General features: G+C 40.1%; 18 protein-coding genes and 2 long non-coding RNA genes across 86 annotated transcripts; 9 read left to right on the top strand and 11 right to left on the bottom strand.

The window, feature by feature from the left end:
- Positions 1 to 20,767: 20,767 nt before the first annotated feature.
- LOC124300210 (uncharacterized) lies at positions 20,768 to 76,824 on the bottom strand. 5 transcript variants are annotated; one of them, XR_006907179.1, is made up of 4 exons: positions 76,717 to 76,824; positions 25,839 to 26,027; positions 21,622 to 21,723; positions 20,768 to 21,147 (listed from the first exon to the last, which is right to left on the bottom strand). It is a non-coding gene; the product is annotated as an uncharacterized LOC124300210 (long non-coding RNA). The 5 variants fall into 5 exon arrangements; XR_006907180.1 differs by lacking the exon at positions 76,717 to 76,824 and adding an exon at positions 68,265 to 68,553; XR_006907178.1 differs by lacking the exon at positions 76,717 to 76,824 and adding an exon at positions 63,168 to 63,289.
- On the top strand, positions 46,368 to 67,926 carry LOC124300197 (tyrosine kinase receptor Cad96Ca). 2 transcript variants are annotated; one of them, XM_046753970.1, is made up of 8 exons: positions 46,368 to 48,016; positions 60,654 to 60,904; positions 62,205 to 62,320; positions 62,692 to 63,085; positions 63,191 to 63,370; positions 64,809 to 65,159; positions 65,292 to 65,597; positions 66,626 to 67,926. In XM_046753970.1, exons 1-8 carry the CDS (start codon positions 47,965 to 47,967, stop codon positions 66,860 to 66,862), a joined length of 1,887 nt encoding a protein of 628 aa, XP_046609926.1. In that variant the 5' UTR covers positions 46,368 to 47,964; the 3' UTR covers positions 66,863 to 67,926. The 2 variants fall into 2 exon arrangements, with proteins under 2 accessions (XP_046609926.1, XP_046609925.1); XM_046753969.1 differs by having other exon boundaries at positions 46,369 to 48,016; positions 62,659 to 63,085.
- LOC124300206 (geranylgeranyl pyrophosphate synthase) lies at positions 68,600 to 76,370 on the top strand. Of its 2 annotated transcripts, XM_046754014.1 has the most exons (8): positions 68,600 to 69,030; positions 71,075 to 71,229; positions 71,566 to 71,676; positions 72,373 to 72,517; positions 72,816 to 72,936; positions 73,085 to 73,224; positions 74,041 to 74,143; positions 74,274 to 76,370. In XM_046754014.1, the coding sequence occupies exons 1-8, from the start codon at positions 68,971 to 68,973 to the stop codon at positions 74,471 to 74,473; spliced, it is 1,035 nt and encodes a 344-aa protein (XP_046609970.1). In that variant the 5' UTR covers positions 68,600 to 68,970; the 3' UTR covers positions 74,474 to 76,370. The 2 variants fall into 2 exon arrangements, with proteins under 2 accessions (XP_046609970.1, XP_046609971.1); XM_046754015.1 differs by lacking the exon at positions 71,566 to 71,676 and having other exon boundaries at positions 68,610 to 69,030.
- A 3,373-nt stretch (positions 76,825 to 80,197) lies between the features above and the next one.
- Positions 80,198 to 153,388, bottom strand: LOC124300201 (facilitated trehalose transporter Tret1-like). 22 transcript variants are annotated; one of them, XM_046753999.1, is made up of 6 exons: positions 153,079 to 153,388; positions 85,431 to 85,553; positions 83,498 to 83,569; positions 82,192 to 82,331; positions 81,415 to 81,563; positions 80,198 to 80,728 (listed from the first exon to the last, which is right to left on the bottom strand). In XM_046753999.1, the coding sequence occupies exons 1-6, from the start codon at positions 153,090 to 153,092 to the stop codon at positions 80,654 to 80,656; spliced, it is 573 nt and encodes a 190-aa protein (XP_046609955.1). In that variant the 5' UTR covers positions 153,093 to 153,388; the 3' UTR covers positions 80,198 to 80,653. The 22 variants fall into 22 exon arrangements, 20 of the variants coding, with proteins under 20 accessions (XP_046609955.1, XP_046609953.1, XP_046609954.1 ...); XM_046753997.1 differs by having other exon boundaries at positions 85,493 to 85,553; XM_046753998.1 differs by having other exon boundaries at positions 80,198 to 80,725; positions 85,493 to 85,553.
- Positions 119,524 to 122,314, bottom strand: LOC124300202 (facilitated trehalose transporter Tret1-like). Its single transcript, XM_046754004.1, has 2 exons — positions 122,152 to 122,314; positions 119,524 to 122,088 (listed from the first exon to the last, which is right to left on the bottom strand). The coding sequence occupies exons 1-2, from the start codon at positions 122,198 to 122,200 to the stop codon at positions 120,782 to 120,784; spliced, it is 1,356 nt and encodes a 451-aa protein (XP_046609960.1). The 5' UTR covers positions 122,201 to 122,314; the 3' UTR covers positions 119,524 to 120,781.
- LOC124300200 (facilitated trehalose transporter Tret1-like) lies at positions 123,958 to 126,138 on the bottom strand. Its single transcript, XM_046753981.1, has 2 exons — positions 125,886 to 126,138; positions 123,958 to 125,806 (listed from the first exon to the last, which is right to left on the bottom strand). The coding sequence occupies exons 1-2, from the start codon at positions 125,953 to 125,955 to the stop codon at positions 124,494 to 124,496; spliced, it is 1,383 nt and encodes a 460-aa protein (XP_046609937.1). The 5' UTR covers positions 125,956 to 126,138; the 3' UTR covers positions 123,958 to 124,493.
- LOC124300199 (facilitated trehalose transporter Tret1-like) lies at positions 129,185 to 134,710 on the bottom strand. Of its 7 annotated transcripts, XM_046753980.1 has the most exons (7): positions 134,352 to 134,710; positions 133,168 to 133,468; positions 132,692 to 132,839; positions 132,332 to 132,604; positions 131,900 to 132,166; positions 131,500 to 131,804; positions 129,185 to 131,292 (listed from the first exon to the last, which is right to left on the bottom strand). In XM_046753980.1, exons 5-7 carry the CDS (start codon positions 131,967 to 131,969, stop codon positions 130,492 to 130,494), a joined length of 1,176 nt encoding a protein of 391 aa, XP_046609936.1. In that variant the 5' UTR covers positions 131,970 to 132,166; positions 132,332 to 132,604; positions 132,692 to 132,839; positions 133,168 to 133,468; positions 134,352 to 134,710; the 3' UTR covers positions 129,185 to 130,491. The 7 variants fall into 7 exon arrangements, with proteins under 7 accessions (XP_046609936.1, XP_046609928.1, XP_046609930.1 ...); XM_046753972.1 differs by having other exon boundaries at positions 129,185 to 131,804; XM_046753974.1 differs by having other exon boundaries at positions 129,185 to 131,804; positions 132,692 to 132,775.
- Positions 153,389 to 154,641: 1,253 nt separating the features above from the next.
- LOC124300208 (uncharacterized) lies at positions 154,642 to 160,486 on the bottom strand. Its single transcript, XM_046754023.1, has 6 exons — positions 160,063 to 160,486; positions 157,723 to 158,221; positions 157,188 to 157,543; positions 156,622 to 156,869; positions 156,355 to 156,529; positions 154,642 to 156,263 (listed from the first exon to the last, which is right to left on the bottom strand). The coding sequence occupies exons 1-6, from the start codon at positions 160,089 to 160,091 to the stop codon at positions 156,020 to 156,022; spliced, it is 1,551 nt and encodes a 516-aa protein (XP_046609979.1). The 5' UTR covers positions 160,092 to 160,486; the 3' UTR covers positions 154,642 to 156,019.
- Positions 160,487 to 162,351: 1,865 nt separating this feature from the next.
- On the top strand, positions 162,352 to 166,153 carry LOC124300207 (GTP-binding protein SAR1b). 7 transcript variants are annotated; one of them, XM_046754016.1, is made up of 6 exons: positions 162,352 to 162,503; positions 162,953 to 163,035; positions 164,039 to 164,164; positions 164,664 to 164,729; positions 164,877 to 165,112; positions 165,572 to 166,153. In XM_046754016.1, exons 2-6 carry the CDS (start codon positions 162,993 to 162,995, stop codon positions 165,686 to 165,688), a joined length of 588 nt encoding a protein of 195 aa, XP_046609972.1. In that variant the 5' UTR covers positions 162,352 to 162,503; positions 162,953 to 162,992; the 3' UTR covers positions 165,689 to 166,153. The 7 variants fall into 7 exon arrangements, with proteins under 7 accessions (XP_046609972.1, XP_046609976.1, XP_046609974.1 ...); XM_046754020.1 differs by lacking the exon at positions 164,039 to 164,164 and adding an exon at positions 164,215 to 164,334 and having other exon boundaries at positions 162,353 to 162,503; XM_046754018.1 differs by having other exon boundaries at positions 162,382 to 162,499.
- Positions 166,154 to 167,688: 1,535 nt separating this feature from the next.
- LOC124300203 (3-hydroxyisobutyryl-CoA hydrolase, mitochondrial) lies at positions 167,689 to 171,851 on the bottom strand. 4 transcript variants are annotated; one of them, XM_046754007.1, is made up of 9 exons: positions 171,690 to 171,851; positions 171,342 to 171,562; positions 171,006 to 171,096; positions 170,105 to 170,172; positions 169,788 to 170,029; positions 169,304 to 169,545; positions 169,017 to 169,236; positions 168,716 to 168,903; positions 167,689 to 168,632 (listed from the first exon to the last, which is right to left on the bottom strand). In XM_046754007.1, exons 3-9 carry the CDS (start codon positions 171,094 to 171,096, stop codon positions 168,502 to 168,504), a joined length of 1,182 nt encoding a protein of 393 aa, XP_046609963.1. In that variant the 5' UTR covers positions 171,342 to 171,562; positions 171,690 to 171,851; the 3' UTR covers positions 167,689 to 168,501. The 4 variants fall into 4 exon arrangements, with proteins under 4 accessions (XP_046609963.1, XP_046609961.1, XP_046609962.1 ...); XM_046754005.1 differs by lacking the exon at positions 171,342 to 171,562 and having other exon boundaries at positions 171,690 to 171,786; XM_046754006.1 differs by lacking the exons at positions 171,342 to 171,562; positions 171,690 to 171,851 and adding an exon at positions 171,175 to 171,333.
- Positions 171,852 to 172,092: 241 nt separating this feature from the next.
- On the top strand, positions 172,093 to 175,701 carry LOC124300198 (bifunctional purine biosynthesis protein ATIC). Its single transcript, XM_046753971.1, has 7 exons — positions 172,093 to 172,263; positions 172,661 to 172,864; positions 173,225 to 173,513; positions 173,807 to 174,298; positions 174,421 to 174,810; positions 174,929 to 175,193; positions 175,293 to 175,701. Exons 1-7 carry the CDS (start codon positions 172,248 to 172,250, stop codon positions 175,410 to 175,412), a joined length of 1,776 nt encoding a protein of 591 aa, XP_046609927.1. The 5' UTR covers positions 172,093 to 172,247; the 3' UTR covers positions 175,413 to 175,701.
- Positions 175,702 to 176,282: 581 nt separating this feature from the next.
- LOC124300205 (methylthioribose-1-phosphate isomerase) lies at positions 176,283 to 181,844 on the top strand. 4 transcript variants are annotated; one of them, XM_046754009.1, is made up of 6 exons: positions 176,283 to 176,473; positions 176,555 to 176,675; positions 177,342 to 177,577; positions 178,581 to 178,789; positions 179,253 to 179,461; positions 179,605 to 181,844. In XM_046754009.1, the coding sequence occupies exons 1-6, from the start codon at positions 176,448 to 176,450 to the stop codon at positions 179,890 to 179,892; spliced, it is 1,089 nt and encodes a 362-aa protein (XP_046609965.1). In that variant the 5' UTR covers positions 176,283 to 176,447; the 3' UTR covers positions 179,893 to 181,844. The 4 variants fall into 4 exon arrangements, with proteins under 4 accessions (XP_046609965.1, XP_046609967.1, XP_046609966.1 ...); XM_046754011.1 differs by lacking the exon at positions 176,555 to 176,675 and having other exon boundaries at positions 176,283 to 176,477; XM_046754010.1 differs by having other exon boundaries at positions 176,286 to 176,675.
- A 1,895-nt stretch (positions 181,845 to 183,739) lies between these two features.
- On the top strand, positions 183,740 to 257,353 carry LOC124301702 (tropomodulin). Of its 11 annotated transcripts, none has more exons than XM_046757081.1 (11): positions 183,740 to 184,194; positions 238,124 to 238,276; positions 238,838 to 239,005; positions 239,323 to 239,449; positions 239,785 to 240,005; positions 240,224 to 240,378; positions 240,508 to 240,604; positions 240,841 to 240,988; positions 243,409 to 243,538; positions 249,258 to 249,313; positions 255,306 to 257,353. In XM_046757081.1, exons 1-10 carry the CDS (start codon positions 184,042 to 184,044, stop codon positions 249,298 to 249,300), a joined length of 1,395 nt encoding a protein of 464 aa, XP_046613037.1. In that variant the 5' UTR covers positions 183,740 to 184,041; the 3' UTR covers positions 249,301 to 249,313; positions 255,306 to 257,353. The 11 variants fall into 11 exon arrangements, 9 of the variants coding, with proteins under 9 accessions (XP_046613037.1, XP_046613045.1, XP_046613043.1 ...); XR_006907542.1 differs by lacking the exon at positions 243,409 to 243,538 and adding an exon at positions 242,800 to 242,836 and having other exon boundaries at positions 183,741 to 184,194; XR_006907541.1 differs by lacking the exon at positions 243,409 to 243,538 and adding an exon at positions 244,792 to 244,870 and having other exon boundaries at positions 183,742 to 184,194.
- Positions 257,354 to 296,110: 38,757 nt separating this feature from the next.
- LOC124299504 (uncharacterized) lies at positions 296,111 to 302,666 on the bottom strand. Its single transcript, XM_046752758.1, has 5 exons — positions 302,659 to 302,666; positions 298,430 to 298,643; positions 297,230 to 297,960; positions 296,872 to 297,028; positions 296,111 to 296,659 (listed from the first exon to the last, which is right to left on the bottom strand). The coding sequence occupies exons 2-5, from the start codon at positions 298,629 to 298,631 to the stop codon at positions 296,523 to 296,525; spliced, it is 1,227 nt and encodes a 408-aa protein (XP_046608714.1). The 5' UTR covers positions 298,632 to 298,643; positions 302,659 to 302,666; the 3' UTR covers positions 296,111 to 296,522.
- Positions 302,667 to 332,883: 30,217 nt separating this feature from the next.
- On the top strand, positions 332,884 to 557,549 carry LOC124299502 (fasciclin-1). 8 transcript variants are annotated; one of them, XM_046752748.1, is made up of 15 exons: positions 332,884 to 333,354; positions 462,401 to 462,536; positions 490,121 to 490,317; positions 508,884 to 509,014; positions 512,879 to 512,975; positions 516,124 to 516,301; positions 517,050 to 517,210; positions 523,920 to 523,928; positions 528,867 to 528,872; positions 530,012 to 530,257; positions 531,641 to 531,670; positions 540,424 to 540,638; positions 544,346 to 544,508; positions 545,193 to 545,337; positions 550,731 to 557,549. In XM_046752748.1, the coding sequence occupies exons 1-15, from the start codon at positions 333,247 to 333,249 to the stop codon at positions 550,919 to 550,921; spliced, it is 2,013 nt and encodes a 670-aa protein (XP_046608704.1). In that variant the 5' UTR covers positions 332,884 to 333,246; the 3' UTR covers positions 550,922 to 557,549. The 8 variants fall into 8 exon arrangements, with proteins under 8 accessions (XP_046608704.1, XP_046608702.1, XP_046608705.1 ...); XM_046752746.1 differs by having other exon boundaries at positions 540,415 to 540,638; XM_046752753.1 differs by lacking the exon at positions 332,884 to 333,354 and adding an exon at positions 369,590 to 369,631 and having other exon boundaries at positions 540,415 to 540,638.
- Positions 478,249 to 485,526, bottom strand: LOC124299503 (origin recognition complex subunit 3). Of its 3 annotated transcripts, XM_046752754.1 has the most exons (14): positions 485,301 to 485,526; positions 484,021 to 484,152; positions 483,781 to 483,892; positions 483,514 to 483,668; positions 483,110 to 483,264; positions 482,436 to 482,544; positions 482,115 to 482,279; positions 481,432 to 481,623; positions 481,225 to 481,341; positions 480,093 to 480,380; positions 479,129 to 479,362; positions 478,939 to 479,058; positions 478,544 to 478,611; positions 478,249 to 478,433 (listed from the first exon to the last, which is right to left on the bottom strand). In XM_046752754.1, exons 1-14 carry the CDS (start codon positions 485,322 to 485,324, stop codon positions 478,328 to 478,330), a joined length of 1,977 nt encoding a protein of 658 aa, XP_046608710.1. In that variant the 5' UTR covers positions 485,325 to 485,526; the 3' UTR covers positions 478,249 to 478,327. The 3 variants fall into 3 exon arrangements, with proteins under 3 accessions (XP_046608710.1, XP_046608711.1, XP_046608713.1); XM_046752755.1 differs by lacking the exon at positions 481,225 to 481,341; XM_046752757.1 differs by lacking the exons at positions 484,021 to 484,152; positions 485,301 to 485,526 and having other exon boundaries at positions 483,777 to 483,892.
- LOC124299505 (uncharacterized) lies at positions 514,385 to 515,397 on the bottom strand. Its single transcript, XM_046752759.1, has 3 exons — positions 515,273 to 515,397; positions 514,903 to 515,162; positions 514,385 to 514,602 (listed from the first exon to the last, which is right to left on the bottom strand). Exons 2-3 carry the CDS (start codon positions 515,146 to 515,148, stop codon positions 514,453 to 514,455), a joined length of 396 nt encoding a protein of 131 aa, XP_046608715.1. The 5' UTR covers positions 515,149 to 515,162; positions 515,273 to 515,397; the 3' UTR covers positions 514,385 to 514,452.
- A 1,235-nt stretch (positions 557,550 to 558,784) lies between the features above and the next one.
- On the top strand, positions 558,785 to 567,489 carry LOC124300349 (PHD finger protein 14). Of its 2 annotated transcripts, none has more exons than XM_046754324.1 (14): positions 558,785 to 559,014; positions 560,089 to 560,253; positions 560,338 to 560,583; positions 560,800 to 561,011; positions 561,348 to 561,502; positions 561,617 to 561,891; positions 562,035 to 562,490; positions 562,583 to 562,871; positions 563,012 to 563,240; positions 563,367 to 563,551; positions 563,798 to 563,936; positions 564,120 to 564,406; positions 564,693 to 564,801; positions 564,898 to 567,489. In XM_046754324.1, the coding sequence occupies exons 1-14, from the start codon at positions 558,972 to 558,974 to the stop codon at positions 564,916 to 564,918; spliced, it is 2,811 nt and encodes a 936-aa protein (XP_046610280.1). In that variant the 5' UTR covers positions 558,785 to 558,971; the 3' UTR covers positions 564,919 to 567,489. The 2 variants fall into 2 exon arrangements, with proteins under 2 accessions (XP_046610280.1, XP_046610281.1); XM_046754325.1 differs by lacking the exon at positions 558,785 to 559,014 and adding an exon at positions 559,598 to 559,901.
- On the bottom strand, positions 565,466 to 568,558 carry LOC124300350 (methionyl-tRNA formyltransferase, mitochondrial). 2 transcript variants are annotated; one of them, XM_046754327.1, is made up of 6 exons: positions 568,176 to 568,558; positions 567,713 to 567,913; positions 567,372 to 567,494; positions 566,979 to 567,157; positions 566,634 to 566,828; positions 565,466 to 566,416 (listed from the first exon to the last, which is right to left on the bottom strand). In XM_046754327.1, the coding sequence occupies exons 1-6, from the start codon at positions 568,418 to 568,420 to the stop codon at positions 566,244 to 566,246; spliced, it is 1,116 nt and encodes a 371-aa protein (XP_046610283.1). In that variant the 5' UTR covers positions 568,421 to 568,558; the 3' UTR covers positions 565,466 to 566,243. The 2 variants fall into 2 exon arrangements, with proteins under 2 accessions (XP_046610283.1, XP_046610284.1); XM_046754328.1 differs by having other exon boundaries at positions 566,277 to 566,416; positions 566,683 to 566,828.
- Positions 568,559 to 570,091: 1,533 nt separating this feature from the next.
- Positions 570,092 to 571,165, top strand: LOC124299892 (uncharacterized). Its single transcript, XR_006907095.1, has 3 exons — positions 570,092 to 570,152; positions 570,761 to 570,869; positions 570,992 to 571,165. It is a non-coding gene; the product is annotated as an uncharacterized LOC124299892 (long non-coding RNA).
- Positions 571,166 to 576,481: the final 5,316 nt, after the last annotated feature.

Below are 576,481 nucleotides of genomic sequence, written 5' to 3'. Positions count from 1 at the left end.
CACTTTGATGACTACTAATTACATTATACAATCCAGGTTGTAAATATTCTTTTTTGAAGGTTTAATTGTAGACCCGAAAAAATTGCAAAACAGGTATTAATTACGTTATGCAACTTTGTCAGACGATTTATCGAAATGCAGATACCAGTATTATGAACATGCGGTGCCAGTAAAAACGCAGAAATTGTAGTTAAAAGAACGATTATACACGTATACCTATCCTAAAATAGAGGCTTCATTGGTAATTTTACAGGATCGTGATATTGATCGCGGATCGCACAAATGTACAAATGCATCACGAAAAATGTAGATTTATATTTTTAGGGCCAAAATGACAGAGGTATAAACACCTGAAATTGATATTCCAAGCAAAAGTGAAAAAACAAGTCTCCCCAGGATCGTAAATCCTAATTCAAGGACTTCAGTGATTTACAGACAACACTGCAAGTCTAATTGCAGGCGTAACTTTGCTTTTAAGTACATCTGCATATGAGCAAAAAGCACGAAACACATCACGATAGGTATGCAGTGAAAAAGTAGTTATCCGGCTGCTGGCTGCCAAGATCATGTATCGCACGCGAAGCGAACCTCAAACGAACTTGAACCGGCAAGAAAAACCAAGTAATACATGACCATGTGAAGCGATAAATTTGGAATTGAACGTGACTCCGTAAGCGTCCGCACATAAAGTATTATGCAAGAAATATACGAATTGCTGTAATTGTTGACACGAAGTCATTGCGATGCCCGCTGATAGAAACAGCTGAAAATCTCATTAGTTGAGTTTAGAAATGCTCGTGCTAGCGATCACGTTAGCAAACATCTTATCACCATGGTGACGTTAGAATCATCTTATCATAGCGGTTGTTAGTGACAGACCTCACCGCCGGGTACTGCATGTACCAAAATTTCCTTTTGTACTAGCAACAGGTCTCACATTCACCCTTCTCGATAGACTCAAAACAATAATAGTGGGTTCGGGGTCGATTTAACGATTAATAATATGGCCACCAGATATGAAACTGCACTTCAGGGTTTATTGGACAAGCTTTACATTCAATCAATCAGTAATTATTCAACTCTTGTGTCAACTTGGGTAACCTTCTAACGGTTCTAATCTCACCCGAAATCATCGATCAGTACTTGTACTATTTTAACCGGGGGCTGCAAGCCGCGCCGGTTTCCCGACACCGAAACCACCCCAGGGTAGCTCAGATACCCCGGCAAGGCCAGCCCACGCGGTTACACGAACTTTGTGTGATCTGTTATTTATTTTCAAGTGTTCTTGATCCGCGGACTGTAGTAACCACGTTGGTTTCCCAACGTGTCAACCACCTAGGGTCAAACCTCACCCATGAGGCCCCGGGAAAACCAGCGCGAGAATCCCCAACCGGCTTCACCCAGTTCTGCTTTCGCATCTAATTACCCGATCACAAGTACATTAAAAACACGATCCAACGTCATTTAATAATCAAATCGATCACTATGAGCCTCGATTCGTCGAGTTGATAGCTCCACGTTCACACAGTTCACTGTATCACTCTCGCACATATAACGAGCTACAACAAGACAAGACTCACGTGTCATCCCTTCCGAATTTCGATTAATACTGATCTGGTTTTGGATTCTTCTTCATATTCTCGTCTCGCTTGCTCTCGCGAGGATTTTGGGAACTTTGGACTGTATTGCCTTGTTGACGACTCGCTGTAGTGTACGTGAGATTAGCGTACTTGGATTCATTCACACATACATCGTAATATTATAATACATTCTGTCCCTTCACTAATCTCTAGCTGATCTGTAGCGGTCGTTCACCCCCTCGCCTTGCCATACATCTCTGTTATTACATATGGTTTCAAGTAATGCTCGTCCAAACTGTATTGCTATTGTGTACACTTCTTAATTTTTTTTACACATTCTCAGGTTGAGATCGCGTTAAACATCGGATTATAACTTAACACTCACATGGAACAATAAGGGTCTGTGGCAACGGCCGATTACGAAATTATAGGTCATAAAGCACCAGTTTCAGCTGTTGATTTCTGTCTATGCATTGGTATTCGTCGCCCACAGCGTTTATGTGAGAAATTACTTTTTCTCAAATCTGAATAAGGTTGACAAACGGACGATTCAACTTTGAAAAACTCAAGTGTTTATCGTTATTCATGACTTCAGAAATAATGTTTGAAATCGATTTATTCAAATTCCACGTGAACGTAATTTTGCGAGACGAATCGCTTAAGCGCAATCCCAATACACTGCGAGCAGCATATAAAAAGTTACAGCCGGAAAACGACGTATTTTATTCGTCATTTCTCTCCTGTTGATCCAAGGCTCTTTTCGCTGCGTTTTCTGAGTTCTTGGGGTCCAGTTAGTCAGAAAAAAGTCATACAAATCGAATCTGCGACCAAAAATTTGCGACTCAAAAAATGAAGAAAAAAGTAAAGCCCTTATATTTTTGGCAAAAATTTTCGCGATTTTCAAAAGTGAACGATGCGCATGAGCCCAACGGATTGTTTATACGGTGTATCTTCAGTTCTGTTTAGACCAGTGACACAAAAACTTAGAAAGTCAATTTCAAAGTGCTGCAAGCAAACGTCGAGCCGTGAGATTACCTGTTATTATATCAACCGCCAACGAAGAAGGAGCTGCATAAATGCGAAATACAAAGAGTGAAATAGTGTAACGCAATCTTTGTAAGTATAAAAATCTACCATTCAAGCCTGCAGACTTGGTGAACATAAATAACAAAACTACAAGTGAAGAATCAGGTTCGAGTCGGCGCATGATGCGTCAAAAATGTGACAAATACGCTGTTTCAATGAATCATTGCCGAATACTTGTTCACGGTAAATTTCCGTATGCTCAATTCATGGTCTATGATAATAATCGCATCATTTTTTCAGCCCGCAAGGTCGTCCCGAGAAAACAAACGCTCCATGCGTGGGCCTGCATTGCGGAAGCGTGCTGTTATCCGTTAGCTAATTCCTTCCGGAGCTAAAGTAAAAATAACAGCAAGAGGTTAATGCTCCTTTCAACCCAACAAGCATAACTGCCATTACCATCGCTTTGCGTACATTATAATATGACAAGGTGTCGTTCGCAAAGTGGCTCGGGGTCTATGATACGATTACTTTATACAGCGGGTGCAAAAAAGCTTGCGGCTTTCGAAGCGAGTAAATTAAATGCCAGTACTTGACAGCACTGTAATCGACCTACACAGCTGTACTGGGAATTGTCTTCCGTAGTATAAAACTGCACTGCGGAAGAAAAAAATTTTAATCTAGCTCCGTGAATTTCGCAACACGGAGAACAAATTCCTTCCAGTCAGTTAAGGAGGAGACGCTGACGCTTTTAAAAATAGAAGTATCAAGTTAGCCCACGCAATTTGTCAATTAACAAATACACGCGCATGCCAAGATGCCGGATAATCGCGGATATCCTGGTGTAGGTCTGCGGTGCGAAATATAGTGTGTGGTTAAAGAGCTTCAGTTGAAAGGCTGATGCGAAATATTGGTCTGAATAAAATTATCGTTTTCTGCGAAAACTCGGTGACAAAAAATTCTACGGCCATGTCTCAGCGTTCGAACAGCAACGTTTTTCGCTTTAGACTTTCACGAAGTTGCCACTAAGTAGCTGCAGACGACGGAAAAGTACAAGTCAAGCAAATCAATTGAAATTCTAACACGCGCAGTATCTTGCGTCTGGCGTATCCGACATCTGGTCAATTGAGTTTAATAAAGTGTCCAGCTCTCTAGATATTGTCAGACGACGAACCAATAACCACCAATTGCTCCTAATAATCGAGTCTTTGTGACGTATTGTACATGGTGGTTTGGTTCTGAGGTTAAAAGTTAAATTGTTACGAAATCGATCAAACTGCGATGCAATCGTCACACCGTTTTTTAATTTACAATTCAGTGTACAGAATAGTGAAAAAGAAAAATATAGAGTAAAAAAGAATACTTGAGAGATTCTTGGAAATAACAATTTAAGCCTATCATCGCTAATTGTTGAGAGAAATGAAATTCCATAACTGTCCTTGCGATGGGTATCAGCTATTTTGTAATTACAAACAGTTTCTCGAAAATGTACTTTCAGTACGGAACAAGATTTTATTATATGCCTAGTGGTGATTAACCCTTGATTGCCACACCTATCTTTTGCCTACGTCGTTGTCATCCTGGGGTCTCGGCGACCCCGTGCAGATTTTTTTCCATGGGTAATGTTAAAATTGACATATTTCAGTTTTTTTTTTTTTTTGAATCGATCGAGAGTCGATTAAGGAACAGCCCTATAACGAAAAATAATTGATAGAACGAAAATATTCTGAAAAATGGGAGTTTAAAAAAAAGAAGAAAGTCCAAAAACGACAGAAAAATATCGATTTCACACTTCGAAAAAGAAAAAAAAATTCATATCTTCAGTGCTAGTAGCACGATTTCAAAAATTCCTTCGGCATTTTGAGGGGCATATTTCAAAGGATGGAAAAACAATTTGGTGACACGGTATTTCAATATCATCAACAAAGCTGCCAGTGATCAGTATGACAAATTTTCTACTTATCACTTTTCGGGCAATTTGCACGATAGTGTAGAATATTTTATATTTGCGCCTAAAACTTTGGCTTTAACCTATGTTTTGTCGTGTAGGACGTTTACTGCCAGTTCTCTGAGAAATTCATTTACACGTGAATGCGTAAAAACATTCAACATTTTCATAAATTAAATACAGGCTGGAAGGAAAAAGACATCTCACAAATATCCATGTGTAATATAAAAACTACCTGTAAAACCCTCGCTCGCTAAAGCTCACTCCGGGTCGAATGCCTAGTGCAGCTGGTTTTTGTGCTCGTGCGCTCGCTTACTCGTTGTCAGTGTTTTACCAGATGATACGAAATTAATGAGATACCTCACGCCCTCACTGCTCACTGCACTGCGCAAGAACTACGGAGCGCTGGTCCTGGAGGGCGAAATTAACCAGGTAAGGGACTTGGAGCGCAGGAACTACGGAGCGCTCGTCCTGGAAGTCCGGTTTCTCCAGGTAGAGGACCTGGAGCGCAGAAGCTACGGAGCGCGAGTCCTGGAAGTCGAGATGCACCAGGTGGAGGACTTGGACAGCCATAACTACAGAAAATTAGTCCTGAAGGTTAAAGGACACGAGGTCAAGGACCTGGACAGCTAGAACTACGGAGTGCTTGTCCCTGAAGTCGAGTTTCGCCAGGTCGAGGACTTGAAGCGCAGTAACTACAGAGCGCTGTTCCAGGAAGTTGAAATTCATCAGGTAAAGGACCTTGAGCGCAGGAACTACGGAGCGCTTGTCCTGGAAGTCGAGTTTCACCAGGTAGCCGACCTGGAGCGTAGGAACTACGGAGCGCTTCTCCTGGAAGTCGAAATGCATCAGGAAGCGGACCCGGAGCGTAGGATCCAGGAGGTAGAAAACCCAGTACCCGAAATCTGCAGATCGCGATTTTCATCCGTCCGCTCTACTCCGCGGTTGTTTCCAGACTGAGGAATTCGGCTAGCTGATTACTATAGATCGATGACGTCAAGAGAAAAAAAATTTTGGGTTACGTCATTTCCTGAACACCCAAACTTTGGTTTCGAACTTTAATACTATCTATGATGATGTATGATGTATGATGTATGATGTATGGTGATATGATATGATGTGTAATTATTTAGTCTTCAGATTTCAGACAAGAAGGTATTCGAAATCTGCGGAGCGCGATTTTCATACGTCCGCTCCACTGCGCGGTTGTTTTCGGATTGAGGAATTCGGCTAGCTGATTTTCGTCGCCGACGATTACTATAGATCGCTGACGTCAGAGAGAAAAAAATTTGGTGATGTCACTTTCTGAACATCCGAACATCCAAAATTTGGTTTCGAACTTTGATACTATGTATGATGTGTGATAATTTACTAGTTTCATTTTTCAGTCAATACAACAATCCATTTATGTTATCACTAATGCAAACTTGAAGTATCAAAGCCAAGACCGAAGCAACGCTTCTACATCCACGCAGCTGCGCGTTTTACTCCAAGTTTGCATGTCATGACTGTAAAATATGTTATTAATATTTGTATGACTTATTGTGTACAAATATTTACTTGGTAGATCTCTCGCTGGAATCTAGCGATAAAGAAGCTGGTCAATACAGAATTTTAACCACGACGCGTCAATCTCGATTTTTATAATTTTTTCAATCAATGAAACAAACGAAAAATCATAAAATCCCGAACAAATATTATATTGAACAAATATATAATATTATAAACATAAAATGGATTGAATTACAATGAATACTTACCCTAAAAAACGTTGCGTCGTTGTCACACTGGGGTCTTGGAGACCCCAGACCCACTTCACACTTGTTACTCAGTGGTTCGACGATAACTGATCGTATCAATTCGTGTCAATATTGAGGAGACCCCAAACTTTTGTACGTCACAGTCTCAAGCTCATCCCCTTTCCATTATTCAAGGGCCAGACCGTGCAAATTACTCTGAGGTCAACAAAAATTCATCAATTTTCGAATATTTGTGTAACAATTATGAAATTTTGTGCAATGCACATTCACCACAGAAGATGATTAGATAGCAAATAACAAGCCAAGTACTAATGACTGTATATTCAGCAACTAAAATATCTCATTCAAAAATATGTACTGGATAAATTAAATCTATGACAAATACAAAGAATCGTCAATTGCAGTGTATGTTGTAGTGGGAAAAATAGTGATTATGACAGTCTGCGTCACTGTGACGCATTGTTTGCGCCCTAAAGGAGATTATTACGCTTTATAGATGCGGTAAAATCACATCAATTTTGAACCCCGAGAGCCAATGCATACCGCATTCTTATTGGGTTAGCTTAGCTGTTCAAGATAAGATATGGTGATGCATTAATCGTTCATAAATTGGCGTGTGAGCTTAACTGCGGGCACGAGCCATCATTCGAGAACAAAACAACCCCTTATGCACTGTAAGGTATCAATAACTTTGGGGCCTTCAATAATATCACTTACTTGTGGTTCATCGTGTAGTGATGTTTGCCCGAACAGTGTAAAATGCCAAGTAAGGCAATTATTCTAATTATTCTAGACTAAGAGAAAAAATTTGTCCACCTAAAGTGCAATTCGTTCTTCATCGCTTATATTTTGTATGGATATAGAAATCATGTGACTATTATACGTCTGGTAAAAAACTTTCATCATATGGGTTAATATTAATAAAATTTATTTGACCTTGCAGGAACGTATAGTTTGCGAATATTACGTTACATGGAGTGTCGAATAAAATTAAGCTGGCGATGGATTAATTCAGACTATAAAACACGTGTCCTGAATTGTCCAATTAAAATAACCAGCCCCTCATCTACCATACTTAAAGGATAAACGTATGTTCGTTACGCAATTGTTTTGCCACGTTATTACAAGCGACTGTGAGAAATACATTTTTCAATTGTGGAATCGAATTCTCGTTACTACTACGCGTCTAATGAGTATTTGGATTGGCATAACGACCATAATTCTGGCGTCACTCCATTGCCTTTAATGTTTATGAAACGGAGGCCAAGTTTTCGAGTAAATAATTGTGAAATACATGTGAGGGGAAACCTTGGAGAAAGAATTCAAAAAGTGATCGTTGATGTAAAAATAAAAGCAATAAAATCTGTACGTGGTTTCGATAACGATTCATATTGTCGAATGTGGCGAAATATTTTTTAATAATTTGACTGTGAAATATCCGAGGAAAATCACTTCTCCCATCTATATCCGTTAGGATGTTGTATAAGGTTTTCATTTTTTTAACCGGCGTTTCGCTTTTCGAACTTTGCTGGTGTAAATGAATAAATCGATTGAATGGCACGTCTCATAAATCTAGTTTGATTATTCTAACCAGTGAAATATTTATGTCCGGTCTTAAATTCGACCGAATAATCATCAACAATCAATATCGTTTGATTTTCAGAATTATATAATCGTAACGTCTGACGTGGATTGCTATATATTTACGTATTCATAAGATAGTAGGTGAAATATAGTTCAGCTCACATGCCTCCCTACATGTGCATATAGCATTACATGTTACGCGAATGGCGCCACTCACACACGTGTGATTTGTCGTTGACAGTGGATAACAAATTGTTTTCTGATGAAACTTTATCGCGAAAACGCGTCATTATTATTGTTTCGCGGTCGTAAACCTGCCGCCACAGCTAGTCCGTTGATTTATATCAAGTCGGGATCCATTTACGCACACGTATGCCATAATTTACGATCATGACTAGATATATGCAGGGCATTCGGAACGGCAATTGCCAATTTTTACAATAAATCAGTTTTTTCGCTGTATCACGTTGTCGAATCGTATTCGCCTATAGTACGTAAACTTAATTAAACACAATTAGCGATATTGATGACTGTATATTTTTCGCACTCGAGTACTGTCGTTAACAAATATCCAATATTCATTTATCAAAGGAGCGATTCATTTCCGTTCAAATCTGATACAGCTATAATAATCTACACTACCACGAATTAAAACATCTGAATAGATAATGGGACCTGAGTTTCGTGTAATGAATGATCAGCTGTCCTCTCATTGTATTTTTGTACAATAATAGATGGTTCTACGGTTTGCGATAAATTCAAGTGTATTCGTTTTATCAGCTCACATTTTACCGTGCGTCTATAATTAGAAACGTACAATATTAGATAAGTAAAGCAGAGAGAAAAATATTTATGCACGTTCTACAAGTCGGGTTCAGCGTAAATCAACCTCTACAGTTTTATATTCGCTACACGTTAAAACGGCAACGAACTTTAACTACGGCGTAATAAAGATTCGAAAAAAAAAAAAAACTTACATCGAAGTTATACAGTCGACGCTCATCGTCATCCTCGATATATGCACAATATATCATATTATCTAAACGTTTTTCAAAGGTACCCACGGATGTGAAGCGAATTCTGATCTATATGCCTACGTGTCATGATCATAAAAAATATGCTTTTTCTTATAAAATCTGCAAGCGAAACATAGAGAGGCAATAGAAATACTGTTCAACTTTTTCATTCTTTATACATATAGCGCAAGATTAATGCCAATCGCACACACGCACACCTTTCTCGTATACATACACGTAATACGCAAAATATTCACGAACGCGTTTAGTCCCTGTCACTGCTCCCTGATCCTCGATATTTCATTTGCATTAATATTATAACCCGTACAAATTTGCATAGATATATTAAATATGCGCGCGGATTTTAGTCAGTTTCGAGGATATAATATAAGATTAAATATGGAGGTATTTCTTCACGTCGGATTGTTATTGATGTTATTCTTTTTTCGTGCCATCTTCGGTTCTTTTTCACCAACGTGGATGAACATGGAAATGAACTTTGCAGTTTTTTTTTTACAGTTCATGTCTCGTACGTTGAGTTATAATTTCTGAGCAGATCTCCACAGTGTTTGCAAGTTTTCGAGACATCAAACTCGTGTGGGTTTCTCTTTTTTGATCAAAACAACTTTTCTCATCAAATTTTGCTCACTAACAATAAGTCATCGGGAACATATTTGAATATAAATATGTTTCAACGATAAAATAGCAGATCTACTCTTATTCTTTACAGAGACAAAATTTTGTTTTGTTCAAATATCGTTTTTTCCCTGTCCTTCGTACAATTCTGCTTGAATTGGTATAATATCGGCTTGCAATTGGGGTGGTTTTTTTCCAGCGAACATAGTTAGCAATACCTTATATTGTCAATGTGAAAAATTTGGGCTTGTGGCTATGTAGCTCGATATCTCTGTTTAAAAAAAAAAAATAGCACAGAGAAAATGTGTGAAAAAATAAAGAAAATACGATTTTCAAGTCCTGGGAGTTAAAAGTGGTCTTTTCCGTACTGCGCGCATGCGCTGTAACGAACAAATCTGACATTACGCGACGCCAATCTCAATTTCGTGGTTCGCAAAAATACACCTAACACACTCTTGTTACATAAAGAATCATCTCCGACAAGGAAGCAACGGTCTTTTCGCTTCGCGTATTAGCAATATTCGTCTTTGGCTTGTACGGATGCTGACCCGCGACTGATACCGCAAAGTTAGGCGCGGCCCGAAAAGATTGAGTTCACCTCCTTGATACGCAACACACTATTTTCAACCTATAAGTGGTGGTAATTGACGTCAGGATTTTTTTTTTTTTTTTTTTTTTGACAACGAGTAATAAATCATTAACTACGAAAGACTCCGAGTGCTCAGACGCGTTTTTTTAAATGTGGCGCTACTTTTTTTCAACAGAGATATCGAGCTCGATATTCACGCGCCTAAACTTTGCGTTCCGACATCGGTATTGCATTCTAAACACGTTATAGAACCCGCAGTATCAAAAATAGATTTCATACAGGACACCGTAATTCAGACTCTTACCGATATAAGTATGACGATGCCTGACATGTAACGAGAATGGCAATGTAGAGCTCTGTATCTAGAATATCAATAATCGTTAATGAGGTTATTACGGAAGACTCCGCAGGATTCTTATAATAGAATATATGCGATCGGCCGATTGCGACGCGTGCAAAATATAAATCAAGCTGCAATTTCACCCTGACCGTCAAGTACGCGGGCGGCATTAAAGATTTTCGCAACAACCGAAAGCTAAACATGGTGCTACTGTGCGATATTTTTAGATCAGAAAATATGCTTCCAAAAGTTCCGACGCCATGTATTCTCGTTGCGCAACTTGCATGCATGGGCTAGGAACTATTTTTAGCCAACCGATGGGTCAAAGATAACCACCGAGGAATCGCGATTCACCTATACATGCGTCGCGATTCGTTTCGGTGTGTTCTAAAACTGACCTCTGTATAAAAAAGCAGCGTGCTTGCGAATTCTGCGCCGTAGACATCGAATGCACAGAACGATAAAATTGATCAGTAATTGAATTTCAAAATTCTCGTCTCCACCAGACACCATTTGCATCGGACGTTATTCAAAATTTGTATCGAGTCGTATGTGATTTCGATAATTCAAAGTATAAGTGCCATGCTGTATTCTCAGTCGTGTAAGAAGTAGCGTAAGACTATTTAAATTTGACAAAACTTTACGAATTAGACTCGTCTTTGTTGAAAACGATAACAATAATGAAAACTCTTTGAGACTTTTGTGATAACGACTAGACTTTTGCAGTTCAAATTCACGTTCATTCAATTTCGGTTATCATCAAACGGTTTCAAGATATCGCAAGACTTATTCACGACGTAGCTGTGCGGGCGAAAGTAAATCATTCTACCGTACGTAACCCGGAAAAAATAAAAAGAACCGCACCTACAACTAGGGAAAAAAAATGTAGGACAATGAGCACAGTCACTGGAAGAGAGTGTGCCGATTGATCTACGTACACTAAAGCCATACGAAGCACAAGGTGATTCTACGGATAATGTATGACTGTGTAAGTCGGAATTTCACCAGAGTTCCCATTTAGGTTGTAGTCGCATGCGGGTTCAAAGAGGGCCATTCGCCGTTTCAACATTCACAAAACTGTGGTCTAAATTTAATCGCATCGGTGGTAAGAATTAATTATAAGTATTAATAATTTCGACGTGTACGATAGCGGTGGTTAGAAAATCTCGTCTTTGAACTTGACATTGAGACCAGCGAAATTCCCCAGGAGATATACCACCAACCGGCGTTTCACAATCCCGGATGGTCCTTTCACTTCGATCTTTTAGAACGAACCATTCTCAAAGGGAAGGTACCGACTCGTCCCAAAACTATAATCTCGATCAGGAACGAAATTTACATTACGTGCAGTGACGGTAAAAACAATGTTACGTTATCATGTTCAACCTTGCTGTAATGTAATAATTAAATGTAGTCGTTACATTTCAAGGAATCGTTCGATGTGCAGCAGGACCTTGTCTCATTGCTGCGCGAGGACAACTCGGGTCAAACTAATAAAACGCATCACTATGTACCTAATCGGTCTAAGATGTGCATTGTGCGTACCAAACTGAGCGTTCGTTTTAAATAACTTTGCAATATTTTCCGTTCAAAAACATGCGTGAACATTTTTTTGCAGGAAAGAACGAGAATTGCGAAACGTATTTTTTCAACTTGTTAAAATAGTAGCGTGATGCCGATACAGGCGATTGCATGTTGCATGTTATTGACGCTTTAGGTTGCGTTACAATAATGTTGCAGCTGAAGAAATTATTGCACAAAAAATTACGGTATCGATTAATCTTTCTCAAGGTTTACGAGTTCCTGAAACTGTATCATTTAAACCATCTCTACGTAGGACAGTTTTTGATTTTCATAAAATATGATCAATTCATCAAAAATAATTGTATTCAAATTGCCGAGGAAAATCTGTTGCAATTATTTGGCTCTTTAAAACTCACGATTGTCTTGCAATACAGCCGACTGAATTCTGCCTACTGATTATGCGTAAGTCTTCGAGCAATGATTTTTCATGCATGAATATTTTCCTCAAGCTTCGATTACTTCTCCAAAAGATAGTTTCCGCGTCGTTAAACGATCAATAATTTTTTTACAAAGAACTTTGACCGGTAAAATATTCTCAGCTTCACTCGCAGCGCGTATCATCGGCAGTAACGTTACGTTTTAACGGCATTTCGATGAAAATCTCTTCAGCTCCAGAGCGGAAGGGGATTACAAAATGATAGTGGTAAAGAAAATTGTATGCGTTACGTTTGTATAAAGATTTCTGCATCCGGTCATAACCGCCTATAAGACGATATCGGTAAGAAGTGATATATGCGATAAATTTCCGTCAAGTCTGAACGTTTCGGGGAACAATTATCACAGCTTCTCCCACACGAGGCTGGTTCTTTCCGGCTAAACCATCGCATATCGGAAGAGCGGGCGACGTGTAAGGTTTACAGGTACACGTCTCCTCACGTTTCCACGTGGGCGGGGTAGAGGCTATAACCTTGTGTTGAGCCGAATAGAATATAATTAAGATTCGTAGACAGGATTTCGCTTACATCTGTGACAGGAAAACTTTTTGTTCTGATACTTCATTTTATTATTTACGGCGGTGTGCTTGAGAATTTTTGGTTAGTCGTACGTTTTTTCGACCGCTTGTCTTCCTCGTTTTTGAATTATTTTTATTAATTTTTTTTTTTCAATTTAAAACACCAAACTGCGACGCTACGAATATGATCATGCAACTGTAGCTACAAGTGCTAAATAATAAAACGATGTACATTGGATAGATCCTGAGGACGTAACAATTGTGTAAACTGTTTTATTCGTGTAAATTCGTAAGAATTCTCCGAGACTTTAAAACGATCGTACCGGGTTTGATACAACGTAAATTTTACAAATAATCTCATGAAACAGGTTCCCGGCGTTTCACATGCTGAATTCAAAGCTACTCCAATGTAACAGACACTACGGGCGAACGTTAAAAATTCGTCGTCATGATTACAGGTGGCTATTATTTATCTGTACCTTCATGCTACGTAGCTCTATTTTTGTTTTCTCTGTATAATTAGAGACGAGCCCAATCAATAACAAAATTAACAGATGTCAACATTCTAAGAAAAATGTAGAATATAATTAGTCTAGTGAGATTTAATGGTATGCGATTACGAAGCGATTAGGAAGTTATTTTTTCATTTTGTTTTTACTTTGATCTTTCAACTGCCCAAGTATAGAACAATTGCATCGTTAGCGTCAGAATCGTTGATAGCGTTGAAGGGTTAGACTACTCGACGACGACGATTCGAATTAAAAGCGAATTTCCAATAGGCATTAAATAAATGCATAAATCTTCGATAGGTATTAGATAAACGCATGAATAAAGTGGCGCAATTAATCAAATTCTTCTTGGTAACAGTTTCTTTCAATCTTCTGATAGCGATTATTTATACGTATGAATACAGAACTTTCTTAACCCATACGAGGTCAATTGACGCATAAGGTTGTATATTTACGGTGGAATTGAACTTGGTAATGGAAAATCGGTGGAATTGTTGCTCCATTGTGGGACTTAAGAACCGATATACTTACTAATTCTCGGACCTATCTTACACGTGGCAACTCCAATGAGGAGTGTTTTTAAATCTTTCTACGATATAAAGTGAGGTAAGTAAATGGGAGTTGAATCGGTTGCGTTGAAAGAGAATTGAATAAATTTTCAACAAATATTGTTTATTTGATTTCGGAGAGTAATAAATAATTTATAAATAATAAAAATAGTTTTAACCGATGGATGAATTAATTATTATAATGTGTCTAGCCACAGCTATTACGCGTTACATATTTATACCTAATACTGGCCTTTGACTAGTGATTTGAAATGTTATTCGAAAATGGTTTTAAACGTTGATAATATAAATTGATACGATAAATGCAAGTGTACAGCTAGAGGATGTGGCAACTTATCGCACGCATAGAACAATAAAAATTTCATCATGTCTCACGATTCATGACGAACTAATTTTTTCACGAAGTAAACAAAATTCAAAGTTCACGCACAGATGCGTTTAAAGTTGCGGTAATGTGAACAAAATTATCGCCCAAGATGTTGGCACGTGCGTAGAAATTTTATGGATAAATTAAAGTTTCTATTATAACAATAACAAGTTGCGGATTGAATTTAAATTATCGAACGATAGACTTAGCTTATAGACATGGCAAGGATTAAAAAAAAAGTAATAACAATACATTGGTGAAAATAATAGACATAAGATATAGTCAATACACGTGATATTATACGAGGCATGAAAAAACATTTGGATTCACTAGTACATGTCGATGTGAAATGAAACTTATCACTACTAATGACAGTTACAATTTTCTTTTTTTCGTCTACGTTGCAGTTATTATTCAGATCTGGAAACGTTCCCTATCCTCCAGTTCCCATGTACAACTATAGATGCGATTCTTTGGCGAATATATGAATTCGAATTGGCAGTTTTGTCATCAGCGAAGTGCGGTGCATGGGTATACGCAATCCCTCGGATGAAACAGCACGAGATACGAATCTCCACGGCCTTCTCTCCACTTCCCTCCTCCTCCTTTCTTTTCTATTGCGGCGTCACCGTCATTGGTTGATCAAATTTGGCGCATAGCATTCGCAACAGATGCAAGAATCAGAGTGCTAAGCGGATTACTAAGCGTCCACGACGATCTCACGATCTCTAATCATAACACTTTGACCGTTCGTCAAATACCCCGATCGATCACCGAAGCGTTGCTGAAGCGTACAAGGCAGTGTCGATTGTTTATTCACTTATCTTCTTCTTCTACGATGCGTTTCGGCGAAAAAGTCAAAGAGCTACAGCTACAAAGCCGACGCTTGTCGTTATTTCTCTTCCCCGTTTCGTTCTCGGGACAAAGACTTGGATTCAGGCTCTTCATTTTCTGCTCCAAAGCGTGGGCTTTCGTCCCTGAGGCGGCGATGATCTCCCGAAGGATCCGCTGCCTTTGGAGCTGTTGCTTCCGGAGCTGGAAACGCTCTCCGATCTCCTTATCGGCTTCCTTGTTGGATCCAGAAGGCGGTCCAACACCTGACGGATAGTGCTGTGCTTGCGATTGAACGGGTTGGTGTACATTTCGATCTTGCGGTTAGCTCCTCGTGGCGTCGAAGTTCAGGGTCTCGACTGATCAAAGTCGCGTTGCAAAAACGGAAACAGCACTCGTCAACACTTTCACTGGATTCAAAAGAACAAGTTATTTTTATTCTTCTTCGTCCAACTTTATTCCAAGATTTGCGTAGTTGCGCTTCAACGAAAATACTTTAGTCGTCGATGCGTTGTGAGAATGAGCGAACTTTCAAACTTTGTAAGCTAGACCGTAACTCGGCGAGTCTTCGCTCTGGCGGCTCTCTCTGCGGAATGACTGGCGGCCAGCCACGCGTCTGCTTATAAAGGCCCGCCGGTCGCCTCGCGACCTTTGCTTACGTATTGCTAGCATCGCAAAGCCCCGCGAGTTTAGCCGCGCTTCTCCGCTACTCGCTGAAGCTCTCCTTGCCGAGAGGCGGGGCTGCTTGACGCGATATGTACGACACGATCTGCGTGTGCGACTCATCGTCACTCGGTTTGTGAGGGGATTTTCTTGCGGCAATAACCCGATTCGAGACAGAACCGACGGCACAAGATTTCTTGCGTTGATGCCGATTGAATGGGAGATGTGAGAAATGAGATGAAATCGGAAACCAGTTTATTCAGCACAAGATTCATTGTGCAAATCTCGATTGAAAATTGAAAAGTTCACACCGATCTAAGACTGCAATTTACAAACGTGATGATGTTATCTTGTGCAAATTTTGCACAAGTTTTGTTGGGTCCAAAAATTGTAGACAAGATTCCAGTATAGGTACTAGAAATTTGATAGATTTCAAACCATGCGAGTGAATATAAAACAGTATCAAAAGCTCTGATTCGCACGAGATATATTTTGTCAATTTCGATAAGACAAAAGAGATACTGCGAACGTTATAACGAATGGGATGAAATCGATAACTAGTTTGTTGCAAGAAATTTGAGAATGGATGAAAATTGAACGGGTTCAAAATACTGTCCCGCGGCGTAACAAGTATGAAATAAATTTGAGGTTTCTGATTCACCGATTGAACGGAAGAAACAAGGCAGGCTCAAAGCCAATGTCAGGCGAAAGAATGATTGCGCAACTCTCGTCGATTACGTAAAATTCTTTCATTTTACCGCGCTCACAATCCAAGGGGGATCAGTAGGGTTCTTTTCTAGCAATTCTTTCCCAATTGAACGTGTAAAATAGGTGCATAAACGATAGTGTCACGACCCGAGTCTGGCGCAGCGTGCACGTCGTATGACGTCCGTCTCGATTGCCTCGAGCCAACAATTAACGGCGTGGTACGCAAAGCGTGACAAAGCGCTTCATCACCTGTCGACCATACGTCAAACGCATTTGTTTCACGCCTCAAAAACTAGTATATTTGATCGCTAATTGCTTCGGGTAAACAAACAAGATGACGATGTGTGACGCGATTCACGTACAACGGCTACGTAACACGATCTTGCCGATCTAACCGTTGGCCAGAGGATCAACATCGTCCGATCGAGCAGTTCTAAATCCATGATTTATCGATCCCGGTGAGGTCTCTGATATAGATAGTCCAGATTAACGGATGGATCGAGCTTATCGACTGCCACTTTTGGGTACCGCCTCCCGCGTTCTGCGCCTTATTGGATCGTATTTATAGATTTAACATCGCGAAAAATATCCGATCAATCGGTATCATATCTTTGTCAGTTCGGAAACTCCGATACTAATCGTAAGCAATTGTGTCACGACTGACGATTCAAACATATTTTTCATTATTCGGTTTACAATATACATGAAACAATAATACACCACAAGGTGATCGTTCAGTCCGTAATACGATGAAATATTGACCTGCATCATCGATGTATGGTAGATAAAATTTCGATACGAAATTAATTTGCTATAAGAACTTTCAACTTCTAAGCTTTCGATGTTTGAAAATTGATTAAACTTACTTTTGAACAATGCATCGTGCTTATAGTCCAGAACGGTGGCGTCTCGAATTTCTCAAATTCAGAAATCTCATATTCATCGTCCAAATTTCAATAATCAATCGCAACCGAATCATGTTCGGTCGTAAACACAATGGTCTCGAAAGAAATCAAAACTGACAAACCTCTAGACCTGGGTGAGAAACGTCAGGATCAGGGGAAAAAGTCTAACCGATCTGCGTTGACTTTGCGATTCTTCTAGGTGTGCAACGTACATTCTTATCAAGCGTAACTTGTACATTAGACGACGAATGATCACGAGTGATGGTTATAAACGATCGCGCGCAGTTTACAGCTTCCTACGCGACGCCTGTTGCAAAGGCGCAAGCACGCGGGTGTTTTTATCCTCCCGTAATTACGGCCTTGCTCGAAGGGCTATACATTCACTTTTCACCTGTTGTTCCCCGACGAGTCGTCGAACAGCCTTGGGGCTTTCTTCACTTTATTATTATAATCACCTGCGGTGAACCTTCGACGGATTCAGTGACCAATCGGTACTGTAGCTGGGTCAATATGTGCCCGGTGTTCAGCGGTTACTGTTCAGGGTCCTTGTTCCGAGACATAAAAATTTTCATGTTTTTTAATCGATCTTTATGACGCGCAGCGACGGTGCCGCGGTAAAATTCCTACGGGGTTCCAGTCGAGCTTGCTTGCACAATGTCCACCTTGGAGCGGCAGCTTTTTTGAAACATCAACCGAGCGACGCGCAGCAGGTTCCGCGACTTACCACTTTTTTCTCCATTTCGGATGCTGGGTAGTCAATTTACGAACACACAGTTCGGTGCCGAATCTGAAAAATATACACAATCCTATATTTCGATACGAAGTGACGGTGACGAATTTCTCACCTTAAACAACATTTATTCCGTCACTATTCCAGCGACGATCGTTACTCGAGATTAGAAAAGTAACTGTCACTTTTGCCCGACCACTGACCAGTACGGCATGGTTAGAGATTGTCGGTGGGGTTACATTAGTCACCGACTGATATTGGTCGACGACCGCAGAATTCATTTCAGTGATACTTGGAATGTGTTGGAAATACCGCAGCTACGATACAACGATAGTTGAAAAATTTAATAATTCCATCGCGGGCCTCGTACTATGGCTTGCGAAACTTTCCAGGGAGCGAAAGATCGCGGATGACAAGGAACGAAAAAAGTTCGAGTGACAACAGGTTCGCGATCGGCTCGATATAATATGCAAAAAAGTCAACTCGACATTTACACTGAAACTGGATTTCAGATTTAACCACACTAACAATTCAATTTGTAACCGTGTTGTTTTTCTCGGGAACCTTTCTTCGACCTCCTCGTATGTATTTCTAGCTCATGTGCAATACGCACCAGTTCAACATTTCCGCGTATATATAATTCGCACCAAGTCGCACCTCCTAGAGTCAAGGCAGGACATTCTCCGAGGTTAAAAATTTGCGTAACTATGTAGAGTATGTACTGCACCATATTATCCGAAAAAACGGACGTCAATAATTTTACAGGTTTCATTTATTTTCATACGTAATCACAGTAATTTTCTTTTAAGTCAATCGACTAACTGCAAAGCCCTAGTACTTACATGTGCATATTATACATATAATAAATGAGGGCGAAGGAGACGGTTGTAAAAAACTAAGAAGAAAAAAACAGCCGATAAAAATGATAATTGGATTGAAAAGGATCGCTATCTCTTGAGGTGCCCACTTGCTAATGGAATATTACGCGCGCTGGGTTCTCGATCAAGGCTAATCGCTCCGATCGGTGAATTACCTGTTTCGATTGTATTATTAACTTATTATACGGATATAATTATATCAGAAATTGTGCCTGCTAAATTCCGGACGATCTGTGACCGTGACAAAGATTTTTATCGTACATTCATATCAGGTTATGTTTAAAAGTTAACATTCCAGGATGAGAGAAAATCAAAACAATTCAATTTTACGCAGCGTGCAAATATTCGATTCGTCAATAGTCGCGTATTTCACAATCTGTTCAAGTATTTAGTTTACTTCCGTTGTGATTCTTGTTTTTCGACCCACTTTTTCTTTTTTTTTTTAACCATACACATTATTTATTTATTTTTTTTTTCTCTTCGTCAGTTATGTGCCAACAACCGTTTTTGCGGTTAGAACTATGACCAGACTTCGACTTTTAGCCAGCAGGAATCAACCGTGTTGGAAAGGATAAGAACAGCTCTTCTTCTTCGAACCAAAATCCCAAAGAAACGTATCATCTTTTAATGGTCGCAGGTGAAAGTGTATCACATTTCGTTGGTACGAGATTTGATCACGGATGTTCGTTGAGGTTTCATAAAATAAAACAAAATAATCATTACCATGCGGGAGTTGGAAGATCGTCTGCACATCAGCATGGCATACTTCATGTACGTATAGAAATGATCAGGCCACGCCAAAGAATCCATGAAAAAGGATAGACGTCTAAAAATAGCGTGCTTGAATTTTCCAAGCCTCAACCTAGTGTATTATCAAATTGCAGTTGCGCCTGTGGCTTTAAATCATATTCCTGTTGGAATCCTTGGAGAAGCTGTCACGTCATCTTGCAATGTGACAAAGATGATGAATACATGTTTATATCTGCCGATTCGTCATTATTGGCGTTAATTTGATCATGAAAAAATGAAACAGGCCTGCAAAATTTTTGCTAAAAATGCTAAATGAGTTAGTAGGTATATTTCCGACATATATATATATATACATATATATATATAGCATCGCCGATTTTTTTCATCTCTTCGAGATTGCGAGATATTTCAATCGAATTTATCTTCTATATTATCTGCCAAACCGCTTCATAAAGTACGGTAAAGATTATTTATGTTACGTGTGGTGACTTACAGAAAAACTTGCAGTTCTTTTTTATTTTATTATGCCTGCAAATAACCATAAAAAATATATATATATAACCCGAAAATTTCATATCTATCACGTTTATCAAGGTATACGTATTTTTCCCATTTTTAATGCTTCATCCAAGATAATTTCAATGCGATGAAGGTATTTTCATCAGAATCAAATGAGAAGCCCGGACTCTTAACCCTTAGCGTTATTGCAATAGATACGCGTGCCATTATAATACGTCAGATTATGATAATACGGGTCAGAAGGTGCAATTTTCGTAAAAATGCAATTTTTTAATGGAAGTATCTCTAAATCCTAATGTGATAAAAAAAAAAGAAACGGACAGCGCTATCGTATTCAATGCATCAAAATACGTTGGAACCACACTAACTCATTTGTTTAGCATTTTCTAGAAAAAAATTCTGCAGGTCTGTCTAACGAAAGGAAGTTTCCACTGTTCATGTTACGTGGGTATAAGGTTGATTAAAGGAGACGCACGTGTGTGACATATTTAGTTGTGACTATGTGCGAATGAGAGATCTTGGAAATACCGGGAACGAATCTCAACGGAGTGTGTATTTATTTATCGCATTCGTGTATACGTCATACAAATACGGTAATTCAGCACCTATGCGGTCGGTAGGTGTAAGGGACCGTCTTCCTAGGAACAGAGTCACTGCAGAGTCACGCTGCGATAGTGCCTTCGGGAACAACGCCGTCAACGTCTTTCTGTAAATATTAATTTTCAACGCGATTAAATTTTTCAAGGCAAACATCTGATATCACGCGACGCTACGCGTCTGTAAAACACTTGAGTACATCCACTGCGTATCTCCGTCTTTGTCTAAGGTCGGAAATTTCTGGCGAGATGTATTTGCTTTAAGATGTACGTACAAAAGTTTCCGTTACAGTATCGGATCTGGAGGAGGATTTTTTATTCGGCCCAGCTGAAAAATAAACGCCAACGACTTGGGCACTTGTATCCACACACCTATATATATATATGTATACTCGGTATAAAAAAATGGATATTTGTGGTGGTACGATGATGAAAAATTTCCAACGTTTGCCAGATACGACGTTTTGCAACTTATCCACACCGCAAATATCGTTCTAATGTGTTTACACGAGAGATGTATTTATACCTTTGATAGATACGTAATATACGTTGTTTGATTAGAGCTCAATTAGCTCTGTACTCACCTGTTCGAATCCCGGGATCTCTACTCCGGTACATTTAGCTGGTTCTGTGGCAAAATGGGTCTCGTTTTGAATAACCGGGCGATGGAAAGTGGCGTCATAAATCTATGTATGAGAAAGAATTCAGTTGCTTTTGGTTTCACGCAATCAAGTTTGAAGTTAATTTTAATCCGTGATACTAAGTTTACTCCGAGGTGGAAAAAATAATTTTTGATTCATGAAGTATTAATCGGTTCAAGTATTTGTATTTGTATAGTGGTTGACCTACTGATGCTCATTCTCACGTTGATGGGGCCATAGATTTAAACAAATCAATAGAAAACTCATCAGTCCAAATAAAATTGAATTAGAACTAAGTCTCGGTTAAATAAAGTGGACTGAATAATAAGTTTCCAGTCGTTTTGAAACCATGAGTTTTTCAAATTACCAGAAAGACAGTGAAGGTTGGAATTCGGAAAAATTTATCGGGCATTGAAATTCGAGAAAATGTCTGATTTTTTCGTAATCATCACCGGTAGGTATTTGTTTCAAAATAAGTTTTAGAGATTTCGCAAGGTCTTGCAAGGTTTTTTTTACTGGAGTAATTATTATTTGGCAAATATCACAAAAAAATTGACAAGAATTTAGATAAATACGCTTTGTGTGTAAATAATGTATTCAGAATAAACCATTTGAGGTTATTTCTGGCGTGAGAGAAAAAAAATATTCTAATTCGATTTCGGCAGTAAAAATTGCGGCTAAACTTTTCCTCGACGTATCGACGAAGGAGAAAATTCAGTATAGAAATCGTCGCCAAGTTTCTCAATCGACTGATAAGGAAAAACCGATTTCATCGTTCAATGCTTTTCTAGAAGAAGTTAATTGGATGCCGAGCACGTGACCGAATGGCGTAATGCGAGGGGAAAAAAAAAATTGTGATAGAAAATCAATTCACAAATGGAATCGGTGTCAAATCATTTACGACGCAAATTAATGCAGATTATACCCCAATTGATGGAATTCGACAATAGAAAAGCTAACTTATTTACGTCGTTCGATTACTATAAGAGTTGAAAAGCCACGGCTGAATTTCTTTCAAAGAAATCCCGGGGGCGTTGAAATGCGACACGCTATAGTTAATTACACCCGTGCCACTTCCCTTGCCTCTAATACGCGTTTGGTCATCGGTACATCGACATAGGCACGTCCCTAGAGTCAAATTTACTGCGCATTATGTTCGGCGGCAAAAGACGGGCCTTTGCTTCTAGAATCGTCTCTCGTTCTGCCTCCGTCCTAATCATACGGTAACGAACGGAGTTATGAATTACTATTCGCGTCGGGTCAATCAGACGTTCATTAATATCCTCTTCTTTCTTAATTAAATTGTCTGTGCCAAGTTCCAGCGCGTTTTATTCCCGTGATGCAGCAATGTCAATGATCTTTGCATTACGCGTAACGTGAATTTAATCGACGAGCAGCCGAGGATCTTTCCGCAAAATGCTAAATAAATAAACAAAATAAACGGTTCAACTACCGACAGAGGCAACAGTGGTTTGACCGTCCGTAAGACAAGTGCACCTTTACTATCTCGAGTGCGATGATCGGTGTGATACTAACGTCGGAGGATTTACCCGCAGGATCCATCATCCGATTTCAATGTCGGCGTTTGTTTGGCCATTGATCACATCTTTCTTTTACCACTCGTCAAACTTTTTGTCGAAAGGAAGTTACTCGACGGTGTCTTATGTAACGATTCATCAGCGGCACGGGCAGTATCCTGACATGTTTTGGTCGAAGGTGTACGTGAAAGAACGAGATGGAACAGTCTGGAACACCTGATACACCGTCGTCTCTATAATACGTTGCGTCAGACGACATTGACCAGTGCAGCTCGAGCTCAAACGAGTTGGTCAAGTTATGACGAAAATTGTCACGGTTCTAAGTTCAATACAACCGCAAAGTTCCCCAATGGTGACTGTAATACAAATCGAGGATAGACGGAACGGCAGAACGCTTCTTCGATTTCACTTGATTCCCGTGAAATCCAATCTTACTAGTTTTCAACTTGAATAAGAGAAAAAAATTCGAATATCTTGTATTCGTATTGGTGAATTGGAGGGGCGTGTTGAAACGAAAATATTTCGTGTTTCAAGTATGATTAATCTTCTGAAGCGTACATTGTTAATGATAATGCATTGCCCTTTGTTATTTCAAAATGTAACACACGTGGTGCAGGCCTTCGAAAAATGAACGTATTCATTTTAATATGTATACAGTGATACACGTTCATATTAAAATATAGGTACAGTAGTGTTGGATTTTGATTGAGAAAATAACTTTACTGTGAAATTTTGCAGGACTGTGTAATTCGAAATCTTACTGATAAAGCGAAAGTCAACAGGAACGATTTCAGTCTAGACAGCGTGGTGCTCTAATGATCGCTTTGCATGTTTCCTGGACTATGAGAAAAAGTAACGCGAGGTAGAAAAAAAATATTTTGATTTTATTTTCGATCAGCAGGCGTTTCACAGCCATGAAGAAATATCGGATGTATAGTCAGGGCAAAAAAGTGTTTGAAAGATTGCCTGATGACACGAAGATTTCAAAAGTTTACTGGAACTGATAATGTTGCATCTAATGAAATTAATTAACAAATCGATCCTATCTGACACCGTACCAGGTATTTTTTTCACTTTCAATGAATTCCCCACAATTACCTGAGTCAAATTGTTGACGAAATAATAACCCACCTATTTCATGCTGAATCATAAGTTTCTCATCTACAATTTGTTGGGATTGTACATATTGGATTTTTGTTTACCAACTGCGCAGCTCAATAAAAATATCTGACTCAGTTGATTTATGGTGAATCTGGTGGGGAATTAAAACGAGATATTATTCATTAGAAGTGAACGGACAGATTTTTCAACGAAAAAATAGCAGAATCATGTGGCTTCTTAGAAATTGTTCATCATGTTACGATTTTTATGAAGCGGAAATCATGTCGTTACAAAATATATATATATTTTTTTTTTTGGATCAAGAGGACGTCTTTTCAAAGCAACAAATAAAATTATATTTAGTTCAACTATTCCAACCTTTGTTTCATGTTTGTATTTCAATAACTTTTTTCCCAGATTGTACGTCTCACGGATCCTCATAAAGTTTCAAGACTCGAGTCTTCCAACGTTGGGTATATGTGCAGTTCCTCAGCTTACTGTGAATGTTGATATTCTTTTTTTTACTTCCAATCGTTATACCTCGACGAAGTGGAGGCGCATATATCGTCAATGTGACTGGAATTACCATCCGACAGACTACAACGACAAGCTAAGCGATATAGGATAGATTAGATATGCAATTAAAAATTTTATCTTTCCATCCAATTTCTGTCGCAAATACATGCGTCAAATGACAATTTCCACGTGTAATTCTGTTATGGGAAAACTGCTTGAATATACGTAAGTTTCCGAAGTGGAAAAAATTCAGAACGCCCGCGCGCTTGGTTGACCCATCAATGTTGCAACGACACGTTGAAGCATTCAAAGCTTATCAACTATAATGATTCTCAATCACGGGACAATGCGCCTTGTACACAACATGCGTCCATGTGCTGGACGGCCGGCTGCCAGGGCTGCGGTTATTTAATAAAATGGTTCTGTAATTCGAACCGTCTATTGGCTCCGGAGATTCTACTCGGCTGAAGATGCAGGCTCTGTCAATTCAACAAATATATTCAAATTGATATTACCGGTTGCAATTTTCATGTCATACAAATGATTGTACGATTTGATCACCGTGACTGGATTTTATCTCGTAATTTTACCATACACGGCTTACGTATAACTTGTAGCGCGCCAGAAAATACTAGAGTTGCACAATAAAACAATTGTTTCGAGGCCGGATTCCGGTAAAATTTTTCGGTGCAACGAAACTGTTTTGAAAACCAGCAAGCAAAGCAGATTTAAAAGCAATCCGGGCAAACACGTAACTTGCAATTAGTACTTTCTTTACCTCTTTCGTACAACGCCGCAAGGCAAATTGAGAAATTGTATTGTGGAGTTGTAATTTTCTACCGCATTATTTCATCCCGATTATGAAATTTACGGAATGAACGTAAACCTTTCGCTGATATCCCAATTTTTGTTCTTCATGCGACTAATTATAATGTTCTTCTAACATAATATTAAATATTAGCTTTTCTTGATATTGTACAGATGTAGACTAAGTTATCGGCTCACCTGCGGGTTTTACGCTATGACTGGCCACTTGGGTTTGCAATTTGTCGTTCTGCACATTAACCAGTTCGACTGGTGAACAGGACTCGTGGGAACTTGCTGATTATGAGAAAATACTTCTTAACCACCCCTTGCAAGGGGAGGTTGACCAATTTCCACCAATTCCGGCATCGATACTCCCGCTCGAGTCGTCTGCAAAAAAATGCAATAGTTTCAAAGACGGAAACAGTGTCGAAAAGGTCGTCAAAGCGACATCACCTACGCAATGTAACAAAAATACAAATCCATTACGGCGGTAACAAATATATAAACTTACAAGCCCGTCACGACGGCAATACAAATCAATATAAAATAAATTCACCAGTTATAACACCATAAAAGTACATCCGAATATCCATACAAACATCGTCTTTTATATTCATTGAACCCCGTTCAAAAACGGTGTCGGCGGACAGCGAAGGGGAATTTCTAATCCAAACTAAACGCCCCGAACAAACATAGCTGAAATGTTATAGCAGTCACTTCGGAGAAGAAAATAAGATAAAATTTACGACAAATGAGAATTGTTTCTCGCAACGTTTGTGTGTAACGATAAATTCAGCAATTAATAGGTGTACTTGTATTCTGCGAAGTGTACTAACGTCACGGTGGTGACAGAAGAAATGGATAGAAAAAAAAAAAAATGGAAAGAAAGAAGGACGACGTCGGGTACAAAGAAACGCACATCCGACATGACGAGCACAAACACTTTACTTCCAAGGTGATAAAAGTATCTTGAAGGGAAGACTGTCAGTCGATGGTTACGTCCTTCTCGGCCATTGGTCCATGTTGCGTTTCACGCAAAGCCAAGATCAAGAGTTCATCTTACTGTAAAAGACTTGGATGAAACCGGTCTTCAGGGAATCCCCTGGTTACTTAGTTCCTCTCGCATTGAACAGGTTGTCATAGACAAAGTTGCTGTCTCGGCCGTAGTGAAGGCGTGCATTAAAAGAAATATAAAGAGCCAAGTGAAAAAAGCCGTTCCTGCACTGACAGCATGGCATATATTTGTCATTTTATACATAAAATTATCATCATACTTACACCTCACGCATACTATTCGCCATTGTTAACCACCTTCGTATCTCTGACTTGACGCAAACGATTTACGGTTAAACGAGCGGGGAATAACAGAGATAGAATCAAGCATAACCGAATGTAAATAACAGACAAGCGTTTGAAGGAACTGTTGTGAAACTCATGGGCAAATCTACAAGGTTAGGCACGACATATTACATACATTGTCGATGCAACGATGAATAAGTAGTTTCCTACAGTTCCTGCTGCACTTCTTTTTGCTTTCATGTAATTAGCTCAAGGTGTCAAGTCGAACGGCAAAGCGCGATTTAATGACTATTCCAGGTGTTAGCAAGTCGCCTGAATGTCAGTCAGTATCGAGAAAGGATTTTCACATACGGATCAAGCCTGAAGTTTCACGATTATTTAATTGCCTGCATCGTGTCACGTGATTATAAAGCGCAATGGGATGTGGTGATAAAAAATTATTTCAATACTTGGGTAATCGGCGCTAAATACGAAAGCTCGTCAACGCAGGCTGATGAAGAATTGACATTTCTCCAAGAAGCCCATCATTTTCTGCTCTTTCGCATGTAATGTTCCATAAGACCGCAAAACTTCTCAATCCTGCTACTGTTTCCCGTGTTACTGGCCTTGTATCTTCTTCAGCATTGAAGGCTATCCTCTCAACTAGACCTTTTGCTTGAATGGTCAGCGATATCCGTCACGTCGTACGTATAAGTATGTGTAATTTTTCTCGGTGACCTGACTCGGGGTCAATGATAGCGACGAGAGTATAAGAACTTGTAGCCACGGTTCAATAACAGCCAACCGACGCGAAAGATTTGGTAATGAGTGGTGAGAAAATGTGTGCATCAAGGAGGTATTATCGCAATCAATCTAATAACAAGACATTAGGTGTAATGACACCTTCAATGACCGTTTAACTTTGTTGTTTTTACGCCGTGATTTGTTATTCGCCACGTATTTGTAACGCGTGCTTCGCTCACTTTCGCGGGTATTTTTCACTCCGCAGATATGACTGGAATTGAAGAAAGAAAAACAACAGATCATTCATCGGCTTGGAATTGGGAATCGCGAGATTCGCTGGTCATTCGCAAGTCGACCAGTCACTCAAATACCCAGCATGAGTGATATAAAAAAAAAACCATTGGAAATTCAGAGAAGCAATCCTAGGTGTAAAAATTGCGAGTGATTATTGAATACTAATTATTACTCGCCATTTAAATTGCAGTGAGGATTAAGTAGTCATTTTTAAGTCAATTTTAAATAATGTGAATCCTCTGTTATCCCTGATAAATGTATTAATAGAATTTAATGACAAAAATACGCTTTGGCCGTTCATTGTGAGGCAATATTAAACAAGGCAAAAATGACAGATTATGTGTACACATCCTTCAGACTCTTCGTTAGTACGGGATTCAAGTAATGAATAAACACAGCGCATGAGTATATAACGCTTATAAATGTATCGTATATAAAGATTAAAGATACATATTTTTCCAGCCTGAAAGAAAATGCTCTCCGCGTGTGATGATAATTCTTAACCGCTCTGATGGAAATGTTCAAAAATAATAATATCTGTTGTAGAATATCCTCTCATCAATCCGTGAACTAATTATAATTTTATCAAAGTGTTACACGGACATTACTGGACGCAATACAAGAGAGAGGTTCACCTTTGATCGCGATTCATTGTCGAAACCTTGGACTTGAACATTGATACGATATCAAAACGGATGACACAGAAACTCATCAATTCGTAGCACTATTCAAGGCCGTTGATTACAGAACTAAGTATTTGATATACTTTTTCCAACACATGCCCAGAAAGTTAGATTTTTGAAACCAGCAGAGCGTGCGTAAAGTGCTCCGATTCTGAACAGTGCGGTAAAACAACGCTGGCGCATGTGCTTGGCTGAAATTTTCAATTTTCCACACTAGGGCTTTCTTGACGCATACGCACTTTCCGGTGACTTAATTTCACGCGCTTCCAGTGATATCATTGGGCTGAGTTCAACCCGAAGTTTGCGCAATTAGATTAGTTTTCAGAAAACCGTACTTGTGCCTCGGGACTTCTCGTTTGCCCTTGATCTACTTCTTTTAAATTGTTAGATTATTTGTTTTCTGTGCAAGTCAAACTTCCCTTTACAGGTGTGGAAAAAAATAGCGTACGTCACACGTGCGGATAGAGGATATAGCTGACATGCTGCAAGCTTCATACTCGTCGGAAATTACCCACTTTTCATACTGGTAACACGGTATATTAATAAGTAATATGCACGCCATATTGTATCGAATGACGAGGTGTTACATGAGAACGGCCTCATGTCAACTCCGCATGATTCAGCCGACATGATTAATTCAAGGCTTACATTAAGTGCAGCACATTTGATGCAGTCGTGATTCCCCGAAGTAAAGAATACTTTTCAATTTTGCAACGTAAAGTTCGGATCACTGGACTTCTTTAGTTTTCAGATAACAACAACAGACCTTGTAGCAATCGGTATTTTCTTAAGTGGTTTTTCCGGGTAGAATCCTTATATGCCGCAATGCTGCAGATATTGGAATCAATGAATAATCATATTTCGTGTTTTTTCAAGTCCAAGCTGCGAACCGCATTTCTGCATCTACGTAGTACGGAAAATATATAATTACAGTAATAAGTGAAAATAAAAAGGCTCGGTGTTTGGTATCTACATCGTCAATTGTATAAATATGTTATATAATTAGATAATGTGTATTAAATTATTTGTTACGGCGCACGGTGTGTGGCATTAGGTTTGAAATGAACGAATGAAGCTTATCTTTGTGGGAATGAAGCTAATTGAGTGGATTACACGACGTCGAATATATCATTTAATCTATACCTACACGTGAGCATAACGCTGTGATGAACAGTTAGTAAAATCACTTACCTAATATCCTGTTTTCTTTTCGTCTAAAAATAAACTGTACGATAAGACGATAAGCCAAGTATTTCATGAGGAATAACAACAGCTTCGGTGTGATTTCAAATCCAGAAATTCATCGACACAGAAGCGTTGCAACTTTTCTATACTAAAAATCACCGATGAAGAGCGATCAGCGATAAGTTCTGACCTGACTTACGTACTTGTACTCTTTTATGCGTTCGGAATACGCTAATCTTTATAATCCGTTGTTTATATGTTCTTTCGTTTACTATAAACATAGACAAAAAAAAATGTTTACGAAGAAAATAAAATTAAGCTTATCGTGCAATTATGTTATTGACGAACAGATATTGAAAATGAAAGACTTAATGGCAGTAAGATCGATAAGATCATTCGATCATGCAACACACGATCTATGTTTATGTTCGCGTACTTGTATTTTTGTGTGAAAACTTGGCATGTTGAAACGATTCGACCTCAACGAAACATCATTTATACTTACAGTAAATTCGGAAAAAATAATTACCAACTTCCGGCCAGTGGATAAAAACAGAAATCTTTTAATTTCCGTCGATTGCAATGTGATGTATGATATATATGAAGTTCACGCCAATGAAAAATGAATCATGTAAAAGCAATAAAAAGCTCAGTTCCGATCGTATGATTCCTATATGAATGACAGAAAGTTATGCCTCTAGAAGATACGTACATGTTGATGTATTGAGCCTTCGCCATTTTCTATGGTAATAATCGGAAATTAATTAACTGTGTAATAATCGTGTTTCCCTTTTGCGATTGTTATGCATCATTTATTGCAAGCCAACGTCGTCCTCTGGAGCAATGAGAAAAAAACCAAACGGCGAATTTATCGATAAGGAATGCTGAGAAACTGGTTCAACACCATTTTTAATTGTAATTCATTGATTATACGCTACGACAGAGTTAATGGCAAAAAAAGATATGGGTCGTTTCATAGTATGCACGATGACGCAATGTGATCATCTTTACGGAATATACAGAATTTATCGGCCAAGGCGATATGACAAAGCATGAAGTCGCAGAAGCGGAAAGCGGCCATTTCGGTCCACGCGCATTCTCAGAACCCTAATTCGATCGAGTTAATTAACATACGTCGTACAGATACGTGTACAAAACGCAAGACATTAATTAATGCTGCTACCCGTAGTCGGTCAGCAACGGTATTGACAGGCAATTAAATGAGAGCAAGTGCTCCGAAGTGTCAAAGGTGTGCGAAAAGCAAAGTCGTAAAGTTAAGCTAGAACAAAGGCAGCCATCCTTATTTGGGCAAATAAATAATATGACACCCACTCCGATAACTCTTGAAAATGAACTGATTCGGCCAGCTGTAAATTCATGGTGATGGTCGCATGTGTATCTTTCGTTATACACACATTTCAAGGTATGACGCAGGCGACAGAAATTAAAAATTAAAAATACGAACGTGTCAAAATGTATTGAAATTATATCGGGAAGTTGAGGAGAAAAATATAAAGAAAAAGGTCGGGTTGTATCTGCATATTCTCGCGGAATGATTAATTCACAAACGATGATCGTTCGATTCTTTATATGTATCTATACAAATGCAACGTGCATCGTATATCGATGAAACGATGAATAATTACTCCGTAATAATGAAAACGCATGTAATTATCGCAGACTTTTCCCCGACGCGGCATGATACGCAACTATTTTTTACGATCATTCGCAAATTGCACCTATGTCAAGCAGTGTAATATAATGATGTGTAGAAAATTATCATACTTATTATCTTCTTTCATACTCCGCAGCCTGGAATGCAACGTTAATAATCAAAACGCGAATTAATTCTCCAACACAGTTTCCAATGAATTCATAATTCATCACATGCAACGAGTTGTTTTATTTATTTATGTTTTTTGATTTTTTTTTTTTTGATTTTCACAAATTTATTTTCATTCACTGTGCAATGTTACATAGTCTCACGATTTACAAGAAATCACAACCGGTCGATCAAACAATCAGAATATAATAAACTTATACTTACATACTTACACGCCCATGCAAATAGTGGCTAAATTACAAGCTGCGAGTTTCCACTAGCAGTGCTTGTAAATTTCGTTCTTAACTTTCTCTGGATGAATTATACCTCGATTATTTAGCTATTCAAGAGTCGATGCTCTTCAGACGTTGCCAAAAGGTCAGCGAATAGTTTTCACGTGCGAAAATATATGAAGAAAAATAATTCACGACTGCTTTCGTATTTTTTTTTTTTTTTTTTAACTCGCTGGCCTACAGCTTGGAGCTGTGAACTCACCGAAAATTCGTAGGGTTAATAACAGGTACCGAATAGAAGGCTGGGATCCACCGAAGATTCAATCATAATAATCTCGCATCCGTTATAAAAATTCATAAGGCATGCGCAATGATGTCGGATATATGAGTATATGTTCGTCCAAAGTTTACGTAATTTAACAGGTATAAATTGTTTAATCTTGCAGAAAATTGGAAATTCTAGATTAAAATTTTCTTTCGATTAACGAAGTTTTTCAAAACAGGCAGTTTTCGTTTACTCTGAATCTTTTTATACTTGTATTGAGAATCTAGACATGGCGCAGGCAAATCAAGATCCACCATCACCGATCGCGCCATCAAGTTCATTGATTTTACAAGGACAAATTTATTATGGCTGCAAAAAATGTATTAAAAATCCAATAGGGTAATACCTCTATTGATATCAATTATTGTTTGATGCTCGTCAATTTACAGTGAAGATTTTTTGTTGTTTCCCGAATGGATAATCCGCAGTTACGTGGCTAAGTGTATAAACGATGGGTAATGAATTTTTTACCCATTACAATTTTTTAGATCCATCTTTGTGAACTTTTATTGCCTCTCCAAGCTAATAATTCAGTCCCAGCACTAACAAGAAATAATATAATTGATAAAAATAAATATGATGGATTTACTGAAATCGGTTATTTCATTGAAATAGCTGCATAGTGTCGGTGTATACCGATCAATTTGTTTTTATCAGCGATCGATTTTCAAACAAATCAGTCATGCTTGTAAATTTCCAGCAGCGAATGTGGTAATTTTATTGGTTGAAATAAATTTAACATTTCAACTATAGTAGCGAACGTAAAATTTAAGAAAATCTGTCCAAAACTGATTGCGATCAAAAAGAATCAAAGTAAATTCTTCACGTATTTCAATCAGTTGAACGAGAAAAATCACTTAACCCGAATGAATATATACACGTTTCGGTTCTGATTCGATCGAATTTTACTCATCAACATAGTTCCGATACGATTCATTTCGTTTTTACACGTGAGATGTAATATTCACCTCGAATCAAGAGGAAAAAACCAACTGAATTTGTATAGTAACTCTAGATTTGTTGTTCGATCTTGAATCGTATATTTCATTCACCTCGGCGCTGAAATTTTTCTCAAATGAATCAGGAATGTTAGACGTTTAAGTTAATCAATACTCGATACACGATATCACCTGCGGCGTTAGCATTGAACGAGCTAGGGACCGGAAGAAATATAATATTTGATAGCATGATCGGAACACACCGTAAAAAATATCTCTACAATTTGCAAAGATCCTCGAAAGTAGTTCCTGCCAGACGGTAATCGCACCCTTACATGTCTGCGGCTGCAAGGTCAGCCTTCCGAAGGCCGCGGAAAAGAAAATATTCCTCGGGAGATATAATTCCACATCCTCCACTTAACTCTGCCGCCGCGCGAGTTGCAGAAATAAGAAAAATGGACGAAAATTAAAGTGAAACAAATAAAGTGCAGAACATGAAAGCGTTCTGCAGCATAACGGCGACTTGACCTCACACTAACAACAGATCGCAGGCCTGAATACATTCGAGTACAAAGGCTCGACATTCACTTTAACGAATTCGATATGACCTGGCAGTTATTCGGATTTAATTTGCGTGATAGTCACGATGTAGAAATGTTGGAAAATGGAATTTAAACAATCAAAACGTAGAAAAGTAAGGTATTAAAAGCCGAAGTACAGAAACGTCGGAATTCTACCGATTCTTTTTTGGATTGCTATACATTCTTATTCACTTTGACGTTTCTATATTTCGGCTCTCTAAACTTTTAAAACGTTTCGAAATTTTTACTTTTTTATAATACGATTTGATACATTCAGAACACACACAATTCTTCCACATTTTTATCGCCACCTGATCAAACGTAGATATATATTATGCGAGCTTGATCGTTAAATTTTTGTGCAAGGCTGATATTCACTAGGTAGTTGCATTAACGAATTTTGAAAAATTTATACGCTTCCTGTATTTCTTAGATCAACTGAATCGTTATATTCCTTTGTAAAATATGAAATTGGATATAAGATACGAAATTGTCAAACGTCTGAAGCCCCGACAAGTTTGAAGTTTTTCAGAAACTTTGAAGATAAAGTAGCGAAAATTTGATTGGTGTTATATCAGAAATCTAGTTTCGGTAGAATTTCGTCTCTTTCATAGAATATAAGTTACTGTTTTACATTTTTTTCAGACTTCTCCGAGACGTGAAAACTGTCGGACTGTATCTCGATGTGTTTTGTTTCTATGAATATTATTAGAAAACGCGAAAAGGTCGATCATTTTTCTAAGGAAATATCCCACCAGAATGGGTTGCGATTGGCAAGTACGTACAGACCTATGTATGATTATCTTTAAAGTCAAACGCTTGTTTTTTACTGGAATGAGAAAAGAATGTTCTGAAATATTGATAAGAGAATTCGCAGTTGGGGTAAATTATAAGCATCGTGGTTTAATTTTCAACTTAATTAAAAAATGTGTACACCTGTTTCAAAAGTATTTAATACAAGGAACACAAAATTTAACAGTCCTCCGTGTGCCGTAACTTAATGTCCAAGTAATGTTCTATCATCGATAAGTGCGTGTATAATATGCGGTGTAACAATAGAAAGAACATATATTACGGTGCCGTAGCGCGTTGACTTTGACCGTGGAACGTGTCTGAGCCACTCGAGAAAAAATAAATTATCAAGAATCAGTTGAGTGAAAATAAGTAATAAAAGAAGCAAATCCGGCCGCGCTCTCTGACGCAAATGAACGTCCGAAACAGGAAGAAAAGGAAAAAATGAGTAGAAACTAGACGACGTAGTGGCTGGAAAAAAACTGTTTGGAGAGATTTGCGAAGCACACGTGTCGGTCAGGTGAGAGCGTTTATTAAAAGAAACCTCGGCGACACGAATATACGCAGATACTCTTGAGCCACGAATCCACTCCAAACGTACAGCCAATGGGTTTGTTTCTGGCTCCTCCCGGTTCTCCACCAACTGCTGACACTGCAAATAATCGCAGGAACACTCATCTCGCGGGTTTTACTCCTCCTAGAATTTCTTCGAATCAGTTCAAGGCCGATTTTCTGATTCCCGCGAATTCCCGTATTTCAATGGCGAATAAACTGCGCCTTGAATTTCTCGACGTTGTTGTTACGACGTCACGGAAGCGTGATCGTTGATTGTAAGTGTACGGTAGTTTGGAAGAAACGAGAAACGGGGTGATAAATCTCCAGCTATGTTATTAGTGCCGGTGATAATTAACACGAATGAAACAACGTCACTACTGTATTATAAAACGGAAACGAATTTTAGTAAATTCGAATAATACAAGCGTAAGGTATCAAAAATTTTGGACAAAGTTTCACGGTCAACATTGACCATGATTAAACGTCGCTAATTCTTATCCGATTCTAATGCTTTTGGACCTTTTTTCATCACTACAGAGGTCCTCAAAGATTGCTTGAAAAAAGTCTGACAAGAAGTTATTTCCAGAATAGTTTGATATCGATTTTTGTGAATAATGTGCAACATATGTTCGTCGACAATTATATTTGCCTTTTGTTGAAAAACGTTAAAATTGATTGAAAAACCGCGGGGTTTCATCATTCTGAACGTTCTAATTATAAAACCTTTGTTCATATTGTCGACACCTTAGCTTGTATTATTTGATTCCCTCGGATTCTTAATTATTACATAGCAGAAATGTCGTTCCATTAGCGTTCAATGTCAGTGACGCAAATAACATTGCTGTATATTTTTTAAACGGTGTATTTTTATCTGTTCCTAACTTTTTCTTTAGACGGTCCAGTCAACTTATTCTTAAGCTCGTGTTCTAATTCATATAATCGAGTTTAAAAATTACTTATTACTTATACCAGACCTTGTTAAATATTTCCACATGTATTGATTTAGAAATTGTAGTAGCGCTTCCAAACCACCCAAGAGGGGTTCATGTTATGGGATATTGCTTGGCACTGCTCTCACGCACTTAGCATGGTGTTCTGGCCAGGCCGTCGAAGGACTATAAAATCTGCAAGCCTAAATCCGCGATGCTCGGTCGTTTCTCAGGTCACTTGAAGAGCATTCCTCAGGTCTTTGGCTCCGTTATTTGGTATTTTTCTCATTGAAACTTATTTTTTACGGGTTAGAAAATGATGAAAATAAATCCAGCTTTCGTATTTCATGATGAAATTTCAATGTAACAGCTGCAGTTAACAAATTCATTCGAAAGTATCTTGCCGTTTTTAACCACGTATGAAATACAACGAGTATCGAGGACTTTCACTTACATCTCGAGAAATCACCGTTTAATTGCGTACCTGAGTATTAAAAAAAAATTAATCTTTTCAAATTTAAAATGAATCATGTCACTCAGAATTAGATTGGCGTGTGAAACGCGGGACCATATTGATTAATCTGCGTGTGTTGAGATGGTTAAAGTACGCGAGGCTTCGATCACGCACTTGAATCAATCGGAAAGTTCACTTTTCGTTATATCAATAAGAATTCCCGATTTCCAATCAGCGTCCGCAAACTCCGGCGCTTTCTTCCGTTTGCTTACGCGATTCCAAATCGAGACGGTAAAAAAGTGGTAGTTCAATAAAATCGAGCGACCGGAAAATGTTGGAAATTTTTATTATCTTTTTTATTATTCTTTTTTCCGTGTCGTTTTCTTTCCAATAGGCACATTATGAATACTTATACCACGTTTCAAACGATCTTAAAGAGCATGTGTGTATAATTTTACAACATATACATATGTATATATATATTTTTATACATACATATACATATATATATAAAATGCATATGGCGCCGCGTATTTATCAGAGGAAAAATTTATGGAAATAAACGAGATGTCGGGCAGTGAATAAAATTGTATAAATATAGACTGTACATATGCACTGCGTAATACGTTGCCTGCAGATAGCGTTTAATGCTCAATTAGTCCGTGCCTGGAAACATGCGAGATAAGTAGAATAGGGCAGATGGGTCAACGGCTATTTAATATAGCGAAAATATCTTCGATTTAGCAACCCTGCCATTCTTTGCACACGTGTCAGTGTCGCGGACACGTTAATCGTTGATGTGTTGCGTTTGTTTTTCATCATTGCATAATTTTTCTTCGTCGCATTTTTTAGTAAATAATCACATACTTTGCGACGTGTAACCAACCACCCGGCATCCCATTACAAACTGGCCTAATCACGCAGCATTATCGCGTGCGCTGCATCGTCGAGAATTAATTATAACGCTCTAATTCTCAGACACATATAATTTATACACGAAGTGTGTAACAAGTGTTGCGTGGTCAAACCTCAAGAATTATAATTCCTTACCCCAGAAGTCCCGGGTCAAAACGCTGACAACACACTTTCGTATCTTCGAGCTAAATACAAATTTCGCCACATTTAACCCCGGAGTGACTAATTACTTTTGTCAGTTTCTTAATTTTCATGCAATAATTGGGTTAACTTGTAAAATGTCTGATGTGGTTAATTATCAAATTCATTGCACGTTATTTTGCATTTTAGAGAAACTGTTTCGAGCAATACTTAGAGTAAAACGAATTTCAATGTATTCGACGCATATTTTTTTACTAAAAACCGGAATAGCATAGAACATTGAACTTAACGGTTATGAATAATTATCGACAAAAGTAAACAAAGCTGTGCTTTAGCTGATAAAATTACGATCAGTTCAACTTTGATCATGTATTCTGTCTCCAATAAATTGTATCAAGGCTAGATAAAATCGAATGATTCGCAAGATCAAGTCTGTTATATATATGGAGCTCGTACATAATTGTGGCTAGCAATGATATTGTGAAAATTAATTGTACAGCGGAACGAATCGTTGATTATGGCATACTTGAAAAAAACATAGTATATATAGCAGCGCCAAAAAATATACACAGCCTTGACACCGTGTGAAAAAATGACTTGCAATAGTTACTCTGGTGGTTCGTTGAACGTTTACCCGAAAACGCGGTGTAATGATACGAAGGAAAGCTTATTTTTTTTTTTTTTTAATAATATACATGTGGCATAAGCAAGTATTGTGTCTTCTACACCTGAATTGCAGCAGGATTTCTCGTTTTACAAAACAAGAAAAAAGTCACGAGTTTGAGTTGGAGTATTTGAAGGAGGTCGTGAAATTGCGGTGTCGGTTCAATTTTAATAAGTGACTCGTGCCAATGGTTTTGAATGGATACTTGTTTTTCACGTTATTCATGAACGTTGTAGCTGAAGGCAAAACAAGATAATCCATTCTTTAATTTTGTCATTCTAAATATTTTGTGCCAAGTCAGAGCTCTAAGCATTCGTATTACAAATTACCATGATCGTGAAAGTTTCACGAAGATTTCACGCACATTTTTCATATTAAAATTAGCAATAAATTGAAGTCAATTTTTTATTTATTAAGTAGGTATGTACCCAATTCCAATCTGAAAATTGCAATTTCTAAATGGGTGAAACTTGATCCATGTGGAATTTTAGAGAGCCGTCTAACACACAAGGATCATCTGTATAAGAAACCAAAATCGGGCGAGTCCGTATCAGCTGCGTAAAAAATTTGTACTTGAAAACACTACGTATGAAAAAAGTGAAATTTCTCGCCTATGTTTTTCGCGCTCTGACTTGCTGATAAATCGTGACACGGTAATTTCGCAAAGGTATCCATCAACTTTTGTTACGCATGCGTACCTGCCACAAATAGGAATAATACATACGAAAGCGATGCAAAGCTCACAAGAAAATCGGTGAATAGATTTTCCCCAAAAAAGTATACGACATCAAACACCCAAATTGATAATGTGACAAAAAAAACGCGAAACAAACTTTGTACAAAGTACGTAGCTGATGTAGATTTGCGGCGCAAATTAATAACATTACTGCAAGAAAAATTACGTAAGAACATCGATCTCTCTCTATCTCTTCCGCGGCATTTTTAAATCAAATTTTTTTCCACATTTATTTTTATATTGACGATCCGCACTTACGCGCGTTTAATACGCGCCGCATGCACGATTCTACGCGCAGCAGTCACTACTGAGTTAATGTATAGAAACATGCTCGATAAGTATGCAGATTCACGCATTGCCGCTCTGACATATGTCGCACGTGTAATTATCGTCGCAGCTAGATTAAAAACTGGCAGGGGCTGCATAACCGCAATTCGGAATGAACTCATCGCAGTTTTGTAATCTAGCACAGTGACGTACGAGTAAAAGAAATTTTTGAAATAAAATACGCTACATATTTCTGTCGTGGATGAGGTTATTTTCGGTCGAACAAGAATGTATAATTAATAAAGCAGAAAGACCCGGGCATATAGATACCCGTAATTATTCGCACGATCTCAGCCGTTTTACAAGTTGGATTATATAACTGAGGTACCGGTTTGTGCTAGATCGTTTTAACGCAATTTGGCAAACTCGTGACAAGGTTCAGAATGAATCTAGAATGCGGAACTGCGGGAATACCCATGAAAATAATATCGAGGTTACTAGTAGTTAGGTAGGTACTTACGGTTGCTGCTATGTGAAACATTTTTTTCAGAACGATAGGTGCACGCGGTTTTTGTGACTGAATAATGCATCGTTTTATTGTAAGTTGACTAGGAGCCGTAGGACAGGAGTCAACTTTTACAAATGTCAGAGATACATATATGGAAATGATGTTGTGATTAGTATATTTTTAATTTTTGTTTCTTTTCAGTTTTTACGTCAGTTAAACCCAATTTCATTATTACAACTGCGATCATCGCGTCTGCTCTCTCGATCATCGATATTTTGATCGAACTCCCCGCAGTCTGCGAACCTTGAAGTTTTTCCCAATTCAGATAGAGCAACGATATCACTCACTTTGGCTTGACATATTGCAGAGTTTGGCGAATATCGAATTTCTTAAAAGTATGGGTTTAAACAAGGCATTGGCAGCGAAATGACCGTTAGGCAACCTAATCGCAGTTACATAGATACATGATATAACGAAAAATGACACCCTCCTGATGCCGGAGATATCGGTTAACCGTGTACAACGCAACTGTCAATCGGGCCGAAACGTGAACAAATTTCACTTCGTTCAATTTTTTGGCCTTCATATCCAAGAATTACCCTTCTATCATCATCCTGAGGTCAACAATCACCACTTACATTGCAAAATGTATACTAAGATAATGAGATCGGAGGTCGACGAATTAAAAACTTTGTACACAGAATGATAAACGGTATTGATCAGTGTTTGAGGTCTAGTATACTACGCATACATAACAGTATACACTTGAATTAAGGTCACTAGATTCAAAAGTTTATTATACATACCTAGACGCCATTTTGATTAAATACAGTTATAACGGGAAAAAAAAATTAAAAGAAAGAATTTTTCATAAAAATTTGTCAAGGTCATTCAATTTTTTAATACTTTTATCAACGCGGTTTAGCCTCCACTCTGAAAATATCCACCTTTACGTGTCATTTTATTTTCATTTGTTTTATTCGAATTTCATTGACTGTGTAACTGAAAAAAAAAACGAGGATAATACACAATTTAACGGAAAATGCCACTACAGCTTAACGTTTATCAACAATCACGCTGCTATAGTTAAAAAAAAAAGTGACTGTACATGTACTTTCTTAGCTCTATATGCATAGCTCTGAGTAAATGTGTATATACGTGCCTAGTTAGATGTGTATTCCTTGGGGATCGATGTGGAAAAAACTGGAGCAAAGTGATGTTTGGTATTACTGACAATTAGTATGGTCTGAATCTATCTAGCATAAGCATGGGTGAGTGGACCTCCTAATACGAATCGGCGAGAATGCCTGCCTTGAAACTCCACGTGACCTTGACTTCACAAACGTAAATTGAGTCAAGGGCTGTGCGAGATTGATTTCTCTAAAATTCTCAAGAGGATTCGATAAGCCGCGATTAAATTATAAAATTATTAAATGTTAACGAATATCATATAATAAGTTTTAAAAATTTGATACACGATGATAAATCTATTGTGTTTTTGATTTCCATTCTATAATATTATCGCACGAAAATCTTTCATGTCCGATCGAAACTTTTCAACTGCGTGGGTCATTGTTTCAATCTCAATAGAAAATAATTAAAAAAATACACACGAAAGCCCCGTCTGCTGATTTTTTTTTTAACAATGTTCATCGTTCGAAAAGGGTTCGAGTCATTTTGTGAGGCGGTATGTATTTGTTCGACATAAAAAGCGTGCAAATCTTCAAATCATAGTAAATACAGTCATTCAAGCGTACATTTAAATTCTCTAATTACATAATGGCGTGCGGATAAAGGATAATTTTTATTCTGAATTCGACCGAGTTCAAAGTTAATTCAATAGACCCGGTTGCCTATCCGCTATGCATCGAAGCCTGGGAACCGTACTGTGAACTAGGAACGTTCCCCTAAATTGCCACGTAAATTTTGGTGTAACGATATAAGATAATGATACGGTTCTTGATATTGTATTACAGCTTAGGCTTGTAACAATTAGAGTAGAATTCTTGTGCAAGCCATTATAACAAGTTAAAAGTTGTGAGAACAAGGACGCACAAGTGTACGTAATGTACGTATAGTTTGAGAATAACAATCATGGACGATTGGCTGCTCAAATTTCTTGAACACTATTCCAGTTACCGATTCATATTTTCCTATGTACTTGCCAAACATTTCGAGCCTCGTGTTATTGGTTATAAAGATCGTGGTTTGAATCTGGTGCTCATTTTTCAAAAAGTATTTCATTTTTTTTTTTTTTTTTTCTACGGTTAAAACATTACCATTCTGAAATTACCAAACATGATCGAAACTTGTCTTCACGCACCTAGTAATCGTTATACTGTACAACAAATACAGGATATTTTCACTTAAATTTCGGCTCAACTACCTAAAGATACGATTGCTTGCCACTACCGATCTCCACCTTACCGAGAATTGATACAGAAATTCAGGCGAGTTCGTTCGTTTGATTAAATTTTTTTTACCAAACAAATACTCTTTTGTCTGTGATCAAAAAAATATTTGTTCACCGTAACTTGATTTTCGGGAATTACAAAATATTTGATTTCCCACCTAATAAAATTAGATCAGGTGAATCAAATTTCAACGGACAATCATGGAGTTGTCATTCTTATCTCGCCTAGATCATTGGATCGCAGAGCTTCGTCGCTAGTTTCTCTGCTACAACGGCAATGGTAATTTACCGACAGAGAAAATGATTTCAATGATCTTGTACTGGCGTTGGATAAACGGACGGGCGATCAATTCTGTTAACCAACAATCGGCTGCATTACTCTTCGGCTAATTGAATGCCGATGACGAGTATAACGTGTAAGTGGAGTTGATCACGTCAGAAGAAAGTTATAGGTAATCATATAAGTTGTGACGTGGTATTTCGTACCCCGTCACTTTGTTTAATTATCGCATTCCCCTAGGTGCAGATATCGCTAAAAATAACAAAAGCACGTCTGAGGCCAATACTCCAAAAATGAACGACTAATTATCTTTAAGTTGATTTCCCTTTACTAAGCTAATTGTATGCTATTTTCTAATTCTGTAATGCTCTTCGAGAACCATCCGCGAGACCTTCACGTCAAGATACCAGGACACTGCCTGACAGGGGTTACGTACCAGCTCAACATCAACACCACCGACTACAGACGAACGAATACCGCTGAAACCACTCCCGATGGATGCCTATCTAGTTGTCGAAAAGGGTCGTGCGTGATGCACAACAGCACCTCCAACTATTTGAGACTTATCGGCCAGGAGCCGAACCACGAACGAATGCTTCTACCGCTCGGATGCATCGTCAGGCGGCGTACAGGGCTGTGCGTCAAAAACACAACGAAGCCTCCCGTCGACGATACTTATCAGCCTGGAGCTGAACCGACCCTAACATCTACTAAGTCGTTGACTATCCAATAAAAGACGGTTTTCTCTTAACGAACCGTCTTATCGAAGGACTGCGGCGTGGAATAGGCTAATGATATGCTGACCACGTGGATCTGGTGGATCTAGTGTGGGGATCCGGGTTGAGGGCCATCACCACCAGATCGTTCCGGCATGAGGGCTTCGATGAGCGAGGGCCGGGATGCAGCGCCGACGAAATAGCTACAACGGGGAGTACCAGTAAAGCAAGGAGTGAGTTACAGTCTGTCGCAAGTCCAGGAGACCGGTGACGTAACATTGCCGCACGCCTCAATATCGCAATACCTGAGCAGTACGACCCCACCCCCTTCTCACCAACGATACCGCATAGCTGCAGGAAAACATCTCTAACCACCTTCCGACGTCCTGATACCTCGATACCTGTCGTCGAGGGAAAAGAAAAACAAGCGGCGAGGGATTATCGCCGCCTATCCGTGGACCAGGCCACGCGACCTGCTGGTCCAATTAGAATACCGCAAATTTTGGGAAGAATCACGTGACAGCAGCTCGACGAAAATCAGGATCATCGCTCATCTCGTCACTCTACGTTCAGTTCCTGAATTGCAAAGACGTGCCTTTGTCATATCTAGTATCATTACCGCTATCACTGTGATTAGTTTCTCGCTATCGTATCGCATTCTCTCGCACCTGTTATATCTTCTTTTACGTAAGTGAGGTTCCTTTTCTATTTTGTGAAGCCACGAGATTACTTGCAATATATCGTACCTTTACCTTTATCTCTTTCTCTCTTTACCTTGCAGTTGGTCTGCTTGAGCCAATTGGGCTCGTATCTTTTCTCTTTACCTTGCAGTTGGTCTGCTTGAGCCACCTGGGCTCGTACCTTATTACCTCTTATCTTGTCCCTTTCTCTGTCTTATTGCAAGTAACTTCGCGACTGGTTGATTATTACTTACGCATTGTAGTGACTATCGCTTTATCTTATTATCTTTCTCTTTTAGAATATTTGAATGTCTAATATCGCTGTCTAGCAGCGCGTTCCGTTAAAGGATCAATTTTTATCTTAGCTATTGAGCATTGCTATTTTGTTATATCTTCTCTGATTAGTTTCTATCTGTCTCTTTACCTATTATCGTTGATTATCGTATCTTAGTGAGAGTACCGCGGAAGCGATCTTATATCGCTACGCGGTCCCGCTCGTCGTTCATTTGACATTGGAGTATTGTGCCATATCGCATAACACCTTTTTTTGTAACTGTTTTCTTCGCTAATATCGCTGATCGTAGTTGTCCGTAGTCTATTGGGTTTGCCGTACGTTGCATATTAATTACCTTGAATATTGTTTGCCTTATCTTGAATTACCTTTTATCGTACCGATTATTATCTTTCTTTCTCTCGCACTTACCGCAAACCAGAGACTACGTAGTATCTTTTATTCTCTATATTTTATGATAATTTTCTATTTGACCTGTCGCTTGAATTTACCTTGTAATTCATAATTCCCTGTCTGCCTATTCCTGATCATTCTGGTAATGTGATAACTATTTCAATTGTTGTATTTCGCATGTGTTATAATCGCTTCTCACATTTTATGATTTATTTGCTTACCGCTTAATTTAAGTACAGTGTATCTCTTCTGTTCTGCCTATCTATCGTAAAACCGTGTTAATCATTACCTTTTAGTATCGCGAGCTTACGCATATTTCCCGCTTATTTGGAAAACGTTCCGTTAATTGTTAACTCTCTCGCTTAACCTTTCTCTGGCTGTAATTATTGTTAATTATCGCATTTATCGTAATTGTATCGCAAACTCTTCAGCTACTTGCTTGTCAGTAAACGTATCGCTTCTTGTTTAATATATTTGATATTATTCCTGCTCACCTGTTTCTTATTTTATCTATTGGATTCGACTCCGCCCCTCTACCATTATCTTGTCTCTCTGAGCGAACTGTGCAAAACCGTCGTAGAACCTGACCTTACCTTTATCTATTACCTTTATCTTTATCGTTGTCTTTTTCTCTAATTATCTATTTTTGACGCATGTGCGTCTGGCGCCCAACAATTGTATCTTTTTCCCTTAGTATCTCTCTCTATCTAATTATTTAGGTTAGCGACTGCGCCGTAGGGTAACCAATTATCGTTATATCGTTTTACCCTCAAGAAAATATTGGTTACAACCTGCACAGGTCTAATTACGATCGGTGATAAAGAAAGTAGGTGCGTGACGTACTCTTAGAATTTATTACCTATGAAATTCAATATTAAATGTTTATTGTTGTAGTTATTAAAAATGAGCTTTCTCGGGATAAGATTCGGTAAAAATTTCGAAGCCATCATAGACACGCTGAAGTAGCAAGCTGTTGGTATGCATTTAGACGGTCGCATACTTGAGCTCATTTCAAATGAATCTCTGATTGGAATGCGTCGTGAGTGCGTTCTGTTTTTCCCATCTTTGCACACATTGTTATAAAACTTGTCCTATACAAGGTTGAAAAATCTATGATCACCGTTCTCAGTCATTCCAATTCGCTTTATCGTGAATTTGTAAAAAGTTGGTTGAAAAAGATCGTGACAAATGTTTTTCCATCAAGAGCGAGTTTTCCTAACTTGCGTGTTCAGGTCGATAAGCAAGCGTCTCGTCTCATTGGAAAAATTAAAGTAAAAGAAAGGAAAAATCAAATGCAAGTAACAAAGAGAAACGTTCTTGTGGTGTTGCGTAATCGAGAAAAAAAAATTTCAAAATGTAGAGCTGCTGGTTGTACTGCAGCTGCAACAAATATTGTCCCATCATTTTTGCAAATATTCAGGAATGTATTTACAGACAGGCATACAGACTTCTAGCGTGAGTTATAACAGACCTTAAAAATTTATAAATTTGGAGTATTTTGCATATATGGCGCCTCCCTAGATCAAAGAACGAATTGTTTGTATCTAAATCTAGCTAAAGCTGAGACTTCACTTGTCCAAATTCATCCCTTGGAGAAACAAGACAGGCATCTTGCGGTAAAAGCTCAAGCTTTTCACATTTCGGTTACTCAACGTCGCGTATAAATGTTTCCAAAACAATATCTTGCTACAAAATATAACGAATAGAGAGAAAAAAAGCGATAAAAACGAAAACGGAAAAGCTCGCAATCTTGCGGAAGTCTGCCTTATCTACGCGACTTTCGTTGTGGTTTCATTGGTCGGCGACCGACGGGGGAACCCGCAAAGATACCGGAACACCGCCCGAGCGGAAAGTGAACGTCTACACCAGGCCCACCAGGCCGAGGAGCTCGGGTCCAACGGCAACAGCCGTCGACGGTTTAGTCGCTGTCAGACACCGGCCTCGTGCGCTGGTTGTGTCGACGCAGAGAATCGTTGGAAATAAGGAAAGGGGGGGAAAGAAGAAGAAAGAACAAAGCTGGGACCGACGGCGCGTCGGGTCGAGGAAAAGCTTGTCGAGATACATATTGAGAACCCGCGGGACGCCATCGGGCCCTCGATCCATCGGCGTAGCGCGATAAACGCGGAGACATCGACGCCCGCAAAGGCCCCAAAGTGCCTCGCCAATGCTCGCGCAAGAGTTCGGGGACCACGCCGAATGGCCTTGCAGCGTATCAAAGTTCGATAGAACAAACACCGTGGAGTTGTTGTGCAAAGTGTGAAGTAAAGAAGGAATAAAAGGGATTAATTCAATTTTACGCGTTCCATCCGATCTTCCACGTGAGTTTCTACAAGCTCACTTGCACCGCAAAATTTTTGTACCTTGTACGCGCTTTCACACCAGTTTCTATTATAGGACATTATCGCTTTACTTTGACGTCCACCAACCAGAACTACCAATTACTCCAAAGTTCTTGGGTAAACACAGCGCGAGTGTGCGTCGTACGCGGTGTATACGAAATATTTTGGAGAAACGGATGAAACTATAATTGTACGTGTGTGCGTGATTCGCAGTTTGCGCAGAGCTAATGTGTATGTAGAATTATAGCTGCGCGTGTTCGGTGTTGGTTTAGAAAGTATACCTTCGACTGCTGCATACACAGTGAATCTCAACGTCGCGATATAAACTCGATCTAAAACGATTTACAACGTACCGCGGTGCGATCGCAGTCCCAAAATTCGTTTATCTTGTAAATCAAATTTTCTAAACTAAATAAATATACGGAAACCGGATTTTTTCGCTTTTTTCACTTGGTTTCGTTAACGTGCTTGCAGTAATCTGTGAATGCGAGAAATCGGCACGGTCTTTAAAGACGAGACACCGAACAGTGAAGTGAATATCATATCGGGATACACGGTTCTGGGATATATGGTTACTCCAAACCGAGGAGTGGATTTAAAATTCAATTTTAATCACATACGAACCGTGAATCGAGATGTGACAAAAGAGCTGTAACACATTCCACTGCGACATCAAATTAGATGTAATCCATTTGATGAACTAGTCAAAACGTAGAAATTTTTCACGCGTACGATGTAGAAAATATTTTACAAGTCTTCGGAAAAACCGTCGAACTGCAGAATTAAATCATAGATAATATAAAAGAGTGTGTTAAGATCTGACACAAAAACGTGAATCGAATGGTCGATAAGAACGAAAATCAAAATATATCAAAATCAAATCGTTCAGTGTGTGTTGTTTAAATTGTTGTTTAAAATGCTATTTGCGAATATAATAAATATCCGATATAACTCAGGCAGTGTTGGGTGATACTGACGATTGGTTAATGAAGCGATACAGGCGTTAATCGCGTGTGAATTCATCGGAGTGCGACGGGAAAAAATTGTGCGCCCAGGAATATAGGTCGAAGGGAAAATTATACCCTGAAAAAACACGCACACCCAGCATTAATTGCATTGGTTACGCGCTGCAGGATTTATCAGCGAATTATCAGCCCATGCAGCGAAATGTTCGTTATATGCGCGATCATCGCTGCAGCGGCCTTCTTCACAGAAGCCGGTAAGTTGCTACACATATATATGATAATGAAAAAACGTCCCAGCATACGGACTTGTCGAGAATAACGATTGATCGCTATTAGCGCGATACACAAATACCATGTGTCGGTTGAAAAACAGACTGTAAATTTCATTACTCATACCCTCATACTGCGACACAAGTATGTCACGGTTTTCAGTATAGCAAGTCATTTTCAAGTACAGGTACTGCACTGTTGAAAATTTACAGGGAAACTAAAAGTGTACGACAGTTTGAGTATCGAAGATGCGATGTAATTCGTACAAACTTCACTTGAACTTGTGAGAAGCGATACTCGCAAAAATTCAGCACCAAGTTCCATTCTTTTCTATTTATCATTGGGTATCTTTATGGACCTGTAATTAATGGTCAACATTTTACAAATATTAGGCGTATACACAGTAATATGCGAACCGCATTAGAGTCCAAAGAAAATCTCTCTCTCACACAACATTGCGCTTATGTTCGTTATAAACGTAATCGGGCATCGAAACGATCGTAATTGAATACCAAACTTGCGCGATAACGGAAAAATGTCGTGAAAAAAACAGCAGCGAATTTGACTCGACGACGAATTGACTTGATACCAGTAAACGAGCAACGTATAATCAGGTCACCAGACACCGCGTGCAGTCTGCAAGATGATGCAGTAGGTACTCAACGTGCACCTTAAGCTGCCTTTCACGTCGCATGATGCGCATCGCATTTCTGCGGCCAGAGTCCCAATTCGGGTAGCTAAATGATGCGAATTACTTTTTTCACGAAAGTTTTGCCTCGTTTGAATATACGTAGCTTATTATACATGCTTTAACGATTTTATAACCACTTTAAGCGTGGAGAGAAATTGGTTCACCGGGTGTTTTTCAAGACTGACCGAAAGATTTTTACACGAGATTTCGATCTGATTGCTGCGGGCTATTGCTTCGATGCAATAATTTCAGAGAAAGGTGTTAACACTGATCCTTTTAGCGCAATTTCGCAAGACATCTTTAAGGCCGCTAATATTATAGAATATGTGAATTTTTTGCAAATGTGCAGGGAAAATGTAAGGATTCAGCCACGCGTGGTGTGATAATTATTTTATGGAGTATCCAATTTCTCAGAGTAACGTAAAAAAGTTTTAAATGAATCGAGATTTATAAGACATACCGAAACTCGCCCGAGTTTATCGAATTAATGAGTATTGGAATGATCGTGACGATGTTATATCAGCTTTCAGTGAAACAACTTTGTTGCCGTTAAGTTCCAGATTCGTCGTTCCATAATTTGCTTTCAATTTTCAGGGCCTCACGATGCTTCAGAAAAATCTCTTTATTTTAGTAAATAGCCAGAATACATAATTTCGATAAAAACTTTGCTGATGAGAGCATTCGATTTAGAAATTGGCCAAGAAATTCAAGTATGTTGAAATAAATTGCGATTAATTTGTAAAACGGTGTTTTTCGGAAATCTCTCTTTGCCCCGTACATGCGATGAGTAGATACTTGTTTTCCGAAGAGCCGGAGTCTCCAACAATTGGAACCGCATCATTGGTGATGAACTAGGACTCGTCTTTATACAACAGCGAAGTGATTTTGGTGAAAGTAGGTAATTCAGCTATATGTATTCAGCTGTCATCGACTGATAACCGATAAACTAAAATGACATTCAGTTAGCCTGAAACTTATTTCTATACGTCGCTAAATTCTATGTTTTACTTAAAAAATTATCATCATGATCAAAATCTGTGGGCTTTTTCATTTTTCAACTATGGTTCTTTGGTGGTATAATATTCGTATGACGATAAATCTCGGGAAAACCATGAAGTTCCAGTATCGGCTTTATACTACCGCAGCTTGTTCAGTGCTGAGTCACGTATGGACTTGTGAAATGTTTGACCGCTAGAGTCAATATGGCGTTCATACGCGACCCAAAAATTGCGCAACTTCAAATGACACGATCGGTGGTTTAAACTCAAAATACGTCAGTCATAAAGCGTTACTTAAATATGAGGCTCTACCAAGTCATTGTACGCATTCCAAGAATCAGAACTACGTTATACGAAATATGATAACTGAAAAATGAATGAAAAAAATTTTCTCAAATACTTGCTCGAACGTATTAAATGAGAAAAATTACTCCAGGGATTATTATTCCAAACTCTAAAAGCGTGCTAGAACAATAGTTGCGATGAGAAGGCGATGGCTGACAGAAGTGTTCATTAGAAATCGAAGCTATTTTTGGTGTGGAGAATTATTATAGAAAAACAAAACGTGCATCATGTTGGTTGTGAAAAACACATTAATTGTCCTTAATAACTGAACCGTAATCTCGAAATCTGTTATTACACTCTACACTGCAATTCAACAGTCCTATAGCTATTCAGTAAAGTTACGTTGAGGGTTCAATGAACGTCACTCAGAAAATTATTTAGACTTTTGACAGCCAGAATTGTGTCACCACAAGTGAACATTTTTAGAATAACATAAAATTCATCAAACGTTGCGGCGACGCAACCAAAAAAATTAGTGGAATTAATTTCTACGCGAAATAAATATATTCTAGTCTCGTCTGCGAAAAACTTTACTATATATATATATATATATTAGATACACGTTGCGGAATCATTTTGCAAAGATTACAAAATGATTTTCCAATTCTTGAGCTTAGCAAAACATCATTTCAAAATAATGTATACTACATAAATTCAATCATTGACATAAGTGAGCATGCCATTGTTAATATTTATAGGCTCATTTAAAATAATCACAAATTACTGTAATAATAGATAAAAAGATTTAACCGAAGACCAAAATATCTAGTATTTTTTCAGCGGTTTATCCTACAATTTTATTGTTCCTGTCTTTTAGTTCTACGTTATCAATTGGTTAAAAAAAATTAGTGTAAATCAGCTCTGGGATGAAAGATTCTAGGGTCTCAAAAGTCACAGAAAAAAACTTGGGCCGAGCCCTTTTGAATTTTGACAAACTTTTGACTGACTTTTCTAAATCTCTAGAATTACGTTTTGACCACCGATGATTAAGTCAGATTTAACCACGTTTCATTCACCGAATATGTGAAAAACTAGACAATTATTTCCATAATAAGACGAATTAAGTATTATTTCATAAAATATACGAAATCGGAATCACAATTTCGTATGCATGAGTATTTTTTATCCAGTAAACTCTTTTCACTATCTCAGAGCGACTATTTGATTGATTTTAACATAATGTCTGAACGATTATTCTACATGAAATCTTCAACTTTATATTGTTTGAATATACAAAAACAATAAAATAAATACACGCGTACACCATAAGTTCTGCGTAACTAATTTATACTCGCATGCTAATCGTCCTGGAATTATATATATTCATTTCAAGACCTAGAAATCTACGGTCAAAGTGAAAATATAATCACGGGGAAAGAAGACAGGGAAAACACGACGTATATCGAAGAGAGCAAGTGCAACTGCTTTACGGTAGCTGCGCTATGCCGAAGAGATACAGAGATACGCGTGGAAGACACATCGGAAGATCGAAAGCAGAAAGTATTTAGAAAATTCATAAAATATTTAGACGAGTAGAAAAGAGGGCAGACGGAAAACTCTGAACGCAAACGCTGCTGCGCGTACATCTTCAAACGGTCTTTATAACGCGCAGGCTTCCAGAGCTGATTGAACGATTAAAATACTCGTTGGATACGATAATAAAACAGCGTATTCGTGCGTTAATCGACGTGCATCGTAGCAATGAGAATAATATGACTAATAGTAAACTAAAACGGGTTTGCATCGTACGGTTGAGCATCGACATATGGTTGATAGGCACCGTAAGAATTCTCACCTTCATGGGTATACCGAATTTGTAATTTGAGTAAAATTATCAAGTTCTTTGAAAATGCCCATTAGTGAAATTCAAGCTCGACGTAAAATTTCTGCCAAATAAGACTGATTCTTGCGACTGAAATATCGCGAGCAATAAGCAAGTATTCAAGTATTCATAAAATACAAGAACCAAATATTGCCTTGACTTGAAGCAGACAAAATTTGCCACGGTCAAGTTCTTCAGAGGAATAAATTCACCATAGCAATTTCCTATTTCTTGTTTAAGTCATACGGTCGGTTTTAAAAACGGATGTTTCAGAGTATACGAGTAACTTTAGACCTATCTAAAACGGCCGCGTGTTTTTGTTTCTTGTTTTTTTTCTTTTTCTGGGAGGTTACAAACTCAGTCATCTCGACGTATCTGTGGACCGAGTCTGAGCTCAGAACTTTCACTTAGAAAAGGCCAGCCACGCTTCTCAAATATTCAGAACCTAAGGCGACTTCACTTTCATGCTCGCTGCATGATTCTCGATTTAAGGATGTGGTTACAACTCTTTTATCCGCATCCGATCGTCAAACTTCGATTTTCGTTTCCCAACACTATAATTAATCGGTTGACCCGTAATCATGAAAAACAATTTGTCGACTTGATCGGTAAAACTAGTCAAATATGTCGATGGAAATTTTTCGAATCCAACAGATCCTCTTTTGTTCGTATACCTAACGGAATTCAAATATCGATACGGAAACCGAGCTGAAAACTCAACGGCTTCTAAATATTGGTTGTGAATTCATAAGAAACCACTGGAATGGCAAATTTATCGGTAAAAGAAATGCAGCATTCTGGAGCCCGATTAACAGTATAAAATGAGCCAACGGAGGCGGCTGATTGAGTCACGATGGGAATGAGCCAAGCTGTATTCGGAATTCGTATACAGCAAGTCGTAGGATATGAGTGGGAAACAAAATTGGCGAGTGCAGCTTTCCGGTCGATGAGCACAAGTCGACTTTTTTTTTGCTGTAAATTCACCCCACAAAGTGGAGTGGACCACTATAAGACGTTGTTACAGGTACTCGAAATCCCAAAAAATCTGAAACAATGATTCAGATGCAATTAGTCATAGATGCTCCGTTTTTTCACTGTCCAGGAGTCAATGGATTTGCTTGAAGTCAATGGATCTGCGATTGATATATAGCGTGAGAATATACAAGTAAATTGCCTGTAGTTTGCCGAACTTAGTTGCGAATGACTTGATTAGTTCGGATATTTTACACCTCGTGTAAAGAAAAATAAAACAACACGTTATACGTGACGTCACGATTAAGTAATGACGCGTGATCGCCCACCTGCAAAGCGGGCCCGAGAAATTTCTCAACAGGTTGGATATTTTCAAGCTTACATATTTTCGTTGTAGATCCTGTTTCCCCCTTGGCTGGGCGTTTTTTCATATCATGTTACGACTTATTACGCAATCCCCGGATGCGATAGCTTTACCACGGAAATCCATGCCTGTAATACATATCTATAACGTATAATGCGTGCGTTTGCAGGCGGATGTTTGGTTTAAGATCGGCCTGCGGCGTTTCAGAACTAATGGATATTATAAAACAGCACCGATGTTTTTCGACAACGTTATAGAATGAAAACTGAACGATCATTATGAGAAACGGTCGTGATAGTAAATTGTATAAATATGCTGTCCAAAGCTCCGATCTGCGTTGCACGAGGTCCAACGTTGTGGAATAAATCTGACGCGTCGATTCTCAAACTAACTTGACGGAGTGCGAATTAACAACGAAATCTCACAAATCAGCCAACAGAGAGCCTTTTCGTTAGCTTTCTAGTCTGGTAGAGATTTTATAGGTATACGTTCCTGTTCCTTTCGCCATACCCACGTTAACGTTGTATAAACATAACCGCTATTTATAGAGTGATCTTCGAATCGTTTATGTAGTCCAAACGATCGGTCAAACTATTTTACCATTGTATTCTGAACAATGAATAACGTACTGTTATAAAATTTATACTGTAAAACTCATTGCAGCGTCGGGTATCCGTTTTAATCTTTCAGAGGCAAAGACCGCGTCTGAAGGTGCAGACAAAAAAAAAAAAAAAAACCGGAGCGGAAAAAAGGGGTGAATGAAAAATACAAAATGGTGAATAATGGAACGAGTTTTAATTTGTTAGCCAACGACGGAGGCAGATGGAAAGAGAAAGAGAGAGAGAGAGAGAAAGAGAGAGTGAGAACTGAATTAGGAAGAAACCCGACACAGTTATACTTTACCACGCACCATTTTACATATATATGCGTCTTCTGGTATCCATGAATATCTACCAGGAAGAAACTTGAAGGCCGTTATAATTTAGTTGTTAGATACATTCTAAAAAGTGTATACCTTTAATAAGTTATATTGTACTGTATCAAAGTGAGTATAGGCATGGATTGGTTGATATTTATATTCGACACCTTTCACTGACAAGCATAGGTATGTATCACTTATAGTTCATACGAACTGTCGACAAAGAAACGTGACAAAAGAACCGTTAACCGAAAACTGAGTAGCCCGCAGTGGCATGCAAATGACATAAGGCTGCTACCGTAAGAGTTCGGGATACAAAGAAAAAAATTGCAAAAGAAAAGAAACGTTTTCATACAAAAGCGGATACGTTTTGTGAAACGATGTATGAATCCGGAACGATATGTATCGATGAGGAAAGATTTTTCATTCACCTGCATTGTAAGCGTAGAATTTTTAGACTGCAGTTTGCAGCGTTCAACGAACTGATGTTCAACTTTCTTAATTGTGCAACAATATATAAGGATTTGAAAGCGGTTCTAAATTTTTCATGATACCGTTGCAAATGCAATTCTACTTGTACATAATGCCTATTTACGCAAAAGTTACAAAATTTAATCAATTATGTTTTCTGATTTATTACGGAAAATTCAAACTCATTGAACTTATTTTCGGTGTGCATTCGTCAATGTACGTGCACAACACACATGTTCAAAATACAAGTCCAGGATATGATGCAAAATATGAAAAAATGTAGCATCGTGATACAGCTTTTGAAATTTATCACTTACAGGTGTGCGTCTGACGTACATACAACACATACAAGCGCATCCTAGGGGATATACATATATTTTTGTCGGATAAAACTTTCACTGCAGGAGCGAAACGCATTATACTTCATTATTATATACATCCGTAATGCATAAGGAAAAAAATTATATTTACATTAATTCTGTGTACTTGTAATTTAAAGCAACGCTGTTAAGATATTCGAGGTCATTGAGGATGTGTATGCAAACGTAGAATTACTCTTCCAATAAATTCTCTTATAAATATTATAAAATCAAATTAACCGTATTTCCTTTCAGGTAATCATTCTTTCACTCAGGTCCGTGAAAATTTGTTTAAAAAATTAAGGCTTCCGCTAATTTCATGTGCTGTGAAATAAATCAACGTAATATTTGAAGTTGTAACGGGTGGTAAGTCTACAAAACATGCGAACTATGAATACGAAGTCAGGGTTTCAAAAGTGAAACCGAAGTTGCCTGAATGAAATTTTCTTGAAAAAATCGACCCTGGAAGTGGAAACATTTAAAAAACTGAAAATTTAAATGATCATAAAAACTTGAGAGATTACATATTATTTTGAGTCTCATTTACTTTTTTTCTTTTAAATGGATTCTCTTTGAATCACCTGAAACCAATTCTTTTATCATGCCAATATTTTTTTCACTAAACTGCAAACTTGGTAGCAATGACCTATGATGATGCGATACGAAACGTTTTTGTTCTTAAGAATCATAAGACGAGAGAAAAAAGATTCATCCCTGGCACTTTGGAAAGAATGCATTTGTGAAAAAATATACACGATCGTAACACATTAAACCTGTGAAAATGATGTTATTTTTAATATTTGTTCAGATTAAATTTTTTTTTTAAATTCAGAATAATGAAATAGTTCTGCAAAATTGTGAACAAAACATGAATATTCAAGTTGAAATTTTTCCACTTGAAAATTTGTTTGATGTTGCGGAATCAGCTTTAATTATTATACTTAGCTCGATTGACTTGAGTTAGAGATTTGGATCTACGATTATTTCATACATAATAGATTAGAATTAATCGGTCTTAACCCAGCCGTTAACGTACGTGGAGAAAAAGAGTGAGGTATAATTTCATCGTAACAGGGCGTGAAATCGTTCGTTGTCTGTCGATGGAATTTGATGTTCAAACATATTCCCCGTCCACAAGTGAAATACAATAATTTTCTATACTTTCAAGTATGAAAAATCGAAGTTAATAACGACGAGAAATCACAAATGCCATGAGAAATTCACGTTTCCATACAAATTTTCCGCGGTATTCCAGATTTTCCCAACAGCCATCCACCGTGTAATCCCACACCGGCAAACACGCGAAGTCATTGGCATCCGTACAACCGCTGTATCAACGTACAGTATTTAATCGTTGAAAAGATCCGGTATCCCAGGGAAATCGTCGGCTGTAATATCGGGTGGTCGTTCGCATAGCGCAAGGTTCAATTAGCAGCACCGCCGAAAAGAGAAAGTCTCAAAGAGAGTTCTCGGAATCGCGTAAGGCTCGGCCTCGGAGGAATCGTTCGACTCTAAGGTGCAGCGGAAGACCGATCCTCGTGTAGATATACCAAGACTTGCCGGTTCCATCCGATACACCGTGACATATGTGTATAATGCGTTCCCAGGTACGAACGCAGCTGCGATCCGGAATGCAGTGACATTGTGTAACCAAAGAACTCTGCCGTCACACATCCTGCATGTCGGACTGCACGGAGGCGAAGAAAATTGCGTCGAAACGATACATGGTCATTCGTGTTGGTCGCCTTGCAGCTAACGGTGCAGCCAACGTAATTTTTCATAATTCTTACGTCAGCACAGCGGCATTGTTCTAGCTCCGCTTAGAGTAAATTTAACCGATCGACGACCTTGTTGAATCGGGACGTTGATGGTGCAGAATTTTTCTAAAAATTGCTATTCAGTGTACGATGTGGAATAAGTCAGTGAATTGTACTGTTCGAATAAGCCCGTCTAACCCAAATATAATTTGACCAATTTAGTAAAAATAGGTAAACGCTTGACCTTAGATGCATCGTTCACGAGTTTCACCTTCGCTAGATCTCGTTCTTCCTTCTTCGACGACGGCGAAAAAAATGACACGTGTCTAATTTGAGCAAATATGGAGTGAGCTTTTCGAAAAACCAAAAGTTTATGAAATATACGCTTTATAATCAAATCCTAACATTCGTCGTTATTGCTAAAAAAGAAAAGTATCGTACGAACAAACAAGGTCGAACCTATGAAAACGTATAAATTAATAGGAAACTGACTGAAAATGACTGCAAGATCCAATCTATATGTATTTTGATGCGTTGAATTTAAATGTTCATTGACATTAAAGTCATATAGATCTAGTCTTTGGTACAGACCGCTTTTTTGTGTGCCTGTATAATTAGTTGACGTCTGTGATGATGAATTTGCATCGTTCAGTTTACTCGCAAAAGTACAAAACTATTGCAATGCGTGAGGAACACAAACGGTGGACCAATTGCACGGAAAAAATCGACACATGATAACAAGGAGCAGATATATACTCCGTGGAGTTAAAAACCGGCAGAAGTTTCCTAGTGCTAAATGGCATCACTTAGCTCCACGGTTGTTTGGTCGCACTTTCATCGTCCCACTTTCTCTGTAAGATGCCCGGTAAAGTTGGCGCACGACGAGAACGACAGTCGTATTCATGTCAATGAAAATTTTCTTTACGAGCAAGCGTATAGGTAACGCGACGCATCACTCTGCAACGATACGGAAGCGCATTTTTTATGCGTTTCTTAATTTCTTTCTTTCACCACCAAATCAACTCGGTATTGTGATGCTCGCGTTTTAAATAACGCTCAGTATTTAATTCTTGGCGAGCGTAATCGAATATAAATTTTGTAGCATAGCTCGTGGTGTAAAAACTGAACCGAAATTGAGTATGGGATTGAGGCTTGTTCCTCTGGAAGTGCATGAATTTTATTCAAAAAATAATCAGGTGACGACTACGAATGCCCGCTCAATCAATCTTATCAAAACAGTCTGTGGATACTTTTGTACAGTTGCATCACTCGCTCAGCAAAAATGGCTTATCTTTAAGACCAAAGACAATTTTACAGATTTTTATAACCGCGTAAGTCAATTTGGATATGAACCGTTCGGCAAGAACTTTTGCTTTCCACTTTCTAGCACTAACACAAATTCAAATTATTGTTCAAAGGATACGAGCAGAGTCTTAAACTAGCAAAGGCGAGGATTCCGGTTCAATTGCATTGTTACAATGCGACAAGCAACAGGTACCTTGTAGTTTGCATCCCAACCACCCACGTTTGCGTAACGGATGCTCGAAACGAAAACAGTCGCACACGTTACGATGTTGCTATATTGATTATAGCGCAATTTTTCTTACATTTCACTCGATTTTATAAGAAAAACGTAGATTAATGTTATGTAGATACTAAATTACTGAACCGTTGTATGGACTTGTGAATCTATAAACTGAGAGAGATATTGTTTATAACTTTATACGATGCCCAAAAGTCGATGCTCTCTGAAACGTCTTCTGCAGTGTCATTTCGCAAGAAGTTTTGCATTTCTATAGGCGGGTTCATCGATTCCTGGATGATTTAGTGATAACGTACGACTGAAAAGTGTATTTGAACCCGAACGGTGAAATATCAGTACCGAGAATTCACTGAAAAATGTATGCACACACAATTCCATTTGTGATCAGTTTAAATGGATGTACAAAAAGTACGTGGCAAGTAAAAAGGTGCGCGGTAGTAGGATGCACGTTTCGAACTTAAAGGAGTCTTAAAATTCACAATACGACGAATTTTTTTCGTTATTATCATTTTTTTCTCTCTCTTTGCCAATGGTCTGAATCACGTATAACAATGTCAGGTAACAGGCAGCCGTACAGGCATGTTCAACTCCGTTGTATCATATATTACGAGCACATTTATCATGTGGCAAGTATATAATAACAGTGATCTAGCCGTTCGATACTTACATAGTAGAAGACGTGAGTCTAGGACGGTTTTCATGTCCTAGATACTAGAATTCATTACCATATTATGGGTTGCGGTCCGACTATATGCTTACCGCTGATGTGCATCGAGACTACAGCGAGCATCGCGTAAGAAAACACACTCAACGTATTTACATAGATTTAGATTGAGGCGAAGTTCAATGGCTTTGGTAAAAGGTAGCCTAGTTTTTTCGTTGGTGTGACAGAAAAATTGCGTCCGCGGTAATTGTAAGTCTAAATTACAGCATTCTATCGCATGAGGCCCAATTAGTATCGTCGGACGAAAACCGTTCAGTTCTAAGCATACGGGTGTGAATTCCGACCGTAGAAGACATCGCCTAGATTTCGCGTTCGATCATTATCTCACGCTGCAAAAGACTTCTACGGAATAATTTTTGGTGTCAATCTGACATTATCCGACGTTTCTGAATTCTGAATTGACCAGATCAAAAATTGTCCACACCAGCCGATTTTGGGCAGTTGTAACACCGCCAATTTTATACAGTGCATGGATGAACATTGGCAATGACGGCAGGTTACACCAACATGTAACCATGCGATCGGTAAACCATTATTATGAAACCGTGCAACGGGTACGTCAGTAAAAATTATAACAATAGTCGAAGGAGGAAGCGACAAGACTAAGGTCACACTCTACTTGACGAACTGGACTAAAAATCTTACGACATGCATATCAAGGTCATTCTCCTATACAGTGTACGTCTACCTTCATCTTCGTAAACAGCTCTCTCTTAAATTATCACTGATGGTAATAACATTCGGCAAGAACTGTTAAACGTTAAACGTACCGTGGCCTCATCGCGTGAAATAGAAGTTGCTTTCCGGGAACGTTTTTTTAACCGACGCAGCACTGAAAGGTAGCAATGAAAATTTGCTCAGAATCAGAAGATGTGATGGCTTTTAGTATACATATAATCGGGCATTGGATTCAGGGCAAGGTGATGAACAATTGAAAACCCCGATGTAATCCACTATTTCTGGATTACTGTATTTATAAGAAAACTGTTCCATAGACAGGAAAATCGTTGGCATTGACACATTTTTACTACGCTTTTGCGCGAGAAATAAGCACCTAACATGCTGTTTAAAGGTTTCACTGACTAGATAAAGCCGGATTTTCGAACACAATGAAACTGGGTAAAAGATAATAACTTGATAAAAATTTCTGTCCGGTAATATTGAATATACGAGTCGTGATCAAATATTGCTAGTCAATTTTACCATTGAAATTTTCAAGAGTGTACGATAGCAGAGCCGTTGCCAACTTAAAAAAAAAACGGATTTTGAGAACGCTATCTTTGACTCCCAAAATGTGATATAGATGTATTAAGATTCTCGATAGACGCAGCCAATGTTGATTAGCAATAAATTGAAAATTACGAAACTACACAAATCGTGTTGCCCCCTGTTTGTACCCTGTGGCTAGGTGAGGACCGTGATGAGTCACAAATCGAAATAGACGCTTTGATTTGACTGATCTAGTTCAAGACTCCAATACAGTACCTAATAATTCTTTATAGCCAGTTTAATACAACGGTTTATGAACTCCTTGTAAGGTACATACGGTATATTATAGTGAAATTGTGTATAGTATCAGTCATTTTTCACATTGCAGCTGCTTCATTGTCTTTGCGTAGCAAATTTATTAACTACTTTTTTCAAATTGATTTACAGGCTGCCAGTACAGTGACAACACTCCTCCAGTGACGAACGTCTACCGGGATTGGGTTGTCGCCGACAACGCAACCATTGGAACTGTCGTGACGGTCGTTAGGGCTGAAGACAATGAACAAACAAAGTTGACTTACGGATTGGAACCAGTGGGACACACCTTGAATTGGGAAAACGCTCCGCAACGGCCCTTGCCTTTTTACATCGACAACAGCACTGGGACCGTCTTCACCAATGAGTCCCTCCTAGGCAGAGTGAGTTTCGATTATTGAAGGCATATTTTTGAATCAGTAGCTCGAAGGAAACACGCGAAGACAAGTTTCGATTTACTTATTGACTGATTATCAACTAAATCTTCAAAGGTTAAGTAAACAGAAAATTGCCAAGTCTGGAACCGGCCGATAATATTGTAAATATATTTGAACTAATTGAGGAAAACCGTGAACCTTTTTCTAACGATAATATACGCCATATATGTATGATAATAACTATTCAAAGAACGGTTATAATATGTTGACTGGTGTGTAGATTAATTTCCACTCTACGCGCAGATGCATATAAATTTATTTAGGCATTTGATCGTTCCATACTCCTGACCAAACGAGTTTTAGCTCCGTTATAACAAAACAATCATGGAAATACAATCATCAACCTGTAATTTGCGCGAAGGTGGAAGAAATGTGTAAGCATTTTGATAGACCGATATATGTACGACAGATTTAAACTACTCGAAGTTACGCGTGCACCACAAATTGTCCCTGTTCATTACGAAGTTCAAACTGTGTATTTATCTGAGTTTAAATTTGGAATTTGATAAATTGTTCACACCGGGGCACGAGCACCCTATTCGTCCCTGGCTAGTCGCTAAGTCCGGCTGCTAGCTTCAGATTCAACCCGTTCTAAGCTATTATTTATTGGAAATGTATTTTCTAATGGGACTCAGTACCTCGAAGCTATAGTGATTAAGTTTCAGTGTCCCGGCCACCAGACGGTATACGAGTCTGTTCACTGTAAAACCAGATTCTCTTATACCTCGCAAGCACGCGTGTGTATAAAGACTGATGTACGAGACTGAAGAGTATCTCGATGTTTTTACCTGACCAATTGAACCCGAGCAGGCCAAGTGGCACATAGAAAACCAATACTATGAGTATTACATCCTTAGACAGGATTCGATATTCAACAATCGTAGACACCATTGCATCCCTATCGCACTCGGCAATAAACAAAATTATTTTTAAAAAAAGACAGGCATGCGACTTGACAGACCGCCAACATTGTCGTACTATATTATACGGAAAACGTTTACTCGGGTCTCGATCCATTCAAGTATGTGGTCGAACATCACTAGTTGACAATTTCATGCAGGTAGAACGCATCTTGAATGTGGAATAATACTTTTCATCACATAGTTTAAGATTGCAGTCCGACGTTGCTGTACCAACCGCCGTGGCCGTGGTTCGCTTCCCAGAATCTAACGCATCTCTTGCTTGATTAAGCTTCGTCGATTACTATAGCGTTAAACGTTTTACGTTTTTTGTTTCTTATTTCCAGGGAGGTGAGAGCCTGTCTCTGTACGTGACTGTCTCGGATGGTAAGCTCGAAGTAAAGACTGAAGTCTACGCACGCATCCTGAACTCTTCGGCACGGAATGGAGGCCACTCCAGCAGGTGAATAAAGCATCCAATTGTAAAGTGTACTATAAATTGCGCTCATTCGCATTATCATCATCAGTATGCGTACATGTAAAGGTTATTTCGGTTCGTATTGATACGTCATGCCGAACGATGTTTGTTATCAGAGTAGAGTCAGGCGGAGATTCCGTTCCTAATGGGATCGGGATTTCCCCGGCAGAAAAATAGAAACGAAACGTTTCGAACTCGAGGAATACCAAATAAAATGCACAACTGGTAGCTCTTTTCGTCTAATACGTCTGTGAACTCTTTTCCGCGATTTCGTCATCCGATTCACGAATTGCTAATTCATGTACAATCGTTTTCGGTGACAGTCGATCCCCTTATCCTCAACCTTCTGGAGATAGATTCAGACCACCATTTGGTTTTGTGCCGTACCATGGATCCCCGCAACCGCCGGATATATTTGCAATGACGAACAGGCCTCCGCCTCCCCTGCCACCACCCGCGACATCTCCGCGAACAACGATACTACATCCGCAGCCATCTAGGACAAAAAAACCTGAGGTTTTAGCGTCGTCCACGAGCCCGCCAACCAGCAAGTCGGTGGCATCAAATGAAATTCTTGGAACCGCGTTATCGAATAATAACGTGAACACCAGCGAACAAAACGGGCCCCAAGATCTCGCCATGACGATCGTCCCTGTGGCTGCTGTGTGCGCACTTGTTCTTGGACTGGGAATGGGCGCTTGGTCACTTAGGCACAAATTTTGCAGTAGCAAGAAATCGAAAGAGGAAATGGTGAGTCGGTGTTCGATAAGTGAAACTCCAACTCTTGAAATTATACTAGAAAATGGGATATTTCTCAATGTTTCTCTCTGACCTTGTCTTTTCGATGGTTTTCAGAAGGAGTCAGCTTCCGCTACGGTATCAAATCTATCCGACAATCCATCCCTTGTCTTCAGCGGTTGGGGTCGTCCAAAAGCACGCAGCAACACGTACGAAGGTCCGGACAAAGAGAACCCCTCGGGAGTACAGAGTAAAGTTGCCCCGGATGATTGGGAGTTTCCTAGACATCGGCTCAAGGTGCGTAAAACAGCTTTCTGGACTCGTTATTGGGTCAGGTGAAGAACACTTGGATCAAACGTTAGACCCATCTCGATGATTGGACGACGCTCGTTTAAATTATGCATCCGGAGTTCCAACCGTTTCCCATTGCTTGAACGGAACTCGAATGGTTTAGGACACACGAGTCTATTTTTTATGATGATTTATCGAACATAGGACACTGTTTTCCCATGTACTCGTAAAGCAGAAATATTATATTAGTGGCAACTTTGGAGTCAACTCTTCTTCAAGTAAATCTCGTCGAACAGACACATCGTAAGGTGTTAATTATCGTCGGTGCAAAACATTATATATAATATTGGTTACGACGCAAGATGGGATTTTTATTGGAATTTAACAACATAATTGCTTTTTGGTTATATCATTGAAATTCCTCAAATTGAGTTCATAGTTTCTTCAAGTATAACGTCAATCGGTAGGCTTAAAAAAATATTCCGTAACACTTTTTAAGTATGAGGAAATTTAAAGGAAACGAAATATTATTTTGGGCTGTGATTTATATAACACTAATGTTATACCCAGGTCTGAATGTGACTGATAATGCTGATATCGAAATTAGTAAATTTCCGAAATTTAACATGAACGACTAAAGCGCCGTTATTATACCATTGAAATCCAGAAAACGTTGCATCAAACTTTAACAAATAATTTTAAGAACATCTTAGAAATGTCAAGGGCAGCAGGCTGCTCATCAAGTTAACTTTATGTGTTTCTAGCGACTAATTTCTTAGCCGATGGGTTTTTTTTTAAAAACAACAAAGTCAGCTTACTTCTGCTTATTATTCATTATCACGTCGGAAAAATAGCGAACGGTTTTAAAAACATTAAAAGGCTTGTTAATTATTTCGGATGGCACATCATTACAGACAATTGAATGGTAAAGTAAATTTCAAAACCAATTGTAAGTGTAAATAGTGAATTCACAACTATCACTTAGTGGGAAGTGCCTTCGCGTTAGACATGACTGATCGCGGATAAGTATTTCAAATGATTCTTTAAAATAAGTTTAATAATCGGTAGCCATATAACCGTTGAAATCTTGGTACGTAGAAGTAGTACCTTGGCATTAGTAAATAACAGTTTATAAACAGCAGCACCGTAATTGAAAAAAATCTTTGTCAAATTTTAATTTCCGTAACGGAGCTGCGCGGAATAAAATATATTTACCAAGTTGCAACGATTTTCAAACCACGCCTGATCTCCGAGATACGTCTCGTTGTAGAGATTGATCGAATGCACTTTTTACAGAGTTTTAAACAATGATGACGTACCATGAAATTAAACCACATTACGATGACAAAACCTGATCTTATTAACAAAGGACCATTGAATGGTACACAAATACAACACAATATTCAAAATACGACTATATTATTCCAACTTTTTCGTTATACAGATATTCAACATTCTTGGCGAAGGCTGCTTTGGACAGGTTTGGAAATGTGAGGCCCAAGATATCGACGGCAAGCCGGGGCCCAGCATAGTTGCTGTTAAAACCTTGAAGGAAAATGCAACGGAGCGAGAGAGATTGGACCTTGCCCAAGAGCTCAAAGTTATGAAATCATTGGAGACACACCCGAACGTCGTGAGGCTGTTGGGATGCTGCACGGAACGCGAGCCAATGTTTGTTATCCTCGAGTACGTCAGCGGAGGGAAATTACAAAGCTTTTTGAGAGCCTCTAGAGAGGAGAGAAATCACGGAGGTCCCGGTCTAACTTCGCGGGATCTCACTGGATTCGTTTATCAGGTTAGTAAAGCTCGCGAAGGAAAACAGACGGGATCACTTCTTACGATAAGATGTTATCTTTGTGTTATCGAAGCAGCCAAATGGATGTTCATCCTCGGAGCTGTTAATCTTTAAAATTTCACTACGTTCCAGATTGCTCGAGGAATGGAGTACCTCGCAACGAGAGGAGTCATACACAGGGACCTGGCGGCTAGGAATATTTTGATAGACGAAAATAGGGCGTGCAAAGTCGCGGATTTCGGATTCGCCCGAGACGTGGCGGCGAATCAAATATACGAAAGGAAGTCGGAAGGTCGACTACCGATCAGATGGATGGCGCCCGAGAGCCTATACGATAATATATTTTCCGTCAAGTCCGATATATGGAGTTTTGGCGTTTTGATATGGGAGATTGTCACCCTAGGATCTACGCCATATCCCGGGCTGGCAGCTGCTGAGGTACGAAAATTAAACCAAGCAAATATAATCAATGACGAAATAGTAGCACATAATAATCAAGCTTTCAAGGTCTGTAGGCATATAAAACGGTTGTAGGTACTAATTTTTGATTACGGTGTTTGAAAAAATATGACAAAGACATTCCGACGGCTTCGCCGATGTTCATGGTGCGGTTCACATGCATGGATATTTCTTGCATCTTTACCAGGCGCAATAACGGTTTCGTAACCCGTTAGGAATTAAAACACAACTTCATTGTGACAACAAACGTTATTATTGGTCATACATGCATGCATCTATAATGTATACTTGCGAAAATAAGGTAGTACAGACAATTCCAGAGAGTAATGACTGTGTATATGACATAGAAATTGATACGCAGCAACAATTTTATCGGAGTCGGAGTTTGTATGACGAACATTATGTAACATAGGTATAAGTTGTGATGCATGAGTTTTTGCACAATTTTTTTTAAATTAAAAAACGGTATAATGTATTGAATACATTTTCCTATTCACGTTTCATGAGTAATTATGAATTGCACAACTTCGGGTACAGAAATATTAATCAAAATCATCGTAGAGTTATTAATTTATTGCTATAAAATACCGATTTTTGTATGTGTTTCAAGTTTTTAGTGCGGCAAAAAATTTTTTAAAAAAGATCCGTTCAAAACATGAGAATAATCCAGAACTGCTTCAGGTATTTCAATATGACGAGAAATGTTCCTACTGATGAGAAATAATTTACCTGTAGCAGTTTAAGAATATTTAAAAAAAAAATATATGTACATATATTTCGAAACATTCGGTGTTATATGTGGGAAATTAAAATTTTTTCGTAAATCGTGGGATTGCTGGAAACGTCTCCGTTAGTTCAGATAAAAATCAGAAAAATTTTGATGCGGGTGTAATACTTCGGTGGGAAAGTAATTGACTTTGAGTTTAACGGAATATTGTCGTGCAATAAAATCAAGAAATTTTGAAAAGGTTGTCAATCATTAAACGAACTTTCAAATTGCCTTTCAGGTAATGAAGAGGATCAAGGAAGGATATAGACTGGATCGTCCTGAGCACTGCAAAAGAGAACTCTACAATATAATGTATTATTGCTGGGACAAGGACCCAGCCTGCAGACCTTCGTTCACCGAGCTAGTCAATCTTGCGGAAGGTCTACTGCTCGATGAAACCGATTATATCGAGCTCGATAGATTTCCCGACCACTCGTACTACAACGTCCTCAGTCTCAGTGGCGAAAAATTATAACAATAAATATAGCCGTCAACGATCATATTACAGGAGCTAGAACTGAGCCTGAGGAATGATATTTTTAAGACTGTCAGAATTCGAAGTATCACACGTTCGTTTCAGATTTCCGATTGACGCGCGGGTAAGTATCCGACAATGCAGATGATCAACGATAAAATTTTTATTTCATTTGTCTAATCGAATAAACGATTGGAATAAGAGGATAGTAACGAAAGACTTGAAGTAATAGGACCGTCGGCAATAAAATATTTATGGAGACATTGAACGTTATATTATTATCATTATGTTTGTAATTTTATCAAAAATTTGCGTATTTTTTTTTTTCGTATACGATATGAGTTTATTTCTCAATTTATAAAAATTCACGTCAAATTTCTCGACAACTGTTGAATGTGAGGTTTAATTGATAATTAGAATTTTGTTGTAATTCAAATGAAGGTCTCCAAATTTTCAACTTGAACGTACCTCAAAATCAAACAAGTATACGTACTGTGACAAACTTTTTTTTCCACATTATATGCGGAAATGTATAACTAGCGTCAATGATAAGATATACTCTTGTAAATAATTTAAAAAATTAAAAGCATAATCATAACTAAAAGAAAAGAAAAATCGTAATAGGTCTTTGATATCGTATTCAACAGATAATCATACTTCGGTTTGTACTTATGTCAAATTCAGAGCAAACCTTAATTAATATTCGGGGAAAAAATAACAGAAATATTGATTTTAAAAAACAGAACGGCAAAAATGGAATATAATCTGAAAGAAGAAAGAACGATTCGATCCATTGATGGAAAGGCAAATAAATAGTGGTTTGATATTACTATTTCATGAATATCAAGCCTCGTTTGATAGTAAAACATCTTTTAACACGAAAATTAAATAAGCTTCGTTCAATTTTCAACCATATTAAAGTACGCCAAATAAAAATTAATCTGTTCGAATGAAAAGCCACAAAAAAAAGTCGCACCATTCTCTTCCAACGTGTAAATATGTACGTCAGTGTATAACAATAAGTTATTTCTAATGTAATGTAATGTATTATAATAATGGATAATAAATACCAATAAGTTTTTCATTATAATCGGATTTTACAAAATTGTCTTTATCTTCTGTCGTCTCAATTTATCGTGTTTTGTTTTCAAACATGTCGTAAATTCAACTACAATAACCGGTCACCTGAGAGTACGAGCGGAAGATTATTCTGTGAACTAAGAATAAACCAAACACCCTGCACCATTATATAATGTATCAATGTATACAAAAATAACGCATGAAATAGCGAATTTCGCTTATAATGACTGGATTTTCAATTTTCATAATTTCGCGGAAAGTGACACACAGGTATACGCATATTTGGCACAAAATATCGCTAGGCAACAGAAACGTGACTTACCGCAGGCATCTGAACCGTCAAACATCCTTCGTTTCGAGGATCGAGAGCCTCGAATAGGTCAGAGTAAAGAAGTTGCGAGAAAAAAATCGTGGGTGAGATTCGGCTGCCGTAAACAGTGGAAAGTAGCACTTTATTTACAAAGGTTCAAATTTATCGTAATATAAACACAGCGGCGAAGAGGAGGCGATGACAAACTTACGCATCTTGGCGGCATAGAACGGCGTCGGCGCACCGCGTCTCGACATCTGCGCGCGCAGCCGCGGCTCACTTCACACCGTGAGAGTCTCGGCAGGCAGGCGTGGTAGTCGACCGAGTCGGCCATCGGCGTCGCCGTATCGTCCGAGTAAAAAAGGAGCGAATCACAGGAGTCCGGGGTTTCGATCGAGGGAATAACAGGCCGCATTCCGTCCACCGAGGTGTCGTGGGACCGTTTCGCGCGATAGTTGATCGCCTTTTTTGCACTTACCGCCAAGCATGGCCGCCCCCGTATCGACGACGCTGCACTCGCAGACGTATTAAGTACGGGCCGTACACGCGCACGAAGCTCTTTGGAGCAGACGACGCGTCGGACGGCAGCCCGCTATTGTCAACTGTTAACTGCGGGCGGTTTTCAACGAGGGAACAGCGGGGGTCTCTTGACGATATTTAAACCCGTCTCGACGACGCGACGACCGGATTCATCTCCGATTTAACCGAGGGCCGAAACATGGACACGGACAAGAGCAGCGTGCCGTATTCTCACAGCGGAGACAAGCAGCAGGATGAGGTTAGTTTGACACCGATATTCTTTTCTGCTTTATTATCCATCGATTGTCATTTCTGACGTTTGTTTCGCCGCTGTGTATTTCAAACAATCGAACTGTAATACCTGCTTCGCGCGCCATATTATCGCTAGTAATAAACAATCGATGTTTATTAAACTGCCGAGTATAATGTCTCTTGATATACGTATCTTTATTGGTTGCGATAAGTTATATACGGTATGGATGGTATCTTCTAATCGCACGGTGATTATCGTGCTGACTGACCGTCGCGAACGAATTTGGCGCTACTTTGATTTCACTCAAATGTCAGCTTTGAGTTGTCAATTGTCCGTAGCTACTGAGAACCTGCTCACTTCCTGTATCGTATGTTGAGTTTCCGGTACTTGAAAACATGCGTTAGATCTATAAATTTTCATTCTTCCACACGTTTCATTATTAATATTGCCGTTAATCGAAAAACGCATCGTTTCACACGCGTATAATGTATCTTTTTTGCAAGCCTATATCTCGGTAAATTGTTTAAAATTGCTTCAAAGTTTTATAAATGTCGAAATACCGATATTAGACGCATAACTTATAGACAGGCATTTGTATAATTTCAAGAAAAATATAATCTCTGATATATGTATATTAGGAACAGATGTTCTTGACAGATGGAAAGAGGCGGAAATTACAATAAATAAAAAAAAGACCGAACATCAGCTGGACGCAAAATAAGCAGGAAATAGTGGAGAAATGAGAAGAGGCATAGACTACATTGTATACATGTATTATAGATGTAAATACTTATTTCAGAAACTGTATTTAGCTACACAAACTCAGAGGCGTTGGAACGTTTTTTGATCCCGCCAACGTAATCGGAATGTCGGAAAAGTTTGGTGTTTGAAAAACATCTTTCTGCTCTAATCTTCTTACAGAAAGCGATAGCAAAGTGGAAAATCAACACTGTTTATTAATGTAAAAGGTAACCGGAAAGAAAGTACAGACTGACAAAACCATTTGTCAACGGGATGGAAATATTATAATCTTAACAGTCCTTGTCAATTAAATGTATAATCGCCTCGTTTCGAGTACCTGCATTGCATACAAATATATTGTATTCCAAAAAACAAGAGATTTATATTCCGGAGTCAATGAATCATCTGCTAAGGACTCTGATATTGAAATCTGTGAAACTTTTCTCGTATTGAAGACATTATTTTTCAAGTCCAAGCGTACGCGGTAACGCCGCGTTGCATTTATCCTGCGGCCTTTTGCTATCACTGTTTACAAATTGAGATAAAAATCTTCACGTCAAGGGTGCAGGCCCTGCGTATCAAAGAGAGCCGACACGAGGTGGTGCTGGATAATGTTAAGAGACGGGCTTACAGATATCAGCTGCAACTCCTCTTCGCCGACCGCGGGTAGGCAGAAATTTTGTTACACAGAGACACAAATATTCATATCTGGCAGTACTTTTTACGCTGTGTCACCGACAGATAGGCGAAAAAAAAAGTTTCACTCACTTTTCCTCGAAATATGTTTAATGAGAATTTAATGGTATGCATGCTGTCTTAATTATCTGTGTCGCAAGCTTGTCGACTCATCATTACACGGATTATAACGGCTGTTTATTGACTATTCAGTTCAACTTAGCGTATTTGGTGATTTCAAGTTCGTAAATACATTCACAGACGCAGAAGTGAGTTTATGTATTTACGGACACAACCGACGTTTTCGTTGATGGCTACTCTTTCACGATTTTTATTAAAAAAAAAAAAAAAACTATTCGAAAAATTCATAACCGACGAACGAAAGTTGGAGTCGCTGGGAACACGTACATAATTAAACCTTGAAAATACTAATCCTGAATAAAATAATTCGAATCATGTTTTTCGCTAATTTCGCCTAGGCGATTATAGATTGATTTGAAAATCGAAAGAAAAATTATTTCTCTTTCTCATCATCTCTCTGTGCCTATTTTGTGAAATAACGTCCGATCGAAATTCCGAAATTTGTAATCGTACATTTCGTGGAGAGAAATCGTGAAATGTTCTCGAATTGCAGAAGCTGCTGGAACCATTCACGTACATTCTCCAGGTACCGGGAAAACAGATAAGAGCAAAGTTGGCTCACGCATTTAATTATTGGCTGAAAATACCTGAGGACAAACTCCACGCCGTCGGCGACATAACCCAGATGCTCCACAACTCTAGTCTATTGTGAGTACCAGCCAATGTTTGATTATCAAAAAGCACCCTACGAAGCGAAGTAAAAATGGATCGCTATCCAACCGACTCGAAGCTTCTATATTTTGAGATGCAAAAGAAATTTCGCTTCATGCAACAAAAATCAAATTGTTTCAACTTTTACGCGGAAGCTTTTGGCAGCTGAACAACGTTTTTCAATTTTGTTTGTTCATTTATTTCGACTATCTTACAACAATCTCGTGTTGTGCTTTATAGGTAAAATCGATGATTTGCTTTCCGCTTATAATTAGACTGCAATATTTATATTTACAAAAAATTTTTAAACACCATATAATTGCTAAACCGCAGGCAACCGCCAAGTTACCGTGGTCGCAACGAAGAATTGCTTGCTTTACGTAAATCCGACGTTGATACGTTTCCGCAGTTCGTCTTCTCGATTGGGCAAAAGCGTTTGATTTGGTACCTAAACACATGTTATTCCATCATTTTTGTACAGCAATCGTACCCACATTTCTATATCGTTAATTATACATGAGGTTGTAGTTCGTAACGTTATTGTAATGATGCATTTCTAGAAAAACTCCTCATTTCGTGGCATTGAAATTGCCTGGAATTTGCAGTAAACCGTGGTACACTACTAACAAACTCACATTTTGCAAATTCAGGTATCTCAAAGTTGTTCTGAAGCTGTAAAATAATAAATTTTATTTCACCGTTTTGTAACGTCCACGTTACTAACTTGAGCCTGATTATTATATTCGCTTCGATCGAATTCGTAATATCATTCCTTTATTTTCTGATTACATGCGGCTTTTTTGTACTGTATTATAATTGCTGATGGATACAAATAACTTGAATATTGCGTTGCATGTCATCATTTTGTGCTTCTTATTTTAGCTCGCTGCGATTAAATACTTTCAGCTGCAAGCAGTTTGTTTAGGTTCATCCATGACAAACTTATTTAACACTACAGAAGATTTTCACAACATAGATCACTAAAAAAAACTATCTCGCTGTAACTGTACTTACTGAATATCTGTGAGAAATAATGTCCATTGTTGCCTGAGCACTGTGCATTCGATTACAGCTTTCAGTTATGAATCGTTATTTAGACGATGATTATTATGAGTATAAGACGTCGCGGTTTTTTCTTAGGATAGACGACATTCAAGACAACTCCATACTGAGACGTGGAATTCCCGTAGCCCACTCTATTTACGGCGTAGCCAGCACCATCAACGCGGCCAACTACGTGCTCTTCATAGCACTTGAAAAAGTTCTGGCCCTGAACCATCCGGAGGTAAATACAAAGTCGATTCCTGCATCGGCGAAAGAATAAATTCCGACACTGATTACAAGAATTTCTATTCCTAGTTCCTTTTGCCCTTTCGCTTGCGATTCCTCTCGCGAAAAAATGAAATTAATTCGCATTGGTCTGTAACCCTTAACCATCGTATTGTATACATACGTCGAACGCTTTGATCTTTGAATCGATCGATTCATCTTCGGATGCTTGCGAATTTGAACAAAGACGATGTTCTGCTCACTTTGCGGATGTCGAACTGTGGGGTGGAAAGTAATGAATTACGTATCGCCAGGCTACCGAGGTCTACACACAGCAGTTGCTCGAATTGCACAGAGGACAGGGGATGGAGATTTACTGGCGAGACAACTACATTTGCCCATCGGAAGAAGAGTACAGGGAAATGACGATAAGAAGTAAGTTGAGACTGTAAAATGAAATCGCGATCGCAGCTTTTTTACACGTTAATAACTGGACTCACTCAGTCGCGTGAAAACTTGTAGAAGAGACGAAATCCTCTATTCGCTAGACTCACTACGTCTCGTTTTTCAAATCGCAAAACAGAAACTGGGGGTCTCTTCAATCTAGCCGTACGACTGATGCAATTATTTTCCGATTGCAAAGAGGACTTCACGCCGCTGGCAGGGATATTAGGATTGTATTTCCAAGTCAGGGATGACTACTGCAATTTGTGCTTGCAGGAGGTAAGGGTATTTTCGATTTCGATCAAATCTCTGTCACGGTAATCGATCTCGCTTTAAATTTTCAACCGAGAAAATATTTTTCAATCAATTTTTTGCTATACGCGCATCCGTCGTGTAGTTGGCTCTACTGTAAACATTTAACCGCTCGCTTCGAGCCTCTCCAATGTTTATTATTCTGTTTGATCATCTTTTCAATACCGCATTACTTACAACTGATAAGATAAATATTTATAACTGATATTTCACCAATCTCAGTCCGTGGATGATTGATGATAAAACCTGGTGGGAACTACTCTTTACTTTTTTCACCCAGGTTCCCTAACGCTATAGCGGATTGATGGGTTAGAAACTTTGATCATGCAGCTTGCGAGATAGTAGCAACCGTCTTTTGTAACTTTTTGCTGTAATCTAGTCTCGTATTTTTTTATTTTTTTATTTATAAAGACACTATCTTTTTTTTGAAAAAACGTGTTCAGATTTGAGTCCATGGATACGAGAAGATTGTAAAGTGACTTTATAATTATTCATAAAGCTTTATTCAGGCAATTGCACTCTAAACGAATAAATATATTTATTCTTTCAACCTTTATATTTATCAGTGTGCAACACCGCGCAATTCGATCTTCCAAAACACTATTTTTTGACTTACAGTCAATTGAAACCTCTAAATCCCATTTAAAGGATTTGAAAATAGTTGGCTTCCAGTTGACAAGTATTCTCTGTAATTTGCTTATATTTAAAAAAATATCTCTGGTACGTTCCGAGCGTTTAAATAGCAAAATTGAAATACAAAAACTCAATTACCTTGTTTTGAAGTATACGGAGAACAAAAGTTTCTGCGAGGATCTGTCGGAGGGAAAGTTTAGCTTTCCAATAATTCACGCGATACGAACTCACCCCGAGGACCGGCAAATCATGAGTATCCTTTACTTAAGAGTGTTCGATGGTGATAAGAAATTTCTCTTCATCTATATCCCGTTCAAAACTAATTGTTCAACGTTACCCGAGCCAAGTAGAATACACCATTTTTCTTAACAAAAGCTGTGCAGACATTCTTCGGCATCGAACAACGGACGTCGAGGTGAAACGCTATTGCGTAACGCTTCTAGAAAAGTTTGGATCATTCGGTCACACGAGAGGAGTTTTGGGGGATCTTGACCTGAAAGCGAGGGCCGAGGTCGAAAGGCTCGGTGGCAATCCTCTTCTCATCAAAATTCTCGACGAACTTCTAACGTGGCAGAGAACATGATGCGCGTTTTCTTTGCCCGCAACCTTCAATGGTTGTCTTAAAACAATTCAAACCAAAATTCACACACGTAAATGCTTGAACTTATGTCGCAACAAGAGGTAAAGATTCTTCGCTCAAAAAGTCTTGTACACGGACGTGGTGAAAACTCAACGCAAATTTTTACTACTGTCGTAGTATAAGGCACGCCTAATCTTTGGATAGAATAGTTTGTTCAGACAATAATTGTCCGCTCACCTTGATTGAAAATTGGACAACTTGCGAACGAAGTCTGCCAAGGATTCGAAAATAAGGCCGAAGCAAATAGTTTTTATTCGCACGCTAATTACATATTTGAAATCTTCCGTCTACGATTTTTCCAGAAAATACTTAATTCATTGAAAATAGCATTTTTTGTTCAACCAAATAGAGCCTGAAAGGGTAGAAAACGAATTCGATCTTCAACCGGCGATTAGTCCGAAATTTTCACGTTTCCTGGATGAAAAGTATTTGAATGATTGAAGTGCAGTTATCGTGTTGAGCGTACTTATAGCTATGGCCATAGAGAGATAAGGTATTTGGCGTTAATTTTCTTAAATCTCCGTTCGATAAGAGAGTAATTCATCACGAATTAGTACTCGTTATATCCCAACTTCATTTGAATCACTTTTGCAGTTGAACTGCTCGTTTCGTACGTTGAATCCTAATTTTTGAAATCAATTCCTTGAAACCGACGTACTATCCTTCCCAGTCTTTGTTACAGATCTCGATTTTGAGCATATTTCGAACGATATTTACGCGTTTTAATTGTCAACTAGGTCAAATTTGTGTACTTGATTAGAAGATATTAAGTAATAGGTACGTTTTACATTTATTTTGATATCAGTGCTTACGATGATACATTTATTTCACTAATGACGAAACTTTGAAACCATCTGCTCCTCGGAATGTAACAGACAACCGAGGTGAATCACTTTTCTTCTCATCAAGTGTATAGTGAAGCATAGGTATACATATAGTAATATACAAAAAATCTAATCCTATCAATAGGAATAAAGTAATTATAGTAAATAATAAAAACTGATTATAAACACCCGTATGCAACGTGTTGCATGTATACGGTTAGCCTAATTCACGAAAACTATAATAATAGTGATAATAATAGTCATAGTATTGAGGAAAATCGACGATGATCTGTTGCACTTCGAAATCCACGTTTTCCTTTCATTAGAAATTTCAAGAAGTTGACTGGATTTACGCATCTTTGGAGAAGATTAATTAGGTGTGTACTCCGAAGGTTGAGCCAATTATTAACCCATTTCAAAAAAAATTCTCATGTTACAGCCAAAAAGCTGCCATGAGCGGAAAAATTTCAAAAATCTGACGATTTTAAGCTTGTCTTACATCGCGATGTATTCTGAACTTTCAAAAATCTTACGATTTAGAAATCATCCCCATATGTCTTTATTCACGCCTGTCAAATCGTAATTGGTACCACCCGCTAGTCGGTTGAATCGTAACTGTAGAATTTACCCAATCCAATTTCGTATGAATGAAAGTTTCTTAAAAATTATTTTGCTGTATCGTTTCGTACGATAAAACGATTAGATTTCTTCTTTCGTACTGAAATCTTTCAAGTGTCTGAGAAAAGAAAATATCGTTCGTGAAGAAAATATGACTTCTGATTCAACGAGACTTGTAAAATGTATAACATTTCGAAACCAACGTTTTAACTTGAAAGCACAGACTATAAAGAAGTCGCGATTAGTACGAACTCTGTGAAAAATTCCAGGTAAAACTTTGAGCGTTTGTATGTCAGACTTAAATTGGTCACTCGTGATGTATTTTTTTTTTTTTCTATTCACAATTGACAGAAAATTTAATCAGGAATTTTATGGTTATTGTAAAATTATTGCATATTCGCATCAAAAAAAAAAAAAAATATATCGGTCAAAATGTAATAAAAATTGTGAAAATTGTAGCGAATATTACTTTTTTTGTTTTCGAACACCAATATATCCCTGACAAAGAAGTCATCGATCTCCCAATTGCGGTCATTGGAAAGCTTAAGGAGTTGGACTTTAAGATTATCCGATCGGTTTTTTTTTTTGTCTCGTTTCAAACAAATACATTGTTTAAACGATATCAAAGTTCGTCGTGTTTGATTCAGATTTTATTATCATTGTAAAAAAAATAAGAAAAACAATTCCAATTACTCATTTTCGAAATTTTATAAAATATATTCGATATAACAAAATTTTTCTTACCCATTCTTTCCGAAAGTTGCCAACGAATACCAGGTTTTGTAGCGTCGCGTACGGACCGGGTGAAATACACCCGGCATGAAATTTCACATGCGCACTGCTCCGAAACCACGAATCGACTAACGCCGCCGTTTCGGCGACGGATAGTCGGTGTCCCAAAGATCCCCCACCCCCCCTTTCCCCCTCCCGACGGACCGACTACCCTTCGCCGTTGTAAGAGTGATACTACTATCGAAAATATGGATAGGTATGCGTAACCCAGTCCGTACCTTGGGAGTTGAGCGTCATCTGAATGGTAAAAATATTCCTATATGCAAAAAACCGACTCGCGGCTTGCTTTCGACCACTGTGGCAATTTTCTCTGACGATATTGATCAGAAACTAGTCAAGTACATTTTACAAATGCACCAACGAATGTTTGGCCTTACCCTTGCGGATATTCGAAAATTGGCAATGTCGGTATAGTGACGGATGAGGAATGAATAATGGTGTAACGTGTTGCGCGAATGTAAACAGAACTATTTATCCCTATCGTAACAATATTTGTAAGACGTGGACGGCTTAGGAACTTAAAGTAAATTGGTACTATATTGCTGGTAGTATAGTTCAAGTGTACGGAACAGGTTACATTAACAGCGATCTTTTCTGTGCTTGGCTGAAGCATTTTATTGATACTGTTTTCCGTACGCGTAGCAAGGTAAAAAAAATTCCGCTACAGAACGGAATTCCGTATGTCTCGTTGCAACTGCGAGACACCGATTTTGCTACAACCTCCCAACGAATTGCAGGAAATTTAGAAGCAAAATATTCTTGTTCAGACTGCCACGCTTTTTAGCATTGTTATAAATTTAGACTTGTACACCCTATGCAAGTAGACGTATTTAAATATGTAATATAGTTCTGAATCGTTGGATTATTATATATAATGTATAATTCCAAGGCGTCGGTTATTTCGTGTAATTATATAACGTTGATAACAACGAGTCACGTTTAACGATTAGCAATGAATTTGTAGTCAATTGTGTTTTTAGCACACACACACACATATATAATGCGTATACTCAATTCCTCAGAATATACGGTCTAACCGATACCGCAACTTTTATATTATCACGAATTATCCCTTATTTTGAATTTGAATGATGAGGCTGTTGTAAACCATATCCAATATGTTCGGTCTGCTGAGTGGATCCTATTGTTTGTACTCTAATCTGGAGTTTTTTTTTCTTCGCACAGTTATACGAATATTAAATGAAATTATATAATTTTTGAATAATTTTATTATCAACTGTAATACATGTACAATAATATGATAACTTGGTACTTTACAACAACAATAATAATAATAATAATAATAGTAATAAGGGAATTTGTGTAGCGGTTTCATGTGTACTTTGTTTTATATGTATATATATACATATATATATATGTATATATAATAATATGTATACATATAATATATTACAGTATCAGTATTCAAAGTATAATTATCAATACACAAGGTTATACGTATAAAAGTTGACGTGTAATTCATTCTCTTACATCCCCATATTTGCAAAATTATGCACGACAAATTCGACACATTTTGTGTATGTTTCATTCACTTTGCCGTTTCGTTGAACGGACCCATTCACCCTGCAGACAACGAGAAGCCAAAAAGTATCTGTTTTAGCGAGCTGTTTTACGTCGTAAAATAATGAAACATCCGATTCCTCATTCAGGCATTATTTTACGCTTTCCAAAACGTCGCGGGCTGATAAAGCGTAAATCCCCGTTACTGGATTGAGTAGGAATCTGTCACGTAACAATTTCCAACTTCTAAGTTAATCTTTGGCGAATATCACCTCGAGAATAATTATTCCTTCAGCATTTGGCTTCGTGCTTTCTTTAATATTAAAACTCTTTGTGAACTTTTGTTTTGTATTATTCTCCTAAAGTTACAATGATCGAAGAGTAGGTTTGTTTCTTAAATTAGAGCGTTAGTCGCAAATTCTTATCGAACTCTATCTGTATATTTTCATTACAGAGGAAAAAGTATGGATTCTAGATAAACTTCTATGATTGGTGCGTAATGTTTAGTTTTCAACGATTTTTCTGATTCTTTTATCCGACGAATTCTCGATTAATCCACTTTTCAGGGAATCACCTGATTAAAAAAAAAAATCGCTTGAAAACAATTGATTCGTGTATAGAAGAATTTTAGAGACTTTCGAGAAAGTTTCAGCAAATCGTACAAAAATAATTAATTCTATTCTAACACCTAATACATATATCCAATACTTATATCGGTGTTTGAAAAGATGAATTAAGACTCTAATTGAATTTTTCTGAAAATCTTGAAAATTCCTCTATAGCCTAAAAGTTTTGAAGAATTGAAATATCCTTCACATTTCCATATAAAAGAAAAATATTGGTACATTTGCAGAGTTTTATTTCCAGGATATTAGTCAATGAAACAGAGATTCGGAGAATTTGATCCGTAATTTCACACTTCTAGAAGATTTTCTCGGGTAAAATTTCTTGACAATTCGGTTAGAGATATTGAAATTGAGAAATGAGATTAGTTTACGAAAAATAAAAAAAAACGCATCTATAAAAATACTATCTTGCCAAACTCATTGAAACAACACTTTTAGCCGGTGCGAATAATTCACCAGTGTAGAGTTTAAGGAGTTTGTACATTTGACTATCAATACTTGTCTGATAATTTTAGTAGAAGACAGTCGCAGTTCAAGTATCCATGAAACTATTACATTTATAAACTACAGTGCTTCCCTCAGTATATAAATAATATAGGCTAAAATTCTGAACAAGAGCTTTGATATCGATTATTCATTTTAAACCGCCATAAAACAGTGAAAATTTAAGTAGGGTCGTTCAATTTTATTCTGTGCGATGAATCGCCTTGCTCTCAATATTATTCTCTAGTCCCGCTATGATAATTTTTTTCCGTGATATTATTGTTGTTCAATATTCAATTCTTTAAGATTGCACCGATATTGATTTCGATCAAAAAATAGCTTTACCGAATTGACTATCGAGTTAGAAGTAATCTAGTTCAACGATGTTGTGAAAAATAGTTTGTCAAACAAAATTAGTTATCGTGGAGTGAAATTTAACGATTCTGAGAACTTTTTCTTTTAAACGGGCTGGCATGCAAAATCGTAATCCAAGCTCTTGTTTAGAATTTAGGTCTCTTTTTTTTCCATTTCTAGTATTACGTCCCAGCCGCTAATTACTCCCACACCCTTTCTGTACCGTAACTTCTCGACGCGGCGTGCAATTAACATAAGAGAGTTTCAAATGCTCATAGCATAGCTTAAAGATCCATATCGATTCAGATACGGTTGCAACTTCAACTTCAACCCATAAAATAGACCACATGTAATTAGATTGGATCAGACCGCATTGAGAATGTAATAATTTGACGAAGACTCGACGTGTAACCATCTCGTAATAAATTACCAAAAAAGTACTGATTTTCAAACGTACAACCTCCTTAAGGATCAACACCAGCACCTGACAAAACTACTGCGCAGTAATTACCACTTCCATTCCACCTGTATTCGTAAAGGTCGTTCTCAGTACGTGTGACTAAAAATTTTCCTCGCTCTCGCGAGTCGTAGAAACAAACCCTTTGGCCCATTTTTTTTTTTTTTTTGCATAGAAATTCATCCCGCGCCGGTGTCGGCTCGACTTTCTCTCACCCTTACGCGCACCCCTCTCAACGTACAATAATGTACAAACATACATGCCTCGAGGCGAATTATCACGTCTAGGTGCTCCACTCGACGTCTCGGCTCCGCTTCCTTCAAAGGCTCGAGCCTCCTCGTCGTCGAGATCTCGTACCGGACTATGAAAGTGTGGCTATCTGACACGTCCTCTGCTCGGGTTCGCTGTCCTCGTCTGATTCGCTGGCCCAGGAGGGCTGCCGCTCCTGTCACATCTCCCCGTCACTCTCGACCATCCGATTGGTCGAACCGGGGACTCCGTCGTCCAGCACCTCCGTCACCTTCTCGATCGCGAAATTCAAGTTAGATTATTAAACTATCGGGGGGTGAAACGAGGGAAAACGCTTATCGATGTCTCACTATCAGCTATACACCAGGATTCGAACTGGGCAACAGATTTTGAGTGGAATGTCCAAGTACTACGAAAGAACAATAAGTTTTGCGAACGTAAGTTTGAGGCTTTTGTAGAAGGCGTGAGATGGTTCTTTTGTTAAGAAACTGATTAAAACTAAGTAATAATTACAGGATATTTATCTTTATACCAAATAATGCAAAAGCTTCAATTTGGTGATTTAAATGCCTACATTGGACTGCAACCTATGATAATCCTGAGTCTTTGAAATTTATTATAGAATTATTCTTCTATTGGGTTCGTCTTGATGAAGTCAGCCGTGACTTTATGCAATAAAAACCCCTGATTATTTTTTACAGCATTTGAGCACCGTGGATAAAAATTGTCTTGATCCGTCTTCGACAAATTCATCATTATTTTGTCATAATTTATAAAAAAAAAACAAATTCTTGGGTACAACGGACCTTGACCAAAAAATGATAAAAACGAATTCCTTTCAGCAAATTTTTAAGGCAGTCCATCGTGTCCCCGTTCCGCCGATGTATCAAATAGTATCTCCCGGAAACGCGTTATTGGATTCTTCTCCTTAGCGAACTCATAAAACGGCATTATACTTACCAGGACATCTTCGAACCGATCGTAGCTTTCTGGCCGCGTATTGAGCAGACTCTCCCCCACGCAATCTGCACCCCCGCTGAGCTGACTTCCACGCCGCGATAAGGCGCTGGATAGTATGTGGAGTAACGAGAGTACAGCTAGCAAAGCAGCTAGAACCAAGCCAATCACAATCGGTATCTGGAGTTCCAGTCAACGTTCAGTGTGGGCGGAGTAAATCACCCTTTATATATAAATAGCATTTACATGTAGAAATAGGTCTTCACCTGGAAATTTGGAAAACTTGGAATAGTCAGAGTTTTTTGTTTTGTAAAAAAAAGTTAGGAAATCGTAATGACTTTTACGGCGTACCAAATGTCAAAGTTTCAGTGAAATGCTCAGCATATCTGTATAGGTATAAACCTGTTGCGTGATTTAATTGTAAACGAAAAATTTAAATACAATTGACAAGTTCAAGGACTTTGAAATAAATAATGTATTACTGTTATAACGACTGATTAAACTTTTTCATTCGTCAGTTTGATTTTACAAAGTCCAAAAAGTATGTGGGAAATCTGGAAACTTTAAAGAATTTTACAATATAAGTAAATGGCGACCCTGATTCCGTCGTCATAATTCCATCACGTTTTCTGTTCATTATCAATATATTACCTGCAGTTGAATGTGCAGCATTTGGAGTTATAAAGCTCTCATTTATATCTTATAGGGAGCGACTCAAATCTCCTTTGCAATTGAGATCAATCATTTTTTATACCTTATAATTTAGAAACGGAAGCGTACCAGCAACAAATGATAACCATAGCCTGTGCGGTTTCCATGCCAAAATGCAGGATAGCGGTAGATAGAAAATGGCTCTCCGCCATCCCCCGGTTATGGCAAGAACTCCGGACCAGCAACCCCAGCAGAGAGAATCGTCATTTCTATAAAAAAAAAAAAAAAAAAAAAACGAAAATCAACAAATTTCAGACCATTCGCCACTTTATTTTAAAGATTGATGAGCAAGAAGCGCAGTTTTCACCAAGTAAACTTAGATAATGGTACTCGCTGCACACCTTAAAGTCTTGTTTAGTGTAACATTAATCAGATATGATGTGAAAATTACACAATTTGTAATGTATAATACAACCGACTGTTCGTAATTGAATTGAAACTTGCGAGTCAGTCAGGTTTAATGGGTGTCACAAATTGTAGATTCTGGTAACATGAGACGTCTGGCAGCTGATTACCTCACCTTGACGAAGATTCACTCAAATCAGTCACTTTGGTTTCCGAGGCCGGTTGTCGGGTGTATTTAAGTTGAACTTAGTTCCTCGACTATGTATACAGTCGAGTTGTTCGCGCGTAAATTCTACCGTATTAATTCCACCGTACAAAGTTCACCTACGTACACGAGAAGTTAGTCGCGAGTGCGTAAGACCAGAAGTAGTTTAAGCTCCGGGGGCTTGTATACCCATTCGGACAAAACAGCCCCCAGCCTCTGTCCCTGCCTATTGAAAAGCCCCCCTTTATCGGCCCTCGCGAATTTTTCCCGGTTTAGTTACGTAAGACGCGTCGCTATAAGCCGACAAAGGGATAAACTCTCCCTAATTTGCCGCCTCTCTCTCTCTCTCTCTCTCTCTCTCTCTCTCTCTCTCTCTCGATCTCCGAGTAAACTGTATTTTGGTATCCAATCAACGCTAACCCGTTTTCCCGATGGGATCGGGAAACGCAGTGATTACGTCTGATTGGCTAATTGCGGGCTTTCGCCCGTTCCGATATCCGCCTGCTTCAATGGGCCCGATTTCCCGATGAAAATTGGAATTGCCGGTATGCTAAACCGTACCGCGAACTTGCCGAATACTCCCGAATTTTTCCCGCCCCTAAACCAGAAAACGTCGCACCGATTCATCTCCGTCTGTCAGTGAACGAAGACTTATTACACCCAATTACAGTTACAAAATGTTCACAAGGAAGGAACAAACTCGCCGATAAACACTCCGCATGTGTCTCAGGTGAACAAGAAACTTCAACTTGCTGCCGCAGTTTCCCAGCGGTATAAATCTTCTTACCCGTTCCTTACATCGTGCGATTTCAGTAATGTACTTGCCTGATGCAAACTTGGATGAATAGCGACACCGCCCACGTGATTTCCATGAAAAAAATCACCACCGATGCCGCGCTGAAAGAAGAACGAAATTTTAATATTGTAACGCGGGAGTGAAATTTAACGAAATTTTAATCGTGGAACACGTTAATTACCGTTCAACGGTCTACCTGTTATCAAAAGAAATATTTTCTTTGCCCTGAATAGAAATCCGTTTACGCGACCTGGCGAAAAACTCAAACTCCGTTTGAAAATGCCCGTAAAAATTTTTTCGAGGCGCACAAACCAAACAATCAAACTCAACGTAAATTGTTCGCTGAGAATGTGAATCAATATCTTGCTGTAGAAACTGTGAAAGCTGTGCAAGAAATTATGAAAGTGTATTTTTAAATGGATAATTTTATATCTTTTCGGTACGAACGATGCAATTATGAAGCAAGGCATTATTTTCGGGTAACATGAAACAGCTTTGGTGATACGAGTGGATCCTCAATTTTTCTCACAACACATTTTGGGAAAGACAATTTCTTCTAATTCAACGTTTTTAGGTATATACATTACTTATACATTTTCGAATTTACCGATACGAGAAGTTTTGAATAATTGAAGAGTTTTGATTTGTTTTTAACTTTTGCCTAATTTACTCGTGACACAGCTTTACCAACGAGTACGGTAAAAGAAATGTATGATTTTGTAATCTTCTGAGAAAATTCGTGCAGAAGTAACTGTGTTTCCGCAAGATCGCGTCGTTGGACTCGAAGATTTTTGGCTGAAGGTATCGGATATCTGTAGCAGATGTTATTGACATACTTGTATCTTGTATAGAAAGAAAATATAATCGCATGGATAGAAAAGCTAAAAATTGTACTTCGTATATCGCCCACTTTAATCCACTCGAAGAAACACGTAACCGATACTCAATTCCGATATGTATACAGCGAGACAATATTATGATCCAATGAAACCGTATCACGCAGTTCAATATTTCATTTATAAAAATGTGCCAGCATTTATGAACCGTCGAAGTATAAATATTAAATTATATATACAACTTCCCACGCAATCCGAGCTCCAGGGAATTATCCGCCGAAAATTGGCATCACTTTTTGCTTACTACCATGGCATACGAAGGTTTTCGAATAAATTTGCTTTCATTCATTCATCACCTTTGTTTTTGGTTTCATCATTTGGTATATCGATAAAAAAAAAAAAAAACGAGTCTCTGCTTTTGATGTTAGCTTTAATAATTTGATTTGATTGAATGATAATATAATTAATTTAATGATTAGTGATCTGCAGATTCTCTCTTAGTGCGTGAATTCTTATTTTGGAAAAAATCGGCAACAGTGTCGTAAAATTTCCGTAAGTCATGATTTAATTTTCTTATTTATAACTAAAAATAAGACGAGAAGGGTAGTAAGGAAAGAATTGAGCCAAATCGGAGGTGGATGGATCTGGTGTAACCCCTAGTGTCAGAATAATTTATACACCATTCACCACGTCGTGTTTCCCATGCAGCCTTATATAACGAGGCTTAAAATCGCATCTGAGGAAATTAATCTCGTTAAATTACGCGCACATTTCTAGCTGTCAGTATATACGAAGTGAATTTATTTGCGAACCGCGCAAAATTTATCACATTTTCCCAATCATTTACCCGCAAGGTTTCAGGATCGTGATTCACGCGAGGTCTGTCACAATTTGGAATAATAGTTGACTCGTAATTTGAAATTATTCTCAACGTTGTACGTAGAATATATCAAAATTATACCCCCGCGTATTTCGAATATTGATATTTTCATTTTTGCTGATTGACTGGAGTAATTTCGTGGTTAGAATTCGGGTTAATTTATCGTCTGATAGCGTTGAACTGTGAGCTTAAATTGCGCGAGTGACGGTGCAGAGAGTTTTCGTTTGAAATGATAAAAATACGTACAAATTTCTGTAATAAACTTTTATTTGCACTCGGCTGAAATAGATTACGTGAAATTCTCTCACGTGACATAAAATCCCATCACGTGCTGATGATAGGCAACATCCACTCCAACACCGCAGACAACTGAAACAGACAGATTGAAAAATAGAAATAATTAAACAGGGCTAAATCACGTTTAGAATACGGTTTCTAAAGTTTTTAAATGATTGCTGTCTGTATTTGAAACCATGTATTCGTATAGTAGTGGCAGGCTCTATATATTCTATCTAAACTATTGTCACCCTCGTGCTTTAATAGAAATATACGCTATTGTTATTTAAATAAATAACAACACACATTTATTTGCGTTCATCGTGTAAGATCAAGTAAGGATTTTGATACCTACACAGTGAAAAGATATTATTTAGTTTCGATATGTCCAGAATTTTTGAGTCTTGTCATTTTGTCGTTCAGTTTTAGTATTCAACGTTGAATACCGTGCGACGAAGCGATTTTTAAACATATTCTAACGAAATTGTTAACCTTCCAGCAATTGATTGAAGATATATGAAAAATAATTTAAGACGAAAACGAACACGGAGACCACAATTTTAGTTAGCAATTAACCTGTCGCACCTCATGTATAAAAAGTTAAATCACGCTTTTACAATTCAGTCTTAATTCAATCTGCGTCAAAGCCGGTTAACTTCGAAATTTCCTTAACAAGATCAAGATTGGTTTATCGATACGTAATTCGAGTTTGTCAACAATCGTTCGGAACTCGATTAATCTAGGAGAGAGAATTAGAAACTCGCATCTCGGCTTCTACGAGCATGGCAATAGGGTCGCGACACGGACAAATGAACTTCCCTCGGTTGTCAATTACCCAGCGTACACCTAACGATACATGCGAATGGTTACGAAAACGCTCACGTTTGATTTCCGGGTCTGCACACTTGTCAGAGAATTCACGTGTCCAGGAGGGCAAATGACTTATCACTGCAGGAAGCAGAGCTGGCTGAGCATTTTTCCTGCTGAGTTTGGTAATCCGTCTCTTTCGAAAATCGGATCAGATGTCTGAGCATTGTACTCTGAAGCCCCGAAGGTATAAAACGATATCTACTCGAATCAGATCAGCGTTTAACCAGTTCTAGAATTTAAGCGACCTCACTTTTCTCGAGGAAATCGACTTGGATCCTTGTTCTCCTGTCACATCATCAGACTGTAACCAGTATTCCGCAAATTGCGTTGGTGCAACACCTTCGGCTGAGGTGTAAATCAGGTCCTAACTCACAGTTCAGGGCTTGGCGCAATTACGTCAGCGTCCAGAGCTTGACCTAAGTAACCTTGTTACACTCGTGATGAATTTGTTGCTGAAAGTTTACCGCGAGGCGAGATAAAGTGTTAGCAAATAACTTTGAACCCGACGCGAATCTCTGCAAAGGCACAACTGTATCTTGGAATAATTGTAACAGTTTGTCCGGAAAGCAGCGGTTTTTTCGTTACTATAAATTCTTCTTGAATTGACGAAACCTTCTTGTTATGTGACGTGCGATGCTTGCTCGGAGCTTTTTGCATCGGGAGGCTAGAAAAACTTTGTCGGCCGTATTACTGCAGCGGGAGAAATGTTACTATGTATGCTAAACCTTTTCACCGAATTGAAGAGGTTGGTTGGCCAAATATCGATACTTTTTACCAATCTTATTACAAGATGCTCTTACGTTTAGTATGTATGAAATTGTTTTGCATTCGCAAGCTATGAATACCTCTTTAAACATACAAAAGTAGAATACACTGGAATTACAAACAATAGTTTAGATACATAGATGCTTCATTTAAAGTGGTTCAAAATGGCTGAAAATTTGGTAGACTCTTTCGCTTTCAGTCTACGATGGGTCATTTCATTAGGAAGATTATTTTCTTTAAAGTCACTCTAATAGATTTTCATTCTTTTCTAGGACTTAATTCAATATTGCCATTTGTCGATCATAATTAGTATCGGTGCAGTGTTGTAAGATCAAACGTTCAACAATATCGACATGATGAAAAAACGAGTCTTGGCACGAACGTGCAGAAAATCGTTTCTCGAATAAAACGAGCCATCAATGAGTAAAATCAAACGAATTTAGACTATTTTATATAGACTATATTTTGAACGATTTCTAGGTGATTTGAAATAAAGCACCAAAATTGAAGCTCTTACTTATAGTCGCAGTATTTTCTGTTTTTGCACATGAAGAGGTATAGGCTTGCGAATATAATAATTTGATGATGAGTGAATGCAGGATTATCTCGTAACAAAATTAATAAAGAGTATCAATTTTCCTCCGTAACCAACGCTCCTATTTAATGGAACACTCGACCGGTCACGCATTTGTTCGGCAATTTCTAACCGACCTCCACATCTCGCGCGAATACTTTATCTCAATGATAGGCTGAGCACGTATAAACAGGACCAAACAACGTGCCAAATTGTCATGTACTATATACGAAGCTGGTTGCCGGGGTGAAAAAGGAAGAAGCCTCGACGCCGCGGAGCGGTCGCGTTTTCGTTACTTACTCGACTCTACTCTACTTCACTCCCCGTGACTGGTATATAAAAGCGTGTGACGTTGCTGCGAGCCACTCTCTCTTACACCAGGAAATGTTTTATTCAAGAAACAAAATCGCGAAAGTTTAATAAAAGAGAAAATCACCCTTGCCGCGAGCTTATGCGGGGGGGATGAAACCAAAAAGACGTACGAGGTTCGAGCTCTCGGGGAAATGCGATGTACAGACGTCATGTATTCGTATTATACCGACGTATGTAGAAGGGAACGAATATGACGGAGAAGGATAACGTGTACGAAACTCTTGCGTGTCGAACTTTTCAAGTTTAAAAACCGAAATCCTCCGCGAAGCCCTCGAAGCTTTTTTTCTAAATTACATGTCCATTGCAAAATATGTACAAATTTCATTTCATATTCATTTCTCGTTGTATGGTACATATATTATGGGCCAGCTGTCATACCCAGAGGGAAATTATACGGCTTCGTAACTACATATAAAATTCTAAAAGTTATTACGGAAGCTGAAGGTTCCAACAGGTGATTAGAAAGTGGTAATAAGCAACGTTGAGCGAACTGTCGTTACTTTTCTCAGTGCTTCTGGTGCACGTGATCCTGCTGTGGGGTTCATTGTTATGTACATACATATACATGTAACGGGTAAATGAAAAAGAAAGAAAAAAAAATAAAATAAAAAGGGAGCCGTGTAAACCAGACACGAACCGAGCATAAAGTTTTGAAGCACACGACACGGGTGGACTTGAAACTTTTCATGGAGTTGTTGGTTGAATATTTTTTAATCGAAAGTCGCATGAGTTTCACGTGCCACACACTGAAACACGACGATAGTATAAAGTCACAGGTTTGTTGATAGACTACATGTGTGTATATGCTACTCAAATTTTCATCAACAGATATTGACAATAGCTGGAGGAGAACTTGCTGAGTTTTATAATGCGTGAGTGCCCTGCAGATTCATCCCTTGCGTATGAGAAGAGAGTGAAGACCCAAGTTTTATCCAAAAAATAAAACAAAAACAAACATTTCATATTTTTTCTTTTGCATTTAAATTCAGATCCGAAATCATTTCAAAACAGAAATAGCATAAAATATGACGCGTGATTTTTACAGTCCATTGCGTTAAGGTGGAAATAAAGAGAACGTGTTCGTTTTTAGGGATGGTTTGGCTTTTCTGTTTCGCGGCTAGCAGGGATTTGGTACAGCTCCTTTTCACACAATAATCTTGTCGGTATTAATATCAGAGCGTTTTAATCAAGGTTGATCAATTATGCAGTTTTATATTAACAAAGCTTCCAGTGTACCGCCTAATAATGATGTAAAAAGGCTTGGAGAATCATGTTGAAAATTTTTATCGTCGACTTTTAGACGAAATCGCGACTTCTAATGATCAATTCTCTTGTGCTCGGTATCGTCATTATATAAATGTACCAAGAAGTGCCAATTGATTTAGCACGTTGCGTTGATGCCGTTCAACTTCTAAAAGCTAAAATTGGTGTAGCTAGTACCGTTTGATGACACGTGCGCGTATAAAATGATGAAAATGAAGTTACGGATTGTGGCTTACGCGGTCATACCGATCCCACCTTTTATAATAACAGAAAATTATTTTACTCATTTTCCAACCCTCTGCAGAAGAGAATTGGGGAGAGGGTCGATTTTCTCGTACAATTAACGCGTCACCGAAAAAAGCTCATCGAAAATACGGTGAGTGTGAATTATCTCTTTTTTCAAACCATAACGAGGGTTGATTAACGTCGAAAATTCACGTATTATTAAAATTTTGAAGTATGAATAATTACACGGGCAGCAAAGACGTGCACGCTAAGAAAAATCTCATTTGTTTGTACAGTTACTAGAAGATTCTTGTAAAATGACCACAATCAAAAAAACTGCAAACACGTACTAGATTTTCTGGTTTTGTACTCCGAACTGTATATATTTTTCGCTCACGAAAAAAAACCATAACTTTAAATCTCTTTCATAAATAATAAAAATAATCGTGTTGCAAGAGAATTCTTGCCAATCGTGGTTCAATGATGTAATCTCAAAATATACATCGTATCGTAACTTTGATCTCGTTTAAACGTAATCGCGTCCTCCGATCAAGCAATACTCAATTCAGATTTCCGGGACCCTTCGCAGTATAACCTTTGACCATTATGTAGCAGAGCGCTTGATGTCTGCAGATAGGAATTTAATCGAATCCTTCGAAGTGCGCACGACGATGTCTTCGAAATCTCCGTTGATAAAGAAGGTGAAATGATAAACGAATTCCAAGTGTTGGCTTCGATTTCTTGCTACTCTGCAGTTTCTCAAGTAAACAGAACAAATCTGTACACTCAGAGAAATTTTCCGCTCTGATTGCTGTACAGAGTCCTCAACTATTTCCATTTTTCAGCGTATAAGCCCAAAAAATACATAATACACTTCTGGGATACAAGATAAAAATGAGTTTGTTCGTAACCGTAACCACAAAATCCAGTACGTGTTACTATTCTTTTTAACGATGATCTCTCGTGCTGCATTTTCTTACAATCATTGTGATTATTTAATACTGGTGCAAAAACAAAATTTATTACAACGCGTCGTTTATTTAGGTAAAAAAATTTAGCGAACTGAACAAACCCAATAATAATACAGCTATATCCGAAAAATTTAGTGTCAACAACCGCAATCACTCTAAACAATTATTAATTAATTGTACCACATTTTAGTTATGTCATATAACGGTTTAATGACTATTATACAACAAACGATAGTGTTCGCAGTGCAAACGCCTCTTCGAGAAGTGTCCAACTTGTCCGGGCTGCAGCCACGGGCTTGAAATAAGATTCTCGGCATTTATTTACCGACGGGAAATCCGGAATGGCATTTGCTCGTTGTCAGCGAGTATTGTTCCGTCGGATTAGCAATTAGCCCGCCTCTCCAGAACCCTCGGGAGCAGGAGCGGCCAGCGAGCTTGAATTTACTGATTTCCTGCTACCCGAAGACGACGCCGCGAACACGTCGCTGCATTAATTGATCGCCGTTTGTTCTGGACTCCATCTCCATATCTACATATGCTTGAGATAATCCCTAGCTCAATTGTAAGCACGTATAATACACGGAGTAGGATTATTTCGGAGCTTGGCGGGAGTCATTTCACAAGCATATCCTGCCACCTGCCCTGAGATTCTCCTTGCGGAAAGTTCTTATAATGGTACATGGTACAGTCTATTTACCGTTTCAAGTCAAAGCAATTATCATCGACGAATCGTGGTTTTTTCAATTAGGATTTGTCGCTTTGACCCTTCATTCAAAAATCCAATCAGAATATAATCATTTCCAGGTGTAACGATTGGGGATATTAACGACATGAAGTGTGGTCTTGGAAACCCGAGACATGTTTACTTTTTTATCAAAAGCATATGTTTTTTTTTTAAATCAATCAGATGGAATGATAATGAGAACACAACTATTTAAACTTAGTATTGAATCTTTTCATTAACGTGGTTTTTTTTCTATAACACCATACATACCAAGGTGGTATAAATCCAAAATTTTCACTCCGAATGATCATCGTCTGTCGAAATTGATGAAAATGTCCGTCCGTTCGTACGATTCGACGTGTAAAATAACATTAATACTTGATACCTACATCTGTCAGTCTGTTACAAAACTGCGACAGCTCGGAGTATATTCTCGGCACACTAAGGAGGTATTCCAGAGATGAAATATTCATTGGCTGTCACCCGAGGAGGAAGGTGTGCCCGGTCACATCTCGAAGACGGTTCAAGCAATCGGATATTGACCAAGAACCAGCGCAATATGAAGATACACGTACTTGCGAACATAGTTAAGTTATATATATCATATACGCTTCTTGCATACGTATGTGTGTAAGTACATGCCGGAGCAGAGGAGGAAACAGCCTCGAGCGGAAACGAGCTCAGGGGGATTTACCGAGGTAAGGAAGCTAGAGGAAGAACATTCCTCACCGCAAACTGGAACCCGTGTAATTTGTTGCGCTTAAATGGTTCTTGGCGAATGGTCAAGTTATCATACAAATCTTTTTGGCTGTGTAGGAGCTCGAGAATGGAGTAATCATTGGATCCGTGGTTATATTACTCGCAATGCCGGAATTGACCATCAGACTTGGCAATTTTATCGGTAATTCAAACCATCGGGATATACCTTCGGAATTTAGCAATGCTTAATGAATTTTAACTCCGGTTCGCCCTTTGACTTCTGAACAAGTATAAAGGAGTATGAGAAATGTGGGAGAAATGAATGGTTGGAATCAATAAATCCATCCAATGCATTCACCCTTGAACCCTCAACTCTCTCTATCTCTCTCCGTCCCTCTCTGCAAGCATATCGCCAGTGGATTACGGTTTGATTGCCAGTAAGTGTGCTTGAAATGATCCCCCACTGATCTTCGTTGACCGAATATTATTCGCCTGCGGGGGCGAGTCGCAGTCAAGATCGATCAATATCCCCTTCAATATAGGAATGAATGTTTGATCGACGATCGGCGTGATATTGTAATTGGATGCAGGGCAGCAAGAGCATTGTTTTAAAATATATCTTTCCCACTTGCACCAATTTGTGCCAACAAGTAATTAGTTCGAGGTAGCGGCTTAGCAAGTTTCTCTGTTAAGGATCAAGTATTTATTCGCTGTGCAGCTCATGTTCGCCGGTAAACGCCAACGGTTACTCAAATCCTGTTATCTAGCCGTGGTATAATTTAATGCAAGGTAATTTATCATTGTCCCGTAGCTTATGATTTGCTCACTGATGCGGGAGAGCCGTCTACCAGGTGGGATGTGACATTCTGCCAAAGTGTAACGCCTTTCATCCCTTCGCGGATGAATAATTTTCAAATTAAGGGACGGTAACGAATCGCGCGTTTAACCCAAACATACACACAATGTCGGTACTTTGTTCACTCTTTCCATGAATTCCCGCCGTGACAATGATTGAAAATCACGGAAAAGCGAATAACGGTTACTAATCAAGGTCTAATGTTGTTGTTTAATTCCAGGCAGTCGAAACGAGTCACGCTTGCTGTGAATATATTTTCGAGGGCTTAACTGGAAAACAGCGAAGTGGAGAACTTTGACGATACCTTATCCCAAGCTGTGTCCGTTCTCTTGGTTTCAGATTCGCTTTGGCCGAACATCGCTCCGAGGTTTCGCTCGTTTATTGTGTTGCACATAGACCGCTGAACTCGATCAAGTAGTCCCAGCTGAATTTTCACTCGTCTTGCACTTAACTAGATTAAACCGTTGTGCAGTAGCTCTAACGTACCCCCGTATCGATCAACGACACCGCTTGGGCGATTCAAACTTATGCAGGACACTCTCGTTAACGTTAACAGAAGAAACAAAATGAGCAGCTCACGGTTCAAAAAATTGATCGGCTATATGGTGATAAAAAATTTAAAACTGTCAAAGTCGTTTCACTAGATGTCAGTATGCGAAATTTAGATTAAAATACAGCATAAAGGTATGCCCTTCTAACTCAACGATTTACGAGCGAAATTTACGACCCCAATTTCGCTAAGGAAAAGAAGAAGCAGAAGAAGAAGAAGAAGAAGAGAAGAAGAAACTTCTTGAGACGATATAATCTAATTAAATCAGAGACACCCTCTAGCGACGTTTCACACAAGTGTTAACTGATTGTATCGCACTTGAAGAGGAAATTGCCGAATGTCAGTTCAAAACGTTATAATTGTCGCGAACTCCGGTGGCTTTCGGTACGTTTCAGAGCGTCGCGCGTCGCCTGATGTTTACTACGAGTGGAAGGGAACCTCTTTGAGGGATTCTGAGTTCCTCCGACTAATTGTATTGCGCTTCAACGCGCAGTGGAATGAAAAACCACGCCAATTAAAATAGTGGAAGCAGAAGCTAATTAATCACGAAGAAAACGCAGACTAACCGACACGAGAACCAGCTTATTTTTATGAAGTTACTCTTCTTTTCTCTTCCCGCAGAATTAAATATGGTAAAAGTAAACTGTAGAGAATTTTTGCAGAAACTCATAGCCTCTGTGAAGCGAACTTTAAGCCACTTCGAGTGACACCTTGTGTACCGAGTGCTCTCGTGCCCCACTGAGAAAGCTTTCTCGAATACCCGCCGTAAATCGGAAAGAAAAAACCAAGGCATTTTCCCCCCTCCATTCGGAATAAGTGCCAAGGAGACGTAAGATTGGATACTTCACTCTTGGCTGGAAATAAAAGCCTCTCTTTCTGATGGAGGAAAACTCTGATGAAATTCAGGATTCCTCTTCTTTTTTCCTTTGTCTTTTGTACACCTTGTCCGGAATTCAATCAGATTCACATATTTCTTCTAAACATCCACGTACAATCATTACATTCCATTGTCAAATAAGTTCGCAAGAGTTTGTTACAGGCTCTTTGGCACCGTAATTTATACTTTCGCAGGTAAGAAATTGTCAATCACAATTAATTCGAGCAAATAATACCGGTCTAACTTTTGCTTGGTGTCTCTGGTGGATATGGGGTGAAGTTTACTTTGCACAACTCATTCCATTTCTCAAAATTTTTCCTGCAGTTATTTTTCTTTCCACTTTCGCAAGAGTCAACGCGTTGCATCGCGCCCATTCGCGTCTCAAATATCGGGGTAACGTATCCCAGTTTTAAATTTGGACCCCCAAAGAATCGTATACTTCAACGTTTCATCTAACAAATTGATTTTATCGAAGCAAAAGTATAAAAGCCTGGTTGCGACAGGTTAAGAATAGAATCCGAATTGGTGTTGAAAATATGTGGACACATACGATGCAACCCGCACGCCATCTCATTGATTAATGTTGTCTTTGTGGCTCTGACAAGGAGCTTTTTCGAGTAAACGATATTTCACAATAATAATACCATTATTTTATGACTAACGTCGCAATGTCTGCAATATATCGAAGTAAAGGTAAATCTATGAATATAGAATGAGCTGTACCTTACACTGATGTGAAAGATTGCGTGTGGCGTATGAAGTGCAAATGCCTTCAAAAATACGTCACGTATCGCATAGAAATAGAAATTGAGGCAGAATTTTGATTGCAATAAAGCGACGAAAGAAATATCTTGGAGTGTTCATTTTATCTTACTACGCTTGAAAGCAGACCGCGCCATGCCACCATCTGTTACCTAGGCGCCGCATCCTGTCCGAGCAAATATCCGTAAGGAAGAAAAAAACTAGATTCAGAACTTTTCACTTTCTACGCGACAAGAGTGAAAAACACTCGTTTCAATCCGATTTCCCTCCGGCTGGTTTTCACTGAAGTAGTCAATACTGAATTACGTGTAACTATCATTCACGTACACGAGTAGACGTTGTCAATGTTGTCTCAAAGAGATTCTCACCAACTCCCTCCGGATATACGGACGGCAGTGAATTAATTTCAGAACCACTGGAGAAATTCAATTTCCTCACTCGTATGCCTCTGAAGATTTTTCCCTATTCCGACTCTGGGGACAAAAGATACTGGCGCTGGCACGTCGCAGTCGAGTGGCATCTTTGGATTAGTTATTTATAACATTCGTGAACACTGTCATTCAACTCTCACGTTCAAGATTACACGGAGAAGATTTCCTAGAATAATTATCTTCGCCCTTTGCATATTCACTCGAAACCGAGATTGAGGCGTTTAAAGCGTGAAAAAAATACCACAGAACGAAATGAAGAGGGAGTATTGAAAATACACGGGAAAAAGTCGTTGAATAATTTTGAATTGAAAATTCGACCTCTTGAATTTTCGGACCGGCCGAAGGAGAAAGAAATAAGAAGACGTTAGAAACTTAGTTTTGAATTGGGATCGGAATTGAGTTCATGAAATCGTCATTGACAATTTGGCAAACATTCGCCGAGCGAACGTCGTTGCCACGATTACAGACTGCTATTCGGTAAATTTAATATTGGTATCGTCGAGTTTTGATCGGATCAACATGAAGTTCTGACGTGAAAACCACGGTTGAAGGATGAAGAAGTTTGATGAATCACTGACGTTTGATATACGAACACCGGTCCGTTTTGATCCTACGGAATATACTTTCGCGTATAAGCCGAATATATCGATGCGAGGTTTTACTCATTCACAGAGTATAAAGAAGCTTTGGACTAAATTCATTTCACTCTTCGTCAAAAACAAAAAAAAAAAAAAAATACTTACGTACTCCGAAATTTTTTACCTCACATCAATGTTTCCCTAACTTTTTGTCAAGTGTAATGCGAGGACAGCTAAATTTATCAGGTTTGCAAAACTTTTTCCTCATACTGCGAACTCACTCGACGTTCGGATTTTCGCCTTCATATATAATGTAAGGTGAACGCCGAGGTGCAGGTAGATAGCCGGGACTAATACTTCAACGTCAGATTTTAGCCACATTCTTCTTCCACGCCCGGCACGTCTATGTACATCACAACAGGTATATCGGAGTATAAATTCGAGATAAGGCGCGCGGAAGCTCGGGATTTGGAGCAGCGCACATTAGCTTGGAGTAGAAAATTTTCTATCGAATCCGTGACGTAAACCGCGCATTGTGTCATGAGGAGCCGGAGACGTGACGGGGTGGTTCGTTTTGGGTAAAGAGGAATCTTAATACCCCGCAGCGTACACATCAAGGTACGTATTTTCGGGGCAGGAATATCTGACTGAAGAGTCCTGGAACGGGGAGCGAGAAATAGAACGGAGAGAATGGACCAACAATGCGAGCTGCTTTCAGCGTTCCTTTTTCCCTTGGTTCTGCTGTTTTATGATTATGCTGTCTCTAGCCTTAAAAGCGAGTGCCTCGCCCAATGGGCTCTGCACGTCTTACAAACCAAACTAACTTCGAGCTCGTTCCCTACGCGATTCAGCTGTTAGCAAAGTCGTGTAATAAATTTCACCGCCCGACTTGTTTCCTTTCTCCCTTTCTCTCTCTCTCTCTTTCTCTCTCTCTCGTTTTCCGCTTTCTGCACGTATTTTTTTGGGTCTTTTTAGCTTTTGCTTCCATTTTGACTCACGGCCAAGTATTATTCACCAAAACTTCATAATTTATCATACTACTGAATAAAAACTAAATCATACGGTCGCGTATTTCAAAAATTATTTTATTCAAATGAAATTACGTGTATGTCATGACGGGACAGAGATTTTTTAAAACGTCACAGTAGTATTCCTGCACAACTGAAGATAAAGTAAGACGTGTACTAATTTAATGTCAAGAATTCTAATCCTTCACTAATTTGATGTATCCGGAGAAAAAAATTCTTGGCGAACAGTTTGGAAAGGCTCTGACCTCTTACCAACTCTCTTGATTTTCTAGTCTACTAATTACAGGTGTAACTTTTCCCCTTTCGAAAGCCACCTTTACGCGGGAAAAGTTAGCGGCTGACTTAATCAGCGCTAGTATATTTGCGATGCTCGGATTAACCGATGCGGCAATATAACCGCGAAAACCTGCCGGGGATGAACGAAGAGTGAAAAATCGGGTAGGGCTGGAAGGCAGGAGAGAGGATCGATCAGATTAAATCGAAGGACTCGCCGGCGGTTACTCATTCCCGGAGGCTGAGATTCTCGCTGTTGTAGTCACGGAACAAGGAGCAGCGGGATGATCCGTGATAATAGCCAATGCCGCAAAACACGCTCGGCCAGCCAGCCAGCCAGCCAGCCATAACCGGTAGTGAAAAAGGGGCGGTTTATAGATGGCTCGCAGCTCGGTCAAAGACAGACGACAATCAGCGTCCTCCCCTCTTTCCGAAGTCGGTGGGAGATCCATACAAAGATCTATCCGACAAAAAAGAAAAAGCAGATCTCGGCTGGTTCGCTGCCATGGCGACTCGAGCAGTCTCATCCGAGTTCCTCTCACCCCTGGTATAAACGAGTCATCGCAGCGTGACGTTGCTTTTCCCCCTCATTTTGCCTCTATTTTCCAGCCCCTAGAGCGCCCGTTATACCCTGCAGTCTTCTGACAACGTACAACCCTGTAGGTGGACGGCTATTGTGTATCGCATGCCAGCCTGACAACATTTATTTATATACGACGAGGTATAATACTATCGCCGTCCAAGGATCGCAATGGTCACAATTTTACGTGGCGACCTAATTGCTTCCAATTCTTACTTACGGATTAGAAATTCGAATTTCACCGAATGCTGAAAGTATTTCGCATTCAAACTATCCACTTTACACGCTGATTTCCACTATGTTATATTGTTACAAAGGGTGAAATCACCCGTCTTACCCCCTTTTCTAATGAACCAGTAGTTATCATAGATGAAAGAAGTTTGTAAACGTTTTATGTCGTAAAATGAGTAAGGTGGCTGCGTCAACCAGCATTCTTGTAAAAACAGTCTTGTTTCAGACTTTAAACGAATAACACCGCATTTAACAATAAACATAATTTTCGCAACATTTTCATTTTTCGCCATTTATTTGCCACACAAGCTCAAGTACCCACATTTTATTACGTAACTCCAACGAAAGTTACAATATTTTCATCCACGTTACTCGAATACTTACATCGAGTTTAATGTTTCGGCTGTATTCCACGATCGGACCGAGAAACACACCGCTGATTAAATCATATCTCTGAACGAGACACGCATGGCTGCGTCGCAACACCGCGTTGGAAGTGCAGTAAATCATCCGGTAACTCTTCCCTCTGACTTATCTCCGGGGGAAATTCAACATCTCGAGGATCGTTAGTTCGATTAATTTTGCGAGATGAAGTCGTAAAACGAAAAAAACAAAGAAGAAAAAAACTGATGAGAACTGCGAGTAAAGAAAAGAAGATGTGGGAGGCAAATGGGGACAAGTTGAGACGGCCGAAATGTCTGGATTGGTTACATGTTTTCAGTTACGCACTGCCGATAGAGTCGGGGAAAAAAGTATCTGTGAGAGTTGAAGGAACGGCAGCAATCGTGTCTTTTGAAGATCTCTCGTTTGAAGTTCCGATCTCTAGAAAATGCTTTTACAATCCGTTTTATAACCTGCTATAAGAATAAGAATCGTTTCTCCAAACTCAGACGGTAGGCAACGGTCGTAGGTACATGAAATTGTCGATTAAACAAGAAATCAAATGGCAAGTTGCCAATGTCGAATCATTTTATTTGTCATCATTCGCGAGTCTCTTACTTCAAACGACTTGAAAACTTACATGAAATGGTTTAAGTTCTCGTGAAATTATCCGGGTAAAAATATAAACTCTGTCTCTTAACCAGCGTCGAACCGATCGGTTATTTGAGGGTTAAAACCCAGCCCTAAGGTTTACCCCGAAAAAATAAGGAATAAAACACCTGAGGGTAAAAATTCAATGCATATTATCGGCTGTTAATGGTGAATAATTTCTAATTAATTTAAGCGTAAATATTGACGTTGTAATATAGAAATTTTCGGGTATAAATTTTGTCCTGTGAACGGCTAAATTAAAGTGTAAAAAAAGTACGTGCCCAATTTTTTTCACAGTACCGCAACGTACCACAGAACGAAGAAAATCGGTGATGCATGCCTCAAATTTTTTCCTTGTACCCAAGTTTGAACAGCTTAGTGGTATTTACTGAGCGAAAATGTAACAGCAATTTTATTTCGATTCGGATTTTTTCCATTTGTTATCAAACATCTTATCAGAAGAAGCTTGAAGGTTCGAATTTTACCGTTGATCAATCTGCCGACCGGAAATGGAATTGTCCGACTCCTTTAAGACCTTACCAACGTTCGTCTGTCCATGTACGACTCGGGCCTTAATATAAGTCTACCCCCAGCAGTTTGATTCATTGTCTTCCGGTCCTTTCGCAGCTTTCCGCTCTCTCTCACGGGCTCCTTAATTGATTTGTATATGTGACTATAAATCAGTGTAAATGTACAAATTTCCTTACACATGATCTGTCACTTGTTTACCGGGTTTTCCCAATCCCAAAGTAATTATTTCGCATTTACCAAATCGTCGCTTGCGAACAACGTCTGAAGTAATACGATGAAAAATTTTTGGTATCCATTTTTTAGCAACTCTTCACCAGCACAAAGGAAATCCTTGGGTTTAGTTCATCGTTCACCGATGACAATAATAATGTTTTCGGAAACCCAAGCTGGCGGGAAGACTTCCCGAAAAATGACGTCATCTTCAAGCAACTATTTCCGTCTCGTCAACTTCAAACAAGTTACGTATAGGCTTCTTTGAATGCGAGGCTAAGCCTCTGCTAAGAAGACAGCGGTTCCCCAAATTTTCGCATTTTATGAAAAGACGGACAGTTTAATAATCACCCCGTGTTACACGCTTCAAAAAATGTCCGTGACACCTTGATTAATAGTCTTTAGAACCTCCCTATCCCGGGGGATAAACTCAATTAGGTTGTAATTCATTATTATTCGACTCTTCCCATTTGCGTACAAATCGAGGTCACGGGTTGACACAGGTCAGAGATATATCCGACCGCTTTTGCCAGAGAACGAGAGAACGGTAACTTGACCTCTAGATTGAAAACTACGAGATGTCTCTTCCCACAGGCTTCCGAACTATGCCTGGATTTGCTCGAGTTCGAATCGGATTGAATGGAATTAAATTGAATCCGTCCGTTTGACGAGCTGCAGATCGTAGAACAGGAACCCCGAATAGGAGGAATTAGTCGGAATACATGCTTTGGATGAGGGTGAACGATGTGTCTTGAAATACGAGGATCAGCGACGATCGAACTCGCTGCACTGCAGAAACGCGAAACGTCGAAGCAGATCCTGCCGATGCGTTAGGACAATCTTCTGTTTCCGATGTTTAAATTCACACATTTTCTCCGCGGCTCGAGGTTGATAAGATAAACGGAGAGAGGTAAACCGTGCAAACAACTTTAATGGGAACGGGATTTGATTACAGTCTGGTAAACTTAGTTACACCGCGTCTAGGCGTTGCCCTATAAAAACTTTTATTCCTCGCCGTTTTCATCTTCAGCAATAACTATAATCCAGCTTTTCTACACTTCCAACTTTTGTACGTGCAGTACCTACAATTTTCCTGTGCCGTTCTCTTCGACGTTAGCTATCCTTGCTTGTCCCCTGTGTCCTGCGTCTCATCTTCATAGGAAATCAACCCTCTGTTCGAATAGGCTCCGAATAAGGGCTTTGCAGTCTAAAAGAACAAAGCTTTCAGTATCGCGCCGAGCCTTGAATAGCTCCTGATATCGGACAAGGGTCGCAGCGGAAGTCCGGCAATTCGAAGGGGGAGAGGAAGATCGTATGCTCTATACTTTTGGCCTTATGATATTTCCCCGAGTCACTCGTCGTCGCTGAGTTTAAGACAGAGATGAACGAAAGACTGCCTGTATTCGTCTCAATCATGTTAGTTAATGCAAAACTGGTTCATCTCAACTTGGTATTGCAAAATTTAATCATAGTCCGGCTACGTGGTGTACTTGCAAAGAAAACTTTTCACCAAATAACTGTGCAGTGGCACGACTATCAGCGTTAGGTAATTGTATACCGCTCCATAGGATAAATTACCTATTCAGAACCCCAAATTGCATGCTATTCACCAGCTTATACGTTTATTTCGGAAAGCCGGAGAAAAACATTCGGGTAGATATAAGGTCAAGCTTAGGTTAGGGTATGATATCTGCAAGCTATTGAGATTCCTTGAAAACCCGGAAAAGCGTTGTATTTGATGATTGGATTCTTCCGGAAACCGCACGAGGGGAACACAGTGGGTTCTTGTCTCAAATAGGCAGTCGAAAAGGAGCTGAATTTTATGCATAGAATCGTGGTTGACGGAATTAGAGCAGACTGAAAAATTCTCGGAAAAACGAATTCCTGTCATTTTTATCAGATTTTGATAAAATTTACGGAATACGTGTGTGGTTTTGCAAATAGACTCGTTGCCGAATTTCAAAGATTCACTCTCTTCCAATTCATCTATAACTGATTTGAGAATCTTTCCTGCTTTATTCCTCATTGATTAATAGGTAATTTTGATATTTGTTTTAGTCTGTGGAAATATTTTAGGTAAGAGATCTACGATAGTTAAATTTTTTCGAACCCTTAAAAAGCAGGAGTCGTTTCTCAGACGTTTTTCCGGATTAAAGGTAAATAACGAAACGAAGAACAATGAAGTTAATTCGAAACAACGTATCATGATGCCGGTTGAAATTGGCTCGCATATCAATATTCCTAGATTCTGTAGCAGCCCTCGGAATATATAACTCATTTGCACCCATACCCGTGCGTATATATCTCCGAATATAAAATGCCTACCGTATAAATTACGGTGAAACCCGGACAGCCGAGTTCCAGGCTTGGGGTTCGTAATTCAGTGGATTGAAATTCAAATTAGAAACAATGAGAGACGGAGATGTATGCTGTACGCTACGAGGTCACTAATAAAGAGTTAATTTTTTCGCGTCCGTATAAAAACAACAGGACACACCAATAAAAGCTCGAGTCCGCCTCGGCCATTCATGCAATGCCAAACAGCACTAACGGATCTAAAAAATTTCGCGGCCCTTTTTTTTTTGTTCTGTTCAAAGTTCACGGCTGGAGAATTTACCGTGCGGAAGTGAAGCAAAGTTGGCGAAAGTTTCTACAGGCTTCGCGCACCGCGGCACTAATACCGCTAATTATGCCGCGGAGGACGCGACAAAGTCTAGAGGACCTTGTTTCCCTAATCTCACGGACCAAGTCATGCCGATGTACGTTCCGGGTACACGTAGTGCGTGTCATACCCGTGCGTACACATGGGACGGAATATCGACACGCGAAGATACAGCAAAGCCCTGTGGACGGTTCGCAGGGACCGAATTTTACCATCCTTGAAATAACCGCCGACCTCAAGTTCCCTTTTTATATACTTACCTCGTTCCCGGTAATAATCCAAGTATTTCTCATCTCGTGGCAGATGCTCAGTCGCCCCCTTGGGGTGAACCGTGGAACCGGAGACGAAGACGTCGAACTGGCTTCGCGGCGAATAAACCGCTTCTTTTAACGCTCCGGAAAAGTCCCAATTTTTCCACAGGCTTAACAATATTCACTTCTGGCTTTCCGCTTTCGCCTTGTTTCGTGAGTATATAAGTGTACATATGTATACATACCCACGCGGCGCTCAACTTTCAGGGGGTTGCGATTCTGTTTTTATAGACATTCTCTCACCTCGCGGTTTTCCGGTTCCAAGCCACCCGTCTCGACGCTGCTGTGCAGACGCGTCGAACGAATTAGCACCGAGCGAAGTAAAAGTTAACTCGAAAACAACGAGAGTGATCCAGATAACTGATATCTTCGGTCAATCGCTTTTATCCGACGGACGAAATGCCATCCCTATATTCAATGTTTTCCCAGCTGATAAAAGTCCCGCCCGAGAAAAACGTGACGTACAGTCCAAACACGGTCCGTGTTGGTGATTTTAGGACGAGCCATGCACGGAGTTCCGTAAATTGGCTGAAAGGTCGATCTGAACGAGTGATTACGAGGGGCTTGTAAAGAATTTCACGCAGTTTACCTCGCTTCGAAATTCCGCGGTATTACAAACGACTTGAACACTAATAAAAGTTTCTAGTGATGGTTACTACACAGTCCACAGCTATTTTCATTTTTCTTAGAATTTTAGGTTGTAACCAAAAAATCTAGTACCTACATCTTACACCATTTTGTTCGGCTAGTGAAATTTCGTGCTTCACGCAATGTCATAACGAAGTCTAATATCCCTGCAACTATACAGTAATTGACACGATGAATAGTTCGCAAAATAATCGAATGCTAATCTCCCATTGACGAGCTTTCATTCTCGTTTCCGCACAAATGTTAGGGCAAAATATTTCTCACGCTTCATTCGTGTTCTCAAGGTACAATGACTTGAAAGCTACTCAGCGTCACGCCATACATCAATCACCGACCATCACCAAACATTTTCCGATAGAGCAGTTTACGGTGTGCATTTCTGCTCTGTTACCCGAAAAATCTACCGTCATTGGATGAAATATGTCTCTTACTTTGAATAAGTTTCTTGTGGTAGTTCTGATAGTCGTAGAAATATGCTACCTATTCTTTTTCTTCATTTCGTGGCTAATGGTAAAAGCCGTTGGTGAATTTAATACTTCCGCTATTATTTGGCAGAGTAGGAATGCGATCCGCGAACGGAAGTCAGGGGAAGTGAAAATCTCGGTGGAACGGGCTGAACTGATTCTTATAAGACTTCACACCGTCGGAGGTGAATTGAATAGGCCTTTCAGCGTCAATGGCAGGATTAAAAATCTACGGACCGAGGACATTTCGGTTTACGATGCGAACTCTGTGTCTCCCTTGGGCAGAACTGGCGCGACAGAATCGTACCGAAGACCCCGGACTTCCAAGAAGGCAAATGAAAATTGAATACAGCCCTTCCGCATACTTTTTCCCGATCTCCAAATTTTCTTATTCCTTTCCGTCGCAGTCAGAAATCGGCTGATACCCTTCCGGAAAATCTCGTTATAAATCTCTTCAGCGATCACAATTCGTCCGCACGGTTTCACCTGAGTTACACATTTACTTCCCACTCGTAATCCAATCAATGGACGAGTGCTGCCATCCCTTCGACAATAATATTCACTCGTAAGGAAAAAGTAATACACACAGTGCTCGTATTAAGAGCAGCATTATTTCCTGCTCGCTGCTCTCCAATCAATTTCGATGATAGGTCGGATGCTTTTCTCCTAACTCAGTTCTCCGGTTCACGATGCCTGTCGTGGTTCAGTCACCCTCCACGATGTGATGGATGAAGCTCTCCGAATATTCGGTAGGCATGCGGTCATGCCTCGTTTAATTTTCCATCAACAAGCATGCCTTCCAGCATCATCCGAATGCCTTAAAGCCGGGCTGCATTGATGTGTTGTTATAACGTGAGGGTGTAACGCAGAAGAGATGGAAATCACATGTAGACATCCGTCAAGCTCAACGATGCAAACTCGACGCATTTCTTTTACTTCGATTTTCTCCCTGTACTTTATCCTGGTCCGCCGTAAACTTCCATCGTTTTATATTCTCTTCGTACCACGTGACCAGAATCACTCGGTGCAAGGGCGTTAATTTAGCAAAACGCCTTCGGCGCGTCCTGACATTTACGAATATCTTCTTTCGGCCTTTTTCATTTCTCTCGATCTAAAATGCCTCTGTCAAAAAAAGAGATCAGGATTTTCTCTCTTCACGGGATGAAAGCCTTCCCTCCTCGCAATTTAAAAGAAGATATCGACTATGATTCGGTGTCGATTTAACACTCATATGCGACGCTGAATTTCCCGATATTGACTACAAAGATTGTTCGATAGTTGTCCACACCGGTCAATTTCGGCAATTTTAACTCTACAATTATATACCGTGTAGGCACATCAAATTGAAACAGCAACAGCGGTGATTTGTTAATTGGACCTGATGATGACACGGTGAATCGCTAGTCAGGTTCGGCGTTCGATTTCTCATTACTAACTTTTTGCCTTTACCGTAGGTGTAACGGGGCATGTAAATTCCTCGTCATATTTCACCTGTTCAAACTCCATGAGCGATAGCTGAGCTTTTTGTCGGGTATCGAAGGATTCCTTGGGCCAAGATTGATTATGCAAACACGAATCTGATACGTCGAATCGGACGACACGGGGTGAGGGTTAAATCTCACCTCCGGAGGGTTAGATTACGATAACGATTTTGGTTCTAAGACAGAGTATCCGCATCACCGTCATCAAAAGCTATATTATTTTTACCAGATATACGTAAACCTCATTTCCAAAATTTCTGCAGTGATGCATCGGTCTTGAATTAAGAATATACAATAAAATCAAATAAGTAAATAGTGGCTGATCTCGGTAGGGAAGGTTACACCAATCGTTTTGTATTCCGATGATTCAACCGAGCTTAACACACTATACGAAGCTGATTTCGTTGTCTTTTCGAATCGAGACATACCGACCGGATTCTCTATTCGACCCCTTCACTCGGCGGAAATTTTCGACTTGCCTTCCGTAGCCGTTTCTTCACTTCCTCTAGGGTTTTTCTTATCCCGAGTCGTTTTCATTCCGCACTGTGGATGTCACGTTCCGTCGATGTGACGGGCGTGGCCCATCTCGATCATTTGTGATTCGATTCGACTCCCCTGCTCCTTCGGCGGAGTAAGTCGGGAATCTGCGAGACAAAAATTCGCTACCACAGCATTGTTTCGCGTAGTTTGATTCGTACGTGATTCGAACTGGAGGTCCGAATTTCACTTTTGGTTATCTCGGCAGCTGCGTAGATGTTTTGACTATGAATTTTTTCACAGTTGTGTTTTTTTGTGCGACAAGGTGTTCGACTATCCACAAAAAATTCAACCCACCAATCGACTTTCATACATTATTCACGATTGTCGCCAGCTCGCAAAACGAGCTGATTTTCATCGCCTCCGGCGTAACACGATCAATTCTTCGTACGCACCAATTATCAATTCGAATTAACGTTGGACTATTCGAGTTGTTTGAAGCCGTCTGCCGTGTCAAAGCGTATTATGATAAAGTTTGCGGAGCATTGTTGTAAACCGACGTATGCATGCGTATGGAACACACGCTATGCCATACATTCACACAGCTGTTCCAACGCGTCGGTAAATCAACCTGTTCGGAACAGACTAGGGATCGCGATGAAAGGCCTTTGCTTAATGGATCAAAAATTCACTGGTGCTTCTATCTCCTCTATGAGACGTGTCATGAAAATGAAATTATATATATAGAAAAAGAAAAAACATTCCCTCTACCCGCGTCAAAATTTTCGTGTCGGTTACCGTGGTTGGATTCGTGACTATGCTACACGTTCTACCTCGAGGTCTCTCCTGCCTACTCGAGCCAGAAATTGCGGCTCAGCAATCATTCCCTTCACCCTTTTTTGCGTGTTCAAAATATGTTACAATACCCTTTGCCAGCAGCAGTGTTATTCACGTTTGAGTGATATTTTAGTTTGCGTTATTCGAATATCCTCAATTTCATCTCTATTGCTGTACTTGCTAGAAATTTTCTTATTATTCGTGTTCACTATGTTGTAATAAAAACCATATCTATACCGTATTTGAACGGTTGATATTTTGTCGCACTTGGTAAGTTCTCGAAACTTTTAATCATTTGAATTCAAATAAAAATGATAAAAGTTAATCTCTTTACTCTCTTACTTTTTCACCAAACCCAGAGCCTCGTGCTTGTCTACCTGTCTAGTTATAACAATTCAAAAGTCTCCCAGCATTCGTACTCGCATTTACGTCACGTATGTTCATGAACCGTGACTTTCGAAACACCACCTCTGACGCACATGTGCCAGTCGACACGTTTGCTGGGTTTGAAACCATGACGTGGATCCCTCAAAGTTTATTTGACTATAAATTATTTCGTTCCGTCTGTAGGTGAGGGCAGGTCGCAAATGTGATATACCTGTGTGCAATTTGCAATTCATCGCAAACTTACAGCTTCTAATTTACGGAAGGGTTAAAAATACGATTAGCATAGAAAAGCTGACTCTATCGTGACTCACAAACGATCACCGACAGTTATTTCGTGCTTGCGGTTACATCTTATACCAGGTTATTTCCATGATGGGCCCCATAGGGACGTCTAATTATAGGCAAATCAGGGTACAGGAGCGACATTAACAAAAGAGCAGTGGAACTGTTTAGAGTCGACATGTATACCCTAGTTTGCCTATGATTAGAAGTTCCTGCGAGGAGTTGCGGGGAAATAAACCGGTATAACATGATGAAAAATGGATGAAACGGGAGTGTTTTAGCGGATACTTCACGGGTCATTTGGTACGTCGTGACCTCGGAAAATGGCTGTTATAATCTGTTGAGGAAATGAATAAGGCAGCTTAAGGAAATTGCTACTGTGACCATTACTACCGAGTCCCGGAGTTGTTACTCTAATCTCCGTGCTAATAAGATGTATGGTGTGAAATTCGAACCTGTGGTCCTGCTAGATACCGCTAATGAGTATTTTCACTTAGCCAGAGTTTGTTCAGTTAATTAGAGTAACGGTGTAGCTAATCCTACTAAACGTCGAGCAATTATTTTGATAAAAAATATTAAGCCACTCATTATTTCATGACTGCCATAAGAATTTAGTTAATTTTATTCTTTATTCTTCATATATATGATCTGGAAAAGAGATTAATTTACAAAATTCTTTGTTTCAAAAATACATTTCTCTCAATTGGCCTGAAATGCGGCCAAGAACCGTAGAACGAAATAGTGTTCGGAGATCGACGAAACTCTTTCCCGCTTGTGCACACACATTACATCCGTACATATAACTTCCGAAAGTAATAGTTATAGCTATTTGCCGCACCCTAAGCAAATTTAACCGGATCTGCCCTGAGGGCGCAACCTTTCCAGGAAAGTAGCCGGGTCGAAAGGTGAAGAGGATGTTGGTTGCCACGGGCAAAAGGCTCGTAATTCTGATCTGATCATGAGCTACATATCGTAGGTTGTCAATTAGAAGGGAGACGTTCTGGGCCAAAGCTTGCAGCAGCTAGAACTTTCAATTAGTGCCGAATAAGCAGAAGTTAGATCCGATTGAAGTTGGCTAATTGTGGTGGTTGTCAAGCACGATTTAAAGGCTTATTTAATCCGTCACAACTGTTACAAATAGTAACGGTTTCAATTTATTTTTCACTTCAATTGTTTTTTTCATTCGCAATATAATAATTTCGCAAAGTTCTCGGCATGTTAGCTTAGTTTCAACCAGATGCCCGGTATCACAGTTTTTTGTTCAGCTAATTAACACAATCAAGCCACTCACCCCGTTAAGCACGTTCTTAAGAACTTTTTATACTTCTCTGCGCGTTAACGGCCTGCTGCATGCAAGGGTAACCGTGTAGACATACGTGAGCTCGAAATACGTGCTGGAAGTGTTGTAGGTACTCCCTTATTTTTTCACCGCTGGAAGCCGGTGTTAAATCCAACCATACCATCGCACAGGAGCGCAAAATTAAGTTTGGACAATCTACAGTCACTCTTTCATACTTAAAATTCATTCGCCTTGCTCTGGACTCGGTAGGTTTTTTTTTTTGTTCTCTCATCAAAGGGTGGCGAAATTTTTCCAATCGCGCAGAGTAAGTAATATCCGAAAGTTTGTCACGCGCAGTTCTCTTCCCGTACAAATTTCGATCAATAGTTTCGTCCAATGCAAATTACTGCAGCTAAAACGAGACACCGACCGGAAAACCCGGGGAATCAAATCCTGTTGTTTCAACTTCTTTTTTCTTTTATTTGTTTTTTTTTTGACTGTTTTTTTTCACAGTTATTCGAAATACGACCAACGTCAAATCATGCAAGCTTCCACTTACTTCGACTTGTGAATCCTTTCCATCCGCGCTTGCAACAAAATTTGAAACGCTTTTGCACTTGAAATTCTCAGTCGAGGTTATTACGCCAGTGTCTGCAAGTGTTGTCGGTTATGTTATTAAAGGGGTTCCAATCCCTAAATGTTACAAACGGGATAACTTCTCAGTGTTATCGCGACTTCCTCTTGAGTTGAATGGAATGAAAATTCGCCGACGGTTGTTTCTCTCATGCAGGATTCACGGATAGCAGTTTTCTCCCACGCAGCGATTCGTCCAATTTACGCACAGATTCGTTCAGCGTAACTGCACCAAAAGATAAATGCAAAACGAGCGGCTGCTACGCGCTCGTCAATTACCTCCGTGATTAAAGTCCACACAATTTATCAATACAATTTATATTCGATCGCGAGTGCCGTAATGTAATACTTGATATGTGGCAGTTTTTAAGTGGCAATTGGTCTGATCATACAAATTAAGTACGGAAAAAAATTGTCTTCCTCAAGGTTGCGACTAATTGGAGAACCAAAAACAAAAACTACGATTATTAGGTGAATGTGATATACGTGTTTCTGATTTGGGGAAAAAGGTAGGGGAACATGGATAGAGAAATAAACAATCCTTGAAAAATTGATTGGTAAAAACTTACATCGGCGATGCTTGTCCCTCGGAAAGGTATAAATATTTTGAAGCACCTCACCTGAAGTGTGGGCCTTAATCTTATACACGCACTCACAAAGGGGGAGAACGGTCCAATTTGTGACATCTTTATCTATCCCACAGGACTCCGATTCCCATCTCACTTTGCATCCCCCTGCTTCGTTCCATATGCATCTATACATTCTCATAAAGCATGCACGAACACTACAGTTTGCGGTGCGTTCGCAAAGGGCTGGGCCAAGTCGAGCTTTGCCGAGTTATTTATCGTCCGCCTTTGTACATCCCAACCCACAACTCTCGTTCTATATCATGACTAGATAACAAGCGTGTATTGCGGGAACTGCTGACGAGACAGCGGACTTTCCACAGCTTGCTAAAAATCTTTGATCAATCCATTCAGTTATGATTCAGCAAAGATATAGTCAAGACTTTTCGCCGAGTCTTTTTGCGTCCTCGTTTAAGGTGACGAGTTTCCTCGCTGGAAAGCTTTCTCATTCGCGCCAACGGTGGACTTGCAGCTCGATTCCCAAAGGTCGTGAAATCGCCCCACCGTCATTTTGTCAAAGTTACCAAAGTACCGTCTGAGTTGGTTCTCTCGCCTCAGCTGGAGCTTCATTTTGTGCTTGCGAAAAGCAGGAAAGCCACGATTTTGCGAAAGAACTTGAACTCACATGGTGCTATAATGGTGAGCCGAAGGTGCGGAAAGTGGTTTTAGTCAGTAGAGTGTGGAGTGGCGTACGTTCCACGGATTCGAAAGTCATTTCACTCCGTAATGCGATGGACGGAATTTATCTCAAAGTTTGAAAAGAATTCACGGTTACCCACGCAAAGGGATAAAATCCGGCTGCTGCACAGTGGCAGATATTCTCATCCGGAAAGACAAACCACTAGTCAGATACGATTCGGTTTACGTCTCGTATCGCTCCACGATAGCGGATTTAAGACATCTAAATAAAGGTACAGACGTGCGAGAAATTCAAATTGCTAGAGAAATGTGAGAGAAGTGCAATAGATGAGAATGGAGGAAGCTGCGGTCCTGCACCAGAATGAGATAACGTTATATCAAGTCTTGGTTTGAAATTCCGAGCACATTCTCGTTGCCGCAGCAACCTCGTATTCCGCGAAGCGTTCTATCAACGGACGTTGGTGCTTCACTTTGTTCATGGACAGCGTCGTTTTCCATTTGTTACCTTTTTGCCAGCAGCCCGCGGTCCCAGCGGCCACTTCCTGACCGCGTTTCCTCCTTTTACCGAGAGCCGTATCCCTTATATACACGCCAATTTTAGCGAGCGAATAACGTGCAGGTCTTAAAGTCGCGCGAAAACAAAGTTTTCCCAGATTTCGTAACGAATACTCGTCTTGTTTTCGCTTTTCTTTCACGCTGTGAGTTTTCTGTATCCGCACATTATACCGTCACTTTGTCCAATTTTTAATTTTGATTATACTCATGTCGTCCAAGTGGAACGGCTGCACAGCGTCATTTTCCAAAGGCAAATATGCCGAGTGGTAGCCTCGGGTAATCAAGACGCTACATCGTTCGAAGCTCCAGGCCTGAAATTAATGCTACTTCCAATTTAGTAAGCTCGAGAGACGTCCGCGAAATTATGCGTGTAAAACTTTATTTTCAACTTTCTCCGTTGGACGAGCTAATCAAATTATAATGTATAATGGTGCCGGCATTTACACGATCAACGGTGTGTATTAGAAAACGAGAATAATCTCTGGAGCTTGAAATTATACGAATATAGAATTGAGGCGCAGCGCAATGTTCGTGATCGCAGATTTGACCGCGGTTGCCTGATTTGATTGTAGCTTAAAGCACGGAAAGCGTAGCCGCTTCGGTTTGAACTTAATGGTTCTATTAACTCCCTCTAATGGGGTAACCCTATCAGAAGACAGCTTGCGCTGATCTTTCGCAAAGACGAAGAGAAATTCTCGATTCAAGAGAGAGAACGAATAGGGGGAAGAAAATGAAGATTCTGTTGAAACTTCAAGCTCGTTCGAAACAAGGCTGGAAAGTTTTTCGATTTAATATACTCTCCTTCTTCCTCCAGGGCAAACCAAAACGTAACCAAAGAAGACGGGGCTGCTTTCGTAAGTATGCGGGCTTTCAGTGAGCTCCACGATTCGCTGCAGGCTGAACGAATTTCGGATCTCTCCGATCGAAGATGTCGATTGGATCCGGCGTGCACACGTGCGGCCATTCCTTCTCTGCGTGAAATAAAGAACAGTGCGTGTGACTCTCAATCCATGACACTTCGCGGTTGGCACGCGTGTGCGTTGAATAAAAGTTACGCCTACGAATTTTCACTTTTCTCTGTTACTGAAAATTTTGAAATTCTCCATCGGTAGCGACGACGGCTGTTGAACAAACTGAACGGTGGGATTGTTTCTGGGTTTCGGGGTCGTTTAAAAGGATTGCGGATATTCGATACCTCATCGTAAACGTCGGTATGAAAACCGATTTGTGCGAAACGTACGCTGCTGGAAAAGTTCCGAATCGTCGAGTCCGAGGGTAATAAAAATGCAAAAACGTTATCGCGCCTTTCTCGCATAAAATTCAGATTTCGACGAGGGTGGAACAGTGGACCGCAAATCGATTGAACGGCAGGTATACGTACGGCTGTCGAAACTAAATTTTTCGATCAAGTCAAATCCTCCCACGTAGCGACCATTCATGATGTATTCGATGATGACGGCTTCCGGCAAAAGACCTGGAACACGCTCAAATAGGTGGTCGACCTCGGAAGCGAGCAGAGCAGGGTGCTTTGGAAAATTTCAATCTCGTTGCTTAAGTTCGGCGGTGGGAAAATATTCTTGTACAATCGTGTGAAACCAGAATAAACGTTATATTACTCAATTAACAGAAAAAAGCAAAAGAAACAAAAAAAAAAACACACACACACACTCAATTCTTAATCCGAATGAGCTAAACATGTTTTTACATGCACATAAACCGAGGATTGTGTTACATACGATACCCGTAAATTCGATTACGTGTGAAACGAAATCAGAGAAGAACTACACGTGGATATTATCCAGCGTCAATTAACCCGATTTGGATCGAATCGCGTTTGCATTGGGCAAAGAGTGGAAAAAGCAAAAGAAGAGGGTGGATATTATCTGTTCGTTTGAAGATGGCTAGTAAAATATTTTAGTGGTATTCCATCCACGTGAAGGGGAGGTTATTTCAACACGCGGTATTTACAGGGGCCATGGAAGGCTGCAGGAAAGAGTTTATCACATACCTTATCTTCGAATCCGTGAAGATGTTGACACAACTTGTATACTTTGTTTTGAAAGCTTGAAAGGGTCGCGCCCTCCGTTTCGAATTCCCAGCTCTTAGGAAGGTCGTGCTCAAGTAGCAGGGGAGACTGCGACGTTTTTCCGATCCATTTCGAGGGAATACATCTCTTAGAGATTAAAAAAAAGTATAGAGAAATAAATTACGCAACGGATTAGGAGAATCTCGGTCTGAAATGGCTTTTCGACGTCCAACTGATCAAAGGACTTGCAACGTATCTCGCTGCCTTTGGAGTAACCGATTAAACCGAAATTAACAAGGGCTGCGCGAACTTCTGGCACCCAAGCATAAGCACCAGCAGTCCGCCGACTGTATGATCAAAGGGCTCGACGAATCATCATCCACACGTCAATGTGACCCGATGAAATATCTGAGGCGTAAGTCCTCTCGATGATTCACCGCGAAGTATAAACAAACGGTAACAGTAATGATGGTAAACAATGTAATGCGAATATTCACCTTGCTTATGTGATGCATGGGGGGTAATATTTTCATGGAAATTCCATTTATCTGACGAATCTGCTTTATTAATTTGACGAAGGTATTCTCTGTAATCTGGAAAGTCAGTTCAACAACCACGTGAGTCATTAGCAGGGGATAAAAGTGTGTCGTAAAAATGTATAGAAAATGATCAAGAATCATCTGTTCATTCAGATGTCGTCAATTACCTCAACGATGTGGAAGAACGTATTTTTGTACACCAGGAGCAGGCCGGTGATTGGTTCGTCGACGTAATCCGCAGTCAGAGAGTCAATTATTTTTGTATGTGCGTCGACGAGATCGTTAGGCTGGATTTCATGGCGCCCGACTACTATTATCCTTTGCAGAAACGTTGTCTGGAAATTCGAAGCACGTGTCAATTGTGTAGGGAACCGGCTTTGTCCACGGTTCGCCGTAGATTGGCATTTCCTACCTTCTTCTTATGGCCCTCAATGAAACGACAGATAACGGACAATGAGGATTCAAACAACAACTTTTGCAATAAAGATTCGTCGAATCGCGTACGAATGTTATCCTGCGTCATGTGCGCGATGTTTCGATTGAAAAATTACCGAGTGATAAAATATTTAAGAAAATTCATGACAGTATTTCAGATGATGTTGGTACTTGTATGATTTTACTTCCGTTCTTATCGGCGCCTTAAAAGAAATTAATATATTACCGTTAAATACACAAATCAAGATTAACCCGTTCACTTTATAATGAATATATTCACTCAAAATGTCTTTATTTCAGGAACAAAACACTCTTTGGACGATTATGAGATGTTTTGAACATGTTTCAGAAATTGAGTTATTTTTTTAACATTTGCGTTTTTCTCGCATTGTGAGAACTATTCTACAAAATATTTAGCGACAATCGATTTGTCAAAAAATGTTACCCCTATGTCGTACACTTGACAATTGTTTAATATGCATTACATCTCGAGAAAATAGTAAAAAATGAAAATCAAGATTGACTATAGTGTACAGAAAAAAAAAAAAAAAAAAGAATGAGTTAAAAAAATTCACAAAGACTATATAATCAAAAGCTTGAGGATTTTTCACTTCTATTAGAATTAACTGACGGCACGGAATGTGTACGTATTGATTAAACGTTACGTCGCGTAGCCTGTTGAACAAATAATACATAAAGTACTGTTATATAATTGAGATAAGAATTGTCGTTGATGCTTTTAATTACAAACTCCAGAGATTAAGTGTAATACCGTGCAAAATCGCATTACGGTCGTATCTCATTCGTATCGTATATTTATATTGGCTCACCCGATGAGCTGCTGATAAGTTTTCGCGCAAGTATTGAAGTACAGATTTTCTTGAAATCTCATCCATTTTAACCAATCAAAACCTCGATGATTTCATTAACTATTGGACAGTTTCATAAAATGCTACGAATTTTTAATGCTGTCTGAAATTAACGATGAAATTATCATATGAATATCCGTTAACCTCGCAATGTCGTTGACAAAACTTGAACGTGTACTCATTGAACAACGCCAATGAAGAGCTTTGAATGCTCCATCTTTTGTTCAATCGAGCAGCATTCCATTTCCATGATAGCAGGCATGCCGATATTTTCCGTATTCCAGAGGCCTAACAGAATTCTCAAACTAGCTTTAGGTAAGATTAAGCTTCTAGGCTCGTAGACTCCTTAGCTACAGTCTTATAATTCCGGACGGAAAGTCGTTGATTACTGAACGATGAGTCACGTGTCAAATTAACTCGAACTTGCGTCTCGGATCAACTCATGCGATATAGTTTTGAGAAGTTGCCATATTTTTCAAGTACCGATCATTGCACACGCGTTATAGGTTCGAAGATGTTTTACTCACACACTCGCGTGGAAGTTAGACTAGGATGAGACTGAAGATAGTAATTTTACCGTATCGAAACGCTGAAACAAAAATTACTGTATTGCACCTTTAGAATAACTCTAAGAGTTAAATTTAAAAAATCCGATTCTGTTCATGTTTTATTAACGGTTACCCAAAGAAACCCGTAATAATCTTGTGGGAATTGGATTTCAGTGAAATATTCTGAACTTTTTATGTGTTGTAGATCGTGGCACTCCGGAAAAAGTCTCCATGGCCACAACCCCCCTCTATGAATAGCTTGGACCCTAGAAAAATGCTCATCCTATATACAGTATTCCTTTGTGCAGGAAAAACTAGGAAAGAAATAATTATTTCTAATAAATAAATAGCCACTTTAAATGTATGGACTCGCCCCCTCCTCCAACCTTTATGATATTACCTGTAGATGACGTCATCTTAGAGAGTATAAAAAACGTCACCGCGTTTCAGATAAATTGCGACTCAGATTTTATCCCATAGCCTTGAAGTGGCCATGTTCGATTATGTGCCTAAGTTTTAAGCCACTGACCATAGTGGCTTAGGTGCTGGCACTCGTGGCTGCGAAGCGAAAGAATTTGGGTCCAAATCCCTAGCCTGTCAATCAAGTCCTGAAGGGCAACTTGCAGAAATTTAAGAAGGGTCACGCCGTTCAGTCGCCGAATTGTTGGTTGGTGCTTTGGACTCGGGTCCGGCTACACCTGGCCAAGGTTTTCGGCGGTTTCCTTTGTTTCTCGTGCAAATGCGGGGCTTTCTACAGCAACTGCCAAAAACCCGTGCTATAATCCTTACTTCCTCCCTTCTATTACGAATATAATTGTGATTAATGAATAATCATTATCATTATTGTTATTAAGTTTCGTTTATTAGTAATTATTATTTTTTTTTTCATAGTTTTTCTTGCACGAAGGAATACTGGATACAGGATGAACATTTTTCTAGCGCCAAAACTATCCATAGCGGAGGGTCGTGCACGTGGAGACTTTTTTTTAGAATGCCAAGATCTACAATGTATAAAAAATTCAGACGATTTCACGGAAACCCAATTCCCATAAGATTATTGCGGGGTTCTCTCGGGTAATCCTCTAAAGCTGCAAATAACGAGTCTTTGTAAAGATGCAGCATTACAATAAGGTTTCAAACTTCAGCCCGAAAGACTAGGCGTGTTGAAGCCACTTTGAAATGAGTTAGACACGAATACATGGTATTACGTAAAAAAAAAAAAAAAAAAAACCTTTTGCCGAGAGTTGGGTTTTTTCGGACAAAGATTTCTGTCTGCGGGAAAAACTAATACCTCTTATTTTCTATCTGCTTTAATTCTTTTCGTTGTAATTATTGGCTTCGCTACAATCTCAATGAACATTCTCACTATCCGAACAAAGATGAACGTATGATGAGGAAAGTAAGAATGAGGAGGATAGAAGAAAAAGAAAAGAAACCTTGGTTTTCTTGGTAATGGTTTCTTCCAAGAGAGAGACGTGGATGAAAAAAAATTAACGACCTATAAGATGAACTCCTGACTCCGACGCGTAAAAAAGTATCGCATTGTCTCAGACGACGACAAAGCACGCATTCAAGTGGTCGCATCGATAAGGACCCAATGAAGAGCAAAATAAACTCGACTGACGAAAATATAGGCGACTAATCAATCGGGTACTTGTTTCTTTTCAAAAGGTCTTTCGAAGCATATTTCAATGTCACCTGTCTCGACTACGAAACGTTAAACATATTTTCAGACGGGCTGGAATTATATTTTCCTTCCTGCGTTCACAGGTATTGATTAGGTACCTATCTATTACCGGTGTACCAGGATTAGGAAATTATTCATAGAAAAAATTCGAATTCAGACAGACTTAAAATAGTTTGATGCGAAAACTTTTTTACATTTCCGATTCGAAATTGAGAATTATTGAGAAAAAGGAGATGTCACAACGTCCCATAAAAGCTGTCGTTTCAATATTTCAACGAATTATATGTAATAAATTTTTGGCCAACCGCTTCTACATGTAAAAGCGAACAAAAAGTAAAGACGGGTGTAACGTTAATACTGTATAATTGTCCGAGATCGGGTTATAAAAAAAAACAGAATTTTTTTTTCGTCATTTTATCGAATCTGTATTTTTCAGCTGATGTAGATATTCGTTTATCGACGTGTCGGTAATTTTTTAAAATCATCAATTTTTGTAATCGACTTCGTTTCAAACATCGATTATATTGTCATCGATTATTTTCTGAACCTTGCAATTCCATAAATTTCCTGGCAACTTCGAGCGTTACCGTTGGAATCTGTGATTATGTTGGTATGATTATAGTATAATTATGTCGACCAATGACAATACACATGTATTGAAACGTATAATTTTTTTTTTTTTTGAAAAACTTCAAAAAAAAAAATTATACGTTTCAACAAATGAAAATTGCCTCGTGATTAATATTAATATTGATGATGCATATCCGCATTTCAATATTAGACGATCCGCATTTCAATATTAGACGGTCATTGACTGTCTTACGAGCTTCGCACCAAGAAGCGTAAGATTCCACAATGTAAACACACTTACAGACATTCTTACAAGTTGTGTCTCGAAGAGGAAGAACACTTTCTATATTCACAAATACACATGTATAGCTGACATAACATAGAAGTAGACTTCCATATTATGACACGATGAAGTTAGTTGCACCAGCGTATTATCATTGGTCGATTGATCATACCAACATAATCGTAGACTGTAATCTACCCAACGTAGCCGAAGTCAAGGTGAGTGAAAATTGATAAAAAATTTACAGTGTACTAACATTAACAATGGATTTCCTATTGCGTATCTGACTCTGTCCTCAACTTATCACAATTCTACCGTAGCTTCCACGATAAATTTGACTCCATCTCATTCTGTTGATTGAAAAATCGATAGTAATGGGCACCCGACACGATTACTCTGGATTGAAGATCAACTGTGATTACAAGGTTCAAGCGAGGCTATGAGCACTAAGATTTCTCGAGATTTCAAGACGGCAAAATCCCGGTTCATAATCTCTTGCCGTCTCTTGTGTGGCTGGTTTTTTGCTATCTGGTCGGTTGCGAGCGTGGGCAAGAGACGAGCTTAGATCACCACCAACAGGCGAACTTCAATTTCGACGTGTTGTTTTGATGAGGGGATGCGTACTGAGATTTCTTGAGATTGCAAGACTGCAAAATCCCAGTTCGCAGTCTCTTTTTGTCTCTGCAATCTCACTAAGAGATTTCCCAGTGCACAGCCTCTCGAGTTCACATGAATGGAAAAGAGCGCGAGGGATCGGCATACATGACGTATCAGTGCAAAAAGCTCATACACTAGTAACTTAGAAATCAATATTTTTAATAAGATTTATAAACAGACACTGTCTGGAGTGAGAGAATTTAAGGTACGTACGAGATCTCTCTGTATTTACGCAACTAGTGGATCAGCTAGAATAATATTTAGAGTTATAGCTTACAGGAAGCTAATAAAACAACAATCCAGAACAGAAACGATTCGCATTGCATCCATTCTCAACATACGTCAAGACGCTATCGTCAGTGTTGGAGAGTGTCTAGAAACAAGTAGCTAAAATGCAGCAGAATCTTGTTACCTATCTGTATCTAGATACTTTCCGAATCTGGTATTTTGCTGCTGTAATGAGATACTTTTTTTTTGTACTTGTATCTAAGCCAGTAGATACATGCAAACATATATAACGTTCGTTTGATCGCTTTCAAGCCAACTATGAGACAATCATTAATCTTTTTTGGATCTTTTTAGTCAATCCATTTAGCGAATTAATTTTTGTCTTATCCTCCATACAAGTTGAATCTGGTAGAACTGGCAAAAGGGTCGTTCGTAAAAAAATACCTCGATTTTTACCGTGCTCTGTGATAAAATGCGTTTTGTCTTATTTACATTGCAATGCCTGTTTTTAGAAACGAAAAAAAATTAAAAAATATGTTTTTCACTTGAACAGACACCTTCGAGATTGTTCGAAATATTATATAATCTATACCATTATGTGAAAACCTATACAGAATAATTGGCATAGTGGACATAGGTTATTGATTGGCGTTGAATTATTTTTCTCAAAAGTCTGAGCATGAAACCGCTATCCGTATACACATAGAACCGTCGATAAGTGAACACAGAGTGACGCTAAAGGTTGATCTGATGTGATTCCAAACTAAGACTTTGGAGAAAGTGTAAAACAACATTTTTTTCACTTATAACTATTCTGCTAGACTTACTCGATTCAAGTGATATAAATTATTAGAAAAAATTATTCTCCCAAAAGGATTGATTCAAAAGTGTGAAAGATCATAGAGAGAATACATTCAAATGGTATAAAAATGCTATCATTTATAAGTGACATCTGACAATGAGTGGGTCCCGAAGAAAAACTCCGAACTGACAGAGAATGCTCTATATTAAAAAACAAATGAAGTACAGTTAACTGTATAAACCGTGATTGTGTTTTTTTTTTTCAGGGAAAAGAAAAAATGCGACCCGATTTCCTAAGGTTTCTCACATTAATCCAACATGAGTCCGAACTTTTAATTTAACAAGACTGTTAATCACATCATCTAATCAAAACTGTATTCCTCAAAGCTCATCACTGTGTCAATCGTATTCATGGCGTATCGGTGCTAGGGTCATGCATTCAATTCTTCAGCTTATTGATAACAGACCCGTCTATCATCCATGCAAAATACACATAACGTATTGTTTCGTGCAGACCAATTGACAAGTCTGGCAACTGGAGACCACAATACCAAAATAGATATTCAAATTCAAACTGAGATATGTTTACGAGTATACCAATAACGAACCCACATCTTCCACTATATTTTTATCACCGAGAAACATTATAATCTTCAAAATTCTGCCTCCCCGCTTCTTTTTAATACAATGAGAAATTCAAATTTTCAATCCTCCATCACTTGATTTCTGCCTCTCAAGCAAAAGGATACCACTGTAATCACGAGGTATATCGAATGATTTTGAATTTCCAAATTTTAATATCGATACTATACACTTTCCCGTAAAAACGTGAGTTGCATAATGTTTACAATATGCTGGTAATATTATCATATGCACCTTGAAGTTCCATTATGGATATATGTTTCATTGTTTTTCACTTAATTCCTGGCATTTTATTTCCCCCGTTGTATTTTTTATGAATATATTATATTTTTTCAGTGGCACATAAGTTCGTCTTATATCACGTCATTTTGTATTTCCATCAAAGTCTTTCCTTTCGTTTCCGACACTAGGAACCAACCAAATATTGAAGATATCACCATAAACACAGCGTGAATCCAGTAGACGTAACTTTCATGTATCAACTCGAGCAGCCATTGGTAACCGTATATTCCAATGAATGAAAAAACACCCGACGACACAGATGAAAGACAAGCGGCCAGAGTCCGTATATTTGATGCAAAAACCTCACTGACCATGATGTTGGGAATGTAGCTGACGCCTAGGTTGAACCAGATTTTGAACAACACCACAGATAATATCGGTAGCCATTGCAACGTGGCCGGATCGTGTCCAATGCTGAGAAAGTAAAAGTGTGTTCCAAGAGAGGTCATGGAAACGCAAATACCAGCACTCGAGACTGCCCACATTGTTCTTCGACCAGATTTTTCTACGAAGTACATCGCGGTCCACCCTGCTATGAGTCCAACACTGTTTACTATGACGGGAACCGTGGAAGGTGAAATCGCAGTTACCGATCCTCTGGTCATAATAATTTCCATGTAAGCGGACAAGGGAACCAAACCGCTGCATTTTGAGAACATGATCAGCGCCATCAATATGAGTCCATTATTTCTGTTTCGGGAGAAGTTGAATTCTCGGACTCGATCGACGAACGACACTGATTTCTCAATGGTGACAAAGTTCTTGATGGACTCCACCTCGAGGTGGACATCTGCCTTTGAGTTGTACCTCAGAATCGAGTTTTTGGCATCGTCCAATCTGCCCCTGCTCACCAGATAATACGGCGATTCAGGTAACCACAAGAATATAGCGATGAAGTATATGTTTGGAACGAGGGCTATACAGGCGAAAACCCTCATCGAAATGTAAGGACCCATCGCGTTTGCCACCACTATACCCAGGACCACTCCGGTGGATGCCATAGTCACCATGGCACCTCGAATGTTCGGGCTACTAATGTCTCCGAGGTAAAGCGAGGTGCTCATGTACGAAATTTCGCCAGTCGCCCCGCTGATGAATTTAGCCACGTAAATCCAGCCTGCGGAGTTCGCCGCGATGACGAGGATCCACGAGAGAAGTATAGTGAAACCGTTTCCGATGATTGTTCTTCTGTTGCCGAAGTATTCGATGCAAATTGCACCGAGGATTGCACCTGATATTTCGCCCAGGGTGCTGATCGACGCTATCCAGGAAATATCATTCGTGGTCACGGGAAATGGGGAATTTCCGGACGCAAATTGAGCCAGGTACGGTGAGGTCCAGCCAGCCCATAGTCCGCTCAAAAATAGCGTTGTCATCGCTAAGTAAAATTGGAAACAAACGGTAAGTAAATAATTCACGGAATATGATCATCGGTCGTTACCTGCGAAACCGCCTATCCATTGCAGCCAAAACACGTCTGCGGCGAACATTTCGCGCACACCGAAAACGTATTCCCAAAATTATACCCCGTAAATCAACAAATCTCGTATTACTTTAGTGACAATTATGCCGAACTCGGATCGAAGTCATGCCTTCAAGCATCGCAGAACCACTATTCTGCGTTTATCTATAAACTGCGAATGCCGCCTATCACTACCTGATTTTAGCTTGATGTGGAGTGGGAGTTTGTGTACATAACAATGTCGTCACAGCACTGACACACGGACCTTACTTCAATGTACACCGACGTATGAGATCTGATAGTTCTACTTCAGTTCTACTTCTACTCAGTTTTACTTCACTTTGTTATGACTATTTATCATGTGTTAGATGAACGGTTCAGCCAACGCATTAATTGCAACCCATTTTTTACACACTTCTGTAGAATCACATACATACACGACATACTGGATTTGTTTATACCGCAGTGACAAAAATCGTTATGGGAAACGAACTATTAAGCATTTAGACTTGAAACTTTTTTAGAAGTTCTTAAATGCTATCTTAAATGGTTACTTTTTGAAATTATACATGTTATATAACAAAATATCAAACTGCCAGATGACACCACAGACCCGTTTTTTTCTAGTTAGGTGCTTGAAGTTATCGATGAAAAGACGTGGGGTCGTTCGTATCCCAGGGTATCGAACAGGGATCAATGGAAAGTAAAGAAATCATTTTATACTAAACTTCGTAAGTTGTCACTTTATGAATAGTAAATATTTCCGTGAGACATTTCACAGACAATGTGCAACTCAGCGCGAGATATCAACACTGGCTGACAACCACGGTTTAAAATTACCGAGCTTTACAATCGAAAGCTTACAAGAATACATGCCTTAACGTTAAATTGAACAGCTTTACAGATACAAATATACCAGGTTTTCAAAAAGAATTTACTTTTTCTTTTTATTCAATCACTATACTTCTGAAAGTATTCTTCATTTTACAAACGGTTGAGGAAAAAAAGTTTGAAACATTGAGCGTACGAATTTACAGAACGATATTTTTTAATTGACATATTCACTCTGAATCTTCTTTGTCCTTTGACAACGACCAAACAATTGACACGTGTCTAATCTGAGAAAATATGGAGTGAGTTTTCGAAAAACTTAAAAGTTTATGAAATATACGCTTTATAATCAAATCTAACATTCGTCGTAATTACTAAAAAAAAGTATTGTATAAATAAACGAGGTCAAAGCTGTGAAAACCTGCAAACTAATTTGTCACAATTGCGAAAGGTAATATATGGAAACCGAATGATGAAACGAGGTGAAAGCGAGGCGGAATTCTAAATGGATGTTCATGATAGGTTTTTTATATTTATATATTTTATTCATGCACATAATATATGCATTTGTATACAAAACAATTAGAATAATTTTATAAAATTATTATACCTTGTTATATTACAATGGCGATGAAGAAAATTTGATCGACGAAATTATTCGATATTTAATTTAAATTATTGTAATAGAAAACGGGTATTCTGTTACAATTGCACGATTTTGTTGGGTGCCTGGCGTAATCAATGCGTCTTGAAATCTTTACCTTCGTTTCGGAGAGGTATTTTTGGAGAGATCTCCGAAGGGTGTTCAAAACTTAACGCATCAGTACAGAAACTGAGAAAAAAAAATGTTGCGCGTACCAAGAGATTATTTAGGAAAAAATTGTAGTAGTTTCGCAAGAAAATAGTTCAGCCCCCGCGATCTGGCAGACTGCTTTGCCGTAAGTAAATACAAACCTCATTCTTTCATTGCAAACACATCATAAGTCGTGTCTTACCACTGATTATGAGAATTTTATTCACTGGAAAACTTTTTTTTTTAATGTACGAAACATTAGATGTGTACTGAATTATGTGGCGGCAGACAAAATTGAACTACATTATACGCAATTTATCATGAATTAATTTTCCATTCAATAACAGCATGTTTGTAGTATTCGATAAACAGGCGAAATCAATGGTCCAGCTAGTAGCAATTTTAAACCGTGATTGTGACACATAGATTGTTTTTCTGGCCCTATGATGTAATTCTAATTTTTTTCACGTAAATTTGTAGCTCTTCAACCAAAGTAATGGGATGTTTGTCTTGACAATCTCTCTATAAGTTAAGATAGGTAAACTGATTGCAACTCTCCTTATCTACGCGCACTGTCTACCTCATTGGACCGTTGTGTAAGTTCTGTTGCCAAAACCCAATATAACCGTTAGATGTTGAATCACAAAACGTAGATATACTCTCGATTGCCACAATATGATTGAAATGCTTAAAGATGTCACTTCTTCATCATACTATTTTGAATTTCTATTAGCGTCATCCGTTTCGTGTCTGGTATTACCAACATACCAAAAATAGTAGATACGAGCATCAAGATTGCATATATCCAGTAAACGTAACCTTCGTCGACGAAATCTGAGAGCAGCTGGTACATTTCGATTGAAACAAAACCAAAAATAGCCGCAGATAAACAAGATATTAGAGCAGCTAGACCTCGAATGTTCGCTACAAAAAGCTCACCGACCAGAATATGCGGAATGCTAAGAAGTCCCAAGTTGTAGCAAACCGCAAACAACTTCATGGAGAATATCGGTAACCATTGTAAAGAGCGTGAATCGAACCCATCAGTTAGAAGGTAAAAGTGAGCTCCCAGCACCGCCATGGATACAAAAAGTCCACAGCTTGAGGAGACCCATATCGTTCTCCGTCCAAATTTGTCGGAGAAATTCATCATTGAAAATCCAGCGAGAACTCCGACTCCGGTCGTTATAATTACCATGGTGGCAGGTGAAATGACGGTGACCATGCCTCTCGTCACGATGATCTCCGAGTAAGCCGTGAAAATGTTCACCCCAGAGGATTGAGCGAAGAAGTTCAATGCTATTATCATCAATCCAGATTTCTTGTTCCGAAGAATATTGAACTCTCGGAGACGACTGAAAAAAGTCGCTTTATTTGACGAGGCGACGAATCGCTTAATAGAATCCACCTCGACTGAGATATCTGCTTTTGGGTTGTATTTCAGTATGGCCTTCTCCGCGTCCATCACTTTGTTTCTGCTCATGAGATGATATGGAGATTGAGGTAACAATGCGAAAGTGATAGTGAAAACGGCGGTTGGTACGAGACTAATACATGAAAAGATTCTCATCGATACGTTGGCGCCCATTGTATTACCGGCAAGAAGTCCCAATGTTAAACCATTCGTCGTCATGGCTATCATAGTACCTCTCAAATTTGGACTCGAAATTTCACCGAGATAAAGCGGAAAGCTGATGCCAACCAACTCGGCTCCTGCCCCAGAAATGAACCTGGCTACGTAAATCCAGGTCACAGAATTCGCTGCGATTATGAGGATCCAGGAGAAGAGCAGTCCACAGCCAGTGCTGATCATCGTCGTCTTACCGCCGAAGTATTGGTTACAAAGAAAGCCGAGGACCGCTCCTAGCGGACGTCCCAATTGATAAATCAACACGATCCAAGAGCACTCGACTGCAGAGGCGGGAAATGGCGACTCGCCGGATGAAAATTGAGCTAGGTACGGTGAGGCCCAACCGATTGTCAAGCCAATCACGAACATCATTGTCATAGCTACGGAATATGTACAAATAAAATGTAAATGAGTAAACGAAGAGGAAAAATTGAATATCTCAAATGTCTGGTCACTTACCTGCAAGACCTCCGATCCATTGTAGCCACAAAATGCCGGTTAGTGACGATTGACTAAAACCGAAAACCATACTGTGAAAATCCGAATGTAGAGTTTAGAAATCGGCCCGGGATCGATTACTGGTACAAATTAGAAATGAGATCTCAATGGATCAGCGTCCAGTTTGTAACTGATCCGGACCCTGCTACCACGAGACATATTACGAAGAAGCATAATCAGACTGATTCTCTACTAACGTATTCCGTTCGGTTATGTCGGACTGCATGACGAGACGACGTTGCTATATAAACTACGTGCGTAACTTCAGTAATATGGCTTATCTACTAAATTTGTCGATAATACCAAGTCACTTCGCATTCGCGCGATGCATTTTTGCCCTTTAAAAAACGACATTGACTAACATTTCTTATCTGCCAAAGGCATTGAATACTTCTGTGCGTCACTATAATATCAATCGTAGTTAAATATAATAGAGCTACTGCATTGTATTAAAAACTATGTTCGAATGGAATACGTGTGGTTTATTTTTCGAAAAATTTTCCAAATTGGTATATCGTAAACTCAAACGTATCAACTTTATTCCTATGTACTCTCAAACTGCATCCGTACGATCAACGGTTCGATGTATGATATACCTCTTTGTTACGTCGCCGCGTCTGTACTCGGCCACCGAGGCAAACTTTCGGCTAAAGTACACAAAATTCAAAAAACGCACCATGTGTGATTTTCTCGATTTCAATTCAAAATTGTAATAACGTCACTTTTTCAATCGCATAAATTATTTTGCTATATCAGTAAAGGACCTTCGGAGGATTATTGAAGTGTACATGTTTTGGATTTAAATATCATAATTCAACACTATGGCCGGTAATTTCGCGGAAATGAAATAATCACAATTGCCACGGTCACCGGTAACATTATGTGCATTAGCATACGTCACGTGCCGTACATCGATTTCTCATCGAAGTACAACGTGTCTATAGCGGTAAATGAATATAAAAGAACTCAGTCTATCAACCAGCAGCATTTTGAAATCTTGATTAATATATTTGATTAACTTCCTACGTATGTCATGATAATAGGTTTGAAATCCTACTAATAACACTTAAGATTCGGTCTGCTGTCTTCATCGTCTTTGATTTACCGTAATCTAACTTGATAAAGAAATCATCTATAATGCCACATGCCACGTATTTGTTAAGAAATCATTCATTTAGATGCATAAAATAATCACAATTTTCAATCTCAGCACTTTTATTAGGAAAGTTGCGAAAAACGTAAAAAAAAAAAAAAAAAATAGGTCGTAAAAAACGATTATTTACGATGTCTAATGATCACAATATTTTGCACCGCAACACGTCCAACGGGAATTTTTGCAAGCAATGTTACGTTGATTCGTTTGTCACCTTGTACTTCCTTAACTTAAGCAATGTCATGTTAGCTTGGAACATCTTTCCGAGTTGGACCGAAATTTGCTGCCACTATCCCGATCTACGTGTAAAATCTTATTAACAGGCATGCGTATCCCAGCCGTATCGAGGACACTGCACCTTACAAGGTAGCATTCGTTGTAAAGTTCCTGAGAGGCAGCGTAATTGTTAAATCGCGAACCACGATCATATGCTCGGTGACCGTAAAAAGATAAGAATCCGAAAGTTACTTTTGCGTCATGACATTTTGAATCTCCGTGAGTGTTTTTCCCTTCATCTCTGGCAACAGCATTAGACCAAAAATTGCAGATAAGGCCGTCAATATTCCGTACATCCAACAGATGTAACTTTCAGGAATGATCTCTAGAAGATATTGGTAAATTTGGACTGAGGTGAAACTGAAGATAGCTGCAGACACACATGAGATGGCCGCAGCTAGATTTCGGATGTTTGCTGAGAAGAGCTCGCTGAGTAGAATGGCTGGAATACAACTGAGTCCCATGTTGTAACAGATCGTGAATAAAATCATAGAGATTATCGGTATCCATTGCAATGGGCTGGGGTCGATTCCGTCATTGAGGAGGAAAAAGTGTGTGCCCAACGCTGCCATAGCTACAGAAATTCAACAGCTCGAGAAAACCCACATCTTTCTTCGTCCCAATTTTTCGGTCAAATACACCAACGCCAATCCAGCCACGATTCCGAGGCCGTTTGCTATAATAGGCACAGTAGCAGGTAAAATGACGGTCACCATGCCTCTAGTCACGATGGTCTCCATGTAAGCCGCTAAGGGGTTCAGTCCACAGGATTGTGCAAAAAAGACTGATATTATTATCATCACACCAGACTTCCTGTTTTGGACGATATTGAACTCTCGAAGACGATTGGCGAAGGTCACGGTATTTGTTGTTCCCACAAATTGCTTGATAGATTCCACCTCAACAGTGATATCTGCCTTTGGATTGTATTTCAGTATCGACTTTTCAGCGTCCTCCATTTTGCTCTTACTTGTGAGGTAATAAGGAGATTGAGGTATCAATATGAAAATAAGAACATAAGAGATAGTTGGCACGATACTTATAAATGCGAAGGTTCTCATCGACAGGCCCATCGTATTACCGGCAAGAATTCCCAGAGATAAGCCGTTTCCCGTCATGGCTATCAAAGCTCCTCGAATATTCGAGCTTGAAATTTCGCCAAGATACAGCGGAAAGCTGATGCTGCTCAACTCGGCTGCTGGCCCACAAATAAATCTGGCCACGAAAATCCAACTTACAGAATTTGCCGCGATGATGAGGATCCAGGCAAAGAGCAGATCACAGCCAGTACCGATTATCGTAGTTTTGCTACCGAATATTGGTTACAAACAAAACCAAGGACCGCTCCTGGTAACCGTCCCAAGAAATAAATCGACGCGATCCAAGAAACCTCATCCACTGAGGCGGGAAATGGGGAAAGCTCAGTCGAAAATTGAGCCAAGTAACGCGAGGCCCAACCGATTACCAAGCCAACCGCAAACATCATCATCATCGCTGCGTAATACACGAATACGATATAAATGCCAGAGAAAAAACTGGAAAGAATCAAGCCTTAAATGTTTCTAATTCGCTTTCACTCACCAGCGAAGCCTCCGACCCATTGCAACCAGAAAGTGCCGTTAGGTAATAATTGACTCAGGCTTAAAACCATACTGTGAAAATTGAAGACTAGAGATTCAAAATTACGCTGATACACAATGTGGTATATGAGACTGGTTTCTTGACTGCAACTGCAGATGTATTTTCCAGAGGTGCGGACCAACTGATTACGTATTAATGTATTATCGTATATCCGGTTGTATCGTAGAAAAATCTGCGGGTTCGCGTACTTATCATTTATCATCAAGATTAATGCATCTGCAACGGGCTGTTACGTGATACACGTATATAGCATTTACATTACACCTTATCTATGTAATTTGACAAGAGTACCAAGTTCATCTAAATTTGGGCACTGTATAGGTATCAGCATATCTTTTAGCCATTTACCGATATGTCTTATCACACAGAGGTATCAGATATATTTATATGCACTGTTTGATCAACCTGCAAACTGTATCAAAGCAAAGTTGTAATAAAATACGAAAATTAAATGCAAAAATCTAAGCCGCATTGCCATGAGTGGTTCAAATTGAAGCCGTTGATTACATTTTTTGAGAAACAGGAAAACTGATACAAGGCTGCAACGCCTAGTTCGAAACTTTTAAAGAATATATTTGGAGCAAAAACTACTCTGTGTATTATTTCCTCGTGTTATTACTCTGCTGCTTTATTCTTATGCCTGCGACTTCAATAATATACAACTCCGGAAGCTTCAGCTTATCCTGCTGTCAGCAGCATGCTATGATTTAGCATATTTTCTGTAATATTGTAGGAATCATTTTAATACATGTCATGTCCAATTACATAAACTTGGTACTTCTCGCAATCTTTTGGGAATTTCTGAGCAGCCCACGATAAAAGTTTACACTCATGAGTTTATCTTCATCGTATAATCAAACGTCGTTTTATGTTAACACAATGTTAACAGCAGGATAAGTCCTGCAGATTAAGCAGATTACGAAACGGATTTATACTTTCAACAAATTCGTACGTAACAACTCGTCGGATTTTTAAAAAAAAGACGGAAACGGAAAAGTCAAGTGACATTGACAATAGGTATGTGATAAAACGAATTGAACAATTTAAATTGTTAAACTTACATTCGTATGCACAACATTTACATACCTATATTCAAATGACTTGGCCGCTTGTGTATCTTCATGATGATATACTTCGAAGTTTATCCATATTGCTTGGATATAGATTCGGTGAGAAGAATTTGCACTTTTCATTTATTATATTCCATCTTACATAACCTTTGGTAAAAACACCATCTGAAATATATTCAATCTACATAGTAAAAAAATCATCTATTTATATGTTATCATGTCTAACGATCACAATTCTCACTGTAACACGTTCATCGAAAAGCTTCACAAGCGATGAGATCTCAATTTTTTTTCGTTCACCTCATAGCTTCATAACGTAAACTATAGTTTGAAGTACTTGGTGAAATTGATTAAAACGGCCAGTTGCTGAGTGAATGAACACAGAGAAATGACTAATGAGGGCAGAATCATTGCAATCCATCACGCTTTACTTCTCTGTCATGAAATCTTGAATCTCCTTGAGCGTTTTTCCTTTCATCTCTGGGACTAAAAAGAGTCCAAAGATTGCGGATACAGCCATAAAGATTGCATACATCCAGTAGATGTAACTTTCATCGATAAGTTCTAGCAGGTACTGGTAACTGTTAACCGAGGTGAATGCAAAGACAGCCGCAAATGCACAGGAGATGGAGGCGGCTAAAGTTCGGATGTTTGCTCCGAAAAGCTCGCTGAGAAGAATGGCTGGAATGCAATTAAGTCCCATGTTGAAACAGATCGTGAATAAAATCATAGAGATTATCGGTATCCATTGCAAATGTTTGGGATCTAGTCCATCGTTCAAAAGGTAAAAGTGTGTGCCCAGCGCTGTCATAGCTAGGCAAACTCCGCAGCTCGAATAGACCCACATCCTCCTTCTCCCGACTGCATCAGCCAAATACATCATAAGCAATCCAGCTACGATTCCTAATCCGTTTGCTAAAATGGGCACAATGGAAGGTGTGACGACGGTGACCATACCTCTCGTCACGATGGTCTCCATGTAAGTCGCTATGGGGTTTAGTCCACAGAATTGTGCGAACAAGTCCAAGATGATAACTGTCAATCCAGCCTTCCGGTTTCGAGGGATGTTAAACTCGCGTAATCGATCGATGAAGGTCACGGCACTTGTTGTGGCCACAAACTGCTTGATGGTTTCGACTTCAACGGAGATATTTGCTTTTGGGTTGTATTTTAATATCGACTTTTCCGCATCCTGCATTTTGCTCTTACTTGTCAGATAGTACGGAGACTGAGGTATCGATATGAAAATTAGAACGAATGAGATTGTTGGCACGAGGCTTATACACGCGAAGATTCTCATCGAGATGTAAGCACCCATTATGTTACCGGTCAGAATCCCCAAGGATAAACCATTCAGCGTCATAGCTATTAATGCACCGCGGATATTCGAGCTTGAAATATCTCCAAGGTATAAAGGAAAACTGATGCTAGCTACCTCGATGGCCACCCCACAAATGAACCTTGCCACATAAAGCCAGGCTACAGAATTTGCTGCGATAACTAGAATCCAGGACAGCATTAGTCCACAGCCGTTTCCGATCATTGTAGTTTTGCTGCCCAAGTATTGGTTGCCAATAAAACCGAGGGCCGCTCCTGGCAACCGTCCGAGCTGGAAGATCGACGCGATCCAAGAAACCTCGTCGACTGAGGCAGGAAATGGAGAATCTTCAGTCGAAAATTGAGCCAAGTAAGGCGAAGCCCACCCGATTGTCAAGCCAACTACGAACATCATTATCATGGCTGCGGGACACCGAAATTGAGTATCAATGTTGCATGAATTGTGCAAAGGCGGTGAAAAATTACATTCAATAATATGTCAACCCACTGCCACATACCTGCGAAACCTCCGATCCATTGCAGCCACAACGTATCGTTGGGAAACGGAGAAGTCAAACGGAAGATCATTCTCTCAAAATTGATGACTGTGATTTTCAAAACCGTCACTAATTTCGACAGGCCCACGTCTTGCTTTCAAAATTGCCACAAGACCAGATGTTACTAATTTTGACTAATCTGCGCTCTGCCTGCACCTCACTAGCGGACTGAGCGCATTCGCTGCTGTGTTGAGAGACCGATAAGTACTGCAGATTAGGTGAGAGAGTCTGAAAATATCTAGGCGCAATTACTCGGGCCGAGTGCATAGGCTAATACGATCCATCACATCACGTGGGCATAAAAATTTGATATATACAGCTTATCTGCTCAAGTTGACTAGACATACATGTATCATATATATATATACATATATACATATATATATATCATACCGCTCAAATCCTGCTGCTCACAGCAATGTATGTTCTGCACATCGCAACGACTTTGGACAAATGACGTTCACGAATATATCTTATCGCGATGCTGGATTTCACCGTGCGTATTCGAATTCGCAGCATCTAGTGGCACATGTTCTTTCCAGTGCTACCACTTGAACCCACGTATATATTTTCTTCTATAATCAATGCTGCTTGCATTGTAACGTGTGCTGACTGTTCTCGAAGCAATGGTTTACGAGCACGCAACGTTAGTGCGGATGTCTCTGCCTGGTTGGATAAAATTAATTAATAAATAGCACATCCTAAAAAAGGTCGAAACCAGAGCCAGTATTGCCGACCCGAAAACACCCTGACCTTTTTGTAAGTTTCGCAGACTCGGGAATATCCAGAGCTGCCTTCCTGCTCAGATTTGGGTTAAGAAACCGTAGCTGATAACACCTGATTCAATCAATTACAACAGCTGAACTACAGACCAAAACGACTGCCGTGGCAGCCTACCGGGCTACGTTTTGTAAAAAAGTTGGTTTGTAATGTTGGGAGTTTCACAAAATCAAATTATAAAGTGAATAAAATAAAAAAAAAAAAAAATTAAACTCAAAGAGTACAGTATTTATCGGTTCTGTTCACAATTTACCCTACTCCATGAATGACTAGTAATCTTAACAATTCTTGATCTTCGAAATCCCCCGCTATCGTGGATTCTATAAATCTTTCGAACTTTATCATTTGAATTTAAGGGCTATTCTTGAAAATTCCAAGTGAAGCTAAATTTGTGAACGGGCTCTAAATAAGCGTCACCACATACGCGGTAAGAGAGCTAGGCGCTCTACCTGAGATCTGTTGAGGAGGCCTTATGGAGCACCTCTATTTATACCGCCCGAGGTCCTCTCGAGACTTTTCATTGACTCCTGTCCTTTCGATAGTCGATGGTCATCTCCGTCTGGTCACTTGGACTGTCTTCGGAAATGATCGGTAATCGTCGTGTCCGTGGACTTTCATTTACCCTTGACCATTGCCGGAGTTCGTCGGGTCGTCTGTATGTCACTGTCAGCTGGTACCGTGCGAATCCAATCCAGTTGACCGTTTTAATCGTTAAGTTGTTTTGACGCTGCGGCCTCAGAGCTCGAATCACTGAAGAGCCACAAATTAACGTTTACAGTAATCGATACCCGCGACGATTGAAATATCAGGTGTCAAATGAATAGATAATTTTGTAAAGCGCTAGGCTTGTTGCTAGGCTGATTTTTCGCAATCGGCAACTTACTCGATTTTTCGCAAAGCTTACAGCTACCTCTCTTACTGTCAATTTTTGTAAACAGCTGGAACGGGGTGCTGTTGAAGCAGTGTCACTATCAGAATTTTAATTTTTCATCGAGCAGTAAATTGGTAGAAGACGTAGATGATTGCGCAGCTTCTTCTTTTTCTTTTTCGGCAACCTTGAATTTGCAAAAGTGAAGGGCAAAAATAAAACAAGGCATCGGTAAATACTAAAGCTGTAGCTCAGCTATCGAATTGTGGTGGTTCGGAATTTCCTGTTACGAAATCCCAATCCTCGACCAGTTATCAAAAAATACTAAACTGCAAATTGAAGTGACATGAACAAAGGTCTGAAGCTGAAATTGAGTCTGAAAAGTAGCACCGATCGCCACATTTTAGAAAAATCTATACTTCTGTATGTAGAGTGCAGTGTTGGGCATTATCCAATTACTTTTTGTAATTAATGTTGAAAAAAAATCAATGACAAATTACGAAAGTAAAATCACAGTAAAAATTTAAAATTGATAGGTTGGAAATTGAAGGCACTAGTTGTTTGCCCGTCTTGAAAAACATCGTTTTATTTCACTAGCCACTTCACCGCCATTTGGTTTTAACATAATAAAAGAAAATAAAAATCCCTTCTACTTCAAGAATTATGTTAACATGTATGAGAAACAGAATAAAAAAATTTTAATTCATTTTTCTTAATTAAATTGATTAGATAAACCTTGATTTCGTGTACGCAAAATAATAATACCTCTTAACGGTGAATTGTAATCTGTTCGATCGCCGTCCGACCTGTGCGTCCTAAGAGTAAGGCAGAGAGTGGAAGCTGGCTATAAGGCAGCAGTGCAATTAGAGTTCTACGCCCTCTGGAGTATCAGTGACATAACTAATGTTGAATGTACCGCTAAAATTGAAATCTCAGATCTAGAATTCGCGATCCAATGAAATAGCGAATCAATATTAACAATAAAAATATTTCTCATATTATTTGGGTCCCATTTTACTGCACTGTACAGACATTTCGAATATTTATTTAGAGATGTAAGTATATAACATATTACAGTGTTAGTTCAAAATTGTTTAATTAAAACGGCAGTTAGTGAAATTACAGACCGGGCTTGCACCAATACACTCATGATCAGAATATATTTTACGCAGTCAGCCTGGCTGCCTGGCTGTGAGTTTATAGAATGCTAATATACTAGCCTGAAGTTGGCGTTTATAAATAGCAAGAAGTTTTTATATCTTTACATTATTCACATGTGTAATGATGGAGCCAAAATATCAACTTAATAAAAGTTTATCATTTCATGTGTAATATTTCATGCCTTGAAAGAGGCCCACCAAGTTTCACGTACTAATTTAACTTGTTTGTCTGGGTTTTTGTCAATATGTGAGTTATTATGTTTTTTATTCATACTTAATTATCATTAGTAGGCGGACAAGTTTAAGGTCAGTGTTACCCCAGTGCGGCAGCAGTGTGATTCCAGGGAGATGTGGAAGCTAACGGTTCAGTTTCGATCCTGCCTTTATTGTGAATTAACAGACGTGTACTTGACAGTAGTACATGATTTGAATCTTTTTTTGTATGAGCTGATTGTATGTATACGTTTTTTGTCAAAGAAGGTATTTTTGTGGGTAATGACTATATTGTTAACGTACTTGGCGAAAGGTTTTGGCACCAGAGATGCGTTTTAGGGAGATGCAAAGTTCACGTCAAGATTTGAGCCCGTATGGTGGCTTACCGGCGATGTAAAGGTCTACCACTGCTTAAGTATATCAATTTCAAATTTATAATCATCTTACAAGACACAACATGAGACAGTTTCAACATTAAATGATCTCTGAAATAATTTAAGAATATAGTGATAGTATACAATACGCGGACCCTGCGAAGGCTATTGTTAGCTCGTTATCCCACCTTCGAATTTACATGTTTTGAATCTCGTGCAAGGTCTTACCCTTCGTTTCAGGCAATATGAAGCCAAAAATAAAAGCTAGAAACATGATAACGGCATACATGTAGAATACGCAAGCTTCGCCGAAGGCATCCAGCAAAGGTTGATAACTTTTCGTCGAGGCAAAGGCGACGAGCCCCGCGAAAACATTGCCCAAACATGCTGTCAAGCTTTTCAAATTCGGCGCGATAAGCTCGCTCAGAAATATACTCGGCATGGGAATGAGGCCGATGAATAGAAACACCCGGAAGCTGATCATGCAAACTATCGGCACCCACTGCTGACCGTAGGAATTATAGCCGTTGGCCAAAAGGGTAAAATTTACTCCAGTTAAAGCCATGGATACGCAAGCTCCGCAGCTCGAAGTTATCCACATTGGCTTCCGTCCATATCTATCGACCAAAGACATCGACACCCATCCGCCCACGGAATCAAGGACGTTGGCCACGATCACAACCGTCGCAGGAGAAATCGCGGTCACCTTGCTTGTTTTCAGAATAATTTCCATGTAGTAAATAACGGAGTTGAGACCACTGAAATGCATAAAGAAGTACAGTAGCATAATCATCATTCCAGCCTTCCTGTTTCGAGGTGTTGTCAATTCCCTCAGTCGGTCTCCGACCGTTACCGAATTCGATTCGGAGGTAAATGTCTGTAAGAACTCCAGCTCCTCTTTGACGACCACCTTCGGGTGGTACCGGCTTATTGACCTCTCCGCTTCGTCCAATTTGCCCATCCTGACAAAGTAGTGAGGAGATTCGGGGACGCATAGGAAGATGGCGATGTAAACGATTGTCGGCGCCAAAGCTATGTAGCCGAACGTGGTTTTTGGTAGATAGGTGCCCAAGATGTTGCCTATCAACGAGCCCAGAGGAAACCCGCTCACGGCGAAGGACACCAAAGCGCCGCGGGTCGCTGAGCTGCTCACTTCGCCGAGGTAGACGGGAAAACTGACGAACGCGATCCCTATGCCCAGCCCGTGGGCGAAGCTGGTCCCGTAGAGCCATTTTGCCGAGTCAGCCAGGATGAGGCAAACCCAAGCCAGCAGCAGAGGGCATCCCGCGATAAGCATCGCCCTCTTACCTCCGAGGTAATGGATGCCGATTGAGCCAAAAATCGCACCCACCAGACGCGCCGGACTAGACAACGACGCCACCCAGGAGGCCTCGTCCATGGTGAGGAAGAGTGACGGGTTCGGGGAGGTGATCACGGCCAGAAATGGGGACAACATCCCGATCAGCATGCCGATCACACCCATCATCAGCATCGCTGCGAAACGAATATTCGGTAATACGACGCGATAACTGAGGAATGCCGTGTTTGATTACTTCCACTTACATCCTATTCCTCCGATCCACTGGTACCACAATATTTCCGTCGGTCGCGACAGCCATTTCGTCTTCCGCAGGCGTCGGAACATCGAAAACTACGTGCTCTTTGTAACGATCCTCTAATGTCGCTGCGGTCTATCTGTCAGTTGAATTAGTACAGATCGCGGTTCCAATGATTTTACATTCGGTAGGGCTCCGAACCAATAATCCTGCTCGAATAAAATATGGTTGTAAAGTATAATAAGATACTAAAATCAAGGTACTCCGTACGCGAGACCAGTTTTAACGCAAGCATGGAACCTAGAAGATATCGATCAGCGCGCAGCGGCTTTAGTCTCTAAGATTATACTCTAAAAATCATAAGTAACAAGATGAAAATCTCCGTCAGCGCTGTTGCCTACAGCAATCAGTTCAAAGTTATAATTGACCGTAATTGATACGACTCACAAGTATGTATGATCCATATACTTTAAATTTTTTCTTCACTTGGTGCTAAAAACATATGCGGAATTTTTCAAGTAGCTGATCAGATTATGGAACGAGTTAATGACAATTCGATATACCCTCGTTCGTCACAATTGCGTGGTTCACTCATCACAATGTTCTATTCGATCGTATCCCATCACATTTCCGATTGTAGCTGCAGACACACCAATGGGAAAGTATTTCAGTGTTTAGAAGCGAAGTAATAAATTTCTATAAATTAACCTCACGAGAAATATTGACACTTCAATCTTCGGTCAAGCTTGACATTTACGATTGTATCAACGGCACGTTTCCCATCAGGATAAATTACAACAAGTAATAAATAGAGGATTTTTTAGTAGCCACCGTCCCGTATGAGGTTCAAAGCTGTATTGAACTAACGCTCAAGGAAACCAACGTGATGATAAGCCGGTGGACAAATTTTCCCTTCCCTGGTGCAATTCATTCTGCGGTAGGTCTGTCTATGCACTCGGCTGTAAATTGCCAGTGCGATTATACGAATGCATAATTTAATATTCCTAGATAGACAACATTGAACAATACTATCTTAATAGATGGATGACTTAATTTCACGGAGAAAAAAGAACTAAAGTAAGCCAGGTATATTTCAGATGATTGCAGTCATATATTTGCATTGGCAATATTTCTTCAGCCATAATCGTATCCCTCTCCTTGGGATATCTTTTTTCTGACTGATCAAGCATGTCCGGAGATGGCCAAGTGTTTTGTGCCTCGAAACGAAGCGGGAGATATCATTCATTTGATGTCAGGGACGACGATGACTTAAATACGAGGTAACACGGATAACTGCGACGTCAAGTTGAAATTTAACGTTCTGCAGTTCAAAGTCTAGACAACTATACGTATAAGCAAGGAAATTTCAAAGCTTTGCTCGACCATTTATCGATGACGGCAAATCAATTTACAGTCGACTTGTACGCTATTATTTGTAAATTGACAACTTGGCGGACATTCGTGATCATATGGTTGACACGAAGTCAATTATTTCCTTCAAATACACTCTATAGTGCATCAGGATCCGATAGTTGACTTCATGTTCTGCCGCCAATAAGTCAAATGCAAGTCAACCGTGTGTTACTACGACTATCTGACCATCGCCAACGTTCATAAATATATTTTATCGCGGTGAGGAATTTTTCCATTTGTTCATGAATTTATATTATTCCGGTACTATTATTTCAACCCGCGTCTTTATATTCTTCTATAATTAATGCTGCCCGACTGCGTTGCACTTTTATGAGTTGTAAACTGGCTTTCGCTGAGGTCTCCATGCCCGTATCATTTGCCAGCCAAACTATAGTTTGTAATAATTATCGGTACCTGTGACGATTGATAAATCTGATGTGAAATAAACAAACAATGTTACAAATAGCTAGGCATATCGCTATGCTGATTTTTCTCAATTTTACTCGGCCTCACGCAAGGCTCACGGCTATCTCACTTACCGTCAGCTAATAGATTCCGAGTAAAGTCTGGCAACGTGATGGGAAAAATTGATTCGATGATTTAACTCGCGTAATGCGCACTGTGCCGTTTTTTCACGATATTTTTCAATGTAAATATAGTTTTCTCACGCATTAAATAAATTCTTATTAATTATAAGTATATCTTACGATAGTAAACATTTCAAAGAGCGAATTGGTAAAGTACGTAGTCACAGTTACCCATACAGTTATGTATATTGCGATTTTCGTCTAAAGGGCGGCGTTACGCTCATACCGCGAATAACGAAAGGTTAAGAAAATCTATACGGTCGAATACACAGAGTCCCGAAAAGCCAATGTTCCGAGATGCAGAATTTCACAGGGCATACGGCTCGAGTTCCTGAAGACATCGATTTCGCCGGAAAACTCTCAGTTTAGGCACTTTCTACCTAAAGTACTGTTCATAAAATAGTAAAAACCCCGGGGGTTCGGAATTTGGGAAAATCACTCGTTTGGTAACCACACGCACACACACACATACACACTGTCAGGGACACCGATAGGCACACACACTTCCTATTCAAAAGTTTGAACAACCGAAACTGTGCTGCTACGAGACTTTTTTATTCGGAACTCTGTAAAATTGTCACTTGAAACTTTCGAGGCCTGGAATACTGATTTCAGAAATTTAGAATTCTCGAAATTGATTCGATTCACAAGTTAGCCGTGACTCAATTCAATCTATACTGATCAATGCTCACCTTACTGCGACTACCGAGCAACTTCAGCCTTTCCGAATTGCAAATATTTACGCTGAGTGCAAAAATGAAACCGGAAAAAAAACAAACGAAAACTGTCGACATAGTTGCATAAGCGAAGACGTGTAACTAAACGCCCAGTGCCGTGCGACAGCTCACGTGAGAACGTCTATTTCTCTCCGGGCGAAAAAGACCTACAGCTTTGTAATTTCGTTATCGAGACGACAATCGATTATCGGTTGTCTGTAATGAGTATTCGATGATTATAATTGTATCAAGCCACGGTGAACTATAGAGGGGCGAAATCTTTCGATACTCAAAGGATTCCATTTTTTTCGTTGTTATGTAGTGCTGCAATTACCGAGAACCCGCTGCTTCCGGTTTGTAGGCACCTTTCTGTGAGATTCTGTGTGTGTGTGTGTGTGTGTGTGTGTGTAGCTCACACCGTACTACATCAGCGGGTGTGAAATGTCACATTAGTGCAGAGTGTGCCCCGCTACAGTTTCTCTCTATACATGTATAAGGATCAACCCCGTTACAGATGCACCAATGAGTAAAATAGTGAAATGGTAACACGCTACATTATATAAACAGAACACATTTACCCAGTATTTTTTGTTGAACGTAAAGAATAACGAAATATTTCGTTGTACTTTTAAATAATTTCAAAATAAATTCGTACTTCCCAAAAGTCTTACGCGAATTCTCGATGCACTTTGCCTTTAAATTCGTTTATCGACAAAAGAGTTTTGCGATCGGAAGGAACTCTGTCGGAAGTTCTACTTGGTTTTCCTCTGCTCTGGTGAATCTTATTCGCCACAAAATCATGTGACTGGTTCCACCTGTGGAAGTTTTAGATGAGTTATAATCCTCACGGTCCCACTTGCGGGCACGTAAGCAATTTGCTTATATATCCCTGCCTAGTGTCGCTTTAGAACTGGTCGCGTTACACGACCGATAAATATTTGAAGATTACACAACTTTCTCTAAACTTCGGATAACTAGTGTATTCCTACGCTCACGTATTTCGACGCTTGTCTTACTGATATTTGAATATTGGAGCTGCAGGGAAAGTTTTTATTCGTTTTAACCCTAAATTGGAATGTATGATTATGGTAATTCACATAACTTGTGCAACTTGCGGGATTTTCTTACTCAGTAAAAAAATGAGATACATTGCGGAAATGAAATTTAAGTTTTCGACTCGCTTTACTTTCATTTGATATAAGAGCAGAAAAGCTATCATGTAACAATACTCAAGATTAAATAATTTTGAAGAACAATATCCACCTCAATTGGTCTCACAGTTCTCTCTTTAACATACACTCGTTCAGTAATTGAAATAAATTATAAATACCTTATAGATTATCAGGAATTGACTGTGATAACTTGCAGTTAGTAAAATTTGTCCACGAGCCGCGTGTATTATAGAATATATATAATATAATAATTGGCCGTTGCGGTTCCAACCGAAAATATTTTTAAGTATTTCTTCTGGCGAAACTTTAAGACATAGTATCTTTATGCTTTGGCGGATTCTTTTGTACAGCTCATAGAGGCCTTGAAAACTCTTTAACATAACTTTCCTCTATCTGTAAGAGTTTATTGCAGCTATTTTCAGAAAAAAATCAAAATTGATTCAGTGGTTCTGGAGTTATAAGGGGAAGATAACGACAGGCAGAGAGACGTTGGGTTTCGTACATATATGTAAGGTAGTTAAAAAAGATAAGATACATCGGTTACATTTAATGACTCAACCCGCTACGGTTGCTTTCTAGTGAACTGAAGTTCTACTACTTTTTGAATTTATCAATTTAAAGTTCAGAAATAATCATATTCACAAATCACTGCATAACACAGATTCAACATTCAATGATGACTGATTCATCGTAACTGCTGAATTCGAACGCAAACAATATTAGAATTAAATGAAACTGAGATTCATATAATGCGTTACAATACGCAGATTTTTTGCGGAGGCTATTTTCAGCTTGTAATGTTATTTTTGTATTTACATGTTCTGAATCTCCTGCAAGGTCTTGCCCTTTGTTTCAGGCAACGTCATGCCAAAAATAGAGGCTAAAAGCATGATAACAGCATACAAGTAGAACACGAAAGCTTCGCCGAAGGCATCCACCAAAGGTTGATAACTTTTCGTTGAGGCAAAGGCGACGAGCCCCGCAACAATATTGGCTAAACATACCACCACGCCCTTCACATTCGGTGCGACAAGCTCGCTCATAAATATACTAGGAAGAGAGAAGACACCCACGAATAGGAACACCCGGAAGCTGATCATACAAACAATCGGCACCCACTGCTGTTCGTAAGAATTATAGCCATTGGCCAAAAGAGTAAAATTTACTCCAGTTAAAAGCATGGATACGCAAGCTCCGCAAGCCGAGATTATCCACATTGGCTTCCGTCCGTAACTATCGGCCAAAGACATCGACACCCATCCGCCCACGGAATCAAGGACGTTGGCCACGATCACAACCGTCGCGGGAGTTATCGCAGTCACCTTGCTTGTTTTCAAAATAATTTCCATGTAGTAAATAATGGAATTGAGACCACTGAAGTGCATGAAGAAGTACAGTATCAGAATTATTACTCCAGCCTTCCTGTTTCGTGGTGTTAACAATTCCCGCAGTCGGTCCCCGGCCGTTATCGAATTCGATTCGGAGGTGAATTTCTGCAAGGACTGCAGCTCCTCCTCGACGACCACCTTCGGGTGGTACCGGCTTATCGACCTCTCGGCTTGGTCCAATTTGCCCATCCTGACAAAGTAGTGAGGAGATTCGGGGACGCATAGGAAGATGGCGATGTAAACGATTGTCGGCGCCAAAGCTATGTAGCCGAACGTGGTTTTTGATAGATAGGTGCCCAAGATGTTGCCTATCAACGAGCCCAGAGGAAACCCGGTCACGGCGAATGACACCAAAGCGCCGCGGGTCGCTGAACTGCTCACTTCGCCGAGGTAGACCGGAAAACTGACGAACGCCATCCCTATGCCCAGCCCGTTGGCGAAGCTGGTCCCGTAGAGCCATTTTGCCGAGTCAGCCAGGATGAGGCAAACCCAAGCCAGCAGCAGAGGGCATCCCGCGATAAGCATCGCCCTCTTACCCCCGAAGTAGTGGACGCCGATTGAGCCAAAAATCGCACCCACCAGACGCGCCGGACTAGAAAACGACGCCACCCAGGAGGCCTCGTCCAGGGTGAGGAAGAGTGACGGGTTCGGGGAGGTCATCTGGGCCAGAAGCGGCGAAAGCATCCCGATTAACATCCCGATCACACCCAGCATCAGCATCGCTGTGAAACGAATATTCGGTGATACGACGGAATAGCTGAGGAACTGACGAGTTTGATCACTTCCACTTACATCCTATTCCTCCGATCCACTGGAACCACAATATTTCCGTCGTCCATGACAGAAACTCTTTTTTCCACAGATACAGAAACATCGAAAACTACGTTGTCCTTTGTAACGATCCTCTAACGTTGCTGCGGTCTATCTGTCAGTTCAGCTAGCGGAGATCGCAGTTCCAATGATTCTACACTCTGCGGTTTTCTGAACCGATAATCCTGCTTGAATAAAACATGGTTGTAAAGTTTAGTATGATAAAATAGTAAAATCAGGGTACTCCGCATACGAGACCAGCTCTAATGCAAGCATGGAAACAAGAAGACATCGATCAACGCGCAGTTGTTTTAGTCTTTGATGCTAGATTTCGAAAAGAACCTTTCTTTTCCTTCACAATACTGTGAAAATTGGTATTCTGACGCAAAGTATTAAATTTATATTAATCAACCTTACGAGAAATGTTGTGAATTCAATCTTCCATCAAGCTCGTCATTTGCGGTGTGAAGAAAACTGACAAGATGTATTATACTGGGGTTTCTTCTGTAGCCAGGGTTCTGTATGAAGTTTGATACCGTACTGAACTAATAACGCGCCAAGAAATTAAGGTGATCTGGAATCGGTAAATACGTTTCTCATTCACCTGTGCAAAGCTGCTCTTCTGTGCGCCTGTCTGTACACTCGCAAGTAACGTAAATTTTTATTAGGATCGTATTTATACATAATTTCATTTATGCAATATTAGATACGGATCAGGTGTCCCCTTTTGCCTCTATTTCGTACGCAATGTAATCGTTTGTGCGACCGAATTATTCTTATACAACAAATAGAAAAATTCGAGAAGGAATGAGTAATCAAGTCGCTAGTCGTTCCAATAAAAACACCGTAACTGCGCGGACAAATTGACAAGGAACAACAATTTGCTAAGGCTTAAAAAAACCCTCACGAAGTAGAGGGCAAATCCTGAGCAAGCCAATGAATAAAAGTGAATTTATCGACCAATATCAGGTAAAATCCAAGTGCATGAAAGGGTGAAAAAACCATCACAAGTCAGAGACTTTGTTTCTAACTTAATCTATCGTGGTTGGAATGACCATTCGCCTGACTATATCAACTAAGAGAGCTCTCTTACCTATCGTAGGGTACAAGCTCTGCAATATTGTCGCAATACACGGTGTGTGCTGTGATGCCGGGACCTTCCTGCTGGGTTACGTTACCGGACACAGGAGGATTCCCGGATAGCAAAAGCCCTGATCATTACAGGACCTTAACGTCTCGAGTACAAGGACAGCTATTGGGCCTTGGACGACTATGGACAACACGCGACAACACTGGTGCTGTGTTGTAATCGATGCACCACCAGGAGACAGCCTTACCGTGTTTCGCTCTCACAACCAATTACAGACACACGGTAATAAACTAACACAGAACTATAATTGCATACGTGACGACATAGCCGATAACCAGAATTGATAGATTGTAACAGAATCAGAAATTATCCAGAAAGTTGGAACAGACGCTCAAGACACGACCGTTCTCTGTGAAATCTCGTTTCTGTCTGCCCTGAGTCGAGTGTTTTCAGAGGCCCTGTCCAACAACCCCCATACAGAGTGCTGGATAATCACATGTCCTCCCGAGTGCATCCAAGGAGGCAGCCCAGGCTTTCCCCTGAAGATCGCTACTCAGGCCGCTTTCTCTAAATTATGGCTCGTGGACGAGCGCTGGGCGTGTTTACCCTTCAGGCCTTACTTCGCGTAAACTTGTTGCCGTGTTTGTCTTGTCAGTCACTTGAATAATATCCATATTTTGTTTATCGAATTGCTCGGAGTTCCGAGTGGCAGTATACTGTAATTTTGCATGTCCAAAAACTCACGTCGAATTACCTTGTAAAATTTTTTATCGACTTCGTCTGTGAAATGAAATGCTGATATCGTAAATACATCGTGCCAATTTTTACAATTACCCGAAAAAGTTCGTGTATTGAAGCGTATCATAGATAGAGCAAAGGGGGTCTGAAGCACCTGACAGACCAAAACCAACCACGAGCTCATTCTCCAGAGATACACTCAACCCCGTAATTCTTCGATTATTATTCCACGGTTTTACGTGTGCAGCAACAGTGAGTACGACATGAATAAGAGATCATACACGGCAGTTTGGTTTTACGGTTATTGAACATGTACATTTTACGACCGTTTGAAAAGATGGGCATCGCTTCGAGCCAACCTCGTTGGCGCCGAAAATGCTTTTTGCGTTGTACACCATTTATCGGGACAAATTTTCCCTAAGCGAATGAAGCTACTCGATTATACAATTTTCAATGCACTCGACGCAGCTTTGAAGCCACTTTGCATCTCGTTTTCAAACGATGCTTGTGCTTGGTACGACTTTGGAATTGGTGGAAAATTTGAATTTCGTACAGCAGAGCGAACAGAAACGCCAGAGGACATGAAATTCGTGGAATCGTAGAATTTTTGACGATGGTACTATTTGCATGGCATTCCTATTAGCTGATACTACGATTTCAAATAAACATGCGCCGCGAGTACTTTCGTTTAACTGAATTCGACTGTTCATAAAGCTTGTTTTTGGACGATAAAATCAATTAGGTTCTACGATTCTCCGGATATTTTCTTGACATACTTTCATCAAGTTACCTAAAGCATGATTGAGTTTGCGACAGTGTAAATATTACATGTATAAAAATTACCGAATAACGGAATTGAGAAACAGTCGAGCTGACAGTAGCGGAGGAAGTACTTGTGTAAGGACACGCTAGTTATTAAACTAATTGGTCTACTCTACAGACAAAACAGATAAGGACGGTGTCGTATTTGTCAGATAAGTGCACACAACGTCATGCATATGAATTACGCAACCCGTATTTCCATGTCCGATTACGCGACTGTTGCAATTATGTTGCTGCAGATAAATATAAAGTGGGTACAACAGAGTAAACAGTAATCTCAATATGTGTTTTAACGCGACTTGGAACTGAAGTTTTCAACCGATGTGATGAACCACGGCATCATTACGTTCGGCAGATCTTAGGATTTGCATCAACCTCTGGAAGTATGATCTTGCGATGATGTCAAAAAATAGTTACACATTGCTAGCGTCCGAATTGTTTGTAAGGAGCGCAAATGGCTGACAGTCGTTTTCTTGTTAGTTGATAACTGCGAAGCGATTACGCTCATTGAACAGTGAACACTACAGGTTTCCATTTTTTTTCTACATCGGTTGATGCATTTTACATAATATTGACGTCAGTTTCTCACCTGCGGCAATTTATAACAATGATAATTCGGCGACGGAATAACGGTAAACACGTGCAGTCACATTGTTTGTCAAAATTTGGTAATTGCGGACAAAAGTTTGACATTTCGTGGGTGATGTAGACTTCGAGCTGGTCAGCGTCAGCTTTTCACTCGATGTCGCAGTTATTCGTATCACCTCACGCAGTCGTAATATTTTCTCTTCGTTCTGGGGAAAAAACTTAGTTCTCGGCTGTCGTTCGGGCGTGCTTCGTCAATGTAAGGCCAGTGCTCACTATTTGGTTCCTTTCTGCCAATCCATTCGTACCTCATTTTTCAAATCGCCGAAAGATCTACTATGTAATGCAAATTTAATCGATTCTATAGGTTAACACCTGCAGCGGATTGGAACAAAATTTACGGCTGGTGAGTTGATTTCGTCTCAGAAGAGTAAAGTTAGAACCAATGACATCGTATGTTCTACTCTTGAGCATTTTAACCATGAATGTACCTATCACAGTTCACGTTACAGCGATAGCCTCAAATTTGTGGCTAGATAAACAACGGTTCAAATTTTAAACACTTGCAATTATTATCGATAGATTAGAAGCTACCTGGCCTGCAGTTTTATGTTGCGACTTTCGATGAAGCGATAGCAAAATAATCCACGTATCTAGATGTTAATATTAAGAGCTTACATTTTAGCAGGCGTATTTTTATCCCAAAATGGAACTTTTCGACCTGTTTTTTTTTTTTTTTCAACACCCTAGCTGTGCACATTCGAATAAAAGGAGTACCGATTATGGAAATCTGCATTTTGTGACAAACAATACCTGGAACCGTAGAAACAAGTTTGTGTACTTTGTTGAAAAATAAAAACGTCAATTGCACAGTCGGCTTATGTAGTTAGTCGAAAAAGATGCGACGTTGTACGATCATAAGAATGAAAAACAAGTGTTCAATCGTGATCTTACGTCGATGATGTATCTATGGATAGTTTTTATCGGTCGCGTTAAATGTGATGTGTTTCGATTAATACGAATGTCTACGATCACGAAAAATTATGAAAGGCGAATGTGATAGGGTTCAAGGCACATCTAAATTCAATTATTACGTGTGCAGAACGCAACGAGTTACTCCGTAGTATAATATACATAATATGTATAAGCAACTGCGTGCTCTTCATGCGTGACCTTGGTTAATTTATGCGATAGCGCAGACCGGTGTTTATCATAACACGTATCGATTGTCACAGAGAAGATTACGCCGCCACTTTAGGGATGATGTCAAAACTCATTATACCGTCGTTCCATGGACATCTGTACCGCTAACATCGACCAACGTATCAAAAAAAACTTGGTGGCAATCTTTCCCGTATGGTATGGCACCGGAATATCAATTTTTTACGATAGCTCTCTGGAGTGAACATTTCCCATCAACTACGTTTTGTCTAGCGCGTAAAGTGCGAGTCTTACTAGATATTAAGATGAACCGACTGAAACTATAATACTTTGAATATCAGAGACATATGTTTGAATTTGGAATATATAACTTATCGCAAAGGATTTTTATTTGTTTATTAATAATCGTTGATTGTAATTGTAACACGAACCAAACCCAATTATTTCCTCAATGTCCATTTGTTACACGATATCTATGTTTTCAGTTGTACAACGCGAAATATACTTTAGTTCGAAAAGTAGTAAAATCTCGAGTGAAGATTGACTTGCGGGATTTCTTAAGACGTGATTCGCAACCCTCATTGTGTTCGCTTGAAATAGACAACTTAGCGTGTAACATAATTTTACACGACTGCGTTAAAATTTTTCAACGACAAAACAAGATTGTTTCTTAAAAAAAATTAACATATCTGCAGCGATTTCCCCTTAAATTCTTTTATTTACAATCGTTATTGCCCGCAGCTTAAACATCTCTAGCAACGTTTCACTTTAACTGTCAATGATAGTGGAGGGTACCTTTCCTAACTCACGAAAGTGAAATCCCTGTAGTAAAGTAAACTGCATCAATGAAATCAGAAGAAAACATATCAGTCATAAATAACTAACAATGAGCGATAAAGATAAATTTTTTCAAAAAGTGTTACAAGCGACTTCGGTCTTCCCTACGCCTAACGAGTCTGAACTTACTCGCTGAAAGGCATTCATGAAATTTAACTGTCACATAGATTCTTGCGCAAACTAAGCGAATGCCATGAGGATAGCATAGAGAAAATCGACTTTAATCGAAAAATTTATGTTCTGCGGGAGGAAACCGACGAGCGGTTGGTGAAATTCTCAAGAGCTTGAACTTTCGCGATGGCGTATATAACCAATATCGCTCAGACCCGTAAATCAAGGCACTTTATCGGTGCTCAGGGTTATGGCTACGCATCATCCACATCATATCGCAATGCGTACAAAACCATCAGCTAAAATCATACAGGAAGATGATAGTAACGCTTTGGCAAATTTCGAAGATCAGATTTCACGTTGTGGGAAGCTTAGGCGGATAATCAACGCTGGATCTCCGATTTCCACGAACCCCGCGGAACGCAGGTGAGTACATAATTGGACCAATTTATCGTCGACTCAATTTTATACCGATTTTCTTGTACTTTTGAAAACGCGTAACGCTGCGCCTGAATGGATATTGCCCAACGAACCGTATCGACCACTTCCTGTAGGACTTTTTTCGTACTCAGGGCGTAAACGTGGATGAAAAAGTTTTTAGAAAATCAAGAGGAAAAAGACCTGTTTAGTCAACTTTGAAAGACTTATGGAAACTACGTCGGTCAAGTCGTGAATTCAACAATTCTTTGATTCGTTTTTCAATGATAAGCAATCATCATAAACAACTAGAATCGAGAAGCGGTAAATAACTGCTGTTCTACTCTATTGATATTTGAGCCCTTATCCATTTCCATCTATATCTTACAATTAAGAAATATTACATCATTGATGATGAATACTAAACCTGGAACAGAATTTGTACACTGCAAACATCACTGTAGAGATTATTTTTTTTGGCGGGGTGGGGGGGCATTTAAATATAATGTTCTTAGTCAAGAAAAAGAAATACCATCGAAAAAAGAACACCCATATTCCGAGAGAATTGATCAGCGGATCAAAAAAATGGCATTTCTGCTTCGTAATGCATGATCAAAGCGGAAATCAAAGTTAAAACCGAATCATATATCGATTCAATGTACCAGCAATGCGACACTTAATACCGAGGTCCGCAGTAACGCGCAATTCACCCGACATAGTATCCTCAACAGTGTCGTTTATGTGACTTATATATGTACATACATGTTTATATTATGTTTAAACAGGAACATTTGACACATCGAAGAGATATCGTATGCGTTTGGAATTGCTCGAATTAATAAAGTGGCATTTCTCTTTTTCCTATTTTTTTTTACGATGACGCGCGCCTCCTTCTACGAAACATCGATGCGTCCTAGCCATGAAAGTTTTGATGTGCCCCAAGTCGATACATCTGCTGTTCCATGAATATTTCATCCCTTTCGATACATATGTGCGTGGCGGAAAATGTCGGTCGAAGGAAACGTTTCATACCTGGTACCATAATCCCGGTATCACGTGAGAAGGCCACCCTAGAGGCGTAAACCTTCATCTTCCATCCGCGGGGAAAGTTCAACTATCCGAAAATTTTTCTACCCTCTGTCTAAAGAAATTTTCTACAACATTTTTCATTCGCTTTCACCAACTTCTTCGCATCCCTTACTTCCGGCTCATGGCAACAGAGGAACGGAGTGAAATATATCGGGGAAAATCCCAAATACACGACGCAGACACGTGTATTAATTATTATGACAGAAGCAATACGACGATAGTATCGAAGGAAGTAGCGGTGACCCAGTTGGCGAATAAAACAACTCTGCACATCCTTTTTCCCAAAGGTCGGTACAGTCGTCGAGACTGAGACGGAGAAAGGGGTCGTGGCCAGAGGCCAGTATTCATGCGAATCCTGCTCTGTTTCGCTCGTTGGCTTTTACGTTTTATCGGAAATGCCACGTGCCGCTGGTTGTCCGTATAAGAACGCTAGGCCATGAATCGTATCACCGCGCAATACGCGGCACCTTTCCGTACATGTATCTACGCGACAATAAATACGACCCGCTTTGAATTATTCGAAACTTGTTTGGAATTTTCGCCGTGAAGACGGTAGACAAGCGCCGAGAGGCAGGGGCGTTTGATTTACTTCGCGTCACACGCGATCTTTCGTTGTAAGAAACGCCAAGTTTCAACAACAAAAAAAATCTTCACGTGGTTTTGAAAGTTGCCATAAATACATTACTTACGCGCCGAGTGTTAGGCACAGTTCTCACGAGTTGCCATTCGTAATACTTTCCTCCTCAGGCTTTGAATTCATGCAAGATTTATGCGTTTATGCTTGACTCCAACTATCGTCAATTCGTAAAAATGTGTAGGGGGAGGTATTCGTCAAAATGAATCGTGTGACACACAATTTTTTAACGCAAGCTCGTCAAGTTCAATGTTTTTGTACGTTCCGATACACCCACTCATTTCAGGACCAGTTTCACCTCTTTTTTAACCTGCTGTATTCTTTTTGTTTGTAGCAAAAGGGTTGCTAATGACGCAAATTCACCGTCGTGCCTTTACGCCCCATCGCCGAAGAGATTTTTTATTTTATTCAATGCCGACACGGTATTTATCTTTCAATGTATATTTGTATATACCTGTGTATTAAACGAAATGAAGCTGAATCTGTTACGAGATGCTTGAAGCTACACACCAAGGGCTCCGCGAGATTTAAATTCTGATCTACTTTTGGCTGCAACTGTATCAAGCGACTGACTGCAAAGCTTGTCTCAGTCCATTGGCAGAAAAGTTCTATAATTATTCACAAGTACAAGGCAATTCAATTTCTTGTTTCCTCGTTAATTGGAAAGACGCGATACGTTGACGCAATCCTGAGTTGACTAAATTAAGACGTTTGAAATTGTTTTTACAATCTAATCAACATGGTGTAATAATTAACATGCGCAACGGTATCGAGTGCACGTGATTATTACTTCTTAAGTACGCTTTTCGTACATTTTTGAATATCCTGCGAGGGCGCGACTCGCCCAGTTAAACTTTGTAATATTAAAAATGATGGATCTGAAAAGCCTTCTTTCCATCCTTCCTTCCTTCCTTCCTTGGTTACCAACACCTCCCCCTCGTTAAGCTTCATCGTAAGCGGGGTACGTGGACCGCATATTATCAACGATTTCATTTCTATGAGGAAAGATTTAGGCGACTCACGTGACGTACATACATAAAAATATCAAACCTTGATTCACGCGCGGTTCTTCCAAAGTTCTTTTTTTTTTTTTCATCGCTCATTCCGAAAGTTCTGAATGAAAATCGTGACCTGTATTCCAAGACCAGAATATTCGGTATTTAATATTTATTCACTTCGCGTTGAGCGGACTTTCACCTGAAACTCCGATAAATCCAATAATCACGCATCTGGTTTCGCAAATCCCCGAGTTGAGCCCATTTTACGGTTATGTACTCGCTGTCTTCCGAACGTGTTGAATGCAATTTGGCACGAACGAGAGGCGTTCAACGCACCATGATCCCGCACTTGTACACCCTGGTCTCTCGACGTCGAAGTTGGAAACGCAAATTACCCGGAGCAGCTCAGAAGTTTGAAACTTGATTACGAATGGCTGGTTTGCGAAGTTGAGCTTCACCCACCCTTTGGGGCCAAGACCGAGAAGGGAAGTCATGTTTATCAAGTAAGCAGACGTGTATATTGTCATCAACGAATCCCAACTTCACGTCATATTCTCAGGTCTCGGTGAATCGGTGATTCGATCGACCGGAAATTCGTCGTGTAACAATTTTGATAACAATTCTTTAACCGCGAGCTCACTTTCCCTCTGCCGAATGATTATACATGTACTGACTTGCAGGATTGACCAATTCAAACCTTTGCTGACAACTTCCACGAACATCCTTCGCTGTAGCTGATCGAAGCTTATGTTCCGACGGTGTTTACTCTCGCGTTAAACTTTGTTGATATTCTCCAATAAGCGCTGCAAATCTACGACGTATCTCGCTCCAAAGGTCAGCAATGAATTCGGGATCGAGGAAACGTACGAGTTATTGTTCGTAAAATATTAAGATGTGTATAATTTATACGCCAAGTAAAGAGGTGCCTGTAATCCTCAATTGGATTGGCTGGCGCTAATTAACGGCATATTATTATACATGGTGTGTAAAGGATTGACGTCAATCGCAATTGCAATTACAAGTTTGAAGTAAAACATCGCATTGAAGTCTAGAGGAGCATCGTGTTTGTTCTTGATTCGATTGAGTTCAAACGCGGATTTATAATCGGAAAAAGGTATTCCGATTGCGAATTGTAAAACCCTCGCTACGCTGTGCGTGTTAATATATTTCAGACTAATTGAAGATACGGACGAAACAGTGATTTGTATTTGTCTTTGATTGCGACAAGCATGTGATACCCTATTAGAATAGAGTCACATACCTACGCGACGGAGTCCTGAGCTTTCTACCACGACGTGGAAATCGAACAGCTATACATACATGCCTATAACAATATAATTATTTCAGCCAGTCAGCACTTTGTGATCCGCGCCTGTTTGCCTGACGTTTAACTCAAAACGAATTATGGGTAAATCGTCGATGTACGAAACGGGTTCTTTTCGCCGCACCCTGCAATTAGTGGATCACGCCCACACATTACACGTAAATCCTTGCGATTTTCAAATTATCAATGAGCTGCGCAATGCGCGCGAATTGTAATTTTCCTGGGGTGGAGCAAGAAAAGCGCAAGGGTGACAATAACGACGCGAACCAGGTGCTCCGAACAATTTCCGACACTTACCGACCGCCGTGCATATCCCCAAAATCCTCGTTACCGGCGTCAATCTGCTTTCGGGTGGTCTGCTGTACCCCGTCATCTTCGAAGCATCACCCAGAAGTTCGAAGTCCTTCTCATCGGTCACCATTAAAAATTAACCAATCCCCCTGACTCGGCGGGCAAAGCTCTAGCTACGAAACCAAGTTTTCACTACGAGATAACACCGCAATTTTGTTTTCTCTCTTGATTTACGTTATTTTTCCAGGAATAGTTGAGATTGGGGAAGGTTCACGTCAAGCTGTTAACGCACCGCGAGTTCGCGCGCGACTGATCTTCGGTCGTGAGGTTTGGAGCTTTCTCAACACCTCGCGCCGAAAGCTTGCGTCGGCGCTTTCCCCGAAGTTTCTTGACTTCGTTCGTTTTTCAGATGTCTCGCTGAAAATCGCTTCATTCGGATTTAATTTCACCTAACAAATGTTAGTTTTGAATTTTCACCACCCTTGCGTTTGCACAATTTGATCATATGATTTCCACTTTGAGAAAACATATATTCTCTCAAGATACGGATAATGTAAGCTATCGGCAGTGTTTTTCGGCAATCCATCAGCTTGTATGTAATGAATATCTGGAATTATGTTCAAGAGATGGGAAATATAATTGCGTTGCATCGCCGAAACGAGGAAATACGCGGTTGGTCGCATATACGATTTTTTATTCCGAAGATATTCACAACGTGTGGTTTACAAAAATATACTGTATACATTTATATCAGGTAAGTGATTTGATTGCATGTTACAATAAAAATTTCAAATAAGCGATTTTCTTTCCAATTTGAAATTTTCGAAAATTTTAAAAGTTCGCTGTGAGCAACTTCACCCTTTCCAAAATACGGTTAAAAGATATCTCACGATCCATTTGTTGATCTTGAAAAGATATCCTTATATCCAATTTGAGAGAATTCTTCTTCATGCAAAGAATTGCATACGCTGCGGCGTTTTTTTTTTCTTTCTAATTAGTATTCGTTTTTAAAAGTAACAAAAATTTGAAAGGCACTACATGAGAGATTACTGGAAGCTCCTACAGAAAGCGAGCTTCGGGTAAACTTGTGTTACTGCAATTTTCAAAACTTCCGCGGTCCCTGTGTAATCGGTTACAATTGGGAAAGTTTTCTCAGCCCTGTGCTGTCTGACAATCGTCTCTCTGGATATCCCCCCCATCAACGTTAATTATATTTATTATAAATTCAGCTTGACAGATTATTAATTACGATAATATTTGTGATATGAGCGTACCTTTCGTATAGGCAAATTATTTACCTATAACATACATTGATTGATTTCAATATCATTAAGATACCAGGCAATCGTTCACACCAATTGCGATTTTCTTTCCAATGTGCTTTGCGTCTACACCGAAGTTGTTCATGTTCTATAATTAAAATTACTTACATCAAAACTGTGAATTCCACCAGTGGATTTGAAACACTATTCACCGGTCGTAGAACATCATTTTATATTTTAATATATTGTTGAATTTTTTGCCTCTTCTAATGCCTGAGAACAAGTTCATACGTTGCTCTTCAACAAGATCTTCGTTTGAAATAAATCTGACAAGTTCCGAAGAGAAAGAATTTTCTTATCGAAAGTTATCAAGTACCGAGGAAATGTTTCTCTGAAAAAGTAGAACATTGCGTACGTTTTTCATATCAATGAAAGCCCCAAATTGAGGAATGCGCGATATCCTGATACACTGAACTCGAACATCCCCAACTCCATGTGCTTTTCGGCCATTAGTAACGACAATCAATCAATCGAGCTGACATGTATACGTACAAAAAGCTCTACAACCCAGTAAACTTACATATACATACACACATGCATACGTACATAGACATTCCATACGTATATCCGGACCATTAATGCCGATGCTTGCGGCACCGATTCGTTGACAAAGAGCACACATATATAACGGCAATGTTTGTCTCCATCTTTTATCCACTCCAACCTTTTTATCTTTACTCTTTCTCTCTCTCCGCCCCTGTAGCTCCTCGTAATATACGGAAAACGGACATACAGATCCGCCTAAAATACACTTGCGTACAACACACAAATACAGAGCGTTCTATTTTCGCCAAGGCTACAGGCAGACCATGTATACGTATAGGAGCTTGCGATAGTCAGATACACAAAAAGCAGAGAAGCATCCCGAGCAATTCAAGTTGGCTTATTATCAGATTCGTTAAATTGCAAGTGCTGTTTTCATAAATTTGCTCACTCCAATATTTCTATCACACATCTGTCGTGGAGCAACGGAAATGCAAATTTTACAGCTATTCGTGTGCAACACTGAGAATGCTCGATTGAGGCTGATTTTCCATCGTCACTCATCGGTTTGGAATTTTTTTTTTCCACGACTGGAAAAGTTTCCACCAGGTGTATATACATGCATTTGCAAATAAGCTGTCCAGATCCGATCGGACTAACGGTATAAAGAAATTTCATCCGTAAAGCCTATCGAGAAACTGCCTATCTACGCGAGTGCAAGATAACACAGGGCATTTTGCAGGGTACTTATCATTTCGCCTTGATGCGAACGACCGCAGCTGTTATCAATGCACTTAACCTAAGCCTGCGGTATCTGCAATAAATCAAGAAGAAGTAGATACATCTTATCTACGTCTCGTGTTCCTATGCCAAATCGATCACGTCATCTTATCAGACACTGCGAGGTGTCTGGTAAACCCGATAATCGGCTGTTGTATCTACCCGATTAGCTAGGAATAAATTTTGGTCCCTTTCGTTCAACGTCACCCCGTCGACGACCTTATTTCACGATCGTCGTCGGTAATTAAACACATATATTTGTACGAATTCAACAAATTCTTAATCAATTTCGTGCTTTTGTACGATAGGCGTAACGCTGTCGATAAATTGTTCACCGCACGCTATAACAACGCTCGAAAATCTCATCTCGCGTCATTATTCTCTACTTTATTTCTTATCTTCTTAATGTTTCGCGAGTTGAATTCCCAGCCAGCGCTCGTCACGTTCATCCTCGATTTTTGCCTCACTATCCGCTTCCCTTGAATTTCGAGGCATGTTCTCTCAGCAGCTCGATTCGCAAGGGGTGAGATCGGCATTATTTCACGAGGGATCGGACTTAACGAGTTCCGACTTCTTCTCGGCTGGCTGAAGGACGTTGCCAACGATCTGGAACAAAAATTATCCGGCCGTCAACGTCAGATCGACGTGAGAAAGTGCAAACTTCGCCTGGAGTGAAAATTTGATCCACCGATTATACCTGCGCTGGCTACTCGGAAGCCTCGTTATGTCAATCGGAGCCAACTTGACGTTCTTAGGCCACACAGTCGGACAAACCGGGGCTTGCCAAGCGGAATGAACTTGCGGTATGTGGAAGAGGCCAACTCGGCGAGCCGAAGTCGTTTTGAAACCAGAATTAACGCTCCTAGCCGATCCTGGAAATTACGGTGACGAGGAAACGTCGTAAAGTTTACTCAAAGTTCTTTCAAAATATTTCTATCGAAGGTAATCGGTGTATTTTACTCACTTTGCCCCAGCGAAGATTCGAGCGACAATCTCATCGATGTCAGAGGCGTTGATTTCAGCGTAGAAAAGCTCTCCTTAGTGCTCGTCGCAAACGGTACCGGACTGACGATTATTTTTTCAGTAAAAACGGTCCCGAGTGCATTTCTGGGCAACTGTGGCGTGTAAAGACGGTTCGCCGAAACACCATCAGGAGCAGTCTCTCTCATATTTCCTTGTCTCCGAGCGGATATTGGCGTGATGCTTCCTTTACTGGAATGGAATTTGATATCAGTACAATGATATGATTGAAAGTGGCGCTAAATTCCGTGGACTTAAGAGCCGTGGAACGGAAAGATAAAGTTTGTTGACTTGAGAAAAGCTTCTCGTGTTTATCCAGTCTGTACGTGTAATGAGTGATCGAAGCAAATGTCAGACCTTGGGGTTGTTGTATTGCATCAAGAGTTTCTTTCTTACGTCACAGATTCTCAAAATTCTAACTATACGACGTGAAATTAGCTACGAAAAATAAAGTGAAGGGGAAAAATAGTTTGGTTGTGGATTACTTTCGTTTTGAATCAGTCCACCTACCCGACGGAGAATCTTGTCGCAGATTTTTCGGCGTGGGAACTGTTTTTCCGAACTTCCGGTAGACATCCAGACACTTCAAGAGCATCGCTAAATTCCCCCCTCTCGTCCTTGTGTAATTTTGAGTTCCGATGGGTTTGGCCGACGAACTCGTTCGCAGTTCTGTGATTCCCGGGAGGATTTCTACCGCTGTAAGTTGGCGCCGGAGTTATTCTCAGCACAGCGTCCAAGTTCTGACTTAACGATTCGTCGACTTCGTTGTTCGCCAATAGTTCGGCACAAACAAAGTCTAGAATCCTATCAAGAACTTCGTTCCGCGTCTCTTCCCGGTTGCGACCATCCGAAGCACCTTCCTCAGCCTGTTTTAACGGTATCGCGCACGCATTAGAATAGGATTTACTCAAACAGTATCCATACCGCATGAAAGCTTTCGAAAGGAATCAGCCCAAGAGGCCAAAAAAATGACAAAAACTGTGGATCCTAATTTATCGCGGATAAGATTAACATTATAAACCTGCAACGCTGATTGCTGACTCACATTTTCCGGCACTTTGTGCTCCTCGATTATTTCTTCGACCGTCGAGGGACCGTCTTTTTCTTTCACGTCAACGGGAGCCGAGTCGTCGCTGTTAGCATCGACTATCTGACGCTTCTGCAACCCCTTGCCGACAATTCGCAGGTGAGGGAGTTGAGTTCTCCACTGTATACATTCGCTCCGCAAGCTCTCTGATGCAACTTGGTTATCCTCGTCGTACAAAGTTCTCTCCACAGCATCCCACTGCTCGATTACTTTCTTCGTCGCAACTTCTTCCATCTCTTCCGGCCAAGATATCGACGTGCCGCTGCTTCGACGATCCCAGCTCCAAGAATCATCCTCTGCTTTTGCCCACGGATGATGCGACATATTCGCAGCGCTTTTGGCAAACGGTTTTTGCGCATCAACCGTGGGACAATGATTCTTGAAACCATTTTCCTTTGATTTCTGTACTGTCATGTCCGTGGGGAGTTCGGGGTGCTTGAATTTCTCTGTCAGTGGTCTGGTCGAAAAATTGATACTTTTATTCAAACTTGACATCACTTTAATCATTTTGACTTTAAGATTGTGTATAGCTGTTCAATGATAAACTGAATCTTTTCGCGATTGGGATGATCGTCAAATATGTCTAGACTCTCAATGAACATGAAATGATCTGAACAAAACTTGGAATGTGTAGCTTTGATCATATACGAGTATATATCACCCAGTCCAATCCTAGCTCCAATATCAATCTTATTCCTCTCAGCAAGTATTTAAAAACAGGTGTTCTTAATTTGCCAGTGACGGAAGACATCGTAATATGGTAAATAATTATTTTCAATCAATGAATCCAATTTCAGTTTTATAGCTGCAGTTTCTACACATCTGTGAAATTAGCTCATAGGATTTCAATGGTATTCACATATTTGTTCCAAAACACCGCTATTCGTTCACTATCGGAGTTTGGTCACACTTGTCCCTGACATAAAGCCAGCAGTGACTTGAGAAAAGAAAATATAAATGACACACTCATGCCGATAATTGCTCGATCATTTTTGATATTTGCAACTTACGATACTGCGACGAAAAGTTACGAATGTGCAGATATATGTACGGTACGTGAAAAGACTTGTAATTTCCATACAGATTGATTCAGATTTCAGTACCAGATAATCGTATATAAAAAGTGTAAGGCCGATAATCGATCACTTTACGAAATTTCAAACTTTGAATTTTGAACTTTGAACTTCGAACGCTATTTCAGTCTTAGAAAGTAATGCAAAAAGCGCACTTTCAATGTGTATAATATACATTGTATGCACGAGACTACACAAGGTTTAATTTTCATGATTGTGTAAATCCATACACAGTCTATGACCTTCTGCACGTGCTATTAGAGCGCGGGAAATGCCGTGCTCAATGCAAACAAATGTGTGTACAGCTAGTCTCATTGGCTGAAAAGTTTTACAGTCACGCAAATCGCGTGGCGCCAACAAAACGTACGCTGATATTTCTCGTCTACACGTTCGATCGCTCGATTTTCCGCAGACATATTCATTAACTGCCGACTATGAGTTTGAACTTTTACACGGGACTGGAAAACGATATGATTATTTTACAATTATTAATGCAACGTACATAAATGTTGGACTTTCATTTCGCAATCGTCTTATGCATAATAATGTCAATTACAGCTGTTACGCACGTAAATACATACAAGCATGTAATCTTCAGTGCACTATACTCGTCACATACATCTTGATCACCTCAAACTGAGTATTAAATTCGAACGGTATTTGAAACCGACCTACTCATGGTATGGACAGAATTTACGGTTGAAGCATGATACCGACAGCTGCTGAATTAAAGAGTCAAGCAAATTTAAACAACCCGCAGCATTGACTCGAAGAGCACTGCGAACATTCTCGACCTCAATTACGGTAGCACGATATAAAAGTAAGATCTAGGGCTCTCGGGTATGTAAATCGCAAATACTCCCCATTAAAATCCTTGGGTGGGTAGAAGAGTCGTAGCATAAAGCTCAGGGTGAAACGACATGCGGTATAATTATACATTACCACTTATAGTTGATCGTAAGTCGAGGTGTAAATTCGTATTGGCAATATGTTATGCACGTTGATACGTGAATTTGACACGGGTCAGGGGTTAAAAGCTTTTCTTGCAAATACACACCTGTGCACAAATACAATTAGTAGATGCGACGATCAGAACGACAACTTTGGCGAAAGAGATATTTGGTGGCATACAGTGATTTTAATAGTTGGTACAATATTCGACTTCGTATAATAGGTGGCTTACAAACAGCGAGAGGAGTGGATCAAAGTGAATCATGCTACGTACACGCTTCTTTTTGATGTCTTCCTATGCATTTCATGCTTCTTCGTCGAGAAACGTCAACGCCGAGGCAGGTGTTCACAAGCGTCATAAGAATTATTGATTATTACATTAGCGGCCAGTTTTATACTTTTGCATGTGATGCGACGAGAACTTGAATTGAACATCTTACTATTCTAACGTATAAACAGACTTTTCTAATCTAATGTTCTAAACGCGATTGTCTTTGATTTTGCAGAAAATGAACCGCCTGCTCTAGCAAATGCGTAAATTCTCTTGTGCTTGTTTTCGGCTCATTGCGCCTGCTTCAAAATGGCCGCGCTCTGAACAGTGACCAGCACACTAGTTGTATATGGGACATTCCGGCTGAAATCGATCCACTTTTGACCTCATGTTTTCGGACTCAGTTATGAATTTTTTTTCGAAATCCTATTGGCCCACAAGAAGACCCGAAATTTTTTTCAGAATTTTTTAATCAAACGATCTTGAGTTTTATTTTATTTTTTTTTTAAATCACAGTTTTTAAAAAATGACATTTTTCAAAAGGACGTAGCGCGAAGACGTGAAGTCGTGCAATAAAATTTTATGGAAATAAAAATACATTACAAATGAATGCACTTGTTTATGAGAAAAAGTTTTGGACAAATTAATTACGTGGCATACTTGACGAAAAATTGTTTTTTTTTTTCATGCAACTTTGAATCGCAGGAGTATTTTGTTTTTAGAAAATTTCATCCTCAGACCTCACATTTTTGCGCTACGTACTCTTGAAGAATGTCATTTTTTAAAAAAGACGATTTTGTAAAAAAATCATAACTTGAAACCGTTTGATTCAAAATATATGAAAAATTCGAGTCTTCTTGTGGGCTAATCGAATTTCGGAAAAAAATTGCCAACTAAATTCGAAAACGTGAGGTCAAAAGTGCGGCGAGTTAAGCGGGAATGCCCCATATGTTGCTCCGTGGCTGTATTGTGCAATTTCCAGATGACGTTCATACCACGCAGTCGACTTAAGGAATCGGTCTGATCGAGGTGGCGCTGAAATTTAAAATAATGGTCGTAGACAGACTTTTTTCAACACCCTGATTGGCGGGAAAATTTTAAAAGTTCGCTGTGAGCAACTTCACCCTTTCCAAAATACTGTTAAAAGATATCTCACGATCCATTTGTTGATCTTGAAAAGATATCCAATTTGAGAGAATTCTTCTTCATGCAAGGTATTGCATACGCTGCAGCGTTGTTTTTTTTTTTCTTTCTAATAAGTATTCGTTTTTAAAAGTAACAAAAATTTGAAAGGCACTACATGAGAGATTACTGGAAGCTCCTACAGAAAGCGAGCTTCGGGTAAACTTGTGTTACTGCAATTTTCAAAACTTCCGCGGTCCCTGTGTAATCGGTTACAGTTGGGAAAGTTTTCTCAGCCTTGTGCTGTCTGACAATCGTCTCTCTGGATATCCCCGCTATCAACGTTAATTATATTTATTATAAATTCAGCTTGACAGATTATTAATTACGATAATATTTGCGATATGAGCGTACCTTTCGTATAGGCAAATTATTTACCTATAACATACATTGATTGATTTCAATATCATTAAGATACCAGGCAATCACTCACACCAATTTCCTACATCTTTGTTGAGCCAAGTTTAATTATCAATGACGCCAGATTTTTTTTCTTTTGCTTGTGTTTTATAATTATGTTAAGATTAAATTATTAATGAACTGCCATCTATGATCACATTATCGATCCCGCTATCTACGCTTACTGGTGAAATCAACGTTTTTTGCAATGTTATTGTAGCGATTACGAAAAATTCGTTAAGAATGAATTTGGAATTCCGAAGATTCTGGGAGCATATGTGTCTCCCCATGTCAATTTGAGTCAGGCTGTCATACACTATGGGAAAAATTCATTTATAATCCGATATGGAATTGTTCGATAAAGTACGCTAATGTTTCTCAGATTCCTACCTCACAATCACTGTGCGGAGTAAATCATTCCCTACGTTCGGTGAGCGAAGTAGTTCTTCGCACACTTGAGACCGTATCAACCTGCGTCTTAACGCGTAGGTACATACGTAGATAGACATTGCCAGTAAATCAAAATACATAATTACACAGTATATGCGTAATATTGAATTAAATTACAGGTGTTACGTAGCATATTCTTATTCGCGAATAAAACTTTCTGTAATTTAAGTGCAGATCCCTTAACGTGGTAACTGAATCTCTGATACAGCATTGTGGTTAATTTATTCGTTCGGTATCGCAGTTCAAATATCCCGCCGTTTGTGGAACGGTGACTTGACAACATGGCCGCCGGAAGTGGACGTCACCTAGTGCCAACTGCCAACTGATTTGGCTCCCCCCTGAGCTGTAGACGTTTCGTTGAAAGAAAGTGATTATTCACTGTTTTCTAGTGGTTCCGCACATTTTTCTCGTAGGTATGTGAAGTTTTATTGTTCAAGATAAGTTAACTACGTCTGCGTTCAATGTCAAACGAGATTTGATGCATCTTTAATTGTTGTCAAAAGCAACTGCGCGACGAATAAGCTTGTTATTTTTGGACCACGTCTTGTGGGCCAGCCTAGTATTCTTTTGTACATTTCGGTACTTTATTCTACCTCTTTCTTGGACAGCAGTTCATTCCATATAATAGTTAATTTCAGTAGCCATCCATTCCTATTTTATCGCAATTATTCTTCACCAATCTGCATCCCGTAATCTACTTTAAAAACGGTCACGTTGATCTTTCGAGTGAATGATTACACGGAATTTCGATTGACATACGCACACACTTCTCTTTTCACAAGGCTAAGCTCGTACGTACGCTGCTATCTTATTAAGAACTTTATACAATTTTCACTAGTCATCATGTGTCTTATTTTTGCAGAGTCATTTAGCAATTAGCACGCATAAACGCCACACACAAAATGTTCATTTTGGATTGGTTGACGGGGGTTCTTGGTTACCTTGGTAAGCATATTTACTACTAATATATTTTACAGATTCCCGTTAACGCTAAACTTATTTGTGCTCAAGCGCAAATTTGCAAATATATGAAAAATACCATCTCCATGTGGACAAAGTTTACCTGTAAATAATGAGATGCCAACAATACTTGCAATATACCCTCAATTAATTTTGTAACCGAAATTATAAACACCTAACCTGAATGTTCTAAAGAGCCATACCCCGATCCATTTTGTGTCATTTTTAAAAAAAAAGTTAACCAGACATTCCGCCCCAACGTCATTGATCGAGAGATATTCTTTTGCCATTGTCTATTCTGAACGAAAAAGAAATTAAAAATAAATCGATATTGCTGTTGCCGTTGGTCAAAAACTTGATGAAATCTTGAAGGATATTGCAGAATACAAACGAAGAATATTATTCAGGAAGGTGAATATTATTACTTTTCATCACTTTGTATGTTGTTCCATTGTGTTTGTGGCTTTTACCCAATATGAGATTTCAATATCGTATCAAGGACCGTCCAGTGGCTGCTTATCAAACCAGCATATTATTAAAAAAACTCGTTTACCTTGGCTTGGATGTAAATTCTTTGTAATAAATTGCACTGAAAACGGCCTTGTAAATGAATTTATTAATACATTTTTCTTATGTATCATCATTATGTGGGAATAGTGCCAAAAACTCATCTTGTGTACGCAAGAGTAGGTTCCCAGGAATTAGGCAGCTCTATCGCCATCGGACTTGAGCTGCAAGCAGAATGCAAGCAGAAATGATCTATAACTCAAATTCAAGCTATTCGTTTCTTCTATCATCTTCTGATCTATCTCTATGTTAAGAGTCACAAAAATAATGGAATTATGAAGATTTTTTAGATGAGGGCCGCTGTTAATGAAACTAGTTACTTTGTCACTTATAATCATCCGATGAAATAATGATTTTAATTTGATTGAATCATGAACCATGAGTGATAAGCCAAACAAAAAGAAAGACCTGCGTTTCGCAGGTTTTTCTGTTCCTGTCTGTCGCGGGAGATTTGCCTTTCTTGGGCTGCCCAACTCTGGCCGGCGTTCACTGCTAAATGCTGTGCTAAACGAATGTCTAATCGATCCAGTAGAAGCCACGTTACAACGTAAGTCAGTCAAAAACAAATGCATGACGTTTGTCTGTTTAAATTCACAGGGCTGTGGAAGAAAAGTGGGAAGCTACTGTTCCTTGGCTTGGACAATGCCGGCAAAACGACGTTACTTCACATGCTCAAGGATGACCGGCTCGCCCAACACGTGCCGACGTTGCACCCAAGTAACTAACCCTACAACTAACCCAGCGATTTAATTTGTAGTCGTACAGTATATTAATGTCATCGAAATACTCAAACCGCGTCTGCTTTGCATAGGAAATATTTGTCTCAAGTAACGAAATGTTTTTTATCCACCTGCAAAGAGACTTGTATAAATTGGAGTTGATTTTCTGCGTGTAAAGTACGACAAGTATATTATTCAAGAAAAATAAAGCTAGAAACTTTGTCATACATTTACGCAATGATTAACGAGTTCACGCTGAGTTTACACAACTTGTTAATATGTTACGTAATCAATATACAGTATTAATCGACGATTCTCTGTTTTCAGCCTCCGAAGAATTATCCATTGGTAACATGAGATTTACAACTTTCGATCTTGGTGGGCATACTCAAGGTAAAGCAACGAAGCCTTTGTGTCACTGAAGTTTTTAAAATTTCACTAATAAACAAAAATTAGTTTTTGTTGATGCAGCTCTAATTCTATTCAAACACCACAAGACATGAGAATCTGCTTATACAATTCACCCAATATCTGTTGCAGCACGTAGAGTATGGAAAGATTACTTTCCTGCTGTTGACGCGATAGTTTTCTTGGTCGATGCCAGCGACAGGTCGCGGTTACCTGAATCCAGAGCTGAACTCGATGCGCTCCTAACTGATGAGCAGCTCAGTACTTGCCCCGTTCTTGTATTAGGTAATAAAATTGACAAGCCTGGCGCTGCCTCGGAAGACGAGCTTAGAAACTTCTTCAATCTTTACGGTCAAACTACAGGAAAGGTGAGTAACATTGTCGCAGAATTGTTGCAACAAACAAACTTTTGCTAGTATTCTTTTATGACATGATTTTCGACTCAAAATTAATAAATGATGGCATTAGGTAACATACTTTATTCGACGAACATGTCAATCACACATCAACATTGGATTTCTTGCAAAGTAGAAACTCATATTTTCCATAGATCAGGTATCAAACTTACAAACAAATGTAACATGATAAACATCTTGGAAGGGCATTTTTTTATATTTTCAAATTTTACCCCGTCTTAATCAAGCACAGATCCTATTTTTTTTACGGTAAAGTCTTACAATATTCGTGAATGCAATAATAAAAATTATATTTCTACAAACCGACGTGGGACAAACTGGTCCTCGAGAATAGAGTTTATATTAATATAAATACCCCGATAAGACCAACATTTCTCATTTACGTGATACATAATGAATTAATATTATCAGGGAAAGGTAGCACGCAGTGATATTCCCGGACGTCCGCTGGAGCTTTATATGTGTTCAGTGCTGAAGAGACAAGGATATGGGGAAGGTTTCCGCTGGCTAGCCCAGTACATTGACTGAGCATGTGAAAACGAAATGTAATATCACTGACTCCCAAAAACTTCCTCTCTTTTTTACTCGAATGGTTGTCTTTGTCCTGCGATTTATATTCACCGAAACGCGTCACGATGAAACATAATGTTACGGTATAAAGAAATAATTTTCAGCCCTTCTATAACTGATAAAAAATAGTGACTAGTAATATCTGATAATTACCTAACTCACTGTTAACAATCTTATAGTGATGGGTTACATCCAGGTAAACCATTTAGATGTAATCCACCTAATAATAATTGCCCATTGAATATTTTCGGAAATACTTTGTAAATCTTTTGAACATGCATGTAGAATGTTATGAGTTAAATTTTGATCGGAGATTTATTATCTGAAGAATTTGGCAATCTCCGCTTTGGATGAATTCCCAAGTGCAATAATCTCATAACATTCTTTCACATTCAACCAAATATCCTTTGGTAATAGGAGACATGAAACAAAACAGTATTCAAAGAATATTCATAGTTCGCCTATTGTTTTCGAAGAGTCATTCTATGAATATTCTATACTTATTTTGTGTCAGCAGGCAAGGAATATCTTCCGCTTGATTGAGACATCACTTCTGGTATAATAGAACAAACCGTTTGTCACCCTGCCCTAAAAACTTTCTGAATCCTACAGACCTCCCAACGTTCTATCCTACAGATTTACATATTTCAGTGCTATGGGATACTGTAACGCTCGTACAAAGCGATATAAACCATTTTGATAAATAAAATACGGAAAAAAAAAAAATCAAGTGTCTATTTAAGAATCGTAGATTTCTTATGAATTATTTTGTTCTGTTGCATGGTCCTTGCAAAAGTCAAAGTTAACATCATTTCTAGGAACATTAAATTAAATTAAAACAGAATCAATCATTAATCAACTTCACCGCCGAGTTTCCAAAGTTTGGCATATTTTACTTGTGTTTACTATAATTCCAGTATTCAGAATGCAATACGTGTAAAATTTTTGAACTAGTATGCGCATTACTCATGCATAACCAGTTCAGCAGCATCGAAAAATTTTCGTGGAAACTCTGTGAAGTGTATCATAATCGGACGTTAGATAATTTTGTAGTTGTAATAATGGAAACATAGGAAATATTCAATTTACTCAACCTTCTTAAGTCTCTCATAGAGAAAATAAATTTATAATTAGCAGTTTTTAATATAATAAGACAGTCACATCATTTGTCCCCAAACATCTACTTTAGTACAAGAAATGCTCTTTTCGGTTCCTCAATAATATGGGTAGACGGATGCTGTAGTTATGTCTATAAATGCCAAACACTACTGAATTATGGCAATTAATTCCATTATAACCTAGCAATGTATTTCCAAATCCAATTTGTAATGTGATAAATTATGCGAATTGAAAAACAGCTTGCAGCACTTAATGCCAGGCACAGAGTCACCTTGACTACTTCGGAAAGCCCGCTCGGAGAGATCCTGATGGTAAGGTAGTGATGAATGCATCAGGAAAAGTGCCGAAGAAACGAGAAATACACACTCTAATTTACTATTCTGCCAACTGTATTCCGATCGTTTAGACTTCAGCGATAAAACCTTGCACAATTGCATCGAGTTTATTTTATGTCATAATATTTTCGATGCATGTAATTAGGTGATTAATTTTTTCAGTACATGTATAGGTATAAAACTATAGTAATCGTATGGCCTTATGAATAAAAATGTACCAATTGCTAAAAGTGAAAATTGATAGTTGAGGATCAAAAGGTTAAATTTTTGAAATGATAACACAATGTGGTAACTAGTAATGCTTTTGAAATTATCGATTGTACTATAGTTATCGAAATTTGCCTGCCTCAAATCTTCACTTTCGAATTCCACTTATTATGTACTACGCGCAGTTTTATCATTAATACCGCTTTCTTTCAACGATAATGTATAGTTAGCAATTCATGAAACTCAGCCTTCAATCAATTCTTTAGTACCGTTTGTTATCATTTTTTCTCCAGATTGAATAATTTATTTTCGTTTTTCTATCGGACCCGGTGTAATCTTGATGTAACCCTGATGTAAATAATTTGTCATTATTCTATGCATACATACGTAGCTTGCACAGTGCCAGGCGAGATCACTGTGTTGTGATTGTATTGTCAATTTCGTTAGAGTTCCATTGGTAGCATTAAAAATGCAACGTAACACACCGTGATCTCCGATATGTAGATAGAGGAATGAATGAACTTAATTATTTTCTACTTAATTGTAGAAATTGAAATTATTATCAGAAACAATCGCTTACTTGTAACCAATTCACATGTCTATAATTTGAATGTATTATCATTTTGTTCAGTTCCAATTTTTTATTTCTTGGTAACATGGTTTAACAATGGATATATGAAAAATACGCATTCAGACTCGATCTGAGTGTAAATTTAAATGCTATTACTAGTAATATTAATTGAAATTGTTCTGTTCGTTGGTTTTTACATGAAAAATAAAACAGTTCGCTGAATTTTTATATAATGTTTTAATGAATTATTAGTAATGTGAGTACTTGGAACAGTCATCAGAAACCAGGTTGTTCAAATTACGTCTCCTAAAATTATACAACATACTTTTTTTTTATCGGTAATGCTATAAGCTATATATATAAGCTTTATATATGTGTAAGCTTTTCAGGAATCACCACATCCATTTCAATGGTAGCAACAAACAGTATTGACTAACAATAAAGTTTCACATTCAACGTTTCACAACTTATAAAATTATAAAAATGGCAATGTTTTCGAGCCACGTGTTTATGGATACACTTTCCCCAGTAGCGTATTATCAAAGTTTCAATTCCTCTTCGTCAGGTAGTTTTGCAAATCGTGCTTCTATTGCCTTTTGTGAAATTTCACTCAATTGTGCTGGTTTCCACATTGGTTTCTTGTCTTTATCAACTAAAAGAGCTCTAACACCTATAAAACAAAACTTTTATTCACATAACTCTAGTATCCACGTTACCATGTAACAACAATTTAATCAAACTGCAGCCAATCACCTTCGTAATAGTCACCATCCTTTGTTAGAGCTGCGGATACTAGCCTAAACTCCATCTCTAAGCATTCTTTCAGTGAGAGTTGAGATCCTTTTTCTATAGCCTGAAGTGTGACTGTAAGTGACGTAGGAGACATTTGTTTCAATAACTTAATTGCGTTGACTGCCCAATCAGATCCATCTGATTCAAGCCTGGAAGTATAAATTTATTACAAATCAAAACAACAATTATTAGGAGGTGGTATTAAGAATACATTTCACTGTATACTTAGTACTAGAATTTAATTATTTTCATCGATATTCACCTTTGTATTATTTCCTGCACGTTTGGAGCGGAGAAACATTTATCTATTTGTTTTAAATATGGCTGCAAACTAAATTCAGGATTGAAATTGTCTGGTTGATACTTTTTTATGATTTCACTAATATTGTTGCCATTTGATTCTAGTAATTCATTTGTTAAATCTCCAAGTCTTTCAGATGGAACGTAGTGAGTCGCTATGCCTGCCGCAAGAACATCAGTACCTAGACCATCAGTAAAATAATTTAGTCCAATTACGAGAAAAAAAGAAATAAATTAGCAATGTCTCACCTTTGAGACGATGGCCAGTTAGGCCCAAGTAACATCCTAGCTTTCCACTCAATCTGGGAAGGAAGAAAGTACCACCCACATCTGGTACCAAACCTATGGCGGTTTCAGGCATTGCAAACAACGTGTTTTCGGTGGCTATTCTGTATTTGCCATGTACAGACAAGCCAACGCCACCTCCCATGGTTATACCATTTATTAAAGCTATGTATGGTCGTTTGTAAGTCCCAATAAGGTGGTTCAGTCTGTAAAAAGATGTATTTCAATTTTACAGTGAGCTTTTCTCTGCACGGGAAATACAATCCTTGTTTAGATCATCGAGTATTCTTATCTTGTACCCTGTGTACTTATATTATGTTATTTACTAATGAATTCTTACTATTTGATTTCTTACAAGATAACTTTAGTATTTGCAGTTTGCTCCGATGCTGGAAATATGTCATAGAATTGTCAAAAAGCAGACAATGCTAATTTCAGTAGTACTTACGTGTACTCAGCACGAAAGAATTCTTGTCCGACTTTCTTACCACCAGAGTTATTTAAAGCTAAGGCGAGTGTTTTAACATCACCACCAGCACAGAAAGCCTTCTCACCAGTTGCTTTTACAATTACTAAGTTTTTTGATGCTTCCCATTCCTTCAGAGCTGGATATATTTTACGCACCATTGACAAGTTCAGGGCATTCAAAACCTTCGGGCGATTCAGAGTTAGAATACCGCTGTCCTTGATCTAAAGATATAAAACGGTATAGAATTGGCATATGTTTTCATTTTTCAATACATAGTTTCAAATTATCAAGCTCACATTTTCTATGAGAACGTCATTTTCATTGAGAGAATCAGATGGTATTTCTCCTTTTTCCGCAAGTGTTGCTGGAATTCAAGTTGCTCGTTTGGTAACAGGTGGTGGATGAAGGCCCTGAGTGTTAGTTGTTTATACCAAAGGTTACTTATATTTGGTATATGTAGTGAATTAGTAACATACAGAGTATTAGAATTGTGACTGGCAAAACTTGTATTATTGCAAATGTTTGAACCATATTTATAGACTGCATATTTGCATTATTACAAAAACAAAATTGACGATATTGATGATATCACGAATTTTGAAGATTTTCTATAATTGAAAGTTATTTTTCTGTTCACAATCATGCAATAAGAATTGCCTATGAATGGAAAAGTTTTAATGTTTTCTAAAGTTTTGAGGCAACCGTAAATTTGTCTTCCAGATGTAATGTTTTACAAAAAAAAGAATGAAGTTCTAAATGTGGTGAACTATTACACTATATTTATGCGGTTTCTCAACAAATTCTTTAATTTATGGATTTTATACATATATTGGAGCTTCAATAGCCACCCTATTGTTCTAGATCTGCCTTGAATTGAATTTGCATTACATGTTTATATAATAACAGCTCGGATTCTTTGAAATAAAGAAAAATTACGATCAGAAAATTCCAAACTATCGTGTTCCCGCAATAAGTAAAAATGATTGTTTTGTTTGAATAAATATCGCAATAATTCAATTGGATTGTTCAAAAAATAGTTGCACATATATTTCCATGACCTGATTGCAGAGTCTCATTTCTTATAATTTGAAGTGACAATCTCGTATTACTTAATGGTTGAACAGTTAGTTTCATCCACCGTATGACACTTGACACGTGAATGATTGTTGCAAAAATTTTAGCGGTATCCATTCATACCTGAACTGTGAATTGACATAATCCTTGCGTTGAACCAACCCGCGCTCCTAGTCGCGGTAGTTTTACTCAACCGAAAGGTTATGTTGGACATCTAAAATGAAATGAAGATAAGTATTTGTCTAAAATAGACTGGCGGGTGAGGTGGATTTTTAGGTCAACGAAACATTACCATTGTGTCAGTTTCCTATTTATCTACTACGATTGTGTTCCGAATATAAGTAAATAGAAAACTTGTTTCCAGGCAGAATTCTTTATCCAAGAATTCACCAAATATTACTATAGGAATGGATGGAATTCGAGTAAAACTGGTTTAGCAATACTCGCAAAGTTATGTAACTTTTCTTTGTTCGGCGTTCCCGATAAGATTTCAGTTCGACAAACACCGCTCCATCCAATTTACGATTGGCATAATCATTATTCCCGCTGGAAATTCATTTCGGGATTGGTAATTGTGTTCGTACTACTGCCACACGGCCGCGATTGCATGACACGCGTTGACACGCGTGTCCGCGTGTGCGCACAAGGCGCGTGCGTGGTGAAAAGCGTTGAGACGTTGACTGAAGAATATGTTGAGAGTTCGGAAGTTTTTCTTTTATGAACTTGGAGCATATCTTTCAGTGATATCCATTGTCCCATTGAAAAAAGCGGGGATTGACCTGCCGCAAAAACTGAATGACAACTTACCGACATCGACGATTATAACAGATCAGTACGGGTACACCTTATGTTGTCAACGAGATTCAAAATGTTCAAAATGAAACGTTCTATGTTTCTATGATTGACTGTTAAATACCTTTAAGGACAAACGGAAAGGTCGCTATGTTATTCTATTGGTTGTATGAAAGCACATTATTTACGATGACGTAATATTCGTGTTACAAATATGAGCGCTCCCAGCATAATGGGATATTTGAATAAATGTCTTATAACCGGCCTGGCAAATATATTTTTGTTCCAGAGATGTTTATAAAATGCACAGCGCTTCAATGTCCGATAACTTTTGACCCTGGACCCCCGCAGACCGTGAGATAAGTCCTTTGACGCACTCGGTTGAACGAGCTAAATAACAATTGGCGGGATTGAGGCTATAAATGCAGGGATCCGCTTCAGGGTCATACACTTGTTGCCTATCGAACCATACATACGGCACGCGTGTCTGACTCCATTGAAATCAATCTCGTACCCGTTCAAGCATATTTCGGTTGTGTTTTCGAAGACTGAAGACTCCTAACTACCGTAAATATGAGTGGAAAGCTTGGTGAGAATCATTCTGCTACACATTTCAATTAACTTTATTTATATTTACCAGCATTCTTATTGCTCAAAATTCTTTGTGGAACTTACACCGGTTCCCGAGATGTGGGTTAACTTTACCTTTGTATCGGCACATGCATTTTCCCTTTACGAAGATACGAACTTAGAATATATGTAATATATTTTATTCCGCAGCCCGCAAACTCACTGTTGTATTTATGTATTTGGTAATGTACTGGATATCCTCCCCTTCAAACTAATAATTGATATGGATAAATTATGATGATAGTTGTTTCTTTTATTTTCTTGCATCCACATCAGTTTATTATCGTTTATTGCGATTGTGCCTGAGGTAAAACGTAGGCACCAAACTGTTATTAATATTGTGTATTTTGTTGCAGCTTTGTTGAGTGTGTCTGATAAGACGGACTTATTACCTTTTGGTAAAAAACTATGTGACTTGGGCTTTGTACTAGTCGCATCCGGAGGTACCGCCAAATCTCTGAGAGACACTGGCCTACCAGTTAAAGATGTATCAGACATCACGGGAGCTCCTGAAATGCTTGGCGGACGAGTTAAAACTCTTCATCCCGCGGTTCATGCAGGTACGATTTAATAATCTTTAGATTATTAACAATGATAACGTGTGGTAAATGATTCACAAATTTAGCCTGAATGAATGTTACTGAATTCAATATGCTTCACCAATAGTCATTGAATTTAATGGTCATTAATCTATGTGTTTTTTCCAATCTCTTTGGCTTTGATATGTTCTATATAGTCACTTTATTATTTAATTGTAATGTCGAACACCAAGATGTACGAATCATGCAAAGGATGGTGCCTTTCCGATTACAATATCTCATGAATGAACAGAGTTATATAATCATTTAGGTTAAACTGAACCCAGTGAAAATTTTGTACGTGCTTTTTAATATTATCATTTTATTACTATGCATTTATAGGTATTTTGTCTCGCTTGAGTGATTCAGATCAAGCTGATCTGAAAAAGCAAAATTATGAGATGATAAACATTGTAGTATGCAATCTTTATCCATTTATGAAGACCATAACTAAGCCTGACGTCATTGTTGCTGATGCTGTAGAAAATATTGATATCGGTGGTGTGACTTTGCTAAGGGCTGCCGCTAAAAATCATGCAAGAGTCACCGTTATCTGTGACCCTGTTGATTATAATAAGGTTATCAAAGAATTGGAAAGCTCCTCTGACAGAGATACTTCTCTTGTTACTAGGTATTCAAGCTTTCATTTTTATATCTTATTGGGTTTTAATTGTGTTGTTATTTACTTGCTTTAAACTTCAGAATGCCCTAGACTTATGCTTATATTATGCTGTATCATATATTTTTGTACTTAGTAATTAGTCGATCACGTGAAAAACGATCACAGCACAAGTCTTACCAGTCATTGATATTCATTATTTAAGTTTTACCACTTTTAACTTGAAATTTTACCAGCTAAAGGTGTTAAAGGTTGTTTAACGTCCAATAGCATGACCCTAACATATATTTATTTTGAAATTGCAGACAGTCCTTGGCTCTCAAGGCATTCACCCACACAGCTGAGTATGATAATACCATTTCTGATTACTTCCGTAAAGAGTACAGTGCAGGAAAATCTCAGCTTACACTTCGCTATGGCATGAATCCCCACCAAAAACCAGCGCAGCTTTTCACTACTCTAGAAAAGCTTCCGTTGACAGTTGTTAATGGTTCACCCGGATTCATAAATCTTTGCGATGCCTTAAATGGTTATCAGTTGGTCAAAGAACTTAAAGCTGCGCTCAATTTACCGGCTGCAACTTCATTCAAACATGTTAGCCCAGCTGGTGCAGCAGTCGGTGTCTCACTAGATGCCGACCAAGCAAAATTATGCCAAGTCGAAGATTTGTTGGATAAATTGACTCCGCTAGCTTGTGCGTATGCTAGAGCTAGAGGAGCGGATAGAATGTCTAGCTTTGGAGATTTTGTTGCCTTGTCAGACCCTTGTGATGTCATTACTGCCAGGATTATTTCACGGTAAGAATTAGCAGTATTCACATAGTTTTCATGATCAGATTTCAATGTAGAATTTCAATCTTAATTGGAATTTGTAAGTGAAATTTAGTTCCAGGTTATTTAATCATTATTTTCCATTGCAGCGAAGTATCTGATGGCATTATTGCTCCTGGTTATACACCAGAGGCACTTGAACTGTTGAAAAAAAAGAAAAATGGCGGCTACTGTGTTCTACAAATAGATCCAGACTACACACCAGCTCCTGTGGAACGCAAAATTCTCTATGGTCTTACCATGGAACAGAAGCGTAACGATGCGGTCATTGACAAAAATCTATTTACCAACATCGTAACACAGCAAAAAGATTTACCAGAAGGAGCCATCCGAGATTTGATTGTAGCAACCATAGCTCTCAAATACACTCAAAGTAATTCTGTATGCTATGCACGAGACGGACAGATAATTGGTATTGGCGCTGGACAGCAATCTAGAATACATTGCACAAGACTCGCGGGTGACAAGGCTGATAACTGGTAAGTTGTTGATTTACATTGGGTATGTCGCAGTGAACTGAAACGACCTTAGTTAACTGTCCCACAAAAAGAAATTTGCATTTGTTTGACTTTTAAGTTGAAAACATTTCATTTTAAGGTGGCTTCGTCAGCACCCTAAGGTTACGGGAATGAAATTTAAAAAGGGGGTAAAAAGGGCAGAAATTTCAAATGCCATAGATAACTACGTAAATGGATCAATTGGAAAAGATATGGACCGAGAAAGTTGGGCTGCTGTTTACGCAGTGGTTCCAGAACAGTTCACTGAAAAGGAACGATCAGATTGGGCTAAAAAATTGGATGGTGTTGCTCTTAGTAGCGATGCCTTCTTTCCTTTCAGGGATAACGTTGACCGAGCCAGATTGGTTAGTAGAGAATTGAAAATTCTCAGTTATCTGCTTTCATTTCTAATCGTTACCGTATTGTAACGAACTATTTTTATTGCTAAATTTATTTTATTACAGAGCGGTGTTCGATACATTGCTAGTCCAGCTGGTTCCACCAATGATGAAGTTGTGATTAAGGCTTGTGACGATCACAAAATCACTATGGCACACACCAAACTTCGTCTATTCCACCATTGAATTGTTTAGTCCAATTCGGTTTATCCCCACTTAGGGAAAGTTGCTGGATTTGGGTGATATGTAGTGTACGTTATCGATCTGAGTATTTCGAATATTCCTGTTATTTCTAGATAAATGTATTTTTATGCATTACTGTTATCACTATTAATTTGGTAGTTTTATACAAATTTTGCCATATTATGTTATACGTATGATATATAAATTTAATGATTTTAGGCTCCTTGGTATTTTTCAACAAGACTTGTATTTCTAAAGATGTTCAATATATTACTTTTTCTAAATAACCTAATTTTATACGTACATTATTTGTTCACTTCTGTATAATTACACAATATTGAAAGATACGTTAAGCTGTACGTAAGATTTAAATTTTCACGTTATAATTCTACACCTAACAGAATATTAGGGCAGTTGGTTATATGCCCCAGTTTTGAAATGTTATGAAACCGCTTCATTCAGAACCAATGATTCATTTTCAATGTTGGCTAAATTCGGATCATTCGGTTTTCAGTAGTGTTCCATTATCTCCCATGTTCCATTATGAATTAATTTAATGGGAAAATAGGCAAAACTGATCTCTTGTCTCATGATCAGTCGCTTAGTCTGTCGAATTTATTCCATGTGAGCTGAAGGGAAATCATATTTTCATACAAATAAACCTCACAGAAATTCAACCATCATTGTTAGACGATCAAAACAAAAATCGATTTTAGCGTTGAGAAAATGCGTTCGGAATTCAGATTCTACTGTCTTAAAACTTCAAACTTCGTATCCAACATAAAGTTGAAACGAAGGGAGCTTCGGTATCGGCTTGCCGCGACAGCTGCTGCAAGCTTCGCGAAGCTCACGCACTGAAGTTATCGTTGTATTGCCGCATTCGTCTCAGCGTTGACAGAAATCAGACAGTAATCACGTGTTTATCTAACGAAGTCTGGTTAAGTTAGGTCTGTCTATCTACGAATAGTTGGGTCCTTATCTGTGCACGTGAACCGCGCCGCGAGTTTATTAGCTCTATTCCGCTGAAAAATACCGTAGATGCAGTTATTACGGAATAATAATTTGTATGTGAGTTCGATCGCCAAACGTATTACGCTTCAGTCCTAACCTAACATTTCACAATATTTTCCCGGGATGACGCTTAGAGCAATAAAATGGGAAGACGGAAAGCTGGAGATTTTGGATCAAATTTTACTCCCGGTAATCTCAAAGTACGTCGCTGTCAAGGGTGTCGAAGACGGCTGGAAGGTTATCAACAAAATGCAGGTAACGCACGTACTGACGTCGCGTTTATTTGTTGTCAAACGTGTCCGCCGATCAATTGCATAACGCAGATTATACGCCGGAGTTATCCTCAGTTCTGTCGGCACATGTTTCAATATTAAAAGAGTAATCTTTGCTCTGTATTTACAATAATAACCGATTTCTTCCATCCGTTAATCCCTGCTTTATATCACGAACCACCGAAACTTTCCATGTATCATATTTATCAGCTTCGACATGATTGTCTCACCAATGTATTCCGGTCATGATTGAGCAGTTAAACATGTTGGTTTTGGCCTATTCAGCAAATGATTTTGAAGGTTTTTATACACATCGAATACATCCAAAGATACTATTATAAACACATTAAGAGGACCACGACTTTTAAGACTTTTTATCAGATTATAATACGTGGATAATATTCTAAGCCTAGACTTGAGTTCCATTAGTCTTGTATTAGTTTGGTAGTCGCATTATTATTTATTTAATTTTTTAAATCGACTTGTTAAAGTATTTTCCATCATCACAGTATTTTTGCTCAGACAAACTTAGCTCAAGAATGTAAAAACTAGTAATAGTCTTAGCTCTAACTGTACACATAAAATTTAGCATGTGTTGTAGCGTGATGATCATGGATTGAGCAGAGGTTTATATATAATATTTTTTCAGGTGCGGGGAGCACCTGCAATTGCTATCGTTGGATGCCTTAGTTTGGCTGTGGAGATTCAGCCTGAGGTTTTCACAGATAAAAAGAGTCTCCGTCAAGAAATTGAGGGAAAACTGAATTACTTGGTATCTGCAAGACCGACTGCAGTGAACATGAAAATAGCTGCCGAAGATCTGATCACACTTTCCAATCAACTTAGCAAGGATGATTCTGTGTCTCCTGCAGACATGAAAGAGAGGTATGGAATTTTTCATTTTTATCTGCTTGATTGAATACAAATTTATAGACAAGCTTGCCGATTGCACCTTAACTAATTAAAAACTAGGTTCGTCAATGCTTTTTACCGAATCACTTGCTGTAATGGTTGAATTATGGCTGAAACATAGATTTAAGGAATTGATGCTGATTATGAATCGTTTGTGTCGATTGGTGATTGCTAATTGCAGATTAATTAACTTTTCACCTGGATGTCAATAAAGATAAGTTATCAGACCGTGGCAACCAATCCTTTTACTTTATCTTTCAAAAGTTGATTCAACCCAGGCAAACTTTGTTACGCATGTCATCTTACTCTTTCAATTTTCTTGGTTAACAAACTCGACTTTGACACCGCAGATAAAATTTTGATAATCCTGCACTTTGGACCGTATTCAAATTTACAAACATTTCAACTTCGTCTTTGATAATCTGGCATTCTTTGAGTTTTTTGGTCAATACATGTTAATCCCTTGTTTCGCAATAATTAAACAAGAATGAATAGGAAAAAAGGAATTGTTTTTCTATTTGGTATTACTGTAGGTTTGTTAGAGAAATTCCAAATTGATTATTCCATCAAATTTTGAACATCACTAGGTGTTTATTTTCATTAAATGTTAGAAATTGACCATGCCAAATGCTCTGCGCGAAGAATTAAATTGGCTAATCATAGTTCGTCACTCTTTATCTAACAAAGCTGACTCCTATCTTGCTTAGTTATAAAATTGTTTGGTTTTCAAAGACGTGCTGTTTTGTGATGTTTGGATGAAATTCAGGCAGTATTGTTTGAAAGTAGAAGTTTTAGTTAACTCGCACAATTTTAATTTTCGACACACATGATTATTGTTATAATAATGACGTAGCGGCGCCATTGTTGCCATTCTAGTGACATACAAAATTCAAAACATATGTGTGTGTGTGTCTCTTTTATACACATGGCGAATGTAAAAGGCAAAAAGAAACAAAAAAAAATGAACATTGAATAGGTTCCTAAAAGCAATAGACGCGATGTTGGAAAAGGACATTGCTGACAACAAAGCAATTGGACGTCATGGAGCGCAAGCAATTCTGAACAACGGGGCAGGAGATAGTTTGGTGAGGGTTCTCACCCATTGTAATACTGGCAGCCTTGCCACTGCGGGATACGGCACAGCCTTAGGTGTTATTAGAACATTGCATGCAGATAAAAAACTCGGTAAGGCCTTCTTATTTACTCATATCTTCTTATTTACTCTTGAATCATAAAGAATATTTACTTGTACGATTAATCAACTAGAAACCACTTTTCTTTAGCGACTAATATCACCATTACTTTACTGAGAAACCAGGTATTCACATTATTTTATAATAAAATACATTTGTTTCATCTACGATTCGATTATTGTATTGCTTTATGTTGATGGTCTTACGTATTCGTTTCGATTCGAACCCCTGATACTATTGCTACTAAAGAAGCTTATTTTTCATGTCTTATCTTATTTATCGTTCAAGTATACTTGACTCGTCTTTTCTGTGTGCATATCACAGTGTACTCAACAAAGGTAAGTGCTTGAATTGCGATGTAGAAAATTTTATTTTTATTGTTTTCTTAACACATCCCAATGCGCGTGACTTAAACAAATCACTGTTATTATTACCGAGTTCTTTGTTTGTTACAGAACAAGTTTATTGCACCGAAACGAGGCCGTATAATCAAGGTGCACGACTGACTGCTTACGAGTTAGTTCACGAGAAAATGCCTGCTACTTTGATATGCGACGACATGGTGGCGGCATTGATGAAGTCCAGAACTATATCTGCAGTTATTGTCGGTGCCGATAGAGTTGCGGCGAACGGCGATACAGCGAATAAAATAGGAACTTATCAAGTAAAATAAAAAATTCTCCGACGTTTTTTTAATCCTGTGATTCTATCTGGCTTATTCTTTTTTTTCTTCAGCTAATTACACCGGCTCTTAATACAAATCCTTCGATGCCTAGTCAGTTCGAGAACCATGGTAATTTTTTTCAGATCGCAGTTGTCGCAAATTACCACAGTGTGCCATTTTATGTCGCCGCTCCTTTCACCTCCATCGACTTTACCATTCCCAACGGCGATCGTATCATCATTGAAGAAAGACCGGAAAGAGAGATGACGCACATAAACGATCAGCGAGTTGCTGCTGCGGGTATACAATGCTGGAATCCGGCGTTTGACGTAACACCAGCTGCATTGATCACAGGCATAGTTACAGAGAAAGGTGTATACTCGCCCGAAGAATTGAAGGGGCTTAACGTATCGGAGAAACTACAGGACTAATAGGCTGTCGAATGATTCATCCTATTTGCTGATGCAACATGCGCTTATACAATTGATTATCATTGAATAACAACTTCCGTCATTATCAGAATTCCGCTGTGCTTATATGCTTAAAATGCATCCAATGTGTTCATCGCACAGATTACATAATCTATGAATATGGTGCAGGGGTTTGATATCCGAATAAAATATCACGTTGTCAATTGAAAGTATTGGCGAGTTTTGCGATACACAGCTTTTGAAACATTCAGCTTACAGAAACCAAAAGCCTACAGCTATAAATTTTGAAGTTCAATAATTGATAGCCACTAGAGTATTTCGCAATAAAAAAATTTTGGATTTCGCTCGCACTCGCACCCTGAAAAGCTTGTCTTCGACAAAATCTGGAATCGCTGCCGAAAACGTATTTGGTGATAAAAGTCATGAAACTTACATTTCTGTGCCATTTCAACAAGCGCATTTTTCTAGTTACAAAATGTTATTGTACAAAATGATAATGTACCGAATGATGGCAAATTGAAAATCGTTCAAGTGCGAGTGAGATCAAAATTTTTTTAATTCTGAAACACTAACTGGCGCTAACAGTATGTAATACGTCTCGCAAATGCCAAACTATACAAAAACGCACGAATGTAATATTACTGAGATTTCAGGCGAGCCGATAAAACGCTGACGCTTGAAAAATGTTTGCACAAATAACATTTTGGTGAGATACTCTCACGTACGAATATATTTCTTGTTTGCCTGATCATGCCAGGCACGTTTCTTCTATTTAAAATAACGTTTTGATACTTTATTTACATCATGCAGCTAAGTGGGAGATGGTAGTTGGATTATTGTCCAGATATCTCCTTGCCAAAAGAGAACAGTAATCATATCAGATCATTTGCTGTTGTTAAATACGTAATGAAATTTTCCAGATATATCACTGCTTACGTGAATCGCGTATCTCTTTAATTAGACAGACTCCTATTGATGAAAATATTTTATTTTACTTGACATATTCTACTGGATCAAAATTTGGAAAGCGAATTTTGTTGACGGTAATCAATTATACCGTTGTTTTTGCAAATCCATTTTCTACATTTAATGGTAAGGAAAATATGGTAGGAAGCTCTTCAGCGTGAAATGGAATTCTTGGCCTTCATGACGTTAAATGAAGGGAAATGTTGGCACGAGTAAATATCGTTGAACATCTCGTCAAAAAATTAGGGCCCTCATCAGACTTGCTTCACCCGTTCGTAGCTTATTTCAGGATAAGGAAAATTTTCGACCATGTCTATTGACTACGACTTTGTCATTACGACTTTGTTCCCCGTGCTGATGCTAGTTTTCAAATATGCTAGAAATAAACAGAGGAAGGTATGGAATCTCGTAATGAATCGGTTACTGCGCGCATTTATCTATTTGGATATGATCAAGTGTCGGGGGTCTTATTCGGTATGCTCAAATTAGTATAATATTCACATCAAAAGTGACAAATGTGTTCCAGTGATTTAAACTCAAGTTTGCGAATTGCTTTATTTCTTGCACTTACTGTGCAGTCCAATTTTTTCATATCGATTTTAGTTGAAAGAGAAAAAAAAATGAAGTCGTGGAGTCACTAGATATTTTCTACTAATGTGCCTTTTAGAAAGAATTGTTCCCCCTACAATATTGTCCCTGCTTGCTCATTTTTGAAACCATAATTGTAAATCTTGATCCGGAATGAGACTGGTTTTACTGTATACAAAATGTAATATTGTGTACATTTTCAGCGCTGTGACACAAAACATGGAACAGGATCGTTCCGACTGTGTGTAATTGTACTTTACATACGTACTGTACTTGCATAATACACCTACGATATTTAAGTAATTTATTAGATGTATAATCTAACGCGCTTCTACACTTTGTTCATTGTCATATTTTTGTAATTGTATTATAATAGATTGATCGTAATTGCGCTACGAGTTACTTTTTTTACTTACTAAGAAAAGACACTTTCACTAATTAAAGGAACACACTAAAAAAAATTCCTCCGTCTTGCTGATTTATTTTCTTTTATGCAATTAGTGCGGGAAGATGAGTAATATAAAAATCGCTACTTCCAATTTACAGAGATTCTTCACTCTCGGTTATTTTATGTAGGTACTAGCTGGCACGGCAAACGTTGTCCGGTCCGTTCCGGTAGATGCGCCATAATGTGTTGACATTATGTTAAACAATTTAACAATCGCCATTTATCGGACCTTAGCATGGCTATGAACCATCGACTTAACGATATAAATATATTGTATGAATATGACTTCAATCAGTAAAATCGTTCAGTACTTACACGATCGCTAACAGACGCACCAAAGAATTATATACATAAAGATAATGCATAGCTGCCCGGAAAAAAATGCGGAAACTGAAGGTTTGAGGCCGGTCAAAGTGATTGAGATTTTCCTGTTAACACTACAGATGACAGTTTTTTCAAACTCATATACGAGATTAGACCTTATCTGGAATTTTACCTAATACTCGAGACACATGATTGGTCTAAACCAGAAATCGAATCCCATTCGTACACTTATAAAATAATGAAGTTGAAATCTTTCCTCTCTTTTTTTGCTGCAAAAATTAATCAACCGAAGCTCACACATTTATTTTTTTTCTAACGATGTATACGTGAATTTCTCCGTTAGGACGTGCGCGACAAAAATTCGAATTTTTGATTCCATCAAAATTTTTATGGGTTATTACACCTAACGAGAGGATCTTCCACGATTTTTTTCATGTCATTTGGTAAATTTTCCAAGAAGTTGTGAATTTATGAAGAAAAAAGTTCAAAAATTCATATCTGAAAAACACATGAACGAAAAAAAAATCGAAAAAAATCGTGCAAGCTCCTCTCATTATGTGTAATCACCCATGAAAATTTTGATGGGTTCAGAAATTCGAATTTTCATCGCCGTACGTTCTGAAGGAGAAAGCCACATACAGACGCTGCAAGTGAATTTATCCAACATTGTTACTCAGTGTCAAGATTTTTCTGAGTCTTTTTTTTATGCATTTGCAGTACATTTTTAATACAAAGATTAATTAAAAATACATTTTTCTTCTACTCTTGGGCAGTAAAATTTTTGCTTAAACCACTACCATCATTTTGTTACATTTTGGATTGTTCGTGTCAATCTTGCTTTACTTGAGACGAATGGTTTCCTCAAAATTCAGTACAAAATAACGGCGCAAAGCAGTTTTAGCCTCTGAATTCAATAAATGAGTGAAATATTCATTCGTTCGCGTAATTGTAGAAAGAAAATGAAACTCAGTCTTTTGTTCCTTCCGAATACATTCGGACATGTCCAAATTCATTTGTATTTTCACAATTCGTTAAAGTTGACTCGCCCAGTTTTAATTTTAATATTACGAATGAAGTACCAAATCACAGTCTAAGAATTTTCAACCTCAGTATAATCAGATCGAATGTCAATTCCCTCTTTCTTCGATTGTAGATACGGTTTGTGCAACTGATGCATTTTGACACAGAAGTCTGTGAAAACTGTCGAAACTGTCGAAAGCGCGCAATTCGAAATATCAAATTTTGCTATGCTGCAATATTTCTCGAGTGTCACAGGATGAATTGACACAATTCGACGAGTGGCAATTGGTTTTTCGAAGGAATCTCCTGCCGATTCGACGAGAGAAAACGAGACCGATCAGAGAGAGAGAGAGAGAGAGAGAGCGAGAGAGTCTGGAAACGAGAGTCAGTCCCGGGTCGCGTAAAGCGGCAAGGAACGCGTGTACAGCAGCCGTAACTTAAGGGAAAACTGAAATCTATTTTCGCTGTGAAGACGGCTTGGAGGGCCAGTGGAAGCAGTTTGGTTTAGTTCAGCCAGTCGCGTCGTTCGGTGCAGAGTCGCGTCCCGGAATTTTAGGGAATACCGCTCGCATCGCTCTCGAGCCTCGAGTTTGCATCAGCGATAATTTCTCGCCTTATTCGCCGGCTATTTTCCGGGATTTCCCCTTTTCCATCAGCTTCCCCGACTCATCCCAACTCCTTATAGCCGCTCCTCTTTTCGTCACCCGGTGTTTGGCGCTCTCGCCGCTGTTACCACGGGTAAAAGCCTGAAATTTTCGACCCTGGAGGGTGATACGAACGAAAATTCACCGGGCAACACAAAAATGGAAGTTATGGACGCCCTGACCCCCGTCATTTCGACGCCTTCGACGCCGGCCGTCGAGGTCACCGAGGAGGATGGACCCACCGTCGAGGAATCGTACGAAGTTACAACCACCCGCCGAAAGACGGTTCGCACAAGCTACAAAATTCAGGAAGTAAGTCGGTCGTCGGAGCACGATAATGATGGTATAATCTGAAATACGAGATCTGGGTGCGTGGCAGAGACAAACAGGGTCAAGTTGTCTTCGAATTTTTACCGTATTCCGTACCGTCGTCGTGACGATTCAAATCTATCTAATTGCAAAACCCTATTATTCACGAGAATATTACCGATAATCCTACTCCAATGACGTATAATAAGCGCGGGAAGTCGTTCCATGGGTACGTACGTTATACCACCGACCTTACACGTGTTTCTGATGTTAATTTATTTATTATAACCGTTGGAATAATTTGACGGATAATCGTGGAATAATAGATGATTCAAACTGTAACAAGGAACAATTCTTGTTGACACGTGTAATATTAGTACATTTCGCGATGATTTTGGTAATCGATGTATTTTTTCATCGGATTTTACAATTGGCGAAAGAAAGTTTTCGTAATCTTTTTTTTTTCATCATACGAAAACCAGTGTTCTTACAATCTTTCGTCAATTGACACAATAACAAAAACGTTTTATTTATTACGGGAACAATGAACGATCCTGTTCCCTGCATCAATTGCTGTATATAATACAATTGGTCATTAAAGATGTTTGAAAATCATAACGAAACTTAATTCTCAAGCCGAATGATGTTAGTTTAGTAAAAATAATTTATATGTTTCGGATGAACGGCGTTTATAGACGGACATAGAATCAGATCTGAAATTTATAATGCCAATACGGAGTAATTTTTGCAGTCAATTTTGACCCGTTTAGAATTACCTCTGCGCCTAGATCTTCGATCTCACGCATGTGTTTACAACGCGTTTCCGTTCTTCGGGGTTTGATTTGGCGCATTTCCGGTCCGCGTTTAAACATTAGGTAACGCAGGTATATTTACACCGATGCCTTTGAATTTCGAGGGCGTCAAATTTAAATTTTCCCGCGTTAATGTGGCACGTGCGATTTTCGAGTCGCGGGAAGTTTCCCGCATGTTTTCTCCGCAACCTATAGAAATCCATAACAATATTTCTATCAGTCTGTAATTGCCTCTCGACAATTTGCAGCTGAGTAGAATTTTGGCTCGCATTGAAGGGCGATAAAGAGAAATAAGAAACGATCACTTTCCAGCTAAGCCGAAACGTGACCGCTGTTTTTTCACTCTTTGGAGAATAAATGTTAACCCCACGTCATCGAAGAATGCGAGATAGAGAATTGAAGTACAGGATATATTTGCCTCCTCGCACTTGCCTCCTCCTATCTATCGCTCTCGATTACCGAAGATTTTGCGTCATTCTCCTCGCCAGACGATTTTAGAGCTGGCTGTTGGCAACGGGCTGATTTTCGTTGAGGAAAAACACGCCAACATCACCGACACTTTTCGCAAACGAACAAAACGACTTCGAAGCGTAGAGTTAATTTTTTCTTTCCGGTTCGTCTTGCTCCGAAGTAAATAATTCATTTACTTTGTCTTTAAGTTGTAGCGACTCGTCTGCGACTTTAATTGCAGGGTTTTTCCGACTGCCTGCAGTCATCCATTGCAGCAGCTGTTCCATGCATCTGCATACATCCGATAAGACAAAAGCTGTACTTGTACCATCGCGTTTATACAGCGCTGACCTAATTTGCTGAACTTTTGTTTCGTAGGAGATCCCCGATTCATCCTGACTGAAAATAGTTTTCACTCCACTTCACGGCAATCATTTATTTAGATCTGCATCCTATGACGAAAAAAAATATTGTGCAATTCAAACGAGACAAGCGTTAAAGCCGGACCACGCCCTCTTTTTTGTAAGCTAAAGTTGTTGCGATCAAAACTCGAAACGCGTATTGGATGGACGTCAATTTTCCAGGCACCTTTTTTTTGTCTTTTGCGTTTCACCATATTTTCTGGGGATTTCGCCGTGAAGCGCCGATATATAACATACGTGTACATATATCTACTCGATTATGTTATTCGCGGCCGAAGATGAAAGGATTACCCAATGCGTGTCGAGTGCAGTTCAAACTGCAACGAGTACAACATCAATACCGTGAAAATTTGAAGATTGTCCTTCCGTTGTCCTTGAAGACATATTTATAGCCGAGTCTGTTCCACCGAAGTGGATTCTGACTGACTGACCGATTATATTAATTCTCGAGTAGATATCTGCCTCGTGCATTCAGCCCCGACAGCCGTTGAATCCATTCCAATTAAATCAACTCCCGGCAACTTGCTGGCCGTTAGAATTACCTGTCGAAATAAACACACGCCGTTATCGTGCGACGGAAATAGTCCAACAATCGCCAGTTTCCTGTTCTTGTAATTCTAGCTGACGATCAGGAGGCGAGAAATGAGAAAAACGAAGCAAAACTTACTCACCTTGCTTCACTTTACATGAGTTTCGCGGGTACGGAATCAGTTTTTCGCCACCTCGGTTTACTCCGCGGTCTTGTTAAATTAGGGCCAACTATTTTGCAAGTTCTCATCGTCGTCAACGGCTCGAGATGAGCAGTTCTCTGGTTCGAGTAGGCAACAGCTGTGTTTTGATGCTCTAGATTAACTTTTACTTTCATATACTCCTCGCTAAAGATAAAACGCGTGTAGGTACGTGACCGAACTTCTTTCAGGCAACTCCTGTTAACTAACTGGAAACATTTTTGCGGATAACGATGGCAGAGTTGATACCACTTCATCGTGAAATTGTTCGCAGATGTTGTTATTTTTTTGTCTTTGTGGACGGCTGGTTGTATAGATTTGCAGTAATTGGGAGGTTTCCAAGAATTTTTTTCTTCCCCCCTTCATTTCTATCTGCATTCGCTATGTCGTATAATCTGCACTTTGCTGCGTCTAAACTGCTTTTTTGACGTTGAAACTGAAAGTCCAATACGCCCGTGAGAACCCACGCTAATATTTCCAAAGAGGAAACTGTTTTCTCTTTTTAGCAATGATTTCGTTATCACGTTTCGAAAACAGTCTTCTTTACCGTTATGATAATTTACGAGACCTGGTCGAAAGAATGATTCGTTGCATAAGCATATGAAAGCTCGGGAATTAATACCTGACCGTGTTGTTGAAAAACAATGATCGCTGCGTGACTTTTTAGCTTATACGAAATAATGTACACAATTTGTTGCGTTCTTACAAGACATTGGATATGATACTTGAAATTATACTGTACAGTAGGAAGCGTATAGATGTATAAATAAGTAATTCGTAAATATCGATCCAAGGCATTGGAATACGATTGGTAATCGATATTTGAAGATAGGATAAATATCCGCAGCTTTTCCAGAGCGTGTCATGGCTGATGCTTCGTTTTCCGTTGACTCAAACAACGCCGTGTGTGTTTATCCGTCGAGACTCAGGGAGTTTGTAGAACTCGGAGTTTTCGCGGGTTTCCAAGCTCTAAGCTAAAGTGAAGCCAGTGTAGTAGCACAGTGGCCAGTGGTCGCTGACACGCTAGAAATACCCATCGACGTCTGTTTTGTAATCGCACCAGCGTCACCACCAATATTTTACGATCACGGTTCCAAATTCGTTTTCAATCCCGTGTTGATTCACTCCTCGTCGATTCTGTTCTAAAAAAGCGAAAGCCCGACAGCTTGCGGAAAGCTCTCCGTGTCTTCCTATAATTCCTACAATTATAACAGGGATATAACGATCGGGAGTTACGCTATGTATTGCGTTAATCACGATTTGAGCTGAATTTTCGGCAACGAATTCGTCGAAATCGATATGAGGGACAGGTTTATATATCTTCCTAAAAAATCTGTAATCTCATTTTTATAATCGGTTGATGAAGCTTCCTTGAATTATTTGCAAGGAAGGAAAGGACGCAAGGCGAACCGCGTGGTTGACTAAAAATTATTCGCCGCGTTTTTGGGAGCGAGTTAAAATTGTTCCACCCCTTTAATCCTACGCCGATGGCCTCCCCCGCAACTCGGGCGTCGCGACGCTGATCGCTTATGCGAAGAAGCGACGCCGGTGGCTGGGAAAAGCGAACATGTCGTCATTCGCACCAGTTGGTCAAGCCGTGGAGGCTTTTTAATGCCTCGCTGATCTTTTTTCGCAGCAGTGTGTTCGATAATAGTCGCATCACCGCGGGATTTCGCAGCCTCTTCTTCTCCCCTTTTGTTCCTCGAATCATAAACAATGGAATCCCTGCTTTTTATATCTCTCGATAATTATCCTCGATTTCTCACACCCGTGCAGGCATTGTATAATAGTCTAGGTTCAGAAATATTTCCTCATTTGCGATAAAACTGTTTTTGCGTCGTTGAATCGCGAGTATCTCATTATAATCTTGCGAAGCGCGAGACAGTAGAAAAACTCCGTCATAGTCAGACCGCAGACTATACAGGGCAGTGGTTATATCTTATGTTTCTATCGCGTCTTGTTTTTGAGATATTTGAGGTGTCACAATTATAATTATTAGCGAACCGGATCTAAAAAATAGTACGTGTTAAAAAAAATACGTATATATTCTTATTAGGCGATAAGTATAAGTAAATAAACAGGATATTTTGAAGAAAGTACTCGACTCCTTTTTTTTTGTAACGTAGTGTTATCTTCAATCTACTGAAATTGGAGATTGTTCTCAGGAAATCAATGATTTAAACGTTTTATTTTGTATTGAAATGACAAGAATCTGTTGAACTCATGCAATGTTATTGCGATTTGTGCAAAGTTGTTCTAGGTTACGCACTTCTGTTTGTTGTCGCCGAAAATTTAGTACAGTGGGAATAACCGTATAAAATTGCATTGAAAAAAATGTCTTTTGCATATTATTAGGATCATTTCGAATTTTTGCTCAATGGTTTTTGAATAACGGCAGGCGTTAAAGTGCTTTACAATTTTTGCAAAACAGTACGTTTCATTCTGATTGTTGTACAGAGAAAATCGTCTACTGTGATTCTCTTTATTTAAGTGAACCATGAATGCGGGATTCGATGAATTAGAAAGTGCCGCCGTATGAAGAAAAAGTTGCATGATGGAATAGAGTTCTTTGTGGCTTAGTGCAGTATATACTGGGATCGAAGCTTTCTTCATCGCGTGGTTTTTACGAGCCATCAAGAAAAGAAATGAATCGGAACATATATAACGACAGCATTGATGCAAGCCTGCAAGACGTACAAAGATTGCGTTAAACTTTAAAGTCTATTTTTCACGATTCGCAGAATATAGCGAAGAATCAGGTAGAAGCGAGTCGGTGTCGTGATAAATGATTTTTGAAAAATGGCAAATTTGTCTTTTAAGTTTTAATACGGATCATATGAGATTTCTTTGAATCGAAAATACACCTCTTCCGTGACATTCGGAAAAATTATTTCACCAAGTCAGGAAAATTTTTCCCTAGAATTGTCGTTTACAGATGAGAAAGGCTGATGCGCTTGCAGAATAATGTCCGAGAGTTAAGACTTGGGTTTTTCCTCGAATCACGGTGACAGATGTAACGTCAACATTAAAGTAGTTAAGGTTCTTCGGCATCCCCGCAAGGTTTCAGATGGCACCGGAAAAGCGGATCCTTTGTGCCGTCGAAATTGTGCGAAATGGCTTCCTCGCGGTTCTCGTGCCAAGCGCTACAGAACAAATTGTTCTATTTTAATGTCCCGCAACTGGCGTTATACGTACGGTCATTTTTCTTTTATTTTATTTTAATACTCCTCTCCTTGTTCGAAATCTGGAGACCGAGCTACAGAGCAATACGACAGCTGAACTACCCGACAATTCATCGAGCCGTCTGCTTTGATCTATTTAATTTATAAAAATTTATTCGGTGTACATTTAAATTAGGTATAAGTGCATGCAAATGAGCGTCGATCATGGAATATCTCACCCTGCACTGGATTAATACACCACCGAATATTATTATATATCCGTGTTGCATACGATAATGAATTTCTTACTCGAAGCTAAACCTGTGGGACGAAGTCTATTTTATACATGCTGTTCGAGTGATCGATTGAACGATTTATCCCAGTTTTCTGCTATCATTTATCGTCGTTAACATTTTTGTGAGATAATGAAGTTTCGTACATTAATTTTTTGCCAAAAGCGATCCTGTAAAAAGTGAGGTGAAAGGAAAGATAATTATTTTACAGAGTGAAAAGAGGGTTGAATAAGTGTGAATATCAGAATTCGGTGCATTTAACTTTTCAATTTAACTTAGGGGCGGAATTGACGTTCGGTTTAACGTCAGAGGTGCTTTATAATAAATGCTTTAAAAATTTCCAGTCACTCGTAACCGCTTCTCGAGTGACGTCGGTGAGACGTACAGCCTGTAACGAGGATATCGTCAAGAGGCTATTACTCTGCTATTTTCGGTTCAAATTTGTTTTTTCCCCTACGTAAAAGTATTATATCGACGGTGCGAAAGAGGATTTATAACTCGGAAAATCCATTCCTCAAATTCAATTATAAACAGGAGCGAGCAGTGTTTTCGAAATTTTCTGTGTTACAAACAAGATAAGAGTGGCATAAATTTCTGACTTACACTGTATTTTCGTTGATACTCTTCCAGAATTACGTCAACTAATTAATTTTTATCGGGTGGAATTGTGCAATTGTATAACGCGTATCAACAATATGGTTACAGATTTTTTTTTAGGTTCCCAATTTCGTCAATTAGGTTCATCGTTAAACGACTAAGCTTATTTTCAAACTCTTTGCAATATGACATGACAATGACCAGCTGCATTATGCGGCAACATTTCCCTCGGAAAAGAAATACGCCTCGGCGTTAAAACAGGGTTTCACATCCGAAGTCATGTTATATTTATCCATCGTTCTACGAGTGAGGCTGAAAAGCATGCAAAGTTGTCGTTACGAGCAAGTCCATCACCGAGGAACTGGCGTAACTTTCGTGTTCCAGCATCTCGTTGGGTGTCTCCTCATCTGCGTTGGCGATGACGAGACTATAACGTCATCGAAGACGCCGGGACACGTGATATTTCCCAGCCATTGTTTCTCGCAGGCGAAGGAATGCGTTCTGGATGAGATTCAAGTCTGTCAAACAGCTAGGGAACGGCCAACGGCCAATATGCCACCCGCGCGTAGTTATATTCTTTGTCAGGGTTACTTCCAAAACTGCGAAACGTGCCTTGCGAAACGTATCTATATAGATTTGCAACAACATGTCGTCCTTCGGGGTGGGAAAAAATTATAGCCCGCCGAATTACTTCGTCCTTGAGCGAATATCGCCGATAAATTTTAGGCCCGAAGACATCCGAAGTTCAAATAGGTATTTTTATCAGACTTTTCAAGATTAATATCACGCCGGCGTACAATGTAATCCTTGGGAAAAACAATTCGCAGGTTGCACGGTCGGTCCAATTTGATCCTAACTAATACATCTCGCTTTGAAGAGCTCGACGGCTTCACGTTCTATAACTGATACCTCCTACAACCGTTGACGTATTTACATTTTTCAACTACACGACGGTGTTATACCTGAAGACCCGCGACGTCGGCCTGGCGCCGATGTGTGAGCCGCGGTAACGAGCTAACGACTGAAAACGTCTAAAACTAGATTTCACGTGTTAAAGGAACTTGAAATGCTCTACTCTGTGCCCGATGCAATTCCCGAATCTTCTATTTCCGGTTTGCAACCACTCCTTTACCGCTTTACATGTGTGCAGTGACGTCCCACCTCCGCGTGACGTTCGCCAAATTAAGTTGATCTACGTCGGTCTCGACGCCTCTGTTTTCCATCTCGAAATAGAGAGTGTTTGTTTGTTAATAAAGTCTGTCAGGGTTGCACCGTCATTCGCGTAATCGCAGTGGCGATGCATGCTTATGAAAATTTGAAAAAGATCATTCGGAAACAAAGATTCTTTTCAGTTCGTGTCACTATCTGAATATGATTTTACCCATTGTCACGGTACCCAAAAATTATTACGGAATTTTGAAAATATTCTATGCTGCAGATTGTGGACAAGCATGTAGCGGAATGTTCAATCGATATTCACTTCGAAACTTCCCGATTAAATGTATCTTAGGAACGAGTGGAAATCACTTTGGTACCCACCCAGATTGATCGTGCAGCAGATCCATGTCGCGACCACGTGTAAACACGCGACGTGGTCTCTAGGTTGTTTATTGTAGTGACGCAACACCACGGTAGAGCTTCGAAAACGGAAATCGATCATCCACGTATGTATGTTGTGTGGAGGTGTGGATTGGAGATACAAAAATAATTTTTAATAACAAACACTGCAGTGATAGTTTCTCGTTACGTGATAACGGTTTTTATCTGTAAAATGACAATAATTTGATTGCAATTTTGTGTGTTTCATTGAAAATATTCTTAGGTTACAAATAAATGAGATTCCGCAGTCATCACAATTGTGATTTATATCAGTTGTTACAGCTAGAAGTGAATCTGCAACACGATTAATTATATTTTTCGTGTGATATAAATTTTTCCCACTCGTGATCAGATATAAATATAAAATACATGTGCATTGAATTTTGGGCGATACAATCTTACCAAGTCCACCCATTCAGTCTTCGGACCGTCGAATTTTCCATTCGGTACGGATGCGAAAGTTTTCAGCCTTTGTCATCATGCTAATCGACGTTTCGTTCCTTGGAATTTTGCCACTGCTTGCAAAGCGGCTGTAAAAATCAAGTGCAAAACTGTGGTACAGGGAGGGCGGGGGGGTTGAAGAATTTACAGCAGTGTGAGAAGGTAGACGAAAATATACAACTCGAATACTACAGAGACTTATGTGTAATCGATGCAACGTTACTTTCAAATACCCAATAGTGAGTAGAAAAAATGCAATGATTTCAATTTTCTACTTGATTAATTGGTTCCGCCGATTCCTCTTATACGAACCTCGGCACGTGTAGAGTAATGAAAAATATTCATCCAAAGGCAAAAGTTGTACACGGAACCGCCGGTTAATGCACGTGCGTAATGATATAAATTTGCGGTTGAATAACGCGGCGATGCTCTCTCTCATCCCTTTATAAACCTCGTCTGAAGCAATTCAGGCCCGCAAATACAGCCTATAAGAGATCTCTGAAAGCGAAAGTCAAGTAAACAGTTCCCGCTGCGAATCAAGTTATGCAACTCGCACAAACTCCGCTTAGATCACGAGTGTCGCTTGGTTAATCCTGCGGTAACGCGTTGAAAGCATTATGGAATATTGCGGCCTAGAACTTCGCTTCGCGTGCTTTTAACCATTTTCTTACTCTTCTTCTTGCACAGGACTGCGAGCGTGCTTTCACACGCGTCCTTTCATTTTATACAAGTATTAGTCGTTTGCCCTTGGCTGCAGTCTTCGCGAACAAAGCTCTGAAATTGTTTACTTTTGGTTGTACACAATGCGACTCGTTTGAAAAACATGGTTTTAAAAAAATTCATCATTTCGTCTGTCAGCGTTGTTTGTCTACTGGTGACAATTTCTTGACTTCCCGACTTGCCAAATTTTACGATGCTCCGATATTTTAGATCGTTTGGTCGCCAATTATTCAGTGTTCACTTGAATAGTTCCACGATTGATTGATCGCATGTCAGAGATTTATGATTTCCACTCGAACCTGATGATATGATACTGAAAATTGCTACTCTGCACTTTCTCAGATCTAGGCATCGTTTATTGCACAAACAGTTAATTGGAATCAAAACAGGGTTTGATCCGATGTACCATATACTTCAAAACTTCTTTCACTGCGTCATGGAATCCAACGTTTGCATTCATTCTCTGATACCTCTATTTTCAGCACATATTCAGAAGTTTGAGACGAAATTAAAGTCGTTACCGGTATAAAGTGACGCTGAGTTGGCGAAGCGTCGAGAAGGTCTGCGGTGCAGTTATAGAGGGCTAGAGGTAAGGACGACTATCTCCGTGTATAGAAATCATCCATAAAATAAAGTGAAACTGTAAAATGGCGTAGCTCTATCAAAAGCTCCAAGAAACGCCAATCATATCGAACCCTGATTGCTAAGCGTCAATCAGATTTTACCTTTATTGCTTACAAGCGATCTGTTGAACCACTATTTCTCCCTTTTTGGTCGACACTTGTTCAGTTCAATACCCGCATGAGATACTTCTCCTTACCTCTACCCTCCGTAAGTGCAGTGCAGCAACGACCAGTTAGCACAAAGCGGTTCCCTAGTTTTCCCGGCCAATTACCAGCCGCGCTACGCGACCTCCTGGTTTCTGGTTTCCCTGGTTTCCTAGCTGGTCTGATGTTTCCTGGCTCGCGGCCTCGCCGTCTCAATTAGAGCCTCTTGTCGCTCGGTAGTACGAACACGATGTACGTATAACCATACCGTCACGGTGCACCGCTGCAGACGATCGCCATGTGCCTCGATCTGCGCCGAAATACCGAAATAGACCACATTGCGCGTTTACCGTTTTCAGTTCATAAGGAGCCGGCCCGTTTCTAACTCTCTGCCCCGTACATGCTTACGCCTTGAAGCTTGACGGGTTTTTCGCCCGCCGGAGGTGCAAAAGACTTTGGTGGAAGCTACATCTCTGCATATTCGGGAATCCTTGTCGTCTTTCAGTAGAGTTCACCTCAAAACGCGGAATTTTCTACTTCACTGGTTGTCTTCTCTGCGGATGCGTGTCGTCAGACCCGTCATCGCTTCTCTACCGTCTCAAATTTGGCGAAGAGCTCAAATACCGTCGTGCGGATCCGGCAGCAATGCCAATTTGACGTTCCTCGTTTTATTCGAAGCATACGGAACACCGGAATTCGTGTTTTGACAATATCGCTTGGAAGCTGATCAGGAGATTCTGCAGCTCACGGGAGACGGGACATGAATTGAAACCGACATATGACGAGCTGCTAGAGGCCTCTAAGATCTGGTTTCGTCCATCGTAAAGGAAATGGAAAAGCACCGATCGCGAGTTAGACGCGAGCTGGGTTTCCGATGCACGAGCAGCTCCGCTTCTCTGATCCTTCTATTTCCGGTTCGTAAACACCTCCGGAAATAAGCGGCTGGGACGATCGGCGGTTGAAAATTTCCGGTTAGATGTCAAGTAGGGCGATCGACGAGAGAGTGATTTAGCGATATTCTCTATTCAACGGCGACTAGCCGAGATTCAAACTCCATGAACTCGCGGAGTCGCAAGTTTCATGCAAAGAGTGATTGGCGGTAATTGCTTGAACAATGCCCTGATCCACTTTCGGAGTTACTTGAAAGGAAGCATTAGAAATCTTGAGATTGTTGTTTGATGTATGTTTCATTCGCACAGCGTTTAGAGCGGTGAAAATTTATAGCGAAATGGTTACGTGCGCTGCTAGTCGTGACATATTCGGACAGGGAGAAGATGGTTTAATAAACGTCCTAGAATATCGTCTCAAAAGTGTCATAAGAGAATAGCATTTCCTGAAAGAAAACGTAACTTTATTATATCGTATTTCTGAATTGCGTATCAAGAAAAAAAAAAAAAATCCTGCAAATAAAAGCAACGAAGTAAAAATAAATTCATGCAGGCCGCCGCTTTTTGCTTCAATATGTTATCAGGGGACGAAGAGGATCGACTTTTTTTCCTCCGTTACCGTGTAAATAACACGAAGCCGTGAACTCGCAGCGCGGAGAATGACGAGACCTTCCCAATTTTTTACTTCATCTTAACTCGACCGACGTCAGGATGGAAAAAGACGAGATGATAGCGCCGGCAAATCTCTTTTCCACGGTATCCATCATTCTTGGTAGAGGCGTATATTTATAGCCGATCCGTACATCGCCGTCTCCTATACATGCATAGTTACAGTCTTACGGATTGTATTCACGGGTGCTCACCGCGTGTCCGCATACGTTTGCACACCGTCAGGAATAGTGATAGTAGTAGGCTTTGAGATAGTCGTGACGTCATTCATTAGCACCTTCGTCGTTTCTAAACCGATAAACGTTTGATTCCGATCGTGAGATTGTCCGGTGATCCTTGTTTCCACGAGTGAAATGTCGGTGAGATTATTTTAGGGGTTTGGTAGGTTTTTGAAAAAATTTTCCACCGCGACTAGAGAAAGCCTGAGGAACAAACGTCGAGTTCGTCGTTCGGCCAAAAATTTCAGCAGACACAAACAAGTGCTAATACCGTCGATAAATGATGCAGAACAGCTGTCTACAGCTTTATACATTTCTATATGCATATTGTGCTAATAGTTACTCTGCTCTTGGCACAAACTGCGACTCTTTCTTCTGTGAGATATTTTTTACATTTGTCCAGAAGGTGGAAAACCATAAATTTTGCAATGTTTTAGCTTGCAGCGTTATATCAGGCCAATCTGTCACCTGATAAAATTCAATCAATTACTACAAAATTACCGATGGTGATGGCGTTATTTCATAGCTATATAACGTTTTGAAAGAATATCCAGTTACTTGTGTAACACACGTAATACACGATGGTATCATAAATCAAGTCATTATACGGAGAGAAGTGATTTGCTAAGTCAACTAATATTCATTTGACTGACTGTCAGCCAAATTAGAGAGAAAAGAATGATTTATGAGTTGAAAAAATTTCACCGAATTTGAAAGAATGATGAAAATCAATTGTTGTAATCGCCATTGATTTGAATGAACTAAAAAATACAACATAAATTCTAAAAACTCCTTTCTTATTCTGTGCAAATCAATATGATCCTGGAAAATAGGTCGGGACGCGTATATACATGTAATATGTGGGATGGATAGTTGAAAACCATAAATTGGATCAAGATCATATTATCACAGGAATGTGGGTCACGGTATTGAGAAAGTAATATTTTTTTCATCAAATTTCGATCGTTTTACAGCGTGAAATTTATTATTGACCGCTGTTTCCGTGGGTAGAATATTATCTAGGTCGTACGGCTAGCGAATTTTTAACCGCATAAATACTCGACGAAACCACGTGATTCTTAAGTGAAAAGAACCCGCTGGTACGTTGGTGAGAAAATTCTGCCGGCTATTAATAATTTACTTAAACATTATAGGCATCGTGTATATCCGGTTGAATCCTGCGGTGGTCTTTGTTCGAATAACGATCGATCGCAAAAAGGCGGGAAAGAAAATGAAAAGATGAAACAACTTGCAAACATATTTAAATGAAATTTTCGCGTGCAGACTTTCGAACAAGCATTGAATGAAATTAATTTCGAAGAGATTTGAAAATTTTAGAAATAAAAAAATGCTGTTCACAAAAATTCGCTTGGACTACGATAATTTTTATGATCCAAAGGCCGAGTTCACTGCTCGTCAAAAACGCACGTGCGCTTGCAAATGTGGGTGAGACTTAAAGCACATACGTATGGATTTGCGGAGGTGAGATTGTCTGAGTACTTGCTGACACTAAAATAAAAAGCTCTAGCTAATTCCGGGATATAGAGGCAGGTATATTTATAATCATGCCTTTGCTTCATGCTTAATACTCGAGGAAGACGAAGGACCGTCACTTTTGACTGCCCTCCTACATTCATTCCCCTTGCCGATTTTGAGACGTAGCGAAAGCACGCGGCTTAGGAAGTTGCGTAATTGCATGTTCATTCATAAATTAGTCGAAAGTCTTGCTACGCGGTACAAAAAGGAACACATAGTGCGGGAAATGAGGCTCGTCAACGGGGAACGAAGAAGGCAGGGGAATAAATGCTCATTTTTCAATTTTAGAAACTGTTACGTCGTCGGTTTCTTTAACAGCCTTTCACTTCTTTTTATCATTCTGTACCGCGCTCATGTTCCGACGTCGGTTAAAGCTCCGCGCACTTTAAGCCGCGATCATTTCGAGAGCCTTGCATTTTCAATGTCGTCGATCAATCAATGCCGAAATATTACTTCCCATTTTCTGTATTACTGCGACACCTGGCTGATTTATATTGCGAGAAAAAATATATTCAAGACACTCGTTGCGTCTCTGATGAATTATCATCCAGGTGTGACAAGATCGATCGGTAAGATCTTTTAGTTAATCCTCTGAAATCAGCGGAAACTGCACGAGAACTTTCAAGTCTCAATAAATTATTGAAATGGTTAAAATCATTCGAAGTCGTTTGATCGTCTTTCAAATCTAGATAATCTTTTTAAACCCCCGACGACGTTAAAATGATGTTAAGTTCGATCGTTTAGATCACGTTTAGTTTCACGTTGTTTTACGGTGAAATATTCTAAAAATCGTGAATTATTTTAAACTCGAGATCTTTGCGGTAATTTCAACAATCTTACTTCTATTCATTCTCGGGTTTTGAGTCCTTCCTTCGGAACACGAAATTCCCCAGAAACTACGCAAGTCAGACGTAAGCGAGCACGTTGCGAGTCGTAGTTAGTTCCGGCTGAAATCACGGCGTCCGCGTGGATTTGCAAATTAATGAAATAGCCGAGGTTTCGCGTGTAAAAATAAATCAGCCGTAATCCTCGAAGATGTCGGAGATTTCGAAGACAATTAGCGAGCTGCAGACGAACAACAATTAACGGAATCCCCGCCGGTCAGATAACGATTCCACCTCTCGTTCTAGGCTGAGCCGCATCTCGACATGGCTGGAATTTGTTATTGGGCAAAGATCGGAGGTCGATTGGGGAAGGTCCGTGTTGGAAATACCTCGGACCGTGGTGAAAAGGGAAGAGTGACCGAAAACGTGATAAATAGTCCGCTCGCAATGAGACTAAACGAAGGAAAGCGCAACACTACCGCTTTCAAAAATACACGGGAGACGCTTTCCGCCGCGGAAAAGCTTATGTCAGACCCTATTCCAACCATAACTTTACGACTCCGACAGCCGAATATATATATTTATATGTATATACATATATATACATATATATGTGTCTGGAAAGTCAAGTCTGACGCTCGGCCATTCGTTTATCAATGTAACCCTAGGATCGTTGGATGTATTCGAAACGGAATGTGCTTTGTATAGTCTGCAGACTTTGTCTAATTGCTGAAAATGAGTGTTGGCACGATTACTACGGGATTTATGTTCAAAAATTGGCTGCTGGATAAATCGGTAAGGAAAAAGACCGACCGGGAAATTGGAAAACCCGATCGACAATTCAGCATGGTTATTTATTTATTGCGTGTTTTAATTTCCGCACACGCTTGATGCGAAGAAAGTCCAGGAACTGGATCGTAATTATTACTGTAGAAATATGTAAATGTACGCAACGCATCTGTTGCTCTGTTAATGTTTTCACGATTATGGATGAGTGAAAATAAACTGTTACCCTGTTTCGCGGGTTCAGGTTCGGCTTGGCTCAGCGTCTTTATACGGAGAAACTAATATTGCGTATCAAACTGTTGATCGCGTGTCGTGATAACTGCTGTTTCGATGTTTATGTAAACTCGACCTTCAGCTTGGAAGATTTTCCACATATTTTGCGAATAAATTATCGGCAGTGTAATTCAGATAAGCTATCGCAAGAGTGGAAGAAAACATTGAAACGTCCAATTTATTCGGCCAGAAATACGAATGCTGTAAACACCTTTGATGCGATTACCGATTACAGGACGGACTGTAATTTTGAGGGATGGTTAAAAACTGAAACCGCTTGTTTCCGTCTGTCTGACCGTTATCTTGGCAAAACATCAATTCTGAAAACGCTGTATTTTTTTTTATTACGTTTTTTTGTTTCGGTCTCTTTTCCTTTGTCACTTATATTTAATGACAAAGTGTTATTATCTGGTTTTTCATTGTCCGCAAAAATCCGGCGAGAAACGTTTTCCTGTCGCGTAAATCTCTGAGCTTAATTTTACCTATCGGAACAGGTATCGCGGTGTGTTGTTCAAACATCTATAACGATAAGTCACGCAAATCAAGATTGCGTGTTATTTGCTAAGCAAAACACAGTATTGAGCAACGCGAAAAAAAAAAACTTGTAAAAATCCACGTTTATTATTGAAAACTCTCCAACTTTTGCCTTCAGAAGCCGGTCTGCCAGTCTGGTTAGATTTTAGAATACGCAATTTTGCGAACTTCTTATCGATAATCTTACCTTCTTCCATAGAATGATATAGTATTCATGCTTTTAATTGACGTTTCTGTAAAAAGCTTGACAGTTATCATGATAAAATTTTGTGTCACGTATATATTCGTAACAAACAAAAATCTCAAAAATTAAATGACGTACGTAAAATGTAATGCTGAAAGGCCCCTATCATTATTTCTTCAAACTTATTCGAGTGGAACTATTTTCGATGATATATTGTTTTCTGTAATGTTTTGAGTCGAATGTATTCTTGGAACTACGAAGCAAACAAACTGACGTGAAAATTTCCTTCCTTGTGAATTAAATCAACGATCAAAGCGTTGAACCGTCGGGAAATTTTAACGTGACTGGATATTCGCGCGATAGGTAATATTTTGGCAAATACTTGTACAAATTTGATTATGACGAGAGAATTATAGAAATCAATTACGAGTCAGATATTGCTAGAAAATGCCCTTGAGTCGAGTGCGCTGCGCGGCATGTAACGTGACGGCTTGTTACAATTTATTATATCAAACATTCGCTTGGCTACCGCGCTGCAATTGGCATGATGCGTTAACGGTGGTAGTTGGCGCGAAGCTTGGCCGACCCAATTCCCACATATAACGCGAATTTTAATATTTCGTCAAGCAAACGAAGATCAACGGAAGAACGGTAAAGTTTTCATCGGCGCTTCACGGCTTCACCTTCGCCTATCGGCATTAAATTCATTCAATTTTCACGTGCTAAAAGCCGAATATATATGTAGCAGAACATTCCGAGTCTCGTCGTAATAAAATTGATTTCCCCAGCGTGGGACCGAAATTAGCACGCGTTCAAGGTTTCCTCTCGGATTTGTTTTCCGCTGTCAAGCTTAATATCGTCGCGAAATTCCTATTTTTCCTCAGATTTGTTTTTTCATTCTTTTTTCTTCTCTCCCAAATTTCGCGCCAATCAAACGCGTCGTTCGTTACGTAAAGTGCGGGTACTTGAACCAATTCTCAAGGACTCGAAACCTCGCAATACGTACGAGGCGAGCTGGTGGTTTCACCGTGACGCAATGCTTAAACAAAGTCGAGCTTGCAAGCGCTGTGACTAGTTCGAAAAGACAGCGGCCCATCTCTCGCTTTTTCAACCTGAGCTTTATACCCACATGCGACGGAAAATAACGTGTAGGAATTTTCTTATTCCCCGCTTTTTTTTTTTTATTATGAAACCGGAGTTAATTTTATCTCGGCAAAGGTCAAAACGTTGCGATTGTCCGCCTGGCCAATACTGCAAATAGAACATGATAGTCGTTTCAAAGACAACGACGTTGCCGCAGGAATCACTGCGGGACAATGAAATTCGCATTTTACTGCAAGTGCGGCAGATGTTTTTGGCGCAATTCGAAAACTTACGTTTCTCAAGCCCACATAAAAGCTCTCAGCGATAAATAGTCGTCGATTGACGGGATATTTCTTGCCAAAACAATCCGACTTTCTAACTAAAAGCTCCCACTGCAGCACACGGCTCCATCTTTCGCGCTTTATCGGAAACTTGTGAACGAAACACTTCCTGCAAGCTCGCACTCTATTTTAGACGAGCTTTTGCGGCATGCTGCCACCTATCGACCACTGGGAAAACTAATTCCCGTATATAAAATAATCCGCGACGATATGGGTGTTCGTCTTTTATCCCAGAGACTCGTAGCTTGTATTCCGCATCTTGTCAGTAGCCTCCGTTTTTCATTTTCACCGAGGTTTTCACGTATTTCATTAATTTTAAGTTCTCAATTCATAGATTTCACGCTACGGGGATTTTGACTATCGTCATTTCCTTGAATCGAGTGAAATTGAAAAAGGACAAGGAATGAATTCACAAATTGGGTTCTCGGATAGACGGAAAATTCTTGACAACGGACCTCCACCACTCGCTAAATCAAATAAATTCTACAGGATGATTCGTAGATCAACGTTCGTTTGAATTGATCAATGCTCGTTAATTGTATAAACTTTTTGATGACTCAATTTAGAAATGATGTCGAAAAAAAATATTAAATTATTACAAACATGAAACTAATTTCATCTTGACCTAATGCTTACTTCATTTGTAGTAATATTAATGAGTAGAAGAGAGGCTCGTCAATTAGTTTATGATCTACATTCTGAATTTTCAATTTCTTCAGAATAACACCTCTGATATACTTATTATTATGATACTGCTGTGAAAATAAACGTACTATTTGTAAGAAAATCGTGTGTTTAATGATTTGCAATGAAGCTTGCAGGCAATACTGTTCAGTGAAAAACAAATTCGGCGTAAAAAGCAGGCGTAAACACAGGGGTGCAATAGCAGAGCTTGTAGATCTTTTGGCTTCTGCAGAGGAATAATAGCACAGCTTTTACACAGATGTGCAATAACTTATACGTCCGTATAAAGATCCTAGGCAATTTGTAACTATCGTGGATAAAAAATGAAGCATTATTATACGGTCACTGACTTCGGGATTGGAAGCAGGGCTTCGAACAATCCCTGTTAAATCCTGATGGATTGAAATGCGACAAAACCTGCAGCTGGCAGCTGGTGAACCAACACCGGCCAAAATCGGGCAATTCTGTCATCGTTGTCAAATTTTCGAGCAGATTAATTCAATCGGAGCCAGAGACAAAGTGGAACCTGTACATGGTCCCGAGTATATATTTTCCTCCAAACAAAGAAGACTGATGTCTCGGATTTGCGCATGTGCGATATTCTTCACCGCGTACTCTCATTGGCGCTATTTCATGCCCCGAAATGCCGTCGCAGACTTATATTATACCCATGCGGTCTATTTCTCACTAGTAAATCTTTTCTTGGAAGATGAGAGTTGAACGATCGTTGCAGTTCGTCGCTTAACCGTTCCACCGCAGCTGTCTTTTCCCATCTTTCGCTAATCCTCGCGATGCTGCGGACTTTGAGCTTTCCCGCATTAAGCACTCGTGGCACGTCCGATCATTTTCCAAACTCGTCACACGAGACGACGAGATTGCAGATTTTCCGCCTCGATAAATCGCATCGCAGATTTCCTTCCAATCAGTTTTCCTGTCCGATTCATTGGACCGATTTCATGCACTCGAGGTTATTTCATATTTATCGTTAGAATATAGGTATACTTATAGTCCGTTATGATCTGGACTAACTTTGCAGGCGATGAAATACTCAGTGAACATCAATCATTTGAAAATTTGTCGAAGTTACGCTCTAGGTACAAAGCGTGACAAAAGTTGACTCCGAAAACGGGATGTGCTTGCACGGTTGCAAATTATAGCGTTGCAATTGGGTTAGTTGAGAAAGCGTGCGATAATGCATCCAGTGTGATTCTTACTCTAGTTAATATTACAGATCACAGTCGCTCAAGGTGTACGAACTCCTTAATAGTCTACCGAGTCTTGCACTGCTGAAATGCAAAAAATTAAATTGCAACTCTCGCGAAGTTGCCGTTCAGTTCAAGCCTCAAAGAGTTTAACGGTCACTCTTGAATCTTTCCGATTCTCGTCTTGGAAATATTTCCACCGTTGCCGAAAACGAGTGTATTATCTAATTAAATTTAAGTTGACTTTCACTTCAGACTATTGAAGTTAAATGTGCCTACTCTCGCTCCTTTCACTCTTTCGCTCATGATTTTATTCTCATAACGTAGGTATTCGTGTAAATGTAAATTTACCTAGATGGGAATTTTATACGGATATTGTGCGAGTTCTCGCTTTCCATCTTTTCCATTCTATTTTTTTTTTTTTTTTTTTTTAATAAACAACCTTACAGAGTATTTTCGAACAAATTTACTCAGGTACATTGGAAATATATTATTGTCCAGCTGAGATACAAGAAATCATTTGCTGTACAGTTGCAGGCATGAGAATATTACGCGTAGATTTGATTGGACTGCTCGGCTTCGTCCAAAAATAAATTCGAGTGCACCAAAACCCAAACAATAATAACTGAGTTCGAAGTACTAACTCGATATCTGATTTATCACCGAGGGGAGGCTTCAATCTCGAAATAGCGCGGTTCTCCAGCTGCACGTATGTACGTACATACGTTGTCCTAAATCGTCTATAGTTTTGCTCGAACTCGTTTCGTCGTGCAATCCGCCTTTTCGATTTCGCTTTACGGGTCTTGCACTTCGTGTTTTGTTGCCCGAAGTTTCAGACGGTGGTCACTTAAGCACGGCTGTTTATCTTCGTAAAGAGCCAGTCGTAAATTCACGTTCCGCAAATCCGTTCCGCTGGTGGGTGGAAAGCCTTGCCTATTCCTCGCGCGGGGCGAATTATATTTAGTGAGGAGACGAAACAAACCCACCGGCAGTCCCGATCAGTGATAGGAAAAATTGTAATTATTCAATTAAATTACAAGTTACATTTATATTTTGTTATCGGAGAAGCATAAAATATGAATTACCAAAATTAAAATAAATTACCAATTAGAAATGGTATTCGCACATAATTATTCACGGAATACAATGTACAAATGTAATTTGTATTTGATTTTTTTTTACAATCACAAAAGGTAAACGTAAATTATCTTAATTGCGAAATACAACGTAATTCGCATCACAGTTTCTTTCTGATCGCAATAAACGAATGCAATTTGGATTTTATGTACAAGGTACTTTAAATTAAAAATTTACCCAATTGGTATTATGATTTTATTTTCGTTCTTACGACAAAATACAAAGCAATTGATCTGTCTGTTTATAAATCAAATCGAAAACGTCTCAAACTTTCCACTTCCTTCCGACATAACTGCAGCCCTCTTCCGTCTTTCGCTCTGCTTCGAGCGAATAGTTTTCTTACAAAATTGCCTCGTATCTTCATTAATTTATAGAAAAGTTTTCGCCAGCAGGTGCCAAAGTATAATTTCTTTCTCTGTCCGATGTTTCCCCGAAATACGAGCATCGCAGCCGGTGCAGCAGTCGCCGTTAGAGTCACTCCGTGGGGACTTTATGCTTATTCCGTAACCGTGAGACACACATGACTGATGCAAACGTTCTCCTCGGAGTTTATCTTACTGCAGAATGTCAATTTCCTTCCAGACCAACCGGCCGTTAACAATGCCGAAGCGAAAGCTCCTGATCTTTCTTTATCGCTGTTCTCATCCTATGAAACAGGAATGACGCAGGAATTATCACACCGCCAATTGCCAGGCACACTCTGCGTTCACAAAACTGACGAGCGTCATAATTATAACTGTAGAAGAGCGTGTAATGGCGTCAATTAGTTGTGCGATAAATTCCTCCTGCTTATAACGCTTATACACATATATTATAGATATATATATATGTATATTATACATATATATATATATATATATATGTATACACCTTGTCGAAAAATAATGGCACCGAGATGATGTTTATACATCCTGCGGCTTGCGGAGTCTCTGATGCGTGTACGTGTAGAGGTATTCACCCAACTCTAGTCCCACAGACTAGACGGACGGTTTGTTTCGTAAGTAGAGAGTGAAAATTGGACGTTTCATTTCCCTGATGCTGATGGAGGATTACAGACATTCATTTCTTACCATTTATACTATCGTTTGAAATCTCCCGAGGCTGCATTCGTATCTTAAATGTGTATAAAATTCACAACCTTGTATTCGAATTTTGTAGTTCATCAGATCATTCTATAATAATTACTATAATGAATAATCTACATTTTTAAGGAGTGCGTGAATTTCTTATACACATCAGCTAAACTACGCATGTATCACACGGGACAGTAGCTACGTACTTCGTTTCAAATTACAATGAGGGAGTTATTATACCTCGATGTATTAAATCTCTCCAATCAAATTCAATGGGTTCATAAAAATATTCATATCAGTTTTGTAATATATATATATATACCTAAATTCAACCGTGGCGTATTTTTCTATCAAATTTGTAAATAAAAGACACAGTCTGAAGAATCTTGTGCCTTTTGAAACTTCGTAAACCTTGGTGAAAAACATTCGAATTGTGATCGACGAGAGGAAACGATGAAAAATAAAACTCTTTAATCATTCGAGTTGTTTGGAGCCGTGATCGCAGTCTTTGTTGATCCTGTGGTAAGTGATTGGACACAAACCTCTTCGCTGCGATTCATCGAGGGTCCAAATATATATTTCGAGTGTGCGAATTTATAGGCATTAACACGTCTCGTTTGTACGTATTTTTTATTCCCGTAGTTGTATTAACCTTCGTAGAAGCGAAAAAATAGTAACAAACAGCTATGCTCGTGCGATATTTTCTTGAATTTTTTATTCGCAGCGATAACGTCACTCTCGCGCATGTAAATTCAACCGCTGATTCGAATATGTAAAATAATCCGAATCTGATGTTAAGACTGAGATTTCAAAATTCTCGGACTAATTACCTGCTACAAGAACTGTTTTTTTTTTCTCACAAGTGATTCCGCTGATAAAACAGTAAACACTTACACCATGTACAAAAAATTATTAGATAAGACAACTCACGGTCATCGTATCTTATCAGTGTATGAACCTTGCAACAATTGAGTAATAAAACGGTTGATCGATAAGCGCGTATAATCTTGTTCAATCTAGCTGCACCTTGTTCAGCCGAGACGAGCGAATACAGCGTTGGATAATTATCCATTAAACACCTGTAAAGGTTAATTCTCAAGTGAATTAGAAAAGGGACGCATAATCCAAACACTGCCGAGTGATTTTCTATAATTCGTTAGTGCGGCTAAGCATTCATTTATTTGTTGTACTCGCGACGACGTGGACACATCACATGTTGTGATTACGTCGTCCAAGTCGCCAATGGACAAATGCCAGCTTTCGCCCTGTACCGGTTTTAGAGTAAAACAGTCAACGCAGCGAAACTACACTGCGTTCATGGGAAAAACGAACAGGCGCTTGACTAAATTTCGTCCAGTTTGGTCAGATTCCACTTAACGCTCTTTTACCCTCTCTTCATCCAGCTGGCCAGGCCCGGCTGTAGGAGGGCAGGGATCCAGCTCGCATAAACTTTGCACCGAGTCTTTGAGCAGAAACTAAACCTAAACTTTGAGCAGAGACAATGCTGTCGATATGAAAATATTGAAGCGTGAGCTCCTAAAAATGGCTGATCCTTTGGATGATAACTTCAATAAGGACGTAATCGGTGAGGAAGCAAATCAACGTAACAAAATTGTACTCAGATTGCCTCCTTATCATTGCGAACTTGATCCCGTTGAAAAGTTATAGCCGTTGATGAAAGCGTATGTAGAATAACTTAGAAATCAACATTACTCGAAGAAGTTAATGAGATGGTAACAGTCGAGCATTGAGGTAATTCTGTAAGGCGCGTTACACGAGAGAAAGGAGGAAGATCGTGGAAAGTTGATGAAACAGCAGATAGAATGATTGACGAGATGCGACCATCCATAATTAACGTTGACGAGAATCATCAAATTATTTTTGAATTTATTGAACAAATTTTATCAGTGTACAACATAATAAAGGACAAGCATTTAGAGAATGAACAGTGTTCCATATTAAACTGCTGTTCAATTGAGTATAACTTTATTGAAAACACTTAAAAAAGGGTGAAAATATTAAATACCGATGAATAAGCAAATTATTTTCGTTTTGATTTGTACAAAATGTATAAATACGGGAAAAAATCATATAGGCCTGTGTTAGACGATTTACAGAAGTGAAAACATGCGAGTGCGATTTATAAATTATTCTATCGATTCCAGTCACAGAGTGTGGATTTTACACCAAGACGTACAATAACGAAGCATACGATACTGATTAGCGCGCCTCATTAATTCCACTTCAACCCCACTCCGTCCGAACTTGGGCGAGGGCTGGTCGTTTTATCCGTGAACGCGGTATAGGATCACAGAATACGAGTTACAAACTTCGGACGCGGTCTTTAAGTGCTCACAGCAAGTTAGAATCTATTTTCACGGTGCGGTGTAACTCGTAATATCATAGCTGAAATAGCCCAACTCTTCCCTGTGGCATCAGGGTTCGGCTTGTAACAACTTTGAGATATCGAGTACATACCCGCATCCACTTGCCGGCATTTGTGTCGACTTCAAAAACGTTCAAATAGTACTTGATTGGACAGCGCATGTAAAAAGGGTTGGCTAGGGCACAAATGTGTTGGACAATATTATAATTCAACATTCATCGTTGCAGCCTTCGACCATTTAAAAAAAATCGGAATCTAAAATTATTGTAGTTTCAGGAGTACCGGTTTGTTTTCCAATATCAATTTTTAGTAGCCAGATGATTCAAAAGTCATTTTACCCCATTATATGATGATGAATAGCAGTCCTCCACCGAAGCCTTTCACTCGGCTGACGAATTGAAAGTAAAATTGATTTCCGTGTCTACAATAACTCGCGCTTTTTTATCTTGATATTCTAAATATACACTGAAGAAAAACTGACTTCACTCAGTAGACAGTTTTCTGTAAGCATCCTAATGACACTTGGATAAAAGCGCATAACGCAACAATTTTTTGCGCTTGTTTAATCCATTGAACCTGTTGCTCAAAATAATTAAACTTGTGAAAAAAAAATTATTGTCCAAGTTTTGAAGCAACACCGTGTTATGATTACTCGATACTTTTCTTCTCCAAGTAACCTAAAATCAAAAGTCGGTTATTCAACTACGCAACGGATGAAATGTCGCTAGCGTTATGTAAACCAGTAAATACGGTTACGCGTCGAGTATTATAACATTTTTGAATAGTAGAAAGAGACATTAATACCGAGAGACCCGAGGGCGTTCGTTTACTAGAGATAATTTGTTAGCGGACCGAAGCTGTGCCATCTGTTGTTAATTTGTCTTGAAAGTTTGAAAATTCCACCCAGCTGACTATACGTTAGACTCAATCGGGACAATTTTTTCCTCTTTCAATATTTCTCCCGTCCAGTTGGTGCGCCGTCTGTAAATTAATCAGATACAAGGAAGGGACATTTGTGCAACCGAATACCCATCGCGAGCAGAGTTGATATATTATATGCGTGTGACACCGATCGGCCGAAGCGACGAGGATGTGTAAGTACCTAGTAAAGTGAACTCGGGCGCATTTAGGCATCTATACCAGTGTGCAAAGTGTTGTTGGTCGCACTACGTGCTGACAGCAGCGACGAATGATGTATTTATCTCTGTCCAGTCATTAGCAACCATGAGATCCGGGGCTCAAGAAGCTCGCCAACTTCAAAGACGTCCCCCTATTTTTATCCACCATTTTACCGAAGAGATCGTCACACATACACTAGAAAATGGGTGAATTTACGCGGTTGCGATAATTTATCGAAAGGTTTGACACGCGCTCCAGAGGGAAAAGGTTCGCCCGTTCACAGCTGTGGCTCTCATTCACACCTCATTGTCCGGAGACGAGACTCAATCAAGCATTTCCCCGCAGTTCGTTTCCCCGCTTGTAAAACATGCCGTGCTTAGATAGAAGCCCTCCGGACTTTTGGCCAGCTATTCTTTGATCCGCGTGCAAAAGAGACACGACTGCAGCCGCGGGTAGGAGACTCTACGAGCGCATGAACATTAGTGAACGTCTCGACGATTTTTGAGCGAGCTTTGCGGTGTAGCGACGGATTCGTTGTTATAATTAACCCCGAATGTGCTTTCTTACATATGTCCAGTGAGTGTAGCCACTTCTTGTCGTGGTTCAGCTTCGTTCCGCGGGCGTATCTGTTTGATGACATTAGTCATTCACTGCCGCTGTCAGAGGTTGGAGAGTCTTCGTTTATCTCGGAATCTTGGATGGATCGGCGAAATAATGTGGAACGGTGTGAAATCAGGTGGTAGGTTGCGAGGCGTGGGTGACGGGCGCCGGGCTTCGAGAGAGGGCTGCTCATTTCCTGGTCCAAACCGATTCCAACGTCGTTCGACCGAATAGTTTGGCGAACCTGGACGCGGCTAGGCACTATAAACGAATACACCGGCGTTAATTGGTGTTCAACTTGCAGGCACTACGCGATCATTGCTGAACGCGAGTAGATGCGGAAGGGATGCGAATGAACTCATGAGCGAATAGATATTTCCTTGACTTCAAGACGAGGGATATTAGAGTAATGGTCCGAGGCTAATTGTCATATCTTGATGAATAACGTTGGCCGAACCTGCTAAGTTTTATCAGGCAGCGGTTTCGTCAATGCTCCAGTTATTCTTCACACTTCTCGGATATTGCCAAGAGTGAAACAGCGAGTAAGAAAACTGTTTACTCGTTGCAGTTTCCGAGGCAAACGACCAGATAATTCCGGCCGGTAAATACTTGACGAATTACACGTGTTCAGGGCAGTACGATTGAATGGTCTGTCTTTAATCGCATCGATAATCCAGACAGTCTAATATTTCTAAAGTACACGATCCATTTTCTGCTCCGATATAACCGATATTCACAGTCCAGCTGTCAACGGGTTACAAATATCGCGTCGGTCCATAAATCAGAGTAAAAATTTTCTGAATCAATTCTGGTGGGCGTCGACTGACCGTCCCATGAATCAGCCGCGTTCCGGCGTCTTCTTCGTCCGCCCGAGGCAGGCATGGGAAAATGGAATGCGTGCATCTGATGTACGTTGTGCAGAATGCGAGTGTTACATGTCAAGGCGTTCCGTAGATGCTCGGCCAAGTCTTAGACGACGTCGGCCTGACGTCGCGGAGCAGCGACTAGCGACTAGCGACTAGCGACTAGCTTTCCATCGCTATCCTAATTATATTTATTTCCCCGTATTTCTGGAATTGGAAGCGAGGCCCGCAGCTCTGCTGATCCGCTTGGAGAGCGCCGCCCTCAGTCGCGCGTGGTCCTCCTCGGCTTGCGCATAACTTCCACGTTCTTGCATCCGGCCGTTTCTCCCCGCGTTTTCCACCTTCCACCACTTTTCAATCCCGACAGCTTCACCGTTTTCCAGGATTCTTCCACCGGGTCTCGAGTTAGTCTGTGAGCTTGTGCCGCGGCTTGACTTTCCACGGCGATGTTACCGCTGACCTTTGACCAATCGAGTATTTCTGCCTCCGTGTTCCATGGCGTCTTCACTTTTCTGAAACACTTTCTCTGCGGTTGTCAGAAGACCGTTTGACACCAAGAAAGAAAAGAAATTCACGGTCGTATACCGGGCTGGTTGAGGAGATTGTAGATTACTGCTAAGCCTCAAGAAGACTTCTGCAAATATCGTTCGAGAGCTGCGTAGTGACCGTTGAACCTGTAACAACTTGTCGACATTTGTTACGGTTGTAAAAAGTCCACAGTGAAAAAGCGCACAGTGTGGTTAAAAGTTGGTTTGTTCAAAGGCTCGGCTGTTCTCGTACATTTCAAAGTGTGACTCGTTGTTGTAGTGATACGAAAGGAATAGGGAAAATCGTTCAAACCATCACTGTCGCAATCATGGCCACCACCGAAGTCTTCCAAGACTGGGACTCGCCGCACGAAAATTTATCGAGCAAAACAACGCGAATGAGCACCACGAGAACGACGACGAAAACAACGACGAGAAGAGAGGTGAGCTTGATGCAACAACATTTGCGTTGCCAAACAGAGTATCGAGTGAAGTAACGAGTGCTGGGCCAACAAATTATGTTATTGTTTCGGAACTTGCGTCACGGAAAGACGTCATCCTTGTAATTTTTGGCCTGGAAATTCTTCTAAATTCAAACTTCTCGGCTTGACTTGATCAGTTTTAGTCGTTGTTAAGCCTGCTCCTGATCCATTTCATGTTTGCCACAAGCGGAAGCGAATGTCGGAATATGAAATTGTTGTTTGGCCTTTCGTTACGAAGCAGAACCAGGCAGCTTGAAGCGATTCCAAACAAACTCGCCCCTGCGTTAAGTGCTATAATCAATGCGTCAGGAAGGCTCCAGCTGGTTTAGCACAAGTTTAAGTACAGCTTTAATATTCCAGAATCATTCGAACACGCGGCTTGACTTTGTATTACTCAAAAATCCGATCACAGTGCGACGTTGTTGCTTGTTAAGTTTTTCAAAACGTCATCCACACTCCCTAACTGGCAAAGATTCGGCGCATAAAACATGGGCCAACATCGACACTGTAATATGATCTAGTGCCGTTCTCGACGAGTAAAAGTCTTATTCGTTTGGTAGATAAAAGCACTGAGCTTAGTCGATAATTTCCCAAAAATATCCCTTCGGTACTTACAGGCCCAGTCCAGGTAACAATTCAGGGATTTTTTGTTTTTCTAAACGTCATGCAGACATGCGGTCGTGACCAGACACGTGGGTGTTGTAAACTAGGTCAGGTCAGGTTAGTTTAATAAGGTAATGTCAGGCGGTACGATTTTTCCGATAAATAGAAGCTAAAAGCTGAGACATTGCCATTGGCAAACGTGCTGCAAACACGGGGCAAGTGGATTTTCATCGTGCAGAACGGATACAACAAAGAATTCTACCAACCAGATTCTAAAATAATATGTTGATTCACACGTCTTCGCGGCAGCTATGCCGCGTCTGGTGGCCTCTAAGCCTCTCCCTGGCTGCTGTGTATTTCCACAGATATGATTCCACATCTTTTCTCGTCGTTGATCTTTGGCACGTGCAGGATGAGCTCGTCGCTGATACCACATTCGATAAAATTTGTCCCGATCGCTCAATCTATAAGATTAACCATATCTTAAAATACCGAAGAATTTTTCAGCTTGCTAACTTGTAACAATTGTTCTTAATTTTTATGTTTCAGGTACGTATTGACAACAATCCTGCTACTATCGTCTACGAATGTGAGTTTCTCACGTCCAACTCTTCATTTTTCATTCGTCGAATCGTGCGCGATTTTTTGGATCGCCGAAGGTGCGTCGACAGCTTTATTATTGAATTTTGACAGCCGCGCTCAGCGCGTTTTACATTTTATTTGATATCTCTGAAATTTCGAACGCAGTAAAAATCAAAAACATTCTGGTTTCTTCTCATTAGTTGGTATTCAGGCATCGCGGGGATAGGGATTTCAACATTGCACGATGTAAAAATGTTATTCTCGCAGGAAAAACGGTTTATTTATGTTCCCCACAAGATTTCACTTTGCAGAATGCGCAAATTCACGTCTGGCTTACACGTTTCGCAAGTCTACATCGATGATCCCCTTGATACATCTTGCCGTCTAATCTTTGGTCCCAACTACAATTTTGCTAAACACGTATAAAAGGCATGAAACGAGGAATAAAATCGAAACGACGGAAATATAAACCCGCGAGTCAGTATCCACTTTTCCGCGCCATTAAACGGCTGCCTCGCATCGAAAATTGTTTCGATACCTATACGACGGCATTGAGCTCCCACGATCGCGTCAAATTCACATCTTGAAACGTTCGTCGTACGTTTACCCTGGCAGATGTTGGTGATTTTATATTGCTAAAATCTTACACAGCTATAATCTTGCGCAGCCGTGTTCGAGATGACGAGTCGTACCTACACCGAGCACTCGATTTTCCATGCAATATTTACCCGATGCGCCTATAACCATCCCCATGACAGTCCCGCCTATAATCGGCACGCCGGTTTATTTTCAGAATCCAAGGAGCTTTCGTACGCAAACGTCCTTTGGCTTCGCGATATTTTAATACCCAGTACGTATACGCGATACTAAGCAAGCCGTATGATGACGAACCTTGTCATCGTTGTTAAATAAATACAGAAGAGACGGGATGTACCAGGACGGAATTCGTCCATTAGCTTTTCGTATCAAACAGCGTTACACTTCTGTCGCATCAAAAACGTGTACTTATCGCACGTGATATATTGTCGTGGAAATATTCAATCAATCGAGCATATGTTATTTTAATATAACGAACGATCGTGTTTTTCACGTTCTAAAATCGAAGAACAAGAATTCGTAGGCTTTCCGTTGTATACGTGAAAAAAGTCTTGGCGCGGGGACTAAATGAGCTGTTAAACTCGATTTGGTTTATAATCTATTCCTTATTTTTATCATCTGCGTTGAAAAATATTCTCCACGCTTAATTACTCCGGTATTTTTTCGACGTGACTGATAACTTGGCTGGTCACACATATAATTTGACCCTCGTCTTATTACACTTGCACGCGTTTGTCTCAGCGACGATTTCCTCTATTCCTCCCAATCACCTACCTAGCCGAATCGGAGATTGTTATTTAAAATCACGAGCGCCGACTGCACGACTGCATTAAACGCTTGCATAGCTACGCGGATTCCGATCGTTCAGCTGTCATCGAGTCCTTTCGGGAACCGCATACCTGCGAGATTTCCATTATGAGATATCGGCTATGAATAGCTTGCATAAAGCAGTCGTGAGAATGCGCACCTCGCCGACGATTCGCTAGGACGGTTGCCAGGCCCATCTTTCCGCAAGGTCGGCTATACCTACCGACCATGCCCAAGCCTCGCGATAAATAGAGATTCAAATCGTAAATGCACGCCGTCGTCGGTGCAGCAAGTGTCAAGCTCACCGGGAAACGCGGCCATGGGTGATCGTTTTTTGGTGGTGCTTAAAATTAGTTTCCCAATCCTATATATTCCAGCACCACAGAGCGAATATCGTCAAACTGCAGCATCGGTTAAACTGCCTGTAGAGAATCGAAGGCTTACTTACCTTTTTTTTTTTTAATCGAATGAAAGAGAGATCGGTATTAGATTCGAAGGACAGCGATCGCTCAGTCTTAACGAGATCGAAAGACACTTTGATTGAGAAAATTTGTAAACCCGGCAACAACCCTGCGAGCGTAATCAAATCGAATCAGAAGTCAGGCTGAACCTTTGCATCAAAGCGTTGAGGTATACTTTTTTTTATACACCAACTCATTCGAAAGCACAAAGCTCACAATCAGCGATTAAATTCTCGTTGAGAGAATCGTAATAATAATAGTTTGAGAATTTTCGAGAACGATTTTATGCTCGTCGCTGCACTGACGAATGTGAATCGTTATGAATTATGGCGACCCTCCAGCGTTTCGTTTTCGCGACAGGCGTCGCAATGCTCAATTAATTACAGTGTTTCTGCCAGGGTTAATATTTCTCTCTTTGATATTCAGCATAGCGCGCAGTGAAAATGGCTTACAGTGTACACCAGGCAATCCTGCGTCACACGGAAACTAATCGAATCAGCCACTTATATTAGTTATATTAGTGGGATCTGAGATAATGCAGCTTGGTGTGTCGAAATTGTAGAACATATAATGCAGCTGCTTTGAATGAATGAAATCTTACAAATCGTAACAATGATTTACACCGCAATGACACGGTTCACTCATCGCTCAATAAACAATGCGTGTTACCTAAGATTTGTAATATGTTGTAAAGTGTGTATATGACCTCAATTTTCGCTTATTTGCGATTTTTCAGATTCTCAGGATTTTGGCAATTCGCGTTATTACATTTAACATTACTCAATTAAAATTACAACTCTCCTGATGATGAGCTGTCTTAGCCGAAAGTCAGTCGGCGACAAGAAACTAGAAAATCCGATTCTCGAAAGTATTTTTATTGCAAGAAAAATACGGTTTTAAAGAGTCATTTTCAGTAAAACTAATTTTCGAATTAAATTCGTAGAATTAGGTACATTTGCAGTGAAATTTTGGTCATGTTTGCTAACGGTACAAATGCAAGAATCGCGATTTTTATGCGAAGAGAATATCGTGTGCCGAAATCGCAATTTCAACTGCCAGAAAAAGTTGCTATCATTTTAGAAATTCTTGATGTTACGAAGTAACGCTTTGAGTGAACATTTATTTTTGGAGTAGAAATTATCTGCTTTACCGTGTGCTTGCAGTATTCAACTGATTTAGATTCCGCAAATATGTTCAGTAATACGTTTACAACGATTTTTCGAGGTACAGGTATAAACGTAGCTCTATCCTAATGGATTTACGGTGTAGTCGCGGTAGTAAAGTGGCGAACTTGGCGGGATATCGAGCCAAGCCGGAAATTTAGATGAAGCTCAAAATTCGAACAATAACTGAGACTTCCCAAGTGTCTCAAAGCGTTTTTCTTAATTATTATGAATAATAAAATACCACTCTGCCGGATGTTGAAAAACTTTTCCATAAATCAAATCAGTCGACAAATACCTCTCGTATACTTACTCTCAGACGTGAAATCGTTTCAACTCTCTTGGCACGTGTAACGTGCCGAATTACGCAACGTGCAGGGTTGACAGGTACTTGGGTCACAAAAATCCCAGCCGGAAAACGGCCCGATTACCGTTTGTCTCCTCGCCTGCTCGAGCAAGTGGATAAACCTCTCGGGTGCCTGACCGAGCAGGGATTCTTCCACTTGGCGTCAAGTGGCGTAACCGTCCGTCGTCAGACGCTGAAGTCGCCCGCCACGATAGATCGAGTCGCGTTTCTTCTTCGCGAAGCTTCACGATCCTCTGAAGCTCGCAATTAGGGATCGATCGAGTGCACATGCCGTGCGAAAAAGCGCAAAATTTAAGGAATTATAACAGAACCAAGGTTTCATAGCCTTGACTAAAGTCGATCGACTTAAACTTGAGCGGATGTATTTATTTGTTTGTGCTGAAGGATTCGGACGTAAGAATGAATTACTGGTTGAATTGGTTAAGTCGATCAAAACTATGGCCCCCATATAGCACGAAAAGTATTAGAAAATTGAATTTTATTGAAATTTTAGCTATTATAAAGATGTATATATATTAGATACATTTATTGATGTCCTCTATAGATCGATCGTATCGGGTTTAACCAAGTTTATAGATCATAATTTGTAGAGCTTACAATCCTCATATGACGGTGCTTACCGTGTTTTATTCATTGAATTACCAGCTAGAAAAAAATCATGTTGCACGATTTTTTAAGAACTCAGTTATCATGGTGATGATAGATAGAATGAAGGATAGAAATTTTCTGCAATCGGAGCCGGAAAACGGCTTGGGCGATCTTAAGTTGCTAATAACCAGATTTTGTTAGTTGATATTGTGGATTTATTGTTCAATGAAACTTTAGTTGATTAACTGCATTGAGATCTCTTGGTCTTAGTACTTTTTTACCAAACTATACCTGCAATATATCCTTTATTGAAAGAATCTCTTCTTAAAATAGAACAAGCAGGAAAACTAAATAGCCTGAAGAGATCACTCTCGAAACCTCACGTTGTTTTCGCAAATACGTCTTCGCTCGTAACTCCACAAATAACAATTTTACTTCACGGTATTTGCTCGAAGTCTAATCAGTTCCAAATTAAATAACGCAAAACTAAATGACTAAAGTTCATCTGGATGGCTTCATCCTCTTTTCGAGTTATTTTCGGGTGAACAGAATTTTCGTCGTGGCTGGTAAATCAGGAATGACTCAACCAATGATGTCCAAAATCTATTAAGTTGTGGTTTATAAAAACGGCGACGATTCAGACTAAAATTAACAAAATCCGTTGATACCTTTTCGAGATTATGTAGCTGGATGAAAAACCAATCGAGCAACGTATTTGATTATTGTAATTTTCCCTCTTGCCTGAAAACAAAGAAGCAGGTAGTTAAATAAATATAAAACGCCTTTAAATTGAACCAAAAAGTTGTCCACGTTCCCCGACGGATAAATTTTAAGTCGCAACACATTCGCTCGGTTGGATGAAGTTCATCCGTTGCACGTCGTTTCTCCTCGGCTGATGTGCAAAGCTTCTTGCCAAAAATGAATATTTGAAGTTTCCTGTATCTCCGCATAATTGAAAACCTCGGTATGCGAGACGTGTCGTATATTCCGAAGGCGATACTGTCGCTTCGGATTAATACAGGCGTCTCTTTTGCGATCCGACTAAATGCACTCGTGCACTCCTGCCAGAATCGTCGAAGTACATTCTTGGATCGTCGAGTGAGGCGTTCGTAGTAGCAAAAGCGACGTTTAAAATCGTACGAAAATTATTTCCCTTGAATTCAAAGCGTCACGGCTGATGAGTAGATAAGCGCCAAGGTTTTCGCCGCGGTATCCGTACGTGAAATAACGACTTCCGAGAAGCCGAGAAGTCGAGCTTCACCAAGTTCACAGCGGATGACAACATCCTGCACGCAAAAATTGAAAGGCAACAGCTGTTCTTGGTTATTTTTCGCGGTTTCTTCCACACATTATTTCTGTACGAATTCTGGCTCGGAAAAATTGTCGCCTGACGTCAGGACGTTGACAACTGTGCATTGTGAATTCCTTTTGTACGATGCTAGTGGCAATATTATACAGACATATGCGTATATTCACGCCATTCGGACGGATGCAAATACGCCTGCACATTGAATGAACGTATTTTCGCCCGCTTATCTAGCGTTGCCACGGTGGTTGCCAAAACTTAATTTCGCTGTATATATGTGTATTTCGGACGAGAAATAACGATACTTGATCATGAACGCATCCGACAACAAAAAGCTGCCCAGGGTATAGATTATGGCATCGTCAAGTATATTTATCTTCTATTCTTTATTCTAGGATTTATTCGTCTGAGAGGATTCCATTAAAATTATTTTCGGATTTCTTGATCTTCAGCTTGCATTTAACATCAAAAAACTTGGAACCAAAGTTTATTCCGTAACAGGTGGTTCTATGATAACGTAGGAGTACGTTATATACCTGTTGAATGACTAATACGTATATTTGCAATGAATAATTGCACTAGCCATTCTAAAGTGAAAGCTTGTTTTAGGTACTTAATTAATTCAATTAATGCCTTCAGCTGCCGAGAGAAATGAAATTGATATTTCAATTTCATATTAACATCATACTGGCCATAACGTAATTTTATAATTAGAAAATTAACTGAATCGTACGACAGTTATTGTCTGTTAACTGTATTCTAACCAGATGTGCATGGAAGTAGGAACTTCTTTAAAAAAGAATTCAGTCGATCTTTCTTTTTGTATCACGATAAAATCATAAAATGCGAAGGAGAAGCGTTTCGCACGTGCAGTTTTTTCGGTACTTGTATTCAGCGTTGACAATAAAAAATAAGAGTTATATTTCCGATTACAAACGTAAACTACGATGTGGAACAGTTTATTTATTGCGTCAATTGGCAAGACGTGATTGTTTCAATTGTGTGAAATTGGGGTTTTTCACGTGGAAATAAAATTAGATAGAATCACAGAATGTAAGTAACCTTGTGTTACACAAATTTCGTTCGCATCATCGTCACACAAAATTCCATTTGGGATTAAAAAAAAGATCTATGAATTTAGGCAAAAATGGCTTTGTTCGTTATTCCATTCATTCGTTTATTTGCTTACTCGTTAATGTCGATGCTCTATTCGAAGCGTCTGTTACCCTGCATGATTCATACGATTTATACTCACGTATTTAGATTGTGACCGAGGATTTAAGATACTTTTTATTTAAGATGTTGCAAGATGTGTTTGATGCTGATTTATTGGCTTGCCTTTTTCCCCACTCCTGCCTTTCGTACACAGAATATCTGATGAATTTCGTGAAAGTCTCAACTCATAGTTAAAGGATGTGCCAAAAATATTTTACACCCTCAATTTTTCGCGCCCTCACATTTTTGTATACGGTGTAATTAGACCGATTTAAACAAATTAGAAAGCCTCGCGTTTAGGAAACCTACGTATGAGATACAGGATTAATTTTCCCTTTTGGCAGTTGAAGAAATTTAGTGTCACACTGACTTAAGGAGATAAATATCCTTCAATCTCTGTGCGCAAATAGCGAAACGAAGCATTGAAAATTCTCGGCTTTAATTAGTCACGGCAAATCTTTAAAATAGCTAGGATTCCCCGTAATGAAATATCGTGTAAAAATAAACCCGTGATATGTCGGACAACGTCGGGCATCGGAGTCTTGGACGTGAACTCGTCAATCTATACTTAATACACATTTTAGCTTGGTTAAAAATAATCACCGCATTTCGACTCCATTCGAACGGGTTTGCAGTGAAAAAAGGAAGAACGAGCACGCCGTAAGACTTTGAAGTGATCAGAGGAACAAAAGGCGGAAATTCAGTCTATTACGAGACCTACTGTTGTCGGTAGTCCGCAGATAGGCGATAAAAATTATCAAACGGTTGCGTCATTCTGTGTTTTTTAAGGAAAACTGATGCTCCGCGTTTCGCGGTTAAATTTTGCGTTTCTGCAACACGTGTAACGCTAATGGAAATTATAATTACAGGTGAAAAAAAACCCGTCTCTAATCGCAATAAATTGGGCTCAAAAAGCCAATTAGCGACGCAAGGCGTATATAAGAGAATCTCGAGGGCGCCTACTTGTGTACATGAATTGCCATCTGTGCTCGAACAGTGACAGTGACATAACGAACCTACGCCCACGTCGTTTTACTCAACAGCGATTCCGATCCGTAAAAACTCGCGATTTATTTATTCAACCTCACCTGAAAGATATTTTTGAACATTTTTGGAGGCTTTGTTCAACACGGTCAGACTAGAAAAATTTTGAACTATGCCGAATTGATTGGTTCGGTTTATAATAATATTAACGAATCCATAATTTTATATGTGTCTGAATGACGAGAGCTTTGTATTAAATTTCAGCGTAGTCAATTATGTCTTGTAGTTTTGTATTCGCCTTGATACGAGTGTTCAGCTTTATACAACTCAAATTGTATTACCACATTGCAGAAGTTTTGACATCTGATACTGCGAAAATTTTTTACCTCGCGCTGCTCTCAAATTAATCAGACATAACAAAACACGTGGTATTAAAGTTATAATGTTACCAGCTCGTTATTCAATCATTGTGATTAATGTAGTTACTAATTTCACCGGGTTTCACAGAAAAAAATATTAAGCACATCGGTACATACCTGAAATTTGCAATCGGTTTCAAAACTGTTGACGTTTAAAGATTTAAACCAAATCAACGCTGAGAGCTATATATAAAAATGGGTAGCCGAGGGGTCGGTTTATATTTTTCGCCATAAGTAGATTTTGTAGACAGACTAACACACGCCTTAAAAACTTATGGGTTTCGAGCGCTTCTGCACGCAGGCCGTCGACAATGAATAAAGTCTATATTTTTATTACTTGCGTGATTTGTTATGTAAGGTTTGCCGCATTTTTTACGATGAAACAAAAGAGAGCATAGAAACGGATCGATCAGTTGCATCATCTTCAAGGCATCCAACTCAGGGATCGAGAAGAGATCGCTTTCGTGGAATTAGATCTTTGGAAGTCGGGATTGACACGTCATTTGCTCCAGTCTACTGGAAAATTGATTTATACGTCAGTTTGACTTACGATTGGGATATCTAAATGTTTCTAAATCCAAGTTTCTCTTCACCATGAAAATCGGAACATTTACTTGATATACTAAGAAAAGAATCCGTTAAATTGTGCAGTTTCAAGCCACATTTTTAGAATATAGTGCCCACTGTCATACGGATGGTTAGAAATGAGAAATTATAAGAGTAGATGAATAAAGCTTTCCGTGGCAATTCGTTCTTCCTAAATCACACAATTATCCATGCAAATCGTGATGTTCGAGGGAAAAAATAGACAGAAGTGAGTCAGCCACACGCGTCTGCAAGCCAGAAAGTCGAGCCAGTTGAGCTTTCGTTACGATATCATTGTGGCGGTTTTATCGCCGTTGAAAAATTTGACGGCAACAGTTTGATTTTGGAATTTGGGTTAACCGATCACAGGAATCGACGTCGTTTATTGCTCCGCATCGCTGGTTACAATATTTGCATAAACGATGAGTTTGCCTCGTGCAGAACGAAACTATCCCTCTACCGAGAGTTTTGTTTGACTTTGCGAACGAGGCGTTAAATTTCTCACACACATTGTTTCATTTTTCCAGCACATCAAGCCGCGGCCTGTTACTGCTCAAAAATCCGAGCCCACTTCTCTGTTTGATAATAAACAACTCGGTGGTATTAAACAACTTGAGCACACCGGGTAAATATTGGAAAAATCGTGAAAGATAGCTTGACGGTGAACAAATCGGGCCTCTTTGCGATGGACATAGACGCCTTTTACAATTAGACCGACACGCGGCTTTATCGTAGATTCCTACAAAATGTCCGGTCTGCAGTTTCCGCAAGGCCTTTCGGATCCATTTCGATTGTCCAGAGTTTCTCGATCAATTCTAGTAGATTTTTACAGAAATTTTGACGGTCCCCTTGTATTTGAAAAACCCGAGTATAGAATTCTACTTTTGGCTCGTGCTTGCTCCGCATGACAGGCTAAAATACGACATTAGTAACATTTTTGAAAAAAATTTACCCATCTCGATCCTTGTTCCGTCATCGATCAGCGTCGGTTTGAGAATAAGAGAATGATGAAAGCTCTTTATGCCCTGAAAATTTGTCAAGTTGTTTTTGGATCGTTTAACAGAGCCGACTAAACATATATATATATATATATATATGTTTTTTTTTTTATCCCTCACATAACTGCAAACGACAAAAGATCTTTTTTTTACGTTACAGGCATTTGACGGTTTGAATTTTTTCTTTCTATTTCCTTTCTTCTGGTCTTGCTGTGAAATCGTCGCATCGCGCATCGCTTCTAGCAAAAGCGAATCTATTTCTAAGAGATGATATTTATAGTTTTAATTTCTTACGAGTGGTTCGACGACGTATAATATGTATTATATACCTATTCGTGAAACGTCTACTCGTATATGATATACTATACGGTATAGATACAAGCATACGTATACATTGGCGGAGAGGAGGATCTCAACGTTGAATCGCGTTATATTCTCGCGGCTTATAAATAGAACCAGCAATTGCCTGGATTACACGTGTTCGTTCCACTGTGCGACCGAAGCTACTGCGGCTGCGATTGACAGCTGTGATTATTTGTCTCTCTGCCATGCCGTTTCAAACTCACAGCCCATGCATGCATAAAGTTACGCGCCCGAACGTCATGCCCGTAACAACGTCTCGCCATTGCACTGCTGTCGTATAGTTACTTACCGCTGGTAGTTAGAGAATTACCTGAGTCAATGACCTTTGGCGTACCTTTTATACTCGAGATCTCTTACGCTTTGTCGTCAGAATTATTTTTTTCTACTCATTTTTGCCAGAACTGTGAAAAATTACGATTACATGATTTTTTAATAATTGTGCATACCGCAAAGTGTAATCGAGAACTGATTTTTATACGAAATTTATCTGATAATGTGACGAAGTTACCTATAGATTGGATGCCGGCGAATTTTGAAAGAAAAATAAAAAATACGTCGGAAAATCGTTTGATTCTTTCATCGAATCTTGATGCGCAGGATCCGGGAAGTGCACACGACGAAAGATGCTCTCGGAATAGTGTGGCTCGATCTCGCAAGTTATACACAGGTGTATAGCTATGTAATATGTAAAAATGCTGAACAAACATTTCGTAAGTGGTTTTTTCTGACTCACGTTTTCTCTGACAATAAATAAGATGCTTTGCTCAGCCGCATGCATCTGTGCAGAAATATAGGAGGACAAGTTTTCTTGCATTACATATAATTTGTAATATACGATCTTGCATTCCGATACAGTTTTTTCTTTTCTTTTTTTTTTTTTTTTATTTCACTATTTACCGACGGCTGTTGAGAAAACAAAAGATAGATGTTTGTAAATTACCGCGTTTGCCACAAACTCTGGTAATTTATCGCTGCTAATCGTGTGATTAACAAAACAGCTGCGGCGGAGAAAAATTTATTACAAAGTCTGAATCTGATCAAGGCGGCGATATGTTAAATTTTGAAACTTGTTCCTCCTTATCTTAACAGTTTCTTTTTTAATCAACGGTGGTTTTTGCTATCACACGATATCAAACTCCAAGCCGTTCATTTCGACCTAACGAGTACCTAATTACATGTAATCGAGAGGCCGTATCCTGACTTGATGGAAAAAAATCTGTCAGCGAATTAGCGGAAGGTTAGCAACAGCCGTAACAGAACGAGCCAATTCAAACCCGTCCGTCAACCGTCGACGTTTATTTCTTGTTTCAAACCTTGTTACGAAAGTAAAGAGAAACACGAAACCTTTTCCGCTTACAATTACAGGAGAGACCAAGCGTCCGCGCTTCGTGCTCCTGAACAATGCTTGCACGTGAGCAGAATTTTCGTGTTACTTTATACCGTCCGTACCTTTGCACGCTACTGTTGACTGGAAAATTACTTTACGCATACTGGAGAAAATTCATTATTCTGAACATCGACTCGTGGGATGCGTTGATCGCAGACAAAGGGAATGAGAGAGAGAGAGAGAGAGATCAGAAATACGCCAATCGCACTTGGAAGTGAAAGACATCGCAATGGGTTTAACTAACGCTAAATGATCGACACACGGAATCTACATCGCGTTTTTATCCACCAATTAAAAATAACTCCAATTTGAGCAAAAACCTGACATGCGATTTCGCTGATCAATCAAATTGCAGGTCCACCGAGAGCTTTGAAATTAATTGGCTCGCATTGCTTTAACATGTACTTTAAAACTTTTCTGTGCATTCATGCGCGCTGAGGTCATTGGTTTCCGAATTTACAAATTCTTGTGTAAACAGTTAGACGTTGTTACGTTAATTAGTTTGACGTCATGGTCAGTCGTTAATCAGACGTGTAGGTAGTTCTTTGCCAGTTTCAGGAATTGCTTGAAACATCGTTTTGACAAAATTTCCGATAAGCTTTAAACGTTTACTGATAACGTTGCAGTCACTCTGTACATTTCGTAACAGCTGCGATCCAGCTTTTCAGATCATGGCATATCTGTGTAATTTACCAATACACTCTGCATTAATTTTTACTGCGAAATGTACTTTATCCAAGTCAAGGGTTCGTCCCAGTCAAAGATTATCGCAACTCACAATCTGGAATTAACTATCGGCGAGAGAAAACTCCGGATATAAGCAAGTTGGAAACTTTCCTGCGGTCAGAACGGAATTAAACCACATGCGACGGGCACGTTGCTGCGTTAGGAAAGGTCAGTGTGAGTCTGCGTCTTACCAGAGCTCGTATTGGCGTCGATATAGGCAGTGGAGCGTGCTATTCAGCCGATTGTCTTGTCGTTAGTCAGGTCAGAATCCAATTGTCCGAATTCAATATACGCTTACAATTAGCTCGACTGATTTCACGCGGCTATACGCGTAGTAAATATTAGATTTGGCGATTGACGAATAACATATCATCAATATTCATCGTATAAATATTGACGAGTGAAAAAGATAAAAATAATGCCAGATATTTTTAAACGGAATGCCTATCAATCGTGGAACGCATTTGAATCGAGAAGTAACGTCACTCTGTGAATTGATGAGACCTGGCACGAATTTCATATCGCACGACTGCAGCTCAAAGCTCAACTGCACGACGCATTTTACTTCGAGTCAAAAGTGGAACGCTCTGGTTGTAAACTTCCCAGACATCAGTCCGACTCGGCTTCGATTTCCCGGTCCAGATGTGCGCTTTCTATGTAAAACTTGATTTTCTAGAGATAGGATAAACTTGTCTGGGAATTGCGAAAGCCTCCTCTGACGAAAACTCACACCCACGTGCTGAGGAGAATCGGCTTTTGCATGTCATTCACTTCGTTTACGTGTTTTAAGTTGGTTTATAAACGGTCTGGGAGCTAATACGCCTGCACTTATCCTGATGCGATTGAATTTCCTCACACCGCATAATACACAACGTATAATATGCCCCAATTGCAATTCTCTGCATGGTGCTTGAAACATCGGGAGCAGCGAGTAGTCGATCGAATGAATAGAATTAGAAAGTTATGTACTCATCGGTAACGCAGCCTGCAGCTTCGCTTGGAAACGGAAATGCGAAGGAAAAAATTAGAATGTAATTAGACACGAAATGGCATTTGTTTACTCTGAAAACGACAATCTCTCCGCGTGATCAATGCACCGTAGTGCTTGCGATGTGGGTTTCAGTGTTAATGGAAGCTTCGGAATGTGTTTGTATACCTCATTGACTTGCATGCGAGTAAACTGCTGGTTTACTTACTTCAGAGGCACTGCTGTCTTTTTGTACAAACCATATTTTTCATCGTATCTGTGAAGATTACTTCCGTCAATGACATCATCAACTGATAGAAATCATAAAATTAAGGTGAAACGCTCGATGACTTTGACTTTGCGGAAAGAGAGGAAAAGCGTGGTTTCAAATCAAGTTGGCGAAGCATAAATAACTTCGCGTAGACAATGGAATCACCGTTTAGCAGACATTTTTTATTTACTTAACTGCGATTCTGATCAGATACTAAAAATTCCCGTGTACTCCACAATCCGTATTTTTATACTTGTATTTTTCACAATTCAATGAACTTCGTGCGAAACAGAGAAGAATACAAAGCACGGAATTCAAGGAGGAATAAAATGATCATCTGCCGTTTGAATTACGAATTTCTTTGTCTCAGATTGTTCAGAAGCTTGTAGAAACGGTGTCGGTATAAATATTCGTCAGAATTCCAATTTAAAACTCTTGCAAATGAATTTTCAATTTATGTCTGACACGCTATAATGATAAAGATTTGAGGTGAACTTTGGCGTGCAATTCACAAGCGCTCAATTAGATATATGCATGAAAAAATTCCTTTGTATTAAACGAAACGAGCTTAACTTGTCTATAATCTGTAATCCACGAGGGATTTAGAACGGACAAATAATAAACTGGCTACGTTTACTTCTGTTTTTATTTTCCCATGCACGCTCGAACGCTTAAGAGGGAAATTAATGTTCAATGGAATCGCTTTCGTCGGTAGTCGCGTTGAGAGAACGACGTTTTCACCTCTTTTTGTCTCATCCGTGAGAACTGGGACCCAGAATGAATGAACCCTGAACAATTAAAAGAAAAAGCGTGTGTAAGACTCGAAGACCAGGATCGTTCACTGGCCTGGGGAAGAGTGAAAATTTCCCAAGTGAGCTACGGGATTTCGGGCTAACGCGACGCCACGGGTTTTACGAGCCGCGACATAAATTCGGGAACATGGAACCCCGAAGGAACCTTGAACCCTGAGTGCATCGGACGAATTTATCCCGAGACGATGCGGCGCATGTAATTGGGGGATTCGTTTCATATGCGCAACGCGTATCAACCTCAACGCCTACGCCATTAATATCCTGTAAAGTAACAAAATAAAAAAAAAAGAAAAAAGAAAAGGAAAGAAAAGAAGAAAGAAAGAAAAAAAAAGGAATATTTCGGCCGACTCCGAGAGAAACCTGCGCCTGCTGTTATCCTCTTGGCAAAATGCCCGCTGGGCTGCGCACACCTTTGTTGCTCGTAAAACTTTCCATCCTTCTCTGGAGGCGAGGTCTTGAGACGTTGTGCACTTTCCGCAAGGTAATAGCTAGATGAAAACATCTCGCTTGCTTGTAACTCGGAGACGTTTCATCGCCACTGTCATTACGGACTTATACCCACGCAACTTGGATCATTGTACGTAGACGATGGCTACTTGATCATCGGGCATCCCGATGCCCTTTGTCAATGAATCCCGCGATATCGTTCAACCACGCGATCGTATCGCGATCCCTTAAAGTGTACGGCCGATTTTATGCCACGCATGAGCTATTATTCCGTCATAGATTTTTTTCAAGGCATTCCACATTACACACAATGGTTGCCGTTAATCCGCGGGCCGAAAGTGATATCATCCTGGCAAAATGGCGTCATCACTCCCCACGCTAATTTCATTAGAGTCTATTCACAGCGTAATTGACCCGAATGACCTTCATCCTACGAAGCCGCAGTGCGCCGCTGCTTCCAAGGCAAATTCCAATCCCGGTATCTTGAAAGAAACGATCAGCTTTCCTAGACTCTGATTTTTCCTGGGGTACTATTTGCCTCGTTAACACTTCCAGGATGCGGCTTAACGCACCTCCGGGACGCGGTCACCCTCCTTCTTCACACTGTCAAAATGCACGTGGATTGAGAGATAAGTGTTACACAGTGCGTGAGTCCGCATCGTAGTCCCTGTCATTCTCTCTTTGCCATCGTCTCTCTCGCTCCCCTCGCCTTCCAGCGTAACACAACTCTGTTGTTTAGTGCCATTCACTCCGGAGGTTTCCTCCTGGTCAGTTCCGTTCCTTTGTCAGGGTAGCACTGCTCGGTCTTCCTTCGTAAGGTTTCGAACTCCCAAGTAGCGTGCAGACACGTGTCTTCGAAGCTTGTAGAAGCTCCGATAAAGTGCAACGAAATATTGGATACAGCTATCATTTTTGGTGAGCATTTTATCATTCGTTACTAACTACTAATAAGTGTGTAGTACGTTGAAAGAACCGAGGCCTCTTACCTCTGGATTTTATTTCCTACGAGGATAAAATCCATTTCATTGTCATTTCGCAACTCTTAGAGATAAGAATAAGGGTAAAATTTCATTCTGTGCATCGATCTCGTCGCTCAATACAAACTGTGCGAACTTCTCCAATCGATATACATGCGTGCATGCGGTGTCTAGCTTAGTGTTTATGGCATCCGCTAATGAAGAGTAAATTATTTACGACCGAACCGGCAGATGGAAGCGTCGATGTAATTACGTCGTCGCAGAAAGGTTTTACCACATTTAAAAGATGGAAGGATACAGTAGGATTGACTGATTCTGATAATTCACACCTGACAAATTACAATAAAATTGGAAATTACGATAAGTATGACTCTTCAACTCTTTCACGCTGGACCAGTGATTTGAGGTTTCCTTTCACAGCATGAAAATAGAAACTGTAAACATGTTAGAAAATACAAACCTTAGATACAAGAATTGCGCAATCGGCTGCATGCAGTACCTCGATCGCTGACCTCTTGGTACTCTGATCGTTGGTACGTGACTTTTCAATAATCGGGCAAATATCGCTGTTATATATATACCGTTCATTGTATAACATTTACGAATGAAAATAGAAACTGAATGATAACTAGAGCTAGTATAGCAGTTATAATACAGTATATACGTGCAGACTGCACTATATTACACGTATAACTGGGTTAACTCCCAGCCGGTTAGTGCAGACATTCACGGAAACATTTTGGTGTTTAAGAAAGGACATTAAATAACGCTTACTAAATTTATTTGTGGAACTATTAACGCTTCGTCGCTTTTTGTATCCGTGTACCAGAATCTATGGATTGCCACGCGAACTGTAGTAATGATCTCTTCGACTCCAAACCTGGCGATTTACTGTTGTTTTGAGAAAAGACATTAACTAATGCTCGGTACATTTGCTTCTGGAACTATTAAAGCTTCGTTGGGGTCGCCAAGATAAGCTCACAAGCTGCAGGAATGATCTCTTTGACTCCAAACGTGGTGACTTGTTGTTTTGCAGCAGAAATCATTTGCAACTACTAGGAAAATTGCACGGTTTAAGAAATGACAATAACTATTTCACACCGAGTCTGAAAAACTTTGAGAGATCCGGTTGTGAGACTATTTCACATATTTTTCTATCATGATGAAGGAAAATATGCATTATCCGTGCATGAAACACCAGGGATTGAATCGTAGATTGAAATGTTGATAGTAATTTGATAATCTATTGGCTGTATCCTCATGTATGATTCGATCCATAAAATTCAGGAATACGTCTGCCTTCTGTTGATGATTGCGACCATTGACCCGTGTCTTTACGATTCGTAAAGAAAGCCCCGACATGCCGGCGTCGCAAAGGAGTAAAGCATGTGCGAAAATGAGTCGAAAGTGACGTCAAACTTTTGAGTTGGTTAAGATCGTGAATTCCCTTATATAGTTTCTTTGATAAAAATCTCTGCGACAACTTTTCCTCCACACTCGCAAACACCATGTGGTGGAGAAAGAAGAAAATGCGTCTGCCTTTCATTGATGTTATGCAACGAAATCGAAGTGGAAACTGCGTGCATCGCAGTCTGTACAAGTACTATTTATTTTACATACACGCATACGTCACGTCACTCAGCTGACCCACCTGTCAACTGGTCGACGCAACGAAGACCTAAAGCGGTCCCTAAGCGGCCCAAATAAACCTGTCAAGGCCCCAAGGCGAAATTCGGTCGATCGAAAGCCCGGAGAACCGGGGAAGCAGCCCGAGAATAAAGTGATACCGTTTCCTGGCACGAACAGTCGACCATCGTTGCAGAGACGGAATATAACGGGATCGATTCGTAATAACCGTGAAAATAAAATTGTTACAGGCACGCACTGCGGGAGCCCAATGATTGCTGTCCCACGGGACTGCGAACTCTTTTTCATTCGCCAATTCTAATCATGATCGTTGGTCTCATCAACATTCGTCACTCGTTCACGCTTTTTTATTCCTCGGTATGAAATTTAACCAATCTTGTTCCAGCTGGGCAGTAATACGAATTTTGAAGCATATCGTGGGATTATTATGATGGTAGCAGATTTGGACGTGTGTCAGTTTTGGAGTTAGTCTGGATCGATGAACGGTTTTTAGTGAGTTGACGTGTTCTTGATAGACAAATTATTGCTCCATAAATTAACCGCACGGGAAATCGTTTCAAGCTGATAACTTGCAAGGTTCAAATTTCACTCGCTGATTATAGTCGATAATTGGTTAGCGTAATCTTTCTGTACGATAATGATTACCAGAGAAGCATATTCTCGGTTTTTTTAAATCCATTTGAAATTTTACAAGCTGCTCGCATGATTCGCATTGAAAAATTCAAAATTGAGTCAAAGTTTCAAACCTAGCATGCAGGAGACGCTTAACATATCCATCGAACGTATAATTTTACGAGACACAAGATATGAAAAACATAAAAAGTGGCAAGAAACGATATCGAAGGAATCCATAACTCGACATCAATGCGAAGGCTGAAGGTCCGCCACACCAAGTTTATTATCACTTCTAGTGTGGGAGTTGAGTAAATAAAAAATTATCGCTTCATCAACAAAGCAAAGTTTCCGTGTTGTAGCAGCAGCATCTATTTACGTAGCCAGCCACCCTTGCCACTTGACGCTGATCCAACCATATCGGTTGGGAAGCGAATCTGGTTTGCCCACGCGGCAAATAATTACTCGTGATTGAGTAGCCTTACCTGCATTCGTAATTATCATTTCACGGCTGAAAAGTGAAAGGACGAGCAGTGATGCTGGAGCTGTAAAGGTCAGCCTGTGCTTCGACACTTCGGTAGAGTGCCGCTTGGGTATTATTCTTTTTTTATATTACTATTACTATTGACAAACGGCGTTTCGCAATCAACAGATTGTAGCTTCTTAGCTATCTCTTGTCAAATCCAAAATTTCACAATCGCAGTCACCTGCATCACTCACGTGTAAATATTGGGGGAGGGATCCTCCGATTATTCCAGCCACAATCGAACTAATTGGATTCTCTTATTGCGGCAATCGGAACAAGCATGTAACGATCGATAAAAGTGCCTCTCATACTCGCATCGTGATAAAGTTTTCATTCGCAAATGTTTAGGTCTCATTTGGTTCTTCTATGAGAGAATGACCGTCCGATTTGTTAACCACCCGTCGAGTAACCGAAAAAAGTGCGACATATGTACAGGAATTAGTTCTTCTTCAGCTCATTCGTCTCAATGTTCTCGTGCCGTTATTGCAATGTCGAGAAACTACAGTTATAAGGGGATAACTCGACCGGTGGTCCAAGCATGTTGAAGTAAATTGCAGGCAATGAAGCGTACGATTTCCGGAGAAGCTGTGCACACAGAGTTCTTGTTTCATCTTTTGCTTTCCAGAATTCAGTGGGTCCTTGTAACCTGCTGGTACATAACTCGAGATTCACTATACCAAGGAGCGAATATTGGGTTGTCACGAGATACGTGATATCAAGGTACGGTTTTGCTCGTAGAGATCGCGTACATCGAAGACTGTGAAACAGTAATTACGTACGGCGATAGCTCGGTATTTAATTACACAAGTATAGCCGGTATTATACATAAATTACAATGTTGCGGGATTCGTGATCCTGGGTCGCAGACACTAGCTCGATATTGATCGAAAATTATCCATGCAACGATGCAGCCAGTGAAAAACACTGGTCGCCACTTGTTGCCACGCTTATTGTTAGTTTAGGGTCCGTTTATCATTTACACGTTAATCGCGAATGAAACACAGCCTTCGGCACTTATGCTTGGTGTAAAGTCAACGTAGCTTACGTATAGTACACACGTACTATAATTGTGGTGAAAAAAGATGACTGCAGTATAACTGTTCAGTATTTTTTGAGACTAATTAACAAGCGTGCTGATTATCGTCAGCTAAGTTGGCAGGTGAGCAGCTTCCACACGTGTGTTTTACTGTACGGTAGATAGAAAGTTGGACAAATATGGCATCGGTCGAAGTCTGGTAACTCGTGATGTCCACATCTTGATCTCTGCTGAACCGTGCAGCGTCGCGTTAACTCACGACCGGAGAACCATGATGACATGTTTTTTTGATCTTGGCTGTTGATCGTAATGCGACTGACATTAAATCTCGAATTTGTGATGGTGGCAGCTGCAGGAGATGGAAACGTGCGATTGAAAAATCGCCGTATTTCTCTCACTTACTTGCACATCGACGGTCATTACAAACGTTGAAATTGAAGATCGATCATTGTGTTTTTGACTATTTTTCAAGCATTCGCAGCTGCCGAATGGTCTGATATTATACCGTTGATCTAGCGAAGTTCCAGCAGATTTATTCGATCATCCAGTTTGTCTCCGGTCTTCCGTTCCAAAGTTAATCTTCCAAGCCGAGCAGCTGGGCAGAAGATGATCGTCTTTTAAAAATGAATGAAGCTGATCTAAATATATCTGACAGGTATAACGCTGCGGTTGATATTTTAAAAAGAAAGAAAATTCTCCGTCTAATCTTTCTAGTCAGACTTTACGGTTTGACGTGTCTCCCCCATCAAACAAACGGTCGAGCCCGACGACTTTTTTCTTCCGTTAAATGGCCATTGAAATGCTTTAAATCCTAACGAAATCTTTCTCGATTCTTTGATTTTATATTGTCATTCTCCGACGCCTTTTGCACACTGCGCTTAAATGCTCGGCGAAGATTGAACTCCGAAACATGTGTTAGCCGTCTGCGTATTATAAACTATTTCAGACGCTGCGACGTCCTACGGACTTTGTTGTGATATTCTCGATGAATTTTCACAACTTTCATCCAAACTTCCTTCGGAAGACGTCTTTCAATATATATAAGGTTCATTATACACGGATCGCGACAGAAATTCTTATCGGCAATACATTGCACTTGATTTTCTTGAACCCAGGACTTCCGGGATTAAGTGGGATGAACACCGTACTCGTTGAGCAATAAGGATCGTGCAATGCCTTGATGATTCAGAAACTGCGTACGGTAGTTTATTTCTCCAATTTATTTTCGTGAACGTTGCTCATCGTTTTCGTATTTACGATACTATTCCTGAGCAATTTTAACGTAAACATTGTATCTAGACTCTAGCTTCACCAAATGTTTCCCTAACTCTCCATGCACTGTAGGATGTTGATGATGTTGGCACAGAACAGGGCATCATGCAGAAACTACACTAGTAGGCATTCGTCACCCGGTAGATGGGATTATCGACAGGCGTACTTGGGCACGAGCCATTGCCGAAACGTGAAGCAGCAGGATTTTATCGCCTCGTTAATTTTACCCCAAATTACACAATTTCACGTCAGCGTGATCGATAGCTCCACAAAGTGAAATGACAGGGGAAAAAATGACGACCTTTGAATTTGGCTTTCAACTTTGAATAAAAAGTATCGAAATAGTGGATCATCTTCCTCTTTTTTATTTACGCGTGGCTGCATTTGATGATTTCTTGTTCTTCTTTCGCGTCTCTTTCACCTGATTTCCATATCAAACTAGATTATCACCGCGAGTGTTATACTAGGATGAATCTCTTACGTCATGCTAGCTGTCATTTACTTAAAACCCCGTTATAATTAGATGTCGCGAGTATAAATCCGCACCTCGACGCGCGAAGGTGTGACAGAAATTCATTGTCTACCGCACAGTGGACACCGGGTTGGGGTAACATGTGTGATCATTAGACGAACCACGACGCCATTCGTATACCGAGATTGCATCGGTCACAATCCAGGAAAAATTCGTTCAATCTTTCAACCTCGACTCGACATCGTGTTTCTTCGATGTCTCGATTCGTTCTCGAAATTAAATTTGATCCATTAAAAAACGACGGTCTACACCACAGTCATCTCAATGCTCCGTCGACTTCGATCCTTCCGATGATCCTTAACCAATCGAGACGCTCCAAGCCAGCCTGCTTTCGAGTTCTCCCCGGTTACTCAAGTCATCGGGACATCGGATGCGTATGGAATGGCCGGCGAGATGCAGTGCTGCAAATCCGTTTTCGCGTAGGCATATATGCGATTATAGGTATGCATGTATGTGACGTTTGCGATGCTGTAGGTCACGGGCAACTCGCCGCCCGTTTGCACGGGCAAGTTGGTTAGCGGGAAGGCTAGTGGCCGCGGTACCGTCGACTATAAATAATCGAACCACGGGGATGTCCAAGTATAGACCGTTGGGAGGGTGCCAGCCAGCCAGCCTCCGAGGAGGCCCGGTCTATTCTCGGCCCTGTCGCCGCCACCGCCACCACCTCGCGAACCGCCAAAACCGCCCGAACCATCGAAACCATCGGAGCCACCCCGGAGCCGCGTTTAAAAACCAGCCGCGACGATCGCGGACGATGATGCCGAATGATGCCGAATGATTTCATCCCCCTTTCCCGACCGTATTGCCGATGGGTCACGGCTCGCGAGAGTCGGGGTGACCTTGAAAATACTACGATCACCTTGTTGCCACTGCGGCTGGAGGGGTGAACCGGTTCGACAGATATCAACTGATTGTGAAACGTTATTCACATTCCATGAATCATCGTGTAGGAGGGAATGATTGTACCTAAGATTGCTGATTGTTGGTTTAGCTTTGCGATAGATATTGCCCAGGTCGATTCTGGGAATTGGGAACATTTGTTGGGTGTAATGGATCAATTGAAACTGTTGTACTGGGCGGTTTATTCGGCGAAATGAATTTAGATTCGTTATGCTTGAAGATCGATTGGAGATGTCTATAATGATGAAATCCACTAGATAATTACTGCATCTATCGATATGCTGCTTATCTGCAAAGTACTTACCAAATGTATTCAATTCGGGACGCCTGATGAATTATAGATTACTCATCTTTCGTTTTATTACCCTCGAATAATGAAGTTTTATCCAAACACGATCATTCAAACAGTCATTACTACTAGTATTGTTACAGTGATGGAATTCAAAATACCGTTTCCAGTATTTTAGGCGTATCTGTTTGTGTTTAATCAACATGCGATAAATTGTGCGGAGGACCTGCTTTGTCAACACCGTAAACTATATATTATATTTTCTTTCGCTTTTATCGATCTCCTGTTTTATTTATAAATAGCCGATTGATTATTTGCATTAGTTTTATTAGACTTTATCTCTACCTTGTTGTCATTATTTCGAAAAAAGAGAACAATGAAAATAAAAATGAAAAGCATATTCAGCTCAAGATGACCGTCACATTTCGTTTATCACATACGCAGATTTTACGGTATATAATGCATGTGGTTTGATTTCAAGTATCCTCAATTAGGCCCGAACGCGTTTGAGTTCGATTCTATCTTTATCTGTGTCAACGATACTTTATCAGTTTGAGTAATCCATAGTAACATCAGCAGTACTCTGGATATAAACCTGACATAATAACGTAACCGCGATGATCTGATACGTTGATTTTTCATAACGAAGTTCACGTTTACTCCCTCAATACGAAAATTTACAATGAAGTTTTGTAATTACTCGATGTAGTCGTGAACAGCTACACACGTTTGAATGTGATACTCTTTGTTTCCGATTTCTCAGGTGATCATTCGACTTTTAGAGCACTTCGTCGATTCGACTTATTGTGGTTCTCAGTAACAATCGGTTGCCTAATAGTTATCACGATAACGTCAGCATAGTCGCATAACTCGTCCCACAGCTATAGGATATTGATAAACAACATTCCATTTCATGTATTAATCAGCTGCAGGATTTAAATGTATGGAGATGTAAACGTGCCGGAGATGAATTTAAAAATAGCAAACCACTGTCGAGCACGTATCGCGCGCTTCGCGGTTCTGCAACCTGCTGTCAAATCGGCTGGCAGCCACTCTACGTACATACATACAAACATACATACATATTGTTCTACAGCATCGAGCTGAACGATAATAAATCCTACATGTTGATATTTACAGACTTTTAGATTGATTATGACGACGAAAAAAGCCGACGTGCATTTTCTGACCGCGTTTCATTCGTTCCGTCATACATACATTATCGTAATATACACCATTTCACGCTGAGGTGGATACATTTTGATTGCACATTCATATTTTTCGTAATTTTCTTCAACAATAACTTGCATGTATAACGAATCCTCTTCTATATGTTTTGATAATACGTTTTCCGTGGTGCATCAAATTTTGATGATTCAAAAGCATTACGAGAGGTTTATTCAATTTGAAAACACGATTCTTCTTAATTTTCTCTCGACTTTTATTTCAACATTTATTGGTAGGTGTATGTATAATTAATAACTTTACAGCGTTGTAAGATTCTGATATGAAACGGTTACAATAAAATCAGTTAACGATTTCCCAGTAAAAAACTAGAGAAATTATTTGTCTGCAATCGAAAATGCGGTGCACTGATGCGTGTGGTCTAGGTCACGGCTTAATGAATGCAAAGTCAAGTTAATTTACTGTGTATTTTAAGCAAATTGTTATGCTTACAATGCCGTTCTAACGTAACTGGCAACTGCCCATAATTACCGCCCCTGTTTTGTTTTAGAAAATTGTACCCTATAATTTCTGACAATCCGATCGTCCCCAATTTTGTCCTAAAATCGTTGTATTCCATTTCCTACACATGTAACTGGATTAATTCGAACCTCAGCTATCACGTTCGAAGTCTAATCCGTGGCAAACGCCTATAGTGTCATTAATTTGAAAAATTGCGAATTATGGGTATAATGACACGTACGATTGCTCCAAAAAGCGGCATTATAAGTACCATATCATATATGGTGGGAATCATCCAGGAGCGGCCGGCAGTCAATAATTGCGCGGAACAAGATGCGCAGTGAACGCCGCCTATAGTCTGCTCATCTTATCGCCTGTAGCATTCATCGTGAAAGTGTCGGCGTAAAATTATTGGCCCCGTTACGGGGCTGGTGAATTTTTGATAAAAAAAAAAATCCCCAAAAAATCCGAAAATACCTCCCCCCCCAAGGCAGAACTGATTAGCCGGATATTTTATCGCGATTTTATCTTACCGATCGCGCATACATCGTTCCGCGACATTTCTTAGCTCGGTTGAAGTATAGTCGTCAAAGGGCGCTGCCGTAATCGCTCAAGTTGGACTACTCTCTAGGCGCTAGTGCTTGTCTGCCTGTGTGTTTCGTTTTTTGTGTGTGCACGCAATCGCTGCAAAGGTGCTAGTAGCGTGTGCGCTAAAAAGTGGGTGAGGTTATTCGATCCTGAGTTGGTTTTTTTAAGGACACATCGACGCACCGATGAGCGTACGTAGTATCGGTTTTATCGCCGTATTTTCCATCGTTCCGATAATAAGATATCGCTAGCGCGAAGTTGCGCTGACTCGTTAATAACGTTCGAAATATACGTATTATTGTGCACGGGTATATTCGCCCGCCTACGTTTGGCAGCCGAATTGTCAATGAAAATCTGACGCGGGCTGCGCTGTTGAATATAATTAAGGTCAAAGGGTATTGGCCCGCTTGGATTAGTGCCGAATTTATTTAACCATCGGTTTGATTTATTGGCATCGTCTGCTGCTTCAGTCGATCCCCGAGGAGGACATCGAGCGAACGTCAGACGATGGAAAAGCGGTTTAACGAAAAATGGGTTAATTCATAATAAATAAAAATCAAAAAAGATCATTCGCCTGTTTATTCACATTTTGTACAATCGATAAATAGTCGTCACCTCCGTTCAAAAGATATTCTCAGTTCTCATATTTTTGACACAAGCGATGATTTTTGGATATAAAATATCTGTTATTCGTGCAACGATTCCTTTTTACTCACTTTTCAATCCATAGCTGTGCCTCTCGCTCTGGTTTTATCTGATTTTACGTTATTTTATTATTTTACCAAAAAAGATAACTTTAATGTGATCGTTTGATTTTACAGACGTCCGCGTCGACAAAAACAACCACCATGACAACGGCAGCTAAGCTGTACGGCAAAGACCTCAGCGAATATGACGATGTGGATGTGGACGATCTGCTGTCACAGCTTTCGCCCGAGGAAATAAACATACTTGCAAAGGAAGTCGATCCAGATGTGAGTAAAACTGTTTCGTATTGTAGATAGACTCACAACAATGGGCCAAAAACCAAAAGCACCGCTTTGGGTGTCAAATGATTTATCAAAGGATAAACCTTGATACAAACAAACGACAGGTCTTATAATTCTTAGGGATTCTTAAAACTCGGTAAAAGTATGTTGAAATAAATCTGATAGAAGCTAGAAGAAAGTGTGAAAATCCGAAGGATTTCTTATCTAGAAATTGATGATCAATAATCCTACTAGTTGTGTCTTGGACTAAAATTTTTTCAGCAAATAATGTGCATTGTTATAAATAGGAAGACGTCGCTTCTCATAATTATTTTTATGTATCAGTAAACAGGCATTATTAGTCAAGTATTATGAATGTACAGATGTTTTTCGAAGTCTAGTTTATTATTTCTTACTGTAATAGTTGTCCTCATTTTACACAGCAATGGATTTAAAACGTTGTTTAATGCTTGTGAAATAGCTACTATGTATATTCTACTATGGAAGAAGTTCAGGTTGTTAATTGAGCGAAATGAAGCGATATATTTATGTGTGCTTGTTTTATAGGATAGTTTCATGCCTCCGTCGCAACGTTGCAGTTATGAATGTGATAAAGATCCAACAGGGCCGTTAAACCGCAAGAAGCTCATCGATCACATCAACAAACAGGCTTTAGAGACACCTGATATCCCAGAGTTGAAGCCATATGTGCCCGGAACTGTTCGTGGGAAGAAAGTAAATGTTATTTAATTATTTTTATACTCGAGGGTGAGCATCACACTCCCTAAAGCTTGCACACGGCCTTTCAAGGACTTTGTATAAGGCATCATGTGCATGAAAATTGGTTTCATACGAGCGATTCACGATATAATACTTTTGTGCAATAGCCTGATATAGATATCTTTAACATACATTACAAACTCTCATTCAACCTCACGATTTTCACATCATTATCGTAAAACCTTGTACGTAGATTATGTATCAATCGACGTACATTGTTCGCAAATTTTATATGTACAAATATTAATGTATCGAATTTTTACAATTTGTAGTGGATTCCACCACCGCAAGATAATCAAAAAGAAAAGGAAGCAGATGAACAAATTGCAATAGATCTTGGAGATGAATATGAACAGGCTCTTTCCGCCGCATCTCAAGAAGAGATCATCGATCTCGCTGGTAAGAAACTTTTGTAACATTTTATTGAGTAATGGTAATGTAGGCTGGAAAATTCAGTGTAAGGTCTCTTTTCAACCTTTATAACTGTTTGGCGGCACTATTCAACTATTCAATGTGATTTAAGTGAATTCTCTGTGTTGATATCAGTCGTTCTACTTTTGAAACATGTCTAAAACGTCTCTCACTTGGCCATAACCTTTATTTTGCTAAAGCAAATGGGATCAGTTTGCGTACATTCAGATTGAGAGAGGTCACAATCCAGTTATGACAGTAAATTATTTAGTTTGACTTGAGTAAAGTTTCAAAAAGTAAGTTACTTATTTTTTTAATTCCAGCCATCCTCGGTTTTCACTCGATGATGAACCAGGACCAGTACCATGCCTCCCTACTAAACTCTGGCCAACCTGTCGGACTGGGGTGGGACGGTATTACGAAGGCAAGCCAACCCAAAGTATTTCCCATGGAACCTCCAAACAACACAGACGTTGATGCAACGATTAAACAAGTTCATGACGATGATCACATGTTGGCGGATCTGAATTGGAATAATATTAAGGTTCGTCTCTTTAACTTCGTTTTGTTGCCAGTTCTTCTATCCGATATGGATTGCAGAACCCTATCGATAATTTTTCTTATTGAATATTTTATCAAATACTGCAAGTAGTATTGGTAGTCAAATATTGTTTACTCTTTGTTCATACTCCAGTAGCCAGAGTTCAAAATGATGAACAGACTCTGTGACAATGGAACGATAAAAAAAAATGTTTCCCACAGAACATCTCAGACGAAAAGTTCATTCAGTTGTTCGAAGCATTGGAGATCAACACACACCTCGAAGCCTTGAGTTTGACAAACGTCGGGCTAACCGACAAGACTGCACTCAGATTAGCTGACGCCATCGAAAAGAATTCGACCCTCAGAGTACTCAAGTAAGTTTTCGTCACATTCTGCTGCGAACTGATATCAATCATCAATCAAGTAAAAATTGAACATTGAACAGTTACAAAACTCCGTTACATTTGACAGATATTAACCATAAAATGTTTGTCTTATTGCAGTGTTGAAACAAATTTCATCAGTCCGTCTGTGATAGTAAGGCTCATCAAGGCTCTTCTTAAAACAAAATCCATCGAAGAGTTCAGATGCTCAAACCAGGTAAATATTGATTAAAGTGATTCATGAGATATCTAATAATGTTCAGATATATTGTACTCAAAATAGATACATCTGAACCCAATTTAACGAACTGACAGTCACTGTGGAATATTAAAGTATAATCTCAATACATTGTTTGTTTAGCGAAACCACCTGCTGTAACGCTGTTATTAAAGAAAAAGGGAATCTGGTTCTATAAGTTCTTTATTAATTGCTACTCATTTGTTTCCTTGCAGAGATCACAAGTACTGGGCAACAAAATTGAGATGGAAATAACGCAGTTGGTTGAGCAGAATCCGATGCTCCTCCGGCTCGGTCTTCACCTTGAATTTAATGATGCCAGGCACAGAGTCGCCGCTCACCTACAGCGCAACATTGATAGGAGTAAGTACTCCGCTTTTCACTAAACGATTGCATAATACGCAATTTCTATTTCTTTCTTAATTTACTGGTTCATTACAAGGTAAGGTACTGGATGTTAATGAGAATTTTTTCAAACAACCAATTTTTACAAACGTTGTATACAATTTTTCAAAGTTATTATTACCCTCACCCTTTTACTTAGAATTGCCTCTCCAGTCAATCCGGTAATTCTTCGACTCTGAAATCCTATATTTTACTTTGTAATAAACCTCATTTCACAGGTTTGCAGAAAACGATATTCTTCATTTTGGGTTATTAAGGATTTTGCATGGTTTTAGCCTTGCTGTACATTTTTTCAGGCAATTATTTTGTTAGAGCTGTTCAAGAGGCCACAAGTCAGTCAAACCATTGAATTGAAACTGTTGGAGTCCTCGAGGTCAAATAAACCAACAACGCCACTGTTGTGTTACAATTACAGCTTATTATGTATTCGTGATTCTTTCTGAAATGAATCTTTTGTACAACTGAATGATTCTGACTCATATACACCTATTTCATGAAACATGTTCAATTGAAAACACACTCCTTATTTTTGTACAAAAGACTTATTTTCTAGTATTGGCAGATGAATTCAACGTATTTCAGCCCGGACAGAGCGCAGCAGAGAACTAAATTGATGAACGCCACTGAAATTATTTACATACATTATTTGCAGCTATTGGAATACCAGACTTGATACAGAATTCAACAGATCTTGATGGGTATAATGATTTTGTGCGGATCCAGCAGCTCTAAGAGTATTATAGAAACTGCAACATCATACAAGCAACAATTTCATGAATTTGAATATGTATTTGTAATTTTAACAGCTTTTATTAAGTTCAATTTACTAAATTTTTATTTCAACTTCTCGCTTAGATGGATGCAACTGTATGAGAGACTACGGAGTTTATACGACCAAAAGCTTCTAAGCCTTCTAGTTTTGCTTCATAGTTACAAGTAGTCGCATTAATAGTCATTCATCGTCCGATCATCCTGCAATAGTCACTCATTTTTATTTCGTAGCCATCATTATATCGAGGTATTTATGAGACCCTGAAGTAGCCCTGCTCGTCAGTTATACCATGTTGTTCGCTATTCTTGTAGTTAATCACCTCATCCTCATAACAGATCCAAATCCGCTCAAACATGAATTGTAAAACGTTTGTTGGGTGGTGATTATTGTCATTTTATTATCATCGTTATTTTTCTGAATGAATGTTTTGTGTCTGATAGGGTAATGAGTAAACCAAAATTGTGAATTCTTCACATGTTCATTTTATATTATTCAAAAACTGACAGTACCATTCTCTTCAATGAAATCAAAATTTATATATTGTATATTATATTTATATTTTCTTGTTATATCAGGGTGTCAGTACAACTTGAAAATCTCGGAATTTTATGCTGCTTTCTTTCTCATATTAAAATCTCAAAAATTTGTAAAGAAAATGTTTGGAAATTTGAAGCAGTTTCGATAAGTTTTATACGCAATTGTTTCGAAAAGATTGTGTATCTTTTTCAACTTTTTCTCATCAAATATTTCTTCGTCAGTAAAACTGGTAGGAAAATTGTATTTTCCATTAAGAATGAAGGCTGCTCAGTAAGAAGAGAATAAAGAATTTTATTCTCTGTATTTAACTATTATAAACATCGGACACTCTGTTCAGAAAATTGATCGAGTAAACATTTTATAAGTTGGCTTCGTTACTCTGTACATACTACCGTATCAAAGATCGAATGAGTTCATTCATAAAATACACGTACTCAGATTTTATGTTTTCTATTTTCAGCAAAGCACATAAGGGAAGAATAGAGTAGTTTAAATCGGTACGCCATCAAATTTTATTTGTTTCTTTTATTTATTTAATTCAATAATAATAACAACAATAATAATAATAATATTGCTGTAGTAGAAAAGCTTTAAGAGATGTACAGATCGAAAGTAGAGCTATCAATAATTCTATATAATCACCTATTTTAACTTGCTTATGTAGAAATGCTTTAGAATTTACAGGCCTTGGTTGAAAGTCTGCGGGTCGATTTTCAAGGTATTTTTGACATTCTTTGGCATATTTTTGCCCGGGTTTGTCAGGTTGAACTGTATTACCTGTTTATGTGTTTAATGCTCGTGCTTGTCATTTTTATATTTATGCGAGAACCCACCAGTCTCCCTTGACTGTTGTATATATGTAGCAATTATGTTTTCCGACTGCCCCGTTACTGTCAGAAAATTCAAATTCAAACCTCAGTAAGGAAATCTATCCAATTCCCGAATATCTCATACGGTTATTATTTCGTTATGTTTTCAGAACCATAAATATACCTAAATGAGATCGTTTGGTTATCATATTATACTTTATTTAATTAATTTGATAATTTCGTATTATTTGTGTGGCCAGTTTGTCGTGTCGAATACTGGGAACACGCTACGATGGTAGCAATTGGCTCAGGTTATTACACATACACCATTCTTCCGGCTGACTTCCTTAAGAAACGAAAACAGAACTTGGCGCTTGCAGAGCGCAATGAGTAAGCCATTTGAAATGTCGTTTTGATATGTGTTTCAAAGTTAACTCTCCACTCGTTGAAAGAATGCCCCCTTTTTCGTTGAAAGAACAAAAAATAAAAAAGAAAATGAAAACCTTGAAAAGTGACGTTGAATAACAGAGAATGTTTCAAAACCATCAAGCACCGTTCGTACGTGAATAATTCTCCCCCAGATATTATCTTACCCTCTGCGTAATTTGTTCGATTTTCTTAAAGATGCATGCATCTTAAGTTAAAGGATCAATTTGAAGAATTATAGCTTTCCGATATCGGATCTCACTCGGAATTTATATGCGCAAATTCTGACAGGAAATTCTTAGAAAGCGATTATCACGAACATAAATTTGATTTTGAATTAGGTGTATCGAAGAGCGCGCATTCAGGGTCAAGGAAATTTCGTCTAGAATATTTCTGGCGTATATTTATTGATGTGGACGTTGGATCATGTATTTTTATTTATTTATTTATTTTTTTTCATAGAATGTCCTGACGTTAACTGCGCGTTTTAACATTGAATCCTCCGCAGTACACACAAGAACACTTTTTCTCTAGGCACAGAAATTGTTGCCAACTCTATTACTATCCAAGACCGAGACACTTCAAGGCGGCTGTCAGACAACCAACACCTGGTTAATATTTCAGTGTTTCGACATTACATGTACATCGAAACTTTCGGGACAAGATTTCATTTACATTTTTTACATTTTCAGCCACTCGTTAAGCGACAGTCTTCTCGAGTTTGGTAACGCTACATTTTTGTCTTCGTTACTTTTTCTCTCTCACTTTTTATGTAACAGTAATGTGGCGATACTAACAAGAAAACAACCGATTTCTTTATTTTTTTCTACTCGTGTTTTATTACTGTTAGTACATTTTTCCTCTTTTTATCTTTCGCTTACCGCATAACTATTTTTTGTCATTCTATTTTGAATTACCATACAGTACTTTTTACATACGTTTAACTTATTTTTGTATCCTAAGATATATTTTTTAGGTCCAGCAATAATTGACACGTCGTTTGGTACTTATATTTGCAGTCGGATAAGCAAATCGACCCAAGGAAACGTCGGAACTTGATATAAAGAGAAAAGAATATCAATGAAATATGTTTGAAAGAATTACAGCCACCAGATTCGCATCTATTCACATACCTTCATCACCGCATACTGCATTGAACACCTGTATACAAAGTTCCTGCTGAATATTATTCATGACACATAATTCTTTTCCAACAGTACGGAAAGACCTTACGCTGCGGCTACAGTTCAGATTCTTTAACATGAACCACAGGAAACCTGATCTAATTCAGTAAAGGTAGTTACACCAAGACGTGGTATACCATAGTCCGACAGAGTGTGCCCAACGATTTGGGAATCATTAATGCGCTGCTTCGCTAACATTGCTTAGATCATAGATATGCGTAGAGATATATTTATAACATGTAGGTACGGCTATATTGAAGTAAAATTGTTCGTTAAGGAACGAATGCCTTCTCAGGCATGCAATCGTTGGCATGATTGTCCAAGGTATTTCTATTTGCCTATACCTACAATTCTTTATCTCCGTTCGTAGAACATGTTAGGCAATGACCTTTACACTTAATTGATTTCATTTTTTGACATCGCGTACCGGTTAAATAACTACGGGATAACATTTGCACATTGCTAATTGTCATGTACTTAAATTTGAGCATGATTTTCACCACATTCTTCTGTAAGGAAATATTCCATACCGTTAATTATTGAATAATTATTATTAAAGTGAGTTTTTATTAGAATCTTATGCAAAAAGTAAATTTCGTTTTGTGGAAAATTCGAAAAATTCAAGTGAATTCGGTAACGAATGAATTCTTCCAACGATTCTGAATTGATTGATGAACAAAAAACATTCATATGTGCACGAATCGAGCAAAGTAAAATGTAATATCGTTAAATGAAATTTGTGATTAGAAGAACTAAAATTAAATAGATTCTGTAAATTTCTGCATTTTATATCCGTGGACAATCTGTAGAACCAATAACAATAAACTGTCAACACGCTCGATGCGGCCACCGAATTTTTTCATTTTAAATCCAACAAATTTTTCGTGTTATTTGTCGCGTACAAAATTATTTTTACGTAGCGCAACGATGATATTCCTCGTGCAAACACGCCTTCGCCTGATTCGGTCGCAGAATTATAAACTTTCCATTACGGTTTACAACGAATATAATGACAGTCGCCTTTTCGCAAACCTTGAATACATTACACAGACCCCACAAAATACCTCAATTTCATTAATTTGGTAAATAACAATCGGTCACAAAGGATCAAGATCCAAAGTATAACTATTTTGAAAATTATACGAGTGTAGATGACACCGAATATTTTGCAAGCTGATGAACTCATTTTTTTACATCATACAAACAGAGAGTAAAACACATACGATATGATCGATTATTGTATTTAGGGATAAGTGCAGCAACTTTACAATATAAAACTTGAAATTTTGTTTCACTCGTTGTATGGAAAATTCCGCAGGTATTGGGTATCTAAATTGTTTGTTATTTCCAATTGATGGATGTTTAAAAAAAAGATGCATATCAAATTATGTTTCAAAATTTTAGCGAAACAATCTATCGCAACATGTTCGCTGGAAGTCGGCAAATCATCTGGAATACAATCTATAGTGAAATAAATTGACTTTCAATCAAGATTGAGGGATTTTAACGAATTCTCGTCATCGCTTACCTGCCGGGTAAAAAGGCAAATGTACCTGGTTTATCAACTTACATTGTTCCGAATGAATGAAAAACGTGAAAGTAAAGAAGAGTAAGCAAACTGCCGGAGTGAATAATAAATGGTTTTAATACGAAGAATTCTTACCGTGATTGAAATTTCATGGTCCATTCGCTCGCGAGAATCGCACTGTATAAGGCAATCGGGCGTTAAGGCTGCATTAGTTTATTCACAATATATGCAGCTACGCCTATATATCTCGGGAGTAAAGTTGTAAATTATAGAGTTACGGATGCATATGGAACCAGGATTCGTGTAGTCGAGGTAATTGCATCGCGGCATGAAACGCTGCCATTCCGCGTATTATTTAACGCTAATGTAGGCAGGGTGTGTTTCCTGATTGAGTCTTGAATGCCGATTTCCACGCCAAGCGTTCCAGAATCGCGTGAGACGCTCTGATATTTAGATCAGCTGCCAAGGAGTAAACTTGACGTATCATAGATGGATGTCAGGATGTTTTGGCAGGTGTGATTACGGGCCGGGAGGATTACGTCAGAGACAATGGGAAATCGAAGAAATTGAATTTTCTCATCCAACCCTTCGTCGTGGGGCGCGGTTGAATTTCCGAATTTGAAAAGATCGGAAAGCGCCTAATTACGAATTTTTTGGTGCCGAAACTTGAAAGAAATCAAACTTTTACGAAACAACAAAATTTCGAATAGTTGGAAACTCGACGGCTCAAAGTTCTGATGGAGAAAAATTCGGAAAAATAATGTTTCGGTAGAGTAGTGTTCGGAAAATTAGAATTTACTCGCACAGCGTAGTTTACGCAATGAGCGGGTGTAAGAAATCAGAGAAACCGAAAATCGCAATGACCGGAATTACGAACGTAAGATTATCGAAAATCCAAAACAAAGAAAGATCAAAGTGGCGAAATTTCATCAAGCCAGAAATTCACGAAACTGAAAATTTTCGAGCCTTCGCAATTTCGATGTTTTAAAATTTTTTAATTCTTCCATATTCGCACTTCCGGAACTTTGATTTGTCGAAGTTATGCCATTTTGGCATTTTGTTCTTTCGGAACTGTGAGCCGTGGGATTTCGGAACATTTGAAACTTTGTTGTTCCATCAAAGTTTGATTTCTTTACTTCAAGTTTCGCCATCAAAATGTTTGGAATTTGGCGCTTTCGGAACTTTTCAAATTCGGAATTTCAATGCCGCCCCTTCGTCGTCCGTATTAAACTCATTTTCGTCGCTTATAACAGGAATGATAGTGGTTATTTTTTTTCTTTTTTTTTTTTTCTTGGTTAATTCCAAGCCCTTTTTTTTCTTATACCAAGCCAAGTTATTATCGTAAAAATGAGATTTCTTTAATCTACTTTATTACGCGGTTCAAGATTGTATTTCAGATTAAAGTATAAGGACGGAATGAAAATTTGCAAATTTTATTGGTACGAATTTTTAGTACCTCATAATAACTTTCGACTGATTAAAATTTCGTTTACCAGGCGCCATTGCGGAGAATGTTTATAATTTTATGCGGTTTGATTACTTATCGTTTTAAGACTTGGTGGGCCAATGACAGTCTGTAAATATTCTTGAGTATATTAAAATGAGAAAAGAAAAAACAGAAAAAAAGGAAGCAAATGAATACCTAATGTGATTAGAGGACAATTTCACATAGCACATACCAATTTCGCCGAACGTAACCTAATGCAGCTATGCGTTCAATGTGCCATATGTATATAATTATACGTTTGTGTACATATACCTACATATAAATACATATATATATATATATATATATATATATGTGTGTGTGTGTGTGTCTGTATATTTATTCACTAACTGATGTGTTTTTCACGTTTCAGAGTGTTGTGTTGTTTTCCGTTTGTTTTTTCTGATACCCTGTATTAACGTGTTCATTGTACGTTTCGTGGGTGTTATTGATTTATAATTGATATCGATCACACATCTAGTAACAGATGATCGGTACATTTGTTTTCTTAATTTGTGATCAATGATTTGATTTTTTTCTAAACTTTTTAGACTATAGCGGTTTTTGTAATGTAATGAACGGATTCGTTCTTTTCAATTTTATCGTTCGAATTGACGTTCAACTGACGCATAAATTTTATCTAAATTCTGTAATCCACAAATCTGTGAATAGCATACCGTACATTTTTTACGGTAAAAAAAAAGTCAACAGATGAAAATATTTGCTGTTAAATGTATTTAAAATATTTGTTTAATATGCTTAATCTCGTGGCGTCACAACTCCTACAATTAATAAGTACTAATGATAATGTTTTATTGTTGATTTTTATCACTAACAGCAACAGCATCGATATGTTGAATTTATTGCTCCGCATTAAAAGCTCGCTGACCGTGTGAATCGTGCGCTATTCTCCCCTCTCTCTCTCTCTCTCTCTCTCTCTCCCTCTGCAAACGTTCTCTGCAAAATATTAAAAATATCGAATTAATTATCTATTTGATTTATCCTATATTTGCGTTTGGATATCAATTATTTACATTGTCAATTGCAGTAGTGAAATTTTTAGTGTAATTTCATTGCAAATGCAGACGTATAACTAATGAGATTGCAACTTACGAGTCCATGATGTTTGGATTTATCTTCAATTATGGTTTTTTCTTTTTCAATTAGTGAAGTTATGTTTCTTCATCTCTAATCCAGTTTCACTAATTTTTCGTCATCATTTATTTTTGACCAGTACCGAAGGTCGCGTATAAAAGGTAGAAACTGGACCTGAAAAAGAGTTGTGTTAAACTCTGGATAAATGAAATTCGCGACGCGTACGAATCGGATAAATATTCACGTTGTGCGGAGAACTCGGAGCGAAAGGGAAGGAAGCGCAAACAAAGTTTTCCCCGATTAGCATGTTGTAGATTAATATTTGTAAAAAAATTTTAAGTTTGCGAGATGAATGCAGATGATGACGTGGGGGGTGGGTATTTGTTGCAGTACGGCAGTCCCGGGTCGGGGCAGCGACATCCTAGTGCGATGAGGCGTTCGCCTAGGTATTGTACAATCAATACTCTTTATCCTATCCTTTAACTAAGAGACAAATGAAAAAAAAAAACAATTTTCATCTTACATGCACAGTGACGCACTTTATACGTAAATTTATATACTTCAACGTTGATCTTTCCTTTCCTTTGAATGTATAATAATTCACATGTCGAGGCGAAATCCGCTTCATTTAAAGTCAACGTGTAACTTCACCGAATGAAATTGCACGCGTTGCTTTTACAACGCGAGAATCTCTCTTCATTTGGATACGAAGATCATAGTTGACGAGATTTTCGGGGAGGATCGACCTTATTGAGACAAACCGTATTTTTAGAGACTTTCGGTCTCACGGTTTATTTTTCGAGAAATGACTTTCATTTTTTAATATTTCATTTACATTTTTGTCGTGACAAAGATGTCGCGAATGACGAATTAAGGATGCTACAATAAGGTAGAGACACTTCCCGCGATCACTTTGACGAGTTGTAATTTCACAGTCATCACTTACAATCATTTTATTTCAATTACCAAGCTAGAAGTTCAGATTCTTCGTCAATTTCGTTTAAACGTTGATGCAATTTGTTCGATAATCTAACATTCTTTTTTCATACGAACAAATGTACATGCGCAACTGTTGCGATGGGCAGTATACGTTTGAAACTAGTTTTTTCATCCAGTCATTTTTGGAATATAGTATTGGATTCGAAAGATCTTGGCTTCACTTGGTTCACCCGCTCTTCATTCTTGTTAAATAATCACTTATTTCAATTTTCCATAACCATTTCCATGTATTTTCACGATGTGGAATAACTCTGCGTCGCCATTGCATGTTTTGGATATTTATTCGCAAATAACCTCTTTTTTTTTAATAGTTTTGCAATTTTTTTTTCTTCACCCACAAGTTACTTTTAAAGAATTTAGTTGTAGTTACATAACTGATTATACCATGCATCAAAGGGAATATTATTAGAAAAAATTATTCGTCTTGTTCCTCCACTACGTTTGTAAGTAATCATAAAAATTCCCATTGACACAACTTTAATGTATTGATGTTTTCACATGGAACCGTGTTTGTTTATCATGACGTTCGTAATTATAAATGACGCTCTTTCAAATATCAGCGGTAAGGTGAATCGACGTTCAATGAAATATATCCTTCGCACCTAGAAGAAATGAAACTGAAAAAAATCATTATCATTCTAAATATTCATTAAACTCGTACAAGTATTAAATTCACAAACATTGATCAAGTCGAAAATCAATAATTATCTGAAAAACTAAATACAACGGTTCTCTAACAATTACATATATGTCATTTCGGGAATGTTTTTCTCCTAAGGTGTGAACAGCATTTTTGCAAGCTCTGGCCCCAACAAACTTTATATTTACAGTTCTTTCTCTTTGCCTTTAGTTAATTTTTTCCCATTCTTCGGTACAACCGGAAATCGTGTCAGATCATTGCCGTTCCTTGTAAATTTAAATTTAGTTTGTGTACGCCCCTGGTTCAAAGATAAAGAAGTAAAAAAATATAAAATGAAACAGCGATTGCCGCTGGCACCTGTTATTTGAACACGTAATGCTTGTACGCTAAGTTACTCTAACGGCATCGGGGTTCCGAGCTATCTTGGAAATATGCATATCATGCCCATGCCACGGATCCGGCTAGTCTTTCAGGTTAATTTCAACGTTCAGTAACAAGGTTCATGCCTCACCTTTTTATCGCTACTACTCATCGGTTACTTGCCGCAATTTTATAACCCCTCATATTGTAGTCTTGCCGGCTAATGCAGCAATATCGAGGCGCAGTCAAGATTATCGGTCGGATCGATGAACCTCTACGTAATTCATTCCCGTATCAATAATCTGCCTTTTCTTCCCTTTTAATTCAGAAATTGAATAAAGATCTTTACCTAGGCTACAAGATTAATCAGAAAATTTTTCCTACAGTCAGTTAGGTCAGGCTGAAGATAAAAAATTTTCGTATGTTTCTAACATCAATAATTCGTTGTTTTAGAAAATTTAACGAATAGAAAATGACGTACAGTTAAACAGAATGCGAATGTACGTGTGTGAATTTTGTTTTTCTAAAACTTGTAGCTAGTATCACACTACGTAATATGACAAACTAACGCAGCATTTATTAATCGAGCAAATTCAACCGGTGTTTTAACCTAGAATCATAACGTTCCTTGCTTGCTTTCATTCAACTAATTGCAAATTTAAGTTGCGCGAGGTTTGATCCGTGCGGGTGCAAAGGCAATTATTGAACAATGCCAGAGCATTAGGAAGGGTCGCGTATTATTCCCAGCTATTCGGTTCACCCAGGGTGGCAGGGTTTCTGGTCCGATAATACCAACTGTTGATTACCAGACACGTAAATGAGCGTTTCGGATGACGGTGGTTTGCTATGGTTTCCCCAACCGGATCAACCGTATGCCTATAGATAACACCGTTTATCCATCATCGCCAGCCTGTCATCTACAGGGTGTTTGAAAATCCACACCTTACGAATCACCCGCAATGAATTTCCACGAGATGGTTTTCACACCGCTCGAAGCTTCATCAAATTATTACCGTACCTTACGACGTTTTGAATCGGGAAACACGTACAGGGTTTCATTCAAATCTTTACAAGACTACGTTAAAAATTTGAGCGGCTTGAAATATTATTCACGTATCTCGTGTTATTTAGTTTATGTATAAATAGGAACGTGCAATCGTCGAAATTGATTTGACTTAGACTTCGCTTGAATGAAATCCTCTGGATTCGTTTCCGAAAATTTTCAGCGCTGTACATACATAAATTTAATTTATTCGAGTACTAAAATAACTTCTACCCGATTATCGAGAACAATTTTCACCGACGGAAGTACGATCTCTGCACTTAAATCCGTCACGGTTTCGGTGCTACGAGAACTCCGAATTGAATGCAATTTATAACCATGAGGTGAGATACAAAGGTGCGCTTTTTTAGGAAAACAAATATCTGCGAATTAGGTCGAAGCGGACGCGTCGCGAGTTTGGCAATTTCCCGACACCCCGTGTGTTATGTGTGCGATGCCTGTGCTCAATCCAAACTCTGCGAGAGAAAACTAAGCTGCGAATAGGAAATGACAAGATTCGTATTCAGCTACGCGGATCGTTTTTGGCCTTTTCCAGAAATCGAATATTCATTCGGACGTGAAACTGAGTTGGATTCGAATCGCTTTAGCCTAATCGCGGATATATATAATACGATACTTGACTCGCGTGTCTCGCCGGATTCTGGATTCTTGTATAAATTTGTCGCGGGTTTGGAAAATACGTGGTATCTGTTCGTGCGTGGAAATTGGCGAACTCTTGCAATTAAGCCTTTAACCTTCGCTTTCTAATCTTTGCCTTACTTCCCGAAGTAGGTACACAAAGATTTAATTTGCAATCTACCGTCCCTTTCCTTCTCCTCCTTGCAGCTCGCCTCGAGGCCGACGCTATTTCGATGAAAACTTTGGCAACTCAGCTTCCAACAAGTTGTAAGTTGAACGGCGGCAGTATCCGGTAGATTTAACGTAGACTCCTTAATCCGAGTTCCGACCTGAGAGTTTCGGGACTTGGTTATGCGTAAAACGCACCCTCTCATACACGCGGTGTATATGGTTAAGGAATTTTCCTCCTAATTTCCCGTCTTCCGATAGTAAATTAACACTAATTTCGTTATAAAATAATTTACAAATTTTATAGGGAAAGTCGTCTTGGCCACCTTTGAAGACCTTTCTAATCATGGTACAACTGCGGTGTACGGGAAAAAATTATTCCTCAAGCTGCTGGTTAATGAATTATAGATTGAAATTTCATTCATTTATCCGTGATCAATTTGCAATAAGATCTTTTGAAATGGAACGGTCTGAAAACAAGCAGCTTGATAACGCGAGTTGATTGCGCAATCAGTCTTTCCTCGATTTTTGAAACACAGTGCTCTTTAAAAAAGTTCGTTCACCAAAAATAGACACGTTCTATTAATTTATTTACGATAAAGCTAGTACATTGAATAAACAAATCGATATATTGTCAAGCTGCTTACGAATGGTAATATTGAATTAAGCACTCGGATAAAAGAAAATCTGTTTGAAAATTGAAATCGAACAAATCTGTTTAATTTTTATAACAGTTTTGCTGCGATTAGAAATAATTAGCATCGATATTTAAATTTTTCTTTACAACACCGCTGTTTCCTATTTTTATATTTTTGAAGGGAGCTTCTTAGCTTACGAATGAAACAAGTTGATTAAACACGTAATGTCCGAGTATCTCCTAACGAAATTAATAACAAGTATCGATTTTTAGAAACCAACCTCCTTAATGCCGTTTCTTTCCCTCCGCCTTGGATAATTCAAAGGGTTTTACGGCGATGACAATAAATATCGAGCAGCTTTCTCACACTTATGCGAGTTACGTAATTGCGTTAGAATTCTGACGAGGCGTGAGGTCACCGGGGATTTCGAGCTTTCACATAGAATGTCGCGTTCTGGTCTCCTTAACCTGCGCAGACCCGGTTGAACCGTGACGTGATAATGCGCTGTTGTGACAGGGCATTGCCTAGGGCTGCATAATATGTTTACCCCTTTGCGGGAAAATATATACATGTATATATATGTATATATATAGCAGCGTCTATCTACTTCGCGTATAATTACAGCGGTTCTTGGGATCTATCCACCTGGGACCATTGTTGAATAATAATCGTTGTCTTCATCTCTAACGATGTGTCGCACTTTGTTGATCCTCCTTTCCTTACATGTCATACCATTTGCACCTAATTTTACCCAAATTTTAGGTACAGTAATTTTCACGCAGATATACACTAATCGTAATATTATCAGTTGTTTTTTTTTTCGAGTTCAATCGTTATCGACAATAGCGAGGCTTGAGGTACGATTGCACTAAATCTCGGACTTACTTCGGAAAAAATATTCAATCGGAGCGATACGTTGCATATTTGCAATGCGTTATTGAAGTATGGGGGCTTTTAATTTGTCAAAATTCAATTATAAACGTAATATCGATTACAAACTAAATCTAACGTTGACTCTCCAGAGCTTGCAAGCTTGTAACTTTCGAGTCTGTCTGTTTTTTTTTTCTCTTTTTTCTATTACACGAAGAGTACTTTATACCGAGAGTGGTATTTTTGATTCGATGATAACGGTGACGTGCCGATTAGAAGAGATATTCATTCTTCAATCTTCTCTCTCAGTGTAGGTTCGAGTCTGTAAATTACACCCACACACCTGTAAATAATAGCGACGTAATCTGTTAGGTTGATAATGTTTTTGATCCTTGTCTTCGTGACTTCGTCTGCAATAATATTAACGTCGCAAATTTTCCGGAGCAGTTTTTTTCGTATCCAGAATTCACGTGCATGTAGTTTACGATCGTTGGTAGAAAGTCGCGAACGTTTCGCGAACTGTTATCACAGAGTTGCGGAATAATTCTCAAGTCTGGCTAACTCCGCATCTGTTCGACAAACCCCACAACGTCAATCAACATCCTTCCTACTCCGCGACTGAATTTCTGAATCAATTATACCTACGTCGGTTCGTCTTGTTGCGCAGACAAACTTCGCTAGCGTAAACGGTGCTAAATTATATTCCTTCCTCGACGTCTGCTGCAACATACCTTTGCATATGGAGCAAACATTATTCCGTATGATTCATGCTTGAACGGAGCACATCGCGATTTTTCAATTAACGGCTAACCACGTATGATAATAATTGTTTTCATATAAATAATATCTCATCACACCTTCACATACTGCGGTAGAATCTTGTTTTGACGAGAACGAGGTTCCGCTGTAATTCGATTAAATTTCTTCGACAGTTGAGTAACGTATATGTTTATTTGTTATAGATTTAGACTCACACTCACATATCATTCATCCTCTTTGCTCACCGCAACCACGTCCAAACATTTTAGTATAGGATATAGGTGTAAGTATTTACGAGTTTTCTTTTCTCTTTTATTTCTCAGACCGTTTACGCCGCACAGGGAGGGCTTCTCGTAACTACACTATAGGCTGGGCAATGCACTAGGAACATGAAGGAAAATCTTCGCCATCATCCGCTGTCTTGGTATTCTTATATCGCAGTTCGACCGCTTCAAACTTTGTCGAAAAACGAAACGAAAGAGAAAAAAGGGAAAAGCTTGCCTCGAAGAACCATGGTGTAAAAATTTGATGTTATATCGAGCAACTCACAGCTGATGTGGTTTCCACAATTTCACGAAAGATATTCGGTATTTCGAGGCTGTGGTTGGAGAGACCGAGTCGTTACTGCGAGAAACCATCGTTGTCTTGTGAAAAGTGAAAAATTTGAGAACAAGGGCGAAAAAGGAACCGAGGCTTAATCTTCCGAAGATCGCAAAGATCGGTGCATCGGGTTCTTCGAGACCAAAGAGATGCGGATTATGTCCTACCGAAGAATGGCGTCATACGCCCAGAAGACCTAATGCCTAGTTGGAATGGAAACGGCGTCGGCGAAGAAATAAAAGAAAAAAAAAAAAAACAAAAACAAATCGTAGTCTTTTCATAGAATCTTGAATATTTAATAATCCTGCAATTCGCTTCCGGAAAATTAGGATGCAGTACGCAATCGTAATTTGTCTTGCTTAATCGTCCAGTATTTCTGGTGTCTGCCATCAAGCTTACGTCGTTTTAATTATTTATTTTTAATTTTTAATCTTTTCCTTTGAAGAGAGAGAGAGAGAGAGAAAGCGAAAGAAAGAGCGGGAGGGATAGAGAGTGAGGGTTTGTGTGTGTGTGTGTGTGTGTGAAAGAGAGAGTGAAAGCGAGAGATAGACTTGAGAGAGAGAGAGGGAGAGATAGAGAAGTTCTCCTTGGTCGTGTATGGCGTCAAAATATAAGCGCAACTTTTGACTGCAGTGTCGCTTTTTTTTTCTTTTTAGCTGTAGCTTTAAAACGTATACGTCATTTTTTTTTTTTTCTCAATTCTTAAGCCATTTTAAATTTTCGGCAGTACACTGCCAGTTTTTTGAAACCACGCGTTCTAAAAAGCGAGGAGACGGAGTGGAAATTATAAGTGGATATTTATATATGACAGTTCGCGGCTTCGCCTGTCGTATTGGATTTGTCAAAGCTCACTAATTCGTGCAGCGCATGGGTCGAGCTCTCGTCATGATGCGGCGATCCGGGAATAGCGATTCAGTCCGTGGCTGGAAACGAATTTATTCCTTTTCTTTTTTATATGTACAGATGTTGCCTCGTTCAGCGTAAAATTCGAAAGTGGGCGTTTGCCTCGGCCTATGCGGCAGCGTGTTAACGGTTTTCATTTTCTTTTTTTCTTTTTTCTTTTCTTCCTCACCTTTAAAGAATCAAATTGACCAACGGAATGATGATAGAGCGCATAATTCGCGGTTCAGGATAGGGATAATTTGAATGATCTTGTGTGCGAACGGAATTACGATTAGGTGTCTCAAAGTATAGTGTCCTGTATTTTTTATTTCAAGAAAAAATAAAATTAAAACAAACAATTTGCCCACGTATATTCTGACCGGAAATGCAACGCCCGAGGATGTCGTCGCTCTTGAATGACTTATATATTTTAAATTTATGAAATGAGAAGGAACAAACACAACAAGGAAAAAAAATTATACATGATATATATAATATAAAAAAAAAAAAAAAAAAAGAATTTAAATATGATAATAAAAAATTTTAATCCCCGCACTTACTATTATTGTAGAAATGTATTTTTTATTTATAATAAACGATAATATTTTTAATTTTAATGATAACGTCCATTATGATGTTGTCGAATACGAAAATGATAACGACGATGATGGAGTTGGTGATGGTTGTACTGAATCACCGTGATAAAAATCGTTAATTTTTAAATAAGTAATTAGAGAAAGAAGTGGAAAACAAACGATGCAACTTAACCTACTGTAATGTTCCCGTTGAAAACGAGGCGAACCATCACGATGTAATAAATTTAGGTCGATTGTATGTATACATAAATATTTGAAAATATATATCATATGGATAACGATGATGAATAATATATTACAACTCTTATGATTTTACTCCTAATAGACTTAGGTCGATACGCGCGGCTAATCGAACGAGTGGCCAATGCTTTTTCTTACGTTATTTTACTACGCTTCGTTTTTTCACCTTGAAATAATTCGAGTTATTTATATAATTATAATCCACACTACAAGCGACGAAAAATCGGCTTACGTACGAACTCGCCGAATTGAAAGATGAGCTAAAAAATAATCACGGCCTTTGGCCACTCGGTCAATCCTTTATCTATCGTTACGATTAATATATTACATACTTATATTTTACCTACTAATATAACGAATAACTATTTTAATTAATTAATTATTATTTTAGAATTGGTACGAATTATCAGTCTGTACATATTGTGTTTATTGTGGTTTCAATTATATATTAAAAAAGGAAAAAAGAAAACACATTTGTCACGTTGAAATTTCTTTGGAGGCTTGCTGAGGAATTCAACGAGGGGTCCACGTCGGGATGGTTAAAAAATTGTTGTTATTATTGTTGTTGTTGTTGTTTTTGTTGTTGTTTTTATTATTACGATTACTACTACCGCTACTGTCACTCACTATTACTACCACTATTACCCATACTTTTATGACGATAAACATTGTTGAGACGTGAACCCCTAGGGGCAAGTGAAACAAGAATAAAATAAGCGAGAAAGAAAAATGATTGGGAAAATGAGTTTAATGAAAAAAACAAAACCATTAAAATATAAAATTAATGGAAAGATATAGCGCTAAGTGGGCTCGGAGGATAACGGCAACTATGGTGTATAACGTCGTCCGGTTTATACATATAATATGTTTACGTGGCATCCATAGTAGCTTGGAGTAATAATAATGATGATGATGATGATGATAATAATAATAATTGATAATTGATAATTATTTGAAGTATAACGAATTACTCTGTAATCTTTTGCGTTTATTGAATTCGTTCGCAGTCACGTATCTTATAAATGTCTCATTTTTCTTGTATATGTATTATTTCTACTCAATCGCACGATCGAAACCTTGCTAGCCTTATCTTGTAACAAAAAATTTAATAAAACTATAAAACCACTCGTTCGATCGATAGCATAAAAATTAATTCCGCTTTAAAATCCCAACTTCAATCGTTCCCGAATCTTTGGAAAAAATTTTAGTTTCGCGCAGTAAATGTTGCTGATAGTCCAGAGTGGAATACATAAAAAAGAAACAAAGAATTCAAATCGTCAGCGGGTAGTTTAAATCAATGGATACCAATGAAAAATTTGTTGAAATTCATTTAGATTCGCGTCCAATTTTAACGTCGTCGTGGCGAACTTTAAAGAGTATAGAGATTTTGAATACCAAGAATCTTGAGCGTTTGTATCATACAATCGAAATTTCGATTTCGGTAGTCTGAAAATTCGATATCCTCTATCCGGCGTTAAAACGTAAAGGAATTAAGCGTATTGCAAATAATCATTACCGTTGTAAATGAGTTTCAAGATCCGAGTATACATATAGTTACTATTAAAAAAAAAAAAAAATTACACTCGATCAAAGTTCCGAATGATATTACTATCTTAACGAACGACTTTGTCAATTCATCTTTTCGCAACTTTTTCAATCAACCCAATTTAATCAACTCGTGACGGGTAATTTCTTTTTTATAGTGTACGTGCATGTAACTCGGGAACGATCGATAATGACTACCAACATTCGTTCCTCTATTTTCCACCCTGCACTCTAATTGAGGATCAAAGAAAGAATACCTTCGCTAATTGCTAATTGCGGCGGGCATGCATGGGAGAAAGCATTTTAAAACGTCGATGAATAGCGAGCCAATATTTAGAAATATGAAACGCTTTTTTCGAATTATATACACGCTGCGCTTTCGAACTCTGTAAGAACAACTTGAGCTCTTGTGTTGAATATTTTCCGGCAGTCTGCACGGTTGCGTTGAAACGTTCGGTTCCGGTTTTTCTATCCATCTCGTAGAAGTTGCGCACGATGCATCTTCAAACAGATCGCACTGGATGCTCATGCGGAAACTGTCGGTTCACTCGCATCTACGGGCCACTGCTATGAGCGGATTGCTCTTGATGTTATTCCGTCTTCGGATAAGCTAGGCATGAGTGAATAATATACAACAAAGAACGTTCTCCTACGTCGAAAGAGATAAGCTCAGCGCTTCGCCAACCGGCGCACAACACAGGGTTATACAAAAGCTGGGTGACTAATTAACAGTTTTATTATTATTTCACAGGCAGCAAGATGCTGCGCCTTTCGTGCTATGCCAGAGGGAAATGAGGAACAACAAGGACAGAGTAAAAAACAAGCCCCTTGAAGTTTCTCTGAGTACTCATCGAGCAAGAGATTCGTACAAAATCTATCCGATTTACGGTTGCGGACGCATTGGATGTACAGTCGAGTCAAAGAAAGTTTTTAAACAGAGGTCTTGAACATTTCTACACCCAAGCCGAACAGTCGTATAAGGAGAAATTTAAAATATGCACTGATTTTGAAAAATGTGAATACTTCATCATCTTAACAACATTAAAGAAATTTTATTGTTCCATCAACTTTTTTAATCGAAAAAGTCCGTATTTTTCGTTCGACTCCGATGAATTGTACAGTTCGTTTTATTCGTGAATAAAATCTCGACAAATCGTTAGAGTTATATTTTGAATCACAACAATATATTCCTTATGCTGAATCATAAATTTATTATCTGTAATTATAACGATTGTATGTATAGAACTTTTTTTGCCAGCTGTAGACGAGCTCAGGGAAAAATCGGTCTCAGAAGTTTTGTAGAATATTTGCAACTTGTGAATCGAATGAGTTATTTTTCATCAGATTTAGAAAAATTGCATAGATTTTTCGGTGCAAGAATGAAAATAATATGATTTGTTGTTGACATTAACAGTGTTTTCAAAGTTTTTGCGAACTATCGGCATTTTTTTTTCTTGTAGTTGAGATTCAAATGAACAATTAGTTTCAATCGTACTGTTCAAACCTTCGTTTTGTCACGTTTTCTTTACAACGAAGTTTGCCACCCGACTGTACGTCCTATACATCCTTAAATTCCTTGTGAAAATTCTTCCAAATATTTCAATCCGTCAGGAATGGCCGATCGATACTTGACGCGGTGTTAAATATACAAACTTGAGGCAGGCGTGTAAAATTCATGCTTCATTTGGGGCGTACTCAAAGCTTTGCCCGGCCAGGGTAGTCGGCCATGTTCAGGTCGGAAGGATGTGCTTGTAATCATAAATTCATCCCTTCCGGCTGCCTTCGTATATCCGTGTATACAGACTTCCAACACACTTGCATCACATCGCGGTGTTTGCTCGCCCAAAGAACTGCTAGCCGTCGTACAAGTTACTCATTTCTCACGATTTACTTTCGCCAAATTTGATTTCTCGGCCCGGGGTATCCTTGGGTATCCAATCCTTGGGCGGTCAGCTCGGTACGATTGATACTATATAAAGGATTCACGAAAATCGAGGGTTGATAGTACGAACGAATGTTTTGTCGTTTGAATGGTTAATTCGCTGATATTATAAGAACTGAACACGAGCTGTCGAAAATGACTAAAAATCCGAAAACCGAGTCACGTCGTGTGTCGAAGAAATTCTGGGGTGATTGTATCGAACGCGTATACGAAATGCGACAGATGGAGTGTTCGTTCATGTAAACTCATAAAGAATTTTTTTTCGAATTCAGTAATCTTGACTTGCTGCTTTTTCATTATTTTATACAATCGAACGAGATATTTCTTCGCACGCAATATCGAGATTTTTCGAATAGCAACGAATCCGCGTCGTGTAATTTAGCACCCACATGAAACGACGATGCATTTGTGAATTAGGGATAATGTTAGGTACCCGCGGAGGGACGTGCGACTGTAATCCGATTTGGAAGTACAAAGGGCGTGTTGACACCGCTCCTTGGTCCTTTCAACCCTTCCTTAGCCCCTCGCTAATAAACCCCGCCCGACCTTTGACCTCGTCGAATTTCATTTAACCGAATTATCGAAATTTTCACTAGAAATAACAAGCTGGGGCGTGTAATTACACTCATTTGCCGGGTGTCAAACGTGTTTAGAAATGATTAATCACTCTCCGAGATGATGTGCGGTTAATGTGCTGCGCAAACGCGCGTAACGTGCACGTTTCTGGTCACTCGGATTGCGAAAGATTCGCTGAATATTTTAATATTTATTTTATCACGCCGATTATCATTTGAAAAAAAAAATGCGCAAATAAAAAAAAACAAAAAAAAAAAAACAGTTTTTATATTCTGTCACGCTTTTTATCTGAGCATGAGCCGTGTGTGAACCGACATCGAATCCTGGCGTTTGGTATAAGATTGAAAGGTGCGGAAGCTCCGCTGGGAAATATCTGAACCTTACCTCGAGCTGGATATCAACGATCTTTATCAAGCGATGTCGCGAGTTTGAATTTTCTTGAATGGTGCGGGTTACACGCCTTGCCAAAATACTTCAATATTTCTTTTAACGCGTTCGGGTATTTGAAATTTCACCGGCTGGTAGAGCGAAGGGAGGGAAAAAAAAATTCTTCTGAAATTAGATATATTGATCTTTCATTCGGTGAGTCTTGGCGAGATTCAATATCGTGCGGTATGTGCGGGCTGGTTTTTTTTTTCTGTAGAATCTTTATGGTTTCAAACCTGACTGCATATCGATTGTGTATGATTGATTTCATAGCGTAAACGTAATCTGTGAAAATCCTCCAAGTGTTCAACTCTTGGGCCTTACTTATATTCATGAGAAACTCGTCGATTCGTGTCACGCTTTTGAATCGAACCTTAGTATTCGAATTCTGAGCACTTCCTATGGTCGGAAAAAGTATGATTCAATGTGTTTTTTTTTTTCGTGTAGAATAGTTTGATCGTTCCGAATATGAAATCTATGTTAAAGTCCACCCTCGGGAAAAAAAAAAATGTTTTCACACCAAGTCCTTCATACGAGAAGGGCCAAAAAATAAATTCTTTCTATTTAATTGTGTGAAAGGGTATAGATTTTTTGGAGCATACCCAAAAATATTGAGAGTGGGATGAACATGGAATCACAATTGATTCGGTACGCAAATATTCCAGATATATCTGATATATTCGTTGTACCTACTCGTGTATAATTAATCGTTTTTTATTAATAAGTTTTCGAATATAATGCTACATAATGTTTCCTTTTTAACACAAAAGAGAAGAATAAAACATTTTTCCTTTCGGTCGTTTGCAGGATCGAAAAGTACGAAAAAGATGTGTTTCTTTCACGTCTTCGGGATCTTCCTCACAACGGATTTCACACTCCGAGAGATCAAGTTTTACTACACAAGAAGCACATTGGATGATATTTATTGATATTGTCTAATATCGCCGTCTCTTTTCGATATACAATACGCAACACGCCAAAGGCGGTAATACGCGTGTTGTTCGCTTTCGTCGGAATTCACCACCTGATCTGATTTTATATTTCACCCCCGTAGGTTCGTTAAGACTTTACACGGATCAGGCCGTTGTTTCTGCCAAGATTTAATTACGGCTCTGACGAAGCAATACCCGGCATACCTTGTAGGAGCCGTAATTAGCGTCCAGCTGTAAACAGCGAAAGTTTTTTAGTATATAAGTGAACTTTTTCGTGCCCGGTGAGGATGAAAAACCTGGCTTAACAAAGTGCGGCAGCAAATAAAGACCGAAGTCAGTTACTAAATCGCACTTTTTCTTTTCTTTCTTCTAGCTTTTTCGTCCCGTAATTAACAACTTAGGATACGCGAGTGGTAATCAGCGTTCACGAAACGATCAATATATTCGTTCATCACGCAAACAATCTGATCGTTTTCTCGCAATTCCGACGTCAGTCGGACAAAGCTTATTATCCGACTTCCGTCCAACGTGCGAAATTTTTTTTAGCGATTCGTCTGCAAACAGTGCAAGAAGAAAAAAAAACAATTTGCAGAGTTGTATTAAATCCACGCCAGGTTACGCGAACCAATTATCTTCAGGCCCTTTGAAGACGCCGTATAATAATTTAAACTTTTCTTTATTTTTTCATTGTTTAATTAATCTCGACCCCCTTTGATTCATTCGTACAATAAGACTCGCTTTAAGTTTCGCGAGGGCAAAAAGTTGAGACTTTGAAATGTTGTATTCAAAGACGTTATACTGCAACATCTCAGCCTCAGCGGGGAGAAGTCAGCTGCTCAAAGCGCTGAAATATTTTCTCAGTTTATACTTGTTTTGAATTTTACAAGGAAAAAATGGTGCGGAGAAACTTCTGTATATATGTACATGTATATATATTATATATATATATATATATTGTATAATTTTGATACTTCCAGAGATTCAGCGGTATTCAGAACTCCCCGCCTCCCTTGCAGCGTTTTCGCAACTTTTATACAACTTGCGACTTTCTTTTGCGATATACCCATCGCCACCGCCTTTTCGTAAGCCTGAGCTATTTTATTTCTAAAATAAATTCACGTACGTACATCGCCTGCAAATCCACACGTTTTGATTCTCTTCTATTTTCACATCTGAATTAACGAGTAGAGAAATTTGTGATTCTCCTACCAAAGTAACTTTATCGCAATAAAATCAAAATTCTACCGATACGCAATTTTGTTTGCAATTTCACGTGTATAAAACATAATTCAATGCCAGACTTAAATCGTTGATCATGTTTAAATTACGCAGTGCAACTTCCGCCGGAGACGGATCATTGTCCTATATTACATCAAGGAGATAAATGAGGAAAGAATTACAACAGATGCACGGACGTGCAGCTGATATACGGTCAGCTTTGCTTCGCCAATCGAGAAACTAGATCCGTGTTGCACGTCTAACACGGTTCGTAACTGAATCGAGGATCGAAAGAGACAAAAGCCAATATCGCGCGGATCGGCGAAGTTTCAGTCTCGGAGCTCAAGAAGCGGAACAAGTGCACGAATATAGATACGTATCATGCATAAAATATAAAATGTCAAATACAGAGAGGGAATATTTCGAGCTCTTTTGGGAGTTGAAACTTTCGGCGAAAAATCGGCACACTATATTTCTCTGCACGCAATTTCGGACAAAATTTCAGGTAACTCTATGTCCTGAAAATAAAAAAGCCAGCGTCCAGCCACAGAAACCGATGAACGGAGGACGGGAAGAAGTTTCAATTTCCTAATTGCACGTGATAATAATATTAGTGGAGATAACGATGAACGAGCGAGAGCTTGAAAAATGGGTGAGAAAATAAATGGCATCTTCGAGAATTACACAGCGGGAGAGAAAATTCTGGGGAGTCTCTTGGATGAGAAGAGATGAGTATATTTTAGGAGGTTTTGTGCGCAGCTTCTGCGGCGTCCCATCCAATTTCCCAACGAAATCGAGAACCGGGTCAAGCAAAATTCGGCGGTTGTCGCCGTGTCCGCTCTCACAATCGTTTCCATCCCGAGCAATCTTGCCTCTATAAATCCACGCAGCGTGGACCAGAGCAGAAGTCGGGATTCATGCCGGGGGATCAAATATAAAAGGGAAATGAAGGGACTCGTTGACCCGACACAGCCGGAAAGTATCCTGGAACCGTATGATTTGCGGGAAATCGCCTCTGAGGTCGTTGCGTATTACCCCATAGACCCCCACTCTTTTTCTCCTCCTCTTTTCTCCTGACAATTTTATCTTTTCGATAATATTGACGATCACCCACTAAATCAAAATGCGCCAATGCAGAGACCGACGTATAAGCATTTGTATATGTATTCCAGTTTGAAATAATATGGCATTCGTTCAGTCCTGTTTCGTCAGTTTTATTTTCAATAAACGTCAGATCAATGGAAAGTCGAGGTTAATTGTTGGCGAACTTATAATGACGTCAAAAAGTACACCTTTCATGTACTGGTGAAAGAAAAAAAATGGCACCAGTCACAGTAATCGTACAATTTAATTGTTTAGATAATTACAAAAGTGATTTCGAGTCGGCAATTTAGAAAATAAAATTATGGGGTTGGTCAGTTATATCTATACCATATCTCTATTGGGTTTCAACAAAAATGTGTAACTTTAAAAACTAAGGATCGGCTGAAATCAACGTGAGCTGAAACAAATACGTTATAAATTATAAGACCAGTGATTATTTAATAGACTACATTAAATTTTTCCGTTTCAGCGCTCTTTCATCTCTTGCCCAAATAATTTATCGTCAGTATATAATATATTCGGCAAATCTATCCTGAACAATTACGCAGAAAATCGCTCAGAGTCGACTTCGTCAAATTTTCCGATCAGTTAATAAAATGATCGATAAATCCCACTCCAAAGTATTCCGGACTTTGCAACAATCTACGCTTGTTCTGTGATCAAATAAATTGTCATCGATTCAATGACGACGCCTGTTGAACTCTTAAATATTTCGCTTCGAATAAAGAATTTAGTAATTGGTTCTGTAAATTCAAATTGTTTGCATTGTAATCTATACTAAAAATTTTTTCCGATGAACCATCATTGAATGAAATATATGTACGATTAGAATCAGCAGAAGTGTGGGATTATATTTTTCTAACTCTCTTTTCCCTTTCTATTTCGAATTGGGTAAAAGTGATTGTTTCTTACTGCAATTTTCCTCCCTCTTCATGCAAACAAGTCTGACTAGCTCTATCGGAAAGTGCACCATTTCCATCCGTACGCGATGAAATTTTTAATTATTATTAGTCTTCTAACAAAAAAAAAAAAAAAAACAATTGCAAAAAGTAATTTTCAGAGAAATGCTTTTAATACGTATCAGGTGCACTTTTCTCATTATGTTGAAAATTAGTTGAAAATGATACCGTGCCGATTCATTAAACTTGGAGCAATGAAACTTGACCTGATCCCATACTGTATGATACCTACATAGGTATACAATTAACATACTTCGTACGTTGTTTAGGTAGATTTATACATGCATAACGAATGTGCGAAAAGACAAGAGGATGAAATCAAATGAAAAAACAAAGTATCCGTCGGGCGTTTTCGGACGCGTAGTGTAAAATTCCAGCAAGTGCCAAGCTTGAATTTTGCCACGCCTGAATTAGCCCGCGTAAGTTTATTCGAAAATTTAATTTCCGTTTTTACAGAGTTATTCTACGACGGCTCGTAAAGCACTCCGTGATCCCGGTGCATGGTTGGTAAGCTCGGAGCTACGGGGTGCTATTTTATTTATTTCCTTTCTACCCAGTGTCCAACTGAGCGGAGGAGCAGGTAGAGCGGTTATCATTTCGCAGTAAATTCAACCGGCCATGAGATTTGTTTCACAGGAGATTAGTGAAAGCGGCGGATTTACGAGTAACGAAAATAGAGGAAATTCTCGTTTAACCAGAACAATTCGTTTCAGCCAACGCTGTGGCATTTCCGTTTTTCTTTTTTCACTCGACACACGGGTACTATTATCTGCACATACTTGACTGTGGGAAATTAATTATAAAAACTGGTTTTATTTTCGCAACAGGGATAAAAGCAGAAAATTGTAATATTCATATCGGTTTGACGACGCTCGATACGAGTGATAAAATTGATACATTGTTAATTCATTCTTGTACGTGCGAATTTGAACGTCGAGTGCAAAGCTTGATTGTAAATAATTTCACCGGCAGATCATCGCGTGTAATATTATACATCCAGAAGAGAATGAAAAAAAAAAGTTGAATCAATACTCGCAGATAAATAAAATACATCCGCGAAAAAAGCAGCATTTTCTGTCAAAAACGAATCTGCTCGTGCAAAAGTAACGAGTAATATGTAAGTATTCATTTCATATAATTGAAAATAAGATCGTTGCTGCGTATAACTCTTACTTGCTTAGAGGAAATAAAAATGGATATCAGTTTACTTGCAGATCATTTTATTCGCCACGAGGAAATTATACTTGAAACAACCAAGTGTTTACATACGGGGAATAAATTTGACAGACAAGCATGGCGGGTCTTAAGTAGAATCGTGTTTATTCAATCGATCGTACCTTTGGCAATACCCGCGACCTGCAGTGCTTGTCACGTACCTACATCCAAGGATCTGGGAAAAACACTTGGCGTCGAAAAAGGCAAAGAAAAAAATAACGGAAAAAATCTAAACGAATTATCATCCTATACTCAAAAGTCAAATAATTCCAAGGCTGTCGGTTATAGTTGTCAAATTTGGTATTCCCGAAAAAGGAATGAAGAAAACTTGAGATATCTAGCCACGCGATTCATTTTCTAATTAGCCACTCGCCAAAAGCTCCAAAAAGCGCGGGCAGTGCTTCTTGCTAAGCCGAACGCCCTCTGAGGACACCGCGATCGTTGAATAATCAAGGCAATTCTAGGGGAGATTTGAAAGCGGACGACGGGGCCAAAATTTATACCGTTCACTTTCTCGTTAGGCAGGTGTAACCCGGAAAGGGTCGCACCAGATGGATGGTCAATTCATTCAATCATCCCCACGACCCCGAGGGTAGATATAGGACGGATTGTGGAAAAGGTGAATGGCCTGAACCCATCTCAGTTTCCGCAGCTGCGGAGCTTGAGTTTACCGCGGATGCAGTATCGCGAGGAACGGCCTCTCTCAGTCCCTCCAAAATCTCACCGGGCTGTGTCAAGGCTCTGGACTTTGACCTGAGTAATGTACAAGCTGAGCTACGGGACACGAAAAAGCCTCGAACAACTCATCATTTATTCAGAATTCGTTTTAGGGTAATGCTCGAGATGAATATGGTGTCACTAGTTCCGTGATTTCAATCCCACAGAAGGTAAAGGTGGAAGGGTGTAGAATTTGTTGAAGTACCGAGATTAATGCGACAGTGAAGTAAACTTATGATAGATTTTCCTTTAGGTTTCTTTCTAAACTTTCCACTTACTTAAGCGCAATGGCTAACTCGGCAGTATAATATTTACAGAGAAGATGGTCGAGTTCTAATTTTATTCGTAGTCGTTTGACTCCTTTGTCCAAACGCCAGGGTCTGTGCTTCACCATTGATAATCGATACAGTACGAAATTTCTTATGCATGAATGCAACGTGTAGATATACGAGAAGCATTTTGGTCTCCGATTGAGGAGAGTCAAGGTTTTCCGATCCGGAATACATTATCCTATATTCCCTGACTCGGGTCTACATCAAGGCACCCGGGTGACAGTTTAGCATAAAGCAATAAACCGGCAACATAATCCTATCAGCGAGCGGCTGCAGGGATAGCTGCGATGAAATCTCAATGCTTTAGCTTTTTCAAGAAACGTTTCAATCAAATCAGACGGCACTTTGTCTCTCCGGAGTGATAACCCTCGAACAAACTCCCCTTGACGATCCGTTGCCGGGCACTAACCAAAGCGCATCGAAATGTCCGCTTTGGGAAAGTGCACCAGGTAACCGTGTGCGTGATGCACATCAACAGGAAAACCCACAGGGGTGAACGTGCAGTCTGGGTCGGCGCGAAAGCGTTATTTCAAGGGAAGTTGGCCGGTGTAAGCAGCTGAGGGTGTAAACGAAAATAACGACAAATTCACCCTCGGACAAATAACGAACCTTGCTAAGCCGCGGTAACTTCGGTGTCGAGCGAATCGCTGCAGCCACGCCGGAAGTGGTTAGACCAGGTAGATTGAAAAGAGGTCAGGAAATTGGAAGAGCTCTCGAATTTAATCGTGTTGAGCGAAAACTCGGTACCGTAATTTCGCGGGTACCGACTTTACTCGCCCTACTCCGAATCAGATTTACGGATTCGTTCGCACTCCTCTGTATCGATTTCGAAATCTTAACCCTACGCGATTTTTCGATGCCTGTTTTCTCACGAAACAAAAGTTTCGTAGTATCTTTTGAGGGGGAACTGAATATCTAACAATAACGTGTGAAAATCATCGCACAGTTTATCTTGTCAATACGTTCGACGTGTTATCGCATGAGCAACCATACAATCGGACGAGAAATTTATACCCATAGGTCGTAATTCATTGCATACAAGTAAACCATCACCCTGCTTGAATGTAAACACATCGATGCCTGAAGGTCTTCGGTTCATTCGGTAGTATAGCGTCGCCGGCAGCGGTTGTGGCTCTTACGAATCTCACGTTGAATCAATATTTTCTTATTACGAGTTAATACTCTATTAAATCGTGCATCGGACTCCTCGCTCACTGCCAAAGGCGAGCTTACGGCAAAAGCTTGTCTTTTTCGCGAGTGGATTCGGAACAAGTTAACGAATTCCTGTGCTACGCTTTTGCGATGTAAGAGTGATTTGCTAAAATCCCCGTTTTTGAACTACGTTACTTATACGTTCTTACGTTGATTACTCGACCCGTTTGTTTTCATTCTCAATGCCCAACGCCCAATGTTTCGTCGAGATTTTACAAGACGGCGGAATACACCGAACACTGGTCGAGATTCCTGTAAGAATTGTTGCTTTCCTTCTCTCGGAGAAGCGTGATAAAGGTGAAGACGGAAAACTGCCGGCGGCGATACACGCGATTCTCTGTTTTCTACCGGCCGGTAGGTGTATGTGCTCCTTTAACAAATCACAATTTCGCAACAGCGGAGTGTATAGTGCAGACAGAAAGTGCTTGGGTGTGATACAGTGCAGGGATTAATAACAGTGACTCGAGATCCGAGGAGTGAAATCTGTTCGCGTGTAATTTAAAACTGCTTATCATCTCCTTCGTGCACAGTGGAATATTCAAATATGCATACATGCGTTGTTAAAAAACTCCGCGTCAGGCACTGATTGTGAACAATTTTAATTTCAGTGTTTCTGAGGTAAATCAACAACGTGAAGAAGCATCGATCGGTGCGGATGATCGTCCAACATCGCATTGGGTAAGTGTTACAAGTTTTCTTCCGTGTTCTATTTGAACCCGCTATTTTATTTGATTTTGTTTGGTGGGACGAGCTACAGTTTTCGTTTAAGGGAGCTTTCCAGTGTGAAATTTTCAAAAAATCGATTTTTTTTTTTTGGCTTTATCGAATAGTATACACTCTTCCGAATATTCCCTGAAATTTTCATGCCGAAATTCAGATTATTTCGGTTACTGTACAGCATTTTTTGGAAGAAGGCAACGGAGCGCTACAGCTGCCGCGTCGGCCGTCTGCCCGTGCGACTGTTATTTCTATTGTCTCGTTCCTACCTGCACGTACATGAACTTGGCTCGCCAATTGTCGAAAATGTGAATTCGGAATATTGCATAATTTGCCGTTAATTAGCCGTACATTAGTCGCGCGACTTATTTTTTTGTCGCACTCAATTTTCAAAAAAAAAGCGGATGGCGTGCTAAATTCTTCAAAATCAATCAATCACTGTGTGTGGCAACTAGCCCCAAAGCACGTATTCTGCGGCAAGCAGATAGTAGAAATCGCTACGCAGTGTGCTGTGTGCACCTTCAATGAAGGTTACGACCCAATTTTAAAAATTTTGAAGACGATGGGATGCACGATAGGGCCGAGCGCCGCAGATTTCACCGCTAAGTACAAGAATGCGCGCATCATCCAAGCAAACCGCCGGGCGTCCCTGGATAGCAAAGAGGCGAGGACAGCTCGTCGGACTAAACAATCCATTGAGCACGATCTTTTCGAAGAAGCAGAAGGGATATTGTATGGACCTGGCATCGCTGATTGACCGTAAGTAAACGATTTACCTAAAATTTCCTCACTTGAAACTTTGAACGCGTTTTTCTCGAAACAGCATTTTTCAAAACGGTGTCCAACTTGGAGGGCAGAGTTTTAAAGCTATCGAGTTGAATTTTTTACACAATATTCTTAACGTCATTGTTTATCGTGCTATGGAAGCTTTTTTTTTTTTTTTGACATCTTCCTATTTTTTTTTAAAAAAAACTGCCAAAAAAAATGCTAAAATCGATACTTTTTGTTCAAACCGGCGCCATTTTTGCAAAAAAAAAAAAAAAGAAAAAAGCTTCCATAGCACGAAAGCCAATTATATACCGATCAATAATCTTTTTGTGTTTTTTGTTTCAGATCAAAATTGTGACCCCCAACGTGGACACCACATCCAAGTGCATTTTCGGCAACAATTGTTTCATCATTTTTATAGATATTAATTAATAAATAAATCGATCTTTAAAAAATTGTTTTGTATTCTTCAATACCCAATTAATATACAAAAAAAAAACCAGAACGATTAGATTATTTTTTCTTTAAAAAAAAAAATCGCAAAAAACAGCGATTTTTCGGGCTGTCACACTGGAAAGCTCCCTTAAGAAAGGTAGTTTCGCCAAAGAACGAGGCAGGTTGATGCTGATTTATTGTACTTTCCAAGGGTTGAGTTTAAAAATATATCCGGCAAAGATTTCATCGGCATCATTATTCTCCGGTTTTTTCCTGACCCTGTACGATTTACTGCGATATTTCACTGGCGATGAGGTGGAACGAAGAGCTTCGTCGTCAGTTTAGAACGCTACTTTGCGGTATGTTACGAAACATCCCGTTACAAATTAGCACGTGTACTGTAATCGCGGATACATGGGTAACCCCTTAGTTTTGCGGTTGGTAGACGTGCCAGTGATCAACTAATATTCAACTCCGGCATTCGTGTGCATGCATAGCCAAAGTTTGACCTCCGAGTTACGAGTACATGAGGGCCGAGTACAGACTGGATCACATCGTGCAATCCTATTTCACTTCCGGCTTAGGGATTGTTCCTGTGGATATCGACCGGCTTAGCATAGAACATGGCATCTGATCGTATGAAATACTGTTTCTGTTATCACGCCGGTCCCGTGCATCGCATCTTCTTGTGTCGCACCATTCTCGAAAGAATCGACATTATTTCACAAGCTTTTACTTTCCCGAGAAACATATTTCACAAAAAGCACAGATTCCTTTAGTTTTACACTTTTCTTGGGCTTTGTGTGTCGCTTTACGGGAAAGTTTGAGTACAATTTCGTGGTCGTAAGATAATTAGAATGGTCACATTGGCAGGCTGGAAAGATGCAGCAAAGGAAATTGGGATGCCCGGTTCACCGTATATGTAAAAGCTGATGGAGTTGAAAATTGCGAATGAGCGTAACTCACACATCCTTTCATTCGCAGACACGTGCAGCCGAGCGTTCGAATTGCAGATCACGTGAAAACTGTGTTAGATGAAGTTGGAAAATCATTATCGGTGTGTATAGCAGACGTTGTACGCGATACATTAACCCTTTGTGTACCCGTAAAGATATTTCCTCTCTTTATCGATAACGCGTATAGTCGTGTAATCCTTGATGGAAAGTTACCTTCGTTGACCGCCAATTATAAGTTGGCTAATTGCCCGATTAACCTGTCACGGAATATGAATTATAATCAGCCGATGTACTGCAGTAACTCAATTCCGAGCTTCACCCCGCGTTTTGAGTATGCCAGAAGGGATTAGCCCCGGGCTCTCGTCCTAAAGCTCGCCGCTGAAGTTAGCCGCAGCTTTCACAAGCCGCCTATCACGCAAATCTAGTGACGAATAGTCGCGTGTAAACCACGTTGTAAGAATTCTCGCTGTTTCGATCTGAAATCTGTTCCAATATATTAGTTGAAGCTAATTTTCGAAAGGCTCATTTTTTTCCTCGCAGCTTTCGGTATTAACAGATGATATTTGAGAAGCGTCAACGATATCAAGGATTATACACCTCTTCCGGTTGGGAATTTGACTTCGTATATATTAATATCCTCACGTCCAAGTTATAGTTCAGGGGAGTTTCTGGCAGCCGGTGTTATTACCTCACGATTCGCAAGCTTCTCAAATGTAAAAGCGGAGATGAAACGGAAAAATTGTTCAGCTACGACTCGCGTGAATTTTTCTGCACAACGGGTGTCTGGAAATTTTGGTATTGGAGCGTACGCTAAATTTTTGGATCGTGTTTCGTCGATAGCTTTAAACTTCAAGTATGCTTGAGAGCTTTTCAACCTTCATCAAGCACTGTATTTTAAGATAAGAATTCTCGACCTCCTTCAAAGTGCGATGGATCCGAAATGAGGCACACCGCCCCGCCGGCAGGGGATAAGGTCCGAGCTGCGGGTTCAAGTCTTTAAAATATTAATGGAAAACGGTTGCCGACTTCAAGGCCTGTGTTAATCTTTCACATGAGAAATGTTCACTGCCGGAAAACCATAATTTCTTAAAGCACTATCAAGCTTTCATTGAATATGTAATTAACGAGGTTCGTTTGTGATTCGAAAGATCTGCACGCTTACGATAAATTTTGCTCGACGGACGCAGATCTCTGAACGCAGGTTCTATCGTAAGCTCCGATCGCTCAGAATCAGTTTTTTTCTAGGTATCCGGTATGGTAAAAATTGTTGCTCTCGTTTGCCGGCGCGTATCTCCACCAAGCAGGTGAATTTAACTATCACGAATGGCCTAGGCTAAGCGGTTCGTTGTATGCGCAAGTACGACGTGCACGGAAATTTGTCTCAGTTTTCGCCTAAACCGGAAGCGGAGAATATTGTTTAAAGCAAGGGCGGCGTTGATCGCGTGTAAAAATGATATCTCTATAATAATTGCACGTTTCGTGCCACATCGCGATCTCGTTGTACAAAGTCATGCATTATTTAAAGCCTTCCGAGCACCGGGCATCCAACGCGAGAGAGAAATAGAGAGAGAGTGAGAGAGCGAGTGAGAGGATCTTCCGTCGAAATCCGTTTAAGCGCATTGACGAATTACACGTCACGGAAACTGGAGTGGTTGTAGATTTTGCGGCGGGTCAGAGTGACGTTATTAATTATTATCGCTATTGCTACAACCGCTGTAGTTGTTAGGTACTACCCTTGCACCCTAAGGAAGGCATGACATGCAGTCACAAATCACGATGTGCCTGCAATCAATTATCATCTGCTTTCCAGAGACGATGCAGGGTGTACAAGGATCTTCCGGTAGCTTCGAAGTATCAATCACTGACGTGTTCTATTCTTCCCAGTGCCGTTGTATCTCTTCAAGCTTATTGTCATATTTGTATTCCCTCACTTTCGTTAAGCTGTACATGAGCGTTGACACTTTGCAAGCTCGTGATACGACAGAAAGAAGCTCATAAGAGCGAGTTGACCCGACTTGACTAGAAAAATCACCTCGTTGTTTATTATTTAGTGGAAATGTACCAGCTGCTAATATATATACCGAAATTACACGAACTAGGTAGCTTAGCATGATTATTGAGTGGCTGGAGAAGCTGTTCCAGTGTGGAATTATTACTTGGAATGAAGTCGAGCGGCGGTCTGAGCTCAGAGCAATTGTTAGCTCAGGAACCATAGTAATAATCCTCCCCAGATATTTGTTCACGAGTTTGCGTAGATGGACCGAGATTCTTCTTCCCCAAGAACTAATTAGTACATAAACGTACGTTGTACATGCATCTGTAACGCTGCCGGGGACCAATTTTCCAGCTTTTTCAACCACATGTATTTATAGAATATCGTATCAACTTCTCGAGCGGTACTTTTGCGAAACTTTTTTTACAGTTTATCCGAGGATTGCTCGCGATCCGAGCAAATGATCGCACTGTTACTTCCGTCTGGGTTGTCGGGATTGTTTATAAGTTTACTCTTACAATTTTCGCCGAATGAGCAACGCGGTCTACCCCAGCAGTGTAACTTGGAGGAAACGAACTGGACTTTCAGATGAGTGAATAAGACGAGTGAAAGACGCTTATTGCGGGGGGGGGGGGGGGGGGGGGACACGACGAACGGGTCGCTACAGAAAGGTTGGCGAATCAATTTCGTTTTACCAAGTGAAAAGTTTTCTCCGAGTGAGGAAGGACGAGAAAGAGAAACGGGGGAAAGAAGGAAAATCAACGGGGGCTCGCGAAGCTCGAGCAGAGCTCACCTCAACGATATTCGAGGGTCCATTGACGTGGACCTCCGGGGAATGTGACGACCGATCACTGAAATAAGTATCCGAACCTTGCGACATTCGATTGCCAATTGAGAAACGTCGATCACGACGTCAAACGGAGGCGAGAACGTCGTCTCGGGGCTGATGAGAATTTAGAAAGTGGCTGATTGCAAGTAGAACGTTACGGAATTTTTTCGGGAACTCCAACTGATATCGAAACTTATTGAATTAGAATGGCATACCCGGAGAACGGTTTTTAACTTAATTCACCCTGCCCCGGTCCAATTCTCCTCGCAGTCTTCAACTTTCCCTTGGAATAATATGTAACACAGTCTTTCGTTGAAACCCACTTTTCTTTATTTCCTTCTTCATGGGTTAACCGCAGTACATATCGATTTCAACCGAATTCGGACACGTGTAAGTATCGCGAAGAAAATTTGAGAATGAGAATATTTCTAGCAATCGTTCGCGCCGTGCTGTGATAAAATCGAATCTGAAATTCTTGGTGAATTAAATTTCAGTTCGAAGTAACCAGGAATTGCACGATCGACGTTAGTCGTATAATCTGTAAATTATGACCGTCGACTAATACAACTTTTTTCGCCTACTTAATTCGGAACGTTTGAATATTTTCCCACCGTTACCAACGTCTTTAGGATTGAAGAGGCGAACTCTCGAATCGAGCGTTGAATGGCACCGTTGAACGTGAGCTTTCTTCGAAGGTGTATGTATATATGAAACTTATAAGTGAAATTGCTCAGAGACCGAGCATAGGTGGATGGGGGTATGCGCTCCTCGTTCAATCGAAGAATTCAGATATTCAACATTCGGTGGAAACTTGAAAGTTCTCCCGCATTCGCACGGTCGTTCCAATGAACGAGATTTACGGGTCGTGTTCTGTTCGAGGTTTCGAACGCAACTATCCCGATAAGCGAACTGTTCAGCGCAGTGCAATAATAGCTATGCACTGAAAGTTCGTTGAATTGCTCTTATTTATACCCCTTATTCTTGGGTGATTCATTCGACTGCGCAGACAACGAAGTGTACAATTACGCGCCGAGCTGATATCACGTGATTCATTTTCACTATGGAACGGAGCATGTGTTTTAGATCATAGATACTAAACGGAATGGTACAATAATTGCGAGTGTCATGAATCGTATACCCGGGTCGTTTCGACACTTCCTCTCTTTCATTTCTCCCCTTTTTTTTTTCTACGTTTACTTTCGGGACGGTTTAATTAAGTTATTGACGCCAGATCAAGTCGCGTGTCTGGAGCTTTGTTGAATTTAAATTCACCGCATGGGGTTCCGATTTTGTGAAGCCCACGTTCGTACGAACGAAACTTTAATCTCGCTCGGAAATCGACTTGACACTCTCCATATACTTCATTTCACCCCTGCACCTGGAAATAATTTATACGGTTCACGGTCACTGCACACATACCTATATGCGCAGCTTATGTACAGTATATGTTACACATAGCCCCGAAACAATTGAAAGACCGCGGTGAACTTGTGCCGTCATATTTGATCCACGATCCACGTATGTATATACATATTATACATATACGCCTGTATATACATGTATATGTAAGCGAAAGGGCATTTCCTCCCTGTTATTTCGGAACGATATTACATTACGATCAAAGTTTTGGAAAAATTTGAAAGCATTTTATCACGTTTTCTTGGTTTCCTCCAAACCTGCATTTTTCGATTTATTCCTTTTACGCATTCATCCTTTAATTATTGGACTCGAGCGAGAAGATTCGCACGAATGAGTATCGACTTAGATTTTTTATGCATGCAATATTGAGTGAACCAGCCTCGCATTTGACTCCTGTACCAGGTTATTCCAGAAAATTCCGTGCACGGTTTGAGGCCGCGAATTTCTACCCATAGGCACGAGCTGTAGCTACTTCTGCTCTCTTTATACCTGTTCCTGTATTGATCTTTACTCGAGAAAGAAACCTCTGAACACTGTGCGGTGGTAGCTATAGGGTATTTCAATCCTGGCACTTTGACACCGAGAATAATTACCTCGAGCCGTCAAAGCTATGTGTGTTAGTGTTACAAAAAGCCCTGCGGGTGTGCCGGAGTAGCCTTTCATTGTGCGATTTCAAGTCGTGTAGAATCGCGCAAACACGTCAGGAGGATCCGCCTTGGAGTTTAATTTCAACGGTTTTTCGGCTTGGGATTGCCTTCGTGACGTATAAAAAATCTCTATGACGAAAACCTGATCACTCTTTGTTTGGATGTTATAAATTTGCATATATATACATGTGTATAACTTTCTTTTATCAACTGGGGAAACGTTGAACCGTAAAACGAAGCACTGACGAGTTTTCTCTTCTTTATTCTTTTTCCTACCACTACGAATTCCGTGGAATTTGATAGCGTGCCGAACAGCAGTTTCGCTTCTTTTACCTGCGAAGATGTGTTAACTTGATACTTGGCATTTTCTTATGGACTGTGTGGATAAAAAAAAAAAGCCTCCGTTTTACCGTAACGAGGAGAGTAACGATAATAAGCGATATGGAACAAGTCGCAAACTGAGTGAGCTAGTCACAGAAGGGAATTTTCTTCCATTGTACGTAATTGTGATTATGATTGAAATTCGAATCCGCTTTCGATTATGAGAACCTGTGAAACAGCGAAAAGCTCGATGATCTATTCGATATCTCGTGCAGGTGGATAGTTTCGAAATTCAACTGCAACGCAGCTCCTCTTCCCAGAATTACGTTCGTTGAGGTGTGCCCAACATTTTCTATGCTAATCCGGTTTACGCGTAATGAGATACGGCAGTGCGAGCCTGGCAAAGAGAATACGCGCTCAGTGATGAGGAAGGGATTGAGGTAGAGCGGTTGTTCCGCGTCTGTCCCTGGAATGCATGCGGTGAATTTCCCTTGAAAGTTACCCTTGAGAGTGAAAGAAAACGAGAGAGAGAAGAAGGTGGAGCGAGTGTTGCATGTACTATACATACACTCGGCCAATTTAACACGCGTTATTAAAGTCGTGCTGTACAAGCCAGGCACGAGTACGTAGAATTTTTTACCATAATTGCGAATCCAATTTACTGTTCTCATTGTGCCAAATGCAACAACTACACCGGCTTTCAATTAATCAAACCATAGTCGTGAATTCGTTCAACAATTTAATAGCACGTTGCAATGCTAGAGCAGAAATGGAATATTTTCGAACGAGATCGTAGGAAAATGTTTACGCAACTGGAATGTCACCTGTAACCAGAATAATATGACTGACATCGTGGCTGTTGGAACTCCCGGGGCGAGAATTAGTCGTTTTTGAGTTCAGGATTATGGAGTAACTTTGTCATCTAATACCCTGTAATTAGCTCGGCTATGCCAACTAACCGTACCGATAACGCAGTGACTGACTCTCAGATGCTCCGACTAAGGGTGGAACTGTCCAGTATAAATGCAAATGAGCGACGTTAATTGCACACCGGTTCTCAAGGCTTGCGAGCGAACAGCCGCGGCAGTTAATTGCTTCAAATTACGTGCTTCCCAATTTTTCAACCTGTTATTAGATAGTTCCTCGATTTACTTGCAGCCTGCCTAAGTCCCTTAAAGCGACCAACGCTTCATTTTCAGCTTCAATGGTCAGCCAAATTTTTACCAGCCACGCGTAGTAACGATTTGCTGATAAATTTTTTATCCTTACAATGTACGTTTCAGCAAAACCAGAAATTATGCGTAAAACGTATTATCCACCATTATCGAGAGGTGGGCTGCACGTGATTAAATGCCGGTTACTTTCTCAGGCGTATATATTCTGGCTGAATTTGCTTTCAGCATCGCAAGTTTCTTTGCGACATATCCGAGCTCTGGTATCGAGCGATTAGAAATTCCTGGGAAAGCTGATGATCCACAAATCCAGTGTTATAAGTTGAAGCTTTGCGGTTGACTTTCGTTTTTATAAATTGTTCGGGTATTTGCTTATGGGAATGAACGGGTGTGCAGATTTTTACAGGCCTGTAGTATTCGAGTTTCGTGTTAGCCGCTTATACAAACGGCAAACTGAGTTACAGTACGAAGCGCAATCGCAATTAAGCTGTCGCATTGTTAGACGGGTATAATTATACAGTAAACTGGGGCATCCCGCGAGATGGGGGGGGGGAGGGGGGATGAAACCTGTGTATACGTTCGTATACGGCGTCGAGTATATACGGGGTAAACCGTCTTCGCGCCTCCGGTGATTAAGACGTGGCATTGATTTCCGCGATGAATAACGCCGTAATAACGTATAATCTAATCAGAGCATCGCGCACATCGGATGATGCTGCGAGTACCGAGCATCCAGCATCCAGCATCCAGTAAACGTAGGTACCGCTTCATCCCGAAGTGCATTTTCCGTCGCGGAGGATCGAATCCGTTCCCTTAGTTACCATTTTACTCCAGATCCGATAGCTCAAAATCCCGCCCCTGTATTTTTCCTCCTCTTTGTTTGTATTTAAGGAGCAAAATGGACAGGGAAATAAAAAATTTTATCTTACTTGAGAACAATTTTTTTTTTACCTGCAATTTACTCATCGTTTCTCAATGTCGACGAGGATAGTGGAAAAAAATGGTGAAAGTATTCGATAAAGCTGCATTGTTGAAGAAGAAAAAAAAAATTGAGCGATTTTAGCGAATGTTGCATGATCTTCTTTATGTTTCGCAACTATCATTTCTGACTTTGGTGTTATTTATCATTTTCATCCTAACCTCTGTAAATTAGCTTTACTTCCAGCTGCCATTCGTGCAATTAATTTCCTTCATCCATTTCTATTCCCTTTTCACCCCTACTGGCGCCTTTCTTTTTTCTCTTTCATTTTCTTCCTTCTCCCCCTTTTTTCTTCTCTATCCTATTTTCCACCGTCGTATACCGAACAGTGTACACATATCTTCCTCACTTTAGCACTTCTTCATTCCATCTTAACCTTACTTTATTCATACTTTCAGTTTTACTCTTGAATTGTTATCTTTATTTATTCGCCTGTCACCTTGTATTTCGGTTCTTGACATAGGTATGCTACGAGATGACAAGGGTATAATAAAGATTCAATCTATAAATCAATCTATCAAACTACGAATCAATCAATCGTTTGGCTCAGAAAACTTATCCGCCTCAGTGAACATTGTATCAAACTGCTGAACAAGTATAATAACGATCTGCAGTTTTATGGCGGCGAAATCACGTTAAAGTTTGCAGATCTGTAGCTGCTGGTGACTTACGTGCGGTGTATAAACTTTTACAATGTGAAGTTGGTGGACAAACCATTTCCGGTTTTACCTAGGAAGCATTATACATATTGTTATAATTTAGGGTTTAAATAAGAGCTAGTTATGATATAGAAAAGTTACTCTTTGAGGTTTACATTACTGTCTCAACGGGGGCGGGGGGTAGGCCACTTTATTTTTGAAACCACTTTATTTTTTTGTCAAGACTGACATTTTCCATACCAGTCGTTGTCGGAATTCAAAAACGAGGTTTTTCAATACACCCTAATACACCGGTTAGAAGTCGTATATTTATTAAACACAGAAAACTTTTGCCACAGTGAGAAACGAAGTTTCTGGAAAAAACTAGATGAATTAAGTTGTATATAAATTCATTAGAAAGTTTAACTGCTATACATAAATGTTTACTCAAATCAGCGAAGTTCTTTTACTCTCACAAACTTATATGTTTCTTTGGCAGAATTTAGTTCATTAATTTGTCCGGAATAAAAGATTTCATTCGATTGAATTAAATCCTTTAAATACCGTAAATTTTTCAGTTCTCACTCGTGTTATAGAAATAAAAATTTAAGCGACACCAGCATCCCATTTTTATAAACGAGTACAGCTGCTGAATGTCGACAACAGTTTACAATCAGAGTTAGAAACTATATAACAAATATTCAGGCTGCAGATATTAGCTGTGTAAAACAACCTAAGGGGTTATATGTGTGCCGATAGTAATATAGGCATTGAAATTTTGGCCCATCGCATAGTTTTACCGACAAGATAGGAGCCCAAATTTAATTCCCCCTTCTCTCGATGTATTTAGAGTGCTATGCATCTCCGTGAGCCAAATCCTCGAAAATTTCATCTGCAGTACTGCGAATAGTGAAGGGGTTGTTTCAAATTCCCACGTAAAATTCTGCATAACGCCCAGTGTCGTATAACGCGACACACATACAGATATTACGTAGACGCATACGCGTCGATACCATGCACTGTAAATTATTTCCGAATTAATTACGAACACCTGCAGTTCTGTTTTCTACGAACTGGAAAATTGTTAGATTAAGCAGATAATACGGAGTAATAACAATTATTTGATTGCCTTTGTAGTTTAATCTAGGTCAGAATCGGATCGACCTTTCGACGCTTTTGGTGCTGCCGGCTTGAACATGGTACCAATTTACCATCTGCTAAAGGCCTCAGACCTTCAATATATAGAGAATAGCTTGCCTTCAACGTAATTTCGTTAACAGGACCTCCTGACCTTTCATGTTACGTGTACATATAATTTAAACCAAAAATTTGTGATACCTGACTTTAGCGCTACCTAAATAACTTCTTTCGTTACGATTACCGACTCTAATTATGAAAATTCGATTTATCGATTGTTGAAATAAGTAGTAAAAAATAGGACCAGACGCTTGGCTTCAGCGATTTTTATACTTGACATCGAGCAATAATTATTCAAATACGGAGCTATGTGAAATCAATGCGTGTAAAAAATACTGTGCGTAACTTTCGAAATAAATAAAGCTCGGCTTTAACTCATCGGAGTTTCAAGGCTTACTTGTATACCCAATGGCAAAAATTTTCGCACGGTAAATCCAGTTTTATTTATTAGCTAAGGTGGTTAATGAGACAGTAAGCTTTGAGCCATGGGTTCCATACCGCAATCTGTTGTCTGACGTTGTTCTACGGAGCAGGGCGATTATTGCAGCTGGCATCTTGCTTCATGTTTTAACCATATCGTCGTACCATATTGTATATTTAATTTACAAAGTGAGTCAAGAACCTGTTATTTATTGCAACTTAATCAAATCCTTTTCGATGTGGATTAAAGCCATACAAGTTATTACGAACAAATTTATACGGAGCTGTAAGCCAAATTGTATTGATGTAAATTCTATCATATCGCCTAGTTCTTTGTTACCGCTTTTGGTTATTACGAACGAATGTTCTACGAAATTATAAACCAGATTGCACTGCTATTTCTTTGTTAATTATCTCTTATTGTTCTTTTGACTTTATACAATTTAAAATTTACATTCTTTCTTTTTGTCCAAGTTATATTATATACTGATCTCTTTCGCAAAATAATTATCCACCTGGTCTCAGGTCTGTAGTAATGTAATATTAATGTATTGTTCGCGCATATATGAATATCTTGATCCCATGGAAATAAGAAATCTTGCACTCGCTCGCATTTTCTATTGATTATTCCACCCCAGAGAGTTCGTGTCTATAATAAATTCTATATTATTTTTCTCAATTGTGCATATAACCATCATGATAGAATATAACGTATCGCAAAAACAAATAAACATTATAATACGCTAATGTATATAAAATAGAAGCCTGATTCATGCACCACTTCCCTGTTTCTTATAAAAACAGATGATATTATTATTGGTATACGAAGAATTTCTGGGCGGTTATTTTCTCCGTTAGGTGGATGTGTCGGAAAATGGAAAAAATTCACTGCGGCAAAAATTCATCTTTATTCACCGGTACACATTCATCATCGAATGAATATGTATTCCATCATCATTGGTTTAAACATTATCCTCGACGATATTAAAAAAACAAAGATATTGAAGCCGTAAACGGTTTCAATCTAGGAACAACATCTTGCCTCGAATGTATTAGATTGGCAAATAATATCGTTCTCGGATATCGCTTGAATACGTTTTATGGGTACATCTGTTTTGATAAATAATGAATTCCGACGCAAACCAAGGAGCTTTCAGACCTTGTTTACACTCCCATAGTGTAAGGGATGTGGAATAGAAACGTCTGTTTGCACTGCCGCATAAAGTATGGCTGGGCTTAGGCTCTGAAGTCTGAAGTATCATGCTTATACGAGGGCTCAGCGAAAAAGACCGGTCACCGTCCGGAAGAAGCGGGGGTGGGTCACGCGTTACGACGCGTGTGTAAACCTGAGATTACAATTTCACCCAAACAAGCAAAAGCAAACAAATTTAGCGGCACTCGAAACCTCCAGATTTTCACGCCAAATTTCCGCTCGCCCAATTTTTGCGAAACGTCCATTTCGGTTTTCGGCTCAAAATTTCAACCACGCAACACACCCGAAATCACCGCAATACAGGTGTTTTATGTAGCACGTGATTAATTGTATTAAGGTCGCCGAGCCAATCGGACGGAAGTTGATTGCTTTGAAATTACCTCAATGTATCAAACGTATTGCGTTATAACACATTCCGTGTGTTTACGCAATTCATCGGGCGTCCGAAATTTGGTGCATGGATCGACGCTTCAGTAATCAAAGTTTGGAAATATCTGTTTTTTTTTTTTTTACATTATGCGGAAATCGCTCCTGGACTTTACCGTACCAGAGGAGGCAGGAATTTCAATCCTGATCTTCCATTTTCCGGCGTGCCTTCTCACTCTTGCACTTATCTAGCCTCTCGGGAAGAAGGCCCCCGAGGCATTGTGTAAGGTAAGGGTTGATGCCGAGCGGGACTCTGGGCAAGAAAAATTGCCTCGCGTCGGATTTAACCCCCTGGGACGAGAGAAGTGACTAGATACTTCTAGATGGCCGCTGCAGGACATGACCTGCAGCGAAAGGAAGGGAAGGCGCCAAAGCGTGCACCTCCTTCATCTCCGTTAGAACCAAGCCGCGAATGTTTTGTGCAAAGAACATTAATTGCTTCCTTCCTTTTATGAGCATCGGCTTGATAATAACAATATAAAACAGAGAAAAGACTCTTCACTCGAAGGTAATATAGCCATTCTCTTCTATATTCGGCTGCAACGAGAAAGCCGCTGCTTTTTCTCTGGCACTCACAATGAAAGTACCCGAGGTGTACCTTGTGCACTGATTTTCTTCGTTCTGTGATATGTTTTAGACACATATTTCTTGCGTCGTTATTTAGCCATTCAATGGGTAAAAACCACGCCCAAAATTTATCCCCAAAAACTAAAGGATGCAACCCCGATAGTGAATAATGTCCGATTGGTTTTAACAATAAATTTGACGTTATCATCGAGAAATCGCGAGCAACGATTTTTGGGGAAAACTTTAGAGGTGGTCTTTGCCCCTTAAACGGTCGAATTGGCACGTAAAAGACTGCGTGTAATATTTTTTAATGCGCAATAACATATCGCGGAACAAAGAAAAAAAATCTATAAGTTACACCTTGGGAATTTTCCTTAACGTTTTCTACTCGGCCGAAAAGAATTGCTCAGATGTTTTCAGTGTCTCGTGTATAATAAAGGCTATCATTTCATTCGTAGACTTTAGCCAGCAGCTTTGCGGTATGGAAAGGGATCGGGGACAAATATTGGGGATATCGGATATTAATTACTCGAGTAATAGGGGCGTAATTGGCGGTCCACCGGGATGCGAAACCGCGGAGAGGGCATCGTCTACATACAGGGTGTTGAAATGTAACTATGGCGTATATATACCTAAGCCTTGTATCGGGTTATTGGAACTTTGTGTGCGTTGATTTTATCACACGGAAGCAACGGACGGAATTACTTTCATTTCTAGATGGGAAATTGGTGATTAATGAGGAGATAGATTTATTTTATGAAAACAATAAATGGCTTCATGGTTACATCGACGTATCCACGAGAAAACGCCCTAATAATTATACTCGCCTTTCTTGGATGAACCGAGTTTGCGTAGTTTCAAACTGTCGACGCTGAACGTAAAAGGAACTACTTGTTTCCAGATTTTCATTCGACTCAACACGCTCTACTCTCATGGTCATTAAGTTTCCGTGGAGATATGTGTCGGATAGATTAACGCTGGTAGAGTTGTTTCTGACATCCGAGAGCGATGGTGATTTTATGAGATTGGAATTTGTCATTTATTCCGTTATTTCAAACAATCTGTTTAGCTCATATGCAAATATTCTAAGTTTTTCTTTGTTATCATTAACAGGAGCAAAACTTGATTTGTTTGACCTTACGCCTTGTCTGAAATATATTACTTCACACGAATCAGAATCACAGTGTGAAACTTGATACGCATTAATTTCCGTTTATTTCTCATTCGAAATTATCGCCGGTATGCATTTCTCACACATATACTCAAACAAAATACATAATTTGAAAAGAGGAAGAAGTGAAATACTCGACTTTCTAGCTTTCAAATTCATTACAATTATACTAATCTAATTACTACTTGAATAATAAATCCAATTACACCTAGTTGCAATCGCTAATAGACCCGGATTACATTAACTATATTCACGTTCTCGTTCTCGCGGCTTCTTATTTTGTCGCCACTATTAATTCTCATTTAATAAAGTGCTCGTAGACTCTCTTTAGTCCGTAGATAAGCTCAGGCACGTGTATTTCATTATGAGATCTAAAAATTACACTACTTCGAAGCGCTTGAAGCTTTACCTAACTTTACCTTGTTTGAATCGTTATACTAAGCATATTTTGTGAATTGTAAATGAATTTGAAAATAATGTGAGAACAAATTATTTAAAGCAATTTGTCAATAAACCTGTAACCAGATCGAATTTTTCCTGGTTCACGAGTCCGGTACGTATCAGGATTTATTTATTTACCGTTTCGCGGTCTAACTTTTCTCTGCAAAACCGGGGTTCTTATTGCCACCGCTTAGTCGAACCCTTTGCGAACTGCGTCCCCCGTTACGGTAGTTTTGAGACTAAACTTTATCGTGCCCAACGATCGTGAAATGACGTAGTATCAGCTATAAGTGCAGTTTACAAATGTTATTGGATCTATAGTGGAATCGCGTTGCGCGTGAAACGCGAATTTGGCCATCAATTGGAAGAATTTCATGAAAACGTCGCATTAGATCGTAAAATTATACCTATAGATATTTTTAGTATAACTCTTAAGATTGTTTCATCATTCGCTTAGCCGGCATCGTAGTTAAGGAATTTTATTAACATAGCAAGTGCTCATTATACGGATTTCAAGCCGGAATCCAACCTCGGAAATAATCAAGCCACGACTTGATCCTGAAGTTAAGGAGATACGAGCCGTAGAAATTAAGGAGTTTCTCAAACTGTTAGTCGGTATACATAAGACTCGAAGCTCAAACCCGAAAGCTTCATCCTACGCAGCTGCTTGTTTTACAAATTGAACTTTCGGATGTTAACGTCACTTCTTTAACATGTACATTTTTTCAATTGGTTTTTGTACCGCTTCCAGTTCAAAATTAACATTTTTCGCTGATAATTCTGGATGCAGTGACGGGCGGAGTTTTCATGTTTTTGAGTCTAAGGAAATGTTGCACTGTTAGAAAATCGAATCGAAAGAAAGTCAATCCGAGCCAATATTTCGATCATTTCTGACCATTGCCTCGAAGCCTCTGACCGATAAACTTTTCTTATCACGGAGCGAAAGAGGCTGAAAGGCGTGAAAGCAGCCGAGGCTAAGTGGGATTTGGGTTTTGGATTATGTGACAAAACTTGCCACTCCGTTACCGTTTCATGAGAAAATTTCCCCGAAGGCATACGTCTCTAAGCCATGAGATGCGCGAGGTGGTCTCGAAGCATCGTGCCAAGGGCAGCAAGTACTTTTGGGACGCGTCTAGGAATGGCTACATTTTTGTTCCAACTGTGCAGGGATTTGCGACAAGACGCGAATGTAATAACGGATGTGAAAAGAACCTGTATAAGGTGGAAAAAATAAAAATAAAAAATCACTGTGAAATGTGCGGAGGTTGAATCTGAAATTTTCTTCAACTATAAAAATGTTACCCATTTGTAACTCTTTAGAAATAAACTTTTATCATTCCCTTCGTAGTTCAGTCGAGGTTCCGTTATTCGTTGAAACAGCTGGCCGTGGTCAGTAGTCCCAGAGTGTGTACTTGGAGAAGTAGGTGCTCTTCACAGGCGTTGATACCAAGCTGCGGGAATAAAGCAACCCTTGGCAAAGGAAACTCGCGAAATCATCTTACACTAGCGTCGGTTGGATGGACCTACTTTTAAATTTAGTATCGTTGAAGTGGTGCTAGACACACCCGACTAGAACACCGTACTTTCAGCATGCTTTTACGATGTACTTCCGCAACTGAGTTATACAGGGTGTCTTGGATCAATCCACTTTGCCCACGATTTTTTATCTGCTCGATACGCCGCGGGATGTACGGAAGATTCTGTACCAAATCACCCATCCTGTGATTTCATTGCGCAGTTTTTGCCGTTATTTCTCGCGTGAGAACTAAATCTTATGTTACATATACAGAAGAAAGAAAAAAAAACAAAAATTTTAAATGTTCCCGATGTACGAAAATTTTGAGTGACGTTTGCACTCAACTTCATAATAAAACGTAACGATTGATTTTGGTAATTTTAAGTACGATTTAGGAAATCGAACGCGGTATCAATTTTCGTGTTCTCGAAAAACTTTATTATTCAAATTTATTGCTCGTTTGTTGGTGAAGATTGTGTGAGTTTTAAAATTCTCACGGGATGCCTAATACGGTGAACGTGATCGTTGTATAAAAGTTTTGCGGATCTGTACTGTACATGGTTCTAGTAACTGAAAATTGAATCGACTTGGACGAGAAAAAGCTGATGGATGTTTAAATTTAGCGACACAAGGGTTTAAATTTCCACCGTCGCGATGCTTCTGACACTTGGGTTTCAGCGGCGTCAATTAATTTGGTAATTCAAAACCGCCAATAATTTCATCCTCTGTTTGTCATAAATTTCATCGTGTTTCCCAAAAATTCTCGTTAAGAACAGCACTGCACAGACAGGTTTACAACGATTCGCGTCAGTTTCATCGATGCCAGTTGCGTATCGCAATAAAATGTTTTCAATTTGATTTTTTGTGGTTTATCGTAAGCTGCGAAAATAACCAACGACTTTTAATCCCTATCAGGTAGTCCAGAATTGCTAACCACGCCGTTGCAGTGCAAAAATTACGACGTACTGCATTTTGATCCGTATACATTCAAAACACGATCTGTCTGTTAAAAACATTCGTTCTCTCGATTCGTTGACTCGTTTTGTGCGAATGAAGTCACACTCGATAAAACGTGAGCGTAACAAAATGCTGTAACAGCAAACACACGTGGACCTGATCAATCAGTGGTGGCTATGGTATCGTACTGTTAAAAAACAAGCGTTACAACAACGAAAACCTCGTTACCAAAGTCACAGTTTATACTTAAAAAATTGATATTCATTACTCACGAGGAAAATGACATTGAATTTACGAAATTTCCAATGGAATCAGGTACATGAGACTTGCTTAATAATTTTCCGTTTCACCAAGCCGGTCGTTTAACGGACATTGCGAAGCTGAAAATGAGTTGTAATTGTCGTAAAAGATAAATCATTCACTGGCCTGTTAAAGGATTTCACCCAAGATAAGACAACCTGCGCGGTAAAATAAATTTTCTGGACTTCTCGGATAGGTACATGTACGTATTCGTGCTTCTAGCTGTAAGAAATAGGAGAAGAAAGAACAAACCGTGTGGTAATAGTTACATTTCACGAAGCGCCGTAATAACACTTCTCGGTGAGTTGTTTTTGCAGTTTATTCCTCTCACGTTGAGGTCCCCGCACCATCTCGATTGCCTCTGTCTTACTTCGTTTCGCGAGTTCGGTTCGTTTGAAGTGGGTTATACCCACCCGCCACGGCGGCGTTCTTTCTTGTTCTCACTTTCAGCCCCCTCTCGTCCCGCTTCCGTTACTCTGTCGCCACCTCGCCCGTCTCTCCTTCTCGCCATTCCGTTATTTTCCAATCTGCTCCACACCCGATATTGGCTTTATTACATTTCCACGCCCCAATGTCCTTTCGGCTCATCTTTCGCCCTCCTCCGCATCCCCTTCGACTCTTCTCCTCTCGTTCGATCGCCTCTCCTCCTCTTCTTCCCCCCCCCCCCCCCCCCCCCCCCTTTGAAATATAAACTTGTTTCCTCCGGTGTTCAGCCGAGGATTTTCTCTACATCCGATTTTCATAAGCGCCCCTTATACGCCGCCGTGTCACAGTCAACACGTGTTTTCCCTTCCTCTTATTCCGCCACGCATTTCTCAAATCTGAAGATGAATATTTCTCCTCTCATGAAACCTACAATACACGAAGTTATACCTGTACGAGGATAGAGAAAAAAAAATCATGTCGGGCTTGAATTCATATTCCCCTTAAAGTGATCTCGACCTGCATCTCGCACCCTCCTCTTATTCTTACGCGGCAAACTTCACGTTCCTATCCGTGCAAGGGGTACCGATTTTATAATTACAAGTCGTATATCCTTCCTCCCTGCGATTCGGGGGGTGATTTACATCCTGGTGGGGCCTAAACGTTGAAGAATATATTCTCATTAGAGGCAGTTTTGGTGATGTAAACGTTTCCGATAACGCCAATTAACTGACAATAATAAGTAATAACACACGGCCCTTGCACGAGTGTCAATTTATTCATACTTATATACGCATATATCTGGTCACAGTCAGTTGAAAATACAGGAGTAATATGAAACGTTTCCCGAGATCACTGGGGAAATAATTCAATGCGTGAAGGTAAAGAGTATAACGTTGGATGTTTCTGCGGGAGAAATATGTCCAAGATTTTTCATCGAGCTGCAACGTTGGTAATAGAATTTGAGGAAAAAATTGAAAAATTGTTTGTTCTGTGCAAGCGCAATAAACCATCTATTGATACGCGCGTTATACGAATTATATTGTGTATCCTGCTGGCGTTGATACCTATGGAAGAAGAGAATTTTGAAGGAATTTATTGAGAATACGATAAAATATATTAACAGGTGTTTCGGGTGAGTGCAATTAGTTTCTATATTTCGAACAGCTTTGAATATTTGCAGGAATTGATTTATTATTCTGTTGTTGACTCATGCTTTCGGCAAATAATTGGAAAACTGTACTCGAATCCTTCATTTTGACGCACTCGATTGTCATTGTCAGAGTGGATTTGAGGACGGATAAATTATACAGAGTCCGCTTACAAAAATGCAGACTGAGAACTGCTGACAGGTTTTCAATGACGGAAAATAATATCGACTATTCGTTTATTTTAAACATTTATAATTACATTCGTGACAGGCAAATATTTACGTGAGTATATTTATCCGCTTTTGTGATGCTTGAAGGTTTGAGTATAGATCTGTCGAAGTAACAAACATTTATCATATCGAGATAAATATGATCGAGCAATTTTTCATCACATATTTTGATTATCGATTTAATATATTTTTTCTGACGGTGATGTTTCGCTAATCAACATAGACAAATTATTTTCCGCGAACTGTCAATATTGTTGAATCGCGATTCTTTTCGTTTTTCGTACGAAATGAAACGGTGTTAAGGATGTTAGTCGACCAAAAGTTGATACTTATTACTAATTTTATTATAGATAGAGGTCGTACATTGAGTATTTGTCAAATCATTATATTCTCAAGTTACGACGATCTATTCGGAAATACAAAAGTAAAAAAGACGGGATTTGTAAAAAAAGTTTCGATATCGACGCTTCATTTAAAATAAAAAGTATCGATTTTTTGGGGCATAACCTCTTTAAGGAATCGGGGCCCCGCATCTCGATTCGAATCGCTATTTGAGTGGTCAAAGTGGACGAGTCCAAGGGCTCGTAGGACGCAGCGTCCGTATAGATTCCAACCTAAATCCATGCGGGTGAGCGAAGTGAAATTTCGTCTTCGCCAATCCGCCTGAAATCGACGCCCAACTAACCCGATACTCAAATCTTTTAAATTGCGTTCAGATTGGCCCCGCGGCTCAGCCCGCGTAGTGGATAAACGTAACGTATCCACCGTCGAAAACGGAATTGCACATCCGGTGCACTACGGGCGGTTTAATTAGAACGTAACTTCATCAATAGGTCCTCTGATCAGGATGGGATCCATCGATTCAGTCGAAGCGAAAGAAAGCTGCGGCATGAGTGCAATTCGCATCACTGAATCGCAGGTTTTGGTCCACGTGACGACGTGTCCGAGGATAAAACAAGAAATTCACTGCCGTATAGTTCGACGGTGTAACTTCGAAATTCCAGCCAGGGAGCGGAGGGTCTGATTTGACTAATCAGTTTAGTACTTGGGCTAACCTGACTTATACCTGCACACTGCAGTGATGAATGTCCGTCTCTACTCTGCCTTGAACTCGAAGGCGGACTTCTGAAATCCAACTTCAGGATCCGCTCGCCGGTTCTCGTTCTTTGTTAAATCTCGTCTCAACGCCATTTTTCACTCTTTATTTACCGTATTTATTCAAGAATGATAAATAAGGCCACAACGCGACTTTCCTACGCTGAAGTTTCAAGTGCATGTACGCTGAGTGCATTTCGTCAACATCAATGTCTTACGATTCGGTACATTTACCAGAAATCGGTTGTTCGTAGAAAAAATTATGCAGAAAAGTTATGTCAGGGAAACGAAAGCTGCCGGTTAATTTTTCATCGTCCGTGTCGAGCTAGAATCCCATCGTTCAATTATTCAGACTGGGTCAACGGATTTGTGCATGGTGAATCTAAGCGGAGTGAAATTCGAGACTGGCTATACAGTGGATGGCAAAGGATTCAATTCCCATCTCTTCGCTAACGTATAATCCGAGTAGATGAATAATTTTTTCCTAAATTTCTCACGACGATTTGACGAACCGCGGTTTCGAAGCCCGCAACGCACCTTTCGCTGTTGGAATGTGGTTCGAACCTTGAAAAAATCCATCTATGATTTCCGCTTTATGCGACGACACGTTCAATTCTGGACTGTGAAATCAGGAGAACGGCAGAGAGTTTCAGCGAAAAGTACTTGGCTCACTCAGCGAATCGGTAAAAAGGATCTCGTTCTTTGCTGCGCGGATTCCAATTCGCTCCGAATTGCAGCAGGTTTCTCTTTGTATTCATCGCGTCCGCCGGCGTGGCGTGTGAGAGTATTGCTGACACCGTATTTCCTATTATCTCTGTAAACACGCGGCTCTCGATTATGCATAATTTCTCTCCTGTTTGTTCAGGACGTACCGTCTGTGCAATTTTTCACCGCGTGTAACAGCCGTCACGACAGCGTGGTTTCCATGGTTGATAGCTGCACGTTGTGTGCCTGGATTGTTTTTACGCTTTGCGAGAATTTTCCTTTCGTATTAACAATATTTACAACAGTTTCGTACACCTACTTTTCGCGCTTTATGTCAGCAAGACGACTGTTGTGAAACTTCTGAAATTCAATTGAAAACTGCATAATGAATACAGCAATTTCGCAGCAAGGTCTGAATACGCTTGAGAGAACTCATCAGAGAACTGCAGGTTGTAGTTCGAGCAGTTCGACCATACAGTTCTGGTTACAAATTTTCGAAATGCATATTTTATTGCTTCACAATCAATCACAATGGTTAGGTACGCTAGATATTTTTCTCACTCGCGTGGCAACGCCCATTCCCCACCACCTTTCGAAATATCAATTGTTAATACATCACGAGATGTGTCCTCGTTATTGATTAAAAAACCGTTGCAACCGAACGAGGAATATTTTATAATGATTCGGAACAATTCTCGCCTGTGCAGTATATGTATAATGTACAGGCGTAGGCAGAGAAAAAAGTGAGAGAGAAAGAAGAAGAAAACGAAGCTGCTCCAGCGAAATTCTGATCAGCGAACTTGGCCTTTGTGTTGACAATAAGTTTTACTCAGGGAAGAATTTCAATTTCAAATTCACTTCTCGCTTCGCGTGATATTATTCATTTTATGGATATTCTCGAAGCTTGAATAATAATATTATATACATACATATACATATGTATATATATGTATAATGGGCTGGTCCTTTATAGGGTTGTATTTTAACTTTTATGCTCCGAGGGACTTAAACGTTTTAAAATTGATAAAAAAAAAAAACAATCCCTGAAAATTTGAGCTCTCTATGTCAACTACAAGTTACGTTATGGTAAAAGGTCCAATCGAATCGGATGCTGTTTGTTTCGTAGTTAGTCGTAGTTTCGTACTTGATAGAATGTTAATCTGATATAAATTAAACTTTGAATGTTAATCAGCATGTGAGCGCTTCTATTTGCGAATCTTACGGATCACGGCTGTTTTGCAGAGCGTTCGACTCTGTACAAATATATGCACTTTTTATTACTGTCGGTATATTTGTCAACGACTTATTAATTTTCAAAGAACGAAATAAGTTTTTCCTGTGTTATTTTCATCAGATATTTCGATCACAAAAAGGACTATCTTAGTGTTGATATGGAGAGCTTAAATTGTTAGGCGATTTTTTTTTTATAATACGAAAGCGTGTGGAGCATAGCCTGGGAGCATAAAAATTTAAACACAACCCTATTAAGGATCACCTTAATGGGCACCTATTGTTACCCATTATCATATGGCGCTATATTCGCTCTACATTGACAAAGGCGGTAATGTAATCTTGTACGATTTTCATCATTTAATTGCGAGGCTCAGCCGTGGGGCAAAGTTCGTCTGATTACGGTAGTAATAAGGTACAGTGCTGGCCGGTTTCACGGCTGACCGAAGCAAAGCTTTACTACTTGCGCGCCACTGATATCCTAGTCGCATGCAGCAGCGGCCGCAGCGTCCCGGGCTTTGACTCAAGGGAATTGGGTTTCTGGTTCGTTCGGACAAGTGATTGCTTCCCCGTTCGATAAACCGGCTTGTGGACGTTGAGATTTGACGAGCAGGGGATAATATTTACACGCCTTGAATGACCGATCTACGGTAACGATCTGTCACGTGTATCGATGCGAAGATGATATCACCCTGTGGACACCTTTCATGTAAGACCCCAATAAACATTGCTGGTAAATAAATCGTAAGAAATTCGTCGAAAAATAACGTTGTATGTAGTTGAATAATCGTTCAGCACATACGTTTTTTCTCGTGAAAAATGTCCGCCCTGATATAGGTTTTTTCGACTGCGCTCATCAACGTTTTCTGTTAGTGATTATGATCCGGATATTCCACGGTTGAAGTAAACGTCGAAATTACGGTTTTCGGAAACGTAATGAAACAAGTATGAAAGAACGTAATTTAAATGTTAACGTAGACGTTTAATATATACCTGTTATAGCCACCATTTTTCGTGGTTCAAACACGTTTAATAAGCGTGTTCATTGGAAAATTTTTTTTATAATAATACACGTACTTAATGTGTGTTGATTTAACGTAAAAACGATATCCGTAAACAATTATTAAACGTTTAATTGAATACACTTAATCGAATATCACGCGGTTCCGATAAACGTGTAACAACCAACTTGAGAATATGTTTTCGGTATAATTTTTCATGTACATACTATATTAATACACAAGCTGTTAAAAGCTTCTTGTATGGTCAATATGGACTTATCTCAGGGGTTAGATGATACAGCAACGCTCACATTCTTAGCTATTTCAGTAATGGTAACTTGCACCAATTAAATGATATTAATTATTTTACATCCACACCTATGTATTCTTATGAGAAATACAGGACAACTAAATGAGATAAAGCACACACCTTTGCGAAACATGATATATATTTATTATAAGGTACTTTCATCCAAGGCAACAGCATACCTCAATCGTACAGATGTACTCACAAGAGTATAGAAGTATAGCAAATAGTAAAATTAAGTAAACATGAACAAACAAAAACTTATATCCGATACAAGAGGTTTGATAACAAATAAAACATGAAACAAAATAATCATACAATGATTATACCCTAACGAGGAAAATTGTTAACTTTCATCTCGGGACTAGGTAAAAAATCACAATCCTGACAAAGTAAAATAATAAAAAGTATTGGCACATTATTTCAACACAGAACACAGATGCTATAGAGGGCGTCTTCTAGGTACGCAGTACGCAAGTTTTAACCAATATTGGACCGCAGTTGGAGTATTAACTTTCCTGATATCACTGCTAATCCGTGAAACTTGACTGAGATGTAATATATACACAGTCTTTTACAAATACCTACATTGCATAGATATACTCACAAGAGTATAGTAGCTATAGCAATTGAATAGTAAACTTGAGTATATATAAATAAACAAAAACTCGTATCCGATACAAGTAGTTTGATAACAAATGAAACATGAAACAAAATAATCATACAATGATTATACCCTAACGAGGAAAATTGTTAACTTTCATCTCGGGACTAGGTAAAAAATCACAATCCTGACAAAGTAAAATAATAAAAAGTATTGGCACATTATTTCAACACAGAACACAGATGCTATAGAGGGCGTCTTCTAGGTACGCAGTACGCAAGTTTTAACCAATATTGGACCGCAGTTGGAGTATTAACTTTCCTGATATCACTGCTAATCCGTGAAACTTGACTGAGATGTAATATATACACAGTCTTTTACAAATACCTACATTGCATAGATATACTCACAAGAGTATAGTAGCTATAGCAATTGAATAGTAAACTTGAGTATATATAAATAAACAAAAACTCGTATCCGATACAAGTAGTTTGATAACAAATGAAACATGAAACAAAATAATCATACAATGGTTACACCTCAATGAGGAAAATCGTTAGCTTTCATCTCGGGACTAGGTAAAAAATCACAATCCTGACAAAGTAAAATAATAAAAAGTATTGGCACATTATTTCAACACAGAACACAGATGCTATAGAGGGCGTCTTCTAGGTACGCAGTACGCAAGTTTTAACCAATATTGGACCGCAGTTGGAGTATTAACTTTCCTGATATCACTGCTAATCCGTGAAACTTGACTGAGATGTAATATATACACAGTCTTTTACAAATACCTACATTGCATAGATATACTCACAAGAGTATAGTAGCTATAGCAAATAGTAAACTTACGTAAATATAAACAAACAAAAACTTGTATCCGATACGAGTACTTTGATAACAAATAAAACATGAAACAAAATAATCATACAATGATTGTACCTCAATGAGGAAAATCGTTATCTTTCATCTACTCCGGACTTGAGTATAGAAGTACAACATACAGTAAACTTAAGTAAATCTAAACAAACAAAAACTTGTATCGGATACGAGTGGTTTGACAACGAATGAAACATAAAACAAACTAATTATATAGTGGATACACCTCAATGAGGAAAATCGTTAGCTTTCTCTTGGGACTTGAAAAAAAATCACAATCCTGGCAGAGTGAGTTAGAAAAAGTATTGACACATTATTTCGAAAGAGAACACAGATACTATTGAAGGCGTCTTTTAGGTACGTAGAAGTATCGCGATCGAGCGAGTTTCAACCAATCTTTAACTGCAGCTGCAATATTCGCTTCCTTGATATCGCTTACTAATTCCTTACCATGGAAAGTAGCTTTAACAGCATCTGAAAAAAGGCAAAGTCACCAAAATGTGACATGAAAACTTTAACTGCAATGAATTTCAACAATACATAAATAAATATTATTAATGTATATCATTTACACTGTACGTACACTTGGTTTGTATATCAATGAAAGTTTTTGTTCTATATTTATTTGAGAGTACCCTATAAGTAAAGTCGAAATTTTTATGGAAATCAAATTATTTTTGAATTACCGTAAATAACTTGCATCACCAGTGTCTTTTGGAAAGCAATTTTATCTCTACCAGCCCAATTGAACTGCATGGCTAATTCGTTTGTTAGTAATGACTTGAGAACAGCCAATACGCATTGACGGCCACTTGTGCCTCCAATAGAGGATAGTTTTTGTGTCTACAAAGAAATTCAGTAGTTACCCATCTCAATCAAGAAGTATCTCGATATTCTGATATGACTTTTTATATGCTGAGACAGATTGTACATCAGATGTATTCCAGATTCTGGAATAATGAGCTCACTCAGACTAAATATTTGAAATAATATCCCCATTCATACTAAATTTTCATAACCGTGCATTCCATAAGCACTACTCACCAGGTATATTCGATGCTCATTCGATTTGAGAAGTTCTTCGAGGTTCGCAAATTCTTCGATTGTTTCAATTGGAAGCGTTGGAAATACCTCTGGCCTTTGTACGCTGTCCACGTTAGTTGCTTGCTGCCTCGATATGATTTTCCTCAGCATGAGTTGATTCTGGTCTACACAAGATTTTATACGTTCCAAATATTGTAGAGCTTTCTCGTCTATGGGCCTCAGTGGATTTCGGGATGCAACTACAGTTGCAGCTTCAGCTACCAAATTCGAGGTTGAGGCTAAAGTTTGTGACGTTGATAGGTCATATTCAGTTATCGACCTTGTCAAACTGTGGGCTGAAGGGCGAGCTGTCTCATTTACAGAAACGATAACAGGTGATGCATTGGATATGTTGAAATTCTGTCGTGGGTTCAAAGTGGGATGGTGTGTTGGTGGAGAATTTTCATCAACTGATGATGTATCATCTGCAGTATCTGAAGACGTCTCACGTTGACGCTTTACCTTCTTTTTTTTGTTCTTCTTGGATTTCTTTGTATGTTTACGCTTTTTGGATATATTTTCACGTACGACAGCTTCATCATTGCCCTCTTCATCTTCATCATTGCTCTGCGACTCTCTTTCATAACAATGCCCTGTGGATTTCTTACTAATGGTGTAAACTGTGCCATCTTCCTCGGATGTACCGTGTTCTATGATGTGCGTCATCGTCTTTTGTAGTGCGTCGAAGCTTTCTGTTCAGGAAATATCAGTTATGAAATACATTGGTATATATATTATTAATTAAGAAATATCATCTTAACAACACACCGCAGTGAAGAACAGTAACACCAAATGTGATACAAAAGACATGATACGAAATCGATAATTGATGGTCAATTAGAGATGAGCATGACACAAAATTGAAATGAATATCATGTTGCTCGTTTTATGTGCCTTATAAATCATGCAACATATTGAACAAAATTAATTTAACAGCCTGAGACATGTAATTGTGTTTCATATATTCATTTTGAAAACAAATATCATGCAATTTTTGATGAATGACTCACTATATACATATATATACACGAACATAAATTATGTACTTATCAGTATTATATTAATATCACTGTGAATATGAATGAATGAATAATATCAAATCAAAGAAGTAAGGAATATGGCATCAAGGATCAGTACTAGTGAATAAGTGTAAGCAATCACCTCCAGTATGCAGAACGTTGTGAACAGGATACTTGGGCCATGTTTTCTGATATATTGCCTTTGATTTGACTAATTTTAGGAAATGCTCCTCATTCTTCGTGCGTGGCCAGTAGCAGATGGTATTATTATCCACCAGCCACAAAACTGGCACTAATGCACATTCTCGCTTCTCGCCAACCACGAATTCAACAATGGCATACATCGTTTTACTGCCCTGAATACAAGTGTTGAAAGTATAAAATTTTATGTTTGGTGTTATAATCAGCTATGATTTGTAAGTGATGAGATCCACGACCTTTCATATTAACTGATTGTTAAATTTGATTAATGTATTAGAAATGATGAATTTTTGTAGAACACGGGCTAAATCAGAAAAAGCTAACTTTTGGATTATCATTGCTTATATTCTTTCGTGTAATATCGGGATAACAGTAAAGCCATCTTTAAATGGAAAACAAATGCATTTGTAGGATATCTCACTTACAGAAAAAGACTTTGCACGATTAAAGCTTCTGACAAAAAAAATTCCCAGTTTCGACGATTTTATAGGTTTTTTGTAAAAATCCCGCTTATATTTGAAAGGAGTACCCACTATTCTGTAGTCTCCATGAATATTAACAATCGATTTTACAACGAGTATTTCTTTACCACAGACCACTATATTATCCGGCTGTTTTATTGATATTTTGAATCTGCTAGTTTGCAATGACTGACATTCCTGCGAGTTGATTGGAGATTTGAATTTGGCAACATATTGTTTTTGGGATCTAGTCTTACGTACGCAATTCAGTTCTGCGAGTCGATTACCTAATTGCTGCAGTGGATACCGTTTTGACCGAATAAGACGCTTCAAATGGCCTAAATAATTTTCATATACAAAGCAACTGTATTCCTCTAGTGGGCCAAACCGTTTAACATCATCTATTACGTGCAGCAGAGAATGAACATTGTATACGACAAAGTGAGGTCCGTATAACTTAGCACCCTGAGCGACAAATTTTTTCAGTAACGCTTTCGCGATTTTACCGAACTTTGAAAACAACTTTGCATTTGACAGTATGTATACAGCGACAGACAACGACAGAAAATGCTTATACTTTTTTGAGCTTAGCACGTCTCGCACAAGAACCGGTCCGGAATATAACACGAAAAAGCGAAATTCTGTTGCTTTCCATCTTTTCAATTCTTTCAATTCTCGGGGCTTCCGAGGAAACTCCGCAGGAACATATAGAGCCAACTTTTTTATCAAACGTTCAAGAATCGATATAACTTGCTTGGATAATTTACTATCACGTGAACCCTCGACCCAATATTTGAGAATCAGTCTTTTTACAACTCCCAAATAGAATAAGTGCATGGGATCTAAAACAAATTGCGTCACTAGCCCTAGGTATAAACGTAAGAGAGGTGAGCGTCCTTTTATATGACGATTGTGTTTACGCGGCGAAAAAAAGTGACGATCTTTTCGCCTCCGAAATTTCTTACCAACAGGATAACAGAGCTTATTGCCAATACGAATAGCACATATCTTACATCTCTCACAAGCAGTCTTACCGGAATGACCTAAGCACATTTTCAACATAGATCTTGCAGGAGCATCGCACGCAAAAAGACGAACTTGCAAGACGTATTTTTTACCATTAAATTCAAATCCATTTTCGGTTAAATGTAATGTCTCTTGAATAAAATTTTCCAAATACAAAGATAACGGCATAGGTTTACTCATCCCATAAAAAACGGCAATTACAAACGGACTATCGTCGATCAAATTGACACTACGTCCCAAAATCGGCCAGAAAGACGTTCCGCTACCTTTGAAAACAGGAATACCATCGATATTAAAATCGACTTGCAATACATTTACAGGCTGTATTTCATTTTTAAGACCTCCTTCAAGTTTGCTCTTCAAACCATTCTTTAATCCGAAATAACACATTTCACCGTTTTCAAGATGTAACGTACTGGTGCAAGCTGGTGTTTGAAGGAGAGTTCTCGCAGTTATTGGTAAAACAGAGTGCATTGGTTTTAATAACACAAGCAATTGATCTATTGCGGTATGCGTAATGTTATTCATACATGCCCAGGTTCGTAAATTTTGAACAAAATCGCATTCATTATTACAACGTGATTCGTCACTTTCACAGCTCGAAACATTTTCAGAACTAAGTAATGATAATCCAACGCTTTCATTGTCACTAAAATAGCTATCTGACTCTACACTACTGTGATCATGATCCACGGTTTTTCTATTATCGTTATTTTCAACAACGCGAACAACATTATAATCATGACAAATAGCTGCACGTTCAGCTTCTTCGGTATACATAGCATTCCTATCCAAAAGGGTTTCATGAGATTCCGATGTTAAAATGTGTTTTTTCGCGATGTCATTGTTCGAGAGATGAAGAAACGCTCTATTTATATTTTCGGCTTTTTTCCGACGCAACTGTCTTTTGCTTAAGACTTTCAAATCAAGAGGCATATTGTTATATAATGATCTGTACTTACATACACCAAACTAAATTTTTACGTTAAAATGTACCAGTCAGTCTTGTATTACATCCACTTATATTTGTGCGCCCCTGTGAACAATAGAAAGAAAAGAACGTTAATAATCAGCCTTCAGAAAATTCACCATACTTTTAGGCTGACAATGAACTCATTGTACAATCACATATATCTACAATCTACATATAATATCCCAATAATTCAACCAAAGTTCTATATATATATATTCAATAACCGGTTACACAATGGTAGTAAAGTCGTGTGAATAAATTAAATTCAATTTTACATCGAAAAGATGTTTGCACAATGACGAATTCAACGGCATTAAAACGTTTATGAAACCCTCAACAGTGTTTATTTATCCGGTAATTAATCCTCCGTCTGTACACCGTCTGTACACTGGGTCTTTGAGGAAACTGTAGAAATTATGATCCTAAATTTCTCATGCATTTTTGGGAATATTACAATTTCGATGAACAAAAATTTTCAATCCCGACAACTTTTAGATAATGTATAGTAGACATACTTTGAGAGGTAACCCCAAATTTGTTCTGATTTTGCAAAATCCTGAAACATATGGAAAATCTGGCTGTTCCATAAAAGACCCCGTGCACAGACGGAAAGTGGGAAAAATAAGTTAATCGTAGGGTTAATTGCGTAATCCCGATAAAGATAAACCTCCCTAATCAGGGCAATTTCATTCTTTTGGTATGTCAATTTTTTTCAAGAAAACTTTCTAACATCTGAATATGAAAATTATTTGACATTTCACTAGAGATGTGAAACACTATCTCTGAAATTTTTTGGGAGAATTTCAAGAAACGTAAAGCACTGAAAGAGTTTGAGGTCAGCGAATCGAACTTGAAAGCATTACAGTATTGTAAAAAAAAAAAAAAAAAAGCGGCTACCACACCATATCACGTTCATTGCTGAGTATTTACGTATAATATACGCAAATTTGATTAATGTAGAACCCAATAAACACATGTACGTTGAATAGACGTTTAAGAAACGTGACCGCTGTGGAACTGAAGTGGATGTCGATAAATTATTCGTGTCCCACACATCACTTAAATAAACGTATCTGTATATACGTAGAAAACACGTGAATATATGCCGGTGAATTCCGCATTGGACGCGGAATAGGCGTATAATTCACGGAAATTGTACGAATTTCATGAACTACAAGAATCCCGTATAACAGGCGGATATCGTACCTGAAAATACATAGTATTTAACACCTGTATTCTAGGTAGAATAATCTTTATGTGCCATTTCAACGTTCTCTCAACGTGTCTTGACAGGTCTATTATACATATATCATTTCAACCACTGTGTGTTTATTGGGAAAAGATGCAGCCACTAAATGATCGTTTATTCGTACATGATACGTATGTGTTAGCGATCTATTTCACTGGATAACCTTATAAAAGAAAAACGATGCCTGCACAAGTAACAGTGAAGCTAACAATAAATATCTGCGGCTTCTATTTGCAATCAGTATATATTCCATACCATACACATGCTTCTTATAGCATTATCTACAAGCAATTCTATTGTGCCTACATCCTTTCGGCGACGTTCAAAAGCAAGTACGACGCAATCACAAAGTATTTGTTTCTTCTTTTTATTGTCAGGTTATTTACGCCTGCATTGTCATTTTCGTCTGTATTGAATCATCGTGATAAATTTTTCCAAATAGAAAATACATTTGTACTTACCAGCTTATGAAGGCTCACACAACACGGACGCGCACTGACTGACCTCGGAAGTTGGTCAAATTAGACTGATTCACTGATCGCGTGAGCTGAGAGCCTTCGCGAACGGTGGTGGGGGGGGCATTCTGGCGCGTCGTCCTCGGCTCTCAGCGTGCAGGAACCGTACGAGTTACAACACGCTGACCTAGCGAGCCAATCAGAGGCAGAAGAAGAGGCGCGAGTATTTTACGCTAGGACATTCTCGATTCTTCGCGACCGCTTGTCGTTTGATACATGCGCTCATTATACGTATATGTAACATCCATGGTACACGAGCTTCATCTACGGCCACTCGCTTTCCTAGCATGGGTTATTCCAATATATACATTATGGTATAGGAAAACGTATGTTTTACAATTAATAAAGACGCCGCGAAGGGATGCACTTATATGCTCAACTACGTAATTTCTTGGTGACCTTTGTAAAAAAATCTGTTCATCGATTTTTCAACTTTTTTTCCTATGTTGGGGAATTAACAATAACACAAGGAAAAGAATTTGAAAAAATGGAGGTAACATATTGTTCTACTTTACAATATTACGTAGAATAAAATTATCACTTCTAGTGTTATGTCACCTGAATTTTTTCATATTTTTGATGATACTTACTAGTTTATCGAATGAAAAAAAAGATTGGAAATCGAATGACCAGTTGTTTACAAAATTTAAGGTAATCAGAAAAACGTGCTGAGGAGGATAACAAAACGTTGAATTTTAGTCACTGCTAACATGAGAAAAACTTGAATATAATGATTATAGTTCCAAATTCAAACATCGCAATATGTAAGTAAATGATGTAAAAGTTGATTCCTGCCCTCACTATGTTGAAAAGGGTAGTATTCTTGGATATGAAGGTCAGAAAGGTACGAAACAAATCTTGTTTACGTTTCGGCCCGAGTAGGTATATAATTCTGTGTATCGATATGACAAGTCTATGTACGACGTAATTTTCACGTATTACATGTGATCAGTAGATCAAAAGTGTATTGACTTAATTATTAAACAATTAATGAGAACATATTGGCAAGGTATGGTAACTATACGAAACGTTAAACTTGTGTTACTGGTGAAGGAATAAAATATGTATATTAGCTGTTCATGAGACTAGAAATATAATGGATTTTACCACACGTTTATACTACGGATCTCGCTTACCACAATAAAACGTTGATGATGGAACGCAGAAATTTTGTATTTTAATACCTACAAATATACCGATTTTTAACGAATTTAAATTGACAATTGAGCTAGTAAACAAAACGTTGATTATTAGTCTAGAAACCGTTGTTTAAATGTTGTAGAAAAGCAGTGAATGAAACGTTAAACTTGTGTTACCGGTGAAGGAATAAAACATGTATATTAACTGTTCATAAGACTAGAAATATAAACGGTTTTACCACACGTTTATACTACGAATCTCGCTTACCACAACAAAACGTTGACGATGAAACGTAGAAAATTTGTATTTTAATATCTATAAATATACCGGTTTTTAACGAATTTAAATTAGCAATTGAACTAGTAAACAAAACGTTGATTATTAGTCTAGAAACCGTTGTTTAAATGTACGTGTAATGAAAATCGTATAATATTTGTGGAGAGACAACGATTAATATTTTACTGAAAAATTACCGTATATCGAACACGGTAATATTTTCTACCTATACCATAATTATACGACCTTAACGTTTCTTCAACCACATTTTAACCGGCTCATGTTTACTGGGACACGTCCGATGACAATCGGAAATATTACCTATCGTTCTCACCGATGACTGATTGTATAAGTATGTCTTTCAGACGTCCAGTTTTTTTCATACAAACGCCAAGATCGATAGATTTAAAAAAAATATTAGGCAGATAGAGGGACTGATGCGGTTCTAAGTTACTGCAGAAATGCTCTGAGTCACTGTATTGACGGTCCAATTTACCATGGAGAAGAGTTTTAGTTACAAAAATTGAAGTAACGTCAGCATAAAAAGCAAGCCAGTTATCAAAGTGGTAAATGCAACGGGCATTTTTTTTCCACTCGCACAAATTTTAACGCAGTTTCCCGGCTGAATCCTATTCTGGCATTGAACGGCACCATGAACTTGTAGTTTGTTTTTTTACTTTGGTTTTTTGATTATCTCTAAATCATTGAAAATATGAAATTATCGAAAATGAAAACTACGGAGAAAATACTAATACTATAATTTCTTTCTTTTCGCTGCACGAATGTCATCGAAAAACGATTCCATGTCACAAATGTCACTTTTAGACTCTGAAATCTACGCGTTTTAGTGAGGTAATTAAAAAGCTAAGCTACACTTTGAACTTTAAACTAAGTTCTAAGTTTTATTCGAACTTGAAACTTGAGCCAAGAAACTTGCACTGAATTTTAAACTGTATTATTAGCTTTGCTAAATTCAAACTTCAAGATTCAAGGACTTCACAAGTCAAGTTACTTTGAACTCCAAGTTAATTAGCGAACGTTGCTATCTGAGCTCCTCGATAAATCGCGTGTCTAATGGCACATGGTCACAAACACCGTTGTACGATCCTTTGCCACCAAAAACGTGACTCTATGACCGAAGATATTTTTTTGTAAAACGAAAAATGGAGTAATGAGTGGAACAATATTGTTGAAATATAAATTCATCGGGATAAGAAATCGCGGCATAAAGTTTTCAGTTGAGCCATTCCCGTGACACTTCGTATTGGCTGTTGTGGTTCGAATTTTGACTTGGCTAATAGCCAGCACTTTTTGTCGTCGACTGTGCTACCGTGAAAGCATTTCTCAATGTTTCGCAATGAGCTTTGTAAGAAGTTGCCGGGAAGGCACTGAGAGGAAGGAAAGAATCTTCGGAAATCCTTAAAACCTCCAGGCTCGAATGCAGTCGACGAACTAGAACAGAATCCACCACCGAATACGCGGTTCTGTTGGCAGACCGGTGGCTGGAAGCCGGAAGTGAACAAAACCCGGGGATGCGACGCACAATAGTTTTCGAATCAATGCCGCCATCCAACCGTGCCGTTCTCCTATACTTGCCTATAATCAACCCGGTTTCCTAAGCTTTCCGCTAAGTGACGGTATTGAAAGCCCGGAGCTTTTCTGAGCTCGTAACCTAATTGAACCAAGAAATCAACTCAACCGATGTGCGATAAGTAACCAGGGGTGATGGTGCTTTTTGTAAAGCTGTTATCATTGATTGTATCACTCGGTCTGCGTACTCGAAATGCGGATGTTTTTTTTTTTTCGCAACTGCGGAATCCGACGACGTTATTCAGGGGTTTTTCATCGGACTCATCGCCATACGTCATATCGTAGAATAGCCATTGTCAGATATGTTCAAGCAATCGAGCAAAGCTTTCGACGTATAATATTACCACGGTAAATCTCGCTATCTTCTCAGCTGACTCGCGTATAAGTAAAGTGCTGAAAGCTCGATTCTGAAGCACTCAAATTTCATTGACTTGAGTAGGCTCAAGTGAAACGAGACGAGACGAGACGAGACGAGAGTTGGCGATACGAGAAAGAGATTCTCCAGAAGTAAATAAGGATAAGGGAGAACGGTGCATATCTTAAGCATGAACATCGGTGAGTCGAAAATTGAAAGCCGAGAGTAATATGTGTTGCGGATGTTTTTCCTCTCTCTATTTCTCTCGTGAAATTTGAAACGTGATGGAAAGTGGTGTGCGATTTCCTGAGAAATTGAGATGAAAATTGGGCGGTATCGCTGCGAGACCCGGTTTGGAATTCTCTTCTCTTGAAACTCGATTCCGATATACATTCGTCGTGAAATCACTCGTGCATATTTTCGAGTGAAGCAATTTCATCGGCACGTTCCGAAACCGCGACGTCCATATATGCGGCCCTCTATGAGCTGGCAAACTTCACATTTACGGACGATGTGTGCGGCGCAGTGGCAGGATGAATCGGGATGGTGTCGCAGTGCAGTAACCAGTCATGTCTCGTGACGCAACTGCTCAAACTAGTAACACTAGTTACATACCGAGAAGTTGGTGACTGGGGGCCATCCGATCCACATTCGCTTGTAAATTGTACCTCAGGAAAATTGACTGGAGAGAACTCGGCGCGAGATAATCCCTCTGGATTTACCTGCGATCACACGTTTCTGATGAGGGAGGAAAGAAAAGTGATTAAAAACGGCTGAAAGTTCTTACCGGGGATGAAAAGGACATTTTTATTCGATTACATTATCAACTTGCGGTACCGTGAAGCCTTCAGCTTTTTGCAACATTATCACCGCCGAGACGAGGCCTGGTTCTTTGCTCTTGCCCAGTGATTCGTTACGCCGGTTAAGTCGGCGTTCTGCATGCGTCATCGATCATTTGCTTCATCCTTGCAACTTGTGGGAGATAAATTTCCCCCGAGTATCACACGCCCACGGTTTTTAGACCCCGGAACAGCAAAGCGTTTCGGGCCGTACTGGTAACTGGTGCAGTAAATAGAAACAGACTTTCATTCCATTAGGAGGCGACCCTTATGAGTGATTCTAACTCCGAAGACTGCAGGGGCAACTGGTGTCTATTACGATACTCGTTTATTACCGAGTCTATAGTTGGGTAACTTACCGTGAAAGCTCATTCAAAATTGTAGGTATGTAGGTAGTTGTCATGCCGGATTACGGTCTCTCATTTTAGGGACGGTCCTTTGGGGGTTGAACACCATTTGACCATCCCGAATGACAGAGAAAGAGTTTTCGGGCAAGCTGGCAATTTGCCTTGACTGAGGAAGACCCGATTAGTTGAGCAGATTTACTCCGGTGGTGAAGAATGTGAAAACAAAGGGGTAAAATGTGCACGAGGACATTCTTCATCTCCCGAAGAAAGTTTTTGTTCATTTCATTTTGATTGTAAACGTTTTCGAAGATAGGAATGAAGTTTTTGGTGACGAGTCGGTTCGGGGCGACTCTGTGCTTGGCGGAGGCGTAAAGTTGACTCGAACGAGACCCCAAAAGTATTTTAAGGGAATTAAGATATTATCGGATATTCGTAAACGCGATTAAAGGGGATATGCTCGTGTTTCCGTGCCGATGAAATATGGACCGGTGATAAATCAACGTCAGGCAAAAAATCGTTCGGTTGGCACTTAAATATGCGGGACGAAATTAAAACTCACCACCGGCAAACGGATACGTGTAACTGAAATTTTACGGCGTTCAGAAATTTGAAATGCGTAATATGCGTTGCTTCGTCGTCCTACCAGCGCGAAAAATCCTGTCCAGACTCCTCCGTGAAATTACGTTGCACGCAGTTTCAACATCGAAAACTGCGGAGTCTGCGGATTGGCGAATTTCCAGAAGTAAAAATAACGATCCCAATTAAAAAATCACTCATGCTGACACCGGATGCTGAACATCAATTTGCGACAACCTTCGCGACTCTTGCATCCATTCTAGAGTTAATAACGCCAATTTACTGCTTTCAGAAACCTTTTTCACTTTTGTCTAATGGTGGGTAAAAAAATTGTTTTGCTATGTAAAATGTACAGGTTTTGCCGTAAAGATAAAAACGGCAATTATCGTCACCAGAAATTGATGCCGAGCGCTACTTCCACCTGCATCCTGAATCCTTGCATTATTAAATTTCACGTCACTGTCGCTCAGTTTTAACGGACGTCAATCGAAACTTGATTAATATGAATTCTTTGCCTCTGTTGCAGTCGTCTTTCGACGAATTCTACCCGCGAGTGCTTAAAGCTATTGTGAATTTCTTTACTTGAAATTATCCTAAATGAATTGTATAATTGTTTGAAAAAGTGATTCAAATTTGATTCATTCAGTTGGCATTGAGTTTACGCTCCTTGCTTACGTGCCAATTTACAAACCTTAAAGCCACGTGGATTGTTTCACTTGTTCAGCCTACAACAATATCGTTATGGAATTCGTTTTCTAAACTCCGTTTCTGTAATTGATTTGCCACTTTGGATTTTGTGGATTTATAATATCAGGGCAAAACCAGTCTTCCCCTTTCTGCTTGGAGATTATTGCGTCAACTTTCTCCGAGTATGTTATTATACATGGATTATGAATACGTGCATCGCGGGTTAATGCTGCCTTTAATCTTTTACATCTCTGGGATTCAGGCTTCAATAAATATATTCCTTTCGTAAAACTTGGTCCCAATTGATGGAAAACAGAATCTTGGTTTTATTTTCATTTCATCGAAATGAACGAAGACAAATATTTTTCTCTCATTCAACTGGCAGTTTTCGTAGCCCGCTTCCACGCCTCTCCCGTTTTATGTTTTACTTCCTCTCTTATGGAAGAAAATTTTCGAGGACGTTCAAAATCGATTTATATAAACCGTCTATGGAAGATGATGACTTGGATGATGCCTTTCAAATTCGATGTACCTACAGTTTCAACGCGAAGCCTTCCGCAATTGTAGAATGATTTTGAACGCGATGTGAAGTCAAAAACTTCTCCAAGTTGCCGCACATGCCATTAACCCAAACTTTTCAAACTTTTTATCAAGAGTGCAATGCAGCACTCGTTAATCGTGCCAGAGTTACAATATATTCGGGTTAGTTTTCTGAATTCACAAACGTGTCAACTGGAAGGTAAAAATTAATCATGCCAATGATTTATAAAAAGCATGCGAAAGTTTGTGCAACGCGAATAAAAAGTATGTGAAAGGGAGTGAAACCTCATTTTATTCATGCCCCTTTCGGCGCGTATGAAAAGCTTCGGCCAGCAGATGACATAATGTTCCAGAACCTTTGACAGCTCAAACGTCCCTTTGAAATTTTTTTACTCACGTACATATAATGTAGGTGGATGCGCCACCGAAAAAGTACATATTGAACGAGGTTATAACGAGTTGTCCTGAAAATCACAAATTTATTAGACTCCTTTGTGTCTGAAAAGCCGGGAGATTTCGGTGGGGAACGTCAGCTGGGTCCTCGACGGGGTTAAAGTGGGAAAACAATGGAAGGGTAAAGGTCAATATCTTGAAAAGGGATGAATGGAGTGTGAGAGTGACAGCGCGAGCGGGAGAAAAGCTCCCTGTAAACACTCGGGATGCGCGATGCAGGTATAAGACTTCTTCCACCCATAAGAAGCGCATTAGTGACTCTTCGGGAAGTTTCGGCTATCAATACTTTGGGAAAGTCCGAAGAAAAGTAAAGCCGAGCAGAGCGCAGTACCTACCATAGTTTTCGCAAACTATTCTCCCTGCCCGCACGCGAATCCGGACGCTTAAACACAGAGCCCCGTTTTTATCACGAAAGTCACGAAAACTTTTCGCAGACTCAATTCTAAAAGCGCGTTTATATGTATACGCATATAGAGATGTACAGATCGGAGAGAATTTTCCTTCCCGTCTAGATTCTCCGTCGATTACATTGTGTGTACAGGCTATATATTATACTGTACACTTCGTCAGATCACGGCCAGTGGGCGAGAAGTAACGTTTTTCGGAAACGGAGCTGATAGCGAGCTATCAGCAGCACCGAACCCTGCTTTGTACAGCTCCTCGACAGTGGTGGCTTTTGATTCGTCCTTGGAGTTTCCGCCGGAAACCCTTCGCATAGACCGCGGACAATCCTCCAAATTGAATGTCAATGCCAAGACTTGAAATGTGCCAAGGGTTCATGGTCTGCCTCGGGTCAGATAACCGTGGGACCTTAGATTGTGCCAGCATCACACTATACGGATGTACGCGGCTTATTCCTAACACGGAATTTACTGTTCGCCAAGTTCCTTTGTATGTACCGATATTGCCACATATTATTCATCCTGAATTCGCACACGTGGATTTGTTGATCATAATGTGAGGGTAAGAGGTACAATAACTACTGTCCGTGTTGTATCATTAAGGATGAGTTATCGACGTGTACGTTTCATATTTGCCTGTGTCGCAATCAGTCACCCTGAGCTGTCAATAACCATCCCTATTCACCCTTCTTCACGTATTCAATCACCACCTATTTTCAATTCCACGCGGTTTTAATTTTCATCATATGCAGTTACGTCGAGGCTCAGAAATACGGCGCGACCGAGTAAAATTTCACTTATTGTTTATCATTAACCACGCTCAAGCATCAGTGATTCAAATAATCTGGAGATAGCGCCATTTTAAATGCAGAGTCGAACAAAGTTATCTAAAAATTTTTATATCTTACGCGAGAATAACGTCAGGAAATTCATTCCTACGATGAGTGGTAATTCAATTACAGGAATGCGTTGCTTGGTTTTGTTGTTGCGCGAAATAAAGATTCTTTTGATTATTTGTACTTGGTATTTCGCGTAGAATCGTGCTATCTCCAGCTTTTCTTGCTTCAGTGATGAGTGAGCCTGGATAATGGTAAAAATTAGTGAAATTTGACTCGGTCGGGAAAGACTGACTACAGCGTCCTCTCAAGACCAACTCGCGAACTATATTCTGCTCTCATTTTCTCATCAAGGAGACAAAAGGGAGCGTCCTTTCTTTAATACGTATCAAATACTTCGCAAATGATACTTCAAATTGTAAGCTGGGCTCCTGTTCGAGCTCGAATAGAGGACCGATTTCAAATGTCAGGGTCCACTTGGTGGAATCAAGCGGTTTAATTTTCGGACGAGAAAAATGAAATCGCTGGCAATACCTTTTCGATTCGTCGGTATCCTCTCCAAATTGTGAAGTAAACCAAGAAGTACTCGTTTATAATCCGGCTGCCTGAACCAAACCTGGTGCAGAAGCCTAACTCGATCCCTTGTCTGGTTGTAGGTACTGCGAGGGCAATATATTTGCCAGATGCAAAGACAACGCCGCGGCGTTATTTTTAAGATTATTCAAATCGCGCACCTGATACGACATTCAACGGCAATAAATTAGGGTGCCAAGGGTAAGTCGCTGCAGCCTCGCGTCGAGTCTCGTTGGATGGGATGGAATTATACTTTCGTTTAAAGAGATATTCGAACAAAGGTATAGTTCTAAATTGTCCAGGCATATCCTTCGCAAGACTTTCCCTCATTTTTTCTTTTCATATTCCCATTTTTCGTTTTCTCGCGAATACAGTTAAATAATAAAACGTTCAACCCAGCAAGCAACATCACTTAACAACTATGTAGCCAAACTTCCAGACTCTAAGCTTTTCTCTCCGCAGTTCACATCGTTTTTCTACACATCTAACGAAAACTTACACGAGTTTACAACAGAGTTTGGATGGGTCGCGGTTCTTCTTTCCCAGACCAAAACCGCCTGTCACGCGTGCAGTTCGCGGGGTCGCGACTCGAGCTACCTACTTTAAGGTACCGCAAACTGGCCGTTAAAGTTAACTACGAGTGAAATATTCCCTCCTCCGCCCCCATTCTGTGTACCGTGCTACCTTCTCATTCTCAGGCACGGGTAATGGCTTTCCAACCAAAAGAGCTAGAATCGTCCCGCTTGTTGTGCACCATGACCAACGTATAACGTTTTAAATTGAGAAATAAACGGTTACGTCATTATATTTGGTCACTTTTCGAGCTAACGCCGAATTGCGGATCTACTCGCGTCAGTTGGAATAGAATCTCTCACGTCAGTTTTGCGGTTGAGTTGTTGCGGCGTCTGTGTTTCAAAATGGCGCCCCACAGTAGAGCGTCGGTTTCGTAATTATACCCGCGAATTCATTAATTCCAAAAGCTTGTGATAAACAACAGTTGTAATAAAGACATCGCAGTGGGTTTTACGGCCAGTTTAAGTAACCTAATTCGCCCTTTTTAATCACCGTGAAATTTCAACGTCGTACGAACGTGTACGTAGGTAGGCAATACATGTAGAAAAGTGATTCGTTCCCTGAACCGTCCTTCGCACAGTTAATGCTCGGCCCTTATTGTAAGCGATCTCTGCCAACGAACAGCAGTCGAGGGAAAGATTAGCTAAGCGATGCAGGCTTTAATAAAGTTGGGCACGTCCTCGTCCCCTTGAAGGCCGAATTAATTAAATTATTAGTGTATTAAGGTAAGCCTTGCCGGATCCTGCGGCTGACTTTACAAAATTTCCTCCGGTTTCTCCGACTTCGCGACATCGTTGATATCTGTGTCGCAGTGTAACTTTAGCGCCGCTTAAGGTTCGCCGGTGCATTCTAAACTTCCGTCACGACGACGCCTGCAGGCACACGTAATACTTTGGGAAATTCCTCAAGTTTCAAAACCACTTGCAGCTGTATTACAAGACAATATGCCGCGTGTTCCGTGGATGCCGTGTACACAGCTGGGTAAATTTTCATTATTAATCCCTGTTGTTTAGTGTCTAGAAACGAATAATTACGTTTTCTCGCAATAACTCATGCAGGAACTTGAAAAACTGTAGCAGGAGTTATGTGAAAAAGTTATCGCGAATAATTCAGCTGTTTATCACACTCACTGGCATGGAAACAGCGTTCGAATAGTGAAATAATTAATGCGTGTGGGTTGATAAATTTATTTTCACTAATCGTAAGAAATAACGTGTACTGTATAACAGCGTTTGTAATAATTCGTTCTCGCAGAATAAGTCGGCGGAAATGACTCGAGCCGTTCGTTCTTCTTTGCGATTAAAAGATTTGAGTAAAAAGTTTTTTGGATGATATCCAGACACGTTCATCTCGACCCCATCGGAAAAGACCGTAGGAATTGAAGATGATGAAGAATTCGATATTGATTACTTTCAATTTCGAAGTTTGAATATCACAATATACATATATGTATGACTTCTTCGAAATCTAAGAAATAATTTATCCACTATTACTGCAAGTTTTCACTATTGCGGTATTTCGGTAGTCACTCTAGAGTTTCTTATTTCAACCGAGTTATCGATCTCGTTTTTGGAACCACGAAGAACAATTAATTCATTTGGTATTAGTTGAATAGTGTGTGTGTTTTTTTTTACGAAAATTTCACAAATCTTAAATTTAGCGCGACGGCGGATTGAATTGGAACGAGACTGTGGCTCGAAAAGATGTTACTTTCACTCGAGTCTTCGGATTCGTGCTTTTCGAAATTAACGCTTCCCTGCAGCATGTGCGGATCCATATAGAGCTGCAGCTTAAGCCGATCCGTGTCGTAACCATTATCCCGCAGGTTCCTCGTGCTCCGAATGTGATTCCTATCGGGTAAGAACCCGGTGAAATCGTCTTATCTCGGTTAGTGTAACGGAGGCAGATCCCGCCTCCGAGGTCTGAGGTGGATATATAAGCCGCGTGTATAAGTCGGACGAAATGCGTAAGGTGCCGAGCTGGTGAATTCCATTCGCATTACCGGGCTCGCGGGTTTCGGCCGCATTCTTTAGGCCGTAAGAGCGAGAGGGTCGGCCAATTATTGCTACCCTCGAAGCAGGATTATTATTAACTATACCGCTGAATTCCTTGGAGGAAATATCGGGAAACTTAGAGAGGAGATAAAACCGCAGCCGGGCGAATAGGGCACGTGTATCGATTCGACGTGAGCAGATTCAAGCTCGACATGTGTGTCAGGAGTGTCGCCCTCGCCCTCCTTCGCCCTCCCTCGCCCTCCTTCGCCCTCCTTCGCCTTCTTTCGTCCTCCGATCCCAAAGTCCGGGGGACGTCGCGACGCCTAACCAGGATTTCGAATTGATAGAAGTTGGGAGCCGCAAAAATTCCTTGTCCCTTGGGAAGAAGAAGAACCCGCGCTGCTTCCCACCGGGAATCCGCGCAATCAGGCGTGGGTTGCGTGTCATTTGACACTGCGACGGCTACCCTACGAAAGGCCAGGGTTACACCCTTTGCTGTGTTTATTCCTATTTCGTGACCCGCCTTTTATACCGTCTCTTGACGTAGCGACGCTGTTTGGCTTATGAATTCCGATGCTGCACCTCGGCTCGCACATTTTTTTTTAGATATCGTAGGGAATGGACATCGACCGGTTCACCGATTTTCGGCCAACTTTTCAAGGCAAAAGTTTTGATTGCGCTGCAATTCTGATATGTTATCACAACGTACGTAAACTATTAAGATATTACGATGTTAATCCAGGTTTTAAGCTTTGCCGTTTACTAAAACTACATCAACCAAATTTATTGTCTTCTTGAATTAAGCATCTATCTTCAAATCTTCGGAACTTGTTGCGAACCGAGAAAATATAACCCAATTTCTTTTTAATGTGAAAAACTTCGATCTTTCTGACACAAAAACACGGTAATATTTTACATTTGCAGTTCTGTATACGTTTATATTAAGTACCAAAAGATAAACAGTTTCAATTTTTTTGTGTGACAAAGCGGACACATTGATTCATATCATGAAATATTTTAGAGTGAGGTGAAAACAGGATCGTATGATTGAACGGATATACATATTTCAGCGACCTCGAGTTTTCTGAATACGTAATTCTGTATCTCTGACAGGATATTTATTGAACGATTTAATTATTAGCTCACTTTCATGCACCTCTTAGAATTTTTTGGACGTATAAAAAAAAGTGTTAATTTTTTTGGCAGAAAAAGAATAGAAACAATATTTAAAAGAACGGATTATTTTGATTAATAACGAATTCTTGGGGGATAGCGACAAAAATACGCATTTGAAGTATTAAAAATGACAAAAATTCGTCTTTCTGGCAATTCGTACATGTCTGATTCGAAACAGGTTTCATATTTGAAAAGTTGACACTTCTTAGCACAAACACATATTCATGTCCTGTTTCTTTTTTACCCAGGACAATCAGTGTTCAAGATTCGAAGACAACGGTTCAATGCGAAAACGTGGGGCAATTGACGGAGTTGGTGTTCCTCGTAAAAGGTAAGGCCTGAAAGTCTGAAATTTATTGTTGGAGGATATATTCATCTTATTACGCAGTATAACGCACCCACGTCTGCAGCCAGATTAAAATTCTCGCCCTAAAAAGCTGGTCGAAAGTTGACTAATCGGTTCGTATACGGTGAACAAAATATACCGCAGCATACATGCAGCGATGATTGGCGGTTTGGTGAAGGGCAAAGGTCGCAAGGGTCGAATGGCGGAGAACCACTTACTGGATATCCCGCAGGAGTGGTAAACAGGACGCCCTGCGGAATACCAATGCTTAAAGAGCACCTAGCACTGTTCTCGATTCTGAACGATTCTTCCTTACTTTACTTTACTTGACTTTACTTTCGGTGACAGAACCTCGGGGACTCGGATAGCGGAAATGGGGGTTCGGAGGATGAGCGAGAGAGAACCGGAAGCCCGCGATAAAGAGGACCGAAAGAAGATCAAAACTGAATTGAGCCGGCCGAGCGTTGCGCCGTACTCGGAGAAGAGCTTTTTCCTCCCTATTCTATGAATTTCACGCGTCCTGTGCCCATGCATATTCATATTTATCAGGAATCACTCTATCGAGGCTATCGCCACAGCCGTGTTCTTATTATCCTCGCAGCTTCTCACATATTTGATAATTTGATGAAATTTTTCCCACCGATCGTTTGTTAATGACGAAAATATTATCAAACGTTCTGAAAACCAAGTATTCACCGAATGGTATGCAATGGTAATTCACCGTCAGCTTTTAATCGAGTTTCAATTTCTTTGCGAAATTTCTGAATTTTGGCTAATGTAAAAAGTATCATCAATAGGTAACAATATGGACGCAGGTTACACAATTTACCTGACAGCTTCATTGAATCGAAATGAAACGAGGAAACGAGTTTTCTTAGGGTGTTGTAAAGCGGAATTGAGAGTAACGATGACCCCTTGAAAGCTCATGTATAAAACGAGAGAGGACGGCACATGGCGGCCAATAAATTATTCAATCGGAAGGTAGCGTATCCGCCACACGTGGACAGGTTAATTCAACTTTATACCGTATAGCTACTCCGCAATAACAAGTTTACAACTGAGGAATTAAATTAGCAGTTGCTGTCGCGACGAAAACTTTTCGCACGCGGCGGGTAGACGTATTCCGACTTAATTTGAAAATGAAAGTAGAAGAAAACGAAGAATCAGAATTAAACAGAAAATGAGAGAGGAGCGGAGAAAGAGTACGTGTGTGTGAGAGAGAGAGAGAGAGAGGAGGAGGAGGGATTAAAGAACGAAAAATGAGAGTGAGCGAACGAGAAGAGCAAAAGAAAAGAGAGGCGGTGAGAAAAAAAAAGGTAAAGTAAAATATCTCTTCGTTGGAAAAATTCAACGTGCGCGCACGGAGTAAATCGAGTGAGAAATGTTTTGACGTGGACGATAAAAGGCAAGATGGACGCATCCGGGCAGAGATGAGAAAAACATCTCAACGTGTCTTTTTCAAATAAAATCGAATTACCTTTCACGTCCGCGGGTCCTTGGAAGCTGGGCGAAAGGAAATCGATGAGAGGTGAGACAACGCGACGCGTCGTCTTGAACACTTTTAAAAGCGAGACTGGGGCAGCATTTATACCGCGACGGCAGTGTGGCGGCGAGGAAAAAACAGCTATCGAAAAGTTAATCGTCGTCTTGCAAACCGACGCTACGCGCCGCGTCACCGATAAAAAGTGATTGGGCTATAATAGAAGACTTTGCGGGCTTCAGGTGAACCTCCACATCTCTAAGGGCGTTCTGTCTTCCCTCAGGATTTTCTCGACGTTCTCTGCGATCACTGCAATTCCAGGTAACGAGACTCTACAGTGTTACTGTCCGCGTTGTATCCCAGAGGAATCATGGCTGCAGTTCGTTTTTAGTGAAACTACACCTTGGCGGTAGTTGGGAGTCGAATTTTACGGATTCAGCTTGCTTCTTCTTGCATGCGAAACGCGTCTTTGCTGCAGGCGGTAAGGTATGTGCCGTAATTTTCGATCATTCGCTGTGGTTGTAGGGCAAAAGTTGGGAATTTTCACTGATTTCATTAAGAGGCGCTCGAGCATTGCGTATTTATTTATAGAATCGTTGTATCGGTAAACTTGTGGTGGAGATCTCTTGAAAAATGCAAAAATTTTAAATATTGTAGATTTATAAAAAGAAGCCTTTAAATGCCTTTAAAATGGTTAAAAATTTAGTAGATTCGTTCGAGTTTACGCGACGATTACTTATTCGATTCAGTAGTCAATTTGATATTGCTATTTATTGATTATAATCAACATCGATGCAATATTTTAAAATTGCGTATTCAGCGATACAAGCAAAATTAAAAAAAAAAAAAGAAGATTTTGATCAATTCATGGGAAATAGTTTTTTGAACGAAGTGAGCCATCTTGGAGTGAAATCGACCAAATCTATGGAATTTTTAACAAGCTTGAAGCGATTTGAAATACCGCATCGAAATCTGAACTTTTGTCGATGAGTTCCTCACTGGTTTGCAAATTTACAAAGCGATCGGTCGTTCCCTTGCATGTTATAAGACAGTTGAGAATCCATGACACGGGGAAACAAGGACTGATCGTCAGATTTATCGATCGATACACCCCGCGGGTATAAGGCACTTTTAGAAAGCCGGAAGTAGAAAAAAATTTAAGAGTCGCCTAATGGAATCGGGGCGAAGAGTCAAGTCATACCTTGAGCATTTCCACATTATAACTCGTAGAAGGTTTTTCTGCATTATCAAAGCGGATGCGTCGTCAAAGCGAACGTAGAAAAAAAAAAAAAAAATTGCCGTAGCGATGCATTTTTCACTACGTTCCCCATCCGGGTTCCCGATTTTGAATCATAAAACGAGTGTCGGGGCCGAAGCTTGCAGCAAAACTGCGCGTAACGGGGGTCGATGAAACCTTGTCCCGGATCAGTTCGTCCGTTCTTATCGAGTCCAGCCACGCTTCCACGTACCTTGTATGCAGTTATATCACGGCGATGTACTAACTTCACGCTTTAAAAGTGAACACGTAAAGGGGCGCGAAACACGCGAGCCGATAAAACGCGGGAAACCGGCGCGTTGAGGAATGAAGAAATTTACGTTCGGAATTTATTTGCATGCCGGGGTGAAACCTGCCCCCTCAAAAAGATATACGAGAAATTATTTTCCGTAAACAATTTACGATCCCGGTACCCCGACTTTTTCCCCACCGCGTAAATATAATTTATCACAATTTCACGCATGCAGATTATAGGTCCTGCCATGCCGCAATAAAACACCCCTCGGTGTAACTGCGAGCTTTATGCTTCAGTGCTTTCTGGTCAGCGAATGCTCAAAGCCGATGTTTCAACGTGTTGAACACGAATCGAAGCGGTAACGAGCCGTCGAAGATAACCGCGCGCACCTTTGCTCGCGAAAAATTAGTTTCAGCAAATTCGGTCGCCTTGCTTTCGCCGATCGTCTCGATTCGCGAATAATAGCCTCGTCGCCTCGGATAATAACGATGGCGGTATTTTCAAAGCCGGTCTCTTCGCTTTCGAGCCTTCCACGCCACTTCGGAATGTTGACTGAGCGATCTTGTTAAAACGGGATAACACCGCATTGTCTGAAAGCCTGCCTCAATAATAATTACTTCGCTTTGCCTCTCTTTCACAAGAATACAAGATGAGACAATTTTCCCATCCCATTTACGAGCAGAAGGAGAGGAAGAAAGAATAACCTGCTTCCCTCCTTGATGCTCGTGGGATACGGGAATGAATTTTTATCGATTCTTCTCAAGAATTGGAATAGAAAAAAAAGAATTAAAAAAAAAAAAAAAAAACTACTCAGATGGCACGAATTATTTTCACTTTATATCGCGTGCCGTGTTACATCTGATAATCATTACTAGCCCTACACACCGATCATTATAATCTCGACCTACACGCGTACAAGTTTCGCAGATTATTTACAACGCTGTTGAGCTTGATTAAATTGTTAAGTGAGTATCAGGCTGCTGATGGATACTTTCCATAATTAATCAGCCTCGAACACATCATTACCTGCCGTAAGGACTTAACATGTTTCTCTACACTACGTAACAGTAAAATATGGAGTAGGTATTATTATTAGCCGCTAATTATTAGTGCAGTATGTTAAATTGGCTCCCAAACTGATCGGCAACCCTCTGATTTGTTCATTGCAATTAGTCGCGAAGGAATACAAAGCTCTTAAGCCTGATGTTGCCTGTGATATTAAAAGCCACAGTCATTACGATTGCATACGCGGCAGAAAATAAAGTGAAATCATTTATAGTGACACGTCAGCCGTCTGTTAATCTTACCGGTTTACAAGCTTGAAATATTATCGTTTTAGAGAATATTTTTGATGGGTTGTCACGGTTGCGTAAGTTATTACACTTCACGAGGCAGCCAGTTTTCTGCATGCGTGGCGGGCTTCTTTTGACGTTAATAATTTTGAATAATATCAGTGTAAACGACTTTGCATGTCGCTTTAATGATGTAATAGCCAATTGAAAATTACGTTAATTCAATCTTTAATGAGCCACGATGCATTCACTTCGTGAGTAGTATTAATAATTATAATAATAATAATTGTGAAATCATTCTCCGCGCAACGTTGTAAATCAATATCTAAACCGCCAAAGTTCGAGTGAGAAAAAAAAAGGAAAAATGCGGCTTGGAAATCTTGCCTTTTGACATGATCAAAAAAGAATATTCGTTATTAATTAAATTATCGGTTTTCCGGGGTGAAACGGGTTAAACTTCCTTAATTCCAATCACGTCTGGTGGCTATCGTTAGCGCCCTGGACTTCGACGTCTGCCCGATTCCAGCCCCTTCCTGACCCATTTCCCTCCCCTATCCGGCTATCAACCGATAATGAAACTGCCCTCGAAAATTCCTCACGTTTAATCCCTCGTGGGGTGAACGCCGAGTCCCGCTTATTCGTGCGGTTCGGTTGGAACTCGTGAATCTTGGGACCAGCGTTCGCCAATAACTGAAGGAAAAAATCGCGTATATGTAGCAGAATTAGATTATTGGAGTAGTGTGCCTGTTCCAAAATGAGAGATTAAGGGTGTGCTTTTCATTGTAAAAATAGTGCTGAAATTCATAGATGAAATTAAAACGTATCGTATTAGTATAATGGTTAAAGGGAGCGATGAAGTACTGGAAGGAGACATTTACACTGATGTGCGAAAAAAAGAATGAAAATATCCAAGCCCGTTAGCGATGATGTGTCAGCATGCAGGGCAGTTTTATTATTCTCCCGCAGCTTGTTTTGCAGCTTTAAATTCCTTTTGTCGTGGTTTGGCTTCCGTGTCCGCCTCTTTCATATTCTTGATTCTCATTCCGCTCATTTTTCAGCTCAAAAGTTTCATTTTCGGGGAGTCGACAAGGGCCTCGTTATAGGTATACATACTTTGAAAGTTGTGTCTTGTACCCGTTGAACGAGGAGGAAAGCTTCAGAAAGATCAACGCGGGGCAGGGCGTTTACTCGTGAAATCAATATTCAACCGATGCTCCATGCAAAACTTGAAATGAAAAGGAATAAAAGATTCAAACCTGACACGGAATTATTTTCGTACTGTCGATCCGGCCGGATTCAGGTTGACGTGAAGACGCTTGTTGGTTAAAAAATTAGGGTTTATCTGAATGCCAGTTAAACTACGTACTCTTAAAGCTAATGCTCACGTAAATTCTTTGAAGTACATGTAGTTTTTATAACCAGTTATTCCGTTAGGTATGACTTTGGTACAAATGAAGAGACCGATTTGCAACTTGGCAGAGTTGTTGCTTAAGATACGAACAAGCTCTGAGATATAAATTTTTTTTAACTATTGTTCCCTTTTATAGAAGCTTAATAAAAGTAATGCTATTTTAAGGGTATATAAAAAAAGGAATATTCTATAAGATTATGATTTTTAAATTTTCAGGGTTTGTTCTTATCATGACAAGCAACAACTCTGTCAAGTTTCAAATCGGTCTCTTCTTTGCTTTGCTAAGGACTGATCTGGGATAAATGTTAGTATGCTCGTTTTACTTCCCTTACATGAAATCGAATTGAACTATCAAACACAGCGATCAGTAGATAATTCAGTGTCGATCCTAGACGTGTGATTATTTCACTTCACCCCCAGTCTGCTTCTTCCAACCGAGCAATTCTGCAGCACTCAATTATCGTACGAAACCATTCAGCACGTGAAATATCGCGTTTTTAAAAGTTCTCCAATACAATTGCATTGCGAATCGACTGCCAATCTTCTGTCGCAGTTATACATTACTTGACATTTAATACTGCCAAGGCTTGGGCGCCTTTGAGATCTCATCATTTTGAGGATTCTCCAGCATTGACCCGGCACTGGTAGCCGAACTTGGCCCAGTACTTCAACAATGGACCCCAAAGCTGGGCCAACGCTTGGAGAATCGTAAAACCCTACGTGGACGGATAGCCCTCTTCAATGGGAAAAATCGTCATTGAATCACCTGACAACGTTGAGAAACATTGCGAGTGAAAAAATGCCTGGGTTGCTTTTAGGGTGAGAAAATTATGGCAAAAGTCGAATGAGGCTATCGTCATGCGTCATTGCGCCTTTATGGCTTCCAGGATGAAAGTGACCCACCTGTGGAAGCATCTTGCCACAGAGTCGTCTTTCTCCCCTTGACACACTGTCGCAAATATTTCGTAATTTTGAAATTTTTTGTGCATCACGAGGTTCAGAGTCTTTAGTGTCTGGAATACATATCGTAGAAAGTTGGCCAATGATGAGAAATCTGCAGGGTTTGTTCTTCGGATTTATTACCCTGTAATAAATTATGACCCGTAACAACTCGATCCAACATGCCAGGCTTTGCTCAGACACTCTTCTTACTCTTTACTTGAACCCCTTCAGCTTTTATCCGAATCGGATTTTCTGCCTCCGAGCTATCATGGAATTGTTTCGCAGTTGTTCCGGTTAAAGCGGAACTTCTTGCAGGCCGGCCAGGCTTCTCGGCTCAACGTCACGCAGATTTATACTTTCGCCTTTCGTCTGTCGGGCTAATTATGTTACTTCAAACTTCCTGTCAGCCAGTAATTAATCCAATTCTACACCGCGTCAGTTTCAATACGTTTATTATACTCGCCAGCTCCTCTTGTTGTGTATTCAACTCTCAACGTGTACAAGGAATCCTCTCGCAAGACTCTCGTAACACCGGGTACATTAATTGGGCAAAATGCGAATGCCGCGCGATGTTGAACAAAAATTTGGAAAGGGTGGTTGGGTGGTTGAAATTTATCAACACAAACAAAAGGCTTTCTCTGTCGGCTCAGGTTTGCGCTTGCTAATGCGTTTGCCAAGAGTCGACGCTACGAACGCGAATACGTCTCAATCTTGAAATACTCCTTCAAGGATTCACGAGGCTCGAAAATTTCTAGAACATTCAAGTTTTTTGGAGGGTTTAATTTTCGTATTCCCTTCGCTGTTGTCTACTGCATCAAAGAGTGTTTATGCCACAACTATTACTCGCAAGTCAACGAAATTTCGTCAACATTTGGGAACCACCTTAGCAATTAGGTCGAAAGATGATATCATGAGACGATTTTCCGTAAGGCAAACGTCGACTTCTTGGCTTGCGAAAGCAGCTGCACCGCAACATCGTCTGGCTGGTATAAACGGCATTAGTCGTTGCAGCACGTCGAGCTTTAAGAGAAGACCGCGGAACGCGCGGAAGAATTTTAAACCTGCCGACGCGACGTCACCACTTCAAGGTATTCGATGCTTTGTTACAGAAAGCTCGTTTTACGTCTTACCGCACCGCGGAATCCGAATTGCCGATCGGCAGTCGAGCCACACATGCAACTACCCTTGCCAGTGAAATTTCGTCACGCGATTCGCGTCCAGATACATATATGTGTATATATACATGTGTGCGTATAGGTACAGCGGAGGCTGCAGACAGATAAGTCCGGCCATTAAGCGGAACGACACCGCAGCTGCATCAGGCGACACCGGATTCGGGATGTAATCTCAAATTTGAGAGTATCCCGTTTCACGCAATGGTCTCCCTGCGGTTCCGCCGGCTTAGCCAAGGTCGAAGCTGCTGCTAGGCTGGGCATTCGAACCCTGTGCAACACCCTCGGAGGGCACATAGATACCGGGAATCGAACGATTTCACCACCGTGAAGCCAGCATCCCCTGGGCGAAGGATAAACTTCATTGAATTACCTTGCCTGAAGGATTTTCTTGCTGCACGGGGACCGGCCTTCGGCGAACAGCTTTCCGTCCCTCCTTTCACCCCGATTTTTTCCTTTCTCAACGAATGCTTTCCTACGAGGCACTTACTCGCTCGCGGACATGCGGATGACGCATATTTATCTCGGAGCGTGAACTCTTCACTCTTCACGGGAAAATATCACCCACCTCGCACATCTTGCATAATCGAATGAACCGGAACCCGTTAAATCTGCGAGATGGTACAACTTCAAACGGGATGCACGGTAGGGCATTTACTCTGTACATCTTATGTTTTATAACATCGGTACAAGGCTGCAGGATACTTTGGATTTGCGATGGTGTTACGTCGTCTTGACATCCCATGAAACATTAAAAGTGTAGCTGGGAATATGCAGAGTGTCTCGGGAGAACTTCCAGCCGACACATAGGTGCATGTTTCTAGGCATAGTATGCACCTTATGCACGTTTTGTTCGGGTACTCGGAACCTCGTAGTCACTTCCGCGTTTAATATTTTATCGCGTGTAAATCGGCCCGTGGATTTGCTGAAAATTTCTTAGCAGCTGCAGCAGCTGCACGATCGCATCTAATTATTCCGAGTAGGTAGAATAATATAATCACCAATCCACACACTACTGCAGTAGTTTTTGAGTACCTCAAGATATTAAAGAGATAGATTAAGATAAGAATATGTTATAATAGGACGTTAAGGTCCAAAACGGGTCCAGATATGAAAAAGATAGCTTTCTCAAGGTTCTGAATAAGGCGTGAAAGCCGAAAACCATTAAATAAGCTCTGCTTAGTACCCACAGGCTTATGGTAGGGTGTAAATTTCGACTCGGGATCGTGGCTTCTAAATCAGCATAATAACAGGCGGGAATTGAACCGCTTTAAAACAATAACAGAAATAAGGGGTGAAATCGATTTAGGGGAGTCGTTTCAGCTCTTATACTTACCCGCGGCTGGATCTTCAACCATCGTGGGAATTCACCTTTTCTTTATCTCAGAATTTAGAACCCCAAAAAGAACGTATACAGAAATCCGCGACGAAGTATCCAATATGTTGCAAGCGGTAAGGTTCACCGCGATCATTCAGTTTTCCACGAAGGTTTCTTCTGCGTGTAAACTACGAGATTCACGCTAACTTCTCTTTCTCCTGCGACCTTTAACCTTTTGCTATGGTCTTGCACTCCCGAGGTTGCGGTGTAATCTCTACAGGACGCATCGACGGCTGGATTATCCGATTTGGAACTTGTTCTGCAAATTAGCATCCGTGTGGGATGTGCAACACTGTTTGTATGGAAATTGCACGATTATAGTGAAGGATTTTAGGTGTGAGCAGATTATTATTGCTCATTCGGGAAACCGGCTGTCGGCTTGACAAACGTAGCTCAGGTAGTTGGTAGTTTTAGCTTGAATTCTCGGAATTCGAAGACCGCTTTCGCTATGTGTTTCAATAAGTATATTAGTATATTAATATTAATGCCATAGGATTTATACGGTAACGTACACGGTCTGCTGCGTGCGACGCGTGTTTACTGCAGCCCGTCGTTCTCACCCCAGTCCTACGCTTTTCCTCCGAGTTACATAGAACCTTTTCACCTCGATCGAACCCTCGCTGTTTGCCCTCCGTCAAACACGTCTCATTCATTTCCACTCCGTTGTGACTTGGGTGTGAAAAAATTTGGGATACTCGGTATCATTTTTTCATTACTTTTGATTCGTGACATATTTCTTAGGGACGTTTTGTTCTCACTTCTTTGTCGTGAAAAAATTAATGAGGATTGTTGTTTGTCTATTTAATTCGTCAATGATAAACCGCTGTTTCAACGACATCGACGAGGCAAGTTTGCCGTTGTGATTCATCGCAGTGACGATTTGTACTTATCTCAAGTTTGGAACTACACGTGGAAGAAGACCTCTACAAAAAGCGTACATTTATTAAATACCTCTGTGAGCTCCGTATAAATTAATTTCGAGCAGCGTTGAATACGCTGAAATACATTAAAAAGAGGGCTGTTTAAAAATACGCATCAAGACGAGATCGCAACACTTTTCTTGTCACTATCGAAGTTCCGGATGATTATTGACGCATCGTTAGATTCACGTCCGGGTTGCGAACCTTGTTAGTACCTACAAATACTCTGTGTCGAATAATATCGGTAGAACGAAATAACGTGACACATCCAGCTATAGGAATACAGGCTGTAACCGATCACAAAGTGAGGTATACTTACATCTATTATAACAGCTGCTTGAATTTATCGATTATTGGAACCTCGGCTTTGAATAAGACGTGCACGTAGGCTTACGATTAACCGTTTCTGACGGAGGTGGGGAAGAAATATGGTCGAAGTTTGCTTGCCACTATCGTGGGGCTTGTTGTATCTAATAGCTGCGGACTCTGGAGAATAATGTACAATCGACTCCGCGTCTAGACACTTCGCAATCTTCTGTTGGAATCATCTCACGATGATTTTTCAACTTTTCCAACCCTTACCTACTCAATTCAACTCTTCGTCCGTTGAAATTTTCATTCTCAACCCTTCGAAGCAACGTCTGCAAGAAAGGCCATGAGCAGGAAATTTGTTCGTAAACACTGAAAGATCATTTATCCTGTGTATACCGAATGATTGATGATGGTTCAAAGATTCGTTGTACAACGGTAAATTGCGTTTTCTTACTTATTTTTTTTTTTATACGCTGTCGTTGAAAGGGTAAACATATTGCGCTCACACGTGTCTAATCGTTCCCTTCTTGCAACTCGTACTGATACCAACGTGGATACCAATGAATAATGACTCGCCTTACTCACAGCATTTTATTCCACTGACGATAAGACTCATTTTCTAAGGATAGATTATCTGCTGCTCAGCACCTCATACTTGGAGTAATTTTCTATATACGAATTTTTACTGTTCAATCGGTGTTCCAAGACTGATCAATCGATTTTCATTATTAAACTTGTATAATACGGTGTAAGAATTAATTCTACTTTGATCGTGAATTCTTCAGCCAGTGACCACGAATCTTCAGAATTATTAAATTTCAAAAGGTACGTTTCACTGATGATGAGAAAAAATTAAAACCATTATTACTCGAGTGGAAGACCCCTTGATAAATTCACTTCAGTTTGCTGCATTGAGTATTTATTACAAAAATCGTTTTCCAGAAATGATTAGTCGTTCTTTGAACGCAGGTTTGCCGTTTGAATTACCGCGAAATTCATGCCTCGAGTTTAGGATTGAGATCAGAGTTCCATGTACGAATATACGGTGTGTACTGTAGGACTTCCAGCAAACGTTCTTTCTCGTCGGGATGACGAGTATTACCCCACGCGCTGAATTCCGTAGCAACAAGAGCTGCCGGCCTGACGCAAGAAGTCCAATAATGATGATGATAATAATAATTGACGCGCACACGTGGATGGCTCAAGGGTTGCCTTGCACCCTCTCCGAGGGTAATCGCGTCGACGGCACAAAGGGCTGGTGCGTGAGGTATCGCGGAAACGTGGGGGTTGCAGGGCGGTAAACGTGAGAGGTAAAGAGGGGAAAAGAGGGGAAAGGGGGGAGAGAGGGGAGAGAGGGCTGTCCTCTCGTCTACTTTCCCTGGCGAAAGCAGCCCCCGCATGCCAACCGCAAGCGTTATCAGGCAGAAGGTACGCTTTCGCTCCCCGGCGGCAGCCTCGATGTGCCGCCTTCGAATTCAGCGCCCTGTGATGTTTTCCGCGGTGCCTGTAACGCAGATACGCCCACCGACGTGTGCACGCGGCAAGGGTTGCCGCTCGAGAGGCGGCGAAATGCGAGGGAGGATTCTGACGTCACATGCCAAGATCTAGCAACAGCCAAGGAATGTTCGCCGCACTTTTATCGTTGGTAGGTATCGCTGACTTCCTGGGGGCGGATAGACGCGGTCTTTGCATCGCTTATCAATTTATTCACCCTGTTACGAAACTTCGACGACTAACGAAGTTCGTCGTACGCGTATGTAACTCGCCGTTCTCACCCGTGAATACTCACCGCGGGACCTGGTGCGTCACGGTGTTTTACGTGGCTTGCTTTACTAATTCATCCCGCGAAGTTTATACCCTTCGATGACGGCTCGACTCTTTATATTTCAACCGTTGAAAATTCGCTCATCCTCGGTTATAAGTACGTACCGCTAGAAAAAAAAACACAGCGTTAATGTACTCTGATTTTTTTCAGTTGTATTTAGTACTTGTCACTGAGGATCGGTGAGTTTTCGCTGATTCCAATGTAGAGAAAAGACTTACCGAAATTTCTCATCGATTCAGGGCACTCAGTTTTTGCTTCGGAACGTAAAAGCGTTTGAAATCGGTTAAGACAATTCCAGCTTGATTCTATAGTCTCATTGAGTGTTATAGTTTCGAATCACACCGATTTGCAATGGACTTGACTGACTTGAGTGATCAGTATCGTTGTTCTCAATTAAAATGACTCCTACTTCTTACCCTGCTGACTTCCAGTCGTCTAAAAATGGCTCCTGCATCCCGAACATTATACACGTGCACTCGATAATCAAAGATTCGACTCTTACGTGCAACAGGTAGCCGGTTACCTTTATATACGACACATTCGATGGACGTAAAAACATTCCGATGGTAACATGAGAGTCGGTTTCGTTTATTGAGGGTACCGGAATATCCTCTGGTTGCGGGATTTTCGCGAATAAAAGTTATGCAAAAAAACAACGGTAGTCACTGTCTTCTTCCATATCTCGTTGAAATACCTACTCGTATATCTCGTTGAGGATGAGATGGGTTTCGATGTTATACGCAGTACAAGCTTGATGGATAAAACCTCTCGGGGAATTGATAGATGGCGTGTGCTATCAAGATGATCTCTGAATGTTGAGTTTGTTCTCTGATCTGTTTTCCCAGTCTGTACGGAAAAGCCAGCGATAAGTAGCCTCGGAGATTCGAACAAGTTGCGACTTGTGGTTTACGACTCTGCGGAAACTGATTAAAACTGCGTGAAAGAATCGAAGAGTGAATAACCGCAGCGCCGTGACGTCTCAATGATTAGGGGCTTTGATCTCCTCTCCTATTAGAAAAACATGACGCTACACTGATAACACTGTGCAACACTAATAAATTCACCAATATATCGAATAGTTATTCGATTTAGGTATATCTAGTAAACAGAAGAAAACAAATTTACATTTACATATCACGTCTCAAGACCATGGTTTTTCACCACGGAACCCGCCGACGTGGTGTGAGAATTTTTTTTATAAACCTCGATTGACTTTAAGGTGAGGAATCATAATTACATACCGTAAGCCCGGTGAAAAAAAATGTAATTTTCGCATAGCGTAATCCAAATACGCATTGAAATTCCTGCGTTTAAATTATAAACGTTAAAAGGTTTTTAATTTGTTATTTTTATCGTTAACAAATCTGGATTTAAATCGTCGAGTGCATATAATTCATGGCAATAATAATGGTATAAGGGCCATTCTTGTCCAATTGCAGTAGCTGCGGTGACAAAACAGAGGTAATTAAAGTTTTGGAATGGTGGATCGTATAGATACTGGTCATCGAATCGCGGAACAATGCAGACGAGTTGAGCACTTGCTGATTAATTCGCGCATTTGAATCTCGAATATTGCATTGAATTCCATTTGTCTGCTGAAATTCAGATACTTTGAAACGTTCGAAAGTAGACACGTGTCACCTTTATACTCGTGCTAGTTTTCTTCATGTAAATAATTTATCATTAGATTTTTATAAATTTTTTTTTTTTTTAACGATAAATGCCACGGTTTCACAACTATGTCAGACGTAAAATTACAACTAGGCTGACAGATTTTACGACTATAATTTTTCAGCTTTTACCGCAGCCGATCATATTATCCATTCACCTTACAGCTCTAATTCCGCACGATCCTGAGATAATTATTCGACTTTAGGTGCGTCGCAACCTCTGGGTAGAAAAATGAAAACTGTAACGGCAAGTGTTCGCTTTTATCCAACCAATTCTGCTGTTGAATCGGAATTCTCGCCTCAGAATCGAAAAAAATCCCTGTCGCTTGTTTTATGAAGTAATTACATGCAGGTATTAACCGAACAATAAAATATCTGATGATAATTACTATTCGTTGGGTTGTTTAGATCGTCGCAATATACGTCTTCTCAATCGTCATACGAACGGACTGTTCTATTAACGATTGAAAATTGTCGTATAAAAAAATCCTTTCACCAATTTTTATATTATGGTAGTACAGGCTTTGAAGAAAAAAAAAAAAAAAAAAAAATTCAGCCGCTTGCGACGAAAATGTATACGCAAAGAATTTTTGTCAACGGTCGGCAGAATTTCCATCGAAAGGCTCCTTGTGCATACATTTTTATCTCAGGAGGTTTAAATTTTTTTTCAAAGCCTACACTACTTTAATTTAAATATTGGTGGATGAATTTTCTTAGAGACTCTTTTTTCAATGAATTAAGAATTAAATAACCATTTTTTGGCAAAAAAATTTCACCGTAGTCTCCCCTCAAATACGAAGGATAATTCGATTTTCAGTCACCGACCGCGACGTGACGTCACGTAAACGGGGATTCGAATTTACTTGAAAATCAGGAGAAGTTGTTATTCCTTGGTAAAGTTTTGCATGGCAAGTTACTGTCCACACGCAGAGGGATCGAGTCCCAAGAATCTTAAGTCACCGTACGTGTCGTAAAAATTTTCTTTTCCCTCCAAGCTTTCGTGGATCTGCAGACCGCGGACCGGATCCGTTGCCAAATGCTGATTGGCGACGGATTGACGCCAAACTACAAATGTAAATGGCGAGAATTTGTTTCAATTTCAAATGTCGATCCTCCCCCTGGACTTTACAGCACTGGAACAGAGTGCGTATAACAGTCACACTTTCGACATGCGTAACGCGCCGTAACCTTGATACAGTATCGGAACAGTGATAACGAATTGAAAGGTCGACGGTCACTCTTGAAAAATTACAAATAGGTATTGTAAATTGCGCTTGATGGGAAAACTACGATTGCGACATAATTGGGGCCACTTAGGGAATTGTTATACCCTGGACATTATTCTTCGCAAGTTAAGTAGATGCAGTTATCATAATATCCACGCTATGCGTCTGATTCTAGGACTCCGTTCAGATTTTCAAACTAATATGTGAAAATCGCATATTTCAACAGCTGCGCCCGTTCTGCCTATTTGAAAAAATGGTTCAACGGTTTGCAATGTCGCAATTCCGGAGAGGATTATTTGAGATATTTAGGTACATACTTTAAACCGTGAAAGCGCGAGTAGGTGCCTTCGGTGAAACTTGTGCGGAATTTTCAATTAAATTGCGTATCCGTTTTGACTAATTAGAAATCAACAATCCGAACTGACTCTTGAGATGCCACTTCGGCCTCTATGAGCTCCGAATGTAAAATGCGAACTCTGTGGGACGGGCAGAATGGAAATATATGGAGGGTAGTAAAACCGGAATTAATTAATGGCAATCAGTCGGAGCACTTAACGATCCCTGCGTTTACTGCCTTCATCCCACAGTCTTAAATCCGGGCAGCCAACCTTCGTATATATACAACACAGATACGAAGGTCCTCCACGATCCGGTTTCGTTATTAAGCCGTCAAGTCACTTCATTTACGAACAATTCACCCGGTTAATTATGCACTTCTCGAGTCTAGGGGCAAAGTTCATCCGCGCTATCGTCGATCCGCGCCTCCTACTCTTATATATACGTTTGTTATAGGCGCGTTCAAGCGCACGAACGGAGATTGAGAAAAGGCGCACGGCAGTACCATCAATTCAATCTTAATCCACACTCGATGAACCTCGAAGCAGAAGACACACCGAGGTCGTTTTTAGCGATTGGTTATCTTCCAAGCTGCTGTACCTTTACGTTGAACACTACAACTTTCAGCTTATTCGGAGTCATATCTGAGGTCCAATTACATTCTCGTTTTCACTGCTAAGCATTGGTAGTCCCAAAACCCTGGATTACCGCCGGAAACCACACGTACAAAATATATAATAACGATATAATGAGAGTTACGATTTATCAAAGTGGTGTTAGATCTCAACCACGGTTCATCGATTGTCGAGCATCTTTATTATTTCGCGAATCGTGTATACCCAGCGATTGTAAAGTTTCAGAAAATTTTGCTAGCAAAATGTTAACTTGAGATACGATGATGTTGAACCAAATTCTGAGACACGATGGATTTCGATCAAATTTTAAGATACGATGGTTTTTTTTTATAAGATTCTGAGGTAGTTATGATACTTTTCTGGTCTGCCGCCGAATTACATTTTGCAATTTGAAACGGGTAGCGTGATAATACAAATTTGCCTTACACCGTCTACAGCAATACGTCATCATCTAAATTCAAACAAGATACAGGGTAGTTATTGCGTCGAAACTTGAAGCTTAATCATCGTAATCCCAATTTCAATGTGTGAACCTAAAAATAGGCCCGAGTCGTCGTCGCTCCCCCGCAGAATAAACAGCAAGCGTGGAAGGAATTCTCGCATTTAAATAACTCTTTCCTCGAGGACTCTGCAGGGTTGCCACTAACTCTGGATTGTAGTATTCCCCAAATTCCCAGGTTTCCAGATCTGAAATTGTAACCAATCGACACGCTTTTCGTGTCTTTTGAAAGTGAAATAAAGAACGAACCTAACAAAGTCAAACATCATATTAATTATTTCAAAGACCTTGTAGCTGTCCGTCCTAAAATGAATCCCGTGCACAGGTAACCGTGACAGTGTTTCGACAAAACCGTAAAATTTCTCACGAAATAATGAAAATTTTGAGTTTAAAATTTCAGTTCGTTTTCTCGGAAAATCGGATAATTAATTCCCCAACACTTTCATAAAAACGTTAACCTGCAGGTGAAAAAAAAAATCTCCGCCTATTTTCAGGAAGTCTAATTGTAGGATCGTTTGAAGCCAGTAAAAGGTAAATGCGTTGCACTTGGAGCTTTGTACGAGGAAAATTGGACGGTGACTTATTCCGGCGTCGACAATGAGTAGGCTATAGTAACGCGCCCCCGCCGATTTCCCCGCAGCGTAGTATCAACCTGCCGCCTCATAGTCGGCAACATTCCTCGTACGTCACGTTGGTCACGTGGTCGAGGCGCCGGCGGCGATTCGAATCCTCGAGGCTCCGAAGCCGGCCGAAGTCGACCGAACCCGCCCGAAGAACTTGTTCGCGGTGTCGCTTAGGCATCGAGTGGGGGTGGAGGGGGGGGGGACACAGCTTCGTCGATGGAGGGGGCGCAGTTTCGCGCTATCCTTCGTTCGGTGAACACGGCACGGAAAGAGGTTCGAACGGACGCGTGTCGAGCGTGGTGCATGCATGCACAGTAATCAGGCGTAGACGGGAGTGATTATTTAAAAGCTGCGTGAGGGATCAACAAAGAGATGAACTAACGAACCTTGATATAAAAGAAAAAAAAAAAAAAAAAGAGTGTGAGAGAGAGAGAGAAGGAATTTCTATACGTTATTCGTAACTGTGCTGCTGTTTCTACTGTTTGATATCTTTCAACATATATATACATATAATTACACGTATTCAGTTTCGTTCCCGTTGTATTATATCTACATTGTTTTTGTGCCAATTGATCAGGTGACTTAATTGTTTAATTGACAATGAATCGTGCCGTGTCTGCTGCTCTTCTCCTCATCGTCATCGTCGGTTTCACCGATGCTGCCAGCACTGTCGAGTCCAGGATTCGCGATGACAACGATTTATCTCAGGTGAGTCGTCGACTGAGCGTCGCGTCGTCTCTACGTTCGTATTTTAAACGAGTAACCGATTCGTTCGAAAGCACCGTTACGTTGCGTGTTGCCTTTCCCTTTTCCTCGGATGGCTCTCGGGAGTTTCCTGCTGCCTCCCTCCTCCTCTTTTTATCACCCATCCCTTTCTCTCGTTCGCTCGTGAATTGTGAACGATTTTGACGAAGTATCGCTATACCTTTTCATAACCTCATCTCGCCTAGCTTCAAATCTCTTTGGTAATTTATTTTTCCCCATTTTGAGGCCTTGACCTATACTACAAGCTGAACGAGTTGGTTGGTATTACGTTTCGCGATTCGATCCGAAGGGATCAGGAGGCGATAAATAATTTAATCACTTTGACTTTGAGATTTGGGCGCATCGCAGACGGGGGGAAAAGTTCGCGATATGCGATTGGCTTTTACAAAACCGGATCATAGAATAAGAAGTGAACAAGTAATGCTAACTAATCTAATGTAGACGTGGTTGCATGGGTTCGATTATTAGACATCGTCGATATTTCTCGACGTTCGGCTTGCAAGTTTCAACGAGAAGCTCACGTACTGTTGAAAATGTGAAAAATATAAACTCTACACTACGCTTGTGAGACATTGGAACCATTATGTACTTCGAAACGCATTCAATGAATAATCAGTCGCCTCGAAATAAAGTCTCAGCATATGTGATATTTTATTGAAAGTAAACGTTATTATTCGATTCCTGTTTTTCTCAAATTCTAAGAAAATAATTCTCCGTTATTGCAGTCGGATCTTAATTAATATAGAGGAAATCCACGGAACGCGCACTTCATCGCGACGTGAGTTCAATGCCGTTTCCGTTTTGAACTTTTCTAATTTTTTTTGCCCTTTTTTCTTGGCCTGCTGCATACTTGAGATATTAATAGACGCTGGATTTCTCTTTCTCTCTCTCTCTGTCTCTCTCTGACATCTCGCTTGCTCTCTTGGCGTCTTACGGTTTCACTCGAGTAAGCCGCAGTCTCCAAGGAGAAAAATTACTCTGGAAGGGCCTTGTGGAGATTTGTTAAAACGTGCATAGGATAAGATCTTCCGGTTTGGTCTGGTTTCATTTTACGTCTTTATTGTTGCAACTGTGATTATTCGGATCAGGGAAGCGATACACGGTTTAGAAAGACTGACCAACGTTGAAGAAAAAACCGAATTTTCCATTAAAGTTAGGGAGATTTGTCGAATAGTTAGATATTCTAGCTTCGAAACTAATATTTTATCATGTTTACGTTCAAAACGTTAAAATCCCTAATCACTTTTATAGAAAAAATTGTTATCCCGGAACATGAAGATTGTCTGAGACTCGGTAGATCGTAATAAAGTAGCGTATACTCCTATTTTGCAAATTAAATTTTATCCCAAGCTATTCTAACCTTGCGGAATAGTGATTTTTTTCAAACGTTCCGTTACGTTAACGTTACGAATTTCGATCTTTTGATAATTAGTCAACCGCAATTTTTATCCATGTAGGCTTTCGGAAATTTTGAATATATAATCTCAAAAGTATATTCTACAAATTTCATCCTGCACTTCTGATTGCAGTAAGCTCTTAATTAAAATTCTTTGAGTTAAGGCGAATTCAATTGATCAACAGTAACGATGCCGAATGCTGCATTTCATCTGCTGTACTTTTTCGCATCGTCTACGTATAGATTAACGGTCGCAAATCAAAGAGATCCACGCGAGTTGAACGAGGCTGAAGTTAGTAATGATAACGTATCGAAACGTTGAAACAAAAATTACAATTTTGCATCTATAGAATAACTGAAGAAGTTGAATTTACAAAATCCGAGTTTGTTGATGCTTTGTTAAAAGGATTACTAAATTTCAGGTAACCCTTTAACAGGTTGCAAAATAACGAATTTTTTTAAAGATGCATCGTTACAATAACGTTACAAACTTCAGCTTGATATAGTTGAAGCAGTGCGTGCAAACGGTTCGTATGTATGTATACCTGAATTGAAACACTCGTTTCGCAACGTTCAGAATTGAATATCCGCCTATGCGTCTACCTGTGGAAATGCGACTGAAGTACCATCGTGTGCAGTAATTATCACATACCTGAACACATGGGTAGAGGCACACATAATGCGAGTGCATTATTATTATGAGAAATTATCGCAAGCTTTTAACCGACCATTACGTTGCACTTTATGAAACACACGTATATGGTATTTAACAGGTAAAACCCGCACTTTGGGGAAAAAGGGTGAATAACTCTCCTACCCGTCTAAAATTATTGGAATTAACTATTTTTTTGCCAAGGTGTTAATTAAATCACGCCAGTTTTTTCTCCCCCAATAATGGCCATGACTTATATCGCAATGTTTGGCCTCTTCGGATAACCGTGATTACTCACGTCGGCATTATCAAATTATTGTTTGTTTCAACACACGTGATGGAATTATGACAGAAGTTGCTTTGCAGGTAACTTTATGAATATTAGGGGTCAAAGTTAATTGTTTTTTTTTTCCAAAGGTGTTGTGTATTTTTCCCACAACTGTAAAGTGAAAGAAACAGTTGATACAATGAGCATAAATTACAATACACTGGGCAAAAGTTGAGAAAAGCAAAGCAAAAGAAACGACGGAATATTTTGAAACGTATGTCCATTTTTCCCGCTAACGAATGATTGGAAAAAGTAGCGTAAGAAAATGATGATGTATAATTCATAGGGTGTTGTAATTTAAAAATTATCACCGAATCTTTTTTCAAGAATACATGCTTCTAAACGACAATTTAAATTAATTCTTAAGTTACGGTTGACCGGTTGTTGAAATCGGTGTGTAAACATTTCTCAAAATTGAAACAGTCAAAGCCTTGCCTACACAGGTTTTAACGCTGTACCTAGTTATCATTAAACTCTGCACCGAGGCAGGTTCTTCTGTTTTAGATCAAGCTGGGTGGATACATTCATGAGAGCATTAATGATTCACCGGTGAACTGAAACCTGCTGAAATAGTGACTTGGGTTCCTTTGCCGCGTTGTTCATATTGCAGGTTTAAAAACGTTTTACAATGGCATAATTTAGCCATAGGAGGTTTCGGGGTAGCTGATGTATTAATTAACGCGACCTTCCCGTACTGTGTGTGTGTGTATATACCAAAACTCGTGAGCATAGTTAGAAATTACGCTTTAACCCACGTACAGACCCTTGTTAATTACGGTTAATTATTGTGCCCGCCTACCCTGCAGGTCGCGGTATTTTACTTGAGAATTTTAAAGCAGAGGTGTCGAATGCTAGAAGTTTGCCGAAAATGGATTCTCGATGGCTCCTTCGGCATGCGTCATTCCTCAGATTCGTTTTCTGTCCGGCTCTCTTACGTTTCAAAAAACAGTTTCAGCAAGCTGGTTCGGTATTCTCGAAATTTCTCTGGCATGTTATCGCATGTTATGTTGTATTACGTTTTTTCGTCGAAGTAACGTGATTCGTTACGATCCGAAGGCATGTGAGACGATAATTTCGTCTGCAAGTCACGTGGCGTCTGTATATTTACTACGCGGCGGAGCATGCTTGCATTATACGTATAGTCTACATCTTTATCTCATTCATGCCTGCACTCCGTCTCCGTTGTATAAAATGTGTGTAGAATATGATTAAAGTCATTCTCAAGCCTGAGAGTGAAACAACACGCCACCATGGCCACCCCAAGGGTTGGAAATATGTGCGGAAAAAGCGAATTAATGAAGCTAAGCTGCTGGAATCGACCAATTTGTTCGTGTCTAATTGTATGCGTGCCGTATTTGAGGCCGACGTAATTGTAGGAACCGCGAAGCGGACAAATCCGTCGACTTAATTCCAGTTTATTTATTGTTTCACCTGTAATTGCGTTGCAATTCGGTTTTTTTTTTTTCTTCTCATGAAGCCAAAGATGAGACAAGAGCGGATAGTTTTTGTGCGCCAATTGAACTTCAAGAATAAAGTAAATACATTCTGAAAGAACGTACAGAGAAACAGGAAAACAAGAAACCATAAATAAACTGCTGTGAAATTTTCTCTCAGGTGTTTATTTTTCATTTTTTTTTTTTTTCTTTTGCACAATATTATTTAAATTACTTCGAAAATAAGAAGCCACTATTTTATATCGAGTTACTATAAACTTCATTATACCAATAAAATAATTCAATACCTATAATTAAGTCAACGGATTGAAATTGCAGATATTAGTTCATTTGATGAAAATTTTGTGATTTGAAATAATTAACGCAGTACGTAAATCAAATTCTTGTACCTCGCACCCTGCGACCAGGAAGCGAAACTCGAAATTAAGGTTGTTGGACGGCCGCCCGCGTCCTGAAGAGAAGGAAAATTTCACCGCGGGTTCCGTCCCTTCATTATACCGTTACACGCCATTACAATTGGTTACAATTAACTTGGCCCACAATTAGCAGCTTCCCTACGTACCTAGGCCCATACCTTTTGGTTCTTAAGCTATTAGTACACGGTTCAATTTGAGGGAACGTTCCGTTATTCAGAGTAATAGCGGGGATGAAAGGCGTATATGGATAGCTTGTATTAGGTATACCAAAACTATGCTCCTTGTACTGTACGGATATTCGAGATGTTCCCGATGGAGTAAAACCCGAACAATAAGTGGAATACCTAAACGATTTCGATAATGTGAAACTCGTGATCCGTGCCATGTTAGAAATTGACGGACAGATGGAAAAATTGAGATACGTCGTCAAAAGAAATACGAGGTTGAGAGTAGTAACGTTATAGTAACGAAACATTGGGGAAAAAATTGATATTTTCTTCACTTGACAGTGATTTTTGAGGAACTGAGATTTCGAAATATCCGTGTGATTTGTTTTATTACGGTTTACTAAATTTCAGACAATCCCAAAAGCGCGATATAATGTTTTTTTCTCAACATGAATCGTTACGATAACGTTTCTAACTTCAATATGATAAGGAACTCTGTCACGTCGTGTATATTTCGATTTTTTATGCAAACTCAATGCCAGCAGAATTGCAAGGGGCTGAAATTTTTGTTTCTCATTCAATATTTCTGTCATTAGAGAAATTATTTTTGCAATGTAACAGTGCCGCAGGAGTATAAAACAGTGGTCAAAATTCAGTATCAATGATAAGAATTGGATTTTGATATCGTGTGGTCTTAGTACATTTGCGATTGTACGATATCAAATTTCCTACCGTGTCAAATTATAACTTGTAACGAATATTTCGTATCAACTTTAAACATCGCAACCTACCTGTAACGCGTGAATCGGAACGTAAAAATATCTAAATTTACAAACCAGAGAAAACAACATAACATTGTCCAACATGGTTTGTAAGAAAATGTTTGTAAAATACATCGCGTGGGAATCTCGAAAAATATGAAAACGTTCAAATTTTGCCATCAATTTTTGGTTAGAACAATAAAAAATTTGCACGAGAATTTTTGCACCCTTGCAAAATTTGAAGCGGAGGTGGACACCTCGCCAAGTCTGAGCGTGCGACGGTTAAACGGCTTCCTCGCCGGTCAGGATGGGGATTTGGATACTGCAACCCAATACGAGGAGAGTCCTTGGTGCATACGGGCTGCCGGAGTATCCTTGCACCATGCGGCGCAAACAGGGGCATCCTTAACGTGGGTGGCAGGCGGGCGGACAACGCGTCGTTGGTGGTTCGCATTTAATTTGGAGACCTACGCCAACCTATTGCGACGGTTTCATGTTGGTTCAATAACAAATTAACAATGTACACGCCTTATTGAGCTAAAAAAATAAATGCGGTCGAGTGGATAAATAAACATTGAATATTGTGATATCGAAAAATGCAGTATCGACAAATGTAATTACAGTATGCAAGTAATTATAATGAACTTGTGACACATTTTGTTGTGATTCCAAGAATATTCGAACCGTTATTGCAACGATATTTTTCATCTTACTAGAAGTATCTTTCAACTGTATAACAGACGAAATTTTTTGCGGTGTGAAAAATTGTTAGGTACGAAAACCCAGGTCTTCAGCTTTCTTACGAATTGCTAAAATTTTTTGTTCCAAATTTTTAGAAAACTTTCGTCGGAGTTAAGATTGATATGATGCGGAAAAATATTTCGTGTTCAATAACTTGTGAGAAAACAAAAAATCAATCGCGATCCATTCGCGTTTTATCATTTCCGGTTTTCGGTTTCACGAGATGGAGATTTGAGCCGCGTGTGCGTTTTGCGTCAACCGGGTTATTTTTAAAAGGTATCAAAAACATCGAGCTGTGGGCAAAATTCGTGAAAAGTAATTGGATCTGATAGCAAACAAAGAACGGTATTGACTGGTATTGGCAAACACGTATTCCGTCATTATACCCTCGGTCATTCCCGGAGGTACGGTGTGTCCGATTTTTTGGCTAATAATCAATCACACGGTGGCTTGGTGTTATTTGGAAGCGAAGGAAAAGAAAGAAAATAAAATGCTGCTACCCTAGAATGAAGCATGCGAAAATAAAGCCCGTTAACATTGGTGAATACTTTGCAACGTTGGAACAACTTTGAAGGAGGAAAATTTGCAAAATAACAGTCTACTGAATTTCAGACAACTCTAAACTTCCGAACTAACAACTTTTTCTAAGAACGCATTGTGACAATTAACGTTACGAAGATTAACCTCACAAATTGGTCACTAATTATCACTATGCTTTCTATGGGTGTCTAGTGGTGCTCGGAGGTTGATAACCCGACGTAGCATCAATTAATTTATCTTCAATTTTCAAGATTCAAGTAATTGACGCATGACGACTGGCAACTAGCCGTGACTAGCTGGGTTTGACCGCGCCCTAAACTGGCCCAAAGTGACTTAATGCCGGTCAGTAATTGGCTGCACAGAACTTTCAACTGAACAAAACCGTGAGACGATTAATTTCAGGAGTGATTAGATGAACCCTTCATCGCTAAGCCCAAATATCGGTGCGGCTAAAACGCGGCGTTACGTCCGGCTGAAAAATATTATTAAATAAAGAGATAAATGGAGAAGGAAGGAAGAAAAATACGATCATAAGGGAGAGCGAAAAGTTTTAATCCTTGCGAAACGGAACGTGCACGGCTGAATACGTGAAATGTTGGATGCACGAGTTGCATATATTCGTTGGATGCGAAATCGAGCCAGCTCTGCAGTCTTGTGGAATTTTTTTTCCCCCTTACATTCAAAAGTCTCCTCCGCGAGTGGCTGAGAAGCTACGAATCGTAGTCTGTTGAGAAAGATGAGCCAGAAACCGGTTATATTTCCATCTCGTACCAGAAACGGCCTTGTACTTTTTTACCTCACATCCGTTTTATCTTCGCACATCGTCAGCTGTTCACTCTGTAGTAGAATTTTTATAATTCAAATAATAACTGAAACGTCTTTGGTGCAACGGGTTAATTAATGACGGCTCTTGAGCAGCTCGAACCCGGACTTGGCCGCCACGACGTAACCTTAAATTTAATTTACATACCATTGCTGCACATTATCCTCGTCACAGGAAATCCTCGCTGGACCCACTGCTCTGATTTTTCGATCTTAATCGACGTAATCAGTTACAACCACTTATGTGGTCACAAGAAGTTCCAAATAGAGACGACTAATTTTTACGCTGTACGTTGTATTATGAAATATGCGGATCGCGATTTCGTTAATTGCAACACGAACAACAACAACAACTAGAAAATATCACGCAGAAGTCGCTCAGACGAACGGAGAACAATCATGAAAGTGTGATTTAAGGCCTAGTTATATTATTGGAAATCGCACGAAACAGGTTCCATTCGTATGCAGAAACCAATAAATAAAAGTTTATTCTAATTACCTTTATTGTCTTCGAATTTATTGATGTTATGATAGGCCAAAGCGACTTACCAAACAACCGTCTGAAACGGGGTCTCTAAATAATTCTGGTACAAATAAGTGGGCTGTCGTAAACCGAACCATGGTGTCAGTAATAAAATGAGATAAATTTCAACCACTCTCCGTACGTTGAGAGGCTGAATTATATATCATATCGTTCTGACTTAACCCCCTTCGGATGCTTTCTTGTGATCAGTCGCGTATGTTCAGAGTAACTGTGTTCTCTTCTGAATCATGAATACATATTGCAGTACCTACTCTCGTTTCGACCGCGTCGCACTTCCGCTTAGTTGTTTTATGTCGGCTTCGCCTCTGCTTCTGTTTTCTTTTTCTCTATCCTGCTCCCACACTCGTTTCTCCATCTCCTCTTCTCTTATCTCTTTCTTTCTCACTTTCTGCTCCGGAGAAAAGAATCACGTGGTGTACCGGACCTTTAACTGTCATCCGAGGCGTAGGAAGGCTGGGCGAGGCGAGGCGAGGCGAGGCGAGAAGACAGAGGTCAAAGTACTGTAGGTCCGGATGGGCTGGGCCGAGCCCTTTCTAAGCAAACGGTGAACCGCTGTTGGGCTCGTTCGTGTGTCTGATGGGCATGCGGGGACTTTTGCGAGTTGGTATTTCGGGCCACCTAGATTCGCGGTAAGCCGTACTAAGCCGAAGTTACGGGTTGTGGAAAACCCGGAGTCACAGGGCAAAAAGTAAGCAAAAAAAGGGGAGGATTATCGTCCACTACAACCCCGATGCACTTCACGTGATTCTGGCAATTCGACCTAGGCCCTGCTTCTTCTTCTCTGTCTCTATACATATACATATATATATACATATACGTACAAGACTGCAAAGTTACAGGTTTCTTCAAGTCCCGAGTTAACCTTTGTTTAATCAAGTTTGGTAGGTATCGTTGTGGGGTAAAGAAAAAATTGTTCACACGAGTGCTGCCTCGCTGCATTCTTGAGAGATTGATTCCTCGGTGAAACGAAGCAAGAGTAAAATTGTACCGGTATCTCTTAATGCGGGGTGAGATAGGAACGAACGAACGAACTCCACCGCGAAGTAGTCTCGTGGAAGTTGGAGGAAATGAATATTCATCATCCGACCAACTTATGTAATTAAACATGGCTGTTTGAACGAGAATTTTTTTTCGCACCAATTAACATCCTTCATCTTCGTTTACTTCCTATAAATATACATACTTGGTTTGCGGTCTCGCCCGATGAATCAGATTCTTCGTCATTTGGTTACGTCGGTGTGCAAATGCTACTGCGCTTTATTTGTATGACAAAAAAAAAAGCGTTCAATACTGTGTCACTTACAGGTTTCTTTGATACTCGACATAATTGGAAGACGAAAATGAAAGCTATGTTACGGATAATTAGAGTGATAGATTCGTTTAAACTAATGATATGTCAATACGTGTACCGATGGATTCGTTTAGTGACAAGTGCAGGAAATTTCCTGGACAATTGAACACGGGGTTATGTTTCTTCCGATCATACAGCATGTACGAAGAGTTTATTTTCACGATTGAAACGATATAACACGTAGGATGAAGAGTTTAACTGGCATGAATCATCATACATGAACGTGCGGTTGCGGATAACTAATTCTCACTTACAGTTTTGCGTAACTTCGATTTGCGATACGTCTGTCATGTGATATTAGAGTGAAATAGAAGTCGAGTGCAGGGATGTAGTGCGACGGAGAAAGAGAGAAAGAAATAGAGAGAGAGAGAGAGAGAGAGAAAGAGAGGGAGATGGAGAGCGCGAATACACAGAGAGGTAACAATGGTCTTGCTGGAGTAGAGTTACATTACACAGCCTATTCAGGTTGGGCTCTACCACATGCATGTACACGTATTATATATGTCGAATACGCCGAGCAGGTAGTATGGGGGCGAGCGAAACTAAAGCATATTATAACCCAATGTAAACTGCATGGAGAATAGAGACAGAGAGAGAGAGAGAGAGAGAGAGAGAGAGAGAGAGAGAGAGAGGAACTCGGGATAGGCTCGCCTCTACCACGCCACGAAGCACAATGCGTGCTAACAATGAGCTCTGCCTAACTTCAGGAACAGCGAGTGAGTTCCTACGCGCGCAACGTGCATGTACCTACTTCAGCATGTGAATATTTCAATGGCATATATCATTCCTAACCTGATCCATGCGATAGTTACCATATTGCATCTCGAGTCTACGCAAGGGGGAGGCTCGTGGGGTTATTAGATCTATAGGTGGGGGTAATGACTATCTTTACCCGTAATTACCGCCCTTTTACTGATACCATTACCTACCTATACCCGTGAGACGTGTACGCGGTTCGGATAAAAGGTGAATTGTTCGAGAGGGTGAGTTATTTGTATATGGTGGAAAACTGACATCTTGCATAATGTATCATCTGTCGCCGTGTGTAATGAAATTGCCGTTATTATCTACCTTGAGCTTTTCAATATTAATGCTTTCTGGTGTATCGTGGCGAGGATCATTGTACCGCAGACGTTTCAACTTTCCTATTCGTATTGTGCGTTGTGTGCTAAAGTTATCAAAATCCTTAAGCTACTCGCAACCCTGGGAATTTTCAAGACTGTGTATAGGTACTGTTGAATGATGTGAGAGATGAAAAATTTAATACGGTAATAAAATTGACCCATCGATATATCTACGCTGTTTAATAGCACCGAATTGCCAATTTCTTAGCAATGCTATTTAACAATATTGATTGGTGTTTGAAGGTCAAAGTAAACACTTGTTGAATTCTTCTCATGCGAAGCGCTTCCCTCACGAGCGTGCTATAATTCCAATGCAGGCATTTGATGCAACGATAAATCACCAGGATGAACGTGTATAGCTATCTTATCCTTAGTGCTTTCCCGATTTGCACTCTTGCGGATACCATTTTTGTACATTTCGCGAAATTCGCCCACGCTTGTAAAACCCTTCGGATAGTTCCTCGTCGTCTTGAGGTTGCCGGAGGCGAGAAGGCTTCAGCATCTGTGAGGTTAGACTCAGGTTGAAGGCAGCTCGTGACCATATAGTACAATGACAGTTTAGGATAGTTAGTAACCACGTCGAAAGTAGTGCGCGTGGTAGTTGAAGATAGTTAGTATGACCGCGGTAGAATTCGCTTCTATGGTCTACTATGCAGCCTCTCTCTCTCTCTCTCTCTCCCCCGAGAGAGAGAATTGGTAAAGTTTAGTTCTAGTCAGTTGACCTCGTCAGCGCGCGTCCGTTCGACTTGAGCTTTCGAAATCCCTCATGGTTCCGTCAAATTCCTCCGAGACGCAGTGAAGCTCGTTAAATCTCACCGTGGTTGGACAGAATTTGGTTCGGTCAGTCGCTGGTCGATCGCGCGTCACCCGCGAGGGTGACTCGTTGGTCTGCAAGGGTTAACCACGTGAAAACCTATCGGGCGTTACGGAAGGACCTTGGCGGGCATAAATCCGGCTGGCAAACCTCAAGTCGCGTGATCGGACACTGTGCGGATATGATTGTACACGTACGCCGCTAATTAATTTACGTACGGCTCATGTTTGAACGAGTTATTGTGCACCGGGCAATAAAATCCTCTGATCGTCGAGCGGAGTCATCATGGACGCATCGCTTCGGTAGGGCGTTGCCGTTTTGCCTTCGGCTTTGAACGGAGCGACTTTAGCGATTCCCTCGTGCTTGAACACTTTGTTACGTGCGTCGCGTCGATGGTGGTGTTTCATACGATTGCCAGAAACTCCTCAGCCGCTGTACGACATCGAGAGTTCCTTATTAGCTCTTGGAGAATCACTGATCATATGAGTTGCGAAAGTAACAGGAGGAAATTATCGTGACGTTGGGAGAGGAGGATATATGTATAACCGCAAACAACTCGGGTGATTAAATCTGTTTACCGAATTTGTGGTAGTTACAGGCATTTTGCTACGCACGAGCTTTCCGAGAAGCTTCCTAATGAAACGGAATATAATTAATATCCTAATTGGTAGATTGTTAATTAAATAGTCAATTTCCGGAACTGGAATTCGAGACCGTTTATGGCAGGTGATATTGGGAAAGGGGTGTATCGCTTCAACGAGACAAGGTATTCGATCGATATAAAATCGCTCGTACTTATATTTCAGCAAACTAGGCTTATGCATTGGAACGTGTGCAAACATTTAACAATCGCGGTGAACACAAGTCGTCTTCCTGTTTTAAAAATTTACACTTTCTTACCTCTCTGACTTCCACAATAAAAGTCTAACTTGAGTAGGATTTCATGTTTTTCACTGAAACCGCGTACCTACGTTACTCTGAAAACTAAAAAGCGAGAATCTTTTGTATTGCCTGAAAATTACAGTATCTACACTAAACTTTGATCCGATACGTTAATATCACAAATACAACGTGAATAAAACGCCGACCTTCGTCGGTACAAGGTGTGTATAAAGAGTTCTAACTACCGGATGATCGTATATAAACGTCGAACGAACTACGGCAGGGTCGACGAGATGTCGCGAGCAATAGATGGCAATTTAGACGACACCAGGGTGTGTCATTCACACTTGCGCTTAGCCAGGCACGCGTGGTCTCTTTCACGCCCATAACCTCAGCTTTCTCAATCTCCGATGAAGAGCTACCGGCGGGTCTATAAGCTTTAGATAGAAACGGTCACGTGACCGAAACTCCCGCGCAGCGGGGAACTAGGTGTATAAATTTTTCATTTCATCCTCTCGATGTAGCGAAGCAGCGTGGATTAGCATAATCTTCCAATTTACCTTTAACGTTCTTACCCGCCACCCCATCGTATCACCTGCGAAATAACCCCGTCTACATACATACATATGCATAGTCGCCGCCGCGTCGGGCGTATTCTGCATTCCCTTGCGAACGCGTACATGCTGAGGCTTTCTAAGCTACACGAGATATCTTTGTCCCTGGTACACAAAGCGGAGCCCTTGGCATAAATATCCACGACCTTTTTTTCCGAATCCATCGTTATTTTGATCCTCCGGAGGAAAGAGGGCCGCTACCCTTAGCCACTGTAGAATAAAGAAACAATCGTCGCCGCAGGTGTAGCTGCTTGGAACTTGTTGATCGTGACGATTCGTCTCGATGAATCAACTTGGCGCTATCGCACGAACGATTAGTCATTACCGGATGATGAACAATTGGAGTCTGAGCACTGCCGACCGATGCTCCTGCTGCATTCTCACGCGGGTAATGGCCCACTGACCGAAGTATGCTTGACCGCGGAATGCGATTAAGCCAAATGAGGCTGAATTAACTGATGACTCTTATTGGGCAGAGCCCTGCAGGCGGTACCGATAATTGTGTAATCTAAATGACCCTTGCGCTGTAGGTATTATTTTCACCAGCAATTATAACGCACTGGCGCGAACGCCGCGCTTCGGTGGTGGATAAAAAATTTAGAACCATATTGTACGCGCGACTTTTCTTAGGTATAAGCTTTTTCTTCTTTCGTGCTTGAGGAAGAAATTTAGAAGTCCCTGTCACGTCTGTAGACACAGAGGGTAACTTCGGCCTGGTTCTTTAATGCTGTATTATTAATTTATATATTCTTCTGTGGAATGAAAAAGGACGCAGCTGTAGGTGAAGGTTGAAAGGAGGTTGGTGAAATAAATGCTAATACGATATAATTTACGAATTAAAATGATCTTTGAAGAGGAACGCGGGTTTGCGATGCTTTTATCAAAACGCGTTCGTGCAAAAAAACGTGAAATGAATATTTTAAACGTATCGTCGGCGTTGTGAAAAAAAAAAAATTCTTCAAATATTACTCTCCCGGAGGTTTACATAAATAATTTTCATTTGGTTGACCCCGAGTCGTGCCGTCGTATCTTTGAGTTGATTTTTAAATCCATATCCAGGTTCCGTTCCTCCTATTTCCTGTTATCACATTCCACGATTCAACTTGAATATGAGATCAATCTATCATTCCGTGGAATTTTCTTTACATAAATAAATGAAAAAATGACGATGAATTTCTCCGGAAAGGAGAGGAATTAAAAAAAAAAATCAATGGTTAGATATAACAGAAATATGAAGTGGGCGTGACACTAAAGAATAACATTCGCTCGGCATCGCGATTGAAAGACTTTATATCCCTCTCTGTGCTCTTTTGTGGAAAAACTATAGACATACACCGTGAATTTTTGGTTGCTTGAACACGTACACAGATTGTACAGGAATTAAAACCGCCAACCTAACATTCGCAACCATGAATCGGGATGCCCATAACTCGTCAACGGCGGACGGGCGTCACGTAAGACGTTAAAAACCATTTCCTTCTGTAATGGTTGGCAGCAGCTTGCAGCGCACATTGAGCTACGTTTACTCGCCTAAGATCTGTGCATTTGTCGACGCATGCGCTCTCGATCTTCCCTGTTCACCATAAATTCACGGTATATATATATATATATATATATATATATATATATATATATATATATGCATATGCGTTATATGTATACATATACCCGTGACGTGAGTGTATTCCAAGTTTTAAATGGAAAAATGTCATTTATATGTAAATCGCGGGGTTTGTCGAATGGTATTAGCATGAAATCGATTCGTTGTACCTAATCGATCAGGCTGAAATTATTCGCGACGGTTTTTCCCGGGGCGATTCAAATGCCACCGTAGGAAGCCGCGACGTTCCGATGAAATATGATTCCGGGGCATAATATACCTGCACAAGCCTTTGATCGATGCAACGACACGCACACAATTAGGGGACAGGCGAACGAGCCACGGTAAATCGCTTAATATATTTTTCGCCTTGCAACAAGTGTCACGCGGCACGTTTCCGTCAAAATCTCATTCTCTCTTTCCTTCTCACGTTCCTTTTCCCCGCGGATATCGCCAAAGCAGAGAACCCCGGCTCCGTTTTCCCTTATAGCTACGGATGCAGCGCTGCAACGTGGCTGCGCTTTGCGGTGTCTTTTTCTCTCGGCAGTCTCTGTGGCTGCGGTTAGCGAGGAATTGTTGCCCGGGATAATTGTTGGTTATAAAAAGGATTTAAATTCGTTTAATCAACTAAGCCTCGCCGCTTAAGCCGCGGTAATTAAGCCCGCGGCTAATCCTCTACACGGAGGTTTCCCTCCACGCTGCATCGCATCCAGCTGGTCTAGTGCACCGGAGGTGTCGGTCTCTGGGAGTGTGCCTGGACCAACCACTTCCCCGTGATTCTGTCATGCAGCTCGGTAATCCAGCCTGACATAAACGCAACTACCGTCGCTTACTACCCGTTGAAATCATCGCCGATCCCTTAATACTCAGTTCGTATCTATGTCCCTATATCTCGTACGGAGTTGACAAGAGTTGACAATAATATTCAAGGGGGGTTGATTATTCTGGAATATACTCTCTGCACTTTTGATCAGCCGTTAAAGTTCGAAATTGCTTTTACTTCGTCTGACACTCTTATAGGTGTAAAGAATTGCTCGCTAGGCGCAGAGACGTCCATCGAACAGTCTACAAATCTATTCGCGTGTTCCTAACTTCATGAAATATTCACTTACAGCGTACAGGTGTATTTATTTTCGTTTCGTTTAGTCCCGGGATTTTCTCCCAGGCTATTTTTCCGCTCAGTAGAAAATACTGTACAACGTGGTTTGTCATTTTCGAGTAAATTACGTTTGTCTTTAATATACGGCGGTGCAGAAGCGCCGGAGGGTCAATGGCGAGGCTGTTAAACGTAAAGCGATGAGAAAGAAGATGATTTTCCCTCGAAAGAAACTTCGGTTGATAAAAAATTATTCATGTGGCGTGTGGCACAGTCGGATATGCAACTCGTAGTCGCAGTACGTATTTGACAATAGTGCAGCCGTGCATGTATAATACCGGTTGCATTTACCAGACACCAATGTATTTTATACGGGCACTAAGCCTGGAGAGTTGGTCAGGCATTTAACAGCAGGGAGTTAATGAAACTCTTTACGAGTCTAGACTACAGCTCCACCTCCACCCCGAGTTGGGTATGCTGGAGTCGGCGAGTAGGAATGTGTGAAGGTACCTCGAGACGCGTATTCGCTTTGCGGAATAGTCGGTCTCACAATGATTATGGATATCTGGAGGGTCTTTTATACAGCTCGCTAACCATCCATCAAATTTCATCCCAAGTATGTGCCGCTTGGTTGATAAAATATGCAGGTACACCTCGGTTCGTTGAAGCCTTGCTCGGTTTGGTGAAACTAAGCGTACCTTTACTGCAGTGGCTTCTTCACTTCATTGTATAAAATTGAATTTCATTTAATGCTGGAGCTTGTACGTGGATTGTGATGCAAATGATCAATGCTCAGATGAAAAAATTTGATGTATCGAATCGGAAACATCGCTATTTCCTTCCCTTTTTGCAAAATGCCATGTATGTTGAAATCGTAGTGGTTCTTTTTGTCGTGTTCCCTGTGTCGAGTACTTTTTCCTTTTACACGTGTTGTGTCAATCGTGCGTTTCAAACAGTAAATCTATTCTAACGAGATCAAGTACAACGAGTTTGCGTCCGTTTTCTGAACCCGCGAATTTGATATGCCTGCAATTACGGACTGGCGTGCGGTTCAGCTTCGTTGGGTATACATATTACGGTATTATGATGTTTGCATCGGTTTCACGCCACTCCTGACAGGCGGCTTGGAAAACATAATATCCGTTGCTCACACACCGTGGAGCTTGTAGCTTCGTTCGGCGAAGGCAACCGATCTTGTTGTATTGTTAGTATCACCAATGAAAATATCTGTAACCTGAATCCGGACGATTAATACGTTGACCAGGAATCTGATTCGACGGTTGTATACAAAACTAGGTCCATGATCTGAAACGTATGAACAGTATTAAATTGTGTTAGACTACGCTAAGTTTCGAATGCAAAAAATGGCAACGCAAAATAGGAGAGGCTGTAGGTAGACAATGGGAAGCGGGCAGGAAATCCTCGGACGAAAAGCAGTGGTGCAAACCGGGAGGAAGCGAATTGAGGCTCCGGTACGGACAATCCAAGGCACGGTTCGAAGGAGGAAACTCTAGCTCGAGGCTTCCGTCTCACGTTTCAATGCTCACACCGCCTGCAATATGCTCCTAAAGTACGGGCAGTGTCTTAAAGTTACACAAAAGTGCTTCTCGGGTGTTCTGCCTTCCAAGAAGGAAAAAAAAGAAACCAAAAGAAAAAAGACGAAGGCTGGAAAATCTAAGAAGGAAAGACAGCGAGAGAGAGAGGGGCGGGGGGGGAGAGAGAAATTAGTCAAGGTCTGTAACGTATTGCCTTCTCCAAATTATCTTATTCCGCGCGAAATTATTGCCCGTTATGAGAAGAATATAACTGTCGGGAATGATGATACGGAAAATTAAGAACTGCATCTAGTTCTAGAGACAAGTTTTTACGGGCCATGGGGGTGGGGGGGTAATTCCGACGAATATCATCTCTCGGAGTCGAAGGTCCTCGACTGCATTTTAGTACCCTTACGTTACCATCTTCGTTCTCATCGCATTATGCCCTCATGGGCATTATGTCTGTACCTCGAAGACCTCGAAAAGCGAATACCTAGTCCAACCATCCGCTGATTATCCAGCCGTGGCTGCCAGCAATACGTATGTTATCCTCTCCTTCCCTCTCTTCCTGGCGGGGCTGGCGGACTTACTTGCCAGGGGAGCCGTCATTTCGCCCGGTCTTTCAAGATGAGAAGGCCTCACGAGCCGCTTAATTAGCTGGAAGTTATCGGATGAGAGTCAAGTAGGTATCGACTATGGGGTTGTGTAGGTGAACGTACACCGTGCTGCAGGAACCGTTTATTGATCGCGTCTCTCGTCGGAATTGTTATTTATAGAGATTTTATATAATCATCTGTATAACGGGGCGCCGCGCCCTAAAGAATCGAAGAATTGTCACTGCCGAAACGGACGCGAAGCAGAGGAAAAAGTGCAGCAGTACCCGCGGTCGTGCCTTAATCTACAGTCGACGTTTCATCTCTGATTTTCCTTTACTTGTTCTTGTATTGCGGAAACAGAAGGAAGGGGCGTATTTTTCACCATCAGTTAAGCTCGGGCTTAGAGTGCTTTCACGGCTCGTCCGTGTCGCCGGGCTTGCGCTGCATAAATTGAAAAGACGTCTGTTGAGGTAAAACAGGGCAGGTATATACGAATATTACTTGATATACATTACACGCCTGTCGGTATATCGCCTCGGAATAACAAAGAGCGCCTCACGCAGCTGTAAAATAAATTCACTTTCCCACGATCTTTCCTGTAATTTTATTTCTCGCTGCTTATTCCCTCCACGCGGAGGAAAACCCTGGTAGCTTTTAAATTTTTATTTTTACTCAACTCGGAGTACGGTTATTATTATTTTTTAACCGTATTGGAGAAAAAAGTAAATACTACCCGAAACGTGCATGCGATTTTATAAATCTCAAGTTCGATACGATATCTAGGTACCTAACGCGATAATCGTCGTTGGCATTCGTTTATTCATGACTTGCAGCTTCTTCATTGTCGTTTCTGATAATGAGTTGTACCGTACATTTTTCCGACTACATAATCGCTTCTTATTTATGCATTCCACCGTTTTTATTTTTACGGCGTTGTCCCCCGACATCATTCTTGCGAGAAACAAATTAGTTTCGTTTGCTCTGCAGGTTTGCTGAAACAGATCGAATTGTATCCTAGAATATTCAACGATCTTCACTCAGCTCCCTGAACCGTTTTTCCGACTACCAAAACGTCGATAACTCGTGGGTCAAGTGAGTTTTACAAAAAGCTAAACAATTCCTGCCGTTACAATTCATTTGTCCTTCATTTAAATTTAATGAATTTTATGATTGGGTTATTCCCACGCTGCAATAAAAGTTAGACTTGTTTTTACGCAAGATTTATACGCAGATTTTATCATCGTTGAATTTTCCATCGCACGGCAGGTTCTTCGACATTGTGTGAAAGGAGACACTTGAAATGGGAAGAAAGTAGCGCGCAGGTGGTGCAAGTGCCAATTTTGCATTGAAATAAGGTATGAAATCGTTTCGCCAACTCCTTTTGCGAAAAGTGAATAATCTCCGCGTTGCAGGAATAGCGAGACAGGTACAGGAAATAAGTGATATTCACGGAAATAGGAAGTGTAAAATGAGTTGCCACATCGGTAGAAACGGTTATCGTCGAAGCTTCGGACGCAGTTCGAAAAGCTCCTATTACACGCAGTTGTTTCCCGCTCCGTGAATTAATCTCGACGACGTACTTATTTCCACTTGAATATTTTTCACGCCGAAGGCGTTTCTCCGAGAAACTGTTTGACGATGCGACCAACGTGAAAAGCCCGGAAAATGTTATTTTCTCAGGCCGCGTTCCAATTCCGCGACAGCATTTGTCGCGACGACGTGTAGGGCTTGCGATAAATCCGCGAGAAAAGGAGATATGGATTTCGAATTGGGACAACAAAGTGACGAGGGATTTCTGGGCCGCAGGTCCCCGGAGACGGACAGATCATCGTTATGGAAAGCGTCGGACCGGAAATCCTGCCAGAGGACCGGGTGACTCGCGGAGCGGAACGACGAGCCTCCGTGGGCTTAATTCAAAAGACAACTAAGCCGAAAGAAGGAAGGGGAGCGGAGGAGAGGGTTAAAGAGTCCTCCTCCCCTGCCATTTAACCAAAGGTCAAAGCTCGCCGTCGCGACGCGGCGCCTCGACGCTGTTCGCGTTATCTCGCACGTCTCAAGAGCCGTTCTGCACTCACCGCAGAGAAGATTCGCCTCCGAAGTAGCGATGGAGCCGCCCAGCTTCGCCGGACGGTTTTATCCGCCCACGTCTAGACCCCGAATTTCAACTTTGATGAGCTCAACCTCCGGGACTTTCTCCACCCTGTTTCGTTTTGCGCCTTGACTGCGGAGCGTTTGTTTAACCCAGCCTCCCTTCCTCCCTTTCTTTCTTCCTTCCTTCCTTCCTTCCTTCCTTCCTGCCTTCCTCCCTCCCTCCTTTCTTTCCCTCGCCTGTACTACCTTCTACCGAAAAATGAAATCGAAAAAGAAAAACCCTTCCCGCTACGGCAGCAGCCAAATTCTATTTCTGGATGTCCTTGACTGCCGCTTTGGACCTCCTCTGCAGGCACTGCGTGTAAACCCAACGTCAACTTTCCACTCTCCTTTATACTTACAACCCGCTGCCGGCTGACGCACGTTGTCCCACTCAAGGTTTCGTTTGAAGGTTGGGGGAAAGGGGACTCGCTCTTTCCTTATTTGTTTAATATCTCGCTATGGAACATCGCGGAGAACCAGATTCTTCGACGATATTCGAGGGTCTTGAATCACCAACTTCGAAACTTTGATTTGATTTGATTTCATTTCATTTCACCCAGCTGATTGCTCGATTTCGTAGAACTTGGATATCTTTCCCTCCACCTTCGATTCCACGTATTTTTCAAATTCAGTCATCACTTGTCAAACTTATGTTCATGTTATTTACTTCCTTAATTTGCCATTTGCATACAACGAGACGTCAATTTATTTTTTTCTTAGTCCGTATAATGGCGAAATCTTTTTTATAATGATACTTTTAATCCACGTTTCCTTGTGATAGTTACGAATTAAAAAGTAACATCACGCCCGTTCCACTATATGCTTCTAGTACATTTCAGAAGTTTAACATATGTTATTCCTTTTTGTTCTAGGTGAGTGCCGTTTATTTAAGAGCCTGTATCGTGGAGTATTTCCCGTGAAGTGAGACGACTCGTGAGTATAATATTCCATCACAGCGTGTATCGAATGCATTATTCTGACAGAAAGTGGGTATAAAGTGCACCGTACGGAGAAGTTTGTTTAAAGTTTCAAAATTCAGTGCATTGAAATATCTCGGTCAATATAATCACGCAGGTGATCAACGTCTTTAATATTCAGCTGTTTGCTTTTCGGCGCTAACCAACACCGGCTGTTGCATAATATGTAACTTCCGAAATTGAGATAATAATACCTCGGGTTTTGCGTGAACCAACGAACGGAGGAAGCAAACCAGCACGATAAAACCACCCTGTTGTTTAAGATTCAATCCATATTTTATGCTTTCCATCGCAATTTTTGTTTTTCCTACTCTGTTCCTAACATTAAGTACGTAGATGAAATATATATGGGTCACCGAAAGTATAGGATTCGTATCTTCGAAATAATTTCTCTAAAACGAGAGGTGACTTTTATGCAAAGCTTGGATGCATCGTATTATATACGGATATGTAATACTTTATGCTGAAATATTTGCTGTCGTTGCGGAGATTCGTCGGCCTAAAATCGATCATTCTTATTCCGGCATAGTCGAATTACACTCGTAAGCCTTCACCAAGATCTCTTGCAAAATACTAAAATCGAAAAAAATAAAACAGTCGTATATTCAAACCCTGAGATATTGGATTCATCGTTGCAAGACAATTCAAAATAATAATACAGTGAGTTGATTCGATTTCACTTGACGATTACTAATTTTATTAACAAAAAAATCTTTTCCATAAAGTCACCGCAAGTCATTCTTATTTTTCTTGTCTTCGGTCGTCGATTTAATAATGGTATTCAATCATCATAATCAATATTGGTGCAGTGTTGTAAAATTAAATGTATGCGACGATTCCAATGCGATGAAAAAAAGTCTCTTTCAGTCCAGAAGATCTCTACTTGTAGAACATAATAATCCTCCGAATGAAATGAACAATCGTATAGTGAAATCGAATCATTCCACTGAATTGATAACCATTCTTCACACGATTCGAAACGAAGCATCGACATAAACTTTTGTTTTTTGTTTTCAATGTTTCCAATGTTTCCTGCTTTTGTATATTTTAAAGAGATCTTCGTAGCTTGCGGATAAAATGATTGAATAAATACTCAATGCACAACTGCTTCGCAAATAAAACTATTTAAAAAGCTGAAAATTACCATCGACCTTTGTCGATCCAAGCCCCTTTAATCGTCTGTGGTGCAGATGGGTTTTTTTTTTTTTTCTTGTTTCCCATACAAACCGCCACGTATTGTCCGCAGTCTTACCATACCCATCGCGTTTTGCCAGTCCCTTGGAATCCTTAGCAGACCCCGAAAGAGTCAGTCTCCTTTTGACGCAGCGGGAAGCCGTTCTATTAGCCCGGTACAGCTTTACTTTCTTTTTCCCCCCCCGTCTCCGCCTCACGCCGTGGCCTCTCTCTTCACCCTCCCTTTTTTCTTGCCAGACGCTATCCAAACGCACGTTTTCGCGGCGGTGGCGTCGCGACGCCTGGCGGCTGGCGAGACGCTCTGGCGGCGCTCGATTGCTCGCGTCGCTTCGCCACACGTATACATATACAGAGGATACGAGAGACCTCGGCGCTTCCCATTTCGCAGAGACACGTCCGACGCGCGTCTTATACGTGTTTCTCATTACGCCCCGCCGAGATATAGTAGAGCGAAAAAAATCTCTCTATGGATTTGTCGATTGGCTTGTACCAATGTCTCGTTACGTCGACGAACCTGGTGGTCGATGTCAAGGGTCTCATCCCTCTCCTCCTGGATGCTTCAGCGACGCTCTTGTCGGCGGATATTGTACTTGGCGGAAACTCGAGCGGAGTACTTTGTGGTTTCGTTTCTTGATCAAGGATCGTTGACGAAGTTTTCAAGATCCCTGCACCATCTTTTGTTGTTCATTCTTTGCCGTACGATTTTGTCTGCGAGTTTAAACCGTGGCCGTCCGACTTGGACAAGGTTGACGCGAGCCTTTGACTTTGCTGTACGAAGTTCAGGTTCAGCGTCTTTGAGTCGGCGCATTGAAAGCTTTCGATGTTTTTTTAGACTCGCCTGGAAATGTATCAAGAATCCTTAAATCTTGGAATACCGACGAAATGAGGGTAGCCGGCTGGGCATTTTTACCTTTCTTGACAAGTCAATTCTTCGGTGTATAGAAACAAATCTTGTCGCTATTAAAATTGAGAAGCCCGTGGATTACGGACAAGTGAGTGAAAAAAATTTGATAAACTGTAAAATGATTTTTGACGTAAATTTTCATGTCGAACAGGTATTCGGTAGAAATCTGTCTGCATCATTTTTCATATTGGCTGATGCAGGAAAACTTGGCAGCACGTGTTCAAAATACCCAAAAAAAGTGTTACATACATGTTTTCCGGATTAAGGCTGACCACACTTTTGAGGTATTTTGAACATCTGCAGCCAAGTTTTTCTTCGTCAGCTAATCTGGAAACTTTTTCAGACAGATTATATCTTTGCGTAAATTCATGTTTGTGACAATTAATTCAAAAATCTGAGATTTCGAAAATGCACAAACGTCTCTGAAATCCTTCACGATGTAACTTGAGATTAAAATTAGATTCGATCGAAAATATCGTTCCATCGCGTTCACAAGAAATTTCGCTCGTATATACTTAATCTTCTCAAGTGAAATACATATTATACATTTTTATTCAGATTGCGTGACGAGAATCAGTAACACGGCTCATACATCATACATATTTCATGTTGTTCCCGTTGATCGGCATCTGGCTTTACATAGAGAACAAAAGTCAGCCTCTGCGTAATGTTGTGATAATCGCAAAAATATACATGTACATGCGTATATATGAGACTTCGTAAATCGATACTCAAAAGGCACGAAGAACTTGTCGCGTATTTTGCATGCACATTCTCTTGTCATTGGACGATGGGTCTACGGTTATACGTGTACGTATCATGCGCAAGTCGAACAATATCCAATTTCGCAAGCTTGTTCTCTTCACATGCCAAGTATTAGGGGGGGTTTAATATCGTTCGCTAACCTCTTTTAACCTGACTTGGAAATTCTAAACCAGGATCCAATGGACTTTATCCCCTGTTATCACGATTGCGCAACTTCCAGTATCCTCTCGCAAAGGGACTTGCGTTATATTTTCTCATTCGAAACTCACCGGCAGTTTTCGTTATCGCGCCACTCGTGCGCACGAACTTGAAATTACTATACACAAATTAGTAGGATGACGTTTGGCGTAACAGAATGGTAGTACTACGTTAGCTGAATACCTAATATACAAATTTTCAGTATTTTGAATAATTTTGCTGCTAATTATCATCTATACGTGTTGTTTTATGCACATGGATGGTGAAAGCGCGGCGTAAGTTTGTTCCCTCTTCAACGGCACTGTTGGAAAACGACGACGATGAAGTTGATTTTCTACTAAAAATTGCAGAGGATACGACGGTTATATTTGACTAATTCTTAGAATGAAAGCAATGACGCTGGAATAATAAGGTGGAGACTCTGAAAAACAGTGTTAAAAAATATCAGAATGATCTGCATACTGTATACTGTCCGTCGAAAACTGTAAAGGATGGGGATGAGGGTTACAACTTGGAAGGATCGATATTTGGAATGACCGATGTATTAAAGTTTCCAGTATGCGAAAATAAAATAAAAAATGACGAATTGTTCGAAATCATGGTTTTTGATAGCGTCACTGATTAGCAGTCATTCTGTTCAGTGATACATTCGAAAATCAGCTTAAGCTTTCCAACAATTCGTCTTACATTGTTTTTTTTTTTTTTTTGGCACAGTTTGAAATTTCGATATATCGGCCATGCCAATATTTGACCCTTCGAAGTTTTAACCCTCACCCAAAGAACGTATTTCACTTCGGCACTTTTCGCTGGCGGGATAAGATCGGTGGTTTTTTTTTTTTTTTCTTATCCGCAATCTTGGTGTCCCCATCTCTTTTTCGCTTTCCGGTTTCCCTTAGCGTGGCAATCGGTTCGGTAACTCGATACTCGCTCAGCTCGCGTCCGAAGACAAAAGGGGGTTAGGGAATTTTTCTATGCTTGACGTAAACCGTCTCTGTGGCTGCAAGGGATATAGGTATGTATACCCACACGCGCCTCTTTATGATTTTTCGATGAAACCGTTATACGGCAACATTACTCACCCCGCCGTAACCTGCTGCCCATTTCTCTTCTCTTCCCTTCTCTTCTCTTCTCTTCTGTTCTCTTCCACCGAACCATTATCCTCGTGCGTTTTCTTCTTTCTCGCTCCGCTAGTCGCTAGTGACTTAGGTCGTTGCCCGGATGGATGGGACATCGTCTTGAAAGTTATTTCTTGGAATATAATGGGGCTCATGGGCCGTTTCTTAATATCGCATCACCTTTACCAGCGACAGATGGCCCTAGTCAAAAACACAATACCTTGGGTAACGCGTGCTCCTGATATGACGAAAGAAAATACAAAATGTCGCGGTTACGGAACGAGTCGCTTGTGGGTTGTGTAGGTGACTTGCCATCTTTTTTGCAGACAATTTATGCAGCTGCTTTTCTGCAGGAGCACGTTTAAATCGTTGTATGCTTAACATAACGTCGGAGCAATCAATGTCGGCGACTTACAAGGTCTCTGATTCTATCTATAGAATTCGTCTTCCGGAAACTGCTTTTTTCAAACTGCTGATTGATTCCGCAATTGCTCGTACTAACGGAGGATGCAGGTATGGAGAAACGTGCTTGAAATTTTTATCAATATTTCATACCACCATGTACATGGTTAACCGCCGAACCAGCATGACAGGAATAAAATTTTCCGAAACTTGAGCTGTGGCTGAAAATTTTTCGCCGATAAAAAAAAAAACGTACAAGATTCGCGCGTTTTCTTAGGTGGCAGCTTTTCGTGTATTACGATTTTTTTTCTTTGTTCTCGAGATGATTTTAGGTCGACTCAGTATAAGGGAGTATAAGCAGTGTAACTTATTCCTTCTATTCGAAATGATATTCCTGTATTTTCTCAATAATTGATTGCTATTCAACAACTGATCAGCAGCTTTGAAATTCTCTTTTTACATAAAATTTTATTTCGCTTCAACCGAAGTCTGTAATTTTACACAGTCTGTATAAAATTGTATTGTTAAACATGATGTGCCGAATTAATAAACCGCAAGCGAGATCCGTTCAACGTTTCCGTTCCAATTAGTTTGTAGTTTGCATCATGGGAAGTGGAATTAAAACGCTGTTTTTTTTTTTTTTTATCCCTTGTATAATATCCGTGATCGGAAGTTGTCTCAGTTCACAATTTGTTCCAAAGTACAGGGTTTGACTAGTGAATTGGAAATTGGTACAGCCTAGCTCTTGCCAAATCGGCATCGAAGCGACAATCGCGCGTGACTTGCTTCTCGATCAAGATCCCGCTATTCACTCCTCGCTCGACATTCGACGCAGATTATACAATTAGGAAAAAACGGACGGCGTTAAACCATCAGCGATAGAAAGTGAATAACCGACAATGAGAAAATGCTGAAAAGCTGATGGGGAATAAAATGAGAAATTAAACGTACTTCGCGACGTGTACGTGAAAATTATGTAACGGTATTGGCAAACCGTCAACACTTCGCGATGTCGAATCATATCAAGAAAGTCGAGAACCTGTCGATTTACGGACGTGCATTCAATCTTGATTTCCAATCTTTTCCATCTTCGATTCATTGAACTATGCAGCATGAGCTTCGGCTGTTTACCCGAATGCTAGACGTGGATTTCTGTCGTCAACTCAGCTCGACAGAGTGGAAACTTTACAGCCTCTCAGACTGCAGACTGTCACGAGGACGAATCTATACGGATCATAATTCGCGGTGCGATTTATATTCATTTATTTCATGTATACGCATCTATAGATGACGGCGCTTTCATTCCTCCACCCATCGCAGTAATTGACCTGAAAATATGAATTTAAATGAGAAAATATTTATGCATAGATATAACCCGATGAGGCGTGCCCGAATGAATATTTCAATGGATTATTTTGCAAATATATACCCAATACTTGTTATAATTCTGTCTCGTTTAATCGATAGTTTAACTTTTAAGGCGATACTTTTTATGAAGTCCTATGAATTGAGAGATTCCCGGTAGTTTTATCATTTTATCAGCGATATGATATTTTTCAAAGGGATAATTTTTTATTTGTTGTATTTTCCACCTTCTATTGATACAAATGCGCAGCCTGAATGGATATTACTAATTTTTTTGAAAAATGTTCCTAAAACGATTGTGAAACCTAAATTCTAGTGCTTGAAAATTTGTTCAAACTTTAAAGATGCATCTGCAGCTGGGATGTTTGATTAGAAAACAAAACGGGTTTAGAATTTCTCCAATTTGTTTGTGTTTTAAAAAATTCTGACTTTAGTTACTGTTTCTTTTTCTTTTTTTTTCGAGGTTTTACATGTTATGACAAAAAAATTTTCTCAACCTGCAGTGTATAAATCAATCATACTTTTCTCACATCTTACACCATTACCAATGGAGCAATTTAAATTCTCTGCATCAGTAATTATGTTCATTCTCACAGTTTTTCCGTTCGTAGATTTATCTTGATTCGCGATTTTTTTTTTATAACTATGTATTTGTTGCACGTCTGCGAGAAAATTTTTATTTTTCATTTTCGAGCTGGATTAGGATCGAATTTTCTTCCTTGATTCCGAGTCACATGCGGTCCGAGTTGAATCGTTACTCGGGTCTTACTCGACATTGTGTTCAAGAAAACACTTGGTACGATTAAGCAGCGCGCCAGCAAGGACGACTCGACCCTTGAGGTTGAGAGAAAGAGGGGGAAAGAGAGAAAAAGAGAGAGAGAGAGAGAGAGAGAGATAAAAAAGAGAGAAGAACAGAGCAAGGAGGACTATACAGAACCCGGTACGACAGCCTTAATTAGTTCAGTTCTCCGCTCGGAACAGAAGAAAGGCGGACGTAATCCGGGTGAAATAAGACGTAGGGCAAGGAATTTCTGCAAGGAAATGACTGAGCATTCTTTTCTTTCCTTAAATCTCAACGGCTTGCCTACACACACATATTATATACCTATACGTGTAGTCCACCCGGCTGCAATATCGCAATATTTTTTACAACCTTAGTTGTACAGCGTAGTAAAAAAAAATTGCCCCCCTTCCTGAGACGAGAAGATTGTTTAATTGCGGCGAAGTATCGTTCGGCTTCGTTGTCGTGTATATATTTTTCTTCGTCGTTCGAATTTTTCACCCCAAGCTTTGCATGTTTCACCTATTGCGTATCAAAGTGTCAGCTGAAATATTACACGGTTGTTTTGATCCATATCAAATTTGTTATTACTCACGTGTATCGTTGTGCAGTTGTTGTTTTTTTTTTTTTTTTTGTTATCGAGGTGTAAATAACGCGGGCAGTTCGCACAGTCTTATAAACGACGCTTGCTTGAACAAATATCTCATACGGTTTAATATCTTGAATTTGTCATCCATTTGGGCGATAATCTTACTGACAAGTATACAAATATACTGCTTATAATTCAACTGTTTTATGACTGTATACTTAATGAACTGTGGTAAAAGAAACGCCACCCCTTCATGAATATATACATTATACATATATGACTGATTTTATATTAGATGGTGGTTAGGAATAGGGTCAGATAATAACAGCGTTATCGCTGGAAATGAAACAGTAAAATAGGCCTTACATACAGTACTTTACCAAGTGCTTGTTTCACACTCTTAGAAGAATGAGTTTTCAACTAAAGGATTGACAAGAATGACAAGACGTGTGACAATCGGTGAAGGTGAACGAAGTGGAAAAGAAACTCTTTTTTCCGTTGCAATGAATAAAAAGCCAGGAAAATTTTGCTGTTGTTTGACCGTTAAAAATTTCATGTCCAAAATATCGCTGATGTCGCGTCTTACTGAATCTTATACATCGATTATACACGTTGTGAGCTGGGGTGAAGAAAAACCGTAAAAATATTAAACTCTAACATCGAAATCCTCTCACAACCTGTCAGCAAAGTTATAACGTCACTTGGAGTTTGTAAAAATTCTTTAATGTCTTACCTTCATAAACTTGCCGCACGTCGCGCGGCGTTTCATCGAGGTTGAGTAGGTGAGTAAAAACTTGAGAGTGATCTAAAATCGTTTTTAGCGATAACCAATATAGATACCAATATTCCAAATAATTGAAAATCTATCTACAGTTGTTATCGCCTATAAAGATTTTTTATTCCTTCACACGCTCAGACGTCTTGCGTATTTTAGTGAAAATTCGTGCAAACCGTGAATTTTTAAATCGTAAAGTCGAGTTTACACCATGTACGACGATACCGTGGTAGCAATTAATATTTCCAGCTCCTCTTTGCCGAGATTCGATCCTCTGGAGTAATGCTACTTCATCTCCTGAAATTCATTTATACCACCTATCATCATCGCACACTATATTCCTGCAGTGTCGCAATTTCAATTGCTTTCTGGCTCCTGAATTATTAACCCTTACGCTGCACATCGGGGTCAGAATAACCACACGGCATGTTCACCGTAAATTCCATTTCAAAGATATCCAGAATAATCTGATTTGATCCAAGGTAAATAATGAAAGATCATAAAAATCGTTAACTCATTCTTTTACTCAAAAATTCAACTCAACTCACTCAAATAAATACCTTTTCTTCGTCGTGCAGTATCCGTCGCTCCGTCAATTTTCAGCTCAAAATATGGAAAATAAATATTTAGATCTGATTTTTCGACACATAATCCACGAACCTAAGAAATAATCATATTTTAATCTTCCCGCGACGTAATCTTACACCGAAGTTAGCTCAGAATGTTCACGTACCAGGTAAATTTTAGCTTCGCGAAGAATTATGGCTTTTCCTCAGTCGTATTGTTCACCCACTTTTCCTCCATTTCCTGCAAAACATGTCCTTGAGTCTATTCATTGACGACGGTTAAACGACAGGGACGTGCAGATGTGGCAAATTTCACATTTTACAACCCTAACTATCCTACGGAATGGATTTTTTCCATACAAACCGAGTTTAGGATTGGACCTTTTCGTTGCTTCGTTTGCCAGTGTGTTTTCCTTGCACACCCTTTCTGCGAAATATCCTTCCACTCCCCATTTTTTCCACCAGTCAGTACCCAGTTTTTTAACCGACGCCTCCTTCTACGCATCCCCTTTTTCAAAATCAGTCGTGGTAGTATCAAAATTTTTTTACGTATTTCAATATTCAAGCTTTAAGTTCAACATATTATGTGAAAAAAAATCATACTCTTCATTTCAATAACCGTTTTATTCAGTTATTCAATTCGTCAATGCCCTCCAAAAGTAATATTCGTTAAAATTTAATCTGGTAAAAATGGTCTTCTGAAAAAAATAAATAAATAAGCTTTGCGAAGTAGTTTCGAAATTTCAGACAATGACGAGAGATGTCAACGCTGCGGATTACGAGGATGATTTACAAATGCAAGACTCCCTTACGATTTTCTTCGAAAAATAAAATTCGCATGCACATTGCAGATCCATCGGCTGAAATAGTAGTCGGAAAAACTGGTTGTTTATTTGTTCGGCAAATTGCTCGCTGGAGGGAAATAAAACAAGACAAATACGGGTTATTTGTAAAATAAGTCGCACACAAAACGGGGCAATTCGGTACGCCGAGGATCGTCCTCCGCTCTGGCCCCACAGCGTCTATACAGGCGAGGCAGATCAACCGCGACAAGATTTATGTGTGTACAAAGTCCGACGCCACGTAAATGACACCCCTGTCTGGATGCTGGGGGGAAGCGTTACGCCCTCTCTTGTTGCCTCTGCTCTTGCGAGAAATTCGTATTACCCTCGTACTTGGATATAATTGAGGATAGGTATGCTTCTAACGATCGACCATCAAATGGGATTGAGATCTGTTTCGTATGTTTTCTATCTATATTCACATTCTTACGTCTTCGCAAATATGCAGCTTCGACTACTCGGGATGGTATTGAATTCGGTCCGTGTTTCAGATTAGTCATTTCTGTCTACTGCGAAATTTCATCATTTTGAAGTGGGTTTACTTCATCGATATCTGCACCTCAAGCAGGCGTAATCTATCGTTGAATGTAAATTTTTGTTGCGGTAACTAAAAACCGTTTTTATCCGGAGAGTGAAATGAGACGGCTGGTTGATTTTATGGTTGTTAGAACAAGGTAGATGTGCCATGTATGGTCACCTTTACGAAATCCTGTGTTCGTTAGTTTGACTTTTGATCTCTTCAATTCTACGATTCATGTGTGAAATCCTACTTTTAGCGAGTTTTGATCAGGTTTTACGTACTATGTTGGTACACTTTGTAGTTTGAACATTAATGTTGACGTCCGCTTTCAAAGCATGTCTTTACCATTTGTGACCACAACGTCGGATTAAACATAATGAATATTGCCACAACTGGATCAAACGATGACCGCAACTGGTGATCCTTATACGGGTGACCCTAACTGGTACCCACACATTTATCCTACCGAGTACGTACCAAATTCGTTTGAAACATATAATTTAGTCAGTAAATTCGTTCCCTTTATCCCAATCCAAAGTATCCTTTTCGGTCGCGTTCGCAATTGGGTTTAAAGTACTTTGTTTTTAAATTTTACGGTGACACTGGAGAGATTTTCGCATCTCTCTCGCGGGGAATTTTTATGCCATGCTATAGTGCAGCAGTTACGAGGGCGTTGAACGAACGGGAGCCATCGACAGATCCGTCCGTTTTCTCTATCCAGACGAAAAAGTTGCGAGTGTTGGGGAAAGTACTATGCAATAACTTGTCGATTTTATATTCAACGCGGGGATGTAACAAAGGTGAGAAGCTGTTGGCTGTTGGCTGTTGGCTGTTGGCTGTTACCCTCGACAAAAGCCACCCCGTACTTTCCACCTCCGTTGCATTCGCGTCCGTGTGAAATTTACAACAAACACACGGTTGCGCGGCGCCTGGCAGTTTATTCGCAACTTCTTTCATACGTCGGTGTTGGTGCACGGGGTTTTCCTGACGAGTATACATAGAACTGTGTGCATCGAAAGCGGAGGCGGAAGGACGAGCGGTGGCGGGATCAAGCTATATACCTTCGTATCGCTGGGGGATACCGGTGAAAATTCCTTTCAAGGAACTAGCCGGTCTCTGGCCTGGCCTGATTCCAGAAACCATTGAAATCGCGCACCTACCAAACTGCCGGCGATATTCAATGGAACGTAGTTCGTCGTCCTCGACGCGGTTTGGAAAAAGGCCGCGTTCGACGAGCTTCTGCAACACGCGACAGCGAGACAGGAAAAACTCTCGACGGAACGTCGTGGCCGTTGAACGTCCGTCATGGTTCTGACCTCGCCTGGTTACACCGTCGGGTATGCAGAAGCGTGTATAATCAACCCGTTGCCGCTTCTAACGCCTCCCTCGCCTACCCTTGACGCGGAATTATTTCGTCAAGGCTTCCGACTTATCGTCATCGCGTTTCTGTTGTTACAGTGCAACGGGCTCAGACGTTGAGTGTATACCTGTTATTACACACGCGGGAGCAATTTCGTTTCACGTCCGTCAAATGGAATCCGGGCTTAGAGAGACGGCTCCTAGTCAAGTGTAATTACGTCGATCCGCGGGGAGGAGGACCGACGCTCGTGCAACGCGTCAAGTGACGTCAGGCCTATCTGAAAGCACAGATAAGGCGACCACCGACGCTTCACCCTCGCCACTTCGCGATGACGTGTTCATTTCACGTTGTCCGCATGTAATACGTATAACGAGATTTCGCTCCAATGATTATCACCACGATACCGTATTAAAATGGTAAAATTTGACACTCGCCTCACCAGCTGTTGCCCTCACAAGAGCCGAAGCTGTACCTGCTTCCTGCAGTGCTGCCCGCCACGCTAAGCGATTCTTATCGTCGATGAACACTTTCTGAAGTAGTAGGTAGGTACACGCGTTTCGAATACGTTGGTGTCCACAACTGTCTGCATTCAGATTGTGCGTATAGGCAGCTACATTCAAACGCAGTTTAGGTTATTGATTTGGAGAGTGATTATTTGGGTCGTAAATTTGGCGTAGGCTATACTTACTTTTGAAGTTTTCAACTTTCTTTTTGGTTTAAATGTAACAGTAGTTGGAAAAGACATATGGCTGACCCAAAGTTGGAGATTCTGATACCGATGACGTACTTTCGGATCTTCGCGGTACGGGAAGCTTCTCGTATAGTTGATAAAAATGAACCAGATTAAGCGGCTCAACTACTTACTCAAACGATTATAATTATTGGGTTGGTTTCGTTTTTGAGGTGATTCGTGGAGATAGACGTTATCATTTTCAACAAAACGAGAAATGTAGATATCTAACAAGTTGAAGATTGTGAATCAATGTTCATTAATAGTTACCCAGCGGCTTATTATTTATCTTGAATCAAAACTGGAACGAGTTTCCTTCACAATCAAGTTTTACGTGCCAATGACTAGCGATGCAAGTGACAGGAGAAATAAACAATAGTTTTGATTCCAAAAAAATAGTGAGTCACTGGGAAACTATTAATGAACATTACTCTATATCAGTACTCCCATCACTATTCACATAGAATGTCAAGAATCTTGCATTTTGTCTTATAATGACTGTCGATTTTAATACAAAGGAATCCCTCCTTCGCTTTCTCGTAAAGATGCAAATTCGGTACATTAAACGCTGCATCTTCGCGTTGATAATCGTCAGTTGGACGTGTTTCCGTGTGCCAAAACTTTCAGAAAATTCTTTTTCCTTCCCTCCAAATCATAATATAATGTACGCCTGCGTGCCGCTGTATATAGCATAAATCTTTAGTTTTGGCCAAAAGTTATATATATATATATATATATTATATATTACGATAATATATGTATGTACGAGGGACGAATTTGGGGTTCGAGGAAGCGGTCGAGCGACGAAGCGAGTTCTTTCCGGCGCCGCGACGACGGCCTCGCCGAATTATGAAATATAAAAGTGCTTTGAGGGTGTTTCGGTGTCGAGGGTGTTTCTACCCCTCGGCAAGAGCTGACGCGGCATAGCACGAGGCTGGGCATCGTTATCACCCAGGGCACGAATCGTGCTGGTTCCAATATTTCAACCGGTATCAACCGTCCTGATGGCCGTTGCACGTCCCGCGTCCTCCTGCCTTTCGTTATATCCACGTTTTATACACCGTGGTGGACGAATGCGCGTATATGTATAACCTACGCGTGTCTTTATCCCTAATTTAATTCCCGCCCACGTGACACGCACAAAACTCTAACGAACCGAGACTGTAACGCGCATTCTGCGCTGAGTATAATATCGTAAATTGTAACGTGACTCACTGAGCCCAATTAACGGGAAAGCAATGAGACCAGGTATCATATTTGGTGGTTGATACCACGACGTCATTCACGATCCGGTTACCGTCACCATCCCACACTTCTCTGTCATAATATGCTTTGTTATTTTAACGAAATTAAGGCGTATTTTCCTGCCGATTTTCACGCAATTTTCTTTCCTAACACCAAGAGGGAAATTTCTGGGACAAACGGGACGTTGTCGCGAGACTCGGGCGTCAGTCCGTGAAATTATAGAATAATCAGTCTGACAATGAGACCGAGACGACAAAGTAGCAATGCGTTGCTTTGCCGGTTTGCAGGACTCGTCAAGCTGCGGAGGAATCAGTTGATAAAGGATCGGAATGCTTGTTTACCTCGAATTTCTTGATTGTTCGCGATAAACATTCGAAAGAGGTATAATAACGGGGTGCGTGAGGTAATCGAGATTCTAAATGAAATCGAACGTGCTCAACGGCTGTTTCAGCTAGCCACGTAAGTTCAAACTCGCGTGACACATTTGTGCAGGGTGAAAACGCGAAGGGGACGCGTGTACTTGGTAACCTGTGTAATTTTCCCTGATCAACCTCCTTCGAAACCGGAAACAGATGTCTCGATACACATCAATGAACCAAGCCGGAAGTCACGGTGATATACCGAGCACGTGTTAATGCGGTTGTTTATTAACGTCTGCTGACAATTGAAATTGTATCCTGTGAAATTATCTTTGCTCTAATTTCACCCACTAACAGAAATATTTCAACCAAACTTCAGAGCGGTATTCAACTGAATAATAACAATTGCCACCAAATGTCACTGGGCGATCAACGGTATAATTACATATACGTTCCTACCGTTTTATTTTCTTTCAGCTGAAAGTATTGCCTGAACTGCTACTTTAACCGGTTTTTTCAGTCACCTATTGCCGATAATTTTGTCGATTTTGTTACGGTTCGTACAGTGTGAATAATAACTGTCAGCAATTTGAATGATCGGTCAGGGTTTGGTAGAATTAAGTGTATATCGACCGTCAGTTCAAGTACCAATAAATTTCGACGGAGCTATAAGTCACTTATACTTTCAACATCAACGTACAGTGTAATCGAAGAGAATGAATATGTAATGAAGGTTTTTCGCGAAATGGTCGTAGATTCATAACTTATATTTCCGACTTGGGTATAGACGAGTAGTGGGCAGGAAACTTCCGCCAGTACGACGACCCTTAGTTACACCTAACTATATTGTATCATTAATCACTGTATAGCAGGTAAAAGGGAAGGTGTAGCTTTTGCCGTGTGAAGAAGGGTGGCCTCGCGTTTCGATTTACCAGGGAATAGGCAGAAGGGAAGTCGTAACTTGTAATTAGTTTCAAGCTTATTTTTTTTTTAGGTTACTTGCTCCAATTAAAAGCAACCCACCTAGTCGTTTCGTCATTGTCAATGTCGAGTAATTGTTCTGTGAAGTAATGTTCACGAACAGGTTCCCAGTGGCTAACTGTTTTTTTTTTTTATTTATTTTTTTTCGGAATCAAAACTGGTACAAGTTTCCTTTCTATGGAAATTTTATGTATCAATGACTAGTGACGCAATTGACCATGGACAGGAGAAATAAACGATACCACGATCGTAGACACACAAAATTTTCGTAGAAAGAAAGCTTGTTTCGGATTTGATTGAATAAAAAAAAAAAAAAAATAGTAACCCAAGGAAAACTCATTAAAGGACATTTCTGTACGTACATTTAAACGTTCTCGAACAGTGTGAAATTTTTTTTTTTCATCGCTGCGGGTTTATTGTTCGATTAAATCTTCCTCGACGTAATTAAGTTTCACAGGATTTTTTCTAATCAACTTTTTTTTACGATTCGACGAGCTTGATTGCCGCGAGAGAAGGAAAAGGGTGAGCTCTTTACTCTCGTTTTGGACAATTTTGAGCGCCCTTGAGCCACCGGCTACATTCAAACGACCTGAATTATCTGTTAATTTGACGTAAGTTCGCCACCTTTTTTTTTAACCCTGCAGGGAACTTCATTTGAGGGAGGGCAACAGGTTCGCTCAAGAAATTTTATAATGAATTTCAAACACACATACACTCGTTTTCGTTGATTGCAAATTTATACAGGCCAGAAACGAACTCCGGGTTAATTCCTTACGATTCATAATCCGAGTAATGATTAATTACCGCGTACGTTGTAATACATGGACGAAATTTTTGAACTCTTGATAAGGTAGAAAACGTGTCAACGTTCATGTTGCTTTTGAGCTGGTATTTCGAGTGTCCGAAGGATGAATGTCGAGGAAACGAGCAGGGATGAAAACTGACTTGCCAAATGAGGAATGCAATATGACATCTTTACTGCAAAGGTATTTAATCAGGCTGCAACGCCTTCCTGTTATTCGAGTGCTAAATATTTGAGCGCTCTCCCTCTCTCTCTCTCCCTCTCTCTCTCTTTCTCTCTCTTTGCGTAGTGCACCCGTTTTTCACTCCGAATTTCTCTTCTCCCTGCAGCACGTCGGCGCTTCAACCCCTCATTTTATTTTCCCCAGTATAAATCATCCTCAAAGTTATATTAACAATATATCATAGTTGCGAAGCTCGCCGGTTGCTTCCTTGCGCCTTGCAACGAGAAAGTACTAGACGCCCTTCGTGGCCGCGTCTTTTCTTACCTTGCATTACCTCCTAACTCAACCCTCGTCCCATCCCCCTAGCACCGTCCCTTTTTCACCGCAACACGGTATAACCTAACTTGCAGCAAACCGAATCCCCGACCTCGTCTTCCATTCGCCAAGCTGCAGTCGCACAAAACCCGACACTCTAGGAAACCAGAGGCGTGTACGGACCAACGGAATATCTACTCGCGGAAAATGAAACATTACGCGGAATGACAAATTGCCGGGAATTGCATTACTTAGGTACATTACCACTTCTCGTTTTCTACCTTCTCTTTCTATACCCCTACTTGGATATTATTATTTTGTTTCTTTCGAGCGCGGAGCGAAGGATATTTACTTTCAAGTTTATTGCATTATGTGAACTTTTTCTTGGAGTACTGCCATAGGATCAAGTACGTCGGGGGGTATATAAAAAATATTCCCTACTTTCTAGAGCAACATTTTTGCATCGTATGTATCTATTGTCACCGTGTCGACGCAACAAACCGATAGGTACTTTGATTCGTGTTGAGTTCCTTTCACGATTTTTCCGCTTCACGGAGACATTGTCATCGTACGTAAGAGAGGAAAAGTCTTTCCATTCAAAATAACTTGCATTCAAACCGCACGAGACTCAATTATTGTGGACCGATCGACGTCGATAGCTGCAAACAGCTTTTATTCCTGATAAATGCTCGTCCTGCACCCGCTAACGATAGCCTTGATTTATTTTCCCCGCATTCAGGTTCATCGAAGAGGAGAAAAATTTTTCCTTGTCGGTTAGAATTTACCGTTCACAGTAATCGGATCAGCCGGTGAGGTCAGATTCTTTTCTTTTTTTTTCATTTGTCCGTTTTACCGTTTACGACGCACCGAGGAAGATAGTTATAATATCATGTACAACGGCTGGTTTTCCGGCTTTTCAACCTTCGTTTATCCTCAATTCAAATTTGTAGTTCGATTTAAAACCGTTACGCCTGATCCCGCTTTTCTTTCCCCTCTTGCCCATAAAAAGGCGTATCGTTTCGGAACAGCTCTTACCTACAATCCCCGCGATAGCGGGAGATAAAACACGTAATATTGCAGATGGTACGAGGAGCATTTGAGGGGTTCGAAGTCAGCCGCACTTTACGTTATTCATTTATACTCCCTAATTCACTTTCCATTTCTGTTTGCCGCTCGAGATACTTCCGTCGTGAGACATTTAACATTTATAGAATCACAATTCAGACTTCATTATAACCGCACCAATTTTCATTTTCTAATGACGGTTCATCATCAAATGCATATAGTGTCTCGGGTGTGACAAACTGTAATTATCGACAACGTTGTGAATTTTAACGGCGATTCAATTCGTTTTGCCAATAATGCTCAAAGCTGATATTACTGTCCAAGTTCATCGAGGATTATATGAAAATAGTTGATCCTGTGCAGGCATGACAGAAAGTGGATCAAATCCCGCTAGTTGATTCTTTTTTTTTTTTTATTGACAATGAATGATCCATTCCATTAAACAATCTTGCATCTACGAACAAAAACTCGCTATTTGGTTTTTTTTTTTTTACCACTGACTCTTTTTATCGACATCGTTCGGCAAATGAGTATATGGAAAACGACCGAGGCTGTAGTAGACAATTTATGTATTTGTGGAACTCGTAAATAACAAAACAGCCACATTTACTATTCGTATTAATATTATCGATGCGGGAATGATGTCATGATGTATGATATACGGGTGTGATAATTTACCGAAATATTCCCTCGGGAATTGTGCAAGTTCAAACGTTTCAACCAGTTGTGTACACGGAGTTCTCCTCTCTCATCGGTTTGATGGTAAAAGAGAATAGCTAATTATTAGAGCTTGAGGAAATCTGTCTTGAGACGAGTACAGATGTTCGTGAAACTTCGATTTCAGAAATTCCAAATTTGCTGATCGAATTCGACGGTTGTGGATGCACCCTTTCTTTCTTCATTTTTCTCCTCGTTTTATTGCGCAGTTTGGCGAACGTCGCGACCTGAGACATGATAGAAATATTTTAGGAAAATCTTCGTGAAATATCTGTTTTATTCACTCTGTCGGAAAGTTTCCTGCTGTCCGAGATGTTGGGCCGAGAGGTATAGTACCTAAGATTTGAAGCTTCAAAGTGTAACGAAAAGTGAAGGGTCAAATGGAGGAAAATGAAGGGAGAGAAAAATGAGAGGTTATAAATTTCAGTCTTTTTTTTTAAGAAGCGTCGATCTTCGGAACGTCGTTCCATTTTCTGTGCGACCAGTGTAGGTGTAAGGTCGTCGATATTTCAACTTTTTTTCAGCATCATAAATCGTAATCGCTTTATTATGCTTTCATAAATAATCATAAAAAGTATCGATGACTCATTTTATTCGATCGTAAAAATTGTACAATATCACCTAGATTCTAAATATGTTCATTTTCGTTTTTTGAGATTGAGAAAATACCGAATTCGTGTAACATTATTTTCTTAAAATCGTGCCAACTTCACGTGTCCAATTTCTATATTATTGTTCGGTCCTTGAAACATGATTTGATGATTACCTTATCGTCTTTAACGAAACAAAAAAAAATGGCATGAAATGAACGTTCTAATCTTTTCCGATTGTCAGAAACATTCGTAATAAATTGAAAAATATGTATCCCACCTGGAGATTTTCGTTTCGTCATCTATAGGAATCATCTGATCGAATTCGGAAATCGCAGTTTGCTTTTATAACAGTGCAGTGATTCCAACATTTTGTAACTCACTTTTTTGCACCTAGAAGAAGCCGCCTGTGATTGAAAATTAAATTTAACTTATCCTTTTACGAAAAATTAAGTCATGAAAAATTTTCCAATATAATTTCAGGCTTGTAATTCTAACCGCGCTTGACTTGGCCTATCCGAATCAATCGTAGGTATGTAGATTTTATAAGTCGGCAAGAATATGTTCGATATTTATCGGCTTGCCGAAAGAACGTGAGAAGGTCGTTTACGATCTTACGATCTCCATCCTGGCTTGAGGAGCATTCGGCTTAGCGGGTTGTCGAATGCCCGATAAACGCAATACGACTCCATTGTTACCTTCGAAGTTCTTCCCATCGTGCAGCGTGTGTATCCACGGAAATGGGGCGGAAGGCTTACTCAGATCAATTGCGCGAGAGAGTCTTCCCGTAACCCAACTTGAAACTGTGCAGGATTTAGGTTTGTTGAATTTCCCAGCGTTACTGCCGGGAAAAGGGGCGAAAGATATAAATAAAATAAGTGAAAAGGAATAAAGTCCTCGGAGTGATATTTGAGAAGTTTATTAAACGCGTTGTAAGCGTAAGGAACCGACTAGTGATACGTATTTCAGAAGAGAGCGATCTTTGTAGTCTCTCTCACCCTTCGTTCTTGGAAATTCAACCGTTTGCGCAGGAGAATATGTCTTGAAGAATGGCGTTGGATACTTCGTCCAGAAGAAGATCAAGGGAAAAGGTACCGTTGAACCGTGTGTCTTGGAAATTTTCACGAGGAGAGAATCCTTTAACCGAGAAAGAAAATATATCCGGGCAGTGTTACCTTCAAAAGGAATTTCTAGGCTGCGCTTCGACGTTCCTTCGGAACCAATATTGAAATAAATTGTTCGAATAATGGAAGACACGTTTGCTTCGTTAGAGATATGGATCTACGAACCTTTTGAACAATCTTCTTTCTTCATTTTCAATCATGGGTCTGTCTTAATCGTGCCGTCGCTTCCTGACCACTCGGGAAATTGTTTTGCAACTATTTCTCTCAGGTAAGCATCGACAGTTGATCCGTGCTAGCGATGATGCATCTTCCGTATCTGCGTCAGAAACGGAAATTTAAAACACTAGAATGGTACACTTTGATTTCTTCCTCCAGAGTGAAAGACGGCAAATGTACAAAATAATCCATTCATTAAGAGGATGTCACAGCGTTTAGCAACCTGAGCTTGTGAGGTCAAAGTATCCATCAAGAGGAAGAAAAGTGATAAATTTAAGGCTTCCCTTTGCCTGATAGCTCCTTGTTACCCGGTCATGTGAAGCCTGTGTTCTTACCTGTCTCTCTCTCTCTCTCTCTCTCTCTCTCTTGGCCTTTGCTCTTTATGTTTGGCCGCTCTTGATTCTCGTTCTCTCTCTCTCCCTCTCTGGAGATGGCGCCATGTGCTGCAAGGATGATGTATGAGCTCAAGGTAGAGTGTGAAATATCTCTGAGGCAGCGAAGGGCTTGAGCACGCACGCTTCGCCCACCATTATACCTTAGGCTTCACGTGTTTACCACTACTTGAAATCATTTTTCGATCAATACCAAGTGTAGAAATCGTAATCGATACATTCGTAACAATCAATTATATCGTACAACTCTACATAGTTCCAAAATAACAAAGCAGATTTTTTAATCCCGCACCATTGATCTATCGCTCGTTGTGTACTTAATTCATTTCGAGTACTCGCGTTGTATCGATCGAACTTACGAAACGCTGACTGACAGGCAGATATACCTATACAGCTTTTCTGCGTTCTCTGGTAATTAAATCTGGATTTAAACTCGATTTCACGACAAAGCGGATTATTTTTAAATTATCTTTAACCTAAAACCGCTTTGTTCTGGGACGGAAAATTTTTTATACGCTTATTCGATCGTGCGTTGTATAAATTCGAGTTGTACCTACTTCCTCCGCGTGTATCGTTACTTGTTTTTTTTTTTTGACCTCCGTGAACTGAAGGAATTGAAATATTTTTTAATTAAAATTTCACCATTTCAATCATCGCGTACGCTGCTCGATACAAAAATGCAATATTGTATACGTGTTGATAAAATAGAAGAGTTAATTAATAGCGTAAAAAAGTGAAAAACCGCTCCAATTATCAATTTTATGATCCATAAATCTCTAAATATTTGAGATTATTAAATTCTTTCAACTTTATCCATTCGTATCACCAGAATTGATATTATAAAAAATGTCAATGAAAGAATAGTGTCCGCAGGTACACAAATAATACTTTATTTCTACACAGATGCCACTGCCAGGAAAATATTCTAGAGCATTTGACCTGCAAGTTGTTGAACAAAGCCAAAGAAAATAATCAAGTTTGAGTTATTTGTCTTTTTCTTACACCTTGTTTTTTTTTTTTTCTCGATCATATATTTCCCGTTGCTTTTTATTCACTGGCATCATCAAGAGAATTATTATTTCCTCACCGAGGTTGCTCCGTGCCCTTACAATAATAATAATAATGAAATTCCCTGCTGGGAGTCTAGAAATTCTATTCGCAAACTATAATTCGAAGTTTTACTTGATTTGTACGACCATTGTTGTTTGCTTGCATAACGATTGTTCGCAATTTCACAGCTTTTTCCTCTCCTCTCTTGATTCCGGTATTCTTCTCGCTTTTCCTACACCTCTTAACCTTGCTCCCTCCCTTTTCTCTTCTTCTTATTTTCCGCGATATCAATTTTCCAAATAGGTATATGCAGAGTTATTAGGCATCACGGGAACTCGTGCTGAGAAAAATATTGTTTCGAAAATAAACATGCCTTTAAAAATTTTCTCCCGTTTTCCAACGTAACGTGTTCACCCAAAGAAAACAATCGGTTGATTATACACATAAATTAAAGTAGCTTTATCGTACTCTTATTTGGAGGAGAAAAATGTTTCCTCTCCAACACGGCGATTACTGATTATTTTTTTTTTTTTTAATACTAATTGGTGTGAAATATGTCACCTACGAAGTCTACATCAGATTACTTATTAGCTTTAATTATCAAGCACGTGTCAACGTTTGAAAAACTTAATTTTTTCATTTAAAATTCATTCATGGAACAAAATAATTATTCATGTATTCCGAGTTCGAGCGGAGTGAATATTCAAATGCAACGCTCAAGTAAAATTAACCTTAATTAATAATACAGGCTATTTTTTTCCTCCGAGCACCATGAATATAATGTGCAGATATTTAGTCTGTGTACATAATTTTTGGACATTATTCTTATCCTCCTTCTCGATTCACATGGATCCGCACTGTCACAAATTGGAGTCAATTACTTTTCCCGATATAATTGTACCCACTCGTGAAAAAATTTTGCTGACACAGAGGCAAGTAAGTCATTTTGAGCGATGTCTTTTTTTCCCCGTCCCTCTTATGATACATAGGTATACGCACACACGTCGAGTCGTTCTGCCGCTTCGTTTCGCAATAAGAAAGATGGCACGAGGAACTTTGATAAAGAGGAAACGTTGTACAGCTCGCCCTCCTTATATAAATGGGATACTGACCCCACGCCTCGTACATTTTTCTTGCATCTCTAATTGGACGAAGACGAAGTGAGGCCACCACTCTTTTCCCCTGTTGCAGGAATACATCGAATCACGTAACACCCGCTGAGTTCTTATTATTCCGAATTTCCTTGTCCGATAAATTTTCCCTGACACGGATCTGCCGGTTTTCGGTTCTTTCCTGGGCTCAGCCTTTTCATGTAACAAACTTTTGTTAAAACTTAAAAAAAAGAAATACTTCACCAGCTCACCGCGCGAATCTTGATTCTAACTTTGCAGAGACGATCCGTTGTGATCTAAACTGCGAGGCTGAACGAAGGGATTGAAACTAGACTCTTCGTTAAGGTTTCGAACGGCGACCCTTTTTCCACTTGTTCTGATCAAATCGGTTTCAGCTATAATCGTTAAATTTCGCCAGTTCAAAATTTGTGCATTTTTTACAGCTGCTAATGGGAATCTTCCGTGAAATAAAAATCTTATCTCTCTCCATATTTTCCTTTGAATATTTAATCGCGGTTATCGGTCGTGCTGATTGTGCAAAAACTGATGAAACTCAGGATTACTTTGTTGAGATACTCATTCACGTGCACCGAATATATCATGCAGCTGATTCTCGCGAATATATCGCGACGAGTATAAAAAATGTCACCAACAACCGTCGGTATAATATCTCTTCTGCATGTGATGCAAGTAGAGCGCGAAAACCTTGCGACAAGTTATTAATAAAAGTACGAAGCTTTGTTGGACGATGCCAGAATAGTTTTTCACTACCTTATATATATATATATATATATATATATATATATATATGTATATAGATAGTCATACACGTATAATATGTACCTACATTGAGTGACCCGAAGCCAAACTCATACGTACGAACTGCTCTGGCACCGGATGTGGGAAGAGAGAGGGCGCCAACAGGAAGCGGTTCTCTGAACGACCTTCGTCTGCGACGCGGTGTGATTTTCGTGTCTATGTCAGGGCGACGTGTACAATGCGATTATCCCGTGGGTAGGTATTGTTGTTTTTTGCCATTCGAAATACCAGATGGTAAATGAAAGTAACGTGCGTATATTCAAATCGCAAAGAATAGATCTTCTATGTTTAATTGTTTTAACTTTGAACTTTTCCTTTGTTTTATCTTACTACGTTGGAAATAACGAAAAGAAGGAAGGACTTTTTTTTTTCTTTTTTCATTTTTTTTTTTTTTTTTTTGGTCTTTTATTGCACTTCGGTCATGAGTTATTTTTTCTTTCATCCGTGCAACTTCCTAAGGCTTTGCTGAAATTTCTAACATTTCTTGAACAAATTGAACTGGCAAGCCGGATGAGCTGCAGTGATGCAGGTGGATAGCTTCTCTGATAAAAAAAAGTGCTAAAGAAATTTCATCTCGTATATACTTCGACCTTTAATTTCTCCCTCACTTTGCGAAATGGCCGTAAAGAAAATTGAAAAATTCGTAGAATTGCGATGTCAGCGAGCGAAAGCGTCAGACGATGCGAGGAGTGATTCATTCGCTCGCGCGTTCAGTCCAGCAGCTACTTTACAGAAATTACATAGTTAAGGCTAACGGTTAGAAAATAGAAAATGGACGGTGAACGTCGGGTTTTCCTCATAAATTTTTAAAGCTAATTTTATCAAATTACATTATCAATATTGAATGTCGGTCGGTGAAACGCAATATTCGACATTTTCAACGAAAGGCAATGGGTGGAGGTAAAAATTTAGAAAGACCAGAAAATCGGAGGATCACAATATAGAGGTTTCAGAGACGCGGAAATCTATTTCTTTGAAATATTATAATGCAGAAAGTCGTAATGTGGGAAAGTGAAAATGGAGAAAGATCAAATTATAGAAAGACAAAATATAAAGTCGTCAGAACGAATAAGAATATTTGTCAGAATTCTGACGATTCTATGTTTTGGTTTTCTATACTTTACCATTTTACATTTTTACTTTTCTGTACTTCGACTTTCAACCCTTGTCGAAATTCTTTCTATCTTTCTAGATTTCCACGTTTTTGAAAACTCGATACAGTGACCTTTGACCACCCAAACTTGATATGCAAAATAATCTTCTAATGGCTGTAATTTATTTATCTTTTTCTTTTATTCGTTAGGTCAAATTCATCTCTTTTATTCCGTGATTCGAGTCGCAATTTTGTAATTGAAAAACTGCGGCTAATTGTCCGTTCTGCAATTCGGGGAAACAATAGACACTCCAATGCAAACTTTGGTTCCCGGCATTGCGAATTCAGCCGGTGACCCAGACCGGGATATTAATTTAACGTTGCACCGGGTGTTTTGCACTGGCTGATCCCTGGCTTCCGTTATACGGTGGTATACCTAGTGCAGGCTGCCGAGGGGAAGTGCGTCAGCGCGAAGAGAGAGGATCCGCATCGTTGCAGGAAAATATTGTCGAAGTGTAGGAGGAGGTGGGCAAAGCATTCCGGAGCTGCACAGGTTCTCCCCGATCGATCCGAGAAATCAAAGGCTACACTCGATCTCTCCTATACGAAAGATTTATTCGATTTGCACGATTTTTCATTGGGAGAAAACTCGCCCCGGCTTCCATACGTAGCCAGGGGGGGTTTTTCCTTTTTAGCTTTATCCCGCAGTTTTCCAACGATATTTTTCCACGGACCATTACCGATGCTAATTCATAGCCTCCTTTCCGCAGCTCTGCTGCCACTGCCAGAAGGCAGCTCGTGGAGCTGTGTTAAGGGGCTGTTAGAACCCCGAATTTCTCAGCCGTTTGTTAACGTGACGATTTTATAATTATCACGACAAAACTGCACTTACCGAAACACGAGTACCAACACCCAGATTCTAAACTCTGATGTATAAGTTTGTGACGATGAATAATTCAGTAACAACGATATTTCTGAAAACTTATGCGCTGAAAGAAAAAAAAAAAAAAAAAAAGAAAAACAACAGATTGTTTGAGTCGGACAAATATTTTGGCGCGTGGGTGGCGAAGAAGACATTTCGTTTTGCGAAATTAATTTCACATCGTCTCACCGAATCCTTCGTTGCCTCGAAAATAAAATTATTTGCAACACAGGATTTTTTTCACAAAAATTCTTTTCTCTCAATGTATTAAGAATCTCTCATTAATATCGTTATCTTTTTTCCTGACAAGATGAATAGGTGAAGTCAATCTCATCCATTACAAAGATATGAAAATCTCTCGTTCATATTATCTAACTAAATTTGTATACACCATCTTCATCTGTAGATAATATAACTCTTTGTCTCTGTTAAATACTCCAACAATCTGGCGTAGATATACTTGTGTCTATAATGATTCGTGCACGTTGCGAAGGTGTGACGGGCTCTTTTTTTTTATACCGAATGGAGCTCACGATGAGAATTTTAATGCGGGCTGCCCTGCAGGCGTGGAATTCGACCCGAATTTCGATGGAGGTGTTTGAACGTGAACGTCGAATACCTGACGGGTCGTCGAGCGAATACATTGAGTCCTAACCGTGGGCGACGAGTGCAAAAGAGGAAATGCAAAGCAGGGAGGTGGAGTGAGGAATGCTCGATTGTAGGCAGAGTTTCGAGTGGTAGGAGGAGGGAGAAGAAGGACGACCTGCAAAACACGATGCACCTCCACCACATGCATTTCTCTCTTGAAATAGGTACTCTACTGTGCCTGTATTATATGCGACTTGAAATTGCACAACTTGAGCCTGACTTCGAATCATATCGGAGGCGCTGAATTGAAACGGACCGATCTACCACGTACCGTGGAACGCTCATCTTTTCACAAAATCTTTGTTTCAACCCAGACAAACTTTCTCGGGGATTCCACGTCGGAGAATCGTGAATTATTTTTTTCTGAAACACGGATTAACTGTTCCTTCCGTAACCTGGCGATGTGGTTCGAGGAACGTACATCCGTTGACGAATCGTCGGTCGGAACTCATTGCCACCTCGACAAAAGTTATCCACCGTAGCAGCAGCGGCAGCGTGGCATCAGCAGCAATTGGTCCCGATCCTAGGAAGACAAGTAATACATGTATATCCTTGTTGAACGTCGTTAAAACGTCACGCGATTCCGCAGTATAGCGCATTCGTGCCGTAATGGCTAACCGAGGAAACGGGAATTACTTCTAATCCGAGGATCACGCGCGCTGCTCGACGTCTTCGCCATCGCAGTTAAATAGCGAAGCTCTCTGTTCGTGCGTGTGTCGGTACTCCAGTGTCGTTCTATGTCCCTCCTCCCCTCCCCGAGAATGTCCTCGAGTGATAAGTCTTTGTCCATGTAGCCCCAGCGTCAGTCAGCCCTCGCGGCTGGACCGGATCAAGATAATGCCGAGGGATGTCCGGGCGGGGAGAAACAACGGAGACGCCGACGCCGACGGCGACGTCGACGAGGACGAGGACGAAGACGAGGCGATATATACGTGTAGTCGAGTCGGTCGGTTCGTTCGTATGAGGCAGAGCCTCGAGCTGCCCCGGATAAATGGATGCCGCTTTGGGACGCCGGGACTGCCGGGAGTCTGGGAGGTAGTTTTATTTAATCAAGGGTAGAGTGATTCTGCGGCTGAATTGCATTAGCGTTTTCCTCGAATTTCTCTCTCTCTCCCTCTCGCTACGCCCTCCGACGGACGAAACGCACTACGAAATTTGACCCGGAATATAATTATTCCGTTTACAATTGGGCTGCCAAGTATTTTACTAGTCGCAAGATATTCATTCTCACGATGTCAAGGCGAACGGTATTTTGGAACAACAAGTGTCTTACGATTGCGTTGAATCATTCGTGGTCCGCGTTATTGAGCAAACTTTTATTGGTGGCAAATTTTATCCGAAAGCTGATCTGCCCATGCGTTTCTTAACGTTTCCAGAATTTCACTAGATACGAAACGCGGGCAACGTGTGGACAAAAATTATTCAACGAAACAGCAATATTAGTGCTAATATAGAGGCAGCAAGAATATTTTACGAGTAAACACGGACGCTTCGAGACGTGAAGATTCCTCTCTGGAATTCCGTATTATAAAATGAAAAAAACGAATGAGACAAGACACCACTAAAATTATCTATCCACTTGACTCGGTTAATCATATTTGCTGTACCTTGTTCTTAAAATTCAAACGGTCTTGCAGGTTTACTAACTCGGGTCTTTAACGCGAGCAGAAAACCGAATTCCGTAACCTTCGTACCTTGATCCTTTAGGTCAAGTGAGCTGCCGTTCCAGTTAACAAGGATGTGTGTCTCGAGGGAGTTATTAGTCATGTGCGTTGTAGTTTCCCCTTAACATTCAAGAGCCATGAAGGGGATTCGCGAAGGCACATCTCGCAAGCTTACGGTATATTTATCCATATCCTCTTTGCATTTCCGATCCTAACGTGTAAAACTTTTTGCGAAATTCCGTGTAACTAGATTTAAACTACGTACCATAACGGAAAGAGATTTTTATCACAATATTCAATCCAGTATCTACAAAGTACTGACGTACACTGGGAGAAATTTTTAATTCCGGTTACCGCTCAGTCGTTAACTATTTTCATTTTTTACCACAATCGAAAAATATAGTTCTAGGTAGAAAATGAATATTAGTTTTCTAACTGCTACCAGAAAGTTTAGTATCCGTTACTATTCTTTCTCATTACGATCATTGTTACTATATTTTCTTGTAACTATTGCGAAAATTTAATGCTTGCGCAACAATAAATTAAAAAAGTTGAATTTAAAATTAAATTTAATTAAAAAATTACAATAAACCAAACAAACTGGTTTTGCATAGCAATTACGAAAAAAGGATCGACGATAGCGCAAAATGGTTACGCGTACCTCGTTTTTCGTAATTCCAGCAATATTTAAACAGTTTTTTTAACGATACCTGTTTTATTGAATTTTCCAGTTACTATAACAAGTGAAATTTTTCTCAGTGTAATCAACGCTTTGACGTTTAAGAAATTGGACAAGTTTGCCTGGCGCGCGTTTCAATACCGCACTGACAATGGAAGTCCTATTTTAGATTGAACACGACGAATCGAGACCGCGATCCACAGATTCCAATCGCCATTGACTAAAAAAAGCGGCCAAATGATTCGTGGACAGTCCGGACCATCCGAATCCAGATGTCTGTCGTTGATAATCTCGAGCTCCGTTAAAGGCAGGTTTTAAAACAAACCGTAAACCGATCGAAATTCCGTTTCAAATTTCTGCAGCATTGTTACAGAGCCACGCCTTCTTATCACTTATCAGTGTTCGGTTATGCCTGCAGCCTTCACCTCGCGAGCCCAATTATAATATCAAATTACGAAGGGTAATAACGTATCGGAGCACGAGCAGCTTCGTCACTGAAAGGAGGAATCGAATTTAAGTAAGGGGAGTATTTACGGTTTCCCGGTACGGGTTAGGCGTCGACTTACCGTTTTACGGCAGCTTCTTCCTGCCCGCATTAGCGTCGACACGTTAGTCGGCATTAACGAAGCGTACGAAGGTCTCGGCGGTGCCTGACAGGCGATGATAACTTTCCTGAGTGCACTCATCTCTACTTATTGTTAGTTCCTGAAAGGCGGCGGCGGTGTGTTTTGCCCGGATTGCATGCCAGGCGCCGTCTTCTCTCGTCACTTTGCGAGCCAACAACTCGGATAATCGGGTAATGGAGGAGCGTTTGCGCCAATGGAAGATCAGGACGGATAGTCCTTCGTCCTACAATTAACGCTGACAACCGGTGTACTCGCGATGAAGCGAGATTGCCTTCTACAACGGGGGAGGGACACAGATGTTGCCAGATGTTCGCCACGTGACGACGACAGGTTGCAGACGACAGGACCTCACGTGCAACCCTCGTTCATTGGCTAACTTATTTTACTCACGAACAAGAGCCCGTCATCGACATTCCGGATCGTGATCGTTTGTGCCATGCTTAGGACACTGTTTGATTCATTTCAAATATGTGTCCGTACGCTTCGCGAAGTACTTTAGTCCCACGGAACACGATGTAGGCGAATTCATCACCCAACTGATCGGCGAATGGACATCGTCATGGGCGCACGCGTAAGCCAACGTTGATGCGTTACGGGAAAGTCTAAAAGCTCTCGTATCTCGAGATTAATTGAGGAGTAAACTGACACATCGAAAAAGTTTCCGCAAGCATTACCTAAGTGGACCAGAAGTCGCGTCGCTGAGCTTGGATGACTGTGGTAAATTCGGGTTGAAGAAGTCCATTACTTCACCCGGTGCAGCGTTGTCTTTCTTGGACGATATTACGGAGCCGGAATTTATTTCGCGTTAAGGACAAATCATGCGGCGGAACAGGAAAAGATGATTTTCTAAATTACGAGTCAAACTATGGGCATATATCCCTGCAGTGGCAACTTAAGACGCAAATATATAATCTTGTGCCGGATTTAATAGGAGCCCAAGGCGCAGACTGTCGACGACAAGAATACAGAGCTCCTTCACAGCCGCATTCTCATCTCCATCTGTTGCCAGCTGCAGTGGCTTCCTGCAGGTATTACCCTGTACGGTTTACAATTATATCCGCAACAGAATTACCGGTGAGCCGTCGGAGACAGAAGCTCGGCTCAGGAGGAGGTTGAACCGGCTTTAGAATTTTGCTACGCTATTGGGAGACCGCATCACCTCAGGATTGTCTGTAGGTGCCTGCATTAAAGTGGCAACGCGACGGTGCATGTGACCCAGTCGTTTCACCGCTTTCAATCTTAACCGCAGACCGAATTACAAGCCAACGGATTATCGGACGAAGGATAAAACATCCCTGTCGAGGGTGCCTCGTTGCCAAGGGCCAAGGCAAAAGGCAAACCTCCATACAAAGTGGCCGGAGATACAAATAGGTTTAGTTTTGGTAGGCGTTGCCGCTGCTGGACCCGAGGGAACCGCGAACTCTTCCCTGCATACCCCGTTTATCCCGGGGGGTGGGGGGTTGAAACCCGAATGAATCCGTCGATCAGGACACGCAGGGCGTTTCCCTCTCGGTGGTTAAGGGCTGATTTTTCCCCGACCAATACGCTCCAGGAAAGTCGGGATTAATTCGTTCCAATTTGTATCGGCAATCAATTGATCCTCTTACGTATTCATTATCGAACTGCAAAACCGCGTTAGGCTCTTCGTCAACCATAGCGTGGCACCGAATATTCTACCCTCGAATTGCGGCGGCGGAACGAGCGTGCGGTATATTGCTTTTTACCTCTGTACATCGGATGATGAATTTATTATCTCATTGCGTTGCCGCGCCGCTGAAACAGTCCCGATAACTTCCAGATACCTACCTACTACTCGTAATGTCTGCAGCAGGGTTTTATTCAGCCGCAACGTTAGTATGAACATACAGCGAATGGCGTGGCGGTTCCGCGACGAAGTTATTAAGCCGTAACTCAATCCCATATTACGGGTATCATTTCTCTTGCATTATTGCTACTTCAAACATTCATTGATATAATAAACCATTTCTGCACACCATTCCGCTACTCCGCGTATAACATTATATACTCCGGATTCGTTTCGCGATCGTAAGTAGCTTACGTACTCCCGATGTCATCGACGTTCGTCGCTCTTCACGTTCAGCGTATCAAGCAGTAGACGACGCAATGGCGGAATGCATGCATAACCAGTGTGTACCTGTTTACAAGAAAATCCGGAACAACTTGCGGATCGGTTATCGCGCAAAGGTATAAACTTTCGAGAAAGAAAAAAATACACCAGCGATGTTGAGAATCCACTGGCACGTGTGTGGGATCGATGATCGTGCGCGCTTCTCCGACGTATAAAGAGTACCTTGTACTACAGTTTTTCTGGTCACAGGTCGCCGGGTCCACGTTATAGTTTGTAATGGCGCATTTTATAGCACGATGCGGTGCAAGTCGCTGTGTTGTTTCTTAAATAACGTTGCCCGACGACCCCCTTGTTTTACGATACGAGTGATCGCACGTGCAGAGCAGTGCCTCGGGGTTAAAGATACGCTTTTCAACCGTATTTCCACGCTTCCGCACCTTCGACTTCTTATCAGCGATCAAAATAGGGTGTGATAAACTCGTGAGTGAAATTAGAATGAAAAAAAAAAAAAAAATCCATATTTCTATCGGTATTCGAGAAATATAAATTAATTCCCCCTCTTGGGCTGGGGATTAGTTTAGGGATGGCTTCTGAAATCGTAAGCAGATTAGACGCCCCGCGTCAGGAGTAAATCCTTGCCAGCCGTTCTAACCGAAATTTCACGCCGACTTTTGCGCGGAGGTGTAAAAGTGCTGAATTGACTGTTTCATGCGGATAATATCTATCTAATACGCACATCTGTTTTGCATTATACACGCAATTGCGCAGAGCTTTTGGAAATTTATCGATCTCTGCACCTTTGCTCTGATTTCCGGTAACCGAAGTCGTTTACAAGTACCGAAAATGTTCGGCAAATAAAGCATATCTTCTTTCCTTCGATCGATATCGACAATTACGTACATGGCGTTTTTTTCGAATCACTTCGCTGCACCCAAAACTAAAACCTAATTTTCGTAAAAACTGAGACATAAACAGCAGTGAATTAAATCAACCTTTGAAATCAGATCGGCGGGACTCCTGCGTCAGCACGTATGATTCCTTGAGCACCCCTGATACCCTCAGGAATATTCTAATCTGCAGGGATGCTCACAGGTGCGTGATACTCGGGAGACAAATGGGTGAGCACGATGGATGGTGGTTACAATGGCGGTTTCAGTCGACGTTTGTGTATTTATATGTAAAGTTAACGCGGGGAGTATAAAGGAATATTCGCTTTTGTTGCGTGTCGGCAATATGAGGAAAACATTTCTCGAATACATTACACTGATGTCGAGAATGAAAGTGATACGCCTGAATACCGGTTCCCTGTTCCCGTAGACGCGTATCCCGGAAGATGGTAAGATATGTGCAACTCCATCTCTGTCTGACAGTGAAACCTGAATTCGACTTACAATTAGTTATGTGTACGAAATCTGTAATTCCCCATGATTATTTATGCGGAGATTTCTACGGACGAAATTATTTATCGCTTATATTAATTATGTTACGAACACATTATTACCTCGTGTATCGGTTACTGCATCGGTTCACACGATGAAAAGGAACCCAATTAGGTGGGAACGTCGCAGGTAACGGGCACATGCACTCACCTGTACTCCCATCGTTACGTAGGGTGAACCGAAATCGATATCGTAATAGAATAACCTAGAATCCATAGAAGCGTTTGGTCTGTTCGTTATATTGGACCTTGTGTCATCGCACGGTGTTGGCTTCCAACTGAGACTTGGACTTGTTTTTTTCTTCGTTTCCTTCTCTCTCAATGTGAGCAAAAATGGAGCGTGGAAACGTTCGTTCGTTTCTCCTTATCGCATACCTGTCAAATTACCTCCAACTTATTAACAATGTGAAATCCCGCACCTTGAAGAAATCGAAGAGAAAACTTTTCGAATTTAAGTTGTTCTTCGATTCTTATTCCAAACTCTTATTCAAGATATCTTTCTTTTCTGAATCATTTTGTGCCACTTGAATCGCTTCGTATAGATCAACTTTGTGCGGTTGTTCGATGCCCGAGGGCGATATAACTTGTCGAGAAAGAAGAAACTGGTTTGCGACGGTGTAGCTGGAAATTATTGTTAATTCTTCGGGAGGCAAGAGTCTATATTGAACTTGGTTAAAATTAACTTCGCTCAATTAGACGGTGCTCACAAATCGAACTTTAGAACGAAGTTTCTCAGTTGCGAGGTGCCGCGGAGAAGAAAGATGGCCTTAAGCTCCGATCTTAAGCTTTTCAAGCTTAAACCACTCAACTCGAGGCCAGTCTCTACCCAAGGCTGCAAACTTAAACCGGAGGGCAAATTGATCGTCGCTTGTTTTTTTTTTTTTTTTTTTTTTTCTGCACATTTTTACTGGACTTTTATTCATTACCAACCAGATTGCACCTCCGCGTACAACGAGATATTTCATCTGGATACCGGTGTTCTATGCAGCCGAGAGGGGTCATTAATCACCGGCAATGTTCAACTTAAGGTTGATGTATCGAGCGTCGTGTACAGATATCTGTCAAAAAAATAAAAATAAATGATAGGAGAATTAGACAATCAAGACGGTAACTATTTTAAACAGATCCGAATTTGAAAGATCGATAACTTGAACTGAAAATATTTAATTTTTGACCGTCTTAAAGCAATATTCACATGTTTATCGTGTTATTTTTACAATGTGAAGAATGCTACAAACGATATTTTTTCACGGCAACAGATTCGATTACTGAAATTATAATAATATCAGTCTCACTTTCCGAATGTATTTTTTTTTTTATCATTCTCTGCTTCAGAAATTTTTTTCACTTATATCCATACGGTCGACATATTTCTTAAATTTAGTGAGGTGAATCGGAACTAAACGGTTAATATTTTCTTGTTTCAGGTAAGGAATAAAGATCTGCACAAATTGACACTCTGGTTTCACGACCGTGTTTCAACAAGCGTTTGTATGTAAGTAAAAATATTTTGTTTGCCTGCTCCGGTCTATCTAAGACTGTAGCATAAAATTTCCAAATTACCTCCGAGGGAAATTTGTACGACGGTCTATTCGACACTGGAATTGAAAACTCATATCGTTTATCGATACGGTTCGCTATGCCTGTATGCGCGATGATTACAAGACCACGAGCAGTGATCCCCTAGATCAAAGCGATGACAACTGAATGGGTCACAAACACGGGGTCGTCACGCACGCTTCAGGGTCGTCCAATTTCGTCCAACAGGAAACCATGATCCATGAATTATTTCACGAACCAGGCAGGGTTTTACTCGATCTGCACGCTCGCAAATGTTATACGAGCTGGCGAAGTTTCCGCAATCTAGTATATGGCTGGTCGAACATCGATGCGTGTCACCCGATGGGATCGAACGAAACTAACGACGACCATACGACCGTCCATCGTTCGCGATGCAGGTGTAGTTCATAATATTTATTGCATATCGGGTAAAAAAGACCAGGCGTCGTGTCGTATACGTATCTCTGTTCCACGGTTAGGCACGCGGATTTGCCGCGTGATGCGCCGCGCTATCGCTTTTTGCCTTTCAATTTATTGCCGCGCGTTACATTTGACTCTTGGAAAATTTTCGCCGTTATTATTATCAACGCTACTACTATTATTATACACGAAATGTTAAATTCCGCAGCAAATATACCCGGGGCAAGTTGAACACAGCTGCAGGTATTCGCCGGGGGATTATTGTCTATATATTTTTTCAATTTGTCCTCCGGGTTCAGGATTCAATTATTGTAAGCTCCGCTATTCACATCATCGTGAATGAAATAATCTCCGAAGGGTATCCAGCTGGATGAATTTAGTGGTTCGGTGGTGATAGTCGGCGGTGGTTTGGGAATACCTACGTGTTGAGAGAGCAATTACGAATTGCACATCCTCTATCCGTAGGAATCAGTTGCGCTTTGAAATGTCCGTTTCGGCTTTGATCCAGTTCAATTTTGTCCGGCCGTATTCGATAAACGAATATTACGTTGTGTAGGTGGAATTAAAGTTCCACGATATTTCTGCGGTTTGAAGTAAAATCCACAAATTGAATCAATTTATTTATCCGCAGGTCAAGTATCACTTTGATTTAATCGTTCACTCGAGGCCGAGCTAAAAACAGATCAAATTGTGCAACTTTCAACTTCAAGAGAAGAGTATTTTTGCTGCTCGACCTTATTTTTTAATCAGAAAATTTGCGGTGGTAACAATATCTTACAAATTAGCTGAAACAGTGAGAATAACAGTAATAATGATGTTGCGACCATTTCATACGGAAGAGCTAAAATATATTCCATGCACGAAGAAATATGAACTCCGTTAATTCTTCGCAGTCGTATCTAAATTGAAATGTCACCTGCTTAGCTGTCATCAAGAGCAGCGATAACGAGTCATTGCAGGTCGGGCACAAAATGATCATTCTTGAAAATCTACAAACCGGTATTATTGAGGGATTATCAGTCTTTCATTCGCAGTGCTTTTAAGTCTTATGCTTGAATGTACTGCAGTGTTCGGAATTTATGACGTGAACGTGAAAGCGGCAGCGTGGATCAATTCAATTCCTCGTTCCAGACTGCATATAATGAAAAAGTGAAATGAAAAATTGAAAGAAAACTATAACAGAAAATGGCAATAATTTGAGGGTATATCTCGAGGATATTTGTATAGTGTACCGTGAGTTCTGTGGCTCGTAAAGTATTTCAGGTCCATAGAATATTACGATCGGTAGCGCAGCCACTGTCTCGTAAATAAAAATATGCATACACATACATACATATACGTACATGTACACGGCTATAAAGTCGTCTCAAGCTCACACGGGGAACAGGGTTCACCACTCCTTTTCACTTAAGCAAAAACAAGTTTGAAATTCGTGGGAGATTACTTGAGGGGGTGCTAAAAATAATACACCTATATACACACCATCTTGGGAAAGTGTTTCTTGTCTTCTCTACTTTACTCGCGGACAAAGAGGGCAGGCTTTTCTATGTATTATAAACGTATAGTTTCTAACCAACGAGGTTATTCCGAAGTTTCATCAGAAGAATGCAAGTTCGGACGGCTAGAATGGAAAACTTACTCCGTTGATAACATTTTTAAGTCGTCAGGCTTTGAACGTCATTTTATGATAGCAATAATTATTTCAGTGGAAGTGAAACACACAAGTTTTAACCTACGTAGAAAATATTAAACAGGCAAGGTCTTTTTCGGGAAAATATTTTTAAAAAAAAGTTATCTCTTCCGATCACCGATGAAAATGGAGGTTAGCTCTAAAACTCGTTTTTGCATATTCATCGTCAACGATTGGTGATGGTCGAATGGAAATTTTTTAGCTGTTAACTCCACTCGTTTAAACACCGTTGAACCTAAAGCCGAACGTTGGTTTCATTCCCACTGTAAAATATATTGGACATAGTCGACATGGAATAGCTTGTATTTCATTAACTCGGAACTGACTCAACCAGTGTCATCCCGATTTGTCGAAGAAGTTAACGGAGAAAGTGTTTCGTTAATGAACGAAAAAAGACAAAGGCGTGAGCGTGACGTCGACAGTTCCTGCACTCAACGTCGTTATATTCCAATAATTAGCCACGCAGCGGCTCTGAAAGAATCGTTACAGCGACCAGAAATAGGTTTTAATCAATTGACTTAACGGCGAGGACCAAGCGTCTTCTCTTTAAAAGTAAATATAATTTAGCCTAACAATTCGGACACTTGCGTCATTCGTGAGACATCAATAATAAGTGTAGACGAGAAACGCACGCATTATACGCAATGTTGAATTACCGAACCAAACCGAATTATAATCAGCGTGGTTCATATAACAATACCAGTTCAATTTATCACACGAATATATGATAAATTTTCGCACTAACCTTTATCCGTTAATGTCCCAAGGGTGTTTTCCGTTCTATATGCATGCAGCCAGACTACGCTGCGCGTTGGCAGCGTTTCTCTCGTTTTGCCGAACCGCTGCTGGGTTTAAACATACAATATGCATGCATATATATTTTCACGAAAAACAGAATTAATCTGGATTAACTGTAGCGAAAAATACCAACACACGCTTGCGCGGAACATATAACAGACTGCTCGTCGTTATCGTTCGGTTGTACAAATTACATCGAACATCTGCCACCCCCCGATACGCTGCACATTCGAACATGTTCCTTGTTCCAATCGGAGCGTGAAAAATGTCTCCGTTAGCTTTACGCAACTCCGTATTTTTACCGCGAAACTAGGATTTGCCCCCTCCCCCCCCCCAACCCTAGATTCAGCTGTCTAAATTACCGCTCGATCTTTGATCGATTCATCCAGAAGTTATCTCCCTGGTACTAGATATCAAACTTTGAGATTTGGCTTTGAAACGCGAACCGGGAGACAAACGTCGGTCCCTTGAAGTCACGCCCAACTTGGTTATCGCTAGACGTCAACGAAGGGTCTTCGAGATAGTTTGATCAAGGGAATGACATTTCCAGAAACCGGGAAACGGCGGGTTTGAACTATTCACAGTTTAATGGGGCACATCGTCGTTTGGTCAACTGTCGAGTCGGTGTCGCGTTTTTTTTTTTCAATACGAGCGTAGTGACGGGACAAAATAGTCGTACCGTCAATCAACGATCCGTTCCCCGTTGAATCAAAGACCAGTGACGTTCTTGGTCCGAAACTCTTATGTATTAATGTAAGAGATTGGTCGAAGGAAGCCTGTAACAAAACTTCAGGGGTTAGTCCTAAGCGAAATGGCTCGGATCGAGGGTCGCGCGTTTCGCGACAGGTTTCATTTTCATTCCATATGAAGGCCCGCTGAGAGCAGTTGAATTCACGTTACCATAGGCTGCATATTTATTCACGCGCCACGGTGACGTCGTATTAAGGGATACGAACCGCCTGAGCGCTGCTGGATGATATTATGTCGAGGACCGTATTTGGGAACCGAGGCGTACCAACGTGATTGATGACACGAGGGTATAAAATCTCTGGTAGGATACCTAAATACCGGGCGTGGTGTTTTGAGGATATGGTCGGTGGGACTCTGACGGCGTGACCCCAGTTTCGTTGACATTCCATCGATTGATTCGTCGATTCGCTAACTTATACATCGGGCACTTTGTCGTCTCCGTCATCGCGTTAGCGAAACGTGACCGATACCGCGTTACAAACGTTTCGTCTGAATCAGACGCACTCCCTTAAAAATTTGCGACACCTTTGCGGCCATAATTGGCTGCCTGCTGTTCAATTATCGTCGGATGGTCAGCCTGCTTACTCGTCCCGATTGTTCGAGCATACATGTGCTCCGAAGCCTCTGTCCCATTGCTACCTGTGTCACAGAAACGGTTTCGGGTGGCATGAAATTTACTACCCCTTTGTCCGCGGTGGCGCTAGACGTCCACCAGAAACCCTTCATCGATGCTGCGCCACGTACTCTATTCGATCTGTACTCCATAATTTAATTTTTTTGGATTGCTTGTTTTGGAATACTAACGATTGGTTCCGGTTTCTGAACCATAAAAGACCGTGGAACTCTTGCTAGGTTTCAACGAGGAGGCTCAGTTCTTCACTCCTCTAAACTCTTATAGCCTGTGTCTGTCTTTCGGTCTGTAACAGTTTTGTATTCACAGCAATACGCTGTCTTGATAACTTTGATCGGAAACGTAAAATCCTCAGAAATGTGACTAGAATCTATGCATCTGTAAAGGTTATTCCTCTTCTTCCTTGGTTTAATGTTCCTAAGTTATAGTCTGTGAACTGATCGTAATTATGTGCTTTAAACTGACTCAAAGCCCAATCGACAAAAGCACCAAAGGTTCCAAGGTAAATTAGTGCAGCCAGATTGATATTCTGCTGACGAACGTCTATCGGAAACAGGGATGATGTTTCTGGAGATGAAGGAAGACCGCTTCCGTCGATTCGTGCACCAAGCAAGCGCCAGCGTTCTTATTTTACTTCTCAAATAGAACACTTCGATAAATAAAAGGAATAAAAAAAGTTGTTGCAGAGATACCGGAGGTTCCGTTCTGCAGGGAAAAGTTTAATATCATCTGTCAGATGGTGTTTTTTTTTTGTTTTTTTTCTCTTTTAAATATTGCGAGGCACCGGCTAAGAAGGATGCGACATGGCAATTTTGATCGTTTTGCAGAACGTTCAAGCATTCCGCTCCTCCTTCTCCTCGGCTGTGTCGGGAGTATCTTTCCCGGATGCATCGCGATGGGATGGTGTTCCTCAGTCGATTTCCGGTCTCTCCGTCGTCGGCGACGTCAGCTGTTCCAGTGCTCGACTACTACTTTTTTTTCTTGTTTCAGAAAGTATACGAACCGTGCTTTTCTTTTTGTCCTGACATATCGTCCGTTAGATTTATCAACGCGAGACCAAACGTGTACCGTCTCGATACAGACATTTTGCAATTGTTGAAAATTAATCGCGCGACGTTTCGGTTGGCGTTTCGGAATCGCGCAATCCCATCAACGTGCTTTGTAGAATCGCAGAAACTTCGGGAACAGCCTCGTCAACGGCCATTTTACGATCCTAAGCGGAAACTCGGATAGTTCTGGATATCCGATGACCGAACCACCCACTGCTGCAACAGCATGAGGTCGTTCCGAAAAAGTAACGATTTTCTTTCTTTTTTTTTTCTCCATTTTTGGTCAGCCGGAAATCCAACGCATTTCACGTACGTGGGCTACAATTTTTTGTCCTCAGATACAAGTTTTTCTTAGTCGCGTCGCCGGAAGTGATGTTTCACAATAGAAATACTACCAGAATTGTGTCCTCTGTTACATTTGTTACAATCAAAAAACGAGGTTCAAAATTAACTTGCACGTGATACATTTTTACCGGCTCGTTATTAAACGTCTGTCAGAAATTATGTTACACAGTTCCAACTTTGTATATCGGCTGTATCGACTGTCCTGTTCGTTAAAGTGTTTCCAACTATACTTTATGGAAACAATTAAAAACAATCTCGTGACGCGAGTTTGCACAGCGCGGTTTTTTTTTTACTCTACCCATTTTCTCTCATGTTTGTTTTATGTTCCGATATTGTCAGAGATGAGTCGTGCCGACGTGTTTATAGTTCGCGATCTGCGAGTATAGGTACACACATTTTCCTCGTGTGCGATTTTTTCATCTTTGAACGACATAGATTCTATCAACATTTTATTACCAGGTCTCAAAGAATCGAGAGAAACGGCTTCTTGGGAAAAACAAACCAACAAATCAATATAAGGAACCGAATAAAGTTACCTAATTCAGATCTAGAATTCAGATGTAGGCGAGTTTCCAATTCCCAATGTATTTATCTCTACTGTAAAATATTTCAGGATGTTGTTGAAAAAAATTGCCGTATAAATTTGCTTATTTTATCGCATTTGCTATTTTTCTCTTTTTCCCCCCCTACATTTTTATTTCCATTCTCTCTGAAGGGACTTTAACCGTTTTGCCAATGAAATTTGATTCCCTCATAACAGAGTTTTTATTGATCCATTCCACAACAGGAAACTGATTCGAGCAGAATCTGAGGACTCAATGAATAACTTCCAATGAACTAACATTTGCGGCGTATATACCTGTACATATACAGAATATTCGTTTCGGTCTCAACTCTGATGTCTATAATTTCATATTCGTGCTGAAATTCTATTCGCTGTTGGGCATTTACGTTGATTGTGTCAAAATTACTTCAAAATCAGCACATAATAAATTACCAAGTGTAATACGTTGTATTATGTCATCGGTTATAAAAGCTGCAAATTTTTCACACGAAGCCTCTTGACTCCGGGATGAAAATAAACATGTAATTTTTGGTTGGACTGGCTAGCCACTTTACTCGATTGACTTTAAATGGAATACGGTCCAGTAATTACTGCAATCCGAATGTTCGTTCACAACAATTCTGAACAGGCACAGAGTCCGGATCGAAGTACCCGTTTTATTGCACACGGATTCACGATTAAATATTCTAATCGATACTTTTCATCTTTAGCGCGGTATAACAGATTCTAACATATATTGAGCAGCGAAGTATATGAGCAAATAATTACGTCGTTGCACACGGACTGACTCGTGTTCCAATGTATGTGATAAACGTGGCCGATGCATAGCGTGTATTCTATTTAATTCTTTTTCAATCTCTTTACGTTTTTAACGAATTTTTCTACGTGTCTGTGTATCATGCACATTATTGTATTTTACAGGTAGAATAGAATTGTTCACGTATTGGCTCGGAATCTCTATAATTTGAAGAGAGATATAGAAATGTGAAAGTTTTTGCGAGTTATATGCCATATGTGCGTAGGTAGTTGTTATCGCTCGTTTGGAAAGGCGAAAAACTTTTGGACTAAGTATACGGTAACGAAGGATATCGTATAAAAAAATGAAAGGAAAAATAAGAAGTAAAAATGTGAAACTTGGCGAGTTTTGATTGGGACCTCGCAAGTATGGATCGATCGATATTTGCAGAAACGGAGTGGAAATGAGAGGCAAGATTTACCCGTCCGCTGGAAATTGGAATTCTTACACGAATCGTTAAAGGTTTGATCTCCCGTATCGATTGATCCAAACTCGCGTCACTTTCGGAAGCATTGCGCGTGGTGTTGTTTTTTTTTTTCTTTCTTCCAGAGTTGCGAGATCTAAAATAAGTATCACTTTGCGAACTTAGTTTGAGAGCATGAATAAGGCAAATGGCCCGCTTTCGCGGAGAAAAAGGGGAGCAATTGACGAAGCAATGGTAAACCACTAATCGTGAAAGTAATTAAGAAGTATGCCTCAAATTGTTACGTCATTTCTTACTTACGACTCTCGTTTCAACCCTGGCAAAGAGATTTCGGTGAATCGTAGAAGAGAGGGGCTAAAACAACGTGGCATCGCCCCATTTCAAACCTCCATTAAAGAAACTTTTCCTAATCTAATTTTTCTCTGACAAATTTTACGAGGCGTGCTTCGGGTTTTAACTCACCTCGCACAGCCATCAAATCCATTCGAGCGATATCAATGGGTGGAACGAATTTCGGCAATTCAAACAGTCTGTGGCGAGAGGGTAACTTTTAGAAAGTAACCTTACACTTTATACCGAGGAAATATCCATAGTTACGGCCAGCAACGAAATCGTCTTCGACGAACTTTTAATGCCGTTATACAGGCATTGTGACAAACGGCACGAATAGATATTATCCAAATTCATCCCCTGCTATTCCTTTTAGTAATTTTTTATTTTATTTTTACTCATACCTATTGCGCGACGATCGCTCTTGATTTTCTAAATATGTTTTTTCATCCTAGTATTCGTCAACTGTCGTAGATTTTCGAATCGGTAGTTATCTTTGCAAAATGAAAAATCATCTCATTTCCTGAACTCAAAGCGGTATTTGAAATTAATCAGGTTTGGGGTGAAGTCAAACAAGGGTGAACAGTAATTGTATTCAAACCGGAAATTGAAAACTATAAGGCCAACATAGGCACGACGGAACACTGCCACCCTAATATCCACCCGTTTGAATTTATGCCCTTGTTTATAAGTTTGCGTGTAGAGTTGAGTTGACGCATGCAGAGGTTGGTGTTGGATTTTTGTTACGCATCAACGGATCGACTTCCGTACCGGATATACACGAAATTTGATTCAATTCAAATTCTGTCCCGCCTCGACGGCTGTGTTTCATTTATAGGTTCATGTTTCATGGAATATTTTGACGCGGAGAGGCGATTCTCCAGCGGGTTCTAACAATCGCATAAAACGCACTAGCATTGACACCGCGATATCTCAGCAAATTGATCACACGCACCGCGTGAATCACCATGTTCCTGTTCACTGTTCAAATACTGATATTCCCTTGTTTGGTCATATTCTCTGGTAATGCGAGTACTGAGTTCGAAAATAAGAGATTGCACATTTATTTCAGTGATTTCATTCTTTTTTTTTTCGATTTTAATATCATCCTTCGATTAAACTTGGAGTTGTCGGTGTCTCGTGATTAAAAAAAATGTCTGCGCCTCGATACGCAATCATATGTTTTAAGAAAGAACAAGAAGCAATTCAACGCGAGAAAATGACTGGATTACCAATCAATTTAATTTATGCCGATTGGAACGGATCATATTTTTTCAGTTTCACCCGCGTTTCGTCTTCGTCATTTTTGCCTCAGCGTCTTCCCCGCGCGATTTTGTCACTCCCTTCGACCGGTTAAAGCCAATATATAAACCTGCCAGCCGTGCCACCCGGTAATTCATTCGGATTGCCGTCGAGGGTGAAATAGAAATATTGAGGAAGTGGGCGTAATTAGGATCCGAAGTATACGTATAATAAACAAGTAATTGACAACCGTTTACCCCTGCGATCTCATCCCACGACAGAATTGTGCAGACAAAGAGGTCGCGCACCTGCTGTGTGGATCGGCGAAGGCGTTACGTGTGGTAAACGCGTAGCTAGAGGTGAAATGTGTGGGATAAAGAGGGGAGAAGAAAGGCGGTAATGATTACGGCGAAGGCACGCCGAGGTTGATATAAATTATTATCTCGAGTATACGCCGCGCGTATAGCTTGCGGAATTTCCCGGAGAATCTTGAACAAAGAGGCGAAATTTATTCGCGAAGAGAGATGTGCGACGCGGGTCACAGTCACGCTTTTGTACTTCACCTGAAAATTACAAGCAAGGAATGTTGTAAATTCACGCCACCGATCGCACGCCCTACTCGAGTGGGTACCGTATTCCCGTTTAATTTGGAATTAGCAGGCGTGAACTTTAATACCCAAGTAAACTCGCAAATAATTTATAACGATCCGAGGCCGACACTTGACGCTTTAATTCTGGCCTTGAGAACTTCCGTTGTTCCAACCGCGGATCGGGGGCAATAAGTTGGATAACTAACACATTAAGACCAAATAAATTCTCAATCAATCGAACATGCGGCGTGCAACTAGACGAGATTTTAATACTTCAAGTAAATGACGCTTGATCCAGTTACGGAATAAAATATCGTGGAATCGACCCGAAATTTAAAAATATCGAATATCGCGTCTCGGATAGTTAATATCAACAAAGGACCTAATTTGATTCGGAATATTATGTACACGGTAACCCCAAACTCCCCGAAGCACTTGGGGAAAGCACTTAAGAGAACAGTTAATTGACTGGGTCAGATTTCGGGGGGTGATGTCTCCAGACTCGGTGAGTTACTTAGAAATACGTATTTAACAAAGGATATAAAATTAAACGACGGGGAAACTTTTTCCGGGGCCTAGTCGCCGGTGCCAATAGAAAAAGCTCGTTAAAACTCGGCTCGTATCGATGCGGAGTCGATAACCGATATCCGTCAAAGCAATCGTAATATCGCTAAAGGGTGCATGACTTTCGATTAATGTAATTCGGTGCCATTTGTCTGTTCGTCGAGCCTCGAGATAGAATTCACATTGGCGTGGGTGGCTGGCTCTAGTTGAAGTCATGGACCCGAGACGAGTTTTTATTGTAAGTATAACGACGCGGAATCTACGCCCGATTACGTCACGGCAAAATCGTTGTACTAACGTGGGGCGAGAAACGTGCCGTGGAATGGTGTTGATTGCCTGGATTAACAGCTCTGGTGTTCTCCGCGTGGATTGCGGGTGACAATTGCCGTTTCCTGCGGCAGGCGCATTCACCGTATATTTCCCCCCTTTGCCTAGCGGAGACTCGCACGCGTGCGATAATATTATCACCTAGGAGGGTCTCCGTGTAGCACTCCGATAGGAACCCATGGCAGGCGGAGGTGTCAATGCAGGAAACAAAATTGTTTCCATCACATTTAACCCTTCGAATCACAGTGGGAAGTATTCTTGCCAACTGTTTTATATTCATTTTTTGTACACGCAGAGAACTTTGAGAACACATGTCTTTGGCGGTTTTTTTTCGTTTTCTGATGGCATACTAATAGGTTTTCAATATTCGAGAGTAATTACTGCGATATCATGTAAGTAATGATTGTTAATAACGTATTAATTGAAAAAAAATCGTGAAAATTGAACGGAATTATTCATTTCCGAGAAAGTTTCCCCGTCTGCACATATGCATGTTTTACACAAATTATAAGTTCTTCGGGTCGCTGATTACGAATCTGAAATCGGATTTTTATAATTCAAGATGGCGGATCCCATACGGTGGACGAAAATTTCAAATTCGATTGAATCCGGAGAAAAAACTCTGCCCAGAGGTTCTTGGGCCTGCTGATTAACAATCTGAAATCAGGTTTTGAAAATCCAGTATGGCCAATCCAATCAGTGACCCCGAAAACTCCCGCATAGAGTTTTTTCACCGGATTCGATTGAATTCGAAATTTTCGTCCAGCCTATTGGATCCGCGATCTTGAATTTTTTAGATCCGACTTTAGATTCGTAATCAGTGACCCCAGAAATCATACAACGTTATTTTGACTCGAAGGGTTAAATAGGTCAGATCGTTTCCATACCGACTGACACGACGAGGCGCGAAGGATCATTTGTGTGGAACAATTTCATTCGATGTGCTTGTTTTTTGCTTCAGATGTAAGCTTTCCGATATCGCGGGAATAACGATGATCATTCCAAACGGGCTCGGAAGAATTTCGTAAAAAATTCGCGCCGAGCTTGAAACGGAATCGATAGACACTTGATGCGCCTCGTGAGTATCGGATACGGTCGTGGTTCTGTCGAAATTCCAACATCGCCGCAGGAACGCAGTGTCCCCACGTTCCTCAGGAGTTCGGCGGTCGAAGGGATTTCCAGTAGTAGAGAAACGCGCGGAGACGGTCGATGTGCATAGTTGAAAGCCAATAAATTAGCGCTAGACAAATGCCAATCTGAAAGGGGGCTGCCAGCTACTGTAAGGCCATCAATTTGTCGTTTGATCGCAGTCAGGCTCGCGAGCTTCCTGCGCGGAAATTCCTTGGGCGTAAAAGATCCCGAATACCTGCCGCTGTATTATATTAACGGATTTCCACGCGACTGGAACTTCTGCTCGTTTTACCCAAGGATGACATAATTGAGTTGTACAGTATTTTAATTAAGTATGTATAATAAAGATACTGTTCTGATCCTGATGTTCAGACGGCTGTTGGACGTTCATTTCGAGTTTAATTAATCCTGGGATATATTATAACGGAATTACACCACAGGCTGATTCGGTACGTCTACGACGTAACTACGTCGCGGTATTTTCCATTTTTCAGAACAATGCTGATCCTGATCTCGTTAAGTCTTATTAATAGGTCGGCGTCTCGATCAGTTCTCTACAAATTCTAATTAACGACGCTCCAGCGAGTTACTGGTGGTCACTGGAGACAGAGTGAAAGAACAAACGAGTATTGTCGGTAACGAAAAAATACAATAACCATATTCTGCCTCATTTAGGCTGCAACGAGTTCATCGTGTTTTCGTCAAGTCGCCAGTCACATGACTCAAAGTTATCGATCCTCGTACTCTGAACTAATTTCTCAGATACTCCTGTAGTTCTGCGTTGGAATTAGAACCTGTAGATTGAGCTTCAAAAATTGGCGAAAAAATACCGCGCAATCTCGAATTGACAATATATCGAAACACCGTCGAGTTACGATTTCAATAAATTTCTATGTGGAACGTGTTACATGGCGGCTTCGTGCCTGGAAGTAGCGAAGCACGACATGCGTTAGGCAGAGTGGCTAGATGAACGCAATTTTTCCCTTGTAACCTCCACTCTTCCCCTCCTCGTCATCCGCCTCTCTCAATCTCTCGGCAACGGGTGGGGTGCAAGATTGCGAAATCCCAAAAGTCAAACCAACGTCAGAATAGAGCGTAGAAAGACGAGAAATATGAAATGATGACTTGTAGAGAAATAAAAATTGAGAACGAAAAAATGTATAAATAAATTTGTACCGAAATTTTTTTATTTTTTTAGAATGGCCAAGATTATGGAGAGCAAAATATTGAATTTCGAAAATACCGAAGAGTCAAAAAGTCGACTTTTCAAAGGTCAGACTCGTTCTTTGTCGAAAACCTACGAATTCGAATTTATCAATGACGACTGACCAAAGAGTCCAAAGCTCGAAATTCCGAAACCCTTTAAAGACAGAATGGCCAAAATTTCGATAGGTTGGATGACGTCAGAAACCCATATATTCTCTGAACTTTCAGTTTTCTGTATCTCCACATTCTGTGCTTTGGTCATTCGGGATGCCGACTGTTCTGAAAATGCTTTTTTCGGTTAAGAAAGCGTTCTGTTAAACGTACTTTCGGGAAAACAGTTATTCTACCGGGTGATTTATCGAAAATCCCAACTTCGGTACGCTGATCATTCGGTGTTTTAAAATTCGTATCCCGAAAATTTCGGATTTTCGATCAGTCGACTTTTTGGTATTTCAAGATTTTGACCCCCACCCTCGGCAAGGGCTGTATTGGTAACTCAACGCGGTAGAATATTTATTCACGTTTCTTTTCCTCTTGTTTCCGTTGTCTTCTTCTTTTCCTACCTCGACGTGGCGAAGCATCGTATTTCGCTCGATATTGCAGAGCAAGCCATAAGCACGAGTATACGCTTAAGTGTATCAATCTGTAAAGTCTCGCGCTCTCAGGCGTTCATTCTTGCTTTTTCAACACGATGAAAGGTATTTCAAAACAGTCAAACTTGTACCGCCGGAAGAATGATTCGATCTCACTTGAAAATTTTTCCCTCGTAACCAAATTCCGTCATCATTTTATACAAGTAAAACGCATCAACAATACAGACAATTTGCTTTCGTTGCGAAATCATTTGATTAAACGGCTTTTGTCACATATTTCAGCTGATCTCTCCTATCGTACGTCACTAAAAATTGACTGATTCGTTGCGCTGCAGTGTTAAGTGTGTTATTTTTCCATCGTGCATGAACTCTTATCTCTCTCTCGACAAAATGCATTGTCCGAAGTTATTACAGAATTTGAATAATAGGATTGAAACAGCTGTCCTCGGGATAAATTCCCCCTCGAAGGTTTGCGAACGGATATTTTACCGTGAGATAAAACTATGGCCGAGTTCCGCTCATCAAGTCGGAGATTATATATCCTGCATCTCCCGGATTAAAAATAACGCGATTAATCCGGTCCACTTTTAATAAAAGCTCATGCAACGCAGCAGTAACGCGGAGGCGAGGTGAAGGCTGATTCTATAGCTGGGAATGAAATATAATATCTCTTATTACACGAGAGGAGAAGCGAGTTGTTCCCCGTCTCGCGTTAAAACGGCTTAAGATTATTACGGAAAGTGTAACTCGCGTCAAGTCGGAAGTGCTGCACAGGAACTAAAGTACAACTCGAGTGCACCCTTCGAGCTTTAATGCCTTTGCTCTGCGAGATAGGACGAAGAAAATTTCTCAGTTGCAATCAAAGTCTAACGCTTGTTTCGGGATAATCGGCAACGTGTGCGGGCGACGTTAATTCCACGTGGTAAAAATATGCACACTCAATGTGCATCGGCGAGACAGGCGAGCAATGCGGGAATGCCTTTGAAGTTGGGTGAAAGGCTTGTGCTGGAAAAATTCCGCGACCCCTTAACTTTTGCGCAGAGATCCTGTGGCGGGGTGCAAAAACCCGCGTTTGACACGAAGGAAAGATAACTTGCAGACCCGCCATTTTATCTCTACTTAACAAGCCGGGTTAAACGCTTCCCGCTGACCCCGTATTTCCGACGTCTTTCCCGCTCACTTTCATCTCCATTTTTCCAACTATTTCTCCGGAAGCCTTCGCTCCGCGTGCCTCTAGCGTCATCGTAAAGTTAGGCACAGCTTTGCCGACGCCTCCAGGGTGCATTCTCTCATCCCTCTGCGTTCGAGCCACCCTACAACGTAATAAAAATGTTACCATTATTTTTATACGACCACCTTTTCCCCTAACACTTCGAAATTATGCCGCGGCAGGGTCGATCCGACTTTATAAACCAGGCTCTTCGCGATTTTCTACACCTAAGATACACCGTTGCGGCTCGTTTTTTGTGCCCTGGTTTCAATCCGATTTAAAGAGATATTCACTTGTACGTTCTTTTTAACACAAAAATAATAATTATTGATCACGTTAACCACCGTATCCGTCGCAATATGGCTTATCGGAGAGGAAAAAAGGTTTTCGACATATTCATTTCTTTTTTTTTTTTTGCAACGTCATTACTATATGTATTAAATTTGGCAACTCCGTGGTTCGTGAAATTGGAGTGGGAACCCTTTTCGCACGATTCGCGTAGTATATCCGCGTAGGTTGGTACATCAAGGACATCTGCCGAGTTCGGTGCAATCGAGGCTATAATTAATCTTGGCGTGTGGTAAGGGGTGAATAATCGTAACAACCCGGCAAACTTTACCTCGACTTAGTAAAGTCGTCACAAGCAATTCCGCGTATGGGGCTTTCTCCACGGTAAACAGCTAATTAGCTACATGAATCATTACACAAATACAGACATTTCGTACGACAATTCGAGCTTTCCTCTTATTGTCTCATTCGCTTACCGCACCGAAACATCCAAAAACTCTCCATCAGAACGCAAATGCGCAAAGCACTAACGAGCATAACCAGTATCTCGAATGTGTAATTCAACTCACAATCAGAGGCACCTTTTCCGAATTGTCTCAGCACACTAAAACATCCTTTTCGACATTTGTTCTTGGTTATTGAAAAAACTATAGATGCAATAGTAATTACACTTGTAAGAATTTCAGATTTAATACAATAATCGATTGCTTTAAAAAATTGTATGTGAATCGAATAAAGATGTCGATTACTTGCGACATTTTTTTTTTACCCAAAATTTGTCAAGAACAAATATGATTTCAATTTTGTTCCATTCTAAATATAAAATACAAATGTAGACAAATTTCTCGATCTTTTTGACTAATGGATGTGATTTTATCGGTGTCAAAGGTCAATAATTACAACAGTTGACGTTTCAACCCTTTATGGGGGGGGGGGGGGGGGTTCTTCAAAAGTAGATTATTTATTCCGTACTCAATATTGTGTGTAACAAAAAAAAAAAAAAAATGTATTGCACCGTAGAAATCAGAAATATACAACTAAACAAATATACCCAAAATTGATGGTTATCCATGTTTGAAAAGTAAAAAAAAAAAAATAACTTTAGAGTCATTCCACTCGCGCAATAATAATTATTTCAGAACCCTGTGTTATTTCTGCATGTGGACGGTAATTTCAGTTTTCATTGGTGAAAATTTATCGCTGATAAAAGCGTATCCAACCCCTTAGGTTCGGAAACGTTTCACCCGGTCAAAAGATTTGATTTGGCAGAGGGCAAGGCGGGACCGAGAAAAGGTGCTTTCGAGTGGAGAAAAAGGAGTCTCGAAAGGTTCGATACAATCCGCGCCGGCCCGCGTCAGCCACTCGTGAAAGATTGCGATTTACTTGGTCAGAGCCAAGTGATCGACGTTTTACAGGACAACACGGCTTCGTTTTGCCCTCCTTGAATGGCGGCCCACGATCAATCAATCCGACTTATAGGTACAGCGGAATATACATTTTCGGCTACGTGATACTTTTCACAAAAATGTTGAATACTCTGGTGTAGCGCAATCGCGTAAGTAAATTCTCGGCTTCCCTCTGAATTCGTGACTTCGCGACCGGTTTTTGACTCCGATTCGTAACAACAATTTTGCGAACACGTTTCACGCGGTTCATCGGCGATAACCCGACGCCGTGAATTTCTAACTTTTGGGACGAGTTGGTCAAATTGTAATTGGTGTTGGCGGGTTGCACACATTTCGTTGTTTCTTTTTTTACAACAACCGAGCGCGTTATACCGCTACGTTGTTTTGGTATGGCGGCGTACGCGTTTCTGGCACTGTAGCAATTACTTCCCATTGTAATTAAGCGGCGTAGTTGTTTACCATGGAAAAACAGGAAACTATTTAGCGCTGTTTCTGCGAAGAACGTGCTCGCAATACCGTCGTATATTAATATGCCATGCATAGCACGGACAGGTTGTAAACTCGCCAACAAAGAAAATTGAATAAGAGTGGGTTCCTGCAGCTTGCTAGCCTCGCTTTTTCCCTCAGTCCTCCTTCACCCTTCTCGTTTTCAACCCTCTTTTTGCTCTATTCGCGACCCACGAACATTACCCGTGACACTTTGTTCTCGAATGGAAAATTCGTCCATCTGAGAAACTGGTGAAATTTAATCACCCGCAATCTCGAATCAAAGCAACCAGTTAAACCAAATTCCTGCATCTTCCATACTTATTTCTTGATAATATTGTCGAAGCAATTTGAGCATCGTACAGAAACTCAAGCTTTCAATTTGATTTCCATTGTACCCGGAGAAAAAATCGCTTCAATTTTATTCAAAGTGAAGCACGTATTTACAATATTATGCTTAGTTTCAAAAATATAAAATCAAGAAAGAAGCAAAAACGAGTCGTGATCTTGCGAAGGCTGATCCACTTTCCTTTTATCAATTGTGAAGTCCGTCGAATGACTTCCTGAGGACTTACTCATCTCTGAGCTTTCGTCCTTGTATGCGCTGAAAGAAGAAAATTTTCCAGGAATATCAGAGCTTACACATCTGCCTCTGAGCTTCGCTTTCCAGGGCAAAAGCGCTCAGCTTTGAATTGTTACAATAACATGTATACCTATACACGCTTTCCCGTGTCGCATTAGCTCAAAGTTCGCGTGCGAAACCGCGTCGTTCTGTTACAATGTTACTAACATACACTTCGCGTTGTTTGCTCTAGTCCTGCAGACTACATTTGCATTTCAACTGTAAGGAATTGCATGAATGAATTCACCGTCGCCGCGTTTCTGATCCAACACAGCGTTATTCTCATCACCACGTTCTGCAACTTTATTTCATTAAAACCCCGACGCACTTTGCGAATACTTCTGAAACTAATTCGGCGACAAATCCATGCACAAGTTTTCCAAACTTTTATTTAAGTGCCAAAATTAGAGATTGCTTTAACCCTGATGATTATTCCTGCGATACATTTTGTTTGAGCAATCTTCTGAGGTTCTTGAAAACGGTATCCAGGGTTGAATACTGTGTGAAACTGTGGCCTAGATTATACATAAATCTTTATCCTTTTCTTTGAAAAACGTACGAATCTGAACTAGTTGCAGAGTCGGAGTAAAATTGAAAGTACGAAATCGTCTAAAAACGTGGAGTGGAAAGGAAGTCGGACAATCGGTACTCTGTAGAGTTTCGAAGAAAATTTTTTCAGCTGGTTGGATAATCCGATGAGAATTCGGGTCGTGCCAAGAATTTACTGCAGAACTGCAATCATCGGCCGAAAGTGGCGAACGTAGGGTGGAAATTTTGCTCAATGAAGACTCGCGATTATATCCACGCGTATCAGCGGATTCTAACCTTGGGAATGTGACCCAATTTCACCTTGTTTCAACATCACCTGACGCCAACGTAAACCCTTACCTAGTTCAACTCGACTCGACTTAAAGCCTAATGGTGGAAATAACTCAGGACGAGAGAGCGAGAGAGAAGGAAAAAGAGAGAAAGAAGGAGCGCAGTCTTGGGCTGATTAAAATTTTACACGTTCTCTGCTTCCCGCAGGTAAAAAAAGGAAATTACATATATAAGAGCCTGTGCGAGCATTGAATCGAATATCGCAGTTTCTCTCCGGTATTATTTCTATTTTCAATACTCCGTGTTTTTTTTTTTTTTTTGTTCTCGCAATCTTAAGACTGAAGGGCGTCTTTATATCGGTATAAATTATTCGATCATAATTAACTGAAAGGACCAAACCAGCTCTCAAGCCATTAAATGAAAGGAAATTACGTAGGAAAAGATTTCTCGTACAGATTCGAAAAGAAGAAATGAAAGCCAAGTTTCGTTAACCGGCAAACCCGCATCGAAATCGTTCGTCGTGATTTTATCTAACGTAATTAAGAACAATCTCGATTACTACCCGGAACTTTTATGTTCAATTTCACGCCACTGCTTGTTATTATTATTATTATTATTATTAAAGAGCTCGGTCGAAAATGTTACCCCGTCGTATATAAGACGCCTTGATTTTACGCTCTGATAAAATTTCGTTGCAAGGGAGCGATTATAATTTTCCGATATTCTTGGCAGGCATAAAAAAAATCACCTACCGACATCTGTCGAGTGGTTTCGGTCGACGTTAATCATCCACGTTTGCGTATGTATATACCTAACCCCCGTAAAAAAAAGAAACGACGTTTGAATTGCAATTTCACCCGAGCGATATGTAGTTACCGGCTCAATAAAGGACCAAAATTGCGAAGCAATAACCGCGACAATAAATTTTCCGTTACAATCGTTACCCGGGGGGGGGGGGGGGGGGGGGGGGGGGATGAACACACGAAAGCAAAAAAGAAAATCGACTGCTAGGACAGATCGAAAATTTGTACCGTGAACAAATGCTCCCAACAGTTGCTTGGGCGAGTGACTCGCGTCATTCACCCCTTGGATGAAAAAAGGAAGAAAGGAAATTAAAAATAAAAACCGGAACCAACCTGCAGTGATCTTTTCCGCGGCTTAAACGAAACTACGTGGCATCGTTTTGGATTCGAATTTTTGTGGGCATGGGACTCGTGTCTGAACCACACGTCAAGTTACAAGGGAAGCGAAACCGCGCCCCGCCTACAAAACGCTTTGCGGCACGGATACAATCGTTTTTCAGGTCAGGCTACAGTCGGAACCGGTAAAAACAAAGCTGGGGAGAAACGTGGGCAAACGAATCTCCGGAAGACTGGTCATACGCGTATTACTCGTAAAACATCACCCGGAAACGAGAACCCGCCCGCGTTGTTGGGGATTTAAAGGGAGGGACGAGAGTGCGAAATTCATACCGTGAAATGATGAATTTGTCGGTAAAAGAGGCTCTTTTATATCTGCATTACGTCCATAAATCAAAGTTTTTTTCTTTTTCTTTCTTCTTTTTTTTATCATTTTTATAATTATTTTTCGGCTCAAGCTTTTGTCCCTTAATTACAGTAATAGCATGAAGTTTGGGACGATAGGTAAATTGCGAGGGAATAGGCTTGAAATAGTTACTATTTTTCGTTCTAAAGTAATTGAAAAACAATTTCAACACCGTCTGTACGCTTATGCAAATTTGCAATGTACACACTTTGCATACCGGCCTTGTTTTTGCATCCCGCAGACGCATATGCATAAAATATTGTACAATATTTTTTTATGCATGCTTCGTGTATTCGAGCATGAATTTTCATAAATTTCGCATATTTTTCACAATTTTTTTTTTATCCTTCTTTCCGCATCGGGCGTATACACCTGTACGATCTTCCTGACTTGAAATAAAATTGACGAAAAGCTCGAGCTAATCTATATCAAGTTTTGCGACGAAGTTTTGTTCACTTGAACAATGATTTGATTATATCTGTCTGCACTCATTGTCAGTCAACTAGGTATCTTCTTTTTCAGCCGTTGTCTCGAACGCTTTAAACTAGTCAAATGTACCGTTTAATGTGTCAAATATCCGATCACCTGACACTGATTACCTTTCAATCAGTATAAAACGCGCTAACGCTAGTAGAAAAATGATTCAGTCGATAGGGTAAAAGTAATTTGTACGCGGTGATTACCGAACTAGAGATCCAACACGCGATCGCGGTCACTCGATAATAATCTTCACGTCTCTCTCATTAATGACACTGTCATCTCGATCCCAGCCCCTCGACAACCCCCCGTCGCGGCGCCGTCTCCTTGTTACGGGAGTTACAAGGCATTCGCCGGTGCCGTAAGGGCACCATGGAAACCCGGGTCATCCATTATTTAGCAACTGAGGACAACAGATGTCGCGAGGGCCATACAGACAGCGTGACCAAAGTCGTTACCGCGTGAAATACATCTGCCGGTTCGCCTCGCCTAGAAATTCGTTCACCTCGATGATGCCCTGCACCGGTCGACGGTTAGGAAAACCCAAGTACGAGTCAAAGTTCTTCACGATCAAACCCGAGACCGACCCATTAGGTTTAATTATCTCGTCGGTCTATCAATCGTGAAGAAATTTCGAATGCTTCCGAGTTTTCGAAAGCTGCTCAGGGACGCCGCCCGGTTGGTTAGAATTTTTTGGATAATCCTTCTTCCTCGACGATACGACCTTCGAAGTAGATGGCAACAGGGGTGTCACCTCGCTGCATTAACAAACTGCTTTGAAATGGTTGTTTGATGCGAATTCAGACGGAGGATAATGCCCGGGTGAAATCGGGCGAGGGATGGCGATTCTCATTCTCATGTTTCGTCTCGTTCGACGGCGTCGGGGAAAATGACAAGGTTGCAGCGGACAATGAATGGCCGGCTACGTGGCTGTTGGGAAAAGCTTACCTTTCCACTGCGATACGACCCTCTGCCCTCGGGGTGACGTGACCAATAGGGTGTTTACCGGCTTCTCGGATATCTATGGTGTCCTCGGTGTATGGCAGTATAGTACATATATTTCCACAATAGGCTAGTCAGCGGGTCCATTTGTAATAGAGGCTTTGGGTGATATGCGTACCGAATTATGTTGTCGTCTGTCCCGCAACGCTGGATTAATGCTTCTATACTCATTGTCACCACGTGGAAAACCGTGACAATGAACCATTGGGATGTTCTTTAAACCGTTTTTATCTACTTCGAATCATTTGTATACACAACAATAAGTTCGGTATTACTGGTGTAACTTTTTCGAAACTGGTTTACGCTTGTAAAAGCAATTTTTTGCCATCGTTTGAAACCGTTTTGCGACCAAGTGCCAGATGATTTCGAACTTTACGTAGATACGTTGAAATCACTTCACGGACTCAAAATCTTGATCGATTTCACGCGTTGCTTGTACGGTTTCAAAATCATTCAGAATCGTTTTGTTAACTGAATTCATCTGATAATTTACTTGAAGAGAATCCTTGAGTGATTTTAAGATGTTTTGATGAAGTCAATTTTCGAGTTGTAGACTTGACTTGGAGCGTACGGTTCGTGACAGAATGTTCAACCCTCGAATTGACCTCGAAATCAGATTAGAAAAGCACTTACTGAAAAGAGATTTGATAGACTGCAGGATACGAGGAAGACGTTGCGTTGCAAAAAAAAAGCCTCATTCGAGCCTAGAATTAAGAGGAGAAAACAACTTCCGGAATTCCAAAAAAACCTTTTTAGGGCTGATAGATTAACTTCCCAGATCTCCCGCGGAGAACGAGGATGAGGGTTGAAATAAAACAAATCATAAAAGTCGTTGAAGGAAGTCAATCGGAATAAAACTCCCCGGCGGAAACGACGCAATAATTCCCTCCGAAATTTAATTACTAAGTTACCGGACAATCGTGTTAACGGTCGTGAGGTATATAAGTACAGGTCGTAGAAAAGTTGAATGCTCCAGTTAATCAACGTAGATCTGGCCGGCATCCAACGTTCTGCAGCACGGATCGCCTAACGCATTCTAATGGAATTAAAATTTTTTAGTAACACATCTGAGGTGAAATTACACCTGTTAATTTAATTCAACACCGTGGATCGCCCAGGAAACGGATAATGGCACAGTCGCCGATAAAATTTAAATCCGTTGTAATCGTCGCTTCGTACGGTGGAATTAAATATTATTAATATTCACATAGTGACCGCGATGGAAAATATGCAGAATTTTCACGAGGAACTGTCTTGTTGTTTGTCGGATTATCAAAATCTGCTCTCTTTGACAGTCGATAGTTCTGTGCGTATGAAATCGTAAATGCTATCACATTTATTCTGCTGGAGCGTTGTTTGGTTTCTTACGGTTACGATTGAAAATTTCAAAGCTCCGTTTCGGTCGAACAATTCGATGCTCAATTTTGCGTAATTCATTTGAGGACGAGAGTTGGGTAACTCGGGTACTGTAATAAACAATAAGCTGCGGTTGAAGCACGGAGGTATTATATCAACCCGTGAACTCGGTTGGGGAAACTTGAATATTGACGAAACGACGAAAATCCCGACGTATGTAATATTCTGAATATTGCGGTATCCTGAAATATCATAATAATGTTTCAAGCAAATAAATCCAGACTCTCATATCCAGAGCTCACAACGTACTCTTAAATCTCCTAAAGTGCCACTCATATATTATATCGGACATTACGAAGAAAGTTTCACCTACGTAAGGACCAGCCACCGAAAAGACACGATCCCAACCTGCAGGGATATTCCGACCCGCTCAATATACACCACGCATGACATAACTCCCGTAAGCCAGTCCCATCAAGTCCAACCCTCAATCTCCGCTCCTCCACCTTGGAAATTCGACAGTTGTATTATAGGAATATTTCCTCTCGTCGAAAAGTGCTTGAATTAAACTTCACTCAACCACTCGCATCGGGAAACGAAACGCCGAGGGCGAAGCCGTTCGTTTGTTTTTATGTCAATATCATATACGAGGATTCTAAGACAAATATTCCATGTTAATATCGTTTTCCTGATACGAGAAGTCGCGAGTTTACCGTCACTTTAGGGCATGAAACACGTACATCTTGAGCTCAAATCTCCCGCACATCCGTCAGCTTATATGAAACCATTATACCGATTGTGACGCGTGGGCTTAAGCCAGAGCCTCGTTTGGCAAAAATTATGAAAAATATTGCAGAGGGTAACTTTGCGTGGTCAAGTTCCATCGGAGGATTGCGAAGCATCGGGACTCGCGCAGCCCAGGTAGTACAGAGTGCCTTATACTTCTGCGGTTGATCATTAATTCCAATTACATTCCCTTTCAGTAGCGTGCTGCGAACCCATTACCTCTTATAGCCAAGCCGGAAAATTTATCTCAACTTGACCTATACGCCCATATACTCATGCCGTTGTGTAGCCTGTAGATGTTTTAACTTCCGAAAATGGTATCGGAATTTGATTCGATATAGATGGTTCGTAGTAATCATACATGTGTCGATTTGACGATTGCCTCGTTATCGATATCGCACTCGTCTTCGAGCAATTAGTCGATTAAGCGGAGTTTCACACAGCAAAAAGCACGCACTCTACATAATTTTCAATGTTTGAACGCTGCGCTAAGACATTACTGATCGCTGTGGAGAAAGCTCTACTGCAGGAAATTTTTCGGAGCAGTATAAAGTCAGAAGGTACTTACAGACTTTTGAACTATGATATCAACAAAGTCGGTATCTTTATTTTAAATGGATTTAAAATCCAGTTCTCGTGAATTACATCACGAAGCCAGAAGTACCTTCGCGATAAAACGTATCGATATTCGGCTGAGTTTGCGTTTGCGAGTTAAGAAATTTGGAGAGTCATGGAACTCGGTACGTGTATCGTGCTTCCTGCTACTCAACACTCGAGCAGAGTCTGTAGGATCTTGATGTGTACTTGGCTGAACTCGCAACTCACCCGTAGAAGTTATTAATTGAACTGCGAATTTAGAGTAGAATTTAGAATATCTTGGATACTTTCACCTGCAGATTGCTCGAGATTTCCTTGAATATTTTTGTACATAAGACTTTTACTATGCGGTGATTAAATCGCCCTGACATGCGGCAATGAATAATGGCGAATCGGGAGATAAACTTTTACTAGGCGGTATTCGTTTAATCTAAAAGCGTATGAATCTCTTTGAAAATAATTGATTAAACGCAAAACGAGGATCTCGCACGGCACTGTGACACCGTAGAAATCTGATATGGTTGCGTAAAACTGGGATTTACGACACCATTTTTTTCCCCCTCTCTTTTCTCCCTTTTTTGCTTCCCCCCTTGCGCCTGCATATAAATTACATCCAATAAAGTATACGGCCTGCACGTGACTACGACCCGTGTTGCCTGGTTTCATTCCGTGACTCACTGCACGCAGCATCACTTATCGGCATGATTACATGCAATTAAACCTCCGGATCTCAGAGCGCTCCGATTCGCAAAGATCCGCGCTTACAGATTCGCTAATATTTGCTCTGCGCCTAGCCGGAAAGTCTAACGAGCTCTGAATCACGATATTCAGCGGCGGAGCGGATTGACTAACGATCAATTTATTATCGCTTGATAAAATTCCGGGCGAAAAACGGCAATCCTTACTGTACGCATGTATTTCATTTTATTTGCATCCAATTATTGGCCAGCGGTAATTTACACTTAATTGAATACATTCTAATTTCACATTCAAGTTCGAAAACCGCGATGATCAAATCAATAGAATCGCTAATTGAGACTCTCACTCAAACGCGTTTAGCGATTCGGTGATAACGATCCGCGAGTCGTTGTCTCTGATTCAGTCGTCGAGTAAATTCAATCACTTCCTTTCTTCCCCCCGCTTATCCTTCGTATCTTTTTTGTTCCTCGATGGAATGCCGCGAGTTTGAGAAAACGGCAGCGTCGAACCTCGAAAATTTTTTCCGCCGCATGGTTCCGACTCCCTTTTCTTCCTTCTAGTACGTCTATACGTCCCGTCATTGGAATTTTTTTTTCCCCCACCCATCAGTCAACGCCGTTCTTTTACTACCTAATAAATTGTCTTCTCGCCCGAGGCGCAAGAATCGGACAAATGATCCGGGGGTGCGATTGATGCAAGTATGAGCAAACATCGATCGGGTTCACGTTCGGTTCGCCCTCGCTCACGGGCGGACAAATTCCGGGAGTTACGGACCCGGGAAATAAGGAATGAAAGGATCAAACTACGTCACAAGTCGACGCGGCTGGCACATCGGCGCTAACGATCCACTTAGGCTTGCCTCGTTTCTTGGCGTTGAATTCGCGGCTCAGCGATAAGTGTTATTGTTAAAATGACGACGAGGAGCTTTTGAGCGAAGACGCTGAGAAATGAAGGGCATGAATCAGGAGCCCGAGATTCGGGAGTATCATCGCCGTTTGTTCAACGCCCTGAAGAAATTCCTTATCGAACGGTGCAAATTCACATCTTTCGCTGCACTTGAAAACGAACCGAGTGCCGAGTGTGAACCTCCATTATACGTTCACACCCGAAAAGTTTGCTCGTACCTCACCCTGGGGGGTGGAATCGAGCAGCCGTGCGGCAAACGTGTTATAACACAACGTACTAAACGCACTATAAAAGCCGCATTAGGACTTCCCTGTGTTATAGTTCGCGAAGTGCTTCTCTACGAGTGCCGACGGTTGTAGGGGGATGTTACCCCCAGTTTTTAGACTCTTCTAACAAGAGTTTTTCTCCCAGAGTATCCTTCAACAGTTTGTCAACCGTCTCAAACTGCTGCCGTCGATCATTTTTCTAACGTTTCAACAAATGTCGAGAAAATATTTAGCTATGCATACTTTGTTCGGACGAACGTTCAAACGCTTCTTGTAACCGATGTTGAATGAATATATACCTTTGTTCTAATTCTGTGATCACAAATACAGCTGACCATTATCGTTAATTGCTTCATTTTTCAATATGTAGCGCAAAAAAAAAAAAAAAACTTGCCTGCGTTATCCTTCCACGTCCAAGAGAGTTGAAGTAAAAATGAACTAAATGGTGTTATTGAAACTATAATATTAATTTGCATTGAGACACAGGCACTTCGACCAAAGGCTGCTTTCGGTGCAATTCGATATTTCGGTTACAACAGCGTCTAGTTTCTCGGTCGATGTTTTGTATCGGAAAATTCCATCCGTATCTTTTCGGGGTTTGATTTGTTGTTCCTTTAGTATATTTCTTCAATCTGAAAATACTGAGCTGGGACGAAGAGCCAAACACACCGCTATTATGGCTGGGATACCACTCAGGGCACAGAGGAAGCGGGAAATTGCCGGTGACCGCGTTAGGCTACCTTGACCTAACGCGGTTGAGAAATGGGAGTTCAATGAAGCCTGTGACACGGCAAAGGTTAAATTACAAAGGTACCCAGCTATAAGTGTAGGAGAAACGCACGCCTCGTCGACTCCCTGCTCTTATTCCGCGATACATCATCAACGACGTCAGTTGCGGCGGTGATGTTGAAATGACTTCAGATGTTGAAGATATCACTTTGTTCTCATGACGAGAATTCCGAGGGGCGCGCATTCGACTGACCCACAAAGACTCAAAGCGATATCCTATCACCCCGTAATATACCACGAAAAATGTACACTTTCACTCGACTGCGTGTCGATCACGATCACCGCGGATTTATTACTCGGTCGTAAGTGCGACGCTGGTGGCTTCGGTTAACCACTTCCATTCATGAAACTGCAGGCTCTTATCGTGCCGTTGACAATCCAATCTGGGGTCTCGTGCTAACGGAGTCGAAAATAATAACGCTATTTTCTAGCATGCCATAAAACGGTGGTGAAGTTCTTTTCGTAGGATAATCGTGACGCGTGAATGGGAAAGCTGGCGATCGGTATTTCATGCAGCACACGGTTTTCTTGCTACTCGAAAAATTCAGGGTGTGCTAGACGGCTTCTCTTTCGGCAGGTTCGCGTAAAAATTCCTTTTCAACATTTTCCCCGCTTGTCAATATCGAGAGAGCGAGGCACTTTCAAATATTACATCACCCGCCGGAGACAGAGGAATATTTCTGACAGACAGCCATCGCTTGACGTCCCAAACGCGACGTTTTCCAGCCTGGGTACAAGCACTTTTTCGCCTATATGTCTCTACCATAAATACACGTCAACTGACGATTTATATCAGAGGTGCAAAAAAATAGCTTCACTTTCGATTATAACGACCGAGGAGCGGATCAACGCGGACAAGGGTCAGGAATGACGTGATCAAACAGAGTTTTAGGCGGTGCCAGTGACAGGCAATGAAGCGCTGACATATTTTACCCCAGCCCCGAATGGCGAGACGGTTTTTCATCAGTAAATCACTGTTATTTGACGTCACATCCCGGAATTTATCATCTGTCCTTCCATCTTTTTGTCAACCCACCCTTTGTTTTTCTTAAGGTCTTTCTCCTCTTCCATACTCACGGAAGCTCGCCAAACCGTGTTACTTATACTCGAGCCATTTAACTTGGTTACCATCTATTTGTGCAGATGAAATTGAAAAGCAGCATACCTAAGGCTTGTATTGATAACCTCCTATTACCACAAACTTCAGCATCAAACGGTGGCAAATAGAGTCGTGTGAACCATTTGAACGGATCTGAGTAATATTAAGTTCATACTGAATCATTGCAGCAAGTTTAATATTCATTTACTCAACTGAGACGTTGTAGCATTGAAATGATCTTTTTAGTATTACAAAGTAGTTGAAAAAGACTTCGCCTGTATGGTGCACACGATGATTTATGTAACAAAATTCTGCTTTGAACGTTTTTTATTTTAATTTTTTTTTTCGTACTGACGTAGAAAAAAACCGCGTAAGCCATACTTGCGTTACATAAACAATATTAATACAAGATTGTTACTAATATTATTTTATTAATTGAATCCCACCCGTCATTTCAGCACTTTGCGAATCGCTTCATTGTGTAATGTCAGGTATCAAAAAAGGCTAATTGACAGATTATGTGAGACTTGTATTGACTAGTTACTTTAATAAAGAGTTAAATTCATTGAAAAAAAGTTAGTTTAATATAATCCGAAATTCGTAACGTTTCTAAATTTACTACAATTAATTTCAGTTTTTCGTAAGAATTCTCTCGTGCCGCCGCTGCAGCGCTGGCATCTACCATTACATACACTTGAACGTTAAACTTTACGTCTTGAGATAATAGGACGAGTATATAATATAAGATAAAATATCACAGAGAGCAGCCGTCTTCATTCCACATCTAGCCGCGCGGTAGACGTTAGCTCGCGTTATCAAGGTCTATCCTCCAGACTGGGTGTAACGAGAAAAAGCCTGTGAACTCTCTCGGAGAATAGAAAACTTCGGGGAAGGCTCCTTTTCTCCTCAGTCCGTAACCGCCGGTGAAGCCCACTTTACGAAAATCATTAAATCTTGGGGTAAAAACGCGAGTGTGCACCGGGAGAAAAGTACGAGTCGCTCTTTTTTGCCTCCAGTTGATGGAAAGCAACGGTAAAAAAATCCAAGATCACCTCAGAGCTGGCCGACTCCATCAGGCGCGTCTAGCTGGACGACACTTTTTAGCGTTTATGGGGTTTAAGAGACGGGCCATCATGAGCAGCCAGTGTAACTTGGGGTTTTACACGCGTCAGGTGACCCTCGAAAGTGTCCGGAAGGACGTTTCAAATATACCAGAATCGTAAAACCGTTTTCGCGATTACCCCGATGTGGAAACGGGAGAACTGAGCGGCTTTTGCGAACGTGTCCCACTTCCGTCTGGCAAAGTACCCGAAACGTCTTCTGGTTGGTTTTATGTCGGTAAGAAAATAACTTGGGATTGAATAGAGCAGACGCCCGTCTAGACGATTCCACATTCGGTGTTAAATCGCACGCTTTCAGTCTCGGATGGCCTTGTGATTTGAATGATACCTCGGACTCGCCTAAATTTTACTTCATTTTTATACACTCGCTGGCTGCACCTTTCGCAAATCGTTGAAAGGACAAACAATGGCCGTGGATCCTTTAGTGATAAATGGAACAATTTGGATCAGTTTTTCTCCGTAGAATTCAGCAGTATCTTACATCCTTGCGGTACCAGATGAGACACAAGTTCATAATTCATCCGTTGCGTGTTGGGGATTCATTTAGGTACATGGTTATCCACTAGAAGATTGGTTTTTTACGTCAACGAACGATCGAGACGAGGATCGTCGGGTTCAGGTTCAAAAGAAGTTTCCTTGCGGATGACGCGAAACTTTTTTTCATCCCACTATGGCCCCTTTTTCGTAATTCAAACATCAATGTTTGACAGGTATATTCTTTTGCCGCAGATGCCGACGCCTGGACTCGTATCTCGAGTTTTTGTCCCCCGGGGTTGATACATCCCCGTTTTTATCACGCACAGCTTGAATCGATGATCACAATACATTCAATTGATATTCCACACCTTGGGACACCGCGTATCTTCTTCTTCTTCTTCTTCTTCTTCTTCTTCTTCTTCTTCTTCTTCTTCTCCCATCTTTTATTGTACGCTCTTACATTTTCTCGAAGCATAAAGACGTCGCTACGGATGGTTGCTACAAATATTCCCGATTTTCACTTGACTGATTCAATTCACCTCCGAGTCTTCGCACTAATTGCCTTACATTGTGATTGTGATGAACTCCATACATCAAAGCTACGCTTAAAATTGATATTGATATATTCAACGGAATATCTTGGTTCAGGACATTTGAAAAATTCCAAACCAATCCACCTCTCCCATTTTTCCCCATCGTGTGACCGCTGAACACGTGTACGAAAAGGATAATCCATGTTGCGGGGAATAAAATGATAACACGGTGTCATGCTCGGTATACAGGCACAACCAACTTGCTCCGCCTCGGACACATATTGTCAGAGCGAACCTTACGGCTGCTTATAACTATGTATATACATATATGCCTGCTTCATGTATATACTTAACGCTCGTGCGTATTATACGGATATATACTCGGGGTACGCACGCACCGCGGTATATGCAGGGGAGTTTGCGCTTGTTATTTTAATTTGCATTACAACGGCAAGCGTATAACAAGATTTAAGGGTGCGCGGTTACAGGGTGTTACCCCGTGCTAAATACGGGCTGACTACATCATATCGCGTTGAGCACTTTGAATAACAACGCCAAAAACCAGTTCCTTACGCTCCTTCGCTGCACACGTTCAACCGTACGTCTCGGGAATTCCCGCATCTGGGGTCACAGTCTGTTGTCCAGCGTGAGGGTTAAATTTGATCCTTCTTACCCCCTTTTACCAACACCTAACAGCCTGTGGTTAACCGCAGTATAGCCCTCGCGGTCTCTGCCCCGATGCGTTACTTAAACGGTTCAACGTGCCCGATACTTTTCGCGAAAGCTCTCCCATTGGACTAAAAAGCCTTACGAATTGAACGAACATTCGAGTTCGGACTGCAAAAATGTAGTCTGCAACATCACGTTCCGGGCCCGGCGAATCGTAACTCAAGGTTACTTCGCGGTGATAGAATTACTTAGATCAGGCACGAAACATACGTGACTGTGTGCTGGTATATTGGCGTAACCATGCAAATTGTCAAGTTGCCGGTGTGTCATAGTTTTCAATAATTGTTACTTGGTCTTTTCACTCTCGATTGATCTATACATGCTTTTATTTATACATTGAAACATGACAATTGTTTAACGTGCTTCAGCAGAAAATGAACGTTCGCGAGTTTCGATGTTGCAAGGTCTTCACTTTGAAAATTCATTGTGCGAACACAGAGAGGCTCTGACCCTTCAAAGATGAGCTTCTGTCACGTAAAACGAATAATACCATGTCTCAGAGGATCGCTGCTGACTCACGTGCTAAATTTTTTCAATTAATCACGGCCTCTCTGCAATACACCTTTGGCGTATCTTACGCAATTGGGAGGCAAAGGAAAATAGGTCGATGGATATTAGGTTTGACTCGATTAGTCGTGGATCATGGGCTCAGAAATTACCGCAGCTTGCAGGTAAGCTGAGTGCACCGCGAGAAACTCCGTCATGCGTTACAACGCTTCTCGGCATTTCGTGCTGAACTGTACGCGTCAAGCGAGAAGGATTCACAGCAACAGATCCACCATGCTGATCGCCAAAGGGAAATGTTTTGCACCCGATGTCCTCAAATTTCTCCGCTGTTGCTTTCAACTTGGTCGCACTTATCTTACTCCAGGGTCGAAATTACCATTGGGTAGTTTGTTTCCGGTGAGTGCGGATGTCGAATAACGCGATTGTGGTTGGTGAGTGCCATTCCGATAGGATAACAGTTGTGCGAAAGAAACGAGTATGCAAAGTTATTGTCGATACTTGCAGTTCGCACTTCACTGCGACGCGGCGACGTTTCGGTATCACCGTCATCTCGTCTAGTCTAATCTCTATTCAACGCCAAAAGCTAAACGCGGTGTAATCAATTGTGTAGACTTAGTTGAGCATGGCATCTTTGAACACGACGTTAATTCGCGGCTGATATCGTCAGGCTAAACACGAATCTGTCTTCCACTCGGCCGGTTTATACTCACAGCGTATGAAACGCGACCGCAGGGTTGAAAATCTCTGAATTGAAACGGACGTGATCAATCATTTAACAGATCTCGTTTATCTTATCACATTGGTTATGAATTGGTTAACCATTGCCATTAACTACGAATCGATGTCGTCCTTGGTAGAGGGCAATGGAAATGACCCGCGCCCATCAACCATCCTGCTAATTGCTTCAGGGTAATTGAGTGCGGTGCGTTTACCTGGGAGTCCTCAAGTGGACATTTCGCATTTTGGTTTGTGTACAATCGAAACCGGGATCAATCTGTAGCGGGCAACTGATTGTGAGACATTTCCAAACCAAATACTGACCCGCCTCAAGTGTATTTGGCTTGGGACGGGTGCTCGCCGTTCACCGTTGTTCATCATCCGCCCAGTATTACCTACACCGTAGGAAGAAAATTACTAATCGTGCGTTGTCAGCTCGAGTGATAGATCACGGGGTCCCGAAACGTGATCGTTCACCAACATGAATTCTACCAAAAGTGAAATATGGCGGAGGTGAAGCATCCTTTCTGTGGTGGTGCGCGTACTTCCGGCAATACTAAAAATGTTCTTCGTCGAGTCGGTGCTCCGTTTCTGACGCTGCCAAGATTGCAAGCAACGCTCGTTGTTGGATAGTAACGAATTGTTTTAATGAAACTAAAAAAAAAAGGACACACCCTTCGTATGTTATCGATTGTGATTTTCGGGCACCGCAAAATACCGGCTTTCCCCGTATGCTCCAGATGACGGATTGCACCAACCCCACACCCGAACGCGTTTGCGGGATCGTCATAATAGCTCGGGGAGAGGATTCTATGGGGTGTGAATATCGAGAAAAGGGAATAGGTCAGTAGGTGCCATTCAGGCATTCACCGTGGAAGTTACAATGTGGGATCGTTAACATTTTCTGGTATTATTCCCACAAAAGTACATCGGTGATTCGGCCGACGTTTGCACAGCTTTTGATCCTGCTGGGAACGAGCCGATGTTCTCATAGTTGATACATTGAAATTCCCGTAACGTTCGTGTACAAATATCGTTTATATAAACAGGATTCTGCTTGTTGTGGAAAATGGAACGGAGTAGGTGTAATCTGCACTTCCCATGTGTCTAGTCGTAGATTTTAGGGGGGTTAAAAATTCTTTTCCAGAAGTTGCTACTGATAATTAATACACACGCACGGGACTGGAAACAAAAGGAAAAAGAAAATGAACTTTTCACTTCGGGTCATAGACGATTCACAAGTTGCGCTCGATTTGAAATAAGGAAGTGTGGAATAGATTTTCGCTAGCGTTTGTACTCGCTGCGAAAATTATACATATGAAAACAAGTTTTCTATAATTTAACGATAAATACAGCACTCGAACACGAATGCTGCACGGCCGAACTACAAAGAGCTTTTGCGTCGAGAACAATAGGGAGTTTAGCGTCCGGCTTGGCATTACGGAAAAAGCTCTGGTGAGCGGTGACCACGTACGCGGAGAGCTTCTGCAAACCGAGCGAAAACAAAAAACGAGAAATAAACAAAACACTGGATAGCCGTCTGGACGCCATAATTAATATTCTGGCAATAATTCTTCTCTCTTTCTCCATCTCTCATCCTTATTGCTTTCCCGCAACGTGCCTTTGCACTGCTGCAGCATGCGCCGCATGCCACTGCAACGAATGTCTCTCCTTTTATTTCGTTCGCCTCTCTTCCTATTCCTTCCGGTACACATCCCATCGTAAAGGTGCCCTCCACATCCTGCCATTATATAGTTTTATATACTTATTTTCAGGCTATAAATTTGCACATCTTCCACACCTGCGAACCGTTTTGTTGTACGATACGATTAATCGCTTTGCGTACTGCAGCTTGTGAAACAAAACCAACATTGACAACGAAATGTCGATGGTCGTTTCAGATCGAAAGAAAACAACAACAAAGATTAATGTAACTTCCGCGCAAAATTCAATAATGCGACTTCACTTTGAGTTACGATATTCATTGTACCTACGAGTCTTAGCGTTATTTTTATGAAACTATCGTTGATTTTGGCAGCGAACGAAGGGAGCCGGGCTTCTGCAGAAGTGTTTTTACCTACGCAAGCTGCTCGCGGGAAGCGAATGTATAAAACCCAAAACGTAGCTGATCGGCGAAACGTGTAAGTCAGCCATTGTTATGCCTATCATAGTGCGTATTCGGGTTCGATCTACAAGGGCGACATTCAGATGCAAAGCTTGCGGATACAAAGCCTGCCTACCCGCCTCGGTATACACGTATACAAGATTAGAATCGGTGGGTTGTAAAGCGATACCAAACTTCGTAGGAATAACGAAGCGTACCCGGTGTGATGGTACGAATCTCCATCTTATACCGCCACTGTCGCCAACTTTTTTCCCCGTGTCTATGATTGCTATCAAAATTAGGTACCCAACCTTAGAGAGTTCGGTGATTTTTTCGGTAACTTATCTCTCCAAATTTACCACAGTCAATTCGTAACGACCGTTCCTCAAACGTTGCTATAAATTCGAGTTGCGCATTCGGAACACGCTTTAGATTACGGTTCTAATCCATTGTCGAAAACATGAGGTGCTGAGCCATGTGTGCCGACATCGGGACATATTAGCATAGCTAAACAACTTATCGAACAAATGTCAAATGCCAAACTTGCGAGGCGGGCATGAGTTTCGAAGACAGGAGGGAGGACCGGGAACCCGATGCATGACACTTTTGACAGGCACCCGGACATATGGCGTGCTGTTGCGGTGGGGTTGTTGATTTTTTTTTTTTTTTTGTGGGCCCGTATAGCGTTAACGTTGAGGCGGATTCCGCCGGCTCATAGGAGGGTGTTTCAATTTGACGTGTTCATTCGCCCACCGCATTTCCATTCAGAAAAGGGGTGCTGAGTTCATTTGAAGACTCTTACTACTTCCGAATGGACGAACGTCAATGCGGTAGCGTGTATTCCGCACTCCTAAACCTTGGCACCCCGAGGATGCCTAAAATGAATCGACTCCGGTGTTGTAACTCATTGAATATACATTGTATATGCCTTACTCTTTTCAACGAATGTCTATTGTGCACGATCTCTTTGATAGTTTCCAACCCGAAGAAATTCGGACTTCGCTTGTACTCTTCGAACTCGAACAACCGCCGAAAGAGTCTATAAAATCGCATTGGTTCGCTGCTCAATGGTCACCGTATTCCGTTATGTATAGGAGAACTCCAGCAAGCGTGGAGTAAAAGGAAATCCGAGAAAATGTGGAAAAATATACTAATATGAAACTGTGACAAAGCACCAGGTGGTGGATTGAAAAAAGGACTACAAAATAACCGCTTGCTACTGTAAGGTGACGGGTGGATCACGGACTGTTCGTACCGCAGACGAATAACAGGATATACTATCCTGCGGTACTCATAATAAATGTGGCGCGAACTCGTAAATCCGCCCGTGTTTCACGGTGTGAACGGGCGTAAATATATACCTGTACCATCGTTGCGAGAATCTTGGCGCGTAATATCTGTTGAGCTGTAGTTTTAAACTGTGAAACAATTTCACGATCTGATTGCTAAACCGAAGTGCGGGAGTCCGGATCGTGCGAAATTTCGATCCAAGATAGTTAAATTTGTAACAGATGTATTCGCAATGATTCATGAAAACCGGGGACGGTTGTATTTTCAAAGCAATCGGGATAACGCATATGATGTGCTTTTTAAAAATTCGCGGAAGTTATTAATCGTCGATCGACTGAGTAGACAGACTCGCAATTAGAGCAAAACCTGCAGAGCTCATCCTGAGCTTGGATTTCGTGAAAGCATTCAAACGGTGAATCTACGTAATGCGGGTGAAATTAAGCAGAGCGAATACACTAGGCAGTCTGGTATGTCATAGGAATGCAGATTCATGGATGTATTCGTAGGGTGTACAGAGAGATATGCGTGGCTGCATTATGAATTCTCTCCGGATTGCCAGAGGCTACCGAATCCAAACCTGGAGTCTCGATTTCGACCTGAGAGACTAATATAGAAACTGCAGCCGACCCGCCGCCGAACCTTGGTAACCGTATTTCGACCTATTGAATTAACTTCGTCTGTATATTTTATCAGTCTGGCACATGTCTGTAACCAAGATAACGTGCTTTTCAACCACCGGAGTGTGCGACCTCGGCCCAATTCGATAGACTGGATAATTAACACCTTCCAATATACGCGACTGCATGTGACGTCGGCACATCAAGTTGATATACCGTATTGCACGTACCTATGAAATTCGAAATAATTTAAGTGTAGAAATGCTATATGTGCAGGTATATGTGAGTGCGTGGATTAGCTATCGTTGTGTAATAGTAATGTAACGAGAGGTATGAAAAAATGAGAATCGAAATAGAGTGGAGGAAAAAGTTGGATGCAAGGGGGGTAAGTAGCTATCTGAATGCAGTTCTACCCGTTGCGCTGGAAGCAATTCTCATTTGTTTCCCCGTTTTTAATCCATGCTCAACTCGTATTCCCCGCATTCCTTGCGGCTCTCTCTCCCCCCCCCCCCCCCCCTCTCTCGTTCGTTTGTACGGTTACAATACTTTTACTCCGAACCTACAGATATGCACGGAGTTACGGCTTTCTCGCCTCGCTTTGCCCTTATTAAAACGCAAAAACGAAACTATAATCCAGCCAACGGCGCTCTCAGTTATACACGTATGTACCTATATACCTTGTATACCTAGGTACGATATGTAATGTTTCTACCGACGTAATTTTTACTCATTTGTATTCTATGTTCGGTGGTGAATTGTTACGAAGAATAATTTTTAGCTGGACACACATGGTGTAAGAAATGGAACTTCGTGTTATGTAATGGGGCTCTCCATGCTCACACGTGTGATCATTTTCAAATGAATACCATACGTATTCGGTTTAAGAACGGGATAACGAAAGGATCTTCAAAGAAGAAGTTTTTGCTTATCCTCATTCCCTGCCTCGATGATAGACAAGATTCGTTACTACGCTGAATTCTTGTTTCAATTAAAAATTCACTCCACGCTTTATCCGCGAGCGTTTGAACATGGATATCGATAAATCTAGCAAAGCTTGACCAAGGTTTGACTTTATGTGAAAAAGTTCAACTGCCCGTCGAAAATAATGTTCGTCTTGGAACGATATTAGAAATTGCTAACCTAGATGAGATCGGGAAATTAGCGCTCTGGTTCCGTTTCTTCTCGCAGATGTAGCGATTTTAGTGAATCGATTTCGGGCCTGTCACAGCGAACTCGGTGAAAGGAGTTGCAGATAAATCGACGTGGAAACAAGGCGGAGGTACGTATCACGTTATCGGAGAAATTTATAGCACCCCTGCAACAGTTGGAGCCCGCACATCTATTCCTGCAGCTATTCTTATTCGCTCCTGTACGGTTTGCGAACGATGTATGCGAACGTCGATTGGTTTCATTCCGATTTACCGAAAATCCCTATTCCGACTAACCATGAGGATATACGATTTCTCGGGAATATATAAAGCCCGAATGTATTACGAAGGGTTCCTCGGCCCCTAACGACATATTGCTGGAAGGGTCAAGTTAACATTTATTCTCAAAAATATGGTGAACCAGTCTTGAAAAATCTTCGCCATCAAGGTTCGTATATTCGTATCTCGAGATCCCTCGGCGCTTGATTTCCGGCCAGAAATATTCCAACGTCCAGAAATATTTTAACTTATACCTCCCTCAGCGTGAAACTTTTCCCCGACATTTCACTAGGTATGGCGGCAATTTTATACTTCACCTCCGAATTCCATGTATCAATTTCCTGCCCTCGTTTCCGGGCGAAAGAGACAGAGATAATGAGAAAGAGAGAGAGAGAGAACGAATGAAGAAAAAAAAAAGAAAGTAAAATATTACATACGACGTCCGTCACCACACTTTATACTCGGTGTCAAGACCTTTCAATTGCAAAGAAGTGCGGCCAATTGTCCCTTCCTGTGAGTCACTCTCTGTACTGTCCGTAGGTCGCGGGTCACTCGAATAGATTCGTCGGAAGAGAGAAAGTCATCGTTTATGTAACGGCGAGGGGTTAATTCGAGTGAAAAACCTGTCAGATATTCTTTTTCCCTCTCAGTATTTACTCGGTGAACGTATCTTTCTGCAAATTGAAGCGATATCATGACCGAGCTTTTTTTCACCGCATTTTTGCCCGTAGAAACAAACAAATGCTTCGACAAGGGTGGATATTGAATTAGGCCATGACCGTTAATTTCAATTGGCGAGAGGACTGTGTCGAAAAATGGCTGCTACTGTATTCTCACCAGCTCTCGCCGCCTTCCCTCTTCTTGCATATATGAATTTTTGTCACGATATTTGAGTAAAGTCTACAACATTGCTGTATAAAAATCAACCGAGCAAATACGAGTGCTTTATCTATATTCCTGATATTCTTTTTATCCTCCATTTCTTCGAAGTTCGGAGATATCGAAGTTCTCCCCCTGCAGCTATACAACGCGAATAAGGGACCGGCTCATTTCGGTTTTACCACCCTCGGGATCTTACAGCGGAAAACTGTGCAAAAGTGCGGCTAATCGTAGAAGGGGAATACCAGTGTTCATAAATTTGCGAACATAGAGATCGAGGCTTGAGCCAGCCTTCTCTTCCATGTGCTGTATATAACCTAAGAAAAATTCTTTTCTCATCCTCGAAATCTTGTTGCGTTTTATAAACGGGACGAAAGTTATTCCGGATATCGATTACGAACGAGCTCAAATAGACACGGCTTCTTGTGACGGGCCGCTTAGTCAGCCGTCTACCGGAGTAAGAATTAGTGTCATACGACATCTACTTGTACGTCCAATCGGGGATTTTACTCTCTCGACTTGCCGAGGCGGTAGAATTCCTTGAGGTTACATATACTTCAGGTGAGTTTAACAGAATGATACGCAAATTCCAGGCGCGGCTTTAAGCGGCAGAGAGGTTTTCCTGCCATGAATTTACGCAAATGGAAAGCGGCACTGTGGCAATTTATAAACCCCATGCTGCATGCGCGAGTGTGTAGACTGTTTGCATTACTGCTTCGTACATGCATGTATTATGCGTGTACACGCATACGTAAGAGTATCAGAGCACGAATTCACGTCCTGAATAACAAGCAGCGTGTTATGCAGTATCTCGTTAAAGTTTACAACCGTTCGACGGTGAAAAAGCCATGAAAATCTTGGCCCAGTCACCGGAGAGTCTCTCTTCCGATCGTCGGCACGTTGACAATGGATCGTAAAAGAATTGTCAAAGTTTGCGACAACACGAACGTGAAACGGAATAATCGCGACGTTTTGATAATTTCCATGCACCTGAACGTGACCATATTCGACACCCAAATCAAATATTCAAGTATTTCTCTAACACTTTTCTTTTTTTACTTTCTGATTTCAGGTGAGCTTTTCGAGTCCAACTCTTCCATGAGTATGAAAATTGGCGTAACTAACAAGGTGACAGAATTGGAATTGAAATTTATCACCTTCCACGTAAACGGTGAGCCTGAAATCCGTGTCCATTTGTAACAAGTGAATCGCCTCTCCTGCAACTGCTGGCTATTACTGTAATATACTCGCGTAACTGGACCATAATGTGGGATATCCTCTCAAATTGTACACGACCGCACGCTACGCGTGGTGGTACCAACCGACGGAACTATTACACGAATGGACACCCATTGCTTCCACAATGAGGCTGCCGTTACCCTCCGAGCGGTGCGATTCTTAAGACACACGACTTCTTATGCTGCTATTTCTTCCTTTATCACCACCCTTGCTATCTATTCAACAGGGCGAGTTTTTTGGCTGGATTTTTTCTCTCACTCCTTCGTTTAGGTCAAAATTTTGCCCAACTGCGGACCTCAAACTAAATCAGGAATACTTTATTTCTGTGCCTTTCTCTTGTGAAAATGCACAAAGTCACGGTCTGCGGGTAGACTACACTTATTCATGTTCATCCTTTTCAGTCGTTGGTACAAAGTATCTGATATTTAATCAGGTACTGGCTGCTTAGGAAACTAGAGGTGTAAAAATCTGTCGGCTATGTTCACCTCTCGAACTCTTTGGCTCTTTCATCAACGGTAAAAAGACCAGGTTAAAGTGATAACTATCTATATGTATATTGGTAAATGAAAAAAGTTTCAAGCACTTTGCGAAGCTTACAAGGATTAAACGAGACTTTCTTTCATCCTCCGGGCTTCATCCTTCGAGTATAAAGTAGTACCTATAAATAAGAACGTACCTGTACACGCTATGCTCGACTAGGGAGAACGGTTGCCTTATAACTCGGTTATTCAATCAGGATTCTCGACTTTCTGAAAATAATTCCAGCTCGGTCGTTACTGATTTTTTCACTTCAGTCTAAAATATCAAGAGTTCTCGAACAAATAATTACAGTAGTACTTGGTCTGAATGTTTCTTATTTTTTTGTTTCCAGTTTTTTTGTTACAAAACATATTTAACTTCTTATTCGGTAACCGTAAAACCTGGAATCTACCCCCTCACAAATTAAGGCGCGAGGACGTCATGGCGCGGAATCGATAAAAGGAGAGGAGAACTTGTCGCGGTCTTCATCACTCTGGAAACATTCGTACCAACCACGTCCTCGCGCAGCCTCGCTTCGTCGATGAAATCGAAGGCAAGCTGTTTACACGATGGAGGAAATCGCGTTTCGACCAAAAATAAAACCTAATCTTCGATTTAATTTTTCGAGGGGGGGAAAAAAAATAATCTTCTATACATATATCCTCGTCTTTTATCTTTCCTCTTTTCCGATCGCATTAAAAGACCGAAATTCCTCTTCGTTACGTGTTTCGTGTTCACGAATAAATCGAATCTCGGGAAATTTTTCGTCCCAGCAGCTGTTCGCATCTTCCTTTGACGTGGGTAACCGAAAAAAAGGAAAAAAATACTAAGAAGGAAAAAAAGAAAATACTTTACGAATAAAATAAATCACACGAAAAACGCGTCGCGGTGTCTCTCAAACAGTCCGGGACACGGACTCGGTTCTTTTCTAGGTTTGCTGTACTTACCGTGGCGTAGGGACTACAGTATAGATATGCCTTTGTAGAGCCGTAACTAGGTTGCCTCAGAGTGACGTCACGATCACACTAACCCACTTCACGTCCCATCTAGTCAGCCAGCTAGGCAGGTGGGTTTCGCTCTCTGTCAGAGGATCCCTCTATCCTCGTTCACGTTACACACACACACACATACAGACATACATACGTACGTACGTGTCGTACAATATGCATATTTCTACGAATGTACGCATCTGCGGATAATATGTCTACAGCGATAGAAATTTCTCTAATCTCGACTCCAGCGAGTTCGCGTTATTCTCCCCGTCAAGTAAGCTCGAATGACAGCCGATTGTTACCGAGGGTGTCGCAAACATTGATATGTAACCTGAAAAGGGTGGCGAATTTGTAGTAAAGTATTGAAGTTCTAGTTAATAGTTTTATTATTATTATTATTGTTGTTGTTGTTGTTGTTATTTTGTTTCCCCAACTACTACAATTTCTTTTTAGCAAATTGCTTCCTGTAGTAGGTTCTGATTTGAAGAAAGATTAAGGCAGTGCTCCGGACGCTTCTCGTATCGTACGAAAAAAGTCGTCGAGCAGTTGAGAATTTGGCTTCAGGACCTAAATCAGGTATGATTGCTCGATAGAAGTGAATGAAAAAGTTTCTTCCTACTTTAACCGATGAAATGATGCAGGGTCAGGTCCCATGAAACTTTTATGCCACGCCTATATTCTTACAATGCTTGGACTTCCAGAGGGCTTCGTATCTTTATGCCAGATCGACAGTTTGGTTCCTCGTTTCGTTCCTCTACAGGCGGAAATACTTTGAGGAGGAAGTGATTACCGGAGAGTGGAATTGATTCGCGATTTTTTTTTTTTTTTATTATCCAGACTTCCTCCGTTGCGATTCGATAATCTTGAGGTGTTATTTAATTAAGTACACTTACTGTAAAGTTCGAAATGTGCTTTGGGATCGTGCAGACGTTTACTCTCCCGACTCTCTATTTTCCTGACAGCTTCTGCGAAAAGTTCCGAGTCAACTGCTAAGAAGGCTGAGAGACTATGTAGAGAAACTAAATAACGTTTCTCGGTACTCAGCAGGAACGACAAGCAAACTTTATAAATTTCTCTTAATCCCCGAATGACAAATTCGTCGCGGCGCCGGTTAGTACAGTCGGTGTAAATCTTGGGCGCCTGTACTTGCAGTTCCTATTTCTTGCTCAGATCAACGCGCATTTCCCTTGCAAGAAATTCATGCACTTTAAGCCGGTCGGATTTGTCGTTTCGCCTCTGAAATTTTGGTTGTTGGTAAAATCAGACTGTAACTTTTGCCGAGAGATTAGCAGAAATTAATTTTCCAATGTACGGAACAACTACGCCACTGCTGTTACCAACTCAGAGGGAAACTCAAAATCACACGAATACACTGGCGCAAAATCCGTTCGTGATCAAACGGTGAAATCGGCAAGTTTGCACCGTCCTCATCCGGAATTCCCTCCTCGTAAAACTCTGTTGACACATCAGATCCACTCGAGTGCTAACGTCACGTCAGCGAGATTCTCGTTTAAAATTTTTCAAACTTTCAAAACATCGCAAGCACTTTTATATTCAAGAGGATATCAAACTTTTCTACTACTTTTTATTAACTTTTTCTTTGACTTTGGTTCTTTCGCTTGTCCCGCATTGTTCGGCAATTATTATTCAAAGATTCGGTTCGAGTACTTTTCACGCAATCCGATCTTCAAAGACTGCGGTTTTTCTAAATCAGCTCATGCTGCTCCTTCTCTAGGTAAAATGGAATCGAGGCTAATCCTGAGATCATTTATACAGTCTCGTTTACCTTGGCAGGTATTGTGAACCGTGTGTCTGGAAAATGAACAAACTCCGGATATATTTTTAACGGTTTCAATGGAGACCGTTAATCGTGGAACAAAAGAAGTTCCGAGCGAACGGAACAAATGCGTCCGGTACACGCTGACGTTATGGGGATTTAAAAAAAAAAACCGTCCCTAAGCCCGCTGTTTTCCATTTAAACGAAAAACAGATCGAGGCAAAAAACAAGCGAGCGTAGAGCGCGAAATAGGCGAACTGCGAGTGTGCAGAATCATGCAGAGACTGTATTTACGCCGACTGGTGCAATTCAACAGGTAGCTTTTGATTGGAAACTGAAGTTAAACCAGGCGCGTCGATCGGTTCTAATGAAGAGCATAAAAAGGCTTACAGCTGCCTGCATCAAATTGGTAAACGGAAAACCCAAACCACCCGGTTAACCCCTCGGCCACACTTTGCGTGAATCATGAATCCCCGTGATTCATGGAATAAGATTGTACACCATGCACGTCGTTTGGCCAAGGGTTCTTTCACCGCTGAGTATCGAGCCGAGTACATTGCATGACGGCTAAACAACCGCAGGAAAATCCGCGGCTCGACCGTGTTGCGTGACGTAAAAGTGACGGTGATAATTATTACACGAAGACAAGGCTTCCGGTAATGCATTCGAGAATTTTTCTCAAACCGTTATCGAAGTCATTTTTCCCGATGGACATCGCCTCTGTTTTATTGCTCTCTTCGGCGATTTTCGAGTGGAAACGGGATCGAGTGGAATCGATTATATTATCATATTTCTCGACCACCGGAACTGCTCTCTCGACACTCGTGCCGTGATTGATCGATGTTCTTCAAGTCGTTCCGCTGGCCCTTCACTCCTCCGAATCTATCCCCGGGCTGCAGCTTCCGCAATAGCTCGATTTCTTTGTTACTTTACCGCTTATACTTCGCCCCCGAAAACCCGGTTTGTCGTGTTCACCGAAATACGTGGACGTTATAGGTGTGGGTATACCGGCGCCGTGATATAAAACGCTCAATCTCGACGTTTCTCGTAAAATCTCGTGCATGCGAATCCATAAAGTGAATGTGCACTCAAGTTGGTCCGGGAGACGTGCAAGGAACACTTGAAAAGCACTGATATCTCGATCCGCTCGAACGCGACGACGAATCGCGAACAAAGCATTTTCGCTTTGATTCAGGATTAAATTTTTACATCAGTCTGAAACGAATTGGCCAAAAATTCATATCGCGTAACGAGGGTAAATTTTTTCACCGTCTATCGTAGCAGATACCTACCAACGCTCGAAATCTTCAATGTGGCGTGGAAGCGGATACGCCGCCAAATCTGGTAAGCTGTCGTGTAGATTCATGATGATACCCCGGAATTTTTCACCAAGTAGCAATTTTCTCTGACAACAACGTATAAGCGAGAATAATTAGAGATAAATTCTAATCCGACATCTTGATCCAAAAGCCGAGGCGTTTCTCACGCCGATGGAAACGTTTTTAGACGAAAATGGGGGGGTAATGTTGAAAAGGGTAAATAACCGGTGGCGATCAATTAAGATTGTAAAAACCTCGACAGGCCGCTGAACACTGATTAGCAAGACGAATGACGCCCGAGGTACTGAAAACCGGGGATATTACTCTTCCCGAATTTCGCTCAAGGAGTCTCATACTTTACGCTAAGTCGAAACCTGGATATAAAAGGTACGGGTTTAATGCCATTAGGGTATGTTATTCGCCAACGATGCGTCTACAGAAATTACATTCAAACGTGTCGCAACTCCTTGGTTTACGTGTAATAGTACAAGCTTGAGCAGAAATTCAGCTTTCAGATAATCCTCAAAGAATAACTTTCATCCCCGGCACGTAGCGGCCCTTCAAAAGCGAAGAGCTATCAAAAAAAAAAAAAGATGAACCAGTTGTCGGGTGAATACATGTAAACCGAGTCATTGCAGAATTCCTGAAAATATTTTTATACTTTTACATGAACTGGGTATAGGTACAAGCTCTTTGCTTTTCCACTCTCCCTCTCTCTCCCTCTCTCTCTCTCTCACTCTCGTCTCTTCCACCCCAAAAAGCTTTTAGCGCCGAATAAACTCCGAAACGAAAAAATTCTTGACATTCCAAAGAGTAACGTACGACACGCTCTGTCTCTGGTGGAGAATGCGGTTCGAGCTAACGTGAGAATTACTTATGAAACATTGCAGAATAAAGAATGAGGCCAAAGCCTGGAGCCTGGAGTGGATCAAAACCCACTTGTATAAGTTAATCGTATATTTGGGGGTATGGAGATTTCCAATCGCTCTGAAAATCCTCGTTTTTCCGGCTCCCCGCAGTAGCAAAGCGCGAGCTTGTTGTCCAACCGGCGCGGTTTTTTGCAGTATTAGGTACGCTGCATCCCTGAGTGCAAAACCCACTCGAATGAACGGGGCGGATTTTAATACCGGCGTTATATGCATGGGCAGGTACTCAACGACTCTTGTGCTCCGAATACGAGCCTTGGGTCCAGCCGCGAGCGCCATATTCCGTTTCTCCGATGCTCCGGGTCTTTCGAGGAGGTGATTTCAAGGGCGGTGAGGTGTTCGCCAACGAGCAATTGGCTCGAGGACTTTTTGACTTGCCCTTCGGTTTTTATCCCGATATCGATAAGTCCGCGATTCGCCATTCCCGCTTTCCCTATACCCTCCACGGTTTCTTCCAAAAGAGACTTTCTTATCTTTGGGAGCCAGTGATGACGCTCTCCTTATCGCCCAGGGCCAACGAGATATTCCAGTCACGTTGGCGCGCCCCTCTTAACAAAAATATCCCACCCTTCCTCATTGCCGGCAAGAAAATGATTCAGTGGGTGATTTCACGAGGAATACCAGAACCGTGACCTTGTTTTACCACCCGTTCGCCAGTCTGCCACCCATCATCGCCATTTACCGACTCCTCTTCTCCCATGACTCGGGCACATTCATTATCTGGACTAGGAACAATGCTGAGACACTTGGACCCCTTACAGATTCCGGTACTAGATCCTTGTCTTTAACCTCGCCCTCACTTTTCTATATTTCCCTTCTTTCTCCCTGCGGCACCAACTCAAACAGCACTTAACTCACGCCTTGATGCTCGATAGAAATTCATACGGGTCTTCTTATCTACGGCCGTGCCAACGAGGGGAACCAGCTCTTCTTCTGTCTCTTCTATTCCCCGACCAAGTTTTACCATCCTGTCATTCGTCGGCGAAAAATTTGTATATCTTATATCCAGGCTTTCCTTCCTCCGGGACCGCCAAATCGACTCTTTTCAGATGCTCCTCGTGTTTGCAAACCCGAAGGGAACCTTGGACCAAGAGAAAATTGTGCCGTGGAGTACGTTTTGCTGCAGGCTTTTCCGCGATTCTTTTTCCGACAATTTTATCTACCCTATATTCTCACCGTTAAGTTTCCCGCAACTTGATTTCAACCAACTTTGTTCTAGACTACCAAGCTTTATCTGATTGTGGTTGCGGTATTCTTTATTCGGTCGTGTTGTTCCTGTTACATTCGTATTTTACACCTGACAACTGGTGACGTATTTTAGGATTAGATTCGCACAATGATAATACCTAATTCGCTGATATATTTTCAACAGCTGCACGTTCTTTTGTTCATTTTTACACGCGTTAATTCTGTATTCAACAGTGATTGCATTCAACTTCTCTCGAAGTCGTTCGATAAGTCAGATGAAGCCATGTGAATTCTCACGAATTTATTTCATAACTTCTGTCGGTTGCATCCATCGGTTAATCGACATTTTTCAAAGTAACGTGAAATCGTTTAAAGTCATATCGTGATTAAAGTTAATTTATCCGAAGTTTTACAGTTTGGACCTAAATCGGCTGTTAATTCCCACATCTGAAAAATTTCCAATCCCTCATTCTTGATTTGCTCGCTTCCCGAGGCTATTGGTGAAACCTCATTAATCAAGCCATGTGATCAGACTGTCGTAACAAATAAACTTGTTCAGCCATGAACATCCCTTAACCTGTTTCCTATATAAGCTCACGGAAGACGATACTTGTACGATTACACCAGGGTTAGAATAACCATACGTGGCTAAGCCGACAAGATTGCTTTCTTTTTTCCAGCAATTTTTTTTATTTTCAACAGAGAGAGAGAAAAGTAGAGTAAGTAAGAAAATGCAGTGAGAAAGAGAACGAAAGAAAACGGAAAGCTCCCTGAGTTAGTGGGCTGCATTTCTGCGGATCCGATAGCGAAAGAGGCAGCGAGTAGGCGGTGTCTAGGTGGAAATAATGGAAAAAAGAGAAACGCGCTCGAGAGACTAGAGAAAAAAGTTTAATTCCTAGCAATTTGGATCGCTTCTGCGTATAGCGCGGGAAAAATAGCTGCGGTGAAATGGCACGGATTAGCGAGACGCGGATTCCAGATTTCGAATTCTACTCCAGGGTTCGAAATCTCGACTCCCATCGACTTTTAATCCATACCAGTCAGATTTATCGGATATCGGCCAGACTCTGACGGTGCATTTGCTATTTATATCCTCAATTCCTCAAGTGCAGTCCCACGATCCGTCTGACGCCCTAGAAAAGTTGGACGTAATGAGCGCCGTGTACCTATTTTTTATTTTATTTTTTTCTCTCACCTTTTTCCTTCTCTCTTTCGTATGATTGAAACGAATTACGATCGGTCGTTGGTTACATAATAAACACTGCTTGATGAGCAAACATATCAGTAGGAAGTATTTGAGTCGCAAAGCTTAGACCGCGACTTATTAATGTACATAGCTTTAGTCGCTAAAGTGTTGTCGAAAGTTCAAATTACCGAGGTGATAGGATAACGAATCTGAGGAAAGCCTAAAATATCATTGCCATATTTTTTCATGAGCCATAAAAAGAGAGAGAGAGAGAGAGAGAAAAGGATCGATGGAAGAAAATCCCCACTTGCGCAGGTGAGTATAAAAAGCTCGTAAATATCGTTTTATGGATTAATTATCCAATCGATCCATGCGTCCAGCAACGACACGGCTCCCTTATTGTCGTGGTAAAATATCGCATATAGTCAGAGCCTCGGAAGCGTTTTATTAATATCCAAGCGTTCTGACATTCGATAAAACCCATCGAGGTTTCGATCCCCGGATGTTCTCGTAGGTTCGTTTTCTCTCATCCTTCCTTTTCTTCTCGCCCTCAATCACTTATCATAATGTGATGAAAAGGTCGAGCCTACAGGCCAAAAGAAATCTTGTGCCTTTTCCTGAAAGGCGGAAGGCCTCGAGCTTACTTGGATTTCGTTTATCCTCTCCTCGATTCAGCAGTTCCTTACGACCCGCGATTCGGTGAAAACAAGATCAAGAAATCTTCCCTTAAATCCTGCCACAGAGTGACAAGTACGGAAACAAAAGTGTCAACCTATAAAGATTCCGTCAGAGTAGGTACAATCAACGATAGCTGCACTTTCGTTTGTCGACTCGCATGATCGTCGTAAATCAAGATTCATCGTGCGATACGTGATTCCGCTCCCTCGCTACTGCGAATCTCGTTTCAAATTTCTATGCACGCTCAAAGCGTGACACATCTCCATTTCGGAGATCCAACCGGGTCCAAAGTGGACGTCCCAAACGGCGCCACGCCGTGGTACTATAAAATAAATCAGCTGCTCTGCCCTCCCCATGGATGCAGGGTGCGGCGTATGGTGGTTGGCTGGAAGAAGCTGAGACAGGGTAGGAAGAGAGGTTCAGGGTTCTTATAGGGAAGAAACGCATCCAGATCCAGATCAAAGTAATTCGTTCGAGAGATCAGGATTATTTATGATAGATTTTGCAAGATTGAAAAAACTTTTTGTCCAAGCAGATATATTGCGAGTGGGGCGGTGCAACGAGGGGACGGGATGATCACCGCTATTCCCGGAGTAAACTTTCCCCGGAATCACTACGCAAGCTTAGCTTGTAATATTTTACTTGTCTCTTACCCCACGTGGTTCGTCGATTGCTTACACCAATGTTGCAGTTGGAAATTTGATACTTGGAAAAAAGATCTAGTAACGGCATCAAATTCCAATCTCAATTCATCGAGACTCCGTTTAATTTTTGTTTTCGTGTCAAAGAGTGGCAATTTTTTTAAATTTATTTATTTTTATTTCTAAAGATCTTTTCTTCGAATCTAGCTTGAATTGTAAACCGTGACTATTAATTGTCGAAGGTTTTTTAGGCTTGTGGAATGATTTGATTATTGAACGTTATAAGTCAGTCCCAAAATCTTGATGAATTTTCATCCACTTTCATTGGGCTCTGATTTCTTCACAAATTATTGAAATCAACTTTAAAAATATTCTCAATGGAAAACTTGCAATTCATCGTGAAATATCTTCATGATTGATGTACTGGAAATTGGTAAATTCGTGACTCACGTCCGACCAATGTTAATAATTTAAGGATGAGGTAGTTGCATTCCACCGAGTCGCATTATTGATTGAAGTGCATCGCGAACTGACAGATTTATGCGACGGCTATATTCGTTTAAACTTTCAAATGATTTTATCCGACTCGGGCTTTGGTGTAGTAAAAAACGGCAATAAAGCAGAGTGCTTGCACGCCACGCAAGTAAACCGTTCGCAAGACGATTTTGCGACTTTTAAACGCCCTACGAGATAATTTAAGGAACGAGGACGTCGTCTTAATCCTGCACTTTCTAAAATAGGTATCCAACCAGGTCTATTTTATGATTAAAATCACTTCGTAAATTGTCAAGACAAAACTCGATAAATTGCAAAATTTAACGTACGTATTACATACAATATTAGATTATGAAAGCTTGGAAGAGAGATGATTTTTCTTCTCTTAATAAATATTAAATTTCTTACCTATAGTTAGTCTGGACTTGTTTTATTTCTATATCAAGTATAACAATCAGCAACACCTTATTATTTTTACAATTTTACTTTGTAAAATATCAATTTTCTTTAAAAATCGGAATAAAACTTCCATACAAAATTAATTTCAACTTACTCCGCGGTCTGATGTAATGCTTCAGATACTTCAAATTACCAACTTTTTGATAGTAACCACTGTATAATATCACCGGTAATTTCAGTACTCGAATCACTTATTTTCTGAACTTTAATCTCCAGCTATTGTTCCTGTTATTTTGTTGTAATAATATGAGGCTGCTTCCTAGTTATTTGAGGACAAAAAGGGAGTGAAATGGATCTACGAGATATCACGATTTCACCGTGAAACCACAACGGCCAATTATCTTCGACGAGTGAAACGGTTGACGGATCGGTGGGAGTGAGGCTTGGCACAAGACGGTATCGCGGTGCGTACAGGTATAATAAGTATTATCGCTTAATTCGCGAGTCGTCGCAGGCGCCTCACGCAAACGCTGATGGGGATTACAGGAACGATAACGAGGGTTTTTACCCCACATGGCTGCGCGGTCGAGTGAAGAGGATAAGATAGACGAGGCGGGTCGTAGAAAAACCAAATTTCAATCCCAACCCGCAAGCGTAATTCGTCCTGCTAATCACATATTCATCGGTGTAAGGTTTCCCTTAGAAAATTCCCCTCGTCGTTGTCCTTTCATTCATTGGTCCGGTCTCTCATACATATGTCATATACGTGATCAAACACGCCGACGGAAGGAAAAACTCTCGCAATCAATCCGAGTATGACGCTGACCAAGAGAGTTGGGGAAGATCTCTAACCGAGATGTGTCGAGGACCGATTAAATTTGTGAGTCAGCGCTGCGTTGCGAGCGCTGTCGTGGGAACGCAGTTTTTTTTTTTTTTTTTTTTTTTAAATACCAGAGAAACCTCACTGTTCACGTAATCTCGATACTTTTTTGATAAGAAGATATTGCGGTTCAGTGCGATAGGATACGAATTAATCGACACCCCCGGTGTTTTGGAAATTTACCAATTTCTTGTCAATTGGACAGACACTGATATTCACGGTATTGACACAAATATCAAATTTATAGTACAGAAGTTATCGAAAATTGTAATTTTAACACTTGGTGGATTCAAAATTTTGCTACACTTATCATTAAGACCGCTGATTTCAAATCATTTTTACTAACGAATAGAAGAAAAAAATGACATACATTTTGCCTGTGATATCCAGCTAACGGCTGATTGTTACGATATTTCGATGAAGTGAATTTCACTGTTATCCAGTGAAGATTTGTTTTATTTTAACAATAATAGAAAAATGAAAAAGCTAACGCTGTATAGTGTCGTCAAATTTCAGAAGACATTTCTGGAACAAAGTTCCGTACGTATAATTTGTAAAGTGAAGGAACCATGAATACCAATCACGAAAAATTGAATTCAAAGGTAATTTAATATCGTCTAATTCGTTGGCACCCTGTAATTTATCCGAACACCTGACGTGTCGTATTTTCGCAAGATATTGCAGAGAAGCGCTTTGAACAAGGAAAAGACGGAGAAGATTTCGCTTTGCAAACGAGAGACGGGGGTGAATGGAATTGTAGCGGCAGTTTCGCGAAACATCTGCCACAAGTTGTTTTTATGCGGCATTAGTTGGTAACTAAAGTTCGTACCTACCGTGCTGCGGCGGTTTTACCTGTAACAAATGACCATTTAACGCGTCGGCATGACCAAAGATCGAGGTTTCCCAAGGCGTTCAGCTGCTGGCTGCCATAATGCGGTTACATTACTCTCATAACTTTAAATTAACGAGTGCTAAAACTGCGCGATACCAACCACCGTCTATACATGTATACCCGATCCAATTTAAACTGTTCAAATGGCCCTTCCTTACAAGTTAAGCGTTATTGCAACGTCGACGACCAAGAACCAGACCGCAAAGTTATGCTCGAAAATTAAAATTTGAATATCGGCACAATTAGCCATTTGCACGCGCATTCGTATCCAACCGCGCCCCGCTTCTGCAATTTTGTACTTTTGGTAGCGAGAAACAGCTCCGAGAATTATAACCGGGTTACTACGATATTCTGAGAAAATGATTATTACTGGATTACGAGAGTTGATAAGAAAAAAAGAAAAGGCATGAAAACAGAAGACTTTGTTTCATTAGCTTTCACTATCGCTGGCGCAAATCGCATTTCTCTGGTTTTCTTTAACGGAATTTTCTCTTTTCTCAACTTCTGATTCATCGTCAAGGAGAACGAAAAAAAAGTCCCTTTTGTCGTGAAAGTTTGTTTGTTGTTTTGTGATAAAAATGTACCCCTCCCCTTGGTAAAAAGCTTCAACCTTTTTACTCCACACCGTGAATTCCAATCAGATTTTCCAAATAAGGGTTCGCTACGTGGTCGGTTCCACTGATCGTGGGTGCAATCAGGATCTGCGGTGATGAAATTGGGAAAGGCACCCACTCGGCCAGGTATGTGGGGGTGGAATTAACAATTGAGCTAATCAACAGTTCATTTGAGACCGCTAACTACTCCCCGCCACTTCCGTTGACCGTTGACCAATGGCTCAAACATTACACATACATGCAACCGCCGAACTATCGGAGAATCAGCTTAATTTCGGATTGCAGCACTCGACTCTGTCCAACAGGATTTCCAGTACCCGCAACCCAGCACGAATCGGTGCAATATTTAGGTATGTCGCGATGAACAAATTCATCAATCGACGTTATTTGCCTCGCATAAATAGTTCCGAGCTGTTTTCGAATTCCAGACTAATGAAACTTGCGGAGAAAACTGCGCCTTCGAGAGTTCGCGTAACTCCTTGTCAAACGGAGAGCAACACGCGCTGCTTTATATTTTCACGCCGCATCGTTGCGACAGCTGCTCGGATATTTTCGCATTGTGTGGATATTGCGATCACGTGTGATTGCACAACGACGGATATACTCGAGGGATATTTTCTATTTTCAATTGCTGCCTTACACAACTTCTAGATTCCTTCGGGCATGATGGATTGATCTATTTTGCTAGCAGCGCGAGGAGGAGGAAGAAATGCTCACAACAAGTTGAGAGCATTTCCGATTCCAAAGTACGGTTCTGCGTCGAAACGAGCTTTCAAGCACGGATTCATTTTTCTTTTTCGTCCCTCGTTCCTCCGATCGTTGTCACAAAGTTTGAGGATCTCCGAGTCTGTATCGGTGTCATTAAAAACCAGGGACACGAAAATTTGAGGAGAAAGAAGAAGAGAGAGCGAAAGAGGGAGGGAGAGCCGAGAAAAAGTTTATCAAGTCAATTTCGTGGATAATTCGGGGTGGAGGAAAAAAAAAAATTAAATAAAAATAATAACTCCCACTAGACCTCGTTCTCCATTCGGCAAGTGTGCACAGTGAATTATGAAACCACATAATTATCCCAGGCACTCGGGAGCGAGCGGCCTGTTCAGAAATTCCATTTTTCGTTGTGCAAATGAAACGCGGGAATGAAGGATTCAGAGAACATGGAAGCGAGCGTGGAGAACGAAAGACGAGAACGGATATGAGGGAAACCTATGTAAGCCACAGCTGCGTACGAATTTCACGCACAAAAGAATCGAATGACATTATACAACATTGGCGTGAGATAGAGGAATGGCGAAAAAGAAATTGAAGATACGAGTGTAGCGAATAGACCATAGTAGACAAATTCGGAAATTTCAAAATCTTAAGCGTTACCAAAGTCTGATATTTTCCGAAGCTGATATTCCTCCCGGTATATTGGGTTTATACGTATTATAGACTTGTAATGTTGGAGAGCGATATTTTTCGAATCGTCGCAGCGCCCCGACGTTAAGGGGTGCGATAATTCAGCCATGGCGAGACTAGTTCTTCGCAAGGGGGTAAGGCTACACATCGCGTGGCAATATATATTTCGGAAGTCGAGAGAGGCTGCGGAATCGATGAATTATGCCCGCAATCCGTGCAGAAATTTCTCAACTATATAAGGTATATATAGGTATAATGTATACAAGCGTGCGGCATAAACACTGCGAGAAATTATTTCAGGGGCGATGGTCCGGCGGTCGTTGAATAAATATATTTATAAGATAGAAGAGAAAGAGTGAGAGAGAGAGAGAGAGAGAGAGATAGAGAGATAGAGAGAAAGTCATAATGTAACTCACCCTCTTTTTGTCTTATCGTCGTCGTCGCTGTTGCGGGTGAACAAAGGGAACGATTTCGCCGTTCTGCCACTTCTCGCTTCCGAAGCGACGATTAAGTAAAAAATTCTTAATGCGGAGATTGCGCGGAGCGCAAGCGAATTGAATTTGGATTGCCCTTTCTTTTTCGTTTCCCCTGATCGTCGCTTCTTCTTTTCTTAATCCAACGCTATCCGCATCCACGCGCCTTCTCGCTCCTATCATCTTTCCCAATGTGAAATATTCAGTACGTACGTATATAATGTATACATTCGATAGTTTTACAGAGAACCGTATTACTTCGATAGAAATTGCGTGAAGGATAGAAAAATTATTAAACCACCCCCAATTATACAACCTCTATTTCTTCGTATTTGCGGCTTCTTACGCGTTTTCTTCTTTCTTCTCCTTGACTAATTTCCTCGACGCACCCTGTACAAACTCAACTATTCTTTGCGTGTATGCAAACTAATCGCAATCTTTGAAACAGAAATTAGACATTCGTAAATAAAACAGTCATACACCTACATCATTTAAACCAAATTTATAGTCCTCAATTTTTCATGGAACTTGGCATTTTTTCACGTCTTTTAAATTCCTGCTCATTTCACCGTTCGACTATGAAATCGCTCTGGAAACTACTGCGTAGTCAATGTGTCAGCAGGAATCGTTGACTGGTGGAAAAGAAATCAACATATTCGGAAAAGTTATTTTATGATGATGATGATGATGATTAGACAGAAAGAGAAAGAGAGAATAATGTTGGCACCGTGCAGAACGAGACGGTTAAAAATGCGGGATTTTCAAGATGCGTGTCGTAGTGAAGTTTTTCATACTATTTTACCGCGCTAATGCCTGCGGAGCAAGTAAGCAATTCATTAAAGCTTATCCCATAAGCTGAGTCCGTGTTCCCTTTATCCGACGGCATTCCCACGTTCTATCCGAGAATAACGTTCCATTTTATCCTGACCCGCTTATAGGCTTGCACACTGCGACGACGTGCAGACAACGAGAAACGTGCAATAACAACTCTCAAAGATTTGTCGCGGGTGATTCTGTCCTCGATTTTTCTCCACCCTTATTTTAGTCGGACGCAAATGGCAGAGGGTGGAAATATTTCGCGGAAAAGAGACGCGACGCGCTTCGAGATAACGCCAGATCACGCAAAGTTCGAAGTGAGGCCAGTTAAGGAAAACAATAATCAACTTCGGCCCCGAGTTTTCCTGCAGATGTAGGACAGAGTTCGCCGTATTCCCACATCTTTCGAGTCAGTCATCGTCGAACGGTATTGGAAATACGCGACGTCGAAGAGAAGCGAAACATCGCCAACCAATCTTCCCGAGTCTTGTCGTACATGCGGATATTCTCTCGAGGCTTCAATTCAATTTCAATACGATGAAAATATTCCGCGACACAAGTTTCCAAGCCTTCTGCAGTGTTACGTCGCGAACATACCGCAGGCGAATAGTATTGGCCCAAATTTATCCTGAGAATGATATTTCAGGCCATATTCAAGCTGCAGGAGCTTCTTTTGCAGGAAAGATTTGTTAAAAAAAAAAAAAATAATGTTCAACATGTACAGCGACGGTGACAGAAATTCTTTGCAACAGCTAGAATTTTTCCAGGTCGACTAACGGACTTGCAAAAATTGTAAAGCTCCCACTTGGTTAGATAGGTACTTGCATTATCTTTTATACATAATTCGTTATCAGAAATTCCTGCCGTCGCTGTAATATTAACATTGAAATTAGCCGATCCAGGGAATAAACTGTATCCGCGTGTGTGCGAATGCGGTTGAAATTCATTGAACGTTGCGTGATTTCGAAAGCTCGGCAAAGCTACCTTTAAGTAACCCTGGGTCTCTTGCCCGGTACTGCGATTGTATAATAAAGTAATCTTGTTCGGTTGAGCTAAGCTCGTTTGAGCCACGTGTAACGTAATGAGTGTGGGGGTGCAGATATAGAGCCAACGGGTAAAAGGTAGAAGTATAGGTGGTACATGTGCTTATTTATTTACACCAGCCGGTGCGTCCGCGTGTAAATCCGTGAGATAAAGTCGCGATAGGAATATCAAGCAGGTTGTTTCCTGGATTTCAGAAGGGCCTGCAAGTGAAGGTTATTTTATTATCCGTCAATGCGAATGGATTTCTGCGGTGTTTTTATCAACGTCTTGAAATACGCGGCGAAATTTCGTTCCGCCTCTCGACTCGCTCTTTGAAACAAGATTTTCATGTCCGCCGCAAAAGCTTGCACGAATTCTATCCGAAATCAGCTACAATACAAGAGTAATCGAGACATTATGTAGATTATTGAAACTGCACCTGCAGAGATCGTTTAGAATTTGATTCAGATCACGTTATCGAATGATGGACCTTAATTTCAAATTGAAATTCTTCCAAGCTTTAGTTACTGTTACACGTGGCGCAATGATTTTGCATTTTACATTTCTTCGGTGTTTGCTTCAATTATGGATATTAATCGCGCCTCCTGCACTCCACCCGCGGATTCGTTTCCTTCGCCCTTCACCCCGAGGTTTGCCCAGTTTTGAGAATTTAATTCTCGCCCAAATTGAAATTCCTAATGTCTATTGAATAACGTTTAGGGAAACTGATGAGTGGAGAAAAATTGCTTTTAATTAAAACTTAAACGGGCTACGTTACATTCGCGAACGATGCACGTATACAATACGTACACACGTAATATACACATGTAATATCCACACATATAAGGCTGCACGGATCGATGCGGTAATGATAAAAACAAAAAAAATTGATTAAAAACCATAATTTTTTGGGAAATGCGCTGCAGAAATCGGGGCGATTAATTCACGATTCGTGAAAGTAACTTTTAATTAAACACGTTCAAGACCCCTCCTCTTCCCTTTCCCCTCCCCCCGCCCCTTGCCCTCTTGTTTCTCTCACTCACGTATTTTCCCTTGAATAATTACAACCACGTGGAATTTAATCACTCGTTTGATAACAATAATGCTGATAATAATCGCTATTATCATTATTATCAGATCTTTTCTTTCGGGGGGGGGGGATATTCATCCCGATGCTGCGTTTACGGGGCTGGTCGAAAAGCCCAAAACGAGTAGTTTGAGGGCCCATCTAATCCCATGACCGTTGTATATATATATACGCCTTGCGCTAATTCTGAAATTGTATTGGCCCATAAACGAGGTGAGATACGAATCTAATTCGGCGGGCAGTGAAGGGGATCGATTCGCGAACGGATGAGAAAACGGAGTGAGCGTCTTTTTTTGGCCCGGGTACTGTAGTTGTTTGGGGAAAAAAGTAATACGATAGAGATCACGGGGTTCGCTCGTAAACGGCTTTCCGGGAATTTTCCGTGAGAGAAAAGTCTATCTTCGATTTGTTTGTCGATCACTTGTTATTATCATGCTTTCACCCAGGAACGAGTCGCTTCGCCAATTTTCTTCAGCGCTGTGTTCGGTCGTTCGACACTTCCGTTTGACGTAGGTATATCTCTGCCTCTGTTGAACGCTTCTCTGCCTTTGAAGTGTTCATGGAATTACGTAAATGAGCCGTTGCGCCAAGCGCATACAATTTTCCCCTTCGACTCTCACATTTTTCAATTCCAGCTTAAGACTCTGTTTTCAGAGAGTAAAAGAAGGTGCTTTAATCAACTTGAAAATTGAAACTTCTCTTGCCGCTAGATTTTTACATTTTTTTCGATTTTCAAAATCAATCCTGACTACGTTTTTAGCTAAATCGGTCTAGTTTCAAATATTTTCATTTTTGTAAATAGACGATTTTCCTGTTTGTCGGGTATTTGTTAAGTGATATCTTCTGTACGAAAATATTCCGTTTCTCATCGAGTTAAAAATCCAAGGGGCTATTCATTCCTGCAATGATTAGAAAATATTCCGATTGTAATCGATTCGAAATAATTTTCTTTGTCATGGATATTTACTTGCGAAGTTAGTGGAAAGGATTTTTAACAGTACTCATAATTAATGGAAATCAGTACAAGAAAAGCGAGACGTACGCGGAGAGAAAAATCTGAGAAAAATTACCCTGCTGTTACTATAATCTTGATGTAAAAAACACCTAATGCAGTTTTTACCGTGCTGCATCAGAAAAATGCGTCGTCACATTTTAAATTTTGTGCTGCCGAAATACATAGTTTCTAAGCAAGGTAGTAATTTTTTTCATAAAAACCCATAATTTTTGTAACATGCATCAATAAAAACTGCATTAGGTATCTTTTACATCACGATTAGTAAAAGCAGGGTAATTTTTCTCAGATTTTTCTCTTCGTGTAGCGTATCGAGGTATGATAAAAAAAAATGATCGGAACTGGAAAGGATCAAATATTGCGGTAAAGAAGTAAAATGTAAAATAGTGGAAATAGAAGATGTTTCTGCTAAGTTGCTGAGAAATTCGAAAGTAGAGGCAAAATCGGGACTGACACAGACCCCTGTGACATTTCTAATTCGTTGTCATGCGCAAATTCATGACGAAATTTCCAAGATCGATTTTCCTTAAAGCGTCGCTGGAAACCCTCTGCAGGCTCATTAAATTTTAACCTATCGAGCGTCGCTGCTGAAATTATTTCGCTATCGCTAGGAGCGTCGCAAGTTTTGTTTAAACCGGTCTTCAATCAATAAGGGTAAAGTAACTAAATATTGATATAAGCGTGCACGTATACACGTATATGTACAATACCATATATAGGTAAGATGATAAATTTATGTGAAAAAACAAGAATATCACTTGGCTGTGAAACTCTGCAAGTTGAACGACTTCGCCGCACTTTATACTAATAAGAAAGTTTATTACCACGGAGAAGGAAAACAAGGAAAAGGGCGGAGGTCGCGGTTCTTGGTTCACTTGCAAATCGGCCAAGTTTTCGCATAACCGACCCGCGGACTTTCAGAAACGCGTCTCCTCGCCTCTTCTCGGCAAGCCGGCATCGCAGCTCTCATTCGACTGCAGATAGCAGCAAGCCAAACCCTGCAGGCTCATCTGTGCAGTCAGTGCCGGTTCTGTTTGAGGCACAGCAGCCGCCCCTCGGGGCGAAATTATGCAGTACAATTGTTCTTTAGATTTCAAAGGAACCCCGACGTTGCTGCGGCTTGATTATCTCCAATCGTTTCGTGCAGCCGCTTCGATTCGAGTCTCTATTTCCGGGATTCGTCCCCCTCCGTTTGCCCGCAGATGTGCAGACGCCCGATTTTTAGAACCGTGCACGAGACGGATCGTGTTTAAATATTGAAAAAGCTGCAGGCGCGACGCGACGAGCTGACAAATTACGAGACGATGATTCGACATCTAAAATTACGAGTGAGCAATATTTAAGTCTTACCTCTGAGTCATAGTGGTAAGTATTCTTACCATCTATTTTATATCCATTTTTTTGGTATATTTAGCGAACTTTTCAACATACTTCTTTGCGGTTTATTTGCTATTACCGACAGTATACTAAAAAGTATTCAATACTCGAGAGTAATTATTGCGATATAATGTAAATTATTATTGTTTGAAACAAATTGATCGAGAAAAATTGTGAAAATTGAATAATTCATTTCCGAAAAAGTTACCTTACTGCACATATACATGTTTTACATAAATTATAAGTTTTTGGTATCGTTGATTACAAATCTGAAATCGGATTTTAAAAATTCATGATGGCGGATCCAACATTGGGGACGGTAATTTCAAATTCGATCGAATCCAGAGAAAAAAAATCTATCCACGAGTTTTTGGCGTCGCTGATTACACATCTGAAACCATATTATGAAAATTCAAATTGGCGAATCCAATTAGCTACCCCGAAAACACTTGCGTAAAGTACGTTTTTTGACCGCATTCGATTAAATTTTAACTTTTCGTCCGCTAAATTGAATTATTCAGAATTTGATTTTAGATTTTTAATCAACGATCCAAAAAACCATAGAATACTACCTTGTTATCAAAGCTGGCTCGAAGAATCAATCGCCAAGTGAGATGCACGGATAATCGGCGAAAATGAGCCAATGGATGAACAAAAAAGCGGAGAATTTTCTTTCGAGAGGGTTAAACGCCGTTCATGTGCTTTGGAAAATTGAAAAATTCATTCGATTGAATTAACGCTGCTGCCCGGTACGTGAGCCTCGGGCATGCCAAATGTGTTTGACGCGAAACCGAATATCAGCGGATCACGTACACGAGCACTGATCTACCACGAGGGACTTCCAGCCTCGGGCTGTTCAAGATTAAACGACAAATGTCAAGCACAAACTCTCCCCGGGGCGACAATTCGCGTATGCAAATGTTCACCCTTTGCCTGCAGACAACGGTCTAACGATCCTTTCGACCACCGATCTGTTCCGTTGCCATCGACGCGGTGCATTCACAATAAATCCAAGGACTCAAATTTTTACTGTACCGTAAAGTTCGTGGTAGCTGCTCTTTAAAACGTTTATATATTTCAAAGGCTTGAGAGTACAAGATTTAATTTTTCTAGAATGCTAGTATGATTGAACGTAGCGAAAAAGTACGAAAAAAATTGTAGTGTTCTATTATAGTTGACAGTATTTGGTTGCTATTTAATTATACATTGTTGTTAACGTAGAGTCCTTCTGGTTGCTCCTGCTGTTCGTAACCAATTGAAGAGTCTCCCGAATGGAAAACGCCCCTTTGGTCAGAAAGTAATAGGGGAGGACAATTTTTCCTTTTTAGAAATTAGTGTGAGCTGTAAATCTCTGCTATGTGACTTGCATGTGAGCTACGATCGAGTTGAAATTACGAGGCATTTTAAATATTAAGGACTAGCAACTTTCCGGCACTGCCAATGAATCAATCAGCCGATTTTCTTTTTTACACTTGTAAGTTCAAAACAATAATAGACGTTCAGCCTCTCAATTCGCCGTACGGATTCTCGTTCTCATCAAATCAACCGACCGACTGATTAATACTGCGTTCTTGCGGATGACAACGGTCTGTCAAAATGGCGGAATGTTGATAGTTCGTTCCACTTCAAACGAATGGCTGTACGTGCAGGCTCAATCTGTTTCAATCCCTGGTCGCGTTTCATCGAACAGAAGCATCGGGTTCCATTCGAATGAATCACTGCCCCGCAAAATCACTGTGCAGAAAAAAAGTGTCGAGCCAAATCGAGCCACTCCTCATTAGCACCCCCCTTATACGCGTATCAATAATAAAAAAAAAAAAAAAAAACTAAATTCACTGCGAGATACGCTTCGCTTCGATACGCAGGTGATACTCGAAACTTTTTCGATTCACATAAAATTTCAACTATGTACAGATCGTTCGAGTTTCATAAAACAAATATTTTCCTGCCAATTTTGAATTAATCCTATTTAGTGAGTTTCCTGGATATTCGGTCAAATAACATCATCAATTGACAATATTCAAAATAATTCTCGCACCACAATTTTTCTAGAGAACAAAAGTTGGCATTCAATTTAACCGTAAAATTATGCTACTTGTATACGTACAAATTTTCAATCGAAAACAAATTTTCGACCAAATGGAAAAATTCAATTGCGAGAATAATTTTTACATAGAATTTGAAGATGCTTATTATCGCGTTGACTTCGTGTTTGCAAGTAAATGACATAGTTCAATGGTTAGTCATCGGATCGCACATTGGGTGCCGATTTTGTTCTTCGTAATTTCCAGAACAATTGTGGCATGATCTATGAATTTTAATTATAACATAAAAAAGAGAGTGTGATGTTATTTTGGAAACACTAAAATTTCCCCCAATTTGAACTAATGGCCAGGAACTTACTAAATTATACAATCACTCCAAACGGTCAAGAAAATATTCGTTTCGCAAATCTTTCGAGATGTTGAAAAATTCTCCACCAATCGAAAAAATTCGGATTGTCACTTAAACGTCCCACTGAAGTGTAGCGTGATATTTATTCCTTTGAAAATTCGGATACAAATAAATTTGTCACCCAGCTGGATGAAATCTCTGAAGACCGACATTCTCAGTGCAGTGTCTGCATAAATGAATGAGTAAACACGTCCACCATTCCTGTAGGACATCGCGACCCTGTGACGTCCGAGAGACTGTACAACGCATGCGGATCGGTTTTCCCAGCGTGTCCGAAGGGTGCATTTTGCGCCCTTCCACCCTCGGCGCTTGTCGGCTTGTACACGCGTTTGCGCTTATCCAACACAAACCCGGCGCCGTTGTACACGCCACACTTAGCCAGCCCGACCAGACCTGGGCCTGCAAAAATGGTCGCCCATGTTCGCCGGAGATCCAAACGGTTGTCCGTGGTTTTTCTTTTGCGCTCAATACCGAGGCACCGACCGCAGTCTGACCAATGCGCAATCAGGAGATCAAACGGATTTATTTTCCTTCCAATCGGCTGAGTGTATTTTCCTCTGGCTTCTACAATCTTTCCATTAATGATTATGCCCAGCTTGAGGTCACTGGAGGTAACCAGTGTGTCACGGAGACTGATTATCATAGGATCCAAACGTCGAGTTTTGTTTTTCTCAAGTATTAACAATTCTAACGGGTTTCAAATATTCGTAATTGATGGCTGCTGTTTAAACATCAAAAAACGTATTTAACATTATTAATCTTTGGATAATTTGTTGGTTTTTTTTTTTTCAGTAAAAACCGTTGTCTGTCGTAAATTGAAAATAGTAAACCAGTAATCTGTCACGTGGAAAGTAAAAATATTGATAGTTGTGTCCTTTGGTTATCAGTATCCGTGACACAATATGATCCCCGTAATTACTTCGATACCCTTAAATCGCGGCGAGTAATTTTTTGGCTCACGGTTTTTCATCGATATTTCTAACTCGTCAAATTGTGTAACGTTTCACATCTCTCTGACGGATTTGGAGAATATTTGTAGAGGGTGGAAAAGAGTATAGAAATAGAACAACGATCCAGTGAATGAATATTCTTATCATTGTCCCGATTAGCGCGTTCGAAAATTACAATCCCTGCCCTCGTAATAATTCCTTCTATATAATCGTTCAATGTTACGTGAAGAGACATTGTTCCCGAAGAAGATAAAATTACCGTGAATATGCACGAGCATCCGCGATACGTGTCGGGAATGATTCATATTGAACGCGGCAAGTGCTCGTCGTTGAATGAAAAACGAGAAAAGAAAAAGAGAGAAGAAAAAAATCCAATTACAGGTAATCCTTGTCCATTGTCGAAGCGACTACTTGACACGACGTGGAAACGGTTGCCTCACGTGTGTTTCAACTTGCGAAGCATATATCGGAGGAAATGGGAGAAAGAGCGGAACGATTCGGACCGAGGTGGATCCCAGCCGCGGTATTTACCAAATAAATTTCTCCAAAGTAAATAAAAATCTACCAACCACGAATCGTACCCTCGTTTATAAGTCCATCTACCCTCTTTATAAGCCCCCCTCGCTTACCGCGTGTCGGCACAATTTCGGCTCCCGACTTTCAACGCCTCTTTAAATGCGGTGTGTACTCTTCCGCTTAACTTTCAATCAACCGAGGTTCACCCTGCGGATCCTGTATCCTCTGCAGCACAGCCTGACTAATTTAAAAAAATGTGAAAAGAAGAAGATTAAGGGGTTCCGAATTCAGTCGTTGTGTTAGTTTCGTCGTATCACCGAAAATTCATCCGATCTGGTATTATGAGCTTTTCCATTTTCGTTACTGGCCTGCAGGGATGAAATTTTCAATGTTTTTCCGTATACATCTTCAACCGAATAATTAAACGCAATTTTCTTCTTTTCTTGTCACCGATCGATCAGCCTCAAAAGTATATCCTTGTGCTTTTTCGTCGTTTTTTTTTTTTTTACCACCATCGAAGACGGATAGAGTGAAAAAAATATTCGGGTCAACTCGGGTACGTGAGGTTCTGAAATCCACCCCAGGGAAATCGTCGATAACTCTAAGATCAAATAACCCCCGACTTCTTTCATGCGACTTTTAATTTTCAGGGTTGAGGAATTCCTTGATTCGAACAAATTTTTAAAAATTCCACAAATCTTAAAATCAGCTTAGTTATCGAAATATCGTTTTTATTCACCAATTATTCATTCTCGCCGACTTTAATTGCGTGGAAAATGAGAACCTCCAAATTGTTATCCGCACCCGCAGAATCAACGGTAGGTAATTTGCGTGAGTGACTCGACGCCAAGTGGCAAACACACCGTGTACATATGCTTGCGTGCCTGGTTAATTCCTATTTACTGTAACTTGACAAACTCACCACCCGCGTAAGGATTCGCGCTTATTCATCGCGGATGGAACAGTTACACGATGTCGAATAGACTCAAAGTACAAAGCGCGAGGAATGGTTCAAGCTCCATTTGTTTTTAATATATTTATTTATATATTTTTTTTTTTCGTCAATTGCCTCTCTCCGGAATTCACGCGAAATTGTATACAATTTGTATGCGTGAGAATTTCATTCCTCTGAGACGTTCCTTTCTATATTTCAATTGAAATTCGATTTTTAACGTTATAAAACCTTAATACAAAAGGCGCTTCCTTCTTCCCTGGAAAACGATACTTGAGTATAAGGTATCTCCCAGCACTGTTGTGAAGTGAAAAATTAAATTAAAAATCAAAAAAAATAAATGAATAGAAAATTGGCAGATATCGTGAAACACATCCTGCGTAATACCGGGATTAGAAACTTAGAACGGGATTTGAGGTGACGGAATTTACGTATATCCGGTGACACGCCCTTGACGAAACGATTCGTGGGTCATCGCGTGTCTCGGATGTTGCTTATTGCCGGAAACTTGGAATTCGCAGCTTTCCTAGGCGTGCCGCTTAATTAACAGCGTGTCTGCGAAATCACCGGGTTATAGCCCTCTTGATTGTATGCGATAACCTAATCAATCAATGCGTGGGTGAATGACGTGCGAATAACGCGAAAGACGTGTGTTTCAGGCGCTCAAGTTGAATTATAATACAATATAGGAACGCCTCGACTAACGGTGTGATTATTTGACCCAATTCCGGTCGATTCATTCTTTCTTCTTCGACGTCCTCATCCAAGTCAATACGACGAGCGAATGATGTATAGGGCCTACAGACAGGCATCGCGCAACAAACTTGATGAAATCAAAAAATGATGAGTGATACAAGTGCAAAAAGTGAAGCTGAACTTGATCGAGGTGAGGAACAGGAGTCAAGAACGACGCCATATTCGAATGAGTCTTCAGTCGGGGACATGACTTTGAAATGATCAGGGCGTATCTTCTATTTTTTTGTTTTTTCGCAAAAAATTTATTATTTCCAATTATGATGTATCACGAACCGAACTCGAGACTATTCGCCAAATTATCTGCAACAAATTATCACAGTCATGACACAATGTACGTAAATGCGGCTATGAAGTCATTGATTATAGAGTAACATGTAATGATTTTGCGGTCAACGGATTTGTTACTAACGGAGAAGCAAAGGAATTAATGTGTATTCGGTATAGGTAATTTTGTAGAGAATTCGTTGACGAATGAAATGAGTTCATATTTATTAAATTTGTACCAACTGATCGCATTTGGTATTGAACAAATAATTGAATAGTGTAATTGCTCAGAATCGATTGATCCTGGAGCTTTTCCTGTTGAAATTCGCGCGTTTAAAATTTATCGTAGATTGAGGGATATGAGATTAATTATATTCAAATTGATCAACTATTTTCGCAATATTTATTTCAACATTTTCTCTTTTTATTCACCCGTATTTCCTATTCGACCGGCACATCTTTAAAGGTGATCAACGCGTCAGCGAAAAGTACGCTCACCTACAACCTCTCAATTATTATACTCGGTTTAATCGAGACGACGGAACTTGGCCGAAAGTTCGAACTTGCGCGCATACCTGTAAGCCCAGCCCCATTTCGTCTTTTTCCTCCTCTCTGCAGAGGGTAAAATAAAACTGGAAGTAATTAAGGTAACCTCAGCGGTCCGTTGCACGCGTTAGAAGGTGGGTAGAAACCCGGCAAGAAACGGTGGGATCTGATCAAGCACGATACTCCATTATCAAGTTAAGAAACTAAACTACGATGCAGTTTATGCCGTTATAATATTATGCTTAAGAACTTCGACGAGCTTAACCGCGGATCCGTCGCGATGTACGTTCGATGAATATTGCAAAATTTCTCAAACTTGCTTTGGATGGGTTTTCACCCCCGTAAACTTCGCTGAATTGACGGTGCACGTGCATTACCGAGGCGATCCTCTCGCGCCTCTACCTCTATTCTCAAGGGGTTTTTATTTCAATTTCTGGGCCGTCTAGCAAGTTCATCCTACAGAATTGAACCCGGCAACAGCGAGCAACGTTGGTTAAGCAAGATTATGTTGGTCGGCAAGTTTGGTAGAACGGACCGGGATTTGCCCAGCATATCTTTAGGCTCTGTCAACTTCGGGCCAATTTAAACTTCGCCGTTTTATCGGAATTTGGCTAGAAATGGTATGAAGCACCACCCGGAAACGATCGGGAAAGCGTTGTAACACGAGATGATGCATTCTTGGTTTTTTAAATATCGTCAACGTGCAGGTTTCAAATGGAACGAAAGTGCGCAGCACAGCACGCATTATACGCGAACTGTGTTATGTTCACGGGGACTGGAAAATGGGGGACAAAGATTAACCTGCACGACGAAACTTTGTAATTGCTTCGTCCATAGCGAAAATACCCCACACGCGATATTGCGACATGAAACGTCTAAGACTCGGCACTTTGTCAGATATCGCTCCCAACATCTTGCGCAAAAAGTGCGTGCAAGCTACTTCAATCCTTACGATTTAATCCCCACGACTTTCGAAAATGACTCCACAGTACTTGAAGCTGACTAATTGGTCAAATTTGATACTGGTTGGTGGATCGATGATTAAATATGATAACATCTGTACTTGAATCGATACCCTATTTGCACATGCACAGAAGTTTGCGTGATTGTTGAAATCGCTAGAGCACAAGCGAGCTTGATCACAATATGTCAGCAAACGAATGAAAGTGAATTCGATTCATCCAACAGCCATCACAACCACGCTACGCGTCAGATGCGTACGTGGCTGTCCTCTGAGTACAAATTGAAATCGTTCAAGCGACATTTGCTGTACATCCCAACGTGTGCAGGTCAAGCGAAGGAAGGAAGGCGCCGACCTGATTCTCAATATCGACTCGTCATCGGAGCTAGTGACCGGCGACACCCTTACCGAGGGGAGTCAAGTAACTAGTCGGCAAGAGCCGGCAACTGGGTCATACGACACCGCATGCACCACGTAATTGCATTCCCACCGGTGGATATGAAGTGCCTACTGACAATAAGCCAGAAACTGCAGAAGTGCCGAGTGTTTGTTTCTTTTGTATGAATTTCAGAGACAGCTCGAACTCCTGCACCGTTTCTCCGCGTTTCCATTGCGTTTAACATTTTGAGCGCGAAATGAATCGGGCCGATACTTCGGACTAGGATCATTGCGGATCACCCACCGAAGCTAGTTACGCGTGTTACTCGCGTGTTGGGTCCTTTCCATTGTATTTGATACGGATCGCAGTTCAACCTGAAAGTCTCAAACCATTTACACAATTCTAATCTGCAGTATTCGGTGCTCGAATAGGTTCTGCGGTTTTGATCGTAAGGTTCAAACTTCGGAGATGAATACTAGCCAAGAAAATGGCAAATGGAAAAGCGGCACGGGCTTTTGTTTTCAATATCTTGGGACTGGGGGTGGAAATCTTGACGTTCAGTGCCTGGTCAGGTCGGAAAAAGGTTCCCCTTTGTTCCACAGCAATTCCAGCTCATTGAAATTTGGCAGTCATTGTGCCGAGACCGCTCGACTAAATCCCACCTCTTGGTTAAAAACACTTCGCAGGAAATTCAACGCGATCGGTGCTCTGTGGGGAAAAAGATTTTCGCGAATGTGCATAGCAGCCCTTATCAACGACAGTTCCGCATAGCGCAGGGACGGCCACTCCATGCATGGATTAGTAGAGAAACTGAGGTCCCGGAGCGGGGCGGATGTGACCGGGTCTAGTGGGGATATCAAACATTGATTATCAATTACCGGTAAAATCAATGACGTTCTAATTGTTAGTGGACATCCTGTAAGCGCGCGCGTTCGGACTGCCGCGGCGGTCGTCGCTTTTCTGAATCATTTATTTATCGCCTGGGAACCGACAATGAGATCTCGAATCGAGACTTGTGCGCGTGAAATTCACAAACGGGAACATTGTGCGCTAGCAAGTTTCCGATAACGTCAGCATCGAGTGAGGTTTCGACAGTTCCGTTGTCATTGTCACATTGTCGCCCATCCAACGAACTGCCCCATGTACGTACAATGCTGTAGATAATTTAAATTTTCCGCCTGTGTTTGTTCGCCGGTGTAATGCGAATTTCCATATCTGACTCACTCTACTAAATCAACAATAGCCATCCATCTTTTCTTTTTCCAGTCTATCAACCACTCGCACAAGGGTGAGCACTGTAGGTTAGAGTTGCCTAGAAGCATCCCTTCTATCTTGATTTATGGCAGAAACTGGAGGGGTGGATGGGACGCGTCTTAAGGGATTGTTTTCAGAGGGATGAATTTCAGTTCACTCGGATTTCGAATTCGGGACATTTATACATCTGAGAGATATTTTCGTCTCATATTATGCCGTAGATAATGAATCATGAAATTTGACTTGATGCTTTGAAGCCTTTATTGGCAAGTGGGATCACGTAAGTTATTGCATAAGATTTCGAGATTACACGTACATAGGAGAGTTACGCTATTAGTTTACGTTTTTCTTTCCTTTTCGTGCTTTCGAGAGAAGGTGAAAAATGTCTCAAGTCACGATCGTGACTGCACGAAATGACTCTACGGATTTTTTATGTTCAAAGAACACGAAGAGCGAAATTCATCCGATTTCCACTATCTATGACCCTTGCGTACATCTTTTTTATGTCCGCCATTTGCCGGTTTGCGCACTTATCGCTATGTGTGCCACAGTCAACCCTCCCTTATCCTTGCCCTTTTGATACATCTAACAGCTTTGAGGCAGTACAGACGCGATGATGAGTGAACTTTAACGAGTATCTACACCCTCGCTGCGCGCTTAAATATCTCTACATTTGAGGGTTGAGGGGGAGGAAGGGAGAGAGAAGGACGCGAGTTCGTTTAACACTCCTTTTTCGTCATTCGAAATGAAAGTAAAAGCCATCGAGACGCGAGCTGCTAAGTAAGATGCTGACACATTATCATTCAGCGGCATTGATTGCATTTCACTTTGGTTCGTCCGTTTGTGAATGTGATTCTGACGCGAGAGTTCAGCACAAACAGTGGCGTTTGGTAAATTGGTTTGAAAAACGAAAATCCCAGCTACGACGAAACTGGGGTTTCTTTATTCATTCGTCTTTCCCTCCATTCTCTCGTATTTATACCTACACACGCGTAACGTAAATCTACTCCTGCCTGCGTGGAGGAGAACTTGCAAGGCCTGTAAAAAAAAGTCCTGGGATTCGGAGCGGCTAATGGCTGGCCCGACTAATGGAGTCCCTTGGACGGACTTCAAGAGAGTTGGAGGGAGGATATGAAAGAAATGGAGAAAGTGAAAAAGGGAAAATGAATCGGAAAAGAACAAAAACGAAATTGGACTGGTACGAGGTACCGATGCGGGGAAAACGCGCACGGGCAGACGGGCAGGCACAATCCAAAGACGTAACCAGTGCAAATACTCGAATGCGGATGTATACAGTTATAAACAAACACCGTAAACCGGTACCCGGGTACAATTGTTACTGTTTACTAAAGCGCTGGCCGTATAACCAATTCCAGGCTTATTGCGGCGGCGCTGTAAACACTGAACGGAATAATATTCCACGCTGGAACATCGGGCTCAACTGCTCACACAGGAATTTGCATCCATTAAGGATGCACCGGGTGTAAATGCCAATAAAAGTAAAAGCACTGTAAAATCAGAGACTAACAAGTGACATAGAAACTGATCAAGTTGAATTTCATTGAAAGAGTCGATGCTTAATAGTTAGATATTTTGAAAGCGCCAATTGGAATGAATATTTTTTATTCGCCGATGTTGACTTTAAAAAGCGATCGTACGATTATTCTATTATTTATACTATTTTAGTCGATCAGGGACTCGTTTTAACTTACCGACGAATGAATTCTTTACAAATCACCAAGGCTTGTGGAATTTGTGAAAAATCGACTTTACGTTCGGAATTTTTTATTTTCACACCCTAGTCGCTTGCGTAAGTCATAAATCCATTAAACGCGATACGATTCGTTAGCTTTCACGGAACATTTGACGCTTCCGTGTCCAATGAAATACCGACAAGGACGACAAGGCCGCGTGCTTTCTAGTCCAAACACGATATCCAACGACCACGGTGAAATTTCCTTTTGTTCACGAGGAACCTCGTGCTTATTTTACCCCAGCCCATAAGCCGCGTCTCGCATTTTCGTAACACCTAGCCTGAAATTTTTACCTTCTTGTTTTTTCTTCTCGTGAAAAAAGGTTTCCCGCACTCGAGTCCACGCGTCTCTTGTTTCCCATTGCCAAATTTCATCCGGCCATTCACATTCAGATCAAAACACGGTATTTTAACGATTGTATGAGAGAGAAAAAAAAAAAAAAGTACAGAGGCGTGCAAAATTTTTATCCACGGCTCGACACAATGTTGTTCGAACGATTCTCTTCATCAGTTTAATCAAACAATTTTATTGCTCACGTGCCGTTTACCGTAGAGCGTGTTCTACAACTACAAGTAATAAACATGTAACGAGCAATTAGCGATATAAAAACGCTCGGAGAGTGCGACATGATTTAAAAGGGCGAGTGGAAGTTTTTATACGCGAGGTAGTGCCGGGTGAGAGAATAAAACTGGAAAATCAAGTGCGTTTCACACGCGGTACGAGTAAAAAAGGACAAGCCTCGAGTTGGCTGTTGGCGTTAGAAATTGCTCAACCGATAACCACTGCCATCCCCTTGATTCGCCTCGCTACCCCGGATCCGATGAACTCGGTTTGACCTCGCGCTCGAGCACCTTGGGATGCGCCGAGATTAAAGCGAATACCTCGAGCGCGTCCGACGGTACCGAATCAGCTAATCAATCCGGCCCAAACACCGCCGGCAAACCTCGAATAACGCCGCTCGACGATGGTTAAGCACGGCGACAGACGCGGACGCGTGGCACGGTGGAAACGGAGACGCGGAGACCGCGGGCAGATATTGCGGCGAGGTTGAAATCCGTGTGAGATAAGGAGCGGGTGTGAGGGATGGCAAGCGCGAGATCGTAACTCGAGACAAGGGATGAAGGAAGTGAGAGAGAGAGAAAGAGAGAGAGAGAGAGAGAGAGAGGAGAGAGAGAAAAAAGGAGATCATATTTCTGCAGGGGAATGAAAGTGGTGAATTTCGACAGCTATGGCTGCACGGACAAAAAAGTTCCTTCATAAGGACGATGCGTAACTGCAGAGCAGCGCCAGCCGTTACGGAAAACCTGCAACAAAAGCCGCCCTTAATATACGGGACAAAAATGACGGAGCAAAGGGGCGGCGGGGTGGCTCGTTTGAGAATGGAGATGGAGATGGAGATGGAGGGAGGAGGAAAAATGAGAATTTATACTCGGGACGCGGTGCTGGAACGACGGCGTTGTCTTTCCTCGAGGTCCGCTCTGGCTGGATGCTCGCGGGGTTACAATGAGAGAGTGAACGACTTGAAGGGTCGGCTGGGATTGAGACAGGCGGATCTGACGCAGTTTGGATACCGGCTACTTCCGAAATCTCGGCACGAAGATAACGCCGCGAGATCCAGCCAAGCTGCAAGCTCCGCTTATACCGCTGGATGTGCGAGTGCTGGAAAAGCTAGGGGAAAATAATGAGAGCCCATTTTGCGTCTTTTTTTTCTTTTTCGATTGCATTTTCGCGTCGTTCTTCATTCGACGTATTTTTATTTGCATTAAAAATCCACAGCGGGTCGGACCAACGATCAAAATCCAATTTACCTCCATGTTCGTTATATCTTCATTCATCTTGTCTTCGCACGGTGAATATAATGCACTTGTGAAAGCTCGCTTTTTCCCCGGCTATGTTTGGCACTCGCGGCTATGAAACCTCGCCACAAAACAACGCTCAACAGATACTCGTACACCGCACAATAACGATTAAAATTCACTCGTAATTTCACTGATCAAAAATTGCCTGCAATATTTTACACACTGTGCGACGTTTCCAACGTATCGTTACAATAATATAGCCCAATTCGCTACATAGGAGCAATTGTGTGACCTGATGACTCGCGGATCCACTATTGAGATTAGCTCTTGGTATATCTTACGTACCTTTGTATACCCTAAATTTACAATATCATACAAAAGTACGAAAATGATAAATAGAAGTTTCCCGCTACGATTTCATCCCCTGTATTCTTGATACTCGCGTACTATATCGTACAGTTTTCTATATTGTATATACATGAAAACGGAGGAAATTTTTTAGTACGATATTTTATCTACCGAAGAACCGATGCAAGTTAAAAACACCGGCATGGTTTTACTGTCGCTTTAAGGTGGATATCGGAATACAGTGGACTCTGATTTCCTCCGTGAACGTAATACCGGCATAAAATCGTAGCGGTGGTACGTCGTACGTGCCTGCCACAAGGTGCGATCGGTATGATCGAGGAAAACGTTGAAATGTCGGGAGGTGGAAGAATGGGATGCGGCTGAAACATACGTTGCAAAATGCATCGGTATATATATAATAAATGCTCGATACGTCAACGGCGGCCAGTAAAAGCTCTTATATTGAATACGTGAATCGCATTCGCCAGCATGAATCGCCTCGGGAAAACCAACCGCACATGCAGAAAGAACACTGAGTAAATCATGATTTCGAGACTACCTTCACCGCGTCTGTCAAACTAAGAAAAAGCAAATGTAAGCGTATGCTGCTCCGTGTCTTTGACAAGAAGATTTACACCCTGCGTATCCACGATACGAGATATATTATACGTATAATACCCACACACCTACCAACCTACCTTCAGCTATAACCCCCGATACATATACCCATAAATGTCTCGTAAACTTACGAACGGCAGATGCCCTAACTTCTTGGTTCATTGTTAGTTTGCGAAATCGTGCGTATTAGATTTGCGCACGTGTTTGGCATGGATTAGTAATATTCCTGCCGGGACTGAGACCGGATCGGATTACCGGTAGATCAAAGGATCCTAATCATACCGTGGCCTACGAATGTACATCGAGTAATGATGAATCCTAAATCAATGCGTTGCTACGGCTCGACGTCATCTCTAAATTTGTACAAAGACGTGCATTGGGAATGACGGGCTTATTTTACATGTTTTACAGAATCAATTGACTCATTTTCAGCCCAGCGCGGCGAAGAGTCCGTCGTTCAATTGACACCAGAAACAACATATCTTCGTTAAAACTCTGGAACAAAGTGTTCTTAGTTGCTCCGCGAATTAAGGGTGCCGCAGAAACGCCCGAATTACGTCATTGCCAGTTACTTTAATTAACAGCTTACCACAGACTCGGCGACGTTGTATAGTGCGAGATTACGGGCGTTCGTTATTAATAGAAATTTACCAATCCTCGCCTGTCTTGATGGTTGTATCGTTATTCTTTCTCATTTTTCGCGCATGGGATATTTTACACGCCAAATTTGAACTCGTTCGAATTATTGCTTGAAAGAAGCTTGACCGTTATTTCCGTTATTGTGTCTATATTGAGTTGTATGACTCAAATAAATATCATTATATTATTATTATTATTATTGTTGTTGATATGGAATGGTGTCAGCCTATTTTACAAAGACTGAATTATACGCATTTCACCTCATTTAAAAAAAAAAATCAAATCTGATTCACCTTATTTCAAGTGATGCATGATGATGATGTTATGCGAACAAAGGCCAAAAGGTTCACCTCGTCAAATTAACGTATTTAATGCTCGAGTGAGAATACTGCGCTCTTTTTCTCTCTCTTTCTGTAAAGATTCCGTGCATGTGTAAGAAAACAAAATGAAAATATGTAAAACCAACAAGGACACAGTTAATGCTAGTCATAAACAATCAGATCGTCTGAAAATGAGCTTTCAAGACGACAAATGGTAAGAACTTGTCGAAGCAGGTAATATAACACGAAGTGAAACACCACGTGCCGATCAATTTTCGTGAGAACGATATCATTCGAGTTGACTCGAATGCCTAGATTGCTTAGCAAAGCCGAGTGGTCAAAGTACGTAAATATATAGGTACGACAAGGAGACAAATTAATCACAACTATTAAACGGCCGTAGTTCCGCAAGTTTATCACATCATTATAATGCTGGATAATTAAATTCTCAGCCCGTTGGGTCGTTAAAATGTACCGCGCTCCAATGTCGATGGTCGCCCTTGAATAAAAATTAATTTTAATTTTAACCTCACCACATTTTTTTTTTCTTTCTTTATTCCTAATAAATTTTTCCTCACGTTCGTTTCGAGGGAGTAAAAGTTCCCTGCGTCCAGCTAGACTTCGCCTGCAAAAGCGTGGTGAAATTTTGGATCCCAAAATGGAAACTAAAAACTAACCTTTCCGGTTTTAGACAAAATTTTAAACGATTTTGAAAAAGCCCAAGACTCAGTTTTAATCACTAATGATTGAATTTTTACATTTTTATAAACTTTTTCGTAATGCGGCTAAAAATTGATTTTGTAAAAAATCCAAGTTTCCCTCGAGTTTACCTATATCCGAGTAACTTCTAGCTTCCCAGTTATATTTGGCGATGAATTTAATTTTCAGATAGATATTTAATCAATCTACAAATTTCTTCGTCACCTTTCTTGGAGGGTTATAAAAAAAAATTGGGACACTGCAGCCGAATGAACAGAAAATATTTGTTTTACTAACCCATAAACCTCGTTGTGCTTCTGTTGCAGTTTTATCAACTATTGGAAGCAAGTCGAGTGGCGAACAATACGTTAATGTACAGACAAGTGACAGTTTTTGCTCCGACGAACAAGGCCTTCCAAAACTACTTCGGAAACACCGATGATTTGGTTCTCTACCATATGTGTGAGTACCTTGTTCTTTTGCTATATAAATCCCATAAGTTGAGATCGACAGGCAAATACTTTTCTCGACTCTTTTTTTATCTTGCACTTAAGAACTGCAGTCGCGTTGTTTTTATCCTGTCATAATTTTGACATGTTGCACGTCATCGTGTCGCGTAAATCTCTGTGAAATATGTCCTTTAATCCGTTCACCGAGACACCCGCTCGCTGTGGTGACACGAGTAATGCTGGGCTGGATAACAACGGTGATTACACCCTGACATTGTAACATTTAACAGGTAATTTGCGGCACGAAAATGCCACGCTTTTTACTCTGGCTTTGCCAGGCTTACGATTAGACGAATCGCAAAAGCAATTCTTCCGGTAGTTGAAGAAGTTCACCCCTTCGCTGAAGGTAGTACTGAGGTTACGTAAAAAAATCGTTGAATTGTTTGAATGATAAAAAGTCGTTAGCGGAGACTTAGGAACCTAATAAAGTTCATTTGTAAGGACATGAAATTCGAAAGCAGCTACTCTGCCATAAAATACTTAGTCGTACGTATTGCAAACAAAGTTTCGGAGCTCCACAATAGCATTCCTACATTATTCAAGTTATTTAGAATGAGTTTAAAGCATACCGATATAATTTCCAGGGCCAACTTCGTCACTGTTTTTCTTTTTTTTTTTTCATTACTATTTAAATTCGCCATTCTCGACCGATTTGTTGAATTGATACCGACGACTAAAAAAAAAACACGTACTCAATGGGACTAAACTTCTTTCGGGAAAGTTGACACTAACGAAAAGATTGCGCGATAAAAGAATATCTGTTACAAAAACTTTGAAATTTCAAAATATGTGCTATAATTTTGTACAGTTTACAGTACTTAAGCGTTTTGGAAAAAAAAATTAAAATCCTTTGCAACGAAATCTCGTGTGCAACGTATCCTAACGAAATATCCGTTCGCCACGGTGAATATTGTATATTTTATTCCACGGAATTCAGCATATCGTATCTTGGGTTTACACGTTTATCGAAGAGTTCAGACCTTCGTGTCTTTTCCATAATAAATCCGATTTTGAAGTAATTTTTGAACGATGATGTCAAAATGCTCGACGCATGATCCGCCGGGGATTCCGCAACCTTGAACACTCGGGGGTGTACGAAGTCCGGCTAATTTCAATTAGAGAATTGATTAGCGGGTACCCATCAATCCTGAGGCGGGGCCCCGTCCTTCCTCTCCGGGGGGGGGGAGAATTTAATTGCTTGCGGTCCACATCCGCCTAGATCATCTAGCCGAGCCACCCTCGGCAAATCCCCCGAGTTGAGCGTGGCCACGAGGCGGGCATGAGGGGCGAGTCATCTAATTGTCAGTCATCGATCACCGACACTGATTGAAAACACTTGGACCAAGTGATGGAACGTGCAAGGGACTGACGAGGACCCCTTATGCGACCTTATACGGCTTAGGTTTGCGACGCGTTATAATACCGGGCCAAGTTACGACCCGGAAAAACCGATCGTTCGTAAAATTCCGGGATAACAAGGCACCGGATTCACGGAGAACTTCCGAGGAGTCACGACAAGGTGGACAAGTTTTTTTTTTTTTAACAGGGTGCACAATTTTTTTTTTTTTTTTTCGCAACCGAAACTTTATCCCTGAAACTCACTCGTCTTACGGGTTATACGTGATTTCAACGGTTCAGACTAACTTTGCTGTAATGGGGTCTCTCCTGGTTTTTTTTTTTCTTCTTTTTTCTCTCAGTTTGTCAATTTTTCGAGAGTTTTCTTGATTACGTGAATTCACGTTCACAGTTATCCAGTCAAATATCAGCCAGTTTTCGGATAACATGGTTGAGAGAAACCGAATGTATAGATATGTAGCGGAAACTGTTATTACAGGATGCAAATGTAAATTTTTTTATCGATCACTGTAAGATATCGTCCATTTGTTAAAATTTCCAGAAAATGAAAGGCAAAAAATCTTACACGCTTGAGCGTAAATGGAACGTAATTTTCAAACAATAAACAAGAAAAACAAATTTTTGTAATTCTCCAGAACTTGCAATACCAGATGAAAGAAAAATTGATATCTGCAACCTGAATGTACTTCATCAGTTCCCATGAAATCCTGAAATCCCGACCCCCTTCAGCAGTCTATCATCAATGTATTATCTGACAATATTTTTTTCGCGAAGCGACGTTCGACTAAAACAAGCACGTAAATCAAGACGTTTTTTAGGCAGGCGTATCAATTGAAACATTGCCGAGGGATGAGGATTGAGAAGATCTCTCATTCAGTGTATAATGCGATTATACTAATTCGTGTGGGAGGGTAACGACGCGGGACGTTTATCCCGCACGCACAAAGATCTTGAAAATTTGACGTGGCCCATTCGCTCGTTCCTCAATTTATCCGTTTTATCCGCAGGCCTGCCCCCATTATTATCAACCATGGCTTGAAGAAGCGCTCGAAGGGGGATCCCGAGAAGGGAGTCAAGGGAAAGCGTTCATTAGATCTCCTTCATATTTAATCTAAGTTGAATGGCAATCCCGCGAGGGTGGGCCGAGGCGAAGCGAAACCGAGCCAGGTCAGGTCGAAATTCCGCCAAGGAGGGTGGGGGCCGGCTCGTTTCCCACAAGGGCTTCTGACCAAGGGCCTTTTTCACACTGACAGCCATCAGAGGCCTTATTTGCGGACTTATCTAGAGCCAGGGTAATCAGTAGTCGTTACACAACGTTCGAATAATGATCGTTTGACCTTTGCTCGCCGGATATCAGAATAATGCTGACTCAGTAATCCAGGAAACCGATGAGGCGTCGACTCGGCTGAGTGTGGAGAAAATTTCTAGTAATATTCAGCCCTACGACGAAATGGAAATTGAAAATTTTGCCACTGGATTACAGCTGGATATATTTACCGCAGCGGCCAAAAATGAAGCTCATATTTCGAGAAATCACATTTCTTTACGCAAAAAAGACTGTAACAAGTGGCAATTTTTTTTTTTTTTTTTTTATATTGCCGACAGCAATAAGTGCTAGAAATTTGATGAAAAAGGCCGGATTGAAATTCTGTGTCATCTGACCGCTTACCTACAACAATATCGATGGAACTGTTCGTATCGGTTATCCGTTCGAAACGGTTAAACGTCTGACCAGTTTATGGTTGAATTGGAAAAAATTAATTTGTATAAAAACCAAATGACCGGTTAACTTTCGACCATTTTGGACGGTTGCCCGGTCTTGGCCGTTAAAAATTGCCAGCTTCACCCATTAGTTAATCAAACAAGTCAACGGTTTTGGCCGGTTGAGCCAGTCAAATTGTTATACAGCCCTAGTCCATATGGCGCAAATTGCGTCTTTATTAAATTCTAGTTTTACTCTGAGATAAATATAGAAGTTTTAATTCGTCGCCAACGTCATGCCCTCCGGCGCTTTAATGTGCTTCGACGCGAGCTTTGTTTGGTGGCTTCTTTTTTTCTCCACGAGCTCGTCTTCGAGGATTTATTTTCGCAGCCGCGACCCCCGGGCAAACTTTGTTTCTACAGAATCGAGCACAGGTGTGTACATTTATACGAACTTGCACGTAATACTACACGGGGTTATTCGCAGGGTGTCCTAATGCGTTTACACTCAATTCCTGCAGGTTCAATGAAGACGGGAAGAATTTTTGGATTCGAATGTTAAAGTCAAGGAAAATCTCTGCAACAGTTGGTGCGTTGTCTTAAAAATTTCAAATACTTAAAATACTGTGTATTGTAGCTGCAGAAGTCGGAGAAAATCATAATCGTCTTATAGGAACTCCTTGTTTCGAATTGAAAATTACCGTTCGTCTGAAATAAAATAGCGTAAAAGGTAGCTCACTATTCACTGGTACGATATACCGTGCAGTGGACTTATTCAAGTGAAGCACCCTTTGGGCACGTATACGGCAGATGACTTGGCTGCGCGGCTCTTTGTGTAGAACTTAAGACTTTGAGGTTGGCAGCCCCGTCTGGTTACATTGTATCGCGAAGATGAAGGGAACGCGTCGTAAGTTCTACCACTTCTACCGTTGCCTGGGTGCCGCTTTATTTGCATTGTTACCAGTCTCAAGATTCGAATGCAAAGCTTGAAAGTCAAGTTTCGTAGGATATGAGTGGAATATCATGTACCGCAGGTATACTCAGGAAACTCGAAATAATGAACTTGCTTGCCGGCAAAGACTCGACTTCGGTGCATCGACTGCATGGGTCATGCATCTCCAATTTTCCGAGGACAAAATCATCACCGAAATGTATTTCACCTCCGAATAGCGTGTTTCTTTCTCAAAACCAACCCTGCGCCGCGTGGCTTGGGAATTCAACGGCTCGTCATACCGCTGCGAGAATAAGTGGGTGGATCAGGAGTAGCGGTGTAGGTGTTTGTCTTAGGTGGCCAGACGCCCCCGTCTTACGCCGCAAGAGTGGATACACGCGATATTCTCATTGGGATTTCGATTCGGTGTGTCAAGAAAAAGTAAATCGCCACCGCCCGATTCTTTTCAGCGATTCAAACGGTTCGTGACCCGCGTTGCGAGGTCTCAAAGATACTTATCTGATCGAGCTTGGCTGAAGGTCGAAGGATTTTGCGTGTCAGTTCGCGGTTGCAGGGGCATGAATGATCAAAGGACGATGGTACTTCCCACGAGTCTTACGAGAGGTCGCGCTATGGGGAAAAAACCGATTTCAGTGAGGAAAAATTTGACGCACCGTTGACTCGAAATAAAGACGTCCCAAGTGCTTCGGTGTTTTACGGAACGGCAATTTGTTAACGAGACGAAAAAAAATAAATAATATGAAAAACTTGTTACCGATATCTTTTGTAGACACGTTTTATTTTTCTCAATGCGGAAACTTTGATCTGAAGCATTTCCAGGTAATGCCAATTAATCGCAGTCATAGTTTGATCTCTCGATCGACTCTGCTGCGGTAGTTATACTTTTCACCTGAGAAGTTTTCCATCAAAGTAAAACAGAGCTTCGGATAAAATACAATTGAATCCGGTTTTTCGCGTCGCTCGTTTTTCTCTCGTAGCGTTTATAATGTTTCTCTCATCAGGGTGGAAGCCAGATTTCCTCAAAACCCGTCTCAGCGATTTTGTATATCCTGGAAAGTTTTACAATTAGTCTAGAAAGTTTGGTAATTTTCCACCGTTCAACCGTGTTGTTTTGCGGCCTGAAAGTGTTGCGCTGCACCTCCCTTAATTCATCATTTTCCCTCTGCCAGTGTGCAGCTGGTTACCGCGGAATAAACGAATCGTAAGAAGACCTCTGCTTTCCCTTGTTCCTTTTCAAACCATGCGCTCAGTCGTTCTGTTCCATGAAGCTGCAGCGATACTCTCATACCTAATTGGCCGATTGAAGTAGCGCATCAGCTGCGTTGAAAATAAGCGGAACTCCCACTGTAAGCCGCCGTTGTTTCCAAGAACAGCGAATGCGAAAAGCACTGACCATTATGGCAGGCTGCACTTTGCACCGACTTGCAGTCGATCATTATCCCCAGGACTCTTCATGATCCTTGCAAATTTCGCGGATACAAGTTCCTCGCGTGAGTTGCACAGTCGAGCACCAGTTTTAGCCATGTGATTTTGGTAGCTTGAGAAGGGACAACAAGCCTCGGAAGTCTCGGGAGTTGTTTGTCTAAGCCGAAGTTACATTAGCTATTACGCAAATGGCGGCCAGTTATCTTTGGCAACTAGCCTGCACTTCCGGAGCAAGTGCAACAGCTGCATTTCCCAAGTGTCTCTAATATTTCGACTCGGAGTCAGCGCCGGCTTCGGGATCGATGTCTGCAGTTTATCACACCTTCCATTGCAAATTGGCTGATGCGACGAAATCGTTGAAGGCAGCCGCTGTTCCTAACTCTTGAAAAGCTTGGCGGCACGTGTCACACTTATCCCGCGTCTGTTCACGGTGGTGCACAAGGGGCTGATAGGGTGCGTTTATAGACGGATGTCGAAGGCAGCTGGATGAGAAGTGAGGACAATGCGGAGCGGAATTGCACCTTTCAGAAATCAAAAGTACTTAGACGAAGAGCACCGCTTCAGGTGGGATCAGGGTTTCGGTGGTGTTGAGTCGATTGTTTCACGTGAAACATGGAAAGAGTTACTTTCGTGAATATTTACGATGTATGACAAAATATGTTTCTCATAGCGTTCTTGACTCTGCATTAGCTTTGTGTAAAAAAACCAAGGCTCGAAAGCTCGTCGCAGCGTGAATTTTTCCACGCTGTGATCCTGTTGGCGTGAAATTTAGTGAAAGTGATCTGATCTGGCAAAACACTTGTAGAACCGAAATCCAGACGAATGTGAAACCTGCAAGCAATTCTGGTTGAATTCGGTTTCCGATTTCATGGTTACGCGCAGCCAACCCAGCTGACATTCTGGGTGAAGTATTAAAACGAATACCAGTTCGTACGGCGCAGTTTCACCCTCGGCTCAGCGTAATTTCGTTCCTTCTTCTCGTCTCTCTTCCCCTTCAACGTAGCCTAGAGCCTCGCCTTTTCCCCCGAGGGCTGGACTTGATGTGAAAATAAAATATGACTACCTCCGGTCTGGATTTACTGGCGGTTACGACAAAATAAAACGATCTCGTCTTATTATCATTAATATTCCAACATTCCGGAGAGCATGATTTTTCTTTCTTATTACTCAGTCTGTTTTTACATTTCAATTCCCTTTTCACTTCCAATTATTACGGTCATTACATTATATTGAATGCAGGAGCTGGTTTACGCGTCATCGCTAGAACTTTCTTTGCGGCACAAAAGCTCCGTGCTCAAAATTCATGGAAAACGTGTATAGTCTTTTAAATATGATAAACAATCGTGTCGAAAATTTTGAACAAACGATTGTTCGAAAGAATTATCTGACCATGCATAAAAATATTCAATTCAATGTATAAATCATTCTGAGAAAAGGGACAATTTTATTTTCTATACAGACGTCTACATCCGAATCTGCATAATTCTGAACGTGATTGCCATTGAGAAATTTCTAAATATCGCTCGTTTGGAACTTCCGATAAAATTATTTTATTTTATTTTTTTTTTTTTCTCGACAAACTGAAACCGAGCGTGGATTTTCCCCTGAAATTTAAAATGGCCATGTCACTTTTCACTTTTTTATCGTCAGAGAGCGTGTCAGCATAAATTTTGGCGTTGGTGAAACAGAGCAATCACGTATTTCGAACAGGACGTGTAACAAAAAATACGAACGACGAAGAGCATTCTTTACACGGGTAAAATGAATTCTTTTTCACAATCCGTTTAACTTTCTGACAGTTATCGCTGACGTCATCATGCCACCGTATCAGTTATTTTCTGCTTCAACTTATTCAACCCCTGCAAGCCTGTAATATTTTCGCCGCGGTATGATGTTCGGTTTACAAAATTGAAAGCTTCTCGTTCCAATGTTTAGAAAACCGCGGAATCTCGACTTAGCAACATTCCGAATGCTTGAGTAATAAGCAAACTGGCGGCAGTAATTTTTAACCGGGGGAAATAAAGTGGCGTCTGGAATAGTTTCATCCCCTCGCTGACCGCAGCCAGTGCCAAGTTTGGGAATTCGCTCGACAGGGATGCGGGATTGAGCAACGAGAGACCGTGGTTGACAAATGGTTTCACCATCTTTTTATCCACGCCTCGTTGTCGTCGGTACCTATTGCTTTTCCTTCGTAGTATATTTTTCGCGCTTGCGAACGAGTCACGTGTCGTGGCACAGCATGAATAAAGCATACAACGTAACTACAGAAGACGCGAATTCTACATACTTGCATCGTTCCAGGTTGCGTGTGGATAGCAGAAGAGTTATAACAGCAAGCCTTTCTGTTTTAACCACGTTTTTGTTTACTTTTATTTCTCGCGTTATGCACATCGCGTGTGCAGCTTGCAGTTCGCAGTCTCGCTGGACCTTAACTCCTATTCACAGTGAAGTTTACTCACAATCAGATATTTTACCAAAACAATTCTTGCGCAGAGACTGTGTTAAGGAGATACATAGGTACTCATATCCTAGCTAATACCGACAACATTTCCAATTCAATCAAGCCGATCACATATGCGAAAAGTATTCGAGGTCATTTTCTTGCGAGAAACGTAACGCGAACGGATTTTTCGAGGCAAAAGTAGGTACGAGCTGCAGGTTGTCGACTTACTGAATTCGTCTTGTCAGCCGGAAACGAAGTGGCGAGGAGAAGGTAGGGGGATGTTTGAAATCGGAAGTGGGTAGCACACGGACTGGTTTCTATTTATCGATATTACCGAAGCGGCTTGCTGGTACGTCACCAGAGAGATTTATTGGCCAATCTCACCGAGCATACATACTCTGCAGCTGAGCTTTCGCGCGAGAATTTCTAGTGACACTGGATACAGGCTTGCGCTGCACCTTCTCCTACTATGTATATTGTACACATAGTATACACTATCATACAAATATACCGTGTTTGAGATTTTCGCTAAAAATCTTTCCGCACCACCGATTCTTTCGATCGAGATACGGCAGAAGGACTCTACGTAAAAGTTAGCCTGCATTATCACCCATCGATTCCAGTTTTTCTCCAGAACGCGTGGTTTTGTTTGAATTCATTTTTGCGAGAGCAGAAAGTGATAATTGGAAAGCGAAATTGTTGTTTCTCGCGCTCCGGCAAATAATTACGGAATGAAGTGACACACGGTGGCCACTCCTGTCAATTTAATTCCACCCTCGGTTGCTAATCGAGCTGGCGCCAAGTCCGCACCCTTGTCAGAATCCGTGAGGCAGCCCAATTCATCGTTAGAATCAAACAAGTCAAGGACCACGGCGGTGTAAAGAGGGGTCCTTGTCAAAATTAAATATATTGTCAACGCGCGAATGGATTTTTATCGGTATACACTATATATTATACGTATTATGTATACTCGGGCGTGTCGTACAGTAAACCGACACGGTGAAACGAGGGTGTTTTCGGTGTTTTATGGTACCTACACTTTCGGGTAATTGGGAAAGGCTTTTTGCCCTACATTCACTCGCAGAAGTAATTATTTCAGCGCTTTTTGCGACCTGTAAAGCGGAACATTACGCTCTCTGGTGTATTACATCGGTCATGAAATTGTCGGATTTCTTTCTCGTCCTTCGCGTCGACGGCGATTCGGGTGAACTTGGCCAGTCCTTCTCGGCAAACTTGTTCCTTTATTTTACCAAAAAGCGCGAGATGATCTAGACGAGGTTTCGGAGAAAAGTGGATTACTTTTCTTGAAAACCTTATTGCATCACTTCTGAAAGAGCGAGGGATTCGTCCGAGGAGGAATGAAAACAGGAGCAGCGTAATTTCACGAACTGAAAACCCCGAGGCGTACGTCATTCATCGTGAGAATAATGTGAAAACTTGTGCGCTTTCTTGTTATGCCGTCCAAGCTCTGCGCCAATTAGAATATTTAATTTTCATACGGTTGTTGTTTGCTCGGGGAGGTCGGTATAGAAAACGAACGAGACGCCAGGTTTCCTATGCAATTTATATATTCGTGCTCGCGTGCAAAACTCACGTACCTATCCTTGAGGGTGATATTTCCCGAAGGACTCTGCTTCTTCGTTATAATTTTCTTCGGAGCAAAATCTCATTCTCTGGGTTATTTCGCGAAAAAATCAATCTCGCCTCCACGGAGACGTCATGCGACTTCCTGCCTTTCGCTTCACTGCTTGACTGCAGTGCGTTTTCCGTATATTATAACCGTCCCGTGTACTACATAATGGGATGTGTTCGAGAAACTCTTCCCTCCCTTTACCTCGTTCCTCGCCTCTCGAGGCCGATCCGCCACTTCTGCATGTTTCTGAAGAATCCTTTACTCCTGGCAGGAGTCTTTAACGCCTGTCTGCATTCACTCGCCGGGATGTCTGCCCGTTTTAAACTTGCAGGGTACGCGCGCTGCATCTCGTCCTGTGGGAGAAAGGATAAACTGTACATTCGAATTTCTCGCGTTATCTTGTGGCCTAGAAAACGGGGAAAATCTGACGTTTTATTACGGCGATTGTTCTTCTTTTTTGTTTTTTTTTTTTTTTTTTCTTTACTTCACTGGAGGAAAGCTTCTGTTCAGGGAGCAAAAAATATTAACTTTTGAAAAAGTACCTATATTTTACGGTCCGTGATTACGCGATGTTTCGTCTGATTAAAACGAGAATTGGTAACGTCTTTTGAAAAGCAGTACCCCGATGTTTGCACGCCTACGGCAACGCCGGCTGAAGCAAACAGTGCCGAAGAGACAAGAAATCAAGAAATATTAGCAGTACATGACATACGTTTTACATTTCTTGAATACCATTCGCAGCATAGTGATTACAATTTTCCCGTCCGAGATCATACATATGTATTACATAGGTATGTATAACACAACCTGCGAAACACTTTGGGAAATGAAAATTGCTTGTGTAAGGAGTATAAATAATTTGTGTGATGGACGTCAGGGGCAAATTAGGGTGCCTGTATTAACTATGTATGTCGTATGTACGCACGTTGCGTAGGAGAGCGAACTGTATTATACATGTATATTCTATATATATTACACACACATATATATATATATATATATATATATATATATATACATTATACATATATCCATATATTAAAGAATAATACACCGAACCGGGGAACTACGATAAGAAAATATGAGATTCAGAGATTGGAGGAAAAGAAGAAGAAAATTGAGAGAAAGTACTTAGGGTAAAATGTAAATTTGAAAATACTCTGAAACGCTGAAGCCCTTGCACGGCTAGGCGGCTGGATATTCGGATGTCTTAATAATCGAGGGTCATTTTGCCTTTCTTATCCCCGCGCTGGCTCTAACCGGAGGAGTCCGGACCCATTTTGACCCATTGGGCAGCCATCAACGGGAAAGTGTGGCAGCGTATCAGGCCGGTTGACAAATGTCCAGGAGAATTGAATGCGCACTCCTTTGGGAGCAGGACGCGGAGTCCTTCGTATCACCGGAGGATCTTCGGGAACCTCATCCTGGGTAACGTTGACAAGATCCAATGGGGATAGAAACGGGCATTGAGTTAGGCTCAGGTTTGGCTGGGTCGGGCTCTAGAATGAAGTGCCGAATTCTATATGTATGCGCACATGTATATAAGCAGCGTTGGTCGACGGCAACTGGCGAACGCGAAGCGGTGGTGGGCAACCTTCTCTGTGCAGGTGCCACGCCTATAAGCCGTCTAACATAAATTGATTGTTGGCGTGCGCATGGATTGGCGACTGATTCAGGAATACCGAAGTATCTGCATCTGCGTAACGTACCCGTGCTGTCTCTGATGTCCATCGATATACTTGCCGGGAGGAGATGAGCCGATATATTTTCGGTCCACAGACGGCTTCGATACTCAAACATTTGATCGAAGCTTGCTAAGCAGCTGCATAAGTGAATATTTCTTTATACTGGCGAAATATGCGTACATAATCAAGGAACATCGGTTTGGCGTCCCCCTTCGAATTCGTTGTAACTCATGTCTGCTGTAGAATATTGAAAACTAAAAGACACGTATTTTTGTATCGGTGGAGAAATGGTTTAAAGAGGTGAAAACTATACCCAAAGGTGGTTTCTCAATGTCAGATAGAATAGCTTGATGTATTTGAGCGTTCGTTCCATTTAAATACACCAAGCACATCAAGAGATCACCCTGTTGGGTGCCCAAGGTTGATGGTAGTTCTCACCCCTTTAACCCATTTTTTCGATTAAAAAAAAAAACAACACACGTGTGCTTCAGTTTTCAATGTTCTACAACATGCGTGACCGGCAACGAGTTTCAAGAGGTAGACCAAACTGGTGTTCCTTGTCAGTGAAAAATTATAAAACGAAAAGAAAAGAAATCATTTCGACACAGCACCGTGTTCGTATGACCAGTCTGGCAATTACTTGCCCCGAGTAAGCTCACCGCGAACCGATAATCACCATGTTCGAAACAACCGTCGGGCAATACTAACGAATATTGATGCGGATCAACTGGCTTTGCAGCGAGACATCGAGGCGTAATTGAGGAACAATCTCTCGCCCTTCAGGGGATAGGCGTATGTGTCCGGGTGTGGCACGTAGGCTTGGGCCCTTGGGCACTGAGGAGCGGTGATTCTGTCGCAGGGTTAGTTAACCCTCGCTTTGAACCTCTGGGGGGCAAGTTGCCGAAGGTGAAATCCCGGCTGCGGCTGCTCGGTTAGGACCTGATTTAGTCTACTCCTGGGCAACTCGGCGATAGGATCTGCCGCGCGAGGGCGAACCGTAAGTCCTCTGAGCCCTGGGCTAAATCCACGATGCACTTCATGAGCTCCCAACAACACGTCTAGCATACCCTGACCAGGGAGGAATGAAGATGAATTTCTCCTAGTATGGAAGACGCACCGCGCTACGTACTGCTCTTGATTCATTCGGCAAGGAAGCTATCTCGGGCTTCTGTTTCTAGACTCAGACGCTCCTGCAGTTTACTTCAGCTGTCTGTCGTGGAGTTGGAAGCAATACAAAGGATCCTTCATGCCAGCAGCTGATTCCGCGATGGAACAATCGGTTCAGCTGACAGCCTTTAGCGGGACCAGTATGTTGCGGTTATTGTTGAAACATCAAAAACCATATGTTACGTAATTAAATCGTGGGCGGTAATTAGATCGGCACGTATGGGTTTACTTCTCAGCAAAACTAGATGGTTGTCATAAAGCTGAAGGTATACCGTTCATCCAATTAGACTTTACAACGCACTATATTGTCTTGGGAAGACATTCCGTTTTATTCGATTTATTTATTTATTTATTTTTTTCATTTGAATTGTTTGCAAAATAATGATACTTTGGTTCAATTCTTTTGAAAGTCTAGTAAATATACGATATATTCTGTGCGAAATTTCGCTTCGTAGATTCCCACACCGGAGCGAAAATGGTGTGCTGTTTGAAGAGAACAATGCCTTGTGGAGTCGAATTAAATTAACGGTTCACCTTTCGACGAACCCTTCATCTTCATTAACGGTTCACCTTCGTCGTACCAATCAAACGACAACCTGCAACTGGTTTTGCTGAAAATTGGACTTACGCACTGATCCATGTTCTACCTGTGAATTCAACATTTCCGTTTCCACGTGCGTACATGGCTGAAGGAGCTATCGGGGATCGGATGATGCAAACAGGGAGGGAAACTGGTCTGTTCTGTACTGTAGTGGAGATGAAAATTGTTTCAATCTGTTGGAAAGCTTCTCCCGCTGTTCTGCAGCAACGCCGAATCTGAGACAATCACTCGGTTCGTCAGTCAACGTCGGTACAGGATCTAGCCGATATGTAAAGCGTGCCGAAGATCCTTGCAGCATCAATTCTGATGCTCCTCGTCGAATGGGAATTTGTGAGAGATATGCGATGCGAGGGAGGTCGGATCAGTCATCAATACTCGACAATTCATTCTCCACTCCTATATCTTCTTCCTTCCATCACCCGTTTTCTCCTCGGAGGTCCGGAAGGCGTGCTCCACTCGCGCAACCTGGGAATAATTCAAACCCTGAGATGCATATTGATGATGCGCGTTGTAAATCTGCATAGGTTTCCCCTACGACGCTGGAATGCTAACCCAGTTCTTTTGTTGTTCCTACACCTATCCTGTCGTCCACATTATTCAGCCGTTCGCCTATCCGTTCCGTACCCGTAACGTCGGTCGTGTTCAACGCTTGCGGCTTCTGCTTTCCGCTGCATGCATAGTAGATACGATCGAATCTTTGTGGGAATACGCGCTTAGGGACAGTCAATTTCGCTTCATTTACGATCTACTCGATCCTTGCACGACGGTTGTTCTTTCCATTTCGGTCATTGTTAACGTTTTGAGTTCATGACCAACTTTCGGATCAGTGCTTTTAAACATTCGCTCTATGAGCAGAACAGATAAACAACAATTTCAATTTTCTAAAATCCAGAACTTTTATCGTCGTCCTATAATTATTCAGTTTCTCTTGAAGTGTTGAGGGAGATTACTAGTTTCGATAATTTTATACCCACGTTTTCGACGTGATTTTCTCTTTAACGTAAATTTACAGCATCATAATAATGACATGATGGTAATATTCTACGTTGAAAAATCTGTCCTGAAGTCGAGGATTTAAGTACTGTCATGACTATTGTTATCAATAAAAATCACAAGTTATTTTGAACGTATAATAACGCGCAAATTACGATGAAATGGAATTTCATCCATCACACCGAGCGACAATGAATTTTATTGCGAAAAATGTTTTGCATCGGGTGTCGAATCGAATGTGATATTTGATGCGTTCAGTTTTCAAGATTTACAATCCAAATTATTTACTGCAATTCGTTGCAGCTCAAACTCTCCGATTTTTCGGTACCTAAAGTGGCATAAATATGCCGGTACTTTATGCTGAAAATTTGATCCAGATGGTGAGCGATGGGTAGTTTCGAGTGTGGGGTCGAAATGCAAGGATAGATATGATCGGTTCCTCCAAATTAATTTCCTGAATGAAATTCCACACAGGCTCGCGTCCCAGCCGAACCTCTCCAGCCTACAGATGGACCCTGACGTCAAATTTTAGAAGCCATTTAGTCGTTACCCCCGGGGTTAATTAAACTTTAGCAATTGAATAGTTGAGATTCCTTATATCCCAGCTACTCGTCCCCAGTGTTTTTCAAGACTCGTTGCTATAGGGTTAATACCGAGAAAAGAGATCTATTTGAATGCAAACCTAGATTTAAAAAAATAGACTTGTTCGAAATAAAAATTGATTGAATTCAAGTTGACTTTAATTTTATGAAACAAGACTTTCTCGCTCAGGCAAATTAAATTCTGTAGAATTGTAAGCTTGTATTCAAATATCAAGTTGATTCGTAGGGATAAATTCAGGAAATAAAATTTCCGAGTATGTACGTTTCCAGTCGGCGGTGAAACCGTTAATGCGGAAAAGTTGTCATGCAAAAATCCGTCCTTGCACGAAGCTTTCGAGGAGTAATAGGAGGCATGTTTGTGAATATTCTTCTTGTGAAAGAACCATTCACCCGATACGACCGTGTCAGCAACTTAACTCGCGATCGCCTTACCGCCAGCCAAGAAAATACCTCTTTACGCTGACCAAGTAAAAATATCGCCCGCCACGATACGATTTGAACCGAGCTTTCAACGGAATTGAGAATATTTCTACGGCTTACGGAAAATATGGCGAAAGCGGGCAAGAGAAAAAGAGAAAGAGAGAGAGAGAGAGAAAGAAATACGAACCATTTACTGACGAGACCGAAAGACAATTTTGCAATATTCGGGAAATTGCAATACCTGTATACATTCATGTGTGGAGGAAGAAGTGAAACCGATGAGGATATCCCTCCTCGCAATATGCGATCGAAACTTTACGAGGACAATCTCAATGTGTAATTTCGCGTTTCACCGCGTAAATTATATTTTGTATGTTTTCACAAAAATCGCGGCGTATTGGAAAGCTATTTCAATTTATGGCTCACCCGTGACAATAAAATCAGGCGCACTTAATAAACGCGTCACATATATTTTTTGTTTTTCTTCTTTCTTTTTATCTGCCGTCAGCGTCTGGCAATGTATCACGCTTTTACGGTTTGAAAACCTAACACAGCTTAATTCGAACACTCGCGTCAAATTTCATATCACCGAGTATAATTCTTGGATATTTCCTTCATGATTCTTGGATAATTCGAACTTTCTAGCTAAGGGGGATCGACACAGGCAAAAATTAACAACACTTTCTGTTTCTTCATAGATGATATTTTTATTATGGCAAGAAGCGGCGTGAAACGTGAACCATAAACTAATTCAGAGTTATTGAAATCAACTACAGCCCCAAGTAAGTCGCATCACGTGGTCAGTCTTTTTCCTCGACGATTTGATGAATCCAAGAAACTGTAGCTCAGCTACCGCCCGTGTAAATCGAGCTCTGAGCGAATTGCGTTAAGGAAAATGTTCTGCGAAATTTCACCTGTTTAGAGGAAAAGAAATCAGCGCGTTCTGATCGAAACTTTCATTGCGTTATATAGACAAGGATACTGCAGTTCGGGATCCACTTCTCGCCGTTCTTCCCCTGACTGATCTGGACACACGATTGCTAAGAAAGACTGTAATAAACAATGAGAAGTAAGCGAAAACTGTTGAATTGTTCTTTCGCATTTTTTGGAAAAAAATTAATTTAAAAACTGAACCAGACAAAAATAGTTAGGGTGCAAATGGCTCATTCATGTACGAAAAGAGGTGAAGGTCCCAATCGAATTAGGACCACTATAATATGCGACCGTTTATCGATTGATATTCAACGTTGAATAAAGTCTTCGATGAGGCGCCACGGAGATGAAACTTTTTTTGGAAAGTGATGGCGTTGATAAAATACTATAAAACATCTGTGGGATAAATATTGACGAGATATAGTGAGCTGTGATTATTTTTACCTGGAGCCAGTCGTACATGTTAATCAATCTTCTGCCTTCCAAATGAAGTTTGTAAATGAGGCTCAAGTCCGGCATCGTTTCAACAATCGGCTGCTGGCTGGTCACCGTGCAGCAAGAACACTAAAAATACAAATCACTGTGAAAAAGAAATCCCGATTCATCGATTTCGCAAACCATTCTATACACTTACGTCCAAGTAAGCTTGCGGATTATTCAAACCGGTGTGAATGGCGGCCCGTGGCGATCCAACAATGTGATGTTTCACGGCGTTACCGTCGTTGAAAAAGAATATTTCACTGCCCGGCAGAAGTGCGGGATTTTTCAGATAAATGGAAAAAACTTTTTGATCGAGGTAATTTATCACATCCGTTTGGGCTTGTTTGTAAGGCGAGATTGAATGTTTCTTGGACAATTTCAGCAGCTTCTGCAAACGGCGAAGATAAAAGAAATTCTCTTTAACACTTTGTAAAGTTTGTAAAAATTATGATCGCACCGATTGATCAAATAATAGATTATAATACAGTAGAGTTTGACTTCGTCGCGGGAACAACGCTGCAATAGAAAATCAAAATGACTGGTCGCTTTGTTAAGCGATTTAATAAACTAACCTGACAGCAGATTTACGGGTACAACCCGCAGGGATTTGCTTAATTTGTGGACCAAATTCATTAACGCACAATTAATGAGCTTGACGTTCAATTTTAAAGCCGGAATAATAATCGTTGTTTCATTACACACAACGATGAGTCTGATAACAAATCAATGAACATATACACGAGTATATACTCGGCGTGCCAGGAAACGAATGACATTTTAATCGCACACTAGTACACTATATAATAATACACTCGTTATAAAACCGTGTGCCGAAACTGAGAATTCCAATTATCCCTACGGCATAATCTCGTCAACAGCATTCACCCGTATTATAACCGAGTAATTAATGTCAATGAATACAATAATTACACACCCATTAGTCGCGTTAGTATACCATTTTTTATTCGGATATTACAATAACGATTGGAATATGAGGGTTGTTTTTGTTTCCGCTGCATTGGCGGTCCATTCGTGAAGCTTTGAGCTTTACAAGAATTTTCCGTGTGTAAAATAATACCCAACAGGTGAGAAGTGATATACTGCGAATCGATTCGTACCTCTTTTAGCTGGGCCCGATTTAATTTTTCACCCGGGTCGACGACCGCCGTGTTTTCTTTAGTTACTTCGGGGCTCGCATTCCTGATGGCTTCCCTGTATTTTTCCAGATCAAGTTTAACATCCGCCAACAATTTTTCCTCGGTAGAGATTTCGATGATATTTTTCATCGCATCAAGTTTCGTCAGAAGTTCTTCTTTCGATATGAAACCCAGGTATTGCAGGCACTCCTTGTACTCTTGGGATTCGGTTATGGCGCAGCTAACAGCCTTCGCGTATACTTCTCGTAGCTGATTTCGAAACGGGGCAAAGAATTATTAAGCGGTTCGTCTACGAGATGCTGGCAAGTAAAAACTCGGCCACGATGACTTTCTGGAGGTTGGCTGGCAGAAATCGGTACCATTAATTAATTTTTGCGCGATATAGTCGTACATTGAGTACTTCTTCAATTATTATATTCGTAGAGCTCTTTTAAAATAGCAAAACATACCGGAAATATAAATAAAAGCTCAGATATATCAGAGCCTCGGTTGAAATCGTTTCAAAATTGGTGAAAATCTAGTAAACTCGTTCGATTTCACTTTGCAAGAGTTAATTTTATTCAAAAGACGCATCGTTTTTTCATTGGCATCGTTATATATTTTTTTTATTTTGTAATATTGTATAAATATTGACTAGAATAAAAAAAAAACTGATAACATCTAGTTTAATGTTGAAAAAAAAAGAAAATCTCTTCCAGTGAATTCATAGAAAATAGTCTTCTGAATAAAATGAGGCATTCCAAAGTGAAACTTTCAAATTTTCAACAATTTTAAAACATTTTGAAATGAATAATCAATTTTTTGTTCAAAATTTCAGTGTTGTCTGACCTGTGTATTTTCAAAGATTTCTTCACAGTTTAATAGTAATAACAATTTCACAAATCTTGAATGTACGACTATCTTGTGGTAAGAATTAGAAAATCATTGTCGATTTTTAACCGCTCGATCTCCTCAAAAGTGAGTGAAAAAAGGTGTACATAGTTACCAAAATAAAAATAAAAAATTGAAACAACAATAAATACAGATCGATCTCTTCTGCGGACTTACGCCGATCCATCGTCAATCAAAATTGCAAGTCGAGCGTAAAACTTACTTGTTTACCCAAAGGCGCGTTAGGTAGATCCGAGGTGAGGTGATGCAAACATTTTAGGGTAATTTGAAAGGTGCGAGTGAAGGTGTGAACCTGATTTATTAAGGTAGACAGTAATTCCTGTATGGGAAAGATAGAGGGGGGTAAGGCGTAATTAATTCATTCAATTTCATGGTTTTATAGGGGTAAGGAAATTGGTGCGGCTTATACCTTGAACTCTTCGTCGTTTAGGGAGTCGCGTTTTGTCACCGGCAATTTTCGAACGTATTCAGCAATCGATTTTAATTTTTTTATCTCATCCAGATCTTCGCTTCTCAACGCGGATATTCTCGATCCGATATTATCGCCGTTGCAGCACAACGAGTTGATATTCTTTCCATAAAAATGTTGAAACATACACATCTGAAAAGTAAAAAATGCTCTGCGAAATTACTGCGATCAACGCCGCCAGATTTTCGTTCTTTGTGACATATAACGTGTGCATATGTGTTATAGGTTCTACATATATATTACGCATAATGCCGAAATATTTCATGTTTCTCGGATATTAATTCAATAACAATGCAGGCCTCTGTTATATTATGCGGCGTATACATTATATAACTACGTGTTCACAACGTGTAATTATAAGCACGTTCGAATAACATGATTAATGCTCGTAGCCGGTTATAATACGAGTGCGGTGGTGAATTATTCAACGAAGCCTGCGTAATACATTTAAAATTGTTTTACAACTGACAAAAAAAGAAGGGAAAATGGAAAAAATACACAAAGACGGTTAAAACGAGGAAAAAGCTTCACGTGCCGAATAAAATTACATACTTGTATCTAAAAAACAAACATCACGCGTATCACCGTCGATATATCTCGATTAAATACAGCAATTTTCGTACCTTGTAGCCCTGCAGGAAACCGTTGACGGAAAAATCATAAAATAAAAATATGTCGGTGAGTAACTGAAAAGCGCGCCCGGTTAATTTAAACGGGGTTTCCGTGGAAAGAACCGTGCCGTCCAAAACACCTGAGAGACTTTTCACTTGCGACGGAGCCTGGAAAACCTGTTGTAATGGATATATTATTACTGGTATTATTATTATTCAGTGAGAATTTGTCGTTAAAATACAATTTCGGGAAATATTAATATTAATACTGTGCAGATTAAATTCTGCGGATTTATTTAACGAGGTGTAACCGTATAATAAAATTAGTCTTGCCTGAACTCGCAATTTCGATGTGACGTGATGCGGTAACGATCTGTGCGCAGCGTGGACCGCTGTCGCTACTCCGAAAATTAAAACAAATTTGATTGTTTTTGAGTAAACGCTATAAATAAATTGAAAAAAAACGGGTATTCGTAAGTGAAAAAAAATATTAGTCACTGGCAGGTGTAGATAACGACAAAATATGTGGATAATCGGATTGGTCTGACTAATCAGACAGATTAGCAAGTATTTGAATGCATAAATCATTCGCAATTCAATGAAAACATCAAGTAAATCGATAGTGTAACCGTAATGTTCGTGCGACGCGGAAAGAAGGAAATTAGGAAACTAAATTCGTAAAATTCGATGCTATCAATTAATGCCATATATTTTGTTTTTTTTTCTTTGTCGGAAAGACGTAAACTTTCCGATCAAATATTTAATAATTACGGGTTCTGAATGTTTCAGACCTCGATGTTTGTTTCTCTAATTGTCGAGAATCAGTTACAGTAGACGATTTTTTTTTTTTTTTTTTTTTATATGAACACTCAAGACATATAAAGCGTCCAATAAATAATAACGAATTTTTTTTTATACTGCTTTCAGAATTGAAAATATTACGTTACGGATAAGTGAATCGCAATAAAATACGTATAATGTTCAAAATTCTTCCTACGCATATTTACCTGAGTATTAGAATGAAGTTTTGCAAAATTTCAGCTGAGAAACTTTCGAAATCTGGAATGATTATGAGCAGAGGTGTGTTTGAACCATATTCCTGATACCAGGCGTTCAGCATACTTGAGGTGCAATGGTTTTTCTGTATTTCTGTGCGCTTATTCTGCGAAACAATGAATACCTCATGAGAAATAACTGAAAAGTGCTCATTGAAGGGCTTGTAGGCCATTATAAACAATAATTGAAAGAACAAGTGAAAAGCGATCTTGACGAAATTCAATCAATAATTTATACTTTCATGCTTCCCTCGAAAGAAAAAAAAAATAAAATAAATAGGATGGACACTTGAAAGTAAACTTTGGCCCAAGAACCGAGGCACAAATATAAAAGTACACCGCGCCAAATCAATTACCCTGGAATTGTTAATTAGCTGAAAGACTGTTTCTTCCATCATATTTTTCAAGCTGTAGGAGTCTCTCTGCTGCATAATCGCTATGTGTGAGGTAATATCTTGGAATTTTCTGGCTAGCATTTGAAAAAGCGCCCCGTGATCGGGTAAATTGACACCTAAAAAAAAAAAAAAAAAAATAACCGTGTATATTATTATACCTGGTGAGAGTCTTTTTTTACCTATAATTATTATACCGTTAAAGTAGAACAAATTTGTCATCGTACTTGCCGGTCAGTAAAATTGCTGTGGGTATTTCACCGGACAGATCATCGTAGTTTATCGATGAGACGTATGACTTCAAATCGTCCGAGATTCTTGCGAAAATGTCGGAATTTATTTTCTACAATAAGTAATCGATTCTTATTTTGTCTTATTCTTCAATTATGCAATGTGAAATTGCGGTCAATTGATGAGCCTCAAGTTAGCGCATTTCACCTGCGTTGAGGGACTTTTTACCCTTTTTCCTACCTGAGTAGACTTTTCGATGGTTGACCAAACTTCCTTGTAGGCCTTGTACCACGATTCGTTAAACAGCGGTGCTTTTCCAGGCCTTTTCTTTCCGCGGCCAATTCTATAGCTTCCTTGGAAGGCAAAAACCCCCTAAAACACGTATAGTGAAATTTGATTTATGCTGCATTGTTGGTCGTAAAAATACACGCATTCTTTTGAAACAATCTCGGTAGAGAATTAGATTGAAACAAAAATCCGATCGAACTCGACGAGGGCGTAAAAACTAACTGTAGAAAAATTAGCAATCTCCAGGCCAGAAAACTCGATGTGAATAGAGCCGAAACGCTCTACATATATCTCTTCAAAATTATATGAGTAAATTTTTACAGAACCATTTACGTTTCCATTAAATTTATCATCGAGGAATTGGTACGGATTCAATATCAAGGTTTTGCTGAAACCGCGCTTGGCAGCTAAAAAAATTAATTACGACAATCAAGTTTGCGTTGGTGGATTAATTTTCTAGAAAAAGAACCTACCGTAGAATCAGCAAAACAGGAGCCGAGTGAAATAATGTATAAAATAATTAATCGTCAGCTTTCAAGAACAAAAAGTTTTAACAAACGTTAAATTGGTGATTTTTGAAATATTGACTAATAGGTATTTCGTTTCGCTATTTTTCCCGCCAAGCAGCTTCAAAAATAAAATTGCGGTAAACGGTCGGCATTGAAATGTCGCTACTTAAAATACGAGATAACATAACGATATTCAGAAACTTGTATCGTTACGAGTATCTGGGGATCGATCCTGTAATTTCACTTTTCACATTTCCCACCATCCAATTTTTTTGATTAGTTTGCAAAGTATTGTCAACGAATGAGAGTGCTTCGATGGTGGGAAATGTGAAAAGTGACATCACAGGATCGATCCCCAGATATTTAAATTAATTTTAACAATTCCCAAGCCATGAAAAAACGCGAAACAATAGAAAATGATGACAAAATAAAAATCAGCCAATTATCACCTCCTTTGTACAATCCCTGCCAATAAAATAAAGCCTAGTTTCAATTTCTTAGCCAATTACGCGATAAAAAGCACAAAAATCACGACAAACAAGGACTAGGGATCATCCTCCAATCAGAAATCGCGTTGAGAATGCAGATATGAAAATTGCGATCCCTGATTGGATACTTCTAATTTCCAATTCTACTCCGTACAGTCCTAACAAACATTCGTAAATGCCAAATGCATTGTGGTTAGGTTACGCTGAGAGCGCAACAGGTAGCAAGATAACGTACCTTCGAGACAGAGACGTTGTCCATTTTCGCCAGGAGATTGATCAGTGCATCTGATTTTCTCGTCTTTGCACAGTTGCGAACCGGTCGACAAAAAATAATCGAATCAACTGTAGAATCCGGTTTATATATGTATACACATGAACCGTAGAATAACGGTTGGTCATAGAGCTGCGCCGACGCTAACGGAGCTGCGCAACGGCTGCGCACGAATGTTCGCGTCTCGTTGCTTTGTCGGCCTGCCACTCAGTCCCAAGTCACGCAGCGCTAACTGCCATTTGGAATCCAGAAGTTGGACGCTGACGGGGATTTTGGATGGCGGAAGAGGTTTCAAGGACGACCGCCAGGCGGCGCATCGAAGCATGGAGCGCGTCATTCGATGGCTGGGACGTAGAAAGATATGGAGACGAAGATATTTGGTCTCCCGCAAGCGCTGCCGGCGGTAGTATTGGCGATGCGTTTCGAAAGTGAGATTGCTCGTGTCGTTTATTTTTGGATTAGTTATCCGGGAAAACATTGACAGATTCAATGGGATGCAATTTTTGCTTGCATCTAAATTGATCCAACTATTTATGATTCAGAGATCTGTTCAGATCCGGATTTGATGATGAATTTACAGATCTTTTTAAATCTACAAAATTGTTGGCGGTTAGATTAGATTAGATAATGAAGAAATTCAATTGGATTTAACGGTATCTATTCATCTAAATTTAGATTATAAATCTTCACTCCGTTGACCCGAATAAGTCTGAGTTCATGTAATTTTAAACATCGCAATAACGAATACGAATATGTTTGTTAAAAATTTGTATTACAGAGAAATGACCTTTGTTTTATTGTACATCGTATGTATTTCATCGTACATTTTTGAAAAATTATGTTCGTACCCGTCCTGACTTTATGGAGTAATCAATTAATTGTAAAACATTTTACATATATATGGATAGATATCGTGGTAGATAATATTTGCAATCGGCAACAAGTTCGTTACACTTACTTTTAACATGGTAAAAATGACTGACCGACCAACGAATCGAGTATTTCATAAAGCATGAATGCTCGAGAAGGAATGAAAATTTCTAACCGTACATCTATGCGTTGAAATTTTGTTCACGTGCAAAATATGCAAAATTTTCAATTCGCATACGTTGCATTATTCCACTTCGCAGTCTTCTTTTTCGGTTGCGCATTTTTTAATCAATTCCCTGGTCTCTCCTCTCACAATCTGACGAAACCCGTACGGTATTTATAATCTGATATCGTGTGCGCGTTACGTGACGTTCATATAACGAGGCCTCGGGGCATGCAGCAATCTCAGTTATGCCTGCATTAGGCAATTGAACAAGCCATCATCCGTTGCAGTTTTAGACAGGCTGCCGAAATACTGAACACTCGCAATATGCAGAGAACTGTGCAGCAAATTCCAGTAGCGAATATAGATCGCGTGAAAATTCAGTGTACGATGAAATTTATCGCAAGCTCGTTTCTCCGTACTGCGTGACGATTTGTCGTTTTAAGTAGCATTGTCCAAGTTCTAGTTGAAAGCAATATATTGCTTCCGTTCCCTGAGGCAAAATCCCGCGTCGCCTCGTTTTTATATTTCTTTGTGACAGTTCAATTTAGTCCCGTACAAGTCCCGCCTCGCATCTCGCAAAAAAAAAAAAAAAAAAAAAAAAGAAGTATAAGAAGAAACTTCTCTCCACATTATTTTTATAATTCGCTTCGACGAGCCTCCGTAGCATTTTAAACAAGCAATGTAAGACTCTCTCTCAGGGGTGAATTCCGCCCTCTCGCTATACTCTTTTTCCGCTCTTTAATTTACGTGCAAATTTAATGTTTACAAAAACTTTTTCTTTGAATATTTCCTTCCTCGCCGAAAGATAGGTAAATCCGCCTAACAGATAATGCCGGGATTTGATGGTCAAATAGTGTTCTGATTTGTATCAGGAGTTACACTTCTTATTAACGATTAAGGTTGACGATATTAACCTCGAACAATAAATCGAGTTATGCTAAAAAATGTCAAATATATAAAGTAATAAGTTTGAAAAACAAACTTATAGTTTGTTCGAATTATAACTACGAATTGAGGAAATTTTGATTCAACTCGATCGTACTTTAATCAACTTTTGTTATAACACGTAATTTTATCGATTGCCCGGAACCTATACTATCGGTTAAAACATTTGCCAAGGGGTTTATGGAGAGTGAAATATCCGTCGACGTTATTCGTCCCGAGATGTGGTTATAACAAGGGTACGAAGGAATTAAAGGGTCACGGTACTGAAAGTTCAATACCTAATTTGCCAGCGTATAAAGCGAAAGGGGATGTGCTCACTGCAATTATCGGTTATATTCGCAGGCCAATAAATGAGGCTCTTCGGCGATACCTTTGTAGTCTTTGATCTCGGATGTTTTTCCACGACGGGCATGTATTGTTTTAGCGAAATTAATTTCGATATAACGGGACTGGCTGAATTACCAAATAAAGAAGATACGTCATCACAAACGGGAAATTCAATATTCATCCGCATATATATCCCCGCAGGATTACTTTTTTTAAACGGCAAACATTTTTCCGTTTTCCGTCTGCGCAGGTAGACCGAGAGTTTTCATATGTGAATTAACAGAAAACGTTGCCGTTCAAACTCTTTCATGTTTTTATTATTTCGAATAACACTGAAATTTCCTCCTCGAAGTGAATCGTATTTTCAGGTGCGTTTTTACTCATGCGATCGTCGAAACTAAAGTGGAAATCAACTGCGTTCTGCTTGCGTACGGAGCAGTGAATTAAACAGATTAAACAACAAACAAGGTAGATCTGCCTACTTGCAAAAGAAGGTATCCGAAGTGTACCTTGCCTTTTTTCTTCATTCTATGATAAGTTGCGAGGAATCGAAAAACATTAGACATATATTCGTCACGCGATAATTCGATGTTTTAATAGATGAACACCTCTCCAAATTTACCCCAAAAAAGTAAAGGATGCAGCCCTTGAGGATAAAAACACTGTGCAGATTTGATCGTCCGTTGATAGTTAACAACGTCCAATTGGTGTTATTAAAAACTTTTTACTTCACTATCGAGAAATCGTGAAAATCGATTTTTGGGTGTGAATTTGAAAAAAAAAAATAACCTGTCTAATATTTTTTTATGCAATACAGCGTATCATAGAATAATAAAGAAAATCGATATTAAGTAGGTACATCCGGGTGCTTTGATTCCTCACGATCCATTGAGGCCACCGATATTCTCGATAATGAGACGATATATCCGACCTGCCTTTCACTAAACAAGAAATGCATGACCAATTTTAATGAGGATGAAGTTAGTAATCTTACTGCAACAATACATGTTTGGGAGATAAACCATGATAAACAAAACATAAGTATTCATATTTTTAAAAGCCAACACCTCGACAATCATTCAGATATCGCAGAGTAGCGATTTTTTCCCTGATGTTTGGTTACCTTAACGTTACTAAATTTAGCCTTGTCAATTTTATAGCTTCATCTAAAATCAACAAGTCCTGTCATCCTGCTGCAAAAAGCGTTCGAATATAACCGATATACTAATTATTTATTGATCGCGATATTTTACTTTATTCAGCGGTGTGACTCAGAGACTCATTATCGCGCGTCAATTTCGTCGATTAGGATAATTCGAGCCGGGACAAGAGCCAGTAACGGCATAAATGACTGACGATTAAACAATTACTCCGTACAAAAGGCACGTATCACTGGATGCGGGAACCGAGTATTATTCGTAGGGTAGTTAGCTCAAGTGCGCCAAGCTCGAAAGCTGCGCACCGTCTCGCAGGTGACCCGCGTGCAGGTTGGGGGTGGTTCGGGGGAAGTTGACGAGACGAGGCTCGATTCTCCTAGCTAGCGCGTAATGAGAGGTATTGTGCGACGCAGCCTCTGGGGGTTCCTTCTTTTGGAATCCGATGAATGGTTGAGGTAAGTCTCTCGGTGCTGCCGTGCTTCAGGATGCGGAACAGGAAGGGGCGAACAGGGTACTGGAAGAAAGGAAGGAAGGAATGGAAAGAAACGCTGCTCGGAAGATGGTTCTGACTTTCAATTACATAACGTTATCGGTCGCTACTTATATACCCGCTTACAGGGCTCTTTTGATTAGATTCCGTCGGCGCCACAAGGCAAATATTATATACAAGTATATATACGTACCTATGTATATATTTTTCTTTCTCCTCTTCGTTGGGCTCCGATACAAATTTTAAATGAACCGATGTGCCCTTGAACTTCATTATCGGTCCGGTGATTACGAGGGTCTCGTAATGCGGAGGCTCGGGCAGAGCAATAGTCTTTATAATTTCGGAAATATTTGGCTCAGCTGTACGAAGGAATTCAGATTCACGTGTTATACGGTAAAACTTTTAGAAGTAATTTTTTACGCGTTATGGCTATATGCAGTGTTTCGTTGATGTATACGTATGTATATCATAGTTGTGTTCTGCAGCTGTGATATATTGGTAGAGAAAGAGGCACAGTTATATCAGCCGAAAGAAACCAAGTAGCTCTCAGCGCGAAACAAAAAAACGGGGCCTAAGAATATAAAAGGCAAGATTTATTACCCACGGTATCTTACTTTTGGTCATTACCGCATTTTCACCGTGAATAATAAGGTTTCAAATCGTTGACTTGAAAAAATGTTGGGGCTAATTAGGAGACAATGACGCGTTGGAAAATATGAAGACGACACGAGTAGGCACACACATGATAATAATTAATCCATTAATGTACCTACTGAAATGAGCATTGATCCTGAAACTAACTAAGCAGTTGTACCGTTTATTCTTACAGCCAATCTCGCCTTGACAACGGACGAATTCTCGACTTCGATTCTGTCGGAACTTACGGGAAGCCCGCCGCTGTGGGTGACGCGAAAAACCGGAAGCTATCGCCCCGAGATCTACATCAACAACGCCAAAGTTCTTATAGAGCGTAGCAACTACCAGTCGAGCATCCCTGGTAACAGCGGAGGATCGGAGGAAAAACAGGTTAGCCTTACACGCTTTTTATGCAAAACCACCGCCGCGACAATCGCGGCTAAATCGTGTACGTTCCCTACAAGCGATTTGCGTCACCGGTGTTCAACAAAACTGCCCACATCACGATGTTTTACTTCGCTGTACGGCCGCTCTTTGAGCGACGGAATTGTCACACCCTCGTTTCACTCTCTACGGTGATGAGGATTCATCGCTAGTTGAAATTCGCAGTTTCATCAAATGCGTCTGTTTATACGTTTGTAAATTGTTGCTTGGTTATAAATTCATCACTGTTGATCGCGTCATTGGTGTATCATTCCGATCGGACTGTACAGCAGTTGAATGTATTCATCCTTAAAGTGACGTCTAACTGAAGGGCGGAACTATATGTATGTTTCGAAATCATCGCTGATGAACCATGTCGTTGAACTTTAGAAAAGTGAATATTTAGTCTTGTGTAACTATATGGTGTAAATAATTTCGCAGTACGAGGAATGATCTTTACGGGGTGGGATTGAAATTCCAAATTTGAAAAGCTCCGACAGCGACAAGTTCGGAATTCTTTTGTAGCGAAACTTGAAGTGAAGAAATCAAAATTTGACGAAACATCAAAGTTTCGAATGGTCCGAAATCCAACGATCAAAGTTCCGAAAGGATAAAGTGCTGAACGGGCGTAACTCCGACAAGTCAAAGTTCCGAAAGTGCGAAAGTGAGAAAATTGAAAAATCTGAAACATGGAAATTCTGAGTGATCGAAGATTTTCAGTTCTCTGAATTTCTGGCTTGGCGAAATGTCACCACTTTGATCCTTCTTTATTTTGGACTTTCGACATTTTTACGTTCGGAATCTTGGTCATTCTGATTTTCGGTTTTTCTAATTTTTTAAACCCACTCGTTGAGTAAACTACGCTGTGTGATTATACTTCAACTTTTTGAACTTCGCTCTATCGAAACTTCATATATCGGAATTTTGTTCTATCGGAACTTTACTTTTCGGAACTTTGCTGTATCGTAACTTGAATTTTGGAACTTGGAGCCGTCGGGTTGTCCGACCATTCAAAACTTCGTTGTTTCGTCAACGTTTGATTTCTTCGCTTCAAGTTTCCCCGCAAAATAATTCGGAATCAGGCGCTTTTGGAACTTTTCAAATTCGGGACTTCAACCCGGCTCCGTCTTTACACGTTATAATCTCTCGTCCAGCTTCGAGATGGTTTTTACTGCAACAATTGGTGCACTGGTGATAATTTTCACTGCAAACGGAGACGTAAAATGACCTCGTTAAATTATATACCCTACTTATGCGATTACCAGGTGAATGTGAATTATTTAAACCCCCGACCAGCTGGATATTTATTATTTATCCCTACCCGAGGCTTGGATATATCCGACACATCGGTGTGTGCTTTAAACGCAAGGGTTCCTACCGGTGAAAGTTTGAAATCCACAAAATCCCAAAATTTGTACGTAAATGGGTAATTCGACGCTCGACCCGTCCTAAAAAATTAATCCAGCTTACCTGGCCGGTCTCGCATGACTCTACGTATAAACGCGTGTCTCTATCGCTCTATCCTTTATTCCCGTATCCCTCTCCCTAGATTTACCATTCCTTTTTGCTCAACCCTTCCGCCACGAGGAGGGAATAGGAATTACTTAGAATTCCGTCGGCGGAGCGGCAACCCTTAACCTTCACACGGAACGAAGTTTCCTCCGACTTTCTCTCGCCGTTTAGAATTCGGTTACACCTGTCGCGCTGTGCTTTCGCGTCTCATTGCCAGCCGAGTGGCAAATTGACGATAATGTATATCGTAGGTACGCGGCATCACAGATAAGTATAATAAATTTTCGTCAACCTCTGTTTCGTGTCTCAGAGGAAAGTTTGCAAAGGTGTTTGACGATCTAGTTTGGTCCCATGTAACTACGTACCTTGTCTTGGCCAAGTTTGCGGTCAGCTTCTAACGAGCTTTTAATGTGCTTTCAAAGGAAAATGTACAGCCTGTCGTCGGCACCGCAGAGTCATTATCGCTGATGGGTATTACAAGTAAACCTGCTACGCACCAAAAGATCGGGAGATACTTTTCACCCGACGTTGTTAGATTAAAGTATGTCAAATTTGACCCCACGTCGTGCAGGTTTCGCATTTGCTTCGTTATCTTGCCGTATTATTGCAATTTCTAGAGGTTCAAGTTCGTTTTTCCAACGTTATAGAGAATGAAAAAAAAAATTTTCATGCTGTTCTCGGCGCCATATCGAGTATCTCTGTATATACCAGCGCTGCTAAATGAGAAACTGCACCTAGTATTAGTTGAGGGTTGATCTCTGTTACTTCGGGAGAGTACTAAACGTGCTTGTGTCCCTCGTCCTTCTGTCTCCCTCGCTCTTGAGGAGGTTCATGAGTCAATAACACAGGTGAACGAAAATTGTTTTTTTTTTTTTTCGAGGTTTCGCATTTAAATTAATACATTTTGATTCCATACATTAAATAATAATCAAAATCTTCATTCGCTGCTTATGAAGTTTGCTTTTGTCTGTCTTGCGTTGATAAATAAGTCTTGAAGTGTTTGGTTGCAGCAGGTAAGCAGCCGATAGGAGCACGATTAAATAAAGAGCAAACTTTATATAATAAACTATTTTTTCTTTCATTACTCAGGGGAAAGAAATAAAAATTTGACATTTAGAACCAAGACTCATAATTCGTGTTGACCGGTGTAATCAATCAATTCTCGCTTATTATTTTTACTACGAGATAGTCACATGTTGAACATTTGTCAAATTTACATTTTCCGGAACTGTTAGATAATAACTATAAAAATGTAGTGCCTAGATCTTAACTCTTAATTTCAAATCACTGTAAAATGGATAAAAATTTATCAACTCTTATGGTGAATCTCTTCAAGACAGTCACAATTAGTGTCGAGTCTACCTCACGTTATGTACGGTAATGAAATGACACAAAAATTTCCATAATCTCTTCTCCGTCATCGTTCGTGCAAAATTATAATAACATCGATGCAGTACGAGGGTGCGCCTTTCGCCTTCCTTACCGAAAAAAAAAAAAGAAAAAAGTCTGTTATAATGAATAATCATTGCATTCACACTTTTTCTCATTAATTAGCTAACAAAATTGAGAAGACCAGCGAGTTTCTGGGGTGGGGTGAAAAGAGGGGGTGAGGGAAAAAGGCGGGGTTGAAAAAAGTGGGCGAGCACCTCAGGGCTACAAAGCACGTTCCTGCGCGACGAACGTGTAATGAGATGAAACCCAGTCCGCGGTACCGGTTCCAAGATTAAAATCCCCCGCCGCCCTCAAGCCGAGACGAACATTGGCCTGGCTCTCTTTGTTGAAAAATATAAGACAAACTTCTTTCTGGTAACCCGGGTACGCGGACAAACCCTTTCCCAACCCCCGCAGGACTCCTCTCCTCTCCTCTCCTTTCCTCTCCTCTCCACGCCTAAGGCGCCGAGCCCTAACAAGGAGGGAGACAAGTTGGGGATGAGTGGGCGTAATATAAGGCTATACGCACTGTGTACTCACTTCAGGCTCTCCTACTATCTGCGTGACGCGAATGAAAAGGAGTCGCTTGCATTACTGACTCCCTGCTACAACAAAATCTACGGGAAAAGGGGGATCAGTCGAAAATTGCGGGCTTTCAAGTACGAATCGAGAAGAGCATCGCGCGGCGCTTAAAGGAATTTTCAAATCAATGATGTTATCACACTTTACCGTCTATTTGATAATAAAACCGAGCTGAATAATGAATGAGGAATGAATTATTTTTCAAGAAATATACCTCTTTTTTTATCTGAACTACACCCTCTTCATAATGTCGAACTAAATGTGGTTTTGTAACTATTCTACACTATTTCTTGTATCAAAGTACCACATCTAAGGATCAGGGAGCATCTGCAAATTGTATCTGAAGGAATTCAAAAACTAAAAAATTGATTTTTTTTTTTACTTTATTCCTTCATACAGATTCATACATACCAATTATATACGTGAAAACGTATTCTGAAAAGTGTGCAATGTTTGAAACATTCCAGTGTATAAACTATGTTTCGTATATTTTTCGTTCGAATCTTACGAACAGCTGATCACAGTCATTTGAAAATGAATGAGGCCTCACAGAATTAGTGTCACGATCGGTTAATGTTATACTCGTGTTCCGAATCTCAAGGTTTTTCAAAATCAACTCCTGCTTATTGAACGTACAAAAAAAAGAAAAACTCAAACAATTCCGCAGATAACTTAATTCATAATAACCAAACATTTTTACTTCTTTCAAGATTTATAAAAATTTCCTTTTGCATCGAAATTCCGTCTGTGTATTAAGTTTGACTCAAAAGTAAGGAAATAATTCGTTAAAGTCCGTCTTTTTTCCAAGCACCGACCCAAAATTTATTCACAAAGCTTCGCAACGAAATTTCTCGTCTCCACGAAAATCTTCCCAGCAAGATCTTCGGCTCGGTTCAGACTTCGGCAGCGTTTTCGAACATCGCGAAACCTCTTCTAGCGTTGCAAGGTGGCTTCGCCTGCATTCACCTTGGTCAATACCTCGAGCCTCCGAAACCTCCGCGAGTTTTCCGTACGACGGTTCATTGCTTATTGCGCAGCTTGGCCCCTGATCACTCGGGGCCTGGAGTCATTGATCGTCGGAAAGCTCGCGCCTCGATTTGCCTCCCCCCCCCCCCCCTCAGTGGAGCGATACATGTGAAGCTGCACTTATACGTGGACCATGGGGAGTCATGGTGTCGTGTTCGGTGTGAAATCTCGGCTCTGGAGGATCCTGAATAAGGAATGGTATGTATGAATATAGAGAGTGGCGGAAGAAACGGGCACCGCCTATACCGAGTGTATAAATCGATACTTACATAATGTGCCTATAGGTACATACACGCATACATACATGTATATATATGTATATATATATATATATATATGCACAGGCGGCAAAGGCGAGAAGATACGCAAAAAAATAAAGGAAAAAGCCGAGTACATATGTACACCAGAGATTTTTCCATCTCTGCGAAGTTATGGGGACTTTTATTAGGCAGGCTTTGTCACCCACGAGCCAAGTCGTTCGATAGAACGGCGAAGAGAAAGAAAAAAGTGAAACAACAACGAACAGGGAAAAGAAGAAAATTCAATAAAAACAAAGGGAACAACCGGCGAAGAAGACGCTGCCTGACGTGCGACGATCACGAGAATGCCGCGACGCTTGTAATACGTCTCTAGGCTGGATTCGTTTCGCTTCGAACCAGCTCGGTCAAGTTTTCTAATCTTTTCCGGTGTTCCCTTTCGGTAGCGCGAATTTCCCGGCACACCTCAAAGCCTTCATAGAATAATAGTGTAAATCGTTACAATAAGAATCAGGCTAACGATAGGATTGTTTCCAATAAAAAATAGTAGTTGAATATTCAAAATCACCGAAGGATAACTCTTCTGCGTGTACAGTACGTAAAAATTTGTCAGATTCTACTGTAATTGTGGTGGGAAAATTGTCGGTTTAAATGAATGTTGTTTCACTCTATGAAAATTTTTTTTTCGGATCAATTGATCAATTTCTCTGTCGAAAAAACAAAATACATGTTTCGGCGTATTTCATCGCCGTATTGGTTAAATCGACGAATCGTTCGTCTGCACGTGTGTACCTACACTGGCTTACATCCCTTTTTATATAAAAGAGTTTTTGGATAATTTGAGCTAATAGCTGCAGCAGGCTTTAACCGGCAGTGAACTTTGGCGAGTGTTTCGCAATCAGCAGCGGAATATGAGTTTTCAAGATTAACGCAGAGTTCTAATTAAATTAAACCCACCCCTGAGGCCTGCGACGGAACGGCTGCACCGTGTCGTCAGGAATTTTGTTGAAATTTTTGCGCCTTTCTACCGCGGCGGTACTTCAGGAACGCGAAGAGGAATGACGGAGCCGCAAGGCCGGGTCGGATACTCTCTACGCGTCACGTCGTACCTTCCGCCTGTTTTACGACATACGTGTGTGCGTGCGCGTGTATGTCTGCAAGCTTCCGTTTTCCCGCTAGGCAAGTTGAGATCAACTCCAGAGACGCTATCAACGCCACTTCTCTTATTAATGATACCCCTCGAACGTGCAGTTCGGTAAATAATTGTGCATGTCTGAATGCCGGGGTTAGGAAAAATTTTTCTGTATTTTAAATAGAAATTTCACGGCAAGGATTTTTTTAAAATATGAAAATCATATTTGCACACCGAGAAAGGAGCGGTGATATGCACGATTTTTTTATCCAGTTATTGGTAAAGTTTGATGTAATCTCTGGAACGAGGAAGAAGAAGAGAATCCGGAAAATTTGTAACGGCGATGAGAGTCTGCCGTTTATTGGGGAATTTAAATCCCGTCTCGGTGATGTAATTTTGCAAAAGCAGTTAAGCCTCGCGTTCTTGCCATTCGGGTTACTAATCGATAATTTAATTTCTTCGCGCGACGATGATTTGACATTTATTGTTACGGAAATGCCAGAACGTAGCCCCAGAATACCGTCACAGAATTACGCATCATTTCACTGTTTTGTTTCAAATCTACTCAACTGCACATCAGTCGTATAAATTTACAAACGCTAAACTACGTCAATTTTTTCACAATTTTGTCGCGATTTTTCATATAGTTAATTATTTATTCACGGAGAAAAAATCCTTCGTATGGTGAAAAAAAAAAAACACGTTCCCTGGTAGCGAAAGTTAAAAAATTATTTGTTAGTACAAATGAAACTTTAAAAGCTTTATTCAAATACACAGCCTTACTTGCAATCGATAGAAATTTACCGTTGAAGTCAACGTTCAAATGTATGCGCCTTGGCGGTGAGGCGGGGAAGCTGAGAACATTTCGAGAACCCGAAAACAAACATCGGGATTAGAAAGGATTCAAGAGGTCATTACGTAACGACGCTTCGTAGAGTTCACTTCGAATATCGAGCATATCGAGATAACATTATCGCGGTTTTTACATTGTTTGTAGATTGTTGATTGCGAATAATTTAAAGAAGTGTACCATTGAACATTATATTTTAAATCTTGGTACATTGTTTCGGTTTATAATCATCTTCAGTGCACTTTTCGCAGAAAAAAGTCCAACGAGTTTGTATTCGAGTTAGGAATAATTCTTCCTGGTTGAAATGCTGCGTGAGAACGAACCAGAGGTGAGCATCTGCCGACGCGCTGAGAATCGTGTGAAAGGTTATTATTCGCGAGCGATACGGTGATTATGCTAGACCGTAAGAGCCACGTGGGATTGCGAGGCAATTTTAGGAACGACTCAAAAACTCCGACTTGGGAAATAAAGTCGGGATTCCTCTCGCGGTAGCGATTCACGTACGCATTCATATATGTATTGCAGCGTCGTACGCGAATCGGTGAAAATTCCCCGACATATGATCCCGCGGAAACTTATCCTAGAAATTTTCTTCTCAAGTTTTTTGAAAGATTCTGAAAATTTTATATCGAATTCCCATAAAAATTGTCAAACATTATACAATTTGGACCCTCCAGAGATGGTCAGAAGACTTCGAGGAAACTCGAAGTTGTAAAAAACTTTCGACCTACCGCCAGATTCAATGAATCTCAGAGAGCTTTAAAGGGGATGTGAATTTTCAAGCCGCGCTGCGGTCTGCATGCCGACTTTCCCGCAATCGTACGGTCGAAGGAATATTGTTTTCGCTTCTGTTATTCGAACGTACACCGAGCAGTACGATTTGCGAACCGCTGAATGGATCCTAGGTCAAACCTTCAATACCGAAATGTAAACAGAGGCGTGATGTTTGTGAGCGAGGATCCGTCGCAGAAATGTTTGATTTTGCAAACGCCTTACCTTCATTCACCTAGACGCGTGGGTAGTGAATATTTCAGTGAATATGCGTTGTGAAAATTGATAACACCACGCGAGTGAAAGTGACGTATTTTCAAGCAGTCCGAAGTACGTTCAGAATTTATTTTCAAATTTGTTCGGATGGTTGTTACGTGGTGGTTACATGTGAATCATTTGACTAATTTAATCGCTGCTACGCGATCACCGCGACTTATGTGAAGTTGGTGTGACTACTCGCATTCTGGAGAGCAGAGTTAACGACGGAGGCAAAAAAATCCTGAACAGCTTCGTTTTTCAAGTAAGGTAACTATGGTTGTAATTGACTTGATAGCCGGTCAGTTTATACTACAATATCTTTTTTCGTGTATCGAGAAACGTTTTACTTGCAGTAATCACTTGTCGATCGTTTTATGACCAGTGAATTCGTATATTTCATGTTTCGGTTTGTCTTCGATGTATACCTTCCAACAAAAAGTAAAAATCCTGGAGTAACTTTAAATCTACTTTCCGTAGTAACTAAACACTCGAATTTTTTCTCGTAAATGACGACGCACAACTTTCGCGCTACTGGCGCATATCTAATAGGTAGCGCGAGTATCGTATCTACGTGCTCGTATTTCGCCATAGCTGTCAAGGTGAATCGGGTAAATTCTGAACCAGGAGAAGTCTTAATGGAAATTAACAAAGCTCAATTTCCGGAGGGTTGGCAAATGGCAATTCAGCTCGGCGCCAGGTTGGCGTCATGTCTGCGTAGACTGTGCCACACCCTCTGCCTACTGCTCCTCCTCGTCGAATGGCTGCAGCTATCGAGACACTGCTTAGCTACTGCTGAAAGCTCAAAGCTTTTATTACCGTTCTCTGTTTCCGTGATCGAGCAAGAATTTTACTAGGTTTAACTGCCGATAAACCTCCGCAATGCTGTCCTACCGCGGGCTATAGTTCGGAATTTGTTGAAAATTGAATATATATTCAACTACTTCGTAGCTGTGCAATTAATATACATTTAGGTATCTGTACAGCTGTATAGAATGCGTTCTCCCTAGTTTTTAGCACAGATTCTCGAAAAATTTCTAGTAACCGTATAGTAAACTTGAAGATATCGATTGTCGATTCTCTTTACATGCTACGTAAGTTCGATATTTTCGTTAATAATGTTTATGCCTAAAGAATTCTTGCAATTATTTTATACCGTTTATCATTTTCAAAATAATATCTAATTTCTTGCTTATCAGACTTCCGGCTAATGACTCGTACGATTGATAATGTTAATATCTTCGTCTGTGATTTATAATCTTGCTAATTGTAAAAAAAATGAGATTCGGTAATCGGAACATGAACATGGAATTGAGAAATCATTTCTCTTGAACTTTTTTTCAACACTAAACGTTGAACTATTCAAGCTAACAAATTAAAAACAATTTCCAAAATTTGTAAAACGGTGTGTAGTCTGATGCAAATTCTTATGTACGTTCAAAATTCCTATTCAGCGTTCAAAACCCTCGGCAAGAACTTTATTCTAACACATCTGGTTTTCTACTATCATAGTCGAAACGGAGAAATAAAAATGAATGAATAAGAAATGAGCGTACGTAAATATAAATTCTGCAGAGTAGAAATCGGGCCGGTGGAGCCAGAATTTTCAGGGCATAAAAAACTGCTTCCCAAGTGCGGAAATCCTGAGTACGATAAAAGGCGAGCAGTGAGCTTGCAAGGCGATTCGGTCACATCGCTTAAAGCTCGATAATCACCCGTGAGTCGTCGGTTCGCTGGTATTTACCGGGAGCTTACTCAAGTCGCATGATACGATCTGAAGGGAGAGGAGAGTATCTCGATTATCCGGTGAATAGATGTACGTATCTGGTACGGCGATCGAATCCACCGATGGAAAACAAAGGTGAATGTTCCGAATTAAATCGTCGAATTATATGATAACGGTATCGAGCTTTCTCACCGCGCCTTTATTCTCGGCGTCCGCGATCATTTCGGGAGGGTTGGAGGAAAGGACACGCGGAGTGAAACACGGTCAACATTGCCTCCGGATATTTTTCAATTATCACCGAGAAAAACAATTCGACGGTTAATAAAATCCCCCCCCCCCCCCCCCCCCATTGTTATTGCTCCTTTATCACTCGCCCCCTTAGCGTTTCTATTGTCCTCTCTATATTATCTTTCACCGTTTCTACCCCGCCACTACTCTTTGTTCTTGAAAGCTGTCATAAGAATAAGCTTTCGCATTTAGCAGGCCTCCGTCACGTCCGGGCTTCCCTTTGCACATCTTGACAAGTTCAAAGTACACAAAGAGGTTTTCTTTTACTCGACGAATTTTTTTCCCCCTTTTCCTTTTTATCTTAATATTATACCCTTGTTCCGCTATGTTTTTACTCCCCCTCATTTTATTATCATCTCTGCATCGCCGGATGACCCTTCAGCTTTCCTTATTGTTCGAAGCCTTACTTGTCCTTTTTCACGCTGGATAATCGGAGGAAAGAGGACTTTCGTACCGGAGCCGAGTGTTCATGAAATTTAAGCAGTAAATCGCCTCGTCACGATACCTGGATATTTTTAATAAAATTCTCACCGCTTTCAAATTTACAACACACGCAACAAGTCATGCTTTCATTTTATACCATCTGCTTTATTCCCCGACGATTGTACGGTCGAACCGATTCTTCGGAATAAAATTCGCAATGTTCAAAAGCTACTTTCACTACACCGTAGTAGGTATATACGATATTGTATAACGAGTGAAATTGTACCTCAAAACGGAATCGCGAATTGAATTTCTGTATTTCGTCGAGGATCAGTCGAGGTGAGAAAACGGTTGGCAGTTAAGCCCGGGGAATTAATTATTCAATACAGCATTAGGCAAGCTAGACTCTCCGAAAGTCACGGGACAACCGAGCGTTGTCATGAATACTCGAAACAAACACACCGAGACACTTTACACACATGTATACGCGTACCCTGGGTGCATTTGTTCAGCTCGTAAAAGTCAAGGCGTTGGGGGAGGCTCATTAATACTGGCTGGTAGCAGCGCAAGGGTGTAAAATGATACGCCTGTAATTTGCAGGGACATTTTTCCTGGTACCTGCAGCTCAGCGCGGCGTGTAGGTTAAAAGTTTTATTTTCATATATATTTTTTTATTCTTTTCCTCATAATTTGGGAGGACTCGTGGAAAAAGAGAGAGAGAGAGAGAAACAGCGATATACGGGGCAATCTTCACGAATTCTAGCCTATTACGATGCGTTGTAAAGTTGAGCGGCGAATTTAGGGACGGTTCAAAGGTTATGGAGACTGGAAGAACTGAGTAAAATGTACCGCGCATGCATCACGAACGTTTATTTAACCCATGCATGTGATACGAATGTTACTTCCATCAAGGATTTTATTCATCTACTGTCCTGATAGCTCCATAAGTTGTGAGAAAGAGACTCGTAGTTTTTCCAATCGAATCGATATATATTATAGATAACTACGTTCGTTTGCTGCGAACTCTCGTGCGATGATTGATTAATTGGTGTTAATTACACTTTAACCAATTATGTTGGCCGCCCAAAATTAACACCGCACTTATTATATCGGTATTGCAATTTATTTCGTCGACGCGTAAAAATTATGATGATATGTATTCTTTGAGAAATATGGATCAGGTTCTTTTTGAAATAGTAATGAAATTCAGTTTACGGTTGCCAGATAAATGATTGAATCGAAATGAGCGTTCAATTATCACTACGTCAAGTTTCCAATTATCATTCGAAGCACTGCAGAATGACGAAAACGTGAGAATTGTAATCAAGGCCCGATTACCGCCGTCTCCGTGTAGAGCAGAATTCTCTTTGACAAAATCACCGTGCTGTCGGACTCGTGGATATTACATCGCGGCATCACTCGGCATCAGATTCCAGACAATTCGAGAAGCAACACGGACCTCATTCGCGGCTAACTGTACGGCATGCGATCGCATATGAGAATTGATCAGAGAGTTACATGCACGGAATTTGATATCCCTAATGAAATTCCGCGATCGAGAAACCTGCAATCGCAGAGCGAACGGTCCAACTTTTCTACAAATCGAATGGCGCAGCAGCAGAATGCAACTGAAATTCGTGATAATCCGAACTTGAAGTTGAACAACATTGCCACTATAGGAGAAACGCGAATTTCAATTAACCATATAAGCCACTTCCGGCTGCAGGGGGAGCCCAAGTGCGGAGTTATTAAATTATTAGGCAGAGCTTCAACTTACGTAAGTCGATGCAGCGAGTCTTGGGAATTAGAGAAGTTTCGTTGCAAGTTTGTCGATACAAGCTGTGCAGTAAAGTGGAGAAGTGAAGGTGAAGCCGATAGCTAAGAACTTGTTGTCTTCAGCCCAGGGCTAATTTGTAACGCGAGGCGATTTAACGAGTCTTCAAGCTGTTTTGAATAAAATTTTGTTGAATTGCCTACGATTTCCGAAGTTCGCATTTGCGGAATTTTTTTTTTTTTATAGCAACACACCGAATTCTCAATATTCAAAAGCAGGGCATATACGGTGTGAAATACGCGTTACAGATGAACCTGTCATCGGCACTGCGTGAAGTGTGAACTCTGTCGAAACTCATCGGTGTGTTTTACCGATTTCTTTTTTCACCCGACTGTTTCAGCAGACGAAAATTCTTTTTCACGTTCTGTCAATTTCGTCTTTGTCAGCTTTTTCCCGATTTCATTACGCTCCGCTTGTGTGCGCTTTTGTGGCTGCGACGAACCTTTGAGAGCTCCGGCGATTCGTCAGTGGCGTTGCTTCGAACCGCAGAAATATACGTTGAAAATTCTGTCTCGCTTAATAATGAATTTTCGAAACATTATAACGCAGACTTCAAGTTGTTGCATTTGAATGCCGTTAGTTACCAAGTTCCTAAACGAGGGGCGCCGTACTTTTCGCCAGCAACCGGTTGCAGAGCTTTTGAAACTAATTTTCCAAAGACTCGCTGAAAGAAGCTATTGCTTCCTTATTCCCGCCAACTTCTCTGCATCGCCTTTATTACAGTCCGAAGAAGAAGAAGAACTTTTCAGAGGTTTGAATAAACACCTCTCGGGCTTGAATGTATCCGGCTGCCATCTCGGCAGAAAAGTTCCGCAACAAGATCTCGCATTGTAATTCTCTCCTCGGTGCATCGTTTCGACCGCGGGGCGGTAATAAAGGTTTGGTACGTCAACCCGAATAGATCATCGGTATTTTGATGCGGATGGAAAGCCCGTGGCGAGTTTCAGTCCGGTAGTTTCCCCTCGGAAGAAAAGTGGACGGTCAAAAGTTGTTGTTCCAAGCTGTTGGGACGCAATTACCGATCTATACGCCTATCCGTATAATAACGCTAGGCTAACACTGCGTGGCGTCGACGGGAGAGCAAAGAAGCAAACAGTGCGTCCGTTTGATAAACAAATTACCATCCATCAACGCTGGTTAAACGAAGCGCGACGTCGTCTGACGTACCTACCGTCGCGTCGTATCAGAAGGGTGGAATATAATTAAGCTCCAGCACGCGAGTCGCCGAAAAGCCAAACGCTTAAGCTCCGCGAACCGTCAGGCTCAAAGACTCGGATTCGTCGTCGCGAAACGGAAAGAAGAATATTGCTCGGGGATATATCGAGTCCGTTGACGACTTTCGCCGCGACGATGCCGAGGTGCAGGAAACAGATCTCGAACGAGCAGTAACTACTCCATAAACCGGATCTAAGCCGGGTAAGAGATAGGACGGAAATGGCGACCTGCGTTATCTGCCGAGCTAATTGGTTTCCGCGAGCCAGTGTCGGGCACAATGCCCGCTACAACGAACGCTTGCCTCGAGTCCAAATTGCCTGCATTAGAGATCGCTCTCCAGGTACCTACCGACCTTCGACGTCAAATCGAATCTCTTCTCCCTCCCTGTCTATCAAGGTGTCTATGTACGTACCTGCATACTCTTGCTAAAACGTTCGGTACCGCGTCTGGTCTCCTCCCCCAACGCAACGCTCGCAATTCGATTTTCTGTACTACAGGGAGGTTTTATCACTTTGAGTGGATTGTACGTGTTTTAATTTCTCATTTTATGGTTCTTCGTCGAATGTTTTTCGCTTTATATTTGTAGAAACAACAAAGTCCACGGAACGGGAGTCTGCTCTCCAACTCACCACTCAGCGCCGGGATATTATAAGCTACCGAAGTCACGGATCAAGTTTGTACCGACATTTCTGAAAAGATCTGACTTGAGATCTGAGATATCTTTTCAGCAATTGGAGTATACGACTGAAATCTATGGAAAACTCTCTATGAAAAAAATAATAATAAGAACCCACAAAAAAGGGTATTATACATATATCGTATACAGTGATTATAACGGACAAACGGTTTCAGAGTGGAAACTTTAAAAGAGTACCGGTTGGCTGAGACGTATTCTCACTTTCGTTCGCTTCTTAACGAACTGGTAAAGATTTTTTGCGCACCTAAAATATCGAAACTTCCAATGACGGGGAGTTTTTAAATATTCGAACGACCTCGCCTCGAGGTAAATCGTAGTGACTGGAGAATTCGAGGTCAACGTGTCTGTGGAAATTTGCAGGGTCGTCGCTCGGGTATCAATTCTCGCAAGGTCCAAATTGCCGCACCGTTCCACCCTTTGGGGGGGGGGGGGGGGAGGAGTCGACGCTCCAGGCGCGATATCCTCGGACCTCCATCTCTGGCGAGTAACCCTAAATCACCCAAGCGGTACGTACGGGTTACAGGGCCAGTATAAACGTGAGGCTTCAACCCCTCCTCGAAGGGCGAAAAGGGGTGGACGGTGACTGCGGCAGCCAGTGAAGGCTTACTGCGCAGAGCGTTATTCAAACGAGCGTTATTCCGTGAGCGGAGGCAGTGTGGAAACCTCGACGAGTCTCCGTTGACCCGTTCGTTACCTTTGCTATGAGTGTATATAGTGCCGGAGGTACGCCGGAGTCGGCATTGCTCCCTGGTTATACACTTTTCATTCCTCCCTGAAGCGTTATTCTTTTGTTGAAACGCTGCAGACGCAGTGGAATACCGGGAACCAAAGTACCCTCAAGTTCGCAATTCTTCGACTTCCGGCTAAGCGTTAATTTCCAGCCTTATACTACCGGGGGACTGTATTAATTACGAGCTCTGCCTACTAATGATATCGCGCTACTCGCAAAACTTCCAAAACACGGTGGATTAAACCGCCAACATGTCGGCGAGCTGAACCGATGTTTGTTTGGACATGAAATCTCTTGCTGCAATTATCACGAATTTCAGTTGTATACGAAAATTCATCTAGTGGGTATAAAAAGCTTCTTCGTTGTCCCGCACGATTTACTAACCCGAGCGACTTTATCCACGTAAATCGTGTTTCCTGTACCGATACCTTTTCGGGGTAGTTCAATGCTAATACCGGCGGTATAATAAAGTGGCGAACGAAAGAGAAAAGGAGAAAGAGGAATGGAAGGAAAGTGAAAGTGAAGAAGCGTCGGCGCAGAGAAGCTATCATTTACCAAACGGACTTTGACTAAAACGACCGCACTGCCATTTATTCGACCACCTCTTTCCCCGCTCCCTCTCTTTGACCAACGGCATGATACATGCACTCTTTATCTCACGGATGCTGCGCCGTCGATGTTCCAAAGTCCCCGGGGACTACATCCATTTATCCACGCCACCGGATCCGCGGCATTAAAACTGACCGGGGCCCACCCATCCAGTCAGTCTAGAAGCGAGAGAGGCGCTTCTTCTGGGCCTCGTCGACCACCCCGCAGTCACGCGCGCTCTGAATAGGGTATATTCGGGGTTTGTTTAGACGACCAACTCCCGGATATTCACCGTTTCATTTATCTTACTCGAGAGATTCCGGCCTGAGGGGAGTTCCTCTCGCTCACCGATCCCATCCCTCTTCGTGGTCGGTACGTGTATCTTTTTATACCCATATACCGAGAGTAATATTAGCTCTCGGTGTAAGCGATCTACACTCAAAAGTTTCCACTTTTACTCAAAGAAATATTAGATAATTAATGAGTACGCAGGCGGCGGGGGGTGCAGATCGGACCATCTAGAATTGTACCTATTTCTGGCAGTTTTTTTTTTTTTTTTTTTTAAGAAAATGAAAACACGTAGAGCAATTAAAGTTTGAGGACTTAGTTATGTGTATTTAGTTTCAAGAAGATTTTGGAATTTTTTCATTGAAATTAATAACAAAGTGGTGACATGGCGTATATAAGTAGCGAACGACCACGTTTTCAATCCGGTGGCGCAGATCTCTCAGTCAATTTTTATCCGATTAAATTCAAATATTGACACTATCTTTAAAACTTGTTTGTGGAATCGAGCTCGTGGCTAAATTTTTAAACTTCTTGTTCACGATCGTATGGATTTGATATTTTTTTTTGTTTATCATTAGGGTTACGAGCTCGAACCCGAAAAGGTGTTTCTTGCTCAAAATTTGTTTTCTATCCGTCACAAGTTGGACAGTGATGTCAGGAGATGCGCCACCGCAAAAGCTCTCGAGTTCGGAGTAGTTCGTTACTTATATGCGTCATGCCGCCAGTTTGTTATTAATTTCAATTAAAAAAAAATTGTAAAATGTTATTAAAACTAAAAATAACAAAGCCCGTAAACTGGCATTACGAATCTTTCCTTTCTACGGGGTCCTATAGAGACGGTTAACTAAAAGTACCGTAGATCCTAAGGAACAGGGTAACAAAGGTGATTAGATTTTTTTATTCCAACGGAACTATTATTATTATTGTAGGTCAGAACTTCGTTCGTAAAGGTCCCAAGTTACTTTGAAATTTGTTTAATATGTTTAGGTACGATATCGAAATCGTGATTATTATTGGCGAAACCTTCTCTTACGGTGGTACGCCATGCGTATAACGCGGCCTGTGCCGAAACATGCGAATGCGCGTTCACTGGGTATCTGGCTAATTGTAAGTATGTAGAGATACATTCGCCGGTTGAGTGAACACCCTATAAATTACGTTTGCTGGAAACTCGGCTGTTCCTCCGCAATGGTCTGGACCGACGCACCTTCCTATGTGCTTTGCTATTAACAAACATCCTGCAGTTTGCGTCCGACTTGGAAGATAAATAATCCTCACATTTGTCTGCACATTTATATCGTACCTTGTTCGCTTCGATTCGGCAGGCGTGGAAAATTTTGCGCTCTTCCTCGAGCAGCTCTGAAGTTTGGATCGTTATTCGGGGGACAAACCTCAAATCGATCGGATATTTAGAGCGAACTGTGCTAGAATACAACAGCGATAAAATCGTTCGATTGGTATGCGGATATGTGAAGCCATGGGTACTTGACTACGTAGCGAACAAGTCGAATCAATTCGATTGATTTGAATATTATTCACCAATAAAACATCGAAGACGAAAGAAATGACCTCTCATACTCGGCCAAGGAGTTGCCAACATATATGATTGATGAAATGATCGTTATATTTCTTTTGAGATCACGGGCAACGATTTTCCCTCGATATCTTTCGCACACTACAACTGTGAAATGTTTTTACAAAACACGTGCAATGTGAAAAAGTAATTTTTTGAATCAGTTGGCCCCACTTTTCCAGTGTACTATAAAATCAGTTCACTATTCAATAATGCAGGTCCGTCATATAAATCTCACCGACCGTATCTAGTGACATATGTTTCAGGTGCTGCATTATATTTGATCACAATTGATCAATGAATATTTCAGACTGATCTATATTGGGATAGTAGAGTATTTCACCGATAATCTAAATCGTATATTATATACAAAACTTGCAGACGTGACGTTCATTCTGTACAAGGCTATGATACGAACACTGTGATAATCAGGTTCTTCGGCAATTAGAAAATGCTGGTCTTTTATATACTGAAAAAAAATATGGCCTTTCCACTTGGCTTACGCTTGAAGCAAGTGAACAAGTACTTGAATAACGAAATTGTTGGAACAGTTGTTGAGCTTGCGAAGGGTCGACTACACGGTAAACAAATTTGTGAAATGTCCCTTCCGCTACAAAACACTAGCAAGTATATAAAGGTATCGTATAGGGACGGTAATGCCCGTCTGCTTCAATATTCTATAGGTTCTCGAAATGTACCTAATTTCACTTTCACTTATAATTGGACGAGAATACTTGGCATCAATTCACAGGGGTCGAAAATCCTCGTTTGACTGCCAAAATCACAGCGATGATAATCGCTTGTATAAGCACGAATATGATTGTATCGCAACTCTCCGACTGCTTGGGGATGAAAACTGAGTGTGTAGTTAATCCTGATTGACGTCTAAATTATACGGCACGTGAAGGTGTACGGGTATAAAGGTTTGTTTCCCCCATTCCGCGTGTAGTTTCGCACTGAATTCGCAACCTACGTGCAATTCAATTTCGAGTGGTTTAGTTTCTGAAATTGGAAAATCAAAGGGTGTTACATGGTTCACCTAAGTCCCGCAAGGACCGAGGCTCACATCCACCTCTTACGTATCGCTATTACCAACGCGATGCCTCATCCTAGTCAAATATAATTAGCATCATTATCGTAATTGGGTCAGTTAACTTGCGCCAAGCCATTTTTGTAGTCGGCAGCTCGGAAGCTGACTTCACCATGTCTCGTAATGTAATTTGTAGATCGTTACTGGTTTGCTATTCAAGGAAAGTCATGCTCGTTTTTCTCTCCTGACTATTATACGCGTCCAGCAGTAAAATGCAGCGAATACAATTTAATTGCAACGGAGTTTCTCCTCTTTCCTGTTACAGGTGCTCCACATAATTAATGAAGTCCTCGAACCGGTACGATCCAACCCGACAGCTCAGCCGATTTATAATCCAGATGCCCTCCAGTTCCTGAACCAGAGTGAGAATCTAAACTTGGGACAGCATCGTATACGGTAAGTTTACAATATAATTCAGTTCTACGAAGCGAGTTGGTTCTTATTCGATTGACAATACGCGTAAAGAAATTTCATTTGATAAACTTCTAAGCTGCGTTGACTGCAAAACATTTCGATGAGTAACAAAACAGGGTTCTAAATTACGTCACAGAATGCAGTTCGCTTACATATAACCTTAATTATCGATGACAAGGCCGAGCCTTTTTTACTGACGCTTCACTCGCCTCCTCTTCAGAGTGTTGCGAGTTAAGCGAAACGGGTAAAGATACATCCCTCTTCGTACAGCCAAAGTAACATTCATTCTTGGGATTGAGTTCTTGCGAGAACGGCACACCGGGATCAAAATAAGAGAAGGACGTGGCTTTGTGTTCTCTTAAGCTGTTGCGGCTATCAGGACCGCGCAAAGAGCGGGTGTCAGTGGTTGCGAACGTAACCGCAGACGATCGCTGCCGACCGATTGCGTTTCTCAGCACTTGGAACTTGCTGTCTAAATCCCTTGAGATGAAGAGAGAACGAGAGAGAGGGAGAGGGTGGGAGAAAAAGACAGCATGTGGTTTCTTCGAGTGTAAAGTTTCTTGAGTGAAGAAACAGGAGCAGTCTGTTCTGGGTTTCGGACTTGAACCCCGCGACACGTGAATTATGGGGGAACGTGAAAGGTGAAAGTTATTTCTGGTCATCAAAAATTCAGCCCCTCTTCTTGGAAGGTGCTTCTCACTTTTCACTCTCCGCTTTGATCGCCTACGCGTAACCAAACCAAAATCAGCTCAGACTGAAATATTTTCATAAAACTTTCACCTCTCGTTTTCTGCCGCACAGAGAACCGATGGTATAATGCCTTGTCACCAGTCCGTGCTTTTTCTCGTTTGCAACAAGTGTAGGCAGAGGAAAAAAGCGGAAGCATCAGGTTCGAGTACGTTTCAATTGGAGTTGAACCGATGGATGTAGTTACGTATAGCACGTGGTGCACGGACATTTGGTTCTGCAAGTTTCTCGTTCCATTTAAAGTCCCAGGGTTGCACTACCTGTGAAACAAAGGCAACAGACCGGGTTTGAAAGTTTGAAACAAGTAATTTGTTTCCACTGTGAAAGAAAGTCTCTCTCCTGAATCTCTTTCGCCACAACGGCATACTTGGGCTATGTATAAGTTATTATCCTTGAAGTTTTACGGTTTTTACGGCTTATTGACGATCCTATCTGCATTTTTTTCCCTCCACTTTTTACGGTTCCACTTTTAAGCCGCTTTTACACACAAGGTAGGCAAATTTATGGCTGTTGTAAAATAATGCAAGAAATATCCAGCAGCCCGGGGCATGGCGGGGGTAACAGAAGCTAATGCTCAAATAATACTGTAGTAGCTGCCTAAAGACTGCCCAGACTTATCTGTTTTACTCTCGGTGCGGTGGTCTGTCCCCTGTCACCTTTACTTAGCAGTTAAAGATCTAAAGTCGGAAAGACCATCCGTCCCAGTGAATTAAACCTGGAATGGACTAGCACAGGAAATCACCTCGATCCTCTTTTCGTTTTTCTTTGTGCAAAGTTTAAGATTTCTTACTTTTCGCGCTTTTTCAGGGTGCGATGCCGTGAAACGACAGCAAGCCGTAATTCAAAAGACGCTTCATCGTTTGCGAATTAAATTTGGTCCTTCAAACAATCAACAGCCGTGAGAATCGAGTTCCACCAACTTGCTTTGACCATTAATCCCGGGGTTCGCTTTCTCCTGACAAATGCTAAAGGCGCGGAAGTGCTTTCAACGGAATTAAGTGCCAGTAGTACCGGGTAGTTGGCATTACTTTGAAAGAGGAGAGATGTGGTGAAGAGGGTCATTTTAGAAGCATCAGGGGAAAACCATACGGGATGGGCTGCCTAGGCCAAGGGAGGAAAGAGCGGATTGAGTTATATACGAGTTGACGCTCCACCGGAGAATAGTAACTTTGAATTATTGCCCACCTATATTATACACAGGCGAAGAATCGCGTCGTCTGCATTCGCGAACAATCCGATAATCTTACTAACAAGTAAACTGTGCGACTCCGTTTTTCCTCACTCGCTTCCCTTCTCACTTTACAGATCGTGAAAATTCACGCATCAGCCTCATGTCAGTTGTTGAAACGGTGAAAGGAGTGGGGGTCAAAATTTCGAAATTTTCAACATCAGAATTTTAAACCAACGAATGATCAGCGTACCGAAGTTGGGATTTTCGATAAATCACTCGGTAGAATAACTGTTTTCCCGAAAGTTCGTTTAACGGTACGCTCGATTATCTGCAAAAGTATTTTCAGAACAGTCGGCATTTCGAATGACCGAAGCACAGAATGTGGAGATACAGAAAAATGAAAGTTCCGAAATTAAAAATTGAGAGCGATGATACTTCGAGCAGCCGCATAACCGAAAAAATTAGTTGTCGACAATAAAGTTCAGAAGAAGTAAAATTACGCTGAGCAATATTTAGAAGGGCCAGAAAGCCAAAAAACCGCAATACGCATGTAATAGTTATATAGACTTACGCCGTTTTATCATCTTTTTATATTTAGGGTCTTTAGACGTTTCTAACTGTCGATAATTTAATTTTCGGGATTTCGTTCCGTCGACTTTTTGGTCTTTCACATTTTTGTACCCCACCCCATTCGTGCTGAGAACATCGTCAATGCACGTACTCGAAATCCAGATATATAGACAGTAGACAAATTAATGAAAGATCAATAAATCTTAATTTGCCAACCCTTTGAGTGGAACATGAGTTTGAATTGTCAAGGTATCGTGCTTACGATGCGAGATAATTAATATCTATCATTATCCGTGAGCCACTCCAAGCTTCAACAAACAGCTTTGAAGCAACATGGTACAAGTACCGCGTGTCAGCGATCATTTACAATGACGTGAAAGAAAATAGATGGCAAGCTAACAAAACGGTAGCGTTATTTAGTACTGCAACTCTTCAGCTGAGGTAAAATGATAACACGCAAATAAATCTTGTCGGATTGCATGAAAAAGTAATTTCCATGATACGTAAAATGTGGTGAAGGTAGTTCAGAGTGTCTACAAAGCCCTCAGAAAATTCCGTTGAAATATCTGTTCAGCCTTATCATCGTAAATAAAACAAACTTTACGTCTCTTACGTCAGCCGTACATAAACGTATGAAAACCTGGCGATAAAATAAATTTTACGCCCTCTTCAAGCAGCCGTGGTTTCATATTTTCATACTTAATTTTAATCACTGGTCAAAATTCTTGTTCAACACATTTTTGCGGTAGTAAATTATTGATCGATCTAAAGCCGTGCGATTCGATTTCATCAAAGCTCCGAATGTAGCTAGCCTCATTTTTTCAAAAGCTCATCAATACATAAGTTTTTCTTTAAGTAACCACCAATACACTTTAAAGGGGGAAAACAAATTCCTCATTCAATTCAACGTGGCGATAAGGTATCGGTACAATAAAGCAGCAGGAGACGTGATTTTGAACAACCCTCAATATTCCGTAAATACGTGGCGGTAAATTGTTAATTGACCAGTGTTACTCGGCTGAATATTTGTCCGATCGCGTGATGATTAAAACTTGTTTACTACAGTGGTTAAGATCCGTATTACCTGTGCTTATGGATATGATAGACCACCTATGATATGGCAATGGGTTTACAAGCACGGAAATTGTTAATAAAAAAGTAAAGTGTAGAACTACACCCATTCATTTGAAGGGAAAAAATTGGGAGAATAGTTCATCAAGCAACGTCGTTTGTGAAATGAAGATTGAAAGTAGAATAATAGGTTTCGACGTCGTTGCGAGGAACTGATAGAGATTAATTAAATCTATACACTCGTTCATCTTTGGAAATAACACGCCTTCTTTTATTTCACGTTACAGCTATTTCCGCCAACGAGTTCATCTGATGCACAAGGAGGAGGTATTCAAAGCTGCCGGACAATACACCTTCTTCATCCCGGTTGATGAGGGCTTCAAGGTAAGCCGCTTAACGGAATTCAGTCAGTCATTTTCGCCATCGGGAAATCTTCCAAAGTTCGATACTTTGAACGTAACGCTAATAATCCTGCCACGAGAATATCCTTCGGACTTCCCATAGACGGAAGGTCTCCTGCGCCTTAACCTCACCTCGTCCAAGTCTCTTCGTAACCCCTTTAACGAAGTTAGATTTTTTTAATTTCCACGGTGTTTCGACAACGTCTTACGTTACACTCAAAGTCCCGCGCCAATATTTCCTTGGTATTTGTGTGAACGAACTTTAAACCTCGATACAAATTAATCACAAACGATTAGACCGCGAAAGCTTCTTCATTGAATCGGATCCGGAACTCACGGTTTGCACATAGGGCAGGACAGACCTACTTTTTTCAGAGTAAATTATCTCGAAACGATATCGTCGAAGGGCGTAACTATATGAGGGAGTGACGACCTTTGTCAAACGAAAACTTTCTTACCCTCAAAATTTCTTCACAATGGGAAATGTTTGTCCAGTGTAATGTTTTTCTTTTTTGTCTTCTTCTTCGCATAATGTGATTTGCTTGTCCTGCTCTTCAAATTCTCATACACGAACGCATTCGTAACTCGTTCCGTAAATGAAAAGGTTGCTGAATTCGAGACTCAAGTCTTTTTCTGCGATTTCTACATATGCTATTTACATACCGAAACTCACTACGCAAGCAAGTTTAGCTGCATTCACGTGCGTTAGTTGCCCATAGATGAAGATGAGGGATCCTTACGTGTGTAGTAGAATGCGAGCTCGTTCTTGCTTTTCGTCTTTTATTTGGAACCCTTGTAAAGTCAGGTGACTAGACTCAACGCCGAGGCAACGAACCATGATCGTGGTTCGTTTCACTCTTCTGCGACTCTCTAACACTTCAGACTCGGCTTTCCGCTCATTTTCAATCTCCTATTTCATGAAATTGTTTCTGTCAGACTGAATGCAAACGGACATCACGTTCTGTCTCTGAGAATTGGGTATCTGCGTGAAAAAATTTCATGCACGTAAAAATAATTAGGTCATATTCTTTCTTTCTTTGATTAAACGAAAATTGACTAAAATTCGGAAGGTCTGAAACTACAACAATATGACGCCACCCATGCTGAGGTATACGTATACATTACGAAATCAGTGAAATCATACATCATACATCATGTACCATACGTAGTATTAAAGTTCGAAACCAACCTTTGGATTTTCGGATGTCGGATGTTGAGTAAGTGACGTCAGCCAAAATTTTTTTCTCTCTGACGTCATCGATCTATAGTACCTAATCAGCTAGCCGAATGCCTCAGTCTGGAAACAACCGCGCAGTAGAGCGGACGTTTGAGAATCGCGCTCCCGGTCCGCTTCCTGGTACAACTCGACTTCCAGAACAAGCGCCCCGTAGTTTCTACGCTCCAGATCCGCTACCTGGTGAAACTCGACTTCCAGGACAAGCGCTCGGTAGATTCTGCGCTCAAGGTCCTCTACCTGGGAGAAACTGGACTTCAGGCACAAGCGATCCGTGGTTTCTGCGCTCCAGGTCCTTGACCTGGTGAAACTCTACTTCAGGGACAAGCACTCCGTAGTTCTGGCTGTCCAGGTCCTTGACCTGGTGACTTTTGACCTTCAGGACTAATTTTCTGTAGTTATGGCTGTCCAGGTCCTCCGCCTGGTGGATCTCGTCTTCCCGGACTCGCGCTCCGTAGTTTCTGCGCTCCAGGTCATCTACCTGGAGAAACTGGACTTCCAGGACAAGCGCTCCGTAGTTCCTGCGCTCAAGGTCCTTTACCTGATGAATTTCAACTTCCTGGAACAGCGCTCTGTAGTTACTGCGCTTCAAGTCCTCGACCTGGCGAAACTCGACTTCAGGGACAAGCACTCCGTAGTTCTAGCTGTCCAGGTCCTTGACCTCGTGTCCTTTAACCTTCAGGACTAATTTTCTGTAGTTATGGCTGTCCAAGTCCTCCACCTGGTGCATCTCAACTTCCAGGACTCGCGCTCCGTAGTTTCTGCGCTCCAGGTCCTCTACCTGGAGAAACCGGACTTCCAGGACGAGCGCTCCGTAGTTCCTGCGCTCCAGGTCCCTTACCTGGTTAATTTCGCCCTCCAGGACCAGCGCTCCGTAGTTCTTGCGCAGTGCAGTGAGCAGTGAGGGCGTGAGGTATCTCATTAATTTCGTATCATCTGGTAAAACACTGACAACGAGTAAGCGAGCGCACGAGCACAAAAACCAGCTGCACTAGGCATCCGACCTAGTTTTTACAGCTAGTTTAATATTAATTTCAAAGTCTTACCGTGCAGTAGGTCTGACAGTGCTCAATTGGAAAAGGGTTGCAGTTTCCTAAAGAAAATAAAACGAGTCTTCATCTTGTAGCTTTACCGTGACGATAGCGAGTAGGAAGATTCGTTCCTCTCGTCGCGTCATTTGTTCCGTCAACAAAGTTCTCGGAGTTGTACGCGAACCAGAAATATAAGTGGCAAGTCAGTGTATAATTAATATATATTGTCGTTTCAGTCGGGATGATCAAACATTTGTTCTTATAGCTAGAGGGATGAAAGTTCACAAAATGTTTGTTGAGCGGCAGCGTTTCCTTCAGATGTTGGCTACAGTTAAATACGTATATTTGACTCTGATTCGTGCAAGATGCAACGGACTTAGTGAATGAGGAAATTAAACGGCAGGCGAGCTTATTTTCGTCGAATTGTTCATTCACTGAGGCACAAGGAATACCAAATTGAAATTGCCTATTTGTCCTCAAATATTTACACACATCTGTTTTTGATCTGCAAAGAGATAAACATTGCGCTCGGTAATATTCCCACTTTGTCACCGAACCAAGTCACGATTTTCTTGTACGCCGAGTGGGTCCTTAAATTTTTTCCAAGCTTATACCTTCAGTTCTTTGTTATGTACAAAGGAAAAATGACGGCATCTGGAAGCTTTCCATATATTCTCGGCTTTTCGGCTTTGCTACAATTTTCAGGCTCAGAATATATATTCAGGCATATTTCTTAAGGGCGGGGTTGCAAACGGCTACCGTTTGAAAAAAAAAAGTTGCAAAAACTGAGCCTCCCTTAAACTTACTTCTAGGGTCTAAGCTTTATTCTTAGTATCAACTGATAGAAATTGAATTTATTATTTCAGCCGGCTACTCGATCTGGTAAAATCGACCAGAAAGTTATCGACGGTCATGTAATCTCTGGTCACGCGCTCTTCACAGCGCCTACTCCGAACGATAAGGACTACAAGACGCTCGCCTTCACTGACAACATAAAAGTCACCGTCAGTTTCCTCACCGAAAATGACGGCAAGGATACAAGAAGTACGTAATCATAGTTAGACACACTTTTTTAAAAGATGAACAAGACGTGAGTGCAAATACTTAATTCCCAACTCCATTTCAAAGTCTTTGAACTCATCGGATTATAATCGGAAGCAACTTTGTGTGGGGCAATATTATAATGTCAACGACTGAAATGCGAAACTCGTTGTAAAGTTAAAGGAATAGATGCGACATAAAGTATGATCCGTGTTAGACAGTTTGGAAAACTTTGAAAAGGATTGTAAGCTTGAGTTAAACCAGAATATGTCAAAGCTATTTTTCAAAGATACTTGTTACTGCAGCTGCAGTTGATTACCCTTTGAAGTAAGATTTTATATATTATCAAAGTCAGGATCTGCGAGACGTTGTTCTTCAAAGTTGCGGTTGAGGTGAAACCACCTTGCTTTGAGAAATTTATCCAAGTTTCCAAACTTTGTGGACTGAAATTAATGGCGAAAGAAATTTTTGGAAGATCGAAAAGTTAACAGCTCATCCGACGGAAGCGTCTTTTCCACACAATTGTGTTGATCACTTGATGTTTGAAAATTCAAGGAACGGTTCACGTGATCAATATTCAGAGATGGTGAAATTCAAGTGATTTTATCTCATTCCCAAGTTTTTCAAGTGTCGAACGTTTCATTCTATGTCTGCATATTCACGTTTCGTACAGATAATCTCAGGAACTTGAAACAGAGCAGCACAAGACCATTACTTATTGTTGGGCAACGCTAATTGGCAAACATTTCAGCCTACATCAAGTCGAACACATTGGTTGGGGACAACACCCATGCAACCGGAGTCGTCCTGGCCGAAATCGTAAAGGCAAATATTCCAGTAAAGAACGGAGTCGTCCACCTGATTCAGCGACCTTTGATGGTCGTGGACACGACGGTTACGCAGTTTCTTCAGGTATGAGACCAATCAATATTTCCTACTAATCGATGCGTTGACTAACTTCAAATTATTCTCTCCGATCGTTTTAATCACAGAGCGCATCTCATCCATCCGAAATCTACCCCATCGTTTATTGGAATCGAACCCTTAGCAGAATGTCCGTCCAACTATATACCCCTCTGATCCGATTTCCTGTCGACATAACTCGCAGAATTCACGATCAACGAATCACAGACTTAAGCTGACCTTTTCGAAACTCCGTAAAATAGCGCAAGTACTCAAAGTTGTGAGAATCTGATCCGAGTTATCTCAACTCGCACCTTTTCCGCATTCCCAAGACCAGCAGCACTCTTGCCGAGCAAGTTTGACGCGCTTTGAGTCTGCAGGGAGAAAGTCCCTCGTAGAAAATGATGGCTCCTTATTGTCAAGAGCGTTTTCCCTGGGCCTGTTTGATACCTATGAAAGCTTTTAGACCCAACTTCGCACGGGTGTTCCTAGAAGTTGTTCGCCGACAGGAGGTAGGGGGCGGATGAGAGCTATGGACCAACGAGTTAGGGTTATATTGGGTTAATGGAGTGCCCTTCTGGCCGGAGCAGCCGAGTCCTTCGAGTCCTCGGAGTCCTGAGAGGAGTCGGAGTTTTCCTGGCCGAACGAATACCGCGGTTCCGAACCTTCTCCAGCCACTTGGACATCTGCGGTGACACTTGGGGTATCTGAGAATTAGTCGCGGTGTCGTCCATCCGCCGCGACGACTACTTGATTGATATTTTCTTTGCAGGGTACTTTCTTTTATCGGTTTCGGGATAATAAAACACAGGTATACCTCTGTTCCCGTGACAAATCGAATCTATGGAACTGGAAGCATCCGACATTCCAACGGTTGTTCGCGATAAAGATCACGTATTTACACTGTGAAAAGTGGTTGTGTGAAAATCGAACAAAATTATCCACTCTGGACTACGGTAGAACAATTTTTGTAATCGATTCGAAAATTTGAAATATCAGATACAGCGTTAGATTATTACCAAATTATACGTGTACGAAGGGATACTAAAACCGGCAGTAATTGATGCATTTCAAGATTGGAAAAAGTCATTAGATTATAGCATATTCTCAATTGTAGTGAAGTATACGTATTATAGTTTCGTTTTAATATTGTGAACTAATTGTAAGCTCGAGGCAGCAGGTAATAGTAGAGAAATAGTCTCAAGTGGCATACGAAACTCGCGCGATTATAAAATGCAAAATATACATGGACAACAAACACAAACGATCGTGAAGTCCTGGCGTCGCGGCATCGGTTTAATAACGTTGCTCGATATTTTTTCACGAATATTGTTTCAACCGCTAATTTTGTTCGACATGTGCACAAATGAACGTATTGAATCTTTAACGGGTATCCGTACAAACGGGTGCAGCTAGTTGGAAGTTGTACGTGCAATAATGATTTTAATCATCCGGGGCTTGGCTCAGGTACGTTTTACTACTTCGTCCCGGGCAGGATTTCTGTAGTGAAAACTAGTGCGCGAGAAAGAGCTGGAGGGACGTGGTTAGTGGCTCTAGTAGTATAATGCCTCTCATTAACCTCATTCATCGCACCGTAACTTGATTTTCTTCTACGCGTAACTGAGCCGTAAACCTGATTTTATGCACTCTTCGAGTTTCCGGCTTGCAACCTACTCGAACACAGAAGTTTTAACTCATGGCATTAGTTTTATCATACTTCACTTTCAGCACCGCTAGTGCTCCGGGTAATCCTTCAACATCTTCGACTACTCGCAGACATAATTGCTAGGTGATGCAATATTCGCATTTCCATTCTTCGTCGTTTAAATTTGCAACATCCACGTCAAAAATCATTGCGTAGAAACGTAGATATCGATCCAAATTAGTTGACATAATTCTGGGATACTCTTTAGTTATATCTCACAGCAAATTAGTTGTTTTTGCCAAAATAAAATTACGGAAATTACGGTCAACATACTGTGTGGTTCTTTTGACCCCGGAGCGCGGTGCAAGGCTCAAAATAATTCTATTGCTCGCGTTTTTGAATGGTTGTACGATTCAGTGTTGACATAATACAAAAATTCGGAAATCATACGACTGCCCGCAGAATCATAAAAACGAAAATCCTGGGTATACGAAGTGTCGTCATGGAACTGAAGGAAGAGATCCGAGGAGGAATTGTACGTGAAAACTACACCATCAACTTTCAGTGTTGTGCGTTTAAAAAGCTGCTCGAGCATTTGGCAGACTCGTTTCGCCGTGGCTTGGAAGTATTTAAATTTTAAAAGTTTCACCACCATCACCGGCGGCTTTTCTGCCTCGAGTACCGAACGCCGCTCAAAGGATGAATTCAGTTTTGAAACAATTCAAACAATCTCCTCTCGGGGCTCCTCCTCGCCGTTTCACTCCGTGTCAATTTTTGTTTTCGCTTTTTCTTCCTCACTCCTTTTATTGTTCCGTCTCGCTGATTCTCTCACAGCTTTTTACCTCCGTCCCATCTCTATCACCGATCTTCCTCTTGCTCTTTAGCCTGGTTTGATACCAGTCATGCTTTTAGTAACAAAAACGCGCGTGCAAGAAGGCTGGAACAATCTTTTACTCGATTGGGAAAATCGATATCAGACTTTAATATCCGTAGGGAACTTGAGAGAAAAGTTATCTACATCCATTGTAACAAACAAATCTTTTTATTACGTTGAGTTTCGTTCGTTTTATACCTACGCAAACCCTGATGTATACTTACTTATAATTTTGAGTACTCTTTAGATCGAGTTTTGAAGAGGTCAAACTTTTTACTGCGATTCTTCGACAAAGATCTCTGACTTTACCCAAAACTTTTACAAATATATCAATTCCCCGATGAGAACACGAACAATCAAATTCAACGCTGACTCGTCCTTTGCGTTTTATTCAATGTTACCAAACCCGTATTGTGCTGACGTGAAAATCCCATTTCATTATTCCGCATTTCATGTGTATGTATATATTTTATACCCGACTGGAACGAACGTGAAATCGGGCGATAACAACTCACATCTTAATTGATACGTAAAAATTGTTTACATTAATTTTCAAAACGTTACTCTTCGTGTACCTTATTATACAATCTACATAAGATCTTCGGCACTTGTCGCCTTTTGTGTGCACCACTCCTCAACGACGTTTGTCGATCAAGTAACCAATTCCGCAGAAATACAAGCGCCTTCCGTACAATAAAATTACCGGCAGCAAATCGTTCGTCAACTATTACAACTGTTTAATATACTTGGCACGTAATTTAACGGCCGCCTTTACAACGATAGAGACGGGAGTGTTAATACGATTGATTGGTTACTTAGTCGCCAAAGTGTCGTGCCTCACGTGTCCACTTGTCTGTGTTTTGTGAATTTGTGAAAGCTGATATTCCGCATATAATCGCAGTGAATAGAACTGATAAAGCATGAGTGATGATTAACCAGAATTTTGCATCGGCGCCGGTTCTCTTCACTGTGAATTTGACTAATTCGTTGATTTCAGGTCCCTTTCTTATTTAACAGGTGATAATAAATGAACAGCAAAAATGGAAGACAGCATTTTTGTGTAGGAGAGCACAGTTAATCGTGTTCTGCCGTCAATGCACCGCCTCTTGTGTATATCACTGCAGATCTCTGTCTCTCTGTCTCTCTGTCTATATCTGTTCGCCTACGTAACTACATGTCTATAAACTCCATCAGCCTACACCTATCTGTAATACGTATACACACCTTTTCAACCTCTTACATACATACATATATATATATTATATGCATATATGTATACCTACGTAACACACCTTTTCGTTGAATTTCAACTTATTTACCGAGCTCTCTTCGCCACGTGCTTCACCCACTAAATTTACAACACCTTTCACGGAATTCCACTTGTCAGTGTATAACCAATGTAGAGATATATATTATATTCACCCACGTACATACGTGATTTTTTACAACCGCGTGGAATTTAAAAAACAATGGCGTAAGATTTCGAGTTTACTTTCTGATGAATGCAACGATCCAATACCCTTGTCGCGTTACGCGCCAAAGCTCTGTTCTTAATTTCACGCGGTTGAAAAATTTAACACCTTGTAGAAGACGATTCTTCATACGTCAATTTAACCATTCAAATTAAACACAAATTTAAGTAGGCTATCGAATCTCGTAGTTACTTGATAATGAAAAAGTTTTATTCTTCCACATCTTTATCACGCATACAATACACATATACCTACGTATAATTATCTTGTTTGTCGGGAATTTTACCCCAGATCAAGTAGTTTGCTTATAATCAACTCATCGAAACCCCGAACGCAATCCATTTGTAATTAATTGTGATCTCGTGTACATCGATTTTACGTAACGAGAGTGCTTTGTTGCGTAGTACGATTAAACAATAGACAAAAATGCGCTGCCCTAATTTCTAATGTCTAAATTACGGTTCAAAATTACTAATTGTCCACCTGTTTTGAACCTTGATCCGTGAATTTCGGAAATTTCGAAGCTTGAAAATAATAGAAGCGCTGAGAGCCCTGCAGTGCCCCTTTACTTTTACCGTACTTCATCTTGTCTGGAAGCCAGTTGTATTTTGTAACCATTTATATATATACCCACCAGAATCCGAGCGGAGATAGTGAGAAAAGTTTGCTAATGCCGCCAGGGTATTAGCGTCGCGGAATTGAAGCGAAATTAATTAGAAATTATAGCGGGTATCTCAGCCTCAACAGAATAGGAAGATTAGGAAGCATAGCCTACCTAATTCCAAATTCTTTCTCAAATTTTTTGCATATCTTGAACGAAACCTCGCGCGTTGGTATGAAAATTAGCGCAATCAGTGCCTCGTAATGAACTATCGCAAGAGTGATTGGTTACTGTGACGATCAATCAAATTTTAAATAACGAAAAAAATCCACTCACCACGTTCTACTGAAACTCACCGCTATTTGGAAACAAAAAAATAATTCCGCTAATTTTGATTGACTGTAACATGTCGATTTTTGTACAAGCTTTCATGCCGCGGGTAAAATATTTGGTGAAATATTTTTACTGCGTTTAATATACGACGTACGCGTGACGCGTGAAAATTTTGGCAATAGAATTCTACGAACTGCGTTGCATACGCGTCGGGTACAAGCACCGCGTATTCGCGATTGACCATGCACAAATTTGCAAGTCACTTGTGATCACATAATCGATGTACACGTGTTTATAAATATTCATTATTCGAAAGTACCGAACAATCAGGCACAATGAACCTCCTCGCTGCTCCTGCAGGCTTATAATTAAAACAAATACCGGAATAACCACACCGTAATTTTGATTCGCAAGGTGCGGCGTGGTTGTCATACTTGCGCGCAGTGTTTGCCCGTTCGTTGACTCGTACTACTGCAGAATAGCTCTCTGCAGTGCTTCTACGGATTCATTCATACGCGCGAACGCTATATTCCGGTATTTTATCAATCGTGAGTTAACTCGTTTTGTTAACACAGAAATTATTTCACATTTATAAAGCAATTAATTACTTTTTATCCCTCACCCTGCGCACCGAGGTCAAAATGACCCCGCGGCATGCTCGCCGTAATTTCCTTATGAAAAAGATCCAAAATAATCCGATTTGATCCAAGATAAATAATTAAATATCGTGAAAATCGTTGATCCATTTTTTCGCCAAAAATTCAACTTTATTCATTTGAATAAATAAATAAACCTTTTTTTATCGCGCGGTATGTCTATATTTTTTTTCTTCAATATCCGTGACTTGAAAATTACTCGTTCGATTTTCATCTCAAAATATTGTAAATTCCGATTTTTGTTTTCCATTCCGAAATTCCATTTTCCGATATTTTGTTGCTGTATGAATTTTTTATTTTTAATACTCAACATATTATTTTGCTAATATTAACCAATTTGCCTTGGGGTGTGCAGCGTGAGGGTTAAATGAGCGACGTTATGATTTAACTTTGACAAAAACCGTAGAAGTGGAAATGCACCGTCGCGTTGTAATTATTTTCTGAAAAATTGAATCCTTTAGATGAATAAAAAAAAAAAAAATAATATTTAAAGTTTCAATTAGCTATCGGCTCGCAGCTACGGTGGACAGATATCACAGGTCTATTCGTGATTCGATTTCAGCTACCACGATCTCTTATTTTTCGGTAAAGAGGTGTCTGTGTGATAACGAGCACATCTCGATTGTAATTTATTTGATGAATTTTATTATTAAATCAGTCACGCGATCGACAACGTCATTGATCGGCAGAATTAAATCAGTTTTAAAAATCCTGAATTTACATTTCTGTTCCCGGTACTTTATCTCTGAATTTAAAACATCCAAAGCAAACATTTTTCCAGTAAACAACTACGACGTGAGTGCGGATAATCATTTTCTCTCCGTTTCTGAAAATTTACTCATTCCAACCCCATAAAAACGGAACGTGACGCTCCCTTGTTTGAACAGAGATTACATATCAATTTTACGCGTAATGTAGTTCGATCTTACACTTTTCCCCGTATTGATTTTTGAACCTCTGTATATAATAGCGTATATATTTAACCCTGTACACGTCATTTATTACTGTACAACACCCTCGAAATGCGTGGGAATAATTTAATTTCGAGGAACAGATAATAATACAATTATACCCTATCTCTTTTTCTGTTCGCTTCTTATATTATGGACAACCCTGGTTTCTGGTTTCTCTGTGCAGTCTTTCAAGGTAATTTTGCAGCAGCCTTTTTCTATACATTTCGATCACTTCTTTTATCATACCATCAGCATTTTCTTCTGTTTTTTTTCCTTCGTTCTTTCGTCTTCATGTCTCATGTTAACCGATGTCATAGCACCGTATTTTTTAATCTATTTTCATTTTTCTTATTCTTCAATTTTTCAACTCTTAATCTTTGTCTCGACTCATATAATACAGTTTTACGAGCTGTCGCTATTTATCTATCTCGTACATGTATACATGTTTTATGGATGTGATTAGCACTGCTTGCGTCGCAAGTGTTGTTTGCCTCTTACAAATCACCATTTGTGAAATGGTGAGAATTTTTTTTTTTAAGTTACCTTCCGACGTGTTCATCGGTATAAATGACTTACAATTAAACGTTCAACGCGTCGTCTTGCTTTGAGATTCTTTAAAAAGGAATATAAAAAAATCCTCAACAGACGCATCGCCATTCCGTTCTTTCGAAATTAAGAATATCAAAGCTTACGAAAATTCAATGTTTACCTATCCCCCCCCACCACCGCCATTCGGAATAGATGGCCAACGTCCCGTTTCAATTGCACAATATTCAGGCAAATTCCATCAATTATTAGCAAAACTTTGGATGTTGTAAAAAAAAAAAAAAAATAAAAAAAAAATAAAAAAACAAGGTGAAACGAAACGAATAATTTATACCCCTTCAATCTCTGGCTTAAGGCACACTTAACCACACTCCTTAAGTTTGGAATAGTTAGACGAGTCTAAAAAATGCAGGTATGGTGAATTCGTTTGAAAAAATATATTACAATTTCCATTGACAATAGTTGGTGGAATTTCCGATGTAAAAAATCACGGACTGCACATAGAGACGAACTTTTCGTAAGCAAACGTGGATTGTTTTTCTTTAAAAAATTATATTATCTTTATAGCATAAGAACGCCGTGAATGGGAATGATAATTTGTAAGCATTTGAAGTGCATGCCAGTTGTAGTTCTTGTGAAATTGAGTGCACTGACTGAATTTGATACAGTTTTTTAATATGGCATGAGTGTTACTCGTTGCACGAAAGACCGTTAGTGCGATGATTCTTTCTTATATTCTTCGTCTAGACCAGTGCTTGATGTGAAAAATCTGCCAGCACCCACTGAAACTTTCAATAAAGAGCATCAGGCAAAAACCTACGTTGATTATAGCCTGGCGATTTCTTCTTGGCGAGTGAAAATATTTTCGCATATTTTGTAAAACGATACTCGTAGAAGGTACACTGAGAAAATTTCGTTTTTTATAGTTGATAGGAAAATAATTCCAGTAAAATGGATATCGGTACCATAACGTTTTGACCATTGTTGAAATTTTGAGAAAATGTGGTACAAGCAACTGTTTAATGTGATTAGAGCTTTCAATACTACATTTTCTAGTTGCTGCGGCATTAAACTTGCTTCTCTAGTCAACTACACTCGATTAGTTAAATAAACCCTTAAAGTCAATTTATTGTTTCACCAATATCAAATTATCACAATAGTTTCAAGAAAAACTAGTGACTGTAATCGGAACAGAACAGTTACGAGATTTGCTGATCAGAAGCAGAAAACACATTTTCATTTTGTGCCTGCTGAAGAATATTCTTCGGTTATGGTTAAAAATGAAAATGAATCAATGACTGTAAGAATAACAACAAGAAGAAATTTCTCTTGGTATGATTAGTGATTTATCTGCACATTCAGCTGATTTAGATCGCTGCGAACTTGACTCGTTTCGTCCTTGTGTAATAATGGCAATTTTCTAATGCGAGAAGCCCCGAGGTCCAGCTTCGCGAAGTATAAACGTGTTTTGCGTTCACGCTGCTAACAAACTTGCGTAAACTAATTTAACCTAGTATTCTAAAAACAAACCCGGGAAGCAAACACAGCCTGGCAGGCAGGCGTGGCCAAAGTCGATACAAACAACCCCCGAGGCTTCGTGACCTCCGGAATCCCGCTAATATTGTTCCCGGTGAAATTTTTCACGCCTTGAAAAAGTCTCCGGTGAGACTGATAGCTTCTTTTCCGAGATTACGACACACCGAGTTTCGCGTTAATCGGAAATTCGAGCTCTAGAGCAATAAAGTTCGCTCATCGCCCTGCATCGGTTGGGTATTAAACGAATTTCATTTGCCGAGTAATTTGTGCGGGCGGTATACGATCACCTTTTGCTGGAAACCTGTGAAAATAGTGTAAATTCCACTGGGAAAAACGCGGAATTCGAGTCGTTTTCCGTGGGTCGACAAGGCGAGCTGACATTTATACTGGAGTTTGACCGCCTTTGTCCGGGAGAAAAAACATCTCTTTGAAACCGACACGTGCCTCTGCCTACCTGCCGTTGCTACGTAATTCTCCCCCGCAGCTTGGGGCTATGCAAAGTAATTTTAAAATAAGCTTCTTGAAAAAATAGGAGGAAATTTCAACGGACGTTGAAACATAGCGTCGTCTTGATGGCTTCGTTTTTATCAAATGTTTGTGGAATTTTTTATTGTGAGATGATGCGAGGTGTAGGAAAAAATAACGACTGTGTTTTTTTTTCAGCTTTTTTAAATTTGTCTTATTTTACTAGTCGTGAAAGAATACTAAATTCAAATTTCTCGGTTGCATAATCAGAACCGATTCTTGCAGTTTATATTGTCTGTCAAAAAAATTAGTTATATTGAATGCAAAGCTGCCAGAACTCGGTTCTTCGAATTTGAATCATTGCTGCTATGGAACTTGCGTAATCCGTTAAGCTGAAACGACAATTGTGCTTGTATTTTCTGACTGCTTAAGCTTAACGTCGATAATTAATAACCGTAACTACTGTTTGGTTCGGGAAACACAGGGGGCGCAGATTATCTACTAGGGGTTAAAACTTGTTGAACGTTGAAGAGGAGCGACATATTTTGGAACGTCGAAGATTAATTGAGAAAAGACAAGTACGGCCAAGCTACGATTGCTTGATAAAAATAAAAAATAAATTTCTTAATCGGAAAAAAAAAGTATCCTAGGTGTACGCCACCGATGTCTTACATTCCGTGAAACGTAACGTCTTATGTGAAGCGAACATAATAAAACTTATTCCAGTTGCAAGTTCGAATTTGAATTTAGGTTTAGCCGGTTAAAATTAACAGATCACCTGATTTTCGCCGCTTTTTCTGAGTAACGGGCAAACTATTTTGGTCGGCTAATTGTTGTAGCCAGCTAACTTTCAGCTAATTTATCCCGGTTAACTATCTTGACCGGCTAAGCCGGCTAAATCGCACAGCGCCGGTAAAAACCACTCCTAAAGTTTACCCAAAAAATCGATTTTTCATGATTCCTCCATAACAACGTAAAATTTTTTTCACTAAACTCATCGGACATTATTCGTTATCAACAAACGATAATACTGTTTTTACGCTCAGGGATCCCAGTTTCGTTCCTTATTTTCTTTCACCACGTAAATTTTAGGCGTGATTCTTAGTCCTAAAACGACCGAATTGACGGTTTAAAAAAAAAAAAATACGTGTCTGATGTTTTTTTTTTTTTGACGTACTGCTCCAGCATATCACGGAACGAGGAAAATCGGCAAGGTATATACCTCGGGTACCTTTCTTGTCAGTTTGGCTTACCGATCACCAAAAATCGCCAGCGGTTCTACTGCCCCAACTTTTTCCCTGTCCACTTCCGTAATTTGTCAAAGTTCGCACGCAGTGCAGCCGTTGCACCGGTCAGTTGAACGGGATATCCGGATTTGCGTAACGGAAGACAAGAACTCTGGAGTTGCAGAGCACGTCTCGCGGCAGTTGGTCGGTGATTAATTAACCATCACGGATCGCAGTGCAAATTGCCATTATTATCGTGACTTGGACCGAGTAAACATGCACGATGGACGATCGGTCGTGTGAGTATGCCGCATGCTTATCAAATTGCACCCAGACACTATAACTCAACAATGGAAAATTAATATTTTTTACCCCCATAATAACGGCGTCGATGCGTTGCTTACCTCCGACCATAAATCGTACGGTTCATCCACCCAACGTTCATCATCGACGGTGTTGCAACGCGTTAATCGCCTGCAGTCAGGCAAACATTTCAGTTTCAACGCGATCTACACTCGATTCGATAAACAACCATTTTTGCACTCTCGCCTCACAAGTTGCCACGAATTTCTACAATTCCCAAAAAGTCCTATTAACCGCACTTTTACAGTTCTTCAAACTCGAGATGGTCGTTCGAAAATCGATACATGTATCGATCGGAGTTTGAACGTGAAAATAACGGTATATTTGACTACGTCGAATCGTAATAACTTGATTATTTCCAGGAATAGGTTGGTTTTGAATGTGTATTTTTTTTTTTTTTTTTTCATCGTCATCCCATTTTTTCTCATGTGTTCAGAATGTCTTAGAGTAGACACGCCCAGGTGATAATTTGACAACTGTCGATATTAAATTTCGTACAGTGCAAAATGTCGTGAAATATAAAAAGTAATAACGCAATAAGTTCCATACGCCTGGAATGGATTTAGAAATAATCGTCAGTGAAAAACTGATAAAGAAATTATTCTAAACAGGTGATCGGTTAAATTTTTATTTTCTTACCATGTGTCTGTCTGAAGGATGAAAATAATGGCTTACCAATTAATTATAATGCAATTGTTATTGAATACTGTGCATTTAATTTTGAAGAGTGATGAAACAAAAATAAGGTGAATTTCAATTTTCAAAACCCGTCATATTCGAGTAGAACTTCATTGTTGGAAGGAGTTACCAATAACTGTGATTTGGATAACTCTTTGATTGTCATATATATATATGACATACATATATATATATCAATTATAATATATATTAAATATATTTATGTGTGTAATATTTCTATCAATTTAATGATATTATATTATATTATTATTCTGTGGTGCTTTGCATGTCTCTATTGGATTCTGCATGTCGTTTAGGGCATCGTAAGTACTTATGGAACTCACCAAAACTCACGAAACTTCTCTCACGAACGGCAAACCTCTTTAACTTAACAACTTTATAAACGCCCTTGTATAAATGCGGATTATGATCATTGCGAAATTATCGTGAAATCAAATTTAGATGAAACCAGCAGTGCTTAATCAAATTGCGGATTAAACGCGTTGTAAAACGCGGTGTATCAGTACGAAATTTACTGCTCAATAAGCAATGCTTAGGCACTTCACAGTGTTTTTCTGAAAATGAACCGTCAAAAATTGAAAGACGAATAATGAGAATAAGAGAATAATGATTGGTTAGAATCGCGTTGCACGCGTAATTACATTATAAATTAACAATTCAGTCAGGTTTTACTGATAAACCGGTGGTATAATATCTTTTTGTAAATAATCTAATCATAGTTGTAATATTTTTACTTAAATTTCATATCTCGACTCGGCACCGTAAGAAAAAATCGAATCAATTCTGCACAACGATCTGAACGCAACTCAGCAACTTGAATTTACTTCAAATTTTTTCCCTACTATAACACAATTTAATCGAAAATATAGTAATCGTATCGACCATACATAAATTATTTTAATTATTCTCGATACCAAGAAATCGTTGTGTAGTTAATGTTTTATATTACCTTCATCTTTTTCGTAGTCATAGATATGATACAGATAATCAATATTCTTTTACATAATAATACACGTTACGTTTTCTTTTCATGTCCGTACCTTATGTTATTTTATGTAATACAACCCTCGTAAATTTAGTACAATTTGACGTCATTCGTATTCGCATACTTTTGTTGAAACTCTGAACGAGCTTTCCATCTTGCACAAAAAAATTGACGAAGAAACTTTGAACGTAGAAAAATTAAAGGAACTTCACATTTTTTCAGTCTCATTGTCCGACAATTAACGATTTGAACAATTGAATATCTTTAGAAACAGATGATAATAAGAATTTCATTCTTCTCATCTGTACGAAAGAAGAATAATGAAAATTCGAGTTCCTTTTTGCACTGCAGATTTTGATCACAACAAGTGAAAATTTATTGTTGCGAATGACGTTGGATTTGAAAATCGTTTGACCGTTTGTACGAAGTGATAACGAAGGTTTTATCGTTAACCAGGACAAGGAGGACGGACCAGTTTACAAATTTTACGAAGCAATAATGGACGTCGGAACAGATTTCCTAAACGACATCACTAGACAGCGACAAGTTACGTTGTTCGCACCCAGCAATGCGGCATGGGAGGATTCGAGCTTGCAGCACATTCGCCAGGACAAGAAACGAATGCTGGAAATATTGAAGTTGCATTACGTGAGGGAGCAGCTGCCGCTGGAAAAGATTTTGAAGAACAACAAGAACCTCCAGGTTGGTAAAAACTGTTGAGCAGACTGTTTCGTATCGTCGGTTCGTCGTTAGCATCGTAATTAACTTTGCTCGGGGAAATTATTCGACGAAATGTAAAAATGCAAATACTACGGGGTAACGAGTCGGCTATAATATACCTACAATATCGGATTATTTGGAAACTTGTTTTTTCGATGGAAATATGAGAAAACTTTTCTCTACATTTTTCCCCTCTCCTTTTTATACAATCAACCGTTGCGTTGTGCTGAATAATAAAAAAAGTTTCCAAGGCTTGATGGATCATGTTGTACAAAATATATTTTCATTCTTATTTGAGGTGAAGATTAATCCGGGAGAATTTTTTATACAGGATTTAATGAAGCTTTGACGTATTATAAGCCATGACGGTATTCTGTACAGCGCGTGAGCTCTTTCGCGCGGGAGATTAAAAAGAATCACTGCAGCATTCATTAGTACGGAAACAGAATGGAATTAGTCGTGTTGATAATTTACGATGTTCGACGAAATGTTCACAAAACAAATTGAAGTTGCATCACTTGACAGTTAATCTCATCAGGAAAGGGGTTGAAATGTTGACAAAATGAAAAAATACCATCAAACAATTGGCATTTAAAGCTCAAAGAGCTTAACTCAACTTACATATGCTCTCAATACGGAAAATATATATAGAAACCATTATTATTAAGTGAACAAACACAATTATTGATGTATTGGTAGCTTTTCTCGATCTTATTTTAAAGTTATTGGATCGATTAATGATTGGTTTGAAGTTTATTGAAAAAACGTGAAAGCTTCATTTTCAATTGTAACGTTTCAACCTTTTAAAGCGAGACTGCTAAAAGAAATTATACAATAATTATTAATAACGAGAGCCATCGTTCGTCCAATCTCGATAAATACGTCCGTCAATTCTTTACAAACTATTTACATTTTTCCTCAAGCTTGTCAGTTGATAAAAAAAAAGAATAACGTAGAATATCGAATGCGTGGAATTACAAACGATCCAACCATTGTCATTCAAAATTGTATTCATTATTTTTATGATTTGTAAAGAATGTAACTACGATCAACACGACTGATTTGTGAAAATGGAATGAAGAATTACATGCTTTTGGGTTTATAAAAATGGCGTTATAACGCGATTCCTCTGGAATTATTAATTAATGGGTTGTTTCAATCAAAATTTCTAGTTTTTAATACTTTGTCCTTTTCATTGAATAACTGTTTCATTGGACTTCTATTCAACTAACTTCAACATTGCTGAAATTTCATAAAATTTTTTACCCCGTTCTTACGACGCATTTTTAACCAGACTGTACATGCGACGCATCCTCAAGTGCGTTTTACAAAAATTCGTCTACAATGCAAGATTAATTGTTTAAGATTGCAAGCATCGGACGAAAACCCTGGGAGGTAATAAAATATACAAATACATATCAGTTGGAATGCGGTGCATATTATTGGCAGTATATTTTTTACTCATTTTCTCTTCTTAAAAGAACGATCGACGCATTCTTTCTAGTATGAAAAGAACCATTGTCCTCGTCATTATTGTTATTATTTATTGTGCTACCGACAATGTAGTGCCACGTCGGAAATTTATGTATTTTCGTGTAACGCTGCCTGTGCATGTCGATAATATTATACGCAAAAGCTCTGAAGTTAGAACAGCAGTATTCGCTGAAACTACAGACCAATGGAAAAATTACGAATCAACGTGCATGGATATAGGTACAGAGTTTTTGAACGTAGGTAAAAAATACCAATCACATTATTGTTACAATATTTTTAGAGAACAGTTACCCCAAGATCCTAGCGATACATCGAATTCCCAATTTTGTTGAAGAAAATGTCAGCACGAAAGTTGGTTAGCAGAATATCCTTAATCCTGATGTCTCGTCGCTTTGATACGATTCATACAAGAGGATCTACTTGTTGCTTGTAAGGCGATGTTCTCTAATCGAACAGCGTTCTTCCAACGCATCAGCTCCGAAGTTAATATTAATTGGCCCCTGTTATACGTGAATATGAAATGGCCAAAATTCTACGAGCCATTTCGTCCCGAATTACCACATCCGTGCAGTCATATTATCGAAAATTCGTTTTACACGCTACGCGAAGAGTGACAAACCAGGATTTGAAACATAGTTTAATGACGCACCGACGCCTCAAGTCCAATCTTAATTCAAAAATAACTCCGCCATTCTCTCGTAATTAGGTTCTATTAATATCGAGAGCATAATTAAACGTGCAGAGTTTCACTCAGCTCGCGTGATGAGGATAGAAAGTACTCTCTCAACTTGAGAGCTGGCTCTGTGTACAGCTCGAAGGCTAACAAGGTACCCTAAGTAAACTTTACCTGGCTTCATAGTTCAGCAGGTAGGTTATATCTTTCATCAAGGCACAAAAGCTCGCTGAATATGTGTTGTGAGTTTTTTCGCCGAACAACCTTTGCGCCTTTTATTACATAAATCCCTTTATCAGACGCTACGGTTAATTTATGTTCCATTCCATTTTGCCCTGATTTTTCGAAACGGCTCAGCTATTCATTTGAGCTCGGTTAAGGTAAGCGTATTGAAAAAACTGAAACTTAGTTTCGTTCAACGTCACTCTCACTACAAAATAACACATCCCGAACTCTTGGCTCGGAAATAACCGATAGACTAGAAGTCATTTTTCCTACCATTTAACGGCAAATGGCGCTCGAAAGTTTTCGCTTTATCGTTTGGACGAAAATTGAGACGTGGAGCTGCGATGCAGTCAACGAGTCCCTTTCTTTCAATATACACCGCGAGCGATGTAACTTGATATGTTTATCATTTTTACTTTCGATATTCGTTGCGCGACGTTAACTATCTTGTGTGAATATTAATTTACCAAAGTTTCGTTTCGTATATGAAAATTTTTCCAGCTCAAATATTCTTCTTAGAAAACGTACTTCGTATCGTAGTTCTGAAAGAATTTGTTGCAAAGTAGCGAATCAGTAAGTAATGAATATATAGATCTTTGGGTGCCAAATTTATACTTAGAAAAGAAGCCCTGGTCATTTTTAATCCAAAGCCTGTGAATGAAATTATTATTAATCTGATAATTTGTTTGATATAATAACCTGTCACATTTGGGCTGCATAACGTGAAAGAATGTAAAAATTTCGTTGATATTAAGCCCGTGCTGTTTTCAAAAGTCGACTTCGCTAACTCATTCCTTAATTGGAAGAAAAATATACTCCAGCAAGTGTGTAATAATATTACGAGTATCAGGATATAATAGCAAAGCAGATAATATCGTAGAAATTAATGGATATAACCTAAGTACCAATTTGTAACTTATTCAACTCCTTGACTGGTTTGTCTGAGACGACTTGGCTACGTGCATGTATCGTACAGTACATATACTTCTAAACCCGAGCTCTTGGAACTGTTGAAACTTCAGCAGGTTTGCAGTATTGGATAAAGTCTCTCCAGCCCGGCGGCGCAATATCGTTAAATACAATGACGTTTCACATCGAACGAATAAAATATGTACTCTTGACAGAAATCGCGACGATTTTCTGCAAGCCTCAAATATATTGTATTACATGTACAGCTTACGGTGCAATCAATATAAATTGCTTTTATTTTCGGATTGCGGCCAGGGTTTATAGAAAGAATATTGAGGTCAACTCATTTCTGCGTGTATAAGACATCGGGAAAGAAATTTTGTGTTATACAAAGGTATTGAAAAATTCCGGGAAAGTTCGTCGCGAGTTATCAGAGACGTAATGATCCGTGCCGGAGAAAGAAGAAGAAACGGGAGGGTAAGAAGCGTGGGAAAAAGTACCCAATCATGTTCCTCGTCCCGAAAGCTTCGATACCGAGCTAATTACACGGGGCTCGGAGTGGTATACATCCGACATCCGGATGTAATCTAGAATCGGTAGGTGTAGTGATAATTGGAAGGCGGTCGAAACGCATGAGGAAAAGCAAGAAACGGGGTGCAATTAGGTTTTTGGAAATGGAATTAGAGGCTTGATGACCGAGGTAGGCAGCGTACTCGAAATTAAACAGTTTATGCTTGGGATGAAAAACGAGAGTGATAAATGAGCTTCGATTCACTCACACCCCCTAAGTACTTTCCTCTTGCTGTTTTCGTTTCATTATCGTTCTGAGCCTCTGACAAATACCGCTTTGCAGCTTTTTGAGTTGATTCGTTGATAACGAGCCGGCAGTCAACCGGCAAGTTATGACAGGCATGCTGGAGAAAAGAATTATGGAAAATCAAAACGAGCTTTGGTTTTTAACATTTAGGTAATAAACTTGTTACGGAAGCTTTTGTCAGCGACTTCAAGTTCACTCTTGGCAATTATTGCTTAGTTTTTTTACGACCGATGTGAAGCAAAATTATGCGAGATCACCTTTCGCGCTAATTTGCGGCGGATTTTTCCTTCAAAAATCTCTACTTTTTACTGTATCTGGCACGAGATCTATAAAACGCTCGACTCGCAAAGTTTGATTCACATTTGAGGTATAACAGCAAATGCAGAGGCATGCTGCAGCAGTACCGACTATCGACTGCCAAAAACTGCTAAATATTCGAATACGAATGATACGTAAAATCCAGGTGAATGAAATGTTTTTTCGTATAGAAATATCACTCCGCCAAAGTATTATTTTCACCTTTTATATTATTCTTTTACTCTATTTCGCTACCACTCAAATATCCGCCGTATAAAAAGAATATCATAAAACTAGAACTGAAATGATAGAGAGTAAGAAAAAAAAAATTCCGACGTAAAATCACCAGATAATTTTGAAAACCCTTCAAAAATAGACTGGAAAAAATATTTCAAAAGGCGATGGTGCTCCAATAAACCGAAAATATAGTTATATCCAGTCATGCGGCAAGACCGGCAGCAGGATGACATTGCAGCTGTTATATTTTGATGAAACTAATAAATTTCACTGCCTGCGACGGTGAATATACATACATGTGTGTGCGTATATTTATACATAGGTACATACATACATATATATATATGTATATATATGTCTACGTGCGGTTTGAATAAATCGATAGATGGAATGGTTTTGAACAAGTTAAATCTCTATTATTGTAATTTACGAATTTAGTCACATCTAAAACTATTCTGCGTGGGTATAATGCGATAAAGTGAATCAATACTCACTATTTTTCTTTCTTATATCTCTTTCATCTCTCGTGGATGTCCCGCTGAATGACTCTGTGGAAGTTACGAAATAAAACCGTTTTCCGGAAATTGTATTATAAATGTCTGACCAAATGCGGCTGATGTTGATAAAGTTGAATTTTGTACTAAAATCGTAATCATTGATTGCGGAGAACGAATAAAATATTCGAACACTTTGTAATTTTTTTCGTTAGTCAATATGAAAATATCTTTTTTTATAATTGTTGCATACACTGTATATTTCGCGTACTAGATTTTTTTTTTTTTTTTCTCGACACTCCGACGCGTAAAATTTCTCTACCGACTGCAATACGGTTTTCTTTACGCCGACGGAATGCATTGCTCAATTATACCTTTTATCGAATGATGTATCAATTACAGCTGGCCTATCAACCAGCAATTATGCCTATGTTCAACGCATCGATATGTCCGTCGCGTCGATTAATTATCCGAATTACAGCTATCGGGTACCGACATTCCTCCTGTACAGTATTCGTAAGTTAGTAGAAAAAAAATGTGAGAAGCAGATAATTTTGCAACGCAACAGTTCGTACATGCAGAGAATCATTATACAGTCGGGTAATCAGGAAATCAGTATTACTGGTACAGTTCCAATTTAATGGTTATATATTCAGAAATTTAATTAGTAGTGCGTTCCGTGTTGTTCAGCGTTGCTCACCGCGGCATCGCTTAGTTACTACAGAATACTAATTTCAATTTATCTGGTAAACAATTATACGAGCTTCTACTCGATACCCCGCGAAATCGGTATCAGTTCACATATAATTTGGAGGTGAAATGAAAAACGTCGTGTAATGAATCCAAGAGAAGGATAAAAAATTCCGGAAAGTCACCGAGTAATAATACGTTCATGTAATGTATAATATGTAAAAATTTTGCCTCGTTCTTTCGTATTTCTTCTATCCTTTGATCAATAATCGCAACCGCTCCAGTGAAATGACGAACGTTTTATTTGACTTGGTAATGCGAAATTGGTCGAGTAAAGATGAATATATTTAATATCGATTTAACTAACTTCGTGCAGCTTTTTATATATATAAGTATATGATATTGATGTATAACTATATATATATTCAATTTATACCGCGCCATCGGTCGCGCCAATCTGTGCCAATGGCATCTGGAAAAGTCTGGTGCCAGGATTGACGTGACGTGATTGAGATATACGATTTTTTCCCCGCCGTTTGTTTGCGCAATATGTGGAGCCAAATTCGCATAAGAGTGAGAATAAATGACCGCAAAAATTCCGCACGTATCGATAAGAATTGCGGGATGCGAGAAGTTTTATTCAGCCTTACAGGTAGATTAGTCGGCTAGAAATTTTTACTTCTTATTAATTTTCTTACGCGATAGTCGTACATTATATATTTATTAAATAATTATTGTATTCGAAGATTTCTTTAGGCATACAAAAATAAAAAATATTTCAACTGTATTAACAAAAGCTGGGATGTCGATGTGTTTCGATGGAAGGCGCTTGAAAATTGTCAAAAATCTTGTAGATTCGTTCGATTTCACTTTACGTAACTTTGTTTTGCGCCGAATATTACCTTCTACAAAGTCACTGAAACAGTATAGTCAAAGTGAAAAAGTGTTTCGTGGTCAGGTATAAAATAGTTTTTTGAATAGAATAACCCATTGTAGAGTGAAATGGAACGAATCTCCCAGTTTTATTACGAATTTCAAAGCGGTTTGAAAGTAAGGACGGATACTTGAGCTTTTCTCGCCTTTTGTTTATAATTCCAGTATTTTCAGTGTAATTATTTTAAACGGAACGCTTGCAGCTTACGAATAGAATGATTCGACAAATACTCAATCTACGATACAATACGACCGTAGTAAAGCAGATAGAACGAAACTCCTAAAATTCACCGCCTCACTGCAAGTTATAATCGCAAGCTGCGACAAACGTGGACAGTTCACGCGCTTGCAACGCCGTTCGAGATAATTAGACACAACGTCCAATTAGCATCGCGATACCCCGCGATGCGTTATGCGTGTTACCGTAGTTTAATGGCGCATTGAAACACAGTTAGCACCGCGCACGAGATTAGATATTCCGTCCTAAACACAAGGCAGGTGATCACGGTGCAGTGGCACTAAATTAGTAATAGCCGTGCGGCTCGTTCTTTGTCGAACGAGCGTATTATGACAGTCGAGATAGCTCTTCGTGCCTTACGCTGTACGTGCAGATAGAGTGTGTATGTATGTATCGCCTTTTCAATCACCATTTACCTATCCCGAGTCATTGGCCCGATAGATTATTCTCACGAAAGGTATAGGAATTGTTATCGGAACAGATTACAGACCTCGCCTCGGATTCTCATCCAGAACCGAAATCGATTTCGCCTTGTCGCAATACGTCGATCATCGAGTGACGAGACTGACGGCGTATCTCCGTGTATTCGAGATTTCATCGATTATCCAGTGCACTGCATTGCAGCACTGCAGCAACGATGCAAAGAAACAAAACATTTCACTATCGTTTTGTTTGTTTTTTGTCTGGACAGAAATAACAGAAAAATACTCTTTTTCAGACCATTTTACAACGTTTGCGATACACAATTGCATTTTTTTTTTTTTTTCGGTAACCTGCAAATACCGCGGCTGGAAGTTTCACGGAAGTTCACATTGCAAATTTACCTGCATAGGTATATTCGCCTGTTACCCAAAGGCAAAACATTTTCCCTCAAAAGGAAATGTCTAGTTTGGTATAATTAGAAAGAATTCTAGATCAATTAGATGCAGTCTGTGATATGTGTTTTTCTTTTTCTCTATTTTCTCTCACTGTCTGAGAAAAATATTAATTTTCTCATTGTAATGACGGATCGATCGATCGCCTCCTCGTTTCAACATGCAAATTCCTTTGTGCGATGTATAAGATGAGGCGTGCAGGTCGATACGATAAATTAATGAAATTCCCCGACTCATAGATCGTTGCAGCAGCGGTATCTAAATGCGATGATATTCACCAAGGTGCTGGTATATAAATTCCGGAGTAATGCATCCAATTTATATTCTTAACGCACGGATTGTCAGACACCTCAAAGTGCGGACTATTCAGTCGAGATGGAGAGAGAGTAGCCTATACCTTCGTTATCCCATCAGCATTTCAAGGGTTGTGTGCATGTGTGTGTGTGTGCGTGTGTCTCGAGTGCAGCGGAACGACGAAGGAGCGAAAAGTAAAGCATGCATAAAACACGAAACCCTGCAATAGCGAATTAACATGACAGCGGCTGCGCCGTTGAAGAGCGATGCAAATCAGCTGCGTGGTGCAGCTTACAATTGGAAAGAAGCTGTAACGCTAAAGTTGACAAATCATTGCCGAGCCATAGCATCGCAATCGCTTCTAAATGTTGAAATCACGTTACTATGATACAGGTATAATTGAGCTTTCGTGACATTCTCATCAGAGATGTTCCGTATCGGCTTACGAAATCCGGATAGTTTCTGTCTAATACGTATCTCACGTCAGGATCGGGACTCTATCACGTTGATTGACAAGTAGAGGAGCTGAGAGCTTTCACCGTGTACCGGGGAATTCTGTAATTGCTTGCTTTGATCTTGTTCGCGCACGTAATTAATGCGGACATCGACAGCGTTGCAAGATAATCATCTTTGGTAAATTCACCACATCTTTTATTTAATAAAGTCATATATATCTGAGGCAAATTCATCTTACACCTTTAGGTATTTTATAAATAAAATTGTTGTCCATTTTCATCTTTTTTGCCATGATACGAAAGTAAGACGAACTGCTTTATTCTGAAACACAAGTAACATCATTCGACGTCTAGACTCCGATATAATTTTACGGCAGTAAATAATTCATCAATAATGTATTTCTGTAAAAAAAAAAAGGTTCGCAATTCACTTTTTACGAAATAGATGGAGGTTGATTCGACGAACGGTTGTCGAACCACCTCTGTACCCACACAAAATGTTATTTTGGGTAAATTCGGGACCAGTCTCGTCGCTGTCTTCGATCCAGGAATGATGGAAGAAGTGATAATGAAATAGATTAGTTATATTTTTGATCGTATAAATGCTTTATTAGAACTGGGAAAGGTTGTAATTTCGTAACTAGGTGAAATGGATTGGGAATAGTTGGAATGAATATTTAGAGTAGAACCGAGGTAGAAACTTGAAATTGAAATCGGCTATACCAACGTCGGAATAGGAGCGTCTTTGACGAAGGATGGAACGGAAGTCGATTAGACCGAACGTTGGAATACAAGTGGGCCTGAGACAAAGCGTACGAATGGACGAAAGGTGTGAGAATCCAGATTAGTGGGGAATAGAATTAGCGGAGTAAGGGCGAAAGCGAGTGACGTGAGGATGGATGGAAATAGGAGGACAGGATGGAGACTAAATGTTACTACGAGGACTGTGGAAGAGTTAGCAGGTAGAGTCAAGAGATTGTTGAAGAAGTTGGGGGGAGGACGTGTGCTCGAACTAAATTTTACTTGATCTCAACAAATTTTTCGTTGTTTTAAAATCATTCGCAACATCGCTAAATTTTTCTTTCTTTTTTTTTTATGAATCTACAGTTCTTTTTGCTCGTTAAGTTCCAAGTATTTCCCGTTTTTATCGTTATCCTTTCGATGATCTAGATGAAAATTAGAATAATCTTATCCTTTGCGGAGATCATTGCATGATAAGCTACGTTTAATTTTTTATCCGTGTGAATTCGTGAATGTGAAATGTGAATAATTTTTGTCTTCATCTAGATAAATGATACTCGTTTTCAGCGGATGTGTTTGTTCAATTTTATGTTTCGATTCTGATATGCAATCTGCATGCGACGTTATAATTATATTGTCCTCGCACTAAGGACTTGCAGCAACATGCCTGTAAGAACGTGATTCAATGTCGCATATGACAATTTTTATTATACCTGTATACGTGCGACCTTTATTCGAACAGTTGCTGAACGTGCCGTTAATCTCAGATATTTCAGGTCGCAACGGCGGCTGAGCGAAAAAGTCTTTACTTCAACGTAGTTCAAGGACCGAGTGGGAACGAGACGATCACCGTCGAAGGAGGCGGCGTCAATGCAACTGTTATCACGCCGAACATCGCGGCTACGAACGGGATTATTCACATTATCGACAGAGTTCTCGGTGTTCCTTACACAACGATACAGGAGAAGCTGAGGACCGACCCGATGCTGAAGTGAGTACCTAGGATTATTCAAGAGTGGGATTAAAAAGGGATGCAAGTGGGATTTTTTTCAATTCAAGCGATGCGCGTAACTATACAGCAAAGAAAAAACAGCTTTTCTCAGCGTCTTTCAAAATTTATACACCAACTTCCCTAATTTTAATTCTTTCCTGCAACTGACCAATTCACGTTCGGAAAACTTTCACCTCCGTTTCACATTTTTTAGCTATTAATTTCCCTCTATTCCGGTCGCAGGGTATTCGGAGAGAAATCGCTTTGTATTCCATTGCATTTCAATCAGGAGAAACGATAATTGTGCTTTTATAGTATATCGTCGGTGAAGCTTCAATGCGGAATAAATCAGCAGCCACATTCGTTATAATTGTTTCTCTCGAAACGAATGGCTCAATTTGCGCACCGTTGACTCTCCTTTCAGAAACTCCATTGCATTCAAATCTCTTTATATAATGAATGCCATGCGACGAGACAAATCTGATTCGATATTATCTCGCTGCAGATCTTGTGGAAATTGTACTTAACTTGCTTTTCGCGACATGATATTGTCAGGACAAATTGCACGATGCATTAGCGGAGAAGAAAGAGCTTAAATACGTGCACTTTAGCCGTGTTCCTCTTGAGCTTTATAACCCTTTGGAAATTACGGTACAAAGGCTTTTTTTTCGAATGCCTTTTTCATTTAACTCTCCATGTAAAACGATGAAAATCAATCACGAAACTTGTCTATACTATTTTTTTTTCCTATCGCTCGGCGTGAGGAAATAAGCTTGTACGATATTATTGAAAATGAATGTCACTATAATATGTAACTTTTCCACATCGTCTAAGGTTACCTTTTTTCTCTTTATTTCTTTTCTTCATGCTCCCGGAGTAAGTTGATTTCGTCCCAATATTTGACGTATCACGATTATTTTGACTTCAGCTTTCTGGAGGAAAGGTTAAACGCTTAAATTATCATTTCATTGTTGTTTACATGTATTATTGAGGAGTGATAGAAGTTTTTGTTTACCAATACACATTTAAATTACGATCATTCAATCGAGTGGTACGGAAGGTCTGCAGATAAGAAACATGAGGCAAAGAAGGTGCGCGTATTTCAGAAAAATTATCCTTCAAAGGGATCGCCAATTGATTCAGGACGGATCGGCCAAATGAAAGGATACTAATTTTAGATATTTATTTCTAGTAAAAGAAATTACTCACCGACCTCTGTCAAGTCTGAAATTTTGTTCGAATTATTGCGGTGTTTCACCTGATACCTCAAATAACACGACTTCTACACGAGAGTTTGTAACGTTGATAAACATGAAAGTATATCATGTAATGAGAAATTTTTCAAACTGGCGAATCGTATTCCTGCTTGAGGGTGAACGGCGAATTCAAATGCAGAGGCAGCTGTACCGCGGACGCGAAAATTATTGGGCGAAATGGCATATCACGTATCGTCTGACCCGATGCTAGTTTCATTACGATAATAGCCATTAGGTCGACCCTACATACACACTGCACGTATCTCCGCCATCTATCAGCCGGCAATACGTTACCCACGACGACCACCGTGAAGCAGAAACTACGGGTTGCGTGTTATAGATTTAATGCCATTACCTGCTTTATACGATACGCCGGTGGCTGCACAGCAACTCGATGCGGTGGATGGATGGTGACGTCACCATTCCATCACCCTGTTAAACATCCAAACGAGGCAATAGACGCGATATCAAACGGTCCTGGGGTTCCTCAGCGATTTCGCTTTGCGAATTATACCCTCGAGCGGAGCGAATCTGTTTACGAGTCTTTAGGGTATCGGTGCCTATTTGCGATTCGAAAGACAAAATTCTTAAAGGGTGTAACTCCGTTAAGTCAAAGTTCCTAGAATGTACTGGAATGAGAAAATTTGAAAATCTGAAACATCGAAAGACGGAATGATCGAAGCTTTTCGGTTCTGTAAATTTCTGGCACAATGAAATTTCACCACTTTGATATTTATTTTTTTGTTTTGGATTTTCGATATTTTTACATTCGTAATCCTGGACATTCATTTCTGAATTTTACTCTATCCTAACTTTATTTCTCGAACTTTTAGTCTATCGGAACTTTGCTCTGTCGAAACTTGAATTTTCGGAAGCTTGCATTTCGAAACTTTGAGCCATCGGGTTTCGGACCATTCGAAAATTCATTGTTTCGTAAAAGTCTGGTTTCTTTACTTCAAGTTTGGCCGATAAATCATTCATAATTAGGTGCTTTCGGAACTGTTCAAATTCGAAACTTCAACCCCGCCCCTTTATAATCACGCAGTTATACAGTCGAAACTAACGAAAAAAGTTCAGTTTTTCCATAAAATATCAATTAGCTACTAAATTCAATTGATCTGATTTCGATATATAATTTGAAAAATTTGAACCGCATTTTCATTGGAAAAAAATGGTGCTGCATTTGAAACAGACTCTGTCCAGTACTGTAATATCGTGACACAAATTTCTCTGCATGCAATAGAGAATCCTTTTACACAGAGGTATAACAATCGGTTCGACTGATTGTGGGTATAATTTTTCTCCAGCAAATATGCATGTTCGACATCTCCCGCCGTGTATCGTGATCCGAATATTTGCTCAAGTGGTAGAATATGTCTTCTACACGCCTGGCACAAATGAACAACGGCGATTGCGGGCATGTATATTTGATGCAGGTATACAACCGCTAAACGCGTGAAACGTGCCAATTTTTCGAGCGCCAAAAACGCTGATGGCAAACTTTACTGCAAACGCGGTTCAATTCTAACAGCGGGTCAAATAATCGGTACGTGCGGTGAACCGAAATATATAAACAAGTGGAATAATCACCGATCGATCTTTCGACCCACCGGAAACATGCGGTCCGACAATAAACTCTGAACACCAATCAACAAACAAACAAACTGCGCACATGCAAATCAAGGTGTTTTGCATTGAGTTATTTCTTTTTTTGCAATTGTTATTATTATTCACGTTTGCCCCTTTGAAATTTGAACCGGTCTCCTGATCGTCTTAGGATCTGAATAACGAGAAAATTGAAATTGGGCGAACGAGATGCTTTTAACTACGTGGGGAAGTAAAATTTTTCACATTTCTCGTCAAGTTATTGAAAAAGTTATAGCGTTTTTGAACTAACACGTGAACGATATAATTTTGCGACAGAATAAAACAGAAGAGGGAAAACGAAAAATTGCAGAGACCGTCCAGGAAAAGTGTCATGTCTGTAAGCTAAATCTCATATCTCATGTCCTGCGTCTAAATTTTTTTTCTTACGTGCCTTGCTGCAAGATTTATAATATTTATCTCCTACTATCGTCCGATGTAAATCGGCTCGAAATATGACCGATTCTAACGTTTTCAACAATCATTCTAATATATCTAGACAGATGAGAAAAACACCTGAACTGATTTTCCTGATTAAATATCACTTTAACATTGTGTATCTTTGAAATCGGTTCTACAGTAAATTTACGCTAGTCAAGCCAACTATAAGATGTTTACAAAAAAATTGTCCTATTCAATGTGAAATGGATTATTATATGACGCGAGAAATTTTACGAAGAAAGAGATTTCGGAATGCAATGGAGTATAAGTTGAGAATAAGTTGAGAAAAAAGATATCCAATTCGTCGATCCGAGTATCTTTCCTTTCTAGGTCGCGGGTTTTAACTTTATCTGTTTCGTTTTACAGCTCAACCTATTTCCTTGGGCAGCGGCGAGGTTTCAACAACCAACTGAACGACACGAGGAAGCGTTTCACTTACTTTGTGCCCCGTGACTTCGCCTGGAAAGCAGCCGAAATCAAATTTCCTTCGACTTACAAGAAGCTGTTTATGCCCGAATACTCTTACCACGTAAGACAGAACCGCTCTTCCATTCAATCGTTTCTTCCGAATAGTCTTATTGCCTCATGTCAATACGTATGCGGGGAAACAATCTGACATACCTAATAGGTATACCCCCGTATGCAACAAAGGCTTACTTCCGGAAATACGGCTCTCAATATCATCCATTTTGATCCTGAGTCGAGTTACGAGATACCCGGATCCAGTTTGCCGTGATATTGAGAGCTGGTCGAAAGTATTGCGAAATAAGCAAATGTAGCGGTTGAACTCCTTTCATCGCGAAATTCAACAGAAAAATAACACGCTTTTTCTCAGAGTTATTTGAAAAACTAGGCGTTAGCTTATCTTGAAATGCCGCGTATACTGTATAACTGAATTAGATTTGAAAAAAGAAGTTTGTCCCAAATCCTTGCAGATTTTGCAGTACAACGATCACGGAACGGCAACTCTATCTTACTTACGGTATTAAAGCTGCCAAACAAAAATAGAAAATTTCCGGAATTTCGCACGTGTAATTAGTATAATTTAAAGCATTTACCTAAAAATTTAAAAGCCATTAACTCTTGAAAGTGTTCAACTGATTTCGGAACAAAATTGAACCACTTTCGATGACTCGATCTTGGGAAGAGTCATTTTTAGCACGTCGACGCGTGGAAATGGAATCGATATGAAAAATTGATTTTCAATCTACAGGCTGAGCAGATATTGCAGCGACACCTGGTGGTAGCCGACCAGGCCTATACGATGGCGAAGCTGAAAGACATGTACTTCAATGACACCGTGATCCTGCCGACAATGAGAGATACCTTGAAACTACACGTGAAGGAAGTTGGCGAAAGTAAGTATCACCTACACGTATATAATATATATGTATATACATTACAAGGCCAGTAGGTCTTTATTTTAAAAACACTGCAGGAACAGGATTGGCCGGCACGTAGTGAAAAACTTTTCTCAAACTTTACCGTCGTCGTAATCGGTTAGTCGTTACCGGGTTACCGAAACTCGAAACTTTGGTCCTTCCCAGGATCCTGATTCAACTATTTGCTCTCCTGCATGCCAGTCACTACGTCGAACATTCTCACGAAGGCAAATTCTTTTGCCTGTGTGATGTAATACTTACGGAAATATATGTCGCGTGAAATTCTGATGTAAAAGTTTTTCTTCGATTAATCGTCGTTGTAAAACTGATCGTCATTTCAGGACGAAAACTGTGTTGTACACAATGAATAGAGAACTAAGGTAAAAATTTTGAGGGTATTGAAAAGAAGTACAGCTTTTCATACTGTTAAGGAAAATACAGAGAACGCACTATTGCAAGAACGTAAAGTTCAAATAGATATAACGACACAAAGTTCGTACCCTGCAGCTTTATTCGTGTGAAAGTTTTTAATAGGATCACGAAAGGCACTGAGCTTTTTATTTTCATTTATTCTTTCAAATCGCGTTTTTTTTTTCGTCTTCGCAGCTCTTACGTTCTACCTGAAAATTGTTATCACACGACAAGCACATTTTCGATTAATGACAAAAAAAACCAAAAAAAAAAAAATCAAAGACAATCTATACAGTCCAGATTTTTAACTGTCGGACGCTATACAAATTCCCATAAAAGCAACCCCGTTATTTTCGAAACTCGTTATTCGATGTATTAAACGACAGATGCAGACGCTGAGATAAACCACGAATAATCCTTATCCTAGAAACGTAACGCGCGAGGTGAAGTTACCCTCGGTGATCTTCTCTAAATATATTCTATTTTCATCTCTTTGAAGAAAAACCACGAAGCACACATTCCACCGACGATACACCTTTCTCCCCTCATCGTCAGACAAGTTTCCTATTTCTGCGGGTATAAACCCGCGACTCGATGCCTCCCTTCATCTCGTCTCTTGATCTTTTTTACCTTCTCTCGTTCGGCGCACGACGGCGTATTCCTCATCCTCTTCCCGATCCATTTCTACATATACCCACTACTGCACGAGAAAAGCAATTCCCTGTCAACGGCGTTATCGATTTTGAAATTGACACAAAAATTGTTAAACGGTCCGTTTGATCGAGTAGATTCCAACGAATGGAGACCCGCTTACTGCCGTTGAATGAATTCGATAGACTACCCAGGCATCAATTTCCCCCCCGTTAACCCGACCAAATTATCCCTCTTTGATTTTGCTCGAATCGCGGTGACAAAAGCGAAGAACAAAGGGATAAAAAATGAATAGAAAAAGGAAGGAAAAAAAAAACAAATTAAATTAAAAATTACGCGTCAGAAAAAACGGGACGCGATTAGGTGTCTCTTTTAATCGAATCTCTCTGAATGTACTTATCCGCAGCTGTATCAGAAAACGACGATGAGAGCGAGAGAATCGACGACCAATCGCAGGGCGAGTATGGTACAGCCGTTAATATCGGATGAAGGAATTTTCCAACCTCCGAAAGTTTTTTAACCTTGTGGTTTTAATCAAGCCACTTTTCTCCAAGTACAATCCAACCATTAGCGATATAATATTACTTAACGCACTACCGCTTCATCCACCTTTCGGGCAACAGGGATAACAATTTCACCATATCGCGGTACTTGAATATTAGGTGGTTCAGGTCAGTGCTGGATATGGCCCGTAACGGGTTTAATTGGTTACTAAAAATTGTCTATAATACGTGGCATACAAATAGAGCTCGGAAGCGTTTAATTTTAGCGCCAAGTTTTGAGTGAGGCGGCACGAAATGCCCGTGACACTCTCTGTGATACTATTCTATGTATTTTACTAACCATAACAAGATAAGCTTCGTCACTCGGGCTGCTTCAGAGAATTTCTCAACGGCAGTAACGCGGCTGGAATTCTCTGTCGGCTGGAGAACATTGTTCTCGGTGAGTCCTTCGTTATCACACCGCGAAACCGTGGCCTCGCCTCCCTTATGCGGGCACTGTATTCTCGAAGATCACATCTCGCGTTTACGCGTATACGTATACCAGACCAAAGTAGTTATCCTCGTACGAAAGCATGGAAGAAAACTAATAACTCTTCCGTCGTATTTCGCGTATACCTGCATACGACAAGCCCAAGTTCGTGCACAACGGAGACGGCACTTTCGAGTCTCGAGATAACATTTGTACCCCAGTCGCGTATACGTAACGCGCGATACACCGAACCGGCCGTGTACCTGTAATAATACAAACTATAAAATTCTAAACGCTATAATACGCTCCGCGTATCGTTCCAACCCATAACCTTGGGGTTCTATTAGCATTAAATGCTATCTGAACAACCTCCGTTGGTCTGCAAATACTGCTGTATCGCCTCTACTTTTCCGAGGAAAATTCCGATATTAACGGTCGCATAAATTCACCATTTATTGCCATTATCCAGTACCGGTAATTCTCAACTATAACGATAACTATTTGATGCAGATATTCATACATGACCAACATTTTCAACCTCGACTCTCGGCTGATCGCATTAATACTCGTTTTCGGTAAAGTGTTTTTCAAAAATCCGTATAACGACGAGTAAGAAGGTAGCTCCTTCGACTCGTTGCACACCCTTCAACTACTCGACTTCAAGTTCAGATACGTTGATGATCGAAGCACTCTTTAGTTCAGTTGTTGAATGTTTTCTCGCCAAAGACGTTGAGTGAAAATATTCTCTATGTTACGAGTGAATACCCAATGTGCAAAACTTGTTCTCTTATGTCCCCTACAAAAGCTCACATTCTGTTGATCTGATCGTTGAAAATTTGTTGCAGTCATGTTCCTAACAAAAATAGTCCATTTATTTTCACTAAGGCTATATTTTGAGCTTTAATGATGACAAATCCGCTTAAGAAAATAACGGGACAATGGAGACAGTTGTTACCGGGACTTTTGTCACATTCTCAATATAAATTCTCACCAACTGTAACTGCAGACATAATAAAAATAAGCCCGGAAAATACGGTACTAAACGTTTTCGAAAATATTACACGTCAAACTTTCGTTCAATGAAGTCAGGATAATAATAATAATTTTGTCAACTCTACGGCAATATATCCTAATGTATATATACATGTATGTACAATACGAGGCTAGATTCCTTGGGATCTCCTTTAAAATAGTTGGAAAACGTCGAGTTCCGTGGAAACGGTTGGATTGGCACTCGTTCTACTTAACACCCTCTGACAAAGTTGAGCAAAGCGGTGATAAATATTCAAAAGTCGTTCACGCCGTTGGTCTACAGTCTCAAGCTGGCGAACCTAGCGTAGCTGAAGGTACTGCCCATAATATCCTTATTATATGTTCGCGTGTATAGGTATACTCACGGAAGCATACGTGTGCATACGTACGGAAGTCCACGTATACGTACAGCTCGAGTCATTTTATTTTTATCCTCGAGAACGCCATTTCGTTCCGTTTCCACGATATCCCAAAACCTTTTTCCCGCATGAGCCAGACGTGCAGATATTCGCAAGTCAACGCTACGCGTTATGAGGTGCACGCACGCATGGGAAAAAATGTCAAAATAGGTCTGAGACGTTCCGCAATTTCTTTGGTGTTCGGAAAGTGATAGCGGGATATTTATTTCTATTCCGAGTTTTTGTACACTTTTGTAGTTAAACGTTGCACCTATAATAAATGTATTTGGCTTCGCGAAAGCAAATAACAAGAAAAGTTTCGCGTGCAGCGGGCGAGTCGAGAAACGCGAAAGTAGACAGTATTTAGACACTCGGACCATACTGGCAAGAGGTCACGTCGATTTGCTCGACCCGTAAATGAGAAAACTTTGAGCAAATAAAGGCGCCAGAGTCGAGGGTATAGACGTGAAGATAATCACCTAAGGTGTAATTCTGTGCCTCGAGTTACATCAATTATTTAATCAAGTGTTATGTACCTTGAATCAACTCATTCTCGACTCTCTAGCTCTCTCTATGACTAGCCATTTGCGCTTTTGTTGTCACACAATGAATCTTGAATCGAACGAAAATCTGGCGTCAAGCATTATGTAGGGAGGTAAAGGGCAAAATGGGCCCCCTCTACAATCAAATGGGATTTCAAAAAATATCGATAACGCTTGAGATGTATTTGTAGGCCAAACGCAGAAGCAATTGTGTTAAATTTCAAAATTCTCGAAACAATCACACGCGCTTTTATACTCAAACAAAAGATTTGAGGGCCTTATCATGACCCAGGTAAAAAGCTCAACGGGCCCCTCGAATTTGGCGCGCCATGATCGCGAGAAGTTAACCACCCCTGATCTGACGTTATTCCTACCTCACGGGTCCCATTTTGCCCTCCTCTCCCCTACTGCGGACCGATATTCGAATGAAACCCCAATCAACTCACCTTAACGGCAAAGTTATTAAATTCGTTACATAAATTTTTATATTTAAACTTTTACGATGAAGTCTTACGTCGTGCCGATAGGCAATAAATATACAAGCTCCCACGAATTAATTTTGTGAGTCGATTTCGCAGTTTTTAGTCTTTTTTCGAGAATCAAATGATGCTTTACCTACTCTTGCCGTAATATTATTTGGCGTGGAGATAGTTTCAATAATTTACGAGTGCTCAAAGTTATCAGGCAGCCAAATTAGAATTTGAAGCGTATCAACGGCAGCCATGTTAATCTTACGTCAATCATTTCATTTTATCCTTGGTGATATTCTCGAGAATCTTACCTCAATGGTTGGTTCCATTTCTCCCAAGATGGGTTATGCTTCCCTTCACTTTCGGATTGCAAAACTCTCAAATCAGTTTCCTCGACAACGTACTTACACTTATCGCCCATTTTTATCACCGATCACGTATACATATACTCCCCTTATACCCTCCGATTTTGCAGCTATGCGCATATATTTCCTCTAATCAGATCGAGCGCGCGCGCTATGCTAAAGTTGGTGTAAACTTTTATACACGCCAAGGCGTTTACCCCCCTTATCTATGCATCCCTTGTATTTGCACAAGCACACGCGTACACACCAAGTATTATATACGTATATGCATCTAAACTCCGAAGATATAATATGTATATAACCTGAGCGTGCGTATACGATTATGAACGCGATTCCCGTTGCAGGGTAAAATATCTGCACATCTTAAACGAGACTGCCCTGCAACAACCTTCGTCATTACGCCTGCGAATGACAGCCCATAAAAATCACTGCAGCAGATGCTCTTATCTCTTCGAGAAAATTTCGCATCGAGTGAGGACGCAGCGTGCAAATCGAAGTTATTCGCATTTTGCCTTTATCATGTTCCAGGCTACCACGTCCAGTGGCAGAACGAATGGATCCACGTTTTCCGTCCAGACGTCGAGTGCACCAACGGTATAATTCACGTTATCGACGGTGTATTCCTGAAGGACAGCGACGTACAGGTGAACGGAAGTGCGTCGTTAGCTACGTTCGGACCCCACTTAATTATGATTCTCATAGCCAAGTGGTTGCTGTAAGTTTGGACGAGGGAAGAAAGGAACGAGATTTTCAAAAAAATATATTATACGACGAGAAACAGAAGGTGAAATAACAATTGTAAACCAATGGCTATGTCAATAGTGTATCTCGAGGCTGAGTGATTTGAGTTGCGTTCGAGAATGCCCAGCGAACGTTATAAACTTGAAACGGCTGATCTTTGCTCGAGTGAATATCCAATTTCTTCGTCCAGTCGAACTCAACGTTACTCGCTAGATTTTTTTTTTTATTTTTTTTTTCGTTGTAAAGTACAGAGAGACGGGGAAAAAGTTGCGTCGAAAGCTTTACGTAAGAAGTTTAACCGGTAATCTATACCCTTCACACCTGATGACCGTATAATATTCCAATGATCGGAGAAGTTTCCTGTGACAAGGACCGAAAGATGAGGTAGAAACGGTGCACAGGACTGATTCACCTCCCTCCTCCCCCTCCCCACATTCTTCTCCTACCTTGCAAAATTCATTCCTTCGTTCACGCCGCCTCGCATACATGTACCCGTTACGTATCGCAGCCCGTACGATTAACTCTTGAATTTCTTACGTATAACAAAGCTGTGTTTAAAAAATATTTTCCCTTGAGATATACATCGAGCCACGTGAGTAAGGATTCACTGTATGGGAAATTGACACGAGACAGATTATACGTATATGAATACGTACGATCTGCAAGGATTACAGGAATCTCTCGCGTTATTTTAAACGAAAAACAAAATATGAGTGACGAGAAGAATATATACATATATATAATTATAAATACAAATAAAACAATAGTAATAATGAATAAATATTGATATAATGATAATAATAATTGTAATTGTAATGAATACGATGATAATAAAATTAATGATAAAAATATTGTTAACAATACTAATAACGATAATCGCTCAGCCTCAAGCGAGGTTATAGCCTATTATTTATTCGGAATTGTCCGGGGGACGATTCTACGGGTTAGTTATAATCGTACCAAGTAGATAGGTATCACCTATAACGAGTATAAAATCATCGTGAGAGAAAAAAATTTCAATAAAAAGAACAGAAGGTGTACGGAGCTAGAGGATCGATGAACATTTCTCGAAGAATTTTAATTAAGTTTCTGACGAACGGTTCTCTGCACTATGGTTCTGGTGATCCATTTGCACGAATTGCGATCCTTGTGGCTTTGTGATCGCGACGGGCGTAACCGCTATATATAATATTATAACAGAGGTTTCCGTACGTTACAACATATATTGAAAACTTTAACATATTGACGATGTTTCACAATTTATATAATTACAAATGTATCACTCGATTCGGGAAGAGCAGGATATTAGCATTGCTCGTGTAACCGTTAACCGATTCAGGGATGAAAAAAGCCACAACTGACATACACCGAATTCACACGAACTCAACAATTCGGTGTTTCCCGGTCGTCTGGTGATTCGTAACGTTTCTACTTATATACTACTATAATAGAATACTGCCAGACTAATTATTGTCACTTTTGTATAAAAATGAAATCCACGTATTCATCATTCCGCATATGTAAATTTGTCGGTATTTATACATACCATGTGCTATCGGTGTGTATGTCTAACTAAATTAATAAATATATATGGGTAAATGACACTGACATTTTTGCGGCATTTCGTTATAATCAGAACAATTTTTTCGGTGGTTTCGCTGGAAATCGGATTTCTTTATGAGAATTTATTTATTTTCTTTCATTTATCCCAAAGACTTTATTTGTACATTTGACATTATTACACAACTTTTTGCAGTAATTGGCATGATTTGAAAAAATGATGACTGAATATATGCGTGAAATTGAATTACAAGTACGTCTTGATTATTTCATAAAATTGCGATTGTTACGTGAAAGTCTTTTGGTCTGACGTTCTATTGTTTTATAGTTCGAATATCGTGCGTAAAGAATAAAGCGTGTATAGAGATCTGTTAATATACGGATATTCGTACCGTATTTTTGACCAGTTCGACTGCATCTCGACATAACGTATGCCTCCGGCTATGAAATGAGTACGTAACTGAATATAATGAATAAATTGAATTGAAAATAATATGTCGAATCGGTATACCATGTATAAAGTGAGAAAAGGTGGTGCAAAAAGGTAGAAAAAAAAAAAAAATGACAGACAATGAGTAAAAAAATTTTACGGTTCGTGTCCAAAAATCAAATAAACTCGACCAACTGTAGGCTAGATGAAAATATATCATGCGCTTCATGTCTCATCGACTCGCGATAAGAACGTGTAAATTAACGAAACTGCAAAATATAATAATGAATTAAAAAAAAATTATTCGGAGGTAGACAGAAGAAAAATATAGACTGTGAACACGTGAATTATGTGGAAAATCACCCAATGGCCAGATTCAGTTCATCCGTATAGATGGACTTGAATAGATAAATTGACAACAATTATTGAATCTGGCGCCGGTAGTTCAGCGCGTTTCACATATTCATTTTCACCAAGAAATATAATTAAAAGATGAAAATAAAAAACAAATAATCAATATTACGTGTTGATATCAATCTATACATATATATAATATATAATATACAGAGATATATTGAAGAAGAAAGTACGATTGAAGAATGAAAAAGAAAAAAGAAAAAAAGAAATGCTATCAAATACTAACTTACTTGTTGTTGGAATAAATAATTATTAATTATATTATGTATAGGTACATAAACTCTATGAATTAAAAACTGTTTGTTCGTTAGGTCAAAAGAAATAGTAGAACTCTATCTCTCTGTATAATAGATGTATTTGAATGTTTGGCTTTTTACATACATTATAAATTGGAATACATTAATCCATACATACACATTTATAAATAGTTGTGGGGGTCGAGCCATGCTATAGAGTACGAATCGCCAAGTTTGTATCGTTAAATATTGCGAGGTCCTAACAGTCTGTATCTTCGATAATTAACTCATTATAAATATGCAATACTCGCTGATCGTTCATCTCATAGTTACCAAAATCTACCTTTAAGGAAACGAAATCGTGAATTTTTACCAACCGAGCTCATCACAAGACAGTAGAGTCACATACATACACAAAATTTGTTGAACTTATCAAAAATAGCGAGGATCATGTTATTTTTGCTTCAAATAAATATGGTTTGGCTCGATAACACAAATTATTGGTGTTCACATTACTTTGTTGCCGTGTCAAATGACGTTTCTTGAATCGAAAAAGACAAAAAAATATTTCTATCGCAATATTTGCTAAAGTCAACAAATCCTTTCTCTGTTTACACCGACCAAATCATGTTATCGTATTCAACGTTGCACTTACGTTTATTTATCAATTATCACTGACCCGTCATTGATGAAATCATACTCTAAGCGAAAGAAACATCTCACGATTACGTAGTCCGAAAATAAGAAAGAATTCCAGAGCAACATTTTTCGTCACGATATAAAAAACTGAAATCAATTCATTCCGTTTCACACATGTGAGTATTCCTATGAATTTCGTACTGCGATGGCAATTTCGCTACGTCAAATCTTTATTAAATATCAAAACGCCCGTGTTTTGAATTTCACATATTTACTGTTATATTGCGCATATTATACGATGAGCAGAAAAGACGTCCACTTCAAGACTTACGTATTATTCAATTTCAGCGTTGGATTTGTCTCACTGCGAAATGACATGAAGACGAAAAAAATATCGATACATAACTCTATGTCATCGTCATTATTTGTACATTTTGTAGATATAACGGTACTGCTTGTTAAGGGCATATAATTATGGTAAATATTAAAAGCTAGTGTTTAGAAATGAACGTTAGTAAATGGAATAATTATATAATAAAATAATACCGCCAATCTCATCGCAACCTGGCGTGTGATTCATCACGTTGAAGTATATTTAAGGGGGTGCCCTGATCGATTTCCACGCTAATCTGCAAATATCGGTGTCTACGTATCTCGAACGCGAAAAAGGGCAGCCCCAGTCTATACGCAATTCTGAACAAAAGCACTCCAATACATTTTCATCTGAGGCAGAAATGAAGAAATGGCATGAATTCTACAAATTTACCAAAGCGATTTCGTCGAATGAAAATGTTTAGAAGTATTTTTGTTCAGAATTACATATAGAATAGGCCTATCAAACCCGTTTTCAGGTTTGCGATACGTAGACTTTGATATTTGGAGATATGTACGTCAACGTCAAAATCGACCAGGGCACCCCCTTAAATTCCCAAAGCTGTTTTTTTTCCTCGTAAATTTGATTGAACTGTCGCGAATTTTAATCAGAACTGTTTTGTGAATGCAAAGATTTCTTTTGCACCGAAGTATAATGTGCGTAACTGCACGCTATATTCCGGTTCTAAAAATCAGAGAAACGAAGAAGAAGTAAACATTCACGGATTATAATATCTCCTCCTATTTGTATGTAATTTGGGTCGATCAATTTTGAGTTTTCTTCACGCAGCCGCGATGATGATCTGATAGTGGTCGCAAAATGAACGCCAAAAATGGGATAACAAAGATTTGAGAACTTTAATACTCTTTCCTACCACACATTATTGTGTATGCTGAATATTCGTGCGGAATGACGATATTTATTGTATTACACAACATACATGCTAACATTAGAATTTTATTACTACAGTATTTGAGTGATTTATTTATAATATAATACGCGTACTGTTAATTGACATAATTATATACATATTAAAGCACGAAAGAAAGTCAAGTATGTGTCAAATCTTCAGTGCTTTTTCCAGCTTTTATTATGTTAGAACTTACGATTTATTTCCCGCGTAAAGTAATGCATTATTTATATCGATTGATAATAAATAAAGAAAATAAAAAATACGCTCCGAGAAAATACTAAGAAACTTGGCAAAATCATTCCGTAAGATCACTTCAAGAGTTACTCTTGTGAAGCAATCAATAAAATAATGCATGTCGTGTCACACATTTTTTTCAACCGTCAAGATATGGTATACAGATAGATAAATTCGCGTAATTAAATAAAGTTTCGACCACGGATCATACCTTCAATATGAATACCTAAAATGAATATTAATCGGCGCAAAACTCAAGTGCCGGAGCAAGAGGTATCGCATGTGCAAATAATGTGTGAATGATGTATGTATAATGTATATCCTCGACGTTAATACCATGAACTGTGTTAAAGAGTAGGCAAATGAGTAATTAGGAATTAATCGAAATCCCGTATTTCGTCGGCAAAAATGATTGTCGGTGCGATTAAGGTTTATAACAAGTAAATAATAATAATAATAATAATAACAATAATAATAAAATTGAATAGTTGTGATGAATATCCTTTTTCTCCTATAGTCACCTACATTATACTTTTCAACTTACACGTCTTACCCGCAACGATATAATCGTTTCGTCACGTAATCAAACTGCATAATGCATTCATGTAATCACACGATTTGAAAATTAACTAATTCGATACTCAAAGAAGCCTTTCAAATGATACCGATTTTGTAATTAGCATTAGATCGTGAAATGGAAATTATAATGGAACGAACGCGGAATAAAATCACGTCACAATATAAGTTATTTGGAGCAGGGGAGATTTTTAACCGCAAAACGAGTAGGATCTACATCTAGTAATCATTTCCTAACGGTCATCTCAAAGGCGTCTTTGCAAAATATTACACATGCATGACGTACTCGGTGGGCTATCATCATCCGCTTCATGTACTATCGGTTGATTATATTACAATTTACATATAACATGTAAGATAAGGGTAAGGATCGAAAAGATTCAATTCAAATTTCGGACGAATATATAAAATAATTATTAAGTAATTTCGTATGTTCCGAGTCAGCTATGTAAGTCTAATAAATTAACGGTATAAAATAAATGAAAATAAACAATAATTAATTATTTATTAGATATGTTACTAGAGAAATCAAATTTACGTAAATGTACCACAGATCTATTTGTATAAAATGCATTTATTTCAAATATTATGATATTATACTGTATTTAATTGCGATTACGATAAAATTAGGTATATATTTTAGATAATTATCAATTAATAACTATACTTTGATTATAGGGCTAATCTATGGTTATCTTTATTGTAACGTTTGTTTAAGTACGGATCAGGCACGAATGCTTTTACGAAAAAAGATTCTGTGCATTTTCCGCCATTTATAATTATAGACTCTTGTTCGTAAACAGGATTTGACTATTTTTTGAAACAAGTGGTGACAAAATGAGAATTCAAAATCAAATAGTGCGCAACAGAGTTACATTCACAAAATATCAGCGTTAAGGTTCGTTGGCAATAAAGACGTTTAAATCAATGATATTACCGGTAGATTCGATATATCAATAGTAATATTGTCGGCACTTCCACTTGTTCAATATTTCCATCCGAAATAATTTTTCAATCTCACGCACAGCATCACGAATGCGACAAATCGTACGTGAAAAGTTTAGCTTCGGTGCGTTATGGAATAATGTTTAATTAACGAAATTTTGAAACGTGCCCCCTTGTTTCGAAAAATATCATAAACATAGTCTTTTTGCCTTAAGACACTTTGTGAACCGATGCTTTTACTGTATAATTTTATGAAAAAAAATAAAGAACACCTAAAGTTTAATCGTAATCGCGTGAAAGAAATTTTAAATTGTTGATCAGAATGGTCGTCATTTAAACCATATTCATTATTATTTCATGCCCGAATAGCAATCGACACACTAAGAAAGATTGGTTCGTGATGAATGTTAAGTGAGTTTAAATTATACTGTGTTATTAGAATGGACTTCTATTAATTCTAAAGTCTTTAAGTATTAGAAGTGTAGTAGTTAGTTAATAGTTTACTGGTGAAAAATAGTGGTACTCTGTAATTCAGTATTAATACAAAAGGCCCCAATAACCTCACAATAGGTATCAAAGACCAGCCGAAGTTATTCTTAAAAGTTCAGCTGACTGTCGTTCTAGACTTCGCCGGAACAAAATATTATGAGGAAAAATTCTGGTGTGAAAGGCAACCAAGTAAATACGTCAAATTTCCTGTAAAGCTAATATAGTATCCATTTCAATTTGTCAAATGGTTCCTACCGTGACTGTTAAATAAACTGAAAAACATACTGAAAGTCTGTACGGCAAGTTGTTTCAAGGTATTATCGGTCAATTAGGAACACGAATTAGTACTTCCCTCGGGTTGATCCGAAGGTCGGAAGCCTATTATAAGGGGATAATATGGAGTCAGAAAAAATGTGTAACTAGTAGCAGGCATCGAAATCTTGCAATCGATACGTACACCATTAGAAATGTGACGCGTTAATTATTATTACAGAATCTAGTGGATATTTACTAAGATTGCGCTGGTTACGGTACAAAAATTGTAGGATGCGTTTTGACCGATAATCTACTCAATTACATAAGCTTCAGTGATTATTGAAAATTCATGTACCGGTGATAAAGAATTAGTTCTGAAATATGTATCAAGCCTGATTGTTGTACATCCTTTAACTTCTCTATTACAAGATAGTAAATTGATGAATATTACGAGTAATGTTTTACGTTATAAAAATATAAATACATTTGCACTGTGACGTAATAATTTTTTTCAGGTAGGTACAGAATATTAAGAATTATCTTGAGTGCTCAATCATCTATAAATCGTAAGAAATTCCAATCGATATTGTTCTTAATCGGTGAACGGAGAATCGGGAATTTGAAAATGAGCGCCGTAGGACAAAATTCGTAGACGTTCGTTATGGCGGATATCTATAATTGTACCACCTGCGCAGAAGAGAGGCGCGTCGATATGCGCAACTTCATCAAAGCGTATTGGTCCAGGACAATTCGTGCTTCAAGTTCCGAGTGGTATTACCTGTGGGTTGCGAGCTACAGTCAGGTTGTAAAGATAAAAGTGAGGGGTGCGTTTCGAAGCTTTATTTTGTCGAATGTTCCGATTGACAGCTGCAAATGTTGACAGAATTTTATACTCTAGCTAACGCAAATAAATTACACTATTAGCGCAGAAAAGAGGTTGTGCAGTTGAGTTACGGCGATCATGTCTCAAGACGACGATGTAGGATTTTTATACAAAACAATGAGTGAGTACCTGTTCTAGACCTGCGTCTGTTATTGTCAATGATCCAGGCAATCTGCAATGTGTACGAACGTGTCTATAGTTCATTCACCATACATTCATTATGGTTGTGATACGTCGTGTTATTGCTTCGAAATTTAAATAGACGACAGCATTTAGAGAACGTGGTTTATTATCCGTATATTGCAACCGTATATTGCGTTTTATAACTCGCTATCGAGTGTGCGAATGATCTGTAATTGAAGGTATCAAAATACAATCGAATTATTATTTTATTTACAAGGAGTAACGTTACTTTTTGGAATCGTGTAGAATGTTGTCAACGCGAGCAGGGAATAAATCGAAATAGGGTGGCGATTTAAGTTTCCAAAAATAATTGCATACGCGGATAACTATAGAACGATCAAAAACGCGAACGGCAAATCATTTCGCACGTAAATTTCGGGTGCATAACGTGTAGCGTCAACCGGCGTTTTGCGAAGTCAATGAACGCAGCGTGACATGTGCCGGTAAACGATGGCGATACGCACGCATGAATGTAGGATCGTGGTATGCATGCATCACAGAGTTTGATACGTGCACAGAAACACGCACACTGTCATATAGCGTGCGAAACGCGTGAGGGGTGGTGATTCTACGACAAGTCTTGACAGCAGTGGGGGGGATATTTAGGGATTTAGGGATTCAGGGGAAAATCTGCCTCGATACATAAACCGGAGTGCGAAGTGGGAACCACCGCCAAGCCAAGCATTCGGGCTATGAATCGTGTAAAACGGGGTGGCAGATGAAAGAGAAATTATTATTCTCGGCGCGTTATTTTTGCTCCGATTCCCATTGAATGTGATATCGGTATAGTGTCAGGTCCGTTTTTAAACACGATGAGTAGTTCATGTGAGTATTCCAGCATTAAAGTCCGACACATAACCTATACTAACCTTTTTCCTTGCGTGCTCAAATTTTTTGGTGTCTTTTTACGATAATGTCGTTTGTTTTCACGACGTGGAAATCAGGTAGAATATCTAGAAAAAATATCCAACTTGTATCCGTATTCATCAATTTTTCAATTCTTTCTCCAAAGTTGAACGTGATCCAAAGAAGAGACGAGTCAAACCCGTCGATTCGGCCCAACAATCATTGCTTGATTTCGATTTGGGCGAGAGTTCAGATGACAGCGATTTCAGAATCGAAGATCATTGTGAGGAGTCAGACGACGATTCCGTTGACTCTCACGATGTTGGAAAAGGTAGGCAAAGCTACATATTTTCAACTTTAGAACAACGCAAAAGTGTTTAGGACAACTGCTAATCTTTTACTTCCTCTTCTTCAGATGAAGACGACGATGAATCAGAAGAGACCGATGATTCTCTCGAAGAACCTTTGGTTCGCGGAAAAGGGATTGGTGGGATGACGGTCTGTGATGTAATTGAACAAGCACGGCAACAAGCTGCCAAAGCTGGCCAATTCGATGAAAAAGTTGCTAAAGTTTTGATCTGTTGCGGTTGTTTGGGAGACAGAAGCGACGATATTAATGAAATTGTTGAGTGCGATGGATGTGGGGTCACTGTTCACGAAGGTAATTATTAACTTGTATTTATTTTATAGGTATCAATAGGTACCAGACTTTATTACACATCTTTGACACTTTAAACGAACCATAAATGTTTGAAATCTAACAAGAATTAATAGATATGTCTGAGCATTGTTTGCTCTGAATTGCATGAAAGCGTGAGCCACATTATGACTGGACGGATTGATCATTACTACTACGAATTTTTTATCCTCCACACAGGCTGCTATGGCGTTTCCGACGTTGAGAGCTTTTCTAGCACCGATTCACTTTGCCAGTCAGCACCATGGTTCTGCGAAGCTTGTAGTGCTGGTGTTGACGATCCTTCGTGTGAACTCTGCCCCAATAAAGGTGGAATTTTCAAAGAGACCGACGTCGGGAAATGGGTTCATCTTGTATGCGCCTTGTACGTTCCTGGGGTTGCTTTTGGAGAGGTAAGACACTGTCTTGTCATTTATACCAATCATAGATTAAGGAGCATAGTCTTTTAGATCTACACATTGTGTAGTAGATAGTTTTAATGCAAAGTTCTATAGTAAAATATATAAACTTTGATATTCCGCGCTATTGAACAAAATTCTGTTACTTAAATGCAATGCAGATATAAAAAATTTCGAAAAATTCTGATTCTTTCCAGTGTTTCAGTGTAAGAACCCTTGAATTTGTTGAGTGTAATTATTTTAAATCTTTGTTTCCATCTTGATTGGCATTGAAATTATTGTCAATATTAAATAATCAGGAGATTCGTATCAATCATGTGATTAAAATAGGTGGACCGTCTGGCAAGTGTAACATTGTTTGAAATGGCATACAGCAAATGGGGAGCGAAGCAGTGCTGCTTGTGCGAAGACGCTCGCTATGCTCGAACTGGCGTCTGTATTGAGTGTGATGCAGGGATGTGCCATACATACTTTCATGTCACATGGTCAGTAGTTAAATATACCTAATGAATTGAATTGTTTGTAAATCCGACTGATGTCAGATAAGGATAAGTTGCAAATATACAATTCGTCATATTTACATTGTCAAAAATTATTAGCGCACAGAGAGAGGGCCTGCTATCTGAAGCTCATAGTGAAGAAGTGGACCAAGCGGATCCATTTTACGCGCACTGCAAACTACACTCAGATAAAACATTAGTTCGTCGACGCAGACGTAACTGGCTAGCTCTTCAGCTCAGAGCACAGTATAGACAGCAGTTGCATCTACAACCTGATCATCTCGATACTGAAGAACAGCGCAGAATTCAAAGGAAGCTCGCAAAGCACAGGCACAAGTACTTGGCTCATAAGGCATCAAGGCAACCACCTTGGGGTGAGCCAATATTTTTCTTTTTCTTTTAATTTCTTCGTAGTTACATAGTTGTAGTTTTCGTTCGGTGAAGTTGAGCACTAAGTATGTACTTACAAATATTTTTAAAACAAGTATTGAATAATTATGTTTTGATTGAATTTTAGTACCTACTCAGAAAATGCCAAGACTGCTCACAACATCAGCTTCTGCTTGTCGCCAGTTGGCAAAGAAGGCGGAATTAATGGGAGTTGATACCGCAGCTTTAGAAGCTCAAGAGGCCCAGCTAGTCGCATTGGTCGATGTTAGAAAGAAATGGCATATTCCTCCGGCGTTTAGTGTAGAATTTATCGGCTACTACCTTGATCGGAATCTCCGTGTTGCTGCAATGAAACGAAGACTTCAAGAGCACTTGGACGTTAACTCACAGTTGTTGAATGAGCAACAAAGACTAGATAGAAAATATGATGAAGTAACGAAGGATAACGAAGATCAAATTCGCGTCAATGTTACTTTGAAAGAAAAAATTGAAATGTATCATCAGCTACTCCGATCTTCGGGATACGTTAAACCACTACCATTAATCGCAGACTTAGCTAAACCTAGAATACCGACTACCCTTGGTGAGTTTATTGCGTGATTCCTACTACAAAATAAATGTATTATTACATAAATATGAATGGTTGTTCTGATAACTCTTAATTCTTTGCCTTAGGTACAGGACTTGGGGTGCCGACAGCTGCTGCATTAAAAATGGGAGTTGGTTTTCCCCTACCTGTAGGAAAAGGTGGCGAAGGTGGAAGAGAAGGTCGTGTATTAAGTAGTCAAGCTCACGATCATAATCACAAAGGTGATCTAACACTAAGACACCAGTGCGGTATTTGTCGAAGATCAACGGATCAGCACTTGCTTGCAAAATGTGACACATGCCACCTCCACTATCATCTTTCTTGTTTGAGTCCGCCTCTAGCACGCATGCCAAAAAAAACTAAACTGATGGGCTGGTGAGTTAGCGTTAATGGTTGGTTAGTCCTGTTAACTATTTTGATATAAACAATATTCAAAAGAACGGATTCTATTTCGCTCTGTCTCACAAACAATACAATATACGATAATGAATTTTCATTATTTCTTGATCATTTAGGCAATGTTCAGAGTGTGATAAAGAATCTTCTGGTTCAGAAGTTGAGCACGTCGATACCTCAGCACCGCGCAAATTGCGACATTGTAAAGACGAGGCGAGCCCTTCTCTTACACCATTACAAGAAACCCATATTCCAGTTGCTCTTAGCACACCTACAACGTCGAAGAACATTGTTAGTGCTGCTGCTGCAAGTGTTACTACAACACAAGATGCGCCCACCACACCAAAAGTTAGCTCACGTCTTTTACCACATTTGTCTTTTTGTCAGATAAGTCTTAATGACGTAATTCATCAAACTATCGACCTACCAACCCTGATTTTTCACATACACAATAAGAAAATTCTAAATTTCAAGTTAACCATAAAACCAATGGGACCACAGCCTTCATTCATGGAACGAATGCTGACGGAAACAAGTATACCTCAGCAACAATTATCCAATGTAAATCTCACACCACGTGAAGGATCCCCACAGTACATGGTGGCATCCGCCGATGGCACGGAAGCTATACCTCAAAGAAGCGGGAAGAAACGAAGGAGGTATACTTTTCATTATCTTATTCATCTGAATTCTGGTTTTCAACATTACACTAATTTAGCTCGCTCAACTTACCGCGAATCACGTTACTTTTATTCTTAATTTGATTACAAATTTAGTACTGTAGCAATCATTTATTTTTATCAATTACGAGCATTTGCAGGGCAAATGTGCATTTTAACTCCCATTTGAGATTTTAAATACGTTTAATAATTTCCGTTAATATTGTGGTATTATATATTCATCAGGGAAAAACATAAGAGGTACACCCCTGATCCAATCACTGGTGTGAAGCAGCGTAAACGTAAACATAAGAGAAAGAGTTTAGATGTAGAGAATCCAGAGACCCAAGGTCAGCCAGAAGTACACAGAAGGATCACCATCAAGGTAAATTTGATATTTTAGAATGCATAGCGTTAAGAAAAACGATACACACCTTCTCTTTTTCAGTTATTCTCATAGAGTCTTTCGGACTTCCCTAATTCATTTTCAAACATTGATTCTAAAGTTTCCTTTCGATTTTTCGGTCCATAATAGGCGATAGCTGATTTTCTATTATTTTATCTTCAGATTAAACCAATCCCGCGTCCAGAAGGTGACATAGCGTCGGAATCGAGCCCACAAATGTTTGTGGCTACTTCTACAAGCACTGAAATTACACCGCCACCGCCAGTCAAGCTACCACCGCCACCTCCACCTCCGCCACCAACCGCTCTATCAGCGCCTACCACCACTCCGAGTAGCAGCAGTACCAACAGCAGACTCTCATCTGGAAGTTTAAAAAAAGGGAAAGAAGCTGATCTTCTTACACAGTGCGACGTCTGCAGTATGCCTGGCACCAATCAAAATCTTGTTAGGTTAGTGAAATTGCTGTTCCACAATTTGACTTCGTTTAAATCTATGGTAGGCTGTTTGTAATGGTAGCGCGATTTTAAGGCTTGAAGAAAAGAAAAAGAAAAAAAATTAGGCAAGTCACAATATAGTTAACATTGTTTATCATAAGTCAACATAATTTTACAATGACAGTAGATCATTACTGCGATCTTTGATTGCATATCAATATGTAATAGACAAAGAAATGGTTTAATCATCACCAATTTCGGTTGCAAATGATAATGTAAATAATATCATCCGCTTACACAGATGCGATGAATGCAAGAAATGCTACCACTTCACATGTCTTGAACCGCCCGTAAAGAAATCACCCAAGAGAAGAGGATACTCGTGGCACTGTGCAGATTGCGATCCCAGTGTAAGAAATTATTTTCCACAATCTAAGACTGCATTGTTAATGAATCAATTTTGTTTTCGTTATTAATTAAATGACTGACTTTTTTCTATCCCGCAGGCATCAGAGTCAGAGAATTGAATATCTACAACAAAAGGACAGCCGAAATAACCTTCCCATAAAACAGCACCGATAAGTTAATTTGGTACCATGTACCCTTGATTAGTTAGCTATAACAAATACGATATCGCATTCATTTGAGTTCTTTTATTTTTCATTATAGTTTAGTATCATAGAACGTCTTTTACCAACATTAGACTATTCAAAACAAATAGTCATAAGAAATAAAAGAGATGTGAGTTTTGGCATGGAAATTATGCAAAGTTAAAATCCATTATTTTTTATTTCTATTTCTATGTGCATTAGGCATCTTCGGTATAGGTTATCGAAATCATTTTATTGTTTGTAAAGTCGCTAGTTTTTGTTTCTAACTAGCTTGCTTCCGTTTTTTTATTTTTTTTAAACTGATTATGGTTAATTTTGAAGTAGTATTTTTTCCAATAATTGCCTAATATATTACAGGTAAAATGAAGTCACTTATAAAGTTTCTTGTTTCTCATGAAGGTAAGCAAATATATGTATACATGAGTGTATACATTTTACTCGTAATAGGTTTTGTTCTCACATATCAATGTTTCTGTTTATTAGGAAAAATTCATACTGCGGTAACATACTCTGCAAGAAAGTTAAGCTCGCGAGTTTTTGCAATAAAATAATTATGTATATTTTCCATAAAGTTATTAGCCTATGACGAATTCCTAATAACAAAATTCAATGAATTCTGGTCAAATTACTGTGATGCGTTTCTTTATCGAAAATACATCTGAAAAGGGTTCTGTGGATTGATTCTGCAGCAGTTTCGTATGAAATTTTTGAGGTCATGTAAAAAATTGAAGATAAATTATTTGTGACTCCATTATTCAGATGTAGAAAGTGCACTCTATGAACAACCGAATAATTTGCGAAATCTAAGCTCAAAAGCCGTTTCTCGCGATAACAATCATTTTTCAATAAATTCCAAATTGAATCGAGGTTTTGAGAAAAATTAAAATAATTCTCGTTAGTACTCTTAGGTCGGTAACGTAACTCTGTGCATAAAACTTCTTAGCTTCTTTCATTTTCTGGAAGAATTAACAATTTCTTAAACACACTGGAATCGAATTCATTTGTAGTCAGTCCATTGCAGCTTTTCATGAAAAATCAATTTCCACATGTCTAAAGATGCTACGCTGGTGGATGAAAAAATTTTACAGCCAATATATCGAATTATAGGCTCTGAACGGTCGATTTTGATATCCAACTAAGTGGAAAAATGTCATTGTGAAATGAAAAATGCATAGCATATGTCGTATAACTTTTATCTACTTATATTACAATTTATTTTGTTTCTATTTATTACCTAAGAATCAAGACGAAAAAAGGTACGGTTTTCGTTTGTTCTTCGAAAGAAATCCGTTATAGAAATCACGAGCTGACATGGGCGGTCGACCAGGACAGCCTATGTTACTAACTGAAATTTTGGTGTTCCCTCGACAATATACCACTAATTTATTCAGCTCTTTGTTGAATGTCAGTAGACCTATAATTAAAAATAATTTATTATTGGTTTACTGAAATCACATTAAAGCCTATGATATCTTTAATAGAGATGTATGAAGACTTATGCATAGCAGATCCATCACAATTAAGTACAATGTATCGCAATACACTTGACACTATGTCAAAATGTATTCAAAGTCTTGATCGTTAGACACTACAAATAAACTAGCAAATTATTATTAATTGACTTCAAGTACCTGGCACTATGTCAGACACTTGTTGTCCTGGAAGTGGGTCTTTAAGTACCTGAACATCCAAGAGTTTCAGTGTTGCACCCAAAAACGTTGTTGTCAGGGGATATAATTCACACAAGGCACGTTGCAAATCATAAACATTCTTAGCAGTCATTTCATTCCACTTTACTAAAGATAACTTCGGAGTTACTTTGGGTGCTGCAATATAAATGGCACTACAGTCAGAGACTAAATAAATTAGAGTCTTCAACAGTCGGCTGGATACCGGCATTGCTGTACCATTTCTTAGTGCTAATAATATAATTAGGTCATTGTACATCTCTTTGTCAGATGGTGTGAAACACTTACCATAAGTTATTCCTTCGTTACTTTGTGGTTCAGCATGATCTAAAATATCTGGCAATCTTTTCAAAGTGTCTATCAGAAGGTCTGCACCAAGCCTTGACATTCTGTCTCGTAACTCTGGCATTGTTTCATCAGGATGAACATTTAATTTTTGTTGAGCCACCACTTCTCCAATGTCAAATCTAAAATCGATATCTTCAAAGTTTTCATGCAGGGATTTGCATTTTGTTAAGTAGATGTAATAGGCAGTGTTTTGTTTTTAATGGGTATATAGCTGAAAACATGTTATTTTTGATTGAAAACTAACTTCTGAGTTTCACCCTTACAAAAGCTACTTGTTTGATTCATCGACTAATTGAACTTGGCCATAGTTTTCAATACTTCATATGTACTCACTTTTTTGGCATCACTTTCATAATGCTAATACCTGTTTCACTGTCTCCGTTCAACAGTGCATATATTATTGGTGCAGCACCTCTCCATCTAGGCAACAAACTACCGTGGACGTTTAACATGCCTCTGAACAAAAATTGGTAATTATTACTCATAGAATGCAGGTAAAAATTGTCTTTAAGGCATATGGTGATGGATAATTTCAAGAATGAATTTACCTTATGATTATTGATACTTTTGTATTAGACGATGACTACTTTGTAATATTTTAGAGCACTTGAAAATTTAATATAAATTCAGATTATTAATTATTGAAATACACAAAGACAAAGAAGTAAACTTACAATGGGAAAGAGAGTATGATGCGAGATGGAATTAAATGCCCAAAGGACACGACCAGTCCAATGTGAAATTCAGACAGGTTGATATCTGGTGGCCAGTTATGTATCGGTATCCTGTGTTGTCTCGCATATTTTGTGACAGTATTTTCTTTTCCACCATAAGCAGTAACAATTTCGAGACGACTTAGCAATTTCCCTGCTTCACTGTACAAAATTTTGAAATCATATAAATTAAATAACATCGGCAGACCAATTTTTGTTCAGTTAAACAACTACTTATAATGTCGCAGTAATATGCAGGAAGAAAAATATGCGAACATAAGTTGAATGAACCCGAGACCTATGAGTATGAAAATATCAATGAAATTATGAAATTTAATGGTCCCATGAAAATCTTCAAGTAAGGAAGGATAAGTTTACGGAGGTAGAACCCTTTGGGTATTTGAAGGTTAGATGGGACACTTACTACTTGTGGTAGAGTTGCCTAAGGCTCTGTAACGCGAAATCATCACTGCCAAAGAACAAGACGCTCCAGGGAGCTTTTCTTTCTGTACAAACATTTTTCACCCGAGTTGAAATTTGTTGACGAGAACATAACCTGGTTAAAATGGTGCGGTCCTTCAATTCTTGGTGTAATTTTGGAATATTTGTATTGAACAGTCTTAGAATATTGATATTCATTTTTGGGTATATTTGTTTCAACACATTCATACATCACTGGCAAAATCTCGTTCGTGGTAAACAGTCATGCATTTCACGCATTAACTAAACAATGGCACTGTGAATCGTCTCGTCTACCTCGGTGGCCCGCACTAAGTTATACTAATAATACTATCGTGGTGGTCCCTATTCATTATAGGCATTGACTGAAGAATATAAAGACGGATACCCCTGGGTAAACTTTTGTGACCAGTTTTCAGAACCCAGAAAACGCAGCGAAAAGAGCGTAGGACACACAGGAGAGAAACGGTAAGCGAATGAGCACCTGCTGAAAAATGTCGAAAACACGGGTCTCGTGTTTTGGCTGTAACTTCAGATGCGTTGATCACATCGTATTGGGACTGCGCCAAATCGATTTCTCTCGCAAAATTACGTCGGAATAGTGCCTGAAAGAATTGATTCCAGCACTTTTCAAATTCGCGAAAATTTTCGCCAAAAATACAAAGGGGTTAACCTTCCTTTTTTTTACCAAAAAATTTTTCGTCCCAGAATTGATTCGTATGACTCTTTTCCGACCAATTGGACCCCAAGGAACTCTGAAATCGCAGCGAAAAGAGCGTGGGATCAACAGGAGAGAAACGGCGAGCGAAAAAGCACCTGCTGAAAAATGTCGAAAATTCAGGTTTTCGTTTTTTGGCTGTAACTTTCGATGCGTTGATCGCAGCGTATTGCGACTGCGCCCAATCGATTTCTCTCGCAAAATTACGTCGGAATAGTACCTGAAAGAATTGATTCCAGCACTTTTCAAAATCGCGAAAATTTTCACCAAAAATACAAAGGGGTTAACCTTCCTTTTTTTTTACCAAAAAATTTTTCGTCCCAGAATTGATTCGTATGACTCTTTTCCGACCAATTGGACCCCAAGGAACTCTGAAATCGCAGCGAAAAGAGCGTGGGATCAACAGGAGAGAAACGGCGAGCGAAAAAGCACCTGCTGAAAAATGTCGAAAATTCAGGTTTTCGTTTTTTGGCTGTAACTTTCGATGCGTTGATCGCAGCGTATTGCGACTGCGCCCAATCGATTTCTCTCGCAAAATTACGTCGGAATAGTGCCTGAAAGAATTGATTCCAGCACTTTTCAAAATCGCGAAAATTTTCGCCAAAAATACAAAGGGTTAACCTTCCTTTTTTTTTACCAAAAAATTTTTCGTCCCAGAATTGATTCGTATGACTCTTTTCCGACCAATTGGACCCCAAGGAACTCTGAAATCGCAGCGAAAAGAGCGTGGGATCAACAGGAGAGAAACGGCGAGCGAAAAAGCACCTGCTGAAAAATGTCGAAAATTCAGGTTTTCGTTTTTTGGCTGTAACTTTCGATGCGTTGATCGCAGCGTATTGCGACTGCGCCCAATCGATTTCTCTCGCAAAATTACGTCGGAATAGTGCCTGAAAGAATTGATTCCAGCACTTTTCAAAATCGCGAAAATTTTCGCCAAAAATACAAAGGGGTTAACCTTCCTTTTTTTTTACCAAAAAATTTTTCGTCCCAGAATTGATTCGTATGACTCTTTTCCGACCAATTGGACCCCAAGGAACTCTGAAATCGCAGCGAAAAGAGCGTGGGATCAACAGGAGAGAAACGGCGAGCGATTAATCCAGGAATAACCTGAGGTGGTTATCGGTGGTTGTTGGAGGTGGTAGGCGGTGGTCGGAGGTGGACGAGGAGGAGGACGAGGAAGACTAGGAGAACAAGGTGGACAAGGAAGACAAGGATTTGTGCTCGGTGAGTTCAACATTTTTATAATATTTGATGAAGTAGGATCAGGATCAGGAGTAGGATCAGGAGTAGGAATAGGAGTAGGATCAGAAGGAGGAGTAGGAGTAGGATCAGGAATAGGATCAGAAATGGTAGTAGGAGTAGGAGTAGGATGAGAAGTGGGATCAGGAGTAGGAGTAGGAGTAGCAGTAGAAGTACAAATAGGAGAAGGATCAAGAGTAGGTGTAGGATCAGGAGAAGAATTAGTATCAGAAGTAGTCAACCACCTCCTCCCACCTCCGACCACCTTCGTCCTCTTCGTCCACCTCGTCCCCGTCCTCTTCTTCCTCTGCCGCCTCGTTGTCCTCGTCGTTCTCGACTTCCCCGACCACCGCCGCTCACTTCCAACCACCGCTAAACACTTCCTACCCCCTCCTGCCCCCACCAAACACCGCCAACCATCTCCGTCCACCTCCTACCACACCCTGCCGCCTCTTTCTGCTCTTTTTAAATCATATTATTTACTCAGAGTAATTTTAGTCAGAAACTTTCTTAACTGGCGCTTACATCTTAATCATTTCTCTTCAACGTTGTAATTGCAAGATATAACTAATTTGTAATATTCCGCGTTGCAGGAAAGTCCGTCAATGGAACGGTCTGCTGACTCCGAAGGATCTCTACTGGATGTGGATGAAACTTTGGAAAGAAGTAAGGAGGTTCTAGGATCACCATTCTACGAAGAAAGTAATAAGATCAAGATTTCTTAACTTGTATACTAATATCACCTTGTCTTCATTTGTATCAAAACCTCTATGTTTGCACGGTCTTGATTGAAGTTGGAATTTCATGTTGACAGTTGATTTCAGAACTGCGTCAGCTGTCAACTGGCCAACTAACAGAGCTTCTCGGTGAAATGGAATCCTTGGTCGGAGCGCTCAGCGAAACTTTAATAGCTGAGTATTATTATTATTAATATTAGCTTACTTTTGTAAGTATTTATGAATATAGCCTCCATGAATATTCATTGTTGGTATGTAAGGTCTCACAACGTACCAACTTTCTGTAAGAGATGTTGAAGATTTTCAACACAATTATGTTTCAGTTCTGTGCCCCACCTAGTGATCCACTAGTACATATCCTCCGACGTGACATCGCTGTGCTACGTGTAAAGAAGAAAAGATTTATTAAGATGCAAATTGCTCCTCTCTTCTTGCCATTGTGCTTTCAGCCATTGTTGTGCTGTATGTTGAAAATATAGAACAGTTTATAATATAGAATAACAGGTACAGCTACGAATACAGCACTACAATAAATCTTGTAGAAATGAGCTCTCATTGAGATTTCTCTGTATTTATAACTCGACGCGAGAAGGCAAAAATTAATGTAATGCCATCTGTAAGGTGATTGGACTCGTATTTGCACTACGAGAACTCGTTGGGCATTTTGCGGTGAAATTTCAAAAATTGTTGTACAAGAAATTAAATAACTATAAAAATGGTTGAAAAATATTATCTCCAATAGTGGCTGTAGCTAATACAGCTTTAACCGTATATTGATTATGTTAATGATCTATTGTGACAAGATCGGAATTAGATAAGCTCTCTAAATACTCTTTTCTAGACTATTAATTTATATCATGCATATGTGAATGTATATTTCTTCAGTTTATACAATCACTGCACTAGGATTACCCTTGCCATGTTTTATGGTGCGCTTGTGTAATTTGTATATTATTAACCTTACGTTTTACTCTATTTGCGACAAGTTGCGAGTGTTTCTAATTTCTTGGCAATTATTTATGTACATGTATGTGTATATATGTATATATATATACTTATGCATGTGTATATACATATATGCACATGTTTAAAACTAGATTTTTACAATAAACACAGAGGTTTTAGTATATTCTCATACGGATTTCTGTGTATAGATATACTTGAACTAAAATATCCTTATCTCTAATACGGAGTTCTTCGGAATTCGCATTTGTTCTTGTAACCCAATGTCCTACATACATGTCTCAAAGCCCTGTTGACATAAAAGCAGCTATTCGATAGAAATTATAGTTTATAGTTTACACAGCCCATTGCATGATATTTCATTATAAATACATATGTTTCAATGTATTTAGGAATAATTTATCAAATGTACAGAGGTCATGTGCAAATAATAAATGAATTGATTCGACCGCAGTTTGATGTATTCATTAGAGCTTCGACAATAAAATTAAGCTTTGTTACTTCTTTTATCTTATTATGGATAATCAAAAACATTTCCGACTATTCGTGCTGTGGAAGCATGGGGATTCAACCAAATGTAGCAAAAGATTAGAAACAGTGTATGTAGAGTACGGGTATTTTTCTAATAATGCAAATAGAATAGAATACCACGCCTTGCGAATTAGCTTTCCAGACAGAGATGAATGATGAATTTTAAGGACTGCATTATCGTTGTTGAATACTTTATGGCTCATGGGAAAAGAAAATCTGTAACGATAAAATTGATGCACCGGATCATCGTCGACTTTAACTTTTAAAATGTCCTACCATTTTCGAACGCCTCCTACCTCCCCCTGCCACCTCCGACCATCAATGGCCACTTTCGACCACCCCCTATCACCTTCCGCCAGCGCCGACCACCTCCTACCATTTCCGAACACCTCCAACCATCCTATTTACCTATATTACTAGATTAGCTATGATATGAGAAGAGAAGAATTATTCATTTCGAAATGGGATTCTATTCGACGCGCGCTCGATGTATTCCATAACATCAGTATTCATAATTATTCCAACAACTTTTCATTTGCTCTCTCGATCTTGAATTTTCATAGGCATAGAATCGAAACGCTGTTTTAGCTGGTCGCAAGTGAAGCATCTGCGTTGGGTGGAGGAGCAGAATTGTTTTTCGAAAAGTATTCTGATGGAACAAAATTCAGAGTAACTGCAACACATAACGGATGCGCTAATTCTGAACGAGATGAAATTGATGCTTCGTATATGAGACAGTATTTAACACTGCGTAGTGATTTAAAGACCTAGAAAGGTGATAGGGAGAGAAAGAACGACGCTTCTCAACACTTCGAGTGTATTTTAACACACATTTGAAAGATACGAGCGAAATTTTTCATCATCCAACTGTCGCAGAACGGCAGCGTTATTAGCCGACCCGTTTACTGAAGAAAATATCTCCAGTCAACGACTGACCATCGAAGGGCCTGGCCGCTTGAGTCTGGAATCGGCAGGAGAGATAAAGTGTGTATTTCTTGTATGAAATGTGAAACCTAAACTCATTATACATCATATCATATCATCATACATCATACATCATACATCATACATCGTACATCATACATCGTACATCATACATCATCATACATAGTATCAAAGTTCGAAACCATAGTTTGGATGTCGGACGTTCAGAAAGTGACGTCACCAATTCAAAATCAGCTAGCCGAATTCCTCAGTCGGGAAACAACCGCGCAGTAGAGCGGACGGATGAGAGTCGCGCTCCGCAAATTTCGAGTACCGGGTTCTCAACCTCCCGGATCCCGCGCTTCGGGTCCGCTACGTATTTCGAGTACCGGGTTCTCAACCTCCCAGATCTCGCGCTTCGGGCCCCGCTACGCGGTGAAACTCGACTTCCAGGATAAGCGCTCCGTGGTTCCTGGTTCATGTTTACAATAAATTATTTCAATTCGTTTTTCGCGCAAGCCCATATTCAGTAGCTGTCGGTCCGCTAATAAAATTTCTCGACTTCCAGGATAAACGCTCCGTGGTTCCTGGTTCATGTTTACAATAAATTATTTCAATTCGTTTTTCGCGCATATTCAGTAGCTATCGGTCCGCTAATAAAATTTCTCGACTTCCAGGATAAACGCTCCGTGGTTCCTGGTTCATGTTTACAATAAATTATTTCAATTCGTTTTTCGCGCATATTCAGTAGCTATCGGTCCGCTAATAAAATTTCTCGACTTCCAGGATAAACGCTCCGTGGTTCCTGGTTCATGTTTACAATAAATTATTTCAATTCGTTTTTCGCGCATATTCAGTAGCTGTCGGTCCGCTAATAAAATTCCTCGACTTCCAGGATAAACGCTCCGTGGTTCCTGGTTCATGTTTACAATAAATTATTTCAATTCGTTTTTCGCGCATATTCAGTAGCTGTCGGTCCGCTAATAAAATTCCTCGACTTCCAGGATAAACGCTCCGTGGTTCCTGGTTCATGTTTACAATAAATTATTTCAATTCGTTTTTCGCGCAAGCCCATATTCAGTAGCTGTCGGTCCGCTAATAAAATTTCTCGACTTCCAGGATAAACGCTCCGTGGTTCCTGGTTCATGTTTACAATAAATTATTTCAATTCGTTTTTTGCGCATATTCAGTAGCTGTCGGTCCGCTAATAAAATTCCTCGACTTCCAGGATAAACGCTCCGTGGTTCCTGGTTCATGTTTACAATAAATTATTTCAATTCGTTTTTCGCGCAAGCCCATATTCAGTAGCTGTCGGTCCGCTAATAAAATTCCTCGACTTCCAGGATAAACGCTCCGTGGTTCCTGGTTCATGTTTACAATAAATTATTTCAATTCGTTTTTCGCGCAAGCCCATATTCAGTAGCTGTCGGTCCGCTAATAAAATTTCTCGACTTCCAGGATAAACGCTCCGTGGTTCCTGGTTCATGTTTACAATAAATTATTTCAATTCGTTTTTCGCGCATATTCAGTAGCTGTCGGTCCGCTAATAAAATTTCTCGACTTCCAGGATAAGCGCTCCGTGGTTCCTGGTTCATGTTTACAATAAATTATTTCAATTCGTTTTTCGCGCATATTCAGTAGCTGTCGGTCCGCTAATAAAATTTCTCGACTTCCAGGATAAGCGCTCCGTGGTTCCTGGTTCATGTTTACAATAAATTATTTCAATTCGTTTTTCGCGCATATTCAGTAGCTATCGGTCCGCTAATAAAATTTCTCGACTTCCAGGATAAACGCTCCGTGGTTCCTGGTTCATGTTTACAATAAATTATTTCAATTCGTTTTTCGCGCATATTCAGTAGCTGTCGGTCCGCTAATAAAATTCCTCGACTTCCAGGATAAACGCTCCGTGGTTCCTGGTTCATGTTTACAATAAATTATTTCAATTCGTTTTTCGCGCATATTCAGTAGCTGTCGGTCCGCTAATAAAATTCCTCGACTTCCAGGATAAACGCTCCGTGGTTTCTGGTTCATGTTTACAATAAATTATTTCAATTCGTTTTTCGCGCATATTCAGTAGCTGTCGGTCCGCTAATAAAATTTCTCGACTTCCAGGATAAACGCTCCGTGGTTCCTGGTTCATGTTTACAATAAATTATTTCAATTCGTTTTTCGCGCATATTCAGTAGCTGTCAGTCCGCTAATAAAATTTCTATTACTTTACAATCTTCTCATAATCTTTTCGGTAAAATATATCGATAAAAAAATTATATTAAACCTCACACAGTATTTTTGATTTGTTCTCATGCTGAGAATATTTATTACTATTCAAGGTATAACCTGAGGTGGTTGAAGGTGGTCGGAGGTGGACGAGGAGGAGGACGAGGAGGACGAGGATTTGTGCTGGGTGAGTAAAACACTTTTATAATATTTGATGGCAATTGTAATTATATTTCATCTGAAATATTACAAACTTGTCACGTTTACAATAAATTATTTCAATTCATTTTTCGTGCAAGCACATATTCAGTAGCTGTGAATAATCTTATACAATATATTATATTATTAATTAATTGATTAATTACATTAATCCTTACACAATATTTTTGATGTGTTCCTATACTAAAAATATTCATTACTATTCCAGGTATCACCCGACGTGGTCGGAGGTGGACGAGGAGGAGGACGAGCTGGACGAGGAGGAGGACCAGGCGGACGAGGAGGAGGCGGGGTGGGTCGTGGGAGAGGACCTCTCCTCTCCTCAGAGGAGGGGAGGGGGAGGGGCAGGGAAGGGGGAGAGGTGGGCGGGGAGGGGGAAGGGAAGGGAAGGGAGGGGGAGGGGAGGGGAGGGCGGCGGGGAGGGGGAGGGGCAGGGGGGCGGGAAGGGAAGGGGTGGGGCGGGGAGGGTGGGGGGGAGGGCGGGAGGGAGGGATGGAGGGAGGGCGGGCGGGCGGGAGGGAGGGCGGGAGAGAGTGGGGGACGGATGTCAATGCGAGCCCGTTAGAGTTAATAGAGCAGTACACCCCCCTCCTTTCTCGCGCCCGCCCGCCCACCCTCCCTCCCTCCCGCCCGCCCTCCCGCCCTCCCGCCCTCCCCCCCACCCTCCCCCCACCCTCCCCGCCCCTCCCCGCCCCGCCCCTTCCCGCCCCGCCCCCCTGCCCC

This window comes from Neodiprion virginianus, chromosome 3 (genome assembly GCF_021901495.1).
Source record: "Neodiprion virginianus isolate iyNeoVirg1 chromosome 3, iyNeoVirg1.1, whole genome shotgun sequence".
NCBI lineage: Eukaryota > Metazoa > Arthropoda > Insecta > Hymenoptera > Diprionidae > Neodiprion > Neodiprion virginianus.
The sequence above is the reverse complement of the archived record's forward strand: the minus strand, read 5'-3'. Positions and strand labels throughout refer to the sequence as shown.

What these genes read in the sequence shown, in the direction of transcription:
- LOC124301702 (XM_046757081.1), top strand. Translation starts at nt 184,042, where the DNA reads ATGGAAGTTATGGACGCCCTGACCCCCGTCATTTCGACGCCTTCGACG. An exon ending in GAACTGTTCGTGGGAAGAAA is followed by an intron (nt 239,006 to 239,322) that starts GTAAATGTTATT and finishes TACAATTTGTAG; the next exon opens with TGGATTCCACCACCGCAAGA. An exon ending in TCGACCCTCAGAGTACTCAA is followed by an intron (nt 240,379 to 240,507) that starts GTAAGTTTTCGT and finishes GTCTTATTGCAG; the next exon opens with TGTTGAAACAAATTTCATCA.
- LOC124299503 (XM_046752754.1), bottom strand. Translation starts at nt 485,324, where the DNA reads ATGGACAACGTCTCTGTCTCGAAG. An exon ending in ACAACGTCTCTGTCTCGAAG is followed by an intron (nt 484,153 to 485,300) that starts GTACGTTATCTT and finishes TACGTGTTTTAG; the next exon opens with GGGGTTTTTGCCTTCCAAGG. An exon ending in CCATCGAAAAGTCTACTCAG is followed by an intron (nt 483,893 to 484,020) that starts GTAGGAAAAAGG and finishes TACTTATTGTAG; the next exon opens with AAAATAAATTCCGACATTTT.
- LOC124300208 (XM_046754023.1), bottom strand. Translation starts at nt 160,091, where the DNA reads ATGCATAGGAAGACATCAAAAAGAAGCGT. An exon ending in AAGACATCAAAAAGAAGCGT is followed by an intron (nt 158,222 to 160,062) that starts GTACGTAGCATG and finishes TTTTTCGACCAG; the next exon opens with ACCACTGACAGAGAAATTCA. An exon ending in CGAATCTTCGCTGGGGCAAA is followed by an intron (nt 156,530 to 156,621) that starts GTGAGTAAAATA and finishes CGTAATTTCCAG; the next exon opens with GATCGGCTAGGAGCGTTAAT.
- LOC124300202 (XM_046754004.1), bottom strand. Translation starts at nt 122,200, where the DNA reads ATGTTCGCCGCAGACGTGTTTTGGCTGCAATGGATAGGCGGTTTCGCA. An exon ending in ATGGATAGGCGGTTTCGCAG is followed by an intron (nt 122,089 to 122,151) that starts GTAACGACCGAT and finishes AATTTTACTTAG; the next exon opens with CGATGACAACGCTATTTTTG.
- LOC124300206 (XM_046754014.1), top strand. Translation starts at nt 68,971, where the DNA reads ATGGACACGGACAAGAGCAGCGTGCCGTATTCTCACAGCGGAGACAAG. An exon ending in GAGACAAGCAGCAGGATGAG is followed by an intron (nt 69,031 to 71,074) that starts GTTAGTTTGACA and finishes CTCGAATTGCAG; the next exon opens with AAGCTGCTGGAACCATTCAC. An exon ending in GGGCAAAAGCGTTTGATTTG is followed by an intron (nt 71,677 to 72,372) that starts GTACCTAAACAC and finishes GTTTTTTCTTAG; the next exon opens with GATAGACGACATTCAAGACA.
- LOC124300205 (XM_046754009.1), top strand. Translation starts at nt 176,448, where the DNA reads ATGCAGTTATTACGGAATAATAATTT. An exon ending in AGGTTATCAACAAAATGCAG is followed by an intron (nt 176,676 to 177,341) that starts GTAACGCACGTA and finishes ATATTTTTTCAG; the next exon opens with GTGCGGGGAGCACCTGCAAT. An exon ending in CCTGCAGACATGAAAGAGAG is followed by an intron (nt 177,578 to 178,580) that starts GTATGGAATTTT and finishes AACATTGAATAG; the next exon opens with GTTCCTAAAAGCAATAGACG.
- LOC124299505 (XM_046752759.1), bottom strand. Translation starts at nt 515,148, where the DNA reads ATGAGATACCTCACGCCCTCACTGCTCACTGCACTGCGCAAGAACTAC. An exon ending in ACAGAAAATTAGTCCTGAAG is followed by an intron (nt 514,603 to 514,902) that starts GTTAAAGGACAC and finishes TTAGTCCTGAAG; the next exon opens with GTCAAAAGTCACCAGGTCAA.
- LOC124300207 (XM_046754016.1), top strand. Translation starts at nt 162,993, where the DNA reads ATGTTCATTTTGGATTGGTTGACGGGGGTTCTTGGTTACCTTG. An exon ending in AGTAGAAGCCACGTTACAAC is followed by an intron (nt 164,165 to 164,663) that starts GTAAGTCAGTCA and finishes CTCTGTTTTCAG; the next exon opens with CCTCCGAAGAATTATCCATT. An exon ending in ACGGTCAAACTACAGGAAAG is followed by an intron (nt 165,113 to 165,571) that starts GTGAGTAACATT and finishes TAATATTATCAG; the next exon opens with GGAAAGGTAGCACGCAGTGA.
- LOC124300349 (XM_046754324.1), top strand. Translation starts at nt 558,972, where the DNA reads ATGTCTCAAGACGACGATGTAGGATTTTTATACAAAACAATGA. An exon ending in ATTTTTATACAAAACAATGA is followed by an intron (nt 559,015 to 560,088) that starts GTGAGTACCTGT and finishes CTTTCTCCAAAG; the next exon opens with TTGAACGTGATCCAAAGAAG. An exon ending in ACATACTTTCATGTCACATG is followed by an intron (nt 561,503 to 561,616) that starts GTCAGTAGTTAA and finishes AAAAATTATTAG; the next exon opens with CGCACAGAGAGAGGGCCTGC.
- LOC124300199 (XM_046753972.1), bottom strand. Translation starts at nt 131,969, where the DNA reads ATGATCTTCCGTTTGACTTCTCCGTTTCCCAACGATACGTTGTGGCTG. An exon ending in ATGGATCGGAGGTTTCGCAG is followed by an intron (nt 131,805 to 131,899) that starts GTATGTGGCAGT and finishes GGTGTCCCGCAG; the next exon opens with CCATGATAATGATGTTCGTA.
- LOC124300200 (XM_046753981.1), bottom strand. Translation starts at nt 125,955, where the DNA reads ATGGTTTTCGGTTTTAGTCAATCGTCACTAACCGGCATTTTGTGGCTA. An exon ending in ATGGATCGGAGGTCTTGCAG is followed by an intron (nt 125,807 to 125,885) that starts GTAAGTGACCAG and finishes CATATTCCGTAG; the next exon opens with CTATGACAATGATGTTCGTG.
- LOC124299502 (XM_046752746.1), top strand. Translation starts at nt 333,247, where the DNA reads ATGAATCGTGCCGTGTCTGCTGCTCTTCTCCTCATCGTCATCGTCGGT. An exon ending in CGGTTGATGAGGGCTTCAAG is followed by an intron (nt 512,976 to 516,123) that starts GTAAGCCGCTTA and finishes TTATTATTTCAG; the next exon opens with CCGGCTACTCGATCTGGTAA. An exon ending in TGCCCGAATACTCTTACCAC is followed by an intron (nt 544,509 to 545,192) that starts GTAAGACAGAAC and finishes TTCAATCTACAG; the next exon opens with GCTGAGCAGATATTGCAGCG.
- LOC124300198 (XM_046753971.1), top strand. An exon ending in ACTGCCAGGATTATTTCACG is followed by an intron (nt 174,299 to 174,420) that starts GTAAGAATTAGC and finishes TTTCCATTGCAG; the next exon opens with CGAAGTATCTGATGGCATTA. An exon ending in GGTGACAAGGCTGATAACTG is followed by an intron (nt 174,811 to 174,928) that starts GTAAGTTGTTGA and finishes TTTCATTTTAAG; the next exon opens with GTGGCTTCGTCAGCACCCTA.
- LOC124300350 (XM_046754327.1), bottom strand. Translation starts at nt 568,420, where the DNA reads ATGAATGTGTTGAAACAAATATACCCAAAAATGAATATCAATATTCTA. An exon ending in ATGAAAGTGATGCCAAAAAA is followed by an intron (nt 567,158 to 567,371) that starts GTGAGTACATAT and finishes TATCGATTTTAG; the next exon opens with ATTTGACATTGGAGAAGTGG. An exon ending in AGTGTCTGACATAGTGCCAG is followed by an intron (nt 566,417 to 566,633) that starts GTACTTGAAGTC and finishes TTTTAATTATAG; the next exon opens with GTCTACTGACATTCAACAAA.
- LOC124300197 (XM_046753969.1), top strand. Translation starts at nt 47,965, where the DNA reads ATGTTCGTTATATGCGCGATCATCGCTGCAGCGGCCTTCTTCACAGAA. An exon ending in GGCCTTCTTCACAGAAGCCG is followed by an intron (nt 48,017 to 60,653) that starts GTAAGTTGCTAC and finishes ATTGATTTACAG; the next exon opens with GCTGCCAGTACAGTGACAAC. An exon ending in AGAAATCGAAAGAGGAAATG is followed by an intron (nt 63,086 to 63,190) that starts GTGAGTCGGTGT and finishes GATGGTTTTCAG; the next exon opens with AAGGAGTCAGCTTCCGCTAC.
- LOC124299504 (XM_046752758.1), bottom strand. Translation starts at nt 298,631, where the DNA reads ATGTATGCCATTGTTGAATTCGTGGTTGGCGAGAAGCGAGAATGTGCA. An exon ending in CAACGTTCTGCATACTGGAG is followed by an intron (nt 297,961 to 298,429) that starts GTGATTGCTTAC and finishes TTTCCTGAACAG; the next exon opens with AAAGCTTCGACGCACTACAA. An exon ending in ATGAGCATCGAATATACCTG is followed by an intron (nt 297,029 to 297,229) that starts GTGAGTAGTGCT and finishes ATTTCTTTGTAG; the next exon opens with ACACAAAAACTATCCTCTAT.
- LOC124300203 (XM_046754005.1), bottom strand. An exon ending in TTCTTTCGTGCTGAGTACAC is followed by an intron (nt 169,546 to 169,787) that starts GTAAGTACTACT and finishes ATCTTTTTACAG; the next exon opens with ACTGAACCACCTTATTGGGA. An exon ending in GGATGGTGACTATTACGAAG is followed by an intron (nt 168,633 to 168,715) that starts GTGATTGGCTGC and finishes TTTGTTTTATAG; the next exon opens with GTGTTAGAGCTCTTTTAGTT.
- LOC124300201 (XM_046753995.1), bottom strand. Translation starts at nt 136,978, where the DNA reads ATGTTCCGACGCCTGCGGAAGACGAAATGGCTGTCGCGACCGACGGAA. An exon ending in GTGGATCGGAGGAATAGGAT is followed by an intron (nt 136,828 to 136,896) that starts GTAAGTGGAAGT and finishes TTCGTTTCGCAG; the next exon opens with CGATGCTGATGATGGGTGTG.